This window comes from Homo sapiens, chromosome 7 (genome assembly GCF_000001405.40).
Source record: "Homo sapiens chromosome 7, GRCh38.p14 Primary Assembly".
Lineage (NCBI taxonomy): Eukaryota > Metazoa > Chordata > Mammalia > Primates > Hominidae > Homo > Homo sapiens.
The window spans coordinates 26258795-26835510 of NC_000007.14; the positions used below are offsets into that span (position 1 = coordinate 26258795).

A 576716-nucleotide genomic window follows, 5' to 3' on the forward strand; every position below is an offset into this window, starting at 1 on the left:
TATAGAATTTATCAGCTTCTCACAATTAGTCCTTAGGACAAAGGCTCTTGGCTTATTAGGTAGCAAAATTTCACGTAAACCATTTTTATTTATCATGGAACTTGTTGGGAAACATTACTTCTATTAGTACAGGGGCAGCTTCAGTTAATACTCCATAGCAAGGCAGCAAATGCCCCATCAAGTAGAACTTCTCTAGCTCAGTTGTTGTTATTGAAAAGTACTCACAGTTTTTGCCATGAGTCCTAATAAATGCTCCACACAAAAGGTTATGCAGTGGAGAATTTACACAAGCAGATTTACATGTCTTCAGTTTTGTTTGTTTGTTTGTTTTTTGAGACAGAGTCTCGCTCTGTCGCCCAGGCTAGAGTGCAGTGGTGCAATCTCGGCTCACTGCAACTTCCACCTCCCAGGTTCAAACGATTCTCCTGCCTCAGCCTCTCAGTAGCTGGGATTAACAGGTGCATGCCGCCATGCCTGGCTAATTTTTTGTATTTTTAGTAGAGACAGGGTTTCGCCGTGTTTACCAAGATGGTATCTATCTCCTGACCTTGTGATCCGCCCGCCTCAGCCTCCCAAAGCGCTGGGATTACAGGCGTGAGCCACCGCGCCTGGCTGTCTTCAGTTTTATAATACTAGAAAGGAGAACATCCCTCAGTTATGTATAGCACCCACTTTCATAAGACATTTAGGTAAAAGAGGTTACAACTACCTTACATAAAGCTTGTTTAAACATCTTACATCTTACATTTTATAATTCCATTAACCTGTATGTGTTTATGTTCTGGTCCCAGGAAGCCTTTTTTAATCCCCAGACCATCTTACCTTTTCTGGTGAAAAGGGTTTGGTTTCCCAGCAGGGAGTTGCATCTGTAAGACCTATGAGGGCAGCAGATTTGATAAGGCAAACAGACCTATAATTCTGTGGGAGGGGCACCATGAAAAAGGGCTCCTTAACCTCCAAATTTACCATGACCTGGGTGATAGACATATTAGGTGGGAGGATATCAGAGCTATCATAAAGCTAGTCCAACAAAGCTTGCATAAGAAACATATTAGCTGCTTCATCTGGGGTACTTCGCTTGGTATTTTATTAGGGAGAGTTAGGCAGTCCCCTTCTCAGGGCAAAACAGACCTTATCATGGCATAATCTCACCCACTAGGCTGATTGCTTTTTCAGGAATAACTCCCTGTGCATTTGGATCACAAATACTCAGTGATTGTTCAGTAATGAGCTGTGGGTTCTGCATTAATCCAAACAAGCTCTTAAATTCTGCAGCATTTAAAATTAAGAATTTTGTGGCCTGGCGGGGTGGCTCACACCTGTAATCCCAGCACTTTGGGAGGCCGAGGCAGGCAGACCATGAGGTCAGGAGTTCCAGACCAGCCTAGCCGACATGGTGAAACCCCATCTCTACTAAAAATACAAAAATTAGCCGGGGATGGTGGTGCATGCCTGTAATCCCAGCTACTCCGGAGCCTGAGGCAGTAGACTCGCTTGAACCTGGGAGGCGGAGGTTGCAGTGAGCCAAGATTGTGCCATTGCATTCCAGCCTGGGCGACAAGAGCAAGACTCCGTCTCAGAATAAACAAATAAATAAATAACATAACATAAAAGTAAGAATTTTGTCCCTAAAGTCTTTTAATTTTTTTTTTAAGACAGAGTCTTGCTCTGTTGTCCAGGCTGGAGTGCAGTGGCATGATCTCGGCTCACTGCAAGCTCTGCCTCCCGGGTTCACGCCATTCTCCTGCCCCAGCCTCCCGAGTAGCTGGGACTACAGGTGCCTGCCACCACGCCCGGCTAATTTTTTTTTTGGTATTTTTAGTAGAGATGGGGTTTCACCGTGTTAGCCAGGATGGTCTTGATCTCCTGACCTCATGATACACCCGCCTCGGCCTCCCAAAGTGCTGGGATTACAGCCGTGAGCCACCGTGCCCGGCCTTATTTATTTTTTTTTTAAATGGAGTCTCACTCTTTTACTGTGTCTATAGAGTAGCCATTCTTTTACTTCTTTACTTTCTTTTTTTTTTTTGAAATGGAGTCTCACTCTGTCACCCCAGGCTGGAGTGCAGTGGTACGATCTCAGCTCACTGCAACCTCCGTCTCCCGGGTTCAAGCGATTCTCATGTTTCAGCCCCCTGAGTAGCCGGGACTACAAGCATGCGACACTACACCTGGCTAATTTTTGTATTTTTTAGTAAAGATGTAGTTTCACCATGTTGGCCAGGCTGGTCTGGAACTCCTGACCTCAAGTGATCCACCAGCCTCAGCCTCCCAAAGTGCCGGACTTACAGGTGTGAACCACCACGCTCAGCTAAAAGCTAGTTTGTTGACTTTTTTTTAAGTCAAGATATTTCTTGCACATCTGAGTTTAGAGAGTGACATTAACATGGGTTACTTATAAATAAAGATCAGAGAAGTTAAATAACAAGTCCAGCTCCCTCTCCCTCTCCCTCTCCCTCTCCCCCTCCCCTTTCCACGGTCTCCCCTCTCCCTCTTTCCACGGTCTCCCTCTGATGCCGAGCCGAAGCTGGACTGTACTGCTGCCATCTCGGCTCACTGCAGCCTCCCTGCCTGATTATCCTGCCTCAGCCTGCCCAGTGCCTGCGATTGCAGGCGCGCACTGCTACGCCTGACTGGTTTTCGTATTTTTTTGGTGGAGACGGGGTTTCGCTGTGTTGGCCGGGCCGGTCTCCAGCTCCTAACCGCGAGTGATCCGCCAGCCTCGGCCTCCCGAGGTGCCGGGATTGCAGACGGAGTCTTGTTCACTCAGTGCTCAATGGTGCCCAGGCTGGAGTGCAGTGGCGTGATCTCCACTCGCTACAAACTCCACCTCCCAGCCGCCTGCCTTGGCCTCCCAAAGTGCCGAGATTGCAGCCTCTGCCCGGCCGCCACCCCGTCTGGGAAGTGAGGAGCGTCTCTGCCTGGCCACCCATCGTCTGGGATGTGAGGAGCCCCTCTGCCTGGCTGCCCAGTCTGGAAAGTGAGGAGCATCTCTGCCCGGCCGCCATCCCATCTAGGAAGTGAGGAGCGCCTCTTCCCGGCCGCCATCACATCTAGGAAGTGAGGAGCGTCTCTGCCCGGCCGCCCATCTTCTGAGATGTGGGGAGCGCCTCTGCCCCGCCGCCCCGTCTGGGATGTGAGGAGCACCTCTGCCCGGCTGCGACCCCGTCTGGGAGGGGAAGAGCGTCTCTACCCGGCCGCCCCATCTGAGAAGTGAGGAGACCCTCTGACTGGCAACTGACCCGTCTGAGAAGTGAGGAGCCCCTCCGCCCACAGCCGCCCCGTCTGAGAAGTGAGGAGCCTCCCCGCCCGGCAGCCGCCCCTACTGGGAAGTGAGGAGCCCCTCTGCCCGGCCAGCCGCCCCGTCCGGGAGGGAGGTGGGGGGGTCAGCCCCCTGCCGGGCCAGCCGCCCCGTCCGGGAGGTGAGGGGCGCCTCTGCCTGGCCGTCCCTACTGGGAAGTGAGGAGCCCCTCTGCCCGGCCAGCCGCCCCGTCTGGGAGGGAGGTGGGGGGGTCAGCCCCCCACCCGGCCAGCCGCCCCGTCCGGGAGGGAGGTGGGGGGGTCAGCCCCTGCCCGGCCAGCCGCCCCGTCCGGAGGGAGGTGGGGGGGTCAGCCCCTGCCCGGCCAGCCGCCCCGTCCGGGAGGTGAGGGGCGCCTCTGCCCGGCCGCCCCTACTGGGAAGTGAGGATCCCCTCTGCCCGGCCACCACCCCGTCTGGGAGGTGTACCCAACAGCTCATTGAGAACGGGCCAGGATGACAATGGCGGTTTTGTGGAATAGAAAGGGGGGAAAGGTGGGGAAAAGATTGAGAAATCGGATGGTTGCCGTGTCTGTGTAGAAAGAAGTAGACATGGGAGACTTTTCATTTTGTTCTGTACTAAGAAAAATTCTTCTGCCTTGGGATCCTGTTGATCTGTGACCTTACCCCCAACCCTGTGCTCTCTGAAACATGTGCTGTGTCCACTCAGGGTTAAATGGATTAAGGGCGGTGCAAGATGTGCTTTGTTAAACAGATGCCTGAAGGCAGCATGCTCGTTAAGAGTCATCACCACTCCCTAATCTCAAGTACCCAGGGACACAAACACAGCGGAAGGCCGCAGGGTCCTCTGCCTAGGAAAACCAGAGACCTTTGTTCACTTGTTGATCTGCTGACCTTCCCTCCACTATTGTCCTATGACCGTGCCAAATCCCCCTCTGCGAGAAACACCCAAGAATGATCAATAAAAAATAAAAAAAATAAAAAAATAAAAAAAAAAAACAAGTCCAAGCTACACAGCTAACGGGGAGCAGAGATGAAAATTGAATATACTTTTGCTTCTACCACCCAGGCTTTTCCCATTCTAACTTGCTACCTCTTAAGCATTATGAGAATAATCTCCTTCTTCTCTGAAATTACTGCCAATTCACTATGAGCACCTGACAGAGGAAATAAATAAATAAATAAAATTACTGTCAAACCACTTACAGTTAACCACAACCATCAATTTTGCCTTCTAAATACTTGTTAAAACTTTCAGTGTTCTTCATACTCAATGCCAACACCCTAGGCCAGTTATCCTCATCTCTCACTCAAATATTTGTTATCGCTCTCTAGTCTCCTTGTATTCATTCTTCTAAATCTTATTCAAAGCTGAGTGCAGTGGCTCAGTGTAATCCCAGCACTTTGGGAGGTTGAGGCAGGAGGATTGGTTGAGCCCAGGAGTCAGGACTAGTCTGGGCAATATAGGGAGACCCTGTAACAACTACTCTTCTGAGTGATCTTCTCAAAATGGAAATCTGATCACATTCCTGTTCTATCTAAAACTCCTTACTGGCTTCATGATGTTCTAGGATTTAGTCCAAAATCCCTAACCTGGCTATAACTCCTTGTGAACATTTTTGCAGCTTCATTTCTTATAACTACCTTTGCAATTTTATCTCCAGTGGTCCTCCCGGGCACTGTGCTTCAGCCACAGGGCCTCTGAACATGTGATTCCAAATGCCAGAAACATCAGATGTCACGCCAAATCTCTTTTCTCAGTGAAACCTTCCCTGATTCCTCTAGACAAGGTCAGTTCTGTCAGTTTTTACTTTTATAACACTTAGTACTTTTTCTTCATAGCACTTAAAGCAGATTATACTTAATTATTTTTGTGGTTACTGGATTAAAATTCATCTTTCCTAATAGATTGTTAGCTTCATGAGGACAGGGATAATGTCTATTGAAAAAGCTGGCTTGTGGGCTGACACAAAACAGATGCTCAGTAAGTACCTGTTGAATGAATGAACAAACCTTAAGAAGATAAACATAAATGAAAGCAGGGGCTAAGGAGAGATTATGATGGTCTATGGTTCTGGATTTACTTTTGTGAACCTCAGAAAATCTGAGATAGGTCTCAGTTAATTTAGAAAGTTTATTTTGCCAAGGTTGAGGATGCGCCTGTGACACAGCCTCAGGAGGTCCTGACGACATGTGCCCAGGGTGGTTGGCGTGCAGCTTGTTTTATACATTTTTGGGAGACATGAGTCATCAATCAAGTACATTTAAGAAATACATTGGTTTGGTCCAGAAAGGCAGGACAACTCAAAGTAGGGTGGGGGGGCTTCCAGGCTATAGGTGAATTTCAACATTTTCTGGTTGACAATTAGTTGAGTTTGTGTAAAGACCCGGGATCAATGGACAATAGACCTGGGATCAACAGAAATAAATGTTTGGGTTACGATAAGAAGTTGTGGAGACGGAAGTTTTATCATGCAGATGAAGCTTTTAGGTAGCAGGCTTCAGAGAGAACAGGCTGTAAAATGCTTCTTGTCAGACTGAAAGTCTGTGTTGATGTTAATGGTGGAGAGGTATAATAAGGCATGTCCAACCCCCACTTCCCTTCATGGCCTGAACCAGTCCTTCATGTTACACTTTAACAGCCCTGGCTGAGGAGCAAGTTCGTTTAGATGGTTGGGGGGCATTAGAATTTTATTTTGGGGGCCAGGCGCGGTGGCTCACGCCTGTAATCCCAGCACTTTGGGAGGCCGAGGCGGGCGGATCACGAGGTCAGGAGATCCAGACCATCCTGGCTAGCACGGTGAAACCCCGTCTCTACTAAAAAAATACAAAATATTAGCCGGGCGTGGTGGCGGGCACCTGTAGTCCCAGCTACTGAGGAGGCTGAGGCAGGAGAATGGCATGAACCCGGGAGGCGGAGCTTGCAGTGAGCCAAGATCGTGCCACTGCACTCCAGCCTGGGTGACAGAGCAAGACTCTGTCTCAAAAAAAAAAAAAGAATTTTATTTTTGGTTTACGCTTTGATGGCTTTTCTTACACAGAAATAATTGTGGAGAAAAAATAACAAGCCATTTCAATATTGATTTAAAAACAAGTAGGTATGAATGCTTTAAAAACAAGTAGGTTTTGTTACACAGCTGAAGTACATTAATTTCTGTACAGGAAACATACTCCAGGGCAGCTCATGACTGGCTTCGTTTGATTCACACTAACTTCCAAGAAAAGTGAATCACAGACGGTGAGACTGTCCAGATGAGCCACGGGAACAGGACAGACTGTAATTCACTTTGTCTTATTGTTGCCTCACACAATTAAATGCTACTTGGTATTGATTACAAAGGAATGGAATGTTTCGTTTTTGTTGTTATTATTGCTGTTTTTGTTTTTGAGACAGGGTCTCCCTTTATCACGCAGATTGGAATGCAGTGGTGTGAACATGGCTCACTGCAGCCTTGAGCCCCCTCGTTGGCCCAAGTGATACTCCCACCCCTCCCACCTCAGTCTCCTGAGTAGTTGGGATTACAAGCACACGACACCACACCCAACTAATTTTTGTATTTTTTGTAGAGATAGGGTTTCGCCATGTAGCCCAGACAGGTCTCTGTGAGGGTTAAAGAAAGAGGAAAGAAATGTGAAAAGCAGCTCAACAGTCAAAGACAGGTTTATTTTGGAGGATAAACCTGAGAGGGGTTTCTGGCTGATTTCAGTCCAGAGCACTCTCTCTTACAGACTAAGAGTATTTAAGGGTTTTAGGGCGAGAGAGCTTATTACAGGCTTGGAATGTTTCTGTGTGGAGGAGTTTATTGTGGGATTGGAATGTCTCTGGTCGGAGGGGAGGTTATCTCAGGGCTGGCATGTCTCTGGTTGGGGAGGGGTTTATCTTTGGTTGGAATGTTTCTGGTCAGAGATGTCATTTGTGGTTTATGCTCATGCTGGCATTAGCTATTAGGCTGATACCATTTGGATTTAGGCAGTTTTTGATCAAGGGGAACTTTAAAATGGCAGTGCTTATCCAAAATGGCAATGCTCCTGCTCAGTCACTCTCAAACTCCTGGGCTCAAGTGATCCATCTGCCTCAGCCTCCCAGAGTGCTGGGATTGCAGGTGTAAGCCACCACACCTAGCCTAGGAATGGAATGTTTCTATTGTTAATTTCATTGTCAACTGGAAACTGAAACAGTCTCTCTTGATAGTAATATTTAAAAACATTTCAGAAGCAAGGTATAATCTCTTTAGGGCTTCACCAAGGTGTACCTGGGGAAGAAAAGAAGAGATACCTCTATCTGAATATTTGAAGCAAAGATACGGGCTGTTTTCTTCTCCTAATATTTGTCTTTTTCTTTGCAAGTTTCCTTTTGCTTTATGAAATAGATATTACAGGGGAGATCTACATATCCTCTTTCTCTTCTCCACACAATTTTGTTATTTTGTTAGGGATTTATTTCTACAGAAAAAAAGTTGGAGCCAGGTGTGGTGGCTCACACTTGTAATCCCAACACTTTGGGAGGCTGAGGCAGGCAGATCACTTGAGCCCAGGAGTTGGAAATCAGCCTGGGCAACATGGTGAAACTCTGTCTCTACAAAAAATATGAAAATTAGCTGGATGTGGTGGCATGTGCCTGTAGTCCCAGCTACTAGTGAGGCTGAGGTGGGAGAATTGATTGAGCCCAGGAGGTCAAGGCTTCAGTGAGCTGTGATTGGGCCACTGCACTCCAGCCTGGGCAACAGGGCAAGACCCTGTCTTAAAAAAAAAGAAAGAACAAGAAAAAAAGTTGCCCTTAGGATTAGCCAATAGGGGCATTTTTAGCAAGGTTTTTTTTTTTTTGTTTTTTGAGATGGAGTCTCACTCTGTTGCCCAGGCTGGAGTGCAGTCGGCTCACTGCAAGCTCCGCCTCCCCGGTTCAGGCCATTCTCCTGCCTCAGCCTCCCGAGTAGCTGGGACTGCAGGCGCCCACCACCACACCCGCTAAGTTTTTGTATTTTTAGTAGAGACAGGGTTTCACTGTGTTAGCCAGGATGGTCTCGATCTCCTGACCTCGTGATCTGCCCGCCTTGGCCTCCCAAAGTGCTGGGATTACAGGCGTGAGCCACCACACTGGCCCAGTTTTTTTCAAGAATGTTCTTTTCAGTTTGCTTTCTGCTTGCTTTCCTTCCCCTCTCATCCTTATGACTTTATTGAGGACCTAGAGCCTGTGTTCGGGTCCATATCTGGAACTTCTGGAGTCTACAGGCAGCACAGTTCCTGCCTTCAGGAAGCCCATAGTCTGATGAGGAAGATGGATATCAGCTTTGCAGTGGTGTTGGGATTTAGGGGATCTTTTCAGACTTACTTTTCAAAAAGTTTTTCTCTTTCCTTTCTGATATCATGATGCCTACCCTGAACATTTCTTGTCCTCTTCTGTTTTATGGGCTACCAGAGAGTCCAGAATTGCAGTAAATAAGAGGAAAAGAGGTCTAACTATGAGTTTTAAGGGTTTTCCTACATGTGAAGTGTTGGGTTTTAGTAATGGGTTTTAGTGTGGGGTCTTATAATAATCATGACTATGAACTTTGTCGCAGACAGTCATACTGGCCGGAATCCTCTAGGTGAGCAGGAGCGTAATTCTTTTTTTTTTTTAATCTTATCTAAAAATGTGTAACATTTTATTCTCCAATGATGTCAAACAAATGGGTTATTGCAGGGTAAAGTAACATATAACAAGGAATGCCTATATTTTCCTCTATTAAATATTTTGTACTTTGGCCACTTGCATGGCAGGGGTATTGAAGGATTAAGTAAGATGATAACAAGAATGTCTGGGACATGGGGCACCAATTTATGGCAGCTATTATCAGAACTGATGCATTTTCTCAGCAACACCTGCTCTCACTGTGGGCCAGACCAGTGGCTACCTGAAGAATCCTCTGAAGCTGGGCGCGGTGGCTGACGCCTGTAATCCCAACACTCTGGGAGGCTGAGGTGGGAGGATTGCTTGAGCCTAGGTTTTTGAGGTCAGTTTGGGCAACGTAGTGAGACCCCGTCTCTACCAAAAAAAAAAAAGATACAAATTTAGCTGGGCGTAGTGGCACACACCTGTGGTCCCAGCTACTTGGGAGGCTGAGGTAGGAGGATTGCGTGAGCCCAGGAATTTGAGGCTGCAGTGAGCTATGATTGTACCACTGCCCTCCAACCTGGGCAAAAAAGCGAGACCCTGTCTCTAAATAATTAAATAAATAAATGGAATCCTTTGAGAGGAACTTGTTGCTTCCAGTTTTCAGATTTTTATGGTTCCTGCTTTACCAGATTTCTGGGTTCATTTGTTTTTCTGTTTGTTTGCAGAGACTGGGTCTGGCTCTGTCCCCAGGCTGGAGTGCAGTGGCCATCAGAGCTTACTTCAGCCTCAAACTCCTGGGCTCAAACGATCCTTCTGTCTCAGCCTCCTGAGTAGCTGGGACTACAGGCACGCAACACCACACTTGGCTAATTTTTAAAATATTTTGTAGGGACAGAGTCTCACTATGGTGCCCATGCTGGCAGATTTCTGGTTTTTATCCTTTGAATATACATGCTACACAAATTCAACTAATGTCATTGTGAAAAACATGGGAAGAAAAGCTTTGCACCTGATAATATCTCTATGCATTTGCCTTTTCTAGACATTTTATATAGATGGAATCATATAATATGTGGTCTTTGTGACTGACTTCTTTCATTTAGCATAATGTTTTAAAGGTTTGTTCATGTTTTAACACATTTAGTACTTAAGTCTCCTGTATTGTTGAATAATATTCCATTGTATAGATATACCACATATTGTTTATTTGTTCATCAGCTGATGGACATTTGGGTTGTTTTTACTTTTTGGCTATTACAAATAATACTGCTGTGAACAAGTTTTTATGTAGACATATGTTTTTATTTCTCTTTGGTGTATACCCAAGGGGTCATATGGTAACTCTAAGTTTACCCTTTTGAGGAACTGCCAGACTACGCCATTTTACATTCCCGCCAGCAGTGTAGGAAACTTCCAGTTTCTTCACCTAACCAATATTTGTTATTATGTGTCATTTTAATTTCAGCCACGCTATTGGGTGTGAAGTGGCTCTTTGTGGCTTTTTGCATTTCCCTAATAACTACTTTTGCATATCTTTTCATACGTTTATTGGCCATTTTTATACAGGCATACATTGGAGATATTGGAGGTTTGGTTTTAGACCACTGCAATAAAGCTAATATCACTATAAGTGAGTCACACAATTTTTTTGGTTTCCCAGTACAGATAGAAGTTATGTTTATATAATACTGCAGTCTATTAAGTGTGCAAATGGCATTATGTCTAAGAAAACAATGTGTATACCTTAATTTTAAAATGCTTTATTGGCTGGACATGGTGGCTCATGCCTGTAATCCCAGCACTTTGGGAGGCTGAGGCAGGCATATCACTTGAGGTCAGGAGTTCGAGACCAGCCTGGCCAACATGGTGAAATCCCATCTCTACTAAAAATACAAAAAATTAGCTGGGTGTGGTGGCACGTGCCTGTAGTCCCAGCTACTCGGGAGGCTGAGGCAGGAGAATCGCTTGAACCCAGGAGGCGGAGGTTGCAGTGAGCCACGATCATGCCACTGTACTCCAGCCTGGGCAACAGAGCGAGACTCCATCTCAAAAATAAATAAATAAATAGATAATAAAAATTAGCCAGGCGTGGTGGCATGCACCTGTAGTCCTAGCTACTTTGGAGGCTGAGGCAAGAAAATTGCTTGAACCCGGGAGGCAGAGGTTCCAGTGAGCTGAGATCACACCACGGCACTCCAGCCTGGGCGACAGAGCAAGACTCCATCTCAAATAAATAAATAAATAAATAAGTAAATATATACATAAAATGCTTTATGGCCTAAAATGCTAATAATGATCACCTGAGACTTCAGTGAGTCTTAATTTTATTGCTGGTGGAGGGTCTTGCCTTGATGTTGAAGGCTGCTGACTGATCAGGGTGATGGTTGCTAAAGGCTGGGTGGCTGTGGAAATTTCTTAAAATAAGACAACAGTGAAGTTCACCACATTGACTCTTTTATGAAAGATTTATCTGTAGCATGCAATGCTGTGTGTTAGCATATTACCACAATAGAATTTTTTCTTTTTTACTATATTTTAATAACTTTTTGTTCATATTTTTCTTTTAATTTTTTTTCATACCAGTTAGAAATCCTCAAGAAGGAAGAATTTTTTTTTCTTAATAGGAGTCAGTTCTTTCAAACCTTGCCACTGCTTTATCATGTTGATGGAATATTCTAAATCCTTTGTTGTCATTTCAGCAATATTCACAGCACCTTCACCAGGAGTACATTCCTGGTTTCTCAAAACACCACTTTCTTTGCTCATCCATAAGAAGGAACTGCACATCCATTCAAGTTTGATCATGAGATTGCAGCAATTCAATCACATCTCCAGACTCCATTTCTAATTCTAGTTCTCTTGCTATTTCCACCACATCTGCAGTGACTTCCTCACTGGTCTTGAGCCCTTCCAAGTCATCCATGAGCATTGGAATCAACTTATTCCAAACTCCTGTGAATGTTGTCATTTTTACTTCCTCCCACAAATGTTCTTAATGGCATCCAGAATGGTGAATCCTTTCCAGAAGGTTTTCAATGTATTTTGCCCAGATCCATCAGAGGAACCATCTACAACAGCTACAGCTTTACAAAGTGTATTTCTCTTTCTTTTCTTTTTTTTTTGAGACAGAGTGTTGCTCTGTTGCCCAGGCTAGAGTGCAGTGGCACGATCTAGGCTAACTGCAACCTCCGCCTCCCAGGTTCAAGCAATTCTCTTGCCTCAGCCTCCCAAGTAGCTGGGATTACAGGTGCGCACCACCATGCCAGGCTAATTTTTTTTTGTATTTCTAGTAGAGATGGGGTTGCACCTTGTTGGCCAGGCTGGTTTCAAGCTCCTGACCTCAAGAGATCTGCCCTCCTCGGCCTCCCAAAGTGCTAGGATTACAGGCGTGAGCCACTGTGCCTGGCCAGTATTTCTTTCTCTTTTTCTTTTTTTTGAGACAGTTTCACTCTTGTCACCCAGGCCGGGGTGCAATGGCACAATCTTGGCTCACTGCAACCTCCACCTCCTGGGTTCAAGCGATTCTCCTGCCTCAGCCTTCTGAGTAGCTGGTATTAGAAGCGCCCACCACCATGCCTGGCTAATTTTTGTATTTTTAGTAGAGACAGGGTTTCACCATGTTGGCCAGGCTGGTCTCGATCTCCTGACCTCAGGTAATCTACCCTCCTCGGCCTCCTAAAGTGCTGGAATTACAGGTGTGAGCCACCATGCCCGGCCAGTATTTCTTAAATAATAAGACTTGAAATTCAGAATGACTCGTTGATCCATGGGCTGCAGAATGGATGTTGGGTTCATAAACATAAGACATTAATCTCCTTGTACAGTTCCTGTCAGGCCTCTGAGCCCAAGCTAAGCCATCATATCCCCTGTGACCTGCACATATATATCCAGATCACCGGAAGCAACTGAAGATCCACAAAAGAAGTGAAAGTAGCCTTAACTGATGACATTCCACCATTGTAATTTGTTTCTGCCCCACCCTAACTGATCAATGTACTTTGTAATCTCCTCCACCCTTAAGAAGGTTCTTTGTAATTCTCCCCACCCTTGAGAATGTACTTTGTGAGATCCACCCCCTGCCCGCAAAACATTGCTCCTAACTCCACCGCCTATCCCAAAACCTATAAGAACTAACGATAGGCTGGGCGCGGTGGCTCACGCCTGTAATCCCAGCACTTTGGGAGGCCGAGGCGGGCGGATCACGAGCTCAGGAGATCGAGACCATCCTGGCTAACATGATGAAACCCTGTCTCTACTAAAAATACAAAAAATTAGCTGGGGGAGGTGGCGGGCACCTGTAGTCCCAGCTACTCGGGAGGCTGAGGCAGGAGAATGGCCTGAAGCCGGGAGGCAGAGCTTGCAGTGAGCGGAGACCGAGCCACGCACTCCTGCCTGGGCGACAGAGCGAGACTCTGTCTCAAAAAAAAAAAAAAAAGAATACAAAAATTAGCTGGACGTGGTGGCAGGCACCTGTAATCCCAGCTACTTGGGAGGCTGAGGCAGGAGAATCGCTTGAACCCGGGAAGTGGAGGTTGCAGTGAGCTGAGATCCCGCCACTGCACTCCAGCCTAGGCAAGAGAGTGAGACTCTGTTTCCAAAAAAAAAAAAAAACGTGAGTGGGATGTTGAGGCTGAAAATGCCACACACACCCTACAAGGGCATGAAAAGGTTTATTATTTATATAATGAGACTTTCTGTGGAGAGTAGGGTGGCTCCCAAGCAGGTCCAAAAATAGCTTGAGAGAGGAGTAAAAAGAGACTGGCCTGGGAGTATTAGGATATTTGGAGGTAGGGCCAGGTGAGGGTTCCATGTGTGTTTGGACTTCCTGATGGTGCCAAAGGGTGGATAACTAGCTTTTATCAGCTTGCCCAGGTGTGAGACAGAGGGGAAGAGGAAGGTGTGAGACTTAAAAGCTATCAGCAGCCAAACATGAAGAAAAGACTATACGTGACCTGTTATTACAGTATGTCACCCAAAGATGACAATTTTTTTGATCCCAGCTAGTTGCAGCTGATATTGAGGTTTCAACGTGGCATATTTTTATACAGACAAAATATCAAACGATTACATTTGAATTTCCTTTTTTTAAAAAGGACTGAGTCATATACACAAAAGACATTCTCACTATATCCCACCCAATTCCCAAGTCTTGTTCCATCCTACGTTATTTTCCTTTTGACCAGTTTCAAAAAGGTGCTCCCACTGCTGCCCCTAGTAATAATAAATGAATAATAATGATGATGACTCCATAACCCACAGTAGGGTATCATCAATTGCATCTCTGGATCAGAGGCCAGGGTGGCTTGGCAGCAAGCAGCTCAAGAAACTGCATACGAGATGGTGTTCAATGAGAAAAATGCACTGCGCAGTAATTAATGTAACAGTCGCATCTAGTTGGGATGGCAGAAAATTTGCTCATGAAGGCCATTTGTTCCACTTTGACAGAGTCAGTCAAATAAAATCATGTATTGTTGGCTCAAGCATGCTTTACAGGGCTGTAAAGTCAGTTCATTCTGGCCCAGGGAAAAGTCCACCTGCGGTGAATGAAGATCCTCATGGAAGTCATATTGCTCAAATTTTTGCTGTAGTTCATGCTGATGTAAATGTTGAGCAGGGAAATCCTTGAAGCTCCATGTGTATTTTCCAGTGATACTTGAGAGGCAGTGAAAAGAAATTTGCCAAACAGTGAAGCAATGAAAGCGTAATCTCACACGGGGAGGCCAAGACCATCGTCAGGTCCAGCAGAACCACAGACTGAACCTCAGTGGTGATTCTAGGGCGTTCTGCCTGTTTTGTATTTTATATACTCTTTGGTGTTTGGCTTCTTTCACTAAACATCATGCTTATGAGTCATCCATATTGTTGTGTACAGCAGTTGGTATAAGTTCACTCCTAGTGTTGTGTGAATATTCCACAGTTTACTTATCTCTCCTGATGTTGATGGTCATTTGCATCATTGATAGTTTGGGGATATTATGCATATTTTTGCTAGGAACATTCTTATATATGTTATTTAGAAATATATGAGTGCAGGTGCATTTCTCCTGGTTATACATCCAGAATTGCATTCACTGGCCCATAGGGGATGTGTATGTTCAACTGTAGTAAATAATACCAAATGATTTTCCAAAGTGAATTATGAGGCCGGGCACGGTGGCTCATGCCTGTAATCCCAGCACTTTGGGAGACCGAGGCAGGTGGATCACCTGAGGTCAGGAGTTCAAGACTAGCCTAGCCAACATAATGAAACCCCATTTCTACTAAAAATACAAAAAATTAGCCAGGCGTGGCGGCGGGCAGCTGTAATCCCAGCTACTCAGGAGGCTGAGACAGGAGAATTGCTTGAACCTGGGAGATGGAGGTTGCAGTGAGCCGAGATCACGCCACTGCACTCCAGCCTGGGCAGAAAGAGTGAAACTCTGTCTCAAAAACAAAACAAAACAAATAAACAAACAAAAAACCCAAAAGTGAATTATGACAGTTCTAGTTGCTCCACATCCTCAGCAAAATTTAGTATTATTAGTCTTATTTTGGTCAGTGTTTTTTGTTTGTTTTTTTTTTGTTTCTTGAGACAATTTCTTTGTCACCATGGCTGGAGTGCAGTGGTGCGAATACAGCTCACTGCTGCCTTGGCCCCCTGGGCTCAAGCAATCCTCCCACGTCAGCTTCTTGAGTAGCTGGGATCATAGGTGTGCACCACCATGCCCAGCTAATTTTTTAACTTTTTTGTAGAGAGGGGGTCTCTTCATGTTGGCCAGGCTGGTCTCAAAATCCTGGGCTTAAGTAATCTCGCTTCAGCCTCCCAAAGTGCTGAGATTATAGGTGTGAGCCACAGTGCCCGGCTGTGTTAGTGGTTTTCATGTATATTTCACTGATAACTAACAAGATTGAACATTGTTTTATATGTTTATATCTTTCTTGTTCATTTGGATATCTTATGGGAAATTCAAGACTTGGCCCATTTTTCTATTGAGTTTTCTGGCTTTTTAAAAAAATTGATTTTAAGGAGTTGTTTATATGTTCTAGATACAGGTAGTTTGTCAGATGTATATATTGAAAATATTTCTCCTACTCTTAATTTTTTCACTCTCTTATTGTGTCCTGATGAACAGAACTACTTACTTTTAATGCAGTCCAATTTATCAAATTTTCCTGATGTTTAATGCTTTGTATGCAGTTTTAAAAACTTTTTGCCTATATTCAGCAAACAGCATTCTAATTTCTCAACTAAAAGTTTTACCTTTCATATTTAGATCTATGATGTATATTGAAATGATATTTATCATGTGATATTAAAAAATGCATACGTATATATTCATAAATGTGCCCCTAACATTTATACGTCCTGGGCCAAATGTAAAATGGAGAGATGCATTTCTTTTTCTTTTCTTTTCTTTTTTTTTTTTTTGAGATGGAGTCTCAATCTGTCACCCAGGCTGGAGTGCAGTGGCACCATCTTGGCTTGCTGCAACCTCCACCTCCCGGGTTCAAGCAATTCTCCTGCCTCAGTCTCCTGAGTAGCTGGGCCTACAGTCACATGCCACCACACTGGGCTAATTTTTTGATTTTTCATAGAGACGGGGTTTTGCCATGTTTGTGAGGCTAATCTCGAACTCCTGGCCTCAAGTGACCCACCTACCTCGGCCTCCCCAAGTGCTGGGGTTATAGGCATGAGCCACTACACCTGGCATGAGAGTTGTATTTCAAATGACTAAATATTTACAAGATATAAATCAAACTGACAAACTGTGAAGTGAAATATATTCTATTCCCCTACTTTGACAGATCTACCTTCACAATGTCAAAATTGAAAAATACATTCATAGTCATGTTTTTCTGTGATTGACATTTGGAAAAATATCAAAGATTACAGAATTTCTTTATTATTGGGCATGTCTGGGTGTTCTGTTGATGGACTGGTGTTTTCACATGAGTGGTAAATTCAAAATTATTATATATTTATTCCATAAAGTTATTTTTCTTTATTTTATTTTATCTAAATCATTAATTTTGTTATCATCAAGATTTTGACATAATTTGTCTTCTATCAACAGTAAGTATCTAAAGAAAAATAAGATGTAGCTATAGTCAAATGAACAAAATTTGAATATATTTTAATCAAAAGTTCCATATGTGTTATCCAAGTTATTCATCTTCTAACACATTCAATATCACCTATCAAAATTTAAAAGCTAGGTTGAGCACGGAGTCTCACACCTGTAATCCCAGTGCTTCGGGAGGTCGAAGTGGGATGATTGCATGAGCCCAGGAGTTTGAGACCAGCCTGGCAACATGGTGATACCTTCATCTCTACAAAAAAAAAAAAAAAAAAAAAAAAAAAAAAAAATTAAATTAGTCTGGTGTGGTGGTGCATGTCTGTGGTCCCAGCTACTCAAGAGGCTGAGGTGGAAGGATTGCTTGAGCCCAGGAGGTGAAGGCTGCAGTGAACTGTGTTCGAGCTACTGCACTCCAGCCTGGGCGACAAAGCAAGACCCTGTTTCTAAAAAAAAGAAGTCAATTGCTTTTTTCCTTCTTTCTGGCATTCAAGATGTCGAAGCAAGGATGTGGTGAGTCCTCTGGTGCAAAATTCTGGATTTCCTTGGGTCTTCTGGTAGGATCCCTGATCAACAATGCTGACAATACAGGAGCCAAAAATCTGTATATCATCTCCGTGAAGAGGATCAGGGACGGCTGAACAGACTTCCCTGCCAGTGTGGGTGACATGGGGATGGCCACAGTCAAGAAAGACAAACCAGAGCTCAGAAAAAAGGTACATCCAGCAGTGGTCACTTGACAACAAAAGTCATATGGAGAAAAGACGGTGTGTTTCTTTATTTTGAAGGTAATGCAGGGGTCATAATAAAAAACAAAGACGAGATGAAGGGTTCTGCCATTACAGGACCAGTAGCAAAGGAGTGTGCAGACTTGTGGCCCCGGATTGCGTTCAATACTGGCAGCATTGCATGATTGTCTGGTATATTTGTAAAAAAAAATCCTAAAACCCATTAAAAAGTATTTGTCCTCTGCCCCCTCAAAAATAAATAAATAAATAAATAAATTTAATTAAAACATTAAGCAGAGGTGTGTTTCTTGACAAAAAATTAAAAAGCAAAAATAAATCTTATTTAATAGACTTTTTTCCTTTCTTTTTTTTTCTTTTTTTTTTTGTGAGACGGAGTCTTGCTCTGTTGCCTCGGCTGGAGTGCAGTGGTGTGATCTCGGCTCGCTGCAACATCTGCCTCCTGGATTCAAGCGATTCTCCTGCCTCAGCCTCCCGAGTAGCTGGGATTAGAGGCACCCGCCATCATGCCTGGCTAATTTTTGTAGAGACGGGGTTTCATCATGTTGGCCAGGCTGGTCTTGAACTCCTTACCTCAGGTGATCCACCAGCCTCAGCCTCCCAAAGTGCTGGGATTACAGGAGTGACCCACCACGCCCAGCCAGATTTCTTTTTTCTTTTCTTTTTTCTTTTTTTTTTTTTGAGACCAAGTTTTGCTCTTGCAGCCCAGGCTGGAGTGCAGTGGTGAGATCCCGGCTCATTGCAACCTCTGCCTCCCAGGTTCAAGCGATTCTCCTGTCTCAGCCTCCCGAGTAGCTGGAACTACAAGCGCACACCACCAACCCGGCTAATTTTTTTGTATTTTTAGTAGAGATGGGGTTTCATCATGTTGACCAGGCCAGTCTCAAACTACTGGCTTCAGGTGATCTGCGCACCTCGGCCTCCCAAAGTGCTGGGATTACAGGCAAGAGCCACCGAGCCCAGCCTAAACATCAAATATTGAAAATAAATTATTTAGGGCCGGGCACAGTGGCTCACGCCTTTAACTACTGATACACTGTTGTGTGTTCAAACTGTGTTCACATAAGGCAAACGCCAAGCTGTAACCAATTCAGCTGTTTCTTTTTCTTTTTTTTTTGAGGCAGGGTCTCACTGTCGCCCAGGCTGGAGTGCAGTGGCGCAATCTCGGCTCATTGCAAGCTCCGCCTCCCAGGTTCACGCCATTCTCCTGCCTCAGCCTCCCGAGCCGCTGGGACTATCAGGCGCCCGCCACCACGCCCAGCTAATTTTTTTTGTATGTTTAGTGGAGACGGGGTTTCACCGTGTTAGCCAGGATGGTCTCGATCTGCTGACCTCGTGATCTGCCCGCCTTGGCCTCCCAAAGTGCTGGGATTACAGGCGTGAGCCACCACGCCCGGCCAATTCAGCTGTTTCTGTACAATTGCTTGAACCTGGGAGGTGGAGGTTGCAGTGAGCTGGGATCGCACCACTGCACTCCAGCCTGGGTGAGAAGGGCAAAACTCTTGAGTCACTGCTCCAGCTACTCCTACCCTGTCTCAAAAAATTTTTTTGTGTCTCAAAAAAAAAAAAAAAAAGAAGTACAGAGTCCTCAGGCCATGTTTAGTTTGCTTTAACAATATAGAAATCAGGCCAGGCGCGGTGACTCACACCTGTAATCCCAGCACTTTGGGAGGCCGAGACGGGCGGATCACGAGGTCAGGAGACCGAGACCATCCTGGCTAACACGGTGAAACCCCATCTCTACTAAAAAATACAAAAAATTAGCCGGGCGCGGTGGCGGGTGCCTGTAGTCCCAGCTACTCGGGGGGAGGGGGGGAGGCGGGGCGCTGAGGCAGGAGAATGGTGCGAACCCGGGAGGCAGAGCTTGCAGTGAGCCGAGATCGCGCTACTGCAGTCCGGACTGGGTGAAAGAGCGAGACTCCGTCTCAAAAAAACAAAAACAAAAACCAAACAATATAAAAATCAGTATTACATTTCACTGGCGTTATGTCTAAAGTCACACACGTAGAAATTTAATGGTAATTTGAATTGCTTAATATTGCAAAAGTACTGTAAATTGCTGCAACTACTTTACGAATTCTTCCTGCCTCCAAAACATGATTTGAAACAGGAAGGGAAGAAAATGGAAACCTGGTACTGAGAAATACTTTATTATGCAAGAATATACTGCATTCCTCCTATTCGAAAGGAAGGACCTGAGAGGTAACTTTTCTTGTTTAGTACCCAGTTGCTGCTGCTCAAATCCTCCCTGCACTTGGAAGCAGTGAGTCTCTGATTTTGTCAGTGACATAACCCACAATTTAACCCACGAACCTCACCTCTCCAAAACGTAGGTGCTTTTGTACATGGAAATGTTACAAAATAAATTTTAACACATTGAAAGCTAGTGTTTATCCATGTGGTCAAATTGACTTATTTTGTATAGACCTCAGAATAAAACTTGATCTCAGTCTCAAGGAATGTCCTCTAAGGCCACAGACTGTGTGCAAGTTGTGCCATCAGCAACCCTAGGGGTCACTATTCACAGGGTAGTATATTTGATATTTTTAAATGATAATTTTCCAGCAGATGGCAGTAAATTGTCTGGAAGAAAGGTAACCTTTAAAAAATTCTCACAAAGGTATTATATAGGCTAGCTGCTATGTTGGATCATTCCTCTCCCCAGAGGTAATCTCTTATAAAAGTTTGAATTTGTCCTTCTAGACCATATATTCACATACATAAATATATGTACATAGAAAAATAGAAATTTTATTATTTTAAAACTTTTTGAGAGGCTTTGGCAGGAAGATCACGAGGCCAGGAGGTCGAGACCAGCCAGGGCAATGTAGTGAGATGCCACTGTCTCTACCAAAAAAAAAAAAAATTAAAAACAAAAAACAATAAGTAAATAAATAACTGAAAAAAAACTTTTAAAATATAAACAGTAGTGAGGCAGAATAGGGTCTGGAGGCAGGGAACCTAAGGCCGATTCATACTGACTTCCTAGAACTAAATCAAAAGGAAAACCCCAACTTTCAACACCTAAGTATCAAAATGACCAAACGCTACTCCCTTTGCAAACCACCCCTGTCCCCCACTTTCTGCTTGGCAGATGGAAAACTGAAAGTACCTCTGATTGGTTGCTTTGAGCAACCAATCAGATGTTTGCATAGGAGTGTAACTTTGTAATTTCACTTTAGCCTCTGATTGGTTGCTTTCTGCAACCAATCAGCCCGATCGTGGGCCACTACTTTATTTGCATGAGGTATCCACCAAATGGCCAATGGAAAACCTCTAGAGGATGTTTGGACCCCAGAAGATCCTGCAATCAGGGCCCTTGAGTCACTGCTCCAGGTACTCCTACCCTGTGGAGTGTACTTTCATTTCCAATAAATCTCTGCTTTCCTTGCTTAATTCTTTCCTTGCTTTGCTTTGCATTTTGTCTAATTCTCTGTTCAAAACGCCAAGAACCTGACAATTTGCAGTCAAGACCCTGCACCTTTAACAAGTAGCGCACTATATTTTCTATCTTGCCTTTCTCAGTATGCCTTAAAGATCTTTCAATGTAACCATATGTAACCCTGGAACTAGACCAATCTGGTTCAACTTTGTCAGCAACAAAATGTAACAAAATGATGAGTTGTTTCTCAGCTCCTAAGGACACCCAGGTTGCAAGTCACCTAACCTGAGTATGGCCAGAAGAATCAAGCAGGCCCAGGTCCTGACCTCAGAGCCAGCTGGAATGAAAAAACCAACCACAGGCAGAATCTAAGTGCTTTGGATCAAGCAACAGAGACCACATTAAAAAGCAAGGGTTGCCCTGTTTTGTTGGAGTATGGACTTTTCTAAAAGTTGAGGACCCAACATGACCCCATTGCATGATCTCATCAGATCACTGCTTCTTTGCATGAACCTAATCAGGTCACACCTTTATCTCATCTTCCTATATCCTCCATTGTTCCCCTTTGCCCATAAAACCTGCCCCAGACCCCTGCTTGAGAGACAGATTTGAGAATTGCCTCCTGTCTCCTTGCCAGTCAAGTTGCAATGAAGCTTTTTCTTTTCTCAAAAGTCAATGCCATATCGGCTTCTATGTGTGTTGAGCAGCTAGCCCTTGCTAATTTTAAAATCTGATGTATGATATTCCACACTATGAATATACTATGGATTATTTAAACATTTCTGTATTGGTGAACATTTAACTTGCTTCCAGTTTTTTGCTGTTACCAACCATGCTGCAGTGTCTACCCTTGTACATATCTTCTCAGGCACATGCGTGAGGGCTTCTGTAGGAGAGATACTAAGAGGTAGTATTGCCGGGCCATAAGGCACATATGAGTTTAGTTTTGATAGTGAGGTAGGAGGTGGGACTCAACTCTGGAGGAAGGGCTTGGACACCAGACCAAATTGAGGACTAGCTTAAACAGGGCCAGGGTGGAAGCAGCTTTCCATAAGACATACCCACCGGTGTGCCATTGCAGTTTACCGTTGCTATGGCAACATTCAGAAGTTACCTTCCCTTTCCATAGCAATGACTCGATGACCTGGAAGTTACCATGCTTTTCCTAGAAATTTCTGCATCAACTCCCCCTTAATTTGCATGTAATTAAAAGTGGGTATAACTATGCCTGCTGAACTACCTCTGAGCTGCTATTCTGTACACACAGCCTATGGGGTAGCCCTGCTCCACAGTTGCGGTTGTACACTGCTGCTTCAATAAAAGTTGCTGTTTAACACTACCAGCTCACCCTTGAATTCTTTCCTGGGTGAAGCTAAGAACCCTCCCACGCTAAGCCGCGATTTTGGGGCTTGCCTGTCCTTTCAATAGGACATTGCTAAATTGCTCTCTAGAATTGCTTTTCCAGGTTGGGCGCAGTGGCTCACATCTGAAATCCCAGCACTTTGGGAGGCTGAGGCAGGCAGATCACCTGAGGTCAGGTGTTCAAGACCAGCCTGGCCTACATGGCAAATCCCTGTCTTTACTAAAAATACAAAAATTAGCTGGGCATGGTGGCCTATGCCTGTAATCCCAGCTACTTGGGTGGCTGAGGCAGGAGAATCGCTTGAACCTGGAAGGTGGAGCTTGCAGTGAGCCGAGATCGCGCCACTGCACTCCAGCCTGGGTGCAGAGCGAGACTTTGTCTCAAAAATAAAATAATAATAAATAAATTTTAAAAATTGCTTTTCCAATTTATACTCTCACGAGCAAAGCATGAAACTACCTGTTGTCAATATATGATATTCTCAATGCAAAAATTTTTTGACTTGGCTGGGTGTGGTGGATCATGCCTGTAATGCCAGTGCTTTGGGAGGCTGAAGTGGGAGGATTGCTTGAAGCCAGGGGTTCGAGACCAGCCTGGGCAATATAGTGAGACCCTATCTCTATAAAAAAAAAACAATAAAAATTAAAAAAATTTTTTGGGCTGGAGTCAGTGGCTCACACTGTAATATTGGCATTTTGGAAGGCTGAAGTGAGTAGATTGCTTGAGCCCAGGAGTTTGAGATCAGCCTGTGCAACATGGTAAAACCCCATCTCTATGAAAAATCCAAAAAATTAGCCAAGTGTAGTGGTGTGCACCTGTAGTTCCAGCTACCCAGGAGACACATGGAAGAGTCACCTGAACCTGGGAGGTTGAGGTTGCAGTGAGCCATCATCACACCACTGCACTACAGCCTGGGCAACAGAGACAGAGTGAGACCCTGTCTCAAATATTTTTTTTACTAAACTGTTGGGAAATGGATTCTCCTTTTATGTTTATTAGTTATTGGTACTTCCTCTTTTGTGAGCTGTCTGTTTCTATTGAATGGGTTAAGAATATGACACCCCTGGCTGGGCGTGGTGGCTCATGCAAATCCAAGCACTTTGGGAGGCCGAGGCCGGAGGATCATTTGAACTCAGGAGTTCAAGACCAGCCTGGGCAACATGGCAAGACCCTATCTCTACAAAAAAAAAAGGCTGGGCATGATGGCACACGCCTTCAATCCCAGCACTTTGGGAGGCCAAGGCAGGATGATCACCTGAGGTCAGGAGTTCAAGACCAGCCTGGCCAACCTGGTGAAACCCCATCTCTACTAAAAATACAAAAATTAGCCAGGTGTGGTGGTGGGCACCTGTAATCCCAGCTACTCCGGAGGCTGAGCCAGGAGAATTGCTTGAACCTGGGAGGGGGAGGTTGCAGTGAACTGAGATTGCACCATTGCACTCCAGCCTTGGCAACAGATCAAGACTCTGTCTCAAAACAAAACAAACAAACAAAAATTATCCGGGCATGGTGGTTTGTGCCTGTAGTCCCAGCAACTTGGGAGGCTAAGGTGGGAGGATCACTTGAGCCTGGGAGGTCAAGGTTGCAGTGAGCCATAATTGTGCCACTGCACTCTAGTCTGAGTGACAGAGAAAGACCCTGTCTCAAAGAAAAAAAAAAAAGAATACGACCTTCATTCAGTTTCTTAAAAGCAGGAGATGAAATTCTCATGTGAAAGATGCAGCATTTTTTTGGGAGGCTGAGGTGAGAGGATTGTTTGAGTCCAGCCTGGGGAACATAGCAAGATCTTGTCTCTAAACAAACAAACAAACAAACAAACGAAACCCCCCAAAACCCCCACAGCATTCTTTTTTTTTTTTTTTTTGAGACAGAGTCTCCCTCTGTCACCCAGGCTGGAGGGCAGTGGCGCGATCTCGGCTCACTGCAAGCTCCGCCTCCCAGGTTCACGCCATTCTCCTGCCTCAGCCTCCCAAGTAGCTGGGACTACAGGTGTGCACCACCACACCTGGCTAATTTTTCTTTGTATTTTTTAGTAGAGACGAGGTTTCACCGTGTTAGCCAGGATGGTCTTGATCTCCTGACCTCATGATCCTCCTGCCTCGGCTGGGACCTCCCAAAGTGCTGGGACCACAGGCATGAGCCACTGCACCTGGCCACCCCCGCAGCATTCTTATCAAGGATAGAAAGTTGAGACTGAGAAACTTCTGTACAGACCTTGTTAAAATAACTTTAACTGCTTCTGGGTCTTCATTTCCTTATGGGGGCTCCCATGCCATGTAAAACTTGTATTAAATAAACTTGCATGCTTTCATCCTGTTAATCTGTCTTACGTCAATTTAATTCTCCAGCCCAGCCTAAAAGAGGACAGAGGTGGAGTTTTGCTGCCCCTACAATACCTTCAGTGCTTGTCTCTTTGTGTATATAGATATATATATTTGTGTATATAAATAAAATATTTATAAATATTTATTTATGTACTATACTCTATTTTCTGTATAAATATATAGAAAATATATAAATATATCTTATAAATATATACATACATATATTTATATATCTTATAAATATATACATACACATATTTGTATATCTTATAAATATATACATACGCATATTTGTATATCTTATAAATATATACATACATATATTTGTATATCTTATAAATATATACATACATATATTTGTATATCTTATAAATATATACATACATATATTTGTGTATCTTATAAATCTATACATACATATATTTGTGTATCTTATAAATCTATACATACATATATTTGTGTATCTTATAAATCTATACATACATATATTTGTGTATCTTATAAATCTATACATACATATATTTGTGTATCTTATAAATCTATACATACATATATTTGTGTATCTTATAAATATATACATACATATATTTGTGTATCTTATAAATATATACATACATATATTTGTGTATCTTATAAATCTATACATACATATATTTGTGTATCTTATAAATATATACATACATATATTTGTGTATCATAAATATATACATACATATATTTGTATATCTTATAAATATATACATACATATATTTGTATATCTTATAAATATATACATACATATATTTATATATTATATATAGTGTATATAGAGAAATATATAGTATATATATAAATATATATATATTGTCTGTGTGTGTGTGTGTGTATATATATATATATATATATATATTTTTTTTTTTTTTTGACAGGGTCTTACTCTGTCACCCAGGCTGGAGTGCAGTGGCATGATAACAGCTCACTGCAGCTTCCACCTCCTGGGTTCAAGCAGTCCTCTCAACTCAGCCTGCTGAGAAGCTAGGACCACAGGTGTGCACCACTGTGCTTGGCTATTTTTTTTTTTAATTTATTTTTTGCAGAGATAAGGTCTCACTATGTTGCCCAAGCTAGGCTTGAATTCCTGGGTTCAGGCCTCTGGCCTTGGCCTCCCAACATACTGGAATTACAGGCATGAGTCACCGCGCCTGGCCTGTTTATACATTGTTGAATGCACTCTACGTAACATTTGAATGGTTCAAAAGGATATACATTAAAAAGCAATCTTCCTCTCATGTTTGCCCTTACCTCCTTATTTCTCCTCACCAAAGTTCATCCTTTCAGAGGAATTTCATACATATACATAGGTTGGTTGTTAAAAAAAAAACTTAGTCCTATGTATGTCCATTCACAGAAAATTGTATAAATGAGTATAAGTATACTTTCTTCTGCAAAAGTTGTCATAAAGAGATTTGGATATTATGCAACCATTTATTTAGGAAAGATGAGCTGTGCACTAAAAACAACGACATCAAAATCATGTTTATGAAGCTCTTTCCTACTCTGCTGCAGTCCTGGACTTAGTAATTTCTATCTATTATTTCGTAATGACAACCCTGTTGGATAGGTACTATTTCACAGATAAGAAAACTGAGGCTTAGAGACATGAAGTGACTTGCCTAAAGAATTTGGGGATTAGACAGAAGCTTTTCAGCGCTGGAGCCTGAGCCTTAACCACCGTACTCTACTACCTCCACATGGTTATAGACTATAATGCACCCAATATCCAGAACTAGTACCACGTGTACAGGTACTAAAGGCTATATGCAGAGCACTAAAGAAAACCAAACCCACCCAAGACAAAAAAAACCCAGCTTCTCCATGCAAGAAGATGGCTTCTCTACTGGTCTCTTGTTCTTTGGTTGAGTGTTGGTGCCAATTATACCATACTGCAATTTATATCAAAAGCTTAGAAATTAGATGATTGGGAATGGGTTTATGTTTGATATGCTCAGTAATGGCTAAGGTTTGTTTTGTTTTTGTCAGTTTTAATCAACCAATTTATTTTTAGTTTATAATAATAAAATAAAATTCACCATTGAAACCAATGCTTTTAAAATGCAGCTTTTTTTTTTCTTTTTTCTTTTCTTCTTTTTTTTTTTGAGACAGAGTGTCACTATGTCATCCAGGCTGAAATGCAGTGGCTGATCTCAGCTCACTGCAACCTCTGCCTCCCAGGTTCAAGTGAGTCTCTTCCCTCAGCTGCCCCAGTAGCTGGGACTACAAGTGTGCGCCACCACGCCTGGCTAATTTTTGTAGTTTTTAGTAAAGATGGGGTTTCACCATGTTGGCCAGGCTGGTCTTGAACTCCTGACCTCAAGTGATCTGCCCGCCTCGGCCTCCCAAAGTGCTGGGATTACAGGCATGAGCCACCACGTTAGGCCTTAAAATGTAGCTTTTGATAATGCAAGGGCTTTTTTGTTTTTGTTTTCTCTTTCCCAGGAATGAAGTTACTTTGGTAGAGCAGAATGAGCAGGACATCACTGCAGAGCATCCCTTGGTGGTCCTGGGGAATATTGGGCAAGGTGCCTACCTCTGCTTGGGTGTGTGCTCCTGTCAGTCGTGTAAAGCCAAATGAACATGTAGCAAGTCGTGTGGTGATAATTCCCATTATAGACACTTTAGCATTTACAGTGAGGATTGGTCTTCTTACTTGCAACTTCTGTAAGTGATAAAATGTGAGGATGTGAGATGCCCTTAGTGCTTCAACTTTGAAACAAAAATTTCAACTACTCCTTTTTCATATGTCTGAATTGTTACCATTTGCAAATATTTCTCTGAGTAGATTGGAATCTTGTTAATATTGAGCAATCAAATAGAGGGAAAAAAATGGGATGTTGAAACTGATAGGAGAGTCCAACGATCTTTCACAAATCCCTGATTTCAAATCTTGGTGTTCAACAAAACAGTTTCCAATGGTCATTGATTTCTCTATAATTAGCAAATGCTACAAAATTGAATTCATCAGATAAACGTATAGTAATGGAATTGTGTTTTTCTTTGTTTTATAAATGGGGTTCATTTGAAGAAAGGGTTCTGATGCTAAAGGCGTTCGAAAAACCAGTAAATTGGATCACTGTAGAGAGGCTACTGTAGGATTCTGAGAGTTGAGAGTGTCTGCAGGAGAATAGAACACAGAAGGTGAGTTCCACCATGATCTGGCCAAGACGAAATGTATGGATCTTGGACCTGAGTGGATCAAAGGAAGGGATTGGGTCAAAGGAAGTGCCAAAGTTAGCGTGTTTGGGGTGTTAACTGGGAGAACAGTAGTCCACTAACAAGAATAAGGAGGTGGGTGGATGGATGAGAAGTTAAACCCTTTCGTCTTACAAACAGGTAAGGTCACTCAAAACGTTTTTCTAGTCTTTTTTGGAGAGGCGTGCATAGGTTAAATATTTTGAAAAACTATATAAGATTGATATTCAAGAGTGGTTATTTTATTCACCATTAATCTATATTTCATTCTTTTGAAGAAACAGTAATTATAATCACAAGATCAGAAATCAAAATCCAAATTGTCATTTGTTTAGATTTTTTCTTACATCCCATTATTAGTTGCTTGATGAAAGATAAAAACTATCTTCCCTACATTGCAAATATTTCCTGTGACAGGTTTCCCAAGAAGGCAGAACCATTCATGTAAATGTAAAGGCAAAGTGTTTTTGAACACAATGTTATGTATATTATCAGTTAATTAAAATTTCTGAACATCAAGTCCAGGCAACTTCCATTTTTACTCTCTGTGGATTTTGCAATTTTCCCAAGAGATGGAGGAAGGACAGGGGGTGGAGGTGGCTTTCCTTAGTGTATGTAACTAAGTGCACTTAGCTTCGAGACAGGAGAGATTGGAGAAAAGGATCAAGTTATAATAATAGCTACAATTTACTGAACACTTACTGTTGACCCAGCACAAGAGCTTTACCCGGGTTATTTCATTTAAACTCCACAACAGCCCTATGAAGCTGGTGTAGTAGTACATCTACCACAAATACAAGAAAGCAAAATGTTCCTCAAATGCTCCCGTTACAGCCCTAAATACAAAGAACCGAGAAGATAGTCCATAAGACACAGAATAAAATATCTTTCCCCAGCATAAGGACATTATACCAAGAGAGGCAGAAATGATTATATATATATTTTTTCTTTTTTTTTGAGATGGAGTCTCGCTCTGTTGCCCAGGCTGGAGTGCAGTGGCGCAATCTCGGCTCACTGCAACTTCCCCCTCTAGGTTCAAGCAATTCTTCTGCCTCAGCCTCCCGAGTAGCTGGGATTACAGGTATGTGCCACCATGCCTGGTTAATTTTTTGTATTTGTAGTAGAGATGGGTTTTCACCATGTTGGCCAGGTTGGTCTTGGGACTCCTGACCTCGGGTGATCTGCCCGCCTTGGCCTCCCAAAGTGCTAGGATTACAGGCGTGAGCCACCATGCCTGGCCTGGTCATAATTGTTTATGTGGTTTGTGTGTGTGTGTACGCCTCCAAGAGTAGTTCTTGTGAACAGAAAATATTGTTTTGATGCTATTTTTAGAATATTTGATTTGTTAAAGTTACAAGTTTAAGAGTATAATTATTCCTTAGTTTTTAAAGTTTTCCTAACTCTGTGGAAAAAATTTTTCTTCTGCTCTCACTCCGTAGTCAACATGGAAGGCTTCTGTGACCAAAGGTGTGGAGGTTTCTCCCCACACACCAAGCAACCAGTTAATTCTGCAGCTGTCACCAGCTGGGTGTTCTCCACCACAGTTCAATTCCTCTTTTTTTTTTTTTTGAGATGGAGTCTCACTGTTGCCCAGGCTGGAGTGCAGTGGCACAATCTTGGCTCACTGCCACCTCTGCCTCCCGAGTAGCTGGGATTACAGGCATGGGCCACCACGCCCAGCTAATTTTGTATTTTAAGTAGAGACGGGGTTTCACCATGTTGGCCAGATTGGTCTCGAACCCTTGACCTCAAGTGATCCAACCTCCTTGGCCTCCCAAAGTGCTGGGATCACAGACATGAACCACTGCGCCCGTCCCCGGTTCAATTCTGACACCACCTACCTGGAGACAGTGTCAGATCCAACAGGTTGAGGGCTCAATCCCACAAGATTGCCTCCTCCCACTTCTGATGACAATTGCAAGCTCCGCTCAGGCGGTTTTACCTGTGTTTCTGACTGATCAGCTATAAATTGGGGATCCCATGACCCCCTCCTTAGGTTCAAATAATTTGCTAGAGTGGCTCACAGAACTGTGGGAAACAGATACATTTATCAGAAAGATGGTACAAAGGATACAGATGAAGTGATGCATAGAGCGAGGCATGGGGGAAGGGGCATGGAGCTTCCATGCCCTTCTCAGGTGGACCACCCTCCATACACCTGTAAATGTTCAGCTATCCTGAAGCTCTCTGAACCCTGTCCTCTTGTGTGTTTATGGAGGCTTCATTATGTAGGCATGATTGATTAAACCATTGTTCATTGGTGATCAACTCAATCTTCAGCCCTTCCCCACCCCACAGAAATTGCGGAATGGGGCTGGAAGTACTGACCCTCTAATCAGGGTGTGGTCTTTCCAGTGACTAGCCCCTTCCTGAAGCTACCTAGGGGCTGCCAGCCACCAGTCAACTCATTAGCATACAAAAAAAATCACTTTGGAGATTCTAAGGATTTTAAGAATTTTATACCAGGAAATGGGGATGATGACCAAATACATATTTTACAATATCACACGTGATCTTATTCCATTTATAACTCTAGCAAACTTTAACAACCAAAAAGGCATTTGATTAATGTTTGATCCCATTAACTTAATCACCTCTAAACATTTTAAACTTCATTCGTGAATTTAATATATTTGTTTCCCTTGTAAAGGTCTTTAATTGTCTGATTAACAAGTAACTCAACATCTAATAAATTAAATTTATAAATGTGGTAAATCTTAAATTGTAGTGAGTGTTCCAACACTTTATTAAGTTAATAAGACTATCTTCAACTCATTAGTATCCAGCTATTAAATTACACATTTTAAAACTTAAAGTACAAGGCAAATGGTTACTCCAGTAGGCCAAGTTGTCTTACACATTAACATGCACATAGAATTCCAAATGTGCCCAGATTCCTTAAAACAAAATATTAATATTTCAGGCTTGAATCTTTCACACATCTCATACTCAATTTTCAGTCTTCTCAGGGTTAAAATGCTCATCTATTAAGAATTTTGATGTTTGTTTTTAAAAGCAATGTTATGGTGATCTTCTCAGTAGGCAGAGTTTCTTTCTTTTTTTTTTGTTTGAGAGAGAGAGTCTCACTCTGTCACCCAGGCTGGAGTGCAGTAGCGGGATCCTGGCTCACTGCAACCTCTGCCTCCCAGTGCAAGTGATTCTCCTGTCTCAGCCTCCCAAGAAGCTGGGATTACAGGCACGCACCACCATATCCGGCTAATTTTTGTATTTTAGTAGAGATGGGGCTTTCACCATGTTGGCCAGGCGGGTCTCAAGCTCCTGATGATCCACCTGCCTCGGCCTCCCAAAGTGCTGGGATTACAGGCGTGAGCCACCAGCCCAGCCAGTAGGCAAGGTTTCTTAACCACCGTAGAGTCCCAGTTTTTACCCAATCCCACTGATGGTATAACAAAAATGCCACAACCTAAAAAAGGTGACCATCACTTAAGTTTCCTGGATTCAGGTTGCAAGTTACCAGTCTTTTTTTTTTTTTTTTTTTTTTTTTTGAGACGGAGTCTCGCTCTGTCGCCCAGGCTGGAGTGCAGTGGCGGGATCTCGGCTCACTGCAAGCTCCGCCTCCCGGGTTCACGCCATTCTCCTGCCTCAGCCTCCCAAGTAGCTGGGACTACAGGCGCCCGCCACTACGCCCGGCTAATTTTTTGTATTTTTAGTAGAGACGGGGTTTCACCGTTTTAGCCGGGATGGTCTCGATCTCCTGACCTCGTGATCCGCCCGCCTCGGCCTCCCAAAGTGCTGGGATTACAGGCGTGAGCCACCGCGCCCGGCCCAAGTTACCAGTCTTAATAGGGTCAAAATTCTAACAGATATTCAAATGACTTTCAGTAGACTCTCCAAGGGTTTGTTGCTGCTTTGTCTACAGCTGTAAAGTCATGCTCTTGACAATAAGTTCAGAAAGATTTTAATTTTACAGAATCTCTTAGGATCTTAGATACATGCTGCATTTTGTTTTCTACTCAATGTTTTTCTTTGCGGAGCATAGGGACAAGAATATAAAAAATACACTTTAATTTGATTTTCTTTCTTTTTTTTTTGAGACAGAATCTTGCTCTGTCGCCCAGGCTGGAGTGCAATGGCATGATCTCGGCTCACTGCAACCTCTGCCTCCCGGGTTCAAGCTATTCTCCTGCCTCAGCCTCCCGAGTAGCTGGGATTACAGGCGCGCGCCACCACGCCCAGCTAAGTTTTTGTATTTTTAGTAGAGACGGCATTTCACCATGTCAGCCAGGATGGTCTCCATCTCCTGACCTTGTAATCCACCCGCCTCGGCCTCCCAGAGTGCTGGGATTACAAGCGTGAGCCACCACACCAGCTTAATTTGATTTTCAAAAGTGATCATGGTTGCATTCACTTGTGTGTCATGACTTGGGTGCAATTTTAGGAAATTAAATACCAGTGATTGAGGGTTCAGCAATACAACTTCAAGATCCAAGATGTTAAGACACAACATTGTATATTTATACGTTTTGTTAGGGAGTTAATGTAGGTGTGGTGAACAGATGCGTTTTCAGGTGGGCCTGGAATGGTCCCTGGAGGATGATCAGCGACAAGCTGTATCTAATGGGAAAATTCATGCTTGAAAAATGAAATATTAGGCTATGCTTATTATTCTGTGTCATTCAGTCACTTATTAGCAGTTTAAGTGATGATTGTGGTTTCCCATGCAAACAGGTGTGGGGACCCAGCCTCAGGTGCCATTTGGGAAATGCTTTCCTCAGTCAGGTCCCTTGGCAGATCTCATTAGCTTTCCCCCCAAATGTTTTATTGAGACATTTCAAACATAGACAAAAACTGAAATAATTTTATATAAACACCATAGCCCACCACCTAGATGCTATGAACATTCTGCCATTCTTGTTTATCACGTTATTTATCCGTCCTCCTCCCCATCGGCAATCCTCCCCATAACTGTGGGGTCAGGGTTAGGAAGCTTAAGGTGACTCAGGTGGCGAATTCCGAAGGGTGCCGCTGGAGCACCTCCAGCCTCAACGTCCGGACTAATGGGGGCATTTCCTCCCTAACTCAATTTCAGGAAGCAGGAGGCTAGCTCTGCAGGGTGGGGGCGCACCTGGGCTGGGCTGCGCGGAGGCGGCGGAAGCACTAGGCGCGGCGCCCACAGGCGGACGGCTGGCGCTGAGCGCGGGCGCGGGGCCGCTACGTGCGCGGGGAGCGCGGGGAGCGCGGGGAGCGCGGGGCTGCGCTCGTGTGCGCTCCTGGGCGCTCGCCGCCGCCGCTGCCGCCGCGCGCCTTTGAGTCAGCAAACTCCGCGGCCCGCAAGCCCGGCTCGGCCCGGCCCTGCTCTGTTCTGCCCGGAGGAGCCGCCCGTAAGTGACAAGAGACCCGCTGAGGGGGCCTCCCCTGCACCGCCCAGGTGGGGACGGCGGCCCTTCTTTCCAGAGGCGCGGGCCCTTCCCGCTGTTCCCAGGTGCCCGCACCCTTGCGGGCTGGAAAGAGGTTTGGGTCCCTTGGGCTTGGAGCAGAGGAGCCGCCTCCTTTTCAGCCGAGGTGTGCCGGGCAGGGAGAAATGATCAGCGCGGTAGAGCGGGGAGATGGAGCGCGTCGATCCAGGGATTCTTGGCTAAAAAGACACCCCGGGGAGAGGGTGGGGCAGAGGTGGATTCTAGATTACGGAAGAAGTGCTGTGGCACCTTACACCAGGCCGGGTAGAAGGGGGTGGGGAGGTGGTTTTTAAAATTTATTTATTTATTTTTTTATTCATTCATTAACGGGTAGCCTTGAGTTGAGGAATTGGGAGGGGTAGGCAGGTTTATTCGTGGGATTGTGGGATTGAGGGAGAAGGCCCAGGGGAAAATCCATATAATTGACTGATTATCAGATTTGGTGACCAGGAAAGCAACAGCCTGTTTTTCAGTTCCGATGCATCATACTTTTCTCAAATTACACGGATTATTGAGGGGGATCGTCACGGAATGGGGAGCAACATGTCCTGCTGAAAGGAAGGGCTTCTATCTCTACAAGACACGTTAAAAATGATGGTATCAGAAAATTAGAACGGGGAGGAGGCTTGCACATGATCTCCATCAAACCTTTCATTTTACAGACAGGGAGGCTAAGGCCGAGGGACGCTGAGTGTTGGGACCAGGATCATTCAGCCAGATGGGAGCAGAACCAGGCCTACAACCTGGCAGGCTTCTGACTTCCACCCCGGAGTTATGTCCACCTCTGGGGCCTGGGAACTGGGTTTGGATTGCATAAGCTCCCCCTCCTCTCCCAGGAGGGGGCTGGGCTGGAGGCTGAGGCCTTCGCCAGGAAGAAGCAGGGACTGCTTGGATAGTTGACCAGCTTCTGCAGGGGCTCCTCAGTGAGAGAATGGAGGTGAGGTCAGGGACTCCTGCCTTGCCTCTGCCATCACTTCCAGTGATGCCTATTCCTAAGGTAGGTACATAGCTGGACCTTCATTATTCTTAATATTATTTACTTTTTTCTTTTTCTTTTGAGACAAGGTATTATTCTGTCACCCAGGCTGGATTGCAGTGGTGCGATCTTGGCTCACTGCAAACTCCACCTCCCAGGCTTCAGTGATCCTCCCACCTCAGCCTCCCTAGTAGCTGAGACCACAGGTGCGGGCCACCACACCCCTGGCTAACTTCGGTATTTTTTTTGTAGAGACAGGGTTTTGCCATGTTGCCCCAGGCAGGTCTGGAAGTCCTGAGCTCAAGCAATCCACCTGCCTCGGCCTCCCAAAGTGCTAGGATTACAGGGGTGAGCCACTGCGCTCGGCCTTTTATTACTATTTTTTAAAGGAAGGGTAGACTTGAGATTGACTGATAGGGCAGTTTTTAATAAAAATACAAAAATAAAATACATTTAGAAGAAACTGTGTGAAGATGTGAAATATCAGTGATTAGCATGGACTCAACTGGTCGTCCTGTTTCTTCTACCAGTCCATTTCATTCTCACTTTTGATTACCATTTAACTGGGGAGGACATCAGTGTTGACAGTGGGACTTGCTCAGGCTGACACTGTGCCCCACCAGGGAGTCTCCCCTCCAGGCTGGTACACACTTCCTCTTATTTTACTAATGGGAAGGACCCCTGAGTTAGGTAACCTAAAGTAATAGAAATAAGCACGTTCATTAAAAAAAATAAAAGTATGTTAATCAAAGAGTAACGTTGGTGTTCTACAGCAATTCTGCTGGGCTTTGGAGCAGTGGATATCTTTTCTCAGCCCTAGGATCACTACTTTCATTTTAAGGCTTCATTTTGCTCGTTAAGTTACTGGGGAAAATAACTTCTTTTTTCCGTTTTTAGTGACAGGGCTGTGGTTTCACAACCACTTGGTGAAAGGCAGACAACTGGTTGAGAACAGGGGCCAGTCTATGCAGATTTTCATTTCCTAGCATGGCGGAGAAGGGCTTTTGGCCAAGCTCATGGTTGACTCTGTGGGGAATCCCCCAAATTTAGCATTGTTATCTCCAAACATCTTTTTCTTAGTAATCTGGTAGGTATGAATTAGCTCTTCTGTTCTCTAAGCCCTGTTCAAAGAGGAAGGTATATAGTGTAGTGGTTAGAACTTGTGATTCCAGACCCATCTGAGTTGAAATCTTGGTATAATAATTTTCTAAGTATAGTTTTGTTGGCGGGGCACTTAACACTCTCTGAGTTGCCTGTTATTCAGAAATAAAAAAGGGTGATGGTAATCTTTGCTTCCCAGAACTGTTAATACAACAGCTGACATTTATCGAGTGCTTACTATATTCCAGGCATCGTGACATTATCGAGCACTTAATTATGGGCCAGGCATTGTGAAAGAGTTTTTATGTGGCAGTCTCATTAAGCATCACAACAGACTTATGAAGCAGATTCTGTTACTGTCTTCAGTTTACCTCTGGGGAAACTAAGCCATCAGAGTATTTATGATTTCTCTAAACTCAGCTTACAGTTTTAACTACCCAACAAATGTGTGTCAGATTTCTGTTATAAGCTAATAGTTATCTAGGGCTTACTGTGTGGTAGGCCCTGTTACAAGTGTCCTAAGTACGTTAACAACCCTTGAGATAGGTATTGTTTTTCTCCCCTTCTTCTTTCTTTTTACAGATGTGGAAACTGAGGCACAAAGCCCAAGGTCAAACAACTAGTAATGCGAGAGCCAAAATTTGAACTAGGAGCCTGGGTCTGGAATCAGTAGTAACTCTCAGCCACCCACCTGCGAATGTAAAGGGCTTAGCCAGGCTTCAGTCAAGGGCAACTCCTATTGATACTTACATTTATTTTTCCCTAAGTAACTACTCCTTGCTCCCAGTTTCTGCAGAAGAGATGCTTTTAGTTCTACAAGTGATTCAACTTTACTCAAGGCTTTGTGATTCAGTATGTATTTCTATTGTAGTCTCTGTTATTTTTAAAATCTTGTGCTAGGCCTCAGTGATCTTGCCTCTGGGGACAGGGAAATAGTCTTTATCAGATCTGTGAACCCCTTTCAAATATATGATGTCATTTTTACTTTTTTTTTTGATACTTTTGTAGAGATGGGGTTTTGCCATGTTGCCCAGGCTGGTTTTGAACTCCTGAGCTCAAGTGATCCACCCACCTCAGCCTCCCAAAGTGCTGGGATTACAGGTGTGAGCTACTGTGGCCAGCCTGATTTCATATTCATCTGCAAAAGTGCATTATTCTGGGGGAGAGAATCTGTAGCTTTCTTCAGATTCTTACGTGGTCACCCATGGTGGAAAGAAAGTCATTATTCACCATTTTATTCTAATAATCTCATTTTACAAATGAGGCTACCAAGGCCCAATGGAGAGGCAGAATAACTTAATCTGAACTACACAGCTAATTAGAGGTAAAAACGGGACTCAAACTCAGGTTCCTGAACTTCCAGTCTCATATTCTTTCCATTATAGCCTGATAGTTCCCTGTGGATTAAGTGGTGCCAGATCAATCAATTACGAATTGCCAGAGACCCCCAGCTCTCTCACCAAGCTGTCCAATGCATGAGGCCAGCAAAGCTGCCTGGAAGTGCCTGTCAAAATACGACATCGTTTGGCATGTGATCCTGTTAGCTGAGCCACTTTACTCTGATTTGGTATGGGAATCTACAACTCGGAGAGATGTGAGCCAGGAAAAGAAAAGCTGTTTGGGGAGAAGAAGAGGAATGTTGCAGACATGCATTGGTTGAGGCACAGGCAGCCATTCAGACCTCTTGGTAGAATTGTCGTATTGGAAAGTTTTTGCTAAGAGATTTAGAAATTCAAACAAAATTCCCTGGGCCGGGTGTGGTGGCGCATGCCTGTAGTCCCAGTTACTTAAGAGGCTGAGGTGGGAGGATCGCTTGAGCCCAGGAGGTTGAGGCTGCAGTGAGCTGTGATTGCACCATTGTACTGCAGCCTGCACAACAGAATTAGACTCTGTCTCATAAATAAATAAATAAATACAAATAACCCCCAAATTCCCTGAAGTCTGAGATTTTTGCATAGTATGTGGCTCACTGGGAAGTAAGCCATCTCCTGGCTGAAGGGTGATGCTCCAACGACAAAAGAAGACTAAAAGAGTTGGGTTCTGGTGGCTCACACCTGTAATTTTAGTGACTGAGGAGGCTGAGGTGGGAGGATTGCTTGAGGTCAAGACTTTGAGACCAGCTTGGGCAAAAGCTGGGTGTGGCGGCACACACCTGTAGTCCTAGCTTCTTGGGAGGTCGAGGTAGGAGGATCACTTGGGCCTAGGAGCTGGAGGCTGCAGTGAGCCATGATCTCACCACTATACTCCAGCCTCGGTGACACAGTGAGACCCCAACTCTAAAAAGAAATACTAATAATAAGAAAAATAAGAAAAGCCTAAGAGGTAATGAGACCTTTAATAGTTTAGGCCAGACTTTTAACACGACTTAAATTTTACAAACTGATAATAATAAAGCTTACCTGGAAAATAGATTTGTACTTGTAGGCAATACATTTTTGAAAAAGAATATTGAGGAGAGGCTTGTTCAGCCAGCTATCAAAATATATCAGGTAGGTAGGACGTGGTGGCTCACGCCTGTAATCTTAGTGCTTTGGGAGGCTGAAGCTGAGGATTGCTTGAGGCCAGGAGTTCAAGACAAGCCTGGGCAACATAGACCCCATGTCTAAAAAAAATTTTAGAAAGTATATATCATTTGGGACTATGAATAGAAAGTCGAGAAATGGTTCCATTGTAAAGACAGGAATTGAGTGTATGATAAAATGGACTGTTACTAAGTCTTGGGAAAATTGCCTCTCAATTTGGAAAAGATTAGATCCCTGACTCATACCATTCACAAAAGTAAATTCCATTTAAAGATTAAATGTCAAAACCAAAATTATAAATATTAAAATATATGTAAATATAGAAGATGGTTTTAAAGAGCTTTTTGTTGTTTTGAGACGGAGTCTCGCTCTGTCGCCCAAGCTGGAGTGCAGTGGCACAATCTCAGCTCACTGCAACCTCTGCCTCCTGGGTTCAATAAGTTCTCTGCATCAGCCTCCCAAGTAACTGGGGTTATAGGCACCCATCATCATGCCTGGCTAATTTTCTTACTTTTAGTAGAGACAGGGTTTCACCGTCTTGGCCAGGCTGGTCTTGAACTCCTGACCTCGTGACCCGCCCGTCTCGGCCTCCCAAAGTGCTGGGATTACAGGAATAAGGCACCGCAGCTGGCCAGAAGATGGTTTTTAGAAATAACTTTGGTGTAGGAAAGACCTCAAGTTTAATAAAATTCAGAGACCATAAAGGAAAATATTGATAGACCTAATTTCATGAAAGATTATACTTCATGTCTAGTAGTTTATTTGAACATGAACTTTGGCTACATTTCCCATCTTCACAGCTCAGGCACCCCCAATCTGTCCTTCCCCACTGCAGACTGGCAGGTGGGATTTCCCCCAGGTCATCCTCCTTCCTTCTTTCCTCACATCTTTCTTCCTCTGCAGGAAACAGATTTTTCAGGGCCTTCCATACCTGCCCCTTTGTTTGTCTCTCCTTAGTTATAAGTAATATTTTTAGAAATACATGTAAAATATCAAGAAATAATGGCTGCACCTCTGCCGCCTCTCTCTCACCTCTTATTTCATAAAGCTGGCTCTATATGTTGCTTTATGTGCCTTAGTATATGCTTATGGATATTATATATATTATAGATATATATGTAACACATTTTTTAAAAAGTAAGGAAGAATATATTAATACCATAAACAAAGTTAAAAGGCAGATGACAGGGCTGGGCGCGGTGGCTCACGCCTGTAATCCCAGCACTTTGGGAGGCCGAGGCAGGTGGATCACTTGAGGTCAGGAGTTCGAGACCAGCCTGGCCAACATGGTGAAAGCCCATCTTTACTGAAAATACAAAAATTAGCTGGGCATGGTGGCAGGTGCCTGTAATCCAAGTTACTGAGGCAAGAGAATCACTTGAACTCGGGAGGTGGAGGTTGCATGAGCCGAGATCGTGCCATTGCACTCCAGCTTGGGCAACAGAGCAAGACTCAGTCTCAAAAAAAAGGGCAGATGACAAAGGAGTAAAGCAAATAGTTGCAATATCTATAACAGGCATGAACTCTTAGAAATCAATAGGAAAAACAATCCAGCAGGAATATGGGCAAAGGCTATTCATAGGTAATTCACATATATATGTAAAAATGCTTAATCTTATTAATAATCAGATAAGTGTGGATTAAAAACCATGAAACCTTTTTGCTTAGGTTTGTAATATCCAGTGTTGACGAAGGTGTGGGAAAATAGATTGTCACTATATATGGCGGAGAGTGTAAATTGGTACCATCTCTTGGAAAGGCACGTTAGCAGTATTTATAACATTTTAAAGTTTGCATACTTTCTGATCAGTACTTCCACTTCTAGGACCTTATCCCTCTGAAATACTTGCCTACTTGAAAAAAGGAAGTTGCTCCAAATGAGCCAAAATGGAAAATGTTCATTATGCATTATGTTAGTCAGTTTGGGCTGCCATAACAAAATGCCATAGACTGGGTGGCTTAAACAACAGAAGTTTATTTCTTAGGGTTTTGGAGGCTGGGAAATGCAGGCTGATTTGTTTCCTACTGAGAGTTCTCTCCCTGGCTTGCAGACAGCCGCCTTCGTGCTGCGTCCTCACATGGTGGAAAAAGAGAGAAAGAGAACAAGCTCTTGGTATCTCCGCTTGGTGTCTCACCAGTCCCATCACGAGGGCCCCACCCTTTTAACCTCATCTAAACCTAATCACCCCATCAGAGGCCCTGTTTCCAAATACCAACACACTGGGGGTTAGGGCTTTACTATATGCATTTTGGCAGGACACAATTCAACCTATACTGTATATTAAGTAATGAAAGCAAAGTGGAAGAACAGTGGGAGAAATACAATCTTATTTTTTGAAAAAATCTGGAAGGATGATATGCCCCTAATTGTAGACAGTCATTACCTGTGGAGAGTGAGATTAGAAAGGGAAAGGGAATGGCATTATGGAGGATTTCAGCAATTTTTTTTTTTTGAGATGGAGTCTCGCTCTGTTGCCCAGGCTGGAGTGCGGTGGTGCGATCTCGGCTCACTGCAACTTCTGCCTCCCGGGTTCAAGCGATTCTTCTGCCTCAGCCTCCTGAGTAGCTGGGATTACAGGCATGTGCCACCACACTCAGCTAATTTTTGTATTTTTAGTAGAGACGGGGTTTCACCATGTTGGTCAGGCTGGTGGACCTTGTGATCCACCTGCCTCAGCCTCCCAAAGTGCTGGGATTACAGGTGTGAGCCACTGTGCCTGGCCTCTGATTTTTTTTTTCAGCTCACTGCGACCTCTGCCTCCCAAGTTCAAGCAGTTCTTCTGCCTTAGCCTCCCCAGTAGCTGGGATTACAGGTGAGCACCACCATACCCAGATAATTTTTATATTTTTAGTAGAGACAGGGTTTCACCGTGTTGGCTGGTCTCGAACTCGTGACCTCGTGATCTGCCCGCCTTGGCCTCCCAAACTGCTGGGATTACAGGTGTGAGCCACCGCATCTGGCCTATATTTCTATTTTTTTCCCCAAACTTTGAAATAATTTTAAAGTATAAAAAGTGCAGGCTGTGTGCAGTGGCTCACACCTGTAATCCCAGCCCTTTGGGAGGCTGAGGTGGGAGGATTGCTTGAGCCTGGGAATTTGAGATCAGCCTGGGCAACATAGTGAGACCCTGTCTCTGTTTTCAAAAAAACTTTTAAAAAGAATAGAAAAGCCGGGCATGGTGGCTCACGCCTGTAATCCCAGCACTTTGGGAGGCCGAGGCGAGTGGATCTCCTGAGGTCAGGAGTTCAAGACCAGGCTGGCCAGCATGGTGAAACCCTATCTCTACTAAAAATACAAAAATTAGCTGGGCATGGTGGTGCATGCCTGTAATCTCAGCCACTCGGGAGGCTGAGGCAGGAGAATTGCTTAAACCTGGGAGGCAGAGGTTGCAGTGAGCAGAGATTATGCCACTGCACTCTAGCCTGGGCAACAGAGCGAGACTCTGTCTCAAAAATAAATAAAAATAAAACAAAGTGCCAAAATAATAATTTTTTTTTTTTTGGCTTAGGGGAGTAGGGACTGTGTCTTGCTGTGTTGCCCAGGCTGGTCTCAGACTCCTGGCCTCAAGGGATCCTCCTGCCTTGGCTCCCAAAGGGTTTAGGATTACAGGCATGAGCCACTACATCTAGCCCTAAATCTTTTATTTTTAAAGATAATAAGTCTGTTATCCTGAAATAAAATAATACTTAAGACCTGTGGAAAAAAATAACAAAATGATTTGAAGTATTAACAGGGCCCTCCTGCCTAGAGCCTCCCAGCTGAACTGCCTAGGGAGGGGTGGTCTCTGCTAGAGTGGAAGACCTGGTCCTCTGAATTTCCAGGTGAGTGTTCCCAGTTGCCTTTTCTGCTACTTATTTTAAAAGGTTTATCCCAGCCTCCATCTCTGAAGGCAGGATGTATGCAGCAAGAGTATTGCTTAATTCAGAAGGGTGATTTACCCTGGATTTCGTGGTCTTTAAGTGCTTTAAAAGAATTAGGCCGAGCACCGTGTCTCTCACTGTAATCTCAGCATTTTGGGATGCTAAGGTGGGTGAATCACTGGAGCTCAGGAGTTCGAGACCAGCCTGGCCAACATGGCGAAACCCCATCTCTACTAAAAATACAAAAATTAGCCAGGTGTGGTGGCGAGCACCTGTAGTCCCAGCTACTCGGGAGGCTGCGATGGGAGAATCACTTGAGCCTGGGAGGTGGAGGTGGCAGTGAGCCGAGATTGTACCACTGCACTCCAACCTGGGTGACAGAGTGATACTCTGTCTCCAAAAAAAAAAAAAAAAAAAAAAAAAGCCATCATCTCTCAGTTTAGTTGTGTTTTCTGAGTATAGCTTAAAACTAGTTATGTTACTTCATCATTGGTATTCATTGGTGTTTTCTCAGCATCACTATCCCTTCCCAAATCCCCCCAAAAACCACACACAGAGTGTATGTCTAACCAGGCTTTCTGGCATTAACAAGGCCAGATCTTATGTTACTCATTGGTATAGTTAAATGTGTATATTCTCTTGTGCTCAAGAAAGGTGGCTGGCAAGGCAGAATTTATAATGAACTACAGATGTCATGTCCTTGATTTTTTCTTTTCCCTATGTGGTCCGAATCCCTTAGGAAGATAGGAAAGGGAAGTCTTGAGCTCCTTTTTAGATTCAGGCTGGAAATGCCTACTAAATTCCTAATAGCTTCCAAGGTGCTGTGCCTTAAGAAGCCTTGGATTCCTGGGGATGAGAGAACAAAAAAGAGGGTGAGGGGGAACCAAAGGGGGCACCAAAGGCCAAAGACAGACTTCACCCAGGACAAGTCCTGTGTCCAAGGAGTGTGACAAGGCTTTCTGACATGCTTCCAGGAACATTTTGTGTTTATTTGGCATGGCATGTTTTAGGAAGGAGATGGAAACATCTATTTAGTACTCAACCATGTACCACACACTGTCCTGGGTACTTCAGTTTACATTATCTCATTATTCCTGTGATATAGGAGATGCTACAGACATTTTCGACAATTCAGAGATATTTCATGACTTGAACAAATGGAGGAGACAGGATTTGAGCCACAGCTGTTCCCATACCCATTTTTTTTTCCAGTACTTTATTTTAAGAGTCCCACCATTGAGTTTGCTTTTAGAGTCAAAATGCACTCTCTCTGATTTAAAAGTTTTTTATTAAGGGAAAAATTTAAAAGTCATACTGGGTACATCGTTAGGCATAGGACTCTGAGGTTACCACTTCTGATCCTCAAACATAATCCATGTAGATTATAAAAGGCTGTAACTTGGGGACTGGGTCATACGTTTTTTCCCTTATACCATAGACAACCAGGGCTTTGTAAAATACCTCAGAGCATTTTAACTTTGACATCAGTGGTGTGAGGTTATTTTCATCTCCTTTTTTTCCAATCTCCCTTCCCATTTTCCATCTCAGGTGTGCATTTTCCTTCTTTGTGCCTTTTTATGCTTCCTTGATTCTGCAAAGGTCCCTTTAGCATGTGGTCAAAGTTCTCTGGGTATCAGAGAAACAGAAAGACCCATCTCAAGCTGTGTGGGCCCAGAATCTTACACAGCTCTCATCAGTGTAGGGCACTTGCCCTGACGTGACCTTGAGAGCCAACTCCTTTGCAGGCAGGAGATGGACTCTACGCAGGCTGGCACCAGCAGTGACAATGGGGGCCACCTCTGCAGCCCCAAGACAACCCCACCTCAGCACTGTGTTTCCATTCACATGGTCTCCCTCTGTGTGCAGCAAGCCTCCTCTTTCACGTTTTTGTACAGCTTCTCTCTTAAGCACAGTACGCCCCAGCCTGGCCTACGTATTGCCCAGGACCCTCGGGTAATACCTTACTCGTCTTGTGTGTTGTGCACTCTTATTCTTTGTTTTCACCAGCGTGGCTGCTTTCTGCGGGGTGCACCCTCGGTTTCTGGTACTCCCTGCTCCCTGGTGACCACTTTTGCTGCATACCCACAAAGGCTGGGCTTGGAGTTCTGACCCCAGTTTTGCCATCACTAGGCAAAATCTATTTCTGGCCTGGCAGGGTGGTTCATGCCTGTAATCCCAGCACTTTGGGAGGCCGAGGCGGGTGGATCACCTGAGGCCCGGAGTTTGAGACCAGCATGGCCAACATGATGGGAGGGCGACGGAGGTTGCAGTGAGCCGAAATCACACTGCATTCCAGCCTGGGCGACAGAGTGAGACTCCATCTAAAAACAAAAACAAAAACAAAAACAAAAAACCTGTTTCTGATGGTCTCAGAAATGAGAGAGAGAATGAGAGGACCCTAAAGGAAGGGAGATCAGAGGTAACACATTGATTAAGAATCCTCCTCAGCTAAAATCAGCTACTAAGAATTAGAATGCGTTAGCTTCAACTCTGTTGGTGGCAGATCCCCTAAAGTCTTTGAAAGGCTTTGTCATGATTCTTTCAAGATTACAGTATTCTTGCAAATTCATCCCTTTGTGCTTCAGCTGTTGCTGGTTTTAAAGAAGAGAAACTTTCCTAAGTTAGCATTGGAGTTGGGGGCTTAATGTAAGGATACTGCAGACAACTCAAAGGCAACTGCTTGGAACTGGAAAGTCAAAAACTGAAGCTGCACTTTCACTCCTCTCCCAAGGCCCAAGTCCTCTAACTCCCCGTCGCTGTTTCTCTGGCTGGGGCTTCTCTACTTGCACATGGTTCAGTGTGGCCTGCCTGGCCCTGCCTGCACACAGCTTCCCATCCAAGGGCTCATTGCCCTCTGATGCAGTCTTTCAGGCTCCTCCGACCCTCTTTGTACATTTTTGTCTTCATCATGCCGAACTCCTCACCTTTCCTCTACTCATCTGGCCACTCTGCTCCATTCCCTTGCTTGTTTCTCTGGTTTCTCTGATTCCTCCAATTGACAGCTCCTTGGGGCCTGTTCTGAGCCCTCTTCTTTTCTCTATGTTTTCTCCCTAGATCTGTGGTTTTCCAACATTTCTGTGCATAGGAATTATCTGCAAAACTTGTTAAGGCAGATTTCTGGGTCTCAGTATTCCAATTCAGTAGTTCTAGGATGAGACCTAGGGACTTGTATCTTATTCCTGGGTGATCCAGAGGCTATGACACACTCAGGACAAGCTGGTTTCATTCTATGACTTTAAGTGTTGTTAATAAACTACTAATTCCCTGGTGTGGATATCTAGCTCTCTTGAGAGCTCCAGGTTTAGATATTTAACATTGAATTTGACTGTGGCTTCTTGGGTTTGTCACAGACATTTCATATTAACTTGCCCAATACTTGATCCTCTCCCCAGTTTTGTAAGGGCCTAACACTTACATAGTTTGGGGTCCTCTGTAAGAAAAGGAACATAGAATTGAGAATACAAAGCGAGATGTGGGAACGTGGTGGTGCACTGTGCAGATTAGGGCTTGGAAACTTGGCTTCTGTAGCCTTGGGTCACTCCTCCTCGGCTTGCCTACTCACCCCAGCACCGTCTCCTCCAGCCTTCCCCATCTGAATGAAGGCCTATGCCTTCCATTTGTTTGTTTAGACCAGAAACCTAGGAGCCGTTTCTCATCTTCAGCCCACTTCTGAGCTCTCTGAAGGTCTTGCTTGATTCTCCAATTCAGTACCCCCTTGCCCCGAATCTCAGGTTGCCATTGTTACTTTCCTATTAGCTTCTGATCGAGTCTCTCTGGTTCCACTTTGTTCCCCTCCGATCCAATTTCCAGAAGCAGACAGAGCAGTCTTTTAAAGTACATCAGAACGTGTCACTCCAGTCCTGCCATGTGTCCATAGAAATGGCTGAGTCTGGTGGCAGGGCCAGGGGTGTGGGCAGATGGGAGAGGGTCAGGGGGGATTACACCGCACAAGCTTGACTGTCCTGGAACCTTGAAAGAAGTGGGGGTGTGTCTGGGGAGGTATGCAAGAATTATCAACTGCAGTTGTTTGTTTCAGTCCCACTTTACCACATTTCATTGGAAGAACTTGAGCTGTATAAGGCCTGTGAACACAAATGGGGATGGGTACTCCCTAATTCTTTGCTTTTCAGTGCATTCCTGTGGCATTTGATGCTAAATAGTGCAATCAAACTGTTTAATTACTTTTGGGGAAGAATCACACATTCTTTTTTAACCCCGGTGTCATCTTTTAACTCCGGGTTCCTTAATCTCCTTAGAGAGCTGATTAAGCTTGGTGAGAACCCACAGGTCCATGGCCCAGGTAAATCCAAAGCCCGGCCCAGGGAAATCCAAAGCCCTGCCCAGGTTTTCTGCGAATTCCCTGGAGGAGGGGGTGGATGGGGGAGGCCTCATGTGCTTTCTTTTTTACCTTGGTGTCAGCCCCGACACAAACTCAGCCCCTTCCCTCATGGATGGAGAAATCCACCACCACTACTACCATGTGTTTTGTTAGTTGAGTGGACTTCACTGGAGTCCCCTGTGGGGCTCCTGATCTTGCATAGTCTCCTGGGTCCCTCTTTCCTCCTCTCATCCCTACCCCTCACTCCATCCCCCTCACTTGTCCGTGAGCTCCAGTCTTCTTCCTCTGTAACTATGGATACTCCCCAGTTCCTCTCTTCAACTTACAAACCCAAGTCAAAGTACAGGGCAGAACAACGGGCTTTATATGTAGGGAACCAACACTCCTTAGAAGTTATAAATACAAACACACACAAAAGAGTTTTCTATCACACTGTAATTATCTTCCCCTTTCTCACTGATGTAGCAGCTCTTATTGTAGAGTGGCGTTTGGAAGAGCTGGGGAGAAGATGTGCTCTTCCTGCTGCCCCCGAAGGTCACTGTCTGGATTAGGGGGCAGGCAGTGTTACTGTAGCTCTGGGCTCTGGAATCTCACAGCAAACAACTTGGGGTCTCTTCATCAGCTTGTCTGCAGATGATCAGACCCTGAGAAACTGAGCTCTTTCTGTCTAAACACACAGGAAACTTCCTATGTTGGGAAATCAGCTTAAAGATTTACAACCAGACGCAGACCGGATGCTGCGATTTGCTAGTCACCTTGCTTCACTAGTGGTTGGGAAACCTTGAAAAACGGTGGCGTCTATTTTGAGGACTTTGCCAAACTGAGTCTGTAGACAGACACATGTCAAATGCCCTTGGATTACAGTCATTATTGCCAGCAAGTAAGAGTTTAAGAATAATAACTTTGGCATTTCACCCACTTCTGTTATTTTAAAAATTATTTATTTATTTTAGACAGAATCTCTCTCTCTGTCGCCCAAGCTGGAGTGCAGTGGCGCAATCGTGGGTCACTGCAACCTCTGCCTCCCAGGGTTAAACGATTCTCGTGCCTCAGCCTCTGGAGTAGTTGGGACTACAGGCATGAGCCACCACACCTGGCTAAATTTTTTGTATTTTTTTTTTTTTGTAGAGACGGGTTTTCGCCAGGTTGGCCAGGCTGGTCTCGAACTCCTGAGCTGAAGCGATCCACCCGCATTGGCCTCCCAAAGTGCTGGGATTGCAGACGTGACCCACTGCACCTGGCCACATTTCACCCACTTTTTAAAAGGACTTTCTTGTGTTACTTATCTTAGGCTTCTTAGATCAAGGCCAGGCATTGGACATCCGTGAGTAAATGATCCAACTCTTGCAGGGAGTGGCCACAGTGTGGCTGAGTTTCAGAGCATTTAGATTTAAAATATTCTGCTCCCTAAACATTATTATCCTATCTGACAAAAAAGATGCTTGAAGAGAATTTTTTTTTTTTTTTTTGAGACAGGGTCTTGTTTTGTCACTCAGGCTGGAGTGTAGTGATATGATCATGGCTCACTGCAGCTTCCTGAGCTCAGGTGATCTCTTACCTCAGCCTCCTGAGTGGCTGAGACTACAGGCACGCACCACCATGCCTGGCTAATGTTTTTGTATTTTTGTAGAGATGGGTTTCGTCATGTTGCCCAGGTCTCGAACTCCTGGGCTCAAGTGATCCACCCGCCTCAGCCTCCCAAAGCACTGGGATTACAGGCATGAGCCACCGTGCCCAGACAGAAAATTTTTGTAAAGGAACAAATGCTCTGTGATCATGAGGAAGGCACCTCAGCATTTTTCATATTGGGGGTCCTGGGAAAGTCTGAGAATGAACAGTGACTGCAGCTGGCACAGTCGGAGCCAGGCACAGGCCTCCATGCTTGCTCATTTGATCTTTACAGTAGATCATGAAGCAGGCAGTTATCTCCTCTTACAGATGAGAACACTGAAGCACAGAGATGAAGTAATTTGGGAAAGGGCAGAATGTGAATTCACAACCAGGTGGTCTGGAGTCAAATGCCTCACACTACTTTTACCACTCACTGTGCTCATCCTGCTCACTTTAGGGGGGCATTCCCCTCTAAACTGCTCCTCAGCAGTGGATCTTCATGACAGAGGCACCGTGAAGGAAAGAGGGTTATTTCCAGTGAGTTGCGATGCTTTTCCTTTAGAAAAGAGAATTTCTCTCTCTGTTTAAAAGCAGAACATTAAATGTTGAATTTTTTTCTCTCATCTGCATCCCTGTATCCTTTCCTTATCTCAGCCCCAAGCTGCTCTCCAGACGCCTAAAGACTGTCTCTCCCGTCTGGATGTCCCCAACACCCTAACATGTTCCAGTTTCTTTCTTACCTCTCAAAACAGCCCCCCTTTTCCAACTTCCCCATTCTGGGAACACCAGTCTTCTTCCAGTCACCCGGCCTGTGAGTCATCCTTGACTCCCTTTTCTCAATCATGCCCTGTGTCCAAGTTTTTCTTGTTGTTTATTCATTTATTTGTATTCTTTGAGACAGGATCTCACTCTGTCACCCAGACTGGAGTGTAGTGGCACGATCTCAGCTCGCTGCAACCTCTGCCTCCCAGGCTCAAGCCATCCTCCAACCTCAGCCTCCTGAGTAGCTGGGACTATGGGTGCGTGCCATGAAACCCAGCTAATTTTTGCATTTTTTTTTGTTTTTGTTCCAGAGATGGGGTTTTGCCATGTTGCCCAGGCTAGCATTCTTTTTTTTTTTTTAATAGTCTTTATTTTTTAGAGCAGTTTTAGATTCACAGCAAAAATGAAAGTACAGAGCTTCCCTGCTCCCCATAACCCACCTCTCCCATTATCAACATCAGCACCGTGGGGGTACATTGGTAACAGTTGATGAACCTGCACTGATACATTATCATCACCCAAAGTGGACAGTCTGTAGTTTACCTTCATCAGTCTTTTGATGAAGCTCATGGCTTGTAATTTCTCTCCCTGGCAATCCTTCCAACACCCATCCCAGATGAATCACTGCCATCATGTCAAGCTTCCACTTACTCCATCCCTGCCTTCCAACAGGATAGAAGTCCAAATTCCTCCTTTTGTTCTTCAGGGACTTCCCAATCCTAAAATGCTTACCACAGCCTGTGATATTATGATATATATGTTGGTTTTGTCCACAGTTCCTGGCCCATAAATCCCATAGCCCTTGTTACAGTGTTTGGGTGTTTTAGGCCTCAGAAGCAGGCCTCAGAAAACAGTACCTCTTGCTGACTTTCTCCTGTTCTCCCTTCAACCTGCTCCTTTTTCTCCCCAAGGCTAATCTTCCCCTGTGTTTCCATAAAGAAATTCTCAGACTTACCTTGTCTGATTGTAGATCATAAGACCCTCATTTCAGGAGGGGTTCTGCCCTTTACCCTGGGGGAAGCAATGTTGCACCAAGCGGCCCAGAAGAATCTGAACAGACAGGCCTTTCTGGGTTCCCCACTCAGTCTGTTAGTATTGGGTCATGTCCTTTTTGTCCAATCATATTTCTGCATGGTTGCCCCTGCTTCAGTCATCCCTGTTCAATGAAGTCTGTGTAAAAGGCCCAAGAGGACAGGGTTTGGAGGGCTTCTGGAAGGCTGAACACGTGGAGGTTCCTGGGGGGTGGTGCACCTGGGGAGGTATGGGAGCTCCATACCCATACCTTGTCCTGTGCGTCTCCATCTGTGTCCTTTGTACTATCCTTTATAATAAACCAGTAATAAGTTTTGTGAGCCGCTCTAGCAAATTAATCAAACCCAAGGAGGAGGTCATGGGATCCCCAGTTTATAGCCAGTGAGTCAGAAGCACAGGCGAAACAGCCTGGGGCTTGAGATGGGCACTTTAAGTGGGGGCAGTCATTTGGGTCTGAGCCTCAACCTCTGGGATCTGATAATGTCCCCAGGTAGGTAGGGTCAGAATTGAACTGGGTTGGAGGACACCCAGCTGGTATCTACTGCAGAATTGATTGCTTGCTTGTTGGTGGGAAGAAGTCCCCACACACTTGGTCACAGCAATCTTCTATGTTGATCGATTGTCTTTGAGTAAGAGAATTAAAAAAAATGCTTTGAGTTTGAGTTTCTCAGACAGCTCTTCAGACAAACCCCCTTGTGATATTCTGCCAGCACAGCCCTCCATTCATGGGGGACTGGGCCCCTCACTTCTCCCAAACTCATTACTGCCTCTTAATCACCACAGGCTGGTCCTGTTTTCTCTGCCTGTCCTAATGCGAGCATCAAGACCTAGTCAAGCCTTGCCTTCTCCATGAAGCCTCCCCCTCCATTCTTCCGGTTAGCCCTGCTATCAGTGCAGTTCTTCTGGCACATCACAGTGAGCATTGCGTTAGAAGTGGCCTGTTTCATATCTGAGTCTTGACATCTTTAGGTATTAGAACTCAAGGAGTGTTACTTAATCATCCAAAAAAAAAAAAAAAATCCCTCACCAGGACCAAACCTGGAACGCTCACCCAGTCGGTTCTCAGTGATTATGTACTGGACTGACTTGCCACTGTCCTCTGCTTAGCCTTAGGTGGCCCTTCATAGCTAGTGACCCTAACCAGGTCTGCCGAGTGAATGCACTGCACTTTTCTCAGTATTACCTCTTTTCGGAAGATAAGTATTACGTCTTTTCAGGTATCCGGCTGTTGGCTTCTCCCGGGTTCATGTATGTGGGAAGAACTCTACCCCCAACCTTCATCCCTAAAGCATTTGAGCCGTTAGTAACTCACTTTGGGTTGGTATTTTTCACTCACTGCTGTCTTTTAAGCATTTATTTCTAAGGGGGATGCTTGGGTGCCCTGTTGGATGTAGGGGTACCTTGTGGTGAGGGTGAGGGCTCCTCTGAGTCTGGCTGCCTGGGCCGCGATCCTGGCTTCTTCACTTGATCAGCTGCACAGCCTTAGGTGCCTTTTCCTTATTTGCAAAATTGAAGTAATAATGATACCTGGCCTCTGGGGCCCTTACCAGGATTAGATGAGATAATACATGTTGCAAGCTTTGCACGGTGTCTGGGACATAGTAAACAATTTTTTTTGGCCTTATTGCTATTTTGGATTTTTAATGGCATAATTTTAACATTATTCCCCAGTCTCATCCTCCACAGTCCAGTGGAGTTAGTTTAGGAGGAAAGATAGAAAACAGAGGCCACTTCACTCTGCGTTGTTGCTGGCTAAATGCTTTCTTTCCTCACAAGACGAATGATTAACCATGAGTGGGCTCACAGGTGGGCTGGCCCGAGAGGCGGGCGACTGTCAACCCATCTTCCCTTCCCAGGTGGTTGGGCGGCTTAGAAACTTGATGGAGATGCAGAAATGGAGAAAACCAGCTGGAACTCATTCAATCAAATTTAATATACTGCATATTTTCTGGGCACTGACAATATGCCAGGCACTGTGCTAAGTGCTAAAGTTGTAAAGCATAAATAATTGGGCAAGGTCCCTGCCCTCAAGGGACTTTTCAGAGGACATATAATCCTCAAGAAAATAGATTAATAGATAAATAATAAATTAATATAGACTGCGACAAAGTCCGAGGAGAAAATGAAAGGATAGAGTTCCTAGGGGAGTCTGCTTTAGTGGGTGGTTAGGGAACCCTCTTTGGGGAGGTGGCCTTTAAACCAAGATCTGAAGCTGGGAAGGAGCCACCTTGGTGAGTTGGGGGTGGGGAGGTGGAAAGGGGAGAATGTCGAGAGTACAGCAGCACGAGGGGACTGAGGAAGGATCTGGCGAGGAACAATTTTTTTTTTTTTTTTGAGACAGAGTCTCGCTCTGTCTCCCAGGCTGGAGTGCAGTGGCGCCATCTCGGCTCACTGCAAGCTCCGCCTCCTGGGGTTCACGCCATTCTCCTGTCTCAGCCTCCCGAGTAGCTGGAACTACAGGCGCCTGCCACCACGGCTGGCTAATTTTTTTGTATTTTTAGTAGAGATGGCGTTTCACCGTGTTAGCCAGGATGGTCTCAATCTCCGGACCTCGTGATCCGCCCACCTCGGCCTCCCAAAGTGCTGGGATTACAGGCGTGAGCCACCGTGCCTGGCCAAGCTGAGGAACTATTAATAGTCTGGTCTCTGTGAAAAGACACCTGGAGTGTACAGAAGAGCTTGGCTGAGGGGGTGGCCAGGGAACCGAAGGGGCGAGGCTTATAGGGATTGTGTAAGTGCATACCCCGTTATCTGGGACAGTGGTTTAACATTTTTAAATTAAATTCTTTTTCTTTTTATTTTTGAGACAGGGTCTCGCTCTGTCGCCCAGGCTGGAATGCAGTGTCAGGATCTCAGCTCAGTACAACCTCCGCCTCTCGGGTTCAAGGATTCTCATGCCTTAGCCTCCCAAGTAGCTGGGACTACAGGCTTGCGCCACTAGGCCTGGCTAATTTTTAATATTTTTAGTAGAGAGGGGGTTTCACTGTATTGCCCAGGCTGGTCTGGAGCCCCTGGGCTCAAGCGATTCTCCCGCCTCGGCCTCCAAAAGTGCCACTGCACCTGGCCAGTGGCTTAAAATTTTTTTCTATCATTGACATACTTGAGAAGGCATAAGATACTCTTGTAGTGTAGGGCTGTTGCACTGGGGGGAGGGAATTGTCAGGGTGTGTGGGGTTGAAAAGAGCCCCTGGTGATTTAGACATACCTTGCCTTCCATCTCTTCAAATTGAGAAACACAGCTCTTCACAGAATCCATGGGCATCTGGGAACATTTACATCTCTTACTTTTCAATTAAATTTTGAAGGGTTATAGAGGCACACTATAGGAACATGGAATTCTGTCAATTGATGAGAACATTGGCTCAGCCCTCTGAGGCTGAGTCACTGTTTAATTGGATTACTGTGTGGCCCACTTAAATAAATACTGTTTTGGAATAGAAAAGTTATTTTATTTTGAAATTGTATGAACAAGACTTTGGAGACATCCTTTAAGATTTTCACGCACGTGGATGTTGCCCTTTTGTTGAGAGAGGCAGTGTCGAGGAGATAAGAGAACAGCTGGCATTGCATTTGTGTCTGCACCAGGCTCTGTGGCTTTGGGCAGTGATTTAACTTCTCTGGTAAAGTAGGACAAATAAGTCTTGCACTGCCTGCCTCGTCAGCTGTCATGGAACAGTGCTTTATAAATTACACAATATCAGAAAACAAAAGTTACTTCAAAAAAATTTAGTTTCTGTACATTATGGCCCATAGCACATTATGGCAAGGATGTAATTCATGACCATGGAACAGAACTTTTCACTGTTCACAGATGACTGGTCTCTAGAAAAATCTAAAGGAGAATATTTTTATAACTTTGGAGTAGGAGTGGTCTTTGTAAGGATGGTGCAAAGCCTGGAAGCCATAAGGAAAACCTTCATAAAATTCATTATCTAATAAAAAGTATTGGCATAGCAACCACCATAAGCAAAACAAACAGATTACAAACCAGAAAAATATACTTGAACTTTATGTTATGTATTAAGGATTAACTTCCCTAATACAAAAAGAACTCCTATGAACCAATAAGGAAAAGAACAGGAACTCTGTAAGAAAATGATTGAAAGACATAAACAATTTGTATAAAAGAAAATAGTGGTGCCGGGCATGGTGGCTCAAGCCTGTAATCCCAGCACTTTGGGAGGCCGAGGCTGTCGGATCACAAGGTCAGGCGTTCGAGACCAGCCTGGCCAATATGGTGAAACCCCGTCTCTACTAAAAATACAAAAATTAGCCAGGCGTGTTGGCGCTTGCCTGTAATCCCAGCTACTCAAGAGGCTGAGGCAAGAGAATCGCTTGAACCCGGGAGGCGGAGGTTGCAGTGAGCCGAGATCACGCCACTGCACTCCAGCCTGGGTGACAGAGTGAGACTCCGTCTCAAAAAAAAGAAAATAGTGGCACCTAAACACATGAAAAATGCTTGCTCTTATGCATAATTGAAAAAAAATACTAATTAAATCACATTGAAATAAGCCATTTTTTGCCTATCTAGGATTGACAAAGATAAAACATTTTGCAAACGGATCATGTTAGGGAAGATACAGGAAAACAACCCACTCATTTGTAAATACGTTGCTTTGCCAATATCTTGATGATTCAGATGATATGGCTTGATCCAGCAATTCCACTTACAGAAATTTACTCATGCAGGTATTTACTGCGTACTGTTCATAGTAGCACGAGAATGTCTTATCAGTGGGTGCTGGTGAAATGAAGTGTGTTGCATTCACATCATGGAATAGTACACAGCCACAAAAAGAGAACGAGGCTAACTAAAAACCATTTAGCAGATACCTGCCCCCACTTTTTAAAAAAAGAACATTTTATTGTGATTAGAATACTCACCAGGAGACCTACCCTCTTAACAAACTTTCCAGTGTATAATACAGTATTGTTAGCCATAGGCGCAATGTTGTACAGCAGATCTTTAGAGCTGCTTAATTAATCTAGTGGACTCCTGATCTTGTTAGAACCTGTAAACTGATGTCTTTCTTCCCAATGCTGTTGCTTCACTACCTGATGCACCTTTTTTGGCTGAGTTTGCTTAACTGAGCTTTTTGTGATTGTTTTGCCAGCATGGGAGGACCTACTATATCTGGGACTCTATGCAAAGAATATTCAGAGGAATGATATGCCTTTAAAGGCTGCCTGTTAACAAAGGGTTAAATAATTTAGGCATTAGACGAATTGGGGGCCCTGCCAAATGAGTGTGGCTAAAGTCTGTCCTTTTCCTGAACATTCATGTAAGAAAACCCCACCCCCTGTTTGTCCCCACATTCTCTCTCCTCCTAAGGATCATTGTTCCCTTGTGGCATAATAATTAAAAAAAAATGTGAAATTGAGCCGTCATCAGACTGGTAATGAAATCCTGAGTGCTGAAGAACCTGAATTTCTTTTTTCTTTTTCTTTTCTTTTTCTGAGATGGAGACTCACTCTATCGCCAGGCTGAAGTGCAGTGGAGGCGCGATCTCGGCTCACTGCAACCTCCGCTTCCTGGGTTCAAGTGATTCTCCTGTCTCAGCCTCCCGAGTAGCTGGGGAGGCTACAGGCACATGCCACTACCCCACCTAATTTTTGTATTTTTAGTAGAGACGGGGTTTCCCCATGTTGGCCAGGCTGATCTCGAACTCCTGACCTCAGGTGATCCTCCCACCTCAGTCTCCTTTCAAAGTGCTGGGATTACAGGTGTGAGCCGCCACGCCTGGCCCAAGAACCTGAATTTCTGACAGGTAACAAATACCATTTTCTTTTTAAAAAAGTTATTCCTTTTTAATCTTGTTAGACTGAAATGGCTTGTCTGTCAATATATTTTCAAAGGGTAGTCCATTCTTGTAAAGGACATAATGTGCCTACTGTTCAATTTTTTTTTTTGAGATGGAGTCTCACTCTGTTGCCCAGGCTGGAGTGCAGTGGTGGTATCTCAGCTCACTGCAACCTCTGCCTCCATTCAAACGATTCTCCTGCCTCAGCCTCCCGAGTAGCTGGGATTACAGGCGTGTGTCACCATGCCTGGCTAATTTTTTGAATTTTTAGTAGATGGAGTTTTACCATGTTAGCCAGACTGGCAATATTTTTATATTATGACTAAGTATAATATGGGTCCTGTGTGGCTTGTTTAAAACACATTGCTCTGAAACCCTTGGGCTTTTAGTTGTTATATTGACTTGTGAATTTGCTGAGATTTAGCAACTATTTCCGTAGTATATGCAGTTCCCTTTTTTTCTAGTGGCTTTCAGTTTCATAGTTGAGTATCAAGAATATAGCCTGTGAACTGCATGGGATTCTGCATAAAGTATTTTAAGAAAAAAGAACAGGCCAGGCGTGGTGGCTCATGCCTGTAATCCCAGCACTTTGGGAGGCTGAGGCGGGCGGATCACTTGAGGTCAGAGTTTGAGACCAGCCTGGCCAACAGGTGAAACCCTGTCTTTACTGAAAATACAAAGATTAGCTGTGTGTAGTGGCACACACCTGTAGTCCCAGCTACTCGGGAGGCTGAGGCATGAGAATCACTTGAACCCGAAAGGCAGAGGTTGCAGTGAACTGAGATTGTGCCACTGTACTCCAGCCTGGGTGACCAAGTGAGACTGTCTCAAAACAAAACAAAAAAACAACCAAGGAAGGGACTAGAAAGCAGATTAAAATAGCAGGAAAAAGAATCAAAATAGAAGCCATATGTAGTGAAAAGAGTCCACCAAAATGAATCAGAAAAGCAATTTAAACAAAATGTATTAATTGGATTGGTCAGGAGTAAATAATGAATTTGTATGTTTGGGTGCACAGAAAACCCTATAGATGTGATCATAGAAATATTTGTTTACAAGAGTTGAACCTAGGAAGAAAGGCATTTTTCTAGATAACTATAATGCCATTATCATATCCTGGAAATTTAACTTTATACAGTACATTATCTAATAAACAGGGTCACATTAATCTATCCCCATTGTCCCAAAAGTGTCATAGCTTTTTAAAAATCACAAAATATGGCTGGGTGTGGTGGCTCATGCCTGTAATCCCAGCACTTTGGAAGGCTGAGGTGGGCGGATCACAAGGTCAGGAGATAGAGACCATCCTGGCTAACATGGTGAAACCCCGTCTCTACTAAAAATACAAAAAATTAGCAGGGCCTGGTGGTGGGAGCCTGTAATCCCAGCTACTCGGGAGGCTGAGGCAGGAGAATGGCATGAACCCAGGAGGCGGAGGTTGCAGTGAGCTGAGGTTTCGCCACTGCACTTCTAGCCTGGGCGACAGAGTGAGACTCCATCTCAAAAAAAAAAAAATTGCAAAATACTTGATAGGGTTTTAAAACTGCAAGATAGCGAATATAATACAAAATGAAGTGAATTTATATTTTCTATTAGAAAAGCAGTTTTAAAGGGGGTGCTTTCTTTTATGTAAATAAAATTGAAGCTGACAAATTTGAGATTTTATATTTTTATCAAATTTGTATTTAGAAGGTATCTTTTGCAACTTATTTGCTTAAAATTATACCTAGAGTTGGCTGGGCGCGATGGCTCACTCCTGTAATCCCAGCACTTTGGGAGGCTGAGGTGGGTGGATCACGAGGTCAGGAGATCGAGACCATCCTGGCTAACATGGTGAAACCCCGTCTCTACTAAACAAAATACAAAAACTAGCCGGGCGTGGTGGCAGGCGCCTGTAGTCCCAGCTACTTGAGAGGCCGAGGCAGGAGAATGGCGTGAACCCCAGAGGCAGAGCTTGCAGTGAGCCGAGATCGCACCACTGCACTCCAGCCTGGGAGACAGAGCGAGACTGTCTCAAAAAAAAAAAAAAAACAAAAAACCTAGAGTAAAAAAAATGGGATCTCATTTCCTTGCAGCAGATGACAACTTTGGATTCTTGGTCTAGCTTAATTAGTAAATTGGCTTAGAATCACATGATTTCAGACCTGACAGCAACCCAGGATTTTCCAGAAACCCAAGGTTATGGATGGGAACAATGAATCATTGGTGTGATTACATTATCCTTTAACCGTAATGGGTTTGCCTTGCATTAAGTAACCAGAGGGAAAGAAAGCACCTGTTCCTTAACTCTTGTGGCATTTCCACACTCATCTTCACTGAGCTTGTGCTAGTGGGGAAAACAAATGACAAACTGTAGTTCTGTTTTTTGGTTTTAAGCCTAATAATAATAATTAATGGCAGCAATTACTATGTGCTTGTTATGAGCCAGGCTTTAGGCCAGGTGTTTTATACATATTAACTTCTTTGTACTTTGTAATAATTATATAGAATTAGGTTCTGTTGTTGATCACTGTTTTATAGATGAGGATACCGAGGCGCACAGAGGGTAAGCAGGTGGACCAGGGTCACTTAGCAGGATTTGAGCCCAGGGAGGATGAACACTGGGCAGCCCATGCTTCATCAGTGCAGTGCCCTAAGCTGCTGAGTATTTTTGGGCGCTTTTTTTCTCCATTTATTCATGCTGTCTGTGCGAATGTGTATGGAAAACTCCAAGCAATTGGAGTATGCCCAGAATATACTAGAATTTTAAGATGCAAATGTTAGATCACATCGCCTACATTTCTGATGGTAGTCAATCTTGAATAGCCAGGCTAATGCATATTTCCTGTATGCGTTACATACCTGATACTACCAAGATCGAGGCCGGAGATGCTAAATAAACAAGAATAGTGAGGAGCCATGCCATTTGTAATTTACGGTTTGGTGGGGCACAGACATTAATTCAGCATTTACCCAAATAAGGGTAATGATATTTTTATTCTCAGAATAATCTTTTATTCTTATGATAAGAGTTACAGAGGAAGATGATGGTACAAGGGAAGCTACCTAGGGAGAGCTGACCTTGTTGGAGGGAGTGAGAGCAAGCGCCCTGGGTAGTGAGATTGTAACCAAGATTTGAAAAGTGAGTAGGGTTAACTAGTGACAGATGGATTTGAATTCCAGCATTGCCCTTGAGCACGTTGGTCACTTTGTGGTGATGACCTTGAACAAGTTACTTTACCTCTCTAAGCCTTAGTATCTTCATCTGTAAAATGGGTGATTGTGAGAATTAACAACATACAACATACTCAGCACAAGGCCGATACATAGTCATCAGTAGTGGCAGTTTTTATTACTGTTGGCATTTTCTGTTCATTTTACTGGGAACTTAGAAGAGACACTTATTTAAGTCTCTTACTCTGTAGCAAGGGCCACCAAATACCTGGGAATAATTAACTTGGAAAAATGGAAGCCTGAATGAATATTGAATATTTAATGGTGATCTTCTTTGATCTTTTTTTTTTTTTTTTTTTTTGAGACAGAGTCTCACTCTGTTGCCCAGGCTGGAGTGCAGTGGCACGATCTCGGCTCACTGGAACCTCTGCCTCTTGGGTTCAAGCGATTCTCCTGCCTCAGCCTCCTGCATAGCTGAGATTAAAGGCACATACTACCACGCCCAGCTAATTTTTTTATTTTTAGTAGAGATGGGGTTTCACCATATTGGCCAGGCTGGTCTTGAACTCCTGACTTCATAATCTGCCTGCCTCGGCCTCTCAAAGTGCTGGGATTACAGACGTGAGCCACCACGCCCGGCTTTCATGGTGATCTTCTAATAGGCCAAATGTCTTCGGCATCTAGGATATGGGAAAGGCCTTTATGGGACTGTTGGTTTGAAGACACATTCAGAATGGAGCTTACTTGAAAGCAATTGGAGTATGCCCAGAATATACTAGAATTTTAAGACGCAAATGTTAGATCACATCGCCTACATTTCTGATGGTAGTCAATCTTGAATAGCCAGGCTAACGCATATTTCCTGTACCAATAGCCGTACACTATTTGCCCAGTGATTTTTTTTTTCCACAGTGTTTGCAGGTATATGTGGTTATTTCTTATAGCTAAGTGTGCAGGGATCCTTGTGCATCCTTTGAGAAAGGCGAGTCTTGCTTTTGTCTCTCTGGTCTGTGAAGATGTACATGTATATGCAGATATCCAATCCAGCTTTTTTATTGGAATAATATCGTTTTTTACACCTTCCATTGTTCTTATATTTTGAAGAAAAAAGTACCAATAATTCAGCCAGTGGTCATACTTATTTATTATTGTTATTATTATTATTTGAGACAGGGTTTCACTCTGTTGCCCAGGTTGGAGTGCAATGGCGAGATCATGGCTCACTGCAATCTCTGCCTCCTGGGCTCAAACAGTCTTCCCATCTTAGCCTCCCGGGTAGCTGGGATTATAGGTGCCTGCCGAAAAAAATGCTTCGCTAATTTTTGTGTTTATTGTACACATGGGGTTTTGCCATGTTGCCCAGGCTGCTTTCGAACTTGAGACTCAAGTGATCTGTTTGCCTTGGCCTCCCAAATTGCTGGGATTACAGGCATGAGCCACTACACCCAGCCCATACTTAATTTTTCTTGTATACTTAATTTTTCTTGTATACTTCCTAAGTGCTTTAAGTACATTATCTGATTTAATCCTTCTAGTAGCTGTATGAAAGAGTCACTTTTTCTCCACATGAGATCCCTTTTTCTCCAAGAGAATATTGAGGCTTTCTCGGAGAGGTTAAGTAACTTGTTCAAGGTCACACAGCCATGAGTGGCATAGTTGGGGATTTGAACCGAGATATGAATGACTCCAAACCTGAACTCTAAACTTTGATGCTGCCTTTCAAGCTAGTTATTGGAGATGATCAAACCCCTGTGTCAGTGGAGGAAGGGAGGTCTGTGTCAAGAGATTTATTGTACTTCTGTGGTCATAAGAGTGGCTTGTGAACAATGTCATGTCTGAAAAGCATTGGGAAGCTTGTTGAATTTAGATTTATTCACTGAATCAGTAGACGTAGATATTGTAGCAGTATCTTTCTAGGCTATTATCTCCTCCTTGAGGAACTCTGGTATATAACAACTGAAAATTAAATATACTTATGAAATGTTAGGAGTTTATGTTTAAAATAGCATTTTTACTTCTTCCTCATTCTTGCCATTTCTGTTCTTCAGTTTCTATGTTAACTGCTTTGCCATTTTCAGGTCAACTACTGTTTGTTGCCTTAAATCTATCTGGGAGCTGCTTCAAATCCATTTGGAAGCAAGGGGAGGATACATTATAAATAAATGATATGTTCAGAGATGGGCAGAGTTGGAAAGACATTTCAGTGAGACGGAAGGCCAGTAAAGCTTTTGTCTATCAGCATCTGATATCATTACAAACATATTGGTCTGGGCTTAGCTTGCTTCTAGACCATCTGGATTTATCTTCAGCTGAGCTAAACCCAGGAAAAAAGACAAAAAAAACCCATTTGGATTTGCTCTGCAGTTCTTATTTTGTTTTTCTTCTAACGCAAACCCTGCTTCAAAAATTAAGTGTTGATTTTGACTGATGATAACAAAACAAAAATACAACCTGATGTGCTAGCTAAGGCGGGGGGGAAATGACAAAAGCCTCAGAGAGCAGGAGCCAAGTGTTCACTTCTCCAGGACGTTTCCTTCCCTAGTACTGGTTTTTCCTAATTCAGCAAAAGAGGAAGAAAGAAGTGTGGGGCTCTTCTTTATTTTATATATCTATATGTATATATATGTTACTTGTATTTATATATTTGTTTATATTTTTAATTAATTAATTTATTTATTTTGAGACAGAGTCTCACTCTGTTGCCCAGGCCAGAGTGCAGTGGTGCAATCTCGGCTCACTGCAACCTCCACCTCCCGGGTTCAAGCGATTCTTCTGCCTCAGCCTCTCGAGTAGCTGGGATTACAGGTGCCCACCAGCACAACCGGCTAGTTTTCATATTTTTAGTAGAGACACGGTTTCACCTTGTTGGCCAGGCTGGTCCCCAACTCTTGACCTCAAGTGATCTGCCTGCCTCGCCCTCCCAAAGTATTGAGATTACAGGTGTGAGCCCCTGCTCCCGGCCTATATTTTTAAATCACAAAAATAATATATAAAAAAAAGTTGTTAATCCTGGAATGTACAAAGTAAAAAAATGAAAGCCCCCTCACCCATCCCACTTCTGTTTACCTTGGCATATATTTTCTGGAATCTTCTTCTTTTTTTAATTTATTTTATTTTATTTTTATTTTTTGAGATGGAGTCTCACTCTGTTGCCCGGGCTGGAGTGCAGTGGTGCGATCTCTGCTCACTGCAATCTCTGCTTCCCGGGTCCAAGTGATTTCTCCTGCCTCAGCCTCCCGAGTAGCTGGGACTACAGGCGCCCGCCACCACGCCCTGCTAATTTTTGTATTTTTACTAGAGACGGGGGTTTCACCATATTGGCCAGGCTGGTCTTGAACTCCTGACCTTTTGATCCGCCTGCCTCGGCCTCCCAAAGTGCTGGGATTACAGGCATGAGCCACCGCACCCAGCCTGGAATCATCTTCTATGCATACAAGCATGTATACACATATGTACACACTTAATGGAATCATGCTGCTATTGTTCAGCCATTTGCTGTTTCCTGTTTGTGCAGCATGGACATCTCTCTATCCCAGGATTTACAGATTCACCTCTTTCCTTTGAATTACAAGGTATTCCATGACTACATCCTGCTTTATTTAATCGTTTCCTTACCAAGGGGCATTTGGGTTATCTTAACTCTTCCAGTTATAAACATGGCTCAGTGAGCAGCTGACACATGTGGCTTTACCTCTGGGTGCTGATCTTTCTGAAGGATACCTGCCTAGAGGTAGGGATGCTGAGCCAAAGGTTATGTGAACTCTGGACTTGTCAGTAGCCCTGCGTTTGGATCAGGGTGAAAGTGTGAACATTGGCCTGTTTCAAATGGAGCCATTTCTTCTTGTGGCCATTTTCTGTTTCCATAAGGTAGGCCGAGTAGCATGGAGCTCACAGCCCGGTGTGTAGGCAGAGTTATTTGATGGGGATGACAATTTCTGCCTATTTCATCCTTTTGAAATTTATGAAGGTAAAAGCTTTTTCCTCTTGAATCTTGCTTCATTCCAGATGTACTCACAGAGAACTCTAATATGTTAAGTCTGCTCCTGGAATAAAGCCAGTCTTGGTTTTCTTTCCCACTCCCCAAGTGCATTTGTTTTCCTTCTGGATATTTTGTTCATCTTTGGACTTTGATTTACTTACAGGATCACAAGATTAGCTTTCTTTGAAGAAGACTCCTGTTGGCTTTCTTTAATTTGGTCAGTGTTGAGCCCTTCCCACTGAGCTCTTTCCTGGCCTGCCTGCCTTGGCCACGTGTTCCTTTCCAGGTCAGGTGCACTGCAGACTCTGGATGTAATGGCTTGAGCACTGACAGCTTCCCAAGGTTTTGTTCAGGCAGGAAATGAATCACATGCCAGGAGGGAGTGAGTGAACCCTGCTGACTGCTGGACACCCTCCTTACTTCATTATCTTCTCCATCAGGGGCTGAGCAAATCATTAAATTTTTTCACTTTACCAGTTTTTTTTTTTCCTTAAGAGATGGGGTCTTGCTGTGTTGCCCAGGCTGGCCTCAAACTCCTGGCCTCAAGATATCCTCTTGAGTCTCAGCATCCTGAGTAGCTGGAACTACAGGCACATGCCACTGTGCCTGGCTCCCAAATCATTTTAATATTGGGCTATGATACATATTAGGCCACAGCTTACCTTTGTCAGCTGCATTGCTCATGCCACTCTCCCATGCCTTTATTCCCCAAGTCCTTACTACCCTCCTTCCCATGATGGCAGACATCACTAATTGATCCTGTTCTTTTGAACATGATCCAGTGAGCCAGACAAGCCCTTGGGATCTTTCTTGATACCCCAGGCAGCCCGTCCTACCAGACTGGAGTTGGTACAACTAAGGGCCCAGGAAAACCCTTTCAGGATTCATACTTGAGAAGGGTTTTGGGGAATGCTGAGTGGTACCCAGATTTGTGGAATTCTTGGATTACTAAAATGTAAAAAAGAACATTGGGAGTCTTGCACAGGATTGCTAACTTTTTGCTCTTTATATGAAAGGCATTAACACCTCCCCAAACCTATCAGATCTACTCTCTGCCATTTTATAAAAGAAAGAATATTTTGTCACCCTCCCAAAATAAGAAAGACATAATCTCAGAATAAAGGGGAGTCCTTTAAATTGAGAGATTCTAGCTACATAAAAAGTCCAGTGCATTGTCTTTCTTTTCCCCAATTTGTTATTAAAAACTTGGTCATAGACCTAAGTACTGTTTAGGAACCCGTGTCGTAAGTTTCAGACTGCCAGAGATTTTTTTCTTTATATTTTTACAAAGCCAAAATTTAATTCCTTGAATCCAGGTGATACTGCTTATTGGCGTTGATGTTGTGTACTCAGATGAACATTTTATTTTATTATTTCCACTTAATAGTATAAAATGGTCATTTTGCAGAATAAACAAAAAAGGTTTTGTATTCTTGGAGGTTGGAATAAAGATCTGTTCTCTTAGTGGCTCTCTTGTCCAGTGTTGGCTCATTCATTCTGCAGTTATTTATTGCCCACCTGCGATTATGTGCCGAGCACTGGGGCACTGCAGTGAAAAGCAAATGTCTCTACCCTCTTGGAGCTCACAATACAGGAAAAATAATTAAAAACAAATAAATAGTATAGATTCAGGTTGTGTTAAGTGCTGCTAAGAAGATAAAATAGTGGACCGGGTACGGTGGCTCATGACTGTAATCTCAGCACTTTGGGAGTTCGAGGCAGAAGGATCACTTGGGCCCAGGAGTTCAAGACTAGCCTGGGCAACATAGTGAGATATTATCTCTATAAAAAAATAACAAAAATTAGCCAAGTGTGGCGGTGTGAGCCTGTAGTGCCAGCTACTTGGGAGGCTGAGGTGGGAGGATCACTTGAGCCTGGGAGGTGGAGGTTGCAGTGAGCCAGGATCACGCCACTGCACTCCAGCCTGGGTGACAGAGTGAGATCCTGTCTCAAAACCAAACAAAACAAAACAAAAATAAATAAAATAGTGTAAAACTTAGGGGAAAAACTTAGGGGAAAAACGAGTTATGGTATTGCAGCAAAGATGACTTTGGAAACATGAGCTGAGGACACAGCTAAAAAACAGTCTAGGGAAAAAGCATTCCAAGAAGAGGGCATAGTAGATGCGAAGGCCCTGGGATGAGATGCACTTGGTGCGTGGGACAGCTTTTTGCTCTTTATATAAAAAGGGACAGAGAGAAGACGAGGCAGCGGAACACAGAGGAGAGGAAGAGAGTGGAAGGAGGCACCCAGGAGGCGGCAGGGGTGGTTGGGGAAGAGGGGCCTTGTTAGTCATGGCAAGGGATTTACCGTTTATTTCTTTTGCAGTGGGAAGCCATTGGAGGGCTTTACGTAGAAAAGGGGTTTGATCTGAATTTTACCTTGAGAAGATCACTCTGAGCGCATGGAGAATGGATCGTGTGGGGCAAGACTGCAGAGTCATTAGGAGACTATCTTAGCAGTCTGGCTGATGCATGGTGGTAACCAGGAGTAGGGTTTCAGCAATAAAGTTGGTGATGAGATTTAGGATACATTTGGAAGTAGTGCCAACAGGACATGTATCTCCAGATAGCACCTGCCATGGTGCCTGAAGCAAATCAGTGCTCCGTAAATAAGGGCTGAATGAGGGAATCCAGTTGGTTTAGAATGCAACAGAGGACTGCCGTGTTCATGAAAGGAATTTGTAAAATTTCCTCCTAATAGTAATTGTATTTTTGTCACGCCCTCACTTAGGTTGAAATTTCTCTTGAAGTTTATATACTGGTCCTATAGGTACCTCACAAATACACTTTCTTTAAAATGATCCTGAAGCAGCCTGAATGCTCAACAATACAGGTAACATCCACTCAGTTGAATAAGATAACCCCTTATTCAGAAACATAGATATTTTTGTTGTAATGAGATTGAAGAAGAGAAAATGTAGGCTTGTGAAAACGCTTATGATTATATCAATTAAAAAAATGTGTGTGAGAAAAAAACCGTAAGGAAGTAAAATTGTGATAATGATTGTTCATTGTGGTGGTTTATGGTTAAGGTGACCAGGAATAATTTATTATGGAAATAATGACACTTTGTTTCTGAGGCAGGGTCTTGCAGTGTCACCCAGGCTAGAATGCAGTGGTGTGATCATGGCTCACTGTAGCCTCAATCATTCTGTCTCACGTGATCTTCCCACCTCAGCCTCCCAAGTAACTGGGACTACAGGTGCACATACCACACCTGGATAATTTTTAAATTGTTTTTGTAGAGATGAGGCCTCACTATGTTGCCCAGGCTGGTCTTGAACTCCTGGCCTCAAGTGATCCTCCTGTCTCGGCCTCCCAACATCCTGGGATTACAGGTGTGAGCCACTGTGCCTGGCCTCAATCATAGCACTTCCAAGCACCGTTCAAATGACTGAGTGGGGAATGAAGGTGCTATGAATAATTATACATACTGTGATGACAAGAGAAAACCAAGACTGTCCTGAACAACCCAGGCCATGTGGTCACCCTAGTTATGGGCAATATTTTACTTCTCTGTTTTTCAAATTTCCTGAATTATATTATTTAAACATTAATTTAAATTTAAAAATACGTAAAAAGAATGATCTTGCTTTAGAATATTTGCTTTCAGAGGTCACAGAACATTTCTTTGGCTCTTTCACCAAGCACTTAAATGTCTCCTGCCTTTTAAAGTGATAGGGATACCGTGGAGACATTGGTCTCAGAGGATGGGTGGTCTCAGAGGTTGGGGATAATCCAGCTGGGAGGCTTTGAAGCTGTGATCATCCCCCTCTGCCCTCTACCATTCTCATGAAAGAACGGGCTAGCATAGCACCTACAGACTCCAAGATGACCTTTTTCTGTGACTAATAAGATTAGGATCCTAGTACGTTCAAAATGTCCTAAGGATTTGCTTAGATCACTTGACAGGCCTGTTCTCCTTTGCCTTTCCCAAAGCAATGTTACAGTTAAAGGTTAGTTTGTGGGATCTGGATTTGAATTTTTTTCTACTGAAGTTTGCAAAATATATATATATATATATATATTTGAGATGGAGTCTCGCTGTGTTGCCCAGGCCAGAAGTGCAGTGGCACGATCTTGGATCACTGCAACCTCAGCCTCCCAGGTTCAAGCAATTCTCCTGCCTCAGCCTACTGAGTAGCTGGGACTACAGGTGCACACCACCACACCCGCTAATTTTTTATATTTTTGGTTGTGACGGGGTTTCACCATGTTGGCCAGGCTGGTCTCGAACTCCTAACTTTCCTAACTTCAAGTGATCCGCCTGCCTCGGCCTCCCAAAGTGCTGGGATTATATGTGTGAGCCACTGCACCCAGCCATCAAATATAAATTTGTTTGACGGATTTGTGTGTAGCTTCATGGTAATGGGGCATACAAGTGACAGTTTTATTGGCTCACATTTGAAGTATACGAAACAAAATTAGAGATTTTTTTTTTTTTTGAGATGGAGTCTCACTCTGTTGCCCAGGCTGGAGTGCAGTGGTGTGATCTCAGCTCACTGCAACCTCTACCTCCTGGGTTCCAGCGATTCTCCTGCCTCAGCCTCCCGAGTAGCTGATACTACAGGTGTTCACCACCACACCTGGCTAATTTTTGTATTTTTAGTAGAGACAGGGTTTTGCCATGTTGGCCAGGCTGGTCTCGAACTCCTGACCTCAGGTGATCTACCAGCCCTGGTGCCCCAAAGTGATGAGATTGCAGGCATGAGCCACCGTGCCTGGCCAAAATTAGAGATTTTAAAAATACGTTATGAATAGTCTTTTACAACTAAAACTGTATTAAAAGTAAATACCAAGGGGTCAGGGTGCCGATATTTATCTCCATGGACTGTGGGGGAGGTTATGCCATTTCGTTAACGAGAAAACGTCGAACAAATTAGTTCTTCCCTTGCTTTTTTAGTTTTTCTACCTACAAAAAGGAGAGAACTAAATACCTTGGCTAAGAAAACAGTGAACACTTCCTTGTAACTGTTCACTACCTTGTGAAAGATAAAGGCACTTTAAATCTCAAATAAGACAATCATGTGGTCCTGGACTAGGTGCACGAAGCCTCATGTCTGAGTCTATCATTTCTCTAGAGCCTCATTTTCCTCTACCCTCCCCATCCGAGTCCAGTGAATCACTTCCTGATCCCACACATGGCTTGCATCTTCTTGCCTCCCTACATGGATCATACTGTACTCTGCACCTGGAACCCATGCCTCCCATATTACCTCCTTCATTAATGCAATGAAAGGTTTTAGTGATGGCCAACTGGGACACCAGAGCAAGGCTGCCTGGGTTCAAGTCCCAATTCTGTCGCTTAAAGCTATATGACCTTTGACACATTACCTGTTAACTTTTCCATTTCTCTGTTTGCTTCACTGTGAAATGGGAATAATATTAGTACCTATCATTTTTGTTTTTGTTTTTTAAATATAATTTTATTTTTCCATATTTTTTGAAAGAGATGGGGTCTTGCTATGTTACCCAGGCTGGTCTTGAACTCTTCAGTTTAAGTGATCCTCCTGCCTCAGCCTCCCAAAGTTCTGGGATTACAGGTGTGAGCCACTGCACCCAGATGAACTGACCATTTTTGTGAGGATATATGTAAAGTGCTTAGAACAGCGATTATCCTTTAGAAGCACTGTCTCTGTGTTAATTATCTTTTTTTTTTTTTTTTTTTGAGACGGAGTCTCGCTCTGTCACCCAGGCTGGAGTGCAAAGGTGTGATCGCAGCTCACTGCAACCTCTGCCTCCTGGGTTCAAGCGGTTCTTGTGCCTCAGCCTCCAGAGTAGCTGGGATTACAGGTGTGCGCCACCATCCCTGGCTAATTTTTGTATTTTTAGTAGAGATGGGGTTTTGCCATGTTGGCTAGGCTTGTCTCAAACTCCTTACCTCAGATCATCCACCTGCCTTAGCTTCCCAAAGTGCTGGGATTACAGGCGTGAACCACTGCGCCCGGGTCTTGTTAATTATCTTTTGAAGTGCAGCCCTTCCAGTAAGCATATGTCCACTAGCCACCACACGATTTGTGGCCTACTGACCTAGGTTTGAGTCTGAACCCTGCTACTTTGTGTTGGATGACAGGGGACAGTTATTCAACTTCTTTGAACGTTAGTGTCTTCATCTGGAGTGCAATATATCACCTGGTTGCTGGGCATGTCATTTGTGATACTGTGTGAACTGCACTGTCTATGAAGTGCCTGGTTTAGCACTTGACAGCTGGTAGATGCTCAGCAAATGTTAGTTTCTTTGGTTTGCATTTGCCTCCCTTTGTAACACTGTGTTTGTTGCCTGATGCTTGTACCTGCTTGGTTGCATCTCCTCCATTAGGCTGAATATGTTTTAATTTTCTTTGTCTCTGCACATAAAAATTTTTTTGGTTTATTCATTGATTTCATCACTCATTTGTTCATTGTATTCATTCATGCATTCTTTTCTTTTTTTTTTTTTTTTTTTTTGAGATGGTGTCTCGCTCTATCCCCCAGGCTGGTGTACAGTGGTATGATCTCGGCTCACTGCAAGCTCCGCCTCCCGGGTTCACGCCATTCTCCTGCCTCAGCCTCCTGAGTAGCTGGGACTACAGGTGCCTGCCACCACACCCAGCTATTTTTTTTTTGTATTTTTAGTAGAGGCAGGGTTTCACCGTGTTAGCCAGGATGGTTCAGATCTCCTGACTTCATGGTCCACCCACCTCAGCCTCCCAAAGTGCTGGGATTACAGGCGTGAGGTGCCCGGCCACATTCTTTTTCTTGTTTATTCAAAAATCATTTACTGAACCACTTGCTAAGTATGTTGGGCCCTACCAATGGAATGTACCCTTCTTCCAGCTAGAGTCAAGAGTAGAACTGATGAGAGCTCGAACTAGGCCAGTGACACTGGAGGCTGAGAGACAGGAATGGACTTAGGAGGTGTTTAGAGAGAGGACTGTAAGGGCTGGCTGACCAGTTGGGTTTGGAAAGGAATCAATGACAGTTTCCAGGATTCTTGCTTGAGCCACCGTGTGGATGCTGACATCATTAATTAAAATGGGCAACATAGAAGATAGTAGAATTGTCTAGGGTGTGGATGGGCAGGGAGAAGGTATCATGTGTCTACCAGCCTGGTTTGGACACAGTAAGTTTGAGGTGTGTGCAGAATGTCCGCATGAAGAGACCGCTAGGAGGTGGCCAGTTCACCCTCAAAGGCAGTTCTGATTCTGGACACCTTTGTACATGATATGGGAGTGGAAGTAGCCAAACCAGAGAATGAGTGTAGAGTGGAAGGGAAGAGGGCTGCCAGTGGCCCACTGGGGAAGTGCCCTGATTAAAGTGGAAGGCAACAGGGAATCTGTGGCTTCTGCTAGGAAGCCACATGTGATGCCTCACCACTGAAACTGCCCATGTGCCCCACCAAGAATATGCCACTGTCTGTGCACTTCAAGGCCAGCCCTTGGGTAGGCAGTACAGAAGTGGGGAGAATGCCTTCTTTCCCATCATGGGCCTCGCTGCAGGCCCCAGGCTGCATGGAATGTTTGTCTCCTTCTCCTGCAACATGTCTCACAGAGAATTCTTCTTGAATGCATGCTATGGTTCCTCTCTCCTTATAGCTGCCCATCCTCATTTTTCTCCCCTCCACTGGATAAGCATAAGTGAGGAAACACGCCAATACCTCCTTCCCCTTGTACACACCTCCACTGCTGCTTCTCAGTCTGGACCACCATCACCTCTGGCCTGCACCATTAGTCATCTCCAAACAGGTCTCCCTGCTTCTGCTTTGGCCCCCTACAGTCTGTTCCACACCCAGCAGCCAGAGGGATCCTGTTAAAACATAAGTCAGGTTAGGTCATGCACCTGCTGAAAGTGCCCCAGTGGCTTCCACATTCCTCACTGTGGTCCACAGGCCCGGTGTGACCCGGCCCACATCTCTCTTTCTGAGATCCTCTCCCTCATCCCCCATACTCCAGCACACTGGTTTCCTTCTGTTCTCCAGATATACCAGGCTCTTTCGGCCTTGGCTTTGGCACACACTGCCCACTCTTCCCGCAGTGTTCCTTCCCCAGACTGTTTTGTCCCTGGTTTCCTTTCTTCTGTCGGGTTTCAGCTCAAATGTCACCTCCTCTGAGAAGCCTTCCCTGACCACCCACATATGAAGTAGTCCTCACCGAGTCCTGGTAGTCACTCTCAAAAACATCACCCAGTTTTGTTTTTCTCATTAAGCTTGTTCATTATCTTGTTCATTTATTTGCTTAGATGTTTACTTTGTGTTCTCTCACTATTATGTAAGTGATGAGTCTGCTGGGATCTTCTCTCCTGAACCCTGGATTCCCACTCAACAAGCGTTAGTTTGCTTAGTTTGCATCCTCCTCCCTTTGTAACGTGGTGTTTGTTGCTGATACCGTGTACCTGCTTGAGGAACCTGCTTGAGGAACAAGGCATCAGGCAATGATCACAGCGTTACAAAGGGAGGAGGATGCAAACTAGTAACCTGGTCATGGAGCCAGTCACAGACGTGGCGGGATTTTTCTTCAGTGGTGGGCGGCACAGGAGAGAAAATAGGGGAGACAAATGTTAGGTTGATCCAGGTTCAGGGCCCTGAGATACAAGTGGCTCGTGTGGCAGTGGGACAGGGAGCTGAGGGTGCAGAGGGAGGGCATGTGACACAGTGGAAGGACGGGAGGTCCACAGGGAGATGGGAAGGGTGGGTCAGGGCTCTAGTGGTTTCATTCAAGTGGAACAGCCGATTGGGTGAGAATGAGGAAGTGCGATCAGGAAGGGCAGGCCCTGGTGGTCAGAGGGAACTTCTAGCCTTACATTTCATGGCCAGGGCTGTGGCCACATGGGGGTTGGTAAGCAGAGGGTTAGGTAACAGGAATGAAGGAGGTAGGCTAAGGCAAGAGCCCGGAATGTTAGGGCTTTACTCATGATCAAGGCCCTCCTTGTAGGAGGTCAGAAAAAGTGGGGAAGTCAGTGTGGAGGGGTCGGCAAAGCCACAGGCATGAGGAGCAGGAAGCTGGAGAGAAGCAGGTCTTGCTAGGAAATGAGGGGGAGGAGGTTGGTCACATTCCTAGGTTCTAGGTACTTCTTGGTAGGTTATTGTCTGGAGATAACAGTGACCAGGACAATTTGGGTTCTGCTGGTCCTGGGATAGAGGGGAGCACATGAGGATTGAGCAGCCGGTACTTGGGAGAGTTACCAGGGAGGGGCGGGTGGAGAAGCCGGGGTGCAGCTAAGATGAAGCTGCTGAGATGGGTGTGAATTGGGGCATTTGCAGCCCTGGCATGAGTTCCCGAGGCATAGTGGAAGGAAGGGTTAGAAGAGGAGAGGGCAGAGGAAGGACGGAGTCAGATCCAGGTAGAGATGAGAGAACCCCAGAGGATGGATGTTGCTTGGAGGCCCTTCAGCCTGGGCAGACATTGTGGCTCATAGGAGGAGGGTGTTTTGGACATGAGGGTTGTGAATGAAATGGGTGAGGCCAGGCATAGTGGCATGCACCTGTAGTCGCAGCTACTCGGGAGGCTGAGGCAGGAGAATCGCTCGAGCCCTGGAGTTTGAGACCAGGCCGGGCAACATAGCAAGACCTTTCTCAAAAAAACAGAACTAAGCTGAGTGCGGTGGCTCACGCCTATAATCCCGATACTTTGGTAGGTCAAGACAGGAGGATCACTTGAGCCCTGGAATTCAAGACCAGCCTGGACAACATGGCAAAACCTCATCTCTACAAAAAAACTTAAGAATTATCTGGTCATGGTGGCATGCACTTATAGTCCCAGCTATTTGGAAGGCTGAGGTGGGAGGATTGCTTGAGCCTGGGAGGTTGAGGCTGCAGTGAGCTGTGATCACACCACTGCACTCCAGCCTGGGTGGCAGAGTGAGACCTGTCTCTAATAAAAAAAGAGAACTAAAAAAAAAAAAAAAGTAGATGTATTAACATAAAGAAATGGGTTAGGCTTCGGGTTTCAGGTAGCATGTTTTTAAAACAGCTTTATTGATACATGATCCACATATAGTACATTCACCCATTTAAAATGTGCATACAGGCCGGGCGTGGTGGCTCACTCCTGTAATCCCAGCTCTTCGCAAGGCCAAGGCAGATACATCACTTAAGCCCAGGAGTTCCAGACCAGTGTGGGCAACATGGTGAAACCCTGTCTCTACAAAAAATATAAAAATTAGCTGGGCATGGTGGCCCATGCCTGTAGCCCCTGCAACTTGAGGGGCTGTGGTAGGTGGATCACTTGGGCCTGGGAGGTCGAGGCTGCTGTGAGCTGTGCTCGTGTCACTGCACTCCAGCCTGGGTGACAAAGCTAGACCCTGTCTCAAAAAATAAATAAATAAAATAAAATATAAATAAAATGCATACAGCTCACTGGTGTTTGGTATATTCACAGATATGTGCACTTATCACCAAAGTCACTTTTAGAGTATTTTCATGACCTCAAAAAGCAGCAACTCTGTACCTTTTGGCTGTCTCTCCCCTACCCACCAAGTTCTTCTCCCAGTCCCAGTCCCAGTAGCTACAAGCAACCAGTAGTCTATGTTCCATCTCTGTAGAAGTTTCTATTCTGGACTTTCATGTGAATGGAGTCATATGATATGTAGACTGTTGTGACCGGTTTCTTTCACTTATTGTAATGTTTTCAGGGTTTATCCAAGTTGTAACATGTATCAGAACTTCATTCCTTTATATTGTTGAATAATACTCCATTGAGTAGATATACCGCATTTTGTTTGCCTGTTGATAGGCAATTGGATTGTTTCTACTTTTCACTGTTATTAATTATGCTGCTGTGAATAGTCATATACAAGTTTTTATTTCTCTTGGATATATATACCCCGGAGTTGAATTGCCAAGTCAAATGGTGACTGTATATTTAATTCTTCAAGAAACTGCCAGACTTTTCGCAAGGGGCTGCACAATTTTTTATTTCCACCAGTAGTGTATGAAGGTTCTGATTGCTTTACCTCCTTGGCAGCATTTGTTATTATTTGACTTTTTAATTCTAACCAGACTAGTAGGAGTAGAGTGGTATCTTACCATGGTTTAGATTTGCATTTCTCTGGTAACTAATGATATCAAGCATCTTTTCATTTGCTTATTCACCATTTGTATATCTTCCTTGGAGAAATTGCTCAGGATACTTTGCTTGTTATTGAGTGGGGTAATTTGTGTTTTTCTTATTAAGTTGTAAGAGTTCTTGATATAGTTTAGACACAGTCCCTTAGATATATGATATGCAAATATTTTCTCATTCTGTGGGTTGTCTCTGATGGTGGCATTTGAAGCACAAAAGTTTTACATTTTTATGAAGCCTAATTTACCTATTTTTTTGTTGTTGTTGCTCATGCTTTTGGTGCCATATCAAAGAATCCTTTGCCAAATCCAAGGCCATAGAGACTAACTGCTGTGTTTTCGTCTATGAGTTTTATAGTTTTTTGCTCTTACAAAATGGTATTTGATCCATTTTCAGTCAATATTTGTATGTGGTATAAGGTAGGAGCTCAACTTCATTCTTTTGCGTGTGGCTATCTACTTGTCCCAGCACCATTTGTTGAAAGGATGATTCTTTCCCCATTGAGTGGTTTCGGTGCCCTTGTTGGGGAAATCAATTGACTAGACAGAAATAAACCTATGGGTTTATTTCTCAATTCTGTTCCTTTGATCTGTTTGTTTGTACTTGTGCCAATACCACAATGCCTTGAGTGCTGTTGCTTTGTAGTAAGTTGAAATTGGGAAGTGGGAATCCTCCTGCTTTATTCTTCTTTTTCAGGATTGTTTTGGCTATTTGGAGTCTCTTGCAATTCCTATGAATTTTAAAATCAGCTTGTCAGTTTGTACAAAGAAGACATCTGGGATTCTGATAGTGATCGTGCTTGAATCCATAGATCACTTTGGGCAGTGTTGCCATTTTAAGATGTTAAATTGTCTTCCAGTTCATGAACATGGTATGTTTTTCTGTTTATTTTGATCTCTTAATTTTTTCCAACAATGTTTTGTGGTTTTCAGAGTATACATTTTGTACTTCTTTTGTTAAATGTAATCCTAGGTATTTTATTCTTTTTTTTTTTTTTTTTTTTGAGACAGAGTCTGGCTCTGTCGCCCAGGCTGGAGTGCAGTGGCGTGATCTCCGCTCACTGCAAGCTCCACCTCCCGGGTTCACACCATTCTCCTGCCTCAGCCTCTGAGTAGCTGGGACTACAGGTGCCCGCCACCGCACCCGGCTAATTTTTTTGTATTTTTAGTAGAGATGGGGTTTCACCATGTTAGCTAGGATGGTCTTGATCTCCTGACCTCATGATCCGCCCGTCTCGGCCTCCCAAAGTGCTGGGATTACAGGCGTGAGCCACCGCACCCGACTATTTTATTCTTTTGATGCTATATTTAGGTAGTACTTTGATGGGAAGTTGTGATAGTACTTCTTACTCTTACCAGGTGAAGGGGTAGAGTGAGTAGAATTGAAAAAATGTTTTGTTGGCAGGAGAGAGGGCAGGGCATTTTCTGCTGTTCTTCAGGAGGTTGTGTTCTCAGGTTTTTCACAATCCTTGGGTAAGGCATCGAGGAATACATCAGCCTTCAAAGAATTTCATGCACCCAGCTACCAATGATTTCCCCCTTTTCCCATCATAATCAAAACCCTGTGTGGTGGAAAGGGATGACTGATGAGTGAGTAGCTGAAGATAGCTCCTGGTTAATACAAAGGCAATCCGATTGGACTAATTAACACTAATATTTAAATCACTAATACCACTCCCCCAGCTTCTGAGATTTATCTGCTGTTCCAAAAGATGAAAATTATTAGCACAAACAAATCACTAATTAAAAGAACCTTGGTAGCATAAGCAAAGTGGGAGGTGGGAAAAATGCTTTTGGATTTGGCCTGGGATGTCAAGGTAGTTTTTTGTTTTTTGTCTTTTTAAACTTGCTGTATCATAGTTATATGTATTTTTGAGGTACATGTGACATTTTGATACATATGTACAATGTGTAATGATCAGATCAGGGTAACTGGGATATCCATCACCTCAAGCATTTAAGGACAGTTTTTGAAGAGAGAGAATGTCACAGTACGAGTTAGGAAGCACCTGTGCCAGTGGTCATTTCCTCTCTCTCATATGTAATTTTTCACAGCTTCTTTCCTTTTATTCTGTTTAGTAACTGGGTTGCTTCTTAGTGTGAGTGAGTACAAAGGGAGGTGGAGGTCAGGGCCAACATGCACATGCAGGTATGTTCTCAGTGTCTGCATCTCAGGTAGCACTTTTTCAAAATGACATTCAAATAATTGTGAGGTTAAAATTCTGTAATTTTTTTTGTTTCTTGGATTTTAAACCCTAAATTTGGCCTACTATCAAGTTCATGACCATAAATGGAACTTGTATGTCATAGAGATTAGCAAGTTAGTGGTTTCTTTGATTTATGTCCTATGAACCAGTATTTTTTTAGATTGCTATAAACTTTAAAAAAAGATGTGCTGTCATATCCTCTTTTTTTCTTTTGTGATGAATGGTGGAAAAACTTAAATGCAATTTTATTTGTGTTTCTAACTTTAACTGAATATCAGAGTTCTGCTGTTTTTCCATCTTGGTTTGCCTTTTCTAGTTCTAATCTGGGACTGAGGGAGACAATTTGGGCCTGGTTTGCAGATGGTTCTGCTTGCTCTGCAGGCCCTCCCCAAAAGCGTACGGCTGCCTGCCTTCAGCCCAGCTTTCATGTTTTGGTGCAGCTCTAATTTCTTTTTCTTTTTGTTTGAGTTCCTTTGATTGCCCAAACTGGGGTCACCTTCAAGCCACCTTGAGTAAAGGGATGCTTATGTTAAGGACACTGTGCACAGGGAACCTCAGAGATGCTGGACACGGAAGCCACTGGGAAAGTGGCCCCAGGCAGGCCTGCACACTTCAGCAACCGAAGCTGGCTCCTGTGATTCAGCTTGTCTGGTGGCCAATTTCTGTGGCCTTTAGTGTCTTTTATCTACATCATGGCTCATATATACTTGTGTTATACGGGTATAACACAAGAACCTCTGGTCCCTCAGAACCCCAGCTGTGATGTCATTATCTCTCCAGTTTCTCTTTCATCACTTTCCAGCCTCCATTCTTAAAGAACCACCAAATGTAGTAATATTTCCTAGGTTCAAGTACGAGGAGGGAGCCATTGCCCAGCCCTTTCTTCTTTTTGTGCCAGGCTGTGCCCTAGGTACCCTCTAGCCTGTGGACTGACTTCTTTCGAGTCAGACATCCATCCCTGATCCTCCCTACTGTGTCTGGGGAGGGTCATGACAGCCAGCCGCCTGTAGATCTGCCCTAGGAGCAGGACCTTGGTAGGCTCTTCCCCAGCAGATCTGGGAGGGCCCTGGCACCACCACAGATGTGTCCAGTGCAGAGCCAAGGGCATAGGTAGTATTGAGAGCAGATACGGGAAAACTTGGCACAGAACTAAACATTGAATTTAAAATAACCTCGCAGATGGAATATTCTTTTTTTTTTTTTTTTTTTTTTTTTTGAGACGGAGTCTCGTTCTGTCGCCCAGGCGGGAGTGCTGTGGCGCGATCTCCGCTCACTGCAAGCTCCGCCTTCCGGGTTCACGCCATTCTCCTGCCTCAGCCTCCCGAGTAGCTGGGACTACAGGCGCCCGCCACTGCGCCCGGCTAATTTTTTGTATTTTTAGTAGAGACGGGGTTTCACCGTGGTCTCGATCTCCTGACCTCGTGATCCGCCCGCCTCGGCCTCCCAAAGTGCTGGGATTACAGGCGTGAGCCACCGCGCCCGGCCTGGAATATTCTTAAGAGATGAAAGTAAGGAGTCAGTGATTTTTTTTATTTAAATAGAAAAATAGCTGAACATTGTGGGAGGAAGTGAAACACAGAGTGAAATTAACTTGACTGCTGTTTGTTTTTTGTGGGGAGGGAATAATAAAAGTAACTGAGCACATTAGGTTTTACTTTCTTTTAAAAAACATGTTTTGTTCTTAAACTTTAACAAATGCACTGTAATCTTTTGGCGAAATACAGAAAAAAAGGAAGTAAAAATCAGTCATAATCCTACCACTTAGAAATGACTACTGTTAATTCTTAATTTTATTGTGCATAAGCTCCAGTTCTTAAGTAAATATGTAAAAAAAAAAAAAAGTGCTTTTAAAAAATCACTTAATAATACTGTTTGAGGCCGGGCATAGTGGCTCACGCCTGTAATCCCTACACTTTGAGAGGCTGAAGTGAGTGGATGACTTGAGGTCAGGAGTTCAAGACCAGCCTGGCCAACATGGTGAAACCCCGTCTCTACTAAAAATACAAAAAAATTAGCCGGGCTTGGTGTGCACACCTGTAGTCCCACCTACCGGGGAGGCTGAGGCACGAAAATCCCTTGAACCCAGGAGGCGGAGGTTGCAGTGAGCTGAGATTGTGCCACCGCACTCCAGCCTGGGTGACAGAGCGAGACTGTCTCAAAAAATAACAACAAAAAATCAACAATACTGTTTGAACAGCCCCGATCATTTAATATTCTTTTATAACAATTTATAATGGCTATGAGGTAGTCTGTCATGCAGATGGAACATAATTCATTTTTTTTCTACTCCGCTTATGGACGTTTAGGTTTCCATTTTCTTTGATTGTTTCTTAAAAACACTGCATTTTGAACATTCTTTCCTGTACAAATATTTTGCACATGTAGCACTGATATTTTTTTAGATTGAGTTCCCAGAGGTCAAATTATCGAGTTAAAGAATATAAACAATTTATATTGTTGCTTTTGAAATATATGGCCAAATTATCTTTCAGAAATATTGAAATAGCTCACATTCCTACCAACAGTATTTAGTTCCCATTTCTCATGATCCTTGCCAGCAGTGGATATTATTACAGAAATTTCTAATTTTAAAGAAAAAAATATGGTACTTGTTTTTATTTGCACTTCTGTTAATAGCAAGATGAAACATTTAAGTAGATTATTGACCTTCTTTCAAAAACTTTATTTTTAATTGTGGTAAGAAACACATGAAATTTGCAATCTTACCCATTTTTATTATTTTTTTCACATGGTCTACACCATACTAGTGTATAGACCTTACCACTTTTTAAATGTACACTTCAGTAGCGTTAAGTGTATTCACATTGTTGTACAATAGATCTCTAGATCTTTTTCATTCACAGAAGTGAAACTCTGTATCAGTAAACAAGAATGTTCCATTTCCCCCTTAAATGCTCCTTTCACCCTTTCCTCTAGCCCTTGGCAACCACCATTCTACTTTGTCTTTATCAATTTAATTTCCTTGAAAACCTCATGTAAGTGGAATAATAAAGGATTTGTCTTTTTATGATTGGATTATTTCATTTAGCATAATGTCCTTAAGGTTCGTCCTCTTTTGTAGCATGTGGCAGAATTTCCTTCCCTTTTAAGGTTGAATGGTACCCATTGTATGGAGAGACCACATTTTGCTCATCCATTACATTTCATTGATGGACACTTAGGTTACTTCCACCTCTTGGCTATTGTGAATAATACTGCTGTGGATGTGGACCCACAAATAGCTCTTTGAGAGCCTGCTTTCAGCTCTTTTGGATGGATATCTGGAAGTGGAATTCCTGGATCATGTGGTAGTTTTCTGTAATTTTTTGAGGAACTGCTATACTGTTTTCTATAGCAGCTGCACCATTTTACATTGCTGCCAACAGAAGGGTTCCGATTTCTCCATATCCTCCTCAATGCTTTTTTGGTTTTTTGTTTCTTGGATCTATCCTAACGGGTGTGAGTTAATTTCTCATTGTGGATTAGTGATGTTGAGCATGTTTTCATATGTTTATTGGCCCTTTGCACGTCATCTTTGGAGAAACGTCTATCAATTCCTTTGTCCTTTTTTTTTTTTTTTTTTTTCTGTGAGACAGAGTCTTACTCTGTCACCCAGGCTGGAGTGCAGTGGCATGGTCTTGGCTCACTGCAGCCTCTGCCTCCCTGGCTCAAGCAGCCCTACAACACCAGCCTCCCGAGTGGCCTGGATTTCAGGCACATGCCACCATGTCTGGCTAATTTTTGTGTATTTTGTAGAGGTGGGATAGTAACTTCCCAATGAGTTCACCTTGCCCACTGCCTAGACAGAGCCAATTTATAAAGACGGGAATTGAAACGGCGAGAGAGTAATTTACGCAGACCCCGCTGTGTGGGAGACCAGCGTTGTTGCTGTTGTTTTGAGACTGCATCTCGCTCTGTTGCCCAGGCCTGGAGTGCAGTGGCGTGATCTTGGTTCACGCCATTCTCCTACGTCAGCCTCCCGAGTAGCTGGGACTACAGGCGCCCGCCACCACACCTGGCTAATTTTTTGTATTTTTAGTAGAGACGGGGTTTCACCGTGTTGTTAGCCAGGATGGTCTCGATCTCCTGACCTCGTGATCCGCCCACCTCGGCCTCCCAAAGTGCTGGGATTACAGGTGTGAGCCACTGGGCCCGGCCGGATTAGAGTTTTTAAAGACAATTTGGCGGGTAGGAGCTTAGGAAGTAGGGAGTGCTGATTGGTCAGGTTGGAGATGGAATCGTAGGGGGGTCAAAATGAGGTTTTCTTCCTGTCTTCTGTGCCTGGGTGGGATGGCAGAACTGCTTGAGCCAGATTACCACTCTGGGTGATATCAGCTGATCCTTCCAGTGCAGTTGCAGGGTCTGCAAAGTATCTAAAGCATGGATCTTAGGTTTTGCAATAACGATGTTATCCCCAGGAGCAATTTAGGAAGGTTCAGACCCTTGGAGCCAGAGACTACATGGCCCCTAAATTGTAATTTCTAATCTTGTAGCTAATTTGTTAGTTCTGCAAAGGCAGACTGGACCCCAGGCAAGAAAGGGGTCTTTTCGGGAAAGGGCTGTTACCAGTTTTGTTTCAGAGTCAAACCATGAACTGAATTCCTTCCCGAAGTTAGTTCAGCTTATGCCCAGGAATGAATAAGGACATCTTAAGCGTTAGAAGCAAGATGGAGTCGGTTAGGTCTGATTTCTTTCACTGCCATAATTTCCTCAGTTATAATTTTGCAAAGGCGGTTTCAGGATTTCGCCATGCCGCCCAGACTGGTCTCAAACTTTGAGGTCAAGTGATCCTCCCACCTCAGCATCCCAAAGTGCTGGGATTACAGGCATGTGCCCGGTCTTGCATATTTTTTAAATCGGATTTTTTATTTGTATAAATTTATGGGGTTCAAGTGCAATTTTCTTACATGCCAGGTTGCACAGTGGTGAAGTCAGGCATTTAGGGTTTTTTTCTTTGTTTTTGTTTGTTGTTGTTGAGCTTGATCTTTTTTTTTTTTCTTTTTTTTTTGACAGAGTCTCACTCACCCAGGTTGGAGTGCAGTGGCATGATCTCGGCTCACTGTAACCTCTGCCTCCCAAGTTTAAGCGATTCTCCTGCCTCAGCCTCCCGAGTAGCTGGAATTACAGGGTAGCTGGGATTACAGGCGCCTGCCACCATGCCTGGCTAATTTTTCTATTTTTAGTAGAGACGGGGTTTCACCATATTGGCCAGGGTGGAGTCTCGAACTCCTGACCTTGTGATCCACCTGCCTTGGCCTCCCAAAGTACTGGGATTACAGGCGTGAGTCACCCCACCTGGCCGATCTTTTTTTTTTTTTTTTAAATAGTTGGTTCTGAGACTTTGATCTTGCCAAAAGAAAAAGTTACAAAAAATTTTGTTTAAAAATTAAATTGGCTTTTATTAGTGATTCATGAATCAGGGAGCACCTGATCTAAAGATTTAGAAAAAGTCTTTGCCGTTTTTTTTTTAAATAATGATATAAACCATACTTGTTATTCCTTATTTCATCATTTGAAAAAATATGTGATCCTTTCTCACTCCTTACATGTATAGTCCACAAACTTTTGGTCAGTAGTTTACTTGTCAGTGAGATCTCCCATAGGCATATAGACCAAGCCTAGCATTGCAAATGTTTTGGCCTGTTGACCTCAGAAAGGTATTATTAAGGTATAGTATATATAAGTACTGAAGGCACAGTAATGGCTTGCTCTGTAGTAGGGGTCTGCAAACTACTGCCACCAGTTTTTGTAGATAAAGTTTAACTGGAACCCAGCCATGTTCATTCAGTTAGGCATCTGTGAGTGCCTTTTCACTATGCACTGCAGACTTGAGTAGGAGATGCAGAGACCCTGTGGCCTACAAAACCTCAAATATTTACTATCTGACCCTCTACAGAAAAAGATTGCCAAGTGGTACTTTATAGAATTTTATCTTTGCTTCATAGATATTTTGCATTTTATAGAAAAAGTATTCCAAGGTAGAAAATAGAGGAAGCTTTCTCCTCGAGTTTTCGGTTTGGGCAGATCTGTGTACCATGCTCTCAGGGCAGTGGGGTTGTGAAGAGATACACGAGTCTCTCAGATGAGTCTTCAGGACTGCCATGTTTCCCAGGAAGGGGATAACCCATGTGTCTGCTGCCTGTGTGTATCCAGCTGTAATGTCACCAGCAGGTTTGAGAAATCATTCCTGTTGTTTGATGTGGTTGTGCGATTTTATCTTTTTTCATTTGTTTATTTTAGAGACAGAGTCTCGCTCTGTTGTCTAGGCTGGAGTGTAGTGGTGCAAATAGCTCACTGCAGCCTAACCTCCTGGGCTGAAGGGATCCTCCCACCTCAGCCTCCTGAGTAGTTAGGAATACAGGTGTGCACCACCATCCCTGGCTGATTTTTTGTTTTAAAATGAAAAATTCAAACAATGTGGAAACCAAGCCACGCCCAGCTTGATTGTGAGATTTAATGATTCTTGGAATGGGCTGGGTGCGATGACTCACACCTGTTATTGAGCACTTTGGGAGGCTGAGGCAGGAGGATGGCTTGAGGCCAGGAGTTCGAGACCAGCCTGGGCAACATAGGGATATACCATCTCTACAAAAATTTAAAAAAATTAGTCAGGCATGGTGGCTTGTTCCTGTAGTCTCGGCTGCTAGGGAGGCTGAGGTGGGAGGATCACTTGAGCCTAGGAATCTGAGGCAACAGTGAGCTATAATTGTGCCACTGCATTCTAGCCTGGGTGACAGTGAGACCCTGTCTCTAAAATGAAATAAAATAAAAATAATAATTCTTACAATGAAGGTAAGAGAGAAGGAGAATGGGTGGCCATCCAGGTGTGATGGGGGTTCTTCATTGGTGGAAGAGAGAGAATACTCTAGAGACAGCCTAGCAGAGGACACTGGGAGGCAGATATCCATACTTGGCATAACAGTCTTTCAGTGAGACAAGAATTCTCTATGTGCATTTTTTTTTTTTTGAGATGGAGTCTCGCTCTGTTGTCCAGGCTGGAGTGCAGTGGTGTGATCTTGACTCACTGCAACCTTGGCTTCCTGGGTTCAAGCAGTTCTCCTGTCTCAGCCTCCCAAGTAGCTGTTTATGCCAGCATGCCCGGCTAATTTTTGTATTTTCAGTAGAGACAGGGTTTCACCATATTGGTCAGGCTGGTCTTGAACTCCTGACCTCAAATTATCTATCTGCTTCAGCCTCCCAAAGTGCTGGGATTACAGGCATGAGCCACCACACCCAGCCCTCTATGTGCATTATTATGACAGACACATAAGGTAGCCTGGGGAGTTTGGAAATCTATACAAACCTAAAATTTTCCAACTCACCTAAAGGGCTTAGTTTTGTCAGGGAGCAATTTCTTTTTCTCTCTCTTTCTCTTTCTGTCCTTCTCCCTTCCCTTCCCTTCCCTCCCCTCCCCTCTTTCTCTGTTTCTCTTCTTTCTCTCTCTCTCTCTCTTTCTTTCTTTCCTTCTTTCCTTTCTTCTTTCTTTTTTTTTTTTTTTTAGATGCAGTCTTGCTCTTGTTGCCCAGGCTGGAGTGCAGTGGCACGATCTTGGCTCACTGCAACCTGCACCTCCCAAGTTCAAGTGATTCTCCTGCCTCAGCCTCCCAAGTAGCTGGGATTATAGGCATGTGCCACCATACCCGGCTGATTTTTGTATTTTTAGTAGAGACGGGGTTTCACCATGTTTGCCAGGCTGGTCTCAAACTCCTGACCTCAGGTGATATGGCTGCCTAGGCCTCCCAAAGTGTTGGGATTACAGGCGTGAGCCACTGCGCCTGGCCTCAGGGAGCAATTTCTGATTGGCAGCTTTGGTTTGCTAAATTATAGACAGTTGACCTTTTATCTCAAACCATACAATTGCGCTGTCATTGAATTTCCTTCTCCCCACCAGTAAATGCCATGGCAAGTTCTAGTACCAAATGATACTTTCTCTTGTGTCATAAAGGTAGCATCTCTTAATACATTTGAATTTGCTATTTATTTTACATGAAATAAAAATAATTTATGTTAAAATTACTATTCTGAGAGCATTATGCTATTTACTGTATTTAAAATAATTATTACTTTAAAAAGTTTAAAATTAATGTTACTAGGAAAATTCAGACAATATGGAAGTGTATAGAGCTTAGAAAATGACATGATCACCATTTTCACTGTACAGATTTACAGTATTAGAGGTTGACCATGATAGTTCACTGTGATGTTTTGGAACAACTGGTTGAAACTGCTTTCAACTTTCCCAAGTTTCCTATTTTCTTTTTTATTTTCTTTTTTATATTTTGAGACAGGGTCTCACTGTAACCCAGGCTGGAGTGCAGTGGCATGATCATGGCTCACCGCAGCGTTGACCTCCCAGGCTCAAGCAGTCCTCCCACCTCAGCCTCCCAAGTAGTAGCTGGGACCACAGGCGCATGCTATCATGCCCAGCTAATTTTTGTATTTTTTGTAGAGATGGGGTTTCGCCATGTTATCCAGGCTGGTCTTGAACTCCTAAGTGATCTGCCCGCCTCAACCTCCCAAAGTGCTGAGATTACAGGTGTGAGCCCCCGGGGCCAGTTTCCTACTTCATAGTTGGACTTGGTCTGTAGCATCTTAAGGTGGCCAATTATCAGACTCCTATTAGATAGAACTGCAGAGTTCTGCCTGGCTGGGAAAAGCTCAAGCCCTTTGGGGAAATTTAAGACCCCAACTTTGAACCATTTGTTCACATTACAGAGTCATGGAGGCAGCCTGTGGCATTGGAAGGCCACCCTAGGGAAGCAGACTGGCTTTGGTTGCAGTGGAACTTGAGCACTTGCACTCTTTCATAGTGTGACCTTGGGCAACTTAACCCCTTAACCCCTCTGACCTTCCGCTTTCTTGTGAAGTGGGGATATTCAAATCCTCACAGGACAGTTGTGAAGTTTAATTACACAAGGAAACACAGCTATGCCCTGGTGGAGAAATTCAGTCAAATGGGAGAGACAGAGGGTATCTAAACATCATGATGCAAGCGAAGTTAATGGCACCAGGGGACTGCACAGCACGCGGTTGTGTAATGGGGCAGAGAGCCCGGGAAGTGATTTCTGTGCAGAATCCTGGCAGAGTTTGCTGGTGCCTGGAAAGGGTGAAAGTATGAGGGTAGAGGTTCAGCCGTGTGGAGCACGTGATGTGTGTGGGGAGCATGGGCAGATCCTGAGATGGTGGAACCCACCGGCTAACTTGGCTCTGGTGCAGGAATCCCATGATAACCGGACTTGAGCCGCTCCTCCTCCTGGCCTCCTCCCCTTGGCATGACCCAGGCCTTCTGTGTAGAGGGCCTTTTTCCTTTTGCTTTCCTGGCTATCTCACACCATCCTTTAGGCCTCAGCGGAAGTGCCATTTTCTCAGTAAACCCTCTCCACCCCCACTTAGTCCCTCCATTCTTTAAAGTTTTGTTTTAAATGGTAAAAAACACACAACCTAAAATGTACCATCTGATCCATTTCTAGGTGTACAGTTCAGTGGTGTGAAGGATGTTCACATTGTTGTGCCGTTGATCTCCTGAACTCTTTTCATCTTGCACAACTGAAACTCTGTACCCACTCAGCTGCCCCCCACCCCCTCTCCCTCCCATACTTGGCAGCCACCATTCTACTTTCTGTCTCTGAATTTTTTTTTTTTTTTTTTTTGAGATGAGGTCTCTCACTCAAGCTGGAGTGCAGTAGCACAGTCTCAGCTCACTGCAACTTTTGCTTCCCAGGCTCAAGTGATCCTCCTACCTCAGCCTCCTGAGTAGCTGAGACCACGGGCGTGCCATGACTCCCGGATAAGTTTTTGTTTTTGGTAGAGTTGGGGTTTTGCCCTGTTGGCCAGGCTGGTCTCTAACTCCTGACCTCAGGTAATCTGCTTGCCTTGGCCTCCCAAAGTGCTAGGATTACAGGTGTGAGCCACCACCTGGCCTCTGCCTCTGAATGTGACTGCTCTTGGTACTTCATACAAGTGGAATCATACGGTGTCTGTCTTTTTGTGACTGGCTTATTTCATTTGGCCTGTGTCCTCCAGGTTTATCCCTGTTGTGTGTTTTTCCATTCCTATCACACGGTGTCCTTTCCTATCAGTTCCACATTATAATTAGGAAGTCGCCTCCAAAGCTCTGAGCCTGCTGTGTACTCCACCGTGTGTCCTGCTTGCACCTCAGCCCATGGCACATAGCAGGAGCTCCACAAAGAGTGACTGAACGGAATCTCCAGTTCCAACCCCAGTCTGTCTTTCCAACCTAATCTCGACTGGTCCCCTCTTGACTAGCTTCTTATAGCTGCGGCAATAAGTTACCACAAGCTTGATATTTAGAACAGCAGAAATTTATTCTGTTACAATTTGGGATGCTGGAAGTCCAAAATCCAGGTGGCAGCAGAGCCCTGCTCCCCTGCAGAGGCCCTAGGGCAGAATCCCCGCCTTGCTTCTTCCAGCCCCAGGGGCTCCATGGCTGGGGGCTGCATCCCTCCCCCTCCTCCGTCTTCGTCTTCACATGTTCTTCTCTGTGTTCTCCTCTCTTTCTCTTATATGGGCACTTGCCATCAGATTTAGGGTTCACTCCAGTCATCCAGGATGATTTTATCTTGAGATTCTTAATTATGTCTCCAAAGACTCTTTTTTCAAATAAAGTCACATTCACAGGTTCTGTGGATCAGGACATGGACCTATCTTTATGGCAGCCACAATTCCACCCCACTACACCCTCTGAGAACCCTGTCCCCCAGCTGATCTGGCCTGGTCACGATCTCTGGACCATAGGGCACGCTTTTCACCAGGCTCTGTGGGTGTTGTTGTTGCTCCTCCGCTCCCCTGGAGGTCCTGCTTTTTTTCCTTGAACACTGCGATCCCCTGCTCTCCCATTCCCTCTCCATGGGTCCTCTGACTGCTCCAGGGGAGAGGGACTCCCTTCCTCTTGGAAAGCTTCCTGCTGCTGCTCGGGTGCAGCTCGCTTGCCCCTTCCAGAGGCCCTGTGGGGTCTCTCGTCTGCACCTCCACACGGCCCTGGAAGCGGAGCCTGTGTTCCTGCTTCCCTGTGTTCCCTATGGTGCCAGTGACATGAGTATAGAGACTCTGGGAATACGTGTGGGGGATAATAGGGACCCGGAAAGTGGGCTCAGACACATACTGATATTATCAAAGTGAAGGCAAATAGTAGACCTGCAGTCATAGTCACCCTCAGTTGTAAGAATACATATGTGTGGATATAGGCAGGGAATTTAAATTTGCTTTTTGTTTTTGGCAGGGAGCAGGTGTTAAATCTAATGAGCTTACATACCAAGTGGGTTTAAAGAACAATTGACAACCCCAGAGACATGCAGGGCCTGGAATCAAACAACAGGCTGGCTGCACTGCTCAGAAGGTCAGAGTCAAGGTCCTGGCTTTATCCCGCTGAGGGCCACACCATCTCTTATGTGACCTCTGGAGTAATATAAGTGTCACAGGAAGGGCCTGATCCCAGAAGGTTTGAGTTTCCGGTAAAAGCGTCAGGGCTGCCTCTGGTGGTGGATCTCTCTGCGCGTCTTTTCCAGCCAGCATCCCCCCGCACATGGCTTCTGCTCCCCGGCATCTCCAGCTTCCTCGCCAATTCACTAAGGCTCCAGCCCCAGCCTGACTGGCTGGCCTTGCGGTTTGAAGGTCTGTCATCATCCAGCTGCCTTGGACTCTTTGGGGTCCAGACTCCTAACCCCTGGTGTGGACTGATGTTCACCTTGGTCCTGCCAGCAGGAGAGGGCAGCGTGGGAGGAGCAGAGGCTCACATGTCAGGGACTGTGGGGCGGGGGGGGCTCTGTCAGGGGATTTGGGTGGGAGGCCATGAGTGGTGTATCCACTCCAGTTTGGAGGTTCCAAATGACCCAGTGTGGATATCTTATTTTTCAGATTGATCGTGTCCTGTGCTGAAGATGTTTCCGGAACAACAGAAAGAGGTATGTCATCACAAATCCAAAAATAAATAACCCACTTATTTTGATTCACACAGGTTAGTTCTTCATTTGCGAACCATAAACCCATGGGTTGCTTGAGGAGGTTTCATGAAAGACCAAAGGCCCACCCTCCTGTACCTGCTCCTCTACTCCCACCATTGGTGCCTGCATAGCCTTCATTTTGGGTTCCAGTGACTCAGCTGTGGAGCACATTCCCACCCACAGCTCGTGACTCAGAATTCTCCCAGGCTCTGCCTCCCACCCCTTGGCTTGGAGCAGTATCCATCCAGTCTGCCTTCCTGCTTTTTTACTCCATTGACTCATCCCTGAATTCTCCTTCCTTCAGGTAGCAGCCCAGGGGAATTTCTGCCATTAGTTTCAGGTTTGCCCCACTTGTTGCCTGGGCTTGGTTTCATACAACACTGGCAAAACTGGCCCTTCTGCCTGCAGCCTGGCTTCCCAGGCCTCCATGCCCGCCCCCTGAGCCTCTCCCTGACTGGGAGGAGCGTAGGACAGCCCTCATGCCAGCCCCGGCTGAGTGTCCCTCCTTTGGCAGTACGCATTGCCCTGCCTGCTGTGGTGCAGTGCACATCATCACTTGGTGAGGCTGATGAAGTGGAGAAGCAGCACAGGGGCCTGTCTAGGGAGTGTGCACACACACGTGCACACACATGCACACGAGTCACACATTCACACAGTCACATGGTCCCAGCTCACCCTGCACAAGTGGAAAGCATGAAACCATTTATTTCAGAGAATCTTTCCAGAAAGTCCTTTGCTAGCTCTCACATCTTTAATTTCAGCCCTATCTTTGGCTTCAGGTTCTTCTCAGCAGTCCAGCCTTGCTTGCATCCCTTAACTCTAGGCTGGGCTTCCCCATTTTCAAAGGCAGTGTTTTGGTTTGTTTTTTAACTTTTAAAAATTGGGCTAGACGGGCATGGTGGCCTGTGCCTGTGGTCCTATGTACTCAGGAGGCTGAGGTGGGAGGATTGCTTGAGCCTGGGAGCCAGAGGTTGCAGTGAGCCAAGATTACGCCACCACACTTCAGCCCCGGCGACAGAGCAAGACCCTGTCTCAAACGAAAAACCAAAAACCAAAATAATTGGCTGGGCACCATGACTCATGCCTGTAATCCCAGCACTTTGGGAGACCGAGGTGGTTGGATTACTTGAGGTCAGGAGTTCGAGACCAGCCTGTCCAACATGGGGAAACCCCATCTCTACTAAAAATACCAAAATTAGCTGGGCGTAGTGGCATGCGTCTGTAGTTCCAGCTACTTGGGAGGCTGAGGCACAAGAATCTCTTGAACCTGGGAGGTGGAGGTTGCAGTGGGCTGAGATCATGCCACTGCACTCCAGCCTGGGTGACAAAGCGAGACTCTGTCTCAGAAAAAACCCACAAAAAACAAAAAAATTGGGCTATAATATGTATAGTAAAATGCATAAAGTGTTCCAATCTTATGTATGTAGCTCAATGGATTTTTGTCTTTTTGTTTTAGTAGAGACAGGGTCTCTCTTTGTTGCCTAGATTGGTCTCGAACTTCTGGCTTCAAGCAGTCCTCCTGCCTCAGCCTCCCAAAGAGCTGGGATTGCAGACATGAGCCACTGATCATGGCCTAAATGGATTTTTATATACCTGTGTAACTACCACTCAGATCAAAGTATAGATGTTTCTGGCTCCCCAGAAGGTACCGTGTGCCCTTTTCCAGTCAGTCCCCCTCACTTCCACCCCTAGAGGTGACCTTCCACAATACCTATACCAGGCATGCTTTTTTCCATCTCATTTTAAGTAATCCTGAGACCAAGCTGCTTGTTCCGGGAAATACCCGCCCATGAAGTTAATGAAACTGCAAGGTTAAGGGCATAGTTCCCACAGGACTGCCCTTGTCTTCAACACCAATTGCAAGCTTGGGGCTTTCCTGAACCACCTTCAAGTTTAATAATTCACAAGAAAAACTCACAGAACTCAGAGCTATTATCCTCACAGACGCTGCTTTTTATAGAGAAAGAACACAAACGAGAACCAGCCAAAGCAAGAGCTGGACGCATGGGCAGTCAGGTGGGGTCCAAGGACAGAGCTTCTGGTCGTCCTCCCAAAGGAGCCATGGGCGGAGTTATCCTCCCAGCACCCATGTGTGGCAGTGTGCAGAGTCACTTGGTGTAGCTGGAATGATCGCCTGGCGTCAAATCCATTGCCCTTAGAACAAAGTCAAAACACCTGCACGTGGTCTCTAGCACTCTGCAGGATCCAAACCTCCTTCTTTCTCCAGACTTCTTTCCTGTGCCCCACCTACCACTCCAGTGCACTTCTTGTTCCTTATTTCAGAGCTTATTTTAGAGCCTTGAATGCTCCATGCACTCTGACCCCCATGGACTTTTACAGATGTTTTTTTCCACTGCCTGGAATAATCTCTTCCCCTAGCCTTTGTACTGTGTTGACTGGCTAACTTCTACTTATCCTTCAGGCATTGGCTTAGAAGTCAAGAAGAAGCTTTCTAAACCTTTAACTATAAAAGATATTTTTATCTAATCAGCTCCTCAACAGCACCCTGTAGTCAATGCCAGTTAGAAATAGAGAAGGTTTAGGTCAAGCCTTTCATATCCTAGTGTCTGGTTGTTTAGTGGAAAGTAATTCAGGTTCCACCTAATCGAATATGTAAGGACCAAATGCAGTATGACTGATTGTTTTGGAATCTAGACCAAGGGTACAGTGAGTATGGAAGCACTTTTCTCTCAGTACCCACAGCAAACATTACTAATTAATCATGAGGTTGGCACGTGAATTGAGATTTATTTACCATCCTCGTAACAAGATTCATACAGCCTGGGAGTGACATCTTGGTTCTGTCTAAATGGTAGTACTGACCTTAAAATTTAGTAATTTTTTTTTTTTTTTTACATTTTGGGGGTGAGGAATCAAATGTAGTCTCTCTTGTTAAAACAGCTTTATGACTGTAATAAATCTAGAAAGAGGAGAAAAGGGAGTGAGAATCTCCCTTGTTAGTTAAGCATGTTCCATTTGCACATTGGTTTGAATTCCCAGGAGAGCAGTATCCGAGCTGATGGATCTTCTCCATAAAAAGGCCTTGGCATTGGGCCATTGTGAAATTAAAATGAATTCAGAGTCATTCATGCATGCAACTTTAATTTACAATTAAAATATTATGGTTACATATTTTAATAAGAATAATTAGATGGACCCAACTGAATCAACTCTTCTGTTTAATGAGACAGAACCCAGACTCCAAATGGAAAGGCAGGTGGCTGTGACAGGAAGCGCATTTCAGACAGTGTCTTTTGTGGAGCTAGGCATTTTTATTCTTTTTATATTCGAATGTCCAGAGTGAGCTGTTTGATTTTTCTACACTACTCAGGATGCTTGCCTCAGCCTTGCTGAACTCATCTTGTGGGGTGTATGAGTGAGCATTTGCTCCAGCTGCACACAGTCCCTTTCATGGAGTCGGACATTCTTGCCCAAGCGCCTGCTCCCTCCTCCATAAGGGCACTGGGCTCTTTCCTTGGCACAGGGCTCACTTGGTGTAACTAGACTGTTCCTCCCTGTGTGATGTGACCTGAAGTGTGGGCTGAAACCCCTTTTGAATGTATGTGTGCATGCGTGCATATCTCCCCTGCTCTCCTGGATCATGATGGCTGCATTCTACTTTTAGAGATTCATCCCTTTAGGATAACTGATTTTCCCCTTCCCAAATGCACATGCTTCATACTAGGTATAACAGCAGCTTCTAGGCAACTCCAGTTATTGACACCTTAGCGATGATATATCCATCACTTCTTTGGCAGGGAATATCCTGAGTAGGACAGGCCGAAGTGGGCCCCAGAGAGTTGCACAAACCATGAGGACCCCACCACTGAGGGAGGAGATGGGGCACTATGGGGAGAGCCGGCAGGGAGGGATGTGTTGCCATTTTGGATGAGCAGCCCCTAAGGTTAATATTAATATGTCTAAGATATGCTTATGCTGACCCATGGTAATATTTTGGACTTCCTCTAGGAAAGCATGCTTTTGATATTCGGAAACTGACTGGAAACTGACTGGTCTGGAACTGATGAATACCTTTAACAAATAAATAATATTAGCTAGGATCCTGTGATGCTGGGTACTTTGATGGGAAGCAACAAGACAGAACATTTTCTCACTCCCCAAAACCTAAATTTGTTGTTCCTCTCTCCCTCCTTTCTTCCTCCCTTTTTCCCCTCCCACCCTCCCTCCCTCCATTTTTCTCAGTCTCTGTTATACTCAGTTATTAAGTGTTCCTGTTTGAAAAAATAGTTAAGTTTCCATAAGAGGCAATTTACAGTCTTCTGTAAGCAAAGAAAGGCAGCTGGGAATATTGTCTTCACACATACACACCAGGTTTCAGAGAAGGCTGTTACCATTCTGAGCGCTACATTAGTGTTACAGGTACTGTGAGGACTCTGATATTTTTTTCTGAGCTTGTCCCAGAGAAAGATCTTCATTCCTTTTTTTTTTCTTAACTCTTCTTCCAGATTTTAAAATAATTGTTCACTGCAGAACATTTTTGGAAAAGTATACAGGAAAAAATAAAACTTTGAGCTATTTCTTTCTAGTCTTTTTCTATATATATGTATATGTCATTTTTAGAAAATTGAGATCATACAGAATTTATAGTTTAATATCTCACTCTTCCAGCTCAGTGTTCTAACACATTTCAAGAAATACTTCACCAGCTCTGATTAAATTAGAAGTGGCTTAGGAAAAGAAAGAATTAGTAAACATAAATTCATCTTTGAATTGTTAAGAAATGAACAAAGAATAACTTTACAGTGGAGAAATCTGACAAACACTTCCTCAGCCAGGTGATCACTGTTAACACCCACAGTGATGTTATGTTGCTAGCATGTGGAAGTGATATCACCTGGAAGTGATAAAAATGGCACTTTACCCTCTGAAATAGGTAGCCTTCCTTCCAAAAACCTATAACACCAATCTAATCATGAGACAAACATCAGACAAATCTGCAGAATACCTGCGAGGGCTCCTCAAATTGTCAAGGTCATGAAAAACAAGGAATGCCTGAGAAGCTGTCATAGCCAAGAGGAGCCCAAGGAAACACAATGACCAAATATAATGTATCTCGAGTGGGATCCTGGAACAACAGATTAATGACATTAGGTGAAAACTAAAGCAATCAAGCAGTCTGGTTTTTTTTTTTTGTTTTTTTTTTTTTTTGAGACCGAGTCTCTCTCTGTCGCCCAGGCTGGAGTGCAGTGGTGCGATCTCGACTCACTGCAAGCTCCACCTCCCGGGTTCACACCATTCTCCTGCCTCAGCCTCCTGAGTAGCTGGGACTACAGGTGCCTGCCACCACGCCCAGCCAATTTTTTGTATTTTTAGTAGAGGCGGGGTTTCACCATGTTAGCCAGGATGGTCTAGATCTCCTGACCTCGTGATCCGCCCGCCTCGGCCTCCCAAAGTGCTGGGATTACAGGTGTGAGCCACTGTGCCCGACCAGCAATCTTAATGAAGTATGGACTTCAGTTAATAATAACATGTCAATATTGATTAATGAATTGTTACAAAGGCAGCATGCTAATATAAAATGTTAATAATAGGGGAAGCTGGGTGTGGGATATGTAGGACCACTCTGTACTATCTTCATAATTTCTCTATATCTAAAACTGTTTAAAATAAAAAGTTTATTTTAAAACAAATATCATTGACATATATATGCTCACATAAAAAGATTCTGAAAGATTGTATAGTGAATAAACCAATAAACAAAATAGTATTTATAAATGTAGGTTATGCTCCTGTTTGTGTTAAAAAATTGCATAAAGCTGGGTGTGTTGGTGCATGCATGTAATTCCAGCTACTTGGCCAAGGCGAGATCACTTGAGCCCAGGAGTTCAAGGCTGCATTGAGCGATCATCAATAGCCACAACATTCCACCCTATGCAATGGAGTAAGACCTTGCCTCTTCAACCCCCAAAACAAAAAAATACGCAAGGTAGAGATGATAATAAAATGAACCCCCATATGTGTACCTACCAACCAGCTTCAACAATTTACTAACTCATTATTAACTCATAGCCGAGCTATATCCCCACCCCACCTATTTCCTCCTGCTACCACAGTCAATTATTTGGAAACAAATTCTAGATATTATATAATTTCATCTGTAAATATTTCAGTATGCATTTCTAACAAATGACCTTTTTAAAAAATGAACCACATAATCACATGTTAAATAATTAAACAATTCCTTCATATCATCAAATATTCAATGTGCAAATTACCTTGATTATTTTGAAAAAAATTATATACTTGGTTGTTCTAATTCTCTATTTAATTAGGATTCAGATAAGGACCACACATTGCATTTGGTTGATACATTGTTTAAAGTCTTTAATTCTCTCTTTTCCCCCTTTTGCAATTTATTTGTGGAAGAAATTGCATCTTTTGCCTTATGGAGGTTTTCACATTCTAGATTTTGCTGATTGCATCCTTGTGGATGCCAATTATTTCTTACTGCAGAAGAGGAGGTTTTTTTTTTCTGCACTTTTCCTGATGTGTTACAAGATATGAAAAGGTAACTCGCTGATTTGGGATACTACTTGTGTAAAGAAACTTGCAACATTGTGAGCTATTATAAGTCATGTAAAAGGCAGGTCTAGCTAAATCTCATTCACAGTTGTTTATCCTGAAGTAATAAAAGCTTCTCAAAAAATCATCATTCAGTACCACCAGAGGATGGTATTTAAACATACTCCATGCTGTAGAGTGGCAAGTAATATCCCTTGTCATATGTCTCTTAAGTTATTTGTTACAGCTGTTATTAGGAAATAAAGAAAGGTTGCTTGATATATTCCTTTTGCCCTTCTATTTTGTTATTTGTAAAGAATATAGTATATGAAATGTGCTAGATTTTAGTTGTGAAATTGTTATATGGGGGTCCTGAATAGCACTCTGGTGATTAACACACTGGTAAATGCTTTTTTTTTTTTTTTTTTTTTTTGGTGGGGAGACAGAGTCTTGGTCTGTCGGCCAGGCTGGAGTGCAGTGGCACGATCTCAGTTGCTCACTGCAACCTCCGCCTCCCAGACTCACGCAATTCTCCTGCCTCAGCCTCCCGAGTAGCTGGGATTACAAGTGTGTGCCACCACACCTGGCTAATTTTTGTATTTTTAGCAGAGACGGGGTTTCACCATGTTGGCCAGGCTGTTCTCAAACTCCTCACCTCAGGTAATCTGCCTGCCTTGGCCTCCCAAAGTGCTGGGATTATAGGCTTGAGCCACCACGCCCAGCCCACACTGGTAAATTCTATAATCATTAGTTGTATGGAAAAGTACCTAGCGCATTGTTGTTGCACAATATATTTTAAGTGAATGAATGAGTCTCCAGTGTAAATACATGAACATGTAAAACACTACTTTGAAATAGGAAAAAAAATGTCCCAAGAAAAAGAACAAACTGAGACAAGTTTACATTTTTATGTTAGAAAATTCTCATCAAAGCTATGAAAAATTAGTATTCACTTAACACCTAGACATTCTGCTTTATTAGCTTTCGTCTTTTGTGATCTTTCTGTAATCTAAGTAAATATTTTTACAGTTAACACCTACTCATCTTTACTGTGCTACAAAGATTCAAACTAAGCTATGATGGAAAATTTTAAAAAACACACCTATCACAATGGCTAAAATAAAAAATAGTGATAATCCCCCTGGAAACTGTAATAGGTATGTATGATATATCATTGTAGGGTTAATTGTATTTCCCTAGTGGTTAACGATGTCGAACATCTTTCTACGTGCTTGTTTGCCATCTGTATGCCCTATTTGGGTGAAATGTCTCTTCATATCTTTTGCTTGTTTTCTAATTGAATTCTATTTTTTAAATAAGAGTAAGTGAATGAGTGTTTTGAGACAGGGTCTCTCTTGTTGAGGCTGGAGTGCAGTGGTGTGATCTCAGCTCACTGCAACCTCCCACCCACCCACCAGGCTCAAGCAATCCTCCCACCTCAGCTTCCTGAGTAGCTGGGACTACAAGTGTGAGCCAGTACACTCAGCTAATTTTTAATTAGTTTTTAAATGTTTGTTTAAATGTTTGTTTAATTAGTTTTTAAATGTTTCACCATGTTTCCCAGGCTGGTCTTGAACTCCTGAGCTCAAGTGATCCTCCCACCTTGGCCTCCCAAAGTGCTGGGATTACAGGAGAGAGCCACCTCACCCGTCTGATAGTTTTGTTTTTTTTTAAAATATATTCTAGATGCAAGTCCTTTATGGGATGTGTAGTTTGCAAATATTTCTTCAATCTTTAATTTGCCCTTTTAACCTTATTCACGGCATCTTTTGCAAAGCAAAGATTTTTAGTTTGGTGAAGCCTAATTGATCACTTTTTCCTTATGTGGATTGCCCTTTTGAGATAAGTTGAAGAACTCTTCTCCTAGTCCTAGGCCGAAAGATTTTCTTTGATTTTTTTTTTTTCTAAAAGTTTTTCTAAAAGTTTTCTCTGATGTTTTGTGTTTGACATTTACATCTGTGGTTTGGTTGGTGTTGATTTTTGTATAAGGTGCACGCTTTAGGTTGAGGTTCATCTCTTGGCCTGTGGATGTCCAGTTGTTCCATAATCATTTGTTGAGAGGCTTTTCCTTCTCCTTTGAATTGTTTTTGCACCTTTGTCAAAAATCAGGTGGGCGTATTTGTGTAGGTCTCCCTCTGGGTTTTCTGTTCTCTTTCACTGATCTTCTGTGTCTATCCCTCTCTAGGACTCCATTGTCTTGCTGCTGTAGCCTTAACATTGGGAAGAAGGCTTCCTCCCACTTTATTCTTTTTCAAAAATTTTTTGGCTATTCTAAGACATTTCCCTTTCCATATAAATTTTAGAATAAGCCCATCTATGTCTTCAAAAAAAGTCTTGCTGAGATTTTTTATAGGAATTGTGTTAAACCTACAGATCAATTTGGGGAGAATTTCTCTCTTTACTATGTTGCGTCTTCCAATTTATGAACATAGTGTGTCTCTGCTTTGATTCCTTTCAATAGCATCTTAGATTTTCAGCATAGAGGACCTCTGCTTTTTAAAAAATCTTGTCAATCAGTTGGTTAATTCTGAAACATTTAATATGCACTTACTATGTGCTAGTACCATGCTTGGTGCTAGAAATACAAAAATGAAATACAAAGCTTTAAGAAGCCAGAAGGACAGAGTTTGAGAAGAGCATGTTGTCTGAACTGGCATTTTAGCTAATAAAAGCAGAAAAAACTTCCCCCTCCAAAACAATACAATTACAGTGAAATTGGAAATTGCCTAATATTTATTATTAGTAAAAGAATCACGAGATAGAACATGTTTGAGAGTACAGTCTTTGGAACAAGGCAGATCTGAGTTTGAAACTTAGCTCAGGCTGGTCATTTGACTTTGGGCCAGTTGCTTAAGCTTTAGAAGCCTCATTTAAAAAATCTGTAAAGTAGGATGAGAATATACTGAGCTCTGAGGGTTGTTGTAAAGATTGAAGAAAACATTTGTGAAACGGTATAATGCCTGCCACATGTCAAGTGCCCTGGTATAATACAATACAGTTATTTTTATTATTAGTTTCATCTCACTTAAGGGCTAAGGAAAAAAATGATAGGGTAGAAGTGGATAATGGTCAAACCTGGGGTGTGGGGATGGGGGAAAAACAGGGAACATTGAAATCAAAGGCTGATTATTATAGGATAACACAGGAATTAGATCTTCAAAGAGTCTAGGAGTCTTTCTTTAGAAGTCTGTTTTCACATGGAGAACAGCAGGGACAGTTAGTCTAAATTTTTAATTCCACTCTGCCTGGCTTTCTCATACTACATATAGTCATTAGGCCCAAGAAGTCATTAAAGTGTTTAATAAGGTTATTAAATTGACTAACTGCAGCTGCTGAAGCAATTTTCCTAGGAAATCCATATGATTCTAGGTAAGGGGCTGTGGAACTGTCCTCTGTGGCTGACAGCCTGTCAACATTCCTTTGAAGGATGGCGGGCAGTGTCGTGAGGGATGCGTCTAATTAAGAGATTAGAGGTGAACCTTGGCTTCCTGGGTGTGCTATTTGTAGCTGAGAGTATGGGGAAACTTCACTAATTCCTACTAATTGCAGAGTGGGGGAGGAGGAGACCCATGTGAATTATAGAATATTTTAAAATAAATGTACTTTTATTACTTTCAAGTACATATTTTAACTCCCACTAGGCCAACAAATTGTTGCCTGGTACAAGTCTTAGGGGACTAAGTTACTGAAGCTATCAGAAGGATTTTCAATTATTTCTATGTAAATAGGTGCTTCTGGAGTTCTTTAGGGTGCTAGAAAACAGTTTGTTCTCCCAGATCTTAAACATTGCTCTTGGATCCTTATGCTGTTAATTGGCACATCCTTAGAGGAAGGGGTTTGTTAAATTAAGATAAACTTAGACCAGCTGCTAAATAACTTATCATTAATTCATGGAGCCCAAGAACCCAAGTAGATGAGGTTTTAATTTCAAGTGAAGTTTGATTTTCCTTTCCTGAAGGCAGTTTGTTTATTCCTACAGGCATTTATTTATTCATTAAATGATACTAATGGAAGGCATTGGATGTATGAGGCATTCAAGTCTTACAAGACAGCCTAAGCTGCCCTACAGGAGCTTAGCGTCTGCTAGAGGAGGCCTACAGGTAATTACAATACAGCACAGTAGGATGTGGTGAGTAGGGACTATGCCCAAGGCAATCCCAGAGACATTAGGGGCCCAGAGGAGGGTCAAATAAGTCATACTGGGTGAATCTGAGAAGGGTTCCCAGAAAAAGTGGTGACCGAGTTGCATTTGAAAAATGAATTGGAGTTGGCAAAAAATAGTAGAAGAAAAGAGAAGATTAAAAAAAAAAAAAAAAAAAGGCAGTAGGGTGGCCTAGCAATCCAGGCAGAGAACAGCTTAGTTAAAGGCATGGAAGTGTGAAGTGGCATGTTGCTTATGGGGACCTATGCTTAGCCTTTGAAGATAAGCAGAGTGAAAATCATGAAAGGCTGTATTGTGCTAGCTGAGGAGTTTGAACTTGAAGGTTATGGGGCAACCTTTGAAGGATTTTCAGAAGGAAAGCAACATCATCAGATACGTGTTTTGGAGCCATTCTTGTCTTCATGTGGGGAATGCACTGGATATGGGCCCCGAAATAAATTAGCAGTTCTTGCATTAATGTTGGGCAAGAGGTCCTTGAACCAAGGCAGTAGCAGAGGGAATAGTTGTCAGTGGTTCCAAGGAGAATGACTATGAAGGACTTGGTCTGTGTGGATTTGGGGAATGAGTCAAACAGAGGGGTCTAGGAGAACTGGGTTTCTAGCTGGGGTTGGTGGGAGATGCTCTTCACTGAGAAGGGGAGCAGGATGCTGTGGGAAGGGTATGGACATGGCGTGCTCAAGGGACTTCTAGGTGGATCAGGCTAGAGGCTGGATCCATGGGAGAGGTGCCTGCACTGGGATGGAGCTTTGGGTGGGGTCCATCAGCTCATGGGAGGGGGTTGAATGTGTTTGGATGAGGTCACCCTAGAATTGCAATAGTGTGCAAAGAACAACAGCCTGGGTTGGCTCTCAGGCACAGAAACGTTTCAGGATGCAGAGAGGGAAGAAGTTTGCCATCCACAAGAGAATAGTGATATTTAGCACTCCAACCAAATTAAAGATTTTCAGGATTGAAACAATATGTGGAGTCTTAGTGCTGCAATGAATTTTGAGTGTGCATTTAAAAGTTTAAGAGACACACACACATACACGGTGACAAGAGATGGAGGTGAAAAGCATAGGCCAAGAGCAGAGTACCTGGATTTTTGCTTCTGTTTCCATCCCTGGGCAGAATCTGCTTTATCACACTGTGATTAGGGGATATTATGGATATTTGGTTTAAAAATGGTTTTTAAATCCCTCTTATAATTTAGAATGTGCTTTTAAGAAATGATGGTTGTCTCTTAATGCGCATGAAAAAAATAAAGAAATAGAGAAGAAGAAATACTGGCTGGGGCACAGTGGCTCATGCCTATAATCCCAGCACTTTGGGAGGCTGAGGCAGGGGTGTTGCTTGAGCCTAGGAGTTCAGAATCAGCCTGGGCAACATAGCAAGACCCCATCTCTAAAAAAATTAAAAAATTAGCTGGGCATGGTGGCACCCGCCTGTAGTCCAGCTACTGGGGGCGGGGTTGGCTAAGGTAGGAGGATCATTTTAGCCCTGGAGTTTGAGGCTGCAGTGAGCTGAGATCGTACCACTGCACTCCAGTCTGGGTGACAGAGTGAGACCCTATCTCAAAAAACAGAAAAAAGAAAAGAAATAATGGCCAAAGAGCATCACTATAGTGTTATCTTGTGTTTTTTTTTTTTTTTTTTTGACCAAGTCTTGCTGTTGTTGGCCCGGGCTGGAGTGCATTTAGTGGCGTGATCTTGCTGCAACCTCCGCCTCCTGGGTTCCAGCAATTTTCCTGCCTCAGCCTCCTGAGTAGCTGAGATTACAGGCGCCCAACACCATGCCCAGCTAATTTTTGTATTTTTAGTAGAGATGGGGTTTCACTATGTTGGCCAGGCTGGTCTCGAACACCCGACCTCTGGTGATCCACCCGCCTCAGCCTCCCAAAGTGCTGGGATTACAGGTGTGAGCCCTGCCTATCTTGTTCTTATTCTATCCCCTAAATGATTTTAAAAATACACAATGAAAATATTTTAAAAGAAGACTTTTTGGAACAGTAATTCATAATCCCTGTCTACTAAAGACAAGTAGTGGGACAGAAGTCTCCAGTGCAAGGACAAAGTGTTGCCCTAGAAGGTGAAACTTGATAGGGGCAAAAGTTATTTTCAGAGTGTGGTGTATTTTTTTGATTAAAAAAAATCCTCTATGATGAAGAGTCTCATTTAATTATCTGCATGATTCAATGGAGGTGCTTTGTCCAGAAAGCCCCCGATCTCTCTTTTTCTTCTGCTCTCAAGCGTTCATAGCCTGCCTCTCAGATGTGCCCCAACAAGCAATAAGAAATGCCTGAATTCCAGCATTGAACTCCCAATCTTATCAAAAAGCTCTAATATTTAAAATCAAACTCAGTTAGCAAGTTTATGATCACTGAGTAAATAAGTTATACTTAAAAACTTATGTGAAACATGATAGTTTTTTGCTGTACATTTTCAAATTTTTAAACTAAACCTATTTAGTAAAGAGCACCTGTTAAAAAGTATTGTTTTAATTTTTTTTTTTTTTGAGACGGAGACTTGCTCTGTCGCCAGGCTGGAGTGCAGTGATGCGATCTCGGCTCACTGCAACCACCGCTTCCTGAGTTAAAGCGATTCTCCTGCCTCACAAGTAGCTGGGACTACAGGCACACGCCACCACGCCCAGCTGATTTTTGTAGTTTTAGTAGAGACAGTGTTTCACCATGTTGGCCAGGATGGGCTCAATCTCTTGACCTTGTGATCTGCCCGCCTCGGCCTCCCAAAGTGCTGGGATTACAGGCGTAAGCCACTGCGCCCGGCCTATTGTTTTAAATTTTGCCCCATGTTTTCTATTCTTATTATCTTTATAAAAGAACAAAATTATCTACTGTATATGATTTTTAATATCCCTAACTTCTATGTATAACACAAAGGTATTATGAAGATGAAATGATTTAATGTAGGGGAAATGTATTTTAAAAATAGAAAAGTATTATGTAAAAGAAGGTGTTCCTCTTTCTATTAATAAGTTATTATCGCTTATTCTCATGTGGCTGGGATGCATGCACAAAGTCAACTTCAACCCTCTTTGCTTACTTTTCCCATGAGCTTTGGTGTCCTTTCTTTTTCTTCTTTTGATACAGGGTCTCGCTCTTTTGCCCAGGCTGGAGTGCAGTGGCACAATCAAGGCTCACTGTAGCCTTGACCTCCTGGGCTCAAGTGATCCACCCTCCTCAGCCTCCTGAGTAGCTGGGACTACAGGCATGCACCACACTGCGCCTGGCTAATTTTGTATTTTTTGTAGAGATGGGGTTTCACCATGTTGCCTAGGCTGGTCTCAAACTCCTGGGCTCAAGAGATCCTTCCAAAGTGCTGGGATTACAGGTGTGAGCCACCCTGCTTGGCCTGGTGCCTTTCTTATTTGTGTCCTAGGAAGCACCTTACCCAGAAGGGCCCATTGTTTCAGTTTAGAGAGATGAAGAAAGTAAGAAATGATCACTTTTTAAATTTGAAAAAAACCTGAACCAATTATTTAAGATTAAAAATTAAAAATCAGTTTTACAGTATACTTTGTCTTCAGATAACCAGTAAAACTATCCAGAAGTGCTCCCACCTCAGTGTTGCATTATTTTAAAAATTCCATTATGTGGCAAAAGTGTGTTCTAGATTTGCTCGTGGTGCCTGATTCATTAACTTTACTTCTTGTTTTTTAAAGGATTACAAGTACCACATTGGTTAAAGCTCATTTCAGTTTTGTTTTAGTGCAGTCGTTTTGTTCAGTTCTTTCCAGTCCTACTTGCAGTTCTGAAGAATATTTCTTTGTTTATGATGCCATTACAGGAATTTGTAAGTGTCTGGGTTCGAGATCCTAGGATTCAGAAGGAGGACTTCTGGCATTCTTACATTGACTATGAGATATGTATTCATGTAAGTATGTAGTCAGTAGAAATAGTAATTTTGAGGGACTTTTATGGGATACATTTTATGGGATAAAGTTGACACTTGTAAAAGTTTTTCTCATTCAAATAACTGAATTTGAATGATTACAACTAATGCTTTTATCTTACATGAACTAGTAAGATGGTTCCTAAAGTTGAAAAATTACTTATTTGAATCCCTTATTGTTCCTTTGTTAATATTAACATTTTAATGTTTATTGCCTTCACATGTGAAGATGTGCACGCATCTAAAATGCATGGGTAAAGAGTACTTATAGCTCATTAATGGCATTTCTTATGATCTGCTATAGCATATTTCTGGATAATATAATGCCTGATAACCTTCAAGTTTGAGAGGATATAGAGTTCTTTGGAAAAGAGATGTGTGGTGTTTTATATATAGAATCAGAAGGTGGGAAATGGATATGTGCAATTATTGTGATTAATTTATCTAGAATCTGAGTAATTAATGTAACGAGTAAGCAACTAGAAATGATGTGCCTTGCGTGGATGCTACTGTATCACAATCTCTTGAAAATGTTGTGTGGTGTGTGGCCTTCTGTGACCATCTTAAACAAGGGTAAGCAAACTTCTCTGTAAAGGTAGTAAATATCTTCAGTTTGTGGGCCATACAGTTTCTGTCGAGACTACTCATTTCTGCTGTTGCAGGTGAAAAGCAGCCACAGACAGTGCATAAATGAATGAGCATAATTGTATTCCAATAAAACTTTATGTGCAAAGACAGGTGTCAGACCAGATTTGGCCCTCAGGCTGTAGTTTATTGGCCCCGATTTTGAGGATAATACTCTTTGCATCTAAACCAGATGCATATCAGATGCAAACTAAATTAGTTCAACTGGGGAGCATAGCAATTGACCCAGATTGTATCCGTGACTTCATAGCACAAGTGAAGTAAAATTTAGCCATTATTTAATCTTCCCATTGTAAATAGCTAACTTGGTATATTGGACACCCAAACACCAGCTGTAGAACTTTTCTTTTTTTAAATTCTCCTTTCTTCTCTTTTTTCTTTGAAGTTTCCCCAACTTTGAAAATAAAAGAAAAACTCAGAACTGCTTTTTTGATTGTGTTGTAAAGCCATTCCAGGATATGCCATGTATTTTGATTCTGTTTTGGTTTTACTTATAAGCTCACACTAGAGTTGCATTCTGTGTGGAAAATTATGACTATATAAGAATAAGCATTTGAAGTAAAATGAAATAGTTTTAGTTGCCTTCTAACTTTCTGTAAAAAAATTGTGCGTCCTTATCACACACTTCATGATAGGCATGAAATTTAATTATTCCCAGGAATTAATGAAAGTATAGATTCTGCTCTGCTCTATAAATAGCCTGATGTAAATTCAGAAATCTCCATCTGGAGCCAGAAATGATGGGTTCCACAAATACTATTTGATGGTGTCCTGGCACTTTTCTGAAATGCTAATAAATTGACAATGGATAAGCCTTGGCTTGGTGGACAGCAAAAACAAGCAAATAGATTTATTAGAGGAACTTAATCAGTTAGTGATCTCAGTATCCTCTAATCTTGAAGAGACTTCCACCTGTCATACAATTAAAAGTGGATGGCAGAGCTAGGGAGTTCTGGTTGGCTTCTCTTAGTTGTTAACCCATAGAGCTTTGGAGGTAGAGAAGCTGGTCTTTAACTTGTTTAAATTAACCTCAAGGGAGATGATGTCACACAACTCTGGGATCTTAACATTTACTTGGAATTTTAAATTAGTAGACCCTAGAGCTGGGTAGCCATCATAAATACTCCCCTGAACCTGCCCTGCAAATGAAGGACTTATGGATCGACCTTAGTCTGGTGTAGGTACCAGGTGGATTTTTAGTTATTGACAACCATGGTGGTTGTGAGCAGAGAAATTAAAGGGAATTTAAATGGACCCAGCCTGTGTGTGAGATGTCAGGAATCCCTGTGGTGGTCTGGGATTCTTTAGGGAGAGGGTACCGGGAAGATAACCTGCTCAAGCCTTGTTAGGGGACTAGTTCTGGTATAACATGGTCTGCAAACCTAGTCCCCAAGGAGCACAGTAGAGTGAGGCCCTGGTGTGTTATAAGTCCACCCACAGGATGTTATTTGCCACAAACTCCTTCCAGCGGGTTTTGCTGCCATATCGTTAAAGATAATGGGATTTAGACCAGTGGCTACCTTGGGGATAAGCCTTTTAACCTGTCTACATTCTGAAGTTTTCTGAACTTTACAAAGCATAAGCATACCAGGAACCATGTCATATATTTCATGAGAACAGTTTGAGAGCTAATGCACATAATTACTTAGATTTCCCAAGGAAAACAATCGCTGGGCATATTAAGTGATAGAATAATAATTTTTGAAATAGTACTGATCTTGGGGGTAAAGAATTGTTTCTCATTTAGATTAGAAAATCGGATTTTGAAATACAGAGACTAGAGATACTCATATTTTCAAAAATCAGGAGAAACAAATATTTTGGTAGTCGCTTGTTTTACTCAAAGGAGAATATTTACTCTCGTCTTATGTTTACTCAAAGGAGAATATTTACTCTCGTCTTATGTTTACGCAAAGGAGAATATTTACTCTCGTCTTATGTTTACCCAAAGGAGAAGCATTGTGGCTGAGCTTAGCATGGGGACACCATCGGTGGCTTTTTCCAAGTCTGCCTTAGGATAGCTGGAAGGAAACCAACACTTAGTAACTAACAGTATTATTAATAGATAACATTGGTCAAGTGCTTATTATCAATCCTCACAACCACCCTGTGAATTAGATATATACTAGTTCATCCCATTTTAGTACTGAGGAAACTGAAGTTTGAGTGACTTGCCCTGTAGCAGAACCAGGACTGGAATTCCGGTCGGCCTGTCCTCTATGCCAGATGTTTATCCCCACGTACCACGGTCATTCTCTGGCTCGGACGGACACGCTCCCTCTCACATACAGTAGAGAAGGGAATGCTGTTCTCTAGGATTTCTGGTGATTTGTATGATCTGCAGGGTGGCCATGTCAAGGAGATGAAGATTTCTGCAATGTCTCATAAAGGGTCATGAGGAGGTGTCTCTAAGCCCCAAAGTTTCCTCCAGCTTACGTGGATGGTGGTAAAATGCAACGGATGAACCTGAGCTCCTACCTGTCATTTATATGTTAGGATTTATTTTTTATGATTTATTCTTGAAAGCAGTGCTCATAGGTGAGTAGGAGGCTCCTTCAGGATGCAGGGAGTGGCCAGGTCATACCTCACCCTGGGGCAACACTGCTTATTTCCATCATCCTGGCTGTCTTCAGGGCTGTTATGTTCCTGGGTTATGTGCAAGATTTCAGAGTACTGGCATAAATATAAATATATGTTTGGTGGTTTAAATCCTATTTAGAGTGAATGTTGAGATCATATTGTGAATTATAGATACAAGAAATGCATTTTTTTCCTCAGGTAAGACTCATTTTTCTACTTTCTCTGTACAGACTAATAGCATGTGTTTTACAATGAAAACATCCTGTGTACGAAGAAGATATAGAGAATTCGTGTGGCTGAGGCAGAGACTCCAAAGTAATGCGTTGCTGGTGTAAGTGATTTAGAGTATACTGTGGAGACTTTGTCATTATATTCAGTATTTAAAATTGACGTTCATTAAGATATATAAGATATGAAGGATTTTTATAGGCTTTTGCCTTGATTACAATATGTAGCTTTAGTTTCTTAGCTACTGCATCTGAATTTAAAATTTATCACTTAAATTTCACCAACTTTGATGGGTATAGGCCATGAAAGGCCTCAGAAATGTTTAAAGATGGGTTTTTCTTTAAGCTGACTTCCTGATACCCTTATTATATAACTATATAATGTATAATCATAATTATAGAATAACTGTGTGATAATAATCATCATACATAATTTGCCTTCACTTTGAGGGATTTCTGTAACAGAAGCACCTTGAGTTAATCATTTAAAAACATTGTTTTTTCTTTCTCCTAAGACAACTGCCAGAACTTCCATCTAAAAACCTGTTTTTCAACATGAACAATCGCCAGCACGTGGATCAGCGTCGCCAGGGTCTGGAAGATTTCCTCAGAAAGTGAGTGTCCAGAAACTTTTGTGGCCAGACAAGGGGTGTGAGCAAGTGCTTTACAAGAGCTGCATGGTGGTGTGGGGAAGAGTGTTCCTGTTTCTGAAATGCAAATAATCTGCACTAGAGCAAAACCCAGTGGCCCATTTCCTATATTAGAGCACCATCTTGTGGCTCACATCATCTCGTACATATTTGGGACCAAGTCTTCTAGAAAGAAAACAATGAACAAATTGAATTAAATATCTGGTCCTTTAAGCTGTCAAGCAGATCTAAATTACCTGGGCGTTTAGCTGACAAAAGTAAAAATTTGCCAGGAAACAAATATGCCTAATCATCAAAAGGCACTTCTTAAAAACTGTCTTTCTTTACAATGCTTAGAATTTACAGACCAAAATCAGCTCAGTAACGGGCTGCTAATATCCTTCTGGGTTCCTCTAATAGTTTAACGCTGATCTTTGAAGGGAATGTTTATAAAGGAGTATTTGGTGGCGTGTGAACAGTCTCAGTGAGTTATTAACTCTGGATTACTCTGTGATGGTGGGTATTGCCGTTAAAGCTGCCTGAGTTCACACTACCAGTGATTTCCCTCCCCCAATCCACTCTCTGGAATGCTGGAATACCCAGAATGCTAGAGGCCATATAGCACGCTGATTTACACCTAGACTCCGAGGCCAGGCTACCTGAGTTCAGATCCTCGCTCTGCCACTTACTAGCTGGGGGCTTGGGCAGATCATTTACCTCCTCTGCCTGTGTCTTCCCATCTATAAAATGGGGTAATCATAGTACCTACCTCATAGGGTTGTTGAGAAGATTAGACAAGTTAGTGACTGTAAAGCACTCATGACAGTGTCTGGCATGCAGTGTGTGCTATCTTCATGTTGGCTGTTATTATCTTAATGCACTTAGACATGAGACAGCTTTTGCTTTCCTAATTTCCAATTTTGTAGATAAGGAAATAGGCTGAGTCATATGACTACTAGTTACTGACAGGACCCAGTCTCCTGAACTGTTTCTTTTTCTAGTAGTTTCAGGATCTGAAGTCATCTCCTTTGGGGTTCACTAAATAGGACCTTAGAGCTAGCCTGAAATAAATATACTGCCTCCTCCCCATTTGGCTCTCTCATAAAGGGTTTGGATATTAAGTATGCACATTAATATTAATATTTATTTCTATTAGATTGACTTAGTGCCTTTTCTTTGAAGGTGTCCTAGAGGCATACAGAAAGATCCAAGATTATAAATTGAGGGAGAGTGGGCCAATGAAGAGAAGCCAGAGGAATAAACATGGCAAGAGACCAGAAGAACTGATTAGCAGAGCCAAGTCCTCCGAAAACATTTCATTGTATTTTTGGGGGGTATCACAGGCATGGCAGGACAGAGACCTGGCCAAGTTTTTCCTGCCCTTTCCCCTAGAGGAGGCCTCTGATTTTAATTGTTGTCTCTATGAGGCCCAGGTGGCTGATGGCCTCTCCCTTGAGATGTGGTCCCTGCCACACAATTCTACAGAATTGCCTGTCACTCTAGTGTAGGACATGTTGTCCTCGGGGAGCTGTGGCATCTTGTCTTCTGTAGGGAAGTCTTATTTCAGGTCAGAAGGCAGCACGTACCTCTGAATTATATTGCTGGTTAAGTGCAGGGTATGTGTTTTTGACCAGGAATTACTTCGTTGTTTTGAACACAACCTTTCTATCCACAGTTGATCTACCCAAATGAATGACCCTGTGAGTGTCATTCAGCCATAGTGGGGTTATGCTTGTGCCAGGTTATTTTTGCATAGTGCATGGTTTGACTGTTTGCTGGTTGTGTTTGATGCAGATGTCATAGTAGAAAGTGTCCTGGTTCAGGAACTCAAGGAGCCGGGTTCTAGGTCTCCCATAATCATGGTTCCTGGTTTTTTTTCTAGCTGCATGTGAGCCTTGGAACAGTCACTTCATTCCTTTTAAGCCTTTGTTTGCTATAGAGTGGGATAATAGTACCCACACATAGCCAACCTCACTGGGTGGTTGTGTCCTACAGATGAAAAGGACTTGAAAAAAACTCTAAAAACCATGCAGCGATCCTTCATTCAATAGATGTTTATTAAGTGAATGCTTTGGGCCAGGCTGCGTGCCACGGACATAGGACTGCACAGAATGAACAAGTCCTTGTCCTGACACTTCCTTCTAGGGGGAGCACTGTGTACACATCCAGGGCTACGGCTAGATTCATTAACACTGAATCTGGATTGTCATCCGATTGGATTGTCAAATCATGGAATTGGCAGGGGGTTCTCTTGTGATATCATTTGTTCCCCTGTGGTATGTGAACATTTGTCTACAAGTTAATATTTCACTTTAAAAATGAAAGCTGGTGCTTCCACACAGCCTAAACCTGAAGGAAGTGAGGAGTCAAATACCACAGGGCTGGCTTCAGGCCTGAACTGAGCTCTGCGGCCCCTGCTGACCCTCCCCAGCCTCCCTTCTGTGTCCCTCAGATCTGTGCTTGCCCGGGTTGTGTAAGGTAGTACCCTCCATGTCTTTGCCCCTGGTGCCCCCTCCCCTCACCCAACCAGGGTCCACTCTAGGGAACTGGATGTGATGTGTACCTTGGCACTGTGTCTTGGCCCCAGTTTGACATCCTCTGAGCCCCCACTGGTTACCTGTTAAGTAGGGCCAGCCATCAATAGCCTGTACCTTGTTTGTAGAGGAATTTTAGGAACCACAGCATTAAAACATGGAAACATGCTTGTATTGTAGGTTTTTCGCATGCATTTTTAAAGCCTGGTTTTCATGTGAGTTTTGAAGTTATGAACCAGAAGCACTAAATATGTTCAAACCTTTTGAAACCACAATGTCTTTGTATATGTGTATATATACCTATTTTTCTTTAAGGTCATTTGTGAAATGATACATATGTAATAAGAAAGTACTGATCTTTGTAGAGGAATTGGAAAATTGTTTCTTTGACTAGGTGCCAAATAAGAATAATTTCTACCATTTATCGAACACTTTCTACGTGTTTGGCATTTTACATGTTTTAGTCTCAGTACTAAAAATCTTAGGAGTTGGGTATTATCTCAGTTTTATAGATAAAGAAATTATAGGAAAGATGGACATACTATATGAATCCCAGAACCTGGCAAATTTAAAATTAGCAGTACTCTTAAATGCTGGCTAAATTTGGTATGATTGTGAGATTTTTCAAATATATTCATTTTTCTTCAGTCTTAACTATAATCTCCCTTTTGTATTCTTGCCCCTGAGTAATTATAAACTTAAAGTCCCTTCTAATAGTTATGAAAAGAAAGTTATAGGCTAAAAAATATAAACTCAGTAAGTCTCTAACTATGAAAAATGGAATTCCTACTAATTTTTAGGTTTGAATGGGATTTTCAATTTAGGTTTGAATAGATTTGTTCATGACTGGGAGCCGCTTCCCTTCTTTACTGAATTCATCCCATTAATACAACTACATTTACCCTACAGTTTAGACTTTAGTATCATGGTTTTGTATTTCTTCAAATATTAAGGAATATTAAAGATTTTTTACAAAAGGCTAGTGTTGAACCATGACAGCTAGTTTTACACACACACGATTTTTATGTCTTTGTGTTCAATAGAGGGCACCACAGCATAGATCATGAATGTCTTCAATGAAGATTTGTAGGTTTTATTTTTTCTTATAGTAAGAGCTAAACAGGCTGAGTTAATTTTTTTTTTCTACATCAAACTGCTAACCTTCCATGTACTATGCAGTTATGTATATATATCATTGTATTGGGTTCAGCAGACCCAGGACATCCTTAGTTAGGATGAAATGATTTTGCATAGCTATATATTCTCAGCTAAACCAGCATATAATACATCTAATAAAATCATGTTGAGGAAAACTGTGCTTTTCAACTGTGTCCAGTTTAGGGAAAAAAAACAGATTTTGCTTTGTTTAGTCTAAAACTGTTATGGGGAAAGGAATAACTTCTGATTTGCACTATAAATATCTTTCTAGAAATTCTTTTAAAATCCTAGAGGCTATTTTTTATTCCTTTTATAAAGGTTTGAAAATCATATACTTTTTAAATGGAGGTTTCTACAAATGACATTTTATTGACTGTTTTACAAAGTACTCTTTATATTAGGTTTGAAATTGATTTTGGGCTATTAGATTTGTTTGTGGAAAATATGGCACAAACATGACTAAGGAAAAAATAGTATTTAATATTATGATGGTGGCAGTCACAGCCCTCTCTGATAGTAAGCCAAATAGTACTCAAAATAAATTAATTATGCTCACCTAACCAGATGGGAAAACACTCTCAAAAATTTTCATTTTAAATTTCAGAATGAACTATCTGACTAAAATAAGCATATAAATACATTTAAAAATTATTTTTGCTTATTTAAAACTCATGGAGTATGGTGGCATGAATTTAGCCAGAGAAACAGAGGAGATTCCAAAAACCAAAACTGTACCTAGCCGACTCACTGGTTTGAACTCTAGGCCTGGGGGAGTGTTCAGATGTCCCCTCCCCAGCCACATCTTTCTGGCTCTTTGGAATTGTGAGCTGGGTGAGCCTGGCTCCTTCTCTTTTCATCTGTGTGTCCTCCAGATGGCAGTATTGAGCAGAAAAAGAAAACGCTGGGAAATAATGAGTCTAATGTACAGTAAAATTGGAAATTGAATTATAGCTCAAGAAAAAGGACAGTAGCCTTGAGGTCCCGATCAACCTGGACTCTGATCACTTTTGTTTGCTGTACCCATGTGTTAAGTTACTAGCAAGTTAATAACAACACGTGAGCAGTTCAAGGCTCAGTAGAATTGCTTCAGACATGAAATAAAGCTAAAATGAATTTGTGTCCAATATCATTGGCATTAGTGCTCATTACTGTTGTGGTGTAATGCCTCAAACCATCTAAAATCAATTTTAAAGATTACCCATTATTTTATAAAGAAAATAAAACACATTTCCAACAGAAACAAAGCCACGAGTACAATCCCATGAACAGTTCCTTGTACTTATGGCAGGCAGGAAACCGCTGACAGAGGCCACAGGAAACACTCTGCTCAGACTTCACAGACTTCACGATCCAAGTTCGTATTAATGGATTGTTGCTCTATAACTCTTCTCTTAATCTGAAGTATTTAAAAACAAGAATGGTGAATATTTGTAAATGTAGAAAATAAATCTCAAAGAGTAGTAAGAGGGATTTACTACTTAGCTACTTGTACTTGGTAAATTAATCATTATCATGTGACATGGTCATCTTTTGGGAGGACCCAGGGCGGAGGACACAGAGGGAAAAAGAAGGATTTAGCTGCTTTGCTTGAGGTTTTGCCTTTTAAAAAGCACAAAGGTTTTACTTTTCCTTCTAATAGACCAGTAAAGAATATTTTCTCAAACTGTAAACCTGCTGAAGCAAAGGGGACAGCTAGATTTTGGTTTTAATACTGTGCATTTTTAGGCATTTTTGCCTTTGTTAAGAAATAATTGTTTTATTTTGTAGAAAAGGATTTGGTATTATAATGACCTTGGATTTTCACTAAATTGATATTAATGGCCAAAAGAGATTTACTTTCCTTATTACTTGTTTAAACAAGCAGAATATAAGGTAAGGTTCATTTGGTCTGAAATACATGATCTATTTTTCACAGATCGTTATATCGGAAAAATCTTATGTTGGACAAAATTCTACTTGGGTTTTAGTGTGTTAGTTTTGTCCCCTGTATCTGGTCTTAGTGTCTCCTCTTACATAATTATTGAACTATCAGTAGAGACTAAATGATCATATGTCAACATCTTTGCTAAAAGATAAACCAGTTTTTATTTAAATATAAAGGTATACTTTGATTTGATTTCATATTCTAAGATGTGCATTTCAGAGAAAACACATTCACTAATATGAATTTGAGCATCTGTAGATTTTGCTACAGGATAGTTTTTAATCTTCCATGTAGTTCTGATGCCCTGGTTGAAATCTGTTCTGTCTTTGTAAACTTTGATCTTAAATGTGGGAAGAGCAGTATGTATTCATCACAAAATTATCATATTTTAATTATATATATGGTAAAGTTGGCTGGGATCAATTTTATTTGGTTGCTCATTTTGACAACACAGAGATTCAGTGCTCCTAAAGATTTTGGAGAAATTTACAGTTAACCTTAAGTATTAAAAAAAGCCATCTCTCTCATGAGCTGTCGTAAACATGCCCTTAAGTATATAACTGTAAAGTTTTAAAATGTAAAATATGCTGAGAATTGTATTTTCTTCATATAATTTTTAATAGTAGTTGAAAGTTTTGATGTTTCATGACAGCCTATCCCATAAAGATCACTGAATTGACATGCTGTTGGCAGTAAATTTTTTAAAGTAGAATAACTTTCTATGACTATATAAGCAAAATATTTCCATAATTAATCCACATGGTAATAAGAGATGGGTAAATTGAAGAAATGTCCTTGAAGTTATTCTTTTAACAGATGTTCTTAACTATTAGCTTCATGTTTTTACCCACCTAAATTTCCAAATAATTGAATAAAAGTTAACATATGCTTTCCTCCCCTTAATGGGCAGAGCCCATAATTGATACAAAGTTTACCACAGTAGAGAAATTACCTTCAGTGGTACTTTTCTAATGTTTTTCTTTCTTCTACCCTATCACTGACCATCCTGTTCACCAATTATTTTTCCTTTTTTTTTTAATATAGAGTCCTACAGAATGCACTTTTGCTTTCAGATAGCAGCCTTCACCTCTTCTTACAGAGCCATCTGAATTCAGAAGACATTGAGGCGTGTGTTTCTGGGCAGACTAAGTACTCTGTGGAAGAAGCAATTCACAAGTTTGCCTTAATGAATAGACGTTTCCCTGAAGAAGATGAAGAAGGAAAAAAAGAAAATGATATAGATTATGATTCAGAAAGGTATTTCCTTGCATTTTGATTTAATGTATATGTATTTATATAATACATAGTATGCACATATGCACGTGTATAGATATATATACACACTTCACTTTTTTGTTGATATAATACTAAGATAATGAAAAAATTAATTGACTGAGATTTTATTGAGCTGTGACAGCTCATCATAGTAGTCTTCACACACACCTCCACACTGAATTAATGAATGCAGTAGAAATTCAATTATTTGCATTCTGATTATGTGACTTTCATTTAGTCAGACTTGAATTATTCGCGTTTAAATTATCTAGCTAAAAAAATACCCAACTGCACTCCAAATGGCTAATTAAAAGTCCAAATTTCCTGTCTCTCTTTGTGACTGGAGATAATTAAAGTTCTCCTCTGTTACTCAGGCTTTGAGTGTGTTGTGAAAACCAATTTCCTCTTTTTATTATTTTCCCCCTCTCTTCTTTTCCAGTTCATCCTCTGGGCTTGGACACAGTAGTGATGACAGCAGTTCACATGGATGTAAAGTAAATACAGCTCCGCAGGAATCCTGAAAAATAATTCTAATGTTACTATCTTAGGAATAGCAAATTATGTCCAGTCATAGAGAAGAAAGCTTCATAATAATACATTCTTACCTAAAGCTCACTGTCATGATGTTAGGTATTTAAATTCTTAAAGATGTTGGGTTGTTTATTAGTGGTATTTTTATGTTGTCTTATTTTAGGTAAGCTTCTGTGTAAAGCTAAAAATCCTGTGAATACAATACTATCCTTTACAGGCAGACATTATTGGTAAACAAGATCTTGCCCTCCAATGAAATGACTTACATGTTTTAAAAAACCGAGTTGGTTTTATTGAATTTAAAAAGATAGGTAACTAAGTAGCATTTAAAATCAAGATAGAGCATTCCTTCTTGTATCAGTGGGGCAGTGTTACCATAAACACGGTGTATATGTTGTTAAACCCTATGAAGAGTAACAGTGTAGACCAGACTGCCTCTCTCAGATATGTGCCTGATATTTTGTGGATACCTCCCCTGCACTGGCAAAACACTATGCTTTTGGGTGTTAGACTGAAATATTTTAAGAGTATTTAACCTTTCCAGTATTCTGTTTCACGCTTAGATGGAAATGTATCTTATGAATAGAGACATATTAAAATAATGTTTACATCTTAGAAAAAACATAGATAGTGCTAGTAATATTACTTATAACTGTAATATATAGATTCAGAAATACATTTTCATTATCCAAAATCAGCTTCAACAAATGGTTTCTGGAGACAAATAATTTGTTTTCATTATCATTGTATAATCAGGTTAATGATTTATTTTTTGACTAAATGTGCAATTTCTTATCACTAGATAACTTTCAGTATCAGTGGTGGTTACTTATTACTTAAATCAGAGGAAGGATTTTATAAAGATTAATAAATTTAATTTTACCAATAAATATTCCCATAATTTAGAAAAGGATGTCGACTTGCTAATTTCAGAAATAATTATTCATTTTTAAAAAGCCCCTTTTAAAGCATCTACTTGAAGATTGGTATAATTTTCATAAAATGTCTTTTTTTTTAGTGTCCCAAAGATATCTTAGATAAACTATTTTGAAGTTCAGATTTCAGATGAGGCAACATTTTCTTGAGATAATTACCCAAGTTTCATCCATGTTGAATGGTACAAAATATTTCTGTGAAACTAACAGGAAGATATTTTCAGATAACTAGGATAACTTGTTGCTTTGTTACCCAGCCTAATTGAAGAGTGGCAGAGGCTACTACAAAAAGCAACCTTTTCATTTTCACTAAGAGTTTAAAAGCTATTGTATTATTAAAAAGTCTTTACAATGCTTGTTTCAAAGAACCAACAGAAAAAAAAGCTAAGAAAACTGAGAACTAACATTAAAAAAATTAAATTTAGAATAAGAATGATTTCTTTAATTTGTCCTTTTTTTCTTTGGTCTAAAACATTATTAAATTTTTGTAAATATTTTGATTTAATGTGTCTTAGATCCTCATTATTTTAATACAGGAAAAGAAAAGATTTAGTAATTTCTTACCATGCTAATATGTAAAGTTCATGCCATCCAGGCATTTAAGAGCGATCCTCATCCCTTCAGCAATATGTATTTGAGTTCACACTATTTCTGTTTTACAGCAGTTTTGAAAAACACATACTATGCCACCAATTGTCATATTATTTTTAGATGATGTAACATAGCCATCAAAATTAATATTATGTAATGCCTAATACTTAGTATGTAAATGTCACGAGATCATTTTTACATTAAACGTGAAAAAAAATCAACTTTGCCGGATCACTTATTTTATACAAGAGAATATATTCTGCCTTAGACCCAAACTCAGTGTTTTTTATTTTTTATGAGGAAATTTGGTAAAACATGGTTTAATATTAGCTATAGTTGTACATATTTGAGGCTTTTAGCCTTGGTTTAGTTGTTTCAATGTCCACACACTGGCTTCTTAAAACTGATTTCTTGCAGCTGAGATATTTAGATGAACTTCAGTTCCCAGTGGTTTTCTTGCTTTGTCTCTTATTTTTCTCTGGCATATTTTTTATAAAGCTTTCTTTAGGAAAAAGAAAATAATTACTGATGTAGCTAACTTGAATAGATGTTTATTTAACACTATTTTTAATGTGACTTAAATGTAAAGAATTCTAATCCTGGATTCTTTATGATTACAATACAGCAAAACTGCATTTTCCCTGGCTGATTCTTAAAGGGTAAACTATTCACCTATAAAGCCAACTTACGTGTTTTGTTGTAGAACTAGATTTATATATAACCCAAAGGTGTCAACAGCACTGAACGTCAACAACCTGTTACTTCGGCTTCTTATAAAGTCTCACTTAGAAGAAAGTTACTTAATTCTAGTTAAAATTTCAAGTTTTAAAAATTACTAGGGACAAACAAGTATTTATTTTTAAGCAGATACTATTCCTTAAGATATGAAGTATCTTGCCAGTTTTTCAAACCTAGTCCACATTTTATTGAATAATTAAATACAAACAAGTGATATGCAGTATAAAGTAAAAGAACAAAGTTTCTTTTATGACAATTAAGAAGTTAAACAACTTCATTTAGCCTGGCCACAATAACCGTTATATCCAACAGTAAACTGGACGTTGTTTTGAATTTGGTTTGTATTTGTTGGATGCCTTAAGGATTCATTATTATTGAGCTACTGTGATACCAATAAGGTTTTCAGTATTTGAGCTATAAAAGACAACCCCTTTTCATTAGAGGCCCCTTAACATTTTAAACGAAAATAACAAAGCTTATTCTGTTTCTAAATAGTCTTCCTCTTAATATTTAAATTACTTAGCTGGTATCCTGTGAATACAAGGCAACATCTTTTCAATGAAGGAAACAATTTCAGTACAATTTTGTGTTTTTGTTTGGAATATAGACCTTTTCTTAGTTTATTATATATAAACACATTTTCAAATACAAAATACTGTCTGAAATTAGTTACTGCAATTTGACATTCAAAGCATAGAATTTTCTTTGCAAATAAAGGTCATAAGAAATTAATAATTTTAATAGAGTGGAGTTCAAAAATTTCAGAAGGATGTAAATAAGCAACAATTTCTTTAACATTTGCTATATATACAAAGGACTTTGGTTCTATTCTTTGCCATATGCATCTTACAAACGAGTCACCATTGTCCCTTTTTAGCAGACACAATTGCGCTTCACTCCTACTGCAAACTTTTCTAGATCATGAGCAGTGCATTGGACACTAATTTATTTTAGCTGCGCAAACTCTGGTAGTTAATGACCCTTTCTCTTTCTCCAAAATTCCAAAGACTTCTTTTCAAAAGATATAGAGGAAAAGAGAAAAAAAACCATTAAGCTACAATTTCCTGCTGAATTTAAACTCTGGTCTAAAGACACTATGTAAATGGCTTATGCTAAAGAGGAAAATACCCTTTCTCCCCCGACGAGAAGTGTAGATTCATCCAACCCCACACCGCTTGTCTTTGCTGCTAGAGGCACAGCACGGGCATAACTTGTGGTTGTGTTTTTGCTAGTTTCTTACCTCTGGGCCTTCTTTATAGCTTTGCCCCCCACCCCACTGGCGGTGGCGCTCCCGCGGCTGCACCCTCGGCCGCCTGTTGGTTGCGGCGCCTCCGCGGCCCGCGCGCATCCCCCGCGCTGCGTCCCGCACACGCGCGCTCCCGCCGCGTCCCGCCCGGGCCGCTCCGCTGGCGGCGGCGACTGGGCTGCAGGTAGCGAGCCAGCCGGCCTCGGTCCGGTAACCCATGGCAACCGCCCTGGTAACCCATGGCAACTGCGCGGCGGAAAGAAAAAAAAGAACCGTGGTGGGGCGGGGGGCGGCGGGCGGTGAATGGGAACAACGACCGCAAAGAGACAGCGATTTACCGCGCGGGCCTGCGGCTCCCGGCCGCACCTGCTGCAGACGGCCCGCGAGGCCCCTTCCCGCGCTACGGTGACGATTCTGGCTGCTGGGGAAAAGAGCAATAAGCAGAAAGCCCTCGTGCAGAGGGGATCCGGGCGGTGCACTTGGTGTGGGAGGCTGCCTTAAACGCCGATGACCCTCCCGGCCTCCGCGTGTCCCGGCTTCCAGGGCCCCGCCAGGCTGGAGAGCGCGCGTGGAGAGGGCCTTGCCGCCTGGGGGTTGGTTGAGGGGCGGCCGCGCCGGGGCCGGGGCTGGACTCCAGGCTTTGTTCTGCAGACGCTCGCGCCCGGCCGGAGGAGGGGCTACACCGTGCTGCCCCGGCCCCATGGGGCCCGGCCCCCGAGGGTCCCCGCGAGCGGACGCGGTGGGGCCGGGCAAACTCTACGTGCCCTAAATTTTGTCATCTGCACACGCATCGCACACATTAGTTAACCCCTTTCCCTTCTAGGCCCCCGAGAACCTAACCTGCCCGGCGGGCGCGCGGCTGCGTTAACCTGGCCCCTTCCGTCTGGAGAGGGAGGGGACGGTCGCGCCTGGTGGTAGGACTGGGCTGTGTGTGTGTGTGTGTGTGTGTGTGTGTGTGTGTGTGTGTGTGTGTAGGGGGGTGATACAAGTTTTCCACCCGCTTTAGGCTGAGGCCCTGTAAGCGGGACTGTGTTCTAGTACCCGGAAAAAGCGCGCGGCCTGTGACACATCAGGTGCCAGGCCGCCGGAGGACAGAAGGGGGCGCTGCCGGGCCAGTGCGGAGGCTGCAGCCGCCCACTGCAGAACGCGCCCTTGGTTGGGTCTGGCGAGCTGCCCGCGTAGTGGAGTGGTGTTAGGGCTCCCAAGTAGAAAGAACCTGTTCCCTACGTAGGTGTCGGTTGTACTTAAGAGCATCATTTGGTCGCTCGTGTATTCGCAGAACCCCTAGCCTGCAATAAGATGGTTCAGGAAACACAACCAGAACCGGTCTCATTCGGTACCCAGCAGCTACGTGCATACAAGTCCAGAGACATGTAATGGGGTGGAGGGACCACGCTAGGAATCTGGAGGTCACACATCCAGGTCGAGTTTTAACTAGCTGTGATTCCAGGCACATTGTGATGTTATAAAAAGGAAAAGATTTGGCCTGGATGATTATGAGGTCCTCAATCAGACCACTCTCTGTAGGTGTGTTACAGTGACAAATACAAATAGCAAAGCCATCTGGAATACCTTTGTTTTTTTTTTAAGGCAAAGGCCTATGCAAATATAATATGCACACGCTTCTGAAAGATGATTAGATCAGCACGGTTTAAGATACCCCATATTTTTACTGGTAGACAAGAGAAGCCGGCTATGTAGAGAATCCTATTTTAATCCTTTCATAAAGACAAGAATCTTAGATCTTAGGGAAACTTGGCTTATTTTCACAAATATGCACGTTCTGGGTTCCACTGCTTATAGAGGACCCGGTACTGGGGAGCATGTGCTCTAAAACCTGTTTTAGAGGTAAAACACAGGTGCTGACCTGCCCTGGGATCCGTGCAGTACAATCCCAGCTCTCTGCATAGCGGTGTACTGGGAGCCCTGTGCTTTCGTTTAATTTTTTTTTAAACAAAAGAAATTACAGAAAAGTGCAAATTTAACGTGTGACATTTAACATTTTGCCGTGGCAGGCAGCCTCCACTTAAATGGGGCCTTTCTGCGGAACAACAGGAGCCAAAAGGCCTTGTGTCATGGAGTAATGTAAGACACAATCTGGGCTGCAAACGCACAATGAATCGGGAAGGATTTATGTAATTAATTGACCAGTCTTAACCTGTTATCGTGATGTAAGGAATTTGGAACTCATTAATTTGGGCTCTGACAGATTTCATATTAGAGCTGGCAAATATGGATTGAGCCTCTTATTCTTGTAGCAGCTGGAATTTCCATGACAGTGAGGCTTAGTGAAGAAGACCTATTGCTGGAGTCAAACTGCCTCTTGCTAATCAGTAGCCCTGCTCTGTATTAAAGGGATAATGAAAGAAAAAAAAAAAGGAAAAAGCATATTACCTAGTTGGGGGAGTGGAAGGGGCTTGTGTTCATTCTGCTAGTACGTGGGTTGAGCTCAAGCATTTGTAGCTGAACCAAACATTAATTGCAATCATAGAGTTAGGTGATTTCTCAACACCTTGAGAGAAGAGAAGGTAGAATGGTGTCAGGGTCAGGTTTGATATTATCCAAGTTAAAGAGGGATTAAAAGACAGAGCCTCTGAATTTCATCTGTGTGCACATAGAGACTGTATGAAGAAAGAGGTAGAAGTCTTACGAGGGGCAAATGGGAGTTTTTTTGGTAATGTCATATTCATAAATGAGCGGTTCAGAGCCCTGAAGGAGAGACTGCCTTTCTCAGGAGCCACTTCCTGACTCCTGGTGGGAGCTCCCTAGTGGACCCCATGAAACCCAGAATTCACATAATGAGCGTTTAGTTGATAATTTAATCTGTGTCCTCTTCAAATTTTATGATGTTTACTGAATCACCCATTTGGAAATGTCCAGTTTCTTCTTTGAGATTGTAAATAAACTCAGTAAAAGTTTAACTTTCATTTTTTTTCCACCCTTGACAATCAGAAAATTGCTAGGTTCAAAAAAGCTCCCAGAGATTAAACAAAATGGTTTTTTTTTCTTCCTTCACAATAGTTTTCCCTTATTGCTGTACTATGTGATAAGGTTAATATAACAGCTGCCATACAGATCATTAATACAGGGAGATAAGCAAAGTTGCATGCTGGAAACATTTGCAGGGTATCATTTGCCTTCTTCTGCTGATAAAGAAGCCTTAGGTAACAAATACAGATCACAGGCACTGAATATTTAACTTTTTAGACAGAAATCCCAATTGATCTTTCCTAATATGTTATTATTCATAAATGCTCTTTAAAGTTGGGTACTGACTGCTCTCAAAATATGATTTTTTAAAAAAAATTTGTATGTTACCTACCTTTTCAAGTTTACAGTCAAACGTAATTTACTTTTTAATATGACAAATAGTTATAACTCTTGCAAAAACAAAGATTTCCATGCCCCCCTCTTCATTCTTATTTTTCTTTTTTGAAAATTGTCTTAAATTCAACCAAATTCCAAAGTAAAGAATTTTCCTTTTAGTTAGTGATAATGGGATTTGATCTATCAATGAAGTGCTCAGTATAAAGATTTGTTTTTGATTATCTTGTTAACAAGTGATTTCTTTAGTTTTGGCTCTATTTAAATGAATGCATAAAGATAAATGCTAGAAATTTGCATCAATATATTAATGTTATCCTTCACATTGAGAGCAAAGAGGGAGCTAGTATTTGTTATTGGTAGTATTATTTCAGTGAGAAGGCAATGAGGATAAACAATTGATACCAGCAAGACTTGGATAACTAGTATAAACCATGACAAGGGCGATTAATAGTGTATATAAACACACTTCAAGTTTGTATACATGATCTCAGCTCTCACCTAGTGATTTCTTTGTATTTTTTTAAAGGGTGATTTGTAAGTTGGCAGTTACAAGGCTATCAACTCATGTGCTGTGTGTACTGTTTATATATTAGAGGTATGGAATAGACATACTGAAGTGTGATTTACCGGAGAGAGTGTTGATTTGGAAGGATGTCTGGTGAATCAGGTTCTGGCTCTGTGGCTGGCACGTACCCAAAGGCAGTTCCCAACCTCTCTGGATGTCAATTTCCTCATCAGTACAATAAAAAGACTGGATACAGAATGTCCTAAAGGTGTTCCCTACAGCGCTAGTTCTGAGGAATGCTAATAAGTTTACTAAATGCTAATAAGTTAAAAAAAAAACAGGATGGAGGTTTCCATGGCCAGTTACATTTTGGACACATTGGGCTAAATAAAGTTTAATATTAATTTTTCTGCAGGACTTCTCAGTGACTTTCATATGGTAATATTCACTGTGAGGTCAGCACGGTGGCTCACACCTATAATCCTAGCACTCTGGGAGGCCGAGGCAGGTGGATTGCTGGAGGTTAGGAGTTTGAGACCAGCCTGGGCAAGGTGGCAAAAACCCATCTCTACAGAAAAAAAAAATACAAAAATTAGCCGGGTGTGGTGGCACATGCCTAAGTTCCCAGCTACTTGGAGGGATGAGGTGGGAGGATCGCCCGAGCCTGGGAGGTCAAGGCTGCAGTGAGCCGTGATCATGGCACTGCACTCCAGTCTGGGCAACACAGCAAGACCCTCAAGAAAAAACATACACTGTGAATCTCTAAGAGTGTGTGTGTGTGTGTGTGTGTGTGTGTGTATGCATCTCTGTGTAGGGGTACTGTGCACAGTTTTCCTAAACTGATTCAAAAAAGAAAGGGTGAACAGTGATCCCTTGAATCTATAGTACTTTGGAGTCCTTCTGAAAATGATTAAGGGGCACTTGCATTCACACTAGGTGTTCTTGAGGCCAGGGTGCAAGGAACATGGGATATCATTAAATGAGAACGATTCCCCTTCAGAGAACAGGTTCTACAGAAAGGCAGGGAGTATGGTACTCAGTTTGTTTGTTTGTTTGTTTATTTATTTTTGAGACAGGGTCTTGCTCTGTTGCCCAGGCTGGAGGGCAGTGGCACAATCATGGTTCACTGCAGCCTCAACCTCCCAGTCTCAAGCCATCCTCCCACCTCAGCCTCCCGAGTGGCTGGGACTGCCGGTGTACACCACCACATCTGGCTAATTTTTTTTATATTTTTGGCAGAGACAGGGTTTTGCCATGTTGCCAAGGCTGGTCTCAAACTCCTGAGCTCAGGCAATCGTGCTGGGATTACAGGCGTGAGCCACCTTGCCTGGCCTCTCAAACTTAAAAGCCTCTGTTTCTTTCACTCTCTCTTCTCACCCTACCAGATGCTCCTTGACTTATGATAGGGCTATGTTCCAATACATCTATGGTAAGTTGAAAATATTGTAAATCAAAAATGCATTCAATATATCTGACCTACTGAACATCCTAGCTTAGCTTACCTTAAACATATTCAGAACATTTACTTTAGCCTACAGTTGGGCAAGAACATCTAACACAAAGTCTATTTTATAATCTTGTGTTGAATACCTCATGTAATTTATTGAATACGATACTGAAAGTGAGAAACAGCATGGTTGTATGTGAACTTGATGTACTATTTCTACTGAATGTATATTGCTATCATGTCATTGTAAGTCAAAAAGTCATGAGTCAAACCACCCTAAGTTGGGGACCATATACAGTCATGCATTGCTTAACAATGGGGACATGTTCTGAGAAATGTGTCGTTACGCAATTTTGTTGTGTGAACATCACAGAATTTACTTACACAAACCTAGACGGCATAGCCTACTAAACACTCTGGCTACAGCCTAGTGCTCTTAGGCTACAAACCTCTATAGCATGTTACTGTACTGAACGCTGCAGGCAGTTGTAACACAATGGTGAATATATGTGGTCTAAACATAGAAAAGGTACATTTAAAATACTGTATAAAAGATAAAAAATGGTACACCTGTAGAGGGCAGCTCCATGATACTCATGGGACAACAGTCGCACATGCAGTCTGTTGTTGACTGAGATGTTACTATGCAGCACATAACAACGTATCTCTCTCTATCCCATTCCTCTTCAGCTTCTTTCAAACTCCTGACAACTTTAGCCTCTTTCTGATTTTCCAGACCCAGCCCACACTGGCTCTTGTCTTTCTCCCCCTTTTCTTTAACCCTCCAGATCTGTTCCTCACTGTTCTCCCAGTAGCTCTCAGAGTAAATCTGACACGGCAGTCCCTGGCCCTCTCGGCTCCTCCCCACTCGAATTCCAACTTTTGCAGCCATAGCTTAGGAACTAGTCTGACAAAGATGGGATTCTCCTGAGGAGTCTGGGGTGGGGGGCATTGGGGCAGAGGGGGTGGAGGTAGGGGGAGGGAGAGGTAGGGGAGTGGAGGAGGGGAGGGAGAGTGGAGGGTGGGAGCAGGTGGGCACACTGGCTGTCACAGTGGTGATCAGAGACAAGCCTGCAGTCTAACCCTGTAAAAGGTTTTCCTGAAACTCCTGATTTTGTTTAGTAGTAATGAACACCAGCTTGCATCCAATTTTTGTTTTCCTCTTTGTTGATCTACCTACCAAGTTTATCCCCTGACCTTCAGGGGACCTCACCCCAAAGCCACTGTGTGAAAACCAACCTTATTTCTAAGAATATTTCTAAGGTCTATGACCTTCTTTGGTAATCCATGACGAGGATTAACCACTCTTTTTAGAAAACCATTTTGTCCACATGCCTCACGCTCCCATTAAGTCCAGTCTATGGGCAGATCACAGGCCTCAGGATAAATGTGTAAGGAGGCCTTGTGCAAGGCCACCAGGGAGGGAGGACGCAGTGGTGCCCTCTAAGCACGTTGACATTCAAAACTCCTGAAATGCTGTGTAGAACTGTGCCGCATTTGGAGAGGGGAAGATAAAATGTGTCTGTGGGTTGGAGTCAGCCTGCAGGGTTTATAACAGAACTGTATTTTATATTTTTTGAAAAATATTAAGTTTTCCTGAACCTTTTATTTTCTAGTTGAATTAGCATTTCAACCTAAGTTTTGCTTTAATTTATGGTTCTTTTCTGAATCAAAGGTTTGTACATAGCTATGTTAAATAATGACCTCCAAACTCAAATGTGAAATTGGTGTAAAGGTTTTGACAGTGAGTTGTATTGTGAGCAGTTTAATTAAAGTTGTCTTAGTGGAGTCTACTTGTTTCTGTAGTTGGTGGTTCAGCCTGACTTCAAAACAACAAAAAATGTAAACATAGTAAATATTTCTTGAGCTCTAACATTGTGCTGACCTATAAGAGAGCCAGAAATAAGTAAAGGTTTGGTGAAGCCAGGCAAGATTATTACTGCCTGTTAGAGTAGAGGAGACAGTTTGAAATAAAATGGAAATAAATAAGGAGCTAGAGTCACCTGGACAACACTGTAGCTGTAACAAAGACACCCCAGATGGCAATGGCTCCAATGAGGGAGAAATCAATTTCTCTTTCAGGTAACTCTCCAAAGCAGGTAAGCAAGCCCTGCTCCAGGGGGCCGCCCAGGGACCTGGACTGGAGGAGTGGCTCTGCCATCCTCAACACGTGCTTTCCCTGATTGCTCCAGTCAGCCCTCTTTCTAACCAGGATAGGAAAGGAGAGAACATAACTGGGGAAAGCACCTTTTAATTTTTTTTTTTTTAGACAAGGTCTCACTCTGTCACCTAGGAGTGCAGTGGTGCAATATTGGCTCATTGCAGCCTTGACCTCCTGGGCTCAAGCAATCCTCCCATCTTAGCTTCCCAAGTACCTGGGACTACAGGTGCACACCACCATGCCTAGCTAATTTTGTCTGTTGTAGAGATGGGGGTCTTGCTATGTTTCCCAGGGTGGTCTCAAACTCCTGGGCTCAAGCATTCTTCCTCCCATCTTAGCCTCTCAAAGCACTGGGATTACAGGTGTGAGCAATCATGCCTGGCATAATTTATTTTTCTTTTTTTTTTTGAGACAGAGTCTCACTCTGTTGCCCAGGCTGGAGTGCAGTGGCGCACCTTGGCTGACTGCAACCTCTGCCTCCCGGGTTCATGCTGTTCTCCTGCCTCAGCCTCCCAAATAGCTGGGACTACAGGCACCTGCCACCATGCCCGGCTTTTTGTATTTTCAGTAGAGGCGAGGTTTCACCGTGTTAGCCAGGATGATCTCGATCTCCTGACCTTGTGATCAGCCCACCTCAGCCTCCCAAAGTGCTGGGATTATAGGCGTGAGCCACCGTGCCCGGCAGCATAATTTATTTTTCAATAGAAATTTTCAAACATACACAAATGTAGGGATAATGCAGTATAAGATATTCCCATGCGCCTATCACTGAGCTTAAACAGTTACCTTTGTATGGTCAAACTTGTATCATTTATATCCCCCAAATATGTCCCCCACCGCTTCGCTGCATTATTTAAAAGCAAATCTTAGACATCTTTAAGAAGATGATCTGGAAGTTGTACACATCACCACATCACTTGGTGAGAACTCAGTTACATGATCACACCAGACACAAGCAAGGCTGGGACATGTCTCTAGCTGGGCAGCCGTGTACCCAGGAAGAAGGAGAGAATGCCACACTTGGGATTACAGGATTTGAGGAGGTAGCCTTGAAAAAGGCCATACAGGTTGAAATCACGTGGCCCAGAGGAAGATCAAGGACATTTCTACACTGTAGTCAAATCCAACTGATGCCCAGTGCATACTGACACCTTGTGAGGGCTGCAGTGCAAGTCTTGAAAATCTTATGCACTCGCAGTTTCAGCAAATTCAGCATTTGCCAGACAAAAACAGAATAGCAAGATGAAGTGGCTTAAAAAGGCACTACCGCTCTTGCTTTTTTTCTCACCTGTGTAAACTTAGCTGAGTTAATGATTTTAGAGGGGAGAAAGTCAATATATGTGTAAATTATGAAGATGGTTTATGTGCTTCTGCTGTTGGAAACGTCTTTTAAGGTGCTATAAGGTATATGTGTATTTTAGACTTTATGTATTTTCCTGTAATAAGAGAAAAAGACACCACAGAACTTAAAATATGCAAAAGAAGAAATAGTTTACACTAGTGTAATGAATCAATTCATGTTAAAAACATTTATTGAGCATGTACTATATTTAGAAGATTGAGCTGGGTACTCCAGCAGATAGATGATAACAAACCTTCAGCCCCTGTTCTTGGAAGCTCTCAATCTGAGGGCAGACAAACATGAAAACATCTAACTATAATGCAAGACAGAATGAATCAGGTGCCATAGTTGGGTGTAGTGGACATCCATTATCTTACCTGCCCAATATCCATTCTCTTCCTGCAAGACCCTTGGTATTTCTCAGGGACCACCCCTCTCCACTCTCAGTCCCTGTGGTTTGAGTGGAGCTGAGTCAACCTTCATCCCCACAAGGGGGTGTAACCCAAGTCTAGTCAATCAGAGCAATTGTATTTTCCTGGCCCAAGTGATGAGTGGTTCATAAGTGGTCACATGCCCAGTCAAAACCAATGACCTTTGTGCTACTGTTGAGAAAAGAAACTCTTTCCTCCTCTGGGATGGCTGGATAGGATGAAAGCCTGGAACTCTGGGAAGCCCATATTGCCACTGCCTGAAAATGGAGCCCACACCAAAGGTAATTGAGCTGAGAGATGAAATGAGTGGGTCCTGATGACATCTTTTAAAACTGTCGGGTATTTCCCATGTCAAGCACTGCAGTAAGCATATCATTCACTGTTTTATTCATTCATTCGCTCACTTGCTGACTTTACCTGCGCAGTTGCATTTAATCCCTATACGGTAGTTCCCCAGCTGCTTTCTGAGGTCTCAGCTACTGGCCATCCACTGCGGTCCAAAAATCGGTGAGTACAGTACAATAAAATATTTTGAGAAAGAGACCACATTCACATAACTTTTATTACAGTATATCGTTATAACCACTCTATTTTATTATTATTGTTATTAATTTCTTAGTGTGCCTAATTTATAAGTTAAATGTTATTATAGGTATGCACATATAGGAAAAAACATAGTGTATACGTGGTTCAGACTGTCTGAGGTTTCAGGCATCCACTGAGGGTCTTGGAATATACCCCACTGGATGAGGGGGGACTACTTTAACATTAATAGAAAGTGGGTACCATTATTCTCATTGTATAGATGAACCTACTGCTAATTAATGGAAAAGGTGGGATTGAACACAGAATCAGATCTGTTTCTAATACCCTATATGGTTTCTCAAGGAGAAAATAGCTCTTATAAAACCAATGTATTCTCTTAGCACCTAGAATACAAGAGTGCATTCACTTAGAAGGGGCCCCTTATGTATTTCTCGACTGGGTGCATATTCATGGTGTAAAGAATAGTGGTGCTGTTACTTAGAGTGGGAAGCACAGGAAGAGGTGCAGGAGGAAGAGAAGGGGAAGATGAATTCAGGTGCAGCCAGGATGTGGGTACAGGAAGAGATGATATGTCCAGAGGTGAAAATGTGAGGTTGGAATAGGGCGAGAGGTAGAGAGGAACATTTAGAAATTTTCTGAGAGGAGAATTGATGAAGGACATCTTTCCACAAATGTTATCTCAGTGAGGCCTTCCTGGACCCCAAATTGCAACCTCCTTCTTCATTCCCTTTTCCTTACCTTCCCCATCTCTCCTCCCTGCTTTGTATTCTCATAGCATCAATCACCTGTATCTAAATAGATATCTGTTTGTTTTTATCTATGTCCTCTGCATCCCCATGACAATATAAGCTTTATTTGAGGAGGGAGACAGGCTGTTGTTCACGGTGGTATCCCACATGCCTAGACTAGTGCCTGGCACATAGGAGGTGCTCAAAGTATATTTGTTGAATTAATAAATGAAGGAGTGGAATTGAGTGAGATTGCTCACTGATGGCAGAGAAAAAGAAGGGTAGACAGAAGACCTCAGAAGAGGAGACCCTGGAAGTGACTGAGACAATCTAAGAGGCAGAAGACAAATCAAAGAGCCATTCCCAAGAATAAGGAAAGCAGAGGGCTTCCAGAGCAGCACAGCCAGCAGGGTCAAACGTTGCTGAGGGGCAAAATATGGCCGAGGCCATTACATCTTTGGTAATGTTACACAGCATCATGGTGTGGAGGCTCTTGGGATTCAGAGTTAAGCATGAGGGTTTGAATTTCAGTCCTGCCATTTACTAATTTACTAGTTATGTAAATTTGAATAACTCTCTAAACTTTGGAGGCTTGGTCTGTTTACCTGTAAAATGGGTATAATACTGACCCTACCTCAAAGCATAATTTTAAGGATGCACTGAATTATTATATGTGAAAGACATGTATATGTGTGAATTATTACCATTATCAGTGATTTGCAGTGGGTAGAATAAATATCTACAAATAAAGGAAGTCATGAAAAATTTTGATAAACCGTTATTGTTTGGGAATAATTGATTTCAAGACAAAACAAAATACATGATGATTCTTGCTGTCATTTTCAAACACTATGCATATATATTTGAAAATGAGCATTTGCATTTATGAATTTGAATTTGGGGCATTTTCTTTATCAGGACTGTTCCCGGCTTTTTTATACCCCTTCTTACTTAGGCTATTTATGCAAATGCACAATCCCAGACAGACAAGAGGCAACATTTCAGTTCTCTGTCAATTAGGTTGGAGAGCTGCATGCAACCATTCCCTTCCTTCCTCCACCCCCCTCGCAAGCCAATCTTATTTTTTACCCTTTGTATCAGAATGTTGCATATCCCAAGTCTTTCTAGAAAATCACTGATTTTATTTATGCATTAGCCTTTTATGTTGTAGGTTTTGAGTTAGATTTAGTCCTGGTGGCTGAAAGTTGAACATTTTCTGAATGTTTTCCCCAGAACCACAACCATATTTGGCAGCAAAGAAGCTGGAGGGATGAATAGACTTCCATGTTGCTTGGTTGTAGATAGGGAGATGCTGGCAGAAATTTGCAAGTATTTGCATATATACAATTGTCTGTGATGTTTGCTTCCACTCGTGCTCTCTTTCTCTGCCCTCTGTTCTCTTTGTGCAGTGAATTACTAATACAAATACAGATAATGAAATTTCTGATCCCAGACTGCAAAGCAAACGCACATTTTGGAAGGTATCTGGGGAAAATGGATAGGTTCTTTTGATCTTGTTGCTTTAGCCAGACAAGGAAATAAGGAGAAAGTAATTACAGGGACTTGTCTCTGAAGGTAGAATGAGTGGCACTGACAGGGTTTCTTTTCACAGAGTCTTGTAGAAATGCTATTTTCTTGTTAATACCAATAGGTATTATTCCTGGAAATAGAGTTTATGTATTAAAATGTGTGTTCAGCAGATGGGACACCGTCCACAGGAAGCAGAACAAGTTCTGTCCTTGTGGCTACAGGACAGAGTGGATCTAGGGGTGGGTGAAATTTGTCCCCAGGCTTGAGGCATTCCCCAGGGCAGCCATGACAGTGCAAATTCTAGAGGTGGAGTGAAAGTGCATTTGTCCCTGAAAGCATCCTGTGGTAAATCACCGCTCTTGCATATTCAGAAGTCGTCAGTTTCATAAGCAGAAGCGTGACTCTGTTGGGCAACTGGAGGTGGTAACTCAGTGGCTCTGATTAGGTGGCAGTGATAGCAGGAATGCTCAGCTTGCCTGACTTAAGAATATGTTCCTATTGGCTATCAGAAAGCTCCCTGGAGAAAAGAGCTGAAATGCAACTTTAATTGGCAACTTTTTAGGGTAACAAAGAACATTTTCTTATACCTATCCCTGTGGTGGACCTAAAGTTAATACATTGGTAAGTGAGCAATTCGAATTAAGTCCATGCTTTCTTAAACAAACAAGTAAACAAAGAAGTTTTAATTGTCAGTGTACTATGTACTTTATGGCACAACACGATCACCTTTGGTTTAAGAAATGCGTATCGGCTGGGCGCACTAGTGCATGCCTGTAGTCTCAGCTCCCTTCCCTGGGAGGCTGAGGTAGGAGGATCCCTTGAGTCCGGGAATTCAAATTCAGCCTAGATAATATAACAAGACCTTGTCTAAAAAAAAGCATGCCAATTCTTTTCTTCTTTTAAAATAATTTTGATTTTACCTATTGTTGACCTTTCATCATATATCATGTGGTAAACACCAATTCTGTTTGTCTGAATAGGTTTCTAAACAACTTAAGCTTGTGCTGACAGCTTGTATAAAAAGAACAAATATTTGTTTTTTATTTCATGCAAATATCGCATGCTATCAAACAAGACGGGCTTAAAGAGGCTAGGATTTTGTCTTTCATAGCTCACTAAGGGACAGCTAATCTATAGCAGAAATAATTTTAAATGTAGAAGTGCAGTGTGGAAAATACAGACCTCCCCCTGGTTGAAAACACATTAGTAGAAAAAAAAATTTAGCTGAAAAAGGTTATGAAATGCTTATCTTGTTAGACAGCTTAAAATATGTTGGGAATAGAATAAAAAAGAGAGAAATGGTTTATAAGAAAAAAGACTGTTCTAACAGCTATTACTTTATTGGAAATTAGTTTAGTGACATTAAAACTCTTTAAATAAACATATATGAAATGATATAACGTTGTGTTGAAACAAGGTTAAGTAAAAAACTGAAATAGCATTATTGTGGATAAAGTAGAGATCAAACCCTTGAAATTACGGATATTAAGGAACTCATTGGGCAATCACTGGGTTCTTTGCTTTCTTTTCATTCTTTCTTGGCATATCGTTTATGGCCCATAATGAGGTAGGTAGAGATACATTGTTATAGCTGCAGTTTAGTGGCAGAAAGTGAATGAAAGAAAATTTCTCTTAAAAATGAAAACAATATTCATCCTAATGATGCTGTTGGACTGTCCACTATGGAGATTTAAACTAGCATATGAAATTCATTTACAGATATAATGGATACCAATCTAAATATGAAATATTCATATGTATGATATTGCTTCTGTTTGGATTCCTGCTGTCTGCCATTCTAGGTGGGATTGTGGATGGATTTTCCCCTCTCACTCATTTCCTGTTCCACAATGCCTACTGTGCAATATTACTGGGCTATGTCAGCCACCTAGCTACCTTCCTGGTGTGACCGCTGTTCCTACTTTCCTTTATACAATGAAGAATTAACTGTTCAGGTACTGTCATCTGCCTTATCCAACACACTTCATAACACAGGGAGAGAATTTTAATAAGACCTCCAAGGGGCCTGTTGCCATTTTTAGAGAGAAGGTTTCCTACAAAGGAAGTGCATGGAAACTCCCAAGAGAAAGCTAAAACCCCCTGCTGAGAGGAACCCGTGTCATCCCATTTTATTGTCTACCTGTCACCACAGCCCTTGCATGATTCTGACAGGCTGCTCTTTTCTCTTGTAGCCAGTGCTGCTTAATGTCATTTTCTTGGTTGAACATCTTTATTTCTGACTTGTTACAAACCATTAACTAGTTTCCAGGTTTCAATGTCCTGGCTACTTTTGACTAGTAAGTCATTTGGCATAACAAGGTTTCCCTTTATCTTCTTGCTAAAGAAAATCTCTACAAGAAATGATCAGTGTTCCAATTTTTATGAATCCTAGCAGATAGGAAGTGCCTGTCATCGGATGCGAGGTATCTTTTCTGAAAGCATATTCCAGTTCATATAATAGAACTTGACAGACACACTGGGTAACCATTACACTTTCTGTAGAAGGCTTGAAACAATTTAGGTGAAAAGAAGAGAATTTTACAAATATACTTGCCTGGGATGGTTTGAAATAAACATAACAGCATTGTTTATAATTAGATTCCTTACATGAAATGTTTTCACACATAAAATTTTTAAAATATATTTTGAAAAGCATTCAGTAGTTTAACAGTTGTCAGTCTCTATAAATACACTTTTCAAGTGCTAGTTATTTGTAGTATTGCTAAAATGAAGACTGGCTGCTTTGGACAATGATTTAAAAATAAAATATATAGATGTGTGGCTTGACGACATATTGCTAAAGCATTAAAAAACTTAGACTTTAGTTTGCTTTGTATAAAGCTACTCAAACATGAAATTAATATAACTAATTTTTAAAATTACTCTATTTTATTAAAGTTTCAAAAATGTACTTTTTTTTTTTTTTTAAAGAGATGGGGTCTCACTCTCTTGCCCAGACTGGAGTGTGGTGGTGCTATCTTAGCTCACTACAGCCTCAGACTCCTGGGCTTAAGCAATCCTCCCACCTCAGCTTCCCAAGTAGCTGGAACCACAGGCGAATGTCACCACGCCTGGCTAATTTTTGTATTTTTAAAATAGAGGCAGGTCTTGCTATGTTGCCCAGGTTGGTCTTGAGCTCCTTGGCTCAAGTGATCCTTTCATCTCAACCTCCTAAAATGCTGGGATTATAGGCATGAGCTGCCAAGCCCAGCCAACTTTTTTAAAGAAATGAACTTAAACATCATGAGCATATATGTTAATGTAATGTTACATTATTTAAATCTTAAGTAAGAATATTTATTTATCCTTGCCGAATTAATGGATTAAGGATATTTAACGATCAGTTACTGACCCAGCAACTCCACTTCTAGGACTCTATATTAGTGAAACAGTTGAGCAAGTGCATAAGTATGTATGTTCAGTATATGCGGCATTGTAAATCATGAAAAATCTGAGACAGCTTACGAATATATTAATAAGGGAATGGATAAATGAGCCAAAGGACACCTCTAAAGTGGAACACTACATTGTTGTTTAAAAGTTGAGCTACAAATGTATGTGCTGATGTGGGCGGTGTCTTTGATATGTTGTTGAGTGGAAAAAGCAGCCTGCAGCAGTGTGTGTAGAGTGTGAGACCATTTCTGAGAACAGTGGGAACTCTCTCTCCCCACCTCCTCTGTCTTCGTAGGAACACAGAAAACAGTCTGGAAGGATACACACCGGACAACCTTTGAGTGTGAAGGCATGGGGGAAATAAGACGAAAGACCTGATCTTTTGCTTTATATACCTCCATATTATTTGAATTTAGCTTCTCCAGTGTTTATGGACACTATGAGTTAACTTGACAACCTGATTAAATAATTTAAAAAGGAAATTTCATGTCACAGAAAGGATTGGATGAAAAGAGATAAATGTAGCTACTTGAAATTTCTAACAAAGAAGCGTGGTTTCCTTCCATTCGGTTAACTCTGGCACTCAAAGAATTTGTGTCTCTCTATGAATTTTAACAAATAGAACCTCAAAATCTGGGCGCATATGCTGTCAACCCAGAGTCTATGTCATCCTGGGAGCGGCTGTGGTCCTCAGTTGATTTCTTGGTGCCGTATTTCAAATCAGCTCATAAATTATTAATAGTACATGTGTAGGTCAGAGACACACTAACCCTGACAATCATTTCATAATATTCTCTCTTTAGCATTAGAAGAGAAGAGAAGGGAGTAATCAATATGCAACATCAGAGGTATATTTCACATAGATACGGTATAGGCACTTAGAAAAAAAGAGTCAGATCTTTACAAAAACCTGTCAGCCTGGCATTAATCTTGCATTATGAATAATGTGGCTATCTATGAATCTTTAATATTTTTTAAATGATGAAATTGTATTGTATCCTCTACCAAAGCAAATTTGATAAAGTGTGAGAATAGTTTGATCAATGAAGATGTTGATATATGTGAATAAAAAAATTTAAAGCTAGCTCATTAAAGTGCAAAAAGCAACAGCTATACTTTGACCTCAGTGTAAATTTTCAGCCCAAATTGAGTTTTACCGTTATCCATAATGTCACGGAATTATTCTTTAAACAAGTTATAAAATAATTGTTTGGTTAAAACCATTATCCCACAAGACATCTCTGGTAATATACCACTAGCAACCAATTTGGTATTGGCTTCTGGTTTATAATAAGACCATCTTTGAGAATTCCTAACAAACACTTAGATTAATGTTTCATATATAAGATACAGCAGTGCTCATGAAAGATTACAAATCCAATGGCTTTGCTAGAAATACTGTTACATTTTTTTTTCCATGAAGTAATCCTGGAATAGTTTGTTCTGGTTTAATTTTCAGTGAAAGTAAGAAAAGTAGATCAAGAACTTTGCTTATGAAATTTGCCTAATGAAGAAATTTTAATCAGTGCTTGTTGAACTGAAGATAAAAATAGAGTTTGTTTCTACAGATTTGAGGAGAATTAACATGTATCTGATTGTTAATATTTGATTCTTGTTTAATTATTTATTATATCAAGGAATGAATCTGTCAAGTAAATAATGAAATGCGTACATGCAGCATATGTAATTAGGTTAGGTGCATAAATCCAAAGTGTTCACTTTATAGTTGTCAGTGCAAAATTTATTAATAATGAGAAATGTTAAGTGAAGAAAATTCTTAACACCGTCTACCTCATTAGTGTGGATTACAGCAATTGTTGGCTGAAGAAAAAGAAGGCTACAAATAGTCGTGGTTAGGCTTCATTTTCTTAGTTGTCTTTTAATCGTTTAAAAGTATTAGTGAATTGGAGCACATTGGTTTCTCTTTTTAGAAATGTATGATTTGAAACAGGAGTTGTGGATTCGAATGCATGCTGCCAACGGAATAATTCCACACTGAAAAAATACAGGCCTCAGGGTTTCTAAATCCAAACAATTATTTAAGGGGGGAAATTCAATTAACATTTGAGAAGAAAAACCTTCTTTTATGATTAAACTGTCAGATTTGAATCTGAAGATTCAGCTTTAAGTTCGCTGTGAAGGTGCATAGACAGGAGGCGATGCATCACCAGCTGTCTCTGTTTCCCCTGCCTGCCCCAGCTCAATGGGGACAGAAAGAAGCACCTTGTCAAGTACCTTCCGTGAACCCCAGGTTTGCCTGGGCTGCTGGCACAGGTGATGAAACAGGGATTTGAGGAGACCTCAGGTACCTGGGAATGAGACTTGATGGGATCGCTGAGTATGTTGGCGTGGAGATTACAGGGACCTGGTTGAGTGGGTGCCACCAACTCCATATTAAAGAATCTGACTCATAACCTGGTTAGAGTTAGGTCTGTACTTCATGTTAATCATTAATACCAATGTATGGTCTAAGGGGCAACCAACCAGAAACAAGATAATGAGATCCCACTGTGTCACTAACTAGTCTGGTAACTTCCAGAAAATTCTCTAAATTCTAGGGCCTTAGTTTCTTCACCTATCAAATTAGAGGACTGTCATTCTGGCTTTAAAGGTCTATGATTCACAGAGATGGTATTGGAATACATCAGATTTTGTGCAAGCAGTTCCATGAGTGTCTTGAAAAGAAAGGGAGAGTATGATGGTACGAACATTCATCATCTGACCAGGTATTGTTCTAGAGACACTTATACATTTATTAGAAGATGGAAGATACGATGACAAAAGGAAGTCCATGTGGTATTTTAGTAAATGACATGACTAAAAATGTCTTACTAAGGGAGTGTGGGCTGCCTTTCCTCAGCAGCGGGGACCAGAGACGTTCGAGTTAGTTACCGTGTATTGACTCCAGATAAATGACATGACTTAGCCACTACTTAAGAACTTTCTTACCTCATATATATATATATATATAATTTAAATATATATTATACATATTTAAATATATATAATATATTATAAATAATATATATTATTTATATTATATAATTTTTATATAATATAAATATATAAAATATATAAAAATATTATTTATAATATATATAAATTAAAAGAGAACTAGAAGGCCTATTTAGGATAATGAAGTGACATTACAAAACAAAGACTACATGTTACAATTTTCCTATCTGCCTTCGAGAGGGGAATGACTAATAATTTTATCTTCAAACATTTCTATGATTTACACGTTTTCAAAGAGGAATATTCTGATGGTGAATAATCCAGTTATTACATTATTTGCTAAATTAAAATAATTATTTGCTATTCTCCTGACTTAATTCTCAGATGTCTACAAACTAAAGAACTTAGGGCAAAAATGGCTTAATTCAGTCAAGAATTCATATTGTTAAAGGAAAAATCCTATGTGGGATCCATAATATGGCTAGTTATTTAGTGGGGAGAAAGCAAAGCAAAAGAGCAAATATTTTACTGCACCCTAAGAAAATATCAATTGGATTCAGCCAAGCAGTTTGCTATCGACTAAATCAATATATACCATTTTTTCAAACACTATTTTTTGGTAGAAAGAACCAATATAAGAATAATCAAAGTGTGATTGGTTTTGATCTTCAAATAAAAAGCCATCATAAGTCGCTGATACTGGCCAGGCGTGGTGGCTCACGCCTGTAATCCCAGGACTTTGGGAGGCCGAGGTGGGAGGATCACCTGAGGTTGGGTGTTTGAGACCAGCCTGGGCAACATGGTGAAACCCCGTGTCTACTAGAAATACAAAAATTAGCCAGGCGTGGTGGCATGCGCCTTTAATCCCAGCTACTTGGGAGGCCGAGGCAGGAGAATTCCTTGAACCAGGGAAGCAGAGGTTCCAGTGAGCTGAGATGGTGCCACTGCACTCCAGCTTGGCCTGGGCAACAGAGTAAGACTCCATCTCAAAAAAAAAAAAAAAAAAAGAAAGAAAAGAAAAGTTGCTGATACTTTTAGTGCCTACTCAATAGCCATCCTCCCTTATTCCTTATTCCTTGGGAGCTGCCCTGTCCAGATTCTAGAGAAAAAATAAAAAAGTTTCTAAGCCACTAAGCTTTGGGATAGTTTGGCTGCAGAAATTGATGACTGGGAAACGGACTAAAATTCAGCTTTTGTTTTGGCATTGCCTGTCCTGTCAATTCCCTGCTCTCCTGCACCGCTCCCCTTACCCTCAAAATAATTCAAGACTAAATCCTGATTAGTTATCAATTCTGATAATCTTGCCTCTCTTGCCAGTGGTAGTTTAGAGATAGTCACGTGCCCTGGTTCTGGCCAATGAGAAAAGATCTGAGGGATCTTTGGTATAATTTCTCCACTCTTAAAAAATTTGAGAACAGTCAACTTTTTTGGCTGGCCTTTGCCATGTCTTAAAGTGATGCCTGGAACTATGGCAGCCATTTTGAGACCTTGAGGAGAACTAGCTAAGGACAAGGTCAGCAAGCTGAGGATGGCAGAATTTCAGAAAGACGAGAAAAACTTGACAACATTAAACATTTTTGACCCACTAAATTAACCAAACTTAGCATCTGCTACCTTGGTACTTCCTACATGAGATACTACATTTTCTTCATTTTTAAAGCTACTACAGACAGGTTTTCTATTACTGAAATCAAAGTTATCCTAAGAAAAACAAGCAGCGTATGAAGCTTTATTTTATCACATCTGACAGAACAGCTCAGCCTTAAGTTGGGAGTAAGATTTATACAATTCTGCTGATAATATTTATTACTCATTTTAATTGTTTGCATGGTAATATTGAAGCCCCCCAACTGTTAGGAAATGTGCATTATTTTAACAATACTGGGTATCAGTAAATAAAATATGCTAAATATTGCTGAAAATAAACACTAAGTAACTCAATTTGTGTCATTATATGTGAGGAATGGGAAAAGCTTCTTGGAAGAGGTGATATTTAATCTGGACTTGGAAAGATCGGTGATATTTGAACAGTTGGACATGAAGTTCAAGGGCATTCTAGAGAATGTCATGGGAGAGGAAATGCAATAGCATGATTTGGGGATGTACTGTAGTAGACAAATAAGGCTGGAGCTGGGTTAGGTGCAGATTGTGGAGGGTCTTAAATGTCTTGCTAAGGGAGTGTGGAGTGCCTTTCCTCAGCAGTGGGGAACAGAGATATTTGAGTTAGTTACTGTGTATTGATTCCAGATAAACGAATAAAGCATATAGTATGTATATATTTTTTATAGTTTTTTTGGTATATTTTCATGAAAAGTGTGTATGATTTTAGTGAAACCATAAAAATCCATTTTCATTCCAATTTAGATTCTGTTTTAAAGTAGTTGCCAAGGAAACTAGTAAGTGACTGGTTATGCCCGATTTTCCCTAAGTTCAAAATTAGATGCAAATTCTTCAAAGAGACTACTTGAAGGCCAGTAAACATTTCAAAGGCAGTCAAGCTCAGACGCCTGGGTGTGTGGGTGCAGGAGGGTTAGAAGGGGGGTTCTGATGTTCCTGGAGGGAAGAGATGCCTTGCCTGTGTAGGCAAAGAGCTACTTTGAGGGAAAAAAGCTGAATGAGTTAGAGGTGAGTGCCCAGGAAGAGAAGCTGGAAGTGAGAGGTTCCACTGAAGTGCCTAGAAACAGACACTCTTTAATGGAGACAAGACCAAATTTCTGGAGTTTTCCTTTGTTTACATCTTTTTATCTTGTCTCGTTTCAAAAAGGAGTTAACTTTAAATATGTCCCTGAATAAACACGAGGCAGCATGACTCCATCGCAGGTAGAGATAGGACTAAAACATGATTCTCCTAAACTTTAACCCTGGAGTTAGCTCACTTAATCCTGTAAATCTCTGCAAAGACTAACTTTGTTCCCTGGCTCCTCCGTGGTTGCCAGGTGGTGGATATACATTCTACAACAGAAGAAACTGGAATCGCTAGAGGTGTCTTTTTTTAGGGCAAGGAAGCATTTCCCAGAAAACCCCAACAGATGTCCCCTGGCTTGGCCTTGGCCAGGACTGGTCACATGCTCTTTTCTAAGCCAGTGCCTGGGCAAGGGAAGGGGTTGGTCATAACGGATTTAGACTACTTAGGATTTACTTCTGGGCCAAGGAGAGGGAGGGGGTGAGGGAGGGGGTGAGGGAGGGGGTGAGGGAGGGGGTGAGGGTGGGGGCGGGGGGCTGGCCCGGCCTAAGATGGCTGGGGGTGATGCGTTCGGGGGACAAAGGAGTGCTGGACAGTTGTGTGAGCTGTAAGAAGGACCCGGAAAATACTGCAGAGTGATTGAGAGTGTAGAGGGGCCTGGGTTCTCACCTGTGCTCCCTCCCACCTTAGCTGGGTTATGCTGGGAACCTTTCAAGGCTTTGCTAAGCCTGGGTTTCCAGGAGTGCAATAAGATCGCTGTGATAAACATGTAGGTAAAGCAGTTGGCATAGTACCTTGCGTAGAATAGTCCTCAGCATATGTTTACTACTGTCGTTGTTGCTATTAATAAAAGTGACCTAGCTCCTCTCCTCGAGAAGTTCACAAGGGGCCCAAATGTGACAGGGGGAGCTATCAGAAGGCGGGAGGTGACTTCTTGCCAGGGAGCAAGCCAGGGCAAGAAGAGAGGCGCCGTGAAGCCTGCGTTCCCTCCCGCACGCGGCTTGCCTCGGTGGCCACACGGGGAGCTCAGCAAGGCCCAGGGTTCGGGAGGCGGGTCCTGCACAGCGACGCAGCCTTGTCCCGGTGGCCGCAGGCCTGGGGAGCAGGGCGCAGCACACCCGCCGCCCGCTTGCAGGCGAGACGAGAGCGGGGCGCCGGGATGCTGGCGTCCAATTTAACCACCAGGGCGCACGGGACGGAGGCCGGGGGTCCCGCTTTTCCGTCAGAGTTCGCGGTCACGAGTGGAACCCACTGAGCACTCTAGTTTCCTGGTATTTTCATGGCAGTAATTGGATGACAGAGTCAAGAGGCAGGGCCTGCGCCGACACTGACTAGCAACGCGCGGCCTCTGAGCCGCGCCCGGCCGCCCACCCCTTCCTCCTCCAGCACCGGGCCGGCTCCCCCTCCCGGCCCGGCTCGGCGGCTGGGGGGTGGGCGGAGCCGCGGCCGGGCAGTTCATTATGTTGGACAGGGCGCGTCTGCGCCTCCGGCCGCCGCGGCTCCCGGGGCCTCCGCCTGCAGCCGGCGGCGGAACGAGGGCAGGCGGCTGAGACAGGCGAGCTATTTGCATTCCCCGGCAGTCATTTTTATATGCGGAGGTAATGAAGTTGTCAGCGGCGCCCCGAGTGTGGCAGAGCCTGATATTCAAATCGCCCTGCCCGCTCCGCCTGCTCCCGCCCGCTGGTCCCGGGAGCCCCAGGCTGCGCGCGCCCGCACCGCATCGCCGCTTTGCCCCGCGACCGCGCGCGCCTCCTCGTCCTCCCCCGCGCCTTTGTTTCCGTCTCCTTCTCCTTTCCCTCCTCTTTTGTGTCGGGCCAGACTCAGCCCCAGAAACCAGCCACCCTGCCGCGTCCGACTGCCAGGGATCCCTCACGCCGCGAGGTGAGCTGGTCGCAGGTGTGGGGAAGTTCGCGGGTGCAGCTAGGCCGCCGCCCTCGCGCTCGACGCCACGCCCGCCTCCTCTTTCCTTCCCCAGGGGCCCCTTGCCCTCCCTTCACCTCCGTCTCCAAGAAAGATGACCTAGTACTGCCATTACCGTTTGGGCCTAGAGGAGTTTTCGTTCCTCTTTCCGAATGCATATTTGTGGTCATTTTTTATGATTGCAGAAACCCAACACACAGCTATTCTGTCAGGCTGCCGAGAAAAGGCTGTTCGGCAGTTGCAGCCCTGGTGAGGCAATGAGGAGGAAAGGTGGACGCACCTGCCTGGAGTGGTTGAAGGAAGGCAGTGAACATCCACGCTCCTGGGGTTGGTTTTCCTGAACCTCTGTAGCTGTGCTGCTCACTGGGGCAGCCACTGACCACAAGAGGCTGCCGAGGGCTTGCAGTGTGGCCAGGCCAGACCAGGATGTTCTCCAAGTGGGAAATACACACCCCATTGTAAAGAAGACTGTATGGAAAAAAGAATGTGAACTGGCTCATTCATCATTTAAAAACATTGATTGCATATTGAAATGATAATATTTTGGGTATATGGGGTGAAATAAAGTATCATGAATTAAATCTTTTTTTAAAAATGTGGCCACAAAGAACATTTAAATTTACACATGTGGTTCACATTATATCTCTGTGGGATCGCACTTAAGACCCAACCCCACCCATCCTCTAACTCTGCCCTCTCAGCTTGCTCTACAGGTACTTTGGAACAGGGCAGGGATGGAGGGAAGGTCCTTGTATCTTAGGGATCAAATGCCCAGGAAAATAATTAGGAGGTGTTTGGGATTATGCTGAAAACCCTGACAACACTGAATAGCAGATGTCTCTTTCTTTTCCCTTTGTTCACTGTAAAGAAAAACTTACACTCCCCCACAGCCATGCCACAATTCCATGGACCAACCATTCATGTGTGAAGGTGGGCCTCTAGGAGTGTTTTGTGCCTTTTAGGAGTTATTTGTGGCACACTAAACTTGCTGACATGCCATTTAGAAAAGTGAATACTGTGTACGCACTGTAACAACTATTCCATAAGTATTTTTGGTGTACACTGTTCCTCAGCACTCACAGGCTTCGGAGTAGGGGCTCCCGGAGTATGCATTGACACGATGCGCTGCAAATGATCCGGGCGTGGGGAAGTCCCCGAGTGTGCATTGATTCCACACACGGCCACGGCTCCTACAGGGCTTTTATGGTGCAGCTCGCCAATGATCCGTGTGTTAAAGACTCCCCAAATACACATTGACACGATAGACTGGAGTTGTTTGGGTCTATCGTGGCAATGATCCGGGGATAATGGCAGTGTCTTATACAATTTCACTGAGATTGGAGTGCTCATGGTCCTAATGGCAGAACCGGAACTGCCCCAGTTAAGTCCCACCATGGCGCCCAGTAAAGGGTGTGTGGGTCTTTGACCTTCTGCTTCATGACACTGTGGCATTGCTAATTTTACTGATATTTTAACTAACATAATTGAGTTAGCATTTTTTTCCCCCTGAAAATTCATTTTTGTAATTCAACACCTGAATTAGGGAGTCCATCTAGTGATGGTTTCATTTGGTTAATCATAAGCTAAAGACCTAGGAAAGGTCATTCTTAAACCTAAAGTGTTTTGGGAAAAATAATCGTGGGAGATGCATATGAGCTTGAGACAGAGTTAATATGGAATAAATAACCTCAGTCCTGAGAAAACCTAGTTGGCTAGGCTGAAATAGACAAGATGAGAAGGTGGGAAGAAGATGTTTTTAAAAATAATGAAAGTAACATATTCAATAAAAATAATTCAAACACTGTAGAAGTGTATGAAATAAAAAACAGAATCCTCCCACTCCTTCCTTCCTTCTTTCTATACCATTCACTGTTACAAGCACTATTAATATTTTTGTATATTCTTCCAGTAACTTAAAAACACATGCAAATATATACAGTCATGCATCTCTTAATGATGGGAATATGTTCTGAGAAATGCATCGTTAGGCGATTTCATCATTGCACGAATATCAGAGAATGTACTTATACAAACCTAGATGGTGTAGCCTACTACCCACCTAGGCTATATGGTATAGCCTATTGCTCCTAGGCTACAAACCTGTACAGCATGGTACTGTAACAGAATACTGAAGGCAATTGGCCAGGCACTGTGGCTCACGCCTGTAAATCCCTGCACTTTGGGAGGCCAAGGCTGGCCTTCAAGACCAGCCTGGCTAACATGGTGAAACCCTGTTTTTACTAAAAACCCCAAAATTAGCTGGGCTTGATGGCATACACGTGTAGTTCCAGCTACTCAGGAGGCTGAAGCAGGAGAATCACTTGAATCTGGGAGGTAAAGTTTGCAGTGAGCAGAGATCATGCCACTGCACTCCAGCCTGGGCAACACAGCAAGACTCCATCTCAAAAAAAAAAAAACAACACTGTAGGCAACTGTAACACAATGGTGAGTACTTATGTATCTAAATGTAGAAAAGGTACAGCAAAAATACAGTATAAATGGTAAAAAAAGAAAAAATACAACTGTATAGGGCACTTACCATGAATGGAGTTTGCAGGTCTAGAAGTTGCTCGGGTGAGTGGAGTGAGTGGCGAGTAAATGTGAGGGTCTAGGACATTGTGTATACTAGTGTAGGCTTTATAAACACCGTACACTTAGGCTACACTAAATTTATATTTAAAAAGGTAATTGCTCTACAACATTGTGATGGCTATATTGCCACTAGGCTATAGGAATTTTTCAGCTCCATATTAATCTTATGGGTCCACTGTTGTATATTTGGTCCATTGTTGACCGAAATGTCATTATGTGGTGCATGACTGTATATCTACTCTTTGTTTACACAAATGGGTTAATGCTGAATGTTAATCTTCAACATCTTATATTTTCAATTAATAATACAGTCATGTGCCCCATAATGATGTTTTGATCAGCAATGGACTGCATATACGATAGTGGCCCTGTAAGATTACCGTGGAGCTGAAAAATTCCTATCGCCTGGTGATGTCTTAGCCCTTGTAACATCTTAATGCAACACATTAGTTGTGTGCTTGTGGTGGTGTCAGTGTAAACAAACCTACTGCGTTGCCAGTTATTTAAAAGTATACCACATACCACAGTATGCCACATTATCAAGTACATAATCCTAGATAATAACAATAAACAACTGTTACTAGTTTATGCATTTACTATACTATTTATTATTATTTTAGACTACTTTCTACACATGCATACACACATATTTATACACACATATATGTATAAAAGTTAACTATAAAACAGCCACAGGCAGGTCCTTCAGAAGGATTCTAGAAGAAGGAATTTTAATAGAGGAGATGGGGGTGGGCACGGTGGCTCACACCTGTAATCCCAGCACTTTGAGATGTCAAGGTGGGTGGATGACCTGAGGTCAGGAGTTCGAGACCAGCCTGGCCAACATGGTGAAACTCTATCTCTACTAAAAATACAAAAATTAGCTGGGTGTGGTGGCAGGCACCTGTAATCCCAGCTACTTGGGAGGCTGAGGCAGAAGAATCGCTTGAACCCAGGAGGCAGAGGTTGCGGTGAGTGGAGATCATGCCATTGCACTCCAGCCTGGGTGATAAGAGCAAAAAAAAAAAAAAAAAAAAAATGAGATGGCAGTTCTATGCACTGATGACCTTACAATGGGACAAGATGTGGGGATGGAAGACAGTGATATTAATGATCCTGATCCTGTGTAGGCCTAGGCTAATGTATCTGTTTGTGTCTTAGTTTTCAACAAAATATTTAAAAATTAAAAACAATAAAAAATAAAAATTTTAAAAATAGAGAACAGCTGATATAAATAAGGATAAAAAGGAATTAAATAATTTTGTACAGCTATACAATCTGTGTTTTAAGGTACGTATTATTACAAAAGAATCAAAAGGTTAAAAAAATTAAAAATTTTATAAAGTAAAAAGTTATAGTAAGCTAAGTTTATTATTGAAGAAAGAAAATAATTAATAAATTTAGTGTGGCCTAAGTATACAGAGTTTATTTATTATTTTCACTTTTTATTTTTTTGAGATGGGGTCTTTCTATGTTACCCAGGCTGGATTAGAACTCCTGGGCTCAAGTGATCCTCCTGCCTCAGCCTCTTGAGTAGCTGGGATTACAGACGTGCATCACCATTCCTGGCTAGAGTATAGAGCTTATAAAGTCTATAGTAATGTGCAGTAATGTCCTAGGTCTTCACATTCGCTGTCTACTCATTCACTGACTTACTCAGAGACACTTTCAGTCCTGAAAGTTCCATTCATGGTAAGTGCTTTATACAGGTGTACCATTTTTAATCTTTTTTTTTTTTTTGAGGTGGAGTCTCGCTCTGTCGCCCAGGCTGGAGTACAGTGGTGCGATCTTGGCTCCCTGCAACTTCTGCCTCCCAGGTTCAAGCGATTTTCCTGCCTCAGCTTCCTGAGTAGCTGGGACTACAGGTGCGTGCAACCATGCCCAGCTAATTTTTTGTGTTTTTAGTAGAAACGGGGTTTCACCATGTTAGCCAGGATGGTGTTTATCTCCTGACCTCATGATCTGCCAGCCTCGGCCTCCCAAAGTGCATTTTTTATCTTTTATACTGTATTTTTACTGTACATCTCCTATGTTTAGATACACAAATACTCATCATTGTATTACAATTGCTACAGTATTCAGTACAGTACCATGCTGTACAGGTCTGTAGTCTAGGAGCAATAGGCTACACCATCTCGCCTAGGTGTGTAGTAGGCTCTATGATCTAAGTTTGTGTAAGTATACTCTATGATGTTTGCACAATGATGAAATCACCTAACGACACCTCTGTCAGAAAGTATCCCCATCATTAAGTGATGCATGTCTATTGAACTTTACTCCTTCTTAGCACATTTAGATCTGTGGCGTCCTTTTAAATAACTGCATGGAATTCCAGGGTATGGATATAACAATGTTTAGATGTATGCTATTTCAATCATTACTGCAGTGAATATCCTTATAAGTCACATTTGAAAATTTGTGCAAGTATGTTCATAAAATAAATTTTTAGCAGTGGAAATGGAGCTAAAAAGACGTACATTAAAAATGTTGATATATATTGCCAAGCTGATCATCTTACACACCGACTAACAGTATGTGTGCTTAGTTTCCCACTCCAGGCTAACGTTTTATCGTGGAAGACACTTCTAATGTGTGACAGTGAATTTCCCGCCGATTTCTCTGCATAGCTTTATGGTGAGAGTCCAGTGCTGGGGACAGTGATAAGTTCAGTGAACTGCAGAAGCCAGACTACAGAGTAGTAAGTCCTGTTAGCCAAGATAAAACAATGGTTGAGCTACAAATCACACTGAGAGCAGATGAATTTTGGTAATAACCTATCAACCTGGGAGAATCAGAATTAGAGCACATTAATTCATGATTCAGCAAATATTTATTGTGAGGTTATAAGCAACTCCTCCACTGAATAAGCCCCTTGAAAGCAGGAGCTTTGGCCTCCACAGAATTGTAGAATGCGGCCTGGTTGAGAGTTGTTTTTATTGTTGGTGTTGTTTGTTTGCTTAATTGGCCACTTCCTGTGTACCAGGTGCCTGGCTCTGTGTAAAGCCGGGGATTCAAGATGGCTGACATGTTATTCTTGGTTCCAGGAGCTCCGGGTAGGAGAGACAGTGGGATGTAAACCAGTCTGAAAAGTCACAGAGTACAGGCAAAGTAAACATTGAGCAACTGACTTGCACGGAGTACATAAATTTCCCCAAAGTTCAATATTTGAGCCGGGTCTTGGAAGATGAGTAGGGAATGATTTCCAGATTAAGGAAGGACTTTTAGACAGAGGAAACCACGATGAAAGAGGTGGAGCTTTGTGGAATGCCCATGTGAATGGCACAGGGGTTGTGTGTCAGGGAGAAAGGAGAGCAGAAGGGCATGTGCTTCCTACTTACAAGGTGCCAGGAGTGTAAGGGAGAGACTTAGGGAAGGAGTGGGTGTTCCCATTCAGGCTGTATATCTGAATTGTAGTGGGGCACTGGTAAGCCATGAACATCCCATAGCTTTAATGTGCCTCATTTGTAAAATGGCTAGATCATTTCTAATATTTTTATCAGCTCAAAAATCTTTTGGCTTTTGAGCCACAGGACTTGAACTTGCCTGAAAGGTTTTTATCTTCCAATCTGCATACTGCAGAGCATTGTGTGATACCTAAGAGTGTTCCTTTACTATGGTAGTAAGGGGCTGCTTATAATTTGCTGGAATTAACAACCAGGGGCACTTACTGTGACCTCAAATACTTTATATGCCTTTTGGCAAAACAGAAAAAGAAAGAAATACAAGAAAATAAAAGAAAAGAAGAGAAGAGGATACTAGTAAAAATGAAGAAAAGTGAAAAGCGGGACATAGGAATCTTCTGGTAATTACTCTTTATATGCAGCTGAATCCTATCTCCAGTCTTGAAGTTGAACAGACGTTGCTTAAATGGTTTCTCTGAAGTACATTGCAGAGTTGGATGTCAAGTGTCCTCTTTCTTGGGATTCACACGCTGAATGAATTTTATTGGACTTGATAAGCTTGCCATCATGTCCTCCTCTGTGGCAAAGGGAAACATTCTGACTGAGGCAGTGTCTAAAGATAGAGAGAACCCTGGGACCTATTGATTAGAGACCTCCCTTCAAGCTGACACCAGTACTATTTGAGAATTATTACCAAGCCCACCTTGCCCAAAAGAATGAAGGACTTGTTTAAAGTTTGTGCTGACTTTCAGATGAACTATACATAGTTCCCCCAATTTTTAGACTCAGACTTTTCCAAGTGGTATTTGAGGCTATCTAGAAGCAAACAAAAGAAACACAAGCAGATAGCCCATAAGACCAAACATGTGCCATCATAACATCTCTTGTGACCAGTGACTCACCTAAGATGAGGGAGTTTGCTGAATTTATTGAATTATTGAAGAAGGATGCCTTGCCAGCCCTGTCAGTCACTAGAGTCTTGGATTTTACAAAGGAAAGCGAGAGGTCTAAGAGGCTCTGCTAAAACCTCCGAGAGTCAAGCCATCTGTCCCACATTGATATTGGGGATTTCCAAAATAGCTTCCTATGAGATCACCTTGCATGTGGAATCCATGGCAGACACCTCCAGGGGGACTCCTGATGGAACCAAATGTGATATTTTCATTGGCATGGAGCAAGGACTGGCCGGTGAAAACAAATTTCTGATTTCCTCAGAAATTCAAGGGCAGCACAGGGTTACTGATAGTATGACAAGAGAGGGATCTTACTGTGTGGGTGAGGAGGTGCCAATCCCAAATTACTGTCAGGATTTTGGGGACCTGCAGTCTTTGTTCAGACAGTGGAATTCTTCATCCATGATTCACTCCCAGATACTCCCAGAGTAAAGATTGTTTTGGAAGAATGGTCATTGTGAAAGAGCATATCCCTCTACCAGTATCAAGAGAGCTACTGGCAGAGTATGTCATACATATCATTGGGTGTCAGGAAACTTAAGTATTTCTATGTCAGTAAAGACCAGGAGACCCATGTGGAGCCATAAGCACCAGATGAAAGTAATGATGGTTGATAGTCCCCAGCTGGCGAGACATTTGCCTGGCCATTTACCAAGATTATTGAAACTAATATCACAGTAGTTGTTTAGTTGATATTTCTGGAGCTATGCTGCAGTTGTGGAGTTTGAGTCCTTCTTGGCAAAACTTAGGAAAATATTGGATCAATCAGAATTAGAGTTCCAAAAGTGTTTCTAGGCTTATGATCTTGCAAAGTAACTGGACCGTATCCAGATGCTCAATAAGGACCGATCAAATGAATGAGTGAAGAAGGAAGAAAGGAATGACCTAATATTATATAAACAGTAAAATGGCTCCAGAATTGTTTTTATCTAGTTTGATGGTACCTGTAAACAAGGAGAGAAATGATTGTAAGCCTAAACATGTAGGTGATAGGATTTAACTACTTTTCACCAGAAGTTGTAAAAAGAGAAAACAAAGAAAAAAATGATCAATTTCTAATTCTTTCATGTCCTTTGAAAAACACAGTCATAGGAAGATCTCTCAAAGTAAACTGCATTTAATTCTGGACATGTTATCAATTAACTTGAAATCATAAGTTTTGAATCTAAAGAGATAGCTTTGAATATGTCACATATATACCTAATGAACTGTACTAGTGTCTCAATATTTAAAGCCTGTGAAGCTCCTAACATGGAGGTGGGAATGGAGAAGAAGAGCCCCATAGACACTTGCAAAGGTCATTCCAAGTTTATGAAAAAATCAGATTGTTGAAGTGAAGCAGGAAGTTTCCAAGAAAGAATCAGATTTTCTTTCTACCTGAGAAAACACATAACATCTTTGGCAAATGAAATTAAAACTGCACATGAAAGATTGAGTTCCTGTAAAAGTCACTTAACTGGGAAAGACACAACCACATATTTTATACCATGGAGCTGCAGAAAGTTCAGTGTCATATCAAATAATTATTTTCTCAGCACAAAATGTAAGACATCTTGAGGATGAAATTTCAAGACAGTAAGTTTCATTTGGCATCAACATTTTAGCATCCGATCTTAAGGGACCCCCAAAACTGTAAGACAGAGAAAGCAACTATTCAGTCGCCAATGTAGCTGCTTTAAGAAGCACTGGGCATTTCTTTCTTCCTTATTTTTAAAATTTAGATTCAGGGAGTACATGTGCAGGTTTGTTACATGGGTATATTGCAGAAGCACTGGGTATTTCTGTATCTGGTAAATTCAGAGATAGTCTCCCAGTGTACTTTGTTTTGCAGGTTTAAATATTCCATGATTGAATATACTACTACAATAATTTTCAAAGTGAGGTTAGCAGACTTGATACATCAAGATGCTTGTTCAGTTTCAAAGGCAAATTTTTCTACCCTTGAAATCAGCAGTAAAACCTCCCTGGGCGATTCTTTTTTTTTTTTTTTTTTTTTTTGAGACAGAGTCTCGCTCTGTTGCCCAGGCTGGAGTGCAGTGGCGCGATCTCAACTCACTGCAAGCTCCACCTCCCGGGCTCACGCCATTCTCCTGCCTCAGCCTCCTGAGTAGCTGGGACTACAGGCGCCCGCCACCACGCCCGGCTAATTTTTTGTATTTTTAGTACAGACGGGGTTTCACCATGTTAGCCAGGATGGTCTAGATTTCCTGGCCTCGTGATTCGTCCGCCTCGGCCTCCCAAAGTGCTGGGATTACAGGCGTGAGCCACTGCTCCTGGCCCCCTGGGCGATTCTTAAGCACATGGAACTTCGATAACTTTTAGAACTTTGATTAGGGTTGTGATTGTAGATCTAAAGTTCTTGGTTAGTTCCTTTAAATATTGGGAATTATATGCTGGAGGAAGTAGGCATGGTTAAACAAATATTTCTTTTTAAAAATTAAAACAGCCTTATTATTTTTCTCTATAGAAAAATGGTACATGCTCATTATAAAAAAATAAAAAATGTTAGCATATAGAGAAGAGGCCGGGTGCGGTGGCTCACGCCTGTAATCCCAGCACTTTGGGAGGCTGAGGTGGTAGATCACGAGGTCAGGAGTTTGAGACCAGCATGGCCAACATAGTGAAACCCATCTCTACTAAAAATACAAAAATTAGCTGGGCGTGCTGATGCATGCCTGTTAAGTCCAGCTGCTTGGGAGGCTGAGACTGAAGAATTGCTTGAACCCGGGAGGCGAAGGTTGCAACGGGCTGAGATCACACCATTGCACTCCAGCCTGGGTGCAAGACTCCGTCTTGAAAAAAAAAATAAATAAAAAATAAATATATATATATATGAGAAAGTATTTTATATACTCTTTTTAAGATTAGTGATATTAACCCTTTAAAATCATATTTGTTGCTAATATTTTTCTCAGATTGTCATTTGCTTATTTTTTACCTATAGTTTTTATGAAATAAATTTTTTATGAAATAAAATTTTATGAAATAAAATTTATCAATTTACATTTTTATGAAATACAATTTATGAAATAAAATTTTTCTCTTTTCATTTCTGGCCTTTGACTTATGATAAGAAAGACTGTTACTTCCCTGGATAATAAAAATCTTCATGTGTTTTTCTCCTATACTTTTCCATTTTTCCAATCTTTACATTTAAAGTGTTGATCCCACTGGAATTTAACGCAGTATAAATAATAAAGCTGGGATCCAGCTCTATTTATTTTGTCCAAATGGCTAGCTAGTTTTTTCAAGATCATTTCTTTTTGTTATGTATGAAGACCATTTCCCATTTCTTGAATAATTTATCTTATTCCCACTGATGTAAAATGCTACTTTGATTATGTACTAAATGTCTAAACATACTTTCTGGCCCTACCATGGCAATTTGGTCAGTCTGTGTATTTCTGTGTCAGCACCATACATTTTAATATCTCATTACTCTTATGTTTAGAATTTTCTTGGCTAGCTATTCTTGAATGTTTATTCTTCCAGATAAGCTTTAGAATTATTTTTCAAAGTTTCAAGAAAGATCCTGTTGGGACTTTCATTAGAATTATGTAACTTATACAATATATGTTTACATAAATTTATAAATTAACTTGGGGGAGAACTGGCTTTTTTGCAATTTTGAGTCTCCTTATGTGATAATATAAGAAGAGACATGATTTCTCAAATAGCTCAAAACTTTGTTGAAACCTCCTTCTCTCTCTCTCTCTCTGTGTGTGTGTGTGTGTGTGTGTGTGATCACAAATAGATTTTGCCTGTTTCTTGTAAGGTTTATTTCTGGGAATTTTACAGGGTTTTGTTGGCTTATGATTAACCATATGGTTCTAAGGTATGTGCGTAGACCTATGTGTGGCCTAACATGTAAGCCTGGAGCTAGATTGCTGTGGTTTTAGGGAATTGGTATGTGATAGAAGACTGTGTTTTAGAGATAAACCCAAATGGATCTTTAACGTAGTTTACAAGTTGCCATGAGGCTTTGGATAGATTCTTCTTTCTAAGCTTCTTTTCCCACATGTGTACAATAGGAAATCTTGAAGGGATTTGTAAGCATTGAATTGTCTAACATAGCGCTTAGCAAATAGTGGGTCATCAGATATGGGAGCAGTTTGAAGGCCAAGTCAGTCTCAAAATTCCTTGCAATGTTGAGATTCCTTGATGCTTTCAAAAAAGTATTTATACTTGGCAGAGTTTTAAAAAATGCTTGTAATAAAAGCACTGTTCTAATAGTGCCCTCTCCCCTCCTCTGATGGCATATTTGATGTGACAAAGAGAGCTCATGCAATGACTGTCTTGTTCTGAGCACCATCACTGCTGAAAGGTTTCATCTCAGTCACATCGCAATGGGGGGCCTGGTTCTTTCTTCTTACACTGTTAATTAATGGTCCACTGGGGAATTAGGGGAGGGACTTCAATGTGTTAATGGCTTAGTAAAGTACATCTGAGGCACTCAGACCATTTGGAGTACCCAGTTAAGAATGATTTGCCACGTACAGGAGAGCTGAAAGAAGACTTTCAGGAACATGGGCATTCAGCTAAACCAATAGTTAGCCCCACACTTTTAACGGCATAATCGCCAACATAACCATTTCAGCATAATAGCCTTTTAATCCAGAAACAATTACTTTGGATAATAAAGTAACACTTTAATTTGCTTGACACAAAATTTGACCTATGTGGATCATATAATGGTGAGGTGAGGGGAAGGGGAGTCTGTTGACTTCTAAATACATTATAAAGCGACAACACATAATATACTTTAGGCCTGGGGTGCTGTAAATGGCTTAGCAGAAAAATAAAATGATCCGGATCAGCTATTGCTTTGGAATTTATGAAATACTTCATTATTTGGACATTGGTTTCCTTAGGAAGGATAGCTAAACCTTGAAGTTGATGCATGTTGATTAAATTTGTTCATTTTGAACACCTACTACGGGAAGTGCTATGGGTGATACAATCAGTCAGCACACTTTTACTGAGTAAAAGATAATGCTGTTCCCTCAGAGGGTGATGTAAATCACACGTGTTGCTTCACTATAGCAATATCTTTTTTTTTTTTTTTTTTTTTTTTTTTGAGGCAGGGTCTCACTCTGTCACCCAGGGCTCACTGCAACCTCTGCCTCCCAGGCTTAAATGATCCTCCCACCTCAGCCTCCTGAATAGCTGGGACCACAGGTGCATGCCACCATGCCTTGTTAATTTTTGTATTTTTTGTAGAGATGGGGTTTCACCATGTTGCCCAGGCTGGCCTCGAACTCCTGAGCTCAAGTGATCCTCCTGCCACGGCCTCCCAAAGTGCTGGGATTATAGGCGTGAGCCACTGTGCCTGGCTGCGTATCTTTGTATCTAGCTTTTGGCCATTGTTAGCTGCTTCTGTTTTGTTTTTAATTGAATTAATTTTCTTAAATGTTTTCAAATTCTTTTGGGAAGTAGATGAGTTTTAAATCCTAAAAGGTTCCACATATACACCTACTAAGTGGGTGAGTGAAATAGCTAATCTATATTCTTGGTATAGGCGAGGACTCTTGTTTTTTCATTTGGAAGAAGAGCTGGGACCAGGCTTGAGAGACTTGTGCTATATAATATCAGGAATTCCAAAAAGCCTCATCTTGTGCCTGATTCAAAATACTATGCCTACTGTATAGCGGATAGTTAAAATCTGACAATTAATTCCTGTCAGCTAACTACATCTCTCATTAAATTCCAACTGTTTCCTGGGAAGTAGTAAAGGTTACTGGCCATTTACACCTTAGTAAGAATGAATTTATAACAGCTTTCTTAAAGTAAGTAAAGGAGATATTATTAAGTACTAAAAAAAAATGCAGGCTGCTAGCTAAAATATTCTAACAATTTACGATTAAGAATAAGATGGTTTATAAAGTCTTTTCTTGAAAGTAGATTTTGATGTATTAGAGATGGGATCATACTGGATATATAATTTTGTATGTTAATCTTGTTTTGTATTTAACATTATAGCATAGGTATTTTCTCATTAAAAAGTCTTTGATACTATCCCTCTGTTAGGGACTGAATTGTGTTCCCTCCAAAATCCATATGTTGAAGCCCTAAGCACAAATGTGACTGTATTTGGATATCGTGCCTTTATGGAAGTGATTAAGGTTAAAGGAGGTGATATAGATGGGGCCCTGATTCGACACAATTTGTATCTTTCTAGGAAGAGACACTAGAGAGACACTCAGCTGCAGTGAGAATACACAGGCATCTTCAAGGTAGGAAGAGATTCTTCACCAGAAACTTCCCGTGCTGAGCTTCGATCTGGGACTTCCAGAATCGTCAGAAAGTACATTTCTGTTTATAAATACCAGTCTATGGTATTTTGTTATGGTAGCCTGAGCCGACCAATATACCCTCCAATGGCTGCATACTATTCTGATGAATGCCCTGGCTGGAATTATTTTTCTGTTCTCCCACTGTTGGACAGTTATTGGTTTATAACATGGAAGATACTGTTAGGTCTGTGAACTACCCTTTTATAGATGGCTTTGCTTCCTTTTTTCCTTTGGATTTTTGAAAGTTGGGCTTTCCTTCTCTGAGATATGCCTGTGCATAAAAACAGTCATCATTATTAAGGGGGCTTCTTGCCTTTTCAGGATGAGGGGTCTGCAGGTTTAAGTATCCTAGATCAGGGCTGTGCAAACTGTGGTCTCTGGGCCAGTGCCCGTCTGTGAACAATTTGCTACTCATCCACAATGAGACAAATACAGAAATCACGAGGAAATATTTAGAAACCTTCATAGCAATTTGACATTGCTGTAGCATCCAAGAAGTGGTCAGGGGATGGTCTTGCAGTGTATAGAACAGATCAGGTCATGAGTTTTACGTAGTGGGACTCTGTGGGCATTTTAGGATTCTGATTCAGCCCATGTAAATTGTAGAAAACAAACAACTGGTTCTACACCTGAGATGTACTGAGAAGAGTGGAGGATGCACGAAACTCCTAAAACCTTTAGAGCAAAGAGTTGCAAATAGTAGTTAAGGGACAGATATGGTTGAAACTCCAGTGCTGCCTCTTATTTGCTTTGAGACCTTTGCCAGACTACTAAAGCTCGCTGTGTATTGGTTTCCTCAATTGCAAAAACAGGAGTAACAATAGAATTAACTTCATAATATGATCCTACAGAGAAAGGACTTGGCATATTGCCTGGTATGTATCAAGTGCTCAGTAAATAGAAGCTACCATTACTATGTCACTAAACATCATGCAAGCAGCAGTTTGTGGAAGGGTTCCTTTATTTGTTATTATTGCAAAACCCAAAGCTCTTGAGTGAAGCAGCATTCCCCTCTTTTTATCAGCCTATTTGTGATCCAGGAGCTGGTGTTTGTCTTCTACACAGGTTGGGACCGCATCCCTTGCAGGGCAGCCTGGATTAGAGGTGACAGGCCAGGAAATCACAGACCCTTTAGAGCACCCTCTCCACTCCTTCCTGCACTGTCACCAGCTCATCAAAAGCTCTGTTTATCTCACAGTTGCCAGATGTCTGTCTTTTTGAGGTTGTCCTGAATTTTATTGCCCTGTCCTGTTTACAGTCCTCATGGGCACACAATGGCCTGAGCCCAGGGAGAAGCTGTATATCCATGACGTGTCCTGTCAACATCCTGGCACATTGGGACCCCCATTCTGCTACTGCTATTGACCCACTCCCTACCTTGCAGGCTTGATGGAGGGGGAGAGCAGAAAGAGGGTCAGAGCTGGTGTTTGAGGATCTGGATTCTTATCCTGGCTCTGCTGCTTATGGCCCCTCAGCCCCAGTGTCCTCATCTGTAAAATGGGGACCGTAACACCAACCTCACTGTGAGTATGGTGACTGAATGAGAGCCGCTGAAAAGTGTTCTAGTGCATAACACATGCAACTTTCTTTCCATCCTGCCAGCACTGATCTTCTCTCTGCCTCTTAGTGCTGTGCTAAGTGTACAGTAGTCCTCCCTTATCAGAGCTTTCCATGGTTTCAGTTACCCATGGTCAACCTTGGTCCAAATTCCAGAAATAAATAATTCATAAGTTTTAAATCATGCTTCATTCTGAGTAGCATGATGAAACCTCAAGCTGTCACACTCTGTCCTACCCACGATGGGAATCATCACTTTGTCCAGGAGAGATGATTGGGGGACCGTAAAATAAGGGTTCCTTGAATCTCATTTTGCCTTATTTCAGGGAACTCTTATTTTACTTACTAATGTCCCCAGAGTGCAGAGCAGTGATGCTGGCATATTGTTGTAGTTGTTCTATTTTATTTTACTTATTGTTGTTAATTTACTATCTTTAATTTATAAATTACTGTGCCTAATTTATAAATTAGACTTTATCATATATATATATATATATATATATATATATATATATATATATATACAGAAAAAACATAGTATATATAGGGTTGGCTATAATCCCAGGTTTCAGGCATCCACTGGAGGGTCTTGTAACATTTCATCTGAGAATAAGGGGGACTACTCTACAAAGCATTGTACAAAGGGAATTCCTCACTAGAATATATGTTCCATAAAGCCAGAGATTTGTCCATTTTATTTGTTGCTCTATCCCAAGTTCTAGAATAATGCCTGGTGACAGTAGATGCTTTATTGACATATGTTGAACAAATTAATTAAAATGAGTTATACACTCACATTTCTTGGTGTCTCCTTTAGGATATTTTCAACTCTAAGCAACAGAAAACCCTGACTCCAAAGAGGATATTGATTATTCCATAAACCAGAGAAGTCTGGAAGTAGAGAGGTTCTGTGGGTGGTTAGTTTCATGGCCCATAAGCATCATCTCTAGCCCAGGTCCTTCCCACCTTTCCACCCTGTCCTTCTCAGGCTGGTTGCCCTCAGAGTCATAAACAGTTGATGCAGTTCCAGGCATCACATATAGACAGTGACATCAGGTTGAAGCAGAGAGAGACTCTCTCTTCCTTGTGTATCTTTTCAAGAATGTAGAAATCTGTTCCCAAAATCCTCTACTTGACTTTTGTTCGCTTGCCTATTCCTGGTTTAGGCAATCACAAGCTTGGCCCAGTAAGGATTAACCCTGAGTTACGTGTGGGAAAGTTAATACCTAAAAAGTTCTGGCCTTTGTCAAAAAGGAAGAAGAGAGGGCAACCAAGAATGTCAGATCCACCTACTCTTTGGAGTCTTAGAAAAAAAAGAGCCAGGAATGGTGGCTCAGGCCTGTAATCCCAGCATTTTGGGAGGCCAAGGCGGGAGGATTGCTTGAGTCCAGAAGTTTTAGATCAGCCTGGGCAACACAGCAAGACCTCATCTCTACAAAAAAATAAAAAAATTAGCCATGTGTGGTGGTGTGAACCTGTGGTCCCAGCTACTTGGGAGGCTGAGGTGGGAGGATTGCTTGAGCCCAGAAGGTTGAGGCTGCAATGAACCGTGGTCGTGCCACTGCACTGCAGCCTGGGCGAGAGAGCAAGACTCTGTTTCAAAAAAAAAAAAAAAGATTAAGCAAAAATTAAACTTGTTTAATTAAGTATGTGTGTGAATCAGTAAATGTTTATGTTATATGCAAATAAAGAACTGGGAATAATAAGTGTAGAAGGAATTGCATTTTGGGAGTTGGGGGAGAAAATACACCCTTCCCAGCTGCCTGATTCAAGCCCAAATGTATTTAGAGTTGACAACTGGCTAATAAAAGGGGGTGCTTAAATGCAAGATGATGTAGCATAAGTTATATTTGCAGTGCTATAATAGCTTATGGATTAAGTTGGGGATTCAGACCCACCATAACAGTTGCAGAATAATCTCATTAATGCATCTCCTAATTCATTGCATGTACTAGTTCACTTGACCAGGCTAGTTGTTTACTCTGGTCTTTTTAAGGGAGAAATGGTTTACAAAGGAAACAGATAGTCCAAGTAGGAGTACAGGGAATGGGTTAAATGATTTTTAATATTCTGGCTTATCAAACCTCATGTGCGAAACATATCTATTTATTTAATCTAGCCCCTGGAACCTATCCTTGGCACACTTAATGGCCTGTGGTTGAAGGCACTACATGCATTTGGAATTAACCACACCAGTATAGTCTAAAATACTTTGAAATGCAAATTCCCTTAATTTGGCCATTACCCTTCCTGCAGTTAGTTTGAATTTCTGAGGTTTTCTTGAATCTCCAGAGCTCAGGGTACTTGGTAATCAGACCACAGGAAGCCTGTCCTTGTTTCTGGTGCTGCTACTATGACACTGTTGAGGTTCAGCTGTGGGCCCACATTTAGTGGAACCAGCATATGACACATCAGATGCCAAGCGTGAAGCCTGGGTAACCAGACTGCCTGTGTTCACACCCCAGCTTGGCCAGTGGTTATTTGTGTAAACCTTGGGTAAGATACTATCTCTCCATGCCTCAGTTTCCCATCTGTAAATGGGAATAATAGTAGTACCTACCTTATAGTGTTGTTGTGATAAGTACTTGAATTAGTATACATTAAGTTCCTGAAACAGTGGACAGTACCGTAATATAACATGGTTGGTATTTATTATATTATAAAAATGTTTACTATTTTAATAACATATCATATATATAAATTTGATATAAATAAATTGAATCATACATGTTATGATTCAAAGGAATTGTTTAGTCAATTATGATTAAGTGTGTGGCAAGTTGGCCGGGCACGGTGGCTCATGCCTTCAATCCCAGCACTTTGGGAGGCTGAGGCGGGTGGATCACAAGGATCGAGAGCATCCTGGCTAACACGGTGAAACCCTGTCTCTACTAAAAAATATAAAAAAATTAGCCGGGTGTGGTGGCGGGCGCCTGTAGTCCCAGCTACTCGGGAGGCTGAGGCAGGAGAATGGTGTGAGCCTGGGAGGCAGAGGTTGCAGTTAGCCAAGATCGCACCACTGCACTCTAGCCTGGGTGACAGTGTGAGACTCCATCTCAAGAAAACCCAAAAAAACCCAAAAAAGCCTGTGACAAGTCACTTTCTTTCCAGGTCCCTAGAAATGCAACATTTTTTTCAATGCCCAGGGAAGTTTTGCCCAGCTTGCCTCTAATACAGCAGCCATATTGTAGCAGAGGAATTGTTTTATGGGTTGCAACATTTAAATAAAAGCTTATTAATTAACTACTCAATTCCTTCTGAGGCAGTTTGCAATGGTTTTATTTCAATGTATACTGAAGGGCATTCTCACTTCTGCCTCCCACTGTGTTAAACATAACAGACATTGAATATACACTTATAGCATTGAACTAAGATAAAAATGTTTGTTTAGGCTTGAACTTAGTTGACTTAACTTCTATCATTTGTTTAGAAATTGTCATTTCTTTGCTTTAAGAGCTGGAAAAAATTGCACTAAATAGCAACCTATTTAGACATTTTAAAATACAATTCTTCTGCATGAATTATCCCCATAGAGGTCCGGTTGTGTCTGAGTTTGCTAATGAATCGAGTCACACTCTATTTGTGTTGATGGATTCCAGGCTTTAACACTCTAAGGCTGTTCTTCTAATGTAGGTGTGTGTCACATGTTGTGTTATTATCCACATAGTTCTGAGCAGTGTGAATCGTATGGATATTGGAGAGGTACTTTTTTTTATCTCCTATATTCAAGCTGGGAGTGAAGGGAAAGCAACTTACTTGCTGTCAGTTCCTGGAATTTTTTCTACCCATGCAAGTAGTAGGGCATTGTCTCAATTTATGTTCTACTATTGATGGAGCCCCTACACTGAACTTTCTGGGAAAAGCCAGGAGCTTACTCCTAGGAAGACATCAGGATGAAGGCTCATGACCAGCTTAACATGGCTCTCTGGCATTTCTATGAATCAATCCTTTTATTGACCCCAACCAGGGCGAATTTGAAAGCAGGATCCTTTCAAAGCCCTGGCCTCAAGTTATAGTGCACCCAATTTCTGACTTTATATTCCTATCTGTTGTAGACTTTCCATGCTTTCCTATAGTGCTTATCACAAAATCAGTTGTCCTTTGTGTTTCTTTTCCTGAGTATTTGCAGGAATGAGTCAGATCTTGCTTGTAATATATGGGGAGCCTAGAGGAAAATGGTGTTACTTTACGAGCCAGCCAACAATTCCTTTCAGGGAGGAGACTGCCTGCCACCTTAACGGAAGCATTTGGCTATGAAGATAAGGCCCTCAGGAGATAGCCTGGACAGTCTGGAGCTAGACTGAGAGAGAGCACACTACTCTGTGGAAGATGTTTACAGGAATTTGGGGGCGGGTGGAGAGCAGAGGAGAAATAAGAGAGGAGAGGGTTGAAGTGAGTGAGAAGGCAAGATGGCGGCAGACCCTGGGACCTAATGAGAGCCTTAAGCAGATGGAAAGACTGTGCTTCACGAGAACTGAGGGGTTTTCTGGGGGTGGAGGGATAAATCAAGTAAAAGGGGTTACATTCAAAATCTAGGTTGGCATGGGGCAGCTATGGGAGACGAGACACAAGTGAGGTCAAGAATCCAGCCAAAAGAAGCCACTGGAGATAGGGAAGTGACCATGAGAATATAAGCTGTCAGGAATTCTCAGACATCTAGGGGAAGACATTGGCCCTTCACAGGATGTGGGAAGGAGGCTTCAGCCAGTTTTTGTTTAAACCTCAAAGCAGAGAGTGATCTCAGCTGATAGCTGTATTATACATTTGTACCAGGAAAAAAAGTGTTTTTGAGTTAACACATTTTTGGAATACTGTTACAGAGATGAATGAAACCTTAAAGTAAATTTTATGACTTACATGTCTCATAAAAAGAAAGGCGTATCAGCAGCGTTTAAAAAAAGTTATTTTATAGGATTTTTTTATTCTAACGGATAGAGATTGTCTTTGGAGAATATAAATATTCTAAAGATTTAATGAAGTTATCTGAAGCCACATAGACATTAATTAGAGTTCTGTAATTAGAATTATAGTTATAGAAGCTTCTTGCTGCAAAATAGAGGGTAATATTTCAATATTTCAGGTTTACTGTGCTGTTGGAGCACAGTACCTGATGCATTTTCATATACCATGGCTTCAATAATTCTTTCTAAATAAGCATTTTGATAGATATTTAATAGTTTTAAAATTAATGTTGGGGTAAAACCCATTTTTATTTGTGCTCATCCCAGCCCTCCTTCTCTCACAAGCAGCCCGTCTGCTTTCTGCGCACAGAGCCACCCAAACCGATCATGACACTGAATCCAATCAGAAAAGCAGCATAAAGATGAAAGGTCTTACCAATGAGAAGTGAACTTGCTAAAGTACACCTTTCAATGAATTTGGACAAAACTGAAAAATGTTGTTGATATCAGATCCTTAGGCTGATTACTGAAGCGTTCGATTTTTCAGCATGTCAATTCATCACTGTCTACCTGGTTATATTTAACACTTTCTCCTGTTTCCAGCATGTCTGCTGAGACAGGCAATTGCTGTCACATGATATCTGCCTCTCAAGAAGGTCAGCAGACCATTGGGAGGCCGTGGTTTCTGTCCTCCAGCTGCCTTGATTCTTTCTCAGGTATTACTGACAGCAGATGGAGCCTCAATGTCTTGCAGGATCTAAAATATTAATAAGATTAGGGCTTTTATCCTTCAAACAGTTTAGCCTTTCCTTTTAGAGGCTCTGCACAATGTCTCATCTGTTAATTTATAATACTAGCTCTCCAGGAAGACCTGACACCACTTACGGATACCAAAATACCACTTTGCCCAGAGTCCCTCTTTTTCACTTCGTCAGTGTGCTGGTTCACGTTTTAAATCACGCTCATCTTTCAGAGACATTTGGAGGAGTTTAATTCCAGTTTGAGATGAGAGGTCTTGGGGTGCGTTTTAATAAATATTTGATGGGAATGCTAGCCTTGGGGGGTCATTCTTATTTACAAAATTAGAGATGGCATCTCTTAGGAAAGCTTAACTTCGTGGAAGAGGCGGTGTTTATAAATGCGCACAGCACTCTCATGCACGGGGTGGCCGCCACTTTTCAGAACACAGTAGTTATCCACGGTTCCATTTTTAGAAGCAGTGATTAAATTGCAGAGCACTGCTGTGTGATACCAATTACAATAACCATTGTCGATTCAATTGTCTTTTTTTTTAATGGAAAGCAAAATTCACTTTTCTGCATATAGCCTACAAAAATACATATATCATATGGTATGCAATTTAGATCATTTTAAAGGGCTGTAATGGCATTAGTTTAGATATCCCATTCCAGTCAGGCAATGAGCATCAATTTTGTTAATTAAGAATTTTAGGCTCTGTAAATTTATAGTACAATTACACTTTACTTCATATTGAAGAGGGTCTTTACCCCATGCCACCATTAGAAAAACGTCCACTTATATTATTTGCTGACGATTTCACAGGCAGATAAATTTCACAGGAAGCATTACCATTTCTTTTTTTGCATTGAAATTTCTTATTGAATGCCAATTGTCAGCAGAATGCAACCATGAAGACTTTTGAGTTAAATTTTTCTCTTTTCTTTTCTTCTTTCTTTTTTTTGCTAAAGAAAAAGCCAATTCATCAGGTAGGAAAGGACTGCTTTTCGTGGTCCCAGGTCCTGCCAGAGACAAATGACTGTAAAAATTTAAAATCAGTTATTAACAGATTAGCTGTTGGTCCAAAGTAAATAGCTTATTAAGCATCAGGCAGAGTGAGATAAAGGGGAAGAGTTATTGAAAATGAGGATGTTGTCTGGGGCTCTGCTTGTGGGGTAGCACAGGAGGAGGCTATTGCTTTGTGACTCTAATTACAAATGGAAAACAAGGTAGTTGGCTGAAAAAGTTGAATCCCTCGTTGTGTTAAACAGAGTCCTGTGGTTTTCTGTTCTACGTCATGGCTTTATTCACCTTGATTAGCATGGAAGTTGGTTGTGCTCCCCAGCTGTTCTCCTCTTTGCCTTCTAAGCAAAATCTGTCAACTGCTGTTCACTCAACCCCGCAAAGCAGCCCAGAAACAGTGGCTAAGACTCCTTAGTTTCAGGAACTGGACATTTCTTACCCCTTTGCACTAGTTCACATCTCATTATTGGTTAGGTTGGGGTTGTGAAGCGAAGGGATGGCTCATTAGCTGCTTCCCTCTAGGTTCAGATGTGTGAGCTACTATTAGACAGATGCCACAGTAATAATTGTTGCAGGCAAATTCCACCATTGAATGCTAAAATCAGTGGTGAAGGTTTGAGGAGAAACAGGATATTTGCATAGCTTCAAAGTATCTTTCCCAAGATATGTATTAATTACAAAACAAAAACACTACCATTACAATGGTGAAACCCAACAGATAGCCCCTTAACCAAGTGATCAAGGTTAACTTCACTAGTAACCAGATGGTGTCCCCCAGACCCCCGGCCCCTTCCCCAGACACGATGCACTGAGAAGGGCACACGTCATTTTTGTGGCGTTCTTACTAAAAATGTATAATCTCACTCTAGTCATGAATAAACAGCAGACAAACCTGTTCTACACACTAACTGGCCAGTACTCTTTCAAAGTGTCAAGGTCATAAACGTCAAGGAAGACTAAAGACCTGGTACAGACTGGAAGAGACTAAAGAGACAAAATAGTGTGGGATTCTGGATTGAATCCTACAACAGAAAAAGGAAGTTAGTAGGAAGCTGGATGAAAGAAGTTAGTAGAAAAACTGGTGAAATGCAAATGAAGTCTGAGGCTTAGTCAGTAGTACTGTACCAGTTAAATTCCTGGCTTTGGTAATGATACTCATATAGTCAGGATGCTTTGGCCCCTCCAAATCTCATGTTGAAATATGATTCCCAGTATTGGAGGTGGGGTCTGGTGGGAGGCGATTGGCTCATGGGAGGGGATCCCTCGTGAGTGACTTAGCACCATCCCCCGGATGATGAGTAGGTTCTTGTTCAATTAATTCATGAGAGATCTGGTTGTTTAAAAGACTCTGGGACATTGGTCTTCTTTTTTTCATGCTCCCACTCTCGCCATGTGACATGCTGGCTCCCTGCTGCACTCCGCCATGATTTTAAACTTCCTGAGGCCTCACCAGAAGCAGATGCCAGCACCATGCTTCCGGCAAAACCTGCAGAACTGTGAGCCAATTAAACCTCTTTTCTTTATAAATTACCCAGTCTCAAGTATTTTTTTTTTTTTTTTTTTTTTTGAGATGGAGTTTCACTCTTGTTGCCCAGACTGGAGTGCAATGGCCCAATCTCAGCTCACTGCAACCTCTGCCTCCTGGGTTCAAGTGATTCTTCTGCCTCAGCCTCCCGAGTAACTGGGACTACAGGCGCGTACCACCACGCCAGGCTAATTTTTGTATTTTTAGTAGAGATGTGGTTTCACCATGTTGACCAGGCTGGTCTCGAATTCCTGACCTCAGGTGATTCACCTGCCTGAGCCTCCCGAAGTGTTGGGATTACAGGCGTGAGCCACCGCTTCCACCCTCGAGTATTTTTTTAATAGCAATGCAAAAATGGCCTAATACAGAAACTATGATTGTGTAAGATATGAGCTTTGGGAGAAGCTGGGTGAAGGAATACAGAACTGTCTGTACTATTTTTGCAACTTTCTTAAAGTTATTTCAAGATAAAAAGTTAAACAAAGGGAAAGATGCACTGAAAGAAAAAATACTGCATAAGCTCCAGAAGCTTCTACTGCAGAACCAAGCCTGTAGTCTGGGTTAATTTGAACTTTTTATCTTACACAGTTATGCTTGATTTTGGCCAAAGCTTGAGTAAACCATAGCTTTTGATGGAAAAACAAAACAAAACAACTTTTCTTTGTGTGGGGTCCTTCTTCACAGTTTCTTATTGTGAATAACTTCTTTATTGATAAGTGCATTCAGTAAGGCAGGCGGAGACAATCCCAGTTTGTGGAATGTGGGATTCCAGTTTGTGTGACTTGGATTCCCAGTTTGTGTGAATTATATACTATGTTAGTTATTCTCATGCATCTGCAGGCTGGCCAGGGTCGGCTCTGCTTCATCCTGCAGGTCTGGGTCTGCTCTTTCTCAGATCAAGGATCTAACTGGGACACAGTCTTCTCAAGGTGAGAACAGAAACTCAAGAGGGCAGGCGCCACTACACAAGCACATTGTAGCCTAAGCTTGCGTCCTGCCTGCTAACATCCTGTTAGTCCAAGCAATTCACTTGACCAAGCCCAAAAGTCAGGGCGGTGGGGATGCAGTACATTTGTTTGTGGATGTATCTAATCTAGCATAATACTTCTGGCCTATGTTGCCTCTCTCTGGCCTGCTTTCTGGGCCCTCTTTCCTTGCTTAAGTGCAGATATTGAAAGATTGGCTTGCCCCGACTGATCTGATTCAGTTTCATGAGGGCTATGACTGCTTGGTGGTCTCCCAAAGTGAGAATGCTCCCTCCACAGTACGAGTGGGGTCTTAGAACACTATTTTGCACACTGAGGTGTTATAGAATTGTTTTGAGACCCCCCCCTCAGTTCCTACACAGGTATGTAGACACCATCAGCTTAGCTGAGGCAGGTGCTCCAGGTACCAGGCCTGCCAGTTTTCCAAGATCACCACTCATGTCTGGCTCTCAGGCCCTCTGCAAAGAGTGGCTTGTCCTGCCAGACCCCATGCCACATGGCGAACTCTCTCCTACCATCTCTCATCTCTCTCACAACCTGGCTTCTGGTGCCTTGAGACATGTATGCAATTGTCTGACCAACAGCTATGAAAACAAAGTTCAAGTTGATTGACTTGTTTGTTTGGTTTTTCCCCAGGAGGTTCCTCAGCTCAGTTCCTATTTACACTGGTGGCTGTAAATAGTTAATTCTCAAGAGACTTAGTCCTCTGTTCCAGACAACTAGTGTCTTGAAGTAGAGAGAGTATCTTACTTATGGTCTATCCACTGCAGTGAGTGGCCCCAAATAGTATAAATTGTCAAAAGGCATCTGTTGAACAGAGATAAAATTCTGAGTCCTTCATAATCTGACCCAGTCTAATTTCCCTGGACTCTCCAACATTTCTCTCCACTAGACATTGTCATTTTTCTCATTGTCCCTCAAGTCCCGTACCATTTCTAACCATTACCACAACTTCTCAGTGTCCTGGTTGCCCTCCACTCCACTCAACCCTGGTTGGCTGTCAGGGCTCACCTGGAGCTCACCTGCTGCAGGAAGCCTTCCTGAAACTCACTCACTGCAGAAAGGCTTCCCAGCCACTCCTGCCTTTGATGAACTCTCTCTTTTTCTTTTTTAATTTTAAATTTTTTTAATTTTTATTTTTTTAAAATTTTTTATTATACTTTAAGTTCTAGGGTACATGTGCACAACGTACAGGTTTTTACGTATGTATACATGTGTCATGTTGGTGTGCTGCACCCATTAACTGGTCATTTACATTAGGTATATCTCCTAATGCTATGCCTTCCCCCTCGCCCCACCCCACAACAGGCCCCAGTGTGTAATATTCCCTGCCCTTTGTCCAAGTGTTCTCATTGTTCAATTCCCACCTATGAGTGAGAACATGCAGTGTTTGGTTTTCTGTCCTTGCAATAGTTTGCTGAGAATGATGGTTTCCAGTTTCATCCATGTCCCTACAAAGGACATGAACTCATCCTTTTTTATGGCTGCATAGTATTCCATGGTATATATGTGCCACATTTTCTTAATCCAGTCTATCATTGATGGACATTTGGTTCCAAGTCTTTGCTATTGTGAATAGTGCTGCAATAAACATACATATACATGTCTCTTTATAGCAACATGATTTATAATCCTTTGGGTATATACCCAGTAATGGGATGGCTGGGTCAAACAGTATTTCTAGTTCTAGATCGTTGAGGAATCACCACACTGTCTTCCACAATGGTTGAACTAGTTTACAGTCCCACCAACAGTGTAAAACTGTTCCTATTTCTCCACATCCTCTCCAGCACCTGTTGTTTCCTGACTTTTTAATGATCGCCATTCTAACTGGTGTGAGATGGTATCTCATTGTGGTTTTGATTTGCATTTCTCTGATTGTCAGTGATGATGAGCATTTTTTCATGTGTCTCTTGGCTGCATAAATGTCTTCTTTTGAGAAGTGTCTGTTTATATCCTTTGCCCACTTTTTGATGGGGTTGTTTGATTTTTTTCTTGTAAATTTGTTTAAGTTCTTTGTAGATTCTGGATATTAGCCCTTTGTCAGATGGGTAGATTGTAAAAATTTTCTCCCATTCTGTAGGTTGCCTGGATGAACTCTCTCTTTTTCTATACTCCCAAGCATAGGTAGTCTCAACTGCTATTGTACTTACAGTTATTCTTTTATTTTGTTTTTCTAATTCCATACATAATGCAACAACATAAATTACCTTAAGGAATTTATTAGATTGTAATGTCTTTCTGGTTAGGGCCCAGGTCCAACATTGCTTCTGTATACTGCCTGGCCAGGAATAAGATTTTAAACACACAGTAAGTAGGTACTCAAGAAATTCATAATCAGTTTCAAAATTTAAATCACAAAATAAATCATTTGCTACTTCCCAAATTAAATAACAAATAAACTAGGAATGAAATAATCAGAAAAAAGCAGAAGATATAATCTCTATGTGCATATAAACTGTTCTTAAATATATAGTAGCTTTAAAATATGTGCAACTATTATGTATTCATTTTTTTTTTAAAAGCTAACCAAAGAAATAGTAGCTTTATATTTGAAAGAATATTGGGACTTTGAAGAGGAAAAGTACATTATTCACAAAGAAAAAGTAATCCTGGATTTATTTTTGTCAGATGATGAATCAATGCTAACTATTCTCAACTCTTATCTAAGCATAATTATAGTTTCTATTTTCCCAGTGTTTTGTAGCTTAGTGAGGGCAGACATCACTATCTCCCTCCATTTTATAGAAAGATAAGGAGTTGCTGTTCAGAGCATGCATATGCTTTGCCCAGTGTCCCCAGCTGCTAAATGACATAACCAGGCCTAAGTTGTCTTCTGGCTTCAAATCCACGGTTCTTTCCACCACATGCTCCAACTCTCTGCTCATTGAGGATGAATCCTTTGTTTCACTTTCCTGGGGTAATTGTGTGGCTTTTGTAAAAGATCCATCACTCTGAAGGTGAATTGGACCATCAGGTAAACATTTAAGGAAAGTAGAGGAGCTAAGCTGGAATGTAAGTAGATGCCTGGCATTATAACTGATGGCGTAATTACTTCCCATAACGTGGAGCACCAATCACAGAGTGGGTTTAATAGACAGAGGCTCTTAAGTATTTACAAGTATGGATAAAGTGACTGCCCTTCATCAGTTCAAGCAGGCGCTGGAGTCCGCCTTCCACTGTTAACTGGGACAGTATCAGTGTGAGTATTTCTGGCCCCACCTGGCATTCAGATCCTCTGCCACCCCTATGACCTGCCTTTGTAGCCTTTTCCCCTACCACTTCCCTTTCCTCAGTTTGTCATCCAGCTAAACGGGGGTACCCGGTTTTTGTTCTCCAAACGTAGCCCCCTTTTTCTTGTCTCTCTGACTTGGCACACCTCCAGTGACATTCCTTTCCAGGGTCCAGCTCAAATGCCACCCCTGCTGTGAGGCTGTCCTGTTTTCCCAGCTGGACCTGGCTCCCTTGCCTTTAAATCCACAAGCACTTTCTCTCTCTGTACTTCTCTTATGGCCCTCACCATGCACTGCCTTTATGGTAATAATCATGCTTTTTTTCTTTTCCTTTGAGACTGCAAAACCTTAAAAGAAAGTTTATCAAACCCTAGCGTAGTGCTGGCACATGGCAATTCTCAGTGTGAGCACTGGCTGGGAAAGTGACTGATGAACGCAGGAAGGAGCATCTCACCTACCTGGCTAGCGGGGGTGATTTCAGACGGATCTTTTTGTCCGCCACAGCATCACCCTTAGTGCCCTACGTATAGCAGGTGCTCAGTGTGGCTCTGTAGAAAAGAAAAAAAAGCTTGTGTGGATGAACAAAGGCATAAAGAGTGGATGAACAAAGAATGATTGAACAAATGTCTGGGATACTGAGGTGGAAAATCAAGGTAAACACAAGTCATGCCAGATACCAGAGTCTCTTTAAAAAGAGTCTCTTTAAAAAGAGACTCTGGGCTGGGCGTGGTGGCTCATGCCTGTAATCCTAGCACCTTGGGTGGCAGAGGCAAGCAGATCACCTGAGGTCAGGAGTTCGAGACCAGCCTCACCAACATGGTGAAACCCCCGTCTCTACTAAAAATATAAAAATTAGCTGGGTGTGGTGGCACATGCTTGTAATCCCTGCTACTCGGGAAGCTGAGGCAGGAGAATCATTTGAACCCAGGAGGCAGAGATTGCAGTGAGCCAAATCACATCGCTGCACTCCAGCCTGGTGACAGTGAGACTCCATCTCAAAAATAAATAAATAAAATAAAATAAAATAAAATAAATAAGGACTCTGGATAAATAGCATTTGAAACCAATGAGAACATTCTGGATGTCTGATGAGAGCTTTTGAAATTTCTGCTCTTATTCAAATATAAGAATAAGAAACATGAATGCCTCTTTTCCCCTAGTGATGGTGATACTAAATGAGATATACTAATATTCTATATTCCATACTATTTTTAAAGTAAAAATACTGATTTTTTCAGTATCTTAAATATTTAAGATACTGATATTTAAGGTATCTAAACAACTAAAATACTAGATACCTAAATATCTAAAATATTTAAGTACTGATAACTTAAATATCAGTAACTTTAATATTTAAGTATGGCATTAACAAATATGAGGTCCAGAATTGTTTATATCTTTTTTTTTTTTGAGATGCAGTCTTGCTCTGTCATTTTTTGAGATGCATGTCTTGCAGTCTTGCTCTGTGCAGTGGTGCAATCTCAGCTCACTGCAATCTCCACCTCCTGGGTTCAAGTGATTCTTATGCCTCAGCCTCCCCAGTAGCTGGGATTACAGGAGCCCACCACTACACCCAGGTATTTTTTTTTTTGTATTTTTAGTAGAGATGGGGTTTCACCATATTGGCCAGGTTGGTCTCAAGCTCCTGACCTCAGGTGATCCACCCACCTTGGCCTCCCAAAGTGCTGGGATTACAGGTGTGAGCCACCATGCCTGGCCCAGGAATTGCTTTGATCTTGAAATATATCCAGTGAGTTATACACGGCATTAAGAGTTCACCTGGGCTCACACCCTCCCTGCTGAAAGCCCTTCCAGTACATCCAGTGGTTTTCTTCCCACTTCCGGGGTTAATTGTGAGGCTGGCATTTTCTGTCTGGGTCATTTGTACCCCTAGATTCAGCCCCAGTTTCTGGCCCCTGATGGAGTCACCTTAGAATCAGAGGTGAAGGTGGGGAACAGAAAACCTCAGGCCTGGCCCTGATCCTCTTGCTGGTGGAACAGTCATAGGAACCATATCTTGGCTTTTCATAAAATGTTGATATTTTGGAATTTATTCCACATAATCTATTTTGCAATATTTTAATACAATTTTAAAATATTTTCATTGCAATTACTACTCTCTGTTTAGAATATTAAAAAATTTCACCCAGAATATGGTCTTTTTTCTCTCTCCAAAAACTTCCTCATGTTAGCAATTAAATAGAAGGGGAAAATTAACCAAACTGAGAGATATATTTACTAAACACTTGAAAATGTCCTGCTGTTATATCTTAAGGCTTATTAAGGGGTAGAAGCAGGATTTTTTAAACCCTGGGTGTTGCACCTATTTCCCATGTGTATTTACTTATTTTTACAGTCAAATAAATTCCACTTCCAAATGTGGAAGTGACTTAGTGTTGGATTCCTTTAATGCCCTTCTGATATGGTTAGGTATTGTGCCTCACCCAAATCTCATCTTGAATTGTAATCCCCATAATCCCCACATGTCAAGGGAGAGACCAGGTGGAAGTAATTGGATCATGAGGGCATCCTCCATGCTGTTCTTGTGATAGTGAGTGAGTTCCCACGAGATCTGATGGTTTTATAAGGGGCTCTTCCCACTTTACTCGGCACTTCTTCTTCCTGCTGCCTTGTGAAGAAGAGACCTTGCTTCCCCTTTCACCTTCCGCCATGATTGTAAGTCTCCTGAGGCCTCCCCTGCCATGCTGAACTGTGAGTAAATTAAACCTCTTTCTTTATAAATTACCCAGTCTGGGGCAGTTCTTTATAGCAGTATGAAAATGGACTAATACACCTTGTCTTCAGAAAGACTTTCCCTAGATGCTCAGCACACCTGCTAAATTTCTCCAGTGTGTTGACATTAGAGCAGCCTTGTCCAATAGAGCTTTCTAAGATGATGGAATGTTCTATGTCTGCACCATTCAATACGGCAACTACTAGCCACGTGTGGCTATTGAGCACTTGAAATGTGGCCAGTGTGACTGAGGAACTGAATTTTTTTTTTAGCTTTAATTAAGTGTCAATAGCCACACATAGCTAGTGGCCAGCATACTGGACAGGTCGAATTTAGAAACTCTTCTTTCTGCCACTGTTGACTATGACAAAAGAATGAGTCATAGAGAGGAATGGACTTCTCCCATTCTACTGGGGCAGCCTGGAGAACACTTGGGCTTCGAAGACCACTTCCCTCTGCTCCCCAGGGCCTTCCCCACTGGCTTCAGAGGCGTGACTGAGGGCAAGAAGGAAGAGCCAAGATTCTGTCTACATGTGTGTGAGTTCAGTCTCTTTATTTCCAGCATCTTATTTAAAGGCCACATGCCAAGTATCAATAACAAGCTGGGATCATAACAGTCCTATCCATGCTGTTTTCTAAATTATTGTTTATAGCTTCTTTAATTCTCCATGAAGATGATGAGTCTGTGGAGAATCTTTTTGCAAAGAACAAAAAGCAGAGATCTCTGCGTAAATTACCAGTACCCAAATGAGATGCCTTTTACCACACAGCCTATTCTGCTCACATGTGTTGTTTTGTTGGGGGAGCCTTTTCTTCCCTGCTTTTTTGGTGAGTTGCCACCATTTTGTTCTACAGGATCGACAATGTTAATTCTCATATTGTACATTGTGCCATCTCTCCCTGAACTTTATTGATGTTTTGAAGCAAAACAACCATTTACTCCTCTCCTAAAGATTCCAGTTAATGAGGTGCGCACAGGTGAGCAAGGTGTTTGTATGAAGAAATAAACCCATTAAATAAAAATTATATGAAGAGATGAGCTAGGAGAAAAGGCATACTTGTGTGTTTGTGTGTATGTGCCTGCGTGTGTCTTAGAGGTGCCTGTCAAAGCTTTCTTCTCATACACAAAGATAGAAATATGGAAATCAGAATGAAAAATAAGGGGAATTGGGTTTAGAGCAGCCTCTTAAAATTTGTGCTGTTTCCAGGCCCCTTTGCAGAGCGCCAGCCATTTCCAGGGAGGCACAGTGGTAGCATTTCAGTGCCGTTCTGCTCAGGAAAGACGACCAAACAGCCCTCCTGCCCTCACCTTTGCACACCACACATCTCAGCTTCAACTCGCCATCACGGTGGTCCCAGGCACGGTCGCTGCAACATCAGAAGGGCGGCATTTCAGCAAGCATTTGTTTTTGGGGTAGGGGTAGTGGTAATTACCAGCACATGATTATTTTATTTTGTCTGAATTATTTACAATGGAAGGAAGCAGTTTGGAGGGAAGGGGATATTAGGGAATGAGTTCAATCCCACTTGCATTGATTCTACCCAGAGCAAGAAGAGCAAGCCTATTGAGAAGAAAAATCACTTCCTTTTCTTCCTCTTTCCTCTCCACCCCTAAGTCTTAGAAATAAATAAATAATGCAAAGAAAAGCCCTGGGTGGCTGCATGGGAGGGGCCAGTGGCTGGGTGTCTGTGGCCTTCACTGAGGACTCACTTCCATTATTACATCGGGTCCTGGGCTGGAGCGTTCAGTGGTTCAATTCTTGCTCCCCAGCACTCATCTTGCATGTTGGTGCATAATGAACACCACGTATGGATTGAAATCCCATTTACAGGATGTTCAGTTACGGAACCTGTAATCAGGAGAGGTGGGTTTTAATCCCAGAGGTGTCGTTCCCTTATTGTTTTTTAAATTTAAGATTTATAGTTCTCCAACTTCCAAAAGAACTTGCTGATGTTTTATAGCAGCAAAGGTGGTGAATGAGAGAAAACAGAAGAGAAGCCATCTGAAGAAAGCAGGACATGTTGATGCTTCCAGGCACCAGAGTGGCCATAACAGTTGGGTAATAGGCTCATGGTTGTGCTTCCATTTCTTTTTTGTCAAATAGGGAAAGCAAACCCACCTCCTGCTGTGTGAGGTAACAGGTAGAGTAATGTTTGTGAGAAGAGGCATCCATATCATTTTGGCATGATATTGCATTTCTAAATTTAAAAAAAAAAATGTCAATAGAGGCAGAACATCTCATGACCTAATCCCACTGCAAATCCCTGAAGAGAAATACTCACAGAATAGTGCCCTGGCACACTGAAGATGAGAAACTGGGGCTGCAAGTGCCACCTGAGAGAAATGGGGGTGCTTTTATTCATTTTTTTCTTCAATGAATAACTTTTGAATAAAATGTTAACATACTTACCAACTCATAATATATATGAATTTTAAGACTTTGCAATAAAATGGATGTCTATGTATCTACCCACCTAAATTAAGAAATATGTAATTACTGGCCAGGTGTGGTGGCTCATGCTTGTAATTCCAGTGCTTTGGGAGGCCAAGGAGGGTGAAACTAGCCTGACCAACATGGCGAAACCCCGTCTCTACTAAAAATACAAAAAGTAACTGACTGTGGTGGTGTGCACCTGTAATCCCAGCTACTCAGGAGGCTGAGGCAGGAGAATTGCTTGAACCCCGAACGCAGAGGTTGCAGTGAGCCGAGTTCATGCCGTTGCATGCCAACCTAGGTGACAGAGTGAGACTTTGTCTAAAAAAAAAGAAATATATAATTCCTATCATTGAAACTCCAATAATACCCCTCTTAGTCCCAAGGTAACCACTATCATGATTTTGTGCATATTGTCCTTCCGCTTTTTAAAAACAAATTTTGCGTGTATTTGAACCATATGCAATTGGAATTATACTGATATATTCTATGAATTGGTTTTCTTCACCTAATATTATGTTTGTGAGATTTGTTCAAGTTGATACTTATAACCTATTTTATTCATTATCACTACGGTTTGCTATTTTGTTGTATGATTACTCTAAGACTTATCCATTCTCTTACTGATCATCATCTAGATGTCTCCATTTTTTAAATTACAAACCACATTGCCATGAATATTCTAATATAAATGTCTTTTGGTACACAGATCTAGGAGTTTCTCCATTGTATTTGCCTGAGAGTAGCATTGCTAGCTCATAAGAAAGGGGTGTCTTCAACTTTATTAGATCTTGCCAAGATCTTAGTCCAATCTGTACTCCCAACAGCAATGTTCATGAAGGAACTCAAGAAATTTTTATCAACTATGAGCTGATTCAACTCCTCGCAACTAAGAGGAAAAGTTAATAGGAAAGAGAGACTGCATGGCTAACAGAAATCCACAGACAATGATGATGGTGGTGATGATTACCGTAATCACAATGACATAATGATGATTACCATAATAACAATGACCAGGACAAGAACAACAAACCCATAGTGCTTAATATGTGCCAGGCACTGTTCTGAACAGTTCACACATCTGGCACAGTGCCTGGCACATAGTAAAGACTCATTCAATCTTTACAATTACTCTAAGAGATTTGTACTGTAATCTCCACTTAGCAGGTAAAGAAACTGAAACACAGAGAGGTTAAGAAACTTGCTTAAGTTATGGCTGATAAATGTCGAAGCTGGAATTTGAGTGGTTGCTCTGAACTACATGCTTCGTTAAAAATTTTAATTTAGTTTTTCTTGGCATTACCATTCATGGACTTTATCTTTTAATTTTATTTTCTTTTTAATTGACAAATGGTAATTGAATACATTTGTGGCATACAATGTGGTATTTTGATTCACCTATACATTGTCCTTGCTTCATTTTAGCCAATCGCTTATGAGTTCATGCTAAATGAACCAGTAATAAGAGCAGCTACATGACTGATGGATGACTGGTCACTCTGCCATTTGAAGTGGGGGACTTACTTTTCTAATCATACTCCTTATTACACACTCTATTTTACAGCTCTCTTCACTGAGAGTTTTGATTGTATTTAGATTTCATCACAATTTGATTCTTAAGAAGCAAGGGAAAAGCATTCTTTCTCGGATAGCATGGAATTTGGATGACCACTTTGGCTAATGTAAAAAAAAAATGTGAGGTGTTCTTAAACCAAAACTTCTCAAATCCTAACTTAACGTAATCTACCTGAAATCAATGTTATGGTTACTGGCACTTGACAAGACTGGAAGAGAAATAACTTTTCGTAACAGCTCATCTTCACATAGCTAATGATAGGTACCATTGTTTTTTGGGCAAAGTGATGGGGGAGGATATTAACTATTTCAAAGGTTGTTCAAAATGACTAAAATATAACATAATAATATTGTCATAGGCATATAGGCATAGCTATTTTTGTCATGGAAAACATCAGCAGAAATGAAGAACCATATGTATATTTATACCTTAGGATCAATAAAACTATATTTTTTGGTCCATATTTTTCAGATTAGTCATTTACGTGGTATCTCTAATTCACAATTTTCCTCTTCCCTTTTTGTCTGTGTAGACATACATTTGAACAGGGTAGAAAAGTGGTGTTACTAAAACTTAATACTTGGAATCTTTCTTTATGATCTGTCTTTAAAAGTAAACACATTATTATGATTCATAGCAATGTTCTCAGGATAATAATTTGTTTGTTTGTTTAAAACAGAAATATTTACATGAAAACTCAATACAAAGTCCAAATAATTAAGCTCTTCCTAAGCCAGAGTAGGCATATTTCATGCTGAAATATGCCATTTTAATGTTGAAAGAAAAAAAAGAAAGTCTTTAAAGATTTGGCCTGAAGAATAAATTCCAAAATGGGAAACAACACTTGCCCTGTAATGAGATGTAAATCATAACTCTGACATTTGTCTTCTCCTGGTGAATTCAATTCCTCACAGAAGTACAGAGTGGGAAAGAAAATATTGGAAGTGGGAGTAATAAAGTCAATACAGCAGGCTTCACGTGTATAAATGACACTTTCTTCACAACATGAGAGTAACAGGCAGACCTGCCTAAGACATATTCCCCTTTTCTAAGAATATTCCTGACTTTAAGGATTTCATCAATGTATTTACTATCTCACATCTCACTAGTGGGAGGATTACTGGGCTGTGGGACAGCCCCCTTTAAAAAGGCAACTGTTTTAGAGACTGTAAAGAAGCATTGGGCCATTTACATGTGAGCGTAAGTTGATTTAATCAGATGGTTTTCCTTTTGGCAGCCAACTGGGAGGGTCTACATTGAGGGATCCAGAGTTCTGAATTTAGGGGCTGAAACAATTGAGGGGAGGGAAGTGAGGGATGAGTGACACAGAGGTGAGGGGTTAGAGCAACCATGAAGATGCTGAGCTCATGGAGAGAGATATGAGCATTGTTGAAAGCGGGTGAAGAAAGAGAGCTGGGAAGACAAATTTGGCTTACTTAAAAATGTGCCAGCATCACCTGATGCTAGGCTGTTATTGTTATTTCTCTTAACATTAAGTTGGTTTTGGAGAGCTAATATGATATTCAACTATGACTTGAAATTTGTTTTTATGGAAAAATGCATTCAGAATGTAGTAGATTGAATAATTGGCTCCAATTCTTTACCCCTTTGCTTTAGCCTCAATTGAGCAAAGTATATTTTCCTAACCCTTGTCTTTGGCCCATCTATGAAACTTGTTTTGGCCAACCACATGTGGGCAAAAGTGTGCCAGTCCTGATCTCAGGCCTTAAGAGGCTTTGTCTTTCTCTGCTTGTCCTCTTGTCCTCCTTTGTGTTTCTGCCATCTCCATGAGCTAAGCTTTCCATAGGTAGCTGTTACCCCTTTAGCTGACCTGCAACTTGAAGCAGAGCTGTGAAGTCCAGTACCAGCTTAAATAACCTGATCTCCAGCCTATGTGCAGATATGTGAGAACAAATGATAGTTGTTTTAAGTCACTCTGTTTTTTGAGATCGTTTGTTACACAACATCTTTTTGGTCTTAACTAACTGATACACAGAGTTCTAAAGAACCCTCTTACAAGTGAACTCTTGGAATATAACCGGTTGGTACGTTGAGATTTTCTTGCATTTCAACAAGATCCCTACTCTCTTTTTAATGAGAATTTTTGTGTGTTTTTTATTTGGTTTCAGCCCACAGTTAAGATAAGAGCATAATTTGTTACATGATCAGATAAAGCTTAACAGAGAGTATGGCTTGTACCTATAGATAAGCACTCATAGCTATTGCATATAGCAATGGTTTCCAGCTGACTCTGTGAAGTTCTAGGACCTGCAGTGGGTTCTTATAAAGGCCACCTTGGGGTGGAGTTCCGGCCTCTTCTCCTTCACATAGCTTCAGCCATAGCAGAGCTATTTTTATTTGTGTTGTATACTAGGCTTCCTTGTAAGATTTTGTCTAATTGAAAGGTGGAAATAAGTTGAAAACCTATAGTGAACCCCTCACTTTTCCTGGGACCCATGGTCTTCCACACATGGGCATGCTATCCTTTTTTGCCTAGCTAGCTAGCTAGCTCTCTCTTTCCACTTCTCTGCAAAGCTCCTATCCATTCTTCCATATTTCTTCCTTCAACAGATAGGACCAAATTGCCATCCCTTTAAGTGTGGGCTGTACTTAGTAACTTTTAATGAGTTGAATGTACAGGAAGTGATGGTGTCTGATGTCCAAGATTTGGAGGACTTTGGGCTATAAAAGGGATTGTGGCATCTCTCTCTCTCTCTCTCTGTCTCTCTCTTATTCATTAAGCATTATGGGTTTCCTCATTCTGGGGAAAGCCAGTTGACATTTCATGAGAATACTCAAGCAGCTCCATGGAAAAGGCTACACGAGAGGAACTGAGCCCTCCTGCTAACAGCCATGTGAGTGATTTTGATTGCAACCTCATGAGAAACCTTGAGCCAGCTCTTGAATTCTTGACCGACAGAAACTGTGAGGGAAAAAAAAAGTTTGTTGTTTTAAGTTGCTATGTTTTGCAGTAATTTCATATGCAGCAATATATAACCAATATGATACCCACTAAAGAGATTCTTTTCTATGATAGTCTTCTGAAATGCCTGTTAATAATTTTCTTCTTTTTTATTGCCCTTAATATGTACGTCGTTTGCAGGATTTATTCCACTGCATTACCTATTTACATATCTTTTTCCTCCATTAGACTATGAGATATTTGTATTCTCAGATGTCTGGCACAGTCCTTGGCATCTTACATATTGGATAAAGAATGAAAAAAATAGCTACTGCACAAGTTGTAAAAATCACTCAGAGAAGAATAAGACAGACAAAGGATAAAAAATAGCCATCTCTATCTTTGCCAAAGTAATTCTCAATTTTGACCAGAGATTATAAATGACTCAGATAGAGTCAATGCTGTATTTTTCCACCACATGTTGACATATAAACCAGTTCTTTGCACTCTTGTTTTAGCAAATGATAAGCATTCCTGCTCAGATGGTGTATCTAGAATAACAGAGTCTATAACTGAGTAGGAGGGGTGTTTTGACTAGGTTTACAGGTGAACAAGGTGGAAATCTATCACTATCCAAAACAAGCTTTGGATTTATGGTTTTGACCAAGTGTAAACAGAAGGCATATAATTTATCAAGCTGTAGAGAGCTTTTGGTGGTTTCAGAGGCCAGAGCTATACAGTCAAATCAAAATGGTGGAAGTAGCATCTGATTAATTCCATGTGGGCCCAGCAAATTGGAATGAGAGCCTTCTGGATATGCCAGGCTACACAGGTCTGAACAATTAGGTATTTAAAATTGAGTTTTAATGATGATGATGATGATGATTTGTGTTTTTATTTTGATGATCATCTAAATAATTAGTAGAGGAATATTATGGGTCATCTGGAGGTCAGACAAAAAACTTAGAACTGCCATGTGATTTCGGGTCTCGACTTTATGACTCAGCATGGCTCACATGCCCCTTAAGTGACAGAGTTTAACTTGTAATGCACTATTTCTCAGATTGGGGTGTGTGCGCTTGTAATTTTAAGGATCTACAAGTTCTTACATTTGGGAAACAGTGATAGAAACAAGAAATGCTTCCTCGGAGGATGGATTAGTGATATTTCATCTGGGGAGCCAAGCAAGGGAAGGCTTTCTGAGGGAGCTGGCATCTTAGATGGCCCTCAAGGACAGACCCTGTGTGCCTTCTCTTATCAAGTGTCCACTTAAAGGAACTGCTTGATAAAAATCCCCCGCTTCCAGAGGCCATTCATTACTCCCTGGTTATTCTTTGAGAGCCTCTGTGTGTTAGTTCTGTTTAATTACAGTGTGCTGCAGACTGAAGAAGGAATGCAAACATTGTGTGGAGGGAGGCATGAGAAAAGAAAGTGTGGGGCTTCAAGAGGGAACAGGAAATAGTTCAGTTTAACTACAGGTCAGGAGATGCAGGGTGTAGTGGGGCATGGGATGCAAGGCTGGCGATGGCCTATTGTGAAGGACAAGGCATTTTTTTTTTCTCTGTGTTTTATCCCCTGTAATTAGGAAGGGAGTGTTTCTGCGTTGTTTTTTTTTTTTTGCTGGGGTAGTCATTTTATACTGATGGAGATGATTCTGACAAGGCTGCAGATATGTCTGCAAGTCATGACATGCTGACAAGTCATGATAATATTGTTGAATAACTATCTTAGCATCATTTTGTTGAAGAGCTCTTGCTTACCTGTAAAGTTTCTGGGCACATGGGAAGTTTTTAATTCATGTATCATCTTTGATTTTTGTAGAAGACATATTTTTAATGTGTGCCTTGCCTTTGCTGAAGGCTGTAGCTGGGAAGTCACATGTAAACTGCATGACCCTGGTCAGAGCCCCTTACCCACTCTTATCCCCACCCTGGATGATTAAATCCAACTGGCACCGGACCTTGGGAGAGCCAATCCATTGTCTGGGCTGAGCTAATCAGACTCGCTCTTGTGGGAATTTGGACACTGAGAAACTGAGAAAGATGAAGATGGCTTTAGAACTGAAAGGTCATGCCAAATTAACCCACGCTGAATGCAGAGAAAGCTAGTCGAAAGACAGAGGTGAAGAGAGAAGAAGAAAAGCATGGCAGAGGTGAAATACACGTAGAGAGAATCACCCTGATTTCTCATTTTCCAATTCCAATTTTAGTTCCAATTTGGTCTGCATATAATTTGTTTCCTGTCTGTTTCTAATCCTCTGCAGGATTTCCCGCTGTATTTTTACAGTAAAATCTTCCACACTTAAGCTTACTTGAGTGGCTTACTTTTTCTTGCATCCACACATGACCTTTCTAAAGTAATGCTGAGTTTGCAAATGAAGCCATTGGTTCTCAAGAGACTGTTGGGCTGAAGGGAGTAATGTCAGCTCATTAGTTTGGGTGCTAAACCAACTTCCACTCATGAAGCAAGAGGGAGGCATGGATAGCTTCAGCTTATTAATGGGAACTCTGGGAAACAAGGTAGCAAGTACAACTTGACCAATGTTGGAAGAGATTCTGCCTCTCAATATGACCAATGATGGGCTATAGACCTCAGCAGTCACTATGGTCTACGCTGACCACAGCTGAGAATGTTTTGGCAAAGAGCTGAGGTGAGTAAACACAGTGACTACGTATTCTTCTACTCACAAAGAAGAATAAAAAATTAAGAGTTACGTATATATATTATTGAGTTATTATTAAGAGTTACATATATATAAAAAATGCCCATATTATATATTATAAATTTTCTAATATAAATGTAACTCTTAATTTTTTATTCCTTTTGTGAGTAACAAAATCCTACAGTTGAAGAAAAGAAAAGTCATTGCCATTCTTTCAGGCGTCTGATGAAATCTAAAGCTCTCTTTGTACTAACTGCAAGATTTAATCAGGAGTGGATAATATGAATGTATCTACCATAATGAATTTCAAGTTTTACTACCTTCAGACATTGTCAGTAACTGCATTTCTAGGGTATGTAACTTGTAATTGAAAATCTATGTTTTAGTTCCACCTGTCATTTTTTAAATTCTGTTCAAAGAATGTCTGTTATAAAAATATATTTTCTATCAAAAGTTATGCTTTAGAGGAAAGGTGTATCATTAGAAATTAGCAATTTCAACATGTTGGTGATTTGGAATTTTTTGGAATAATTTGCTGTTTTTCAGAGTTGTTGAAATTATACAAAGGGCCTTCATTCTGATAAGTAATGAATTTAGTAAGGATGAGGTGGCAATGAGAAATATTATTTTAAAGTCAACTTCCTTTGAAATCCTAAGAATCTTCTTTAGACAGACATGCAGCTGGAAATAGCAGGGACTAAACCAACAGGGGATGGAGACCCTGGGGATTTTCTTTGCATTTTTTCTGGGAAGAAGTTCTGCTCTTCTGACATTCATCTACTCATCTCTGGGAATTCTATTCTTCAAGTACAGAGGCTAATGGCTGCATAATGAAGTTTTGCTTATCCTCTCTCTTGCTAGATTTCTTTGAGCATGAATTTTACAAGGAATAACCAAACTGAACCAGAAAAAGGCATTGATATTATGGGATTGCATCAATAGCATTGGCTGCTTCATTTCCATTCACTTATCAGACATATTTACTTCTCAGATATTTCCTTAACTGGAATTGACTGTACTATAATTGCCTATTTCTTTGGTCCATTGGCTGTTAACCTTGAAGTGACTGGGGTAGGGCTGGCGAGGCCTTCCCTGTCAGGCCTGACCTCTCACTATGCTGGAGAGAGCGCTGCCATGACAACGGCGACAGATGTCAGCTAAGCAATGTGCACCCTAGAAAGACTCCTGTATTGAGAAAATCGATCTTGTAATGGTGCCACGGAGCACATTCGCTGAACTGCCAAGTGTTCTAGGCTTAATCATTTATTTCATCTAGCAGAGAGAAGAAAACATAAAAGAAATGAAATGAATTTGACCTCTGTCTTTTGAGTGACTTTAGTACTACACTGAATTCTAGCAAGTACCTCTTATGAATTTTAAAAAATTACATTAGGAATAACATTTTGAAGTGAAATGACTCTTGTAATGCCAACCCTCCAGAAGCATGTTATTTCAAATGTCAGATACCTAATAGTCATTTGCTGTTTTCTGTGTATGTCTGGGGGTTAGCTCCATCTTGAGTATGTTTCAGGCAAATTATTATGAAGAAAGCAGGAATGAAGCAGACCAGAGCCTGCTGCTTTGGTTTTCTCCCTTCTTCTTAGCATAAAGCAACTTCTTTTGTGCTGATCATCACAGGGATTAGCAAGTAGCATAAGCAACGTTTCATATTGACAGCTTTTGAATCCCTCTCAATTTTAGAGTCTTCCAATAGAAAGCTTGTTCTTGTCTCTGTCTCCAGAGTGAAGTTTGTCTCCCTGACAGTTAATCCTGAGACAGCCTTCCATTGCCTTGATAGGCTTGTCATTCATGCCTTGACACCTCTCATTCATCTGAGTCTGGCCTGCTGGATATGCAAATGATAGGAGGACTGAAAATCATAATCCTTCAGCCGTGATGGCGTCAACGTCACTATTCTTGGAACAAGCCATTTTGTGAGTAGCTGGGGAGTGGTGGGAGACTCTAAGCGAGGGGAGGCAGCATGCACTTCTGACCTTTTCATGGCCCAGGTCAGAATTAGATTTTTAAAAAAGCAAATGCCCAAACCGAGAGAAACCCTTAAAGCCTAAAGATTGTAGACAAATCTCTCTGATAAGCTTGCCTGTATAAATAAATGTCATTTAGAGTGATTATAGTGAAAAGGATCTCTTAAGATTTTCAATGTGATATGTCTGTCTCTTGTGCTGTGGGATATTTTATTGCATTTTTGCCCTCAAGTGGAGCTGACAGGAGCCAAGCTTGTAATTTAAATCAATAAGAACCCTTTACCATGGCCATAAAATACTTGGCTAAACCTTTGAAGTGGCCACAGTTGAATGCACAGTGAACACAGTATAAATGTTCCTTAAGATGTATTGTATGAGACCACTACTAAAACAGCATTCAAAGGAACCGGCCTTAAGCATCTTTTGTGACTGATGGGAGAAGGTCCCAAATGCTTTTGATCATTTACGTGCTGCTCCAAACAGCCCACTTAATTGGCATGTGACCCGGCTGCAGCCTTCTGTTGTCTTCTCAGACATTTCCACTGTCTCTTTGGTGGGGTTTCTGGAATCCGGGCCTCCTTCTAAACCAATAATCCACATCTGACATGCTGTTGTGTCAGTTGCTCCTGTTCATTTCCACTGTAGCAGGGGAAAATAGAACAAAGGCTGGTTGTTCAAACCCATCCTGGGAGCGCCGCACAGGCAGTTCAGCAGCACTGCTGGGAAGTGTTCTTTGTGTAACAGCGAAGGCTGAGGTTGCAGCTTACCTGTTAGTTTCTTTTGGAGCGGCTTGTTTTTGGAGTGGTGGCATTCAGAGAGCTGTCAGACTTCAAAAGGCGGCGTTTGCCTCCCCTCTGCTTCGCTCTGCTGTCTCCTGCGTCCTCATTGTGTGCCTGGCCCTTCCTCTGGCTCCTTCCTGCCGCCTTTGCCTTTTTTCTGTGAGGATGGGCGGGTCAGGGTGGATGGATGTTTCCTGACTCTTGTCCTCTGTGTCTCTGTCTCTGTTTGTCCCTCACTCTTTGTCTCTCTCTTGCTCTCAGATTCCAAAGTCTTCCCCAATTCTACAAAAACAGTAAATGGCGATCATCTGAATTTGGAATCTGGCTGTGGACAGTCTTGTGTGAGGGACCTCTGGGACGCGCCTGCTCCCCCGGTGGGGAGTGTGGCAGTTGTGATACCAAATGCACAGGCTCAAGCCTGGGCGCAGTCACTCCTTTCCAGATTCATGGGCCAAATACCTTTCCTGGCTGCTGCCTCACAGAAGCCCTGTCTTCCTGGTGAGACGTCAAAGATAGGGATCAGAGTCACAGGCCAGTCTCTACTTTATCTGATAGATCACAACCTTCCCTGTAGTTCCCTCTTGGGATGGCACCTACAGGTATCACAGTGGCTAAGCAGATGGACACATGTCCTGTGTGACCTCTCCTTTTGGGGAAGGCACTTTCTAAAAAGGCCCATCTGGGCTCAGGTCTGACTCCCCTAGCAGGCCACATGTCATGTCTGTTTGCCACATGTAGTCTGACAATACATTTTATTGCCTGGCCTCTGCAAACCCAACACGATTTTGTGACTCTTGATATTTCAGCTGATCTTTACAAGATTTCTTTTGCCCTTTTGTGAGAACAGAGTAGACAGGGCCTTAAGAACAGATTACTTTGTGTTTATAAAGTTAATGTGTATAAATGGCATTTAAAAACATGTGTGTGGGTAAAGTATTATAGCCAAAATCAGATTTTAAGGACATACCAACAAGATTCAATGTTCAGAACTTGTTTAGGTCCTAATTTGAAAAAACGAACTGAAAAGATGTGTGATATATATTTAAATAACTGGGGACATTTGCCTACAACTGGTTATCAGATAATTGACAAAATATTACAGGAAAGAAAGGCAGGGAGTAAATAAAAACCACATTGGCAAGCAATGATAGTTGTAAAAGCTGGGTCATCACTGGAATAAGGGTTCAGTATGTTATTCTCTCTATTTTTCTTTATATTTCTAAATACTCTATTGCAAAGTTAGAAGAAGTTAGCATGTCTACTCAGGATTGCCTGATCACTACACTTATACCTCTTGTTCAATAAAATTGTATTTCTGAAGGTCTTACCTGTTTGCCTGTCATCCTGTGCTTTTACCTCCCGTGTAAAATTTCCCTTGCACTGGGGGCTGGTTCTGTTCGAATGCTGTCTATGCCTGTGGCCTGAACTTTAGCATTTAGCATGGAATTTCTGCCTATCTGGTCTCCCCATCCAGACTGTAAACGTCTTGAAAGCAGAACCGTTTCTTACCTTTCAGTGCTTGCAACCTATAATTGTGCAGCGTGAGGCCCAGAGTAGGAATGAATCGGGCTAGGCTAGACTGTGTTGTGGTAACACATAAGCCTTGAAATCTCAGCAGCGTTATGCAGTAAAAGTTCATTTCTTGTTCCTGTAAAGTCGGATGTGTGTTGGGCATCTCTGTCCCATCTTGCAGCTATGCTCTCAGGAGTGGGTGGCTTTCAGAGAGACCACAGCGGGGGAAGAGAGAGAGATGAGATCCACTAACAGGTTGTATTTTGACTGCCTCTGCCTAGAAATAACCTACAGAACTTCTCCCACAGCCCATAGGCTGGAATGAGTCACCTGACCCCCTGACAGCAAGGCAGGCTGGGAAATGAACGGAGCATGTGGCTATCTGGTGAGCACGAATTGTTTCTACGCTGCTTCTTACCCCATGTGCATATTGTCTCATGAATTTCAACATGAGAGAATGCCCAGGGAAGAAGGCCTTTGGTCATTTGTGCAGAATAAGAAAATGACAACCAGACCATTTCCTTTCCTCTTTTTATTTTCTTTTTTCTTTTTTTTGCCATGCCAGTGGGTTGTTTCCTACATGGCTGGAACCCTGTCTCTGGTTAATGGTAAGATCCCAGAGGGCTTCATGACCACTGTTCAGGCTTTGTTTCTATGACAGTCAAAGGCACAGGGATTATTGCCTGTCTCCATCTGAAAATGTTATAGCTTGACCCTGTCAGGGTGCTGCCAAGCTGGAGGTGCTCCAAGAATAGAGGGGTACACTGTGACTGGGGCTCACGTGGTTAAAATAGTAATAACCAGAAAAATGGAGCATCAGGCCATAGCAAGAAAAGAAGGGCACAACTACATTATGGTGGGAAGTTCCTTCCTCAGGCAAAGTTGAAAATGTTTTATTTAAGGAAAGGACAGCACTAACCAAATAGAGGAAAATTGTAGACTCTCAAGCCAGGTGCATGTCGCATGTGTGATATGCTAATGATCATCAGCCAAATGTAGTGATTGAGCAAGTGCTAAGGGGTATTTGCCTGTAGATAAATGGTCTGTATGAACAGTTGTTGCCCCAGTCTGCCTGTCTCCCTCCCCTTCCGCCTGTGGGTGGGGCAGGTTTCCTTAGAAGAGCCTGAGGCACTGCAGCCTTCCTGGGGCTGGCAGTGAAGGTACTCTTACGTGCAGAGCCACATGAGGGACGCTGGTCTGAGAGTCTTCTAGAAATAATAGGCAGCCCTTGAAGGGCATTAAGTGGAGGGTGACCTGCCCCTTATTGCTTCTTTATTTTTTAATTTTTTATTTTTTTTGAGACAGAGACTCACTCCATCACCCAGGCTGGAGTGCAGTGGCGTGATCTCGGCTCATTGTAACCTCTGCCTCCTGGGTTCAAGTGATTCTTGTGCCTCAGCCTCCCAAGTAGCTGGGATTACAGGCATGTGCCACCATGCCCGGCTAATTTTTGTATTTTTAGTAGAGACGGGGTTTTACCATATTGGCCAGGCTGGTCTCGAACTCCTGGCCTCAAGTGATCTGCCCGCCTTGGCCTCTCAAAGTGCTGGGATTACAGGCATGAGCCACCACACTTGGCTCCTGGATTGCTTCTTTAAAGAATCCATGTGGCTGTGTCCTGAGGATGAGCTGCAGGGGCACACCGAAGTAAGCAGGAGGACCAGCTGGGAGGTCACTGAGAAATGGAAGGGTGGTTTCAGGGATGGGGAAAGCTAGGTGGGCTACTCTGTTTGGCAATGAGTGATAACCATCTCCTCCCCCTCTCCCCTTGGATGTCTAGGACCAGGGACACTGGTCCCCTGTTAGTTCGTTTCTCCCTCAGGGCCTTTGCACCCACTGTGCCCTTTGCTGGAACAACTCCCCCACCCCCAGCCTACACCTACTTACCCTTCAATCTCGGCTCTGATGTCACTTCCTCAAAAAGCCTCTGGACAACCCCCTTCCAGATAGGTCAGGCCCCTCATTCACAATTAGTTATGTAGTGATGTAATGTCTGTTTCTTCCATTAAAATGGAAGATTCTTGAATTCAGGGGTTGTGTTTGTCATAATCACATTAAAAAACTACTTTAAAAGAAAAACAGAGCATGCTGCCTTGTACATAGTAGGTCCTTAATGAATATTTTTTGAATGAAGTATGCTAGGCATTTTCTTATAGTGTGCTGTCAAAACCTCCTTACAAGCTTGCAACCCCATTTTGTGGATGAGTAAATTGTGGCTCCAAGAACACAAAGCAGGGGAGTGGCAGACCCAGGATTTGCAGCTCGGTCTGTGTAGCACCAAAGCTCTCATTCTTTCTGTCACAGCAGAAATAAATGAAGTTACTTTATTCAAACAATGTAATTCAGATTAGGCCAAAGCCAGAGCACTATGAATTTTTTTTTATTTCACTGGCTCCAACCTACTGAGATCAATTTAATTCATGTCGCATTTACGGGGTGCCTTGAACTCATTCACTATGTTAAATAGGAGGGCAAGAAAGGGACAGAGCTGGGCTTCAGGGAAATGCCTGTAGTGAGCTAGATACAGAGGGTCCCAGAAGGAGAAGAAGCTGTGTGCCTCCCAGAGGAGTAGCCTGGCCCAGAGCCCAGGTCACTGAGTTATTAGGAATGGCCTGTGGGGGTGGCAAGGGCCTGCTGTCTCTTGACTCTTGCTGAGGTAGGTAAAACATTTAGGCTGGCTGCTTAATGGAAAGAGCTTGGCTTTGGAGTCAGTCGCCCTTTGCTACTTTCCAGCTGAGTAACATTGGGCAAGCTACTTGCACTCTCCAAATCCCAGTTTCCTCATCTGTAAAATGAAGATAATGGGCCAGGCATGGTGGCTCACGCCTGTAAACCCAGCACTTTGGGAGGCTGAGGTGGGCGGATCACTTGAGGTCAGGAGTTCAAGACCAGCCTGGCCAACATGGTGAAACTCCATCTCTACTAAAAATTCAAAAATTAGCTAGGAGTGGTGGCGTGCTCCTGTAATCCCAGCTACTCAGGAGGCTGAGGCAGGAGAATCACTTGAACCCAGGAGGTGGAGGTTGTGGTGAGCCGAGATCATGCCATTGCACTCCAGCCTGGTCAACAGAGCAAGACTCCGTTTCAAAAGAAAAAAAAAAAGAAGATAATGATACTTCGCTCAGTTGTGGTGAAGAATTCACGGGAAAATGCATAAAAGCCCCAGGCTCATTGCCTGGCATATGCTATTAGCGGATGTCTGTAACCATCCTAGGGGGCCCTCTGTAGACAGACTGAACTGGGAGAGGATCACAAAGTGGGGGATTCAGAAAGTCAGCAACCAAGAATATTGGGAACAAGGACGTAAACGCACCTCCACTTTTATTCTTTCCTTTTTTCTACTTGGTTGAGGTGAAATTTACATGACACAAACTGTAATCCATTTTAAACTCCAATTCAGTGGCATTTAGTACATTCACAGTGTGTGCAACCACTACTTGTATCTTGTTACAAAACATTTTCATCATCCCCAAAGGAAACTGTCCACCCATTAAACAATCCCTCCCCATTTCCCTGACTCCTCAGCTCCTGGCAACCATCAATCTGCATGTGACTCTGTGGATTTACCTGATGTAAATGTTTCATGTAAATGAAATTGGTTTGGGGGGGTTCTTCCATTTTGTAGCATTTATCAGAATTTCATTCATTTTTATGGCTGAGTAATATTCTATTGTAGGTACTTACCACTTTTGCTTATCTATTCATCCCTTGATGGATATTTGGATTTTTTCCACCTTTTGGCGATTGTGAATAACGTTGCTATGAACATTTGTGTACAGGTATTTGCTTAAGTATGTGCTTTTGATTCTTTTGGGTATATACCCAGGCATGGAATTGTTGGGTCCTATGGTAATTTTATATTTAACTTTTTGAGAAACCACCTAATTGATTTTAAAAGCAGCTGTACCATTGTACATTCTCACCAGCAATGCGAAGGATTCCAATTTCTCCGTGCTCACCAACACTTACTTTTTGTTTATTTTTGATTATAGCCATCCTTGCGGGTATGAAGTGGTATCTCATTGCATGTTTTTTCCCCTTTTTTCACTGTGGTTTTGATTTGCATTTCGCCCCACCCCACCTTTATTTTTTAAATTCAGAAGAGTTGTTTGGTCTTCATGGCTTCTTTGAATCCTTAGACTATCCCTGATGGTTTATGTACAAAAGAGGTTTCTGTGGAAAAAAAAGACCCTCTTGTACAACTCCGGTAGGATTTTAAATTAGTACAAAGTCTGTGGAAAGTCATTTGGAACACTCCCCATTGAAATTACAAACACACACACCCTTTGATCCAGCAGTTCCAAGTCTATGAATCTGGCTTATGGATATACTCCCATGTGAACAAAATGATGTATCTATAAGGTTATTCACTGCAACATTGTTTATAATAGCAACAGATGGGAAACAAAATAAATGCCCCTCAACCGGGAACTGGTTAAACAAATTTTGGCACAGCCATACAATGGGATCCAGTACAGCTGTAAAAATGATGGAGACACCTCTTTGTGTGCTGGTATGGAGGGAATCCCAAGACATATTGTTAAGCAGAAAAAGAAATCAAGATGTAGAACAGTGTATAAATAGTCTGCCCTTCATATGAAAATGAGAGAAAAAGAATATGTGTGTGTATGTATGTATGCATATATAAATGCTTGTATTTCCCTGAATATTCATGAAATACCTTTGTAGAAAGGAAATTGGTGGTGAGAGACAAGAGTGGGAAGAAAACTTTTTACTGTATATCCTCTTGTGCCTTTGGAATTTCAAACTCTGTAAATATATTTCCTGTTCGAAAAATTAAATTGAAATGAAGACAACTCATAAACACCTAGAAATCTCATTAATTTGGGCTCTGATAGATCTGATCTTATGGTGATTTCAGTAGGACATGGACTCTAAGGTAAGCTTTGCTACACAAAGTGATGCCAGGGACAGGGTTGCAAAAGAAATAATTCAAGATCTCATCCCTCCCCCTTCCACTGCAGTCCCGGCTGCAGCCTTAGCTCACTGACTTGTTCACAATTTGAACTTAAGTCAGGCTTCCCGAGGCCATCCTGAATGACTTCCCGCAGTTCCCCCTTGCCCTTGTTCTGAGAGTCCTGCCCTTGGGCTTGCCCCAACACATGGTGCTCAAACAGAAACCAATGGGACTGGAGTATGCAGAGGAGCAGGTACAGCCCTAGACACTGGAAAGAAATTATGTCCAAAGTAAGTCTTTGAACTTGAGGTTGGGCACTTTGTGGCACCATGTTATCCAAGAGCTCTGAGTAGATCAGACGGCAGAGGAAGAGAAGTCTTAGCTCTGTCACTTTCTTGGTCAGTGTCTTTGGGCAAATCACCACATGCCTCTGAATCTCTGTTTTCTCATCTCTAAATGGGGCCAATACATGCAGGATTGTTGCATGTAGATGATGAGATGTTAAGAGGGCTTTTCTTTCCTTTTTTTTTTTTAACCCCCAGAGATGGGGTCTTGCTCTGTTGCCCAGGCTGGAGTGCAGTGAGTGGTATGATCATAGATCACTACAGACTCTAACCCTTGGGGCTCAACCAATTTTCCTGCCTTAGCCTCCCGAGTAGCTGGGACTATAGGTATGTGCCACCATGCCTGGCTAATTTTTAAATTTTTTTGTAGAGATAAAGTCTCACTATGTTGCCCAGGCTGAAGAGGGCTTTCTTAATATAAGCCTTATAAAATGCTGTAAGAACATGAAGGTTAACTTGAAAGTCACTATGAAAAGTCCACATTGGTTAAACATCTCCAATGTGCTTACTATGTTTGTGAGCTGGAGAGATGACAAAGAAGAATAACAGATTCTCCACCCTTCAAGAGTTTTGAGGGCTCATAGGCTAGTGAGAGAGGTGGTTGTGAAGACAATTAATTGCAGCAGAGTGCTAAGTATAGAATATAATGGAACACCAGGTGTAGGGGTGTGGGGAGGAGGAAGGCACAACTGTGCCTGGGGACTCAGCAAAGGCTTCTGAGACCAGAAGATGTTAGGGTTGAATCGTGAAAGGGAAGTAGGAGGTTGCCAGGCATGTAGGGCGCATTCCGGGTGGAGGAAACAGTCTGTGAAAAGGCAAGACGGGAAAAAGGAGAGAATGTTTATGGGCAACTCCAAGCAACTGGTTGCTGCAGAGTTTGGGGTATGTGGGTGGGAGCTGAGGTTGAAAAGGGATGACCAGGTCACATCTTGGAGACCTCTTTTATGGAGGTCACAGCTAAATGATGCAGTAAGAAATAAAACAAAAATACGTAAATATGGCAAGCAATCCTTTTACAGATCCTTCTCTCAGACATAAGATACTAAAAGACACTGAGCTTCCATATTTTTGACTCCCGACTCCCTGTGAGATGCACTGGGCATGAGCTTTGAGCATGCCCTTGTGAGGAACTCCAGCCAGCAGTCCTGGACTTTGAGCCATCCAGGCCAGACTGCAGATGATTCCAGCTCCTAGTCATGGAGTCACTCCAGTCAAATATCAAAATACTTTGGATATTTCCTGCTGAGGTCCTGGATGAGCCATCCTCACTGCGCCCATTAAATGATTCCTAGAATCTGTGAGTACAGGAAGTTGTTATATCCCAGGATGAAGTCACTGATCTAGAACAGGGAAAAGCCTTCACGTTGAGGACAGCTGCCCTGGGGAAGAGGATCATCTGCCCAGGGCACGTCCCAAGGTCATACGATTCATGCTGCTGCCACTGGCCTTTCCAAAACCCAGACACCATCATGCCACTCCTCTGATTTAAAAGCTGCCGTGGGTCCTCTCTGGCTGCAGAATGTAGCCTAACTGCTCAGTCCGTTGCTCAGGTTATTCACAGCCCAGCCCTCACCTTCGCCTGAGCTTCCTCTCCTGTGACTCTCCTCAGCAGCTCCAGGTCCTTGCCTCTTTGCTGCTTGGGGAAAGCATACTCCTCATTCAGGGTCAGCCAATTCCCGCCTGTCCTCACAGGCAGAGGAACAGCCTCCTCTTCTAGGCTCGCTCAGCACTCGACACTTTCTTCTTAGAGCTCTTTTCAGACGTTCACTTTTTGTGTTTGTATTTTGGCAAGACTGTGATTTCCTGGAGGGTAGGGACCATGTCTGACTCATGTCTGTAGTCTCAGGGCCCAGCTCTGTGTCCAGTTCAGTAAATGTTTTAGATGATTGAATGGATGCCTGGGAGGAAGGGAGGTGTGCTCCCCAGCAAACAACTGAGTGAATGTTTTCCAGGGGTGAGTCAGGAGTGATCTGTAAGTGCTATCCTCTACTGCTTTGTCTTCTGCTGTTTTTCTTTCATTCTTTCCCTCCTGCATTGCTTCTCTTATACTCATTTTTAAAATACATCTTTCTAAAATTTTTAAAAAAATTTTTTAATAATTAAAAAAATAAAGATGGGATCTTGCTAATTTGCCCAGGCTGATCTTAAAATACTGGGCTTAAGGAATCCTCCTGCCTCGGCTTCCCAAAGTTCTGGGATTACAGGCATGAGCTACTGCACCCAGCCGATTTTTTTGTGCACAAATTTTTAGAAATACCTGCCATGCAGGGGTTTGTATATTTGGGGCATAGATACCCAGGTAATACCCCCATCCCAGAACAGTTACTTCAGTTGTTCTGTGGATGATAAATCAGAGACCTACAATGTAGATTTCTCTTTTATATGTCTTTATTGCCTATATTAGGATTCATTAGTTACAATGAAAAGGAGAGGTAGAAACAACATAATTCAGTGTTCTGACACAAGGCTGTTTCCTCTGGTCCACAGGCTAATTTTTTTTTTTCTACTTAGAATTAGAAACTGATGATACTTCCACTTTTTCCCTTAGGAAAATGTTTAAGGATTTAGTGATCTTACTTTGAGGGTAATTCTCCAATGATGCTGCCTAAATGTTTCTCCTTTAATTTCATCCCAAGGCCAAGCTTTAATGCTTGAAATGATTAGTTCACACTGCAACTAATTTAGAATTTGAGTTAACACAAACACAGTTTGCATGTATATTCTCATAAGAAAGGTTTGAAATAACCCTTTATCTGCAAGGTTTCAGTATTACCAACATGCAGCATTTCATCCAAATTTGTCACCATTTTACAAACAAAGGGCTCAAGAAATCAAGGCCTTTTGAATCATCAGGGCCTACTAAATTTTTTAAAAGACTAAATGCTTATGATGCATGAATAGGTAATGGAGGCATTTACAAATTTCAATTTTTAGTCCATTAATCTCATTTACTTATTAAGAATCATTTATAGAAAATTCAACTCAACCAAGTACCTGTATAAGGTAATGTAGGCAATGATTTTGTAAACTAGTAAAAATTATGTCAGGTATTATTGACATCTGCACGTATTTGTAAATCCAAGACTGCATTTTAAAAGATGTAGACAATCTAGATGTATTTGCCTACCATTCTGTTACAAGTAAATCTATATATATTTTTTCTTTTTTTAATTATTTAATTAATTTTTTTTCTTATACTTTAAGTTCTAGGGTACATGTGCACAACGTGCAGGTTTGTTACATAGGTATACATGTGCCATGTTGGTTTGCTGCACCCATCAACTCGTCATTTACATTAGGTATTTCTCCTAATGCTATTCCTCCCCCCACCCCCATCCCATAACAGGCCCCAGCGTGTGATGTGTGATGTATATTATTTTTATTGTGATGTATATTATTTTTCACGTTAAGATAAACAAAACCAGAAAATGTGTTTCTACTTTTTGTATTTCTGCTTTTTGTATCCCATATCCTGGAGAGAAACGAACTTTCGCATCGCAGCTACCTGCATTTTCAAGTCAAGTAAACAAACTTGGAATCCAAAAGTGTAAGCAGCACCTCTGCTGGAGATAAGAAGTGGCTTAGACATAAACCCCATCACTACCCCTCCCACAACCTGCTTCCTACCTCATCTTTCTTCCAGCAAAGCTGGTTTGAAGGCTCTGGACTTTTGATCATGGCCTCGGGCCGCTGTCCTGGATGGCTGGTCTCAGAAGACCCTCTGAAAACCCAAAGAAGCTTTGGCTACCAGGGGATTCATTTCTCATCTTAAAATTATTCTTTAGAGACAAGATTTAAACCTTCACTTTCTAGGCCTTAGAGTTCCCTTCTCAGAATAACAGGTGGATTACACCGATGGCTGCATTCTCCCCACAGCGGCCACAGGATATTTAAAAATGTAAATCATGTCCCATAACCTGCCTTCCCATTGCACTTCAGATATCCAGGTTCCTCATCCAGGCCTTCGAGGGCCTTTGGGATCCTGCTGTGCTCCCTTTACATGCCTGGCTTGAAGCTCCTCCCCTGCCAGCCTTGCTCTTCCCCTCCCAACCTCGCTCTGCTCCAGCCCCGCTCTCTGGTCTGGCCTCATACATGCCCAACTTTCAGCCTCCAGGGACTTTGTGCATCAGGTATTTCTGTCTAGTGCATTCTTTTTTTTTTCTGTTTGTTTGTTTGTTTTGGCATGCATCCATGCATTCCTCCCCTTTAGGTCTCAGCTTAACCCTCACCTGACCACCTGGTCTACACTTGTTCCCCACAAACCCTTCTGTATTGTCTCACTCCATATCAGTCTTTGTTACAGCACCATTTTCATTCTCTCCTGGGCCTTTACATTTGGTCATGACTTCTTTACCTATCTCTGTGCTTCCCCACCTGACTATAAACTCCATGGGAGCAGGTACTTCAGTCATCTGGGCCTTGCAGGAGGCCCTGCTCTAAGCTGGTATTGCTGGCTTTGCTAGATGCCCAGCTAGGCCACACGTCCCAGCTTCCCTTGCGGCTGTGCTGCTGAGTGCTAAGACATCACCTGAAGAGTGGGAGAGGAAGTGATGTGTTTAGCTTCTGCCTCATTTGCTCGGAATGCATTCCCCAGCCCTAGATGTGTACCCACCTTTCCCTCCTGAGGACAGGAGCGTGGCGGTGCCCATGATCAGCCTGACTGTGCAGACAAGGACACACTCTGGAGGGTGGCAGAGCAACTGGATGGACAGACATGGGCCTAAATGGCCACATGTGGCAGAGCTTCACCCAGCCCAGACCATTTGCCTTGAAATGTTCCATGAGTGCAGAATAAACCTGCATGTCTTTAAGCCACTATACTTGGTCTCTTTGTTATGTGGCTTAACTTTCAGCCAGACGGTTGAATCAATAGTTATTGAATGAATGACTGAATCATCGGAGGCTCGCCAATTTTACCTGGTGCCTTCACTACCATAGGGTTAAGAGGGGAGGTGGTCATCACTGGGAATCATTTACTGAGCACCTGCCACGTACTGGAAAACATTCACCAGGAACTTTTCTGTGCTGGTTGGGTGTCTTCAACTTTTCCCATCTGAAAGCTCCCTGTGGCCTGAAGTGATGTCTCACTGCACTGTTGATGGATTTTTCTCTGCCATCCCAAAGAAACCAAACTTGAAAGGATGTCACGAAGCATGCAGCATGTAAGTCACACTCTTCATGTGAAGATTCTAAGTTGTTCTGTTATGAAAGATCTTGTGTGAAACAGAAATGCCATCTTATAGACTGTGGCAGTTTGTGACCCACATCATAGCAGAGAGTTCTGCCCACTTAATAGTGCTATACTTACTTCCAAAGTTAGTATCTGTGACATTTCATACCTGAACTTCTAATGTTAGATAAATTTTTCTGAAACTCTTGGTCCACAATGATGGGTGGTTTTGTTTGTTTATTAAACTTTTGGGGAGTATATTAGCTGGGAGTAATGATTTTTCTAAGAATTGCCAGTTATGGCTTTAATTTTGGGGAAAAATATTTCCTCCTTTACAATGAACTTTTTGACTTAGGTTCTGGTATATTTTTCGGCTCTACTATATTTGACAAAAGACATTTAGTAAAGCTATTCAGTTAATTTCTTACCTCCTCCCAGAGGTAGCATTTTAAAAGAAGATATCAGGGATGGGCACAGTGGCCCATACCTGTAATCCATAAGCCATTAGGTGGCTGAGGTGGGAGGATTGCTTGAGGCCAGGAGTTCAAGACCAGCATGGGCAACATAGAGAGTCTCCATCGTTAAAAATATAAAAAATAAAAAAATACAATATTAGCCGGGCATGGTGTCATGTGCCCGTAGTCCCAGTTACTCAGGAGGCTGAGGCAGGAGGATCACTTGAGCTCAGGAGCTTGAGGTTGCAGTGAGCTAAGATAGAAGCACTGTGCTCTAGCTGGGTAATAGAGTAGAACCTTGTTTCTAAAAACAAACAAACAAACAAAGAACAAATCTGAACAAAACTAGACTGGACTGAGGGGGCCAGTGCCTTTTCCAGCTTACTTTCTTCTATGTATCCTGCACTTAGACCCAGATTTGCCAATAAATGAAAGAGAGAACATGCAGGATTATGCAAGAAATGTACAACATCGGATATTTTCAGTGACTTTTGTCAAAATTGAGATACCGTCCTTGACTTTAAATTTCCTAAGTTCCTAAGTAGAGACTAAAATCTTTACAGATGTATTAAAACAATACACATATCACAAGCCCTACCATTTCCTGAGTTTGGCCAGATTGTGGGAAAATGTTTTGAGTCTACTTGAGTCATCAGGAAAGTGGCAGATGAGCTTCCTGTGGGCAAGAATAAGTCAATGCACTCAGGGAAAAATACTCTTAAAATCAGGACACATGGTTGATGAGGTTGACAATAGAAGGAATTATTTAAGATTGAGGCCTTGTTGGAAAATCCAGGAGGCATCCTTGCTGGACTCGCAGGCTGAGGGTTCTGAGTTATTGGTTATGACTGAATTTATAAGAGTGGGAATGGGCTGTGGAGGCTGATTCCTGACCGGCCTGTGGGCTGCTGCCTTGGCAAGGGTCATCTTTGTGCTATTCCTTGCCATCATCGTTAGCAGCTGCAGCAGCTTTGGAGTCCACATGTAGACAAAACTTTACAGTCTAGAAAACATGTTAACATTCACAATCTCATTTGATTCTCAGATACAGGAATAGAGAAAAGATACTTTTCTTATAGCATCACATCAATAAGAGACACATAAGTTATTAACAAAATACAGCAAATTGAGTCCAGCAATAGATGGGATTTATCCCAAGAATATAAGATTCTTTAAACATTTGAAATTTAATTACTATCATTTAATAAGTTACAGAATATGGGGAACATATGTAATCATCTAAATATGTAGAGAAAATGCACTTGGCAAAACTCAACACTCTCAGTAAACCAGGACTAGATGGGGATTTCTTCAACCTGTTATGAGGTCAGCTATGAAAAATCTACAGGTAACATATTTAGTGGTAAAATGTTAAACTCTTTTCCCATAAGAGTGGGATAAGGCAAGGGTGTTGACTCTTACCACTTCTATTCAACATTGTACTGGAGGTCTTAGCTAGTGCAATAAGGCAAGAAAAAAAGGGCCCACAGATTGGAAAGGAAGAAGTAAAGCTATCACTATTTGTAGATTGCATGACTATCTACACATTATTGCCATTATGAAGATAAGGAAAGTGAGGCTCAGAGAGATGAAGTGATTTACCTGAGGTCACGCAGGTATAAAGGATGGCGCTAGCACTCAAACTTGGATCCCCTGACTCCAAACCCTGGAATAAAAAGAGGGACTATTTCATTCACTTAAACCTAAAGTAAAGTTTCAGTTATGCTTCTTAAAGAAGATCCAGTGGCACTGGACATTTTCCAGAGCAAATCAACTAAAATGAAAGTGGGAATGCAGAAGGCTTATCAGTGTGGGACAGACTAACTGGCTAGGCTCTTTAGTCTGAGCACAGTGAAGTGTGGACAATATGGGACTAGGGTGACCGTGGATCCATTCACCAGCTCCTGAGATGGCAAAACTGTTGACCTCGGTAAGGTCAGGACTGGTAAAAATACTTTCTCACAGTAACTTCAATATACTTAAGAAACTCATTGTCAAGAGATGATGCAGGATAGAAAAGGTTTAGAAAAAAAGATGTTGAGAGATTCATAACTAGGCTGACCATATCATTCATCATCATAACTGATTTGACAGAAAGAGGGTCCTATTAGTAATTGCCCTAGGTCAACAGGCATAAAGACTGTCCTGGGCAAATTAGGACATTTGGTCCCCCAGCCTATAATAGATATAAAGGAAACTGGCATGTTTGGGTGGTGGGGGGTGGAGAGGCACATCGATAACATTAGTGAACATCTGTTCAGGCACTGGCCAGGCAAGTCATGGTGAATGTCTTAGGGCCTGGAACCCCTACTAGGAGAGTCAGATCTTTGTTGCCCCTTCAGGTGTTCCTGGCCCTTGCTGCTAATTATAATAAATAAGAACAGTAGCGACCATTTGTTGAGCACTTACTACACACCAGGCACTGAGAAGTGCTTTATGTGAAAAATTTCATTCAACAATCCTAGAAGGAAGGCACTATTCCTCTCTCCATTTTACAAGTGAGGAAACAGAATCTCAGAGAGGTTGAGTAACTTTCCCAAGGTCACTCAGCTGGAAAGTATTGGAGCTGAGAGTTGAACCCAGACTCTCAACCATGATGTTAACCAGTCTTTACCTTTTCTCTTTTGGGTTGCAGGCCATTTCAAGGACCCAGGTGTCTGGCATAGGATGAGTGTATGGTTAGACAGCACCAGAGTGGAAATAGGGGAACATCAGTGGCATCCCAGCCTCCATGTCAGCCTTGAGCCCACACTAAGAGACACACAGAAGCATAGAGTGACTGCTGGTGACTGCTCAGAGTAGACATGACCCTGGTTTTTGGCCCAGAGCAGCACCAGCTTCCAGAGCAAATCATGGAGTGAATTATCCAACAGCTTTGTTTTGTTTATTATTGCATTGTTTTGCTGTGTGGACAGACAGGAATCTTGACCCTCCAGATACCTGGGTAATGTTCCTATAACCACCCAGGTCATTTTTGGGTCAGGCAGCCCACATTCAATTCTTTTCATCTTTTTCCATCAGTCAATCCTTAATTATTTTTATTGCTTTTCTCTGAACTCTCATCAATTTGCTGGCATATCACTTTTCGGGTGGTGAGATACCAGAAGTGTTCTTCAGAGAAATTATAATCTCCTGTGCATGATGTAATGCTTTGGCTTAGGCAGTTGAAAATCACAGCAGCAATTTCAGCTGCTATTGGTATCATAACCCGCGATCAATTTGGTCGTCTCCAATTAACTTGACTTTTTTTTTCAGTGAAGGTAAGTACATGGCTCAAAGTCAATATAATTTATATCTGAACTATTCCAAGGATATGTATATATGTATGTGTGTGTGTATTAAAAGCAAAAAAAAAATGAAGCAAGTTCAGGAAGCAAAAAAGAATGTCTGGTCTTTGCTCATTACTGATCACCCCCGATGTGCCAGACCCCAGCTGCTAACTAAGCTCAAGAAGAATCTTATCTTGAAATGTTTAGGACATTTTAAACATTTTCTTCATTAAAAATTACTCTTGTTTTCCTTGACACCCTTTAATGATTACATTTTTACTCTCATGTTCCTATTTGTAGATTGAGAGCTTTCTCTTCTAGTAACAGTGACCCACTGTGACTCAGGTTATAACTATCTGTGGCTTGATTATTTTGAAGTTAATTATGCTTTGGCATGAATAATTACATTAAGCAGGTTATATTAGAATACTCACCATGTAATATTCTTTTCTCATAAGTAAAAATGGAAGACTGAGTTAACTTGGAGTTGAAAGAAATTAATTTGAACAATTTGCCGTCCCTCAGATTTAAGCCACTTTGGTTACTTCTTTTTTCCAAGTTGACTCATTTTTTTCAAGTCTATTTGTCTTTAGAGCAGCTCTCTTTTCTTTTCTTTTCTTTTGTTTTTCTTTCTTTCTTTATTTCTTTTTTAACCTTGTATTATTTGCACAAAGATGGCGGTGTGAGTATTAGTTCCAAAATGATGGCATTGTCTCATGACAATCACAGATGCAGTTTTAAAGTTCTGGTATTTAGCACGTAATAAAAAACACCAGGAACACACAGCTTCTCTGTGAGGGATGGCTCACTGGTGTACAGAGTTGAATCACACAGAGCTGGATCTGGTCACCCATCGTTTCTTGTCCAGATAGTGGCTTTGAAATGGCCTCTCAGAAAGTCAGAGATGACCTCAGGCCTGTCCACAGCTCCAGCAGCTGTTTCCTGCCTCCCAGCCATCTCATGATGGGATGCAGATCTAGTTGATGTTTTCAGCCCGCACGGATCACTTCCTTTTGTAATTTAGACCCATGAAGGCCTTCTCAAATGGTTTTGTTCACGGTGTAAGAAGTCATTTTCTTCCAAGAATCTACCTATGTTTCAGAGTTGGCCTCATTTTCTGCAAGGTCAGCTTTACCTGGGGGTGGCAGAGAGATGATTCAGGATGTGGATTTCATTAGTGCATTTTGTTTAAAAATGAATACAGATCACGTTCTTTGATGTGTGTCTTTAGTTGAAAACACCACCACCACCACCGTCACCAAATGCTACCCTAAAAACTTCTCTGTAAAGTCATGACAATATCCTCTTCTTGCAACTCCCCTGACTTTGTGTCTTTCTGTAATATACAGTATAATTTATAAAAGTGTGAGCAACTGTGGAATTGTTCTCCTAATAGATTCTGAAGATTCCAATTTCCATTCTGCCACACAAGACTGAAAATCCACTTGTGCTCACTTATCTGTATCTGTACCTCATCCCCACGCTGCATCAAAAATCAGGTTCAGGTGCAGGTTAAGAGCACGCATTTACCTCCAGAATATGGGACTTATTAAATATCTCTCCACAATTAACATCACCGTATCAATAAGAATTATCATTAGGTCCTGTCAATCAGGTGCTGAATTTTGCTTCAGGGAAACAAAACAATTTAAATTATAGCAAGTGCTCCCCTTCTTTTTTACTTGCTTCTCTTTAAATTGGATAATTATGTGGCTTTTCATTAGATTCCTCTAAGCATAATAGATCACGATATTCACCCTTTGACCTTGGTGATGAATGTCTCTGGTGAAAACATGTGACAAGCAGTGTTCTAATGAGAACAAAATACTGGATAACTGGAAATCTTGTATAATGAAAGGAGGAAGCAGGAGGGAAACATAACCTTTAAGGTTGATGCACAAAATATATTTGTAATGAGGCAATAATATGGGCTGGGGAGAAAAGGGGCTAGTTTTGTTTCTAATAATGTGGATGGAAATGATGATTTTTCTCCTTTGGAATGTGAAAAACAATGGAGAAACAGACATTTCAGGAAAGCTGTGCATCAGAAAATTCTGATCTCAACTGAATTGTAAGCACAGATGGAATGAATCTGCTGGCCTAAGTGGGGATTCAAATGACTCGCTGCGACTTGGAACACCTGCACATGGCAGTGTGAGGGTACCTCTCATTTTATTGCTTTCTTTATGGGAGTTCCAAATGTAAGGACAGCTTAAAAAGGAAACAATTTGGTCTCAGGGGATCTATAATTGTATTGGGGCTGTCAAGAAAGGACAAGGGAGGCAATGGGACACCCCCAGTACTTTCCAACCTCCCTCTCTTGGTTAGTCCCTGAACAACCTGCCTTGTTGGAGCTGGGACACCACCTACATCTTCAAAGTCCTCTTTCTGTGGTGTGAAGAGAGGTTGGGGCATCCTAAAGGTGGCCCTGAAATGTAGCCGGAGGTCAGGGAAAAGCCAATGACCTCTAGCTTCTTCTTCTTGGTTCCTCTCCCAACCCCCTGCACACCTGGATTTCCTGGATGGCTACTTATTGGGCTGACCCAGGCACAGCTTTGCTCCTTGTGGTGATGGATGGGGGATTTCCCATCAAATCAGCCCTTGGTACTGTGATTTGCTCTGGAGTTATGGAGACAGGTAGTTTGCTTCTTTTAGATTTCTTAGATGCTTCTCTGTCCATTTAGGATATACAGCACAAGGGTAGCCCATTGTAAAGCCATTCATCAAGGGTATGGATTTGCTGTATCATCTAAGGACATGGGTTTGTGGCAGGAGCTACTTGTTAAATGCACAGGCTAGGCTGTGCTTGTTTTAGAGTGGAAGAAAGAGAGCTGGAAACCACCACTTATTCGGCACCCATTTTGTGCCAAGCACTCGCCCAGGCTCTTGATACATGCTCTCTGATTGAATTCTTCCATCAAACCTTAGCCTACTTTATGATTTGGAAAATGGCCCAACCTGACTCAGAATGACCTGACAGCAAAGCTGGGGTTTAATTGCAGGTTGGCCTGACTCCTAAGAACATGTTCTGTAGGTTAAAGGTAGCACAGAATGTAACACTTTTACCGTCTCCCAAGAACCATGCCTTTACTGTAACGTTATCCCCAGCTTACCTTTCCAGGTCTTGATGGAATCGATTTGGATTATTTGGACTTAATATTATTACCATCAATCTTGCTAGTTGTACAGTTTATTTTGTTTAACAGAAGACATGCAAGAGAAGAAACAGCTGCCTCTATAAGTTGATTTCTTCCGGTGAATTCCAGTTTGGAGGAAGAATTTGCAGGGAATGATGTATGTGCTTACAAAGGATTAAGAAACTAACCAGGCTCAAAACCATGGTTCCCTTTGTTTATCTGCAGATCTGTCCTGTTTAAGGTAAAATTCACCCTGGGCCCTCGCCCCTGACCTCCACCAGGTGACTTTTCATGGAGACATTCTCACTGCCAGCAATCCTTCAACTCTTTCCACAGAAGTCTGCCAGGAAGAGAAATGTCCAAAGTCCATTTTGAGCTCTCAGCCTGGGATTTAGCTGCAATTTTTCATGGACACTGGGCAATTACTGGCATACGAAGCCAAGGAGAAGCAAGAGAGGGAAGGCCCTGCTTCTCTAGTGAGATCATCATCTTTGCATCAGTCACTGTTAGAGACATCTCTGGTTTCTGTTCCCAGCCTAACTGCACAGAAAAGAGATATTCTAGCTTCTCCCTAGTTACGCATATGTGGAGAAAACTGAAAAAGATGGGTAATCATGGTTGTTGTAAGTACTTGGGGGCTCCAGAAGGTGTCCCTAAGAACTCCATAAAGAGGGGCTGTTGTTTCTCTGAGATTTAAACCTTTAGCACAAAATGGATCACAGTGCAGCTGCTGGAAGTCATCCGAAGGAGCTGAAAATTTTCCAAGCCCACACCCTCAATTGCAACTTGTTTGAGCAATTTTATTAGCAAATCTAAAGAAATAATGCTTTGATCAGAAAGGAGAGGGTTTACTCAGCATGGAAGCAGGACAAAAAAAGGGACTCAAAGGCAAATGTTAGCAGGGACTGCCCAAACCTTGTCCAAAAGAGAAGGAGCTGAAGTCAATCGACGGGTAATTTCTAGGCCTCTTGAAAGATGCATCTCCAATACGGTGTCAGAAATCATAGATATCACAAGTCTGTAATCAACAGATTTCAAGGATTCAGGTCCCCTTTGGGAAGAACATCCCATCCTATCATGGTGCCACTTAAACACTTAGTTTTCCTGTCTCAATTCAATGTTCACCAAACCTTGTCTTCAGGTTGCCTTGTTGCTGCTGAACATTTGCCAACAGAAAGTAGACAGGATGCTGACACTGTTGTAGACCATCTCTGATAGTGATTTCTTATTAAAAATGTCAATGCTGTGTTTTGATCTTATACATACATGCTGTGCTTCTGAGGTGTACCCATGAAAAGCTGGGCCAATTCTTACCAGTTGTCACCCTGCTGACAAGTGCAGGGTGCCGAGCCTTTGACTTAGAGCTGAATGCCAGCCCTGGACAGTGGGAACACAGCAAGCTGGTGCCTGCTAAGGAGGCTTCCCACAGAAAAGCTGCTGCTGCTTCACCTCAGCGTATACCTTGACACAGTTGCTATCCTGAAAGCGGTTTTTTCTTACCATTTTAACTAGTTTTAAGTGACCAGTTGAGCGGCATTAAGCACATTCACATTATTGTGCAACCGTCACCACCAGCCATCTCCAGAACTTCCTCCTTCTCCAGAACATTCTCCCAAATGGAAACCCTGCACCATTCAACAACTCCTTGTTGTCCCCTCCCCACAGCTTCTGGTTGCCACCATTCTACTTCCTCTATGAACTTGACTATTCTAGGTACTTTATATAAGTGAAACCATACAATGTTTGTCCGTTCGTGTGGGGTGTATTTCATGTCGCATAATGTCTTATGGTTCATCATGTCATGGCATGTGTCAGAGTTTCCCTCTGTTTTAAGGTTGAATAATACTTTGTTGAATGTATAAACCACATTTTGTTCATCTATTTGCTGATAGACACTTAGATTATTTCCACCTTTTCGTTGTTGTGAATAATGCTGCTGTGATATGGGTATACAAATACCTGTTCAAGTCCCTGCTTTCCATTCTTTTGAGTATGAGAGAAAGAATTTTAAATCTCTGCAGTAGTAATACTTGATCTTCTCATAGTGTGCTATGGTTTGTGAGGCCTGTAACATATTTATCTGGTCCTGTGAAGTAGATTGGTAGGTGGGTAGACAGGGCTATTGCCTTCATTTTGCTGAAGGAAAATTGAGATGTAAAGAGGTCAAGGGGGGAGCCTAGATCCAAAAGCTGGCTTTCTAACCACCAGCCAAGGGCTCTCTTCACCACCAAGCCAACTCTCAGGGCAGCAGCAATGTGTACCTTATTAACCGCTGCACCCCAGGTCCTAGCACAGGGCTGGTCCATAACAGGCGCCCAATAAACATGTGTCATAATCTAACTTGGAAGAAAATGCAGTGAATATCTTTCATTTTCATGGTACAAAGGAAAGTACCTCATGCCTATTTAAAATATTATACTGAAGTGTGACATGTGCATTCTGTATTCGCTATATCCTATACCCATCATTTAAAGTTGCTCCCAAAGTAAGTCATTTGGCTTTCCAACAAGGACATTATTTCATTTTATGGAAACTGGGAGAGATGTTTTGTCTTCTGAAGTATCTGGAGATTTCTTCTTCATTCCCAGACTCTTTCATCATCAAAACTACACAGCTTCTCACGGTCACTTACTTTGTTAAATTTGTAGTTTAAAATGAACATAAGGAAAACTACTTCTCCAACAAAGGATGCAGAGTTCCTGTTGTGCTCAACTCTGCCAGATCGTGGGCTTATTGACAATAGGTTTGGAAGAGCCTGGGAACAACCACATCCAATATACCTTTGGGATAATTCCATCCGCTATGTATCTTTCTCACCCTTGTGATGGTTTGAGAGGCAGAGGTACCTACACAGACTAAGTTGAGCTCCAGAGGTAGAGCCTGGCATTTCTGAACTCTTGAAGAGGTCCGTGACCTGAATCAGCATCCTGATTTAAAAGCAGTAACCAGTAACACAAAGGATAAATGCTTGACAGGATGGAGACCCCATTTTCTTTTTATTTTTAATTTTATTATTATTATACTTTAAGTTTTAGGGTACATATGCACAATGTGCAGGTTTGTTACAAATGTATACATGTGCCATGTTGGTGTGCTGCACCCATTAACTCGTCATTTAGCATTAGGTATATCTCCTAATGCTATCCCTCCCCCCTCCCCCCACCCCACAACAGTCCCCGGTGTGTGATGTTCCCCTTCCTGTGTCCACTGAACAATGTCTCATTGTTCAGTTCCCACCTATGAGTGAGAACATGTGGTGTTTGGTTTTTTGTCCTTGCGATAGTTTGCTGAGAATGATGGTTTCCAGCTTCATCCATGTCCCTACAAAGGACATGAACTTATCATTTTTTATGGCTGCATAGTATTACATGGTGTATATGTGCCATATTTTCTTAATCCAGTCTATCATTGTTGGACATTTGGGTTGGTTCCAAGTCTTTGCTATTGTGAATAGTGCTGCAATAAACATACGTGTGCATGTGTCTTTATAGCAGCATGATTTATAATCCTTTGGGTATATACACAGTAATGGGATGGCTGGGGGAGACCCATTTTCTATGATGTGATTATTACACATTTTGTGCCTGTGTCAACGCATCTCATATACCCCATAAATATATACACCTACTATGTACTCACAAAAATTAAAGATAATAAATGCAGTGATAATAAATGCGCAGAGAACTTGAACTATCTAGTGGAGCTTGTGACTTACCCAAGGTCACATAGCCAGTTAGGGCTTCCTTAAAAGTCTTTTTAGTAGTTTTTAACCTTAGAAGCAGAAGTGGGTGATGGCAGACAGAAACCAAAAGTCATGTAAATTTTATGTGTTTATAAGAATGTATTGGGGTGAGGAGATAGAGATGGACAAGGACTAGGATAGTGGTAACTGGACAAAGACCCCCTCCCACTGGACACTCTACCCTCTTCCCTGACCTCCTTCCAGAAAGGTATCGTGGAATGTTCACAGGTATTTTGCTGAATTAAACATTCCAGGAAACACTGGTATAGACAATTTGTAATTCATTGCATAATTACTGGAATTCATTGGATAGCAACCAACTCTCCAAGGCATTGTTCTCAGTACAGACCTGGCCTGAGTATCCTCCAAATCTGAACTTTTAGAGATGAATCCAAATCAATAGAGAGCAGAGTCATAGAGAGTTACTGTCAGAGAGCATCCAGTTAAAGGGTGAATGCCAGAGCCCATGTGTATCAATCAATAGAGTGCCACATGCCTATTTGAAGTATTATACCAAAGTGTGACACGTGCATTCTGCGTTTGTGCTATCCTATGCCTATCATTTAAAGTTGCTCCCAAAGTAAGTCATTTGGCTTTCCAACAAGGACATTTTCTTTCATTTTACAACATGCAATATATTTGTAACGACCTGTCATTTTTCTGAATTCAGTTCACCACCCTTGCAGGACGGAGAAGGACTGCCGTAAATGCAAGAGGGGTACCAAGGGCACCCTGTCCCTCTGTGGGCTTGTGTGAAGGAGGAGGAGGGGAGGATGGGGGACGGCTTACACAGGTCCAGACAGCCTATGCTGGTCTCCATTACTACTAAGCCCTGACCAGGCATCTCTGGGGGCCATGGTCAAGTGTCACCTTGAAAGTTGTGATTTTAGGCCGGGCGCGGTGGCTCACACCGGTAATCCCAGTACTTTGGGAGGCCGAGGTGGGTGGATCACTTGAGGTCAGGAGTTTGAGACCAGCCTGGCCAATATGGTGAAATCCCATCTCTATAAAAAATATAAAAATTAGTTGGGCAAGGTGGTGGGCACCTGTAATCCCAGCTACTGTATAGGCTAAGGCAGGAGAATCGCTTGAGCCCAGGAGGCAGAGTTTGCAGTGAGCCGAGATCGCGCCACTGCACTCCAGCCTGGGTGACAGAGTGAGACTCTGTCTAAAAAAAAATGTTGTGATTTCAGAGTGATTCTAGGGTCACCTTCTTGTGGGAAAAGAAAGGAAACCCACATTTAGTGAGCAAGTACTACGTTCCAAGCACCATCCATTCTTCATTTCATTTAACCCTCACAATAACTGTAGAAGACAATTTTACTTTTCCATTCTATTCCTAAGAAAACTGAGATTCGAGAGATTTAAAAACTTGGCCAAGATCACACAGTAACCAAATGGAAGAGCTGAGACTTGACATCCGAGCTGCTGCTTTCTCAGGTTGATGGAAGTTAACTGTGGGCTTTCGTCAATTACTTTTGTTCTGGAAAGAGGCAACCAGGCAGTGGCTGGCATGAGAAAATTCTTTTCCTAGGCAAGGGAATAGAGGGCAGAAATAAACTCATCTTGGTCATTCTGAAGGCAGGGGGATGGATGAAAGGCGAATGCCAGCAACACCATGTGTTCAAAGTTGTTTTGTTGTTAACCATGGGCATTATCAAGGCCTTTAATGTTGAGCCACCTGGCAATGAATGGCTAGAGCAGATATACATTTTGTTTTTCTTGTTCATGCAGGTGCTTTAAAAAGTGGGTTCAAATAAATATTATTCACTCAATAAGCATTTGTTGAGTTCCTACTACCTATTAGGCACTGACACAGGAACAAACTAAACAAAGTCCCTCCCCCAAATGGGCTTATATTCTAGTGGGGAGACAGTGAACAAATCAACAAGTAAAACCTGGTTTAACAGACAGCAATAAGCTGAATGGAGAAAAGTAAAGTACAATAAGCGAGCTTGAGGGCTGATGCAGATGTGTTTTGTATAGGGTTGTCAGGGAAGGCTTCACTAATATGGCGACACCAAGCAGGATCTAAAGGAACAGAAGGAGCAAGGCATGTAACTATTGGGAAATTGTATTTCAGCAGAAGGAACAGTAAGTGCAAAGATCACAAGGCAGGGTGTGCGTGGTGTGTTTGAGGCACAGCAAGGGGCCAGTGTGTCTGAGCAAAAGGAAAGAGGGAGAAGACAGGAGGAAATGGGTCAGAGCGGTAGCTGGGGCCGGAGACCATAGGGCTTTAGGCCTTGTGAGAATGATGGCTTTTATGCTGAGGTTGTCAGGGAAATCATAAGAAGTACAGCATTTGAGTGGAGCAACGACATGATCTGACTTTTATTTTAAAAGAGTTGCTCTGCTGCTGTGTTAAGAATAGCCTGTACTGGGACAAGGGTGGAGGCATAGAGGCCAGTTAGGAGGCTGTTGCAGCCAGCCTGGCGAGGGATGGTCGTTTGGAGCAGGGAGATGGCAGTGGAGGTGGTGAGGAGTAGTCAGAGTCTGGATAATTTGAAAATAGAGTCAGTTGGGTTTGCTGGTGGATTGCAATATGGAGTATGCCAGGGGCCAAGAAGGAGTAAGCTTGCATTTCTGAGCAAAGGGTAGGAGGAGCTGACATTGGTTGAGAGGGCTGCTGCAGGTGCAGGCCTGGGTGCATGGGTATTTATGTTGGGATGGGAAGTGGGGCTGGAATCAGGAGGTCAGGTTTGGAACTACTAAGTTTGGGATGCCTATTGACATCCAAGTAGTGATCTCTCTGGAATCTGGGGCAGTGGTCTAGGCTGGAGATATAAATTTGGGACTTGTTAGCAAATAGATGGTGTTTATAGCCATGAGACTGGGTGAGATCAACTGGGGATATAATTTGGAGGGAAAAGAGGACCGAGAACTCAGCCCTGGGCACTGTAATTTTTAGAGGCTGAAAAAATGAGAAGGAAACAGTTGGAGATAGAGAAGGAGCAAAGTCCAGGGAACCCAGTGAAGAAAAGACTGAGAGTTCAATCCATATGAGGATGGAAGCTTGGCCACTGCATTTACAACACAGCAGCCATTGGTGGCCTCAACTAGAGCGGTTTTGGGGAGGGATGGGGCTAATCCTGAATGGAGCAGGTTCAAGAGAGGATGGGAGAAGGGGCAATGGGGTCTTCCAGTGTAGACACCATTGAAGAAGGGTGCTGCAAAGAGGAGAGGGAAATGGGGCAGGAGTTGAAAAATGCAATTAAGCAAAGACTTTTTTTTTTTTTTAAGACGAGAGAAATTGCTGCAGGTTTGTATGCTGATGGGATTGATATGACAGAGGAGCAAACAATGAAGAATGTATGCTTCACAGGTCAGGGGGTAGGGGAAGAAGTTCTGAAACAGCATCCTGGGGGCGGTGAGGGGGAAGCCCTGGTGCACAGGAGGGGCTCGGCCTGGATAGCAGTGGGAGATCTGCTGGCAGAGTCGGCGGGAGGCAGGGCGGACAGGCACAGGTAGGCAGGGGCAGAAGCGCCAGGAGTGTGCACTGGAGTCCAGGCCAGCAGCGGAGAGCAGAACAGAAGCAGAGGTGCTGGAAGGTTGAGAAGAGAGGAAAAGGTACAAATAGTCATCCCACAACTAAGGAAGTGAATGGGCCAGGGAAAGACAGTTGGGTTTCTGGGAAGTAGCGAGTGCCCATGTGAAGGAAGAGACAGTCTATGTAAAATGAAGGAAAGTTACAAAGTTTAAAGTGAATTAAAATGTAAACTTCAAACATATTTTGAAATGTAAAGTGAATTCACTGTAAAATGATTTAAATTCTTTAGTGACATGATTCCTCTTTTCTGAAACTTCCACTGATTCGTTTTAAATCCATGATGAAACCCAAACCCAAGCAGCTGGTGTTCCCATTGCTCTTCTCTCTACCCACCCCTGCTTCCTGCCCACCAGCTCCCAGCTCAGCCCTGGGCGGTCTCCTCTGGGTCCTCCAGCGCCTCTGAAGTCTGTAGTTTCTTCACTCAGTTTCCTTTGTTTTTCCTTTATCTAAGCTCCATCTTCCCCTGACTGCCCTGCTCTCCTGTCTCTGCCTTTTCATTATGCTTTAGGTGTAGCACACACTGAACAGTGGATTATTTTCTGATTATTTTACCGAGACAGCCTCGTTTCCTCCATAGATTGGATGAGCGTGAGGTCAAGGGCAGCTCTCCTCCTAGCACTGGGCATCTACAAATATTTGACAAATTGACCAAGGTGAGAAAAAGAAGGCAAGGCTGGCTGCTGAGGCCCGGGCAGGGCTTCCTTCTCATGGACCTGGTAATGTTCAAGGCCAGAACTGCACAACTGCACCTTTGCAAATTCCATTCAGCAGCTGTTAAAAAAAGGCACCCAGGTCAGAGCAACATATAATTCTCTCTAGCCTTCCCCTTTTGCAGCTCTTTAAACACTGGATGGATTTAAGCGGAATCGGAGGGGCTGCAAGGGAGGCCGGGGGTGTTTGTATTTCCTCTGTGGTAGTTATCGGTGAACCAGAGAATCTTCAGCTTCCCGAAGCTGGCAGAGAGGTGACCCGTATTGAGGTCTCTCTACCCCCTAGGTGCCATCAAATTGAGCCCCGCACAGTTATTAGAGGGATAATGGGATTCATTTCAGCAAGGACTGCCTGGCTGGGGCCGAGCTTATTTTAATTTTCAATGTTAATAAACTTGTGGCTATTGCTTTTTTCACACCGATGTGCCTCACACCTCATTTCACTGGCCCATTAGGCAATTACCAGCAGTGCCTCTGTTCCCAGCACCTCTTAAACACGGAGCAATTATGCTTATTTGGTGAATGATGATGAAACTTGGAGGAGGCAAATGCCCTGGCATAGAACTTTCCTTCCAACTTCATCAGGTGTGCACTGATGAAGCACCCCCCTCAGTGAAAAACTGGGCTGTGACTCCAGTCTTCATGATAGCAGAGATACGGGGACTGTCGCCTTGTGGTCCCCAGCGTAAGCCCACCAGCATGCCACGTGAGCCAGCCCCGCTGACCCAGACTCAGTCCCCCCAGTGCTGGGCTGTGAAAACAGACCATTCAGCTTGGGAAATGAGCTGATAATGCTCTTCATCTATCTTGAAATGGGAAGTTTCCAGTAGGTCTTAAGTGTGTATTAATGCACGAGAGTAATGATCCCTTTATTTACAAAGTTGTTTAATTCCTCACTTCTGTGGTCCTTGTGGGCCTGAGTGGATTTTTCGTTTACCAAATTTCTCCATGATTTTCACAGCTGCTTAAACAACCCTTGTCTTCCCCCTTCCCAATCCTTTGACTGATAGAGGAGCAAAGCAATTGCCAGCCTGACTTCCAACTCCATTTGCAGAATCTTCCTAGTTTGAAGAATGGGTTCATGTGGGGGGCCAGTGGGCCAGTGTGTGGACTGGAGCCCAGACACAGATGTGGCTCTGCATCTCGAGAGCAGTGCCCTTGTCTTTGGCTGATGACACTGCTCCCCTCTGCTCTGTGGTGGCCTCACTCCACTCCACAGTCCTCCTCTGCCTGACCCAGTTATTGCCCAGGGCTAGCCTGCTTGCCCCCAGTGTCCCCAAATCCCTGCTTCCTACTCAACAAGTTTCAGTCATTTGCAATGAGGGATAGGCTGTGCATATAACTCCTTTCAGAATGGGGTGTTTCTGGGTTCCTGGTTCCAGGGCTTTTCAAGCTGAAGTTTGCTACATGTTAGTGGTACTGACACCACTTTAGTGGGTTGCAACTCAAGACTTCTTTTTTTTTTTTAAGAAATGAAAAAGAAGCTGAGCATAGTGGCTTCCGCCTGTAATCCCAGCACTTTGGGAGGTTGAAGCAGGTGGGCCCTTTAGCCCAGGAGTTTGAGACCCGCCTGGGCAATACAGGAGACTGTGTCTCTATAAAAAAATTAAAAAATTAGCCGGGCATAGTGGCACTTGCCTGTCATTCCAGCTACTCAGGAGGTTGAGGTGGGAGGATTGCTGGAGCCTGGGAGGTCGAGGCTGCAGTGCACCATGATAGCACCACTGCACTCCAGCCTCGGCAACACAGGGAGACCAGAAGAGAGAGAGAGAGAGAGAGAGAGAGAGAGAGAGAGGGAGAGAGAGAGAGAGAGAGAGAGAGAGAGAGAGAGAGAGAGAAAAAGAAAGAAAGAAAGAGAAGGAAAGAAAGGAAGGAAGGAAGGAAAAAGGAAGAAAGAAAGAGGAAGGAAGGAAAGAAAGAAAGAAAGGGAAAAGAAGGGAAAATATCAGAGTGCATGGTGAAGGGAAGTATTGTTTTGCTAAGGAGTTTTGTTTTGTTTTGTTCATGGAACAGCTAGTTATTGAATAGCTATTCTGTAGCAGACTGAGTTCAATGAGCTGGTTTCAGTGATATGTTTTTCTGTCCACTTGTAGGTACATGTCTACTGGATCACAGTTATAAAATCTATCTCTGAAGTAGATGGATGTAAAATATCTTGGATAATCTGAGGTGTCATTCCCAGCACTCTCCAGGACCTGAGACTGACTCTGGCTCCAAGGCTCTCAGCTCTGGTCTTTCAGTGCTCTTGGTTGCCCTGTGGTTGCTGGGCAGGATTCAGCGTATGTGATTTTTAAGATTTTTTTTGCCCTTCTCCCTGGGGGACAGAGGCTGGGGCTAGGCATCTGGAAGCATATGGCTCAAAGAGAAGGCAGTCACAGACTTAGGTGGCAGGGACCCAGGTAGCACACAAACATCAGGACCTCCAAGCCAAATGATGGTGGGCTTGAACCCCTTCACTCAGACAAGTCTCTGTCTGGGGAAGACATTTTTGTGCCCAGAATCAGTGAGATCCTCTGTGGGGTGGGCCGGCCAGAATTTCTAAAAGTAGTACTTATGAAGACTGTTTTTAGCCCTTGGATAGTTTCAGATGGTCTCTGTGGCATTTACTACAATCACAAATGGGAAAGGCAGTAACACGAAAAAGCTTCTGTTTTTCTGACTTCAGAAATTCTGGATTGGTGATGACTGTGTCGGGGGACCTTGCAGGAGAGTTTCCCCGTGTTTCTTGGCTGGATTTTTAGCGACGTCTCCCAAGTTTCCTTTGGGATCCTTGCCACTCCAAGTGCTGGGCTTGTCATAGGGATGGAGTCTGGAGGAGAGCCGGAGTTTGAATCTGAGATAACACTGGGGGTGCAGTAAAGTGTGAAGGGATATGGGAGCCAGCCTTCCATTCAAAGAGGGCCTCAAATTTAGACGTTTGGTGTTATCTTCAAAGTGAGGTTACAAGATAATAGGATGGAAGGGAGATAGTTTGCACATAACTTTGTTTCCTATTATAGAACAAAGCTACTGATAGGTCTTTATAAATTAATACCTTAAAAATTATGTAATTATATTCTAAATAGCTCTGTTATATTGCATTTTATTTTTTGGTGTTAAAAGCTTTAGATGGTCAAATGTCTATAATTTTTTGTAACTTTAGTTTTGTAATAGACCAAGGCCAATGAGGCTTTGGTTTGATGAGTTTGAGAAGATGGATCCAGGGTATGCCTGAATGTCAATCCCATGAGAATGCTAAGTGGAGGCTATTCTAGAAAAATCATTTCACGCCACTCTCTTCGTCAGCTAAGGAAAAGGTAAAAGCAAAATGTAATTCTGTTTACCGAGTGCTTCCGACATTTTCAGTGTAGCACTGTAACAGATGATGGGCAACATGTCCCCAGATGGCATCTTCACAAAGTATATGACACTTCCCAAAGTATATGACACAAAGTATATGACATTATTTCACAAAGTATATGAAATAATGAGGTGGGGAGGGGAAGCCTCAAGCCAAATACCCCCCACCACAGCAGCACTGGAAAGCTCAGACATTCTTTCTCCTTTTACTTTACTTCATCTGTTTTAAAAAAGAATCTTTTCCTACTCTAAGTCATATATTCAGAAAACTTTGAAAATCTAAAAATAATTCAAAGCCAAAGAAAAAGAAAAAATAATCACCCACAACCCTTTCTTTCTCTCTCTCTGACTGGGGCTGCCAGTCCCAGTACCCAGCCAGGCAGGGCGGCCATCAGTGGCGGCACGGCACACGCCCTTGCAGTCTATTTCTCTTTATCTTTACAGAGACATGTAGATTGCAAGGGGCATCATTCTTTTCTTCTCCCTGTGTTTCAGGACTATCAGGCAGACTGCAGGACAGTTCTCCAGGTGTCCTTGGACTGAGTCAGTTCTTCTCCCTTTTTTTTTTTTTTTTTTTAATTTTAGACGGAGTCTTGCTCTGTCACCCAGGCTGGAGTGCAGTGGTGTGATCTCGGCTCACTGCAATCTCTGTCTTTCGGTTCAAGTGCTTCTCCTGCCTAGGCCTCCCAAGTAGCTGGGATTACAGACGTGTGCCACCACACCCAGCTAATTTTTGTATTTTTAGTAGAGATGGGGTTTCACCATGTTGGCCAGGCTGGTCTCGAACTCCTGACATCAGGTGATCTGCCTGCCTCGGCCTCCCAAAGTGCTGGGATTACAGGTATGAGCCACCGCGCCTGTCCTCTCCTCCCTTTCTTGCTTACAGTTCTCAAGCATAACTGCTGAATGTGCTGGGAATGGAACATCCTGAGATAGGGAGGGACTGATTTGAACAGCCCAGCTCTGTTCCAGCACCCCCTAGAAACAAGATGTTTCTTTGCCTTAGCCCCAAATTACGATTTTCCAGTCAGATCTCTTAGTAACAAAGCTGGCATGTTGCTCTCCATCTGACCAACTCCTTAGTCTGTCTCAACTGGTTTCTAATTCTGAGATGAAGAAAGAAGTGTGATTAATTATCAACCTCCAACATAGACTTTAAAGAATTGCACTATTCTACCACATGTTGTTTTGTACCTTGCTTTTTTCACACAGAAATAAATCACAAACACTTTTTTCATGACAATAACTATTTTGTCTACAGCATGACTTCTAATGGTTGCATTAACCCAACATGAAGATGTGCTATACTTTACCTAACCAGTTCTCTTCTTCAATTTAGTCTGTTTCCAGTTTATAAAAAAGTTACAAGTAGTGTTGCAATCAATGATCTTATACTTTAGACCTTAGTATACATCTCTGATTATTTGTGATAAAATCTTAGAGTTGGAATTAAGGTATATGCATAATATTTAGACTTTTTTTTTTAAAGGCTTTATTGAGATGTAATTGGCCTACAATAAATCGCACATAGTTAAAGTGTACACTGTGATATGTTTTAACATATATTTGCATCCATGGAATCATCATCACAATCAAGATAGTGAACATACCCATCACCCTTGTGTCCCTCTGTAATCCCTCCTTCCTCCTGGCCCACCCACTGTGTCCTGAAGCAATCACAGATCTGCTTTCTGCCACTATAGATGACTTTGCATTTTCTGGAATTTTATATAGATGGAATTACACAGTATGTGCTATTGTTTGTCTGGTTTCTTTCATCCAGTATACTTATTCTGAAATTCATCTACGTTGTTGAGTTTATCAACAATTGTATGAATAGAGCACAATTTATTAATCCACTCACTTGTTGATGGCTATTTGGGTTATTTCTGGATTTAGAGGATTGGAAATAAAGCTGCTATGAACGTTTGTGTCCAAGAGTTTGTGTAGACTTCAGCTTTCATTTCTCTTGGGTAAATACCTACAAGTGCAATGGCTGGGTCATATGGCAAGGTCTATGTTTAACTTCTTAAGAAACTGCCAAGCAGATAAAGCATTGCACCATATTAAGTTTTGATATTGGTCGGGGGCAGTGGTTCACGCCTGTAATCCCAGCACTTTGGGAGGCCGAGGCGGGTGGATCACGAGGTCAGGAGATCGAGACCATCCTGGCTAACACGGTGAAACCCCGACTCTACTAAAAATAAAAAATAAAAAAATTAGCCGGGCGTGGTGGTGGCACACGCTTGTAGTCCCAGCTACTCGGGAGGCTGGGGCAGGAGAATGGCATGAACCCAGGAGATGGAGCTTGCAATGAGGGGAGATCACGCCATTGCATTCCAGCCTGGGTGACAGAGTGAGACTCTCTCAAGAAAAAAAAAAAGTTTTGATATTTAATTTAAAATAATGCAAGTGAATTTGCGTTAGTCTAAAGTGCCCTTAGATTAAGAGCGTAGGATCATAGGACAGGGGATCTAGAATGTACTTGAGAGTGTACATCCAGTTCTTTGCTTTACTACAGAGGAAACAGTGATCCACAGAAGCAAAGTGAGTTTTCCAAGGTCTTTCACCTTAAAGGCTAGTCTCTTTACTCTTCTATAAGACCTTTCAGTGTGGGAGCAATGCTACCATCATGTTGCAATTTCCCAACATAGCCCTGTGTTATGGCCACAAGGGCACAGATTTCACCTTGCATGTTACACAACTTTGGGCATGAAACATGTTTTGAAACTGGAGAATTTGTCAAGACCTGGAGTAAAGAGAATCAAAAGGGTAATAAGTATAATCTACAGGAAATCATATTTGACCACTCACCGTATCAACATCAGTGCAACAGCAAGTAAAATAAAAATGTGCTATCATCGTGGATCCTCGGAGCATGGAGGAGGTCCACCTAGTTTCTGAACAAACTGATGGATCCAAAGATTCAGACCACTGAGCAGCCCATTAAAAGTGAAGACAACAGCAGTGCCATTTACCCAGCTGCCTTGGTTTACCTTCCTAGCACCCACTTCTTATTATCATATTCATAAGTGTGGCCTCTAATCAGTCTTCTTAAGTAAAGTTAACAAGTATATGTGTGCACTCTCTTGAAATTGTTTTGCTTAGCCTAAGAAGCTGTCATGGGGTTGAGAAGGCTGCCGCTTTAACCAGATTTCATCTCTGTGTGTCACTGCTCATGTCAAAGTAAAAATGTGCTCAGACATAAGAGTTGTCCTGCTTTCATCAAGAGCGCCAGCCTGCCTGAGCCTCGTTCCACTTGGTTAAGCTTGTTATTTAAATTGTTAAAATTGAGACATCGGCAGTAAATTTCAGAGAAGATATAACAATTATTAGATACAAGCTGGGCTCTTGTACTTGAGAATATCCCATGCCCTCCATCCACCAGCAGAATTAGCCACAAATAATTTACAATGGTTTCTCTAAGAAGTGCACCCTGTAGTACTTGGATGGCATTAAATCACAGTCTGTCCCCAACTGGATAATATTTCTAACTTTAAGATAGATTTGGTTCCAGTCAGCAGAGTGGCGGCACACTCCAGAGGCTACCTTTTAATGCCTATAACTCTTGAAGAGCTGAGTGAGGATCCTGAAGCTGCCTTCTGCCTACGAGCTTTGTGTTTGGGTAATTTTATACACTAGGCATTGGAGCCACAGTCCAGAACAATCGTCCTGTAAGGGTGAGGAGAAGTAAAAGCCAGGAGGCTCTCTGAGTGACCTTGTGTCACTATGACCTTGTGGTGATCATGTCCTGTTCCCTGTCTGACTGTGCCCAGGCAAAGGTTGGAGAGAAGGGATAAGAATGGATGAAACTTGGAGTCTACAGGTAGATCATCAGAGGCCACCTGGTCTGACTTCTACAGCCTCCCTCTCAGTGAAGGAACCCCAAAAAGGACATGATTATTTAGGAGTTGATTCATTCTTTTGACTTTAAGATCAACAGAATTCCCCAGAGTTGGTTGTTGTTTTTGTCGTTGTGTAATATGAACGACTCTCAAGCCAAACGTCTCCCAAAATCAGTACTTATGGAATGGATTGCTTGGACACAAATGTAGTACCTGACATTTAGTGATGCTAAATATCATCAGAGTGATGAAACTTGATCAAAGTGATTTTGGTCCATTACTTAGTGATGCTAAATTTCATCAGAGTGATTTTGGTCCATTATTTCTATTAATGAAAATATTTTAAAAGTTTGAACCTGACATTTGATGTGTCAGATTGTATATTCTTTAAATTTCTGTATCTTTGTCCAAATCATAGAGAAAAATAGTAATTCCAGAGCTGGGAGAAAACTTGCACATTGCCAATCCAATGCTCTCTTTTAAAAAATCAATAAACTAAGAACTAGCCAGGCCAAATCGCTTTCCCAAAGTCATACATCAAGATAGTGGCATTAAACCACAAATGCTCTTTGAGTATATGTTGTCTCGTTATTTGAAAATTCATCTCACTATAAAATAAGCACACATTTCTTCATTTTATTCATAAGACTATTCTATAAAATAAAAGGTATATATAAATAAACATACCTTTCTAAGGTCAGGACCTGGTCTTGGCATTTCCGTCTGTATTATCCACTCCCAAGGCATCACCTGAGATCCTCTTACCTGTACAGTCTGGTTTATTTTCGGGAATTGGCTTATGTGATTATGGAGGCTGGCAAGTCTAAAATCTGCAATGTGGACCAGGCTGAGACCCAAGAGAGCCAATGGTGCAGTTACAGTGTAAAGGCTGGCAGAGGGTCACTGATTCAAATATTAGTCTCATCCAAAAGCACCCTTTAATTTGACACATAAAATTAACCATCACAAGGGGTTAATACCCTTTGAAACAAAATTTTCACTATTAAGGTATGGGAATTAGTGGATATTCCTTCTTGTCTTCCCCTGTCCTCCACCCCACCAGTCACCCTTGCCCTACTGGATGGGCTGAAATGCAGTAATTCCTATGGCCGCTCTGAAGACCACCTGCACAATTGAGCAAGAGGTTGTGCTTGCATGTAAATGGAGCCCAGCTTGATATCTCACCTTCCTTTTTTTCCTTTTTCCCTGGCTCACTCCTTCTTTCCCTCACTTTTGCATCCCTGGGATGCAACAAAGCTTCAGTACATAAACTTTGGCCTCAGGCTTCATTTTTCTAGGAACTTGGCCTACTATATCTTATTAACTAGCAACCCCCTCCCCCCTTTTTTTTTCTCTTTTGAGACAGGGTCTTGCTCTGTCCCCTAGGCTGGAGTGCAGTGGCACGATCATGGCTTACTGTAACCTCAACCTCTGGGGCTCAAGTGATCCTCCCACCTCAGTCTCCCAAGTAGCTAGGATTACAGGCATACACCACCATGCCCAGATAATTTTTATTTAATTTTTTTTTTTTTTTTTTTTTGTGGAGATGGGGTCTTGTTTTGTTTCCCAGGCTGGTCTCAAACTCCTGGGATCAAGTGATTCTCCTGTCTCAGCCTCTGAAAGTTCTGGGATTACAGGTATAAGCCACTGCACCCAGCCTGAAAACCCCTTTTCAAATCTGACTAACAGCCAGAAGCCCATTGTACAAAATACACACTCCCAACTTTGCACTCATATAATTTCAAGATCCTCTTACTGCAACGTTTCAGTTGCTTCCCTCTGACCTTTTAAAAACCAGTTGTATATTATGTCCTGAGCTTCAGTGTCAGGTACTATTATTACCACTTGTACATTGAATCTGAACTTTAACTTTGTCAGTTTGACTCACGTAGCCCAAATCAATCCTCTCTGTCTAGACAAAACAATTTAACTTTGTAACTGACCAATTATGTAGCACTTATTTATTGGAAAATTTGTAAGTTCAGGGCATGGTGAGGGATATGAAGTATACAAGACATAATTTCTGCTCTCAAAATGCTCACAGTCTACCAAGTATTTTTGCTTTCAGTTCCCTCATCAAATTGAAAATATATTTACCAAATTAGACATTTGAAATAATTTTATAAGGTCTATTGATCCACATGTTCAAAATTCGAATGCTCTGGTTGGAGCCATTACAAATCTTGGTAGTGATGAGCCAGCAGGTGCAAACCAAGCTTGGAGACTGCAGAGGAGGAAGGAGGCAGTAGCTGGAGGCAGTGAGAGACCTCAGCAGGTTTAAGGAAGCTTTTTTCTCTCGGGGCTGGCTGCTATTTTAAGGAGACTTGAAGGGGGCAGAGCCACACACAATACAAAAATGGCAAGCCATCCCATAGACAATGTTGGCTCTGAAATATACAGAATAATTGTTTTTTAGTGGTATACTTAGAATCTTAAAACTTGTTTAAGCCAATGTTACGATTAAATTACAGTCAGTTTCTGAAGCACAGAGGGACTTGCAAGATGGAGCAGAAATCTGATGGCTAAAATTAGGTTGTAGAGTTTTCCAGCATTTTCCTGCTATCTGACTACCAGAGAGGCACAGATAATCCAAGTTAGTAGTGTAATTGGTGGTTGGCGAGAAGTCTTCTGTTTTAGATACACATCTCAGCCATTTTGTATTTTTTTACCATATTTTTGAGTCTATAAAAAGAAGATGCAGGGCTGGGTGTGGTGGCCACTGCTGTAATCCCTGCACTCTGGGAGGCCAAGGCAGGAGGATCACTTGAGGTCAGGAGTTCAAAACCAGCCTGGGCAGCATGGCAAAACCCGATCTCCACCAAGAATACAAAAAACTAGCTGCACATGGTAGCATGTGCCTGTAGTCCCAACTACTCAGGAGGCTGAGGTGGGAGGATCGCTTGAGCCTAGGAGGTGGAGGTTGCAGTGAGCTGAGTTCACGCCACTGAACTCCAGGCTGGGTGACAGAGCGAGACCCCATCTGAAAAAGAAAAGAAAAAAGATGTGGATAGACTCTTTTGAAATAAAGGACTAGACAGAAAACCTTTATGAACAACATATTTCCTGAATTACAGATGCACTATCTCAACGTATCCCTGAACTGTGAAAAATTACTATAAGATCTAATATCTTTAAAAACATCCTTTTGTTTTATTTTGCCTTTTGATAATTGGTCTTGACCCTTTTCAGGCAAAACTCCTACTGACTTTCAATTGATTGAGCTGATTTGACTTGAATAAGGTCAGCTACAAATGGTCCCCTTTCTACTCTACATTCTGATCACATGATGCAATGTGTCATAACGCCACAATGATATGTATTGGCAATCTTATACTGGTGATTAATTGCTGGGAAAGTAATTTCTTTATAAGTGCACTCGAATGCTTTTGGTGGCCTGACATCATAGGGAACTCAGGTACACTGGCTCAGTAGGGCCCCAAGAAGCTGATTTAATACTCCCATCCTACCCCACATGAACCCATCTTGGAAAATAATGGTAGCAGTTAACATGTCTTGAATGCTGACTCCGCCAGGCACTGTGTAAAACAGTTTGCATGCACCAGCCTCAGCTCCTGTAATCTTCATGACAGCCCCATGGGGCAGGTACTATGAGGCACGTGTTACTGGCCTAGTTGGAGACCACTGGAGAGGTCAGTTATATTGCCCAAGGCCACATAGGTGTTTGGGAGGCAGACACACTGGCTCCAAAGCCCAGCAGAGGCCCTGCAACAGCTGCCTCATTTTCCTCTCCCACCTGGCCTTCCCCCTCTTCTCCCTCTCCCCCATATCCCAGCCATACAGCCTCTTGCTGATTTGCCACCCTTCCAAGGGGCTTCCCCTGCTCAGTGCCCTTGCACTTGCTGTTTGTTCTGCCTGGCCCACTCTTCCTGCTCGTTGTCATGTGGCTGGATTCTTTTAACATGTTAGATGTCAGCTCACATGCCACCGTTCTGGGCAGGCTGTCCCTGATCACTCCCTGGAAAGTAGGCCTCCTCCCCTGGCTAGCTGGGTTAGTGCCACTTACTATGTCAAATCTCCTTCCTTTATAGCGTTTCTCACAATCTATACCTATCTTGTTTGCAATAGCATTTTGTTTATCTCCCACTGGAACGTAAGTCCTAGAGGACAGCTTTGACTTCAGTATCACTCTAGCTCAAGCACCTAGGACAGTGACCAATGCTTCATAGATGCTCCACCACGACTGCTGAATGTTCAAGGAGCCAAGCTAGTAGGAACAAAACTGCTGATGGGGTGCCTGGCAGGTGTGTAGCCTGGGTGGGCTCTCCAGGTGGAAGGGAGCAAAGGTGCTGAAGAGGATAAGTGTGGGCTTCAGAAGGAAGACACCTTTCCAATAGAGCTTGCTTTTTTTGTGCTTGTCTACTGCCTTGTTCTCTGATTTCTCCTCTGGGCTTACTCTAGATGCACCCTATGCCTCTCAAGCATTTTCTTGCTCACAGTGGAAATACTTGCCTCGGTGCCAGGAGAGATGTTGAAACTGACTTTTGCTGTCTCAGGACTGATGGGGACTGGCGTTTGCTTTGCAGGGTCACTGTGAACACCAGACAGTCCAGGAAATCCAAGAAGGCAGCTAACCAAAGGGACTTCAGCATCTGGAAGACTGGACTGAGGCGGGGGTGTACTTGACAGGGGTGGCTACTGACCACACACCTCCTTGAAAGGTGTCGTGGCTCATTACCAGCTGGTTTTCTTGGTGAGAAGTGACTTGATCCTAGTGCTTTGGTGTGAGCCCACTGCCTCAGGAGGACTTGTTGGTCCTAACTAAGTATGAAACCAGTTATTAGATAAAATGTCTTTTTACCCCAAGGTTGGGAGGGAGATGGGAAGGGCCACTAGTATTTGTAGGGTCAGCCTGCTCCCGTTTCTGGCAGCACACAGCAGGGCTCCAGCATCATGAGGCATTGCACATTCACTCTCCAAGTTCAAAGCGCATCCTTGCAGCCTTTCAAAGCGTCTGACATCCTTTCAAGTTCGCTGTTACAAAGGCAAATGCAAATAGAGCGCATTTCGGAGGCGTTGTGTCAGTCAGCCCTCAATCTGTATGTTCTTCCAGACACTCCTTCTCCTGCCTGATTTATTTCATATTAAAAGGGCTGTCAATCTGCATCAAGGGAACAGTTTGAGAAAGAGTGAGTGATGTTTGTCGAGTTTGCTCTTTGTTGTTGTTTGCTGTTGTTAAAAATAACGGTCCCCCCATCTTTGTGGCCATATTCCTGACTCACCCTACACAGCTCTCCTCACCCCTGCTTACCTTGTCTGCAGGTATCTACACACCAGGGGTATGAATTCCACGTACTAGAAACATTTCCACTAGAAACGTATTTTGTGAGACTGTGGCAGACCCTTTTTTATTATCCATCAAATATATCTCTTTTTACCATCTGATGGCTTGGCAACAGGACCATTCTTTTTTCCAATAAAATAAATGTGCCTGCAGCATGGCAGAATATTCAGCATTGAAGAGGCTTTGCCCTGGCTAATGCGAGCTGCATTCTGCGGGCTTCATTACGACGGGACACTAATGATGCACTCCACGGCTCCCGACGGGATTGCTTTATTGTACCAGCTGCATTATTGTTTTATGTTAGTATATTGATTATTGCCTTCTCCTGTCATTTAGGCCAGGTTTTCTTACTTTTATCTGCAATTTTGGCCTACAAATAGAGTTGCCCCATCATTCTGTACTATTAATTTTTGAAGGTGCCTGATACCTTGTGAACCAACCAATCAAGCCTGTCTTCACTTGCCATATGAAAACTCCCAAATTACAAAGTCACAAGAAGTCAGATGGTCTCTGAACATAGAGTCTTAAGCTAGTGGCTTTAATTTGAGTGTGCATGGGAATTACCTTCAGGAGCTTGTTGAAAGGCAAACTCCTGAGCCCCAACCCCAGAAATGTAGCAGGTGTAGGGTTGGGGCCCAGGAAGCTGCCTTTTAAATAATCACTTGGGTGATGCTCAGGATAAGGCATGGGATGGGAGTGAAGGTAGAGTCAGGTGCTTGGCAATGAGGGAACTGGCAGGAGGCCACAGACTGTGTTCCTTGACCCAGGCTCCACTCTCCTCCCTCCAGGCTGTCTCCTGGCTCCTCCCTTGCCCAGTCTTTTCTCCCCTCATACTGTCTCTTTTTGGCTCTGCTATCAAGAGGTATTTCAGATGAGAACATAACCACTTAGGAGAAAGGCCCAAATCAGAAATGATATTAATGCTGCTCTCTTCCTTCCAAAAGAATTAGCCACATAATACAATTTTATGGTGAAGAGACAGGAGGGAGAGGGGAGGAATAAGAAAAATATTCTAGAATAAAACTATATGCAAACCATCGTTCAGTAACAAAGCCCTCCAGGGCCTGAGGAAAATGCTGTTTTCAAGGAAGCAACAGACTCACCTCTGTGAGGCTGGGACACGGGGAGAAGCCATGAGGCACCCAGGGAGGGCCAGATGCAAGAAGATGCTGCCATGGGAAGCGCTTTCCCTTGGTTCACAGCTCCACAGACTCCCTTTGCTTTCGGGTAACACCCACTGAAAGGTGGGCCCTGAAGAGAATAGGGCAGATCCATGAGGACCCAATGGGAACTGGGAAGAAAACTCATGGAACACCTACAAATAAATAAATTATATTAGAAACAAAGATAATAAATACCCCAGACTCATTGATTCCACTTATGGTACTGTATGTTACTTTCATCTGTGTCCAGAGGTTATTTACATCTATCATATTTGTACAGTGGAAATATACAATAGTGGGCTACTATGTGTCTTATTCCAATTTTGCATTCAGTGACATCACCTTGGCAACTTGAGATGGACCATGGTAGGAGTATTTACACTGTTGAAATCAGCATATGTTGCGAATCAGTGCTTGATTTATTGTTTTGTTGACTAGACTTAAAAAGGCGATGGAGAAAATGTTTAATGATGCAGATTAAGCTTAAAAGGGTGTCATGTCTGTAGCTGTTACATTAGGAGTAGCACAAAAATTTGAGGGAATATTCTTCCAGTATATGGAAACTATTATCTGATTCAGCAAAGACGTCACTCATGTCATTGATGAAACAATGTAGCTCTAACACATGTCTTTGTTTTTCACTTTTGTTCTACTCATTAATGTAAATGAAAATATCAACCACTATTCATGTCAGAATTATACTTGTTTATCACTCGCAGCCTACAATTAGTATGGATATAAGAGTTTGCCAAAAATCTGCGAAAGCCTTTTAAGAGATTCAGTTGGCTATATGGAATTGCAATAAAGAGAGTCCACTAATTTTATTTTTATTTGTAAATTATGTGCTACACATCCTTCAAATAAGTAAAATTCATAATAAACTTATGTGCACATAAATTTATAGCTGCTACATACAGACAGCTTCTTTCTTCCTGCCTCTTCCCCTCCCCATGCCAATTATTAAACATTTGCTAGCCCATCACTGCCTTAATTACATTTACAAATGAATCCCAAGTAGGGAGCAAACTTATTCAGGGTCTTATCTCACCTACTGGATGAGGGACTTCTTGAGTAAAGAGCCCATGTCTGATTCAATCCTTTGTCTGCTATTTTGCCTAGCACAGAGCCTGTGCTCAGTAAGTGCTAAAAATGCTGAACACATAGTGTATCTCAATAGGAGCATGTCAACTAATTGTTAATTCCATAAAATACCCATGGCAAGAGTAAAACACGTAGGATCCCTGGTCCGTTATAATTTGGGACTAGCAATTAGGATGCAATTGCTGAGATGCAATTGCTGCTTCATTTGCAAGAAGCTCTCTGCTTGTTTACATTTGGGATGATAGCTGAGCCTGGCTCTCCATCCCTCAGCCATCTTTTCTATTTATGGTGCAGTCTTTGAAAGTCACCTTGTGTTCGGTATGCAGTGCCAGTGTGTTGGAGCATGGTGAAGACTGCAGCTGGAATGAAGAAGGAGAGACAAGAAAGATGAGAAGGTGCAGGGGAGGTGATACTAGTCACATAACTAGCTCATTTCCTTGTCTGGTGCCAGCGACTGTGCTGCATACTATACACATAGTATTTTGTTTAAACCTCACAATCAACCTTGTGAAGCCATATTATCAACCTCATTTTACATTTAAGAAAATCGAGGCTTAGAGAGGTTAAATAAGCAGACAAGTCTGTAGCAGAGCTAGGATGCCCAAAGGAGGGCTGGCGCTGGCTGTGCCCGCTTCTGTGACTGAATGAGCTTTGGCAACCATGTAGACTTTTCTTTTCTCATGGCCCCTGGAATCCTGGTCATGGATAATGTTTGGGATTATATTTTGGTATACGTGTATACGAGCCTACCCCAAGGGGATATTTGGGCTTTTTTTTTTTTTTTTTTTTTTTTTGAGGCTGTTTGTGTCACCAGTACATTGGGGACTTTTCTGGAGTTGCTACAGGGTTCTGCTGTTCTGGAGACGGCTTAATGGTGCCTGTGCTGGGAATTTTCCTGGCTTCTTTCACGGAGGTCAAGTCCTCAGGCGTTGGAGAAAGAGGGGCTCAGAAGGAAGCCTGTTGCGTGCCAAGGTTGTCCTTAAAACACCCAAGAGAAGGAGGCTCTGGAACGCTCCTCAAGTGGCTTGTTCCACTGTTTAAAAAATTTTACTTCCAGGAATTTCCAATTTATATCTGCTCTGATTTTCTCACTGTGTTTGAGTGCATTTCCCAGATTAGAGGACTCACACTGCCTCAGTCCTTGGGGATTTTGTGGATCTTGGGTTATGAGACGTTCTCAAGTGTGTTAGTATAGAAATATTGTGTTCCCAGAGGGCTCTGCAAGCCTCCTTGGCACCCTGGCACCCAAGTGTTCACTCAAGCCAGGCCAGAAAGTGTCGGTGTGTGAGTAGCCCACCATCTGGATGGGTGGCTGCTTCTCCCCATACGGGTCTAATTGCAGTGGTATTTCCTATTCCTCACTGATTCCTATGATATTTGCTGCCATAATGTGTCTCACAATGAACTCATTTGGTATTAATGTGAATGTAATATGCCGTTCCATAGGAATTCCACTGTAATTTAGCATTCATTAATGTCCACTTATTGTAAAGTGGTACAGAAAACACTTTATCGCCCATAAATTGGCAAAGCAGTTTCCCTGTGTGTGTATGTATGTTGTGTGTATCATTTAATGAGGTCCCTGTGAACTCGGAAACCCTAGTAAATATAAAATTCATATGAAGTCCCAGGTCATAAATCAAGCAACTATTGCAAATGACCTTACCATATGAAGGTCAAATGTGCTTGGTCCCGTCAAAGAACTTAGATCTTTTGCAGTGTCCAAAGATATCCCAATACTTTGTTCCGATGACCCCATATCAAAGGTTCCTTCAGCCATATGTATTTCCTGAGTTCTGCTAGGAGCTCCTAAATTCCCTCCATTGACCATTTGTTGCATTTCTAACCTGACAACCCCTCCCAGGGAGAGCCACGTTTGCCTCCCTTGTTCATGGGATTTTTCCTCTGTGACACTTCTGAACACTAAGTGAACAGTGCTTTTTGAACCCATCCCACTTAGAAGCTAAACTCCTGTCTCAATAGTTTCAGCTAGATTTAAGATCAAAGGCAGAGGTAAAAGTCAGTGTAGCAATGCAAAGCATTAATCTCCTATGTCAGATGCTTTCACTGTTGCTTTTTTAAAAAAACATTTCAATAGCTTGACATATTATTCATTTATATGCAATAGGAAGAATTTACTTTGCTTCATGCTGTATATTTACCACTGCATCGTTCTGGGATTTCTCTTTTTTTGTTGTTGTTGTTTTTAACAAAGTTCATCTGTGTACTAAAAATAATCGCAACAAAATAAATGCAACACACCACACCCCCGCTCTTCTTTATCCTTTTGATACCATTTTCTCTGTGATGTAACTGAGTGATTTTGCAGCAGAAAGCTCCAAAAATTAAACCTGAACTTTCCAAATAGCTTCCTAATAACCGCTGCCCAAATCAATGGGGCTCCATGAATATTTTGACACAGTTTAAATGGGTTTGTATCCTCACCACTGAGATCTGGTGATTTAGCCTGTCAGGCTGCAAATGTGGAAATATCACCTCTCACTGAGCAAAGTCCAATATCTCATTAGAAATGAAAATAGAAGAGAAGGGAAGCACAAATGCTGTCAGTGGCGGTGAGGAAAGAAATTAAACCTCCGGAGGCCTGTATATCTTATACAAAAGATTATGCACTGCCAGGCTATATAAATCATGCCAGGGCTCTGGGGCTGCAATGGGCTAGAAAATAAAAAACCATAAAAGTGTCATATTGAAATACAGTCACTGAGAATTCTTTTATGATGAGTCTAAATTCGCCTGACATTCTCGCAAATTCAGGGGCCTGCTTGGGTTGTTTATCCCCGGCCTTTCTCTGTCAGTCACGAAGTCCCAGTTTCCACAGCAAATTATTCTAAACAGGGCTTATTATCAAGGCATAAAAAAGTTAAAACACAGATGGCTGGAGAGTTCCTGTTTAATTTAAATGCCCTGTGGCCCACATCAATGTGAGTCTGTCTTGCCCTAGATTTACTATCAATAAATTGGCTGCACTTATTAGATGGCAGAGCCCTAAGATGTTGGTGGGAGTATTTCAAATGGAATTAACATGAAGAGATGCAGAGCTGTATACTATCATCTGTGAAATATGGAGAAGGACAAGCAATACATAAACAGGTATGACCACTTGCACCCGGGTCTACATGGGCCAGCATGCCTCCACCAGGATGAAGAGCCTCGTCTGTCATAGGAATTAAATTATCATCTCAGGCTTAATTACCAGTGGCATTTTCTCCCTGAGTTCAGAAAAGTTTTGTTTTGTGTTGTTTTAAATAAATGATTGGCATAACACAACCCAATGGTGATCCAGATTTTCAGAGCAAGTATAGGAGGTTTGGGCCCAGCGAACCAACAGGGTACATACAAGCATTTGATTTGGAATGACATGCTGCCGGTTTGTGAAGATACGGGCCGGCTCTCTTCTTGGCTGATTTATCTTTCAGCACCGCTTGTGCATCAGCCTGTCAGTCAGTGAGTGACACTGTCAGGTTTCTTGGTGTGCTGAGGACACTGCAGTGGGTGACTGGGCAAGTTGAGGAGATGCAGAGAAGCCCCTTGAGGCAAACTCAGCCCAGGGGATCTGAGCTGGGCGTGGAGATGAACAGAATTCCGGGTGCACCAAAAGTTGCCATTAAATGTCCTATTTACGTGAAAAGACAACTGCAGTGTGGCACCATGGCCCTGGGAGAACAGCAGCTTCTTTTTTTTTTTTTGGAGAAAGGTTCTCATTCTGTTACCCAGGCTCATTGCAACCTCTGCCTCCCGGGTTCAAGAGATTTTCCCACCTCAGCCTCCCCAGTAGCTGGGACTATAGGTGTGCGCCACCACACCTGACTGATTTTTGTATTTTTTGGTAGAGACGGGGTGTCATCATGTTGGCCAGGCTAGTCTCAAACTCCTGACCTCAGGTGATCACCTGCCTTGGCCTCCTAAAGTGCTGGGAGGGGCTTCTTAACCATCAACAGAAATGGGCTGGAGCCAGGCAGACCTGGGTTTCAGTCCCAATTTTGCCTTTCAGTAGGTGGTTGCCTGTGAGTTTGTGGCACATTACTTGATTTCTTTGATCTTTGATTCATCTAGGGAAAAAGAGAATAATCTGATCTACCTCTGCGGGTGCTGGTAAGGATTAAATAAGAAGATACATGCAGACCCAGCATGGTGCCGAGCACACTAAGCATTCAGCAAATGGTAACTATGGAAGCCCCGTCACTCCCACCCCTGTCTTACTACACAATGATGGTGGTCTCCTCTCTACCTGAGTCAGACCCATTTAAGGAAATGTGGAAGGAGAAATGCTCCAGGCTCCTCCCCGTTTCCCAAAAAGAACAAAATGAATGGAGACAAGCCGTGAACTTGGCTTTATCACTCTCTTGCATGGTCTGGCTTTAGGGGAAGAAAGAAGACCAGGGAGGAAATCTGCAGTGTGAGCCACTCTTCTCCCCCAGGGTTACTTCTCGGGCTTTTGCATGGGCAATTCTACCTGTAGGTAAAATTTCCATAGGCCCAGGAAACAAAGTAAGTCCAGCAAGTGCTTGGCTAACTGTTGGCAACCAAGGACTTCTGAGATTTTTGCTTATAAGGTTCACCCCAGTTCATGCTTTCAAATGCCCTTGTCTCTCTGCAAAGCCAGCTTCCTTCAAGATTTGTAACTTGGCTTTGGTCAAATAACTTTGAAATTGAATGCTGTATCTCAAGATTGATGGCCCAATAGGCATCAGGACCACATTTGTTTCCTGCCCAGGACTTTTTCAGGGGAGGAGGGATGAATGCGGAAAGGTAGAGCACAATATCAAGGTCCACGAGGGGTGTTCTGCTCCCTTGCCCTACCCCCACATACACACCAACACTACCTGCCTCTCAGCTTCTCTTGCAGCCAGCAGGCCTACTGATCCATCATTTATCACTGTGAGGTGCTGCCTAGAAATCAGGCCCTATGGTTTATTGATGTTGCCACTACTTGGAGGGTCCCGGGAGCCAGGCGCTAGTGGGTTTACTCTTGCAGTGGATGCTGTGGGGCTCTACCCAGATTCTCCTTCAGGACCAAAGCATCATTCCCTCGGCTACCAGGAGCACTGCCTGCTGGTGGCTTACAGTGGAAGCTCTTGGCCTTTGGCCAAAGAGGGCTGCCTTGCTCAAGGATATGACCTCTCCTGGGGGTATCTTGCATTCAATGACTGGCCACTGTGGGGGATACAAAGGCTGGACCCCCTTGCCTCAGTTGGGCCAGTTCTAGGGGCCATCCCAACCCCTGTGTGGCCAGCTGAGGCCTCTGCTGTGACTGCAGCCCAGTTCAGCCTCTCCTGCAGCCCAAGGCTGCTGCCCGCATTCACTCACAGGTGTGGTTCCTATTGGACAACTCTCCAATAGGCCCCCTGGACACAATCTTATTTCAGAGTCTGCTTCCTGGAAAATCTGACATGCCACAATGCTCCCAAAGTCCCTTGGGTGGAGGATTTCATAATGAACAGCCAGGGAGGAAAGACTTTCAGAATGTAAGAGAGAACAATGCGTGACAACCACACCACTGATGTAAATTCAATCTCCAGTCTCCATGACCAGTTCCCCCTCCTGCTCTCCTGGGTGGGTTGGGGGAAGAAGGTAGCTATAGATGTGGTTACAATAAGGTATAGGCTAATGAAATGGTTGAGCCATATTTTTTTTTTCTAGAGTGTCATCACAATCTGAAAATACCATTATCTGTCTGACCCTGAAGGCTTTAATCCATTCTTGGGCAAATTTCTGTGTTTTGGGGGAAATCTAAAAATGAGCCTGTGGAGAGGCATGAGGACTGGTTTATGAGTAGGAGTGGTTAGTCGATCACCTGTTGTATGTGCTTTGAATTAAATGATATAATTCTCTTGCATTATATCCAAAATTCCAATAAAGATCTGATATTTGAGTTTTGAAAAATTCGTCTGTTATCCATATGCAAAAATGATAAGGTGATAGTTTAATACCTTATCAATGACTGGTTGTGGGCTAGCTTAGAGCAAGGGAATGCTTAGAGGGGAGCGGGGATGTGGGTGTGCGGGAGCAGGGGGTTTGTAGGATGAGGTGGCGGGGACAAAGACAAACAACACCTGTTTTTAATTTCTTAGCTGAATACTGTGATGGTATGAGCTCAAACAATGTTTCCCAAAATGCAGTGCCCATATCCCTGGTGAAACCAAAGGGGATAGTAAATGCTACACAAAAAAATTACTGTTTTCATCGTTGTGAATTTGTTACAGTTACCTTCTATTATGGCAAATGTTTTTGGTCTTCTATGTATAGGTAGTGATAAAAAGGTTTCTTTTAAAATAAATTTATTTAAATACAAAATAATTGCTTAAATTAAATATATAGTAGTACAAGTGGCCTTCAGTTAAAAAAATCACAATGGTGGTATGTGAATGATGAAAGTGTGGTTATAAAATCTATTGGCTCCAGAATCAGAGCAGAGAGTTTGCTATCTAGCACATTGTGGAAACTTAGCAAATAGTATATAAAATGCCAAATAACACCATCTAGGCTGCATGTCAAATTGTTAAAACTGCTAACATTTTTGCTGTTTTTGTTGTGTTCCTAACTAAGCTAGTTTTTCCCTCTGCTAAATATTGAGCAGAATTGTTTGAGGACTTTGAGTGTCTAGCATGTTTGCACGGTTGATGAGATTTTGTTACTTATCATGTCCATGTCCATATATTATTGCCCATGAATTACACACCCAACATGTATCAGATATCACTAAAGCCCATTAATGAAACATAAAAAGCTAGAGAATTTAAAGGGAATTGGGGCAGCAGGGGGCTGGAAATCTTCTAGTCTGGAAGATTTCCAGACTAAATATAGAAGCACTTTAAGAACCTTGAGACAACTAGTGGTTTCAAACTTTTTCAGTCACAGAACATTCTGTTCAAATAGTAATAGATCTTACTAAGAAGCCCCTGAGTGCCATGGAGAAAATGATGAAGAACTGCTTGGTTGGAGAGGTGGGGCAGGGGGGTGCTGAGAACAGGAGAGTCCCGCAGGTGATACACAAATGAAGTGTCCCTTCCTCTTTCTGCCAGTGCCCACATCCCACCCAGTTCCAGCCCACCCCTGAGGCTCTTGGGGTGTGGCACACTGTTTGAAAACCTAACCTGAAACAGTTTTCCTTCTTATTCCCTCTGCAACTGTCATTTTGTGTCTGCGGTGTGGTCAATGGGCTTTTATTTTATGGTATGACACAGTGACCGCATACTATCTCTCAGAGCACGACAGATGTGTCTTGCCCAAGGGCGCATATATATATATATATGTATGTGTGTGTATTGAGGGGAAAAACAAACAAATGACCTAGACTATAAGCTCTGTCAGGGCCTGGAGTTTCTGGCTTGTTCATCATTGTGTAGCCCTGGCACTTAGAAAGTCTCCTGGTTCACACTGAATGAACAAACAAAAGAATGAGTAGAAAAGATAAGTTAGTCATCGATAAATTTTGAAAAATGGAATTAATGGGTCAAAAGGTGTGCACATTTTCAAATCTTTTAGTGAATGAGTTTCTTATGAAGACCAGCTGGGGCAGTGGGAGAGGCCATAGTAATCTAAATGTGGTGAGCCCTGCAGGGGATAGTGCCTGGGGTGAGGCAGTAGCGAATGACACAGAAAAGAAAATGCAAATTTGAGATGCTCAGAGAAGAAAGTAAGAATACTAGTGATGGGTGGGTTTGGGAACCTGCGAGACTTGAGCCAAAAGCACTTTTGGTTTGGATCACAAAGATGCTGTGTGAAGGATTGGAAATACCATGGTAATCCTTCACAAAGCCAGTCAGAAGCTTAGCTCAGGGCAGAAGCCAAGTGTTGGCTTAAAAGACATAACTCAGCAGCCTGTGAGGCAGCTCTGGGTGCACCATGCCATGGAGGAGCAAGCAGGAATGGCTGCATGCCCAACAGCTGCCCTGCTGAGTCTGCCGAATCTGAGCCTCAGTCACTGGGCTGGGACGAGTGTGCTCCTGTCATACATGTACAAAGTGTCCCCACCTCTCCTGAGGCTCCTCCCTTCTCCACCTCTCTGAGCCATCCCGCAAGGCATTGGGTGTTTTCCACCTATTCCCTAAGCTTTTCCAGAAAGCCTAGCCCTTGGAGAGCCTCTCTAGTCCCTGAGCACTCCTAGTCCTCATGGCCTGTGGTGTTTATTTGACACCTATCCCTGCCTGGGCGGCTCACTGGATATGCACAGGGCATCTCCCTAACTGGATGACAGGACAGGGAGGGCAGGGTCTGCTGCAATTTCATACTTTCCACACCTCTCATAAGATGCTCCCTCAGGCCATCTGGCTGACTGAATGATACTGATAAACCGAGTGGCTTCTGGGAATGCTCCATTTCCAGTTCCCTCCTGAACCATATGCTTTTTTGGGATTATCCAGCCCATTAACGCCCACAGACTGGCTCATGAGTAGGTTTTCTGAGACCGAAGAGGGGCTTGATTTCTTAGAGCCTCACAGTGGAAAAGTACCAGGAGGTGCAGCGTTTTCTCCTTGTAGAACATTCCCACCCATAGGTGTCACCTGCTATATATGCTAAAGCAACTTGCTCCACAGAGAAATATGTTTAAAAGCTCTGCTGGCATAATTCCAGGTGGATTCAGCTAAGCTACTCTGAAGGAACATGCACACACACGCAGACACACACCCCCCCCACACACAGTGAGATTATTCATAGTAAAGGACTTAGTGACCCAGCTTTAAGGGCAGCTGTACGCACCCATCTTGGATAAACAAAGAAACCTGTAAATGAAATGATGAGGTGTGATCCGTGACATTATCCTCACCTAACAACTATACTTCGAAATTGTACTTCTATGCACCATCCCTCCAGACCCTATTCTGAAAGATGTGGCCAAGAGTCAGAGAGGAGGGAGGGGAGCATCTTGATGGGTAGAATCTCAAGGCGATGGGCCACTTAGCTGGAGACTTGCAGGGGACTTGCCTCCTCCAGGCACCTGGCCCAGCTCCAAGAGCCCATCGCCAGGGCTGGGGGTGTGAAAATCCAGCTCACTTTCTGTCCCTCTTTCCTTTGCGTGTTCTGGTTCCTGCTTCTGGCCTCGAATAATGGGAGAGAAAAGCAGAAAAATACTGTGTTTAGGAGCTCAGCTTTTGGAGATGGCAGTGAGGAGGGTGGGAGACAGGTTTAACTTCCTGTTACACCAGACAGTGGGACCTTGAATAATTTGTTCAACATCTCCGAGCTTTGATTTCCTCATCTGAAAATGAGTTGATATTTACCTCACAAGATTCTTGTGAAAAATAAATGGAATAATAATTGTAAAGCTTTCAGCATAGTGTCGGGCGCATAGGAAGAGTTCAATAGGTACACGTATACAGCGACTACTTATTAAGCACCTGCTATGTGCCAGGGATTGTTCTAGGCATTTGGATCACATCAGTGAATGGTGGCTAGTGTTATGCGACCCAGCCAGCTTGGATCCTGGTGGGGTGGGCTGCGTGTGAGGTTGGAGAGAAGCGTGGCTGAGCTTGTGATAGGGTAACCTCCATATACTACTTCTACTGAACCCCAGAGTGAGCAGTGGGAAGGGGAGAATGAGGGGGCCACATGATCACCCACACCATCAGAGAGACCTGGGTCCATTCCCCATTGGTAGCTGGAACGCAAAACTCCCACAGTTGAGTCTAGCACATGGGTCCGTGTCCTCTTACGGGGTAGGGGGTACCCAGTGATGTGGTCAAGAGCCTCCCTCACCCCTGCCCCGAGCTCAGGTTAGCCCCAGCTGCCTCTCCCTGGAACCTGCTGTTGGCCTTCTCGTCTTTTTCTGGGTTTCAGCAGCACTGACAGAAGAATGGGTTTAGTTAGGCATGAAACTATACTCAGACTTCCCTTGAAAGCAGTTTCCAGATCTCTTCCTCAATTCATTCCTTCCCTCCATTTACCTTGTCTGGTTTACCATGGTGCTGGCCTCTGCTCCCAGGGGTCAAGATTTGAGCACCTAAGACACTCAGCAATGGAGGTGACTCTGTGGAAGTTAGGGTGGCACATTCATTTCCACGAACTGTTTCTTGGGACAACAACAATAAAAAGGCATGGAGGAAGTAATTACAGCTGGAGCCACAGATCTTGCACATGGCAGCAGGAGTTGTTTTGCCTGTTGGAGATTAAGAGGTATAGTTTCCATGTCAATTACGGGTGGGAAACCCGCCAAGCTCAGTGCTGTTCTCTCATCCTTTCTGTATTTTAGGACATCTGTGCAGCCTTACCATTCCTATGGACAGAAGCAGGAATGTCACCTCCAAACACAGGAGAGCTTGTGTTAGCTGAGCTCTGGGAAAAAGGCATATTTGGGGTTTCCCGGCAGCCCCTATGCCAGGGCTTGGTTTTCAAGGTTGCCTGCAGTCTGGCCTCCTGCAGGCCCTGCAGCAATGGATATTTAGAGCAATCCACATGCACAGTACTGATGGCTGGTGCCCAGGGGAGTCTGCCGGTCTCTTATGGGTAGGAAGAGAGTTTGCTTCTTGAACCAGTTAATAAGGAAGCATGGGCCAAGGGCCCCAAACAAGGGGATTTTCTTAAGCACATCTCAGCATTAGGCACAGCTCTGGGGCACTTTAGGTACAGGCCTGAGGCAACGACAGTAGGGAAAAAACTCCATTCTTAGCCAGGTTACCCCAGTGTGCTACCAATGGGTATTTCAGAGTTCCTCAGCAGGGACTGCGTCTCCAGGCCCTGGGACACCTTGCAAACCTGTTGTTTCTATTGAAAGGGCCCAGGCCCACCCCACTGCTGGCCTGTGGTTCTCTTCTGCTCTTTCACTCTAGCTTGTTCTCTTAGGACACCATCTCTAGGAAGAGGGGTGGCCAACCAAGACAGATGGGTCGCCAGGGCACCCGCTCCCACTCTGGTTAATAATGATCTCCCTTCCCCTCTGCTTCCCAGTACCAGAGATGTCTCCAAGAGCACCAGCAACCCCAGCTATCTGGATCTGAAGTGGATATGCTCAGAGACATCCTGGCCCACCCCAAAGAAGATGCTGCTGCACTCAGAAGACGCCAGAGCTAGCCACCACCCACACTGCAAGTCTGGAAGCTCTGCAAGGACCCAGCAAGGCAGCCTGCTCAGCGAAGGCTTTGTCTCCTGTGGCAGGAAGAGCAACATTAAGAACAAGAACCCCGGGCTGGACTACCCCTGAGATTTAATGACCAGAGCTGAGACCCCCAAGACCACAATGACTATGGAGGGCTGTCATTACCCTGCCTGACCCTCTAATGCCTCTCAGTTCAAGGAGGCCACTGAGTGAAACTGAAGGCTGGTTTTCCTTGGAAGCCAGCGGCCCATCCACCTGCTCCACTTCCCTGCCTCTTGCAGCCTCCGCTCAAACACTGTCGTGGCTTGGCAGCACTACAAGGCAGAGTGAAAACAGATACTTCTACCCACATTCCTATCTCCTCTCATTTACGCAGATTAAATGCTTTCTTTCCTTGTTTTACACTGCTAGGATTTTCATCACCCTGTTTTTTCTTTCTCTACATCAGCTACAAGAAAAAAAAAAGGAGTTACTGAGCAACTAAGAAGTCACAACTGTTTTCAGTTTTATTAATGAGTTGTTATACTTATTTTATAGATAGAGAATTACCATTATAACATTGCTCCATTGCCCACTCATCCATTCACGCATCTGTCCATCCGTCCATCCACCCATTTGTCCACTCCCCAAATGGTCATCAATTGTCTACTGTGAGCCAAGCAAAGTGCTCCTTACTTTGGACTCTGAATCCAGTGCTCTTTCTACTTCACCATAGACACATGCCCCTTGAGTATAAGGGAGCTTGATTCATTCAACAAATATCTGTTGTCCATCTCCAATGTACTGGCATATTCTAAATGCATCCAACAAAAACCAAAATGAAAAAAAAGAAAAACCCATTCCTTCAAGGGGATTGCATTCGGACTGGGGGAGACAGATAAAATAAAAATAATGAAGTCAAATATATATGTTAGTGACATGTGCCATGAAGAATAATGCCCAATAGGTAAATGGGGCAATTAACAAACGTAATGTAAATAAATTAGTTCCAAGAAATCATTGACTCACCAACAGAGGGAACACAATTTGGTCCATGGTAAAATATTCCTTGGTATTAATAATTTCTTCTCCTAAAGTATTTCAGGGGCTGCCAAGCTGCTCTCCTGTTTCCTCTTCCTTGGGGCTGATTGCATCCCATGATGTGCCCAGGTTTTGAGATGCTCCTCGTGAATGAAAATAGGACTGTCTGGTTCCTCCATCCATAGCAAGGGAGCCTAGACAGAAATAACTTCTGTGCATTTCTCCAGCTACATTTAGGTAAGTGATGCCTTTTCTTCGTTTTCTTTAAGATGTCCTATAAAACCCTATTGATGTAGCTCAGTTGTTTGAAATTTATGATGCTTTAGATAGGCTTTGGCCTGAGATTGCCTTGAGGAATGGTGTAGGTACACAAATTAAGAATAAAAATAAGATTGCAAAAAATTGCACCACTTAAGGGAATTAGTTGCTTTTTTCATTATCTTGAATAATTTGTTCTTAAATGCATCAGAGGGACCAAATCATAGCTGACTGATCGGCTCGTTATAAATAATTCTCACCTATTCCTAAAAGCGGGGGCCTGTTGTGCACTTGCTACCTCCGTTTAGAGAATATTGCACTTCAAGCCCATTGGATTTGAAAGTAATAGAAATGGTCTTTTTAAAGCCAATATTCTAGAATGAGCACTTCATTAAATCGAGACCCACCTTTTACCCAAATTTAGCTAGACTTTAATGTGCATCACACATCTCTAATCTGGGCTTTTCCTATAGCCTCTTTCAAAGGACATATTTGTTCAGCCTTATCAGTGAGGTATTCAATCATGCTTCCCTTGTATCAGGCACCTCAAGGGCAGGAGCTAACACAAATGTGCTTGGTTTTTAATAGCTGAAAATATGTCTACGTGAGGTTAACTGTATTTACCCAATGCCAGATACCTGAAAGAGTGTGAAAAATTAAGGTAATTATTAATGTCTCCAAATAGCTGGATGATGGTGTCATATTTGCAATGCATAGATTATGCCATCATGTCAGATTTGGGACACTTTGGGAGGTTGGGAATGGGATGGGGATGGGTGGCAGTGAATAACATCAGACAGGGTGGATACGTAATTCCAAAGTTGGAATTAGTGTCTCTATTTTAACAGCAATTCCTTTACTTAACAGCAATTCTTTTCTGTTTATCATTTTAGGGAAAACTAGAAAATACAGAAATATATCAAGAAGAAAAAAAATTTAAAAATGACCCAAAATCCCACCAACCAGAGACAGCTATTAATGATTGTGGTATATTTATTGTAAGTCTCTTTATTTCTGTCTTCATGCAAACACATTTTTAAAGAATGGACACTGGTATTATATTGTTTATACAACTCTAAATGCTGCTTTTTCACTTATTACAATTAGGACTTTTTTCATGTTAATAAATACTTCCTGAAAACATAAATATCTAATGGTTACATCAAAATTTATTACCTTTTCCTTGTTGATGAACATTTAGGTTGCTTTCATTTTTTCTTGCTTATATAAAATAAACATTCTTGAACATAAATACATGTTAACAGCTCTGAAAATTACTCCATGCCCTTATTCTTTTTCTTTCTTTCTTTCTTTTTTTTTTTTTTTTTTTGAGACAGGGTCTCACTCTGTCACCCAGGCTGGAATACAATGGCATGATCTCTGCCTCCCGGGTTCAAGAGATTTTTGTTCCTCAGCCTCCCGAGTAGTGGGACCACAGGCGTGCACCACCATGCCTGGCTAATTTTTGTATTTTTTGGTAGAGATGGGGTTTCACCATGTTGACCAGGCTGGTGTTGAACTCCTGGCTTCAAGAGATCCACCCATCTCAGCCTCCCAAAGTGCTGGGATTACAGGCGTGAGCCGCTGTGCCCAGCCATGCCCTTATTCTTGATCACCTTCCCTACATTTGGAGGGGTTATGGAGACATAAAGTGTGCCTAAGATCCTGATAACAGAGCAGATGGTTTATTTTTTGTGGCAAGGATATTTTGTGGCAAGGATGTTTTGCATTGATCAGTTGCATTTAATAAATTAATTACTTTATTTATTCAATAGGAATTTACTAAAGTCATGCTATACGCTAGGCACTGTGGAGGGACTGCAGAAAGACTTCAAGGACTGCACCGTCTTGTTAGAAAGATGCCTAGACAACATTTGAGAAACGCTGATCATGTCTGATGACACATAACTGCTAACAGTTACATGGAATTTTCTATATGCTATATACAAACATACAAATATATGTATGTATATTTACTCAGCTCTCACAACAGCTACTACTGTTATTATGAATCCTGTTTTATAGTGAGAAAACTGAAACATGGAGAGGTTAAGTAATTTGCCCAAGATCACATAGCTACTAAGTGGTGGAACTGTGATTAGAATCCAGGCATTCAGGCTCCAGAGTTCATACTCTTCACATACCACATCTATCTTGAATATAACAATGTAGAGAAAAAGAATTATAGCAAGCATATGTCTAGGTAAGCATTTTCCAGAAGTGACTGTTTTTTTGCATTGGGTTTGTAAACTTTCAACAATAAAGCAGGTTGGACTTTATATCAGTCAAAGCAGAATATTCTGATGTCACCTTCCCCAATGTTTAGGATGTTAATGAGAATTGCTAATCCAAGAGAAGAAAATAATCTCATCTAATTTGGGTAAGTCAATTATTTGAAAGTAGAAGAACCACCCTTCCACCTCTCTTGTTCTAAGGAACCTCTGGGGGAAGTACTGGAAAAATAATGCTTTCTAATAAGCCCAATAGGGCTTTTGATTTGTAATAACTATTTTAATAAGTATCAGTTCAATTCCTATTATTTTTAAGAAGTTCATTGAATGAATTAAAGAACAAATGAATGAGCAATGCTTTAGGCTATAGGCTTTCAGAGGACGTAATTCTATGAAACAGACTCAGTGGTATGCTGGCACCAGCTCCTACTTGCGTCTCTTTTCAACTTTGTGTTCAGTGACTTTGCCTTGGTAGCTTGACATCAGCCATGGTGGGAATATTTAAACTAAATAACTGAGAAAATGATTCATATTAGAGAGCTTTCTTTTTTCCCGGGAACTAAGTGTTAAACATTTACCAGCACACCACTGCCTAGACTTGTTAGGAAATTCACAAGTGAGAAGAAATTCTGTGATTCCAGGAGATGAAAGAGGGAAGTGTAATGAGAATATCAACTTGAGTATTTTATCCGTTGCTTTCTTTAATTGGGTCATTTCAGAGGGTGGGTAGATTTTGTTAAGACAGTTGAAATATTTAGGTAGGTAGAGGGGTGAGTGCAGTTGAAGAGTAAAGGCTGTTTGGGGCAGACAAAAGAATGATAGCACTCTTTCAAGTGCTCTGCCACCAGCAGTAAAAGTCGGGAGAAGGACCTAGCACCAGGACACGTGATCTGTCCGGCGTAAGCGAGTGCTGAGTCAAAGGCCTGCAATTCAGGCCCCTGCTCTGGGGCACGGTCAGTTTCAGCCAGGCCCAACTCTCTTTCCCAGGTCCATGGCGTGGATGGCACCCAGAATCCAGCAGGGGAGTGCTGGTGGATACACCTGGGAGGGCCTGGTGGAGGATCATTTGCGTGCAGAAATAAGGAAATAGACATATTTGAGCTGGAAGAAAATCTTACATGTCTGATCCAATTCTCTCATTTCACAGATAAGGAAAAGGGGCCCCAAAGAGTGAAGAGGGGATGTCCTGAGGTCATGAGGCTGGCTTACAGCAAGGATCTGGACCAGACAGCAGGGTGGGACCCTCAGCTGTCCCCATACTTGCTGCTTGATATTGGATAGGTTATTTAGGCTCTATGTGTTTTCTCATAAACACATAGAGGTTAGGTAAAAATGGTGGTGTGAGAATGAACTAATACATGTAAAGAGCTTGCATGTAGTAAGCTCTCAATAAATATTAATAATACTGGGCACAGTGGCTCACACCTGTAATCCCAGCACTTTGAGAGGCCAAGGCGGGTGGATCCCTTGAGGTCAGGAGTTTGAGAACGCCCTGACAAACATGGTGAAACCCCATCTCTACTAAAAATACAAAAAATTAGCCAGGCATGGTGGTGGGTGCCTGTAATCCCAGCTGCTCGGGAGGCTGAGGCAAGAGAATCACTTGAACCTGAGAGGTGGAGGTTGCTTTGAGCCCAGATCATGCCACTGCACTCCAGCCTAGGTGACAGAACCAGACTTCATCTCAAAAAAAAAAAAATTAATAATATAGAGCCCTTGTGTTGACACTATTCTCTTTTACAGCCAGAAAGAGAGAAAGATTACAGAAAATAAAAATATATTAATATATTAAAGGCATAATACTGTGAATTAATACTGATTAATTCAATATACTATTATATCAAAAACCAGGATACTAATAATAAATAATATATGGAAAACCACCATACACATTGGTAAAACATTAACATTTTCAAATCTCCAATCCAAGAATTTTCCCCAAATCCAGATTGTGCAGGTATTTTAGTGAATGATTCACCCTACAGAATTACTTATTACATTTTTCTTTAAACTTCAATGGATTTGTAGCTGAATGAGGGATCAGGTAATCACCAGACATCTTGGAAGGGCACATGATCCCTCAGGCCTTTTCTTGGAGAATGTTTAAAGAAACCTCTTCCTTCCCATTAGGGAGGCCGACCATGAGTCCCTTTGTGTTGACAGTGAAGGTGTCTGGGGCTACACCTCTTTCACATGCTCTGCCACCAGCAGTAAAAGTCAGAAGGCCCTGGCACAGGGCACACCTGATCTGTTCGGCATAAGTGCTGAGTCAAAAGCCTGCAATTAAGGCCAGTGGCTGGGAGGAGGCCTGGTCCCAGCCTCTCCTTGATTTGCCTCACCCCACCCAAACACAGGTCATGTTCATCATCTGCTAGCCAGCAAGGAAGATGTGTGGGGTACAGGTTACAGGGACTGAGCCCGGAGCCTGACTTTCTGGGCTCTACCACTCGTTGTCTTCATTTCCAAAGGCAAAGCACTTGACCTCTCTGAGCCTCCATTTCTCATCCATAAAATGGGGATGATGATAAAAGTGACTGCTTCATAGGATTGTTGAGAGGATCAACTCAAGTAATATGTGAAAAGTGGCACATAATAAGTACTCTGTTTCATGTTTCTAATTAATTTTATTTTTTTTAGGTTTTTTACTGTGGTAAAATATATGTAACATAAAATTTACTATTTTACTATTTTTAAGTGTAAGTGGCGTTGAATACATTGTGGCATTGAATACATTCACACTGTCATGCAACCATCAACACCATCCACCTCCAGCCTTCTTCGTCATCCCAAACTGAAACTCTACTCATTAAACAATAACTCCTCATTCCCGCTTCCCCTTAGCCTCTGGGAACCATTGTTCTTTGCCCATTTTTAAATGGAGGTTGTTGCTGGGTTGTGGGAGTTCTTTATTCTGGATATTAATCCTTTACCAAATAGATAATTTGATTTTTTTTCCTATTCTGTGTGTTGCCTTGACTATGTCCTTTCATGCACAAAATATTTTAATTTTGATGAAGTCTAGTTTACCTATTTTTTCTTGTATTGCCTGTGTTTTGGTGTTAATTCCAAGAAATCATTGCAAAATTCAATGTCATGAAATTTTGCCCCTTTCTTCTAAGAGTTTTATAGTTTTAGCTCTTATGTTTAGGTCATTGATGACTTTGAGTTAATTTTTGTTTATGATGTAAGGTAATGGTACAACTTCATCCTTTTGCATGTGGATATCCAGTTTTCCCAGCACTATTTATTGAAAAAAAGACTGTCTTTTCTCCATTGAGTGGTCTTGGCATCCTAGTTGAAAATCATTTGACCCTATATATTAAGGTTTATTTCTGATTTCATTGGTCTATGAGTCTGTCTTTATGCCAGGACCACTCTGTTTTGATTACGGTAGCTTTATAGCAAGTTTTGAAATCAGGAAGTGTGAGACCTTCAACTTTGTTCTTCATTTTTCTGGATGTTTTGGCTATTCTGGGCCCCTTGAGATTTGAGAAAGAGTTCCCTCTACTGGCAGATCTAAGACAGTCTGTTGACTCAGGTACCTGATAATTTTTGAAGATGCATTTAAGAAGTTAAACTATTGAGAATAAAAAAATCTTAGCTAGGCTTTATTTTATTTTTCTGATCGGTTAGAGACTCTTGGAGACTTCTCTTTCTTCTCAATCAATTTGACTGAGGTATAATTAAAAAAAAATAAAACATACTGATATGGCTTGGCTGTGTCCCCACCCAAAATCTCATCTTGAATTATAATCCCCATAATCATCATAATCCCCACGTGTCAAGAGAGAGACCAGGTGGAAGTAATTGAATCATGGGGGCAGTTTCCCCGATGTTGTTCTCGTGATAGTGAGTGAGTTCTCACGAGATCTGATGGTTTATGTGTTTACTAGTTCTTCCTGCGTTAATTTTCCTTCCTGCCACCATGTGAAGAAGGGGTCTTGCTTCCCCTTCGCTTTCTTACACGATTGAAAGTTTCCTGAGGCCTCCCCAGTCCTGCGGAACTGTGAGTCAATTAAACCTCTTTCCTTTATAAATTACCCAGTCTCGGACAGTTCTTTATAGCAGTATGAAAACAGACTAATGCATATACAGACACATACACCTAAGTAACCATCACTATCGCAATCAGGATATCAAATATTTCTATCAACCCAAAAAGTTCCTTTGTGATTTTTGTAGTCAGTCCCCACTCTTGATTCCCCATGCCCCAGGCAACCACAGGTCTGCTCCCCGTCATATAGACGAGTGTTGTCTGTGTTCAGATTTCAAATACATGGAATTGCACAATATATGCTCCTATGTCTAAATTTTTTTCACTTAGCATAATGTTTTCGAAATTCATTCATGTTGTATTTATCAGTAGTTTTTAGCATTGTATCGCACTGTGGTATTTCATTGTATATATCATCATTTGTTTATCCATTGACCAGTTGAACATTTGGGCTATTTCCAGTTTGGGGCTGTTTTGAATAAAGGTGCCAAGTTCAAGTCTTATTTGCAGACATATGTTTTCATTTCTCCTGAATAAATACCTGCAAGTGGAATTTCTGGATCATATTGTAAGTGTATGTATAATTTTATAAGAAATTGCCAAGCTGTTTTCCACAGTGGTTGTATATCTCACCAGCAGCATATGGGAGTTCCACTTCCTTCACATCCTTGCCAACATTTGGTGTGGTCAGTCTTTTAAATTGTAGCCATTTTAGTGGCTGTGTTGAGTATATGAAAAATCATTGTTAGGTTTAGTTGTTCTTCTCATAGCAAGACCTTGAAGCCTTAAAAATATATTTTTAAAAATTTTAACTGTAATAAAAAACACATAGCATAAAATTGATCATCTCAGCCGTTTTTGAGTGTAGTTCAGCAGTGTTAAGTATATTCACATTATTGTACAACAGCTCTCCAGAATGTTTTCATCGTTCCAAATAGAAGTTCTATACGCATTGAGAACAATAACACTTCATTTCTACCTTCGCCAGGAGACTTTTAAAATTACACTTTTTATTTTGAGGTACTTATAAATGTATATAGAGTTGTAAGAAATAATACAGAGATATCCCGTATACTTTTTACTCACCTTCCCCCAGTGGTAACATCTCACAAACCTATAGTACAATATCACAACCTATTGGAACCTTTTAAAAATACACACCTCTCAAAGTTGAGTGAGAAGTCACAGAAAACAGGCACCATTAGATCATGTCCTGTGCTCCACTGTCAATGAGACAGGGAGAATCTGAAGCATCAGAGGCTGTCCTAACCATAATGCCAATGAATACTCTGAGAATCACATTTCAGGGACCGCAAGAACCACTGATCCGTTAATATTGGCAACACCAACGCTTAGTGCTTCCAACCTGAAAATGCTGCATCTGGAATTTCAAATTAGGCATCCCTGATGAGAAAGTGAGATGCAGAGTAAAGGGCAAGGAGATGGTCAAAAGCAAGAGGTATATTCATTTAGACCTCTGCCAGTGGGACTGGCACTCGGCATGTCTTCTTTTCTCACCTAGACATTTCTGTCTTTCTGACTAGGAGTAATCATGGGTGGTGGTTCCGTTCAGGGAGAATGAAATAACTGTGGACCCCCAAGCTCATTTGAGCTAATAGCTTCAAAATACTTGGGTAGATGCCCAAATAAGTAATGAAATGGACTAGTTTTAGTTTTAGCTTTTTGTGCTTCCACTGCGCATCTCTGGTGGAGGGAAGGCTGAGCAGTGGAATGGCTAAGGTGCAGGGAGTCAGGGATAGGAAGAGAAAGACCCAGGTGATCTTCAGACTGGATAACCAGCCCCTGCGGGCTCTGGAGCTGATGGTAATGATAGGAAGCAAATCCTGAAGGTAAAGGTTATAAGACAGTCCTAAGGGCGGGAAGGGTGAGGAATGAAATCAACTGCAACGACAAATGTAATTTTTAAGATAACCAATGAGAAAGAAAAAGATGAAAATTAGCTTGATGAAAAATGGATATAGTGACTCTTTCCCCATTTCCTTTAGCATCTTTCAGAAGACGATCGTTTTAGGGCAGTCCCCACATGATGGTGACAGGACAATCACTCTTTTGGAGATCATTTTTGAAATTATGGCAAAGTCAAGGGCACCCGCTGTAAGTTCCTTCGCATCCTCTTCTCCATCTCCAGCTCTTTGCCTGTTCTGAGCTCCTGTCTCTGAAGAATCTCTCTACTTCCATTGTGAGTTCATCTCCCTGTGCCCTTGGTCCCTCCTGCTGCCCTAAAGTCTCGCTCTATCAGGAACGCATGCTCCCCTTGGATCTTCCAGCTCTCCTTTCCGGGACCTGCAAGCATGTTTGGATCGCCCCTTCCTTCAAAACACATGCCTTAGGCCTGCTCCCCAATCACCTTACCGACCTCAACCCCTCCTTCCTTTCATTAGTAAACGTTTTAAAAGAGTACTATCACCAGCTACCTGTCTCCTTGACCTTGGGCCAGCTGCTGGTCGCCTTTTCCCAACACTGTTGCCTGAGGGCTGTCAGCGCCCTCCCTGTAGCTGCGTCCCCGGCCTTTTCTCCTGGATCATCGTCTCTGTTGCTCTGGACACTATGGACATGTTTCTTTCCTGTGTCACCCTGTACTTCCTGGGATTTTGTGCTGTCACCCTTTTCCCTTTCTCCTTTTCTAGGACATCTTTGCCACTTCCTCTGCCCCACAGATTTAGGTCTCTGCAGAAGTTCACTTCTGGGTGTTTTTCTCTTATTTCCTATTTTGTATAGTCTTTCTTCCAATAGTCTCGTCTGCTTCCTCTGTTTCAATTAAAGCCTCTAAGCAGATGTCTTTGAGTTTCATTGGTTAGACCTTTCTAAGGTGCCTAAATTGTGGGGTCGTGTCAGGATGAGATTGTGCTTTTGATTGACCTTTGTACCCCCTAGCATAATGTCGTAAATATAGTAGAAGCTCAGATGATATTTGCTGAATAGCATTTGTATCCCCAAACTATTGGATGGTGGGATGTTGGGATCTCTCATTTTTTTTGTCTTTTTTTTTTTTTTTGGTAGAGATAGTGATATAGAAGTTAAAAAGAAATTGTTTAGGCAGATAGAAAGGGTTAGGAAGTCCTCAGTAATGTTTTCCTTTTAATGACTAGCAGCCCTCAAATCATTTCTTTTCTAACAAAGAGCAGCCTGTAACCTCAAGCTGCAGACATAGATAAGCAAGCTGGAAGCTTGCACCAGTAAATGCTGGCAGCTCTGCCAATAGGAAAAGGCTACCTGGGGGCCAGGAATGTTCAACATGGTGGCTCTAGCTTCCCTTTTCTTTGTCAACCAAGTGTACAGTAAGGAGCAGGCAACATGGCACCAGCCAGGTAGAGACCCCATCTGTATAATAAAAGATTAGGGTGGGATGGCTGGCCTCTTCGTGCACTACGCAAGTGTCACACTTGGTCTGACCAATCTCTTGAGCCCTGTGTAAATCAGACACTGCCTCCTCAAGCTCATCTATAAAACCCTGTGCATTTTACCACAAAACCGGAAGACCCACTCAGGTGCCTCCTGTCTCTGCAGGAGAGAGAGCTTTTCTCTTTTCTCTTTCTTTCGCCTATTAAACCTCTGCTCTTAAACTCACTTCTTGTGTGTCTGCATCCTCGATTCCCTTGGCGTGAGACAACAAACCTTGGGTATTTAACCTAGACAATGATGCTACTTTAATAGAATCTTGCTATGTTGCCCAGGCTGGTCTTGAACTCCTGGCCTCAAATGATCCTCCTGCCTAGGCCTCCCAAAGTGTTGAGATTATAGGTGTGAACACTGTGCCCAGCCGGGATCCCTTGTTTTGATGTCCTCTTGACATTGTGGTGAAGGGAAGCCAAGTAAATCTATAACCTTTCCCCTCCAAGACGCTGTCCCAAGAAACAGCCCTGGTTCAGGACAGTTGGTAGTCTGCCCTGTGCCAGTTCTCATAAATGACAGAGAAGCTTTCAGGATAGAAATCCTGGGAGTAATTGAGTCATGATTGGCACCCCCTGCACTGTTCCAAACTGACAACAAATGGGCATGGCAGCATACGCCTCTTCCAAGTGGCATCTAATTTCTCGAAGGTGACTTTACATTGCTTTACAGAGGCTGGCACACTGATTCAGGAGAGCCTACAGGGAGTCGCACCTGAGCCTGGTGCCTGACTGCAGCAGACAGCTGCCTAGTTAAGGCAAATTTTACAGTTAAATTGTGTTCTGCTTGGGAATTGGAAACTACTGCAGAAGGACAAATGCAAATGCAATTCCAGTGCAGGGCAGGAGCTTGTTAAGAGACAGCCCTGCTGCAAAACCTGAAATCTCCCTGGTTTCTGTTCAACTATTGCTTTGGGGAAACTCATGGGCCATTTTCTGAGGGGCTTTAAGGGAGGGAGGACAGAAGTAGCTTCAGTGCAATATGAATAACATGGGCTTTGGGGTGTGACCATGTCCATGTTATTACAAGCACAAGCATCAACCTGCCTGGTTTTAAATGCTGGCTCTACCACTTACAGGCTGGATAACCTTGGGCAAGTTACTTTAAATCTCTGAGCCTCAGTTTCCTCATCTGTAAGCTCTAAATAATAATACTTACCTTGTTAGAAGTTAAAAATACATAGATATAAAAACCTTAGCCCAGTGCTTGACATATAAGCCTTCAATCAATGCTAGCAATTTCACCATTATTATTACTGAATAATTGTGAGACCTTGAGCAAGTCACTTAACCTCATGGTGTCCTTTTCTCCATTTCTTGGGGGTGGTTTTGTGAGCATTAAGTAAAAAAAAAAAAAAAAAAATCTATGAAGCATTTGGCACAGGATGGGCCCTTCATAGGTGCTAGCTATTACTGTTATTATTATAAATAGCTGGATATAAACAAATTTGCTTCGCATACCTTAGGGTAGTGGGTACCTGCTGGTGAGGGCTCCCTGGAGAGCCAAATACATCCAAAAGAGCAAGAAAAGGACAAAGTCAGCATAAAGTTTAAGAGAAAAGGTCAAGTAAGACGGACCTGGTTTTCCAGTAAATGATCTGACCTCCCTCCAATGCGGCTTCCTTCTCTGTGAAATAGGGATCGCAATGACAATAGCCCTTCTGCGGAGTTGTGGTGAGGACCACCGTGCTTGTCAAGTGCTCAGACAGGAACTCTGACACACGGTCAGTGCCCATAAAATGTAGCTGTTGGTATTGAGAATGGTGGGCGGGCGGCAGGGTTAGTGCAGGATTATTGGGAAAGGGTTGAAGAGAGTGGGGAGGAGGGAAGGGGTGGGAAGAACAGGAGGGGGAGAGAGTTTTGCTGAACACCACCTAATAGAGATCCTAACTTGGAGGAGACAACCCTGTGTTTTGTCTGAGACTGCCTTTACCCTTCATGTGTCCCCTGAATGCATCTCTCATGGTGCCAAGAATAATGTCTTTTACAGAGGAGGTCATCAACAGATATTGATGGAATTAGAGGTTACCTCAGAGAGAGGATATGTGTTTGATCACTTCTTCAAGGTTCTGGAACTCAAGACCATGGTGTTCCAAAAAATGTTCATGTCTGGGATGGGTGTATGAGGTAGGGGGAGTCTCGGAATGCCAGCCATTCTTTCCCACCCATTACTGTGAACCAGAAGGATCTAATACATCTCCATGGGTAATGGTTTGATTCTTGACCAAAGAGGGTGGCACAAACCCAGAAGTGAGTCTTGTGAGAGCAACAGTCGAGCTCATTCAAAGTTCATTTGCAGCATATGCGGGGTGTCCCCACAACCTGGCAAGTCACAATTTAAAAGGAGACAGCAACACAGAAAGAAAGGAGTGAGTTTTACTCAGTGTGGTGCTGGGTGAGCCTGCACACTCGCAGGCCCGCTGCAAGAAAAGCTCTGTGAGTCTGGGATAGAGCTGAGTTCTACATCATCTGCTCATTGGCCAAATTGCAATGGGAAGGAAGGGCTGTTTATTTTCCTCCCAGAACAGGAATTCTCAGAAAATCGATTCTCCCTCATTGACAATGCATACTAAGTGATTGAAAGGCCATTAAACCCATTAATGGGGTGCTCTTTAAATAAAATAAGTCCCTAAAAGGGATCTTAGACTTGGCAAAGTCAGTAGAGCTGACAGTGTGCTGGGCCTGCCCAGGGACTGTAAATATACCAGAACAAATATAGGAGAGCAGGAGGGGGGCATGCAGACAGAGGATAAGGGAGGCAGTGACGACGAATAGCGTGGTGCACAAAGGACAAATGTTGCCAGACAAGCTTAATGGCTTTTATTTTATTTTTGACAGCATTTACAAAATGAGTAAATGAAGGGAAGTTTGCATCTTGATTTCAGTTAAACATTTGGCATTGCATCCCACCAAATTTCATGCACAAAATTAATTCAAATTGTTTTGGATGGAAGTGTGGTCACATGGGTGAAACTTGGCTGGCACTCCCTCCCTGAGCAGCAGGGGGAAGAAGGCGCCCCCTGCTGCGGTCAGCATGGTGGCAGAGCCTTGTTCTAATTCTCATCATAAACTGGGCTCCTCATTCTCTGGCTCCCCCTCTAATAATAATAATGATAATAATAATAATAACTTACATTAATTGATCACATACAAGTTCACGACATTTTATCTTATTAAGATAAAGTTAATCGGCCGGGCGCGGTGGCTCACGCCTGTAATCCCAGCACTTTGGGAGGCCGAGGTGGGCGGATCACGAGGTCAGGAGATCGAGACCATCCTGGCTAACACGGTGAAACACTGTCTCTACTAAAAATACAAAAAAATTAGCCGGGCGTGGTGGCGGGCACCTGTAGTCCCAGCTACTCAGGAGGCTGAGGCAGGAGAATGGCGTGAACCCGGAAGGCAGAGCTTGCAGTGAGCGGAGATCGCACCACTGCACTCCAGCCTGGGTCACAGAGCGAGACTCCGTCTCAAAAAAAAAAAAAAAAAAAAAAAAAAAGTTAACATTTCTCCGTAGTTCTTTTGGCCCCAGACATTTCTCTTTACTCTGTCTTCCTTTTTAAGCAGCTGTGTCGATCACCTCTGGGGACAAATGGGATAGAGTGTAGAGGATGTGGGGTCATGGGCAAATGTTTGGGAGAAACAAGAAAAGGCTTCGCTCCTCAGATGAGAAAGAATTTTTCGTGAGAGGCGATGTGAGCAGACAGGATGGAGGGCGAGGGTGGGGCCGTGCACCTGCTTTCCTAGGCAGAGGGACTGCCTGCAGGTACCACAGCCCAGACAGGGAGTGGCCTGGGGAATCCCCACAGAGACTCCTGCCACCTGCATGGTTCAGAGCCAGAGCAGCCAGGTCCAGATGGACCATTTGGGCAAGAATGTAGACCCTCGGGCAGCGACATTGCAGACTGAGTGGGGTGAGCTGGCTGCCTGCTGTGCCGTCTTTTCATAGAAAATGAGTTGAGTTATGAGAATTTTTTTCTGGCACACCTAAGATTGTGGAGGCATTATTAGCTCAGTGAGTCTGCACCGAAATGCTGTAACGGACAGTTCGGAAAATGGAGGCAAAGGCAGGTAAAGCAGTGGAGCCAGACGGGAACTAACGCAGGAATGCAGGAGCCCCTCTGCTGAGATTCTGCCCACCCCCAAGGGCAGTGAGAGCTTCCTGGTTCTATCCAAGTTACTCTTTCATCGAAGGGAAGGACCACTTGGTAACTATGGTGAATGCAAATAAACAGCCCCTCTGAAGAAGGCACTGATATTCCTGAAGCTCTGTTTCTTTTTCTGGTGCTGCCCCATAAAAAGCTGATCTCATTCCCTCATTCATTGATTCTTTTGTTTATTCAGTGACCTGTGTTGAGAACCTATTATATGTCAGGCGCTGGGCAGACAAGCCTAAGTCAGGCACAGCCTCAGCTCTCCGAGAGCTTGGGTGCTGGTAAGGGTGTACACACACATAGGCAGTTTTTTTTCAGGGTTATTTTTACTTTTTTAAATGTCCTGAACATGCTCCCTTCGTTGATCTATCTCAAATAGCATTTAACTAAATCTTTTTTTTTTTTTTTTGAGACGTAGTCTCACTCTGTCGCCCAGGCCAGAGTGCAGTGGCGAGATCTCGACTCACTGCAAGCTCTGCCTTCCGAGTTCACGCCATTCTTCTGCCTCAGCCTCCTGCGTAGCTGGGACTACAGGCGCCGGCCACCACGCCCAGCTAATTTTTTGTATTTTTAGTAGAGACGGGGTTTCACTGTGTTAGCCAGGATGGTATCGATCTCCTGACCTCGTGATGCCCCCGCCTCGGCCTCCCAAAGTGCTGGGATTACAGGCGTGAGCCACCGCCCCCGGCCTAACTTAATTTTTAAAATGTATCAGATTCAAAGTTTAATATTTGATTTTTTAAAAACCAGTAAACTCAACATATATTTGGTCAATTGAGTTTTGACAAAGGTTTCAAGGCAAACCAATTGGAAAAGGACAGTTTTATTAAATAAATGGTGCAGAAACAACTGGATATCTATTTTTTTAAAAAGAATCTTGACTCTTACCCCACACTATCACTTAAATGTAAAAGTTGAAATTATAAAACTTATAGAAGAAAAGATAGGAGTAAATCTCCATGATCTTGTCTTACGTAAAGTTTTCCTAGGACACAAAAAGCACTAATCATTTTTGTAAAAAGATAAATTTAACCTGATAAAATTAAAAATGTTGATTACTTGAAAGACTTTATAAGAAAATGAATAGGCAAATAAGATATTCACAAAACATATATATGACAAAAAGCATGTATCCAGAATATATGAAGAACTCTTACAATTCAATAACAGGAAAAATAACTCAGTTTTTAAAATAGACAAAAATATGAACAGTAACTGATATGGTTTGGATTTATGTCCCTGCCCAAATCTCATGTCGAATTATAATCCCCATGTTGGAGGAGGGGCCTGGTGGGAGGTGATTGGATCATGGGGGCGGATTTCGCCCTTGATGTTCTTGTGATAGTGAGTGAGTTCTCGTGAGATCTGGTTATTGAAAAGTGTGTAGCACTCCCCCTTCTCTCTTTATTCCTCCTCTGAAGTAGCAAAATGTGTCTACTTCCCCTTTGGCTTCGGCCATGATTTTAAGTTCCATGAGACCTCCCCAGCCATGCTTCCTGTACAGCCTGTGGAACTGTGAGTCACTTAAACCTCTTTTCTTTATAAATTACCCAGTCTCAGGTAGTTCTTTATAGCAATGCAAGAATGGACTAATGCAGTAACTTCACAAAAGAAAATATATAAATGGCCAAAAGCACATGAAAAGATGCTTAACATCACTAGTCATCAAGGAAATAGAAATTAAAACCACAACAAGGTATCACTACATACCTTGAGAATGGTTAAAATTTAAAAAGACTCACAATCCAAGGTGTTGGTGAGGATGTGGAACAATGAGAATGCTCATACATTGTTGGTGGAGATACAAAAATGGTCCAACTGCTTTGGAAAACAGTTTAGTAATTTCTTATAAAGTTAAATATACTGTTACTATATTACTCAACAATTCCACTACAGTTCTTGTTAGTTAACTGAAAGAAACCAAAACATATGTCCACACAAAAATTTATGCATGAATTTATTGATAATCATTACAAACTGGATGTTTCCAGTTTGCCCAAATGTGTATCAACCATTGAGTGGAGAAGCAAATTGTAGGATATCCACACAATGGATGTCCTTTTCCTACTCAGCAGTGAAAAGAAAAGGACTGCTGATGCCTGAAGCAAAACAGATGAATCTCAAATACATGATGCAGAGTGGAAGAAGCCAGATACCAAAGACCACATAATATTAATATGAGTTCATTTATATTAACTCATAGAAAAGGTAAAACTAATCTACGGTAGCAGAAAGCAGAGCAGTGGTCTCGGGGTTAGGGATGGGGGAGAATGACTACAAAAGTACACAGGAAAGCTTTTTGGTGATAGTAGTAGGCTGTTTCTTGATTGGGATGATGGTTACATGATGGGTGTACACAGCTGTCAAGACTCATTGAACTATCTACTTAAAGTGGAGGCATTTGTGTAGAGTTAGACCTCAAAAAATGGATTTAAAAATAACAAACCAGTAAAAAGTAATAAAAAAATTTGAATAAATAATCACATTTTATTTTTATCAAGGGTTCAAAATATATACACTAATTCCTTAACCAAATTTTCTCATAAAATAGAACAGTGTTACATGTAAGAAAAGCTCCTCATCTTGGCCATGTTCTCACTGCTATGTAAGGCATTTGAAGGTGAATGATACATTCACCGTCAAAATCAGAAACAGCAGGGGAGGAAGAGCTCCCTTAAAATCCTTGAGGGAATCATTCAATTCCTACTTATTGCCTTTTTTTTTTCCTTCCCAAGTGCCCAGGAGAGGTAGGACACTGGCCATTTATCTACATAGTGCCATGAAACTCACAAATATTCAATCTGCTGCCTCCCCTCTCCTTCCAGATTTCCACAGTGGTATAGAGTGTGAGACTGACTGGCTTCCCATTAGAGCCAGGAGAAGGGAAAAGGAATTTCCACACTGGCTTAAGAAAAGTACTGTCTGATGAAGAGTCAGCTTATTTTATTAACTGATGAAATGGCAAAAAGTTTATAATTAAACATACTATGTTTTGCTTTGAACATTATATTTCATTGACAAAAGTGTGCATTTTATAGCGGGCTGCTGACATCTGTTATAAACAAGGCTCTAGAATGGCGTCTGGGTGCATTCCCCCTTCCATAAAACGAGATTAAAGTGCCTTTGTGCTGTTGGAGGGATGCCTACGGTGTTCCATGGAACACGCCTAGAAAACAGAAGCTCTGTGGACACCAAGTGCTTCCTGGGAGGAGTCCTGAAGGTACTGAAGGAAGACGGAATTAACTGCAAAACTAAGCTCTGTCCCCCTTTGGGAATTTGTTAAGTTGGCAGGGGTTGATTTTTTGTTCTGGTTTTCAAATTGAAAGGCCTCTTGCATGACCCGTGTTTTAGAGAACACAGAGGCAAATACCAAATTGTGTGTCCTTGTGTTATCTTAGATCATGAAACAATAGATTTGATTCCTTTGTAAGTTCCACAAAGAATCCCCCTTCACCTGGGCTCCTGTCTGGACGCTGGGGGGTTCTCATTGGCAATTTGCATGTAGTTCTGGGTGAGGTCCCCTATGGATCAATATCTGCCTTCACCCCTGCCATTTTGGGAGGTAGGAAATAGGCCCAGATGCACAGACAGTGGAAATAAAAACACTGCCCTGTCTAACTGTTATGAATATGTTGGGGGAGGTGTTGTGTGTGGTGGGGAGCAGGGACCTGTGCTGTTGAAGATCTGTTCCTGACCAAGTATCCCTGTGACAACAGAGGAGCTATTTCTCTCTGATGGAACAAGGAGTAAGAGAAGCCCCAGAGATATTCAAGGTCACCCTCTGTGTCCACTGTGTAGGCAAACAAGGCTTCTCCCTGGGATTGTTTTTCTTTGTACTACCTTCAAAATATAGACAGTTTTTAAAGATCTATTCTTGGGCCTTATCTCTTCTCTTGACACCTGGCAATCTCATTTTCCTCCATCCAGCATCTGCTCTGCCCTGATACTGAGTCTGTGAAGGTGACTGTAACCCAGGCAGGGCCCTCTGTGTGCTCACAGTCAATACCGGAGGCCACACATGGCCCCTGATGTAGTGGCAAGTGTACTACAGAGGTGAGCTCAGGGTACCCACCACAGGGATGGCGTGACGGAGGGCAAGATGCAGGGGTCAGGGGAATGTTTGTAGAGATGTGATGACCTGAAGTTGGGGAGGGGAAGGGCATTCCAGCAGAAGGACCATTATGAGGAAAGGCATCATATAGCTTGGTTAATTACAAGTATATTAGCTTGAATTATAATATTACTAACAACCCCCATATAATTTACTCTATTTACTATGTGCATGGGGTCCTGTCCAAGCTTTTTTTTTTTTTTTTTTTTGAGACAGAGTCTTGCTCTGTTACCCAGGCTGGAGTGCAGTGTTGCAATCTTGGCTCACTGCAACCTCTGCCTCCCGGGTTCAAGTGATTCTCCTGCCTCAGCCTCCCGAGTAGCTGGGACTACAGGCACCTGCCACCATACCTGGCTAATTTTTGTACTTTTAGTAGAGACGGGGTTTCTCCATGTTGGCCAGGATGGTCTCAATCTCTTGACCTCATGATCCACCCGCCTCGCCTGTCAAAGTGCTGGGATTACAGATGTGAGCCACCATGCCTGGCCCAAGCTTTTTAAAATACTTCTACTATCCATCAAAACCCAGTCCCAGTGATACTTCCCCCAGTAGTGTCACTGGGGTCATTCCTGACCTCTCTTCGTGGAAACAACCTCACCTTCCTCTGGACTTTCATAGCATATGGCTTAGGACGTTGATTTTCTTAACTAGTAGCCTAGTTAATAAAGCATTCTTGATAAACTGTGTTTAGCTATAAGGTCTGAGGGTCTGGATACCAACAGAGTCATGTTTCAGCCCTCACAGCACTCAATAGAATATCTTGCACATATTTGCTACTAAAAAAATATTTGTTCTATGAATGAATGAATGAATGAGTGAGTGAATGGTCTCTTCAGGTGCTGTTGTGGGAACTCACTATCACTTTTTCCTTCTCAAAGCCACTAGTTGAGATTTAGAATTCAAACCCCCTTTCTGCCGAGTATAAGTTTTGTGGAGGACAAGGCATCCCCACTGCTGTCCAGGGCCATGGCATATCTTCTAGCTCGGCCCAGGTTAACCCTGTGCAGCAGGCTGTTTTAATCTTCCTTCACTTCCCTCACTTCCTCTTTTTTCTAAAGCCTCATTCCTGGAAAAGTTATTTCTCAGAGTTCCCTGTCCTTCTATCTAATGGCTTCTAGGTGCCCCCTTGATTTCAGGGTGACAATGCCTTTCTTGAAATCACCTCACCCCAGATAATGAACTCCCTGAGTTTTGCCCAGAGAATGTTCTAGATATTCATACCTGGTACACAGTGTTTCTCTCCTCCCCCTTCATGTCTTGGAACTGAATTCCTTTAAATGCTTCAAGCTTCGCACACCTGCCCCTGCCTTCCCTCTTCCCTGGCTCTTACCTCTCCCACGGCCCCTGAAAATCAACGTTTATAAAACCTTACATTTTGAGTAATCTTGGTTTTTTTTCCATTCCATATATCATGAAAAGCACTTGGCTAATGTCTCACGTGATAAGAAAGAGTTGCTTTTGCTTCATTCAGCTCCACGTTGCTCATATTCTGTCCTATTCCCTTATAGAAATGACTTTCCCCTTGAGCTCCTTCAGATAAACTAAAGTCCAGAGTTTCATTTCATGGGCACTGATATTAATGAGCGCACATTATATGCCAAGCATTGTGATAGTTTGGTGGCAAAAGCAGACGTGTGGAGAAGAATTTATGGGTTAAGTGCCCAGGGAGCAGGAAAGAGTGTGTGCGGGGGGAGGTCAGATTTCAGGGAGGTTTCATCCAGCAACTGACTCGGGAGCTCAGTGTTGCTAGAGAAGATGGAAGTCGCTAGGTAAGGTGGATGGGATAGTGGTGGGAGGAGATGGAAAGCATTTCAGGCAGAGTGGGAAGATACAGGACTGGCCTTATTTATGAAGCCCTTTCTCTCTCTCTCAGGATTCCTACTCTGTTGCCTTGGGAATTTCACTTATCAGACATCTGGTCTCCCCAACTCTAGTTTAAGTGTCTTAAGAATAAAGATGCTTGTCATTTCCTTGGGATTCCTTAGGAAATTACTAGAAAGTAGCAGGCACTATTAAGTACATACGTATTGAAAGATCACCTTATATCCTATAAATATGTACAATTATTATTTGTCAACTAAAATTAAAACTTTAAAGAAAGAGAAAAAGGAGAGCAGATGCTGGGTAGGTGTTTGATGAGGGAGTGACGAGGGAGTCTGTATGGGAGGGTTCCTTTAAATGGAGTGTTTCTCCTCCTGCATAAAGATAGCTCAACTCCTGCCTTGAAATGAAGAGTGAACAGACGATCAATAGCTTCTTGCATCTGGCCTGGGTGTGGTAACGTCTAGGCCATTAATATGCTGTTGGGCCCTTCCCACCGACATTTGTTTCCCGAAGCTCTGCTGCAGCATTTCTGAGTTGCTTGGCTTTGCTTCCTACCTTTGCACACCCTCCGGGAGGAAGGGCTCTCTCTCTCATTCTCTCCCTCTGTTTATGAACAAGGTAATGTGTGTCAAATTGCCTTGGCTTAACCAGGCAATTGTGCACCTTTAAAAGGTACCAGGAAATGTTTCTCTGCGGTCAGATTGGCCCATAATGCACATCTGTTCTCTTGACCAAACTCCAGCAATCTGCCCTGGCTTAGCTGCAGGCTGCACAGCCTGCTCCTGGCTGGAGTCCCAGGCCCAGCAGGGGAGTTTCTGCGAGGTCAGCCACCTGGGTTTCTGGCTGTCTCAAGGCACCGAGGGTGCTGGTCAAAGGACTCAAGATTTGTGGTTCCCACAGCTTCAGGGCGTCCCCAGGAAATCTACAAAAACTCTGTGGGGACAGGAGGAAAAGGAGGGGAGAAGTGAAGAGGATTTGTCTATAGAGAAAGGATGTTCACTGGGCCGGGCGCGGTGGCTCACGCCTGTAATCCCAGCACTTTGGGAGGCCGAGGCGGGCGGATCACGAGGTCAGGAGATCGAGACCATCCTGGCTAAAACGGTGAAACCCCGTCTCTACTAAAAATACAAAAAATTAGCCGGGCGTAGTGGCGGGCGCCTGTAGTCCCAGCTACTTGGGAGGCTGAGGCAGGAGAATGGCGTGAACCCGGGAGGCGGAGCTTGCAGTGAGCCGAGATCCCGCCACTGCACTCCAGCCTGGGCGACAGAGCGAGACTCCGTCTCAAAAAAAAAAAAAAAAAGAAAGGATGTTCACTGCTTTGGGGAAGTTTTGAGTGAAACGGAAACCAGTATCTGCGTGGGTTTTCCTTTTAGAAGATGACCTACAAGAGGGATGAGTTCAATTTATGTGTGAAAGCCCAGACGCATTTTATATTTCCCCAAACTCTGGCTTCTGCACTTAAGTAAATCCCTGAGAATAAGGTGCAACGATGACCTGGATGGAACCGTGTGGAATTGAGCCCAGTTGTCTCCACGGAGAGTCTCATTTCCAAACACCTCCAAAGGATACCCAGCACCCCACGACCTCTTCCCAGCTCACACCACCAGCCAGTTGATGTTCCTGGGATAGTCCCGGTGCCTCCTGCCTGGTGTCCTTGCATCTGCCCTTCCCCCTCCACAGTCTGTTCTCAACACCAGCACCAGGTTGCCTGTTAAAGTAGGCCAGATCATGTCACGACTTTGCTCAAGACTCCCCAAGGACTGCCCACCTAAGGCAGAACAAGTCAAGATCCCCCTATGGGTATCAAAGCCCCCGACTCCTGCTCTTGTTACCTCTCCGAGCTCGATGCATCCCCTCCCGTTGCTCACTCTGCTCCAGGCACACTGACCTTCTTAGTGTTCCTCTGTTTGGATCACTCTTCCCCCAGGTGTCTGGACTGCTTGTGTTCTCTGCACAACTGCCACTTTAGGTGGCTCCGGCACTGTCTTCAGGTCTTTGCTCACACATTGCCTCATGCACGAGGCCTTCGTGTCAGCCCCATGTGAGATGGCTCTGGTGGCCACCCAGCACTTCCAATTCCTCTCCCCTGTAGGAGCTTTTCCACAGGACTTACCACCCTCTGACATATTATAGATTAACCTCTTTTTAAAAATTTTTATTTTTTGAAATAGGGTCTCACTCTGTCGCCCAGGTTGTAGTGCATTGGTGCCATCTCAGCTCACTGCAGCCTCAACCTCCTGGGCTCAAGTGATCCTCCCACCTCAGCTTGTAGCTGGGACTACAAGCGTGTGCCACCACGCCCAGATAATTTTTGTATTTTTTTGGTAGAGACGGGGTTTCCCCATGTTGCCCAGGCTGGTCTTGAACTCCTGGGCTCAAGTGATCCACCCGTCTTGACCTCCCAAAGTGCTTGGATTATGGGTGTTAGCTATCATGCCTGGACAGATTTTACTTTTTTTTGTTTTTTGAGACGGAGTCTTGCTTTGCCACCCAGGCTAGAGTGCAGTGGCGCGATCTCGGCTCACTGCAACTTCTGCCTCCCGTCTTCAAGTGATTCTCCTGCCTCAGCCTCCCAATTAGCTGGGACTATAGGTGCGTGCCACCACACCCAGCTAATTTTTTGTATTTTTAGTAGAGATGGGGTTTCACCTTGTTAGCCAGGATGGTCTCGATCTCCTGACCTCATGGTCCACCTGCCTCGGCCTCCCACAGGGCTGGGATTACAGGCGTGAGCCACTGCGCCCAGCCCAGATTTTACTTTTTGTTCTTCTGTTTATCTCCCTGCAACTGGAGCTTATCTGTGGTTCCCTATTGGATCCCCAATGCCAGGACCACAGCTGGCACTCAGTAAAAATGAATGGAGCAAATGAAGAAGTGACAGAAAGTTGAATCTGCCTGAGAAGGAGATATAAGACAAAAATCCTAAAAAGCTGAAAAGATACAAACAGTGACATCATCTGAAAACAAAAGAGTACCCTGGACTCGATCTCAGGTTGTGAACCATGACTAGCGCAGGAAAGAACAGGAGAGAGGATGGGATGGAGGTGTCCCAGCACAAACTCAACATTCTGGGGAAGAGGTAATCCACTGCCCTTTGCTTCATTTAGAAAGTGCAACTGCTGTAAGATGCAGGTATTAGTTAGGAAAAGTAGAAAGGGAGAGTTAAACATGAATATTCATCCACTTTTCATTTAATACATACCTATTGATTGTGTGCTCTGTGCAAGCCACTCAGAAGAGGCTATGGAAGACCCCATTGCATTTTACTTCATTATTTTCTTTCATAACTTACATTATATGCATTCTGTGTGTTCTTATGAATATACCAACGTGGCATAATACTTTGAGCCTGGGTTTTGAAATAGACAGGCATGGGTGTGAATCCCATTCTCTGCACAACCTTGGGTGTGTTCCTTCACTTCTGAAACCTTCTAAAATGGTTATGGCTATTATTTTTTGAGAGTTCACTGGGTTCTATGCACTGTACTAAGTACTTTTCGTCTATTATCTCATTTAATCCTTGCTAAAGCTCACAGATGTGGGTAGTGTCATCTCTGTTCTACAGGTGATGGAACTGAGGCAGAGTGGGACCAGGCAAACTCACCTGGGGCCCCTCAGCTAGTGGGTGGTAGGGTCCAAGGCATGTCTGCCTCTGAATTCCTGCCTTTAGCCAATTCATCATCAGTCTTCCTCGTCTGTGCAATGGGGATCATTTAACATGGCTCCACAGGGCTGGGCTGTCCTGGGTGCCAGTGTCTCTGTGAAGCGTGTTATAAACCTGAAGGTCTGTAGGGCACTGGCTGCTGTCGGAAGCCCTCAGCCTGTCCCTCTTCCACAGCAGGTGCTGCCTGTGAACCAGTGTGGGTGACACTCCTGCAATGCCATCCCACTTCTTGTAGGCTCAGAGGGGCTGGAAGCAGGGCCTGAATGGGAGCTGAGGGAGGGTACAGTGATTGTGGCTTTTCCCCTGGGCAGCTTCCCTGTAGGAGCTTTGGCTTCGGCAAGCCTCAGGCACAGAGGGGTAAGCAAATGAGGAATCTTCACTCCAGGTTGGGTCCTGACCCCTCCCCACCCCACAAAGCTGGGAACAGCGGCAGTGGTTCTGGAGGATGTGCCGGTCTTTGCTCCTCCACACTTGGGAGAAAGCTGTGCTTTTCTGCCTCTTCTTGCCACTGTGGCCTGGGTGGAATCAATGCCACGTGTGAAAGCAGCTGTGTGCATCTGGGGCGGGCACTGTGTAGGCCAGTAAGAGAACAGGCAAGTGGCCCGAGGACTGGCTACTGCAGGCACTTCGATCACCTTTAATTATAGCCGCTTAACTGGCTTCTCATTAGAAATGCCCCCACAGACCTCTTGTCTGATTGATAAAATCTTCCCATCTATCTCCAGCAACAGATCCCTCCAACTTCTTCTTAAAAGCTCAATCAGAGACTTTGCCTTAACTGGGGGAGGGCCGGGGTGCAGGTGGGTTAAATGCAGAAATTTCTGCTGGCTTCAGAGTGGTTGTTTCTGGAACTCAACGGCTTTGGGTTTTTAGTTAGGTTGTTTGTTTTTAAACAAACTGTCTCTGAGGTTAGTTTCTAGGGTATTAATCTCCTATGCTTGGCAATTACGTGCATTTAGAAAGTGAGTAGAATTTGGTTCTCCTGCAATAGAACTAATTTACCATTTGCGGTTAACAGCAAAGCTCAAGAGACTGTGGGGTGCAGAGCAAATATGTTTCTCCTTTCTTGGATGTAGACCCTTGGCCCGTGATACACACACCAATGGTAGCTAAATTAGAGCAACTGGCTTGTTTATTTTTGATACTTTATAGCCATTCTGTGTTTTTTCTTTCCTGTTGCCTTAGAGAGGGAAGAGAAACAGTTATAGAACACTCATGTTATGGGCTGCTTATGTGTATTATTTAGTTTAATTCTTGTGACAGCGCATGAGGAAAGCGTCATAATCTCTACATTTCTCAGATGGGAAACTTGACTGAGAAAGTGTCTTGCTCAAGGTTACTGTTAGTGGAGGAGATGGGATTTGAACTTAGGTTGGGCTGGCCCCAAAGCCTTCCTCTATGCCCTCTGTTTCCCAGGCCTCCCTTGGACTAAACACGGCATCAATGGAGGGCTGGAGCAATTGCTCTCAAGCTCAGCATGGTGACAGCGTGGCCCTGTATGCTGCGAGGTTGCATACAATTTTTTTTGTTACTACTTCATATTGTGAATAATATGTTTTTTTCCCATAGAGTGAATTTGTCTCTCTCTCACCCACTTGTATTTTGATGTTTCTTTGGAAGGTGGTAACTATAAACAGACTGGATTGGATGACCTGAGTTCCCATCCCAGCTCTACCACGAACCCTCCCATATCACAAGTTCTTCGTTGATAAAATTGGGGTCCTAAAAAGAAAAAGAAAAAAAATTGGGATCCTAATAGTATTTATTCTTCGTTGTTAATGGTGAAGTGAGGTATCCCCCACAAGGCGTGTAGGTACAGAGGGAGGCTCTGTGTGAACTGATATTACTGAATGGAAAGGAAAAGGGTGTCATCACAGCTGGCACCCATGGCCGTGCTGCTCTTGTGAAAATCACCTGTCACCTGTGTCAAGGCAGGGTGAAGCTCTGAGTCAGAGCCGAGGTCTGATGAGGCCTGGGGTAGATTCTGCTGGTGGTGGTCTCTCTCGGCCCTCAGCACTCACCCTCTGGCAGCAGATAGAAACAGCTTATCAGAGTTTACATACTTTGAAATGAATAAGAGGGTGTACATTTCTGAGTCAGTGCTGTAATGTATTAGTAATAAAACATGGCCAACAGAAACCCTTCCTATTTGGAAAATGATTACTGGCATTGAAGTTTGACTTTGATTGTTGTGCTTTACACAGTATATTACTTGGGGAAAGTATAAGCTCTTTTTTCTTTGCAACACCTCTTACCTTCTCTTGCCTGCTGCCAAATATCTATGTAATTTTGGATATGTTAACTCATTTATTTGACAAATATTAAACCTTATCTTCCTAGGAACCTAGACCTGCATCCTATATGTGCAAAAGGAGGCCAAGTTCTAGTGCAGGGAGACATCCACTTACATCATAGGCATATCACTTCAAATCAGACATGGGAACTATGTTGGAGCCAGGAGAGGAAGCAGATATCTGTGTCTGGAAGACAGGAGGAAAGCAAGGGAGGCTCTGAGATGGAGGAAATGCAGGGAGGAGAATGGGAGGCTAGTACATCTCCCAGCTTCCTAGAGTAACAAAATTAAAAATGTTAGAAATATTTTAAGAGAATTATCAAATAGATGAAGCCAACTCTGTAAGTTGTGAAACATAAAAATCATGGTTCATTGGCCGGGCTCGGTGCCTCACGCCTGTAATCCCAGCACTTAAGGAGGCCGAGGCTGGCAGATCACGAGGTCAGGAGATTGAGACCATCTTGGCTAACACGGTGAACCCTGTCTGTACTAAAAATACAAAAAATTAGCCGGGCGTGGTGGCTGGCGCCTGTAGACCCAGCTACTGGGAAGGCTGAGGCAGGAGAATGGCGTGAACCCGGGAGGTGGAGCTTGCAGTGAGCTGAGATCGTGCCACTGTACTCCAGCCTGGGCAACAGAGCGAGACTCCATCTCAAAAAAAAAAAAAAAATCATGGTTCATTTTTTTTCACAGCAGTTTAAAAGATCTCAAGATTTTTGTTGATAGAAAATAAAACAAGGAAAACTATGTCCAGTGGATGAGATGGACCTGAGTTCCCAGTGTACAGGGTAAGGAGACCCAGAGTACCAGCACTCCATTGTGTTAGGGCCACACACCCACCTCCCACACCCAGAAAGAAAATGGTACATGTGGTGGATTTGATTCTTTTCCAAATTTTCCACCTCCTTCATCGATTCATGATGTAATCCAATCGTACATCCACAGCCTTCCCACATGACTCCTGGAGGAGCTGGCGGCACATACATCCTCTCACCATTGACATTAGGTTTAGCCATGCAACTTGCGTGGTTGATAGGAGGTTAGTGGTTGTGATACAGGTAGAAGTTTTAAATATGCCTGGGTTTTGCTTGCACTTAAATGTGCTTGGGTTTCATTTACACTTCTGTCATCTACTGTGAGAAGAACATGCCCTTGAATGAAATGCTCATGTATGAAAATACAAAGATGTGAAGGTATCAGTCTGGAAGAGCTATAACCCCAAATTATCTCAATGATCCTTTTTTTTTTTTTGGTGGCAGCTTTATTCAGATATAATTCAATACCATAGAAAGCAACCATTTAAAGTATACAATTGGCCGGGCGTAGTGGCTCACACCTGTAATCCCAGCACTTTGGGAGGCCGAGGCGGGTGGATCATGAGGTCAGGAGATCGAGACCATCCTGGCTAACATGGTGAAATCCTGTCTCTACTAAAAATACAAAAAATTAGCTGGGCGTGGTGGCAGGCACCTGTAGTCCCAGCTACTTGGGAGGCTGAGGCAGGAGAATCCCTTGAACTGGGGAGGCGGAGGTTGCAGTGAGCCGAGATCGCACCATTGCACTCCAGCCTGGGCAACAGGGAGAGACTCCGTCTCAAAAAAAAAAAAAAAGTATGCAATTAGCTAGTTCTTTATATAGTCACAGTGTTGTGCAGCCATCACCATAATCAATTTTAGAACATGTTCATAACCTCCAAAAAAAACCCATATCTTTAATGATTACCTCCCACTCCCCCAACTCCTAGACCCTCTCCCCAGTCTTAGGCAATCACTCATCTACTTTCTGTCTCTATGGATTTGCCTGTTCTGGACAGTTCATATAAATGGAATCATGCAATAGGCAATATTTTGTGACAAGCTTCATTCGCTTAGCATGTTTTCAGGATTTATCTATGTTGTATTACTTATCAGTACCTTATTCCTTTTCATTGCCAAATAATATTCCATTGTATGGATATACCAGATTTTATTCATTCATTCATTTGCTGATGAACTTAGTGGTACTTTTGACATAACTGTTAAAATACATAGAAGGAATAAGAGAGGTTCAATGTGCTTATAACTTTATAGGACAAATGACTTTATTGCAATGTACTGTTCCATCCATGCATTAGTTCCATTTCTCATAGTAAATAAGTTGGCATGTGATTTACTATAAGTCTCTCTGAGACTTACTTGCCTAAACCAGTGTCCCCAGGTATAACCAGCTTGCAATCATAGACAAAGTGATGTTTCTGTAGAGCTGACGCCAGAGTCTGGATGGGTAAATTTTCGAAGGCAAATGCTCCCTCAGATACAGGGGGTCCAGCCAATCTTTCTGGGCTACTGCCTGTGATGTTTATTATGGGCTTAAAAAATTCTACATAGTTTATGAAGTCTGAAAGCTTCTTTCCGTGAAACATAGTAATTAAATCATTTCTTTTGTCTGTTCCCTTGTGTGTGATGATGGTATCAGAAATCTCAGTGTTACTTCTTCCTTCCTGGCCTGAATTCTTGGACATCTCTATTTTATTGAGCTTGTAAGTTTACCAATGCCCAGATTCAAATACATCTGTGTATATCACTCACATTCCACAAAGGAGCTCTGTCATCTGGATTATAATGAAGACACCACAGTGAGTAAGGGGACTATGGAGTCCTGCCAGGCCCAAAATGTGACATGTCAGACTAGAGCAATTTTCTGTGGAGTGGTGACAGTTAACCATAGGGTTGGAGTAAATATCTCAAGAGTGTGCACTATTAAAAAACCCCCAATATTTTGTCTCATTGCTTTGATTTATTTTTGTCTCAATATTTAATTTAGATTGAATGTCAATTATTATTAAAGGAGGGCAAGAAGACTTTATCTTATCAAAAGTGTTCAGGGGAAGGAGGAACGTGGGTTTAGAAAGGCTAAAAAATACTATATTAAAATAAACTCTACAAAGTAAACCCAACTGCCTACAGGACCAGACAGGAAGAGCCAGTCAGATAGAAGAAATGGAATGGACTTGGGCCACGATCTCTTATCATAAGCTGATAAAATTAGACATAAATAATCAAATGGTGGATAAAAATATACTTAGATGTTATGAAATTTACTCTTGAACAACCCTTTGATAAAAGAGAAAATTGAAAGGTAAATTATAAAGTATCTAGGAAGCAAGGGAAAGTAGAATAGTTTGTGTGAATCTGGGACAGAGTGAAAGCTGTACTCAGAGGAAGAAGTATAGCCTGAAATGCCTGTATCAAGGGTCAGCAAACTTTTTCTGTAAAGGGCAAGAGCTTTGTGGACCCTATTGTCTCTGTTGAAGGTTCCTTTTTGTTTTGTTTACAACACTTTAAAATGTAAAAACAATTCTTAGTCCCCAAGTTGTACAAAAACAGGTTGTGGGTCTGATTTGGCCCACGCATAATAGTGTGCTGACCCTTGCTTCTATTATTATAACGGACAAAAAGGTAAAAAATAATCTAAGTAATAACCTTAAGAAATCAGAAAAATGATGACAACAATGACACAAAACACAGGAAATTATAAAGTAAAATTAATAAAGACAAAAGCTGAAACAAATGATATAGGAAATAAAAAATTGTAGAAAGAGTGAATAAGTCCAAAAGATGGTTGTCAAGACAAGTAAAATAGAGGATCCCTTTGAAGTTAGACTAAGAAAACGGAGAGAACGAAAATATACAAGATTAGCAATGAGAAAGGGAGATATGGATACGGGAGAGATCAAAATAAAATCTAAGAGAACATTGCATACAGCTCTTTGACAATAAATTTGAGCATCTAAAATAAATGATTTCCTAGCAAACACTAACAAAATTGATCCTAGAAGAAATGAAAACTTGAGTGGGCCAATTACTATAGAAGAACATTGATTAAAGATTTACCATTGAAAAAGGCACCAGAATTAGATGGGTTCACAAAAACAAATAATTTAGTTTTTAAAATACCATTCAAGCAATAGAAAAAGGAAAAAAGTTCAGTAAGTTTCTTTGCTTAGAAAATAAAGAGTGGAAAGTTCGGGCACAGGAGTGGCAAATTACCTTGAGTGCCAGCTTGCAGCAGTGGGTAGTGAAAGAGATTATGAGGCCCAGTTGAGATCCAGTGGGAAAAAACTGGGGATTAGTTTGCCATTCCTGACTCAGCTTGGAAAGTAAAGTCAAATGGATCTTATATGATATTTTCTGCAGAGATAGCCAGGAATTACTCTATGATGTCCTATGGATTTCTGATCAATTTATTTGAGAAAACTTCTACATTCAGTAATTTACATCCTTCTAATGACCATTCAGTAGCCATATGAAAATCATCTAGATTAGGCTCCCAAACCCAAATCTAACTTTGCATTAATCATCAGTGCTGTGGGTGTAGCGCATCGATCAGAGAAGCCCAAGGTTACAGAGCCAAAGAACTCATGGGATATTTCCCAGTGACAGGACCATCATAAGAAGGGTTGTCTTCCTTGTCTCTGATGCCTTTGCTGATTTGTAGCTGAACAGAAATCCTCCCGTTTCATTCATTGGTCTAACCGTGATCTCAGGGCTTTATTTTCCTAATTCGCCAAACACAAACGCAACTGAACAACATCTCTTCCACTCTTAAAGGGCAGCTCATTCTAGTGGCTGTGCTGGCCAACCCTGCCTGGGCTTCCCCAAGTCCATCACATCTACCCCTGTAGGTGGAAAGAGCAAAAAAGAGCCAGACACAGCAGCAAGGAAGGAAGAAAGAAAGAGGAACTGCCACTGCAATGAGTAAATCTTCATTATTATAAAAAAGGGAATCATCACTTTACTATCTTCATTTTTATGATGAAGTAAAATAAAATGGAAAGGAAGAGCGAGAGAAATGATTGCTTGGTAAACGGCCTCAAACCTAGCATGTGTTTATTTAAGCGTCTCTGCAAACATAACCCAGGGTGTCCGTTAAATCAGCAGGCATGTCAGTTGGCACTTCTGGTTACAGACCATTTTACGGTCATACATCATTCATAGCCGTAAAAGCCATTTGCCCTCTGTCACCCAACCAATCAGGATTCAGCCAAGGGGAAGCTGAGCAGTAGCCTGGAAGTTTTCTTTGGGCTCCTCTGCGTTTCCGCAACCTGGTTCAGCAGAATGTCACAGAAAATTAACTCCCCTGGGTTATCAAGGACCCCTCCTCACTAAGGAGCAATATAGGATTTCAGGCTAATATTTACCCCTCCCCAAGCAACACCTTGTGATGTGCCAGAAGAGGCAGAAGCGCAGCAGGCATCACACACAAGCCCTGGGTAACACCTGCTGCTTTGAACTGTTGGAATGAAAGGCCGAGGAGGGGACGCTGCCAGTCCATGCCTCGGAGATTCACTCCTGCTGCCCGCTTGGAGCAGACTTGAAATTGATGTCAGCGTCTAAGCCACCCAGTGAGTGACCTTGGCCTGCCCTTGCTTCACTCTTGCAAGTTCTCATTTTTTCATTCTTGCTTCCTCACTATCATTCCATTACTGAAACTGAGATGCCTGCCAAGGCCTGCCGACTACCTGGGCCCTGCTAACCACGTGTCTTTGGGTCCTCCCCATAGCCTTTGCCTCCGGGATGGTATTTCACTTGAATTGCCTCTCCAAATCTGTGTTCTCTTTACATCTATTATTTGTTAACTCTTTCCTATGCACTTCCTCACTTATGAATAAAGCCCAGCAGCAGTTGTCATAACCCCAGTGGGTGCTGGGACAGCCCCATCTGGTCCCCCACTCTATTTCTGTTTGGACATTTCACATGTCTTCCCGCCTCTCCAGTCGTTAACAGGCTAGGATCAATTTTCCAGTGGCAGCTTGGAAATAATAGTACAAAATGTATATTAATACAGAAATATATTGTGAAACTGTCCTTAAACAAACAAATGAGCCACTTTAAAATATTACTGCTATAAATGACCATGACAGTAGCAGAGCACATATAATAAAAAATAACTGCTGAAGAGAAGCTGCTGAATTACTATAGTAATAAACCAGATGTGATTATTATCATTTAACATGGTCATTGAATACCATGAATCCCTGAAGCCATTAAAATATTTATGATTAAACATTTGCTATTCCTTATAACAGAACATATAGTTGGGTACTAAAAAACTGTTAAAGTATTATTTCAGCTAATATATGCCAGTTCTATAATAGAGGTCAACCAAGATTGCCTGAATCCTTCAAAAGAGGGACAAACAGCTGCCTCTCCATATCTTGACATATTGCAGGATGTTTATGCTAGCATTATATACTCTCATGGTACTGGGTAGCGTGTATCAACTATACACTACTAAGCTGGAAATATGTCCCTCTTCTATATGTTCATGGGCAGATGTGGGCTTGGGGACTGTTCTAGTCATTCTCCTAGAGAAAAAGCAGATGGAACAGATGCTTTCAAAGCCCTGTTCATAGCCTCTTGGCACTAATCTCGAGCATCCTACAGCAAGTGTCTCCACCAGCAGGCCTGCGCCCACGCCTAAAGTACCAGGGGATTAATGCCTCTGCGAGTAGCCCTCGGCTATGGCAGGTGGAAGTTGGAGAATAAATACCTTGGCCACATTTATAGACATACTTCTTGCTTGAAATCAATCCCTTGGCTGTGCTCTGGATACCCTGGTTGCTTCCCGGATGATTGTTTTCAGTTAAAATTTTAGGTGGGAAGATGGCTTTAGCCCAGGAGTTTGAGACCAGCCTGGGAAACATAGGGAGACCCCCATCTCTCTCCAAAAAAGGAAAGAAAAGAAAAATATTAGGTGTGGTGGCAAACATCTGTAGTCCCAGCTATTCAGGAGGCTGAGCTGGGAGAATCACTTGAGCATGGGAGGTCGAGGCTGCAGTGGGCCATGATCCTGCCCACTGTACTCCAGCCTGGGCGACAGAGTAAAACCCTGTCTTACCAAAACAAACAAACAAACAAAAACAACACAAAACTTCAGTTAAATGTAAGGTGGGGTTTCTTGTGCTGAAGAAAAATATTACAATCAGTGTCTTAAGTTTAATGAGATACTTCGGCACGCAGGGCCAATCTTCCAGGGTGTTTGCTTCTTGTCTCTTGCTCCATTTCCAGGTCCAGCTTCATCAGTGGGGGGGGATTGATGCCAGGAAGGAAACTCATCCACTGGATGTCCTGTTCTGGTAGTAGCCCAGAAGTGGGTGGACTCTGTGTTAGAAAGAAGAACTGAGTGAGAATTCATCACCATCACTTGGGGCTTATCTGGATATTTCAATTATTCACGTTATCTTTTCCATAAAATCCAGAATTGGCTATTTGTTTTCAGATGAATGCTGACAGTAAGGGCCTTTCCTTATGTCTTTAGGGACAAATGTTATCCAAAAAATAAAGTGCTTGAATTGTTGAACTCTAATAGGGAACAACATGGTGAAAAGAAAAAAGGCAGGAATTTTGGGGAGAGACCTGGATTTCAGTTCTATATAGAGCATATGTTATATAACTCTTTCAATATTCCTAACTTCCCAGAACCTAATATTTCTCATATGCGAATGACCATAGCAATTGTATAAATTGATATAATGTACATAAGTTTTTATGTATACTGCCATATGGGTAATAGGTATTTAATAAACATTGATTTATTAAATAATGAATGAATGGTGAATTTACCCACTCTGAAGCTATTTCCATGCTATCATGGTGACAACTCAATTCTTGGCATAAGTTGTTACCTATTGGGAACGCATTTGGTTCCCAGCATGTCTCTCTGGAGCTTCCCATAATATAATTTTGGCAGTGTGACATGTCTCTGTCATGTGGGTTCCATATTTGCCTTTGTGCTTCCAAATTATATTTGTGTAGGTCCGCCCCATTCTTGTTGTGGTTTCACATTTGTAGGTTTCATAAACTGGGCAGTGGTCTGATGTGTGCAGGAAAACTCACAAAGCCTCAGAGTGGAATAAAAAACATTTTCAAAGACCCCTGCTGGCTCAGTCAACCCTAATGAGCTATTTGGTCATTAGAGACTCTTTGCCATCAATTAGTCATTAGATCAGCAACCATTCATTGATGACAGGGTTCTCCTCCTTAAAGGGACAGTACTATTAGAATGCAAATAAGCTGTTGCTGGCATCTCTGAAACTGAAAAAGTAGCTCCAGTTTGCCTTTTCAGCTTGTCAATTACTCCAAAATCCGAAGTGAGGGCTGAGCCAGAATAGCTGCTTAAATTTTCAGATTACTTTGATTTAGTAAGAATTTCCAGCTAGGCGTAGTGGCTCACACCTGTAATCCCAGCAATTTGGGAGGCCGGGGTGGGCGGGTCCCTTGAGCCCAGGAGTTTGAGACCTGGAATTATTGGAAATTCCTGGAATTGGAAAACACATCGAGACCTCATCTCTGCATAAAAAAAAAATTAAAATTAGCTGGGCATGGTGGTTCGCACCTGTGATTCTAGATATTTGGGAGACTGCAGTGAGAGAATGGCTTGAGCCTGGGAGGTCGAGGCTGCAGTGAGTCAAGATCGTGCCACTGCACTCCAGCCTGGGTAACACAATGAGACCTTGTCTCAAAAAAAAAAAAAATTCCAATGAAAGAGGATTAGATCTTAATATATTTTACATATAGATATATAGCTCAGGTTGGGTAAGACTGGCTCAAATTCTTTTGTCCGTAGGCGGTATGAATCTCTCATTACCTTGCCCATGATTTCTGTGACTTTCCAGGGGCTCATGTTTTCATGGTCCCTTCCTCCAACCTCTTGTTCTGGCTGACCTCTTATTTCTCTTGGACCCCAAGGTTGTTCTCGTTTCTCTGCCCCGTGGCCACCAAGATACTGCCAGTTTCCTTGAGGGCCTCCAATCACTACTCAATGCAATGTATACAGACCTATAGTAACAATTCCATGTGTGTGTAGGAGATGGTACCTAGTAATCCAGCTTTACAAATTTGTAATAATTTACAAATCCAGCTTTACAAGAATTGAATGTTGGACATCATTTTTTATAATAGTTCCTCTAACATGCCCATGCTTATGTAAACCTCTCTGTCAGCTTTCTTCCTAAATGTCTCCCAACCACTGACTAGCGGCTTGTCTGTCTGTCAAAATTCTCCTCTCCTTTATCTGTTTTTCAGGCTGATCCCAGAACCTCAAAATTCCTCCAATGTTATCATGCAGAGCAATTTACCTCTGTCTTGGACTACATCTAAACGCCATCAAAATGGTCTAAGTATTTGCTAAAATGAAGGCAGTTCTCTCCCCTAAGAGGAATTCTGCCACAGCTCAGCTAAGATACTTTCCCCCAATATTTGTGATATTTATGCAAGTTATTCAAAGATTATGAGCATTAACATTTGATTATCTCATTATTTTCAGGAGTTATGTTGGAGAATTCCATTATCCACTCTTTATCCACCAAGGCATTGCACCTCCTGGAATGAACCTCGGTCTCCCTTGTTTGATTATAGGTGGAGCCAAGGTTTGTTTCTGAGGGAATGCATTTCTGAAGTTACAATGAGCAAATATGATTCCAAATATATAAATATTCATTTAAAAATGCTTCTTGGCTATGTTTAAATGAGAGTAAGTTTTATTACCTTTAGTACACTGGTAAGAGTGCTTTGGGGAAGGATTCCTCTGCTGGGGATGTCCAGGACTTAGTGAGAAAATGAGTCCTCTTTTGAAGTGGATGGAATTGAGTTGTTTGATCCATTTCTGCCTTAGAGTAGTAGTTACTCCAAGACTCCATTGCTAGCAATTTTTACTTGAGAGTGCCTATTCACTTTAGCTTGTTTATCTTCAAATTTAGTGTTCTGCAGACAGTATTATTGTTTAGTTCTCTCTATAAAAAAAGAATTAGAACTACAGGGTAAAGCTTGCATATTCTTGCAGGTAAAATGTCATGATTCTCTAATATTAATTTCTTTAGGAATCCCGGGATGGTACTTAGCAATAATGACAATAATTGCTTTACTGATTTTTTTTCCTGAGTTTTTTACTTTATGAGGGTAGCAATGCAAAGCCCTAGTTGTGCATTATCTTCCTTATTCTCATATGGACTCTATGAGGCAGGCATTATATTAAGCCCTATTCTATACTTGAAGAAACTGATCTCATGTCACTTATATATCACTTTTTTGGGAGAGGGCTTCCGTGGCTTCCCCGGCTTCCCCTGTTCTCATGCCTGTCGTGCTTTTTTGTAAATGCTTGTCTGACTGTTTACCCCACCAGGTCAGTATGGACAGGAATCATGTCTATGTCCATACCTGCTACCCACTCGGCGCCTGATATACAGTTGGTGCCTAATAACTATTTGCTGACAGAATGAGTGGATGGATGAATCCATGTAAGGAGCAGGAGTAACTCACTCAAAGTCACTAATGAGGTAGCAGAACCAAGACTCTACCCATGGCTGCTGGACTCCCAAGCCCAAGCTCTTACATGTCATGCAGAGATTTCCTCCACCTCCTTTCCCCCAGCTCCCAAAAAAAACAATACCTTAATGTGTACAGGAAAACAGATCCTGTCTGTTGCCAAACACACACCTTTAATCATCTCTTTGTGGGAATTTAAACCCCACTGCATAGCATCTTTCATCTTTGGGAAAAGGCTGAATTCCTCCGAGGCTGTATACTGGATGCTCTTTACTGAGCAGGCTGTGAAGTGATAAAGGAAGACAAAGATAAAGGCGCTGCCCTCAAGACGATCTGAATCTAAAGCACTGGGTTGATACCACTCGGAGTGGTGTAAGAAGCCCAGACCAAGCCTCATCCAGTCTGTGGTCAAAGCTCTCAAGACATGACTTTAAAACTCTGAAGTCTGGCTTGAGAGTCTTAATCGTCCAAATACAGAAGTGGGGGCAGGGGTGGAGTGAGATGAGGGAGAATGGAGGGTGGTGGGGGTTGTGCAGAATTTCTTTTCTTAAATGAAAAGCCCAAATAAAATAAATAAATGAAAACATAAATCACAGTGTCTTCTGCAGGCTCCTGGCTGGAGGAAAACAAATTAGAAAGGGCTTGAATGAAAGGAGTATTGAAGAAGCTTGACTTGAATTAAGTGGTTATATATTTTAAAAGCACTTTGTTGGGTCCTGTAAAAATAGCAAATAAAAAGGTAGTAATATCCCCTGGCTCTGCAAGGCAAATACCAGTAATAAAGTAAGCTTGGGGGGAAAATATGAGAGAAGTAAACTCCAGTAGAAGGGAAAAAGAAAGCATTTGGTTTAGAAACACTTTCACTTCTCCCTTAATAATTAATGATGAGATGCTATGTTTTCAAATAGGTATCATGTGTCTTTCTAACACCACTCACTTTCCTCTTAAAATGCACCCCCGCAAAAAATTTAAAGACATAACCTGAAAATTCTTTCTTTTGAAAGGCAACCTAAATGAACTATTTCAGGGCTATCAAATTGTTATAATTTGGGATCCATTTTACAATCCCTTTTTTCATAGTTTGAAAAAAAATTCACAATGAAAATTGTAGCCAGCACTCACCACAGGAGTCAAAAAGGGGTTTGCAACCCCTTTTTGACCTGCTGGGTTATTAAACATTAACTGGAGAGCTTAGATATTTTTATAAATACGTAGGGGCTTGGGCAATGAGTCTTAAAGATATAGCTACGAAAAAAAATAACATGAGAAAAGTTACCAAGAAAGAGCTAAATGAACTTTCTTCTTGTTAAGAAATGTTTAGGTCCTTTTGTTTGTAAATGGCAGGTGGGTCATACAATTCCAATGTAATTTCAGAAAGCCATCTTCTGAATGTAATAAACATGTCTGCAATAATAGGATTCAGAAAATAGCAAAATGCATTCCAGACGCCCTTTGATTGTGCATACAGAACAGAGAATTTAGCTATAATTGGCTATAACACAGTTATGGACACCAAATGACACACTGTGGAGTTGGGTGATGTAGCAGCTCTGATTAGGGATGCTACATTTCAGCCCAACACCAGAAATCAAATAGCAGCATATAGTGACACAGCACCTTCCCTTCCCTTCCCCTCCCTCCCTCCATTACTCCCTCCCTTCCTTCCTATCTTCCTCACTTTCTCCCTTTCTGTGCAATTAAAGTATCATAAATGAGACTAGAAAACTTGTTTTATTATTATTTAACTAATCAGTTGTCAGCCAAGACTCCATTCTCTTTGGAAGCTAACAATTGTTTGGAAAGGGGAAGTAAGAGTCCATGGAGAATTGACTTTTGGAGAACTAGACATAATTTGAATCAAGAATTATAATAGGAAATAAACCATTACAATAAACAAGGAAACATGCACACAGTTACTTTCATCGTGTAATTTTATTCACTCTAGTTGAGAAAATAAAGAGATAATACTGACCGAAGCACCTGGGTATTTAATGCAAACTGTAAAATCTATTATATTAAACAAAGTCAAAAGCAATGTCAAAGATCTTGAATATTCAAGGCATGCACCTCATTACAGACTTAGCAAATTAAAACACAAATAGGATTAGAAAAGAATAATGTAACAATCTCCCACTACGGTCCCTAGAGCATTAAGTCATAAATTGGGTTTGCATTAAATTGTGCCTGCAGTATTGAATTCAGGGAAAGAGCTGTGGGCTGGAGATAAACCATGCTGGGCTACTCACCAACTTTGGCAAAGCTATGTGTTTTCTGAGACGTGTAGTAAATTTGTTAGAATACAGCAGTTCCACAAAAAAAAAATGAGCACTTCATATCTTAATTAAAAAAATGTCTGGTGTCACGGCATGTGAGGCCTGCAGAGATGTAAATGCAGACAAAATCCACGTGTGAAATGGAGCTGTATTTCCTACTTAAGTTTAAAGTCATTTCACTAAACATACTGCTTAATACCAGACACATTTAAAACAAAACAAAGTCCTCAACACAAGGGTTTTCATTAATTTTGTTTTGGTTTGGTTTTTATTCCTGTTTGTTTGATTTTGCAAAGGAAGGAAGAAACGGAGAAAGCAAACCAAACTCTGTAAAGAACACGTGTGGACTTCCAGAATATCCAAAGAATGTCCCCTTTCATTCCATATGAAGATCAGACAGACCTTAACTATTCTGGCCGATCAGTAGAAACATACATATGACTTATTTTAGAAAGCAAATGAATATACTTAAATCAGTTTTTAAAATGATGCAGGCTTTGAAAAACACTCGACTACAAAGCACGTTCCTTCCATTTCAAGTTTATTCTCTTGGGTTTGTTTTCTAATCCCCTGTACAAGAGAGGCTGACTTGGGGAAAAAAGAAATTGCTGTGATAGTTCTATGGCATCCACGTGATATGCCTTATGTTAATTCCTACTTGTTGTCTCTTTGCGTATGGGCAGCCCCACTCTGCTCCAGCTGTTGGTCCTTGTTTCTTTAAGGCCATTTTCAGGCACAGAACACACTTTATTTTCTCTTCCTTTTCATTGGCGTCCTAAGGCTGTTATGAGAATTAAAATGGAAGTAAAATGCCAAGGAGATAGTGGGTACTCAAAAATGCTAGTCTAGGCTGGGCGCGTGGCTCATGCATGTAATCCCAGGATTTTGGGAGGCCGAGGCGGGTGGACCACAAGGTCAGGAGTTCAAGACCAGCCTGGCCAAGATGGTGAAACCCCATCTCTACTAAAAATACAAAAATTAGCCAGACGCAGTGGCAGGCACCTGTAATCCCAGCTACTCAGGGGGCTGAGGCAGGAGAATCGCTTGAACATGGGTGGCAGAGGTTGCAGTGAACCGAGATCACGCCACTGCACTCCAGCCTGGGTGACAGAATGAGACTCCATTAAAAAAAAAAAAAAAACTAGTCTACCTGCTCCCACTTCATCGCTGAGTACAGGTCATGAAAGCAAAATCTGCAAGGCGTCCCAGCCTCACACGTTCCCCGGCGGAAGTCTAAGCTGCTGTGCTCAACGGTGTGCAGACTCTTAGGCTTTGCAGTGAAATGTCTAGACCTTGCTGTTGTGGAGAGTCCAGGCCTCCTCTTCCTCTCCTGTTTATCTTCCCTTCCTCACCCCTGGGCTCCCAGGGCTCTCCCTCCCAGCCCTTCCAGCTGTCGTAGCCTCCAGGTGACAGGTTTCTTCATCACACTTAGCAGCAGGCAGTCTGTTTAAGCCTACATTCTCTATTTTTAAAAGCTTGTTCGAAAGTCTAAATGGCTCCCATTTTGGCTTTAGTAAGACAAATATGGGCTAAAATACGCGGTGCCCCTTAAGTATGATGGATACTCAAGACCCGCTGAAGTTTCCCGTCGCCAAAGTCTGGCTTCTCACTGTGGCAATTTTTCTACCATGTTATTTATGTGGTGGTTTTACTTCTAATTATGGCTCATCATGGCTGTTAGTGCTGAGCAGTAAGACAGCAAACTGCATTGTACTTCCATTTAACTCCAGCCCATAAAATGGGCAATAAAACCGAGGGCTTAAAAACCAAACAAAACAAAACAAAGCAAAAAAAACTTTCTGTGACAAGCTCACATCCGCTTCTGCCATTCTCAGGCTGGAAACTCTCACTGAGGAAACACATAGAGGCAGGTGATTTCTGGGGCCTGGGCGCCTCAAATTTCAGCTTTCAGCAATCCTTTATTGTAGACAAAACAATCCCAGACCTCGGATATAATTAACACATGCCAGCTTTAATCAGAACCAGTGTACTTCGTTGTTTAGAAACTAATGAAGGCAAATAGATGTTACTTAACACTGTAAATAATGAAAGGTCTTTTGTTGTTCTCAATTTTGATTACTATTTTTTGATGCTAAGAAGAATGCCACTTGGTGTGTGTGTAAACAAAGAAGATAAATGGCTGGGATGAGAATGAGTTGTCCGTAATCTGATTAAAGCGATAGAGCTGGCTCCTAGGAAAACCTCACAGGGCTTAATGATTGGGTTGTTGTTTTTAATATGTCTAATGTTCACTCTTAAAGAAATCAAGAAAAATGTTAGGAGGCTCCTGATATTTCACCGTGGCAGTGGCTGTCAGAGCTTCCAACAGGAAAAGAACATTCCCTGTGGCTGGGAGCACAATGTCCAGCCATGTAAGCTAATCTGCCCAAATGATATTAGGAGGCATTTTAAAACCTAAATCTGCTCCAATTCATTCACTCTGCTGGCAGAGCCATCAGGGACAAGGCAAGGACAGGCTTGGTTTTTTTGAAGTTGTGATGTGGTAAAACAGCTGGGAAACTCTCTACTTTTCTTTTTCTTTGGTTAGTTCTTTTCCTTCTTGACAAAATGCTCCTGGATTCCAGTTAAATGTCTGCTAGTGTTTGGATAACAAGTACATTACTTAAAAGCCTGTGTATACTGTAGCCTGTTAAGATATTAGGGAGGAAACTTAGACTCGTTGAGCTCTGCAAGAGCTCATTTTTGTCAAATGTCATTATTTGCCCCTCCTATCTTATAGTGTGAGTTCTGTGGGTGTGTGTTTGTGTGTGTGTTCATGCAACAATTACTTATAATTAAGTAGTGCTGCAAATTCACATCAGTCTTTTACTCCTAGGAAGGTCTGTGTGCATTGTGCATTTCCTCCAGTATACAATCATCATGGAACTTGCAGATCACCTAATAAATTTTAGGATTACCCCAATAATATTAGGTCATTAGGATCTTTGTTACATCTGAAACTCCAAATTGGACAATTAGATTCCAGATGAACAGGAATTGAATTATTCTGCTTATTTTAAGCCAACAACCCAAATAATTTTGAATACTCCCATTTCAATTCAATAAATATATATAGATAGCCCACTGTGTGCTAGTGTCCTATTTTGTGGATGAGAAGCTGAGGTTCAGAGAGGTTAAATAACTTCCCCAAGACAATTAGCAGGGTGGGTAGTCAGTAGCCTAGTCCTAACTTTAAACAAAATCCATCAGATTCTCAAGTTCATACTCTTCCTATCACCCTGTGTACCTCAATGATCAGTTAAACCTCTGTGTTTCAACAAATATTGAATGTCTCAGACTGGCCTCTTTTCTTGGTGGTGTCCATGAATCTGATAGAAACAAGCAACTGACCCTTTCCCAGTCCAAGAGAAGCAGCAGTTGGCAGGGATGTGGCCAAATTCTTCCCCATACCATGGTGAGCGGGGTGCTTCAAAGTATTTCTCGGTCCCCCGATGTGTCTGCCTCCTCTTTCTCTCACAGACCAGCATTTGACTTTGGTCACTTTGTAAGCCCAACAGACTGAGATTGGATTCCCAGAGACCCTGGGAGGACCACGGGGTGGAAAGGAAGAGAAAGAGAGAGTGAGAGTGAGCAAGAGAGAGAGCTTGTTCTCTTTCTGTCTTTTCCAACCCTTTTCCCCCTCCTGCTGGCCCATTTTAGAGCCACGTTGTCACACATTGGCACCCCATCTGAGGGCAGAGAGAGGGAATGACAGGAGATGAACAAAATCACAGCTGTATTAGAGACTTCTGATTTTTAAAAAGGATGTGGAAAGAGGTTGAAACTAAGCTGCTTTCTCTTGGAAGATGGTTGCAGTAAGTTCAGGGGCAGGTTTTTAGCATCTGAACATATTAGCTAAAGTATTTGAATATAATGCGCTATGCTGCATGGTGGAGTGGAAAGGGGCCAAGGATAGGTGGGATATTTGGAGTGGTCTTGGGCAAGCCATTTCACCTCTCTAGGCCTCAGTTTTCTCATCTTCCCCAGGTACACATTGAGCCAGACAATCCCTGAGGTTTCAGAGGAAAGCAGTGAGGAGCAGGGTGGCACACAGTACTGGAGTCAGCTGAGTGGCCTGAACCTTAGCTCGAGCTGTGTGACCTGGGTTGAGTTACTCACCTTCTACGAGGCTTAGTTTCCACCTCTGTGAAATGGGGATAAAGTGTCTGCCTCAAAGGGTCATTAAGGGGGCTAGATTGGTGAATGCACAGGCAGCTTCTGGAGAAGGAATTTTCCCAGGACTAGGAAGAAGAACTGGTGAGTGGGAGGCTTTGAAGGTGAGTGAGGGATGATAACAGGTCTATGAAGAAGTTCAGGCTGGGAGAGGTCTGGCCTTGGAGTGGGTTGGGGGTGCTCTGGGCAACCCTTTTCAAGGGAGGAGAAAATGGAGTAACCGTCAGGACAGAAAACAGGGTGCCTTGGTGCTAAGTTCCAGGGGGACATTGCCTTGGGGGAAGAAAAAGACATCTTGGAACCCCTATCTGTTTACTACTGTTCATTTCTTAATTCTTTATTTGTAATGAAGATGGGAAGGTTTACAACCTTGACAGTTCCATTTATTTCTACCATTTTCACCTAAAACAATACAAGGAACATCAATTATTTCCACCCTGGTTTCAACTGCAACTGGATAAAGTCGGCTTAATTAAACATGTTCAGTGTCTGAGGGTCTGTTTTGTTTCTCTGTCTGTCTGTCTGTCTGTATCTTTCTTTCTCTTCTACCAACCACCACACCATCCCTGTCCCCTTCTTCCTTCTCCTCTCCGTTTTCTAGCCTCACAGCTGGGCACAGGAAAACACGGAATAAGGACCCAGTGAACTAAAGGGGCTGAAGCCATGACTAGGAATCATATGCATGAAGAAGCCCAGAAGAGCCAATCCTCCCCAGAAGGGCACCCGGAGACCACTAAGGAAGGAGGGAGGATACCTTCTGTTCCCGTGTTCAGGCTCCAATGTATCCAGGTCACAGGAGGCTGCCTCTCCAGGCAGAGAAACTGATCCGTCCCTATCAGTGCCAGGCAGAGGGCAGGGGATTTCGCACCTGAGCAAGGGTTGGGATGACTCCCAAGCTTCCATTCTCCCTGGAGTTCCTCCCGAGGGTCTCTGTGACACAGAGGAGGAAGCAGGAGCTTTCTTTGCATAATCATGGTCAAATATTTATATTTGTTTAGGATTTGCTTCTATAGGATGTTTTCGTCATTCAAATCTATTTCCAAAATAAATCTGGATCTCTTTTATAAGAAAATGCAATGAAAACACCAGAATGATAGAGTAAGAAAATAGAACTGAAATTACTGAAAAGGAGCTGAGGAATTAGATGTTGCCAGGCATCTGAGATGAGATGATTAAAACAGCCAGGTGGCTCTGAGCTAAGGCAAAAGGCAGAATCTGGGGCAACACAGTTTATATCATCTGACAACATAAAGCATGCACATCCTTTGTGTCAAGCCGCACTGCTTCCTGGAACAAACTCAAGGCAGAATTTATTACCTGGGTTCCTGTTTAAGTGCATGTCGAATGACCAGTTGATGAAAGCCTTCAAATAAAGTTTTGCAAAAGAACAAAGAATGAGACGTGGAGTACTGACCCTCTCTGAAAGGATACCAGAATTAAGACTACAGAAGCCGACCCAACATTTGCTCACTACCTTTTAAATTGGACTTAATGCCATATTTTAAAAAATAACCACTTTTAAAATAATTTTTGCTTATATCAAAAGTAATACAGGTGAATTTCAGGAAATTTGTAAAATACAGCTTCAAAGAGAGAGGTGGAGAGAGAGAGAGAGAGAGAAATCTATCATCTATCACTCACCACTATTAACATTTTAGTGTCATCTTCCCATGTTTTTGTTTATGCATAGATATGCATATCTATTTTGCAAAGATAAGAAATTACTATATCTTTTAAACGTTTTTATTTGATAATGTACTATGAATATTTCCCATTCAATTAAATACCTCTACAGTGACACTGAATGCTTATGATACTGTATTGATATTAATATTGTAGAATACATCAGGAAGATATTATTACAATATGTTTAACCAATCCCCTGGATGCTAGATATTTGGGTTTCTAACATTTCATCTTTTTAAATAATTCTGTGATGAACATCTGTTCGCAGGGTACCCTCCATGACCAGTTGTGTTTCAGAGAAGGCAGATCTAGTCCATTCAAGGCCAGGATCCCCCGGAGGTCAGTACATTATTTGCCCAGTGAACTGTGGGCATATCTATACTTTTTGCACTTTTCCAGGCAGGAAGGAGGAAGTAGTACTGAGAACCCACTGTCTTGGGTTAAGGAGCATTCTCTGGGCTGCTTAGGGGAGAAGATTTCTATCCCAAGGTCCTGCAGCCTTGGGGTAAGATGGGAGCAGAGAAGACAGAGTGTGGGGCCACTGTGGAGGCAGCAGGGAGGGGTTCCTTGTGGCCACTGATCGGAGCCCTCATATTCCTTGTGGGGAGGCTCTAATTTCTCCAGAGATGCTTCTCTACTTGGAGGTCTGCCCTGTGTCGGGAGCATTAGTGGCCCTGCAGAGAGGTGGGACGTTATTTGGATACTCTTGCTCGTAGGGAGTTTGTTGCCTCCCAAAAGGTGTGTGGCATTTGTAAGTTGTTCTCCTTTTCCATGGTTCTTCAGAAGACTTGAATATGGTTTGTAATCTAGGCACCAAAATTGAAATTCCCTCCAAAGAGCCACACAAATAAATGACCTCCCATACCATTAAGTTCTCTCTATGCATGGCAATCCCTAGTTAACCTCAGACAGGTAAGAAGAGAGAGTGTTTTTCATCAATGACAAGGAAAGTTTTTTCTGGCTAATGTGGTATAGTAGCAAATGCAACTAAAAAGGACACCCCCAAGCATGTCTTTAATTCATTTGTACACATCCAACAACATCACTTTTAAGTACACATAGGTAGGATAAATATTTAGTCATTAAGTATCTGAAGTTATTGTAATTCTATTTCAGCACTATTCTTTTCCCTACATTAAAAAAAAATTTCTAGACTGTGCTTCAACCTCAAAGGACATACCTTGGACAGAATATTCCATTAAAGACATTGTTGGAGCAACTTTTATTATTCATTAGTGTGTTTTAAAGTGGACCTGAACAGAAATGCTTTTTGCTAAAGTAAAAATACATCCGTTTCTATGATCTAATTGTGCAATTGGTTAGAATTTCTATCTATCAGTTCAAAGGGAAACTTGGTTTCAGTGAATTTGTTTTTAATAAAAATGTGCTATCTATGATAAATATATTTCACTTTGTTCAAATGGATTTGATTGGGAAAACATATTGAGCAGAAGTACTGGTACAGCTTAATTTCATTGCTTTGAGAAAACGTATTGAATGCTGGTTTGAATTAAATTCTATTTGTTTTAATAAAAGTGTATTGGCCTGAGTGTACATATATTTGTTTTAGTGGTAGTGCATTGGATCCAATAAAACTATATTGGCTTCACTGCTTATGTCTCCTTTTCAGTGAAAATGGATTGAATGGGAAAACGAAATAGGCATGAAGCAGCCAGCCCCAAGGTCTCTGTTTGGTAAGAGTATCCAAACAAACCGGGAGAGAGGGGGGTTTCCATAGACTTTATATCAAAATATGCTTTTAAATTTAAATACCTTTTACTGTCAAGGACTCAGATGTGAAACTGAATTGCCACCATAAAGAATGCAATTTTCTGAAGCAGCCCTTTCCATGGACAAGTTATGGGACTGTCCAGGACACTAGAGGAAGAAATCCTCTGACAGCCCAGAGCAGGTTTGTCAGCATCCCTTAAACTTCACACAGGACTCATTGGTTCCAATAAGAGGCTGTCTACCAAGCATTCCTAAATCCCTTAAATGAACAGAAAAGGGATCATGAGTACTCCCTAAGGATGGTGCTGGCCCATCAGCATTGAAACGGGTCTGACTTTGAACTGATTGAAAAGAGGGGAAAAGGGAAACAAGTGTCACCCTGAGACATACTTCAGAATCACCAGACTTCCCAAAGATTATAGACCCTCAGAGAAGAATCGGCTTCACACAAGGGAGTTGATGCTGGTACTGCCGTCTAGAAAATGGCAGCCTCTGCCAAGTGCCACGACTGCATTGTGTAGCTGTAAATGGCTCCAAGATGCCAGGCCACAGATACTCCTTTGCATAGGTGCCCTGACCCAAAAGCCGGTGTTAAAATGATGGGGAGTAATGACAATATTGGCTGCTATCCCTACGTGACTGTCTCTCGATTAAAGAAAGTATGTGCTCTGAATTGTTTTTCCACCAGAAGATGAACTTGATCTGACTCCTCTACCCAGTTTCATTTAGCCTTGATGAGAAATAAATGCAAACACTATTTTCATTAACACCTTTCTTCCAACTAAATGTGCTAACAAGCTCCAGACTTCAACCTTCCCATTAATAACTGCTAATTTTGAAGTAGTATCATTACCAAGGAAATCTAAGCCCTTGGTGTGTAGTTGCTCATTTTTTTGAATGCCTGAATCCTTATAAGACCCTACAAGGATAAGAGAGAAAAATTTATTCACAGATTCTTTTTTTCCTAGAAATAGTCCCAGTTATATACTAGAAGTCAAGAAAAAATGGAGTTTGTGATAAAGAAGTTTTCTGTGCTGTCCTTGGAGGAGTGGGGTTGTGACCCTGGGAGACAGCAAGTGGCTCACTTTGTCAGAATGTAGCACTGATCGGCCACATTACATAAATATGATGTGGGGTGAGAAGATTTCAGGAACTCCCAGAAGGTGAGTGGAGAAATGAGACAAAGAGGGGAGGCAGCTAACACAGGGTTTGTTGTTAAGCACGTTACCACTGTGGCCAACCGGAGCTTGAGCCTGCTGTGGGAAATCTAGGAATTGGCAGAAAACCTATGTCTTAGAATTAAGGGGCAAGGAGAAAGGGAGCTGAGGTATGTATAGATCATGCGCATTTATACATTCGTTCCCATCCTCATTAGTTGAGAGCTGCTCCTGGGAGCATTAATTCTCTAGTGGACCTAGCCTGCCAGGTGAGCAGGCACCATGGGCTCTGACCCCCAGAAAAAGCCTTAAGGCAAAGAATGCAGTTGGCAGCGGTAAGGCTGAAGGGCAGGGCAGGGCACTGGTAAGGCCTACTACCCTATGAAGCCCACTTTACAGATGAGTAAACTGGGAAGTAGAGGTTTACTGGTTCTCCCAGTGACACAGACAATAGTCAGCACAGGCAGAATGCAGTCCCAGCTTCTGCCTCACTTGAAAGTCAGTGACTTAACCTTTTAGCCACATGGTTCTGATCATGCTGTCCAGCTGAGGAAGCGGCATGCCTCCCAAGTTTTTTTTTTTTTTTGAGGCGGAGTCTCGCTCCGTCGCCCAGGCTGGAATGCAGTGGCGAGATCTTGGCTCACTGCACGCTCTGCCTCCCGGGTTCATGCCATTCTCCTGCCTCAGCCTCCCGAGTAGCTGGGACTACAGGTGCCTGCCACCATGCCCGGCTAATTTTTTTGTATTTTTAGTAGAGACGGGGTTTCACCGTGTTAGGAAGGTTTCGATCTCCTGACCTCGTGATGTGCCCGCCTCGGCCTCCCAAAGTTCTGGGATTACAGGCGTGAGCCACCGCGCCCAGCTCTGCCTCCCGAGTTTTAAAAATCAAGTTTTGAGGGTTTTTTTCACTGAGTCAGGGCTGGGTGCTGTATTGCAGATAGGAGAAAGGGAACTGGAAGTGTTACACTGCCTTAGCTTCTGCACCTAGAAGTGGCCAGATAGTGATCTCTCTTAGGCTGAACTGAATCTTAGCATCTAGGTGCATGTTCATGGGATGCTAAACTCAACTTGTCCTATGATACATCTTTGATTAATAGGCAATTGCAAGTGACTGCATGACCGTGTGCTCCTGGGTTATTTTCAGCGAGCCAGGGGCTCGCAGCTATCACCCAGCTCCACCAGCAGTTTGTTTGGCAGTTTGTCCCTCTTTCGTATTCATCCTTTTGCAATCAGCTTTTCCATTTCAGCCGTGCTTGCTAGCTGCAAGCTGCTTTGTGACGTAAGTTATGATGACTTTGTGCTATAAAATAAAACAGCAATCCTCACAGCTGTTTTGATTCCATTTAATGAAATGGTGGTGACATCTGAATGTCACAATTGCAGAGAGGCGGATGGGTTGTTGCAGTTGCTGATAGGAGAAGGATCAGTGTTATTCCCTGGGCTAATATCTCATATGACAATTCTGCAGTTACCATCGCTCTGTGTCAGGCGATGGTGACTGCTAGGCGCCAATGGACCTCTGGTTTTTCTTCACTTCCTATAAATACAATGGGGCAGTGGGGTGGAGAGGATGAAGACGGCATTGTGAAGATTGGGAGAAATATTTTGGGGGAAAGAAGCACACACCTAACAGTTGCTGCCATTCAAGAACTTGAAAAATACACCGTTTTGGGATAACCAATAGCATGCATGTATCCCATTGAAAAGTGCTGGAAAAAATCATTGGTTTCTCCTTCCTCGCCATGCGTAAAGCAGAGAGCAATGCTGGGAAGACATCAGACAGAAAACATGGAGGCAAGTCAAGAAGCCAGTCTCTCCTTAATCAATTATGCGAGAGTATTATCAAATCAATGAATTCACAGTGTGAACGCTTGCGGCAGATGGACGAACACTTGTCGGCTATCCGGAGCCGCGAGAGAGTCAGATTTATTTTCAAAGCTTGTTTGTCTCATTTCTCCTGCCTGGTGCTGGAAGGCAGAGCATGCAGCTGTGATTTTTCAAATGTAAGAGATCTCCAACTATTTTATAGTGTGTGAGATTGGGCTCTGCAAGCTAAACTCTCTAGGACTTCTGGCTTTTTTTCCCCTCAGAATGAGGACAAAGGAGTGCAGGCTTAGCCAGCGGTCTCTCTCTCCATGCTTACAGTTCTCAGCAATGGAAGGATGAGGTTGGATGGATCCATGACTGGCATTCCGGTCTTGGCTGTGATGGTGAGGTTTCTCCTACTGTGATCTCAGAGATGGGGCATATAGGAAGGAAGAGGAAGCTTCTGCCTGAGGCACAGCCTGTGTTAGGACGATGGGCCCTTAGCACAGGAAGGTGTTACCAGTGGTTCTCAGGCAGCGGTAGCACTCCTTCCTGCCACCAAGGCTTCTGGTATTCTTGGCTGGCAGACATCTTGATTCTGAGCTGATCAGGGAGAAAAGGGAGATCATTTTGAGTCAGAACTGGTAATTTCACAGCATCTGCCATCCAATTGCAGAAAGCATTTTTCAAGTTTCTCCTTGTGGTAGGAATCATCATTCCGGTTTTGTGTATTGGGCCAAGTGGAAGTTCACTTTCAGTCTTAAAGTCAACAAGGAGTTCATGAACATTCTGGGTCTGGATTTGCAGCCTCCTGACCCAGTGCATGACCAAGAAGCCTTGTTAAACAAATTCTAAGTACTTCAGGGCAGAGTGAGTGGTGGAGGCTGGCCAGGGTCTCAAGGCTGTGTGCCTCAGTGTGTTCATTCATTCTTTCATTCATTCAATCAGTTGGTCAGCAAGCCTGGATTAGGCCAGAGGTTCTCAACCCTACCTACCTCTGACTAAGTCAGACTTTCTGGGTGATTCTATCACGCAGTCAACATTGAGTCGCTGTGCCAGGCACTGAGGATACCATGGTGCACAGAACATTGTCCCTGTCCTCATGGTCCAGGGTGACAAAATGGAACACGGCTGTGATAGAAGTAAGCTCAGGCTTCTGATAGAAGCAGCCTCCAACCCAGATAGGGCAAGGAGAATGAATCCACAATGACTCACTGGAGGGGCAGACACTGCACTGATTTCAAAAAAGAAGCAGGGATTCTGAATTATCTAGTCAAAGAATGGGGAAGGCGCATTGCACAAAGTCCTGGAGAATCTACAAGGAGCCTCTTGTAGCCATTGTGTGCAATGCAAGCTAGAGGGAAAAGTGGGCAGATGGGGAGAGAGGTGAGCTGGACTGGACGGTGGAGGCTTTAGGGGGTCATGCTGGAAAAGTGAGCCCCTATTTTATGAGAAAACTCTTTGAAGGGATTGCCAAGATCAGATTTCAGTTTCAGAGAAAACATCCTGGCAGCTGAGTGAAACAATAGATAGGAGGGGGCTATGGACAGTTACAAACTGAACAAATGAAAATCACTCATATTTGCCACTGTTTACAATTACGGTTTGGCTTTTGGGGGAGAAAAGATAGATGGTAAAATTTTATTGAAAAAAAAATTCTATAAAATTCCAATTGGGTTGTTTTAAGGCAAGCACTTTTTAAAAAACTGAACTGAATTTGAAATCGAAAAATTAAAAGATTTGCTCTGAATATATGTTTTTGGGGATACACATGCACACACACATATTTGTTTGATTCTCTAAACAAATCGCTTCTGGCTTGGGATTTAAAAAACATTTTTTGCGGGGACAGGATCTTGCTTTGTCGCCCAGGTTGGAGTGGTGTGACCACAGCTCACTGCAGCCTTGAACTCCTGGGCTCAAGCAATCCTCCTGCCTCAGTATCCCATGGCTTGGGCTTTTTTGGGAGGTGGTGGTGTTTGATGAGCTCAGCTCACCTCTCACCCCATCTGGCTACTTTTTCCTCTGGTTTGCATTGTACACAATGGCTACAGTAGGCTTCTTGTAGATTCTCCAGGACTTGGCACAATCTGTCCTACCTTCCATCTTCTGGCTGAAAGGATCATGCTTTGTAGAGTTAATTAAGAAGCCAGCTTCCAGAGGCAGAAAAACCTGAGTTTAAATCTCATTCCTGCCCCTCCATACCTCAGATTCTTTGCCTGTAAAATAGGCTGGGAATAGCACCTTCTTCCTGGTAAAACAATGAAATACATGTAAATACATATACATTCTTGTGAAGAGCTTAGCACAGAGACCGGGACATTGGAAACAGTCAAAAATGGTAGAAGGAACCAAAAGGCAAAAGACGGAAAACAAACAACTCAGAAAAGTAATGTGCTGATCCATCAAGTGACCCGATTTCTATTTTATTCCACTTTGGCATGATCTGGCAACATTTTTTTTTTTTTAAACAAAAAGGAAAAGAGACTTGTAGGTCAGAGTCTTAACAACCAGTCTCTATAAACTTTATGCAGAAGAGCTGTATGAACTCGATGATTTCTGCTCTAAGCTGCTGAACTAAAATTGACTTGCAAAATGACCTGCCTCTGCTCTGGCGACTGTCGCTTGTTCTGAAGGCAGGAGAGAATTTGGCTCCTTCGCTTATGATATCTACAGTAACCCATCAGCTGCTGCGCTGAAGGATGTGTTCAGCATTCCCCTTTCCCCTTTAATGTGCCATTAAATCAAATACTCTATTAGCAGAATTAGTTCATTCAGTGTCTGCACTGAAACGTCCTGTGAATTGCGTGTGTCTTCGTAAATGGCCCTGCACTCTGGGGTCTACTTCAGCAGTTTATATCCTGCGGAGGAGGGCCGAGCTGCCCAAGGATCTGACGGCCTTCCTCTAAGTGAAATATTACGGCTTCCACAAAGGATAATTATTTGGATCATTTTGCCATGTGCAGGCCTGGTTAATTCCAAGCACCGTTGATCAGGCTCTGGCCCAAAGCCTGCTATCCTCACACCTGCAGCCGGGACCTGCCTTGGCCACGGGCTTCCCACCTTCTCAGCTTCTCAGCTATGCATAGGTCCACTCTAGAGACTTGTTCCAAAATGCATGCTTTTCCTGAGAGTGAAAATATGGAAAAATTCCTTTCCCCAAAAGAATTTAGGGCAGGAACTTAGCGTGTCTCCATTTTTGTTTTCTGAGGCAAGAGCTGGGCTTAAAACTCAGCATCTATATTTCCATTCTCTCTTACTTACACTTGTCACCCAATACATGTGAAAGCAGGCAATGACAACTGCTGTGCCTCTGTCATAATAATCTCATGCTCTGAAAATTAGCAAGGATCTCAAGCACGCAATATCACATTCAGCCTGGGCATGTTGAGCACCAGCATGATTCTTCATCTGCCAGGGCTCTGGGCTGCTGCTGTGGGCACTCTGGCTGCTTTTCCTTTATGTCGAGTTGCATTTAGCCAAGGTGCATTTCATCTGTTATACTCTCTTTTACTAAAGCAGAAAGTCAGTATGTTAGGGGAGTATTTGCTCCATACCAGGTAAACCTTAGAATGGTGTACTGGTAAATGTTTGGCCTTTTTTCAGGGGATGGAGGGGAAAAGCCTGGTTTATAATGTCTGCCAATTTCCATGGTGTAAATACTGACACTGTGGCTGATTTCAAGCTACCAACATGACATTATTGAATACAGAGTTGGGAAGAAATGTTTGCAACACTCCCATTCCATCGTACTTCCATGAAAATAAACCTCAAGAGCCATATGTAATAGTTAACTATATAAAATGATTAGGATGGGATGAGTTTTGAATATTCATTATATCTTAAAATGTAACCCATTTAATTATAAGTTTATACAATTTAACTTTGATAATGACTGTGTTTAACAATGGACTTGCAAAATTCCTCAGAATTTAACAGCTGGCTCTCACAAGCTAATATAAGCCAGCTCCACACACCACTGAGTTTCAGGATAGAAAATATTTCTCATTTACAACTCAGTCCAGCATGGATATTTGACAGTGGCTCTCCACATGGTGACTCAGGGACCCAGGCTCTCTCCATTTTGAATCTCCATTCCTCTTAGGAGCCTCGGAACCCTTTGCTTCCAGCTTGGGGTTGGGGAAAGCACAGAAGTTTTCACATGGGTAGTTCTCATGGCCCAGACTTGGAAATGGTTTGTCACTTTTGTCCATATTCCATTGGTTGGAATTCTGTCACATGGCCACACCTGACAGCCAGGGAGTCTGGGAAATATAGTCTAGCTGTGTGCCCAAGAAAGACAGGAAATGGGGTGGATGAGCATCTAGCCCAATTCTGCCATACCACTGGGATTGACTCCTTCACTGGCTGATGTCAGAAAGCAGGTAGACTACGGAGGAAGAACAGCTGCCCACCTGTCCTTATTGAACATTCGAGAGTTTAACAGGCATGAGCAATGAAATTAATTGTTATGAATTTGGCAATTAATAAATAGAACTATGACTGTGTAGGAACCAGGATAAATGTTGTTTACTGTTACTGATGGGGCAGGATGCTGTGGCAGTTGCATGAGCTGGTCGAAGCTCAATGGTCCCTTCATCCACTCACCCACATATCCAATAAACCTTTAGTCAGGCTCTGTGTTAGCTTCTGGGGATGCAGATGTGCTTAGGACATGCTTATAGTCCAGTGAGGAAGAGAGAATCAGACAAGCCAAGGTCAAGTGAGTGTTCTAACCAATGAGAGAGCAGCTAAAATTATGGAACGTTATTCTCCTCCTTCTAAGGAGGAGACAGTTGATGTGGTTCTAGTTGGATGCATGGGTAGAATTTTCTAGGTATAGAAGGGGAAAGATATTCCAGGCAAGGGGAACAGCTTGTGCAAAAGTCGAGGGGAATGGCAGAGCATGGCTTGTTCCCGAAATGGCAAGAAACTCTGTGGCCAGAGATGGGGCTGAATAGATTGGCTATGTCAAATTGTAAAGAGCTTTCCATGGAGTGGATAGGGGTTTGGAATTTACCTGTAGGCCCATGCTTCTCAAACAGGGGACACCTACCTCCAGGGATACTCAGGGGTATGCCAGAAAGGATGTAAAGACAGCGAAAAGCTTCTTTATTTCTTCCCTTGATGGTAAGCAATTCAAAATGAGTTTTGAGAAGTCCTAGAAAAGAGTTCTTTTTGTCTCAGTAGAGTGGATATCATCTCAGTGGACTTCCATCTCAATGAACTGATACCAGTCCTGTGGTCAGTGCAACGCTATGCTCAGATGGGCTCGAGCTGAGCACGTGCTGCACCCCTGAGCCCCGGGGTGGGTGCCCACCCAAAGCCCAAGAGTTAAGAGAGGGGAAAGGGTGCTCTAGAGGAAAATCCAGACACGGGAACCAAGAAGGGGGAATGGCTGCCAGGTAGCCCAGCCAGCAGCTGACCCCTACAGGTGAAAAACAGCAGGTGGACAACTGTCCCTAGAACTGCCATTTGCAATAGAGAGCAGGCCAGGTATGAGAGAGAAAAAAATCATTTTCTTTCAGTTTTTGGTTCTTGAAATAATGGGAGGTCCAACAGAATAATGAAAGGGCTGTTTTTACAAGATAAAATCAGGTGGGAAGCTGGGGTGGGGCTGGTCCCGTCATCTCCAGCCCTTGAAATATAAACCAGCTCCCATCCTGTTTCCTCTCAGGCTCCTGGCCTGAGTAGCTTCTGGGCAAAGCCAGTGGCTTCATTGTGGTCACTGTAATTGTGCCAAGTCACGAACCTGTAGGCTGAGCCAGGAAGGCCCCAAAGCAGATAAGCCAGGCTGGCAACATGAGCGCCCCTCACCTCACATCCTGCCCCACAAATGGCTTGAGCAGGAACCACGAAGCCTGGAGCAGACTCGGCTGTGCTGCGTGCTCTTGGGAAAAGACCCACAGCCAAGCCAAGACCACAGTCTGAAGACCCTGAGCCCCACGGAAAGGCATTATTTGTGAGGCCTCCACGTTGGGGGTGTGGTAGGGAGAGCAAGATTTTGAAATCAGAGAGCCTAAAGTGGAATCCCAGTTGTACCCTCTGGGATTGTCTGGAGACAAGCGGCTTTAGCTCTGGAACTCAGCTCCCTTGCACATACGTGCAGATGACAACGCCTGCCCTTCAAGGTTGTGAAGATTCATCAAGACCACATGAGTGAAGCACCTGGCATCAGGTGTGGCACAAAGCAGGTGCTCAGGAAATGCCAATCTGCTTAATAATAAGAAGAGAGGCCGGGAGTGGCAGCTCATGCCTGTAATCCCAGCACTTTGGGAGGCTGAGGTGGGCAGACCTCCCAAAGTCCTGGGATGACAGGAGTTGGAGACCAGCCTAGCCAACATGGTAAAACTCTGTCTCTACAAAAAATACTAAAAGTTAGCCGGGCGTGGTGGCATGTGCCTGTAATTCCAGCTACTTGGGAGGCTGAGGCAGGAGAATCGCTTGAACTGGGAGGTGGAGGTTGCAGTGAGCTGAGATCATGCCACTACACTCCAGCCTGGGCAACAGAGCCAGGCTCTGTCAAAAAAAAGAAGAAGAAAAATGAGGAGGAAGAGGGAGGAGGAAGAAGAAGGAGGAAGGAGGAAGGAGATGACACCTAGGAGTGGTTACTATGTACACTCAGTGCCTTCCCATTCCTTATCTCACTTAATCCCAATGACTGTCTGATGCAAGTCCCATTGTTATTCTCACCTGACAGCTGCAGACGTGGAAGCTCACAGAGGTGGAGTCATCGCCCAGGGTTACACACCTGATGAGCAGAGAGCTGGGATTCGAACCCAGGCAGCTGGGGGCTGAGGAGGCCGAGGGAGAAGCAGCTGGTGATGAAGCCTAGAAACGAATCAGGTCTGCTTCCTTGCTTGGCATTCGGTGCCATTGACAGCAGCCTCCCCTCAGCAAGCAAAACTTGCTCCAAATTGAGCTGCGAGTTTCTTGCAGGGTGGAGCTGCCCTCGGCTGAGTGGAGCCAGGAGGGTGAAGCAGGAGTGTGAACGGTGTGAAGCACCCATTACAAATTTCTGGCCGCCATCCTAATTTTAGAGGCTTCATGTTTCAATATGAAATGCTGTTGTTCGTGCCACAAAAGGAGGAAACAAACAGAATCGTGCCAGGAGAAACCCCCTCCCCCACCAAGTTTGATGCTGTAAAAATGTCTAATGGGGAAATCTTTTCAGTGGTAAATTACCCCACTGCCTTCTTTTCCTCTTATTTTGCATCGGAAGCTCTCCTCAGTTCCTACTGGAAGATGTTCAAGGCTGGGCCAGGAGAATTCTAGAGACTTTTTCCCCTAATAGGCACCGTGTTTGTGGAGAAGTCCACTAAGAATCCCAGACTTGACATAGCCCTGGCATTCAGCGGCCGCCTCACTCCCATGTGGAGTGAAAACCAGGAAGACAGCAGAAGGTGGCAAACCCACTGTCAAGAACCAGAGTAGCAATTTCTTGCCATTGTAGTGATAAATTGCTACACTGGCTGAACTAAAAATTGTAATAATAATAACAATTAACATTTATGCAGCATGTACAATGCTCCAGTAAAATATTCTTTTAAGGTCACAATGTACCTTTATCATGATGTTGTCATAATGTATCCACAATAATAGCAGCACTAGCTAACATTTATTGAATAATTACTGTGGTTACTTTATCTGCATCATCACATTAATCTTTAAAACTTCACAACAATGCTTTGAGCCTGGTGCTTTTATTATTCCCATTGTACAGTTAATAAAACAGGTTTACGTAGTTAGTGGCTGAGCTGGGTTGCAGACTCAGGCACGTCTGAATCCGGAGCTGGGGTTCTTACCCACTCCAGTGACTGCCTCTCAGAAAAGAACAGGGCAATGTCCATTCTCCTTTTATTTTCTTTAAGCACCTGATCATTCTAAAAGCATGTGTTCCTCCGTGTGTGTGAGTTGTGTACACGTGTGTGTGTGTTCCTTTCTTTTCTCGGACTCCAGGCTCATGACTGCTTATTTGCATGGTGTTTTGGTGTCAAAGGAGTGTTGAATGTGTTCTCCACACACCCAGCTTTATTCCACTCTAGGAGTTTAACTTCTTCAGCATTGTTATGAGGTCCCCGGTGACCTCAGTTTCTCCTCTCCGCGTCATCCAGGACTTCACCTGAAGCTTGAGCTACACGTAAGACTTCATCTACCTTGCACAGGGCAATGGAGAGAGGTAAGTTTCTGGGACCAGAGGGGTGTTGTCTTATCCTCGGTAGAGGGAGTGCAGAGGAGGGATGGAAAGGACAGGAGAGGACTGACTTCAGAAGGGGTCAACTGGGATCGTTCCAGGCAAACTAGATTTGTGTCACTCTGCTTAGCTCCCTTCTTACAAACGGATGTGAGAATACATCTTCGCCATCCCTTGGCCTGTGAGGCTGGCCCCATTACTGAATGTGTGGAACTGAGAGGTGCACTGAGTAGAAGCAGTAACAGGCAGCAGGTGCTTAACTGTTGGCTGGCTTTTTCTTGGCTTTTTCCTCTCACTCGTTGAAGGTGCAATGCCTCATCTTGATACTGGATCATTTCTTCTGTAACTACCAAGTTTTGTAGATTTGCCTCCTGGAATCTATGATGCTTCTGTGAGATTCCTCCTTCAATGAAATGAGGGATAATTAAGTAGCCTGCTGCATCCAACCTCAGCCTGCCTTCCTGTGAGGTGTCTACGTGTGCCTGTGCACACACACGCCCGCGCACACACAGGCATGCACACACATGTGCATCCAGACATCCATGCATGCACACACATGTGCATCCAGACATCCATGCATGCACACACACACACACACACACACACATAGGTGTAAAGTTTAGTTACATTGGAATTATTTACTTGTTTTCAGAACACTAACTGTAAATATGTGTTTATATCACTGGGTCACTAGGACTTTCTTATTTCTGCCTAAGTACCTGAAGTTTCTATTTCTCTATTTTTCAAAATTATTTTTAAATTAGAAAAATAATCCTCAAATACAATATCATTTAAAAAGACTCAAACGATACAGAAGGGACGTATGGGAAAATGTGAAAAAATCCCCTTTATACAACTGATACTTCAAAACACTCTCATTCCCACCTACCAACCCTCTAACAATAGAATAACTTCATATTTATGCTGATGGACCTTTTCCTATGTAGTGTGAGCTTAGTGTGCAAAAAAATCTCAAAATATTTTTGAAAGCGCCTCTTTTCATACAAGTTTTATATTCTATGAAGAGAAAATCTGCTAAATGTTACTTCCCTATAGTACTGCCAAGTTGCTTCTCTGAGCCGTTAGACAACTTTTACCCCATTTCCCCTTTGCCTTATTGGTTGAATGTGGTTTTTGAATTGCTAATGGGTCAGGTGTGCCACAAAGGAAAGAGCCTGGGCTTTGGAGTCTAACTTGGTTTGAATCCCAGTAAGATCCCTGTTTAGTCTCATAGACTGGGTAAATTGTGTTCATTTCTTCCCAGGAATCAAGGGCCAGGACTCTGCAGCCACACTGCTGCCTGGGTTCAAATGCTACTTCCCCCTTGACTCAGTGGAAAGCTTTCAAAAACCACTTGACCTCTCAGTGCCTTAGTTCCCTCACCTGTGAAATGGGGATAACAATAATATCTCCCTCTTAGGGTTGTTATGAAAGCTAAAAAGTTACCTCAATGCCTGGCACACACACAGTGAGTGTTAAATAAGCCTCGGTTGCTTTTTATTACCCTCCTATGTGTACAGAATTCACAGCGATGTAAGTCTACATGCAGGTGATAAAGATCCTGCCCCAGGGAACACAGATGGGTGCAATCAAACCATTATTAAGCTAACAAGACAGCATGACCCTAAAGCTCCTTGCAGAAATTTTCACCACCAGGGCGCACACAAACACAGAAATAATTCTGCTCAGACTCAAAACAGAGAAGTGACCCCCAGCCCCACCTTTGTCTCATCTTCCACTCCATCCATGCATTCTTTAGATTTCAGCTGTTCTCTTCCTTCCCAGCTCTTCTATTCTCTTCGTCCTCACCAGGCCAAGACCACATATTTCACACCCCTCCCACAAAATGACAGAACTACTCCCACCTCTGCCATCTTCCCTCCTATCCACAGGGTCTATGCCTAGCCATCTGTTTGGGTCCTAAACTGACGCTTGGAGCATGTAACATCCACTAAGGAAAGTTTGTCTTAATTGCCTCCCTTGCTGATCACAATGACATTCAAAATCCTTCATCAAGGTTATCTTCAAACCCTCCTTTCAAACTAGCCTCTCCCTGTGCTCTAAACATGTCTCCCAGAATCCCTGCTCTGAGCCAACCAATTCAAGTTTCCCATGGAATGTAATTGATACACAAGAGGGAGTTGGATGAGAACATCTTTAAAGCCTTCTGAGCCCTGTAGATCATTTGCAGACATTCTACAAAACTACAAATAGTCACCGCACTTACTATGTGCTAAACATTACGTTAATTGCCTTTGTTTTATGCACATTAGCTCCCTTAATTCTCATAATAGTTTGATGAAGGAGGTAGTATTACTATCCTGTTTTACAGACAGAAAAGCTGAGTCTTGGGGAAGATAAATTGTGGCTCCAAGGCTACCCAGCCAAGATGAGCAAGACTGAAACACAGACCCACATGACACTGCAGTCCCGCTCTGGGTGTCAGAAGAGTGCTGCTTCCCCCAGCTTCTGTTAGCCTGTGTTAAATGTTTCCAGGTTGATCCTCCAGCCTACCCTCACCCCTATGCTTTCTTTCTAAAACATAAGCAGATGAAAAATAAAGCATGAGTGCTTCTTCCCTAGGATGGCATACCAGAATCACCAGATGACAGACATCGGGGTGCTGTCGGACCCGGGAATCAGAACCTCTGCAGATAGATATTTTGGAAGGCGCTCCCTAGATTGGCACCTCTGGTTAGAACCCTGCCCAGGGACTGGACAAGTTGGGCCCATGGCTCATATCTGGCCAGTGTTCATTGCTTTGTTGAATCACACTTAATCCTTTGGTTTTGGTAGATTCCTGCAAGTAGACTGACAGCTGCATGTTTGCAGGAAAGTTAAATATTTTGACAGCGCAGAAGACTGCTGCATCTGGAGGGTTCTGGGTCCAGCTATAACCAGACTTGCCTGTCCTAAACAAATGGATTGACTGCTTCCGGCATCCTCACTTTACTTCTGCATGGTGACCAACATCCGGAGCTTAATTACCTGACAGCCAGGAGGTAGGGGGCAAAGGAAACCTTTTAATTTATAGTAAGAAGTGATCAGTTCCTTTTTTGGGTCTTAGTTAGAATCCAGGTGCACTTGAAACAATAAAACCTTGTATATAGTTTTCTCCTATAAGAAACTTCTCAGATATTTACCAAAATCCTGGAAAAATATATATTGGTCAATATACCACAATTCCCACAAGAGGTAAATATTTACAAAATCTACTTTGGGCGGTGATGCTGCAAGAATATTAAAAGGCGTTGACTTTATCGTCAAGTGAATTATTTCTTAATTTTTTAAAATTTAAATCACAGTATATTTGACAAGCTACAGCAGTAGGAAAACACCTTTGCTTTAAACAAAACTACCTTTTCTCAGCAAGAACAGTTACTAGAGTGGGAAATAAGGTTAATTTCAGTTTTATTAATAATATCTGAAATGAAATAATGTTACAACTCTCCCCTCTAACCTCGTTGCTAGACAACTTAGAATATTTATTTATTTCTCCTTCAGAGAAAATAAGAGTGGATGTTACCTTTAAGCAACATACACATTTAATTAATGAACACAAGGAAAATGATTCCGGTTGTAGTTAAATCGGGTACAAGCATATAGGATTTAAGAGATCTGACCTTAGAAATGAAGAAAATATTATTGTAATTACTCCATTTGCTAAAAACAAATGATGTGGCATTTGAATTTAAGACTTCTATCAAAAGCAGTTGAGTGTCTGTAATCAGTTCTCACCTTTACATTTTAATGGAGTTGAGGTTGAGCCGTTGCATTTACAATTATCTAGGCTGACTTCATGCCTTTGAAATGACTTAAAAAGATTAGCATTCATGGATTATTTATTAGCTCCTCGTGAACGTATTTCCAAGAATGGAAACAACGTATTGCATCAAAGTCTAGTTTCCAAGTTTAACTCTTTTAATGAACAGCATGACTGTACGATGCTGCAAAAGGCATCTCTGAAGTCACAGGACATTTTGTCATGCTTTTCCCTTCAAGTGCATCTTTAGTAGCAGTCTTTGTTCCTTGCAAGCTCAGGGAGAATGTTGATTCCAGCCCTGGCAGCTGCCCGAGATGCCCTGTAAACACTACGGCTAGCAGAAAGCAGGCTGCTCAGGGGGGCAAGGCAGCTGATCCCAGCCTGCTGTAGCTATCACTGATAGGGAATGCCTGTCTGGGGCTCGGCAGAGAACTCAGTGACATGATGGCCCTGGCAGTTTAACCCAAACACACTTTTCTGCCTAGATAACAAAAATGTCATGCCTGAGTCCCTGATAGCAACCCCAGAGGAGCTCCAGGTTTGAGGCAGCGCTGGCAGGACGTGGTCTATCTGCCATCTGAAGCCCTTCATTGCCCGCCTGGCTGTGAATCTCACCTCCTCTGTAGTGGAAAACAGGCTGAACAGAACTGGCAGGCAGGTAAGGGACAGCAAACCTTGCAGGGAGGGCCTAGTGCTGAAGCTAAGCCAGCCCTTTGAGTTCAAGCTCAAAGACATGTGATGCCAGCTTTGCAGGGGAGCTAAGATTCTTCCGAGAAAAAGCAGAATGAGAGAGAGATATGCAGCTGCAGTGGAGGACTTGGAAGAGAACAACGCCAGGTCCTGGATCCTGCAAGAATCTCCTCTGGAAAAGCAGGGGAGAGAAAAGCAAGGAAGGAAGCAGGGTCACCGCAAGTGTGGGATTTGTCTTATTAAAATCTGATACTGTGTGGCAGTTTGCTTCACTCTTGGTATAAAATGTCTGAGCTCCATGTTAAAGTAAATGTAAGTAATATAAATCTGCCTTTCCTGAGGTGAAAATAGATCCATATTATTTAAAATATGAACTGAGATAGATGACAGTTACAAACATTATACTTGTTCTTATTATAATTCTTACTAAGCTCAAGGAATAAAAACTGGGATGATGAAAAAGAAGTTCTGAATGTAAAAATTGGTGTTTTGGATAAAATACAAACCAACCCAGAAATGATGAAAAAAATCTGCCCTGCCTGACTTGCTTTGTTGCTTTGCTCATGGAGAGTTCAGCAATCGTGTCATTTATTCATTCATTCACTCACTCACTCACTGACTCATTCATTCAGCAGCTATCCAACCGGAGCTCGCTGTGAGGCAGACACTGTGCTGGGGACACACAAATGCATCAGATGTGGAGTCTGCCCTCAATGAGCTTATAATCTAATAAGAAAGAGAAGGCAAGTCCACATGTAACTGTAGTACGAGGCAGGATGTAATAACTGCAGAAAGGGACATGAAAGAAAATGCCGTGAGGGATTGCACCTCACTAGGGGGAGGTTTTATTTGAACTATCTTCTAATGGATGGGCAGAATTTGGACAGTGGAAGTGGTGGGGGGTGGGGTGGTAAGGAAAATCCCAAGAATGCTTTGGTGTAGAAGGTCCAGCAATCCCTGCCTGGTTTGTTGTCTGTGTCCATGAAGTTGAAGCAGAAGAGGAGCACTTGAGTACCTGTCTGCAAGAGCAACTGACCTGGCACCCCTGGTTTTTCCAACTGTCTCTTTCTGTGTTCTCTGGCAAGACACCTATGGGCTTTAGGCTATTTTTTTTTATTTTTTATTTTTGAGACAGAGTCTTGCTCTGTCACGCCGCCTGGAGTGCAGTGGCGTGATCTCAGCTCACTGCAACCTCTGCCTCCCAGGTTCAAGCAATTCTCCTGCCTCGGCTTCCCTAGTAGCTGGGATTAAGGCACGCACCACCATGCCCAGCTAATTTTTTGTATTTTTAGTAGAGACAAGGTTTCACCATGTTGGCCAGGCTGGCCTCGAACTCCTGGCCTCAAAAGATCCGCCCAACTCGGCCTCCCAAAGTGCTGGGATTACAGGCGTGAGCCACCACGCCCAGCCACTTTAGGCTATTTTTAAAAATGTTGTTACTATGACAAACTAACTTCTAAACAGAATTTTAATATATATAATTAGAGCAAAAAAAGTACAAATATAGGTGCATGAAGAAAAAATTAAGAAAATATCACCCATAATTCTACCATTCACTGAACATTGTGTGAGATAATCCATTAGACTTTTCTATTTATCAATCTATTTTTTTAATTAAAATTATATATTACACATGTGGTGTTATAATATGCTTTTACCATTTATATTCCAAATATCTTTTTATACTGATGGGTACATATTTTGATATGTGCTTCTTAGCCAGGCTTCTGCTGCCATCTGGAAGGTCCTCTGCAGGAGGTGGCCCCTGTGTTGCGGTCTGTGGACTGCGCTGCCCTTTCAGCTGTGCTCCTCTGTGTGTAGAGCCGAAGTAGGCCCACAGTGTGGGGAGAAGGCCCTGTAGAAGCCACAAGTGAGATACCATGAGCTGGGAGTGGGGTCATCTGGGTGGACAATGACCTGACCTGAGGATACTGGATCTCTGAGTCCTGGGAAAAGCACAGACCAGCATTATCAGGCACAGAGTGCTTTCTTTGCTTTTAGATTGACAGAGATGATGGTAATCTCACTCACTGGGCAAAGTAGGGGAGGTGGTGACATTACTCTGTTTGTCAGGGTGACCAGCAGCCAAGGGAGGCCACGGACACACTCAGGGGAGATGAGCACAGCCACCCCCTAGAATGAGGGTTTTTGATGTTTGCTTGAATGTTTTAATTGTGATAAAATAAACATAATATAAAATGTACTATCTTGACCATTTTTGAGTATACAGTTCAGTAGCATTGTATATTCACATTCTGGTGCAACCAATCTCCAAAACATATCATCTTGCAAAACTAAAACTCTGAATAGTACCCATTAAACAACTCCCTATTCCCATTCCCCTAGTTTCTGGCAACCACCACTCTGCTTCTGTTTTTAATGAGTTCGATTACTCTAGATACCTCATATAAGTGGAATCATACTGTATATGTCTTTCTTGTCTAGCTTATTTCACTTAGCATAATGTCCTCAAGTTTCATTCATGTTGAAGCATGTCTCAGAATTTCTTTCCTTTTTAAGGCTGAATATATTCCATTGAATGGCATATTAGTCCATTCTCATGCTGCTAATAAAGACATACCCAAGACTGGGTAATTTATAAAGGAAAGAGGTTAAATGGACTCACAGTTCCAGAGTCCTCACCATTGTGGCAGAAGGCAAATGAGGAGCAAAGTCACGTCTTACATGGCGGCAGGCAAGAGAGTGTGTGCAGGGGATCTCCCCTTTATAAAACCATCAGATCTTGTGAGACTTATTTACTATTATGAGACCAGTATGGGAAAGACCTGCTCCCATGATTCAATTACCTCCCACCAGGTCCCTCCCATGACACTTGAGAATTATGGTGGCTACAATTCAAGATGAGATTTGAGTGGGGACACAGCCAAACCATATTAAATGGAGATACCACATTTTGTTTATTCATCCATCGATGGATTTGGGTTGGGCTTCCACCTTTTGGTTACAGTGAAGAGTGCTGGTATGAACATGTGTGTGTGCAAATATCTCCTTGAGACCCTGGTTTCAATTCTTTTGGATGCATACTCATGAAGTGAAATTGCTGAATCATATGGTAATAGAATCATAGAATCTATAGAATCATTTGGTAAATGAATTTAAAGTAATTTTAATTTTTAATTTTTGAGTAACCACCCACTGTTTTCCATAATAGCTACACCATTTTACATTCCCACCAACAGTGCTCAAGGGCTCCAATTTCCCCACACCCTTGCTGACACTAGCAATTTTTTGGTTTTTGGGTCATAGTCATCCTAATGGGTGTGAGGTGATATCTCACTGTGGTTTTGATATGAATTTTCCTAACCTAGAACCAGTCCTGTAGAGGAAGTGGAAGTACCTCTGCAAGGTAGAGCCAGGCCCAGAGGCCAAGATGAAGGAATTGAGTTCAAGTCATAGCTTTGAGGTTGACTCCTAACCTGACACAACCCCATCAACGTCTCACTTTTCTCAACCATGCAATCAAGGATGCTAACACCATCCTACCTCTGTTTTCTGTATCACTACTAAGCAGCATTGCACTAATTTCCAAGGAAAACAAAGCTAATAACTTTGTTCCCAAGAGCCAGAGCCATATGTAAACATGAGGCACTCTGGGCAACTTGTCAAGGATCTACCTAAACACCCACAGAACAAGGCAGGACCCTGAAGTCACATCCCAGCTAACATTATCAGCAGCTCACTCTAAATCTTTCAGTGACATCTATATTAAAATATAATCCACTCTGAACCCAGTACTTAACAGTTTATCTGCACCATGAGCCCAACCATATGTCTCCACTTTTTGCCTCTTCAATGGCTTCAAACAAATTCAGAATTTTGAGTTTCCACTGTTTCGTTCTTGTAGCTACTAAGACAATAACAGATTAAATAGGATGAACCAAGCAGCCATACTTCTTGTAAAGTTATCCCCAGAGATAAATGTACAATGTTGTTTCAGAGGCTGTGGTGGTGTCTGCAGTGTAACTAAGGTTGACAGACTGCCTGCATGTGGGTGGCTGTCTCCTTTCCAGCTGTGACCAGCTGAATTATATCACCTGTCCCATTTGATGTATTAGGATATGCCCAAGCTCAAGATGCATGTTGCTGCAATAGGGAAATTAATGTCCACCACTGGAGGCAATTAATAATGATTAGGAGCAAAACAGCAGGGTTAAATCTGTGCATTTAAGAGAGTGTTCATACACTTTTATACTATATTTCAGTCTAGTTGCTCAAAGGAAAACAGAAAATCCTTTTGGGGGACTAGAACAATCTTATCTTAATTAACATGTAAACTTAGATGAAATGTCAAAATCGCTTCAATGAGACATGCTTATTCATTATTTACTTAATCCTCCCTTCCTGGGGTTAGAGAAAAACATTGCACAAAAGTAGCATAGTGTGGGGAGAAATGTTAAGACTGAGTCGAGACGCTTGTAGAACTCTTGCACTTATTGAATTGCTGCATTCAGTCCACGGATTGAGGTGAGTGAGAAATTCTTGCCTCTTTTATTTTACTATTCTGCAGTTACTATATTATAAAAAAGCAGGAAATTGGCAAACCATAGATTTGCAATGCTCAGTTTAGTGCAACTCCATAAAATCTGCCTGTAAAATGCTTAGTGGTAGGTAACTAACTTACATTTGGCGACTAAAATCTGGATGTAAATTTGAATAACAGAAACCTAAGCTGAACAAGGGATTTTCCTTCAAAGGTTCAGAAAATATTGAAAACTGATAGGTTATAAATCTGTCAGTTTAATGTACATAAACATACACGCACCTCTCACTAGGCATTTATGTCACCACGTGTTAGTGCAGAGCATATACAATACAAATATTTATTGATCAGTTATTTTATTAGGAAATTTCATTGAACAGATTCAAATATAACTGGCTGCCAGCTGGACTTTATAGCTCAGAGCAGATTATATACTTAACCTAAGAGATAATGCAATTCTCATTAATTAAAAACTATGAGATAAAGGTCTTGGAAAACTTCGAACCCTATTTTATTACGATGGAATCAAAAAGTAATTCCTTCTCTGTGAATCTGCAATGGCTACTGTGACTTTGAAGTTCTGTTGGCAACCTGGGCTCATGAGTCCAAGGCCACCTAAGGGCGTGGCTTCCCCTTGCATTTCCCTTCCGTTGTGCTTTCAAGAGTGTCTCAGTCTGCATGACCCTCCAACAGACTCAATTAAAAGCGAAAAATGCAGTCAATTATCAGTTATTTGGCTTACCTAACCCAGATATCCAGATATGCATTTGAACATAACTAAAATACTTGAATTTTTAATAGCACATATCAAATACTTGGCACCATTTTTCATGTGGATATTTAGTACCTTGTGCTCAAATAGCCACGCACTAGTTTAGTCCCAATTATTCATTCATGTATTTATTTATTCATTCATTTGTTCATTAAATAGTCTTTATGCCCTCATCACCCTTACTTTTCCATTTGCTTTGAAAATCTCACCAGGACTGAGCATGGCTAGGTTTCAGACAGAGTAAGCCTCTGGTTTATCTATCAATGGATCACATCACTTGGACTACATTGTTTTTATTATTTTTAGGAATCTGTTCATTCGACAGATATTTTTTGAGTACTCACCATGTGTAAAGCACTCTGCTGTATGGATCGCAAAGATAAAAAAAATAAAAGCACAAAAACTCTATTCTCAAGCTTAACGAAAGTGACCAAATGCCAACGTAGTGTTAGTCATTTTCCTCATTCTCACAACAAACCTGTGAAGTAGGCACTATTCCCATCTATACTTGAGGAAATGGCATCTCGAGAAGACTACTTTTTCCAGATGACTTTGATCTGTCCAAGTCACACAGTGGTGATGGCAGAGTCAGGATTCCAACCTCGGTCTTCTGTTTTCTGGCTCTGAGGTCTTGCCACCACACGGCACTTACCTCTTTAGGAGCTGGCCAGCCTAACGGCACATCTAGTGGTTATGTTTCCACAGCCAGGTGTGGATATTAGACCTTTGTCTAATATGCCAAAGACCTCTCTCTCAGTCAAACGTTCCTGGAATATCACTGGCAAAACTGCAGATTCATTGCATCTGTTCCAATTGTTAGACAATGCTGGTGCTTAAGGTGCAACTTCCCCGCCCATGCTCCAACCTCCATCTGCAAGTAAAGACAATATTGATCTTCCCAATGGCCCTGGCCCTTCCTCTGCATTTGCTTTTCAGCTTCCTGTTGGGTTCCTGGCTTTCTAGTCATGGGCCCTTTGGTGTTGACAATATGTTGGGCAGTTTCTTTTCAGTTTGATGAACTTGAGCTGCAGACTCAACTTGTTGTTCTGCCCCCTCCTCTAGTATAGCGCCCCCTGTAGGCATGGATGATCATCACCCACCCGCCTAGCCCTGGAGAGCCCACCTGGTGTGCCAGCCCCTGGTCCTCCTGCCCCTCCTTACCTCACCGAGGAGGAAGGCATGGGTAATTTGAGAAGAAGATGCCCTGGTTCTTAAATGGGGTACATTATAATCTTCTGGGGATTTGATTAAAAAATAGATACCTGAACCTTTCTCTAAACCTCCTGGATCTATAGAAGTGTGTTTCAGTCTGTTCCCCAGCTGAAGAGAAAGCACACAAAAACCTAAGAAGCACTGGTGCAATAAGAGGGTGCTATTGGCAAGCACACACCTTCCTACACTGGAATAAGAAACTTTATCAGGTTGAACCTTTTTTTAACCTCAAGAGAAAGACAAAAGGAAATAGCTAATTTGCTAATTATTTCAGAAGATTATTAATCTTGCAAGGTGTCACCACACAGACTTCAAACATGAGCAAAATCATAGGGATTGTACCCTTTTAGCATTTAGTAAAAGAAAATTGTATTTCCCTATTTAGAAAAAAAATCTGTATGCATTAGGGAACTGTTGGAGACCAGCCCTAAAGTTCTGAGGAGCTGTCCAAGAAACTGAGGATGAAAGATTTCACAGACTCAGTGCTTCTCCATTACCCAGCTCTGAGTCCAATTCAGCTCAAATGTTAGTGGGACATATATTGGACCCATATAGCTAATTTTAAAAGCCAAAATGTCAATGATAAGATGTACCTGAAAAAGAATTTAATAGGACGCCAAGGAAACACATTTTAAAACTCTTTATGTAATGGATTACGTTTATTGATTTGCATATGTTGAACCAACCTTGCATCCAAGGGATGAAGCCAACTTGATTGCAGTGGATAAGTTTTTTGATGTGCTGCTGGATTCAGTTTGCCAGTATTTTATTGAGGATGTTCACCTCGATGTTCTTCAGTGATACTGGCCTGAAGTTTTCTTTTTTTTGTTGTGTCTCTTCCCAGTTTTGGTAACAGGATGATGCTGGCTTCATAAAATGAGTTAGGGAGGAATTTTTTGCAATCTGCTCATCTGAAAAAGGTCTAATATCCAGAGTATGCAAGGAAGTTAAACAAATTTACAAGAAAAAAAACATCAAAAAGTGGGCAAAGGATATGGACAGACACTTCTCAAAAGAAGACATTTATGCAGCCAAAAAACATGAAAAAAAGCTCAACATCACTGACCATTAGAGAAATGCAAATCAAAACCACAATGAGATACCATTTCACGTCAGTCAGAATGGCAATTATTAAAAAGTCAAGAAACAATAGATGCTGGTGAGGCTTTGGAGAAATAGGAATGCTTTGGTAGTAATGTAGATTAGTTCCTGTTGGTAGGAATGTAAATTAGTTCAAGCATTGTGGAAGACAGTATGGTGATTCCTCAAGGATCTAGAACCAGAAATACCATTTAGCCCAGCAATCCCATTACTGGGTATATACCCAAAGGAATATAAATCTTTCTACTATAAAGGCACATGGACACTTGTGTTTATTGCAGCACTGTTTGCAACAGCAAAGTCATGGAACCAACCCAAATGCCCATTGATGATAGACTGGATAAAGAAAATGTGGTAAGTATACACCATGGAATACTACACAGCCATAAAAAGGAATGAGATCATGTCCTTTGCAGGGACATGGATGAAGCTGGAAGCTATCATCCTCAGCAAACTAACACAGGAACAGAAAACCAAACACTGCATTTTCTCATTCATAAGTGGGAGTTGAGCAATGAGAACACATGAACACAAGAAGGGGAACATCACACACCAGGGCCTGCTGGGGAGTTGGGGGTGAGGGGAGGAAAACTAGAGGATGGATCAATAGGTACAGCAAACTACCATGGCACGTGTATACCTATGTAACAAACCTGCACGTTCTGCACATGTATCCTGGAACTTAAAGTAAAATAAATAAATAAATAAATACTAATTATGACATTAAAAAACCTATTGGAAATGAAATATATTTTGCTTTGTGACTTGCAACCCAGTGTGACTTAATTATCCTGTATTTTCTTCTAAATGATCTCTGATAAAGAAATCTTTTTGCCAAAAAAAAAAAAACAACTAAAAACAAAAACCAAAAAACCCAAACCTCTTAGTGGGCCTTTTGCTTGGCTATTTTCTGCTTTAGTTAAGGATGCAGGCTTTCAAACACTGAAACATTAAACTTGTGTTTGGACTGGATTTGAGGAAGACAAGAAGCATTCATTGTTGAGGTCCCTGACCTCACAGGCATTATGACCCCGATGCCAACCTGGGCATGATGTGCTCCACGGAGGATTTTGGGCCCAGGGCTTTCTCTCTAGGTGACGGGCTTGAGTGTGGAAAGCTGACCCTTGGTGCATGGAGACTGACCAGCTGTGGCTTGACCTGCACACTGAGGATGGTGGCAATATTTGCTATTGAGGATGCCCAGCAGGAATTGTTGATGGCTGCCTAGTACCTGAGAGCAACTAGCAGATGGGCAGGGAGAAGCTCTGATGGGAGAGAAGCGTGGGTCAGTCATCTTAACTTTAAATAGAGTCAGTGTTCCTGACTTTCCTGCAACCACAATCAAAGGAAACAGCGTTGGAGGAGAGGAGAGAGTGAGTTACATACTGGCGTCACTCCCGGTATAGTGCATTTCCTTTGCCTGTACAGTGGACATAATGCTACCCACCTTGCAGGGCTATGAGGATTCAGCTGAATGAATGTGCTTAGCACAGAGCTTGGCACCTTGGAGGTGCCACTCGAGTGTAGTCTATTGCTACACTAGAGTGTAGTCTATTGCTGTATAACAAATTACCCCAAACTTGGCTACTGAAAACAATAAACATGTATTATGTCACATTTTCCATGGGACAGGGGACCAGGAGTGACGTAGTTGAGTGCATCTGGCTCCAGGTCTCCGTGAAGTACTCTCAAGGGCTACAGTTGGCCAGGACAGCAGTCACCTTATAAGGCTCAACTACTGCCAAAAGTTTTACCTCCACGCTCACTTACATAGTTGCTGGCGGGCCTCAGCTCCTTGCAGGCTGTTGCACTCAGGGCTTCAGGGTCCACCACACCACATGGCGTCTCCACAGGGTTGCCCACAACATGGCAGCTTGCTTCCACTAGGGCAAGTGATGAGAGACAGAGAGAGAACCCAAGACAGAATCCACAGACTTTCTAATCTCCAAAGTAACATTCAATCAATTCTGTCATATTCTGTTTTTTAGAAGAGATCCCACACTAAAGGTATTACACGAGGATGAGGCCATGAATGCCAGAAGGCAAGGACCGTTGGAGGTCATCTTACAACCTACCCACCAAAGCTTTGTCTTCAGTTTGGAGAAGTTTTGAGTTACTATTCGCAGCATACCAAGAACAGTATCTGCAATCAGTAACTGCCATGCAAGTATTTGTTAATAAAGGGTAAGTATTGTCTTGTGACACTTTTATAGAATATACATTAAGTGTACTGAGTTTCAATATAAACTGTATTTCTTATTGTGAGTAAAGGTCAAAAAAAATTTAGGATTTTGGTCTTTCACAGAAATGTGAAGCCCCTGAATGATTTCATCAGAGAGGAGTGGCACCATCAGGTTTACATTCTGAAAAGATGGCTTTGGCTGCAGTATGAAGAATGGGTTGAGGAGCTCATGAGACAACCAGGTGGGAGGCTCTCGCAGAAGATGAGGCAGAGATGATGGTGGCTCATGGGCAGGACTGAGAAATGGCCACAAGGACCCATGGGTGCTGATATTGCATGCAGAGATCTTGAGAGCTGTTTTGTGCATTCTGTGGCTGGGTCTTTGATCAGTGGAGAAAATTTTGTGATGGCATCTGAATCCACCTGGAACATCAGTGCCTGTATTGGTCACAGTTTTTCTGGTGGCAAATAACAAAATCCTTCTCTAGGTATCTTGAGTGCATCCCCTGTACCTCAGTTATAGTGGCTTTAGCTTCATTAATTCATTCACCTATCCATCTATCTATTCAGCTACTAATCACATTGTTCACTCCCCTCTGTGCCAGTTACTGCACCGGACACTGGGGATACAACCATGAAAAATCCAGGCACAGAGCCCACCTTTACGGGGGGTAAGAATCAAGTGGAGATAAGGAAATGGGTGACTTCCAACACAATGACAAGCCCAGGCAGGGTGGGATGGCAGCCCACTGTACAACTGTCTACTCAAGTTTGGGAGGCTGGTCAAGGAAGGCTTCCAAGAGGAGGTAATAATATAATAATATCTAGGCTGAGACCTGAGGAGAAGAAAGGGTTCACTAGGAAGGGAGAAGGAGGCCTGAGGAGATTGGCCTGTGCAGTGTGGGGGCTGTGAGAGAAGGATGATCTTTTCCAGCTTTCAAGTGGAAATCAGAATACGGATTCCTACAGGAGGTTCCCCGCCCCCTAACAGTTTGTGACGGTAAGGACAGGCCCCTGAGATGACTCGTCACATTTCCAAAAGTGGGATGGAACCTGCATAAGGCAAGCAGGACAAAGAAACTGCCTATGTCTCAGGGTTCTGGTGGAATTTCATATGCCCTGGGCCAAAGCTCCTTATCTTGTGCTAATCAGAAGTTCCAACTGGCAGTTCCATGTCTTTGATTAATAAAAATAGGGGTGGTAATTAATTACTTAATAAATGCAATTTCCTTTCCTCAATTTCTGTCCTCAAATTCAACTATTTTATTTTATCTTACTGTAAGGTTTGTATACCTGTAAGTGGTCCTAAAAGCCTCAATGGACACAGGCATGACATAAATAAACACATGCATAAAAATTCTTATTCTACGTTACATTTTTTCCAAAACATGGGGGTCACCAGGGGAGCAGTGATCAACAGGCTCTTTACCTTAACAAGGTTGAGAAACTCAGGGCTGACTCTGGGATAAATGCCCAGCTGTGAAGCTTAGTGTTTTTATCAATGGGCCAGAACCTGTGTCATTCCCCCGTGAAGGAAGAGGATATTATAATATGCCTTCATGGAAGAATCCTCCAACATTATCAGGATCGACAAATTCAGAATTTCACACAGAATTTGCAGCATTCTCAGTGACACTGTTTAGATGTTAATTAAATAGGCATAATAAAATTTATCAGTTAAACCATAAAAGAATAAAAAAGATTGTTCAAACTAGCAGAGGGGGAAAAAAATGGAAGGAAGGGGAAAACTAAATCCGAAAAGAGGAAAGACAAAGTATAGAAATGGAACAAATAGAAATGATAAAATAAGATAGAGTAATTTAATGAATCCAAATATATTAATAATCACACTCAATGGAAATGGACTAGGTTTTCTAGTTAAAAGACTAAGGCCATCAGATCTGATTCAAAATAAAAGAGAATTCACTGCAGTAACAGGAAAAAAAACTTCAGCCGAATTATGTTCATAATTAATATCCATAAAATATAAGGATATGGAAACTTCATAGTAAAAGAAAGTAAAAGGATATAACAGATGTATTCAGTGGGACTAGATTTCACTACAAGTGACAGAAAACTCCAAACAACAGAGGCTTAAACAAGATAGAATGTACTTTTTCTCTGTTGTAGGTCAGTGTCCATGGTACTGCCTTGTATCAAGGACCCAGACTCTTTCTATTCTATGACTCTACCTTGGGAGCCCTTGACCTCAAGGTCCAAGATGGCAGCACCTGGACAGTCCAGGATAATGAGGGAAGGAAGGAGGAAGAAGAAGAAATGGCATATCCTGCACTGCCTTTTAAGGAAGGTCCTCAGAAGCTGTTAACCCATGTATTTTCATCTCCCTGACCAGACATTAGTCGTATGGCCACATCTAGCTGCAAAGGAAGCTGAGAAATGTAATCTTTACTCCAGGAGGTCAAGTCTCCAGCTAAAAATTGGAGGGAGGATTCTGTTATCACAGAAGACGCAGAGAACAAATTTTAGGAACAACTTCGTCACACAAGCAAATAACCAAAGAGGGCTGGTATAATAGCAGATGAAGCAGACCTTAGGCAAAAGGCATTACTATAGGTAATGAGCATGAGTACATATTTTTTAAAAAGATTTAATTCACCAGAAGTATGTATATACTTAGTAACAAAGCTTCAAAATATATAAAACAAGAATTGACAGAATACAAGAAGAAACTGAAAAATAGACCACTATCAAGAGAGACATTCAATGGTTGATAAATCAAGCAGAGAAAAAAGTCAGTAAGAATATCAAAGACTTCAGAAACACAAGGTTAATTTAATGAACATATATAAGTACTATCTCCAATAACCATAGAATAGATGTTATTTTAATACACACAGAAAATATTTATGGAAATTGACTACATTATAAATCAAAAGTAAGTATTGACAAATTACAAATATTTGATATGAGTTAAGCCATATTCACTAACTGATAAATGGTGAAATTAAGTTATAAATAAATTATAAAAAGATATTAAGCCATTTGTTTTGAACATTTAAAGAACATGGTCAAAGAAGAAATCCTGATAGAAATGAGAAGATGCTTAAAATGAAAAAAAAAATGGAGGGGAAATGACATTAATTAAAACTTGGTGGATGAAGAACTAATATTTGGAACATATAAAGAACTCTCAAAGCTTGAGTATAAAAAACCAAACAAGTCAACTATAACATGGGCAAAAGATATGAGGAGACATTTCACCAAAAAATTTATGTATATATATGTACAGATGGCAAATAAACACAGGAAAAGATGTTCAACATCATTAGCCACCAGGGAACTGCAAATTAAAACCGCAATGAGATATCACTACAAGCCTAACAGAATGGTTAAAATAAAAAATAATGACAGCCGTATGGTGGCAAGGATGTGGAGAAACTGGATCAGTCACACATTGCTGGTGGGAATGTAGAATGGTAGAGCCACTCTGGAAACTTCTGAAAAAACTAAGCATGTAACTATTAATACCAAACTTGTACATGAATCTTCATTGCAGCTCTATTGGCAATACCCAATATGGAAACAACCAGATGCCCTTCAATGGGTGAACGGTTAAACAAATTATGGTACATTCACACCATGGAATAGTATTCAGCAATAAAAAGGAAAAAATGATTGATACAACAACCTAGACAAATCTTCAGGGAGTTATGGTAAGTGACAAAAGCCAATCTGACAGGTGATATAATGTATGATTCCATTTATATAACATTCTTGGAAAGACAAAATTTTAGAAATAGATTAGATATTGCTAGGAGTTAAGCAGAGGGTGGAAGTAGGAGGAAGAGAGAGTGGCTGTCAAAGGTCAGTGTGAGGGATGCTTGTGGTGATGGAAATGTTCTGTATCTTGGCTGTGTCAATGTCAATATCCCGGCCAAGATACCATACTATAATTTTGTAAGATGCTATCATTTGGGGAAACAGGGTCAAGGGTACAGGGAATCTCTCTGTATTATTTCTTACAACTGCATGTGAACTTGCAATCACCTCAAAATAAAAGATTCAATTAAAAAATCTTATGGGATGCAGTGAAAGTAGTACATTCACAGAGTTAAACATTTATGTTAAAAAGAAAAGGCTTAAAATTGGCAATATAAGAAATTAGGAAAATAATAGCACAATAGGCTCAAATAAAATGGAAGAAAATAGTAAAGAGCAGAAATTAATAAAATCAGAACAACAGAAGTACTGTACAGAAGATTGACCCAGCTAAAAAGTGGTTCTCCGTAAAGATCAATAACATGGGCAAACCCTTGGCAAGACTGATCTTGAAAAAGAGAGAGAAGACTCAAATTAACAATTTTGGGAATGAGAAAAAGGATATGACTTAGTTTGGATGTCGTTCTCTCTAAATCTCGAGTTGAATTGTGATCTTTAGTGTTGGAGGTGAGGCCTAATGGGAGGTGAATGGATCATGAGGGTGAATTTCTCAGGAGTGGTTTAGCACCATCCTTTTGGTACTGTCCTTACAATAGTGAAGTTATCATGAGATCTGGCTGTTTAAAATCGTGTGACATATTTTCCCTTGCTCTCTCTTGCTCTAGTTCTCGCCTGTCATGACTGTAAGTTTCCTGAGGCCTCACCAGAAGCTGAGCAGATGCCAGCACCATGCTCTCTGTACTGCCTGCAGAACTGTGAGCCAATTAAACCTTTTTAAAATAAATTACCCAGTCTCAGATATTTCTTTATGGTAATGCAAAAATGGCCTAACAAAGGATATAACTGTAGGTGTAGTAAACACTAAGAGAAGAGAGGAAGGCAGGAAGAAAGGGGTGGGGGGGAGGAAGGAAAAGAAAGAAGGAAGGAAATCCTTTCAAACTCATTTTGTGATACCAAACGTAGACAAAAACAGATCAAGATCCAAAAATACTGAATAAAATAAAAGTAAACCAAAATTACCAACAAATAAGAGATCAAGTAGGGTTTATCCCAGAAATGCACTGTTGGTTCAATATTAAAAAAATTTATTACTTTAGTTTGCCACATTAAGAGATTAAAGGAGAAAAACCTCATGATCATCTCAATAGGTGAAGAATTCAGTAAAATTCTAAAACCGTTCATCATAAGGACCCTAGAAAAATTATTGCAAGCTAAATGCAATACATGAATGTGTATGAATATTTGTAGGAGCAAAGAACTGGAAGCAACACAGGTGTCCATGAACAGTAGATTGCATGAATAAATTGTTTTATATTTGTACCAAGGAATATGGCCACAGACAACGATGTGGATGAATTTCACAATGTTGGGCAAAAAGAGCATGACAGCAGCACATCTACAGACATATCTTTTAGGGACAGGCAGAAAACTTTAGGTAAAGCAGGGTAGTGATTAACACAAAATACACAACGGCATTTCCTCAGGGCAGTGGGGGAAAAGAATACATGAGGGTGGCCCTCAGGAGGGCTGAGTTGTGGGCAATATTTTATTGAGTGGGTGGTAGGTACCTAGGTGCTCATTTGATTATTATCCTTTAAACCAGCAAAAATTTAATATATACCCTTTTATATGCATGATAACTTTTATCACTAAAAAAAGAAAAACGGTCCGGGCACGGTGGCTCATGCCTGTAATCCCAGCACTTTGGGAGGCTGGAGGCGGGTGGATCACCTGAGGTCAGGAGTTCGAGACCAGCCTGGCCAACATGGTGAAACCCCATCTCTACTAAAAATACAAAAATTAGCCAGGTGTGGTGGCAGGTGCCTGTATACCTAGTTACTCAGGAGGCTGAGGCAGGAGAATCGCTTGAACCTGAGAGGCAGAGGTTGCAGTGAGCCGAGATCACGCCATTGCACTTCAGCCTGGGCCTCAGAGCAAGACTCCATCTCAAAAAAAAGAAAAGAAAAATAAAACTTTTCCTTGGCATTCCCTGCATTCTTATAGCTTCACCAAGTCAATCGTTCACCTTTTCCACCATCAATACTGATTCTTTAGAAACTCAAACCAAAAGAGAAGTGAGTGGAAGAACAAGTGACACTCCTTAGGCTTCTCCCACTTCTCTGGGGTCTCAGCTGTGTGGGCCAGCATTGTTTCCATGGTTCTTTCAATAGGCTTCTTATCAACTTTGTTATGCCTCAGCCTAAAGCAAATCTAGCTTAGCTGAGATTTAATTACCCTTTATACTTTCTATTATAATCTGTGTATGCCATACATGAGCAGCTACTATTCATTCTATCATTTTCTTGGACACTTACTATGTGCCAGGAGCTAGACTAAATATGTCAGTCATTGGCTCATTTTCCTTCTCCCTCCTGAGGTACCTGCCATAATTATCCTCATTTCTCAGATAAGGAAACTGGTCACGTGACTAGGATGTGGAAGAGCTGAGATTTGGATGCAATGCTGTTTGTCCACATGCTGTATTGTCAGAAAATAAAACTGGTGCTTTGAGGAATTTGATTTGGATAAAGCAAAATGGCATTTGAAATAGCATCTGTGCTGAGGAATGCATTTATTGCCCTTGTGTGGGGACAGAATATCTAATATAGTAGGAAAGCCACATTATACCAAGCTTTCACTGAGTGTAGTTGCTGGCTTCAACTGGCCCAGATGTGTGTCTGCATCCGGGGATTGACCCAGATGTGTGTCTGCAGGTACACAGCCTAGTGCTCTGCATCAAGAAGAGCTGCAATTATGTGCTGCTGTATTTCTTTATAATTACCCAAAGGAAGCTCTAGGACTTAAAGACCACAGGCATACTTTCTTTACAATCCTCAGGCCAGCCTAAATCAATTCCAACTATAACTGTCCTTGGGGTTCCAAAAAGACCTCTTATTAAAATGATCCATAATTTTGATTAGTTTCTATTGCTCTCAGCAGAGGCCTGGGCCTGATGGCTGTGATTCACACATATTCTTCCTGAATAGAGGCTGGACTGCTTATGTGTTTGAGGTGGTCCTCAGAGAGGAAGGGGTTGGCCCTCTAGACCCAAGTCAATTTGACTTTGCTCTCATTATTGCTACTCTGGATTGTGTCTGCAGGTAGGCAGCCTGGCCCACTCCCACCCATGTTCCCAAGCTCAGTTCAGAGGAGGCTTACTGCGGGGAGAGGGGCTCTGCGGCTTGGAATCTACCTCACAATAGAAATCGCTATCACCTGAGACCTACTGTACAGTTGAGATGCCCCATATATATCATCTCATTGAATGATGTGTTATTACTAATTTGTATGAAAGAGAAAGAACCTGAGACTCAGAGAAGTGAATCACACTGAACAATGTCACAAAATTAAAAAGGGGCAGAGCTAGGATTTGAACCCTAATCAGCCAGACCCTCTCCTCCTCCTACTGTGCATGGCACCTACATGAGAAGAGTCGTTCTGCTTGGATGAGAGTAACAAATCAATGGACAGAACGTCACACCAGGGTCAGGAGTTAGGTTGTTCTCCCATGCACCCTCTCTCTACAACACGGACTCTGAGGGGTTGATCTCCTTCAAACAGAAGCACATCTCTGACACTGAAGGCAAGGTGATGTTTTTGTCTTTCATTATCACTAGTACAAGAAGAAACAAAAATACTGCTAACAAGTTTGGAGGAAGTTTGTAATCCAAAGTTGATACATGCTAAAAGCGAAAGTGGTTGCTTTAAAACAATGGAATGTTTTCATTTGAAAGTTGATTGAGACATTGGATTCATTTCAATATCTTCATAGTATCATCAGCTTTATAGCTGGACAAATAAATAGATAGACCTATAATATCACCATTCAAATAATTAAAAAGAAATAAAATGATGCCAGATGTTTATTTGGAATAACCCATAGAACACATTGAAAACAATTCCTATCTCTGCAACTGGAAATTTGAATTGATCATTACTGGGCATTAAATGTGCGTATGTTTTCCTGAAGTTCCTAAATCTATTTAATTTCTATGTTGACAGAGATATTAGACAGCTGTTTGAAAATCTGTCTCTCTTTCCTGAGCTATGCACAAGAAATCTTTATGTTAAACCACGAAATGTCAATGAGAGCTCTTCAGTGCACTAATCAGCCTGCGAGTGGAATGTGCGCGCGGGAAGCAATAACCTTAACTTACATTCTCAATAGTCTTGATTGCCCCATGTGCAGCCCCTTAAGACATGGCTGTTGAAGGCAACGTCTCCCAAGTGCTGCTATGCAATGCCAGCCTGGGTGATTAGAGTCAAAGATGATGAGTTTGGAGGCGTGCTCTCCATAAATGGCTTCAGCAGTGACTCACTGCATGCCCCAGGGGAACATTCCTGAATCTTCTGCCTCTATTACCTCATTGCCCATCTCAACCCCATCCACTCCCTCCAAATGGGACTGAATGCCTCCATCTTTGAAGAGCCTATGGCAAACTGCCATGGGAATCAGGTGCAAGAAAAAAAAGGAAACCAACCTCAATCTTTTGGAGTCTTTTGAGGGGAGCCTGGTGAACTTAATCGACATCACCTACCATCATTTAGCATCTTCGGAAACAGTTCCACAGCCCAAAGCAGGGAAAAAGCCAACTTTTATATACAAGGTCTTCTTTGTAGTGTGATTTATAAAAACGGGAGGAAAAGGATTAAGTCTAGGTATCTTAGAATAGGGAAATGGCTACATAAATTATGCTAAACATCAATCTATAACATACCTGTTAAAAATAAAGTTCACCAGAATCAGAAGTGCAAAAAAAGCAAAAGCTCCTTATACATCCCCTACTTTGGTGATCTTCCATGGTCAAAGTGTGGCTTCTTTCTTCCTTCCTTCCTTCCTTCCTCTCTCTCTCTCTTTCTTTCTTTCTTCTTTCTTTCTTGCTTTTTCTTTCATTCTTTCCTTCTTTCTCTCCTTCTTTCCTTTCTTTCTTTCTCTTTCTTTCTTCTTTCTTCTTTTTTTTTTTTTTGAGATGGAGTTTCCCTCTTGTTGCTCAGGCTGCCGTGCAATGACATGATCTCAGCTCACTGCAACCTCTGCCTCCCAGGTTCAAGTGATTCTCCTGTCTCAGCCTCCCAAGTAGCTGGGATTACAGGTGCATGCCACCATGCCCAGCTAATTTTTGTATTTTTAGTAGATATGGGGTTTCTTCATATTGGTCAGGCTGGTCTCGAACTCCTGACCTCAGGTGATCCGCCTGCCTCGGCCTGGTCTTTTTCTCTTAAGATCAGAAACCTGGCTGTGGGCATACTGAGATGGGGATCTGTTTCTCAGGAATGGACACACATTAACCAAGGTTGTGAGATGGATACCTTGAAGCAGAATTCGACGTGTCATTTTATATCCAGAAATCTGTTTCAAGCTCTGGAATACTTAGACTGGCATAATCAGCACATTCTTTCCCTAGAAATAAACTATATGGGATGCAACCTCCTATTGAACACATCCATTTACCTGCTACTATTCATTGGGTCTTGTGTACCAGGTACTGCACTAAGCAATTATCTATATCTCATTTAATGAGATCACATTTGCAAAGCATTTAGTACATGTCCAACCCATAGTAAGTACTCCATATTTGTTAACTGACATTATTACTCCTCCTACTTATCCTCCTCATCTCATTGTGGTTTCTAAATGACATTATCCCTTCTCTGCAAATGAGAAAAATAAGACAGAGCAGTTCAGTTACTGCCCAAGCAAGTCAGGAAGTGGCAGATTCACAAGGAGAAATACAATCGTCAGAGGAACTGGAAAACTCAGTGCACATCACCAAAGTCTTCTCCTGCTTGGTAGGCCCCTGGGGAAGCATAATCAGAAGGCTGCTTCTTAAGTGTGGAGTCTCAGCAAAGGGAGTGCGAGGAATTGAGCATTGAACAGCATCAGGCCCAAGCAATTTGATATGCTCATCTCCTATTAGGATGATCTTGAATTTGAGACCCATTGTCCAAGACTCCCTATCCCCAGAATAAGAAAGAGAAGCTAATACTTACTGGGAACTTGTATGACAAATCCACATTTAATCTTCAGTACAACATAATGAGGTAGGTAGTGACCTCCCCTCCAAGCCATTTTAAAGATAAGGAAAGGCACGATAAGGTTAAGGATCATTCCCCAAGATTCTGCAGTGAAATGAGCTACAGAGGCTGGATTCAAATGCTGGACAGTTCAACTCCAAAGCCCTGTCCACCTTGAAGCTCCAAGGCCTCTCCTGGGAAGGAAGAGCAGCCCCAGGGAGCAGCCAGCAGCACTGGCTCTCTGTTCTCCAGGCTTCTCTCCTCGTGACCACGTACCCTCTTGAGACAGAGTAGCCCAGTCTGTCAAATTATAGCTGCATTGGCTGAGAGCCATTTTATCTCTCAGCGACTCCACATCTCCTGGCTCCAACCTATTCCATATATATTGTATGTATGTATGTATGTATGTATGTATGTATGTATGTGATCCATTATGTTTGATTGTAAAGTTTTACTCTTAGGGTGAGCCTATTTTCATAATCTATAAGTTCTTGGATAAATTGCCTCATTGTAATTCTCTAATACTGAAATGGCAGCCAGTTATTATCCTTTAGTTTTAGTAACTCAGGGAATGCTTGTGATACAATGTAGAATAAAACAAAGCAGGATCTAAAATTGTGTATACAGCAGGACCGTAGTTATGTTTAATAATAAGATGGTTAGAGAATCACCAAAATGTTTACAGTGGGTCACTTTGGTGATAGAACAATGCATGCTTTTTTCTTCCTGATTTTCTACAATTGGTGGCTAACTAATGGTGTTTATTTTATGCCAGGCACTGTGTTCTTGCTTTGCATGGTCTCATTTAATCCTCCCAACACACAGAGGTATCACTACTGCCATTTTGCAGATGAGGAAACTGACAGACAAACTAAGTACCTTGCCCAAGGTGGCCTGTGACTAAATGACAGAGAAGGAATCCTAAGTTTGTCTTAGTACAAATTATGTTGTATTACTTGCTAGGGTTGTCGTAACAAAATATCACAAAGTGGGTGGTTTAAACAACAGGAATTTATTTTCTCAGAGTTCTGGAGGCTGGAAGTCCAGTATCCAAGTGCTGGCAGTGTTGGTTTCCTCTAAAAGCTCTCTTCCGGACTTGCAGATGGCTGCACATGGTGGCCCCTTGATCTGTGGACATGTCTGGTTCTCTCTGTGTGTGTCCAAATTTTCTCTTCTCATAAGAACACCATTCATAATGCATTAGGGCCCACCCTAAAGATCCCCATTTTAACTTGCTTACCTCTTTCAAGACCTTATATCCAAACGCAGACACCATGACATACTGGGGGTTAGGACTTCAACAGATGAATTTTGAGCAGGGGTGGTGGGGGTGGAGACATAATGTAGCCAATTACATTTATCTATCTTCTTAATCAGTAAATAATTCTGCTACCCATAAAGAATTTGTTTTATAACTTTTAAAAATTTTATTTTCAAGCCATGCAGAGTCACGTTGGAAAAACCTTTCTTGTTCCAGCTGAAGGATGACATCTCAGTGTGGGCTGCTTTGTTTGTTCACTAATTTAGAAATAACATCCTGATTGGCAAAGGGAAAATGATTAACTGGAATTCAAGGAACTTCAAAATGGCTCACCTAACCCTCTTTGAGCATTTAATAAGATTTATTTTGCTATCCAGCCAGAGTTTTAATCAAATGGCAAATTTATTCAAATCAAGGCAGTATGAAGAATATTAGAAGGATAAACTCCTTTAAGAAACTAAAAATTCAGTTGAGGAGACAAAAGCATAGGTATATAAAACACTAATAGCAGTGCATGACAGTGATACAAGAAATACCACAAGCAGAAGGGAATCACAGAAAGCGGAAGCCAGAAAGTAGATGTTGTGAGTTCAGACAAAAGTCTGAGAGGGGTGATCAAAGAAGGCTTCCTGAAGGAGGAAGAACTTACTGTGTTGATCAGCTAGGGAGTCTTTTCTCCCTACCTCACAGGGTACTAAGAGGTTCAAGACATGTTCAATGATGTCATGTGTCTAGGAGGAGCTGGTGAGATGAATGAGAACTCAGGGAGGGATGGAGTGGGTAAGTGCTGCCAAAATCTGCTGGTGTGTGGGGGCGGTGCGGGGAAGAAAGTTTCCAGAATAACTATAGTGACCAGAATGAATCTGGATGAATTTGGAGATGGGTTTGGGTCAGAGGTACCAGTGGCACGTGGAGCAAGTCAGCTGGAAGGAGAAGCTGGACAGGGCTCAAGTTTCTGATGTTGATGGAGGAAGACTCACAAGGGATCTGAGGGCAAACGGAAAACTGGGCCTGGCTGCCTGCTTTCATCTTCCAGATGAGCAACAAGAGAAGAGAAGAGAAGAGGAGAAGAAGAAGAGAAGAGAAGAGAAGAGAAGAGAAGAGAAGAGAAGAGAAGAGAGGAGAGGAGGAGAGGAGAGGAGAGGAGAAGAGAAGAGAAGAGAAGAGAAGAGAAGAGAAGAGAAGAGAAGAGAAGAGAAGAGAAGAGAAAAGAACCCCCAGATCTTCTGCAAAAGGCAGAGGAAAATAATAGGGACAATATACGTGAGAATGCTCCTCACCTGTGACAAGACCTTGCACCTGGCCTGCCAGCCCTCTAGTTAGCCAGCCCTCTAGTTAGCCAGCCCTCTAGTTAGCTACCAGTGGAATCAAGCCGAGGGTCAACATTTGCAGCCGTTTGGCCCAGGAGCTTCATCAGCAGATAAATTGGATTTATTCTGGAGGCCATAAATTTTTTTAAAAAGTGTTGGGAATATTGGAAGAACTTTATCATGATTCCACTTAGTGGACCAAGGTCAAGTACTCAACTCAGTCTCTTCAAGAAGGAAGTAGCAGACATAGGGCACCCATGACAGAAAGGGAGGCAGATGGTGACGTGTGGCCAGGAGCTAGCTGGGGCGCAATAGTCAATGTGCTCTGGAGCCAGGCTGCCTGGGTTCAAACCCCTGTCCACCACTGACAAGCTGTGTGACTTTGAGCAAGTTACTCTATCTCTCTGTGCCTTGGTTTCCTCATCTGTAAAATGGAGCTGGTAACTGAACCCATCTCACAGGGTTGTTGCAAGGATTCATTGAGATAACACATGTCTGATATTTAGGTAACACTCAAGAAATGTTTGCAGTGATATGAGTGTCAGTGGGAGGCTGCCTGGAAATGTAAGCAGCTGTGTGGGGGGAGTTACAGCAGAGGCAATGGGAGCATGGGAGAGCTTAGGGGAAATCAGAGATGACGGATCCTAAGCTCATGCCCAGACATTGCAAGCATGCTTAAAAACAACAAATGACCTCTTGATGCAATGCCTAACAGGAAACATGTTCTAGGTGTTGAGGAAGTGGATTTGGCAGAGACTATATTTAACCTTAGTACGAGGCACACCAGTGCACACCTGGGAGATGGTTCTGTCACCAGGACAAGGAGGTGACCCAGGCCTGGCAGCATCCTTGGCCTGCGGGGAGGCTCCCCCAAGGGTTCTCCTCTGTTCCAGGGAAGGTGGCTGGAGGAGTGACTGAAGTTAAAGGTCGAAGGCTGAGGATGATCTAGAAAAGTCGTAGTTGCAGGGAGGCTGAGAAATGGGTGACGGGCCAGGCACCCCACCAGAGAGAGCGAGAGAGCACTGAGGTGACGTTGGTGTGGCTGGGAGAGATGGTGCGGGCCTCCGTAGAAGCAGCAACTTCCTGACATCCATGACAAGGAAGAGGACGCAAGGATCCAGAGCTTTCAGACACAAGGGTCACGGGAGAAGGGCTGAGGATGATGAGGGAATGCATGGCTGCCGAGGTCTCTCCTCTCCCTTTCCTTTTCTCTGTGATGCTTCCTGCTGCCTCCTCTCTCAGGGTCATGTGGCTTCTTTCTTAGCCATTTGTCATCTCTACCCCTCTGATATCATCAGCTCACACAAGCCCCAAAAGTGACCTTCTATTTCTGCCCTTCAGTTTCTGTCATCCCTACTACCCCATTGATTCTCTCTGTGTTTCTTGGTTCAAATTTCCATAAGAAATCTCATTGGCTGGTTCATCTTTTCCAGACTAGGTCTCGCTATAAAGCATGAGTCAGCTTCAGGCTACACTTGGATCTGGTGATGACCCTGGACCCACTCAGCTGTGACCAGCAACACAGAAGGCCCCGGGACCCACCAGCAAACAGCCAACCCTTATAAGCTTCAGGGGCTGGGGTGGGATAGTTGCCCTCAGATGGAGGACTTAGGGGACATCATCACCAACACATACAATCACAAAAATATGAGTAAAACCCACTGTCATCAAGGCCATGGAATACAGAAAGTGGAAAATGAAGCTTATGAGAGTGAGAAAAGAAAAATAAATGGAAGGCATTTCAATGAGAGAACTGCGTTGAAAAAGTGAGACCTGTATTCCACATGAAAGAAGCTTTTATAAGGCTTTTCCCTTGGTCCATAGAGGGAGACAGGAAATTAAACACCCAGTGTGAATGTGTGGGAAGGGATCAGACGCAACTTCGCTCCTTTATTGAATACATGCTAATTAAAAGTCTACTGCAGATGACGCATACAGTGATTGAAGTTCACAAGTGCAAGTGCCAAACATGTGAATGTTTGTGCTTCTTAACCAAATACAAAGGGACATAGCTATTTCAGAAATTGGCACTTTTTGTGGGTGTAGTCATGTACACAAAAATTTCAGGAGCATGGAAAAAGAAACTGGAGGAAAAATAATGAAAAGGGCCAAGTATTTCAATGAGCCAAGTCTTTAAACTCCATCTGTAAGAATAAAGAGCGTATCTACCAACAACAGATGTTGGGCAAGTAAGTTCAACAGAACTTATGTGCAAAAAGGCACAACAATATTGGCTCAATTTTGTTAAAACAAGAAAAATATTAAATGTATAAGACATGAGGCTTGTGAGTGAAAGAACTGGTCTTCCTCCACACTTTCGGTGATCTTTCCTCTAGTCCAGAGAGTAGAAATTCTGAAGCTCCTGAACGGGTAAAAGAACCAGGACAACTATCCAAATGGGCCATAATGTCATTGAAAAGAGGAGGAGAAAGAGGATCAAAGTCACATAGAACATCCAGCATATATACTGCGCCAACAGAGCTGTTGCCTATTTGCACTGTGTGTGTGAATGTGTGTATCTGCGTCTGTGTGTGTGAGCATTAGGATGTGTGTCTCTCTGTATGTCTGTGTCCCACACTGGATTAGTGGATAGACCAGGCAGCTAGAAACCTAGGACACCAGCTCTTACAAAGTTTAGAAACCGCTGGGATGCTGAAACATTGCGGGGAATACACTGAGATGCAAAAAATGATTCTTCTCAAGGAGAACATCAAAGGTGGAGGAAAAACCAATTTTGCTGAGATAACAAAAGATGGTGCTGAACAGTCTCCTAGAGAGGATGGTGAGGCAGCTGTGGGCCTGATTCAGTGGAATGACTTTGGATGGGAATTCAAAGTCTGAGCAGAATTTCTCAGAACAACAGTGGAGACACAAAGTCTGCCACCAAGCAATCCTCCCTCACTCTCCTGGAACCACGTGGTGCTCAATATCTCCTCTAAAGTTGTAAGTGGAGGTGTAAATATTTAAAGAATAACCTTTGTTAGGCTTCTTACAGGATCACTGTGCACATATGTGTGCATCTTGCCACAGTGACCCAATGCTTGGGAAGCCCATGGCTGTGGCAAGGGGACACTTCAGGTTTATGTCTGTGCCCAGCTGGACTTCCTCCATTTTGCTCTGGGTACCTCAAAGTGGGTAATTAGCAAACAAGAACAAACAGAACTTCTACATGATATTGACGTCTAAGAATCTGGCTTTTGCTGAAGACTGGATAGAGTTCCATCATGGGGATTGCTTTCATTGTCTTTGAAAGGGGTGCAACAGGTCAGGGACTATAAGAGAATAATGATGTATTCAGCAAATGGCCCAATGCAGCAGCTTTTCATTGATGTGTTGGAGGGTCCTACAGTTCCTCCTAGAGAGAGCAAGGGAAGGGTCCTAGAGATGGGGCCCCAGACACGCACCTTCTCTCAATCCCAGCTGGAACAGTGTAACTTTTTATTGGCAAAAGAGTGTTCCAGAGGACCAGTGTCTACAGGACATCTGGTGGGCACTTGCACCAATGTGGGAATTGCACTGAGGTACCAGCTTTGGAATTAAGCAGCAGTTGTATTATGTTTTAGAAAGAGAATGAACTCTTAAATCTGATGGATTCAGTTGATTTCTTGCTCTATCCCAGCTGTGTAACATGGGCCAATAACCTTTGAGGTTCTTCTACAAAAATGGGATCTCAGTGTATAGGGGACATTGTGAAGATTAAATGAGATAAGTGTAGGAGCTCAGTAAAAGCAAAATGATGTATATTGTGGAAGCTCAGTTAATACAAGTTCCCTTCATTCTGTCACTTCCTTCTGGATATGAAGCTTCCAATTACTTGCCCTACCTTTAGAATGAATTAAAGCTGGTTCTTTTGTACCCCATAAAAGAGCCCTTCTCTACCTTTTACTAGTGCCATGATTGTGGGCAAATCACCTCATGTCATCAGTAAAATGAGGATACTAGCTCTATCCTGAATAACTCATGAGATTGTCGTATAAAATAAATAAATAGATGTATGTGAAAATACTTCATCAATGGTAATGCCACAACACATATGTAATGCCAAAAAAAATTCTCCATTAATAAGATGTCCTTTCAACAAATGTCCATTTTTCCTTATAAAATGTCAGAGATGTTTAAGCAAACTCCCAAGGTTATTTAATTATTGGATAATAATATACACTGGTGATGGAAATTAATTACACAGGTACTGTGAAATACCCTGCTTTGCTACTGACAACACCCAGCAATACAGAGCACATGGCTGAGTCCATAGAAAACTGTGGTAATTGTGACAGCAGTAACAGCAGAAGAGCCACAAAGCCTCCTCCACGTAGGTCTGTCATTAGCTGATGTCACCAAGGGGCCATAAACAGAAGCTCCTCTATATCACATGGGCCATGAGATAGCAAGGTAAATAGAGGGCAGTTGTTTAATTTATCTATTGTAACAGAGTTGAGTGCATGGCAAATAGGTTTGTAAGTGCATTTATTACCATCTCCATATAGTATGGTTTCCACCAAGAGTGAGTGAGCTCAGAGCCTGCTCACTGTGGCTGTGCCTCATTTGATGCAATCCAAGGGCCATGATCAGGGAGTCTCCCGAGTGCCTTCCCCAGTGGCAGTGAGTGGCTTGGGGAGGCATGGGGTTGGAAACACATTCTGTTATCTGACTTTGGGCCGAAGTCCATCATATCTTGTCTCCGAGAAAAATTTCAGTTCCTAAGAGGGTCTAGCTTAGTCTCCTTTGACATTTAAAACAAAGCTTAAGGATGAAAGCAAAATATTCCCACAGCTGGTGATTGTTATACAGAGACCAGAAACCTATAGTTTCCAGGAGCCCTCCCTGCCTGATTCTGCAGACCTAGTCTGGACGCCTCTCATTCTCCTTAGCCGTCCTGCTTTGCAGTGCTCACGAATAAGCAGGCCACTTCCATCCCCGGGTTGATGGGGATACCTCCTCAATATTAAAATCCCAGGACTAGCCACACAGGGCAGATAAACAAAATGTGGTATATACACACCATGGAATATTATTCAGCCTTAGAAAGGAAAGACATTCTGATACATGCTACAACATGGGTGAACCCTGAGGACATTATGCTAAGTGAAATAAGCTAGTTACAAAGGGACAAGTACTGTATAATTCCACTTATATGAGGTGCCTAGGATAGGCAAATTCATACAGCCAGAAGGTAGAATAGAAATTACTAGGGGCTGGGAGAAGAGGGGGAAATGGCGAGTCTTTGCTTTCATGGGTACAGAGTTTCAGTCTGTGATGAAGTTCTGGAGCTGGATGGTGGTGCTGGTTGCACGACAATGTGAATGCATTTCATGCCACTGAATTGTATACTTAGAAATGGTTAAAACGGTCAATTTTGTGTTGCATATATTTTGCCGCAACAAAAAATGTAGTTCTAGACCTAAAAAAAAAAAAAAAAAAAAAGATCAATGCTGAAATTAAAAACCAGAGGAGCTTCCACATGCCACAAGGAGCTTGCTCTGATGAGTCTGGTGGACAGACTTCTCATTGCTATATTGTTTTGTGATGCTTCCATTTGTATCTCCTTTCCAACATGTGACATTTGTCACAACTCCAAAAGATGTGAGAAAGTTGGGACGAGGCCAGAATAAATGTTTTTGGATGGGTTGTGCTTTTGTGTTTGGCCATGTGAAAGCGTTTTTGTGGAGGTTGACTCTTCCAGTATTTTAAGCAATTTACAGATAGTGTTAAATACCTGGTTAAAATCTTTCTAATGTGTCTGGTAATCATTTTAGCTGTTCAAGCATAATGTGAATTCAGACATACAGTTACACGAAAATCTTTCCCACTTACCTACCTCTCGCGCAGATTACAGAGGGAATGCATTACAGACAATAAAACCTAAGGGGAAAAAATTGCCACGCTGCCTGCTTCAGTTCTGCCATTAAACCCAACGATGGCGGCCATTGCCATGTAAAAGGAAAAACAACAAGTTTACAGTTCATCATTTCCCATGGTAAACAGATTGCTTATTTTAATTTTGAAAATAAAGCGATGGAGGCTATGTAGGTCTGTAAATAAGAGTGTGCATCTCAATTTTCTGCAAATGCTTAAGTGGTTTACATCTGTTTCCTCCCAGTTGTATTTCTCAAACATGAATTTCCATTTTAAAAAGAGTCGTAAAATCACTACTGTTTCTCTGTGGATCTATTAGCAATAAAATAGCCTACAGAGGTTTGCACAGCCATGGAAAATGTACGGTGATAATAGGCTGTCCTGCTGTTACATGGCTTATGCAAACTTTACATTTATCACGGCAGAACCATCTATCCGCAGGGTTGTAGCACAGCAAACAACTGAATAAAAAGGACCCAGAGAAGGAAGATGAGACTGAAATCTCTGTGTACACATCATTAATCAGACAAGATGAATTCTCAAACTTGGAAGTGCCTCTCCTCAAAGCCAACTGAGAGAAGGAGCAGGAGGGAGAGAATGTGTCAGGTTGATTGCAATCTGCAATGTACAACTTTCCATAAAAATTAATCTCCAACAAACAAAAGCGTTTGTTCCTCTCATTTGCATGCTGTGTGGTTCACTCCTCGTGTGTGTGTGTGTGTGTGTGTGTGTGTTTTAAGAACCAAGCCGGTCATCTGTTGAAAACTTTTACTCCAGCAGATGACGCAGTTATTCTTTTATTGCTTTAAGTAAAAGGGCTTAAAAGAGCCCATTACTTTCTCACACACCAGCGCAGCTTCCTTAGTCCTCCCCCACAGATGGGTGAATGCGGAGCATGTCCGTGGTGCCCCTGAAGCCCCGCATCATAAGTGGGACTGAGGGTTCAAATCTCTGTCCTCACGTTGTATCCCAGTGAAATTCTACCACATACAGGGAAGGAGGTGGATTTATTCTAAATTAATTCACTGAAAGTCTGTAATGATACAGAGTAGGTTTCAAAATGGCCTTCTTCCAAAACACCCATGCATGAGGTACGCCTGATCCTCTGTCTGGAAGTCCTGAGTCTCTCAGTCCTCTGAGTTGCCTTGTTTCCCTGTAATAGAAAAGCATCATTAAAATATACTGTTAGAATTTAAATTGCTTGGCATCTCACAGCCTGTTCCATTGAGTATTATTATTTTATAAAAGTGGCTTTGTTTTGTTTTATTAGTTTAATGGAGAGAGGAGTTTGAGAAATAATCCTTGAGGCTTTTAGAGGGAAGATGGAAAGGACACCTTTCAATCAATGCCCGAGTTAACAATTACTTAACTATATTTGTCCCTCGAAATTCTGTGATCCCAGGAATAGACCAAGATAGAGATGAATGAAAGGAAAACAGTAAGAAGTGGCGTGACAGCTAAGAAGGGCAACTGCCCCATCCAATAGCCCAGTAGTTCCTGCCCCTCAAGAACTGCGGGTGTTAGGGAGAAGCCTGTTGTTTTGAATTACTTCACATTGCTCCATTCCTAAGGGGCCTCTTAGTTACCCATCCCCACATCACCAGATCATTCCAAATAATTGGGTGGGAAGCAATCTAACAATCTCAACCCATCTGTGGATCAGGTAACTGTTTACTATGACTTGATAGTTTTTAAACGTTGGTTTGACAGCATATGCACATCACTAAACAGTGTAGAGTTCTGGGGGGAGGAGGTGTGTATTTGGATTCCACATCAGATATTCTTATGTTGAGCTGCCTCATGATCCCGCAAAAAGGAGCCATGCGTTCCCTGGCCGCTGAAGCTGAAAGGGCTCTCCAAACCCACATTCCAGTTGAACTTGCTTCCTGTCCTGCATTTCTCTCTTACTGAACTTTCCATGGTTGCTTATGTCCTCTGGCATTGGTTATCTGTGAGCAGCTCCATGTTTGGTAGTTCATATAGTAGACTTCCTAGGCCCTGCAAAGCTTGTAACATGACTGTAGAACCACAGCACTTGTCCCAGCCTTGTGTGGCATGCTTACAGCAGAGACGCAATGTTAAGTTTCAGTAAGATCACCCAGCCCCACCTCTGCTCCTAAATGTCTTGGAGAAGAACCAGGTATACGATGTGCAGCTTCCAAAGTAGTCTCAGGGCCTCTTGTTGGAGAGACAGACGTAGGTTGTTGGTCTTACTCCTTATTGATCAATAGTATGCGATGTTGGCTCTTCTTCCACAAAGAAATCTCAGAGTTCATTAGCAAGACTGCCTGTTTTTAAGTTGAGTTGAGACTCCCCACTGGGGTCCCCTTGGCAATTCTAGGAAGTGTCCATTTGGCCCCTTTCAGTGATTCCATAGTGTCTATGGGTTCCCATTTCTCCTGGATTTCTTTGTGACCCCTTCCAGAAAATCCTATTCTAATTAGAAACAATACTTCTGATCACGTACTGGGTCCTTCTGCAGATCACTGACAACTGTACCAAGGCGTAATCACAGTAGTAATAATAATCACTACAGTTACTTAGAATTTTCTATATGCAGGTAACACACACTGAGGCCCAGACAGGCTCATGAGCTTGTCCCAGGCGTGCAGTTAATAAGGGTTGGAGTTGGGATTTAAATCCATGTTCTTAAACCCCATGCTGTACTTTCTCTTTAATCCCACTGTCTTCACGATGTTTTATGTTTGCTTAGTGGAAAGAAACTCCTTCTTGTTTCCAGACATAAGAGCAGGCCTGGTAGAGACTCCCATGCACTGGGCGCCCCCTGTTCCCTTCTCTCTCTAGTACGTTTCACTCTGCTTCCTCTGTAGTCTCGATGCCGCTCCTTCCTCCACACTTCCCATCCCACTATACATCTTTTACACAGCAGGGCAGGGTGATTCGCTGCATGCTAGGCAGTAACTACATAGTAATAACAATAACTTGGTACTTAGAGCTCCTCATCCGAGGACGTCACCCGAGCTTAAAGAAATTTAAATATATCTGTTCACAGCAGCGTGGTGGGGATGGTTTTGATCTCATTTTCTCCAGGCCTGAAGAGAGATGTGCACGTTTAAAGGAAGGAAACACCAGCCTTCCTAATGAGGCCCCCTGACCAGAGTGGGGAACTGAGAAAGAGAAGCAAATAGGGGGAGGACCATATAGAGTAATGGTCTCTCATTTCCCTGCAGTTCCTTTGCAGAGTGCATTTGATGCTTGGCAGGCTTGCTGTCTCCAGGAGCCCTCTGGCTTCATGGTATTGAGAAGAAAGGGCTGCCCACCAGCTGAGTCTCTGTTATGTTAGCCACCAGCATCCAAGGATTTGCTCCAGAAACTGTCCTTATGGTGAACACCACTGGGCTCTGGTGGGGAGGAGGGAGGCTGGGTCTGATGGCTTCTCCACATCCCTGTCTCCCTCCTATCTTCAGGGCTCCCCATTCCCTCTCCTCCTGTGGGATGGTTCCCTGTCCCTCCTTTGAGGGTGGATCACCCACAGGCTCCCCCTGGCAACACTCCACATCCAGGGCCTTCTGCACACACAGGCGGGGATGGGGCAGGGGCTCTCTAGTGGAGGGACACAGCTTCCAAACCCTCATTTGCTACTCCTACCTTCCAGCTATCCCTTCCTTGCCAGAGTTGAGCCTCTGGGCTCAGTTCTCACCTACCTGGGCTTGCAGAGCACGCCACCCTCTCCTGATTTAACCTGCCCCTTTGACCAAACCAACCTGGCAACACTGCACCTCCATGTGACACACTGGAGAGATAGATCCACTTCAAGGAATGAACCTAACTGGCTTCCTTAGCTATGGAAATACTCTCAGATCTTGAATTAAGAGTCAATTAGTCCTCTAGTCCTCAGAAACTTGGAAGTGGATCATCTGCTGGGAGCTCACAGCACATGTCTGGTTCCCTGCAGGCCACGCCCCAGAATGACAGCCAGCCCATCTGCTGATGCACCTGCTACATGCAAGTCACTGCCCCAGAGGCTGAAAGGTTTGCAGAGAAGTAGCAGGCTTTGTTCTTACTCTCAAGAAGCATGCAGTCATAAGGGGAGATGAGATGGGAACACACACAAGTCTAATGATATCCTGAGTTTCAGGTGAGCTCCAAATTGTCATTCCAAGTATGTACCTAGCTTTGAGACTGAAAGGTGCTTCCCACCTCAGTCCCAGTCACAGTGAAAAATCCAGAAGAAAGAACAGCCATTCAGTTGAGGTAGATGAGATGCATTTCAACGGTAAAATCACTTGAGCTTTTCCCTCTGACTCAAAGCAAATACATTGTCAAATACACTATAAATATACATTTGCACTATTTATTACCTCTGCCTATAAAAGAAAATTGTATTAGGTGATCATGCTGAAAATGTGTCAAAAATATAATTTGCATCTCTTTTATGTGGGTGTTTTTTTGTGTATTTGCTATATTTCAATTTGCTAATATGCATATATATCTCTGTAGAGACATGTATAAATGCTGTTTAGTTCTTCTGATCTTTGTTTTTATTTGCTTGGTATAAAGATTTCAATATAATTTGTGATTCTAAAAATATTGCTTTTGAAAAATATGGTATAGATCCTTTGTTCCCCTAATTCCCATAATCCAATACAATAAAACATTTATTAAAAGTATATTAAAGAGAATGTCCTGAAGGATTTCCTTCTCTTTGACAAACTCTCACTGGAGGATTATGCAGAATGTTTTCTCTGATGTCCTGAATTTCACAGAATCCATCTCTCTTCAGTTAGGCAAATTTCTCGAAGCTTCTCCATAACCCCTAGATGGTAAGATTCATTTTCCTCTTAGCAATCCTGCAAACTACGGGGAACTGAGATTTTGATTATCAGCCCTCATGCTTTACTCTGTGGATGTCATAGATTTCGAGAGGAGGTATATTCTTTTGCATTATTTTTATTTATAGCATCTAACAGTATCTTTGTTTAATAAAAAGACTTGCAATTATGTCTTGATGGTTGCTTTCAACCACCTTAGGAAGCAAGTCAACATCCCCCCAGTTAGTGAAGAAGGAATAAAGCCAAAGAGGAGATTATGTCACTTTAGGGTCACACAGAAAATCAGTAGAAGATTAAAACTCAAGTCTCTCAAGTCTCAAGTATTCTGCTTTGCTGTTAGAAATGTCATCTTAGTTTCTTTTCCTCATCTACAAGCCACACGCCTATCGTTTTTCCTCAACTAGACAATACCTAGGGCCAAGGGAGGCCACTGTCCTTTCTATCCTATTTTGAACTCTAGAAAGAAATTTCCTTTTAGGTTTCCCCTGGGAACTTGGTCTCACAGTGTGGTCAGGGAGAGAGAAACTGCTAGAAACTGTATTGTGTGACCTCCCCTGCCAAAAAATGTGTACGTTGAAGCCCTAACCCCCATTGTGACTGTATTTCAAGACTGGGCTTTTAGGAAATAGTTAAATGAATTCATAAGGCTTTGCCCTTAATCCAAGAGAAGTGGTGGCCTTAGAAGAAGAAGAGCAAGATCTCTCTCTCCACACAAACACTGACTGAGGAAAGGTCCTGTGAGAACAAAACGAGAAGGTGGCCTTCTGCAAGCCAGGAAAAGAGCCCTTGCCAGAAACCAACCCTGTCAGACCTTAATCTGGGACTTCCAGCCTCCAGTACTGTGAGAAAAAAGGTTCCTGTTGCTTAGGCCACCCAGTATATGGCATTTTGTTATGGCAGCCCAAGCAGACTAAGACAGACATCTTAAGCTTTTGCTTTCAATTCATCTCTTGGAGCCCATGTGGCATAGACAGGACCTAGAAGCTGCTCAGAGTCTGGCTGGGGAAAAGCTTACCAGAGCAGGTGCTGTGAGAGGGATGACCTGGCTGCAGAGTGGACCCCTGAGTCAGGGCCAGGTGAGACTAAGTCGGTAGCCAGCGGGGTCAGCAGCAGAAAGAACCAGACTAGGAGTTCCCCAGCCACAGGCTTCAGGAACCATTGCCAACAGAGCAAGTAGCTCCCAGGTGGACATGGGCATCACCCTGGAGGCCAGAGGAGATCAAGGACCTCATGCCCGGGGATCCCCAATCTGCCCTGCACAGAGTGACCTGGTCAGACTTGTTCCTCCCTCTACATATCCAAACACCCTCTGAGGGAAAGAAGAAGTGGCAGAAATGACGTCACTGAGAGATGGAACATTTTTATCAAAGAGAGTTTTGACATCACCTATAGGGACTAGGTCATCTGGACTAAATGTCAACAGGATTAAAAGTGAGTTCATTTTGCCCCCTCTGCAGGTGGGGGCTCAAGAGCAAGGCTAGTTTAGTCACAGGCAAATAAAACAGTAATCTTCTCTCTACCCACACAAGCTGTAATTTAGATTGAATTTGTGAGTTACTACAGAGGAACCTGGGGAGGGCACCTCTTCCCAGGGAGAGGCAGGTTTGGGGCCAGCTACCGCCACATTCTAGAAACTCATTATCTTGGGAGTTTGTAAAGATGATGCCTGCCCATCCACCCTTTATTCTGTCTCCCTCTTGCTTACTATATGTAAGCTGTACTGTGTCATTTAATACAATAGAGGGTGGCATTCACATAATTTTATCTTCCCAACTGTGTTATAAACTCCCCTTGAGCAGAAACATCAAAGGGTGCCAAGTACAGAGCTCCATGTTTGTCAGCCAAGCAGTGATGCTGCCCTGCTTTGGTGGAACTTGAGTGTGTCTGTAGGTTTTGCAGCAAGCTTCAAAATCCTAGCTGAGGACTCCTGGGGTGGGTCCCCACCCTGACATTAGCTATGGCACCTTGAACAAGTCAGTTTCCATTTCAGGACCTCAGTCTCCACATTTGTAAAACAAAAGAGTTGAACTAATGGACCTTTAAGATTCCTGTTCAAGCCTCCTCTTGCATGAGTGTTTGAGATGTCTTGTTCCATCTTTTATCTCCCCAGTGGGCCATTTGGAGACCTGCAGCATAGTCATGACTGTGGCTATAGAGGTTGTCCTATATTAAGTAACCTAACCTATTCAATTCCCACAACAACACTTTAGAAAAGGTCCTATTATTGCCACCACCATTTTACTGACAAGAAAACTGAGACACAGGGAATAACTTGCCCAAGGAAACAAGGTAATTGTGCTGAAAATGTGTCAAAAACATAATTTGCATCTCTTTTATATAATTTGAAAATATAATTTGCAGCAAGTGTTAGAGCTGGGTTTCAAACTCAGAGACAGGCTCCATAGTCCTGCCTGGGCCACCTCACTGTGCTGCCTTTAGGATTGGAAACCAGTGGCTGATAGGTTGGCTTTGGGGAGGAGAGGGCAGTCCACACATCCTGAGTTTAGGAGTCTGTAGAGGTCCCTACTGCCAGGGCACACTTTCACTCCAAGATATACTTGCCCCTCCCTCTCAAAAGATTGTTTTCTAGCTTGTTCATTTCACAAGCATTTCTTGAATGTCTGCTGTGTGCCAGGCAGCCTTGGGCTTGGACTGGGATCTAAAGTAAGGGCTACTAAAAGGGGTGGGATGAAGGGGCAGGGTGTGGCAGATTCTCTGCAGAAGGTCAGTTTCTGAGATGTTTTTTTTATCACCCTCATTCCAGGAAACCTAATTCTATCATCTCATAGGACCCTCTAGGACATCACCATGGGACTTTTGGCTTAGCCCCAACAGAACCCTGAATAAGCCCTTCTTAGCCTGTGATTTATAATTTTCTGAATCCTTACCTGGCTTATTTGGCTTTTGCTGGGAGGTGGCAGAGAAAAGGAAGAGATGGGAATAATTGGTCCTATCAATAGGTTTGTCTGTAATTCATTTTACTTCCCTGCCATAAGAAAACATGCATTTCTTCTTTTGAGCACAGTGACTTTTTCATGCAAAGTAGTCATTCCTCAGATGACAGATAGGAGCTGAACTGGAGGCAATGTTCTGTATTGAAGAAACAGCAGTGACAGTTGCTTTTCTAAACAAGACTGTGGGCACACATTAGGAGCCTGCTCTCATTCCCACAGAGCTTGACACATTGCAGCAACCAATCCTCGCCAAAGGACAAGTCCCCCTTCTCCTCAGACTGAATGGAGACAGGGCTGGGACCTCCAGGAGACCCCACAGCTGCCAGGTGCCTGCCCAAAGCTTGCAGGTGGCATGGGTGTTTCAGAACCTATTGAGGTTACCCAGGTCAGGGTGGAGAAAACAGGCCCTTCCCATGTAGGTAGTTCACCCTACCTCATCTGGTGGGCCATGCATGTTTGCGGAACAGCAGCCCCTTGTCCTGCAAATGCCGGGGATGAGGATGCGCAGGGGTGAGACACACATTCTCAGCTGCCCCTGTGCCCTACGCTCCAATGCCAGCACAGAGGAGCAGGACATTGAGGCCCCTATCACGCTAAGAACCAGGGGCTGGAAAACTCAGCCCCAGCGGGTAATGCAGACCCCATTTGGAGCTCCCCCGGGGTGTGCCGAGTCCACAACCGAAGAGAACTGGCCAAGAAACAAGGAGGGGTGGCCTCGTCTCAGCTTCAGTCACAACCACGTGTGATGACTTGGGTAAGAAGAGGCCTGAGGCCCACACAGAGGCACTAAATGGTTTCCTCAGAGCAGTGTGGTCCAGATAGACCATCTCTGGTGCCTCAGATGGAAAACAATAGGTGGGTTTGGGGGTCTCCTAAGCAAGAGAGGCTTTGCCCACCAAGCCCTGCCCAGAGCCACCGTCCATTCCCTTTCCCCAGCTCCTTCCTTGGCCTGGCGAGGGAGGTGGTCTGCTGTCCTCTGCAGTGCCCTGGCAGAGCTCCAGTGGGAATGTCAGCCTGGAAGACGTCCCTGGACTGCATGACTTTCTAAGCGGGCTGTGGCGGTGGCCAGGAGCCAGCAGCCCTCTCACTCTCTCTGGAAGGCGGCCGTTTTGTCTGCTGGTGCTGCATCAGGGGCCACCTGAGCCTGCAGCCTGAGGACAAGGCTCCAGGGACACTGCCTCAGGCCACGGTTGACCCTCCAGAGTCAATCACGTCTATGTGTCTCTAGGAGAGGCAAAAATTGTCAGTGGTCTGCAAACCACTCTTTCGTTCTAGATTAGAGCTGCAAGTTGAGAGAGGAAGAAAAAGGAAAAACAAAAACAAACCCCGAAGACACAAGTACTGAATAGTGTCAAAATGAGCTAGGCTCCAAGTCCATTTTTCATATTGTTCCCTATTTTCAATAGCTACTGGGTGCCAGAGGAAAAAAAGGAACAACTTTAAAAAACAATCAGCGGGACATGTGGTGTTCATTCTTGGCTGGAACTATGCAGCCTCATCTGCCGGCAAACACTCTGCAGTCTTTCATGAAAAATGTTTTAGAACTAATGAGCTATATTTGCATTCCCCATAGAATGGATTTGGAATTTTTCATCTATGCTGCACCATGAAAAATGGATGTGTTTGGCGCAGAAGTCATTTGAACGTGAAGCCAGCCTCAGTGGAAAGACAACCTTCAGAAAAACTTTCCAAGTAACTTTTCATTCGCACTTGCTTCCACCAGGGAAGGTTAGGCTCATGTGAAAGATGGAAATTTCCTGCACAAACCTAGATGCTGATGAGATTTGTTTTTGTAGATAATCTGCAGCAGCGAAATTTTTCATAATGTCACTGCAAAATAAATTAAAATGTTCATCTTCATATGGCTGGTTCCATTGCATTAAAATAAATGTTGCAAGCTCATTTAATTAGTATAGTTAGGAATGTCTCTTCCCTGCTTCACTGACTCTCCAAATCACAAGTTAATTTGTCAAAATCAGACCATTGTTTTTCCTTCATTCTTCATTACTAGAGACAGCCCCATTTAAATAAATGTTTATGCTACAGAGAGCAGAGCAGTGAACAACCCCAAATATTTTCATAAGCCAGTGCTGGAAAAGTTTAAGACACAGGGAGCGAGGATGCATTTTTTTCTTCCCTTTGTGGTTATTGGATATGTGACTGGCTAGAAAGGCACACAATCGAGCAGTCTGCTGTAACTGATGATGTTCCGCCCGCCATTGCTCATGTTGGCGGGCTACATCCTCTTGAAAGCAGTTTTCTTCTATGTTTTCAAAGACAAATGATGACAAAAGACAGCATCTCTATAAATTACCCTCCTCAAATCGTTCTCTTCAAGAGCCCTTGGTTAATCAATTAGTTGGTGTTAGGAAGGGGTCTGAACTGGGGTGGAGGGTAGTCCTGGTGTTCACAGTCATTCACTCACCATGACTGGCTGCGAGCAGCTGGGCATTCCTGCTGAAAACTCAAAAGATAACCAAACTTCTTTCCCCCTTGCCTCCTGACCCTCCCAAACCTCCAAGAAAAAAATCAGAACCATGGGGATGGGGTAGCCAGTACTAAAGCAGGAGTTCCTGGCAGTGAAGGTGTTGGGGTTAATGATGAAGACCAGGGAAAAGGGGTTCACAGAATTGGCTGAGGGCTTATGTGTGCAGAGGTCTTCTGGAAGGCGTCCATCAGTAATGGATGAAAGAGCTTATCAGATCATTAGCAGCGCCCCATACTAATGAGATGTTGCATTCCTGCTCAGTAGAGACCCCCTCCATTGGAAAATGCCACAGTGCCTGGCTCTATATTCAGCACCAACCAGCAGAAGGTCAGCTTTCCTCTCTGCAGCTTTGTCCTCTGCCATGATGGAGTGATCCAGCCTCCCTCTTCCATGAGAAGCTAAAAGATAGGATAGCCTTTTTCTTTTTGCTATGTAGTGTTTTCTTGCCCCATTACCTGTTTTTCCCCCCACTGCTGTTCTTGCTTTGCAAGTCTTTTCTACTCTGGAGCAAATGGGTGCGAGGAGAGTGGATGCGCTTCTTCAGATTTCTTGCAATGTGATGAGTGAAAAGGCTTTCAAAGTTGCCCTCACTGTGACTCTGATGAGCTCTGGTGTGTAGAATCAATCTTTCCTCTTTCTATTCTTTTCTTTCTTTTTTCTTTGCCTTTTTAAAATAAATCCTTGGGATAAACTTTACTTCATTAATACATTATTTGATTAACCAGAGGATTTAATGAGTGCATATTCTACAAATGTACTTGACTTTTGGAGGTCAGAACTCCAGTGAGCTGCCCAGGACATAGGCAGGCAGGAAGCAGCAGCACCCCAGGCTCCCCACAACACTTGGGAGTTACTGAAAGCCGTGCTGAGCGTGCCACTGTGCATTCATTCATTCGCTCATTCATTTGATAAGCATTTGTTGGCAGGCATTGAACTAGACCCTGAATGTGGAGAGTCAATCTTCTTTTCTCATATAAACAAAAAATGGAGTTTTCTGAATAGGCCTGGGCCAGTACACCCTGGAGCCTAGTGGCCTGACCCCTGAACCCCAGTGCCTTATCTAATGATGGTACAATTTATTGAAAACATTTGTGTCTCTGGTTGGCTGTGGAGCAGTCTTTGTAAATCAAGGAAACTGGAGAGCAAAGCCAGGTGCATAAAAGACAAGCGAACTGAGCTGGGGGAAGAGCAAGCATTCAGCCTTGGTGAGTCTAAAGGAAATACAGTATTGTCACTTGGAGTCTCTTCTCCTTGGGTCAGCTCAGTCTCCAATGTGTATGTCAGGGAGTACAAGAAGGACTGACATAAGGATTCTCAACATGGAAGAGCAAACCAGGGAGCAGAGAAAAGTTTTCTTAGGGAAAAAACAAAAATCCTGCCCCATAATGTTGGCCTGGTTCTGTGTCCACAGATCAAAAGCCAGGCTGGAAGCATGGAGTCAGATACACAGCTCACAGCACACAGAACAGGCAACTGCAGGCAAACCCAGGCAAGCTCTGGGAGGCGGCTGCCACTTGAGAGGGCAAACCTCGCTTCAAATCCCCAACTCTACTCACCAGCTGTGACCTCGGTCAAATGATGGGCATACGAATAATTATATACATATATATATATATATGTATATATATACAAACATGTGTATATATGACATGGTTCCCATGAAAATGAAATGAGACACTGTATAAAAGTGACCTGGCACATATTGAGTGTTTGACTAACGTTAGTTCTCTTCTGGGGACTTTTGGAAGGGATAAGGCAGCAAAGGGGAGGGTGGGTTAATGGATCAGAGTGAGTGTGGTAAATACAGTGACCATTGACAAAAATCAGTTTCTTAGTGAAATTGATTTTTAATTAAGTCTGGCTGTTAAACTATGTTTGAATGGGACACTGCTCTGAGACTGAGCCACATATGTCTCTGGTTTATATGGGTTACAAAACTCACAGCTTTTTGATCAGGTGTGAACTTAGTGATCATCTGGTGAACACACATTCACAACTTGCAAAAGATTAGATGCCTTCCAAGGTCATGCACCGGTTAGCAGCTGCCTCCTGCCTCCTGCCTCCCTTCAGATGGGTGGAGGCTATAGAACACCTGTGACTAAGAAGGCCCAGGCCCCCAACCACTCCTCACATGGCGAGGTTTCCCAATCACTTACCATCCTTTTCATCCTGCCTTAACCTTCTCCACTGTTACTATGTTCTTTTTAAAACGAGGTGCTCAAAACCAAATAAAATAGCCCAAATACATCTGACTCTGGCAAAACAAAGGGGAACAGTGACCACTTTTGTTTTGGAGAAGTCTATGATTAAAGCAGCCTATTGGCAGCCACCCCATAGTCCCCTGACAGTCACCTGAGATCCCCAGGACTCTTTTTTACAGCTGACTGGATGTCAGCCCCCTTCAGCCTGTAGGTGTGTCATTGGTTATTTATCCTGATGACTGAATCTTATGGTTATCGCCATCAAATTCAGTGAGTTTGGGGCTATCATTTTAGACTGTCAAGACCTTTTTGCATCATAATTCTGTCACCTGGTGGATCAGTTTTACTTCCTAGCTCTGCATCAGGCTGTTATTCTGCCAGCCACACACCTCTTCCTCCAGTCCTCAGGGATAACCTGAGCGACTTTGTCAAAAGGTTTGCTTGAACTCAAGATACTCATTCCTCTCAGCTTCCTGTTCTCACGGGTACCATGGCTCACAGCCACACCAGCTCAAATCCCAATATCTCCTGAGGATTTAAGACCTTGCAAACCTTGAGAGGTCCCCTAGAAGGAAGTGGTCACTAATCGTTATTGAACACTTTCATTATCAGTTGGGAAGAATTATGTTGGGATAAATTATGAAGAAGGCTAGGAAAGGGTCCCTGAGAGAAAAAGAGAGAGAGAGAAAAGATCAAGATAGAAGGAGGTGGTATAAACTTAGTCTGCTTGACACTTTTTTAAAAATTTAACTTTTATTTTAAGTTCAGGGGTAAATGTTCAGGTTTGTTATATAGGTAAACTTGTGTCATGGGGGTTTGTCGTACAGATTATTTCGTCACCTAGGTAGTTAGCTTGGTACCTGTTAGTTATTTTTTTCTGATCCTCTCCCTCCTCCTACTCTCCACCCTCTGATAGGCCCCAGTGTGTGTTGTTCCCCTCTTTGTGTCCATGTGTTCCCATCTTTTAGTGCCCACTTACAAATGAGAACAAGCAGTATTTGGTTTTCTGTTCCTGCATTAGTTTGCTAAGGATAACGGCCTCCAGCTCCATCCACGTTCCTGCAAAGGACATGATATCATCCTTTTTATGGCTGCATAGTACTCTATGGTGTATATGTACCACATTTTCTTTATCTAGTCAACCACTGATGGGCATTTAGGTTGATTCCATGTCTTTGCTACTGTACTTCACAATTTTCTATGCTCTGAAATTAAGCAATATCATGAATGATCATTAAAACATAAGAAAGCATAAGAGAAATTTTTTAAAAATTCAGTTTAGCCAGAAGTGAAAATGCAGTTTGCATTTTTGTCCTTTAGATTAGTTCAGTCTTTGTCATTTAGAATCTAAAGATCGTGTATCTCAGGTATATCTTTGTGATAAGACCAAAATTTTGCTTTTTATCCTTATCTTGAAAATATTATGAGTGTAAAAGTAATACATATGATGAGACTCCATTCATGTAAAATTTAAAACTAGGCAAAACTCCCCTAGGGTGTTAGAAATCAGGATAGCGGTTGCAGTTGGAGAGGATGGTGGAGGAGTGCTTGGGAGAGCACCAAGGGTGGCCGGGGGGCTGGTCACATTGCTGCTTTTGATTTAGGCAGTGCTTACAGAAGTATACTCACTTTGTGAACATTCATTATTTCATACAAGCACGAATTGTACACTTCTCTAGATGTACATGGTAAACAGGAGCCAAACTCCAGTGTTCAGAATGCCTTTTATAGGTCTTTTCTTTTTTTCTTATGGAGGGCAGAGGGCAGAGAAGCATATAATTTAACTAATTCACCAGATTTCTGTTTCTGAGAGCCTTCTAGGTACGAAGCATTGTATTGGGGCTCTGGAGATAAAATGAAGATAAAGCAGACATGAGCCCTGTTGTAAGATTTATCTGTCACTTACAGTCTAGTGATGGATAAACACACATCAAATACAGCTCCACTCCAGAGGACAGTGTCCTGGGGTCCTTATAGGGGTCAGGCAGCTGGGCTCCTTGAAAGACTATCTGAACACATTTCATATATTCAAGAATCACATATATCTTTACATTTGAATTTATATTTAGTGAATGACTTGTAATTTCACTACCTTACCCATAGCAGGAAGAGCTTCTTATACTTTTCTCCCATTTTGTGGAAAACTCTGTAAGAAATTTATACACAATTAATAAAAGATACATGATGGTTATTATTGCAGATAGAAAAATGACATATATTTTATCTCATTTTTAAAGGTCTAACTTTTAAAAATATTCTAAACAGGAGAAATGCCTAGTGAAGTAACTATAAGTCAACTTTTGAACATATAGACAAAAATTTTAAATAAAAAATCTCTCAACCAATGAATGGCTAAGCAAAATGCGGGACAGCTATACAATGGAATATTATTCAACCACAAAAAAGAATGAAGTACTGACACATGCTATGACACGGATGGACATTAGAAACATTATGCTAAATAAAATTAGTCAGCTACAAAAGGCCACATACTGTATGGTTCATTTATATGAAATGTGCAGAATAGGCAAATACATAGAGCTATAAAGTAGATTAGCAGTTGTCGGGGCTGGGGAGGGGAGGTGTGTGAGGTAACTGCTAATGAGTACGAGGTGTCCTTCCTGGGTGACGGAATATGTTCTGGAATTAGATGATGGTGAGGTTGCACAGTTTGTGAATAGACCAAAACCCACTGAATTGCACACTTTAAAATGGTAAATTTTATGATATGTGAATTATATTGCAATAAAACATATATAAGGCAATTTTCGAACATATACATAGAATTTTTTAAATCATAAAATTTTTAAGCTGAGAAATTCTCAATACAAGTTTATGATACATCTCATGAATGGGAACTATAAACACATACACATACACACATAAGATAAAAATAGAGAAATGGGTTTCCGCTTTTGTGAAAATTTAAATCGGGAAGTAAAGCAAACCTTCCACACAGAGCTGTAGAATGATTGGGCCACGACCGCTGGTGCCTGTTTCTCAACTTGCCCTAAACCACGTCTGCATCCATTCTGGACTAGATTACCTGCCTCAGTGAACATTTTATGAACTCCTGCTTTTCTTAACCTGATTGACAACAGACGCATTTTGGTTTACCTCTCTGATAAGCAGCCCTTTCTCTGATCCCTGCTTATAGAAATTAGAAAACAGTTTGTGCAAATCAGCATTTACAGGCAAAGAGAGCTTTCCATGAGAAAGAAGAAAAAGATTCGAAGCAGCCAAGCCAAAAGGCTCTGAGTAGGAAACCTGGGTAGGCCCCAGTAATAAATACATTTATTGCGTGGACAGTAAAAAGTACTGGAGAGTTTAAAATAAATTCAGAGTTATTTAAACTTAATTTATGACCAGGAAAATAAACCCTCTCTTTCACCATTAATGTTTTCTATCTGGGCCATCAAATGTCACACGCTACTGATTTTGGATGTAAGGTCACTGGAAACAACATATCAAAGGTGTCAGCACAACAAATCAAGTGAAATTCCCTTAAAAATAAAAATGTCAGGAGTAAAATAATAGGCAATAGTTATTTCATGCTATTAAAGACTTGTCATATATCAAAGGGTTCACCTTTTTCTACCTTTATGATGTATCACTTTGAACACTGAATATACTTCTGCTTAACAGATAAAGTAAAGAAAACAAGCATCGGAATGCTGATGATAATAAGAATGATGACATATAATAAGACTATCTGGAGGCGCATAAACATTAGCAGGCAGACTGCTGAATATATCAAAAGACAAACAGTGGTCCTGCATATACGAAGATTGGCTGTCTAGCATGTCATTTATTTCAAGAGAGCATCTTAAAGGTCACCTAAAACGGTGTCTCTGAAATCAGAATACAAATTACATTGGGTTTTGGATAAGGAAAATAATGAATGTTTAGGACTTGCCAAGCTAATGTAGTTCCACACAGAAGTTCAAATTCAGAAGCAATCCTCTGGTCTTTTATCCAAGGATTGAATAAAACAGAAGCAAGTGCCAATCTTCGGGGAGAAGAGGAAAGATAAGGGAGACTTGGAGCAGCGGGTTCTTTATGATCCTGAAGTCATGCAACTGACAGGCAGTGGCATTTGCCATAATGCCTTGTTGCTAAATGCATTAACTCCTGGCAGAGTAAATTCACCCAGGATTAGGCTTTATGCAAAAGCATCTGACTGAAAGGGTTATCAAAGCCTCAGGTTAAAAAAAAATGATGACTTTGTTTCATCCTTGTGACATATCTTACAATGATTTTCTAGGACATTAAAGGTAAAATCTTGCTTCCTGATTCAAGGGCTCATAATCCGGTGGACGAAATGGCTCCAGGGAAGGATAAAGGAGTATAGAGCCATTCACATAGAAGTGTAAATTTCGCCCCAAGATGGTAGTGAGCAGTTAGAGAAAAGCCATAATACTTTAGTTTAAGCCTCCCAAAGTCCTTTTATCATTGGAGGTAGGGTGGGTGGGCAGGGAGGCTGCTTCCCAATCGGCAGGTAGTACGAGGCAGGCAGGCAGGAGATGGGCCAGCATCATCACTCTTTAAGTTTCCCCCAGGGCCCTAGCCCTGATGCTTTTCCTTCCAGAAGGGAGAAGGATGGTTGATTGCATCATGAAGTATTCTTCTTGTCTGTGGTGGCTGTAGGATTTCATCATTAAATTATACACAAAAGACTTGAAAACCTAACTCTCTTCATTTGATAGAGGAGGAAACTGAGGCCCAAACCCAGGAGGGAAGAAGGAAGCCTCTGCTGTGGCCCCTGACTCTAGCCAGGCCACTTGAGTGAAGGTCACACACACCCCAATGTGTGTGAAGCAGCAGTTCTAACTGGAAGGCAGGTTCCTGGAAATCATTTCCAACCTGCCCTTGACTTGGCATGTGTGTGACTCCTAGGAAGTCCCTGAATTCTCTGCACTTCAGTTTCCCCATGAAGCTGGTTGATCTCTGCTCCCATAAACCTTTCAGAATATCTCTATAAGACTTGGGTATCTTAGAAGAAGACTCCATAAGAATAGCCCTATATAAGCCAGTGGTTAAGAAATCAGACTAAGTTTAAGTCCGGCTCTGCCATATATTCACCACAAGATGCTATGACTTTCTAAATCCTGGTTTCTGGGTTTCCGTCTCTACACAGCAGGGATAGTAGTAATAATTCTTATCTGGCTTGGTGTTGTGGGGATGCAACGGAAAGCTCTCAGCACAGTGCCAGGCATAGGATGGGGGGGGGCACAAAGTGTGCATTTATCAAACAGAGGCCCCAAAGTCCCTCAAAGCAGAGCCTCAGGGGCCCTGCCCACCATGATCCTGTCACCAAGAGCCTCAGCCTTCACCTGCAGACACCAGACCTGCATTCACCATGAGTGTGGGGCTGAGTGGCATGATCTGGGGAGTGCAGACCACATTACAGTGTAGGGCTTTTCTACCCTAGTCTGTTGTCCGTTAGCAATCCGCCCAAATGATGGGTGGCTCCTCTGGTCAAGATGGGGCTCCATTCAGGCTCACATTGTGAGAGACAAGAGCCTCAATGCCAGCCAACACCCTATTTATTTGTGGATTTGGCTTATTGGAGACAAATGATGCTGAGGCAGTTCTATGGTCATCAAATGAATTATTTATACATCTGATTAAATTGTTTTACTGGAGGACTCAACCCTGGTTAACTCTTGCATTTCCAGCTTGGTGTGTAGAAATTCCACTGAGCACTTTCTACATTTTACTTTGGGGTCTCACCTTGAAAATTAATGGCCATTAGGACTACATGTCAAGATGTCCATACTCAAGGCTTCGTACAGGAAAAAAACCAAAACCAAACTTAGTTTTGAGAAAAAAACCATCAGTTTCTACAAAATGCTTATTGAAGAACCTGTGTTTTTGGACCAGTTAGACCTTTCAAAGTCTAGAGGGAGAGATATTTAAAATCAAATGTGATGATACAAAATGTTTATCCATTTTCCCTAAGTTTAAGGGGAGCTTGCTCTTCCTTTAGGCACACAAAATAATTGCTAAGCCTGCCTTATCCTATTATTTGTAAATTCAATATAATTAGAGACTTACTCAGTTCATTACTAGCTTGAGTTTTTGCCCAGCTTTTTCTCACCCTCTTGCCTTTTCAAAACACTTTATTAAGAACTTGTTTTAGTGTCACATTCTTTAAGGGAAAATAACTCCCAAGTACATTTGACAGGAAGTGCTCAAAATTCAAGACAGTGCCAGAAACTAATAATCTCAAATCACAGAACTTACATGGGAAGGTCCCATATACTGTTGCAAACAGCGTGGGTGGGTTCCACCTGCAAATTGAAATTCACATGTTCTAATAGAGAGTTTTACTGGAGAAATTGTCACCAGGTCCTGCAGTTGAAAAAACGGCGTTCTTATTCTATTGACTATAATGCAAGTTAGCCCCTAAATATCCTTTTCCCTCTGAAGAACTCCAAATGCTTTGCCATTGTCAGCCTTCTGAGCTGACATTCATTAGTCCTATCCTATGAAGTGTGAAGTGTGGATAGGCAATGGTTTCCAGGCCAGCCCCTTGAGATGAGGAGTTTTGACCTTGTGGCTGCATTAGTCATGGGCAGAGGGAATTCCAAGGGAGAACACCTGGTGAGAGGCCTGAGGATGAGTCCAAGTTGAAACCTGACACCCAGAAGTGGGTCACTAGACTTCATTGCTTGTGTGTTAAATGGCCAGGAAGACTAAGAGCTTGAGCAAATGAGCCTGTGGGTACACATGACACACAGCATCAGTGGTTTTCCAAGGCTAGCTCCTCAGAGAGCACAGAAGCAAAGTAGGCAGGCCCTCATGGAATGAAGAGCAAGGAGCAGGAATCTGGCCTTTTGAAGGAGAGATATTCATGATATTGATGGAAACGAGAGAGCCTCTCCAGGTAGCCTTGTTACCTATGAGCTGAGTACCTTCCAGGAGGAAAAGCACAGCTGATATCACAGTCCTGACAGGGCCATTCCTGGGGACTCATTTCTTAAATCTGCTGTCATTTTAAATGGAACACTCTGGAAGGGAGTGCTTCAAATAGCTTATTTTTAAAACTACCCATATGGATCAAAGCATAAACATTTGCCTCCTGGAATCTAGGAAGTGTTTTTCTGATTGATGTTACACAAGCCTGGTCCACAGCATGTGGATTTGGGGATGTCAGTACCTCAGCGTCCCATCTCCTTGGCATTTTAGCACTGAGGTATGAGAATGGTGATGTTCTAGTCACCAGGGAGAGAAATTGAGGCTGAGATGTGTGGCTGGTCACTGTCCTAATTTCAAATGAAATTTAGAAATTTGAGCCACACAGACTAGTTTTCCCTTCTAAGATCCAGGGCTTTTACTTGGCTAGAAAGGGAGGGGTTGCTCAAGAAGAAATAAGCATTTCCTCATTCTTCTTATGAACTCCATCAGTGGAAGGTACCAGACCCAGTACCCAGTGAAATATTCTGACCAGAACAATGCATTTTATTTTCTATAATAAATGTAAATTCTAACATCATCTTCAATTTCAGAGATCTCTAACCTCATGAGTATGCAAATAACCAAAAGTAGAGTCTAGTTGATAATTACTCTACAGGAACAGACGCATTTGGTACAAATAAGAAGAGTTGAAAACCTGAGTGTATTTCCACTTCTGCAAACCTTTTGGCTTAATTTGCAAAATTAGTAGAAGAAAGAGCCAAACTGTTTAAAAACAACAACTCAGTTCAACTTATTTTTTAAAAAATTGATTTCATTTACATTAGTCCCCCAAAATTTTGAAATACTTAGATATAACTCTAACCAAGTATGTGCAAGATCTACATGCGAGGAACTAGAAAACTGATGAAAGATACCGAAGAAGGTCTAAATAAATGGAGAGGTATTTTATGTTCATGGGTAGGATGACTCAGTATTCTTAAGATTTACGTTCTTCCCAGCTGAATCTTTAGATTAAACTCGATTCCAATCAAAATTTCAGCAAATTACTTGTGAATATTGACAAGATGATTCTAAACTTTAAATGGAGGAGCAAAAGACTCAGAATAGCCAATACAGTATTAAAATTCATAATTCTGGCAGTTATGAATAAAGCTGCTATAAACATCCATGTGCAGGTTTATTCATAATTGAATAAGCTAAACAAAGCTAAACATAGACAACTTGAATTGTTTGTTTTCTTATTGTTGAGCTTTAAGTATTCTTTGTATATATTTTGGATATAAGCCCTTTGTCAGATGTGTATTTTGTAAAGGTTTTCTCCCAGCCTGTGGCTTGTCTTTTCATTCTCTTTATAGTGTCTTTCAAAGGGCAGAACTTTAAATTTTTGATGAAGTCCAGCTCATCAAGTTTTCCTTTCATGTTTTTAGTATCGTATCTAAAAACTCACTGCCAAACCTAAGGTCACCCAGATTTTTTTCTCCTGTTATTTTCTAGAACTTTTACTTTCTAGTGTATTTACTAATACACAGAGGACAGACACTCCCTGATTTCAGGACTTACTAAAAAGCTACAATAATCAAGACAGTGTGGTATTGATGAAAGAACAGACAAGTAAATGAAAAGAACAGAATAGCAAGCCCAGAAATAAACCCACACAAATATAGTCAATTGCTCCTTTTAACAAAGGACCAAAGGCAATACGATGGAGCCAAGACAGTCTTTACAACAAATTGTGCAGGAACAACTGGACATGGACATGCAGAAAAAATGAATCTAGGCACAAACCTTACACTCTTTGCAAAAAATTAACTCATAAACCTAAATGGATCACAGACCTAAATGTAAAATGCAAAACTATAAAATTTCTAGAAGATAACATAGAAGAAAAAATCTAGGTGACCTTAGGTTTAGCAGTGAGTTTTAGATACGATACTAAAAGCATGATCCATGAAAGAAAAACTTGATGAGCTGGACTTCATCAAAAATTTAAAAGTTCTGCTTTTTGAAAGACACTGTAAAGAGAATGAAAAGACAAGCCACAGACTGGGAGAAAATCTTTACAAAATACACGTCTAATAAAAGGCTTATATCCAAAATATATACAAAGAATACTTAAAGCTCAACAATAAGAAAACAAACACTTCAATTAAAAAGTGGGAAAAAGATCTGAACAGATACCTCACCAAAGAAGATACACGGGTGTCAAGTAAGCATATGAAGAGATGCTCACTATCACATGTCATTAGAAAACTGCAAATTACAACAACAATGAGATACATTACACATCTACTGGAAACCAAACACTGGCAACACCAAATGCTGGCAAGGATGTGGAACAGTGAGTACTCTTATTCACTGCTGAGGGGAATGAAAAATGGTACAGCCACTTAGGAGAGTTTGGCAGTTTTTTACAAAGCGAAATATAGTCTTAACTATATGATCCAGCAATGGCACCCCTTGGCATTTACTCATGTGAGTTGAAAACTTATGTCTACACAAAAACCTGCACATGGGGAACAGAAGGCCAAATACTGTACGTTCTCACTTGTAAGTGGGAGCTGAATGATGAGAGAACACAGGGACACATGGAGCGGGGAACAACACACTGGGCCTGTTGGAGGGTGGGGGTGGGAGGAGGGAGAGCATCAGGGAGAAGAGCTAATGGATGCAGGCTTGATACCTAGGTGATGGGATGATCTGTGAAGCAAACCACCATGGCACACGTTTACCTGTGTAACAAACCTGCACATCCTGCTTATGTACCCCCAAACTTAAAAGTTGGAAATTTTTTTAAAAAACTAAACATGGCATTTATAGAGCTTTATTCATAATTGCCAGAAATTAGAAGCAACCAAGATGTCCCTTAGTAGGTAAATGAATAAATAAACTGGTACACCTAGATAATGGAATATTATCAGCTATTAAAAGAAATGAGCTATCAAGCCATGAAAAGATATGGAGGGACCTTAAATGTATATGGCTAAATGAAAGAAGCCAGTTCAAAAAGGCTGCCCACTATATAATTTAATTATATGACATTCTGGAAAAGGCAAAACTATGAGCCAACAAAGATCAGTGGTTGCCAGGGGTTGGAGGGGCAGGGAAGGAGTGAGCATGTGAAGCACACGAGGTAGATACTGAAGACAGCAAAACTATTCTGTGTAACACTGTAATGGTGGATACATGACATTATGCATTTGTCAGAGCTCAGAGAATGTGCAAAACCAAGAGTGAACCTTAACACAAACTACGGACTTAACAATGAGGTATCAATATTGGTTTATCACTTATAACAAAATACCACACGAGTGCAAGATATTAATAATAGGATAAACTGTGTGCAAGGGGAGATGGAGTATCAAGGTATTCTATGCTTTATTGTCAATTTTTCTGTAAACCTAAAACTGCTCTTAAAAATAAACAGTATTTTTTTTTTAAGAAAATTGACTTGGTGAAGACTTGTTTGATCAGATGATTCCAATTATTCAAAGCAATTCATTTTGCCTTGTTCTATAGATATTGGTCAGTGGCAAGTTTCCCATAAGAAGTGATTTATTGGTCTTCCATTGGGTCTGAACAATGCACACACGATAGTTTTAAATAGTAGACAATCAATACTGTGATGCCTAATCTATGGATGAAAAAATTAAGTTTACAAAGAAAGATGAGACATAAAGCAGTGGCTAGAGTTCGGGCCTCCTGATCACTGGAACTACAATACTTAATTGATTCGATGGTTCTGACACGCATGAGGGGACAGTCATTTTAGAAATATGAACAGAGATATGACTACATATTAAAAGAGGACTGTAGCTGCCGGTTCTGCCACTTGGGCAACTCATGCTGTCTCTGGAATCACTGGAAAGGCTGATGAACTTATCTCGTGGGCCACTGCCTCAGTCACACCCGGTCCCACAAACAACTCAGTCACAGGTGAAGGACCTTACCTTGAGGAAGGTGCATACCTGGTATGAAAAGCCTCTAGTCCTTTGGGGCTATCATTCTTTTATGAATCAAAAGACTATTGGATTTATTCAAATCATAGCAGTACTCAAAGAAAAAGTACAATTTCTCTCTCTTTATATCTAGAGACAGAGAAAGAGAGAGAGAGAAAGAGATGTGAGTGTGGGCACAGTCAAAGAGAGACAGGGAGGAAGGATGCACGTTTTCTAAACCAGAGCTGCTGATTTTAAATCTTCTATCAGTCAGGATGGGTCAGCTTGTGCTGCAACAATAAATAAAAATTTCAGGAGTGAAAAATAGTAAAGATTTGCTTCCCCCTCACCCTATATGGTATTCTCATGGGAGGGGAGGATTCCACTCCATTTTATTCCAGCATGATGGAGCCCCACCGTTTGGAATGTCGCCAGTCACCAGAGCAGAGAAACGGAAGGTGTGAATCATGCACCTGCTCTCAAAGACTTCCACAGGGAGGTGGCCCTCGTCATCCATGCCACATGGATCCATGCCACATGCTCACATGCCATTGGCCAAAGCAACCTCATGGCATGTCTGACTTGAGGGGATGGGGAAGCAAAATCCTACCATGTGCGTAGGAGAAGGGGAAGGGAGGGACCCGTGAGTGGCACTCATGACTACTCTTTAGATACCTTTATCAAAGCTCTTTTTTGATGTTACACAAAATGGATTTTGTTGGGGGATGAAGTGGAGGAAGAAGGGCAAATACAATGAAATTGAATTGATATTCTATTTCCTTGGGCACAGCTGAAATAGGGGCTAGGCCAAAGCTTGCCTTGGTTTAGAAAATTATAGATAATGCAAATTAGTATTCAAAATGTAATTTAGTGAAAGTTTCAAATAAGACTTGTGAGTTCTTTAGAAAAATGGTCAGTGCCCATTGGCCAAACTGAACCTTGTGCTAGCAGAGCACAGTTGAACCCCTCATGAATTAGTTCATTCCACAGTATTCCATGGCCAAAATTACACCCTTAATTCTAGGTGGCCTTCTGAGAGAGTAATGGGCTGATCAAAAAAAAGAGGGTCCTTTAAGAGATACAGGTAAAAAAAACATCAGGAAACAAGACTCAGCACACATGACTTATATGAGGAAAAGCAGGAGCTTTCGCTTTACAAGCAATCAGTCATGATTGATCATCGTCATCATCACTGATGTGCAAACATACAGCTGGCCTTTTAAAATGAGGCTTACTTAGTCATTAAAACAGGACTCCAACCTGTCCAGCCTTTGAATCTCACCAAAGTCAAATAAGAGAACAAATAAACTCATTTATTTAATAAATATTTATTAAGCAGCTACTATGTGCCTGTCACTGTCCTAGGGAACAAATGTAAATTCCTGCCCTGAAAGAATGAATAAAAAATTTTCATCTTAGGTTAACTTAAAAGCTATGATTGCAGTTATCAATTTTTAATCTTATAACCCAAATTTTCCATTTGTATATTAGATAAAATAACTGTTTCGGGCCTTGGGAAATCTGGGTCAGAGCTCTGCATCCAGGCATCAGGGCTGTGCACAGCAGTCCCTGTCGGTCAGAGCGGCTCTTTCCGCCCTGGAGGCACAGCAGGATCCGGAGGACAGGATGGATGGGACACAGAGGGAGGAGGAGAATCCACCTCCTTGGTCTTCTGCTGGCTTCCTGTACGACACCAGGACAGGCTCTGTGCTGAATTTCTCTATCAGCAAAATGAGAGCAGCATTTCTTGCTCCTGTTCCCACTCCTCCCAGGGTGTGTCATGGATTAATTACCCATGATCTAGAAAGTACTCTAAGTGCCTCATAGAAAGGAGGGGTTTCAAATGCAATGTTCCGCTTTAAGTGCCGCTAAAGAACCAGGGCATGGTTTCGGTGCCTGGCTTCCCAAGGAAGGATCTGTATATCCAGCAAGCCAGCTCAATTTCCCTCAATGCTCCTTTATTGAGGGACTTGCTGTCAGACGAATTTGGAGATGCGAAGACAAAAACAGTTCCTGTCCTCAAACATCTGGCAATCTGATGGGGAAGTGGCCATGGGCTGATTGAACTAAGTGTGCTCAACAGGGTTTGTGCTGGACAGTGACTCAGTTGTAGAGTTGTGTGTGAGAGAAAGGAATACCTGAGACTGGGGCCAGATATGACAGGCAAAGCACTGGGTTTGGAGTTCAAAACCCAGCTCCGTCACTGTGTCGAGTTTCTCATACAGCCTGGCAAGTTGTAGGTATTTATTAAATATCTGTTGAATGAATGACTGAATAGACTGTTCCCCGTACTGGTAAACTGGGTCATTTTTCCCTTGTGCAAAATAGGATTGTAATGCCCATCTCTCAGGGTTGTGGTGAAGACTCCATGGGAAAATGCATCTGGAAATACCCAACTAATCGCTGATACCAGCACTCAGTAAAAGTCTGCTTGGGAGCAAGGTCCTTCGAGGTGTCAGGAAGGCATGGAGATGGGGATAAGTAGGACTGTGGGGGCCAAGGTGTTTGGGTGGGGTGGGGATGTAATTGCCAGGGGAAAGAGTTGCGAGCAGCCACATGTAGGAGCCAGCTGGAGGGAGGGGGCCAACCAGGCACATCTGGGATGTGCTAGGCACATGGCAGCTGGAGGACATGGCCACATGGCCCCTCTTCCCTGAGAACAGAAGGTATTGGCACAGATGCTCTTAAATGTGACCTTCCTCTGATGCCACCGCCTCTAATATCCAGACCACCATGACCTCATTCACTTGGACACAGCCTCTTCTTTGAGTCTCCCTTACATCCCATGGTCAGTGAGCTCTCAAGAACTGGGGGTTCTACTCTCAGAAGAACTCTCCTAGGTCCTCTGTTGCCCCCCGTTCCATCACCAGGAATGCTCGCTGCCCTCCTGGCGTTACCTGGTCTCCTTGCTGTCAAGTGCAGCCCGGTGTGATGTTATCTTTGCTGGAGGCTGCCTTGGTCAAGCACTCCTGGGCTCACTCCTCTCCCCTTACCTGACCCCTCTTCTCCTCCTCATTGTGGCCTCCTGGGTGTTGTCCTGTGTGAATCCCACAGCCACACCTCGGCAAACTGTGGGATTATTTTGTATGTTCCCATAACATCTAACACAGGCTTGGCACACTGTATGCTTCAATCAATATGCATGTTTTCAATGAAGGAATCAGTCCCCATCCACCCTGTCCACATCTGAGCAATGTTACTATTTTTCCTGATAAGAACACAGGCCTTGGAAAGCACCTTGTACATTGCAAAGTGATGTTACTTCTACAATCTCTTTTGCTCCCAAAACCAACTCCACAGAGAGTTACAGAACTTTAGGAAAGTGATGTGATTTGCCCAAAGCCAACAGATACGAGGGTGGGATTGAAATCCCAGTTTCAGCATCACAGGCACCATTTCTCCCACCACACAGGCTGCCTGCTGAGAAATTACAAACCTTAAGTCACAGCGGCCCCCAGCTCTACCCCCAATCACCCCTGTTGGCCTCTGCTTTGACATAATAATCAGGGTCCCCATCAATTACCATCTTACCCCAAATTCTGAGGAAATGCCTGTCTCCCCATCAGAAGCCCTCAGTGGGACATCTCTCTTCCTCTGACAAGCTTGGCCACCCCAAAGGGCGCCCCTGTGGCTCCTGCTCCCTCTACACAATCAGTCCAGTCCCTTTCCCCCAACTCTACTCTCTTCATCCTAAACTGTTGCCCTGAACTGTTCTCAGCTCCATGCATTTACTCCTTGCCTTAAAGGAAAAAAAACCCCAACACTTCTCCCAAATCGAGTTTGCCATTAGACACCCTCAATAAGTAGCTCATTAAAGAAGAAAGGGAGGGACATTCTGCTCTTTGCTGTACAAGACTGGAAAGGGCATGGAGTTGGGAATTGAGAATGCTGGTGATGTCATTTGGATATTTGTCCCCACCCAAATCTCAGGTTGAGTAATCCCCAGTGTGTATGTGGGGCCTGGTGGGAGGTGTTTGGTCATGGGGGCGGATCTCTCATGGCTTGGTGCTGTCTTCATGATAGTGAGTGAGTTCTCGTGAGATATGGTTGTTTAAGAGTGTGGCACCTTCCCCCTACCCCGCTCCTGCTCTGCTATGTGAACTGCCTGCTCCCACTTCGCCTTCCGCCATGACTAAAAGGTCCCTGAGGCCCCCCTAGAAGCAGATGCCACCATGCCTCCTGTACAGCCTGAAGAACCATGAGCCAATTAAACCTCTTTTCTTAGAAATTACCCAGTCTCTGGTATTTCTTTATAGCAATGCAAAAATGGCCTAACACACCTGGGTTTGGTGCCTGCTCTACAGGGACAGGTGAGGCTTCTCAAGTGACTCCCCATCTCCCCTGGGGTCTCAGCTTTCTCATTGTAAAACCCATGGTCAGGACGATATGCTTCCCACGACAGCTTTCTCTGCCACCAGCCAGGATGCTTTGGAACAGAGGGTAGAGCCCAAGCGCACAGTCCTGGGTTTGAATTCGGTGCTGCTGCTCAGCAGCTGTGCAATCTGGGTGCACTCCCTGCCCTGCTCTGCCTCACTCCTCAGCTGTAAACTGGAGACCACACTGGCCCTCACCCAGGGCCAGTGGGGGAGTGGCGTTTAAACGGGGGAATGCAGGTGCCTAACCCAGTGCCTGGTGTCTCAGGAAAGCACCCTAAATACTTGCCATCATTACTCCAGTGGAAGCCAGGTTCGCATTGGACATCTTAGCGTATTCTTGGCTGACTCTCTTTCTCTGACATATAAATGTAGGGTTCCTGCAGGGACCCATTTTCATCCTGTATGTGTTGTGCAGTATGGGGAAGGCTGATAGCACGACAGTCAGCGTGAATCATCCTCCTGCCCGTGGATGCCAGTTGGCAATGCTACCCCGGCCGCATGATGCAGAAATGGGAGCCAAAGCTGGGACAAGGTAGAGAGGAGGGAAGGAGCCCCAGTGCCTGCAGAAAGAGCAGAGGGTTGGAAGACTACTGTCGGCTAGCTCAGGCCACGCCAACTGACACATACGGAGTGTCCACTGCTGTGCACACAGGCTCGTGTGCAGCATCATGTGTGTGTGTGTGTGTGTGTGTGCCTGTGTGTGCTTGTGTCTGTGTGTGTGTATGCAAGGAGAGGGATATACTTATTGAAAACTAAAAACATTGTTTCTACCCCAAGGAACTCACAATCCAACTGAGAAGCTCAGACAAGTAGCTAAAATTAATTCAATTCAGAACATGGCACGTGAAAAGGTAGGAACAAATGAAGCACAAATGAGGACATCCAAGCTGCAGGGGCTATGCAAGGTTTCCCCAAGAAGGAGAGAGCTCAGACGGAGCCTTGCAGGAGAGGAAGGATCGCACCGTTCATTCACTCACTCGTTCCATAAAAATGTATTGAGCAGCTACTGCATCTTAGGCCTGTGCCTCCTGGAGAGGCAATGGCAAAGAAAAACAGACACAGCTTTTGGGGAATGGAGTGGAGAAGAACATTTGGGACAAAAGAAGCAGGAAAAGCAAAGGTACAGAGGCAAGAAATGAAGGCAGAGCTGGAGGCAACAGCAGAGAAGGGGGCAGCTGGCAAGGCCGTTAGAGCTATGGCTGGGAGGATTCAAAGGCCAGGCCGAGGGCTCGAACTCCACCGGGAGTGTGCAATGCAAGGCCTGTGTGGAGAAACGGAGAAACATGGGAAGAAGGAGCGCTTATGTGGCCAGAGCAGGGACAGCAAGGCTGATGGCAGCAGCTACAGGGAGCACGAGGGGGAGCGCAGTAGGAGAACAGCACCCCAGGTCCCCCACTGTGCAGGCAGGCAGCAGGGGGTGGGCCTGGAGGGTCACAACAGGGGACGAGGTGGACCCGAGAAAGCAAGGATCCAAGGTCAGGACACAGGCGCCCTTAGACTCCCAGGGCCTGCCTCTCCCAGAGGTTGCCATGGGCTTCAGTCTCCTCAGAGGAACGACCAGGCGGTTGTTTGAGAAGTAGGAATAAACAGCATGGGTTCAAGCACATGGCAGGTCCAGTACCAGGTCCGGCAGGTACAGATGTATTTGACCCTCATCCTTGGTGACTGGACAGAGTGGCTGGGGGGTTGAAGGTGTCTTTCCAGAGAGGGAAGGGGAAGTTGCACAGTGGGCACAGCATTCAGTCGTGCCACAAGAAAGGCGTGCTGGAGATGGGCTGCACAGCAGCAAGGCGTCCTTAACACTGCCCAGCTGTGCATTAGAAATGGTCATCATGGTGATTCTATGTCTATTTGAGTCATAATTTAAAATAAAATACAAATATTCAATAAGAGCAGATTTAAAAGGAGAGAGGAAAATGGCTCCACAGTTCCAGGTCCCTGTGACCAGGAGCACGGTGGGAGTCATTCAGAGAAACAGGAAAATCTAGAGGATTCCATTTGGGGATAGATGGAAAGCCAGGTTCCTTTGGACACATTAGGATTGAAGTGCCTGCTGGACTCTGTTGAAGATGTCCTCCCTGCCAAGAGCAATGTGAAACAGGAAGCCGGGAGGTGACACAAGGACGAGGATGAGCTGGAAGGTTACTTGGCCTCCCAGGCCTCACCAGAGCCACCAGCCGATGTGGCACAGCCTCATCCCGAGCTCCACCAACAGCATGCCTCAGCCTCCACCCACGCTGCTCAGGTCCCCTGGCCCTACCACTGACATTCTTCCCTCTCCTCCCACCTCTTCTCTTCCCATAGCTTCTCCCTCCCGGTGACTTCACTGCGCCACGACCCTTCTCCCTCTCAATTGGCCTCTCCCTCAAAATGCGCATCACATCTCACGGCCTCTCTCTCCATATCTTTCAACACCAGCTCAGCACTTGAGTCTCGGAGGCAACTTTGCCAGCAAATGAGAATGTACAAATTAAAATGTCATGTGATTCTATTCTTTTTTTAGCTCACTGCCCAAAATTTAAAAGTATGGCAATGGCTAGTGCTAAAGAGAGTGTAAGAGAATAGAAATCTTTATATTTGGGAGTGGAAATTTAAACCCGCTATAACCATTTTGGATATTAATTTGGTAACATTTATTTAAAATTTTTTAAATGCACACTTTGACTTAGCAATCCTGCTTTTCAGTAACTGTCTTCAAGTTTGTAAATCTGCATATCTAAGAATGTTTGCCGCGACGTACTGAGTATTGCATCAATGGGGAGGTTATGGAGTATGTCAGCAGACATTCACTCAAAGCCTAGAAGCAGTCCCTGGTAGAGCTGCAGTTCTGAGCCTAGAGAGATTCTACACTGCAGACCAATATATAGAAGATAAGTGTGTGTTTGTGGGGGTATGTGTGTAAACATGTGTGTATATTTAGATGCCTCTTTAATAAAAGAATAAAATCAGGAAAATAACATAGTAACTTCTAAGGCTATGTCAAGGGGACAAGATTTCTTAGGCCTGGAAAGGGGAAGGGGTAAGAATTTCATGTCCATGTATGTTTTTAAAAACTGGTATAACTGGGGGAGTGATTTTTCTTTTAGATGTTTATGAGTATTTTTCATATAAAATAAACTTAAAATCAAAATAACGAAATATTCCTGATAGAGGGAATCTCTTTGGTGCAGTTCATTCTTCTAGACCAGGCAATGACATAGGCTCCTGACAAGCCTACTGATTGGCTGTCACGGCCATCGCTGGGTCATGTGATACCCCCTTCCAATCAGGGTGGGACAGGAGCATATGGAACTAAACGAGGCTGGAAGTGGGCTGTGGTAAGGGCAGCTTCTCTTGGAAGGGTTTTTAGGAATGTAGACATCATCATGGAAATGCCTAGTTCTTTCCACCTCAGCCAAGGACACAAATGTGGGAAATGTCTACTTTTCAGGGACACATAGGCAAGAGAGGATTTGAGGGAGGTCAAAAGAGAACTAAAATAACACGATGCTGAGAGGGAAAGGAGACAGTAGAGGGAAGAAATTAAATATGAAGAGAGATGAGCAAGTTATCTATTGAATAAGCATTTACCCAATGACTATTATTGCAGGTGTTGCTCTAGTGCTGGGGCTACAGCAGTCAACAAGGCAGGTGGGACCCTGACTTTACAGAGCTCATGCTCTGTGAGGTGGGAGGCACGGCCAAGGACGGGCAGAGGGAGGGACAGGCATTAGTAAGAGTTGGTTTAGTTGCAAATGATAAAAGACCCAACATAACAACAGCTTAAACAAGTTAGACTCTCATCTCTTTCTACCATAAAAGAAGTCCAGAAAGACGTGAGCCAGGGCTTTCAGGATCCTTACTGTCTGTGCCCTGCTCTCCTGCGCATGAGGCTTTCACCTCAGAGTCCAACATGGCTGCTTCAGTTCCAGCAATCACATTCATGTTCCAGCTGACAGGGAGGAGCGAAGGGGATAGAATGAGCGTGCCTCCTCCTTCCAAGCATGCTTCCACTTATATCCGATAAGCCAGAGCTGAGTCATGTGGCCACACCTCAGGTCAGGGAGGCTGGGACATGCTGTCTTGTTCTGGGTGAACACATGCCTGGCCAAAATCCAGGGCTCTGCGACCAGGGAAGAAGGAGAGGATGGCTAGCAGGAGACACCGGGCTGTCTCACCACAGGAAGAAGTCAGAAAATAAGCAAAAGAAAGTGGCATGGAGTAATAAGTGGTTTGCTGAATAAACTCCAATGTGAAAGAAAGTAACATAAGATGCAGCTCCTCCAGATGGAGCGAGTGGTTGGGAACAGCTTCTCCACTGAGGTGAGATTTTAGCTGAGACCTGAACAACAAGAAGGAGCCAGCCACAGAAAGATCTGGAGGAAGAACGTTCCAGGCAGAAAAGAAGTAGTGTGGAAGCCCCGAGGCAGGAGCAAACCGGACTTAGGATTGAAAGGCCGTCACCGCTGTGCACGGGGAGGAACAGCCGCAAAGCCATGTCCTGGGGGGTCCAGGAAGGCAGGAGCATGGGTGGGGCTTATTAGTGCTCCTCCTTAGAGACATGCATGTGTGAGTGTGCGTATGTGTGTGTGTGCGTGTGTGTAGGAAGCGACAGACAGAGGCCTCAGTCTCGCTCAGGTGTGTTCATGTGTTCCAAACATTCCAGATATAGGGTACCAAACAGATGAACAGAGTAGAGAGTCAGGGACAGCACTGTCATCCACCTGTCATGACTATCATTGTAGTAAAGATTTCTGTGACTCGGACCTTTGTTCCCTCTCCCCACCAACACCCGCTGGAGCCCCGTGGTACCTTTGCTGGGGGCTCCGGCCGTTGGGTGGTGGCGGCACTGCAGCATCTCCATGCAATCCTTGTGGGTTCTGATTACAGCCTTGCTGTGGCCTCCTGGCCTTGTCCTCATGCTGTTTTAGGCTGGAAACTGGGACTTAGATGATTGTTCTGGTCCCAAGGCAGCTTGGCCAGAGATGGAGGCCATTAAGAAGTGCACAATCATTTCACTCAGGTTCAGGTGGTGTCCAACTCCAAGAAAGCCAAATTATTTTGCAGCTACTATGTAATTTAATTCTCACAGCATCCTAGGAATTGAACAAATAGGTATTATTCCCACCGTACAGGTGGCAAAAAGAATTGAAACACAGAGAAAGTAATTGACTGACCTAGGGTTAAGAAGCAAGTTGACAGCATCACAGGCCTCGCTTCCACTGTAAGTGCTTCGCCTGCTCGGCCATGCAGCCTCCCAAGTGAGCCGCTCAGGTTGCTAAAGAAACAGCCAGGGGATCCCTACTGTCCCCTGCTAGGGTGACTGATGGTCCCAGTCTGCCCCACACTGGGAGGTCTCCCAGGCAGGAGAGTCCTGGCAAACCAGGACAGTCGGTCACCCTCTCTGGAACAGTCTGGGAACTTAACATGCACTTACCTGAGGACCAGCTACTGAGCTGGGCCAAGGGGAGGTGGTCTCAAAGGCAGGTGAGGCTCTTCGCTTTATAACTTGCTGTGAAACCCGGACAGCTCAAGGGGAAAGAAAAGAAGGAGGCGTGTACAATGCCTAGGGAGATCTTTGTCCAGAAAGGTGAGTTCAGAGAGCCTGCTGTCTGACCACGCTTCCCCTTCCCTGGGCGCAGATCCTTAAAAGTGTTAAGTGAACACTGCTGAGTTCACTTACAAATAAAGGGCCGAGCTCATGCCTGGGGTCAAGGAGGGCCTCTTGTAAAATCCTTGTGATTAGAGTGAATGAAAGGCATAAAGGGAGATTACAGGAAGCTGCTGATCCCCGGAGATGAGAGAACACACCTGGCACGCTTTGTTGACAAGTAGACACTTGCGAATATTCCATTCCTCCTCATTTTCAATTCTCCTCTGAAATCGTGAGCAACACTGTGGGCTACAGCTTTCACTGTGATCTGATGGAGAAACAGAGGCAGAGATGAGCCACCAAAGAAAACAAGACCGCTCCCCTATCTTAGTCGGCTCTGAGTGTCTTCAGAAAAGCCCCCCAGGTGGGCACGATTATTCCCACAAGGGCTGTGAGCACACTTGTTCTCTGGTCATTTTCTCTTCTCCACGTGGGCATCCCTGAAACTGGCCTTCCGGATTAGGAGCCAAGGTCATGGTCTGCCTGAGTGACATGCTTTGCTCTTTAGAACCTGAGGCGTGTCCATGGTGTGGAAAGGGTTAAGCATGCAGGCCCTGGGATTTCCGATTCCCGTGGGAGAACAGCAGCATTCGAAGGACAATTCTGAGCAAGCGTGTTGTTTCGAGGCCATGCTGCAGTGTAGTTCCCAACCTAATTGGCCCAGGTTAAAGGCAGAGAGCAGAGGGAAAGCTGAAGGGTCCGGTTAACATCTTGGCTGGTGGGAAGCAAAATAAATCCGGTTACTTCGTTGGGTACATGAAATTTTAGCTAAAAGATTAAAGGATACGGGTATAAAGTAGAAACTCGTGAGTTTCTTTCAATGATCTTTCAGAAAGTTACTCCAGGCCATGTGCTCCACTTTCATTGCTAACAAAAGGGGACTGTGCTTATATCCCTTCCAGTGCCTGTTTTTTTTTTTTCCATCTCCGCAGCGAACATTCTGCTCTCAGCTACACAGGTGCATGACACAGCACCGTGATATCTCATAAAACCAGCTACAGCCAAGGCGCTCGCAGACACAATGGCTGAATTTATGAGACACACATCAGTGTCCCTGCAGGAGGCGGGCTCGCTCAGGGGGATTGGTTAAGGGGCTCCCTCCTTCTGTGTTACTAGGTCATATGAAGAACAGGCCACGTGTCCTGACAACACTCCCTGCTAGTATACCTGGGTAGTGTGCAAAAAGCAATCCCAAGACCTTGAATCAACTTTCACCATAGACAGTAATCTCAACAAGGTGTGAATCTGCCAGTACAGCAAGACTGCCATAGCAAGGGCTCTGGTAAATCTAGCTTTCATGGCAGGCACCTTTTTAGGTTAGGCAGGAAACACAGCAGACCAAATGTTTGCTTCACCTGAGACTAGGTTTAGAATTTTATCATAAAGGCCAGAGCCCGAAAGGCATAACTGATTTGTGTGTCTAGCGCAAGAATGTCCTGCTAGGTTTTGGAGGCAGGGAGGCCCAGGTTCGGGTCCCAAGTTTCCTACTTTCTAGCTATGTGGCCTAGGGCAAGTCCCCTCTGGAACACAAGGATGAAGTTTCCCCAACTGTGCTGCTGTGAGGACTGATGAGATGGCATATGTACAATACTTAACCCGCCATAAACACTTCAGAGTCAGAGCCACCAATAGTATTAGGTGTGGAAAGGAGAACTTTGTGTTGCAACTGAGTTTTTTCCAAGCAGTGTTTACAGAAATCACAAGAAGCCCAGATCAGAGTAAACTGAAGTGAAAAGGTCATTTCCAGGCCCTCTGGGATTCCATCTCCTTTGGCATCCCCTCCCTTAATGAACTCACCCCTCCCTTAATGAACTCATCCCCTCCCTTAATGAACTCATCCCTCCCTTAATGAACTCATCCCTCCCTTAATGAACTCATCCCTCCCTTAATGAACTCAACCCCTCCCTTAATGAACTCAACCCCTCCCTTAATGAACTCACCCCTCCCTTAATGAACTCACCCCTCCCTCTTCAGTCCCTGCCCCATGTGGCAGGGTGTTTTTAGCTGTGCATTGGCTGAGCAATTGATCTTCTAGAGCTGGCTGGGTCCACAGATCCTCAAAAGATGGGGGTCTGTTTCCTCACTCATTCTCCTTTCAGTGTCATTTCTGGATGAAAAGTACCACAGCAGCCTGGCAAGGAATGCTATCTGTGCCCATACCACAGAGTGCCATGCACAGAACCAGTGTGTTCTCCCAAGAACAGCAGGCAGCGGGGTCCTAGAAAGCTTCCTGGGAAAGCCCTGTCCATGTTCCTCACTTGGAAGGAGGAAAGCCTAAGAAGAGGATGTGTGTGATGAACGGTTTATTTCATCAAGGAGCCATTAGAAACAATAATCAGAAGGTAAAAGAGGATGAAAAGAAAGAAACATGGCGGCTCCCTCTCTCCCTCTGGCCCAGTCCCTTCCGCTTGTGTCCGGGAAGCTGTGGGCGGTGATTTAACATGACTCACTTGGGGGCATAGGCGCTATGAAGTTCAGTGGCTGGGTGCCAGGTGGCGCCAATGACACCCTTTTTCTCAGAGCCCGGGCTGAATGGACACCTCCCTCAAAGCCTTCCAGACCCAGGGTTACGGCCGTTCCCAGAGACATGTTCCCGTGCTGCTGGGCACACCTGCAGAGGGGAGGGAAGGTCCTGTGTTTGCTGGTGCTGCTCGTCCTCTCACTTCCTACCGAGCATCATGTTGCAAACAAATGACCTTGGCACCACCGTTTTGCAAATTGTCCTTTCTTGGGCTTTACTTTTTGGTCTATGTGAGCAAAATGAACTGAAGTCAAGGTACGACTCCCAATAACCTGCTGTGGGATGAGAGGGCTTTTGTCATTTATGCAGTCTGATTAGTTATCCACGCCCAGAGCTACACTTTCTCGATGCTTCTCAGCTCTGACTCTCACAGGGCCAGGGAGAAATTTTTGTGCCCCCTAAATCATGTAGTTGGATACAAAACATTCCCTGGAGGCCTACCATTCTCAAATCCCCGTGCAGGGCTCTGTGGGGTGCAACATGAAACTCGCTCTAACTCCCTACGTGGAGGACAGACAGACCCATCCTAACTCCAAAGCCAGACACAAGGGACAAAGGTACCAAAAAGGTGCAAGGTGCAAGAATGGACGACGCTGGTCTTCCAATTTGCTGGAATATCTGTGCGGCTAGAATGGTGTCTTGTTCAGCATATATCAGCATCTTGCCCTTGCTCTGTCCTGCCTGGCCACAAAGGACACTCAGACAACACCGGCCTCATAAATGCTGCCTGGAGAAAAGCCTAGCTAGGTACGGAGGGTCAGGGTATTTCAGAAAAGAGAAACTGCTTCAGCCAATGCTCATGAGATTTACCAGGGAATAGCAAACAAGTCTAGTGCAAGCCAGGGTTGGGGGAGTGGGAGGGTGATTAGCAGAGATCAATCTAGAAAGGAGGTCAAGGTTCTGTAGGTGGGGAAAGAGGGTGCTTGTGTATTAAAACTTGTTTTCCAGCAGTTTGGAGATTTCTCAAAGAACTAAAAATAGAACTACCATTCATCCCAGCAATCCCATTACTAGGTATATACTCAAAGGAAAACAAATTGTTCTATCAAAAAGACACCTGTACTCCTATGTTTATCGCAGCACTATTCACAATAGCAAAGACATGGAGTAAACCCAGGTGCCCATCAACGGTGAACTGGATAAAGAAAATGTAGTACATATGCTACCATGGAATACTACGCAGCTGTAAAGAGGAAAGAAATCATGACCTTTGCAACAACATGGATACAGCTGGAGGCCATTATGCTAAGTGAATTAATGCAGAAACAGAAAACTAAATATCACATGTTCTTATTTGTAAGCAGAAGCTAAATATTGGGTGCACACAGGCACAAAGATGGGAGCAATAAACACTGGGGATTCCACAAAGGGAGCAGGCAGAGGGAAGGGTTGAAAAACTACCTATCAGGTCCTCTGTGCACTACTTGTGAGACAGAATCATTAGAAGCCCAAACCTCAGCATCACACAATATACTTATATAACAAACCTGCACATTGACCCCTGAACCTAAAATTAAAAAGAAAAAAGAATAAATAAATAAAACTGGCTTTCTAAATATGCTCTGGAAGAGCTGATGAAAATGACATCTCTTAGGATGCAATTTGGAAAGAAGTGACCTGCACCTTCCCAAGGCTTCCTTTGTCCCACTCCCACGGCAGTGAGCATGTTTCACATGCCATGAGTGGATCTGAAGCGCAGGGAGGCAGAAGCAGCCACCGTTTTCTGGAACCACCTGAGTGGCAGTCATGGGGGTCCATTTGTGGAAGAAAGGAAATGTTTCCAGGCAGACATTTCATGGTGGATTCAAAGATTACAGGTTTTGGCCAGGCATAGTGACTCACGCCTGTAATCCCAGCACTTAGGGAGGTCAAGGCGGGTGGATCACCTGAGGTCAGGAGTTCGAGACCAGCCTGGCCAACGTGGTGAAACCCTGTCTCTATTACAAAAATTAGCTGGGTGTGGTGGTGTGCGCCTGTAATCCCAGCTACTCAGGAGGCTGAGGCAGGAGAATTGCCTGAAACCAGAAGGCGGAGGTTGCAGTGAGCCAAGGTCGCACCACTGCTCTCCAGCCTGGAAGACAGAGTGAGACCCTGTCTTGAAAAACAAAACAAAACAAAGATTACAGGTTTTGTAGCCAGATGGACCTGACTTGAAGTCCAAACCTTGCAACTTTCTCCCCAGTGACCTTGAGCAAGATGCTTTCCTTGCTGAGCCTTGGTGTCCTCATTTATAACTCAGAGGAAGGAACTCCAATCTCATCTGGCTGTGGCGAGGGTGAAATGAAATCATAAGACTGAGCCTGGCACAGAATCGAAGGTGTTCAGTGACTGTGAGCTCTCCTTCCCCTTCTTTCTGTTTTAAACCTGTTTTCAGGCTGCATGCAATTAAAAGTTTACAATGTTCTAAAACTGATTTTCCAATTTAGGGGCAGTAAACTGTAAGTCGCTGCTATTTTCCTAAAATGACATTCTTTAGATTGGAGTCTGTTGGATTTCTTTTCAATTGCATTAAATTCTACTTACTGCATTTCTAATAAGATACCAGCCTGTCTGGGAAAAACATCTGATGGCCGATTCTGACTATTAAAGCTACCTGTGGGAATAATAACACCCGAGACCTCCATCCACACACCTCTCCCCATGGACTCAGTGGAGGACATTTGTTAACAAATGTGTCAGACACCTTTGAGTTTAATACCGCTGTGCTCATTGCTTCCATTAGATGTGGCCTTGTAGAATCTTCCACAGGGCATAGTTTGGTTAAATTGTGATGGGACACAAAGGTGTGTAACCTGCATCGTAACAAAGACAAGGTGACAAAGGTTTTAGAAATCTGTTTTTTTTTTTTTTTGAGACAGGGTCTCCCTCTGTCGCCCAGGCTGGAGTACAGTGGCATGATCACGGCTCACTGTAGCCTAGACCTCCAGGGCTCCAGCAATCCTCCTGCCTCAGTCTCCCAAGTAGCTGAGACTACAGGCATGGGTCACCACACTTGGGTAATTTTTAAAATTTTTTGTAAAGATAAGGTCTTGCCGTGTTGCCCAGGCAGGTTTCAAACTCCTGACCTCTAAGTGATCCTCCCGCTTCAGCCTCCCCCAGGTGTGAGCCACTGCACCTGGCCAGAAACCTAGAACATTCTAGACAGGAGCTCCACCCATCACACTGTCAATCTCCCTCAGTCAGGTGAAAAGCGAGAGCACATACCAACCCAGAGAGAGGCACACGCATACAACTCCTAAAGAAGCGTCTGTTTTTCTTAACACAAAGAGTAAAAGATGCGTGCACTGGCCCGCCAGGGTGCAAGGAGGCCTTCCATGCTCTGGCCTCAGCCTGGACCAGGAGAGGTCGGTTGAGTCCTTGCACTGTCACTTGGACAGTCAGAAATATTTAGTTGAGGACAATTCTATCTGAGAAATAGCAAATGTGATTTTTAACAACTAAGCAGCCCTTTGGGGAAACATGGCCGCTTATAGCCTTGTGGGAAGAAAGTTGTCATGTGGCCTTTAAAACTGATTTTTAAAAAAACACCTAAACTGGCCAGGCATGGTGACTCACGCCTGTAATCCTAGCACTTTGGGAGGCCAAGGTGGATGGATCACGAGGTCAGGAGATCGAGATAATCCCGGTTAACACGGTGAAACCCCATCTCTACTAAAAATACAAAAAGTTAGCTGGGCGTGGTGATAGGCACCTGTGGTCCCAGCTACTTGGGAGGCTGAGGCAGGAGAATCGCTTGAACCCAGGAGGTGGAGGTTGCGATGAGCCGAGATCCCGCCACTGCACTCCAGCCTGGGTGACAGAGTGAGACTCTATCTCAACAAACAAACAAACAAACAAACAAACAAACGAAAAGCACATAACCTCTACAGGCGCTTGAGGGCCTCCATCTACCAGAGGCCATGGACCTCTTTGCAGGCAGAGAATGGGGAAGCAGAGTGGCCACATTCATGTTCTCCCCAAAGTTGGCTCTCTGCTGGCCAGGAGACCGTGGCTTATCCTGGCAGGAGCAGCTGAGAACTCCCCAAACACCAGGAGCCTCCAGCTGATATTTCCAGGATTTGCAAGCAAATATCCCCTTCTCTTTCCAAATTCAACCCCACCCGCAGCCCCTGCAGCAAGCCAGCCAGGGCTTGAGATAGGACCTGGGCACAGAGGAGGTGAACATGGAGGAAAGGAAACCCTGCACGCTTGGAGAAAAGTCTTTGTTTGGGAAAAAGACAAAAATGAAAACAGCATCTGTGGGTGGTGCTGGCTTGGGAGCAGCATCAACCCTCCCGTGTCTACAGACTCAGGGGTTCTGAACGCACAGACGCAGGGAGGTGGAAGGTGGTGCCCCATGAAAGGCAAATGCCGGGAGCTCTCCAACAGGCCAGATGACTTTCGCTGAAAGGAGGTGCCCTCCCTTGAGAGGGTGACAGGCTTCGGCCGGGGAAGCACTTGAAAATGTCTCTACAACACAGAAACAGCCCAGGTCGTTGCGGCTTGGCTGGCAGTGGGAAGTTTCCGGATGTCTGCCTGCACGTCCCACACAGAATTCTGCGTGTGTGTGGACAGAGTGCATGCAAAAGTCCCCCTTTTATGGGCAAGATCCAAAGAAATGCTTAGAAGTAGAGTGGAAAGGCATGGATACCTTGCCATTTTACTTAGAAACTAGCAGAATTTAAGAATGGCCAAATTTAACTAACTGCAGAGCAGGCTGGCTTAAGTTGTGGGGTTAAGTGGAAAGAACTGGGGTGTCAAGTCAGGTACCCTGACACCTCCCATGGTAGGGAGTGGGTTTGGGCACGCTGCTCTACCTCCCTGGACATCAGTGTCCTCATCTGGGCAGTATGAGTCCTAACACCTCTTATCACAGGGCGCCTACAGCAGTGACTCCCATTGGTGCTGCCTGGGAACCCTAACACCTGGGATCTTTGGAAAATCCTGAGGCCTGTCTTCCACCACCAGACATTCCACTTCATTGTCTGGAGTGTGGCCCGGACAGTAAGATTTTTAAGGTGTCCCCGGGTGATTCCAACATGCAGCAAAGTTTGCTAGCCATTGGCCTAGAAAGTAGAATGCACTCAACAAATGTTTGTTCTCTCCAGGACCAGCTACAATTTGTGGGACCCCTTGTTTACAAAGTTTTCAGAACTTTAAGTGGCGAAAGCAGCACATTAATCCAGCTCTGGGCATTCTGGGCGCAGGCTGCACGGGATGGCTTGGCTCAAGCGTCCATGACGCCAGTCTGCGTTTTTCTCCCTTCCTCCCCTTTCTAGCAGAGCAATGCCTCACATTAACTTTTTTAAAAAATTTAATTTTATATTTTTTGAAACAGAGTCTCACTCTATCACACAGGCTTAAGTGCAGTGGTGCGATCTCAGCTCACTGCAACCTCTGCCTCCTGGGTACAAGCGATTCTCCTGCCTCAGCTTCCTGAGTAGCTGGGACTACAGGTACGTGCCACCACACCCAGCTAAATTTTTTTGTATTTTTTGTAGCGACGGGGTTACACCATGTTGGCCAGGCTGGTTTCAAACTCTTGACCTCAAGTGATCCACCTACCTTGGCCTCCCAAAGTGCTGGAATTACAGGCATGAGCCACCGAGCCCGGCCAACTTTTAAAAGAAAAGAAATCACACAATGGACAAAGGGAACAAGAAATGAGGCGATCCAAAGTAGCTCTTGAGGGGTGTCATGCTAGCTGGGGCTACAGCAATGTTTCCTCAAGAAGCCTGGGACTTCCGCAGGAGAACATGCCTTGGGTTGTGAGGCTCTGGGGTGGTGCTGAGAGGCCTTCTAGAGGCCGGGTGCAGAACTCCTCTCGCCCCCATGCCAGTTCATACATCTGCACGTGGACATGTGTGACATACATGCCACAGCTCCAGAGCTGGGAAAAGTGTTACAAGTGGGAGACAGTTTCAGGTCTTACAGGAAAGGCCGTGCAGCTATGAAAATTCACCTTGCAGCCAGGAAGAATGGAACACACTCATCTCTAGAGAGAAGCTTTGTGGAGCCAGGAGAAAATGATGACCTACAGGGCTCAGCCCATTGGCCCAGGCCCTGTGGGAAGGCTTTGCCATTACAGGGCGGGTGCGGGTGGGTCTGATGCTGGTTTCTCCTTTTCAGCCTTATCAATGGGACCCCAGGACTCCTCTAGGGATGCTTGATCCTTTAATGCTGCTTTGCTGGAACAAGGGAGAGGTATAGTAGGGAGGGGACAGAGGAGGAAAGGAAGGCTGGTGCGTGCCTGTGATCCCCTCTTGGAAAAACAGCCCTGGGTCCTGTGGCCAGTGCCTCCCCTGCCCCCAAGCAGCTGTGATTTAGTGGAGGGGCCTTGAAGCAACAAGTCACAGGCTCTGTAAAAGCATCAGAAGTGGGAGAATCTAGCACAGAATTGACGACTGTCTGGTCCCCACCCCACTGTCTGGTCTTGGTCCTTAGGTTCACAGTGAGGGTTCAATGACTGCAGCTCCATAAACAGAAACCCAGAGAATCTGGGTCTGGGCTTGGCTGTCGGCTTGAGCCTGACCCTGGGCTGTCAGCTGCAGTTAGAGGAAACCATCTGAGAAGAACTGGTTAACAAAAAAATCAGGGACAATTACAAATCAGGGGATTCTTCTAGTTTTTAAATGGGAAGAGCAAAGTGCTTGGCTCTAAGAAGACTCTGTGGACATTTTACCCACCCGTGAGCTCTGGGCTTGGTCGCTGTGGGATTCCACCCTCCTGGGGGTCCGGCTTCATCTCCAGTCCTGACCTCCTTGAGATCTGGGAGACAATGGAGCTAACCTTTATGCAGCCCTCACCCCTGCCCCCAGTGGGGTTGTTGACTCCTCTGAGGGTCACTTTCCACCTTTGTAAGATGGGGATCATTATGGGATGTTTGCATGAATTAAATGAGACCATGCGCCTGTCCCAGTGCCTTCTGGGAGCACAGGAAAGGGCTCAGTCGTCATCCGCCCTTTAGGCGTCTGCGTGTGTCATCCTCAGACACCGATGAGGCGAGGACTGTTATTCTTCCCCTCAGAAAATGAGAACATTTATGGCTTTAGAGAGGTCAGATAACTGAAGTCGGTTAGTGGAAGCTCCAAGACCAAATTCCAGGTCTGTCTGAGCGTTGGAAGCACCATGGAGTGTCTGCACTGGCCCAAGGGAGAAGGAAGGTGGAATAGAAGGAAAGGAAGAAGTGTCTCAAGGGATCAGCTCATGCATCAGAAAACACACAAACGAAAAGCAGAATCTCGCTCTCCACAGCGGTGGAGGCCGCAGTAAGGAGATGGTGTGGGCACGGCCAGTTTAAGAAGCTGCCTTCATGGGCATCCCAGGATGGGCCCGGTCTCCAATGCCAGAGCTGAGCTGGCAGCTGGCACGACCCCTCCGCTTCTAATGAAGGCAGGCCCTGAGGCCGGAGAGAGAGGAGCAGAAAGGCTGCATGCAGGCTTCCATGCTGGGCTCTCCACCCCCAGGCCGGGGAGGGAGGGAGGCACTTGCTCCTCCAGACACCGCACTAAAGCCACTGCCAGCAGCCAGGGTGGCGGCCACTGCCGAAGGGGCTGGGCTGCAGCACGGTGGCTGGGAGAGTGATGGAGTGGCCTTTAATTGTTTGTCCTTTGAAACCCGGGAAGTGTTGGCAACAAAATGAGACTAGAGAGGCTGCTGGCAGGGACATGACGGGCTGGAGTAGAAGCTTCTACCTCCTAAATGGTTAAATGGCTGGTCTGCCAAGGCCACCAAGCAAAGTGGTACTTCACCACGGGGCAGATTAAAATATGCATTTTCTCCTAATTGAGCATAGTGAAATCAGCCGGCGGTCCTGTCACAAGTGCAGGAATGAATTGTCACAGCACGACACACACGACTCGACAGAGCATCTATTATATGGGGAAAAGAGCCACATAAACTTCCTTCCCGCTGGAATTTCAACTAATTTGTTGTCCAGCGGGCTGGGATGTGGAAGCTTGGAGAAGGCTACGGGAAATGGTCACCCATCCGTCCCTATTTCCCCAACAGCATCAGATGATCCAGTTGTGGCATCTTGTGCTTATAACGTACCATGGCAAGGTCTGGTTGCCAAATTGGCAAGAGAGCTAAAGGCTCTTGTATATGATTACCCTTTTGGGTTGTGTCAATCTGTGTTTTGTATCCAGTGTGGTTGTAGGGCATATGCATTTGAGGCAAATTCTATTTTTCCCACTGCCTTCCATTATAAAATTAGAAGTGTGTTCTTAGAAGAAAACTGAAAATCTCATGACAGTCTACCCTATTCAAGACTCTGAGAGCCAGTGAGGGCAGAGGGCAAGGTGAAAGCCTACGTGTCTCACGCAGATTTCTGGGGGATGCTGACATGCTCGGCCATGAAAGCTGCCACCACAAGAAGAGGAGAAGCTCAGTCCTGCTCAGGTGCCCTGTGGCTGGAGCCATCTGTTATGAGGCTTCTGTTATCCACTGGAGCATCTGTTGTAAGGTGGGCTTCCTGCTAAATTGACATCAAGCCTCTGCAACAGACAGAACCTGTGTTCTCCTTTTTTTTTTTTTTTTTTTTTGAGACGGAGTCTCTCTCTGTCGCCAGGCTGGGGTGCAGCGGTGCGATCTTGACTCACTACAACCTCCACCTCCCAGTTCAAGCAATTCTCCTGCCTTAGCCTCCTGAGTAGCTGGCACTACAGGTGTGCGCCACCACACCCAGCTAATTTTTGTATTTTTAGTAGAGACAGGGTTTCACCATGTTGGCCAGGATGGTCACAATCTCTTGACAACATGATCTGCCTGCCTCAGCCTCCCAAAGTGCTGGGATTACAGGCGTGAGCCACCACGCCCGGCCTGTGTTCTCCATTTTTAATGTCACAGTGCTTGACATTTTTGAACACATCTATAATATTTTTCTGTTTTCAATATTTATTTTAAACTGTTTACAGACACTTCACCATCTTAATTCCCCTCAATTTCTCTCTTTGACCAAGGCATCCATTTGAATCAATATTCCCATACAACACAGGGTCATTGTGGCCCAATGCTGATCTCAAATGAGTAGCAGATGCTCACATGGTTGGCACCCTTTGAGGTCATAGCCAACCAAAACCCACAACTCTTTTTCACATGAACCACTGGGATTGTGTTTGTGTAGTTTACTCTATGAACCTAAATGCAGGACTTTGCATTTACTTTTATTAGTTTCCTCATCATGGTTTCAGCTGTGTGTCAGCCTATTGAGAACATTTTGAATCCTGATTGTGTCATCTGTAAAGGAGCTGTTTCTCCTAGATAACAGATGTACTATGTCTACAAACTTGATAAACATGTCTTCTCTGTACTCAGCTAAATCAACAATAAAAATACTCAACAGAGCCAAGCACGAGCCCCACATAGCCTCTAGAAGCTTCTTCCGTTTCTCAGAACTCTCCTAAGTTACCGAGTCAGCCATCTGCCTGAATTTTTGTGGGAGGGACCATGACAAGCATATGGTGGGCACCTAACAAATATTAGTGGAATAAATTCAAAGGAGGAAATTTGAGTTCGCTTATTTTTTAATTAAAAGATATAACCACAGTTTAGGTAAGACTTAGGTGTGATTCCAGGTAACCACATAGAAATATGTCTAGGATCCTGATGAATGCATGGCATGTAAGATGTGGCCCACATATGGAAATTCAAATGCACTTTTCACTGAAGATGTAGTTGACGATAATGACCTCTTTGGTTTCAAGAAATGATTATAGATGAAAATAGAAGATGAATTAGCCTTAATGAGCATGCTTACTTGTTATTCTTCCCTGCTGGTGACATTAGCTGTGTTCTACCTTTGGTAGCAATGCACACATTGTTACATTTGGGGTCCTGGAGAGTAGATTGCTGAAAGAGCCCACCATGCCACTCTGGGTCCTCATTCCAGAAGGCCACTGTCAGCTTTCTGGATTCTGCTGCCTTCCTCTGTGAAGAGCTGGGCACCCGGGCTGCCTGAAGCCAGTGGGCCAGGGGAAGCCAGCAGCCGGGGCCGCAGGCCAGGGAGTCTCTCCTTGAGCATTGCCTCCCCAACAGGACTCAGTGTGAGGTGCTGCCATGCCAGTCATCTCACCCCTGTCCACTGGGACATGAATCCTAATGTTACTTGATTTCTAGATATATTTTCTTTGCCCCCCTTCTAATCGGCAGTAAATGCCACTTTCATACTGGGAGATCGATCATAATAACAGTAATAATGACAGCCGCCATGCACTGGCTGTTTGGAGTGTGTGTGTGCGTTATGTCATGGCATCCTTGCAGAAATCCTGTAATGGAGGCCGTACTGTTATTCCCCTTATGAACAGGGGAAGGAAGCTGAGGGAGGGGGTCACTTGCCTAAACCATGAAGCTGAGAAGTGCCTGCTGACTTCACAGTGCCTGCTGGTTGATTTTCCTGCCGTCTCATTTTACACTGGACATGGTTTGGTTAAATTTAATTGCACAAATAACTTCTGGATTCTCATCACATATCAGGCACTGTGTTAAATGTCACAGATGTTTCAAGTCAAAAGGCAAAACTCCTACCTGCATGGATCTTAACAACCCACGGAACTAGGTTTTGCTGTGGCAACAACCGCAAACCCTCAATGACTTAAAATAGCAAAAATGTGTCTCTCATCCATGCTACATGTGCGTTATATCAGCTGGGGACTGTGCACGATTGTCACACAAGGACCAGGCCGACAAAACAGCCACCAGTGCAAACACTGAAGGCCTCTGTGGAGAGGGGAAGAGAGAGATATAGATTGCTCACTTCAGGAGTTGAACGTTCATCCCAGAAAGGACACGCACCGCTCCCACTCCCGCACACTGTCTAGGACAAGTCCGGTCCCCCGACCTGGAGGGGCTTAGAAGTGAATCCTTCTATGATGACCACCATATGGATTAGTCCCAAGGCTAAGACAAGCACACTAGTCACTGTGACATAAGGCAGAATGCAGTGCCTCACAAGATATGAGCCGCAGGTCGAAAAGGTTTGCAGGAATAGAAAATAATTTCCCTTGGTGAGATCAGGAGAGGCTTTGGGGAGAAAGGACAGATTTTGGGAGATAAGTGAAATTGCAGTAGGCAAAGATGAGGGTGTGAGGTGGGATGAGAACCTAGGGTCAGAGACTAGTAAGAGGAGCGGCCCAAAGACAGGAGCGGGGAGGTGATCTGGAGCGGAGACCAGGTGGGCACAGAAAAAGAAGGAGGATGGCTGGGCTGAGCCTGCACGGAGAAAACTGCTCCCAATTTCATGGTCTTTGGGAGGTGCTGGAGGTGGCAGCTGTGACATGATCAGAAGTGCACTTAGGGAGTTTCTTCAGACAGTGGCTCGGACAGGAGTTGGAGGTTGTGGTTGCAGGGGCAGGTGGGAGGCTGTCACAGTATCTCGGGTGGGAGAGGAGGGCCTAGGTTAGGGGTGCTGATGAGGATGGAAAGTAGGGGAAGGGTCTGAGACATGACGTGGAAAGAAAACCCAGAGAACCCCAGAATCAGAGATGCTAGAATGTTAGATAACTTAATGTTATTGGGGCATGTGGGTGAAGGAAAGAAAATGCCCCGATTCCAAGCCTACACGAAGTACTTGGATGACATCCATGATTCTCTCCGAGAAGCCACGAGTGACATCCCCAGCAGGGTCAAGCCAAGTCTCACTTTGGTAGATGACAACAGGCCCCTGGTCCCAGAGATGTCCTATTCGGGCAAGAGCTTTCTGCCAAACCTGTCAAATATTTTCCTCTCCAAGGAGCATTTGAGTTAATTCACTATTTATTTACTAAATGTGCTGTAGAATATGTGTGGTAACACTGGGACATTGACACTGACCATGAAAAATTCTTTTACAACCTATACTTTCTTCAGGCCCCTAAGCATAGGGGCCTGAAGCTGATAAAAATATGCTTCCTGTATGCCTTGGACTTAGAAACATACTTATTTTTAAAAATGTATTCTTAGAGACTTTAAGGAGCTACAACATGTTGGCAAGTTTATTCTACATGCACAAGCAAGAATTCAATTCAGGAAACTTGCAATAGGTAATAGAGTGTTCTGCAGCGTCTGTACCATGTTATACACTGGTCACCATCATGAAGTCCAAGGTCTAATTAACCCTTCCCACATGTAACTAAAATCAAAATCCACCAGAGCTAAGGTTATTTTAATTTTTATATGGCATGCACACATCAGAGAAGCTCAGCAAATACCTGCATCTAATCTGCCTGCATAGCAGGTGTATCTATAAATGTTTAGGATCTGCTTTTTTAAAAATATATATATATTTTTATTATACTTTAAGTTCTAGGGTACATGTGCACAACGTGCAGGTTTGTTACAAATGTATACATGTGCCATGTTGGTGTGCTGCACCCATTAACTCATCATTTACATTAGGTATATCTCCTAATGCTATCCCTTCCCCCTCCTCCCACCCCACAACAGGCCCCAGTGTGTGGTGTTCCCCTTCCCGTGTCCAAGTGTTCTCATTGTTCAATTCCCACCTATGAGTGAGAACATGCGGTGTTTGGTTTTTTGTCCTTGCGATAGTTTGCTGAGAATGATGGTTTCCAGCTTCATCCATGTCCCTAAAAAGGACATGAACTCATCCTTTTTTATGGCTGCATAGCATTCCATGGTGTATATGTGCCACATTTTCTTAATCCAGTCTATCATTGATGGACATTTGGGTCGGTTCCAAGTCTTTGCTATTGTGAATAGTGCCGCAATAAACATACGTGTGCATGTGTCTTTATAGCAGCATGATTTATAGTCCTTTGGGTATATATCCAGTAATGGGATGGCTGGGTCAAATGGTATTTCTAGTTCTAGATCCCTGAGGAATCGCCACACTGTCTTCCACAATGGTTGAACTAGTTTACAGTCCCACCAACAGTGTAAAAGTGTTCCTATTTCTCCACATAGGATCTGCTTTTCATTGAATATAAAGGTTCTGTTAGTTATATGCATCAGTAAACATATTTTAATGCTTTTATGTTGTTTATCTTATTGTTAGATCAAGAATTTCAGAGAGTTTAGTAAACAGGAGAATGCTAGAGTTATGCATCAGCTTTCTCTTGGGATTTTTTTTCTTTTTTACATATGGCAAACAAGCATATTGATTCTCTACCTAAGGAAGTGGTTCTTGGAACTCAAGCCACAGGCGCCATATAAGGTCTTGCTGCTTAGGGTGTGGTCCATGAACCAACAGCATCAGCATGCCTCAGAGCTCCTTAGGAATGCAGAATTTTGGGCCCCACCTCAGACCTACTGCGGCAGTGGGTCATGACACAGTGGACTTTGGGGACTCTGGAGGAAAGGCTGGGAAGGGGGTGACGGATAAAAGACTACAAATTGGGTTCAGTGTATACTGCTGGGTGATGGGTGCACCAAAATCTCACAATCGCCACTAAAGAACTTACGCATGTAACCACACACCACCTGTTGCCCAAAAACCTATAGAAATAAAGAAAAAAGAACTAATGTGTTCATGAGGATTACTAATCCCAATGTCAAATGGAACACGTTAATTGCATGTGACTAAACTAATAGAGGACTTAAAAATATAGAACGAAACCAAGACAAGAGAGAGTTTAAAGTGAGAGAACATTTCTCCAGTTCACAACCAAATTCAGTCTTTGTTAAGAAATCGATTTTTCATCTTGAAGAATGAAACAATTCCTTTAGTCTCCCTAGAACTGTATCATTATTAATTATTCTTTTTTGGAACAAGTTACAGCTGTCTGCTATCCCCCATGGCCAGACAGACTCTCCCACGTCTGAGTGTCCATGTTTGTGCATCGTCTTCTCTCCCTTGTACTACTGTCTCATACTATTCCTTCCCGAAGGCAAGGACCATGCCTTCTTGACTTCTGTGTCACCAACAGAGCTCAGGCTCCGGTGATGGGCAGTTCATTCATTTTTAGAAAAAAATCACAGCCGAGAGGAGAGTGACTGATAAATAAAGGCGGAAGAAAATGGGACATTTCATACTCATATTTGAAAAAACAAAAAACAAGATCTGCCTGCCTGCAGGTAATTTGTGTGTACGCTGAAGTCTGGGAGACATTGACAAAAGGGACCCATACAGAAAGTGCACTAAAGAAAGTTACGTGACAATATGACCTGCAACAAGCCAGAAGCTCAGCTGAACTTATGGGTCTCTTGAAATTCAAGAGCTTTGCACTGCCTCATATCATTATTGCTTTGCTCTCTTTCCACCTGGCATTTCTTTGACAAAGTTGTCACTGTCTGATATCTTTTTTCCTGCCTATCAGGAAGATGCGATTCTTCTCGGAAGATTGACATAATTTTTTCTATGCATGCCCATTTTGTCTCTTTAGTTTCCTTGGAAGATCTTGGAAAGCAAGGACCCTTCAGTCTTTCTAGACTAGTTTTCTAAACTAGTAGACCATTCTAGTGCCCCATTTAGAATCTTCTACTTTTAAATGGTTAGAGATGATCCAGTTTGCATAGCATTCCTCAGACTTTTGAAATTCATGACTTATTTTGAAAAAAAAAAAAAGATCTCATATCCTATTGTTCAGTGAAAAAAAGCAAAATCCAAAACAGTATTTATAGCATGCTACTCTTCATGTAATAAAGAAGGGGAAATAAGAAAATACCCAGCTATCTGCTCCCTTGTATAAAGAAATATAAGTGGCTGGGCGCAGGGTTCATGCCTGAAATCTCAACAGTTTTGGAGGCCGAGGTGGGCGGATCACTTGAGTCCAGGAGTTCAGGACCAGCCTGGGCAACATAGTGAGACCCAGTCTATTAAAAAAAAAAATTTAGCTGGGCATGGGCATGGTGGTGCATGCCTGTAGTCCCAGCTACTCGGGAGGCTGAGGTAGGAGGATCACTTGAGCCCAGGAGGTTGAGGCTGCAGCAAGCCAAGATCCCATCATTGCATTCCAGCCTGGTGACAGAGTGAGACTCCACCTCAAAAAACAAAAAAAAAAAAAAAAAAAAAAAAGAGAAAAGAAAGGAAAAACAAATACAGGAACATAAACCAGAAACTAAAGATGTTGGCTACCTACAGGGGGTGAGTGGGAAAGGGGAGGGTTGAGGAGGGAAAGATCCTTCTCTGTATACAGCTTTTTGTACAGATCTGACTCTTTGACCATAGTAATTATTTACATAACACCCAAACTAAACAAATAATTAAAAGCAACTGGGATGTGGAGGGAACCCAAAATGGAATATAATAAACACTAATAAAGGAGTCTAACTCTACTGCAAATAAATAAGGTAACCACATTCAAGGAACAGGGAAGAAAATAACTAATCTAAACCACTGTGGAAAACAGTATTCCGCTGGATGCTGAAAAGCCAAGGGCATGGAACTGTGCATAAACGCTGTGATCAGTTAGTAAAAGCATTTCTCATGGCAGTATGAGCTAGCCGTTCAAAACTACTTTATATAGATACAGTTGACCCTTGAACAATGCAGGTTTGAACTGCGAGGGTCCACTTATACATGGGCTTTTTTCAACCAGGCGTGGTTTACGGTATTCGAGGGATTTGAAACCTGCAGAGGCGGAGGGCAGACTTTTCCTCTACTCATGTTGCCCAGGTCTGACTTCGGAACTTGAGTATGCACGAACTTTGGCATGGGTGAGGGGGTCCTGGAACCAAACCCCTGTGTATACCAAGGGACAACGGTAGTGGAATTGAACAAATAAGTAAATATATTGTATATGATGAGAGCCAGGGTTTTCACTGTTGGAGAAAGATGTCACAAATAAGAGAAGAAACAAGTATAAAATGATTTCCTGTGGTATAGCTTAGAATCATGGGTATCACTATGAACTCAAGATCTTTAAAGAGGGCAGGAGAGAAGAAGACAGAGGTAGATGGGTATGTTTGTGCAGCTTAGCATGCACACATATATACCTAGCCCTCTGTTTTGAGGGCTTAAAAGCAATACCATTCCAATAACAATGGACCCATCTACAACATAGATCTTGGTCTCTCCACACCATTCTCCTGTAAAAGGAACCAGGAATCGTGAAGAAGTGGCTGATTCCCAAGCCAGGACATGGAAAACACAAGGTCAGTCTGAAACATCTTGTGGTGCCAGAAAATAAGAAAATGCTCAAAATAAAGATAAGAGTCTGTCAAAAGAGCTCGGGAACCAATGTGAAAGAGCGAAGAGCTGAGACGATCTGAGCAGCAAGATAAAGATAGCGTTACATTTTAAGCTAGACTAAAAACATCCACAAATACAATAATTAAACATCCACACTGATATGAATAAACAAACAAAAACCACATAAATAATGAAGGAGAAAAGACAGCGCTTCTGCACAGTGGAACGCCAATGAATACATGTAGAAGGGAAGAGGACAGGACTCCACAGAGTGAGCACTGCAGACAAGATCTGCTGAGGGATGCTAGCACTGGTGAGTGAAAGCTGGAGGACAAACAGGCCATGCCTAGTCTCAAAGCGTCAGCCTAGATACTTATCCACTGCAAAGGGAAAGATAATAACTTGACAGTGAGAAACCCAGCAGACACCACCTTAATCAAGTGACCAAGATCAATGTCACCAGTTATAAGATGTGGCTCTCATGAACCCCTTGAATGATGCACTGAGGAAGATGTGCCATGATTTTTGTGTATTCTCACCAAAAAGGCATAACCTTACCCCACTCATGAGAATGCACAAACAAACCCAAACTGAGGGATATTCTCCTGTGGAACCGATCCATTTTCTTCCAAAGTGTCAGGGTCATGAAAGTAAAGGAGAGACCATGGAACCGTTACCCAGTGGAGGAGAAGAAGGAGAAATACAGCTAAATGCAATTTAGGATCTTAGATTAGATCCTGAGCAGAAAAAAAGGACATTAGTGGAAAAAAATTGTGAGTTTCAAATAGGACTGTAGTTCAGTTAGTTACATTGTGCCGATGTTAATTTCCAGTTCTTAATAGTTGTACTATGGTTATATAAGATGGTGATATCAGGGGAAATGATAGAAGAGATATAAGGAAAGTATATATTACTTTTGCCACTTTTCTGTAAGTCTAAAATTAGTTCAAAACAAAAATTTCTTTAAAAAAATCCTATGTCCTTTCTTTTAACATTAGATGAGATATGTTGATTGAACTAAATAAAAAAGGACCAAGCATGGCTTTGTTTTCGAGTTATTTATGTATGCAGATTTCAGCCTTCTGGGTGAGCTTTCCTGCCGCTGAGTATCACAGATTGTTCCAACACTCACTTTCATCATTTCCTTCACGAGGAAAGAGGCCCACGAAGGTTAAATGACTTATATGAGGTCACAAAGTCACTTGGAGACAAAATCAGCAGTAGGATCTCGGTTTCCAGCCCAGTGCAATTTCTGCTCTATCCCGCTGACCTCATTGTTGAGGTAGGTGGTAATGTAAAGGGAAGAGCTACCCCTTATGGGATGTTTCTTTCTATCAGCCTTTAGAGGGTCAGGTTTATTTGCTGGTGGTAGACTGACAGCCCAACTACTTGATAGAAACCCTACGTTGATGTCAGAATGCTGGACACCGCAAAGCTCTGGGAAGCATCTTATAACAACGGCTCAACCATTTCCTCTTCAAATGTACTGCTTAATCACATAAGTTCCTGATACGGTTTGGCTGTGTCCGCACTCAAATCTCATGCTGAATTGCAGTTCCCATTATCCCTATGTGTCCTGGGAAGGACCCGGAGGGAGGTAGTTGAATCAAGGGGGCGGTTACCCTCATGCGGTTCTCGTGATAGCAAGTGAGTTCTCACGAGATCTGATGGTTTTATAGAGGCTTTCCCCTCCTTCCCTCTGCACTTCTCGCTGCTGCCACGTCGCAAAGGAAGTGTTTTCTTCTCCTTCCGCCATGATTATAAATTTCCTGAGGCCTCCCCAGCCCTGCGGAACTGTGAGTCAATTAAATCTTTTTCTTTATAAATTACCCAATCGTAGGTATGTCCTTATAGCAGTGTGAGAACCGACTAATACAGTTCCTTAGGAAGCCCCTGCTGGGTATGGATGGGGAGTGAAGCAAGGTGGGCCCAGAAGCTGCCGCTGGCTGAGAGACCATGAAGAAAGTGTATAGAATCTCCACCATCACCAGAGGAAGAGAGCTTGGCAGGAAAGTTACTTCCATGAATGGATGAGTTGAAGTGAACAGCGTCTTGGGCAAAACTGAAGGGTAGTTAGTCGGGTTTGTCTCTGGTGGGCTTTCAGCTCCACTCCCTGCATCCCATTCCCACATCGTGATGGTCCCCTCATAGGCCCAGGGCTACCACCTTGGAGCATAGGTGGGGATCCTCCAGCCAGGGTCCTTCCTTCACAGGGAGTCAGAGCCCTCTGCTCCGGAATTGCCCTGCCCCAGGTCGGCCATCTATCAAAAGCCCCACTATCCCCTAAAGACCCACCCTCAAGCAGCAGATGTGCAGCAAGGGAGCCGCAAATGTCATTCCTGTGACCCCGAAGCAGTCTAGTGTGTTACCTCTCTCAGGGCTGCTATGGGCTGAATTGCTTTTCCCCAAAATTTCTATGCTGCTTCCCTAACCCCCAGCGCCTCAGAATCTAACTCTGGATAGGACCTGTGAATAAGTGATTAAGTTAAAATGGGGTCCTGTGGATGGGCCCTAACCCAATCTGACTGGTGTCCTTTTAAGAAGAGGAAGAGACACCAGAGATGTGCACACTCAGAGACAAGACACATGAGGACACAGAGACAAGGCGGCTACCTGCAAGCCAGGGAGAGGGGCCTCGGGGAAGCCAACCCTGCCTACGCCTTGATCTTGGACTTCCAGCCTCCAGAACTGTAAGACAATAAATGCCTGTTGTTTAAGGCCCTGGTCCGTGGTATTTTGTTATGGCAGCCCTAGCAAATGGATACAGGGGTATTTGAAATGTAATTGAGAGAGTTCCTAGGAAATGGAATCACTGCCTTGATTTAGAGAAATTAATGGAGGAGTTGGCAGTGTCATGACACATGGTGGGAAAGGTGTTTGAGGGCCACTGCTCCTCAGGTCACACTGTGGAGGTGGTCTGCTCTGCCTGTGCGAGCCAGGGCTGGCTGACACAAACACACATGTGCACATACATCCCCCCCCACACACACCACAAACACAGACACACACAGACATAAGCACACACCCACACACACCCACCACAAACAGACACATGCGCACATCATACACAAACACAGACACACACAGACCACACACGTCATACACAGACACACCACATGCACATATCATACACAAACACACACACCTACCACACACGCTTCATACACAAGCACACACACACCTGCCACACATACGTACACACATACACACCACACATACACATACACACATATACACACACTACACACATACACATACACACATATACACACACCACACACATATACACACACCACAAATACACACCACACACAAGTATACACCACACACATACATCCACACACATACATATCACACACACAACACATACATATCACACATAGGCACCCACCACACACATCGCACAAAACATACACACACATAGAAGCATATTCACACCCCACACACACCACACACATACACACCACATTGCATGCATATACACACACCACACTCATACACCACACACACATACATATTCACATACACACACACACACGTGTGTGTTCGCGCTTGGAGTGAGTCCTTGGCGTCGTGAGGCACGCTTCCCAAGACCTTCATTAATTCCCCAAATCGCAATAGTAACAGTGGAAACATGGCTTTTGAGGGCCGTCTACAGACCCATCCACAGCAGGCACACGGGCTGCCCAGTGGCCTGCCGGCACCACAGGTCACATGCACATAGTGCTCTGCACGCCATAGCTTGTTTCAGCCTCCCAAGAGTGTTAGGAAGGCATTGTTTTCCACTTTAAAAAAGGACCCATGCTGTGACATTTGAGGTCACCCCAAATAGTCAAGGCCACCACGAATGCTACATCTACAAGTTCCATGTATGCAATGTACATTAGATATATTTTCTGTTCCCGGTCCTGTCATCTCCCCACTCTCCTGGGCTGGTTAAGATAGCTGCCTCCTGCCCCTCTCTCACCGCTCCGCACTGTCCCATCCAGTACCCAGTTGTTCCCTAAGTACTGTTGATTCTCATTTGTGTTGTTTCCACAGCCAGAATCTGAGTGAAATGGGTATAAATCATGAGCTAGGATACAGTTCAATTATTCCTATGATGAAAAGGTAAGTTATTTTCTGGACAGTTTTTCATGTAGATACTATTAAGGAGAAGAAATATCTCAAACATGTTTTTTCATGCAATTTTAGGAAATTCATGAACCCAGGTGAGTTCATTCTAGGTGCACAAACTCCAGATTAGGAACCCCTGGTATCCTGTGCTTTATAAAAATTATTTTTAATTGTGGTAAAATACACATAACATCAAGTTTACCATCTTAACCACTGTTAAGTACAGTCAGCAGCATTAGGTACATTCATATTGTTGTGCAACCATCACCACCATCCATCCCCAGAACACTTCTAACATGAAAAACTGAAACTCCGTCCCCATTAAACAACTCCCCATTCCTCCCTCCCACAGCCCCTGCCAATCACTATTCTACTTTCTGTCTTCATGAATTTAACTACTGCAGGATGTCGTGTACATGGAGTCATGCAGTATTTGTCCTTTTGTGAGTGGCTTATTTCACTTAGTATAATGTCTTCAAGGTCATCCATGGTGTAGCATGGGTTCAAATTCCCTCCTTCTGAAGGCTGAATCATATTCCATTGTAGGTACAGTCAGCCTCTGGATATCTGTGGGTTCTGTATCCATGGATTCAACCAAATGCAGATCAAGAATATTAAAAAGGCCGGGCACAGTGGCTCACGCCTGTAAGCCCAGCACTTTGGAAGGCTGAGGCGAGTGGATCACTTGAGGTCAGGAGACTAGCCTGGTCAACATGGTGAAACCCCATCTCTACTAAAAATACAAAAATTAGCCAGTCGTGGTGGTGCACACCTGTACTTCCACCTACTCGGGAGGCTGAGGCAGGAGAATTGCTTGAATCCGGCAGGCAGAGGTTGCAGTGAGCTGAGATTGTGCCACTGCACTCCAGCCTGGGTGACACAGCAAGACTCTGTCTCAAAAAAATATATATAAAATATATATATAAAATATATATATATAAAATATATATATAAAATATATATATATAAAATATATATATAATATATATATATAAAATATATATATATAATATATATATATAAAATATATATATTTACATATATATACACACATATAAATTGCATCTGTGCTGAACACGTGCAGACTTTTTTCTTATTATTCCCTAAACAATACCATATAACAATTGTTTACATAGCATTTACATTGTATGAGGCATTATAAGTAATATAGAAATGATTTAAAGTATTTGGGAGGATGTACATAGGTTACATGCAAATGGTACATTTCATATCCACAGATTTTGGTGTTTGTGGGAATTCTTGGAACCAATTCCCTGTGGGTACCGAGGAGCACCTGTACATGTCACATGTTGCGTATTCATTCATCGGTGGGTGGACACTGCAGCAGTCTCCATCCCTTGCCTACTGTGAATAACGCTGGTATGGACATGTGCTATCCTGCTTTTATATTTACAAACTCTTCACTAAATTATCAGATTCTCACAATGACTTTGTGAAGTACGTATCATGATTACTTTCTCATTTTTCAGATGAGGACACTGTGACTTTATATGGCCATGTTTCCATTGTTAATATTGCAATTTGGGGAATTAATGAAGGGTTTGGGGAGCATGCCTCACAATGCCAGGGATTCACTCCAAGTGTGGGCACACATATGTGTGTATACGTATGTGTATGTGTGTGTGCGGTATATGTGTGTATGTGAGTGCAATGTGTGATGCGTATGTGAGTGTATGTCTGTGTGTGTGTGTGTGTGTGTGTGTTGTGTGTGTGGTGGATGTGTGCGGTGGATGATGAGTGTGTGGTGTGTGTGATGCATATGTGTGTGTGGTGTGAGTGTATGTGTGTGGTGTGTGTGTGGTGTGTGAGTGTATGTGTGTGGTGTGTGTGTGGTGTATATGAATGTGCATGATGTGTATGTGTGTGTGCATGTGATGTGTGAGTATGTGTTTTGTGTGTGGTGTGTGCAGTGTGTGTGTGATGTGTGAGTGTATGTGTGTGCTGTGTGTGTGTGTGGTGTGTGTGTGATGTGTATGTGAGTGTGTGATGTGTGTGAATGTGGGTTGTATGCATGTGTGTGATGTGTATGAGTGTATGTGTATATATACTGTGTGTATATATAGCTAGGTATAGACATAGGTATAGAAATATTAATAGAATACATAGTTTTGTCCATGGTTCCTGGCCCATAACTCCCATAGCCCTTTTGTTACCATGTTGGGTGCTTTAGGCCTCAGAAAACAGAACCCTTCTCTCTGACCTTCTCCTGCCCTCCTTTTTCTCCCCAAGGCAGGAATATTCCCCCACCTTTCTTTCTTGGAGCTGACCCTAAAGAAAATTTCTGACCTACCTTGCCTGACCGTAGGTCATAAGACCCCCATTTCAGAAGGGGTCCCGCCCCATCCCTGGGGAAGGAAAGCCACACAGACAGGCCAAGAAGGATCTGGACAGACAGGCCCTGCTGGGTTCCCCACTCCGTCTGTTCCTGCTGGATGGTACCCTTTGTGTCCAATCACCTTTCCACATGGTTGTCCGTGCCTCCATCATGCCTGTCCAGTGATGTCTCCGTAAAGGCCAAACAGGATGGGAGAGGATGAGCTTCGGGATGGCTGAGCATGTGGAGATGTGGAGGGTGGCGCGCCAGGGAGGACTGGGAGCTCTGCGCCCCTCACGTGCCTTCTCCTATGCGTCTTCACCTGTATCTTTCCTACTGTTCTATATGATAAACCGGTCAATATAAGTGTCTCCCTGAGTTCCATGAGCCACTCTAGCAAATTAATCAAACCCAAGGAGGGGATCATGGGATCCCCAACTTACGGCCGGTCAGTCAGAAGCACAGGTGAGAACCTGGGGCCTGGGGATCAGCACCGGGAGTGAGGTGAGTCTTGTGGGACTGAGCCCTTGGTCTCAGTGGCGGCGGGGGGGGGGGGGGGGTCTTCTGTGGTCTCCAGGTGTGTCGCGCCAGAACTGATTTGGAGGCCCCTCAGCTGGTGTCTGCTGCAGAACTGACTGCTTGTTGGTGGGGAGAAATCCCCACGTTTGGTCGAGAAGTCTTCTGTGTGGATCGTTGTGGTGTGAGGGAAGAGGAAAAATCATTGTGTTTTTTCCTACTCAGACACAGAAGCTCGAAGTTCACAGTTACTGTATGATCAAGCAGGGTTTGAATGCAGGTTTTCCCAAATCAAGAGTACTTGAATTTCAGCTCCGTTGGTTAAACATGGGGACCACACATATCCTTCAGTTGTTTTTGATGGGGAAAGGAATACTGTTTAGAAAAGTATCCTCCCCAGGACTTCACTGAATAATGGAAGGTGGGGATGACACCCTTGGTTTCCAGAATAATCTGAAATATTCTCAGGGGTCCTGAGTGAATACAACGCTAATCCCCATGAAATCTTTCCATTCTGGGCGCTCCTAAGGCCTGGGGTAAGAAGGTAAGGAGGGGATGCATCCCCCAAGCTCACAATGATGGGGAGGCACAGAATCCCATGTCTGTCCCCTTAGACAGCCTCCTTCCCCTAGAGAAAAGGGGGCTTGATGCCTACAGAACCCAGGCTGGATGGGAGGTGGGGGTGTGAAGAGGCAGCCTGGGCACTAATTCCTGGGAGAACTGGTACCCACAACTGCTCTACTAAGCCTCGCCTGCAAGAAGAGCTGTCCCTGAGCCCTGTTGAAAGGCTCCAAAACATTAACTGCCTGTAATTTTGACATGTCAGATATTTAATAAGGAACAAATTAGCACTTGGGTCTTTTTTTTTCTGAGACAATCCAATTTCTATGCCAGGCACCAACTTCTATATTTCAAAATGCATTTTTGAAGGTTAATTAGAGAAGCAGCAGAGATAGTGTTTTCCAAGAGGGATTTTTCTAGTTCCTTCCAGGTCTATGGATGGCAGAAAAAAATAACTTTCAGACACTGTAAATTGAGTGCGTGAAGCTGTGAGAATAAACCCATCTCATTAGTCATTGTGTCAATTATAGTATCTAAGGAACAATTTTGTAGCAATAGCATATTTATTTGATGTTTCGAAAGCTACCTGGACCCACTGTTAGGAGGTATTGGCTCTTAATGCTCCGAGTATCTCTTTAACAAAATGGCACTCCATAAAAATTTAGTGTGTTCCTACTGTAATTAAATGGGCCTAGTCATTTTTGCATTTATGATATAAACTATAATGGCTGTAAAATCCCGCAATTAACTTTCCTTGTGCCAACATTTCATACTTGAGAAATTCTCATTACAAATTTCATTACTGATTCACTTATCTGTAATTTGTCCTATGTAACCTAAAGAATATTAACAAATTTAGAGTCACTTTTGCTCTATTAAAAAAGAAATATAAAAGTCTTTCACCTAGTGAGTCAATCATGATACTTCAAAAGACCCCCAGAATGGGTCAAGTGTGATGGTGAGGACGGGAAGGAAAAGAGAGAGCACATTTGATTGGAAAGAGCAAAGTGGATGTGGAGGAAAGTAAGCAGGTGTCATTGAGCAGGCACAGACACACTTGAGACCCAGGGGAAAGTGAACTGAACACTGGAGAAACGACTGGGGAAGTAAATGAAGGGCCAGGGTTTCCTATCCAGGGGCCCGGAGCGCTTACCACTTCTGCTTTGGTTCTCCTCTCTGGTGCTTCTTTCTCTCTGGGGTCAGGGCTGGCTGGTGTGAAGCCTGCCGCAGTGTAACCCACCCTTCTGCCAGGTTGCTTTGGCAGGAATTCTGTCCAAGAAACTTTGCTGCTACCAATGGCAGTGGCAAGACGGAAGAGGAATTCATCTGAGAAGGTCCCCACCTAAGGGATACGTGTATTTCGATTTTCCATCTCCCTAGGCACGGTTGTCTTGAGAGGAAATTTGGAGAAACTTTCCTCCTCCTTTAAGCCTCCTCTTCCCGCACTTTTAAGGCAGAAACGAAAATACATCCACATTTAAGTGAAGTGAAAGTTGACTGACCTAGTGTCAAGAGCCCTGAATTCTCATCCTTGTGCTGTAATGATCTTGCTGGTGACTGTGGCAAGTTTTGTGACCTGTCTGGGCCCAATGGCCAGACTAGGAAAGGGAGGAGTTTCACTAGGATGACAGCTGAGACCCTATGTTCTTCCAAGAACAGTTCATTTTCTGGTAGAGAAAGCCAAGAGCTTCTCTTTACCCAACAAATGGGTGGTGCGGGGTGCCCTGACAGCCACCAGGTACAGCACAATGATCTCCACGAGCAGCAGCCTGCGTAAATATTTTCCCCAATAACATCTATTTCAGCACTTCTTTGCCTTCCATAACTGCATTTATTTTATTCTAATTTGTAATTAACTTTTACAAAATTAAGTTGGAGATGGAAAATTACTGTCCCGACATAAATAACCCTGCCGCTGGATGTGACAGTGTTAACGCAATCAACAGGATGATTCATAAAGAAAGAAATGTTGTCATACTTATTACTTCTGTGCGCTCCATCTTTTATAGAATATTACAGTGTGAATTGAAATTTTATATGATTTAATAAGCCTCAAAAAGATATTATGGCCAAGTAACCACATAACTGTAACAAATCGTCCTCCTCCCTCATTACAGAGCTTTCTCCGCATGTGGGACTCTCGGCCTCATTATGAGTGGCATCTTTGACAATCCAGGGCCCATTAAAAACACCTTGAAGAAAGCATTCACCATGCTGTGGAGCTTCACAGTCTATACCAGGCTGGAATCCTTGAGGGTGGCATTATCAAATGAGGAAATGGTTCCTTTCATTTTTCATCTGAAGACTCAGACAGCAAACATGTTATCTGGCCCTATAAGCACCCCGATGCTTCTGTGAAACCCAAGCAAGTTCTGCATCACCACGACAGCCGCGGATGTCAAATCATCAAAACAGCAGCAGAGGAAGGGGTTTATTCCTCCTCCAAATCTTCAGCTGGTTTTATAGGGTTACCAGTTTAAAGTTTCTTTGTTTTCAGAGCATCAGACCTCCCATTTGTAGCTGATAGCCATTTTTCAAAGGTTTCTGGCTCACCCAGGAATTCATTAGGGTGGACGAGAAAAGAACAGTGGATAGAATAGACCAGCAGGGCAATCTAAGCCCCATTCCCTGTCTCTTTACATTGGTTCTTGGTCCCCGTGACTCATCCAAACTCCCTTATATTCCTATCTGGAATGCGAAAGCTGGAAATACAAGTGCTCTGTAATCACAGGCAGTGGTTTTCTTGGAGTCTGGTGTGATTTCTGTAGCTTGCAGCAATATGTGGGACACACTTGCACTGAAGAATTTAATGACTTGTTTTACTGCTGTCTGCCATCAATATTTATCTATATTAACTGAAGAAAGGCATTACTCGAAATGGCATTTCACACCTCTGAGCATTATACAGTAATTCTAAAGTCATACGTTGTACCAAATTCTCTGGGCAAACACAGAGATACAGTATGAATGGAAAGAATCCAAGTTGAAGTTTTTAAAACTTGAATTGTCTGCAGTAATCTGGAAAACCAAAGTCAAAATGACTCGAATTGCTATGGCTGGGAATGACTGGATTAAAAGCAATGGAAACAATCGTTTCTCGGCTTGGTTTTTCTTGAATTAGCAGGAGCACATTTCAAGTATATTTAATAGAAAAGAAAAACTGGGCCAGGCGCCGTGGCTCATGCCTGTAATCCCAGCACTTTAAGAAGCCGAGGTGGATGGATCACCTGAAGTCAGGAGTTCAAGACCAGCCTGGCCAACATGGTGAAACCCCATCTCTACTAAAAAAACCAAAAATTAGTCGGGTGTGGTAGCAGGTGCCTGTAATGCCAGTTACTCAGGAGGCTGAGGCAGGAAAATCGCTTGAACCCGATAGGCCGAGGTTGCAGTGAGCCGAGATCGTGCCACTGCAACTCCAGCCTGGGTGACAAGAGCAAAACTCTGTCTCAAAAAAAAAAAAAAAGAAAGAAAGAAAGAAAAACTGACCAGGTGTTAAGACAATGCAGATGCATGTCATGCTTCTTTCTGCACTCAGGCAAGGAAGGCTGAATTACCCTTTCCATCTCCCCTCACCTGCCTCTGCTGGTTAGTTTTTTCTCTCTCAGTTTCCCATTGTCAGAGAGCCCTTCTCTGACCATATTTGATCACATTTCTTGGCTTGCATTTCTTCAGTGGACTTATCTGAAGGAATCTTTTCTGTTACATGCTGGTGTGTGCACTTGTCATTTGCCTCCCCCACCCTCAGTGAGGAAGCTCCCTGGGGGCAGAAACAAGCCTGGGTTCCTCATGTCCTGCATGGAGCACAGGCCTGGTATGTGGTGGGGGCCACTTAACATCTGAAGAATGAATTATTATCCACACTGGGAGAACACGAGCTTGAAGCATAGCAGGCCTTTCTAGTGTCTATACAGACCACAGACCACATCGTTTTGAGCAAACAGCTTTAAAAGGATCATCTGAATATCTTATGCACGAGCTTTACTCAAAGACCAGTGTTTTTAGGGGTGAAAGAACCTGGGAGATCAGTTGCGCCAACCCTTAACCTTACAGAGGAGGAAACTTAGTCTCACGGGGATCAAGAGGCTGGCCCAAGGTCGTTCTGCGCTGTGCAGTAGCAGAAGTACCCCCGGAACTAGGGCTACTGGCAGTCTGATGGCTCAGGGCACCTTCTCATACCCTGGATTCTGTCTCCAAAGACATGCTCTGCAGACAAGCTCTTCTAGCATGGCTTGACTTTCACATTCTGGTCTGAAGTGTTTTTCCTATAATTTTCCCATCTTTGGAAATTATGTTTATGGGACATCTGGGCAAAAGAATTGGTTCTCAATTCATAACAGATAAGGTTTACATTTTTTATTAATGGAATTAGAACTTCAGAGAAACTTTATAACTGCACTACTAACCAACCATACTTAGATTTTATATTAACCCTAGATTACTCACCTAGTAACTTTATACACTTGGAAGAAACGCAACACTTGGAATTAGAAACAGTGAACAGAAGGACACATGTTCAGTCTGAGGCCCAGTTTTTCTGAAGTTGTAAAATCCTGCTGTTATTTAGTGGTTTCTGTGAAACAGAACTGATGTATTGCATATTTTCTTTCAAAAAATAAAGTGGAATTAATCTCTTTCATTTTAAGGCATGCAAGCACTCCTTGAATTACGTAGAGATGACTCAGAGTATGAACTGCCAGGCTAAGAGTCACTGAATTAAGAAGCTAAAAACTAGTAGGTAAGACCTTGTATGTATCAGCCCACATTCAGCCATGACTTTTAGCATAACTTATAGAGTGATTTGTATCTCTTAAATAAATAGATAGGGATAGATTTTAAAGGGGTCAAGAAAAAAAGCCTATTCTGAAAATATTGATGCATCCTGCTGTTTGCAGAAAACAAGGGAAAGGGTCTGTCTAGTGTCCTAGGCATTAGCATTCATAGCAAATAAAATTGTCTACTAAAATAAAGTATCTTTGCTCTAAATGTCATCTGCATATCAACAGTTCCGAATAAATTTAATAGGAAAAGTAAAAAGCATGGCTTATTAATATGGGGCAGAATCTTTGGAAAAGAGGAAATATGTAAAGCTTTCAACAGCCATTCAACATCAAATCAATATCCCATTTTCTTAGTGATTAATTCAAAATGAGCATCAGCTCTTAATGTTTTCACTGATATATTAGCTCAATCTTTTATTTACTCTCTATACTTCCAATACAGGATAATTTTAGTGTCAGTTGATCATCTTACTGATATTTCCTGTACTATGGTCAGTGGAACACACACAGATGGAAAAAAATGGTTTTAGGTATCTCAAAATCAGAATACAGAATTATTTTGTTCATTCTTTCAGGCTAATAAGCGATGACAGGTATTCAAAGAATCAAACTGTCAGCACTGTGACTCCCACTGTTGTTGGCATCATAATCTGTTTCTTAGTAACACTTGGTCTGAGTAGCCGTAATAGAATTAATTATACTTCATTTTGCTGCCTTTAACAGTATTGACCAAATTTAAGAACAAATGAGAAGTGCTTATCAAGCTTGAAGAAAATAATCCATCAGTGGCACAATTTAAATTCTCTGCCGTTCTCTTATTAATCAAAGTAACACTTACTATCCTATCTCCACTTCCCATTAACAGTCATTAAGCCCTGCTGCTGATTGAAGCAATTTCTTTAGGGATCTCAACCTCATTTTTAAGAGAACCTTCTTCAGTGCAAAACAATATATAAATGTGGTAACTTAAAAGAGAGGAAAAAGGTTCTTCAATCATGTTCTGACCTTGATATTTTTCAATGGTGTAAGTTCAAGAAAGTATACAACTGGATTAGAAACTTCAGGCAGTGGACGGGCCGCCCTTGCCTCATCACCCAAAGGAGGCACCAATCCAACAGGCATGGCATAGGGAGACTTGGGTTAAACACCTTAACCAGCTCCTCCACTCACCACCGTTTTAGTCTCTCACAGTATTAGATGCATCTCAGAAGCAGAACACATTGGGAAGGGTTTACTAAGAATACTTTGTCTTGGCTATGGCTCTGGGTAGGCACATGGTGGAGAGGTAGGAGCAAGAGGTCTGTGGCCAGAAGAATTTGAGGTGGCACTCAACACTGCTAACCCATGGGAGTCTGAACAATTGCCTAGTTTTTCTCTCAAATGGAAATAATATCATCTGCTCTGCTTCCCTTGCCAAATTATTGTGGAAAGCACATGAGAAAATGTGGAGAGAAGTCCTTTGAAATTGGTAAACATTATACGAGTGTTAACTATTTTAGACCTAGAAGTCATGGGAAGTGTTTCATTCAACTCTATCCCCAAGTCCTTGCCCAATGCTGATGCATATTATTGTTGAATTAATGCTAGAGTAGCCCTACTTCTAAAAATGAGAATAAGATAACTCACATTATTACAATGAAGTAATGGTCTTTTACAAAACACTTGTACTATATGTGGAGCCATGAACTTACAAAACAAGCATCTAGGGCACTGGGTAAAAACAACGTATTACTAGAATCAGGGAAATCTGGAGGGCAATGCCTTTGGGCTAAAAAGAATTACGTGATCAACACGATTTTGAAAATGGTAAGCTTAAGAGGAAAAAGCCCAGAGAATGCTGGTGATTGGGCAAGAAAGGTAAAGCAATCCCTGCCTGCCAGTTTGGTCATGCCAGGAAAGATGGTACAGTTGGGACAGTTTCCATCCCAAAGGGCCCACTGCCTTCTGCCCCATGGAATTTAATGTCAACACCACTGACAGCAGCTTCTGCAGCCAAGCTGCGAATAGACAAGTCACCAAGTTGAATGCAATGTAATCATGTATGAGGATGCGGAGTGGGCATGGGAATTAGGCTGTGAGACTATATCTTATCTGCACTACAAATGTGTTGTGTTAAAGCAGTCTCTCCTCATCTGCTTAAACCCTTGGAAACCAGTATTTCCTTCTGGTCATTCATTATAATTCCCCGTAATCCCAATACTTATAAAAGCCAAACACAACATGGCACTGGTTATAAAGTTTTAATCAGGTAAAACACTCAGTATTCATTCTGCTCAATTTTATCAGTGAGAAAACAGGCTCAGAGAGGTCCAGTGGCCTCCCTGAGGTCACCCAGCTGGGCACTATTGGGCATCTTTAGTTCATTTAGCCTTCTGAGATGTAAAGCTCTTCTCTTTCCCCAAGAGGAGATTGTGTATACCTATGGAGGAGACCTGAAGGGTGCCCTCAGGAAAGACCTCAGCACTCCTGTCCCCTTCTTATGTCTGTGCTTTAAATGCAGAACCCCCCAGCTGGGCGCGGTGGCTCACACCTGTAATCCCAGCACTTTGGGAGGCCGAGGTGGGCGGATCACCTGAGATCGGGAGTTCGAGACCAGCCTGACTAACATGGAGAAACCCTGTCTCTACTAAAAATACAAAATTAGCTGGGCGTGGTGGTGCATGCCTGTAATCCCAGCTACTCAGGAGGCTGAGGCAGGAGAATCGCTTGAACCTGGGAGGCGGAGGTTGCGGTGAGCCAAGATTGTGCCATTGCACTCCAGCCTGGGTAACAAGAGAAAAACTCCATCTCAAAAAAATAAAATAAAATAAATAAATGCATAGCCCCTTTGCAAGATCAGGGCTTCAGAGACTGGACAGTCGGGATAGATCCATTATTTTCTTTTAATGGCCAAAGTCCTTGGAAAGATAAATCAAGACCTGGATCTGAATTTGCTTGGCCAGCATAGACATGAAGACACCTTTCAATAGGCTACTGGGCCTGATGCATAAAGACAACTACACAATCAATGAAGAGAGGGAACAGCCTCAGATTCTGATGACCACTGATGTTTCCAACTGCAAACCATGCCGCACTCTCGAGATGTTCCCAGAGGCCAGATGAGAACAGAGTTCGGTGGGGAGCACATTTTCTTTCCTTGAAGAGATGAAGGGTACCATCCACCACTTAATTTCTGATAAGACATTAAATGTATGATTCTCATCTCTAAGAAATGAAACGCTGAGCTGGATTTTTGGATCAATGGAATACCTACTCCTGTTAAAGCACTTAAAAAGGAAAACATCTACAAAATGTCCCATTAGGCTGACAAATTTATAGCAGTATGAAAAGTGTGCCAGCAGTTTCAAAGCCGAATAGAGCGTTGTGTTTAAAGAGTATGAATGGATCTGAGTTCAGCAATATTTCATCTACATGAACAAGTTTAGCTATCACATCTCTTCCCAATATTTCCCACATTTACTTTTAACTAGGCATACGTATGCCATGACAGAATATGGACATCATCTTTAAAAATAAGTTGTAAAATGAATAATATTAAATGGACTTTCACAGCGTGAAGACGTGGAAATATATTCTCATCTTGATGTGTGGGGCTGTACAGACATAAATGCCATTAGCATTAATGGTAATTATGTGCGTAAATCCCCATGCTCTCAATGAGAATATGCCCCTTAGTTTGCAAGTGCAATGACTGGCTCATTTCTGAGGCTAGAAACAGCTGATACTTTACCCCCTCTAACTGGGAGAAAGATACGGGGTGGCTCAGAGCATAAAATCTGATCACCCACTTTCCCAAAACATGCAATTCAAGCACTTTAAAACTCCTTCACCTCAGAAACACTGAAGATGTAGGAAAAAGCCTCAAACTGCGGTCTGAGTATTCTGGCAATTTATGCTATATCATTCATAGGTTCCTGTCACTTGCTAGGGTGGTTACACTACAGGAGCTATGTGTTCTCATAACAAACTCATTTTATTATGTTCTGATAACGATCGAGGATAATATTTTTCAGCCAACCCAGAAGAGGCTGTTTACAATACAATTTTTCAGAAAGTAAGCAAATTTAGCATCCTGTTCACCAGAGCCAATATATTCTAATCTTATTAAAACAGGCAGGCAGATGACAGACCCCAGGAAAAGGTTCGTGTCTTCTCTTTTCAATTCATAAATTAATAAGGCAGTGTGACCCAAGTGTTTGGTTAGGCTTCACCTTACACGGTAGGAAAACAAAAAAGTCTTCTTGGCCAAAAAGTCAGAAAGCATTAACAGAAAAGGTCGGCTGGTTATAACTTTACAAACACTTCATCAGGGTAAGATGGAGCAAAGTGACATATGTAATTAAAGTATACTAAAAAAACAAGTCATTGTGGTTTTCAATTACAATGGTACTAAGAAGCAACCATATTATTTCTACAAACCATTTTCACTTAGCACAGTTCAGATGGAATTATTGCCATGACCTTTTAAAAATGTGAAAGAGTGAATCAATACCCTTTCAGAGGCAAGACTGCAGGAGCTGAATTGGCCATGCAGTAATGGTGTGTATTTCTGCATCAGAAGGCAGTTGAAACCTAATTATCGTCAATCACATACAAGGTAGCTCCACGTACTGATGAGCCTGTGCAGGCAGCAGCGTGCATGTGAGGATATGGGTGTGGGGGTCTTCACGATAGACAAGCACGTGTGCCAAAGAGGTCAGGGATCTTGGATGCTTTGGGCCAGTGGAGTGGGGCTTACAGGTGAGTTATAGGGACTGTCACTCATTTACAATAACTAACACTGGCCTGTCAGAAACAGCCACCTGTAAATGATGTATGAGTGGCTGGCAGCCTGCCATCCCCCAACAGACCTTGCAGCCAAGAATCACATTTTATTGTCGAGGTCATTGGAATGCTTACTTGGATACATGCCATATATTACTTAAAAATAACAAACAGCCAATGAGCCACATTTCTTAAGGCTCAAGGGCAAAATAGCCAACCTGCTTTTAGAAAATAGGAAACAAACATCCAAGATCCATTTTAACAAGTGATTTTTAAAAACTTGCTTCTCTCCAGATACAAAGAAGCAACACTATGGAGAGGCCTGAGAGTGGTGAAATGATGTCAGATGGGGAGAACACATATGAATATTCACTTTTCCTAAGCTGTTTCAGACACGATGCCAGCAAAAACCAACAACAAAAGCAAATGTCTTGTAATCAACAACAGCGGTAGCCCCAACTGCCAGACTATGAAAGCCATGGAAACCAGTTTGCACAGGAAGGAAGGATCTCTGGTTTGATTTTTCCATTCAATTGCATAATTCTCAAATCTGCCTGAGAATGGTAAAATGATCCTATGTACCATGGCAAATGTTTTTCTTGCACAATCAATCTTTTTATATGCTATCAGAAGGTCATATTGTTTTTAATTTTATTCAGTAGCCTAAATATGGGTAGAAGTCTCAACATTATGCTATTACATTTCAACACAAGAAATACAGCATTATCAAATGTTATGGATATTAAGCCACAAAGAAGTGTTTGGATAACCTCTTGCAACTTTTCTTGAAAATTAAATTTTAAAAAACCTACTCTTCTATAACCGTACAACTGTAAATGTTGTCCCCTCTAGTCTGGTGTTGAAGATCTCTGCAACAATCAGCCTTCACAGCCCTGCTCCACTGGCCCCCACTTGTTCCCACAGAAATGAAAGACTTGGCATATTTGTTACCATTATACAGTAATCGGACAATCTTTTGTTCAATGCTCTTAATGTTCTTAGAATAAAAACATTAAAAATGCACTTAAAAAAATAGGAATACTCATTACACACAAGCAATAGTTTTTAATTGAGAAAAACAGTCTAATTGAAATTACATTTGTTATGCAGACACTACCAATAATTATCTTGGCTTTAAATATGCAAACACAAAGATTCCTTTTGAATTGATAACTCTTTTCAGAAGTGGCGACTACTAGTTGAATTCAGTGATCCAGGGACCCGTTGGTGATATCAGGTGGTCCCCAGGTGTATCAGATGGCCTCTTAGAGCTGCTGTGGTAAAGCATGTGGCAGTCAGTTACAAGTGATGTAACTAAAGGTTGAAATCCTGTGCCTACTATTGCTCAGGGGTTTTGAGGAGATCACCACTGCTAAAAGCAGTGACTTACAGGTAAGAAGGAACTCTTACAGGATTCCATAACTCACTTGCTGGGCTCAAAAACATTGTGCAAAAGCCTCTCTCTTAAATAGCTCATGGCCAGAGACAACTTTAACACCTCTTCTGTATGATAAATCATGTTATTGCAATTTATGTGACACTAGTATCTACTGTACAGTAACCACTCCAAGTCCTCTTAAGCGGAGGCTTCTCAATATACTGATTTCTAATGCCCCACAAGTGCCATAAAGTGATTGCTGTTGACCATTGTCTTGTTTTAATGTCCCCTAAATAATAATAAACTTGAATGCTAAAAAAAATTATTGTCATTCAGGAATATATTTCTTGTAAACCATTGTATGATGAAAAAAATAAATTTCCCTCTTGGCAACTTAATTTGTAGATAACTGAGGTTGTTTTTAGATAGGAGTCCTACACTGAATTTGGAATCTAGGTGACTGTTTAATGTCATTAAGGGAATATTGTATTGGTTACAATGGCTCAGTAAAGTAACTGGTTTCTATGTGGTTATATCAATCTATTTCTGTAACACCGTACACTAGTTTTCCCCCTAGAGTACTCCTTGTAATGCTGAGAAAGTGTCAGAAATAATGACTGTCTACCTATATCTGCAATAAAACGTAGAGCATGGATATTATAGTTGTAAGTATCAAAGATTTATTTCATGACTGCAGGTAATGATGAATCTTTTAGCACAACTAATGTCTGGAGGAAACCTCTCTTCTTCTCTGAGCTGTCACATGGAGACTATTTATAGGGCCCTTAGTGCTGTGGGGTTTTAGCATAAAGAGGCAATGTGTCTAAGGTGCCACTGGATGGAAATGTTAGCAAGGGCTTCCTCTCATTGAAGATCTTTTAGTAGATGGCATTAGATTCCCTCTTTGTGTGTTTACGTCCCCCCAAAGACAGGGGACAGATGTTTAACATCAGCCTATTAATCCCTTAGCCCAGGTTCCTGTGACAGCACAAACCCAACAGAATGAGCCCTTTGCCTTTGCTCAGTGTAAATGCCGCAATTTACTGCTGATTTACAGAACAGGGTCAGGCCATTAGAAACTTGGCAATCCTCAGTACAGCTGGAAAACAATATGCATGATAAGCTAAAATTCAATACCTTCTTGCACTAATTAAATGGCTTCCCACCAGGACAAAAACACAAATTACAATACAGGACTTTTCTGCATCCCTATGCATTTTTCTACAGCTGTGACCAAGCTTTATTTGTATTTTTCTTTTGGATATTAGGTTTTAATTCACTTCCACTCTTTAAAGATTGTGTTCATATCATAGTCGTTCACTGTGTCATTCCACTGTTATACTGTTTCCAAACAAGTTGATAATAACTTGGTTTCCTCTGGTATGAGCAGACAAGTGTACAAACAAAAACACAGATATGTTCTGAAAGCCTTTCTTGAATCTCCGTTATACAGATGTGCAGATCAGTTACAGCTCTTCTCTTAAAATAAACCAAGAAACTATCAAAAATATTATACAAACCCCAAAGAGCTTATTCTGGAATCAAGACAATGAATCTTATTGCAGAAACTCTTTCATAACAACACAGGACAGTAAAGAGCAGGTAACTGGGTTTGAGAATGAGCACTGCTTTTTGAAAGAGTGGAACTTACAAAGATATTTCATACAAAGAGTTAATATGGGTGAAGTACCTCTTACTTTCTATGGTTCATCTACCAGGATGTGTCTCCGGCCCCAGTGCAAAAAAAAAAGACCTTCTACAAAAGCAAGCACCTATACTCCCAGATTATGAGTCTATGAACCCCACGGCTGCCCGAGATTTTCCTGAAGAGTGAATAATATTTAGATCATATGTGGGTTGCCTCCAGATCACCCACTGAGAAGCAGAAGCAAGATTTTGAACAGCTGGAGGTTTAAGTAAAAAACAAGAATAGCTACAGGCTTTATCTTGGATCCAAACGGTCTGAATAATAATAATAATCATAAAGAAATACCTGGTAACTATAAATCTCATCAACCAATGTAAAAGAACATTCTAAATCTATTAATATTTTCAAAGACATTATCTTTCTGCCACCCCACTGCTTTGTGACTTGTTGTATCAGCTATATTATTTGCCTTAAAGCACCATCTAAGTGTTTTTCTTCCCCTGTGAGGGGAATCTTCCACAGCCTTCGCAAGCTACAGCCCACTGCTCCCCTGCAGGAGGACTGGGGTATCATTAACAACCAAAGACACTTAAGGCACAAGTTGGAACTCCAGTGTTTCCAAACCTTCCTGCTTCCCATCAAAATTCATATCCTGTCACTGTTCTAGGAGCAGAAAGGCTTCTCATTATAGCATCATTCCCCTCTTGCAAAAAACACTGATTGCTGCACTGGTGGCTTTGGAAGGCAAAGATGTAATTTAGCAAAATAATGTACCATGCTGATTAATTTAATGTAGCCCATGACTAATTATGGTAATTCATTACATCTACAATTAGGCTAAGTAATTTATTGCACTGCAGTCTCATAAAGCAGAGGATTTATATCGAGTTTTGAATGTCACCCAAAGGACATTTCTGTACCTTGTCTTTACTGAAGCGGAATAAGGCTGCCAGCTGAGATGAGCCAAAGAAAAAAAAAATCCCCGCCCCCCCCGCCCCAACTTACGCACTGACACACACTTTGCCATTTTTGATGTTTGTATTTTGCAATTGAATTCAAGTGCAAGGAGAGTTTTTCCTGATCTCCTCTTTCTTTCTCCTCCTCAGACTGTGCCTTTGTCATGATTTGGTGTTGTTTTTGTTTGTATGCTGCATACCAATTTCCTCTCTGTAAGCTCTGGAGACCTGACACAGGAAAGTGAACAATATATAAGAAGCTATTGCGGTCTTCCCAAATATTATTTGTAGGCATTTGGCGGTGATCAGAGAAAACGGGTAATTGTGCTACTGAGGTCTGTTGCTTATTCTGCAGATAGTACTGCAGTCGACTTCAACAAAGACCTCATCTTCTCTTTGCCGCATGAAAAGGGGACATATCCCCTCACTTAGGAAAGACGCAAACATAGCATTATTTTGAAATACAGCCTCGCTTGTACCCTGCAGCGGGGTTTGCTCTAGCGATGGGGTACTTTGGAGACCAATTTGTTTAGCTGATCACTGTCTCTTTGACGTGGCTGCAAATGTTACCTTTCTTTTTCAATCAAAAACACAGCAGGGGGTGCCATCTGTTTGGCACAGGCCTTAGCTCACTTCCCCAATGCCTTTTTGTGCAGATCATTTTACGTGGCAATTTGCTAAAATCTTTCATTCCTTGGTTTTACTAAATATAAGTTTCCAAAATGGGCTGTTTTCTCAGAATGTCAGCAAGACTCACAAATGAATGCAGTTTTTCCTGAACAGCCAGTATCAGATCAAATGGAGCATTTTTCAGATTTTTTTTTTAATGAACAAATACCTCACTGTCATCTGATTGTTTACTTAAAACTGACATGTTTACTGAGGATGGTGAAAACACATTTATCCTACTGAATTTCACTTCGTTTTCTTTGTTTGGCTTCTACAGAGGTGCACTGTCACCAACACAGGCATCACAATTTTTAAGATCCTTGAAGAGAATAGGTAATGCAAATGCATAGAGCAACCATATTAAATAGTCATTAGGAAACAACAGCTAGCAAGAAAGTGGTTAACTATTTTCCCCAGCTCAGATGCTGTTCAAAGCAATGAATACCCACCCCCCACCCCCCCACCAACTCCAAGTAGGAACAGATGATCAGCACCACGTGCTGAAGCCACAGGGATGCCCGTGGATTTCCAAGTGCTTTGTAGAATACAAATGAATTATCCTCATTCTTCTCCTAGCAGAGCATATAGGCCAGACCTCATTAGAATTCAATATCACTCTGCTTTTCTAATGTTAATGTACCAGTTATATAAGAAATACGTGTGTTGGTGGGGCGGGGGCTTATTCCACAATTATGTTCGACGTGATATCATAATTCTGAAAACTGGACATAATCTTTATTAAAGGAAATTATTGCATTTTGCCGTTTTATCTTTTGCTTCTAATGTAACTTAAATTCCCATTCTAATAGTGGATTATAAGGGCCTTAATTCTTTGTGTCTCTCTTAAAGCTGCAGTGACTACAATACTACTGGCTTTATGGCTTTTTAAAAAATGCCGTGACTAAAGATCAGATTGTGAGGGCTCCATGTCCATCTCACTGTGAAAGGAACACAGCACATTACATTAATAAACAACTGTAGGAGTTTTCTTCATCCAGGAATAACTCAGGGCATTAAGGCTTGAGGTCTTTTGTCTAGAGTGCAGCAAGAGGTGTAATGAAAACAAAAACACCAACACATAAAAATACAATTTATGCCCTTTTATCAAGTGAAGAAAAAGTTGGTTAACGTTTGAAAAGGGAGCAGTAATGTAAATTTATTGACAATTTTATTGTAATAATGAGATGTTTACACAGTCTGGACATTGTGGCTAAATCACTTCTAGCATGTTTATTTGCAGGGAGCTGTTTTCTGGGCAATGCGGCAGGTTCATTAAGAAGACATACAGTATTAGGATTCAAAGAAACAACCAGCTCCCATTCTCCCCTTCCCAGTTATATGTGTGTGTGTATAGTTTTAAATATATATATACTTATAAATAATGAAGTAAAATACAGAATTCCCTTCATAAGAAAAACAACTTCCCCTGTGGCCCCAAAATAGCTTGAAAATAAATGTCGTATTGGTATCTTAATACATAGCATTAGAAAGACAACCTTTAATCACTATAACTAGCTTTTAATACCTAATGTGTAAATGGTAATCTGTTTTTGACTAAGAATAAATTATGGCAGAGTTTAGGGCGGCTCTTGCTTTACCCTTTTCTTCAAAAAACAAAAAAACCCATGGTAATTGTTTTAGATGAGATGCTTCTCTTCTCAACATTTTTTTAAGAGAAAAAACTCATTCAGAGAGAAATATTTCTCTTAAGCAGCCTCAAACCAGATTAATGGATTAAAATGGCACACTTGAATAATGTGACTAAATTTATCTCTATGTGGCTCTTTCATTTTTTGTGTGTTTCTATACTAATCTTTAATATGCTGCTCTGATATGGTTTTCATGTTTCCAAACTGAGCTAAAATGAAAATGACAGATTTTCAGTTATGCAAAAATAGCAATGAAGTGTCAGTAGAAATACATTGTGAACAACATAATTTTTAGGAAAGATGTGAAATGAGAATAATCTTCTAGCATGAAACGGGTCCAATAACAAAATATTCAGGCAATTATATCAATTTTTAAAATTTCAAAACTGTTTAAAAATTAAGGCACTAAATGCTAAGCTACAATATGTTTCCAGCCTCAGTATACATCCATTAAAATTAAGTAGTATCAATACAGAGTATTTATTGCTATAGATCATAGCTTTAGGAGAAGCAAAGGATGGTATACTTATAGCTTGAAATTCTCTACTATAATCACTTAGGAAAAGTTTAGAAAACAGACTTATCTTTAATCACAGTTGCCACAATTTAGTATAGTCCCATTGTTTTCCTTTATCAAAGAGTATGTAATGATAATAATATAAACACATTATAAAAGTAATAGTTTCCCAGCTTAAACTGGTAAGGTTAAGATGGTAAGAGAAACTTTGATTTTAGAAACCAGTGGTAACAGGTACACAATGTGTCTATTTTTTAAGCTGATAGAATTGATTAATGGTTCAAAATAATCAAGGAATCACATCACAAAGCACCGTTTTAAAGAGAAGTGCTAAGAATTAACTCTATACTACCATGACATCATCCGATGTTACCAGAATTATGTACTACATCACGCTATAGATTACAATTGCTAGACTAGAAAATGGAATCTTCAGCGACTCTGCATAACAAATATACTTAATAATCTTAAATAAACTCAAACTTACTTTGATATCTTCTAAGTAATTCACATGAAAAATGAATTTTTAAAAAATCAGTTCATGAAAGCCATTATTATTTGAAGGAATATGCTCAATTTTTTAGATAATTTAAATTATTTAAGAGTCCTTTGCATCTTTTATTAGCTTTGCCTAAAGTTATAACATTAAAGCATTAAGGTTACATGTAACGAGGTTCTGGTTTGCCCTCATTTCTAGCCCCATATTTTCACAAACTACAAACCAAGATTAGTGCTATATTACAAGGCTAATTAGAGAAAATAAAATTGTGTCACTCCTAGATATGCATCTGATGTTTTTTAACTAGAAAGTGTGTATTCACACACAAACATTCATAGATAGACATCTGGAAGAAACAGTTCATAAAAGGATTAGACAATGGGCAAAGGAAGTCAGCACAAAAATTTTCCTTAGAATGTCAGTTTAAAAAAATATTACAACATATACCTAAAGACTATTATTAGCAGATTGGTGGTTTTAAATATCATGAGAAAAGTTTATTTAGAAACTTTATAGACAGAAGTAACATCTCTGTGATTAAAATCACCATTAACAGAAATTGACCATAGCTTGGAAGTCAATGACTTGATCAAAAAATGCATTGAAAATTAAAGGAGAATCAAATCTCAAACTCCTCTAGGATTATTTGCATCAATTTCTGTTATAAATAATAATACCAAGGGCTCACTAAAATTATTTCAAGTAGTATTACAGCCAATGCTGAGTATCAACATTTTTTTCCCTTGCTAGATTTCGGTGTGAAGGAGAAATTATTTGATCATTGTTTCATTTCAGTTCTCATATCTTTAAATGCAGGAAAGCCATGTTTGACGCTATTGTTGATTTTTCAAGTCACTTCTAAACATAATCTCACTTGAGCCTAACCACAATCCTGACAGGGCAGAGAGAACAGGCACCACTGGTATTCCGCAGGGAAGGAAACTTATTCTAGGGCACAAGGCACTAGAGAGTGAAACTAGAATTTTGGTTGACTCCAATTCCAGTGTTCTTACTACTACTCACTTTCAGCTGAATACTGCTGGTACAACTCTGTCTCCAACTGAAGGAAAAGAGTCCTTACTCCTAAAGGGGTAGGGTCACTCTCAGCTTCCAGAGTTATGTTACCATAACTGGTAGCAACTCTGTAAAAGACGTTCACATTATTCATATACACAGCTCTTTGCTTCCCCTCACACTTAATTCAGGAGCTACAAGCATTTTGGAATTTTTTTAAAAATATTTTCATCTGAAACAATACTGAAACCCTTGCGTTTCCCTCCCCGTTTATTTTTAAAAATACATACATAAGGAAAGATTCCCAGTTTGTTTCCCAGATAATCCCTAAGGTTCAGATATCACAAAATCAGAGAACCTTTTATGTCTTAGGACACTGCTAGTGGCTTAACCTGCTAAGAACTGTACCAAGGTAAGGTTATGTGGGGCTGTCCTTATCCTTCCCTGTGTTTATGCCCTATCTTATTCAGACTATGAATCTACTTGGGAAAGACTATGTCAAATTCTATGTTTGAAATACCCCTTGCACAGGATGGCACTTAAATGTAATTTATTCAAAATGGAATCATTTAATTAGATAGGAAGAAAAATAGCAAGCCCTGAGACGATAATAAAGAATAAAGCAAATATGCTGACCAACTGAAGCAAAGCAACAGAGAGATAATAACACACATTCACAAGATTGCTACATTTCAGGTTTTTCAATTCAGGATGCTTATAACAGGATAAACACACAGTTACACAACTTGTTTTTCTGCTGGGTTCCCAGAAAGCAGAGGGCACACTTGACGTTGTGAACTATGTAGAGCGATAAGAATTGTAACATCTCATGCCTCATATGACTCCAGCTCCTTGGAATAGCCTGAGGAGGAGGAGGAAAGTGGCGCAAGGAGATGAAAGCAGGGAGCAACAGAGACTCTACGGACCACAAGCGCTTGACCTGGGAATTAGGAATTAGTAGGGTATCCTAGATGGGACAGGTTATTTTACACCACTGAGATCTACTTGGGCAGCTGGAGATCAGGGTAATGCAGTCATTCACTCCTTGTCCTTCAGAAGCATGATGTTCTGAATAGTAGGCATGGAAACATTTCAAAGAACTCTACAGAATCAAATACCCTTTGAAAATAGAACTTTGGTACACCCCTTTCTCTTGGGCTATAAGACAGTCAGTACTATAGGGTGTATTTTAGACTATGAGAGGGCTCAATTTTACCACCTCTCTGGTTAAATTCCAGAGCCATAATAGTGAATGTTAGTCCTTACTTATCTCTTAATCTTTTCACTCTCCCCAACCCTCAGCCTCCAATCACTGAAGTACAAAATTATTTAAAAAGGACTTGTTCAAAAAACACAACAGAAGTCTTTATGAGGTCCAGTACAAGGCACTGCTTGGGTGTCCACGGAATAAGACCTTGTACGTACTTATGTATCAGATATTCCAATAAAAATTCTTCTTAAACAAATTCATATCTCAACAAGCAAAAGTCAGGTCAGACATTGCCATCACTCAGTTACAAAATTATACATGTTTTACAATGAAGTTTACTGATGGTACAGTTTGTTAACAATCCTTTATGTGTTTAAACCAATCAATTAAAACCCATCTCCTAAAAAACAACTATTTGAGACAGAAGCAGCTGGATTTGCAGTCCTCTTCAAGGCTCCCCTGGCTGGTCCCTTTACTGGGCTTCACATTGGAGGAGGTGGGAAGGATGGGAAAAGGTCCTTAGAAAAGGGTCAGTTTGGCTTGGTGTCCTCTCTGGACTCTGCTGCTTTGATTGACTTCCTATTTTCATCTGGACTGGAACGTCAAGTGTTCCTGCATAAAAGTTTCGTCTCCATTGCGGATCAGCTGCTTTGGATCTGATATGATAACCATGGTATGCTTTCCTGACTAGTGAGCCAAATTCAGCTATCCAATTGTCAATTATTGGATGATTCTTTTCACATGCTTCAGATTATTTTCTAGAAATGGTGACCTCATCAGTGGTCAACAAGCATTTGTTGTGTGCCTATTATATGCAAAGAATCCAAATAAGCATTTGGTTTTAATTCATCACAGTACTGCGCAGCAGAACAGTGTTCAATTCAGGGCAAGGAGGCTGGTGTGAGGCTTGGTTAGGTAACTCACTACCCTAAGGCTTTGGGGACAAATTATTCAGCCTGTTTCCTAATCGGGAAAATGGTAATGAATAACAGAACTTACTTCATAGGGTTGTTATAAGAATTGAATGAAAAGTGCACAGCATGACAAATAGTAAACACTCAGTAAATGTTAGCTATTACTATTACTAGTCTGACTTAAACTGTTATCATCACATTTGATGTGATAAAGAACACAAGGTTTTCTAAATAGACTCCCATGGGAGCTGGGAGGGGAGGGTAGTAGATGAGAATCTGCTTATTTGTTGGAATTTTCTCCTCCACGAAAGCAGCTGTCTTTAACCAGCATACACTAGTGTCATTAATTTTCTCCTTTGAGAGTACCTGTGTGACACTTTCCTCAAACAAGAAGTAAATTGCAGTTCAAGCTACAAAATGGCACCTGCTTTTACTCTAGCAGGAGTGATATTTTTATATTAGAAAGTTGAGGCCAATAAACAGAAAACAGACAAGGGCTGTGCTATATTGCCTCTCCGAGTAATGGATAACAAAAAAGAAAACTGAAAAGAAAAAAAAAAAAAAAAAAGAGGAGAGAAACCTAGGGAAACACCTTCCAAAGTTCCAGCATTAAGAAAGGTACTTAAGAGATGGGCTTTGGGAGCAGTTTCTATATTCACGCCTTTGCACATAGTCAAGTGTTTTGGCTTGCTCAACTTCCAGCCCCTCTCTCAACACTGAAGACCTAAACTGAGCAGTGGTATGACTAAGGCGACTTTCTGCATTTACAGTTCCTTTCATTTTGGGGACTCAAAGCACTCAAGTTAACATAATCATACAACTTTAAATAAACAGGGAGTAAAAGTTAACAAAAAGGACAAAAGCTAAATTATGATTAGATTTGGCAGCAACTGTGAAACTTCCCACTTACTTGCACAAATTTTTGATCTGCCCAAGGCGACAGCTAGAATGCTTTCAAGATCAGATGCAGGAAAGGCTTCTCTGATATTACGCAAGTGGAATGCAGGGCAGCAGTGATTTGAGATGTTTCACTGGAAAGTGAAAGTAGATCACTTGCCCCAAGCTGCCCGAGGAGGCACCTGTGCCTCTTATTTGAGGTCACAACACTGAACACAAGGGAAGAAAGGAAGGAAACATCTAAGGACAATGTACCACAACTCAACTTTCTTATTATTCACAATCTCACTCAATTCTGTTATAACAATAAAATCCAATCTACTTGTTGATAGTATTATGGGATATACTAACTGTATAAAGGCATTTTCTCTACCAGGTTTACTAGTCAAGCTCTTTTCTTCTTAAATCTCATGTCTTGAGATATTGTGGGGTGCCAAATCAGTTAATTAACAAATATTTACTGGATCCACACCATATAATGTGTACCATGCTGGCAATAAATAATATGTTTGTGTATAAGTAATGGTAGAACAGATTCTACTAGCAGAAACAAGAAAAAGCCCCTCAAACATAGCATTAATGAAATGTCATTCCATGCTACTGTGATCATATGATTTTTAAAGTATTTATCTCATCATAAAATAGTATGCTATCAGAGGTTCTAACAGATATTCTGGAAGAACTCAACTATAAAGCAGTAGGCGTATAATAAACTGGCTAAAGCTGAGATGTCTAGAAATCTCTTGTTCCCAATCCAGAGTATAAACTGTTGTGCATTTGAGTATATATTAAACTTGTATAATAATATTTTAACAATGTAGTACTTATTGTTTCTCTGTATTTTTGAATACTAAGTATATTACTATAAATAAGATCATATTCATCAAATGTTTTTATTTTATATATATATACAGTGTACACACACACACACACACACAAAGTATTCTTTCAACCTTTGAGTGAAGCTGTGTTTTCCATGGCTTGATCATGTTTTGATCTCCACTCTTCACCACCTCTTTCTTTACCATGTGGATTGCTTTCAATAGTCATGAACCTACTGAACTCAAGAGAAGCAAAAGTGATCTCTATATGGTGTGTGTCTATAACTCCAACAAATGAAATACAAATGACTGATTTATCTGAAATTTAGAACTTTAAAAATTCTCACAATGCTTCACTCAGTCTCACTGATGAAGTTCAAGCTCTTAAACAACATGTATATTAGGGTTAATTTTCTTCTAATGGCTGAACTGCAAATCTGAATTCATAATATCTAACTCAGTTCTATTTTAAATTATGACCCTGGATAGTACCAGTCTATGAATAAGTAGCAAGTAGTAGAGTGCAGAAATTACATGAAATTATATAAAAAGTAGAAATCATAAGAACTAAGAGTGAGCCTTTGTACACATTTAAGAAACAGTTGAATGGATGCCCTACTCTTTGTGCAAGGCTATATTCAAAGTGGTTGTGTAATGATAGCAAAAAGTGAAACAAAACAAAACATGAAACAAAAACGAAACCCCATATATATGGATTTCACCTACACATGGTTGAAAAGTGATTTCTTTTTCCCATGGTCCTATAATACTTTATGTAATTATCTGTAATTAAATTAGCACACAGTAAAAATAATCAGCTTCCAATAAAATAAAGTATTCAAAACAATTGCTGGACTAAATGACATTCTTTTTCTATGAAAGAAAGTGTCATATGCAGCAAAGTGGCAAAAATAGAACGGAGTGAGCTGTGTTAAGTGTAAATCCTAAAGCAATGAAAGTCATTTGTATTATCCTTACTTCTTTGAATAAATTCAGATGACAGCCCTATTTCATTTCTTCATTCAGTTTGGCGGCCAGATGGCATTAGAATCATTTACTTCACCTTGTTGTGCTTAATTACTACAATCAACACACTATTTTCCAAATTAATCATAACAAAGTAATTTCATTAGTAACACAGCAGGCTGTTGAATTATTAGCATCATAACAGTTTGCAAACAATTAAACTTTATTTGAACCTTAAAAATTTGCAGAGTGGAACATTATTGTAAGATCTAATGGCAATAGAGTACAAATTCAGTACAGAGCAAATAATCAAGCAAAATGCTATATAAAATATGACTTACAATCACCTTTGAAAAAAATTAGCTCTCTAACTGTTCACAGAAAAACAAATAAAAGCTAAGCAAACATAATGAGACCATAGCAATTAGCATATTTTCTAACAAGCCATGTTGTTTAAATTTATATTAATGATATTATTATGATCTTGAAGAGTATGTGATATATTGTCAAGGGTGTAAAGAAAACTCTCCCTGGTTTGTATACAAATGATTTCATCAAATGAATATAAAGCAGTCATGAATTGAAAGTAATGATTATTTGTCCTGTCACTCCAGTTTTAAGTCTTTTCTTTCCTTTCTTATGTCTCCCACCTATATTCAAGTTTTAAAAGAACAAAGGCCGGTGGAGATCTGAACAGAAATAACACCTTATTTCTGTATTGTCACTGTTCACGAGACTATCTGGCTTGGAACTGTTGGTCATCAGTTGGCAAAGGACTCCCTCTCCTGGATTAACTGTAAAAGGAGGCAGAAATCTAGATGCTTTCCATCATGGGCGAGTTTGTGCCATGGGGGAAGGGTTTCAAGAGGTTTTGTCTGCAATGAAAAGCTGCTGCCATCTACTGGCCTAGGACTAAAAACTTCTTTTCAACCCAAAGCACAAACCCAAATCCACAAAGGCTACATTGTCATGGGAAACAACGGCTTTTGCTTTTCAGCTGCTCAAGTTTTGAAAACCAGTCCACTAAAGTCGTCTTTGGTTGTCTAACTTTTGCCAAGATAATTTCAGTCTATTTCAATGGCACTATATGAGGAAAAGGTAAGAACTGCACAAATGTAACTTCTGAAAACTTTAACTTCACAATGTCTCTCTATATAAACTTGTTTACTCACAATCCCTAAAATCAAATTTCTTTTTTTTTTTCACATTTGAGATTGGATGATCATGATATTGAGGGGGTAATGGTAAAGCAGACCCTCTCAAACACTGCTTATAAACAGTTTTACACAAATAATGGAGATTTTAAAATATTACCAGCTCAGATACATGTTTAGAATCTTTATAAAGCAAAGATATTGAAAAGTTCCATAAAGATAATACCTGATAGGTAATGATTCAATATTAGGAGTTTATGTGTAGTCCAAATAATTATCTAACCAGCAATGCATTTTGACATATGTTAAGGCTACATTGGTATCTCATAGGTATTTTAAACACCTCTGATTTCAAATATACATGAAAAGGTAATTATATGATTCTACAAATCTTGCTCAGGCAGCACAGAGTATAACTCAAATGTCAGGCTAACACTACCTTTCTACTCACCTGTTGGTACATGCTACCACTGGGATTTCTACACTCTCCTCTGCAAACCCTTCCTTTCTTTTCAGTGCTCTGAGAAGTATATAGAAAAGCCTCAAATCTGCTGTTCTGCAGTGGGATGTAAATAGTATAGCAATAAGGCAAGATAAGAGAGTGCTTGGTTATGCCTTTTTACTTTGAGAATACACTGAGATTCTGTTTTTTTTTTTTTTTTTTTCTGAGATGGAGTCTCACTCTGTCGCCCAGGCTGGAGTGCAGTGGCGCGATCTTGGCTCACTGCAACCTCTGCCTACCTTGTTCAAGCAATTCTCGTGCCTTGGCCTCCCAAGTAGCTGGGACTGCAGGTGAACATTACCACACTTGGCTAATTTTTAGTAGAGACAGGGTTTCACCATGTTGGCCTGGCTGGGAGATTCTTTATACCATTTTGTTAGTGGTAGGGTGGTATTTCTTAGGAATTTTTTGTTTCATTAAATTTAAACAAAAGTACAGTAGAAAATGTTGCCAGGCCCATCATCGCACCAGGATATTTGTACGGTAAAATGCTTTGCATGAGTCATACTTCTGGTACGCACTTCTGTTGCAGGTGACAGCACACTGCCATTTGCAACTTCATCATTTTTTCTTTCTTGCGGCTGTACTTAATAGGAATTAAATGTGTGAAAATAAATAATAACAATAAAGTTATCTATAAAGTTTGAACATTCTTTAGCATTCTTTGTTTAGCAACCACATTCTTCAGCATCTACCAAAAAAAACTCGCATGATACACTAAATTTAAAATGCTATGAAATTATACATTACTCTCTAAAAATAATTGATGTCCAATGATTAAGAAACATTACAAATCACACCAGAAGTAGCAATAGTAGCATACTATGCTATAGTAGACTATATGTTACGTATAAAATAGTGATGAATTCTTCACACAAATCAAATGGGTAAATAAAAACTATAATTATTTCTTTGCAAAATAGCAACAGGTATAACTTAACTGGTTGCATCTAATTTACATTAATATCCTTCATTTAATTTCACATCAGAGGAATATTTTAATGAGCGACTGCATAAAATAACAGTCAAAGATAAGTAATGTTTAATAAAACAAGGAGAGGTTAGGAGCTGTCACTCGTGCTTTCATGACGCTTCTAAATCCAAAGCATTTGCAGACAAGCAGAAGAATTTTCCTTTTCTGCAGGAGAAAGGGAAAGCTGCATTTTAATTTTTGATTCAGCTGAAACTTGATTTTTCCTGCTTAAAAAAATTACACTTTTAGCCAAGGAAAAATGTATTTTTACTCAACATTTTGTCAATTCAACTCTTCAGAAAGGCCATAAAAAGTGGTATTTTACTGAAAAGGAGGAAGTTTGGGAAAACAGCTGGTTACTATCAAAAGAACTTTCTCTAAATAATCTATTCATTTCCAAAGTAAATTCCATAAAGTTTTTATTTTAAAAATTCTTATTTTAAAAATTAAACCAGATCAAACAAAACAAAAAAGATTTCGGGGCACAATCTTTGTGTTATCAGAAAACTCTAAAGACTTTTAAAAAGGCAAAGACTCATAACGAAGAGACCAAGAGAACATATGAGCTATTACAGAATATTGGATTAAAATGTACTTACCCAGGACTCTCAAATATCATACATCTCCATTATGTAGGCTTTAGGCACCAAGCCAATGGCTCCCTTCATTTCTCCTACCCACCAGCCATATCTATTGTATTCCTAATTGAAAACAATATGCAATATTAACCTTTAGACTGGTGTAAGTACAATGTCGTTTGTATGCAACTTCTTAGAAATGTTATTTCTATTTATAAAGTTAAAAGAGCTTGAGCTGCAAATGTAAACATTTTCATCTTTTTGTTTCTGGACACTTTAAAATGCTGTTAGGCAACGATTTAAATTAAGGTATAACACAAAGCCTGTTTATTATTGGGCACAGAACACAGAAACAATCACTCATGATGAAAACCTAGAAAATGAAACTACCTCAGGAAGCCTTCTCTCGGGGACACTCTCTCTCTCCACAGAGCCTGGGGATACCTTTCATGTGTAAGAGGCTATAGAAGGTTAAAGCCAGGATCCTTAAGCTATTATATTTGCCTTCAAGAAGCTTATCATCTAGCAAGGATAAAATAATTTTTTTTACAATAAACTACTTATTTCTTAAACTTATATGACCTAAAATGATTTAGAATGTTGATAGATGTGTGCCCCTTCTTAAGAAAATCTAATATACACACTTTAACAGATAAATTAGAGAATACGGAAACACTAATAATACCAAAAAACTGCTTAAAAAATAATTCACAAATAGGTTCCTTTAAAATAGTTTCCCTAAGGCATTTATTATTCCTTTATTATTGACCATAAACTACCTTAGATAAAGAATAGGTAGAAGGAATTTAAAGGTGCTGTTAGAGTCACCCTTATAGTGGAAGATCAATAGGAAATAAAAGTATCTCAAGGTATAAAGGCAAAATATTAATCTACCTCTAAAACAGAGTGGTCGATGAGTCACTTTTGCATTTACTTTGCAACTTGAGATAAACAAACCTATACCTCCTTTTCTCCCACTTTTTCCTCCTTTGACAGATACACCACTGCTTTAGGCATTGTGAATACTCCATAACCGGTCTCATATGTCTGCCAGATTGACTAATGTATTTTTATCTCAAATTTATTTATGTGTAGTGAGATACAAACAAAGTAAAATGAATTTCAAGTTTCAAGAATAATATCTTCCAAAAGCAATACTCTTCACAAGCATTGTAGTGCTCAAATTTAATTTTTCATATAAGATAAATTTTCAAAATCAATCCCAAAAGTAATTTAATAGGTTATGATTTTCCAGCATCTGAGTCATAGATAAATGTGCATATGTATATTGAGTTATATGTGGGGAGGGAATGTTAATACTAGTACAGACTTAATATTTGTATTGATTAGTATGCTATTGACCATCAGAAAGGAAAATTATGCAATTCTTTAATACAAATGTAGCATTACATTAGCGTGTATGTATTGATATGTAGTCTATCAATAGAGAGATTATAGGATAAAATCCATAGGCACTTTTTCAAACAGTGGGCAGTATCAGGATTAGGTTTATTGGAAGAACAAAGTGGAGGGGGAGAGGGGAGAAAAGACCACTCCTGCTATTGTTATTCTATTGAGGGCACAGCTCTGGCTTGTGAGGCAGTAAACTCAAGATTTTAAGTTTTAAACTTTTAAAGTTCATTGATAGTGTGAACTTAGTGGACGAAGCTGTATAAGGAACGAGGATACTCTGATGCCCAGAACCCAATGATGGCTATAATCTATGTAGGACATATTTATCAGAAGAAAATACTAACTTACTGAAAGTCATGATTAGCAACGATTATATCTTAATAGGTACCTAATAAAACTACCCTTTTCTATTTTTAAGGCAATGAATACAATTAAAGCCTAATGCTTAAAAAAACACACGTACTTAACGTTCCACAGACTACTGTAAGATTTCAAAGTGGATAATTAACAGGGTAGGTCTGAGTGTTAAAGCTCTTATTCAATGCCAATATAAGATTTTTGAAACTGATTATTTGGAATGAGAAAAGGAACTAGCCCCCTGCTCCCCAGTGACAGACATAGAAAACATTCAGTGAGAAGACATATTATTGGCATAAACTTGCTTCCAGAGAATGGCCCTCAATCTGGGGGTCAATGCTTAGATTCAAATTACAAGACAGAAAGTTATTACTTTATAATATTCTACTTTGGTCATAGTCTATGCTATCAACTAAAGGCATGTTATCATTTTCAAAAAGTTACTCACACCCAAATTTAAGAAATTAGTTCCCAAGAAATCACATCAACAAGGGCAGACTTCACAGTTGAGAGAATTCTGTGCTATGGTAGAACAGGAAGATTTATTAACTAGAAAGCATAGTGGTAAACAGCAGGGAGGAGCTTAATCAACTATAAACAAATCCCTTAAAAGTTATACTCTAGGGAGAAAAAAGGTTTAGACTAAAATAATCTTAAATGCTTCACTTAATTTAAAATAATTGAAAAACATAGGAAACATACACTTGATAAAAATACTCTAAAATATCAGATTTAAATCAGAAAAGGTAAAACTAAAAACCAGAATATTACCTTATATTTGTAAAGAATTGCAAATTATATTCCTGTTTGAAATTAATGCATTATGATCAAATATAGTGAGGTAAAAATACAGGAGGCAAATTTATGGATTTACACTGCAGCCATTAGAGTGTTGACAAGACTGCAAATACAGGAGCTTTTTACTTTTATCATTACTATTCTCTGTATGAGCCTCCTGAGCAACATGAATCCCAATTAAACCATTTGCAGCCTATAAATTGGAATGAAAATGCTTCTTGGAGTACAGTATTCTAAACTTTGGCCTGAACATTCAATATTGTACAAGGTTTCCTTCTGAAAAAGAAAATCTGCCTGTCTATGCCTTTCCTCTTTTCCACCCCCAAACAAATGTGATTATGAATGATATATTACTTACAGTGGAAAATAATGCAACTGATACAATGTTGTTTTGCAGTCCACAAACTAATTATAGTATTGTTCTATAAAGTCACAAGTGGATCATTTAAAAAACAAAAAGGAAAACTCTCAAACTTTATCTTCTTAGCAAACAAAAAATAGACAATCCATACCAGGCTGTTGTCTAAATCTTTGAAATGTTAGGAAGCATCATGTAATCTTTATGGAACACAAGGTTTCAGGTACAAGGAGGTCTGCCATCTGGTATCCTTCACCTATTCAGCTCTTAACATCAGCTGAAATGCTAACATAGGCAAGTGACTGTACTTCAGGAGGACTGATAAAATAATGAAGAGTCCTTTAATCTACAGGAAACCATTCTAGTCAATTTATAAGAAATATTGCATCCCTTTGTAGGACGTGTAATTATTTTCTATTAATCATGTGCTATAAAGCTACATTATGCGGTTATTCTGTTATCACTAGAAAGAGGCCTGCAGTCAGCTTCTGACAATGTTAGGTAATTACTAACACAAAGCTGCTTTCTCCTCCTGCAGTAATGCTATCAAGATCCAGAGGTGTAGTGATGCTTATTGTATAAAAATAGTACTCAAAAGAAATTCAATATCTGCAAAATGGATGGCTTCAAGGCAAAATGTAGTGTGGCAATCAAAGAAGCAAAAAAAAGCCAAACTTGCCCAGTAATCCGAGAAAATAATAGTAAGGCGGTAGTGAATGCTTGTGATCTAACTCCCATGTTTTCAATTTTCATACCATTATAGTCATTTTATTTGTTTTATTTTGTAGTTGAAATTTTAGTCCCCAATTAATATTTATTGAGCAGTAAGAGTGACTGGGTAAGAAGGCAGGAAAAAGGACTAGTTATGATAAAGTGAAACAGAGACTTTATCCAACATAATAGTAATATTTACTCATTAACTAAATCTTCTTTCTCTGCTGGAATATTATTTTACACTTAAATAAGGCCCCAACATTTACTTAAATCTTTTTCAGCACCATGACTGTCATTTATCGAGTATGTTAATCCGCTTTCTGCGAATGATATGGTAAAAGAATGCTGACTTAACAGAAACCTGAAACATTAAAAGATTTAATAATGTACTAACCCTTTCAGAAATTAGTTACCGATGTGTTTGAAAGCAACAGGTGTTTGCAATGTTAAAAAAAATTTGTGTCCTTTTCCAAACATATATCTGTGCTTCAAAACACACCAGCCTTTTGTGAAAATGAAAGTAATTTTATTCACAAAACATAAAATACAGCAAGTTTAAGAACCAATGGACTTGACTGTTGTTTTCCAAGTATTCTTCATTGTGATATCTTTATTCATAAACACTGTAATACTATGAAAACTAGATACCTATTTAAAGTGTATAAATACTTTCATCAAGGCTACCTCTTTAGTCTCTTTTTTATTAACTCCGATTAGAAACTTTGTAAGAATCCTCTCATTTCTCATACATTCATTGTTTCAAAAGGTTATCTTTATAAATGCACAACAGGAACTGTACAACCTCGGCGTTTTACTATTACTATCTATACATTAACTACTTGAATCTTAGATTCCTAACCTGTTAAATGAGGAAACTGACACAATCTCTAAGGACCTCCATGATGTTTGAGCACCACCATTCAGGAACCTGATTGAAGACACTAAGTTCTCTAGTGGTGTACGGAGATCAATCTCATTACTTTGCAATTTACTTTGCAGGTGTGACTTTGAGTTCCTCTAATTCAAAGAATTACTGTTTTTCCTCCTTGCATTGTATACTCCATTTTTAAAGCAAGAGAGACAAAAACAAGGAAGCTGACAGTAAGAATTCTCATAAGAAATTTTAGTTTATATCCCTGAGTCATGCTATAGTTAATTCCAATTTCTACAAAGTTGACAGTTACAATACCATAGAGTAAAACCTGACATTCAGACTGGTGATTCGCAGATAATGTTAGGCAAAGAAGATCATGTCATGCTCAGTAGAGAGTGACTTTGGTATTCAGTGTATGGTATTTTACCTACATGACTCTATTAACTGTTCTCAGGTTCACCCATTCCACTTTATTCTCACTGGCACCACTAATTCAGGCCTTCATCACCTTGCCCTGGATTACTGCATTATCAATGGTGCCTCTCTGTTCTTCCCGGGAACTCTTTTCATCAGTTTACCCTGCTGCTCAAAAACTTACACTAACTCTCCACTGCATTAACTGTAGACTTTAGCTTGTTCCCACCCTGCTGGCAACCTTTTCCTGTCACTGTTCTAGCTGGCACAATACAACCTGCCGCACTACACTCATTCTACCTCTGTATGTAGTGCTTCCTTCCCAGAGACATCTCCTCTCCCTCAGCCAAATCCTGTCCAATGACTAAGACCTGACTCAGCTGTCATGATTTTTTCTCTGAATTAGCTAATCCATATTTATATCTCTCATTTCAAGCTAAGCATTTATTCCTCAGTAGATTTTACGTACATTAGTTTTATTCCTTCAACTAAAATAAAGTACAAACTCATTAAGATCAGAGGAAGGACTTACACTTAATCTGTATGCCTCCCACTGCAGGAGATATAAAAGATGTTCCATAAGTAGGTACTAGATGATTAAATAGACTAAGTCTTCATTTTGGATGATGCACCAGTTGACTATCCTAAATATTTTCTTAAGAAATGTAATTTCCAATAGTAATGTATTTTCTTTTGTGTATATTAGGCATAGTTAAAGAATTGTAGTAGTGACGAAACAAGCATTTGTTCTGAAGCATTCACATGTAGCTGAGTGGGCGATCTGAAGGAGCATGCTGTTCCCACCTGTGGCAGGCTGTTGCCACCATGTTTTCAAATGTACTACATGGGATGTGCCTTGTCTAAAAAGCTTAAATCCCATGTGCAGAAAGAAGGTATTTGTCCACATTGGAACAGGGACCAACTAATTCCAGTTCTTGGAAAAAATGAATTCAGTTTAACTTACTTGTAAGCACTGAAAGAAGTTAAGACAGAATTTTGCAAAGGCAAAAAATAGTATGACAGGTAGAATGGAAAATCTCCTGGTTTTTTCAGCTCCTTATCTTTTTTGTTTATATTTATATTCTTCATTGAGACTCTACAATAGTGCACTTAGGTACTTAATATATATCAATAAGTCTAATTATTATACATTTGGACCCTCACAGAATTCCCTTTATAAAATCTTTTATTATATTTACTATGAAAAGTTTTTGTTGAGGCCAATACCTGCCACTTATGCACTTATTTATGTAAAGTTGTTGAGGCCAGATATTCAGGGCAGAGTCTAGAAATTCATGTAAGAATATTTAAGTAGCCAGTGCTGGGAAAAGCCAAGATCCTTCCTTTATGATTAAAAGAAATTACTAGCTCCCATCTCTCCCTTTTTTGGTTTGGCTGCCAAGAAGTTCAGGGCCAAGGTGGAAGTACAACCTCAGAAACACCATTGTCTTTGGAGGTCTCTGTAGGAGTGGTCCATTTTTCCTTTGGGCTTTTATTTCTTTTTCCCTTATTATGTTGAGCCTCGATTTCTTTACCTATAAAGTGAAGGGCTAGCACTAAGGTCCCCCTCACTCTATGATCCTATCATTCTAAGTTCTTTTAAGAAGTCAGGATTATTTCCTGTTGTTAACTGTATTTTGGTAAAAGCATAGTAAACATCTATCTGCCATACTGTTAACATATTGGGATACAAAAATATTTAAGACACAGTGTCTACCTCAAGAAGTTCAAAGTTTAGACAGAAAGCCAGAGAAACAGGTAATCATTATATTGAATGTTAGGTAAGAGAGGGAAAAAGTTTGTAAAAAGAGAAGCAACTAATCCTACAGCAGGATCTGAGAGACTTTACATAGAAAGTGACAGCTGGGCTGAGACTCCAGAAGGAATAATGAAAGGAGCAATACATGGCAGGCGTGAAGGCCTGCAGAGATAAAAGAATGTGCTGTGTTCAGTGAAGAGTAAGTAGTTGAGAGTGTGGTTAACACACAAGGTACAGGCGAAGATAAGGGAAAAGTGGTGTAAGCTGCTGTAGAAAAACTAGCTTGGAAACATCAGGTTGATTTGGTTTCTCACAGGGTTTCTCTGGCTGCCTACCATTCTCCAAGGTAAGGAAAGAGAAGTGATGGCTCATGCCTGTAATCCCAGCACTTTGGGAGGCCGAGGCGGGAGGATCACCTGAAGTCAGGAGTTCAAGACCAGCCTGGCCAACATGGTGAAACCCTATGTCTACTAAAAATACAAAAAATTAGCCGGGCATGGTGGCAGGAGCCTGTAATCCCAGCTACTTGGGAGGCTGAGGCAGGAGAAATGCTTGAACCCGGGAGGCAGAGGTTGCAGTGAGCTGAAATTGCATCACTGCACCCCAGCCTGGGTGACAGAGCAAGACTCTGTCTCAATAAAAAAAAAAAAAAAAAAAAAGAAGTGATCCTGAATGACTGATGTCTATTGGCTCTATGCTCCCCTTTCATCAATATAGCCATCCACCCCTTTCCATAGCACAGCCGTTCTTCTAGGTTTTATATGTAATAGACACAGAAAATAAGCATTCATATTTGTTAAATGAATAAACTCCATTTATACATAAAGTTCCAGTTCAAGTTCCATTTCCTATGAATCTTTCATTACTTACTTACTCCAGTATTTACTGACTTCCCTTTCTTCTGGGATTCTCCAGGACTACAACACTGATACCCTACATTGTGTTTTATTGCTATTATCTATTTTATGCATTGGTCTTCTCTTCGACTTAATTGCAGTCTCCTTGAATAACAGTTTGTGGCTTTTCTGGATCCTGCTCAAAATAGTACTTTGCATGAGTGTTCACCAAATATTTGTTGATTAGAAAATGAAATAATTTTGACCATCTATACAAGATTTAATTATGTAAAAGATACTGTCAATAACATGGTTCGCTGTTGTTTAGAACTGGGATGTGATAATTACAATTAACCTCTGATATAGAAGAAAAGTTAAAGTCCTAATCAAGTCCCACTTAACCGTAGCAAAGTAGAAAGAGAAAAGGCTTTAGGGTCAGACCTGTATTGATACCTGGAGAAGGCACTTAATAGCTGCGTATCCTCAGATAATTTCCATAATAACCTTACTGCACATCAGTTTCCTAATCTGTAAAATTATAACATCATCTACTTCACAGGGTTATTATATTAATTATATGTGTGAAAGCATATTAAGTACCTAGAACAGGACATTGTAAATGCTCAATAAACACTTTTTCATTCCCTCCCCCACTCCCTGCCCACTAATTGGTATAGCAAAGTATTATGGCAACAACAAAAAAACAGAGTACTTTGGGACGCACTATAAGGCAATCTGATTATTATGAGCAGGTCTCCACCCTGCTCTTCCAAAGAGAATCTTATCTTCTCCCAAAGAGAACAAGTATTTGAGGAATATAACATTTTATTACAATTTTAACTGGTTGTTCTTTTTTTTTTTTTTTTTGAGATGGAGTCATGCTCTGTCACCAGGCTGGAGTGCAGTGGTACAATCTCAGCTCACTGCAACCTCTACTTCCCGGGTTCAAGTGATTCTCCTGCCTCAGCTTCCCAAGTAGCTGGGACTACAGGTGCGCACCACCACGCCCAGGTAATTTTTCTATTTTTAGTAGAGACGGGGTTTCACCATGTTGGCCAGGTTGGTCTCGAACTCCTGACTTCAAGTGATCCTCCTGCCTCGGCCTCCCAAAGTGCTGGGATTACAGGAGTGAGCCACAATACCTGGCATGCTGGTTGTTCCTTGATAGCTGAATACTCAATGAACATCTGTCACTTATCTATAATTTACTAAATATCGACTCTAAAACTTTTCTTAATCAGTAGTCTATCTCTAGTCTCTATGCCTAATGATTTCCCTGGAATATCTAGCTCCATGTTCTAAAGGGATGAGGAAGAAGACATCTCAAAAGAGTGAAAGTATGCTATACACACTGAGGGAGTTCCTCATTTTCAAGGCTGAAATCATGAATTGTTCAACTGAGAATTAAAAAAAATATCAACGTAGTGCTTTTCTTTAAGGTTTTGTTTTGCTGCTGCCAAACTCTTAGTTATTCATGCTGAAGTAAATCACATAGGCCTTACAGGTGGGCTCCTTTCCAAAGCAGCCCCCTCCACTGCCACCTCTGCTCACCTTGCCTCTCTGACACTGCCTTCTGGCTTTTCCTCTACCTGTCAGGCCATTGCAAGGGCTGCAGCTGCCAGCCTGCCTCCTATAAGCACCTTTTGCTTTCATCTGCCAACATTTTTCTGGAATGTTTCCTCCAATTTATGTAAGAGAAAGTAGGGAAGTACTTAAGCATATTGTTCACAAACAGATAACAAGAGGAGTCCTATGAGTAGAACTAGAACATTTTCTGACATGGTGTTGTGTCCATAAACTGCTTTTCACTCCTAGGAGGAGATGGGTACTAAATAGGAGGTTGGCCTGGTTAATGCTTCCAGTGTACTCTAGACCATACATCCATACTGACAGCATACAAACTAAATGTCATCGGAGCAAACAAATGCAAGCACAAATACAAACACTTCTTCTTATCAAAAGGCTATAAAATATAACATTTTGGAGCTAGCTTAGTGTCAACAATGCATGTCCCACATTCAGATATCCTAGTTACTCTGCAGCAGTTGGCCACGCTATTTGTGGCATACTGGGTCATACGGTTACAAATGAAAAACTAAGACAGCTAAAAAGTAACTTATTTCCCTCTGCCAATAAAGCTCAACAAGACTTTCATTTCATTTATTAACATAGGTTTGAAGCCAAAAAAAGCCATAGTAACTTAACCTTTACATTCTTACAATGAGAAGCAAATGGTCAATGACAGTCACAATTCACCAATCACTGGAAAAAGTCAACCAAACAGATATAAAGGGAGGTACTGCTTGAAACTCCAACCAATATACACCAAAAAGTACCCTTTTATTTTATATTGGTGACCACAGTCTTAACCTACATTTCCTGTGTTTGACTTAATAAAAAGTTTCTCAAAGGCTGCAAAGCTAGTCGCATATGCCCTAGACTAGATAAAATATTCCAGAATTCTTAACTCTCATTTTTCTTTTAATATCAAAGTACTGTGCCTCTTTTCTGAAGTATAGCTTGTCTGTTATTAAATCTCTAAAAATAGTTTATTGCTTTAAAAGTAAGTATAGCAATGTGGTTTGCAAATTAATGATGAGTACAGATTGAAAGATAAACTAATAGAGGATAGAAATCCAGAAGAGCAAGATAGAATAACATAACCAAAAAGGCATTTGGGACCTCAGAATATACCTATTGCTATATAATCTGGATCCTGCTATTAAAATGATAAAATTTCAAAAACATGGTTCTAGGAAAATACTGTTAGCTATAATATTATGTTCCTGTTTTATTTAGTGGTAATAAAAATGAAATGAAAACTAACAAAAATATTTAGCATTATTTTAAACAACCCAATTTCTTAAGGAAATACAGGTTTTCTATCTCAAATATGATTTTCCCCCATCAAATGAATCTGAAACCAATTGTTAATTCACTAACAATACAACTGTCATTAAAATCACAAATTCTGCTTTCATCAGTCATTATAAATTTGATCCATTTTTTAAGAGAAAAAAGAGATTTCCAAATCTCCACTGAACTACTGAAGCTTTTAATTTTAACACATAAAAAAACAGCAGCAACCCTATGTGAATAGAAGTATAAAGCAAAAAGTACTGGCTTGCCTTTTAAGGCAGGCGGTGTTTAGATTTATTATTAGTGAGGTTCAAAGGTGAAACCTAAGGAAATGCTGGACACTTTGAAGGAGGGGCTATCTCAGCCAGGGGTCACATGATAGCTGCTAATTGGAAAATGTTAAAAAGGGAAGGAGGAAGGGCACAGTATCTGCCTACTCTTCTTTCTTTATTGCAACATTTGATTTGCACCAGAAGAAAAAAAAAAATAAAGGCTTAGATTTGTATAACTTTCAAAAGAGGCCTAAAATAAATAAATCACCCCCAGGTTGACTGAGCACAGCTAACATTCCATCAAGGCTTTCTTGCAAAACAGAAAATAATATATTGAATTTTTAAATAAAACTATATTTCTGTAGTGATTTTTAAATGAAAACAACCTAATCCCCAAGCTAGTTAAATGTTTTTCTGCCATTACATTTACAAAATTAAAACACTTGCCGGGTGCAGTGGCTCATGCCTCTAATCCCAGCACTTTGGGAGGCCGAGGCGGGCAGATCACCTGAGGTCAGGAGTTCGAGACCAGCCTGACCAGAGAACAGTGAAACCCCATCTCTACTAAAAATGCAAAAATTAGCTGGGTGTGGTGGCACACTCTCAGCTACTTGGGAGGCTGAGGCAGGAGAATCGCTTAAACCTGGGAGGCAGCGGTTGCGGTGAGCCGAGATCGTGCCATTGCACTCCAGCCTGGGCAACAGAGTGAGACTCCATCTCAAAACAAACAAACAAACAAAAAACAAAATTAAAACACTCTTCATTATAATGCATGGGATTTTATTTCTTGTTTTGCCTAAATGTTTATTTATATTGAAAGTATGCATCTTTTCTTAAACTATTTTATGTTGCCTTTTTAAAGAATATTTTCAGAACTGACACACTTTTAGAAGGTAAATCAAACAGTGATAATTTGGTATTTCAAATTATAAATGAGTCCATTACTAAAAGAAAGCTGCATATCTTTAAAATCTTTTAAATGGTCTTATTTATTATTAACAGACAAGTCATGGCATTAATTTCTTTACAAAGTACACATTTCCTGTATCTCTACAAATACTATTTTAGAATCCTTAAAATGTATTCTTCCTTATATATACAATTTCTATATTTAATTCAGAATGATGAACAAAGTTTTTCATGATTAATGCTAATATTTTATTGACATGGAATAGGAAAGTAATAACCCATAGCTGGATTTAAAGTTGAATTTATGACACCATTTTGATTGTGTACAACAGCTGCAATTACCTGCACCACTCATTCTGAGCCACTAGATGGCGTAAAAAAAAACAGAAAGGTAAAATTTCATCCCATCACCACAAAATCTTAATATAACTCTGAGAAACTCAATTAAACACACTGCGAGGCACCTAAAAATGCTAGTGGTTTCTATACTAATTGTACTTAATTTGTAATAATATCAAGCATTCAAAATTGCAGTTATTCACATATTAAATGAATTTATGGTATTAACTTACAGTCTGAGTTTGCCAAAGTTTCAATAAAACTGGAAGGCCAAGTCAATAAAGACTACTAGAAAGTCTCAAGAGATTCCTAGCTGAATTTGTCTGAAGGAAGGTAAGGAAGTAAGTCTTCAAAGACAAACATATACTCAACCCAAAGCAACCTGTCTACTCGCAGCCAAGACACCCATCAATAGCCCAGAATATGTCCAAATCTCATCAAGGAAAGCTAAATGTCTTCTCCTTTTTATCCTCACCAAGATTTACCAGGTTGATTCCACTAGGTCCACAGCTGAGTAACGATGAACACTGAACCTTATTCAGCCAAAGGTAATAACATGCTGGCGAACAGGGTCTTCTTTCTTGGCTCTTTTTTCAAACTCCAAAATGAACCCCAGGTAAATTACACATCTCTAGAAGGCCCTTAATAAATATGATCATGATGGTGAAACTTCAAGCCTTGCAAAACACTGGCAGAGGAAGTACTTTCGATCAGCTCTCTCCCAAATAATAGCATTTAAAAATGTTAGATGGAAGTATGTGCTTCCCATGGGCTGGAACACCTTTAACCTTTGTTCTCTAATCAGGCTTCACAAATAAAATTAGTCTCCACAAAACAGGAACTGCCTCCTTCGGAATCCTAAAAGTATGATACACACCTATGATTATACTTTTAATTTCATGTTAACTGAAAATTATTTCCTGAGGCAACAGTAGAAACAAGAGATGCCTATGGTGGCTTGTTTCACAGCCAGTTCTGGAAGCCGGTGCTCTACCCAGGCTTTCAGCAACAAAGACAACCTGATTCATAAAGAGGGTTTTACAAATAGATCCACATGGGCTTTATAAATTTCATATTTACAAAAGGAGTATAATAGCTATATGCCACTCACTCCTATAATCTGAACTTGCAAGTGAAATCTAATCAACGTTTTAGTTTTATACACAATTGCAGCTAAATTGGTTTTAAAAAGACTGTGAGCTATATAAATTTAGGAATGATTCCAAGAAAGTTTCTTGACAGGAGCTGAAACTAATCAGTTTGATTTCTTTATTAAGTAGTTAACCAAAAAGCTGTTATCTTAACTCAGGACAATTTAATGCTTAATAACAGGCTTAATCAAGAGTTGTGATGTGACTATCTATAGCGTCCAAGAACTTAAAACATCTTTCTGGGAACAACAGTAACAAAAACCCATGCTAATGAGCAGAAGACTGAGAGAAATAAGTGACCAGCCTTAGCTTTGGGCACCCTAACTAGCAATTATCACAGTTGGCTTTATTTATTTTATCACAGTTGTCAGAGTGGGTCCTGGCACACTGCAGGTGCTTTATGATGGATGGATGGAAGGAAGGAAGGAAGGAAGGAAGGAAGGAAAGAAGGAGCACAGGAAAGAAAACAAAGGGAAAAGCACTGGTCTGGGAGTCAAGACACAGCTCAAATCATGACTCTGGCATTTTCTTGACCCAAGTTCCTTTATCTATAAAACCAAGAATTAGATTATCATCATTGAGACTCATCACTCTAATGTTCGATGATTCTCTGTGTTATGATTTTATGCACCAGCCATCTACTGTTAAAATTCAGTATGTGGCCTTCTTTCCAAATTGTCTTCTGCCTCTAACAAGTCATACTATCTCTCTGAAAAGTCCAAAATATTTCTCTAATCAAGAAAGAAACCACATCAACCTCCTAGACTTATGATTTAACATTTTTCTACTTATATTTCAACTGTTTTCCTACATCATTTGTTTCTAAAGTAGTCTTGTAAGTAGACAGAGGGAAATTTTTAAATCCCCATATTACGATAGGGGAAATTAAAATATGAAAATTAAGGGAGCTCACATACATTACCAAAAGTATAATCACAATAAGAAACTTGACTTTTAGATCTAAGGACAAAAAGATTCTGAATAATCCAGTATTTTAAGAAGCAGACACAAGAATTTATGTATATACACACACACATATACATATATATATATGAAGATGGGTTTATAGAATTATACTTTGCCATTTTGTTTACAAATATAGTATGCTAAACAACTTAAAAAATTACCTAAGCCTGTCTGAATAGAAAAGCATTGCTTTTAAATTGCCGGAACACCCAACATATTTACATAAAGATGAAAAACTTGTTCTATAAACATAGTGTTTCCAGTAGTGAATGGCAGACAAAATCAGAATAAGCACACAGAAGAATAAAAAGGAAGAGGAAAGAAAAGCATAATAAATAATCTAATACCTTACAATGTTAACTTTCACATAAGTATATTGTTTCTGGAGAAGGCAGTAGGTGGATGTCAGCCAAGGGCTGAAGTGATAGGTAAACACACTGTTAAGTTGAATCCTGTTATCTGATTGTGTTTAAAATTTGATTACATTTCACTTGACAAAATAATTAATTATTGTGAACTCCCAATTGTTAACAAGGACCTAGAAGAATTCCAATTGGCATTCTTCCCTAGCTCTGTAAATCCAAATGCATTAAAAATCGAGCTTTGTATTCCCTCTTTACAAACGTCATTTTGGGGTATCTTCTTACCTTGCTAAGAATGTAAATCACATCACCACGCTTAAATGACAACTCATCAGAAAAAGCTCCAGTACAATCCCACAATCCCTGGTAAAAATTAGCATAATCAGTGCTCTTATCCCCTAGGAAGAAGAAAGAGAAAGCATGAATTAGGGCCTTCATGTAATAACCCCTCATTTCAAAATTAACCAGTAGAAATTAAATGATGCCCTAGATCACTAAAATAGTCTAAAAAAATTATGTCCTGAGTAAACGAATACTTTATTACATTCACATGAATCCTACGTCTCACTATCCTCTTAAGACCGCTTTCAAAAAGATCTGATTTTGAATTTCTGCTTTTCTTTTTCTGCCTTTCATCTAAAATCTGTAATTGCTATATGCTGTCATCAAACCAGCACCTAAAAGTTGCTTCCCACTTATTTTAAATAACAAACCTAAGCCCACTTGCAACATGTTTTGAAGATGTGTCTGCCACACTTCACAATGAGCAATATCCATGAGATGTGACACACACTTTGTGAAATAACCATCTCACAGAATTTGGGACACTTCATGAAAATAATAATAGTAAAGGAGCTAATGTACAAATATAAAACCAAAACTAAGGAACCAAAATTAAAAAAAAAATACTAAACCCTAGAGCTGGTTAATGAAAGACAACAACGTGGAAACGGTATAAAGAGTAATTGCAGCAATTTTCTTTAGGGACATTTGTACCCAAAGCCAAAGTTATCTTTGAAAATTTTTAGCAACTTTGAAATTGCCAGTGTTGAAGCTGCATTTTTCAACCGATTTTTGTCAGCCCCGGTTTAGGACATTAGGCTCTAAATAAACATGCAACATACACTGGAGTATCAGCTCATCCTTCTAACAGCATAAGCACAATGGATGTGATGTGCTCAAACTGCCATACAGACCATTAACTGATTGATTATTTAGCACTTTCCACTCTGTAAGACCACAATAAATGGGTAATAAATGCTTTGTCACTTATACAGTGCAGATCTCCTGAAACACGGAACACAGCTAAACACACTAGACGCTTTTGTTACACTAAGAACTGTTTCCTGTTTTCAATTTCATGATAATTGAGTTTTGATGAGTTAACACAAAAAGAATGCAAGTAATATCAATAAGATGTCCGTGTGTTCACTAGCCAGGCAGAATATATACGTGCTAACAACTTCCATCACTGGAATGTCATCTTTGAATTCTGAGGGGATAACTGTGGAGACACAGGCTGGACCAGGGTTGTCATCTCAGTATTGTTACATGGCTCTCAAACAGCAGGCTTTTTGGTGATTCCAACACAACTAGTCAGATTAGCATGTCATTAGGGTGTTCATCTTATTACACATTTTTTGTGATTTATACAAAGTGTTAGGTTTACTAGAAAATTTTAAAATTCTCTTTAATATAAGAAATATTTTAAAGCCAAAAAAAAGAGAATCTGAATAATATGGAGTCTGAATATTTAGCAAATAGAATGCTACTTTTTGCTTATAAGAAAATAAAGATGGACTAGAAAATATACAACCTAGTAAAATCCCTCTATTAAATTTTGTCTCTTGTTTTCTAAGAATTAAAAAAACAAGGGACAATGGGAGTGGAGAGAGAAGGAGGAAGAGAAAGGAGGAGGCAGTGGGAGAGACAGATACCTTATTGACTTCTCCACACTAGCATCTGAGCACTCATCACGTACCTGCAGGGATGTACACAAGGTTGGGAATCCAACCAAGAACTAACAATGCTTGTGGCCACTCTTCATTACATTTTTTTCCCCAAAGCATATATTAAGTAAATTATAAAAATGGACACTAGAGGGCACTGCAGCTGGCCAGATCACTTCAAACATTGTCAATTTTAAAAGAAAAAAATCACTTAATAATAAAGTGACTGATTTCCTTTAAAAACCACTTATTTAGACAAATAGAGATTTAGAAGTTGAAACATTCTAGTCAGATTAAATCAATTGGTAAATGGGTCAAATGTTGTGCCCCTTGCAGTCTGTCAGTGTCAGTTTAAAAGTCAGGGAATTAGAGCAAAGAGAGGATGACATCATTTCACATGCAAGGCCTTCCCCCACAGTAACATGCGAGGCCCTCCCCCACAGTAACTGGCCAGGAGGTAAAAGGATCTAAATGGCTGGTTTCTTTAGTCTGCGTTCCCCATGCTGCTCAGCCTTAGGCTTGCTCCAAAAAAGTGGAAGAAACAAAACTTGGACTAAAAACTAGAGTAGAGGTTTTGGCTTAGCTATGTTGTCCCATTGCGTTCCCCAGCTGTCCAGGCTGCTCTTCCTTTTTTTCAGATTCTCTTACAATAGTTTTTATTCAATAGATTCTCAAAGGGGAGGGGAGAGAAAGAAGGAAAAGAAAAGTATATGGTGATTTCTAACACATAATCCTTATCACTTTGGGGTCTCTCTTCCCCTCGATACGCTTGCTGAAACTCCCATTAACACTAATGGGAGTTACAGGAGCACATGAGGGGAAGAGAGACCCCCACCGTGTGCAAGATGCATCTCTCCCTAGATGTGCATCATGAGCATTTCATTAAATCTCACTGCTGTAAAGAGGCAACAGAGCTAGTGATTTGGCAATATGGGAAAAAGATGCATTTTCAACTGTGCTTTCTATAATCTTGATGATGATGTTACCCAAAGACCAACCTCATTTTTGTGTCCCGTATGAGAGCTCTGTTAAAGAATAATTTGTTTATGTCACACAGCTACATACATGTATGATTTACTAGTCTATCTATTTCAGCATGCAATACTAGCTATAAAGCAGAAAAAATCGTAAGTAGGGGGAAAAAAAACCCTGGCAGTATATGTTTATTAGCCTTAGTCTCAGGGAAGTAATGTTTGAATTCTTGATATGAAATCTGGACACAAAAATCAGGAAGAGTCTTGTTCCTTAAAGGGCAGCAATCTCCTCTAGCTTACTTTTTAAAATTTAAAGTGTAGCTAAACATACACAAAAAATTAAGCACCGACAGCCTCAAAAGCGCAGGTTTGCAAAAGTTAACACTGTTCACCCCTAAACACTGAAAAATAATCCAGTTGAGATATGTATTTTTAAAGATGGGATGAGGCAAATATCATAAACATACATTTTAAAGCACAAATTAAGTATGTTTAGTTGGCTTTACTACATGGATTAATTTTCCTATTCTATCCACATCATGATCTATATTTTAAAAATTACAAAAAAAAACTACATTATGTTTCTTGTCCTGAGAAGCATGAATGATTAAAAAAAGGTAAGAAAGAAAAAAATTAATTAGCCAGCCTGTGAAAGATTAAAACAATGTTTTTACTCCTGCTTTTAAAAACATACAAGAAGAGATCATTGGGCAAAGCTAACAGAATTGTTATGAAACATGTAGACAGAGGAGATACTTTGCAAAGATGAAAAACATGATGACCACGGGTGAAACATATGAGAATAAGATAGTGGAGAATCTCTCCTTTGGTGTTAAAAGGTTTAAAAACTATTTTAGAAAGGTAAATATATTCTATAATGTTCAAAAAAAATCAAATGGAATCTTTATTTTATATATATACTCATCCACATATCTGCAAGATATATAAGTTTGAACATGAAGGAACTTGTAAGAAACACAAGATTAATTTTGTTTTTGCTTACATACTTTACATTAGAAAAGTCTGTGGTGGGGGGTTTAGTAAAATCAGTCAATGTGAAATATATATAACATTCTTGAGTAAGGTTAGAAGTTCATGTCATGTGATGCTCAGCAAGATAGTAATACCCTTGTCAACTCACTGCCCTGCATGGCAAACAAACTTCTAGTGTTACATCTTTGACAGCCTAGGGAAGAGCAAAGGTCACTTCTATGCAAAAGCATTAAAACTGTTGCTTGAAAAGAATTTCATGTCACTAAAGATAAGAATTATTGTAGTGTTTTATAGCCATTGCATGAAAGGCTAGATCTATTTGATGCATTCCTTTGAGGAAAACTGATTTTTTTTCCTACCCTCAAAGGCAAAAATTTGGGAGATGTTTACTTTAAAAGGGCTTTTGAAAAATACAATTGCTTTAAGCCAAAATATTTGTATCTGTGGAAGAACCATCTGTATGTATCCACTTTCTATACCTGCACTGAAATTTTCTTAAAAAGAAAACTACATATTTTTGGCAGAAGTTTCATGATACATAAACCGAAAACATATATACTTAAACTACTATTGAACATAGTCCTCAAGGTTTCACTAAGCCTCAGTGTTTTATAGCTTCATTTTATAGGACTAGAGTGCTAACATGTAAAGATTTTGTTCTCGCTTCCTTTCTGAAAAAACACTAACCAAAACCTTTTGTAGCAACCTACTTCTGCTTTCCTGTCCAGGTCTAGAATCAGGCCTCTGTTTCCTTTCCACATGTCACAGTAGGAAGGACTCTGGAAAGCTACTTCCTGAACACACACTTCTTGTCCACCCGGCCTTGACAGCTTGAAAGAGTGATGTATGGACATATCAGAGAGGGGAAGGTGACCCTAACTCTAGCTTTTTGCAAGACACAGAGATGATATGGCAGACCTTGCCCCAGCTGACATGTGGCTATGAAGAGGTGTAAAGTCCTGATAAGAAGGCAGTCTTTCTCTTCTTTCCGTGTAAAATAATTGCTGGTTTATCAAAACTAACCTCATGCTTGCACTACAGATATGGTTTATCTCCTGCTATTTGGAAATAACAACAAGCAAGAAAAGTTGTCCGTATCATGTGATTTTGTACAGAGTGTGTGCAATTATTTTTCCAGTCTCATTCATAATTAGTACTTGGGGATATGTGCCAAGTGGAAATGGATAAGGGGAACATCCTTCCTAGCCTTTTAGGCCACTAGTGTCCTTTTCCAATTTTTAAGCTGCTGTCACTGGACTCTGGCATTTCTTACCCAATTCATTTGCTTTCTGTGTTAATCATATGCAATGAAGATATGCATGGCCAACATTTAAACAGGCTGCAGATCAATTAGCAGTCTTAAGTTTATCTGATTTTTATCAAAGAAGACAGAGCTGTGGGTCGACTGTCAGAGCCTGTGTCAAGTTGACCTTTTCAGAGATGTCTACATTGCCAGTCCCCTGGGCAACTTGTTGTCCCCTGTTAGTCTCTGAATGGCAGAAGTCTGTTCTGCTCAAGCACAAAGTATACACAGATGTCTATATTACATTCTTATAGGTTTGACAGCAACTGCATGTTGTATCTATAAACTGTCCTTTAGCAGTGACACTTCCTCAATGATGATAAGCTAATTTATGCAACTAAATCTCCTTTGTGCAGAAATGAAAGCTAATTGAGTCATTACAAAGTAATTCAGGAAGGAATACCTTGTATAAATTGGCTTACTTTATAAATCCTTCTCAAGTGGTTTTCATGCATCCTAAATGGGACTAAGCAGCTTATCAGCCATAAGATATCCAAGCCAAAAATGCCAACTTTGGGGAGCTGTGTAAACATCTTTAGAACAGTAAGAACATGGATAAAATGAAAGTGAACAAAAGCAAAATAAGGTTTGCCAAGAAGCTACACAAGTCATTACCTGAGGTGTGATGGACACTATCCTGACTCATCTTCCTTTGTTCTTCCACTTTCACTGGAGCACTGTCCTCTTCTTCTTCTGTAAATAAACATTATCAATGGCACATTGAAGGGTTTTCTCAGGGATAACACTACAGTACTCACTCAATTTTAAAAGCAAAACTAAAAGTTTATAACACATAAACATTATTTTTCAAAGAATAAAATAACTCAAGATTCACAGTCCTTTTTCGACAATCTAACACTGAATAAATAAAATACTAGCTACTGCCAAATAGCAACCTTTCCAACTTTCCACATAGCAAACTTTCCAACTTTCCAATAAAATACTAGCTACTTCCAAATAGCAACCTTTCCAACTGGCTTGGCAAAATTTAAGATATGTACTAATGCACTGCATGTTTTGTTTTAAATACTTTTAGAAACTCATCTGGAACAATCTTAATTTCAGGAAAACCCTTAAATCCAGTAAAGTAACACCCAGCGTTATACTGATACACCACATTGTACTGTGTGGCAGGAGTATCATATATAAAATCATGGTCCCTAAAACATCATATAGCAAGGAGAAATGTGTGATTAAAAATGCAGTTAACCTATAAATCATTTTTTTGAGTATCACATAATTTCATACGTTTTCTCAATCTTCACAGGAAGATACTATAATGATCTTCATCCTTTGAGGTAATTCCCCCAAAATTATACCAAGGACCTATTATGTGTCATATACAATGCTGGATGTTAAAATCTCATAGACAAATAATTTTTAATCCTCATTCTACAGACAAGTTTATCTTTAGAGACTCAAAAAGGTGAAGTAACTTCCAAAGTGTGTCATTCGAACTTAAGTTTGTGATTATAAAGTCAATGTTCTTTATCCTACATATAATCAGTGCTCCATTTACATTTGTTCCACACTCACCTATACCATTCCTTCCCCAAATTATGCAAAGAAATAAGATAAAATTAAATGAGAAGAGCTTTAAATAGACTTAATAAACTAATTCATTTACACCAAGAAAAATATTTATTACATGATTTTTCCTCACCTAAGGATTTGCATACAAACCTAGAAATACTTAAGGCAGGACATATAAACAAATGGCATGCCAAAGAAAAACTGGATTCAAAGAGAATCATAATTTCAAGAAAACTCCTAAAACTTTAAAGAAAAATATGCAAAATATATAAATGTAGTCATTGTAACTATTCAATCAATCAGTCAATCAATCTTCATTGGATATTAACTAACTGTGAGACAGAAGAGATCTACCAAGGAGGTAAAAGTAACAGGAAGCCTCTGCTCACAGGAAGCTGACAGCACAGATGGGACAGAAGACAAGCTCTAAAGGAAAACAGGCTGAAGGGGCCTAAACCTGACAAGTGATGCACAAAGCACTGAAGAAGTGCAGCAGAGAAACCCCCCAACTAGGGAGTACCACGGAGGCTCCAAGGGATGGAGAGAGTTTAAATAAGGAGAGAGGATAAGAAGGATATTTCCGGAGGGATAGGTATGATCTTTAAAAGAAAAAGGCATGTTCATATTCATTTTGACTAAAGAATCTGGTACACATAGGGGAAGAGCTGGGTAGGAGTTACGCTCATAGTTTGGACCAGCTGTTGAGGGGCCATGAACATCTTGTTATGGACTGCAGGCTTTTATTTGGTGGGCAATAAGAGCCTTCGAAGGTTTTTTGAGCAGAGAAAGGGCAGGACTGAAGCTATGCTTCAGGAATGGACATCTGATCCCATTGTCTCAGACAGCCTAAAAAAGGGGCGGGAGAGAGACTACTGTGGATAAAGGGGAAGGAAGTCCTGAACTGAAGGGGCAAAGGAAATGGAAAGGAGATGGTTATAAGAGGTAAAGGAACTAGAATGGATAAGCTTTGTGCCTGAATGTGGAGGAATGAGGGGGGGGAAAAGAGCAACAAAGGATGGCTAAGGTTTTGAGCTTAGTTAACTGAGAAATGGACATATTATTACTAAAAGGAGGATAGCCAAAATAATCTATCTTACTGGGGAACACAAAGAGTTGTGTTTTCAACAGGAGGAATTTAATGTATTGGTGAGGCAACCCAGAGAACATGTCTGGGCAACTGCAAAGTATGGTAGAGCAGTCAGGACTACAGGTGGAAATTTAGGAGTCTCCTGAAAATGTTAAATGGGGATGAATCAAAATCAGCATTTCAACCAAGCTTGAGAGGGTAGCTGTACTTACACGACAAATAGAACTGTTCTGAATTTCTGTAACTCAATTCAAACAAAATAATGACAACTCCAATATAAGGGACACCTGAAAATATCTGGCATTTTATTCATATTGTTAAACATAACACTGACAATTTAATATGGTTCAGTCAAATATATAGAAGACCTAATAAAAGTATACCACTCTTTTAAAAAGTATCCTGTCTCTTTTCTTTTTAACAATAGTTATCTCACTTATGCCAAACCTTAAAGGCTAGCTTTAATAAATGGGTTAATAGGGTGTTTCCATATAAATTTTTAAAGGTAGAAGGAACGTTTACAGTCATTATTCCAACCTACTCATTTTATTGACAGATAATTTGGTAAAAGGTGAAGGAGAAAGCTTTCCTTACTTTTCACACTTTCTTTCCATAGCACCCACTCCCCTTTTAATTTAGTCACAAATTCAATAGTAAGAAATAAATTAAAAAATGGATAAAGGCACTCGTCCTCAGTCAAAAGCTATAACCGCATCAATACAATAAGTATTATTAGTGGCTTTTAAGAAGAGACTGTGGGGGCTGGGCATGGTCGGTCACGCCTGTAATCCCAGCACTTTGAGAGGCCCAGGCGGGTGGATCACCTGAGATCAGGAGTTCGAGACAAGCCTGGCCAACATGGCAAAACCACGTCTCTACTAAAAATACAAAAATTAGCATGGCATGGTGGCAGGCGCTTGTAATCTCAGCTACTCAGGAGACTGAGGAAGGAGAATCGCTTGAACCTGGGAGGCGGAGGTTGCAATGAGCTGAGATCGCGCCACTGCACTCCAGTCTGGGCGACAAGAGTGAAGCTCCATCTCAAAAAAAAAAAAAAAAAAAAAGAGACTGTGGGATTTAGATTTCACCACCCAAATCAGCATGAACATATAAAAATTCATTACAAGACTTAATGAAAAAACTCTGCTCTTTGACAAAGTTAACAATGAATTTAGAAGTATTTGTTACTATGAATTTTTTATTTTATTAAAACTTAAGTGCCAGTAACATGTGCTCTGGATTGTATATTGGTGTCAGAGAGCTTTGTTCTTAGAAATATGCACTCTTAAATTATCAGAATAATGATATTAAAAGTATTTACTTAAGAATTAATGTTTACTATAAAATATCCAAATTGAAATCCATGTAAGATGCCATTTAATAAGCAGATTTTAGAGGATGAGATGCTCATTAAGGACACTTCCTTTTTCCATTTTAAACCTGGTAGCGATATTTTTAAACCAAAGCTTTATGCATTTAATATATCAATTTTTCTTAACAATATTTAAACAACTCATTTTATCTTGGCTAACAATACAAATAGCTTCCATATAAAAGATAACAAAATCAAATATGGTGTATGTTTTTGAATCTTAGGCAGGGAAAAAAACCTCAGACTGAACCTTGAATAGAACTTGGCACAAAGGAGATGTTCGATAAATACAGAATAAACAAATGGATTAAAAAAATCATACAAATAAATCTTAACATATTCATTTATTAATAGAATAAAGCTCTTAAAAATATGTAAGAACAAGTGACCAAAATTCTAGGCAATAATCACCTTCACAATATATTAGAAATATATACATTCACATATTTTTTTATTTAGGTTTATTATTAAATATGTATTATTTTGGTGTTGAGGCACAATGTCATTGTACAATACTAATTAATACCTCAAGTAGTCAATGTTTGTGAGTTAATATATTCCATTCAACATTTTAATAACAGTAAACAAAAACAGCTCAGCTATGCAGTAAAATCCATCAAACCACACAGATGGTTATAAGGTTTTCATTATGTGGTTTCCATAGCAATCATATTGCAAACCTGGAAGCTTCTTGCAAATAAGCAGCTTGTATTTACATGCCTCTCAGCTGCAGCACAAAACTCTTCAACATGTGAAGTTATTATTCCAATCACACATTGTTAGAAGAATCATCAGGAGATTTTTTTTTTTTTTTTTGAACAGACAGGATGAAAGTAACAGTAAAGTGAGCTAAGTGCAGAAGAAAATTCAAACATAGTCACACATTTACTAAACTGATCAGTGAGAACAGCAGAAATGTTCTGGTAGTCATCAAAAGGTTTTAACAATAAACTCTGTCAAAAATATGAAACTTCCAGGAGCAATCAGACCCTGAAGAATTAAAAAAAAAAACAACTGCACCCACCCCTCTTTTTAATAGATATTTGGCCTTCTCTCTGAGTTAAGCAAAGAGAGGAAGAATGGCAAATAGTTTGAGTCTTCCCAAATCTTTTTAGCATTTGAGAAAAGGCTTACTGTGGGAAAAGTCATGGCCCTTTTTCCCCCTTTTTAATCTATTTAATTTACAAAATTGATCCAGTTCCATAACAGATGGATTATTACCCTAATAGGGATTGCAAATCTGTCTAGCTATGCAGTTTTTACAAAATGGGCATTTACGGCTTACTAATGTTCTTATCTTTAGGATAAATAACCAAAAAGAAGAGTGATAAGCAAATGGCACCATTTAGCTGACACTGCTTGAAAAAAGGTTGAAGAAAATTTGTTAACACCAACTCAAGGTATGCGATGTTCACATCAAGGCCGAGGACTGATTTTATCATCTCTTCCAGGGAGAAGAGGAAGATGATATAAAAAATCTTTCACTTACATAATGATCACCTTTCTCACTAAATACCCTCAGAAAACAGCTTTACTAAATTATAATGTACTTTAAAACATAAAACACAGAATCAAAAGTTAAGCTCTGAAATAAAGTTTGGATTTAGATCTCCACCTGTCCAGGCATTATTTAATATTATATATTTTTCTCAGGAAATGTGAATATTTATTGCTTAAATGTTCACATTATATGCATTTATATCCATTATGTAACTAAATCCTCCAACAATTCTATGAGGTAATTATAAGTACTTTTATCATCACCATTTTATGAATATGAAAAATGAATTTATGGAGCTTGAATAACTTGTCAAGGTTCATACATCCAGTTAGTACATAAGCTGGGATTTTAACTTTAGGCATATGCCTTAACTCTAAGCCACAGTGTCTCCTCCTTTATTTTCATTAAAATCTTCAATTTACAGGTGGATTGCTTTCTAAAATTTTACTTAAAATACTGTCTGTTTGTGGACTTTGAAAACATTTTCACATAGAATAGTAGGTTCTACACTATCATAGCATCGTATCTGAAGAACATCTTAAGCAAACTTTTTAGTGCTGATTTAGAAACAATTGCAACCAGGGCTGCCCAAAATATATGGTCTTCTTTCTCCTCTCCCAGTTCCCCTTCCTCACCTCTAGCTTTTAACACACTCCTCTGTTCCTAAAGTTACACACTATTTGGGCATTGCACACAAGATGCCCGAGTGGGAGATGGAAGAGGTGACATGGGGGAACAGAGGACACCACCGGCTAGTCCTAGTGGTAAAATGTAAAAGATAGAAGTACTGGGAGGATACATACAAATGGAACCCCACCCGCTCTTCTCTCCCATGACCTGTGGCAAGTCACAAAGGCTGGAAGAAGGGTTGGAAAAGTTAGAGTCGAATCTAAGGGGTATGGGCAAAAGATTCACAATTATGACAGCAAGGGAAAGTGAGCTCCCCAGGGGCCTATAAATCTAGAACTACTGGTAATATGAAGGATTTTTATATTACTATATTTTATTATACTTCTAAAGGACTGTTCTGTCTATTCAATAGACTATTATTTTACAGCAATAAAATACATATTTTTAAAAAGATATAAGCATGTGCCTTTTAGCATTATACAAACTTCAGAATGAATGGAAGGATAAAGATGACTGAAATAGCATAGTTAGAGTCATGTTTACTCTTATGGAAATTTGGCAAAGTGGGGCCTATTGTTACAGCTCTGTTACTCACATAAACTGGACACTGCTTCTAATTCTTAGTGTCATCTCTGTATTTCAAAGTAGGAAGAGTAAGTCTATCCCATAGCACTTTGAAGAAGGATTTGGGGAAGACAATGAGATAACCAGATTTCTCAGGGGAAAAAATGAAAAATTAGTATGCTGTATCAAGTTTATTACCTTAGGAACTGGGAGTTTTGCAACAATTTATTAATTAAGCAACCAGAAAGGTTAATGTGATATAAAGGCAAGAAAATAAGCAATAGTTGTTCAACCACAAAATCTAATTTTCACCTTTGACATTCTATTATTCTAAGGTTTAATATGAAAAGGTTATCACTACCCTTCAAAAGCAAAAGGAAATACCATTGGATTGTAGTAAATTTCTGTACTATGACATTAAAATTAATAATTTAAACACAAATCTGCTTTGGGAGGCCAAGGCAGGAGGATCGCTTAACAGTTTGAGTTTATAGTGAGCAAAGATCATGCCACTGCATCCTGGCCTGGGTGACAGAGCAAGACGCTGTCTCTAACAAAAACAAAAACAAAAAAATACCCATACACACACAAATCAGAAAATGTGAAAATAATTTTTCACATAGACATATTTGTTAATATCATGATTGGGATGTTGAGGAAAAAACTTGAACTCAAGCAAAGATCTCATTTGATAGAGTCAGGAAAAAAAATCTTAGAAGGGAAAGAAACCTTAGATAGAATCTTGTTCAGTTTCCTCATTTCACAGAAGATGAGGTAAACTGTGGGTGCTGAATGACTGGACCGAGGGCACACAGCTTGCACACTGTACCCTTCTCCCTGAAACTGCCTTCTGTGCACCGCAGACATTTCTGAAAAGTTATCTGCTGCTCGAGAAGCACTCCTTTGTTTCAGGAGCAGTCTTGTATACACTCGATCACCTACAGGCAATTAGGCAATTATGGCAAAAGGGAATGTATATAGGTTAAAAACAAAGTTTTCATAGGTCAGATTCGGTTGGTCAGAAGCGACTGTGAATTAGAAAATGATCCTACTCCTAAAGAGTACTAGGTATTAGGAAGTTATGAAATGGAGCTCCTTCTTGTCCCATTGAATTATTCACTGTATGATAAAAATTCTCCTTTACAACCCAAATTCTTGGCTTTTTATTAAAGTTTATAACAAATTGTGTAATTCTAAAATTCTTTTAGTCCAGGAAAGTCTGAATTCATTTATTTTTCACTTACAGTAACCTCTATCTGGCTCTGGATTTCTGATACAATTACAGCTCATTTTTTTTTTCATTTAAAGTAACCTTTTTCTTATTATTCTTGTTACAAAAGCAGTATCTACTCATTGCTGAAAGTCAGAAAATAGAGATAAGCAAAATAAATAAATAAATCATCCATGATCCAAGCATAACCACTATTAACACCTTCTTCTAGGCTACCTTTATTCAGCTACTGGTTTTTCTTAATTCTTATTTTAAATAAAATACCCCAAATGCATATGTATTCATTGTCCCCATACATTTCTTATCCCAAAAGTATATATGCATTTCATTGTAAACTGTTTTGAATCCTTTTTTAGAAAGTAAAATACATCAACTCAATTTAGATTTTTTTGGCTTGCTTTAAATTTTATTAGATTAAAAAATACTATCTAGTGACAAATAGGCTGATGTTATGATTATTTGATTGTAATGTGGCTGTCTTATCAGGGTCTACAACTGCCTACTATAACCTCTGGAAAAACAGCTGATATATGGATGCAGAGCTCATTTGTTATAGGCTTTTGCTCTGTTTCCTCTGCTTGCCTATGCAAATATACCCTTTCTCATCATATGCAGTGCATCTTAACCTCATTTTCAAGAGCCCAAGAAAGAAAAAGCACAGTTTCATAGAAAGAACCATCACCATTAGACTTACTGGCTCCACATCCCTTATACCAGCAGTGCTTTCCAAGATCTGTTTGCAGGGTGGAGGGTCTGTGGGGTCAAAGCTATTTTCATAATAATACTAAGACATTATGTGTCTTTTTCACTATGTTAACATTTGCACTGATGTTGCAGAGCAATGATGGGTAAAACTGCTGACACCTTAGCATAAATCAACTTAGACTGCCCTGCACTGGCATAAAAGTAAAAAAATGAAAGAAGTCAGTTGCACTAAAGAATGTCCTTGATGAAGCAGTAATAATTATTTTCACCTAATATCAACCTTGAGTACGTAACTTTAATATTCTATGTGACAAAATCAGAAGAATGTATAAAGCATTTCTGCTACACCACCAGATGCGTAAGAATCTGAGTGTTGAGCTGAATTAGCCATTTTTTTATTCATGGAACACCATTTTTACTTGAATGACTGACAAACTGGTTATTTAGACTTGGGAATCTGGCAGACATTTTCTCAAAAGTAAATGAAATAAGCTTGTCATTTCAAGGGAAACAACTGACGGTATTTATTGCCAATGATAAAATTTGAGCTTTCAAGCAAAAATTAGGATTTTAGAAACTTGTATCTGCCACTGTTAGCTTGACAGCTCCCCACTATTTAAAGACTTTTCCAATGAGATGGATGGTGATATAAACAAAATGTGGGTTTTTCTTAGGTTGTGTCATAGTTGTGTCAATATTTGTAGGTTCTGCATAATGTAATGAACTAGTATTTTCCAACTGACCAAAGCATGTTACAAAATCAAGCATGGGTAAAAGATCCATTCAACAAAGTGCAAGACAGGCCTATGAATTTTAATGTAAAAGAGTATGAAAAGTTCATTGGTATGGTTTCAGATTCCACATTGTACCAGCTTTTAACTACTACTTGTCGCGTCTGGGTACAATATCAAAAAAGAATACCTACAATTACCTGCAAGTAAAGTACCTCCCTTTTCCTTCCTACATATCTGTATGAGGTGGATTTTCTTTATAAGTTAACTGTACTTAAACAATATATCACAATAAACTGAATGTAGAAGCAGATATGAAACTCTATTGTCTTCTACCAAGACAGACATTCAAGAAAGCTGTAAAAATGTAAACAATGCCATATTCTTCTAATTTTAGGGGGAAATATAGTTATTTTTCCTAAAAATAGGTTATGTACAGATGTAACAGGTTTATCATCATGACTTTTAAATTCATTAATAAATCAACATTCTTTAAAGATCTGTTTTAATTTCCAATAGGGTAAATATTGAGATTTAACTATTTACCAACCTATTTATCATTAGATAGTATTTTTTAATCTAATAAAATTTAAAACAAACCAAAAAAATCTACATTGAGATGAAATACTTTACTTTCTAGAAAAAAATTCAAAACATAAACAAAAGCTTTTAAGGGTCCTTGATAATTTTTAAGATTGTAAAGGGATCCTGAGATCAATAAGTTTAAGAATGGCTACCCTGTACTTTCTAGGGTAGTTTTAGTTAAATATCTAAACATTGTTCATCCACCACATGAAAAAAAATGATATCCTGCTAACCTAGAACACTATTTGATAATTATTTTATGTTCCCAAAGCACACAATCTCAGGATTGAATCACATTAAACTGTTGACTCATATTGAGCTATTGACCAAAGTCCGTATGTGTTTTTCCCATTTTCTGTGAAGCCAAGTCTTTCCTTTCTTGTACTTGTGCAACTAGATTTTTGGAGCAAGTGGAATATTCTATCATATTTCATCTTGTTGGATTTGACCCATGATTTTGTTCTATTGAGAGCAAGCCTGTATCCAAAACAATGATGAATAGGTTGGATATGATAATATTGAAAATAAAGCCCTAAGGTATTCATAAAATCAATTAATTAGCACTCTTTGGACACAGCTGTAGAGTCAGTTATCTGGTGGTCTCTATATCTATAAAGATTTCATGAGAATCCTGACCACATGTCTTACTGAAGTCCAGTTATATGTCCACCAATTCCTGGAACTCATACTGGGTTCCAGTAATTAGTGTTTCATCTTCTAGTTAACATAAAAGACTCTCTTTGATACTCTATGTTAGCAGTTTCTGGAGTCCTCTTTATAGCCCATTAACTATCTAGAATTTTCAGAATTCATCTGAAAAGGGATACCAGATACGCTTTTCAGAACCAACACAGCCATCCCCAACTGCTGGGACTCAAGCTGCAGTTGGTTCATAACTGCGTCTCTCACTAGAAATTGCCCTCAACTGCAGGGAATTGCTTCACTCAAGGTTATAGGGCCTCCCAGAGAATGGCTTGGAGCCAATGAATAGCTAATGCAGGAATACAAAGACAAGCCCCTATGCCTCAATTTGGCACAATCCTGAAGAGTCCGCCTAGCCTAGTCTGGCCTTCTTCACTTTCATCCGGCGTATGTCCTAAGATCACTCATCCATAAACCTTCTACATAAAACTGTCTTAGAGTCTGTTTCAGGGAACCCAACTTGAGACACTTTCTACTGTTTTTGAAGTTTATAATACAATTGCTAGACTCCAGACCTCTAAAGTCTTTCTCATCCTTCATGTTTCCCTCAAAATGAGTGACAGCAGCTCAATGACTTCATTTACAATTTCTCTTGTAATGTATGACAGTTTTACCTGGGCCAGAAGACAAACCCAAGTCCTACTTATCTTTAAAGCAAAGCTCAATCCCCACTCTGGGAAGCAGCTGGCCTCTCTCCCCTTTGTGTTCTCACAGACTTGGTCCAGGCCTCTATTATTCCACTCATAAGGTACTGCAAACATTCCTCTACTGTCCACTTTTACTCCAGGTGTGGACTCCCCAGTGACTTATTTATATTACCTAAACAAGCCTGGAACAAAGAAGGAGTTTGTTTTGGCTAGCTAGGTATTTTATTTGAATCTTTGTCAATCCTGGGCTTCTGTTCCCTCTTACCAATCTTATTACTTGGAGGAAGATTCTTAACAGAAAAGGAGCAAATAGAAACTGAGCTGTTTTCTCTGAACCACTGTCTCTAATAAGTTTTGAAAACAAAAACACACAACTGTCATACATTTTTGGTTGTGCTTATCATAATTTATAAATGTAAGCTATTTTCATATTTTCTTTGGTTATTCAGCTATTTCAATTGTTGATGGATACCCCCTTTAAAATTCGCATTCAGGCTGGGCGCAGTGGCTCACACCTGTAATCCCAGCACTTTGGGAGGCCAAGGCAGGTAGATCACCTGCAGTCAGGAGTTTGAAACCAGCCTGACCAATATGGTGAAACCCCATCTCTACTAAAAATACAAAAATTAGCCAGGTGTGGTGGTGGGCACCTGTAAACCCAGGAGGCTGAGGCAGGAGGACTGCTTGAACCCGGGAGGTGGAGGTTGCAGTGAGCTGAGATTGCCCCACTGCACTCTGGCCTGGGCGACAGAACAAGACTTCGTCTCAAAAATAAATAAATAAATAAATAAATAAATAAACAAATAAATAAATAAAACTTGCATCATTGAATAGATTCTAGCACAAGGATATTATTTTAACTTCTCTTTTTTTCCCTCATTAAGATCATTTACAATTAAAATTCAAATGGCATTTAAAAATACTTGTTTGTCATTAATACCACAAAATACCACAATATTTTTGCTTATTCTTTCCCTGAATTTTCTGAAATCTGCCTTCCTACAGTCTTAGCAAATGTGTGTGGGTAATGGGCAGCCTTTTCTTCGGTGGCTATCATGGATTCTAAGATGATATCTGCTTTTGTCCAATTTTTTCCACAATTAAAAGTGGACACCGTATCAGTTTCCTTATTTATTTCCTACATCCTTCTGTCTCACTCATTTTAAAATATGCCACTTCCATGTTTGAACTATATTTTTTGTTTTTTGTTTTTTTGAGGCAGGGTCTCACACTGTCACCCAAGTTGGAGTGCAGTGGCATGATCTCAGCACACTGAAACCTCTACCTCCCAGGCTCATGTGATCCTCCCAAGTAGCTGAGACTGCAGGCGCACACTACTACATCCGGCTGATTTTTGTATTTTTTGTAGAGACAGGGTTTTGCCATGTTGCCCAGGCTGGTCTTGAACTCCTGGGCTCAAGCAATCCACCTGCCTCGGCTTCCCAAAGTGCTTGGGGTTACAGGCATGAGCCACTGCGCCCAGCCATGTTTGAACCGTATCTCAAGAAAGAAAAAGATATGATGATAATGATTGTTTATTGCTCTCTCTCCCCTTCTCTATATTCTTAGTGACAGTTTGTCAGTTCTTCTTGTTTGAAGATTCCTAGTTGCTGCATACTAGAAAAACTAACCATCCTGATCCCTGGTTCTGTGTGTCCCAGTCAGTAAGAAACTGAGGGTGGGGAGAGAGTCACACTCAGTCTTACTCCCTTGTGCTTAGTTTGCTGTGCCCTACAGTAATAGCTTCTACCTGCTTAGAAGGCCTCAATCCAAGGAATGAAAGGGATCAAGCACATAGTGTTGAATATTTAATATTTATAGGGCAATTATCAAATAATAGCCTCACTTGTATTTTTCTACTATCACCACATTTCCCCTCTGCAATATGAGGTAACTTCTAATTTGCGAATAGAGATTATGAGACACATCAACATCTCGGCATACCACCACGATGTGGTATTTATCTTGAGCAGTGGTTATCAAACTTCAGCAGCATCAGAATCACCTGGTGGGCTTTTTAAAACCCAGATTGCTGTGCCCCATGCACAGAGTTTCTGATTCAGTATATTTTGGCTGAGCTGGAGAAGGTGCATTTCTAACAAGTTTCCAGCCCATGCTGCTGGTCCCAGGACAGTACTTTTGAGAACCATGGCTCAGAGCCGTATCTTCGAAGGCACAGGTGTCCAACCTTTTGGCTTCTCTGGGCCACCCCAGAAGAAGAAGAATTGTCTTGGGCCACACATAAGATAAACTAACACTAACAATACCTGATGAGCTTTAAAAAAAAAAATTCCATGCATAATTTTCATGATATCCACCACCACAAATAAGCAAAAAACTCCCTGCATTCAAAGGATTGGACATGGTTGTCCTAAGGCTTTCTTTTGCATAAGGTCTCTAAGGTTTCAGTGTTCTATCATTATTTGAAGGTAAGTACATTTTAAGCTTCAAAATACAGATATATGTCACTAAATAATACCAAAGTAAAATTAATTATATAATGGAATTAGCAAAACAGGAGTTAATCCCATATATGCATTTGAAAGATACAACATAACTATATAAATGCAATATAATTTGTAGTCCAGAAGTTTATATTACCCTCTTTCACTAGCTATACAAACTTAGACAAGTTAATTAAACTCTCTGAACCTCAGTTTTTTCATCTGGACAACAGAACTATAAAATCTGCTTTAGATAATTATTATGAGGATGAAATAAGGTAAAGTGGTCAACACAAATCTGCATAGCAGATTTGTAACAGTGATTATAATAATCTGTTTACTGTGTACTAAACACCACTAGGTACTATATACATAAATCTCATTCAAAACCCATCATTAACATTTTACAGATAATGAAACGAAGGCATAGAAACACTTAAGTAACTTGTTCAGCATAACACAGCTATAATAATAATTAGTGTCAGGATTTACACCCAGGCAGTCTGCCTCCAGAGCCCAGGTTCTGAAGCACTACAGTTTTTCTTCCCTTTGGGTGTAAAACCTTGCATATATTACTTGCTCCTGTTTGTTAATTAATTAAACAGCATTTTAACCTATTGTCACAACATGCAACTTATGAGAAAGTTAATATCATGATGTCATATTGACATATATTCTTATTTTTAACACTCTTCAATGATAAAATAATTTGGCTAACTGACAATCGTTTAAAAAAATGCTCCTTTGAAAAATAGTGTACACTGCTGAAAAAACAGGAGACAAGTCATGTTTGTAATGGCCACAGAAAGTGAAAAACTTGGCATTTGCCCCTTCCATTTTTCTTCCAGTTGAAAGGCAGCTTGCAAATGGAAAAATCATCTCCCATCACCTCCCTCCCAGAGACTAAATGTGATGAAAAAACAGAGTTAGGCTAAGCCCTGAAGCAAGCAGGGCTGAGAGCAGCTTCAATCCTAGCCAGGAGCCTAAGAAGATTGATTAATCCTGAATAAGATAGCTATAGTTTCTTACCAGATATGACTGCAGTAAGACATGAAAAATACAGCAAATTAAAGCACTTTTCGTAATACGAAAGAATGGCACTCTCAAAATATGAATTTCCACGTACCTATGAGTGGCTGTGCACAGACTTTCAGAATTGTTTTTAAGAAGTTTTCAATTCTAATGTAAGAGATATCTTCTTGACATACAGACTAATTTATGATAAAATAGGTTATAATGGCTGAAGAGAAAAGATGTGCTAGAACTAGTATATTTCTGTAGAAAGGGGCTGCCAAAAGAAGCAAGGTAGAACCTGCAGGGGGAAGAAGGGGAGGTTAGGCATGTAAAACTCATCTGATGGAGGTCTTGATGCTCATTCTTGCAAAATAGCATTTGCTGTCCTTCAAAGTACGTAAGAATAAAAATTTGAGCTCAAAAACCAACACACTTGCTCAGTTTTGGCCCCCTAAAGGGATAGGTTGAACTCTCATTTACAAAGTTTCTCTTACTTGGATTCCAGAAATAAAGCCAACATCAACAAAATGTCTGCTCTTATGTAAAAGAGCCAGAATATTTTTAATGTACATGGCAGGCAAACCAGATCTTACTTTTTTAAGGTCTCACCCACAGTGTCCCAGAGTAGCAGATGAAGTAAATTTATCCACTCTGGGAGGACAAATCCCTGCCACCTTAGGGGCCTAGGGTCTAGGCAGTGCCAGAGCTCCAAAACTAGCCTCTAGCCTATTTTCCAGTATGACGAAACTTTCTTGTTTTCTCATCCCCAAATAACAACTGATTTTTTTTAAAGTTAAATATGAGATTTTATAAACTTTTCCTAGCACTTTTAGTTAAAATAAATGTTATGCCATAATTATGTATATTAAAATGCAATTTGGGATTTTATTTCCATCTAATTAAATAATGCAATCAAACATGTAAATTTAATGGCAAGCCCAACCATAGTACTTAATTAAGGGATCATTCAATGTTTATTGTCCTTGCTTAGAGTAAATCATTGATTTAAAGAGAATACACAAAATGACATATGCACTTTCCTGAACAGTCTACTTAAGAGCATAATGTTAACTATCTGAATGTAGTTTAACTGCATGACTTATTTACACCTATTCTAGCTAAATAAAAGTAGTTATCAAGCAGTGATTAAAGAATTCAGGCGGTTTTATTATAAACAACTTTATCATATGACCCTTTACTTAGCTTTGGAAAATAATTTCTGGATTAAAAAAACTCAACTAGAAAAATTATCTCAGTATAGTTCAATTTAGTGAGGAAATACAATACACTACTTGGCATGTGTCCACAGGAAAAGTCTGGCTCCCAGATGCTTCTTGCCAACCCACAGTGGATTCAACAATGTTTAAACAACTGACAACGTACACTCATAGCTCTGATGACAAAGTGGCCAAAAATTTAGCAGGAGCCTGTCTCATGGGTATTTTCATATATTGAAAAGTTAAAATCAAAACAAAACAAATCATAGGGACATACATACACACTTCACAAAAGATTCAACACAATTCAGTTAGGCTTTTTTTAAAGTAGATGTTGCCAAAATTATTTTAAAATTAACAAATAAGACATTCTGCTGCTAGAAACTCAAAATATATCAATGTTTTTTATTGTATAAGTGTTATTAAAAGTGAGAAATATAACCCTATTTGGTTACCAAAGTCCAACAATAACTCTTTCTAACAAATAGATTAACTGTCTCCATAACTCATTCATTATAATCATACTATTTATATTAATATCCATGACTCTCTAACACATGTACCCATAGCTAACAAGTGTTTTTATTAGTTTGAATAAAATGAAATTGCCAATATTTTCCTAATTTTGACCTCCCAAAACAAAATTTTATAAGAGTCAAGGGTAAAGTAAAACTTCAAACTTTTGGCACCAAATTTTGACATCAAAGTGGTAGCTTTATTTTCTTAGTTATATAATATCTATGTTTTTTTTATAACTAGCCCTCACGTGTCTCATTTAACTGAACAGTCTTCTTTCCAACCAGGAATATTCTGAGTAAAATCTATATCCTACTGCAGCAGATTCAAGTATAAACAGAATATTGTTAATATTTAATATAAAATCAGCTGTCACAAATGTAGCGAACAGTGAAAAAGCCATGATACAAATAAAATTACTTCATGTGATTTTTCCTGTTTCCAGATGACAAGTTTCTTTGAGATGATATTCTCTCTCTTAATAACAAGCAACTTCTGTCACATAATGTTTATGTCATGTAAGTTCTACAAATGAAAAGTGCAAAAACTGGTTTGACTTTCTAGGGGAGAAAATGATTGATCAGCACACAGAATAAAATAGGTTATTTAAATTAGGACTTCAGCTGATTGAAATGCCAGCCCCATTTTAAAGATATATTCTAAAGTAACCACATTAACCTAATTTAACATGACTTCAAATGCAAATATGTATTAGTCTTAGCTTATAAAACCAAAGTGTACATTTGGGTCTGGATGGATCTCTATTTGATTTAATTTTTGAGTAATTCTTTGTATATACAAATGTAATTTTTATCCTAAATAGCATTAAGCAGCTAATTGGGATAATTTGCTTCATAAATTCAGCGGCCATTTAAAATCTCTTCCTTCATAAATTTAACAAAAATTTCTTCTTGTCAAGAAGTAATTAAAGCCAGGCACAGTGGGTCACACCTGTAATCTTAGCACTTTGAGAGGCCAAGGCAGGTGGATTGCTTGAGCCCAGGAGTTTGAGACCAGCCTGGGCAACATAGTGAAATCTTGTCTCTACTAAAAATACAAAAATTAGCTGGGCATGGTGGTGCACACCTGTAGTCCCAGCTATTCGGTAGGCTTAGGTGGGAGGACTGCTTGAGCCCAGGAAGTCGACGCTGCAGTGAGCCAAGATCACACCACTGCACTCCAGCCTGGGTGACAGAGTGAGATACCATTTCAGAAAAAAAAAAAGAAGTAATTAATATTATAATTATAAAGCCCCTTAGTACATAGGAGACAGGATATTAGACACCTAGCACAGAACCTTGCCTATAGCACATACACAAAATTTTGTTTGACTTGAAATAAAGTTTCTAAATCAAGCACTTATAATTAAGTCTTCACTGCAGTGTTAATTCATAACTTATGGCTTAGGAATTCAACCTCTAGCAATATGGTCAACCAAGCTGAAACAGACCTGTCCTTCCCCACTTGCTCAAAGCAACATACTGATCATTTGCATGGTGGGGTTGAGGCTGGAGTTTTAACATCTTCATGGACACAGGAGACAAGGCTTTGGGCCTGTGAGAAGCACAGAGATACAAATGAGACCCCCAACAGCCCAGGGAAGAAACAAGGAAGCTTTCTGTTTTTCCAGGGCTGGAGGTCATGGGGCTTCCTGTGAGAAATCAAACCCCCAAGCCTGTCCAATGTGAGATCCAAGTTTATACCATCCTCAAGCATGGTATTCCCAAGCCAAGAAATTTAACATAAAAATTTCAAAACTCCTGGGGTTCTAGCAGAAGCAAACATAAAACCATCCTTAGGAGAAGCACTTAAGAAAAACACTTCCAGAACCCAGGGCATACAGCACTCTCATAGAGGTAAGGAGAAAACCTGATAAGCTCACAATACATGGACCTAGCAGAAGAGACTTCCAAGTAAACAGGCAAATTCCTGTGTGGCCAGCTCTAACAGAAGTCAACCCTGAAAGCTGAAGGAGCACAGAGAAGAGCTAAGACATTAAGGAAAAGTCCAAGGCAATGTGAATTGTTATTTTCATAGCATTTCTAAGCTAGAGATTCAAAACACATTATTACACTGGTCCCATCTCTTTGCTTTCACTGGGTGAAGGATTGATCCCACGTGAATGTTTGCTGGGGCTTTGGACCATCTGGTTTTTAATGTCTTGAGCAATGGGGTTTCTTCCACCACTTCCTTTGGAAAGTCTTTTTTTATTATTGTAGGGGCAAAAAAAATGGGTTTAAATGTTGAAGGGATTTGGGGGGTGTTTTTCAAAGTCTTTTTCTTATTAACTCTTTCTTAAATCTCTTCATGAATATGAACTCCCGTTTCCCTATAACATTGAATGTGCTATAATCTGGTCTCTTCCGTATATACCAATAGTTACCCCACCTAAACATTTTTCAAAAGGATCTCCATTTAGTAAACTCCCCAACCTTAATCCTTTTACTTTCATCTTCAGTATGTTCTATAGGTGGTGTTCAGAACCACATATTTCTTACTGGGTATGAGTAGCACTGAACAGACAAGCCCTTTTAGGTATCTCATTTACTGCCATAGACTTGGCTTGGATCTTTGTTCTTTATCAGTCTCTCTTCGGCCTCTTTTCATAACCATTTCTTATCATTTGTTATATTTATTTCTAATTAATAAATTCTGAGTCATATTGGTCAACACTGTATCTCCAGTGTCTAGCACAGTGCCTGACATGTAATAGCTGCCTAATAAATATTTGTTGCATGAATAATTGAATTGCTTACATAAAAATTGGGTGTTTTCTTTTTGCTTTTCTCATTTCATGTTTCATTTTCTTTAGTATTCTTTTTCAGTTGATTTATTAGAATATTAGATGATCTCTGCAGAATACTTTTAAATTAATGCTGAGCTCTTAGAAAGTATAAAATAAAAACCTAGGCTCAAATTCACAAAGTGTCTAGACATGTATATCTACATGTGTTGGGTTACTGTCTTTTATACTTATAAGTATAAAACATAGGGAGATGGGATATTTTATTATGGGTACAGATGACCTTCACCTTATCAGGCTAGGTTTCCAGGAAGAACTGAGAAGTAAGGTAGTTTCTGAAAGAAAACACAGGCTGCTAACAGAAGTGAAATGAGGCTATCTGGTATATGAGAGAGTGTAATAGGCAATGTGAAATTGGGAGCAGGACTCATAAGCAGTGGTCTGAGAAAAGGAACTAGCTTAATAGAAGCAAAGGGTGTGGAGTGGAAAAGGGAAACAAAGGGCTTAAAGTATGTCAGAGCTAGTACTAGGAGTGAGCAGCCTGAATCTTAACCTCAGCCTTCCTCTTTTTGAGGCCCTCCAATGATTCCTCTCTGCCCACTGAATCAAAGTAATTGCCTGAAAGATAATGTTTAAACATTTTCCCCAAGGACTTATCTAATCATTGATTCTTAAACCTTGTTTCACCATCCTTTAAGTTGCTTGTGCAGATTTCCATATCTGAGTTTACTTTTAAATATAAAATGTACCATTTGCTTACTAGTCACATTAAGTCCTTAGAGAAGGCAGGTTTTAAAAATCCTAACTATGATCCTGTGCTCTTTAGATCTACTTTACCTGTGTTAATGAATGAGTGGAAGCAAAGGAGAATGTCATTTCCTGGGAAATGTCTTGCTCGAGATGACTAGCCTGCCATAGGGAACTGGTAACTCAAGTTGGTTCTGTTGCTCATAGTAGATGATTTATCTTTAATGGCCCAAAGGATTGATGATATAAGAGCTTTTCATCACTCAATGTATTACATTTCCTAAGTTTATTTGAGACTCTGCCCATTGGAATAGTAATGTTAGATTTTAATGAAGTTATGGGGGATCAGCCATGCTTCAATATACCACTGATAGTATACTGTTTGGTAATCATTCTTTTAGGATTCTGCAGTAATTCATGTCAGGAAAATAATCATCATAAAGAGAAAGTTTCTCTTAATTTACCTAATAGACCCCTTTAACTAAAGACTTTGCACTATTCAGGTATTATTTATTGAATTCTTATGAGGAAGGCACTTGGTCAAGTACTCTGGGGGTGCCAGGAAATATAAGGTTTGATCCTTGCACTAGAGGAGTTTGCAAATATAATAAAGCTATAAGGAACCATCCATTTGCTTGTTTGCCAAATAATCACATGAAAAGTGTTAAGATTTACAGAATAGCACATATCAACATTTAAAATGTCACGAAGTTGTAATTAATATTCAAATGAATGGTGTTAGAAAAGTTTAGAGAAGCTCAGAGAAGCAGAGGTCACTTCATGCTGGGATGGCTCTTTTGGGGAGATGGGATTTGATCTGGGCCTAGAGAGCAGGGAGGATATGGTTAGAAACTGAACAAACGGGACAGCATTCTATAAAGACAGAAGTGTAAGAACACAAATGTGAGGTTGGAAATGTATGGGATATGCGTGGGGAAAATAAAGAGCAAGTCAGCTTGTTAAAATTGGAGAAGTGTTGCATTATAGCAGTGATTAGGCTAGACTGTGAGATTTCAGCAAGACTGTGGAAGACCTTTGAATGCCAAGGTAACAAATACGCATTTTATCCTATGGTCTGTGGTGAGCCATTCAACACTTTGGAGCAGCAGAAAGATAGGACTTAAGAAACTTCTGAAGTCTTTTTTTCTTGAAAACATTTTCCCCACTAAATGAAAAATTATTAACCGGTTTATAAAGGAGGTTTTGAATTCTTTTATATACGTTGTCTCAGCATCAGATGAGATGTTCTGAATATGTGTTAATTTCCAGAATGCTGGAGGATAATGATATTATAATACTATATTTACTATTATACCATGATACTATACTGTGTTTATTAACTCACCCTATACTTATAAAAATACTGTATTATGCCCAATAAATATAGAGAATTTCAAGGGTATTTTGTTTCTAGTGGAATGACCACGAAGGTTCCACCTGAGCAGGTTTAACGAAAATACTATATTTATACCAATGCTATATAATGGTGTAATAAATATATAGAATCAACAAGGGTATTTTCATTGTTTCTGAAGCAGTGACTATAAAGGTTCCACAAAGGTGTGGATAGAGGAAATAATGGCCAAGATATATAGTAATACATACCAGGCTTTGGAATTGGTGAGAGCATATGTCTTTTAATTGTTTTTTTTCTATAGTTAGATTTCATATATCTGTTCCTCTTATTAAATTATGGTATATTTGAGAACAGGGGCTATTTATTGATCATCTGAGTACCCACCCTATACCTTGCAGATAGTGAGATATGTTAGAAAATATGGTAGAGTTCATCAGCGACTTTGTGGACAAAAAAATGAAAAGCCACATCAACTAAAGTTTGATCTGTGTGCTATTTGGCTGGATTTTTGTCACTGAATTAATTAACTCAATATATTGATTTTGTTTAAGGCATCTAGAGCTACACAGTTGATGAAGGCAGTCCAGGGAAGGGCTAAGGGTTAGTGAAGAGTTCAGTCTGTCTGGAGCATAAGTCTGAGCAGCAGAAATGGGATTGGAAAGGTGGATTTGTGTGGGACCATGGCTCAGGGCCTGGCCAGTTAGTTTGAACTTGGTTTACTAGGGGTTGGGAACTCATAAAGGTTAATGAGCAAGGGATTAATTTGACCATGTTATATTTTAGGAAATCAATCTGTTGGCACCACGTAGAATAGGCTATATCAGGCTGGTTAGAGAAAGAGATACACACACAGGAAGTGGGGAGACCACTTAGGAGCTTTTGTAATGATCCAGGTGAGAAATTATTAAAGCCTGAGTGAGCAGAGAGCCAGGGATGGATGATGTTTTAGTGGCAGAATCAGGAGTAACTGGCAACTGACCAAATTAGGAGAGGTGGGGAGACCAAGAAAGAAGTCAATGATGGGTTTGAGGGTTCTTTTTTTAAACTTGAGTAACAATTGATACCGTTAGTAGAAATAGAAAAGAAAGGAGGTAGAGCAGTATAGGTTGAATATTCCTCATCTGAAATGCTTGGGACTAGAAGCGTTTCAAATTTCAGATTTTTTTGAATTTTGGAACACTTGCATTATACTGGTTGAGCATCCCTAATCTGAAAATCTGAAATCTGAAATACTCCAATGAGCATTTCCTTTGAGTGTCAAAAAGTTTCAGATTTTGGAACATTTCAGATTTCAAATTAGGAATATTCAATCTGTAATTTGATCTTAAATACAAGTTTGATATGATGGCCAAAAATTATCTGAAATAAAGCCAGAGCTCAGAGGAGAGAACATTTATGAAGATGAGATTTGGTTGGTACGTTCTCTCTTCTGGTGTCTTTTTTATATGTGTGCAGTAAATGCTTATCTGATAACTAAGGACAAGGCAATTCTTAACATATTTTTGTTGAGAGACAGTACAGTTATTGGCTAAAAGCTTAACCTCCAGAGTCAGAATGCCTAGGTTCAAATCCCAACTCTGCTATCTCCTAGCTTGTGCCTCTAAACAAGTTACTGAATCTTTCTGTGCCTTAGTTTCCTTGTCTATAAAACAGAGATAGTAATAATACCTATACCATCAACCACTTATGCTTATTAAATAATACTTAGGAAAGTACCTGGCATATGCTAAGTGTTAACCATTATTAGTATAATTATCATCATATCTTCTACATTCTTTTGATGAGCTAGCTACCCAGTGAAGATGTTTTACTTTGCTCTGACCATATGCACCTCTGTGTAGTGATGTGGAAGGTATAAAGTTGTCCAGGGAGAAGGAGTAAAGAGAAAAAGGTCTCTTCCAATCCAAATTGTTCATCTCATAAACAGCATCTGATTTGTGTGGGCAATCTTATATAATTATACATGTCAGCCTCACTAAAGTAATTCAGGACACATTTTTCAAGTGTCATTTATGCACATGGGGCTGTGATTCTGTTCTAGGAAGGCCCTGCTTAACCTGGCTGTTGCCCTTCTCTCCAATCTCATTTTAACCTCTCTGCCTGGCTACATATGGCCCTCCTTTCTGGTTCTTGAACACCCCAGGATTGTCCATGCTCAGAGCCTTTGAATTTGGTGTTCACTGTGCCTGGAAAGTGCTTCGTTTGGCTTTTTGCATTTATCCAAAAGGCTTCAGTTTAAATGTCATCTCTTCTTTAACCATAGAATACACATCATTTACTCCCTCTCACATTATCCTCTTATCTTGTGTCACCTACTACAATCTGTAACTATCTTAATAGGGACTAGGTCTGCCTTTTTCATGCCTAAACTCCCAGCACCTAGAACAGAATCTGACATGCAATGGGCTTTCAATAAATATTTGCTGGATGAGTTAATTAAGTGAATAATAATAAGATGACATGAGGAGAAGGTAAGACAAGATAAAAACAAAAAGCTTCAGTATTAGGAAAGGATAGACTGGAAAATAATTTGAAACAATCAGTAAAAAGCAACAGGAAATGTGGAAATGTAATACAGTGCTAAGATGCTTATTTGTTCTTTTTTGTTTTTTTTTTTGTTTTTAGATGGAGTCTCGCTCTGTCGCCCAGGCTGGAGTGCAGTGGCGCGATCTCGGCTCACTGCAAGCTCCGCCTCCTGGGTTCACACCATTCTCCTGCCTCAGCCTCCCGAGTAGCTGGGACTACAGGTGCCCGCCACCACGCCCAGCTCATTTTTTGTATTTTTAGTAGAGACGGGGTTTCACTGTGTTAGCCAGGATGGTCTCTATCTCCTGACCTCGTGATCCACCTGCCTCGGCCTCCCAAAGTGCTGGGATTACAGGCATGAGCCATCGCGCCCGACCTAAGATGCTTATTTGTAAATATAATATGTAAACAAGAAAACAAACTGGAGAAGGGCAAAGGTGGAGACAGTTTCAAGACAAAAGCGGTGGTAAGTAAAATCAAATTTCTAGAGATGAATTTGAGGACCAAGACTGATGATTAGGAGAGTACTGGTGACTCTGAAGAAGCTGGTTTAGTTAAGGAATGAGGATAGAAAACCAAACTGCCTGAGGATAAAGAGTAAGCAGGTGAAGAGACAACAGGAACAAAGGGAGCTCTTCCAAGAATTTGTGTGCTTAAGAGAAGCACGATTAGGTTGTAGTTCCTTGAACCAGGATGTGAAAAGAGGCCCATGCAGGAGGCAGATTTGGGATCTAGTCCAAAAAACTCAGACCTTGCAACTGAATGTCCTTATTATATATATTAAAAAAACTGCCCCATCTTAACTTCTTTAATAAGGAACAAAGGGGCTAATGGATAAGTGGCTATAAGCAGTTGTTATTTCTTCGTAAAAATTCTAATGAAGTTCTAATAAAGAGGAAAACATCTATAAACGAATGTTTTATTTGAAACAAAATTAAGGTAAAATTTCACTTAAGCTTGATTAAGTTAAATTGGATTTTTTCCCATTTTGTTGAAAGTTTTACATTACTCAGCTGTAGCACTTGCCGAGGCCAGATATGAAGAGTGCTTATATTTATCACTGACATTTTGTTGAACTTGTTCATTCTTATTAATCACTGCTTTAAAGTAAGCAGCTGAGTACTCTTAGGAAGTTGATATTCCCAGCTGACCTATCTGCAAAAATAGTGAAGCTTGATACTCTCTTGCTGCAGTCTGTCTCTATAGATGTATGTGTTCGTGTGGCTATGTGTACATATGTGTGTATTTTTTTTTCTGGGATTAAAGAAGCAAATACATTTTCGTGAAGCTACTACAAACTTTATCATATTCTATCTTCTGAAAGAATGGATGAATTAAAAACAAAAGCAGGCTGTGATCTGTTTATATTCTATATGGGAGACAAATCATATCTGAAGAATGAAGACTCCAGTTTAAAAGTCTGATATGAAGACTGTTAGAAGCTATGTCTTTACTTGTTGAGATTTCTTGGTGGCAAAGGATAAAACACTTGATTATGTTCAGATACAAATCCTATCGTGTGAATATCTGACCTTCTGGTACAGTGTTAGGATTTTTCATCCAGGATTCACAGAAAAAACATAAAAGCCTAGCCCCATTAACATAATTTTTCTTTTTTCTTTACAAATATTAGCATTTTAATTTGATTAAAGTGGTTGACATTTGCTTATCTTCTGGTTCAGAATTTTAATATGTATTCTATTGGTTCCCTCAGCAATGTAAACATATGTATGTGACTCTAAAAGTTTTGAATTCAATGGCTAAGTGATCCAAACCATCAATAATTTCTAGTGATTCTATTTGGTTCTTTAAAAAAATCTGATCTTTTTTTTACAGGATCTTTTTCTCTTGTTAAAGTTTCTTTTCCTTATTTTATCCTTGAATCATTGTAAATAATGTTGATTTTATAGCCTTTATAGTTCTGTCATCTCCAGTTCTTTGGGGATTAATTCTCCCCAAAGAATTAATAACATGGCCAAGCACAGTGGCTCAAGCCTGTAATCGCAGCACTTTGGAAAGCCGAGGCGGGTGGATCACCTGACGTCAGGAGTTCAAGACCAGCCTGGCTAACATGGTGAAACCCCGTCTCTACTAAAAATACTAAAATATTGGCCAGGCATGGTGGTGCACACCTATAATCCCAGCTATTCGGAAGGCTAAGGCAGGAAAATCACTTGAACCCAGGAGGTGGAGAGTGCAGTGAGCCGAGATCATGCCATTGCACTCCAGCCTGGGTGACAAGAACAAAACTCTGTTCCCTCCCCCAAAAAAAGAGTTAACAACAATGCTACAATGCTACAAGTTGTTATTTGTACTAATTTCAGTGTATTTCATATGGAAAACTACATATTTTGTCATTTCCATTGTAATTTCCTCTTTTAACTCATGAACTATTATTTTTTCAGCTTCCAAACACATGGGTTTGGGTATTTTCAACTACCTTTTCAGAGTTGGCTCTTAATTAAATTTAATTGTAGTTAAAGACCATAGTCTGTATAACACAGATTCAGTGTAATTTGTTGAGAGTTTAACTGTGAACACATATGTAGTCAATTTCTATGATTATTCTATGTGTACTGAATGAACAAATATTCTCTACTATGCAATGTTACTTTATATCTTTTTGATAGATTATTAATTTTGTGGTTAAATCTTTATATCCTTACTTATTTTTTGCCTCCTTGGTCTATCAGTTTTTGAAAGGGGTATCTTAAAATTTCCCACTATGATTAAGAACTTGTCAAATTAGTCTTATATGTTTTCGTGTTATAGATATTAGGGTTATATAGTTAGATGAATTTGAGCTTTATCTTCTTTCATTTTTGTTATGTAGTGTCATCTGTAGTCCTATTATTGCTTTATGCCTTAAATTCCATATTATCTGATGTTAACATAGCTATAGTAGCTTTCTTTGGATAGAAATGCATGGTGTATTTATTTCCATTTCCTTACTTTGAAACTTTCTATGTGGTTTTGTTTCAGGTGTATCTCCAAGAAGAATAGTGCTAGACTTTTAAAAATGTCTAATGCAAACATTTATTTTAATAGACTAAGTTATATTTATCATTCTTACTTTTATATTATGGCTTAATTTTACCATATTTTCTCTTTGATTTCTTGTTTGTTGCCTTCTTTTGTGTTTACATTGTTTTACGTGGTCACCTTTTATTTACCCTCTGCTTCTTTGAGCAACGCAAGATTGCATTCTATTTCCTTAGTACTTAACTCTAAAATTTTAACATACATTTCCTAACAAAAATTAAAATTAGTATTCCTCTCCTCCGTCCTTCTGAACAGGACAACATCTGGCATGCTTTCACTACCCCCCATCTCCATCTTGCCCCAGCTAACTTTTAAATTATTGCCTAAATTTAGTTTTGCCTCTTTTTTAGATTAAAACAAAGCTTATTTTAAAATAATCAATAAAGTTACTGACACATTTTGCCCATTTCCATGCTCCATCTTTCCTGTGTATTCTCCATCTTTCCTGTGTTCACTCCTTTTCTGGCTGAAGCACATATAACGGGCAGAGCTGGGATTCAAAGTGATGTGTGTTTCCTTCCAGAGCCCCTTCTCACAACCACAACAATCTACTAGTCACAGATACAGAGGAAGGTACTCTGGGTGTCTGCAGCAAGGCGTAGAGCCAGACAAGAGACAGATGGAGAGAAACAGGGGAAGTGGAGGATGGCTTCTAAGCAGGCATTGGCCTGGCACAGTGGCTCATGTCTGTAATCCCAACAGTTTGGGAGGCTGAAGTGGGCAGATCGCTTGAACTCAGAAGTTGGAGACCATCTTGACGACATGGCAAAACACCGTCTCTACAAAAAAATTAAAAATTAGCCAGGCGTGGTGGCATGCACCTGTAGTTCCAGCTACTTAGGAGGCTGAGGTGAGAGGACAGCTTGAACCCAGGAGGTGGAGGTTGCAGTGAGCCAAGATCACATCATTGCATTCTAGCCTGGGTGACAGAGCAAGACCCCATCTCAAAAAAAAAAAAAAAAAAAAAAAAAAAAAAAAAGGGCCAGATGCTGTGGCTCATACCTATAATCCCAGCACTTTGAGAGGCCAAGGTGGGCGAATCACCTGAGGTCAAAAGTTCAAGACCAGCCTGGCCAACATGGCAAAACCCTGTCTCTACTAAAAAAAAAAATACAAAAAATTAGCTGGGCGTGGTGGCGCATGCCTGTAATCCAGGTACTTGGGAGGCTGAGGCAGGAAAATCACTTGAACCTCGGGGGTAGAGGTTGCAGGGAGTTGAGATCATGCCGCTGCACTCCAGAATGGGTGACAGAGCAAGACCCTGTCTCAAAAAAAATAAAAAAATAAAAATAATTAAATTTTTAAAAAATTAAAAAATATTTTTTTAAAAGTGTCAAGATATAAAGACACAAAGCTACTTTTGACACTATCTGCTGGAAGACTCTGCCCATTGGAGACAGAATTTCTATATCAGAAAAGCAAAAACAGAAAACTCATGCGATGAGGATATTATATATATATACATACATACATACATACATACATAAGACATAAATAAACATGGAGGTATGGTAGTAAGTCTAGGCTTAGGCCAAAAAGGGCACTCCTTTGAGGCCTGTGTAAGGATGCTGGGGGATTCCCAACACTTAGGCACAGTGCCTGGCACATAACAGGTACTCAAGAATACTTATGAAATGAAAGAAATGAAAGCAAGGAAGAAGAGAAAGGATGGAAATGAAAATAGGGGAGAGGAATGAGAAAATAAAAGCATGAGAAAGGAGGAAGGTAAAAATGAAATAGGAAGAAAATGAAAGGAAGAAAATTTTACAAAAGGCCAGAAGAAAGTAAATAAAAAGGATCTCTTTTTTGTTTTAAAACTTTTATATGTATATGTATATTTAAAAATAGGCAAAAAAGGAACAAAAAGATTCACATCAAACTGTTAACAAAGTTTACGTAGGGTAGGGAGTGACTTCCACTTTTTTATTTTATTTTAATTTATTTTATTTTATTTTATTTTATTTTTAAGATGAAGTCTCGCTCTGTCACCAGGCTGGAGTGCAGTGGTGAGATCTCGATCTCACCTCCACCTCCCAGATTCAAGCAATTCTCCTGCCTCAGCACCCCGAGTAGCCGGGACTACAGGCACGTGCCACCACGCCCAGCTAATTTTTGTATTTTTAGTAGAGACGGGGTTTCACCACGTTGGCCAGGATGATGTCAATCTCTTGACCTTGTGATCTGCCCACCTCGGCCTCCCAAAGTGCTGGGATTACAGGCATGCGCCACTGCACCCAGCCCCACTTTTTTATTTTATGCACATCAGGAATATTTAAGCTTATTCCAGCAAGCATGTATTGTTTGTAAATAAGGATTTAAAAATTAAGACTTAGTAGCTAGTGAAATGGCTCATGCCTGTAATCCCAGCACTTTGGGAGGATGAGGCAGAAGGATCACTTGAAGCTGGGAGTTCAAAACCAGCCTGGTCAGCATAGTAAGACTCCATTTCTACAAAATTAAAAACTAAAAAATTAGGCATGGCAGCGCATGCCTGTAGTCCCAGCTACTTAAGAGGCTAAGGCAGGAGAAACACTTGAGGAGTTTGAAGCTGCAGTGAGCCATGAATGCACCACTGCACTCCAGCCTGGGCAACAGAGCAAGACCCTATCTTTAAAAAGAAAAAAAAGAAATCTAAGATTTAGCAATAATGAAAGGGAAGTGAACAAATAATATAAAATAATCACACAGTATGGCTTGTTGTGAAGTACATTAAAGTGAGCTCCTCTTCACGGATCCCCTTGGAGGGCTGCCTCCAAGACTTCCCGTCTAACTCCAGGGGCAGAGATCATCTCAATCCTACTAGCCTCTTCAAAGTCCAGGTCCAAAAAGATAGAGAAGTCACATAAAAGGGTTTCCACTTCTCCTAAAGCCACTCGTCAAATTCCAGACAGCCCTGGAATTGCTCAGCCTTGCATTCCCCCAGGATGCCTGACTCCCTTTACAGACAGTCCAATCCCACACCCACCGGTCTTTTCCTTCAGCCTCAAAAGAACAACCCTATCAGAATAGGATAAATCAAGTATTCACACATCTACAAGGTATTTTTAGAAACCTCTTCCTTCCAAGATAGTAGCTCATGAAAATAGAGAAAATGCTTCCTTCATTTTTTATCTTCCTGGCTTGCTCATTTCTACAAGATGGATAGAATTTCAATACTACTCCTTGAAGGAAACGTGATAGGCAAGTCCAGCTGATCTCTTAAAACCTAGAAACATTCTATGTAATCCTAGTTTCATGTATGTAAGAAAACCTGTGTCCATAAAAATGAATTAACTCATATGGAGCTTAGGTTATGAATCTTTATTAATTCAAGTGATAAGAATAAAAAGGTGATAAACCAAAAGTTGTCTATTACATCCCTGTGGCCAGGGTTTTTCAACCTCAGCACTATTGACGTTTGGGCCAGACAATTCTTTGTTGTGGGGGTTGCCCTGTGCATTGTAGGTCGTTTAACAGCATCCTTGGCCCTTACCCACCACATATCTGTAACACACACACACACACACACACACACACACACACACACACACATCCCAGTTATGATAACCAAAAGTGTCTCCAGGCATTGCCAAACATACTCTGGGGTCAATATCTTCCCTGGCTGGGAACCACTGATGTAGCTCCAATTTGCAAAAATGAGTCATTTTATCTCACCACCAGTGGAAATATATGTTTTGTGTGCACACAGATATTTTCGGTTTAGTATGTGTTAAGCCATCCCTTGTAATGAAAGGAATTTGCAATGCCAATGGCAACATAGAGAAAAGCTACAAGACAGGCAGAACTGTATTCCAAAGCTTCATACTATATTATGAAACAACATAAAGAATACTATGAACAAATATTCAGCAAAGACACATTTATATTCAGCAAAGATAAAAATAATAAATATTATATGTGTGTAGTGACCCTATTTTATGAATGATTTCATTTTTTTTTATAACTTCGGATAACCCTCTAAGCAGATTTTAGAGCTGAAACCATCTGTATTAGTCTGTTCTGACTCTGCTAATAAAGACATACCCAAGACTGGCAAATTTATAAAGGAAAGAGGTTTAATTGACTCACAGTTTAGCATGGTTAGGGAGGCCTGAGGAAACTTACAATCATGGCGGAAGGGGAAGCAAACATGTCCTTCTTCACATGGCAGCATCGAGAAGAATGAGTGCCCAGCAAAGGGGTGAGCCCCTTATAAAACCATCAGATCTCATGAGAACTCACTCACTATCACGAGAACTGGATAGGGGACACTGCCCCCATCATTCAATTATCTCCACCTGGTCCCTCCCAGGACACATGGGGATTTTATGGGTACTACAATTCAAGATGAAATTTGGGTGGGGACACAGCCAAACCATATCACCATCCAAAAATTCAACCCTAATCTAGTTATCTACTTGGGAAAAACTATTCCCACAATATCACCACATTGATAACTTCACCATTCAGTACCTAGTTTAAGAAAAAATAATGTTAGCAGGCTGCCTAGACTAACAATATTAAAATACTGAATATATGTGGTTCTATGAAAATTAATTGACATCTTTCCATTGCATTCCAAAGAAGAAAGGAGAAAAATTGTTTGGTGAAGTCAGGATCTACTATCACTTAAAACAATGTTAATACCACAGACTGCAGGGTCCCCTGTAACCCTGATATTAACTTAGTAATATGAGTGATAATTATTCAGGAGGAAAATAAAGCCAAAATGTATTTTGGGGGCCTATAACCACTTATTGACTAAATTAGCATTTGTGTCCATTTGCTGTAAACTACTTCAAATTAAAGTACCCAAACACTGTTCTTTTTTATGTATATATAATAGTCTCATGGAAAAAAATTATAGCTGCATTTTACTTTATGTTCTATTTTAGATGCAGATAGTTGGACTGAATACATTTAAAATGTAATTGAATGGCCAAAGGATAAAAATATCCTTTTCTGACTCAGAATAGTTCAATCTGTCATTGTAATTTAAAAAAAAATGAATTCACACTTAAAAAAAATAGGTTAATGGAATAGAAATTTGTCTTCCTGTTTTATGTTGCCCTCTCTCCTCCAGTCCACTTGCCAGAAGACATTTCAAGTGCAATCCCTCTGAAAGCTACAGATTTAATAAGTTAATGGATGGTTACCATTCTCATTACTAGGCTGATTCTATTCAGTTTAGATCTAGAAAAATCTTTTTGTTGTTGTTGTTTCTGTACAATTTCCTGCCATTAAAGAAAAAAAATCAAGTGACATAGTGAATAGAAGAGAAGAGCAAACAGGGTTGGTTTCTGCAGCAATTTCACGAGTATTATTTTCCCCTTTTGAGATTCAAAATGAGACAAAGACACTCCTCTGTATTTCTAATGAAAAAGTGAGCAATAAATTTACAAACCTGTGCTGAGCCAAATGAACTCATTACCATGTTAAACAGTTTAACACATTTTGATCAATATATTAGCTGCACAAACACAAATATGCTATAGTATTATTACAATGTAAACAAACCTGACTGGCCTATGCTAATAAGCAATAAGACATAAAAGATGTAAAAGGATTAGGATATTTGAAGAAAAGCCAAATACCTTTAATACTCCCCAGAAATGGCATTCTCGCAACTCTTTTGTACATATGTATAAATCCCTTAAACACAAAGAAGTCTTACAAATTTATTCCTATTCCTTTACGAAGTTAGTTAAAAATAAATGAACAAGAAATTAAACAGAAGGTACTGTAATGAAGTTAGAATATTCTAACTGAAAAACAATTACAATGAAACAATTTAGATTCCTGTAGAATTATAAACATTTTTCAAGGGATATTATGCAATGCAATTTTTTTTTTTTTTTTTTTTTTTTGAGACACAGTCTCACTCTGTTGCCCAGGCTGGAGTGTAGTGCCTCAATCTTGGCTCACTGCAGCCTCCGCCTCCCGGATTCAAGTGATTCTCCTGCCTCAGCCTCCTGAATAGCTTGGATTACAGGCACCTGCCACCATGCCCGGCTAATTTTTTATTTATTTTTATTTTTTTATTTTTAGTAGAGACGGGGTTTCACCATGTTGGCCAGGCTCGCTTCGAACTCCTGACCTCAAGTGATCCACCTAACTCGGCCTCCCAAAGTGCTAGGATTACAGGCGTGAGCCACTGCGCCCAGCCCATTGCAATTTTTAAAACCACGTTTTCTTCTTACTCTTGAAACTCAAAACACTGCAGGTTTATTTCATAGTTTTTAAAAAATACACTTATTAGAGTAAGAGCTTTCGTTTCTCAGAAAAAGAGCTTTGTGATTTAAAGTAGCATAATAAATGCTTAGATTTCTCTTCAAATACATTTGTATACCTCATCTTTCAACTAAGAGGATTAGTTTTCAACAATGCATAATTGACAGAAAATTGTGTTGAAATTGTAGTATTATTTAATTCTGGGAATTTAGCCAGTCAGATATCAGAGATACATAGTTCTTTGCACAGAACTGGAAAAATATCAACAGTATGTAAATGTGCTTACTGCTCTTCCATTGTTCTAACTCCTCTATCAAAATTATATTCAAATTTCACAGAAGTGAAAGCAATAAGCTTAATTCTTGTCCTGAAAGAGAGACAATTGTTTTAATTAAAAAAGTTACCTTCCTAGTTTCAGACATTTAATCAAACAAAACCTCTAACTCTGAGACACCTTTAGGGCCTTTACTAGAAAAATCCCCTCTGTAGCCGTTGGCACAAACTTGACAAACTTGCTGAACCGTGCAGATGTTGAAGCAGCTCTCAGTTACATTGGGGAAGAAGGGAACTAGACATTCCACAGCTGCCTACAACGGCTTCCTTCCCGGGGCACAGGTGCAGGCTCCATCAAGCTCGATCACTTTGCAGAGCAACTGGGGATCCCAAGCAGGGGAAAAGAAATTCCAGGGCAGCTTAAATTTCTCCCAGTACCACAGCAAGAAGTAACACTACTTAAAAAGTAACCAGTTACTTCCAACAATTATGTGTGAGGGTGGGTGAGGAGGGGGGCAAGGAAGAATGAAGAATAATATCTCCAGTAAGAAAAAATAAAAGATGTTTCATATTTTTAAAATTTCAAGCTACTCAGACCTTCCTTAGGTCTTTGTTATGAAAATAACTATGAATATCTGGTCTTTATTCCTGATCAATTTTTTTTTTCTTTAGGGGTGGGGAGAGAACAGCCAAGTTGAAAAAATACAGAACTTAACAGTTATTTCAACAATTGTAATGTAACACATTCATTGCAGGGTTTTAAAAGGATGTAATGGCAGTAATATCGTGTTTAAATGTATTCCACTCTTCCATTTTATGAGTATACATTCTCACAAGTTCTTTTAAACATTTTTAAATACTAAAATAATTGTATTAATGATATGGTGTGACCAAAAACAAGCAGCCAGGGAATATTCTTCCCTACTTGAGGATAACTGATGCTACAGCAGATGCCATTTCCTTAGGGTAAACCAGAAAGGAAGGGGTTAATAAACATGTAGCTCCACTAAACAACTGAAATACACAGATCACTATTCCCCATAAAATTATACTTTTATACTAATCTTCTGGGGTAGTAAAATACAATATGTAGATGCATACATAGTTTTTATACCTTAAATTTATAATATTGTTAAAATTATTACTTTTTACTTGGTTAGAAAACCATTACTGTACCACCACATAAGCACTTGCAAGAATTCACCAGATACAATAATAAAACAAAAATGATGGTGATGTTACAATTAATTGTGGGATCAAGCACTATGCTGAAAGCCTTCCATAAATCACTTCACCTACCCCTCCCAATGACATTATTTCCATTTTATAAATGAAGAAATTAACTTATAAAGTCACTAAGCTAGTCAATGGTACAGCCAGAATTTAAATTTTTTTCTTCTAAAGTCCATACTCTTGGTATTATGCTGTATTGTCTTGAAAATGACATTTGTACATTAATTTGGAACATTTTAAGTATTTTTGAAATCAATTTTAAAGGTTTAACATTACATCATTAAATTGTTATATTCAGAGCAAAATGGCCTCTCTACATGAGATGTACTAGTTAAATCTTGCTTATATTGCTTATGATACCTTTTTCTTCTCTAACTACTGATTTTTTAATAGCCAAAAAAGCTCATTTCAGCCTAGAGTATTAGTAATACAATTTCCTAAATGTTTTCATATGTTTCCTAAATTTCAGATGTCTTTTTATTTTAGATTGATCCTCATGGCCGCAAGTCAAGTAGCTAATAGATAATTAATTTTATGTTACATAACAGACAGGCATGTAAACACTAAACTAGGTCTGAGCATTTGGAATAAGAAAACTTTTTTATTCCATATTGATGCTAAAATATCAACAGGAAGACTTGAAGCCTCAAAAGGCCTTTGTTTATAGTTCAACAACATTCCTCTGAGACAGTGCAATATACTACAAGCAAGGAGAAATACGAGGCAGAAGTTGGTAACATCTGGGGTGTGCATAGAACTTCTGGTTAATGGAAGTTCCAAGATGTATAAATAAAAAACGATGTGTGAGTTGGTGGAAAAAACTGTAAGGCAAGTCAATTTTTTAATTAAAAAATTATGTAGCATAAACAATGCTAATGAGCCACAAGTCCCAAGAGATTAGTATTGTATCTGCTTCATTTTAATGTTTCATTCACTTTTCGTAAGTTACATCTACTCACTTGAAATATCTCAAGCAGAACCCTTTTTGTAAAATAGAGTTTTGAAGATATTCTTTGTCCTTGTTCTCAATAGGTCACCATTTTCTACTCAAGCTGTCGAGGACAAATCACACACACAAACACACACACACACTCACACACACACACACAGCCCTAAAATCTTTAAATGAATCACCAGAAAGTAAATACCTGGAAGTTCTTCATAAATTTCATCATCTATTGGTTGACTGCTTGTTAGTGGATTGCTTATTGGTAGAGGATGATCAACATCATCATATAATTCTCCTCTCTCATCATAATCCTCAGGAATAATATCAGATTCCATATCTATAAAACACATTTCATGAAGTAAATTTTAAAAGAATGCAGAAGATATTTTTAAAACTATACTTTATAAATAAATGCAGCCCTACAAAGCAACAACAATATTGTTATATGTTATGTCCTTAACTAAAAACATGTTTAAAAATTGTTTTGTAAATATGTGAATTTTAAAGTAAGCCAATTGGTACTTATAGAAAAGATGCTGTTTAAAATCTGAAGTGAGTGGTCTGTATTAATAACAGTCACATTCAAGTTGGTCATTCTCACAGAAGTCAATAAGCTTTTGTATATGAAAACCCAAACTACTCTGTTATTTAGTATTTAAAGACTGTGATAACTTGTTCGATTGATTTATCTTACCTTGCAATACAAATTTCAGCTGCTGTACCCATTCTTCAGCATCTTTGGGAGAAGCTGCTGTAAACTAATATAAAACAAACAGTAAGAACGAAAATCACCATAGTAGGAATGAAAGGTATGTTGTATTCTTACCATTTCTTTAAGACTATTAGTAATTCTTTTCATGTCTAGTGGAACTTTTCTTGCAAGGATGCTTCTTATAATGTACAGTTAATTTTGACAAATTTATGCAATTGAAGCAGAGGATGATGAATTTCAAACGCTGATCAGCAGCTGGCAGCTGTGCAGGAAAAAAAGCTGCTTCTCTTTCATCAATGTCAAAGACAGAACTGATGAACAAAATTTGCCCTTGACAATTAGAAGACACCCATGAATTTCTTTAGACTGCTGCACACAGTTTTCTTAAAAATGTTCTTGTCAGATTCCAACACACTACCTGACAACTTAATTAACTGGCTTTCAACTGCAATCTCAGATATTTAAAACTTATTAAACATACATTCCATATTGATGCCTAGCTGATAGCTATTGAATTGCAGAGCTGATGTGTACTTTTACCTTCATTTTCTCCCACACTCCTAAGCAATACAATATGTATTATCACTCTGATATTTTTGTTTTAATAATTTTACTCTTTCTGCTATGTAATTCTTTTGGAAGATCACCTAGTGCTATGCAACATGTGATCACCTATGTTCTATGCAACATGTGTGCAACATGTGAAGTAATTGATAAATTATATATTCTCTTTATCTTTTTCAAGAAGATAGTGTGTGAATTAATCTGAAATTTTTAAAAATTTCCTCTTATATGAATGTTCAATGCATAATATATTTAAACATCAGTATTTTTATTATTGTTAACATGTCAAGGAAAGTATTAATCAAATGTTAATGTCTCTATAAATGAAATCAAAACATTTTATCAACTTAATTTCAAGGCAACATAAAAACTACAACCTGATATATACGTTTATCAGGAGCAGAGATTTCAAAACAGCAATCTTTCTTTCCATCCTTTCTTAGAGTGTTATTCATTCTGACACTGTAGCCATCTATTGCAAATTCACCTTTCTGTTGTTTGTCTGTTGAAGATAAAACCAGTTAGAATTTCATTTACTAAGTATTAATGCTCAATTATCTTTTATGTAAAATTTCTTCATCAATTCTTGGAAATAACATTTTTTGGTCATATTGCTTTAGTAATATAATGCTTAGGTAATGTTTTTAGAAATCATTTTTAATTCTGAAACATGGAAGTATTAGGGATGATTGGACTTACAAGGAGGTCTGCAGATCATGGTCTTATTTGGAAGGAAGTATGGAAACATGACACTCTAGGGTAGGGAAAATTCAGGAACTAGAACATAGAACTTGCTAGACAAACCCACCACAAACCTTTGGCTCTTTCAGATTTAGTAGGCCAGTGGGAAGATCTGTCCAGCTGAAAACTTGTCGGGCTTTATCTACTGTTATCTCCTTTCACCTATCCCTCCCCAGCACCACCACCAAAAAGAAGCTTCTAAAACAAAAGTTTTCTTTAAAAAAGGTCTCCTAACTTGGTACAAATTTATCTCTAACCTTACAAAGCAAACCAAAACTAAACTAAACTACTCATGACGAAAAAGATGTGAAGGAAAAAAAAACTATGTGGATAAAGAAGAGTGGTAAAGCAAGTACAGAAGCATTAGTTACCAAAAATAGAGGGAAAGTTTCTTATCCAGTCAGTGAACAGTTAAACTAGTAAAGCACATTTGAATCTCACATGATAAAGAGGCAAAAGATGATTACAGCTTTGGTCAGATATTATTTTAAAGACAAGTAAAGTGCGAATATAACAAAGGACTTAATATTCTGAAACTGAAAATAAAATTAGTCAACCTTCCTACTTCACCCAGTTACACCATTTTGATAGAAAAACTATACAGCTATAGGTTTATTTCCTAGATTAACAAACAATATTAAAACCATGAGTAGGGACAAACTCTTTTACTGAGCTCGGGGCAAATACAGAAATGCTTTCGTGTTGTGGGGTGTGCTTTCTCAGTTCAGTGTACCAATAAAAGATACATCTCCTTTTCTTAAATACACAAGTTAAATGCCTAAAGTAACTAACATATGTTAGGTCATAGAGATTATATCTTGTTCAAAATATCAAATGAGAAAAAAAATCTCAGTTCCTGGGAAACTCTAATCACATTTAGTCATAATTTACATCTCTCTGAATGTCTAAAGAAACAATCAAAGTTTATTTCATGAAAAAATTCTACAATAAACTCTATGTTTTTCACAAAAACGATACAGTACTTTAAAGATTAGAGAAGCATTTCCCAAAGATATTAATAGGTTTCTGTGATCAAATCAATTTGGGAAACGTTTTGCCGAATTAAACAAGAGTTAAGCAGTTTTGTTAGTTCAGGCCTTCTTGGAGCCCTTAGTACATTTACATAGTAATTAAACTTCTATAAGAAAAATTTAGTATGCAGCATTTCCAAAAATTATTTGTCCGCGGAATCATTTTTCACAGAATATTTTATGGTACTCCCAGGATATATTTCGTAAGACACCTAACTAGGAAACTATTGGGAAAAAAGTATTAAAATGATAAATGGTTAAGCATGGTTGGTTCTTGTAAATTCTCAAAAAAAGACTAAATCATTCACTCACTCATTTGACAAATTGATACCAAGCACTTAAAACCAGCACGCAGCATTATAGGTTTGCCGAGATAAAAGCTAGAACACCTTATCAGATCTTTCGCGCCACCTTCCCAATGATCTACTAAATTGCAAAAGGAACTTAATGTTCACTACGAAAAGTGGAAGTAATGTGAGGCAAAATATCAAAGCCATATTGGACAATTTTGAGAGAGTTCCTTAAACTCTCCAGAAGAAAGAGAAATTTCAGGGACCAGATTTAGAGGAAAGCTGCTCCCTTGCTGCGCAAGGGTTCAATCGCTCCACTCACCAGGTCCATCTGACCTAAAACCTATGCCTTCTACCTCCAATTTCGGTCTAAAATTCTCATCAATGTAACTTGAATGCAGGTGGAAATGCATGAGGAGTGGGAGTCTACACCTGGAGATATAAAATCAGCACTATAAAGATTTAGTTTGGAAGAGCTGAGGGGAACAGATCTTTCTGGGCCAGATTATCTAATAATCTAGAAATAAGACAATTAGGCAGCAAAATTAGGCAACCCCAACTCAGACTAGCAGATTCATTTTAGCCAAACCCCCTAGAAATATGCTATGGGGCTATGTATCAGAACTTCTGATACAGTCCAAGAGGAGGACAGTATCAGCCTCTACTGAGATGAACCAGAGAGAAGCCACAAATCCAATTTATAGGTAAGCATCTCAGATTTCATAGACATGTACTTGTTCGAGGATAAGAAAAGAGGAACAGCAAATACAGATGCCATAAAAATATTATGTAAAACAGAAACATAACATAGCACTTGAGAAGTAGAAAGCACAAGCGAAGTAGGAGAAATGAAGGTAAACTTTAGCCAACTGCTTTGCATATTTTATAAAAGTAAACAGATTCTGAAAGAGATGAAAGATGAAACAATGTAATATAAAATAAAAAGAGGAAAGGCTGAGACAAGTAGAAATTAAAATGAAACTGGCAAAATAAGGAACAAATATGCTGTATAAGGAAGTGGAAAATGCAGCAGCAAAACAAATGATGTATTAGAAGTGATAAAAAGTAGAACTAACATTGTGGAAAATCAGATCAGATATACCTTGAAAAGCTCACTCAGCAGATAGAAAATAAGAATAAGGGGATGGGGAAGGGACAAAAGGGAGTATGATAAATATGGAGGGCTGACAAAAATACAACATAAGAAAAATGGGTTTTCTGGAAGAAGAGTAATAAATAAATGCCAATAACCAAAGACATAATATAGCAAAAGAAAACTTCATTCCATCAAAGAAAGACCTAACTTTGCAGAACAAAATGTGCTGTTGTTTAACCAAGTAAAAATAATAAAAAGAAACTAATATCTAGACCTATCCAACTGATTGTTTGTATTTGAGGATAAACAATTATATAAACATCCAAGTCGGGTAGGGATATGGGCCCAGAAAGGTTGAACAGAGGAAACTCACAACTCTTTCTAATAGCTTTTGCAGAACCATAACCATGAAGTAGCCATATCTCCAATTAGCCAATACAGGACAGGAAGTTCAAGACGTGAAATGGGCAGACATGGCTATAAGACAACACTGTTCTCCTCCTTTCACATTAGTTTCTCTTCTGGAGAGAGAAACTTCACCATTATGTGGTAAGTCATAAGAATTTACATATAGATTAGTTCCACAATTGCTTTTTGGGATAGTTTCAAGGATACCTGTTAACAAAATTATCAAAAATAGTAAAATGCCAATCAAATAGGAAATAAAGCTATAAAGTCCATTTACCCAGCACTGTGAAAGACTAATATTTTATCTAGGTGAACTTCACAAATAGCAAAAGCTTATTCCTTTAAGTGCCAAAACTTTTAAAAATGTTAATCATTGTGATGGAAAGCTTTCTAAAATATATACTTGCCTAACTTCTCAAACAAATCTTTTAAACATAACATTTTTTTCTTAACATAGTATCATTTTGAGTATTAGTTTTTATAACACATTGATGCCTTCAGAATTTTTGAGGTGTTTGTTCCTCTATTACATTTCTCTCAGCTTCTGTTTCACACTTTAACCTAACCTCTATCATGCTGTTTGAATGTAATGTCTACAGAACTGAAGGCTGCCAGGAAAAACTAGATAATGAAATCTATTATATCAGTAACTTAATTTTACACAATCCTAATTCAGCAGGTTCAAGGTAAAAAGCAGTTGGCTCTGATTTCCTACAAAACAAAATGCATAAGGCTAATAAGAGCAATTTCCTTCTACTTTTTCACTGGCTTTTAGGTTTACAGCTGTGTTCTGGGGGTTTTTTAAGCTGTCAAAAAGACAACTCACATTTACTGAGCTTCTACATGTCAAGAACTTAATAGAACATATCTCATATACACCTGGTAATAATTCTAAGCAATAGAGGAGACATATTATATTCCCAGCACTGATGGGAAAACAAACTTTAACCAATTTGCTCACGGTCACACAAATAGTAAACAGTAAAAGCCAGGACCCTAGGAAAGTCTGGTTCTAAAGCCTTGCTTTTTCAGCCATTTCACACTGTTTTCTAAAAAGGTGTTTCTCAAAGTATATTTTAAGAATCACCTATGTTAGAATCAACTTGGACGCCTGTTAACACAGAATTGGCTACCACTCTGCACTTGCTATATAGGAATCTCTGTGGGTGAGTCTAGGAAACCAAATTTTTAGCAAGCACCCCAGGTGATTTTGATACACACTACAACCACTGTCCTCAATACAATGTGAAATATACAAAATCACGGTAGAGAAGATAAATGTTATTTTGCATTTCGTCCTACAACTTAGGTCAAACTTTCTCAGCTTTCTTTATGGGTTCCTCTACCTCTGCCTATCTCTTAAAAAGCTATGATGCGTTGTTCTAAGTCTTGCTCTCTTCTTACATTACACTCTCCCTGGGCAATCTCATCTAATTCCAAGAATTAAATTCCTATCAATATACTTGTGACTCATGATTCTCTACTTTTAGTTCATTTTCAAAACTGTTTATCCAAATCTTCATCTGCTCACTAAATATGTTTCATTTCTCAAATGTCCTATAGGCTCATTGAATAGAAAGTGCCCACAATGGAGATCATCTTATCCCCACTCCCAACACTTGTGATGCCAACAACTGTGATATTTCTTGTTGTATCCCCCATCTCAATAAATGGCACCTCCATTAATTCAAGCTCCCAAACCAGAAAACTGGGCACCATTTTTTATTTTGCCCTTACCTTCACCAACTGCCCCGACGTTACCCCCTACACTCCAATGCCACCTACCAAAATCTAAACAGACCTTCTATTTTTCTGGCAAATATACTTGTTTTTTCTCTTCTTCATTGGCTCTCAGAAAAATATGCTTAAAACACCAACCACTCTCATACCATTTTAAATACAGCATAAATATTGCAACCAAATAATTCCAAATCCTTTAGCATCCCTACAAGTTATGGACATTTATTATTTGGGGCTCCCCAGCATCCATGCATCTTTCCTATTTTAATTCCAAGATTGTCAGGGATAGGGCTTAGTTTTCCATCACAGAAGCTGGAGAGAGATGGATTTTCCCTGTTCCAACTTAATCAAAGTGGATGCTCCAGACTGGAACCTAAATCTCCAGTAAGTAACAAAAGGATCAAGAGAGGGTTCAGAATCCATTCTGGTGGCAATGGCACTCACTGATTGATGGCAGTGCACAGTGGCAACATCACATGTCCTGGCTTGGCAAGGCCCAAGCCAGCAGTGTGTCCCAATAAGATTTTTCATGGATTATGCTCAAGATCCAGCCCCCTTACCTACCTTAGTTCTTGCTTGCTTGCTGAGCCTGTGTGTAGCATTCTTAGCAATTCTGAGAGCTGATATTTTCCTAATAATTTCCCTTTCTGCATAAACAAAGTTGGTTTCCGATGCTTATACCAAGAACACTAACTTGGCACAAATGGCTAGCAAACAAAAATATGAAATGTGTTCAGCAATATCTACTACTTATATTTAAGAAGGCCTTTTCCCTTCAGTGAATAACTTACGTTATTTCCACAAGTATTAGTACTCATTAGTAGGGAAAAGAAAAATATGCCCATCAATACTAGACCTTGCCACTAAATTTTATCAAACTGACTAGCAAGATGTTCCAGCTCCTCAGTTAAAGATATATGAACATTCTCCTTTGGTTTATACAGCTTGCAGATGCCAATGCTAAATCAGCCACTTGAAATATATCTCTGGGGTTTTGTGTAGAAGTGAGACTAGATATCAAACCAACAACATTCGTGGTCATCAGACCCTTAGTAAAACTTGGTTTGTACCTGACTATTTCTGCATGTTGATGAAATCCTACTAAACATCAGATGTACATTTTAACTTCTATATACTGTTAGAGAGTCTCTTAGCCATAAAGGCAGAAAATAAAGGCATAGCTTTAATTTAATGTTTGTAATCCCAGCTACTCAGGAGGCTGAGGCAGAAGAATCGCTTGAACCCGGGAGGCGGAGGTTGCAGTGTGCTGAGATCATGCCACTGCACTCTGGCCTGGGCAACAGAGCGAGACCCCGTCTCAAAAAAAAAAAAAAGTTTATTGTGATAAGTTTTAAAGTTAATACTTTCATATCAAAGACCCAAAAGTCTATAAAATTGTAATAATTTCTGATAAAAGTAGAATTAATGGTTCCTATTTCTTAAGGAATAAAGATATCCTTCACATACCAGATGGAAACAGAATTGCAATTTAAATTTTTTAAATATCAGAATTCACTTACACATTTAATATATATCATCTTGATATAATTATAAAATTATATAATTACAATTATAAAATGACAGAATTTGTTTCTGTCAAATGAATCAGAAGAAAAAAGGTAAGCTTTTATGGCTTTCTATTAAGTTGTTGTTACAAAACAACAGAACTTTTAATTATACAAATATAAGTACTGTCACTTTAACATATTCAAAACAATATTAAAAGAGAAATATGATGCTTTTTCAACATCAAAATATATTTTATAATTTTCAAACTTCAAAGAGAACATATATGTCCTCTTTTTTTCCTATCAACGGTGAAGTTGTGGAGAAGGGGAGAGCAGGGAGGTAAATTTCAATGAAAAATTTTATTTCTCTGCCAAGTTCTGAAATTTTGTTATCTTAAATTCTCCATATTAAGCCCAATTTTCTACGGACTTTTATTATATATTGAAAAGATATTACAATGAAAAAATTAAAACCATATGATGTAAGAAATAACCTTTGAATGACTTTGTAGATCAGGGCTACTTGTAGCTCCCATTTACTAGACGGTGCTAGTGTATTCTTTAATCAGGTTTCAGCAAAAGCCCTGAGAGGAGGTACTAAGAACTGACAATCCCCTCCTTAAAAATGGGGAGAGACTAGGTTCATATCATAATGTTGATTCAAGATCATATAGAAGATAAACAGAAAAAAGGGAAAAAACACACAATAGTTTAGAACAGGTTCCTAAATGGTCCACCACTTATGGGCACCTTGGAGGGGTTGGTAATAATCATCAAGTTGTAGAAAAAGCATAACTTTGGAGGCAGAGAGATCTGCATTAAATCCTCGCTCTGCCTCTCAACAGCCCTGTGTTGACCTCTCTTGTTTAGACTACTTCGAAGTCCTGCTAAATGGTCCTGTTGACCCAGACTCTATCCATCCCAATCCATTCTCCATCATCCTATTACAATTACTTCCTAAAAACCAAATCTGGTCATACAATCCTCTGCTTAAAGGTCATATTCAAAATAAAATCTTTAGCAAGGCCCTTATTCTCAGAAGGTTCTTACCAACCTGGTCTAATCCACTTATTTAGCCTTACGTGCTCCCTCCCCTCACTCATTCTAAGCTCCAGCCTTCATTCCATTTTTGATCCCATCCACAGTCTTTCACAACTCAGAATCTCTGCTATTCCCTTACCTGGAAAGCCCATTTTACCCTTCTTCCCTGTCTTAGTCTGTTTATGCTGCTATAATACCCAAAACTGGGAAATTTATAAACAATAGAAATTTATTTCTCACAGTTCTGGGAGCTGGGAAGTCCAAGATCAAGGCACCAGCAGGGTCAGTGCCTAGTGAGGGCTGCTCTCTGCTTCAAGATGCCACCTTGTTGCTGCATCCCCCAGAAGAGTTGAATGCTGTACCGTCACATGGCGGAAAGGCAAGAGAGGGGTTCCACAGCTCTCTCTAGCCTTTTTTATAGAGACATATCCCATTCTTGAGGGTAAAGCCCTCATGCCTTAATCACCTCCCAAAAGCCCCAGCTCTTAATACAATATCCTTGGGAGTTAATTTCCAACATATGAATTTTGGAGGTACACATACATTCACACCATAGCATTCAACCAACAAACTCCTACTCATTCTTTCAGGCCCAATGAAGTGTTCTCTCCACCAGGACATCTTCCCTAACTTCCCTAGGCAATTAGTTTCCCTCCTTTGTGATCCAAAGATACCTTATTTAAATTACTTACTGTACTGCATTGAAATGGTCAGTTTACCTGCCCAGCTCCCTCCTCCAACCCCACAGCATCCTTCCCTCTCTCACTGATATCCACAAAACCCAAACTGTGAGCACCTCTAAGGATCTTTGGATCCTCAGTGCCTACTAGCTAACAAGTGCCTGAAAAAATATTTATCAAATTTAGAAAAAGAATGAGTAAGTGAATGAATGAATGAATGACTTGAAGGACATCTGAACATCTAGGACCTAAGAATTTTGATGAATAAGACTCACGACAATCAAAGGAAAAGGAAGGATATGAAAGGATGAATAAGATTTCATAAGGTGTTAAAATACATACTATATGTATTTGTTACTTAAGGGTCCCAAATGGCTATAAATAATAAATACAGACAATATTTATTGGTACAATGGTAAGTGCATTATTTACCCAACAGGTTGGAACTACTCTTTCTAAGCCACTCCTATCTTGATAGGTCAATATGTTTTTTGGCACACGCAATATGGTAGAAAATGTGAACTATGTATCTGTCAAACAGTAACAAAGCACAGTTTAACCTAGTAAGTGGTGTCAACTCCTTCTGTGCCTCTATAATCCATTTATCTAAATCCTACTTAGTTGGAGGATTATAGTTCTCATATAGCTAGATATGAGTTCTTCCCATTAGGTAAATGGTTCACACATACAGTAAACAAGGCTATAAAAAATCATATCTAATTTCACAAAAGAAAAAAATTATTTGACATATTTTCCTGGTAAGAAAAAGATATAAAGGAAGGAAATCGGGATCATGCCAAACAAGTAATTAAAAACTGTCTAAAGACAGATCTTTTTTTGGAGTCCCTTAAAAGAGAGGAACTGGCTAAAAATTTCGAATGAAACCGCCAATAGAAAAAAGAACCACAAGAAACAAATCTAAAATTTCACTGGAAACAGGAGGCTGCAAAGTAAAAGGGAAAAATTTAAGGAAACACAAGCCACATCTTCAGACATCAACATGAAAAAGGAATGCTAAAATGGTAATTTTTTTAAAGTGGAAGTGTCAGAGGCTTTTAAACCAGAGCAACTCCGTCTTGAATAGGGGCTGAGTAAAATAAGGCTTTGACCTATGGGGGCTGCATTCCCAGGAGGTTAGGCATTCTTAGTCACATGATGAGATAGGAGGTTGGCACAAGGTACAGATCACAAAGACCTTGCTGATAAAAGGATGCAGGAAAGCAACTGGCCAAAACCCACCAAAATCAAGATGGTGATGAAAATGACCTTTGGTTTTCCTCACTGCTCATTATATGCTAATTATAACGCATTAGCATGCTAAAAGACACTCCTACCAGTGCCATGATAGTTTACAAATGCCATGGCAACATCAGGAAGTTACCCTATATGGCTTAAAAAGGGGGAGAAACCCTCAGTTCTGAGAATTGCCAACCCCAGTTCAGGAAAACTCATGAATAATCCACTGCCTGTTTAGCATATAATCAAGAAGTAACAATAAGTGTAAGCAGCTGAGCAGCCTATGCTCTGCTTTGCCTATGGAGTAGTGATTCTTTTGTTTCTTTACTTTCTTAATAAACTTGCTTTCACTTCCCTCTACGGATTGGCCTCAAATTCTTTCTTGCATGAGATCCAAGAACCCTCTCCTGGGGTCTGGATCAAGACCCCCTTCCAGTAACAGAAATGACAGAAAGGGCTAAATGGATCACAAAGTAGTTAAAATGCAAATTACAAACAATGTTACTACCATTAGGTCTCATCAAATAAGAATAAAAATGAACTCAGGAATTCAAGATTGCAGTAAGCTATGATGGCACCACTGCACTCCAGCTTGGGTGACAGAGTGAGGCCCCCGCATCTCTAAAAAGAAAAAAAAAAAAAGGAATGTAACTAATATCTAAATAACTCTAACTAAAATGTTTTCATTGAATATATTAGTGTTTGAAGTAAATATTAACACGCTTTGGGTTTTGGGGAAACTCTTGCTAATCTTTGACCTAACCATTGTTATATGCCAGTCAGGACTAGAAATGGAGGAAACACTGACATTAGTATTCATTGATTCTTAAAGAAATTAGAAATGAGAAGCCTAATTGAATCAAAGTCACAAGGATCTGAAACCTCCCTCCCCTGGTCTGGTGAAAAAGAGGATATTTTGTGGAAGGTAGTATCTCGATCTAAATTCACAATATCATACAAAACTATATTTCTATGATCTGTGATAATCGTAACTGAACTTGGACTCTAAATTTTCTGACCTACTTCACTACTGACCCTTAGCAGAAGAAAGATGCTTGTTTATAGCTGTTTACAGTTTACACTTCACTGATGCCATTACTACATCTGAACATACTGTAAATTAGTGATGGAATGCAAACTAGCTACTAAATTAATTAATTTGTTAATCTCATTAGCCAAAAGGTAAGAACAACTTCCAGCATTATGTAAGTATTTCAGACTTATCTGAAATATGACAATCTTACCTGTATGTTTTTAGAATGGGGGAAAAAACTCTAAAAACTATAAATAATGTCAAATAAAACATAAATTTCCAAACAACACTGATAACAATTCCATAGGAAAGCTTACATTCAGTGATACTTTTGCCTTTTTCTTCTTAAAGTGTCCTTTCTGGAAATGAACATTATCTATTTTGATACAACCTTTACTTTATAATATTCAACTCCTAGCCTGTTTTCCCCAGAATAAAACAAAACTCAGAAAGCTTACAATCTTTAAATTTCATTATTTGGTGGCTTTATTTGTTCAAATAACAATCTTAAAATTATGTGAACTACAACTGAGAGATTTATTAATTAACAATGAAGTTATAAAATGTATCCTATTATTTCTAAATTAATGTAGTGACAATAGTGGTTGAGAACATGGACTCTAACCATATTCTCTAGGTTAAAATCCCAAATTTGAGCTGGGTACAGCGGTGTGCACCTGTAATCCCAGCTACCTGGGAGACTGAGACAGGAAGATCACTTGAGCCCAGGAGTTTGAGGCTGCAGGGTGTGATGACTACACCTGTGAACAGTCACAGCTCTCCAGCCTAGGCACCGAGACAAGACCCTGTTTCTAAAAACAAAGGAAAAACAAATTCCTAGATCTGCCATTTTCCAACTCTGTGACCTTGAACAAGTCACTTAACCTCTCTGTTCTCAGTTTTCCTAAAAGTCAAATTAATGGTGCTAATAATAGTACTTACAGAGTTGTTGTGAGCTAAACAAGTTAACATAGCTAACGTACTTAGACAAAGTGCTTAGAACGGTGCCCAGTATATAGTAAATTCTATGTACACGTTTGCTGTTATTCCTTAAATCTGTAAAGGGAGCTCAGAAAGGTGCTGTTCGTATTTAATTTTATCTAATTTTATTTTAAAATATTTAAGAAAAATAATCTATTTTCTGCCATTGAAACTCTCACAACCCTATGTTCTTAACTTTTCCAGAAATTCTACAACAGTAGGCTGGATAATAAATATTCCCTAAGGTGAAAGGCCACACAGATTAAAGTTATTTTACTCTCTTTTCTAATTCAATACAACACAATTGTTTTAGCTCTGAGGGTATTCTGGTATTTGGAGCATTTGTCAAATAATGAAATGAATCATAAATTAGTCAGATTATAATTGTTATAATTCTCAGTTATTATTAGTTTGTCTTCAGTTTACTCTGTACTCAAAAGAGGGGGAAGGGATGGCCAAAAATTCTTTTGCAATAGTAGTTGATATAATTGAACACCAACATTACCTTTATCACTTCCATAATAATAGAATACCGTTTTACTGAGAGCACACCACCGTTTCTGCCATTCAAATCCCAGAAAGCTGTGATCTGCAATAAAGAGGGGAAAATGTAAGGCCATTTCCTTACTGTAAAAGAAAAAGTTAATTAATATGATTTCTAAGATTCCTCTGAGCTCTAACATTGTGTGACTAATTTGTATCTTCTTTTCCAAGAGACAAAAAACCAAACAACAACAAACCAACACAGCTAAAGGGAATAAAGTAAAGTAGCTATGGGGCTGCCATACTTATGGGATCAACAGCATGGCTAACAAAGTTTTCTGACAGGGACAGTCAAAAAGGTATCTGACTATACAGTCTTGAGATAATTGATCCATCTGGGTCTCATTTTCTCATCTGTTATAAAAAGAAGGGGAGGAGCTAACCTAGATTATTTCTGTTATCTCTTTCAGTTTTAAAATTCAGCTAAGAAAGCTAAGAAAAGCAAAATGAAATATAAATAGAAAGGCCTAAAGGGACTACAAGAGAGATAAGCAGAATGGTAATGAAAAGACTGTCTGCTTTTCATTTCTCATATTATAAAACCACCTCCATATTTCATTTCCATTAAATATTGGTGTTGAAAGAGTGAGACCATATGGTCAACTCCCAATTATCATAGCCAATGGAGAGGAACACTGAAATGAATAATAGACAATGGCAGACAAAACTCCAGGCTTGATCTGAACCATGGTGCATGCCAGTTTGGGCATAGGAGAACCTGCTGCTCAGCCCATTGAGATACTGGTGAGAAATCCCACCTTTGAGAATACAGTCATGGCCTGCAGCTTTCCTTTGAGAGGCAGGAAACAGCTCCTGAATCATTTACAAATAACCAAGGTTGACAACTAAAAACCTAACCTAATGTTTTCTTATTAAAAATTATTTAAAGCTAAGAGCTATATTTTGTGGTTTGGATAATGTCATCCAGATTTTCTTACAATCTTTAAACTCTTTAATCACCTAAAACGAATACTGCCTCCACATGTATACTACAAACATGTTCTATCTAAGGATGAAATTATTTTTACATTTTTCATTAGAACCTTCAGTTTACCTTTTCTGCGTTTTTCAAGGTAGCCAGCCTTTAGAACAAAAGGAAGGTCTTGTGCTGCAATTGGAGGAAACTGGGCTCCTATGAGAAGTTGGGGAGAGAAAAAAAAAAGCAGTGGGTAATCCATTTCAGAATAAACAAGTGCCAGATCTCATTAGATTCAGTGTGCTTTTAATTACTGAAATTGTTTAAATCTAAGTCTATTAGCTTTGTTTCAGATCCATTCCCTAGATTAATCCCCTCTATTCCTCCTAAAAGTCTCAAAAGTAAAAAAAAAAAAAAAAAAAAAAAAGTTCTGTACTCCTATATGTTATTATAGCCTCCCAAAATACAGGACTGAGAAACTATTATAAATAAATGCAATAAATCCCTGAAAGAGAGGTTAAGAATTTCAAATAAATCATAGCTTCGTTATATTTATATTGAATTAACTCTTTAAAAATTTCAATACATATTGACTCTTTCCTGCATAATCCCTATTCCTACCAAGTAAAACATAAAATGCTTTTCCGAATCAAATGCTGAAACTTGTTTCTCTGAGCCCACAGCAAATATTCTCTGTGTTTGTATTCAGAGAAATGTTATGGACATTCCACTGAGTGAGTATGCTTTAGGTTTTTATAGGGCATTTAAGAGTCTAAAACTAGACAGATCTGATAAAACTATTATAAACAAATACTGGATCCCTAAAAAAAGTTTTTAAATCAAGCAAAAGTTAAGTTGATTAGAAATTGTATATTCACGGTCATGGATTATAGGTTACTCAATTTTACAAGTGTTCAATATTTTTATAAACTTCATTAGAAATATAATAGTTATCTGCCGGGCGCAGTGGCTCACGCTTGTAATCCCAGCACTTTTGGAGGCCGAGGCGGGTGGATCACTTGAGGACAGGAGTTCGAGACCAGCCTGGCCAACACAGTGAAACCTGGTCTCTACTAAAACTACAAAAGAAATTAGCCAGGCATGGTGGCGGGTGCCTGTAATCCCAGCTACTTGGGAGCTGACGCAGGAGAATCACTCGAACCCAGGAGGCAGAGGTTGCAGTGAGCCAAGATCACGCCATTGCAATCCAGCCTGGGAAAAAAAAGAGAAAAAAACGAAAACAGAAAAGAAAAGAAATATAATAGTTATCCTCAGCATTTTACTAGAACTCTAGCAAGTGAAAACAACCAATCAAAAGAAAGTTTGTATGGAATACATCCAGTGGAAATAGTTTCAGTACAACTTAGGATAGAAAATGTGTTTGAGTACAAACATGTAATTAGAATGAATAAGATCTAGTATTTGATAGCACAACAGAGTGACTATAGTCAACAATAATTTATTGTACATTTAAAAATAACTAAGTGGCCGGGTGCAATGGCTCATGCCTACAATCCCAGCACTTTGGGAGGCTAAGGAAGGAGGGTCGCTTGAGCCCAGGAGTTTGACACCAGCTTGGGTAACACAGTGAGACCCCCATCTCTACGAAAAATTTAAAAATAACTGGGTGTAGTGGTATACGCGCCTGCAGTCCCAGCCAGTGGAGGAGGAGGGTAGAGGTGGGGGGAAGGGGGTCTGAGGTGGGAGGATCCCCCAAGAGGTCAAGGCTGCAGTGAGCCATGATTGTGCCACTGCGCTCCAGCCTGGGTAATAGAGTGAGACCCTGTCTCTAAATAAATAAATAAATAAATAAATAAATAAATAAATAAATTAATAAAATGAAATAACTAAACAAATATAATTGGATTCTTTGTAACAGAGAAAGAATAAATGGTTGAGGTGATGGATACCTCATTTATCCTGATGTGATTATCATGCATTGTATGCCTGTATCAAAACATACAATATGCCCATAAATTTGCCTATTGTGTACCCACAAAAATTAAAAATTAAAAAAAAGAATGGGTTTGATAGGAAGTTTATTATTTACAAACTCATCACCTAATTTTACCAGTTTTTTTTTTTAATACCATGGGGATCACAGTAGTGATAAAGTCATGGATATTTTTTCTTAAGAAATAAAGCTTAAAATTAGAGCACTAATTTCAGCTCCTTGGTGGATCAACTTCACCCAGTAAACACCACACAGTATCATTAAAACATATTTAAAATAGAGCCCTGATTTTGAAATGTATATGAAATTTTAGGGAAAGTCAGTGTACATATTTTAATAGCTGTTCAATAAATGTATCCAGTTTTTTTCAAAATAAACTTGGTACATATAAAGGTATAAATTATTTATTATAGGATTTTGTACATAAAACAAAAATTACAAACAGAAATCTTATCTCTGTAAACAAGTCCTGGTGAACCACTAATCTAAAGTGGATAATTGTGGAATGATCTGGTCTCATTAAGGGGTAGTCCCACAACCCTCTCACTTCCATTGGGCATAATAAATGCTCTTTACATAAGGAATGGATGCTCACAAAATCTTAAGAAAAGTTAAATTATTCTGAAAAGAAATGGGTACCTTTAGCATAGCTTTCAACTCTAAAATGTTACTGGTCAAAAAGGAGACAGAGAGAGATGGGAAGAAGGGAGAGGGGAGAGGAAGTGGGGGAAAAGGAAAAGGAGAAGGGAAATTAGAATTTACTAGCGTTCAATATACACATAGCCTGAGTCTTTTGCTTTAAGAAAAGTGTTGACTAAATTTCCACCTGATACATCACAATAAAATTTGATGTCATAAGCAATACTTGTTCTGAATTCTAAATTCATGTTTCTAATATAAAATCTTTGATTTCTTCCCTGGGGAGTGGGGGAGTACATTTTTTTTAACTGAAATTTCATTTTTCTAAACCTTTATTGCTGTTTGTCCAATATCCAGGATTTGCTTAATAGCCATATGAATTCTTTAAAACACAAAAGTACACTAATAGCAATCCCTGTAAACACTTTAGATTTTTAAATTTTCAGAAGAACCATTTGGTTTGTATATCATCATGAGCATATGGACAATACTTTCTGATGGCAGGGATGGAAAATCTGTTATAATATATAAAAAAGTAGTAATTTCCTTTTAAAAAAATATGAATTCTCATATCATTTAGACCTCATATCACTATACCTACAACGATTAACGCTATTGACATTTAGGAAGATTTAGATTGGTACAAAGAAACAAGACTATAAAAATACATGCATAATGATACATGAAGAAAAGGAAATTAAGGCTAATGTAAGCCTATCTGCCAGGCAACAACAAAGAGCTGCCACATGTTTGCCATACACCGCAATTACGTTATCTCACTATGGAACAGTCAATTATACAACATTCTGGTGAATTCACAATCACATTCTCAGCTTCACTATTAAAATTCAAACCTTGTCCTAAAAAAAAGTTTTGCACTGGGTCTTAGTCCTTTGCACATAGTAGGCATTCAGTAAACGTTAGCTTTCATTACCTATTACAGTTAAATATTGTTATATGTTACTATAACTGTAACTACTAGTTCAAGTGAATGGATGCTAATGTAAACGTAAGACTATGTTGCTCAGAGAAAGTTAATCAGAAATGAAATACAGGAAAAAGCATGATTCAGCAACTATACAAGTTAAGCATTGTAGCTACTTCTAAAGCAGTTAAAAGATTTCCCTTTACTTAAATGAAAGTGGTTAATGAAAAAAGTATATCCTAAGGGGAGAACAAAAATTAACCCATATGTTAGGGACTAGACTATGCTACAGGAATTTATTATATGGGCTTGCTTAAGTGGCCACAAACTTTCAGTGCCCGAAAAAGTAAGGTATATACTGAGAAAGACTAGTTTTCTTTTTATAAAATGAGTACGTATTTCTTATATGATAAACCTACTTTTCTAAAGCAGCTCAAAATATTAGACATTAAAATCGACACCCTACAAGGACAACTAAGCAAGGAATGGGTCTTCTTCCAGCATGCAATTTGAGAATCTGAAGCATTCAAAATGGTAACAAGGTCACAATGAATTCAAATAAACAAGTATCAAGTGCCTATATTCCCAGCAATTCAGGGAAAAAGGCAATAGTGAAATCCAAATTTCCCTATAGTTAGGTTGATATTTTATTCATAAGGTAACTGATTCTAAAAGATAACTCAAGAATTCTAGAATGTGCCTTAAAGCTTTTGCTTTAAAAACAAATGGTGTATATTGTAGACATAGTACAGCAAGCTTCAAGTATGGATACTAGAATTTCAAAAGCAGAGAAGAGATACAAAGTATACAAATTGATAACAAATTACCTTAAAACTAAGGTATTACCCACTCCTGGTGATTTTATTAAACTATTACTTTATCTTTTTTTTTCTTGAATCTAGGATGAAAAACACTGGAATGTTTAAATGCCTGTAATATACTTAAGAAATAAGTTTTATCTTTTAAAAAGTGTTAACAATTAAAAATAATTATTTCAAAATGAAAAATAGTAGTTACTTCAATTTCAGAGAAAAATATGAAGTCTGTGGTAGGAAGTATCACTTAGTGACATTTCAGGTGTTAGGTTGGTCAGGTCTAAACCCAGTCTTGGCATTAACAGGGTAGACAATTGCATTACTGTATTTAGGACAAAGAAAAGTAGAAAAATGTGTCTAGATCACAGAAGCTTCACTCAGAAGACAAGGCCTAGAACAGCACGCAAGTCCCTTGAGTAGGCAAGGGAATGGGGGTGAGAGAGAGTTAGAGTTGGGGGAGAGAGAGAAAGAGCTAGAGTTGAGGAGAATGGGAGATCTAATGGTCCTTTCTTTTTTATTTAGATTTCTCAAATCTAAATGAACAAATGTTGATTCACAATTTTGTCCAGTATTGGGTGCCTCAATACACTATATTCCAGGGTCTTCCCTAACATTGATGTGTCTCCTAATAGACTCCTCCCTGATACATGTTACACATACACACACACACACAAACACACACACACACTATATCCCAGTCTGATACCTCTTTAAATGCATTAATTTTTCTAAGACAATATAAGACATCATTACCAAAGTGCAATGACTCAGAGACATTTTCAAAATAGACATGTTTTTATTATCATTTTTATTTTTTGATATGCAACTTTGGTGATCAATTTAAATGCTAGACTTCTAAGGAATCCAAAGCCTTATTTTTACTATTTTATCATCAATAATTCATCATATTATTGGCTTCATTACACTAATATGTTCACACTTTTTTGGTTGTTTAATCTAGACTTTATGCAAAATTACGACTAGGTTTCTGAGCTTCACCTTTTGCCCCCTTCAATTTTCCCTTTTCTAGTTGGCATTTATATAGTTTTCAACATGAACACCAAGCTTTCACATAGGGTAATTTTTCCTACCACCTACCCGACTAAAGTTTCCTTTTCCCTTATATTGGAAAAGAAAGGAAAGATACTTTTTAAAAGACTGTTGTTATTCCTAAGAATTTTCACTCTGAGTCAAGATGTTGGTCCATTTAGTCAAATATTCTGTGTCACCACATGATGTGAGTTTTCCCTGAACTCCAAAAAGTAAAGAATAAACTTCTCAACCATACAACCATATCTTTTTTCCTGACAATTCAAATAAATAAAGCATCTACAAGTTTATCTAAACCTTTTAAAATTATTCATTTTCACCTAATAGTTGGGATACTGAGTTCCATAAATTGGCCACCTCCTGGGGGGAGATAGAGCTTCGTTTTATCTCTTCTAAACTCATGTAGTAAACTACCAAAAATGCAGCCCAGGCTGGAGTGCAGTGGCATGATTTTGTTACTGCAGCCTCTGCCTTCTGGGCTCAAGCGATCCTCCCACCTCAGCCTCCTGAGTAGCTGGGATTATAGGTACACAACACCATGCCTGGCTAATTTTTGTATGTTCTGTAGAGGCAAGGTTTCGCCATGTTGCCCAGGCTGATCTCAAATTACTGGGATCAAGTGATCTGCCTGCCTTGGCCTCCCAAAGTGCTGGTATTATAGGCATGAGCCACCATGCCTGGATAATAGACCCATTTTTTAAAAAAAGTATTTACCCACTTAATGATTGCTTTATATTTGAAACATATATTAGGCTTTGATTCTCCAAAAATATTATCTCATTTCATGAAGGTGATACTCTCACCTATCCACTAGTGGTTATTTTATTATCTAGATTAGCTTCTCCAGTTCTAGTTCATTTTTCTTAAGAAGTGATAAACAGAATGAACATACATTTTCAGGTGCCAGTATGTCATAATACCGATATAATCCCAATGCACTGTAATTTTGTATAAAGGTGGAGAAATGCTTTCTGTTTTGCTTCCACTATCCTTCCAGTTGAGGTCCACTATCTTAGTGACATTTTTGGTTGAAGGGTACATTTAGTACTTAGCTTTAGGAAATAGTCCATTAAAAAGCCTCTGTTCCCAGAGCTGTGACTGACTCAGAACTCATCATTCCACAAGTGCAGTTTAATTACACTTTACTTTATAATTGCACACATAAACTTAGAAGCTATTTTCCCTGTTTCTAGAAATTATGTAATAGATACAAAGATGCAGGGATGCAGACACTTTGTTTCTTATTCTAATAGGTTTTAAGTATAAAAATTCACTAGCATATCTGCAAAGTAAACAAAGAACCAAAACAAAATAAGACTATGCACCAACAAAGGAGAGAAACCTACACTTAACTTGGATATAAATATTAAATAAAATATTTTAGTGGTGTGGCACATATCCAGAAGCTTAGCTGTACATTGATACTGACTTCGAAATCCATGGCACAGGTTAAAGAAGTCTGTAATGTGATCTCAGTTCCATACCTTTTTTTTTTTTTTTTTTTACCTTAAACATGTCACTGAGCCTCTCTGGACTCAATTTCTTCTTTTAAAACCTGAAAAAAATAGGTTCAATCATCTCCAAAGCCCTCCTAATTCCAGGACTTCATGAAATATATCCACACTACTATTTTTCTTGTACTTTCAGTAGCAAATGGCCAAGGTCCAAGATTAGATTGAAGTTTCAATTATATCAAATGTGGAAATTGCTCACAACATATTTTTTGTAGAACAACTAGTAACTTCTTTTACATCTAGCATAGAACTATTTTATGTCATTTAAAAGGTTTAATATTCAGCTAGAACCTTGGCCTGGAATATGTATGAGAGAAATAAATACATAAATTAAATATTTTTCATATTTGAATAATTCTTCCCTCCATGTGGGAAATTTGGAATTTCAAATCTGTTTATCAGTATTTTTAGTAGCAAAAGGAAGATATTATATATTCAACAGGCACCTCAAACAATAATCACTGCCGTAACTCTAAAAGAGGACTAATTGTGTTACTTTAGCATAGTCTTTTCAAAAAGCTTGTTTTCTCATCGTAGCACTATTACTTTCTTCAGAAGAGATTCACCAATGAATATACTAGTACTGGCGATCTCTAAGCCTATTATGATATTTCTTTTAAGAAAAACAAAAACAAAAAAGCTCACACCATGCTTTGACATAAAGATGGTCAACTTTCAATTAGTAGAACCATAGAATTCTCAGGAGGGTTATGCTTTGGGGAAAAGGCTTTAAAAACTGATATAGCAGCCTATGTGACTACACTGGGGAAAAAGCAGAGGTTACAACTCAAGGGTTTAACATCTGCTAATCTCCTCCCTCCTCTGTAAAGTGGCCATTTTGAAGGCTACCAAGCAAAAACGGAATAACCATGAGGATAATTCAAATTTGCCTTTATTAACTCTAAAGGAGTTAGGGTGGAAATTTTCACTATGCCTTCAATAGGTCTATTTAGAACAAAAGAAGACAGTAACTATTAATATCATAGCTACATGCATGTAAGATATGCTCATGAATATAATCCAAAAGATTAAGCATTTGTTCAGAGTCCAATCAAAAGCTTCTATTTTACATCTCTTCCTTCCTCCTCTCCTCTCCTGCTCCTCCCTTCTCTTCTTCTCACCTTCCTTTTCCCCCTCTTCCCTCCCCTCCGCTCCCCTTTCTCCTCCCTCTCCTCTCTTCTCCTCTCCTTTCCCTTTTTTTCTTCCTTCCTTTCTTTCTTGCTGCTACTAATTTCCATAGAAATCTACCAAACTATGAAAAATTCTAATGGCAAGATTCCAGAATAATGAAATCTGAAATCAATTGTGTTCACCAACATCCATTAAAATAATGCTCAAAAAGTCACAGATGAATAGTATATGTGAATTATATGACACGGAGTCCAATTATCCTTCTCCACTCATTTAAAACTGCTTCTTTTACTTTAACATACATTTAAGTATACGACCAGAAACTGAACTATCTTATTACATATCTGAAGACTGCTTCTTTAGATAAATCTTTAATATAGAACTGCTGTCCCTTTCTCATAAAAGTAGATGTGAAAAAAATCTCTTTAAGATTTCTGATTCGTTGGTCTAACAATAAACCACTAGTTATCACATTGTTAAAATATATTAAACTTGTTCCTTATAGAATTTTAAAATATGGTTTTTATCTAAAAATTCTAGAGTTATTAATTTGTGGAAAACCTTATAAGAATCTCTCAATTATTTCCGGGGAAGATAGCATATCAATATACTGAATCAATCATTTAAAAGTAAGGTTTTACTTTAGAGACAAGACTACTAGTTTATATATTTATAATATAGGGCACCCTCTGTGTTTTTCTATTTTAGTAAAGGGATCTTTAGATTCCACATAAAAAATTTAAATCAAATTTTGCCTGCCACATAAAGTAACTCCTCAGCAACTCTTTATCTGCCTATATCTTAGTCATCTGCTCTGTAGCAAGTAAAACATTAAATTCTGAAAAATAATAGCCTTTTTAAAAAGTCTATAATACATACTTTGAGAAAATGAGATGCAAGCTTAAAATGGAATACATTCTCCTTAAGTTAAAAATATAATTCTAAATATATCAAAATGTTCAGACTCTAAATATTATAAAATTAAATATATACAATTATGAACTGGGTTTTAATTTAATGCATCTCTTTCCACAACAAAAGTGCCCCCAAACTGATACTGCATTTTAGAATCACGTTCAAAACCCTGGATTTACATTCAGATTGCAGGATAGCTACCAGCTCTGTGACTTAGCAAGTCACTTGATTTCATTAAGCTTTAGTTTTCAAATCTTTCAATGTAGATAATAGGAGGGCATACTATGGAGAGCTATGGTGGGGATGTAGTAGGATAGCACTTAAGATAACTCTTTAAGAAATGTTGTCTCTTATTACTACTAGTATTTTTAAAAGGCAACTCAAATTTGCCACAAGTCCATTGTTCCATACACATACAAAAAAAGGAGGCTGAAAATATAAACCACTAGAATAAAAACATGAATGTTAAACACCTTTTAACCATACGACTTTCTTTCTGGTTACAGATATTTGGCCAAAAACAAATCTGATGCATAAACACATATTTGACAAGATTATACATAATAAAGATTAGCATAAATGAAAAGGAACGTTCTTAACTCATATATTAAACAATATTTTACTAGTCTATATTATGCGCCAGGCTCTTTTCTAAATATTACCCAAAATAGAAAACTAGGAAACATAAACTCAACTTCACTGAAAATTTGTTGAAGGCATCTTAAAAGTCAAACAATTATGTATAAAATTTAAACAATAACAATAATAGGTCCTCGGCTGGGGGTAGTGATTCACACCTGTAATTCTAGCACTTTGGGAGGCTGAGGCAGAAGGATCACTTGAGGCCAGGTGTTCGAGACAGCCTAGGTAACACAGCAACACCCCATCTCTATAAAAAATGTATTAATTACCCAGGCATGGTAACTCACACCTGTAGTCCTAGCTACTCAGAAGGCAGGAGGATAGTTTGAGTCCAGGAGTTCAAGGCTGCATATGATAGTGCCACTGCACTCCAGCCTGGGTGACAGAGTGAGACCCTGTCTCAAATAATAACAATAATAATAATAATAATAATAATAATAATAATAATAATAGGTCCTACTTCTTTCTTCCTTACCTATGCTATCTCTGTATCAAACACAACTGTTTCTATTATCTCCATACTATAAGCTTAAATATGTTTTTTAAGCACTATCAGTGGCATGATTACAAATAACAGCACTGCAACAGTTAACATTTATTGAGCCTTTACCATGAGTTAGGTAAAGATGATGACACCAGTCATCATCTCATGTCATCATCACATAACCCTAAGAGGTTAAGTATTACTAACTCTATATTACCAATCAGAAATCAAGATAACACACAATAAGTGGAGCAAGGACCTTAAGTCTACTTGCCCAGAAGCCCATTTTCTGAAATGCTATGTTCCACTGCTGATGGAATAAATGAATGCCATCTATAGAAACCGTGTCAGACAACATCACTGAATTACTTTTCTATGGCATTAAAGCAATTACCATTATTTAAGGTTAGTTCCCTAAGTGTAACATGATATATTTTAATATACCATATATACCATATACCTAATATACCTAATAGATATACCTAATATACCATACTTTTTTTTTTTTTTTTGAGATGGAGTCTTGCTCTTTCACCCAGGATGGAGTGCAGTGGCGTGATCTTGGCTCGCTGCAACCTCCAACCACCAGGTTCAACGATTTCCCTGTCTCAGTCTCCCAAGTAGCTGGGATTACAGGCATGCGCTACCATGCCCAACTAATTTTTGTATCTGTAGTAGAGATGGGGTTTCACCATGTTGGCCAGGCTGGTCTCAAACTCCTGACCTCAGCTGATCCACCCACCTTGGCCTCCCAAAGTGCTAGGATTATAGGTGTGAGCCACTGCACACGGCCAATATACCATACATTTAAATTGTGGGGTGTTGTTTCATCTGTAAGATTTTGGGTCAATTTTGCTTCTTAAGAATGTATTTGAAATACTTCCATTTTGGTTTAAAAACACATATACACAAACATGGAACAAATTAGTAATGGGGAAAATGATGTTTATGGAAGGAAAAGGAGGTTCCTTTTGTATGCAGATTCCTCTAGCAAACTGCATAGAAATAAGAAATGAATATAATTTAGATTGAATTCTTTAGCTTCTTTCCACTCAACTATGCTTTATCTTTACATAGGCCATAGGACAATTCTTTCATTGATTTACTTACTTTTGCAACAGCTTTATGTTGTGGATTTTGAGGTATAAATTTTTAAAATTATTTTCAGATTATAAGTAACATTTTTATAATTTGTGATATTCTTTAAACTCATTTTTATTAATTTATTTTTCCTATTCTGTATACAAAAAGTTTAGAGTCATTAATAACATAAGATTATATCTTAAGTATCTGAAATAGGAATATGCAGAGTTATAATGTCTTCTACATTGTACAGTATAATAAAACACGTTTTTGTTTTTGTCTTAAGAAAAATAACAGGTACATAAACAGTTGTCATTCTATTCCCATCTCCCAAAACAACCTTATTATTGAGGGGTGGTTAATATGAATAAATAAACAAGAAAAATAAGTGACAAATGTGTAGTTTGAAAACTATCAGACATGAAATTATTTTATGACTAACTTATTAACAGAAGGTAAATTGCTGAATTAAGGCTCTCACTCTATTTCACAGTCCTACTCTGATTATTTGATTACTAAATTGAGCTTGATTACTAACGCAAATACGTTCCCAAACATTCTTAATGCTTTAGTCTTCATAGGTAAATAGTATACCTGTTTCTATTTAAGAAGGAAACTATCTAATTTTTTATTTAAATCAAGAAGTCTTGGCATTTTCCCTCTTCTGTCATTCAAAGTACCTACTCTGGTTTAAAGTATTATAAGCATCTTCCTAAAAACACATGTGTATGCAATCTTTCTCCCCTCTCTCTTACAGACACACACACCATTTGTTTTCCTTCCACCTAAAACAAGAGGTTTTTCCATAACTCTTTTTTCAATATAGATATGAAATTCATACATTCTTATCTATTATTATTGTTAATTTAGTAATATACTGCCTCCTTCTCCCCCCAAAAAGCATTTCCCAGGCATTTGTACAGATACATTTGGAGAGGCAAATTAAAAGCAAACAGGAGCTATCAGTGTGTATACACACAGGGTGGGAGGGAGGGGGAGGATGGAAGATGGAGAAGAAAGGAAGGGTAAGGAAAGGGAGGAGGCAGAGTGACAAAGCAAATACCTGTATAGAAAAATGTTAATGTTAGGAGAATTGGGGTGAAAGGTATATGGGAACTCTTTGTGTTATTCTCGCAACTTTTCTGTGTCACTATTTCAATATTTTTTAAAATCAAGGCAAAATTAGAAGTCAGGGTGGAACAGAAGACAACTTGGAACTACAAAGTCATTTACACTTGTGAGGAGTGGGCCAAAAATTCACTTATAAGCTTTATAACAACCAACATGAAGCAAGAAATACAATAAATTATATGAGCCATTGCCCATAAGATAAATACATATCATTGTTCAGGGAAGAAAACACAACTATTTCTGGCTCCTGGTACTGAAATGGGAAAGAAATTTCTCCCATGGTTCTCAATGTCCTCAATAACATTTTTACAGTATATAAAATAAAAGTTTCATAGGGCTGTTTTGTATAACATCATTCATATTGAGCCAAAAGCTTAATGCCAAAGTGAAATTCAGTAAAAGCAATTCTACAGAATACAAAACGAGGAGGCCCAAGTATACAGCTAACTCCCAAAAGCTTTGTTAAACTCAAGGATAAGATCATAGAGTATCTATAGGAACAGACACCCTGCACAATTTTCAGACAATCATTCCAAAATCCTGTTTGCCTTGATCAGACTTCTGGTAAATATTAAATCTCAAGAAAAACTCCATTCTCTGCAAGAAGGTAACACAACTCTTTTTATGTTGCTGCTTAAGTCAAGAGCCATATCCTTTAACAAGCAGCCAGGCTGGGGGTAAAATTAATACACTTATTTATCAATTTACAAAGTTTAATGACTTTGCAGGGACATAAACCTGGATGAAGATCATCTTAACACAAAAACAAATCAGCAACTGGCCTATAAAGCTCTAACTCAGTGCCAGGACAATTCCAGCCTGTGAAATTTTAAGCATATACCTACTTTGTATCCACCAAATATCCACAGAACAACATGTTACTGAGAATGATAAAATGCCTGAGTCTACTCTTCAGTATGAACTGGTAATCATATGTACACCTGGGTAACTGAAAGGATTATAAAGCATTGTTATCCATATAACTGAGTAAATTACTAGAGAATTCATACTACAATTTCAATATTAGAACAGTTAATGTGTAGCAGTTTTTCTTCTTACTATGGAAATAAAAGCATACCACATGCTTAATCCTTTTTCTGATACCTAGTTTCAAAGGGGAATAACTGTAAACAGCCATTTGTGAGACTGGCCAGGGAGACAGACATAGACATTCATGTGGTATTTACAGTATCAGGCTAAAATAGTGTGTCACAAGAGTGTCTTTTTCACTGGAATTTGAGCAAGGGGATCATAAGGCAGTGTTCTGAAATTTGAGTGCACATGGAAATCACCAAGGGTACTTCTTTCAAATGTAGAAGTATAATTTTAAACAAAATCATCTATATGGCTCAGAATGGTATATTTAAAAACCTTGTTTTGTGTACAGGATTTGTAAAATATGGTCTAAGCTAACGTTCACTGCAAAATAAAAAAATCAATATACAGATAAAACACAGTTCTGCAATCAGTACACACTGAAAACAGAAGGAAAATCCCCAAAATATAAATGATAGTGCAACTAATGATTTTTATTTATAACTACCTAATTTTGGGGTCATTAAAACAATTTTGTAAACATTTAATACACCTTTCACAGTAGTCTTGAGAGAGAAAGAGAGGCTGTCATAATAAAAAGCAGTACTGAGCAGCCAGTTGCCTGCATGTGTTGGTTCATTCATCAGGCAGTTACCGAGCATCCACTATGTGCCAGGCACTGTGATGGAGCAAGAGGTACAGCTACAGTCCTTGCCTTTGAGAAGCTCATGATTAGGTGCAATTCCCCACTAATAAAGAGATTCAAGAAACCAATGAGGAGACAGAAGAATGAGAAGCAAGATAGCCGTAAGACATGAAGAACAAAGAGGTCATCCTTATATTTATATCCCACCTTAATATCTACTTTCACAATTACTAACACTCCCATTCAGTTCTAAACTTTATAACCACCAACATGAAGAAACATAATAAAAAGGAAGAAAATTGGGACAGAACGTATAATATAAAAAGTGCCTATTTAGCTATGTGATTTTAGCATATTTTTAAAAAAGTAAGCCGGGCACGGTGGCTCATGTCTGTCATTCCAGCACTTTGGGAGGCTGAGGCGAGTGGATCACTTGAGGTCAAGAGTTTGAGACCAACCCAGCCAAGATGGTGAAACCCCTTCTCCACTGAAAATACAAAAATTAGCAGGGCGTGGTGGCGTACACCTGCAATCCCAGCCACTCTGGAGGCTGAGGTGGGAGAATTGCTTGAATACAGGAGGCAGACGTTGCAGCAAGCCAAGATCACACCACAGAACTCCAGTCTGGGCAACACAGTGAGACTCCGTCACACACACACACACACACACAAAAAGTATTCAAGATGTGAAAAAAAAAAAAAAACCCAACTGACAAATATAGAAACTGATATTTACTATAAGCAAGACATCAAAAGGCAATTCATTAATATGTTCACTGTGTGGGCTATCTCACTGCAGGATCTGCCAGAGCTGACATAGCCCAATCGTACATGGTCTCTTTTTCTCCCAACTAAGAGTTGTCATTACCAGAACAATTTCACCAAGAAATTTTAATGATTTAGTTCAAATTAGAAACGTCAAAATTAAACTTTGAAAAAGAAACTGATGGAATATTGAGCAGAACAAAACGATTGCTAACAACACACAACAACTGATGTAACTTCATGTAAACAACCAGTGCTGTTCAGCCACACTTAAACATCACATCAAGAGCAGTTCAGTGCTCCCTCATTTGCCCTGTAAGGCACTGGAAGTTACCTCAGAGGAGGCTAGGGCAATAAAATGGTCTGAACTCTGAATCTGTAGTTTGCTCATAAATATGTGAAATATACAATGACCTCTTGAAAATATGAAAAAGACTTAAAATCCAAAAGATACACATCCCGCTAAAATTCCATATGAATAAATGGCATAACACAAGTTATTCCTAGTCAATTTAGATATGGTAAGATCTTATAATAAGATATCCTATTACATGTTTCTCTAAGAATTCAGCTGTAATTAAATCATGTCTGAATAGACCATGATGTACATTCTCACTGAAAAACAAAATTTACAAATATGTTTTATCTACCTTAATATTGATAACAAGTTATCAATTAAATTAATTCAATTAAGTCCCCTTCACCTGGATAGCTTCAAGTCTCACACAAGACTCATGGTTCTAATGTACTTTTACAAATACAAAAATAATTTTTAAGAATTCCTCAGAGGATGCTGAAATATGGAAATTTAAGACTTAGTCCAATTCTTTCTCACCAACCAAAGAAGTCAGGTATACTGTTATAATTCCATACATGGATAAGAACTGGTACAGTCATTAACTTGTCAAATGATGACTTATTCAAGGTGTATTTATAGGAGAAAACATTTGCATGGATGTCACAATAGATAATGAACTACAAATTAATAAGAAAAAAGTGAACAGGTCAATAGAAAAACAGGTAAAGGATATGAACCCAGTAATTTATGGAATAAGTACAAAGGTTAATAAACATGAAAAGAGATGAGTGTTTATTGATTTGTAGTGTTTCCTGAGCTCTCCCCACCTCCATTAGAATATAAGTTCCAACAGCCCAGAGACCATAACTGTCTTCTCTTCACTGCTGTATCCCTAGGGCCTAGATTAGTGCCTGGGACACAGGAAGTGTTTGTTAAATTTGCTGAATGAACAAACAAATGAATAAACCTCACTAAAAACTACTTTTTAACTTATAGGACTGGCAAAAACTGCAAAGATTAAGAATATCAAACAGGGAGGAGGGCAAGAAGAGATACTCGCATCTCCACTCACCCCGTTTTGGGGAGTATAGCTTAATACAGCTTTGTGGATGAAAATTTGACAATACCCTGATAATTCAACTCCTAAGAATCTACCCTACAAATTAAAATGCTGTTACATGATGGTGTATAAGCCAGAATATTCACTGATATACCATTTGTGACAACAGAAAGATGGAAAATGCCCAGCAAGAGGAACATTATGAAGCCATTCTAAATAATGCTATAGATCTGTGTGTATTAATATGGAAAGATATATACTAATGTAGAAAGATGTCCACGATACTTGGTTGAAAAACACAAGTGGTATACTAATATATAGTGATATACTTTTTTAATACTTTTTGTTAATTTTTTTTATTATACTTTAAGTTCGGGTACAGGTGCACAACGTGCAGGTTTGTTACATATGTAAACATCTGCCATGCTGGTGTGCTGCACCCATTAACTCATCATTTACATTAGGTATATCTCCTAATGCTATCCCTCCCACCTCCTCCCGCCCCACAACAGGTCCCGGTGTGTGATGTTCCCCTTCCTGTGTCCAAGTGTTCTCATTGTTCAATTCTCACCTATGAGTGAGAACATGTGGTGTTTGGTTTTTTGTCCTTGTGATAGTTTGCTGAGAATGATGGTTTCCAGCTTCATCCATGTCCCTACAAAGGACATGAACTCATCCTTTTTTATGGCTGCATAGTATTCCATGGTATATATATGTGCCACATTTTCTTAATCCAGTCTATCATCGATGGACATTTGCATTGGTTCCAAGTCTTTGCTATTGTGAGTAGTGCCGCAATAAACATACACGTGCATGTGTCTTTATAGCAGCATGATTTATAATCCTTTGGGTATATACCCAGTAATGGGATGGCTGAGTCAAATGGTATTTCTAGTTCTAGATCCTTGAGGAATCACCACACTGTCTTCCACAATGGTTGAACTAGTTTACAGTCCCACCAACAGTGTAAAAGTGTTCCTATTTCTCCATATCCTCTCCAGCACCTGTAGTTTCCTGACTTTTTAATGATCACCATTCTAACTGGTGTGAGATGGTATCTCATTGTGGTTTCGATTTGCATTTCTCTGATGGCCAGTGATGATGAGCATTTTTTCACGTGTGTGCTGGCTGCATAAATGTCTTCTTTTGAGAAGTGTCTGTTCATACCCTTCACCCACTTTTTGATGGGGTTGTTTTTTTCTTGTGAATTTGAGTTCTTTGTAAATTCTGGATATTAGCCCTTTGTCGGATGAGCAGATTGCAAAAATTTTCTCCCATTCTGTAGGTTGCCTGTTCACTCTGATGGTAGTTTCTTTTGCTGTGCAGAAGCTCTTGAGTTTAATTAGATCCCATTTGTCAATTTTGTCTTTTGTTGCCATTGCTTTTGGTGTTTTAGACATGAAGTCCTTGCCCATGCCTATGTCCTGAATGGTATTGCCTAGGTTTTCTTCTAGGGTTTTTATGGTTTTAGGTCTAACATTTAAGTCTTTACTCCATCTTGAATTAATTTTTGTACAAGGTGTAAGGAAGGGATCCAGTTTCAGCTTTCTACATATGGCTGGCCAGTTTTCCCAGCACCATTTATTAAATAGGGAATCCTTTCCCCATTTCTTGTTTTTGTCAGGTTTGTCAAAGATCAGACGGTTGCAGATGTGTGGTATTATTTCTGAGCGCTCTGTTCTGTTCCATTGGTCTATATCTCTGTTTTTGGTACCAGTACCATGCTGTTTTGGTTACTGTAGCCTTGTAGTATAGTTTGAAGTCAGGTAGCGTGATGCCTCCAGCTTTGTTCTTTTGGCTTAGGATTGACTTGGCAATGCGGGCTCTTTTTTGGTTCCATATGAACTTTAAAGTAGTTTTTTCCAATTCTGTGAAGAAAGTCATTGGTAGCTTGATGGGGATGGCATTGAATCTATTTTTAAAAATGCCAGTATGGCCATTTTTTGAGATGGAGTCTTGCTCTGTCACCCAGGCTGGAGTGCAGTGGTGCAATCTTGGCTCACTGCAACCTCTGCCTCCCAGGTTCAAGTGATTCTCCTGCTTCAGCTTCCCAAGTAGCTGGGACTACAGGCACGTGCCACCACGCCTGGCTAATTTTTTGTATTTTTAATAGAGACAGGGTTTCACCGTGTTAGCCAGGATGGTCTCGATCTCCTGACCTCATGATCCACCCACCTCGGCCTCCCAAAGTGCTGGGATTACGGGCGTAAGCCACTGCATCCAGCATGATACACTATTTTTTAAAATTTAAGAAATATCTGGTTCCATGTTTTTTCTAGCACATATATGTATTCTTAAAACTCAGGAAAAAAGTCTGGAAGGGCACATAGAACTGTTAGCAGTTCTTACTTCTAGGGAGTGTAGGGAATTTTTTTTTTCCTTTTGCAGAGAGGGAACAACTTCGTTATAAGCATGTACTATACATTTAAAATTTTATATAATACAATTTTTAAAACTGTAAAACAAAAAATAGGCTTTTAAGTAATTTAAGTCGATTTATATTATTAAAATCATAGCCAGAAAAATGCCACCCATTCATCTATAAAATTTAATTTAATCAATACAAGTATAGTTTTATAGTACAATGATACAATTTGAAAACAATATTCCCAATATATATGAAGGTACTACTTTGAGAATGTTCACCTACCTGGCTATTCTTCAAATAGTCCAAGTCTCATGTACCCACACAAGTTTTCACTCTGCTTGAAATGTGCTATTCCCTCACCTTTCTCCACTTACCCACTCCTCACCACTATCATTGCCTAGAAAGCTTTCAGCTTACCCTTTAAGATACAACTCAACTCACTGAAAAGCTTTCCTGTTGTGACATAAAGAAAACATTTGCAAGACAGATGATTTCTTAAAAAAATTAAAGGAACATATTTTCTCTGATATAGATAATTCTAATTCTTGCTACTAAATTTTTAGAGTAATAAAAAGTTACCTAAGTGAAAATAAAATAGCCATTAACTTTTAATTACCCAGATATTTCTACCTTTTCCAAAAATCTCCATGTGCTTACAGAAACATAGCCAAAGGCTTCAAAACAATTCCTGATCTGGGAAAAATACAAACGGATTTTTGGACGTCCACATGAACTAGACATGTTCTTGTTTAGAAAGCTGGCATTTATGACAAATTTTCCGAAATGAAATGAATCTAAATTTGTTGATATTACAAAAATAACACAATAATGTATTTTTGCTCTATGTCAACTTAAATGTCTTCAAACTGATGTAAAAATATGCATAAAAATAACTGTGCCAGGTAATAACTAGTATTCCAAATTCCACCTGGGGAAATGAATTTTATGGCTATACTATAAACTTCTAAAATCCTGAAGTTTTAATAGATATACTGACACAACCTTAACCATAACAGCTCTAGCAACTGCTGCTATAATCAATCTGTCAGTTTCTATAATAGCTATGACAAATCCATTAATATGAATGATGTACACTTCACATAGCGCACTACACAGCAACCGCACAAGTTATGTCATCTCCATTCTGAGTAGCAAATCAGTAATCAATATTTGTAAAAGCAGCAGCTAATCCTTTGTAAAATCACTGGTTCAGTGATTGAGGAGTTTGCTCAATCCACACAGTTAATCCCTCTTCATCTGCTTGAGCCCTCTCTTTATCCCAGCCTCTTACAATGCTAGCTATGGCAGATTAATACATCTCCACATGCTAAACATGACCTGACAATTGACACAGGATATTGCTGACAGGATAAGCTCTACAAACCCTGGCCTTTTAAAAGGGAAGCTTAAAATTAACATTCAGAAACCCAAAGTTTACAAACAGACTCACCACTATCCCTTCTCAACTCCAGTTATCTGATTTATTAAGCTCACCCTCCTTGGGAAATAGATCACTATTTTTGGTTTGAACAAGTTTTGTTGATTATTGTAGAATGCTTATTCATAAAGCATTTCCTGTTATCCCCATCTTTAAAATAAAGGTAAATACAAGTTTTCTGGCCAAGAAAAGAGGCCCATTTGTAGAGAACCATTTAAAGAATTCCTGTGTGTGAAGTAAAAGTGACAGTACTCAGCTACTTCAAAGTTCTACATTTGAAGAAAATCTCAAAAAAGCATCTTAATGCTTAAAACAAAGCTTTGAGTGAAAAAAAGATGCATTTCCACACTGAAAAGTGATGAACAATACTTTAAGTAAAGTGCTCTGTGCTAAAAGAAACATATGTTAAAGATATAAAATAACAAGTTTAATCATCCCTAACAATTAGATAAAATGACAGATCTTTTTTTAGGAATTACACTAAATTTTACTTAAAGATCCAACATAAATTTCCTTAACAGAGTTATTTCAGTTCACATATTCCACGAATCCTTGGAATTCAAACTACTTGAAATTCTAAACTAACTGAAACTACTCAAAAGGAAAGAAAATGCAAATTCATGTCAAAGTAATAGTAGAAAATAGGCCTAGAAAGAAAAATTATTTCCTAACCCAAGAGAGTAAATGAAATCTTTTTAAAGGAATTGATTTTTTTATAAAGACAACAAAACTACTTTATATATATAACTTCTGGTTATAGTCACGCTCCCTTATCTATCGATGGGAAATATGTTCCAAGGCCCCCAGTGGATGCCTGAAACTACAGATAGTACCGAATCCTACATATACTATGTTTTTTCCCATACAAATACACCTATGATAAGGTCTGATTTATAATTTAGGCACTGCAAAAGAATAACAACAATTAATAATACAATAAAACAATTATATTAATAATAAATACTGTAATAAAAGTTAAGTGAATGTGGCCTCTCTCAAAATATCTTATTATACTGTAACTAACCTATTTTTGGACCCTGGTTGACTGTGGGCAACTGAAACCACAGAAGCAAAACCTCAGATAAGGGGTGACTACTGTAGTTGTGTCAAATTTAGGTGGAATATCAACCAAGCGATTACATCTTATAGTTTTCATTCCTCCTCAAGAGAAAGAGGAGGCCAAAGGAAGGCCAAAAAGAAACAACATGAAAGAACTGTCTGACCAGAAGCCAAAAGCATATAGAATTTTAGAAAAGAAATGAATCAATAGTCAGTAGTATAAGTTGCTTCCGAAAGGCCAAGAAAGAGAACTACTGGAAACTGTTCACTGAATATGGAAATTAAGAGGATATAGTGATCTTGTTGGGATATCAGGGAAGAGGTAGTATGGGCAGAAGATAGTCTGTAGTAATGAAGGAATGAAATGCGCGAAAGTGGAACAGGGAAAACGCAACTGGTCTTTAAAAATAAATCTGTAGTGAAGAAAAGAGAGGAAAGAAAAACCAGAGAGGAAAGCATTTCCAGTTTTCTTTCTAATTCAATTATTTGTAGCAATAGTCCCTCTTCCATATCAAGTTACACTTTAATGCAACACAGTCTTCAAAATAACTAAAAGCCAATACTGCAATTAAAAAATTTAATAATTTTAACCTTATTTAGGAATAATAAATCTGTAATGTCAAAAATGAATAAGAGCTTAAAAATGATAACTAGCATTTGAAAATTTAGGCTGACATCTCCAATGTAATGCATAGATATCTCATATAGTATGTTGCATATTTTTAAAATGTAATCTTATAATTCAATGTCTTTTTCAGATACTAAGCAAAATAATTTTCTAGTCAGTGGAATTTGCTATAAAGAGAATTATATATATCACCAAATCCTACAAGACAACTGGCTCTAATTCGCTTTACTGAAGGAAGCTGAGGCACAGAATGAATAAAAAGACAGCAATACTAGGGCAATATTATAGGCGAGGCCAGGCATGGTGGCTCACACCTGTAATAGCACTTTGGGAGGCCGAGGTGGTCGGACTGCCTGAGCTCAGGCGTTTGAGACCGGCCTGGGCAACATGGGGAAACCCTGTCTCTACTAAAAATAGAAAAAATTAGCCAGGCATGGTGGCACACATCTGTAATCCCGGCAACTCGGGAGTCTGAGGCACAAGAATTGGTTGAAGCCAGGAGGCGGAGGTTGCAGTGAGCTGAGATTGTGCCATTGCGCTCTAGCCAGGGCGACAGAGTGAGACTTTGTCTCCAAAATATACATATATATAATAGGGTGACCTTTCCATGTCAAGAATATGTAGAAGATTAGATAAGTAGAGAAGTTTGCCAGCAGCTAAGAAAAGTAAATTTCAAAACTCTTTTGAACCATAAAAATAACTTACAGGCCACAGTCACCAATGCTATTTCATACTATCTTGAAACAGTGACATTTCCCTGGTACATTTAAATTATGATATTGCAAAGTTCAATTTATTCATAGCTTTTTAAAAAAACATCTATTGCAGCTACTCGGGAGGCTGAGGTAGGAGGACTGCTTGAGCCTAGGAGGTCAAGGCTCTAGTGAGTTGTGAACGTACCACTGCACTCCAGCCTGGGTGACAGAGTGAGACCCTGTCTCTAAAAAAATTAAAATTAAAATTAAAAATTAAAAAAATCCACACATCTGTTATACAAACTATATACTTACTCATATGGAAATCTTTTTGTTCTATTGCTAGCTGTCTTTGAACTGCCTTTGAATCTTAAGACTCTAGACATACAATTAATGTTCTCTCCCATATAAACACATACACGTGTATGTAAAATGTATGCATATGTACATGTATCATCCACACACACATGCAATACTGCCCAATATATCCTAAAGACGCTAATGCTTGCCTTTAAAAAAAAATAGTGATGCCCAGCTAGGCGCGGTGGCTCATGCCTGTAATCCCAGCACTTTGAGAGGCTGAGGCGGGCAGATCACGAAGTCAGGAGATCGAGACCATCCTGGCTAAGATGATGAAACCCCATCTCTACTAAAAATACAAAAAAAAAAATTGATGCCCATAAACAGCTTATGTTTTTCAATACAACTAAAATAATTTTCTAAGAAATAGTAAAAAAGTTTTTAAGGTGAAGGTAACTGAATGATTCAAAGGAAAGAAATTTATAACCTCTTTCAAAAACCTTTCAGACTCTTCCTTAGACACCCAAGTAACCAAAATCATAAATTTGCAACCCAATTTGCCAATGTTACATGTATAGCCAGAGAACAAAATAATGCCCTTACAAGTTCCAGTATGTAACAACATTGGCCTCATTAACAATATATTTTAACTGAACAAACTTGCTAGTCAGGCATTAGTTTCTTCTTTAGGATATAATGAGAAAACAGCATTGTGCATCTCACTGACCAATTGAAGTTTACTTGTTCTGAAGAAAATGTTGTCTTCAAGTCTGAGATCTCAGGTTTCTATAAATATTTTCAATTATATTTTAATAATACCAAATATTTACTTGCTTGAATATAAATAAAAACATTTTTCTTGTGTTTTTAGTTACATGGATAAAACCAAAGTTACCAAGATTTTCCACATAAGAAAATATTTACAAAGGAAAATAAGTGCTCACATTGAAAATGATCTAGTAGCACCATAAATTTCTTTGTAGACTCAGACATAAAAGATACAAAGTCTGAATTTTTTATTCCAAGGGATTCCAAAAATTTACAAAGGCAAAAAAAATTTATGAAACTCATCCCATTATTATGGCTCAGTGCACCATGTCAGGAGTTAACATGATACCAATCTATCCATCCCTGATGATGTTAATTTTCATCACTTATTTAAGGTGTTATCTGCCATATTTCTCCACTGTCACATGACTGTTTTTCACTTTATAGATAATAAGTATCTCACAGAGAGATACTTTGAGATGACGTAAAATATCCCATTCTTCAAACTTTCATTCACTAGTTTTAACATCTATAGATTTAGAATTCAAAGATTCTTGCTGGAGTTAATTACAGTCATGCATCACTTAACAACAGGGATACATTCTAAGAAATACATCATTAGGTGATTTTGTCATTGTATAAACATCATGACACGTACTTACACAAACTTAGATGGTACAGCCTACTACACACCTAGGCAATATTATATATAGCCTATTGCTCCTAGGCTACAAACCCCCTATAGCATGTTACTCTACTGAATACTGTAGGCAGCTGTAACACAATGGTAACTACTTGTGTATCTAAACATGGAAAAGGCACAGTAAAAATACACTATTATAAACTTATAAGACCATCATCAACTATACAATTCGTTGTTGACTGAAAGGTTGTTAGGCAGCACATGACTGTTCTTCTATCATCATCTCAAATGATGTTTCCAGCCTTTTTTAAAAAAATAAATGAAGATGTCAAATACTCTTTATATGACAAAGATGAAAGCTAGACAAAAGATAGCAGTTTGGAAATTCAATAATTTCAAGAGAAATAGGTGATTCTTTCCCAGGTAGTCTGCAAACGTGACTTGATATGTATGTGTATAGGAAGGTGTGGGTATATATGTGTCTACATTAATATTTTTGTAACCATCCAGCAACTAGGTACAGTACCTAGTAGTGCATATATTGAGAAAAACTATGCAATAAAAAATAGGAATAGCATAGTCATTCTCTATAGAAGAAGAAGAAAACATAGATCAGGAATCAGAAGACTACTCCTGTTGAACCGTAAACTTCGTGTGCGTTCCTAGACGATTCAATCTTTCTAGACTTCACTTATAAAATGAGAGGCATAGACTAGATAATTTACAACCTTCTTTCCAATTCTATTATTCATTTTAATAATTTTTAAAATATATTGATTTATACACAGATGTTTTTAAAAATTTTACCTTTACTATATAACTTTTTTTCATAATCTCTTCTTTTTTTCTTTTATCTTTTTTTATTTTTATTTTTATCATACTTTAAGTTCTGGGTTACATGTACAGAATGTGCAGGTTTGTTACATAGGTATCCATGTGCCATGGTGATTTGCTGCACCCATCAACCCATCATCTACAGTAAGTATTTCTCCTAATATTATCTAACACGGGGTTTCACTGTGTTAGCCAGGAGGGTCTCGATCTCCTGACCTCGTGATCCGCCCACCTCGGCCTCCCAAAGTGCTGGGATTACAGGCGTGAGCCACGGCGCCTGGCTGTGCCACATTTTCTTTATCCAGTCTAACATTGATGGGCATTTGGGTTGGTTACAGCTCTTCCCTATTGTGAATAGTGGTGCAATAAACATACATGTGCATGTGTCTTTATAGTAGAATGATTATAATCCTTTGAGTATACACCCAGTAATGGGATTAATGGGTCAAATGGTATTTCTGGTTCTAGATCCTTGAGAAATCACCACACTGTCTTCCACAATGGTTGAACTAATTTACACTCCCACCAACAGTATAAAAGCGTTCCTATTTCTCCACATCCTCTCCAGCATCTGTTGTTTCCTGACTTTTTAATGATTGCCATTCTAACTGACGTGAAATGGTATCTCATTGTGGTTTTGATTTGCATTTCTCTAATGACCAGTGATGATGAGCTTTCCTTCATATGTTTTTTGGCCACATATATGTCTTCTTTTGAGAAGTGTCTGTTCATATCCTTCACCCACTTTTTGATGTTTTTTTTTCTTGTAAATTTGTTTAAGTTCCTTGTGGATTCCGGATATTAGCCCCCTGTCAGATGGATTGCAAAAATTTTCTCCCATTCTGTAGGTTGTCTCCTCATTCTGATGATAGTTTCTTTTGCTGTGCAGAAGGTCTTCAGTTTAATTAGATCCCATTTGTCAACTTTGGCTTTTGTTGCCATTGCTTTTGATGTTTAAGTCATAAAGTCTTTGCCCATGCCTATGTCCTAAATGGTGTTGCCTAGGTTTTCTTCGAGGGTTTTTATGGTGTTAGGTTTTACATTTAAGTCTTTAATCCACCTTGGGTTAATTTTTGTATAATGTGTAAGGAAGGGGTCCGGTTTCAGTTTTCTGCATATGACTAGGCAGTTTTCCCAACACCATTTATTAAATAGGGAATCCTTTCCCCATTGCTTGTTTTTGTCAGGTTTGTCAAAGAGCAGATGGTTGTAGATGTGTGGTGTTATTTCTGAGGCCCCTGTTCTGTTCCATTGCTCCATATATCTGTTTTGGTACCAGTACCATGCTGTTTGGGTTACCATAGCCTTGTAGTATAGTTTGAAGTCAGGTAGCGTGATGTCTCCAGCTTTGTTCTTTTTTGTTTAGGATTGTCTTAGCTATGCGGGCCCTTTTTTGGTTCCATATGAAATTTACAGTAGTTTTTTTCTAATTCAGTGAAGAAAGTCAATGGTAGCTTGATGGGGATAGCATTGAATCTATAAATTACTTTGGGCAGTATGACAATTTTCACTATATTGATTCTTCCTATCCATGAGCATGGAATGTTTTTCCATTTGTTTGTGTCCTGTCTTATTTCCTTGAGCAGTGGTTTGTAGTTCTCCTTGAAGAGGTCCTTCACATGCCTTGTAAGTTGTATTCCTAGGTATTTTACTATCTTTGTAACAATTGTGAATGGAAGTTCACTCATGATTTGGCTCTCTGTTTGTCTATTATTGGTGTATAGGAATGCTTGTGATTTTTGCACATTGATTTTGTATCCTGAGACTTTGTTGAAGTTGCTTATCAGCTTAAGGAGATTTTAGGCTCAGACGATGGGGTTTTCTAAATATACAATCATGTCATCTACAAACAGAGACAATTTTACTTCCTCTCTTCCTATTTGAATACCCTTTATTTCTTTCTCTTGCCTGACTGCCCTAGCCAGAACTTTGAATACTATGTTGAATGAAAGTGGTGAAAGAGGGCATCCTTGTCTTGAGCCGGTTTTCAAAGGGAATGCTTCCAGCTTTTGCCCATTCAGTATGATATCGGCTGTGGGTTTGTCATAAATAGCTCTTACTATTTTGAGATACATTCCATCAGTACCTATTTTATTGAGAGTTTTTAGCATGAAGGGCTGTTTTTATTGAAGGCCTTTTCTGCATCTATTGAGATAATCATGTGGTTTTTGTCATTGGTTCTGTTTATGTGATGGATTATGTTTATTGATTTGCATATGTCAAACCAGCCTTGCATCCCAGGGATGAAGCCGACTTGATCATGGTGGATAAGCTTTTTGATGTGCTGCTGGATTCAGTTTGCCAGTATTTTATTGATGATTTTCACATCGATGTTCATCAGGGATATTGGCCTGAAATTTTCTTTTTTTGTTGTGTCTCTGTCAGGTTTTGGTATCAAGATGATGCTGGCCTCATAAAATGAGTTAGGGAGGAGTCCCTCTTTTTCTACTGTTTGGAATAGTTTCAGAAGGAATAGTACCAGCTCCTTTTTGTATCTCTGGTACAATTCGCCTGTGAATCCATTTGGTCCTGGGATTTTTTTGGCTGGTAGGCTATTAATTACTGCCTCAATTTCAGAATCTGTTATTGGCCTATTCATGAATTTGACTTCTTCCTGTTTCAGACTTGGCAGGGTGTATGTGTCCAGGAATTTGTCAATTTCTTCTACATTTTCTAGTTTATTTGCAAGGAGGTGTTTATAGTATTCTCTGACAGTAGTCTGTATTTCTGTGGGATCAGTGGTGATCGCCCCATTATCATTTTTTATTGTGTCTATTCGATTCTCTTCTCTTTTCTTCTTGATTTGTCTGGCAAGTGGTCTGTTTTGTTAATCTTTTCAAAAAACCAGTTCCTGAATTCATTGATTTTTTGAAGGGTTTTTTGTGTCTCTATCTCCTTCCGTTCTGCTCTGGTCTTTGTTATTTCTTGTCTTCTGCTAGCTTTTGAATTTGTTCTTGCTTCTCTAGTTCTTTTAAATGTGATGTTAGGTTGTCGATTTTAGATCTTTTCTACTTTCTCTTGTGGGCATTTAATGCTATAAATTTCCCTCTAAACACTGCTTTAGCTGTGTCCCAGAGATTCTGGTATGTTGTCTCCTTGTTCTCATTGGTTTCAAAGAACTTATTTATTTCTGCCTTAATTTCGTTATTTACCCAGTAGTCATTCAGGAGCAGGCTGTTCAGTTTCCATGTAGTTGTGCAGTATTGAGTGAGTTTCTTAATCCTGAGTTCTAATTTGCTTGCACTGTGGTCTGAGTGATGGTTTATTATGATTTCTGTTCTTTTGCATTTACTGAGGAGTGTTTTACTTCCAATTATGTGGTCAATTTTAGAATAAGTGCAATGTGGTGCTGAGAAGAATGTATATTCTATTGATTTGGGGTGGAGAGTTCTATAGATGTCTTATTAGGTCCACTTGGTTCAGAGCTGAGTTCAAGTTCTGAATATCCTTGTTAATTTTCTGTCTTGTTGATCTAATATTGACAGTGGAGTGTTAAAGTCTCCCAGTGTCACTGTGTGGGAGTCTAAGTCTCTTTGTAGGTCTCTAAAAACTTGTTTATGAATCTGGGTGCTCCTGTATTGGATGCATATATATTTAGGATAGTTAGCTCTTCCTGTTGCATGGATCCCTTTACCATTATGTAATGCCCTTGTCTTTTTTGATCTTTGTTGATTTAATGTCTGTATTATCAGAGACTAAGATTGCAACCCCTGCTTTTTTTTTTTTTTGCTTTCCATTTGCTTGATAAATATTCCTCCATCCCTTTATTTTGACTCTATTTGTGTCTTTACATGTGAGATGAGTCTCCTGAATACAGCACACCAATGGGTCTTGACTCTTTATACAATTTGCAGGTCTGTGTCTTTTATTTGGGGCATTTGGCCCATTTACATTTAAGGTTAGTATTATGTATGAATTTGATCCTGTCATTATGATGCTAGCTGGTTATTTTGCCCATTAGTTGATGCAGTTTCTTCATAGTGTCGATGGTCTTTACAATTTGCTATGTTTTTTGCAGTGGCTGGTACTGGTTTTTCCTTTCCATGTTTAATGCTTCCTTCAGGAGCTCTTGTAAGGCAGGCCCGGTGGTGACAAAATCTCTCAGCATTTGCTTGTCTGTAAAGGATTTTATTTCTCCTTGGCTTGTGAAGCTCTTTGGCTAGATATGAAATTCTGGGTTGAAAATTCTTTTCTTTAAGAATGTTGAATATTGGCCCCCACTCTCTTCTGGCTTACAGGGTTTCTGCAGATAGATCCGCTGTTAGTCTGATGGGCTTCCCTTTGTGGGTAACCCAACCTTTCTCTCTGGCTGCCCTTAACATTTTTTCCTTCATTTCAACCTTGGTGAATCTGATGATTATGGGTCTTGGGGTTGCTCTTCTCGAGGAGTATCTTTGTGGTGTTCTATGTGTTTCCTGAATTTGAATGTAGGCCTGTCTTTCTAGGCTGGGGAAGTTCTCCTGGATAATATCCTGAAGAGTATTTTCCAACTTGGTTCCATTCTCCCTGTCACTTTCAGGTACACTAATCAAACGTAGGTTTGGTGTATTCACACAGTCCCATATTTCTTGGAGGCTTTGTTCCTTTTCATTCTTTTTTTCTCTAATCTTGTCTTCACGCTTTATTTTGTTAAGTTCATCTTCAATCTCTGATATACTTTCTTCTGCTTAATCGATTTGGCTATTGATACTTGGGTATGCTTCATGAAGTTCTCATGCTGTGTTTTTCAGCTCCATCAGGTCATTTATGTTCTTCTCCAAACTGGTTATTCTAGTTAGCAGTTCCTCTAACCTTTTATCAAGGTTCTCAGCTTCCCTGAATTGGGTTAGAGCATGCTCCTTTAGGTTGGAGGAGTTTGTTATTACCCACCTTCTGAAGCCTATTTCTGTCAATTCATCAAACTCACTCTCCATCCAGTTTTGTTCCCTTGCTGGCAAGGAGTTGTGATCCTTTGGAGGAGAAGAGGCATTCTGGTTTTTGGAATTTTCAGCCTTTTTGTGCTGGTTTTTCCTCATCTTCATGGATTTATCTACCTTTGGTTTTGCTGTTGGTGACCTTCAGATGGAGTTTTTGAGTGGTCGTCCTTTTTGTTGATGTTGAAGCCATTGCTTTCTGTTTGTTAGTTTTCCTTCTAATAGGCCTCTCTTCTGCAGGTCTGCCGGAGTTTGCTGGGGGTCTACTCCAGACCCTGTTTGCCTGGGTATCACCAACGGAGGCTGCAGGACAGCAAAGATTGCTGCCTGCTCCTTCCTCTGGAAGCTTTGTCCCAGAGGGCACCCGCCAGATGCCAGCCAGAGCTGTCCCATATGAGGTGTCTGTCGACCCCTGCTGGGAGGTGTCTCCCAGTCAGGAGGCACAGGGTCAGAGACCCACTTGAGGAGGCAGTCTGACCCTTAGCAGAGCTTGAGAGCTGTGCTGGGAGATCTGCTGCGCTCTTCAGAGCCAGCAGGCAGGAACATTTAAGTCTGCTGAAGCTGTGCCCACAGCCACCCATTCCCCCAGGTGCTCTATCCCAGGGAGATGGGAGAGTTTTATCTATAAGCCCCTGACTGAGGCTGCTGCCTTTCTTCCAGAGATGCCCTGCCCAGAGAGGAGGAATCTAGAGAGGCAGTCTGGTTACAGTGGCTTTGCCAAGCCGTGGTAGGCTCCACCCAGTTTGAACTTCTGGGTGGCTTTGTTTACACTATGAGGGGAAAACTGCCTATTCAAGCCTCAGTAATGGTGGACACCCCTTCCCCCACCAAGCTCAAGTGTCCCAGGTCAACTTCAGACTGCTACACTGGCAGTGAGAATTTCAAGCCAATGGATCTTAGCTTGCTGGGCTCTGTGGGGGTGGGATCTGCTGAGCAAGACTACTTGGCTCCCTGGCTTCAGTCCCTTTTCCAGGGGAATGAACAGTTCTGTTTCGCTGGTGTTCCAGGTGCCACTGGAGTATGAAAAAAAACTCCCACAGCTAGCTCGGTGTCTGCGCAAATGGCCACCCAGTTTTGTGCTTGAAACCCAGGGCCCTGGTGGCATAGGCACCCAAGGGAATCTCCTGGTCTGCAGGTTGCAAAGACTGTGGGAAAAGTATAGTATCTGGGCCAGAGTGTACCATTCCTCATGGCACAGTCCCTCACGGCTTCCCTTGGCTAGGGTAGGGAGTTCCCTGACCTCTTGCACTTCCCCGGTGAGATGATGCTCCACCCTGCTTCTGCTCACCCTCCTTGGGCTGCATCCACTGTCTAACCAGTCCCAATGAGATAAGCTGGGTACTTCAGTTGGAAATGCAGTAATCACCTGCCTTCTGCATTGGTCTCACTGGGAGCTGCAGACCGGAGCTGTTCCTATTTGGCCATCTTGCCTGGGAATCCTACTACATAACTTTTATACATGTCTGAGAAAAAAAAAACTAAAAGTGGAGACAAGTATAACAACTGTTTAGATAAGTCTTACTTAATAATATTTCAAAGGAAATAAAATTATAACTCCTCTCAGGAACCTTCTAGTTATGATCTATAACACAGCAGTCATTTTATCTTATTGTTTATATTAGACGGTATGGTATAAATTTCATCCAACAAAAGCAAAGCAAGTATTGTTCCTGTGAGATAAGTGTTACAACTTGTTAATATGCCACCTTTCCCTAGGTGTAGCTAGTGATAATAAAGGTTTTAGATGATAATCAGTCTAGGACTCAAACCTAAAGGTACACTCGCCTATTGTAATCAAAGAGCCTGGTTTCTAAAACTTTTCTTCCAGACTTGACAACAAAAACAAATTTGAACTGTTGTCCAAATTTAGCCTTGGTTTAAAGGGAAGAGAAGTCAACAAGTTGAATCCAATAAGACCTATCTACTGTACATCTAATGATACGTAGGGGATGTAACTGATATTCACAAAGTTATAGTGAACTTGTGATACCAGTGGATAGGCACAAAATCTAGGCCGGAGTCAGCTGCATATGTATATTTTATATAGTATGTTATAGGAATATGCATGCTTGTGTAATAAGTAGAAGAGTATATACTTACATAATTTAATAAAATATTCATATTTATATAGCTGTCTTTATGTCTGCAATTTAATATTTACTTTCTTTACCTATAAAACAGGAATTTACAAGCTGTTGGTTAATAAATGTATGAACCTGACAAAAGTACCACTGATTTAGTAGATTTTGAAAACAATAACTATTGTGTATAAAGCAAAAATCAATATTTTTATAGAAAATAAAATGGTCAAAGTAAAAGCTGATGCACTTTTATGCAGGTTATTCTTTGAATATGTAGCTAAAAGATGATACCAGAAAACCAGCCAAGAGAAAGTTATACTGAATAACAAACGGGTTTGGACATAGGCAGGTATGGGCACAAACTATCTGAGGGCAGGACCACTAAAGTTTTATTCATCTTCCTATTCCTATCGCCTGGAAGATCATTATTTAATAAATGCATGTTAAATAAATAATGGTTATTAAATACAGACATGTACTATGGGGATTATACTTTATACCAAAAGATTAATTTTAATTTTTATGCCAAATTGTAATAACTATGGTGAGCTATAAAGGCAAATTTTTCCCTCAGAAGGAAATAAAACTTTCATTTAAGTCAATAAACACTATATAAATATCAGAAAAACCAAAGCATATTGAATTTTTTGGTGTGCAGCACTTTGTTTTTTCACCTTTTATTTTAGGTTCGGGGGTACATGTGTAGGTTTGTTACAAGGGTAAGTTGTGTGTCACTGGGGTTTGGTGTACAAATGATTTCCTCACCCACGTAGTGAGCATAGTACCCAATAGGTAGTTTTTTGACCCTCACCCTCCTCCTACTATCCCCAGTCAAGTAGGCCCCACTGTCTCCTGTTCTCATCTCTGTGTTCATGTGTACTCAATGTTTAGCTCCCACTTACAAGTGAGAACATAGGGTATGTGGTTTTCTGTTCCTGTGTTAATTTGCTTAGGATAATGGCCTCCAGCTGCATCCAAGTTGCTGCAAAGGACATGATATCATTTTTTATGGCTGCATAGTATTCTGATATATACGTACCACCTTTTCTTTATCCAGTCCACTGTTGAGGGGCATCTAGATTAATTCAATGTAGTTGCTATTGTGAATAGTGCTTGTATGCAGCACTTTACAAAGCATTTGGCAAACATTCAAATGGTCACAAAAAATTCCAAGTGAAACTCAATCCACGTGTGTGTTTGTTTTGTGGGAACCAAGTATTTTTATGGCCTGTAACTTTAATTGGTGGAAGTTATAAAATATCACTTTAGAGTTATACATGTTCATTCTGCTGTTCATAGAATCTGGAATATTTAATTAATAAACTTTTAGCACTAATGGGAAATTTTACATTCTTACAATAAGGCTGAGTCCAGTGAGATCGCTAACTCTGTTATACCTGCCTTTATGTAGTTTTATTAGATAAATCCAGTGATGGTCTTGAAGATCCAGTCTGTTATCTATAAAATACATTCCCACATAAGATGAAGATGATATTTTCCAGAAATACACTCTGCATGGTTTGGCACTGAAACTCATTTTAAACTCCCTGAAACAAATGAGCTAATTCAGGCATGTAATTATGTAGGTCTACAACTAGCAGCCACACAACATTACTGCATGCACCCTTACTGTGGCTGTTACTTACAGATTGGCTGAGGATATCAGAAGACTAGAATGAGATGCCATTTTACATTTTTCTCTTCCTATCTCTCCATTGAGGATATAAAGGTGAAAACCTTCTTTTTTCCCATTGCTGGTTATCGGAATTGAGATTTATTGCCCTTCTGAGGATGAAGGCAAGATAATTTGTATTAAGTTAGCATTTGCCTTAGGTATTTCTTGGTATGTTACAGGCTTTTCTCAGTTACATTCATTCTGCATCTTCCAGCTAATACATTTCCAAAGGAACATCAACAAATGCCAGTTTAATAAAGCGATTCTACAACTGGATAGCAGGATAAAGTGCTAGGCACCTTCCCACAATTTCTCCCTTTTTCTTCTCCAACTAAACCTCCTAACTTCAATTTCTGATAACTTTATTTCAGAATAATATGTATTTTCACACGGTCTCCATCTCACATCCACAAGGCATGAGTCATTATTCAATGAACAATAAACATTTATAATGAACCACATATATGTCAAGAATCCCTAGGGAGGCACAAAAACAAAGACAATACAGGTTTTGCAGTTATCTCACATCTCAGTTTATATCTTGTACTGAAAAGCAGCAAGATATGACAAAACAATAACCATAAATATTATAGAAGCTTAACACATAAACAGAATCAAATTGCAACTAAAACATCAATACCTGGGGTAAGGCTACTGTAAGGTATGACAATAAGGTATGAAAGCCCAGTGCTGTGGGGAGAGGCAGGGTTGAAGAATTATCACTTGGTACATGTCTCCTCTTTCTCCTACACTCCAACTTTTTTACAGGTAAAATCAGATTTTAAAAGCCTATTGGCAGGACATGGTGGCTCATGCCCATAATACCAGTACTTCTGGAGGCCGAGGTGGGTGGATCACTTGAAGTCAGGAGTTCGAGATCAGCCTGGCCAACATGGTGAAACCCTGTCTCTACTAAAATTACAAAAATTAGCTGGTAGTGGTGGTGCATGCCTGTAGTCCCAGCTACTCAGGAGGCTGAGGCAGGAGAATCCCTTGAACCCGAGAGGCAGAAGTTGCAGTGAGCCAAGACTGTGCCATTGCACTCCAGCCTGGGTGACAGAGTGAGACTCCGTCTCAAAAAAATAAAAAATAAAAATAAAAGCATATCAAAGGCCACTTTGAAGACAGAAAGTCTTCTCACACACACACACATACACACACCCCACATAATATGCAAAAGGCAGAAAGGAGGGAAAAAATGATCCCCGCTTCTTTACCTTACTGAAATGCGAAGTGTCAGTGGAAGAAAGAACAAGATCAAGTTGTGTGTGTGTGTGTGTGTATGTATATATATATATACATACACACCTATGTGTATATGCTACCAGTCAAAATCATCTCTCCTGTGAATAGCCAACCCCTCAGTTCCAGGTGACTATCCTCACTCACTCTTTCCCAGAATGAATATGAATCATGCCACCACTTCTTTTGCCAAAGCCTAAGAAGCCAGCAATACCATTCTAAAACTTTGGATTTCAAGATACACTATAAATAGTAAAGTGTTTCATGGTGCTGATTCAAATTCTAGGTCAGAGAGATGTGGATAACACCAATAATCTAGATAGACTTTTTTTAACCCTGTTGAAAATATTTTGAGTTATCAGACTACAACTGCAATAAAAGGAACAGCCCGGTAACTGATGTAAGTTAACAAGCACCTGATTTGTTACTGTCTGTGGTAGGTAAATGGTATCACATCACACATGTTGATTTGGACTAAAGAGTTGCTAATTCTTATTCTAAAGGGATCTTTTAAATTCACAATACCAAAGTCTGTCACAGCCATTGATTACAAAATTAATCTGCAATTATTAGGGTCCTTTTTTGTGAATCTTAAGAGATTTACATGCACACAAACACTATCAAGAGGCAACTCTCTTCGCTTTTCTCATAAACATATACACACACATTCATATTCACACCCAACCTTATACTTTTCCTCCTGATTCAGAGAAAGTTCTTTCTCCCTGGCATCTCAATCTCTCCTTCTCCAGTGCTGCCTCCTCCACAACATAAAAACATGATCAAGTTCCCCTTTTAACTTTGCAACTCCCTGGCTATTGTCCCTTCTTTTCTCCCCTTCACTACCTGACTTTTAAATTTTTTTGAAATTTTTATTGAGATACTTTTAGATTCACATGCATTTCTCAGAAATAATACAGAATCCCTTATACACTTTGCTCAGTTTTCCTCAGTGGTAACATTTTACAAAACTATAGTATAATTACACAACCAGGATACTGACATTGACACAATTCACCAATATTATTTAGATTTCCCAGTTTTACTTGTACGTGTGTGTGTGTGTGTGTGTGTGTGTGTGTGTGTGTGTGTTTTCTATGGAATCTCATCACCTGTGTAGGTTAATGTATGCACCCAGTCAAGATCCTGAAAAGTTCCAACACCACAAGGATCCCTCCTGTTGCCCTTTTATAACTACAACCACCTCCCTCCCACGCCCCCTTCCCTAAATTCTGGCAACCACTCTGTGTCCTCCATTTCCATAATTTTGTCATTTCAAGAATGTCATATAAATGGAATTATACAGTATGTAACCTTTAGGGATTGACTTTTCTTCACTCAGCGTAACTGCCCAAAGTTTCATTCAAGTTGTCATGTGTATCAATAGTTTGTTCTTTTTTATTGTTGACTGGTATTCCAAGGTATGCATATAGCATAGTTTGTTTCTACCTGGCTTTTTAGAAGAGTAGTTTGCTTCTCTACTTTTCATGTTTCATTCCTCAATCCACTACAATTTGACTTCTGCACATACTGCTCCATGGATATCTCATATGCTGATTGCATATTCAATGGACAATTTTTAGTACTTACCTTTCTCAAGTAGCTGACACTACTGACTCATCTCTCCCCTAAAACGCTCTTCTCCTTTGGCTTCTAGTCAAACCATTCTCTCCTGGTCGTTTTATACAGTTTTTCAGTCTACTTTTGTAGACTCTTATGCCCCTTATCCCCGTCCTTAATGGTGAAATCCTCCCAGCATTCTATCTTCAGTGTTTTCACTTCTAAAATTCTACACACCCTCCCAGTGTAATTTTACCCACACTTATAACTTCTATTGCCCCCTGTATGCTGAAGACTCTGGCCAAGATCTTTCTCTTAAATTCCATATGGATATTTTCAAATGCCTAAATGTTTTATCTTCTAAATTTAATGTCTAAGACTGAACTCATTACCTCCTTCCTCTGTATGACTGACCTAATTCCAACCACCTCCTTTCCTTCCTATAATCTCTATCTCTATGAATGGCATCACATCTATTTAGTCATCTCAAAACTTCAGACTCATCTCTACTTCTTTTCCTTCACCCTCCATAGCTAATCAGTCTCTAAGTCCCATCAACTCTATCTCCGAAATATCTGAGTTTATGCCCTCCTCTTACTCCTCACTACCATTTCTTTAAGCTCTTATAATTTATCATTTCTTTTGGATCAACAACAACAGCTTGTCCCTACTTCTGGTATTTCAAGGCCATTCTCCATACTTCTGCCAAGGTCCTCTTACTTAGACACCTATCACAAATCTGATATGTCATTCCTGCATTAAGATCTTACAATGGCTCCTCACTGTCTATGTGATAGAGCCTGACTTTTTAGCACAACATACAAAGCCCTTCAAAATCTATCTCTTGTCTACCTCTCCACCTTCTCTCACCTCTGGCACATCTACATCCTGTGCTGTCATCATTCCAAACTACATGCCATTCCCAAATGTTCTGTCTCACAAACCAGTGATTCAGGTCTCCAAATGAGGAATCTGGAGTGCTTTCTCAGGAAACCAAAATGTAGCTGGGACTTCCAGGAGGTCAAAAGAGTTGAAATCATTAATTGGTTTAATATTCAGAGGAAAAAATGTTAAATGTCTGAAAATATTATAAACTTAAAGAAAAAAATTTAAAAAATATTTTAACATGAAATACATTTGCCTGTACAGCAGCCATCTGGTTTCTTCAACTCCAGAGGATGACACTCAAATACCCTCCTGAATACGACAGAAAAAGACATGAAGTAGTTGATATAAGCTTTCTAGATGCTTGAATAAAACACAAAATAAAGTCTAAGTTATGGATTTTTTTCAGACATAAGATCTTTTTCTCCCCTAAGAGAATAAATGGGGACAAAAAAGAGGAAATAAGATTTGCTTTTGATAAAATTTGCTATTAAAAAAGTACACATTAATAGTTCTTTGAATATTTGATATTATTTTCTCAGATGTGTAGGATCCTCAATTATTTAGTTTTAATCTTCTGTCAATTTTCTTGCTATGCCTTTAACCAGTGATAACAGACTGATCAATCTACACCCCTAGGCAGTGTATTCTTCTGCTTATCCACATGGTAGCAGTGTGTTTCAAATTAAGGTCACCAATGTGGGAATATAAATGAGTACCCAAAATGCTGGCAGAAAGCAGCTGCTCCTTGTTTTACATACATAAACAGAAGAATACCAAATAATGATGGTAACAATATATCACAAAAGTCCAGAGTGTTCTGTCAAGACAAACAAGATACTTCTAGGGAGGAGTAATAAGAAACATGTCAAAGACAGGCATGAATGGTATTTCAAGGTAAAAACAGGAAAACAGACCAAGTTCTGGTAAATACTACATACCTGGTAAAATCCTGGTAACATACTACATACTCATTTTTTTTTAACAACTCAACACCTATAAATGAACTGATTATAGGTATTTAAATCCTGAGAATATATAATTTTATAAGCTATAAATTTTGAAATGCCAATCCTATTAATTATATTTTGTTAGTTCTATAGCAAAAGGTAGCACAGAACCCTTTTGATGACCCTAAATTGATTCCTAACCACTGAGACCTAAGTCAGAACACTGCCAGGCTATAAGAATTGTAATGACAAGTCTAAAAGTTGTTTGTTCTAGGAAAATCATTATTGGTATATACGAAAGCACTTATTTTTAAGGGATGGGGGAAAAGCATTTCAGGGAGGCAAAATTCACAGTACTTAAAAGAACACGGCTGGGTTTAGCCTAGGCTCCCTTGGGGAAATACGACATTTAATCTCAGTTTCCTCAGCTGCAGAAGGGAACAATAAAAGCACCAATCTCAATTTGATGACTAAATGAAATAATTTATATAAAGTACTTAGAGCAAAATTTGACAGTGTTCTAGGCCCTTCTAGTTCCATACTATGATTCCGCTAACAATCAGTGCTGCACACATTCTCATATTTTTAAATTCATATAAAGGACATAAAGAACAGCAAAGAACTTTGAACTGATGGACATATTTCTATCACTGCATCCATTATTCTTCACTATATTAATCTGTTTATGTCTGTGAAGAGTACAGCACATTGGTCAAAGTCATTAGTTCAGGAGTCAGGTCCAGGTTTCCCAGTTCAAATTCAGCCACTAAAAACTGCATGACCTCAGATAAGTTACTTATCTGGGAAAGCAGGTAACACCTTACATCAAACATATATGTTTCTTCTGTGTCTAAAAGAAATACATTTTGGGATCAAGTAATGTAAACATGTAATACAAATTACATACATATTGTATACATGTATATAATATATAAAATAAATTTAAAGCAAAATAAATTTATTTCCTCTCCAATATTTGATATAACTTTTGAAGTAAATAAATGAATTACAATGATCTTCACTGTCAACATCAAAAGCAGCTATAAAGACTATTTTTCAGACTATGTAATGTCTGCTTTAATAGCCAAGACATTCTAAACTTAAGTCTAGAATTTCAAAGGACTCAGTAAGTTAAGCCCACTAGTTGAAATGAACTAGGAGGCAGTAAGTTTGAATGAGTGACAAGATTTAATTTTTAAAGATATTTTTCATAAAACAGTAATAACTGTTCTTAATTTGTGAATAGAAATGTGAATTCAAATATGTTATCAATAATTCCATAAAAATGTCTGATGGGGGCATCCTGCTTTTAAAAACTTATTAAGGATTACTTGTAATTGCTACCATTAAATAGCTGTTTATAAAATAAAAGAATGATTGTAATAAGATATTTCCTCTACAATCATTTTTACACAGTGAATTCTACTTTTACTTACAGACAGAATACAATTACCTGCCCTTATTACCACAAATTCTGAACTAATGGAAATAATTCCATTCATTTTATAAGTAGGTCTCTATGTTACAGATGGGAAAAATCTGAAGCCTAACAATACTCAATGAAATTTAATAAAGATAAAATGCAACTTTGTTCGTTGACATCAAATATCCCAATTAATATCTAAGACAGAAATGGAATACATTTTAATCTTTCCCTAATCTCAAAATTGACAACCACATGACAAAGCATTTCAATTCATATCATTCTATAAAATATACTGTTTAAATTAAGATTAGCTTCTTATTGGGATTCTGAGGGAAAATGTTCATGCACGACTTGATTTCAAGGCAATGAGAAATTACTGGAGGATTTTGGTCAGGGAGGTAACATAACATGTTAAAAAAATGTAGAGGGAAAAATTATTGAATTGGTCATAAATTAGATATAAACAACAGAAAATATGCCTAGAGTCTGCTTTTAAAAAACAAGTAATTTGTGTTTTAAGACAGGAGAGCCTGTTATACAATAATCCAATCTGCTAAAGTCATCATTAAAAACAGGTTTAAATAATTTCTATTTGAAATTAGATGACCTGCACTGACTAAGCTCTTATGTACAAACATTACAAACCAGGAGTGCCTGAAGTGAGAACAAGCAATTAGGGTCAACCAAAGGAAAACACTGTTATCTCTGACTCAAGAAATATAATATATTCAATAGAAAGTACTTGTAAGGTATGTACATGTGAGAAAATCACTGAGGTAAGTGTGAAAGACAGCCAAACTGGCCTGTTTCATCCCTGACTGACTTTGGAGAAGTTGCTTAACCTCTCTGTGCTGATTCCTGTAAAATGAGATATGTTAGTGGCTCATAGAGTTGTATGGATTAAATGAGTTAATGTGTGAAAAGTGCCCTGAAGAGTATCTGGCACATTAGCAAATGCTCAATAAATGGTAGCTGTTGCAATTATTATTGTGGTAAAGTTGTTTTATTCTGCTTAGTTCAACTCATGCTTCTGTCATCTGTCTCTCAGAAGCATTCATTTGGTTTTGAATGACCTAAATAATTTCCATTGTTGCATAGGGGCTATCTAGACTGGGGATGGATAATACATTTTTTCAGCTTTAGTGGCCAGACAGATTCTGTTACAACTACTTACTTCTTTTGAAGTAGCTTGAAAGCAGTCACAGATAATACGTAATGAATGAGCATGATTGTGTCCCAATAAAACTTAACTTATGGGCACTGAAATTTGAATTTCATATTATTTTCATCTCATGAAATATTGCTTTTATTTTTTTCAATCATTAAAAATATAAAAACCACTCTTAGCTTACAGGCTGTACAAAAACAGGTGGTAAGCTAGTTTGCCCATATATACACATAGATAAACACAGAACCCTCTTGGTCATAATTCCTCCATATATAAAACCAAAGTAATTGTGATCAGCTTTCCCAACTTTTAGATGTTCAAAAAGCAAAATTTATTTTCACATGAGGAGTAATGTCTAATTCATGGGCCCAATCTTTTCCCTAACTTGCTCCAGTCCAACATACTACATAAAAAATCATGGCTAAACCAGTGCAAAAAGGCTATTGTACTACGTATCATCTGAGTCTCAGGCCATAGTGTATTAAGGATATGTTTATAAATTTCAAAGTTTCACTTTCAGAGATCACTATAATATACAAATTCCTATTATAATGTTAACTTTATTTACCAATGTTTATTTTATAAGATAACTAGAGCTGTTGCCTTTTTGTCATTAACACAAAAGAAGACATTTATCCAATCTTACTAAATCCCTGCCAACAGACATACTTGTTATAAAAGATGACAAAGATGGAAGCTTATCCCTCATCAACACAGAATCAATATAAATGTGACCCTCTTACACTATGTAAAACAGTGCATATTGCATGACAGTAGCTTTGAACAGAGCAGGGTGCATCTAAAACACAACAGAAAAATAATCTTTTGTGGGGTTTTTCCCTATTTCCTTCATTTAAAAAAATGAAGTCTTTCTGGAAAAAAAAATAAAGGCATATTAGCCCACCTTTCATATGACTTCAATTTATAACAGTTAAAAAATCCATAAATCTGTTAAAAGAAGATGGAAGTGCAAATACCAACCAGGGTGCTACTGCGCCTTTTCAGAGATATTTGCATATTTATCTGCTACTAAAACAGCTGATGAGTCAACTTTGCAACAAATCCTTAGTTCCAAGGAGACTTATTAATGGACACCTTTACAAAGAAACTAGGCATTCTCCCTAGGCTTTGTGAAATTGCCATTTTAAGTTTCATTTAAACAGTGAATCAGCGCTAACTCCTAAATAAAACACAAGACTTTAAATCAACAGCTAGGACAATTTTTGATACCTCCCTTTGCTAAACCATCACCAAGACCTACGATCTGACCTCCTAAGGATTGCCATCACTTCTGTCTTGGTTAGCACCTCCACCACTTTTCTAGACCAGCCATTGTCATCTCTCCTGGACTGAAATAGCCTCCTAGCAGCATCTACTCTGATCACTCTCCTCCACACTGTTCCTCACACTATAGACACTCTTCAAACCTCATCCTGTTTCTTCTTCAAGGAAGCCTTCCCTGACCTCCCTGAATAGATCAAGTTTCCCTGTTAGCATCATGTACCTCTCCTTTATAGGATGAGCTTATTAGAACTTGTAGATAATACTGATTTTATTTGCTTCTATGCTTCTGTGATTAGTATCTATTTTCTCCACTAGACTTTAAGTTTCACAGGGGCAGGATTGATGGATTCCCAATACTTGGCACAATCCTGGCATATAGCAGGAGTCTGATGACTTTGCTGACCACTAAATATGCTATAAGCCATTATAACATCATTTGGGTATATGTTGAGAAAATTCTTGTTGCCACTGAAAAGTCACCTGGTAATTATTTAACTGATAATTAATATAAGGTAGTGATAAACCTCAATTAGCCAAAAAGCCTGATTTACCAGAATAAAATCAGATGTAAAGCTACATCAATTTATAATACGTAAATATTATCTTAGGCATCTTGTGAACAGATTGGTTAAAAGTTTGTTTTTACCTTTAAAAAGTTAACTGAAAAAAGAGTTGTATTAAATAACACATCTTAGAAACATGCTGCTATGGTCTAAATATGTGTCCCCCCCAAATTCATATATTAAAACCTAACCCCCAAGGTTGATAGTATTAAGAGGTGGAGCCTTTGGGAATTGGACACTATGGCTCATGCCTATAGTCACAGCTACTCAGGAGGCTGAGGTGGGTAGATCACTTGAGTCTAGGAATTTGAGGCTTCAGTGAGCTATGATCATGCCATTGCACTCTAGCCTGGGCAACAGACTGAGGCTGTGTCTCTAAAACAGAAAAAGAGGTGGAGCCTTTGGGAGGTGATTAGTCATAAAAGCAGAATCACTGCGAATGGGATTAAAGCCCTCATAAAAGAGGCCCTAGAGAGCTGCCTGCTCTTCCACCATGTGAGGGCACATAGAAGGCACCATTTATGAGAAATAAGCCCTCACCAGACATCTTGATTTGAACTTCCCAACCTCCAGAACTGTGAGCGATAAATATCTGTTGATTATAAGTTACCCAGGCTAAGGTATTTTGTTACAGCAGCCTGAATGGACTAAGACACATGTATAAAAAAGAACACCAGAATGTACCAGATTCTTTCTGCCTCTCCTGAAATACATATGATTAACTCAGATCACTCTCCTGAGCTCCAGACCAGTATCTAACTGCCCACACTGTCACTCGCATGTCCCCAAAGCAGTTACAACTTGGTATTTTTAAATTCCCCCAAGTCATTCTTCCTTTTTGCATTACCCTGGTGGAATGTATCATTCCCCATGAATTTGCCTAAAGCAGGTATCCAGACGTTGTTGTTGACTGTCTCCTCTCCAAGTCAATCACCAAGGTCTGTTGACTTGTGTTCCTAAGAATATCTTGTTTGTTCTCTCCTTCTTCCCTCCTGCCTTTATTCTGGTCTTCCTCCAATCCATACCGTTACTAGGTTGATGTTTTGGGGAGAAAAATGTGACTCCCCTACCCGTTTCCCCCACCAATATTTCTCTGATTATCTCTGAACTCTTTAGCAATATATACAAGACCCACCAAGACCAGAACAAACCAACTACAAATCCAACATTAATTGACCCACTCTCCCACCCTTTCTTATTTAACTCATACTCATCCTTTAAGAGTGAGCTTAAGTACCATATCTTCCAGGATGCCTCCCTCTGGATTGGAAATCCCACCTATAGGCTCTCCTCTATCATAATGCTTCCAGTAATGTGCTGAAACCACCTGGAGCTGGATCATAAGCCAACTGTTAGCATCTCTTCCCACCTCCACAGTGACATCATGTTGGTTGCTAAAGGGACCAGAAACCTAAAAGCAGATGCAAAAAGAACACATGGACACAGGAAGGGGAACATCACACTCTGGGGCCTGTTGTGAGGTGGGGGGAGCGGGGAGGGATAGCTTTAGGAGATATACCTAACGCTAAATGACGAGTTAAGGGGTGCAGCACACCAGCATGGCACATGTATACATACGTAACTAACCTGCACATTATGCACATGTACCCTGAAACTTAAAGTATAATAATAATGAAATAAAATAATTATAAGTCTTAGAAAAAAAAAAAAGAAATCTTATCTGAACTGCCCTTATCTGACTAAAGTAGAGCATTAAAATAGTCAGCTGCCACAATTCCACCCTCACTTTTTCACCCCACTACCCCCATCTCCAGTTAGGGAGGCACTAACCTTGGGCACAGGGACATTCCAAAAAAAAAAAAAATTATGTAAACGAGTCTCATCAGAACTTTCCATCCTTTAAAGCCCTAAACATCTTCCTTTTGTTAAGCTGGTATACAAACCTTTACCTCTGGCTGTTCAGGGAGTTACCTATTGTTGAGTTACCACATATGTGTGAATAAACCTTGTCTTTTCTCCTGTTAATCTACCTATTGTCAGTTAATTTGAAGATCCCCAATCATTCAGACCTAAGTTGATGGAGCAAAAGTTTTTCCTCCACGGTGAGAGTATTTACACAATGGAAAGCTGTAAAGGCCACAAGCTACAAATTAGGCTTTCTTCTTCTGTGAAAGCCAGCGATAAAATATCTACCAGAATATCACTGCTTCTCATCCTGCACTCTAACTCTCCATGTTGCTGTCTGTGGCTCTTCAACCAGAATTTGTCTCTAAAGGTGATGAATCATTCATATTTATCTCTGTATTCTCAAAGCCTGATTTACCTAAACAAAACTGGATATAAATCAACATGTGCTGCATCAAGTCCTAACAAATAATGATCAACACAGGCATCTTCTGTAGAAGGCTGACACACAGTGGGAGTTCAAAGTCATTATTGAAGAGTGAACATAAGAAAGTTTAACAAATTATACAGAAAAATTATTTTTAAAACATTAAGCATCTACAGTAAAGTTTTTCCCTCTCCTGTTAAAAATTAATTCCCATGCCTAAATGTGTAGGGGGAAGTATACTGATGTCTGCAATTTACCTTGAAATGCATCAAAAAACTGTAAATAAGAATGAGCTAATGAATATACAGAGGGGTGGGAAGCTGATATGTGATAAAGCAAGGACAGGAAAATAAGATCTAAGTGGTGGATAAATAGGTATTTTCTGTAAAATTCTTCCAATTCTTTGAGGCACATCTGGAAATTTTCATAATAAAATGTTGGGGCAAAACTGAACTGTCATTTTTTTGCTCATGAGGTGTGCAAATAGTTTTTACCTTCATTAAAAACCTACTAAACTCTTTCAATATACCCAAGTTCTGGAAAAAAGATCATGCCTTTAGGATCCTGTGAGGAAACAGAGTGTTTTTTTGTTTGTTTTTTTTTAAGACTCACTCTGTTGTCCAGGCTGGAGTGCAGTGGCGCGATCTCGGCTCACTGCAAGCTCCACCTCCTGGGTTCACACCATTCTCCTGCCTCAGCCTCCCGAGTAGCTGGGACTACAGGCGCCCGCCACCACACCGGGCTAATTTTTTGTATTTTTAGTAGAGATGGGGTTTCACCATGTTAGCCAGGATGGTCTCGATCTCCTGACCTCGTGATCCACCTGCCTCGGCCTCCCAAAGTGCTGGGATTACAGGCATGAGCCATCGCGCCCGGCCGAGGAAACAAAGTTTTAAATACAACACTCAAACCTTCCCTTGACATCAAAGGGCATATCACAAGAATATAAATGGAGGCCCACAGAGCATATGTCTAAATATTAAGAAGTTTTATATCAAGCTAATGAATCTGTTAACCAAAACATGGTCTATCCTCCAAACTTGACAAATATACACCATTATAATAATAAGGAAGACTGGGCTCAAATTTAGAATGTTGGACTCCTAAGAAATCCCCATTTCTTTTTTCCCTACCCTGGCTCCATCTGATACCCAAAGGAGGCTTGTGGAGATGCCCACCCTTCCATGCCCTGTCCACAGTCCCCTGCACACAATCCATAGTTACCCCCATGCCTATAGACATACACAGCAGTAATATGCTCCATCTACCATAAGACAGAGCCATTGAAGAGGCCCATACAGGCCCTGGGAGCAAGCTTGGGGCCATCTCAGTAGGGATTTCAGGGACCCTGGGAACTGGAATATAGTCTAGAAGATGAGGTGAGGGGAAATGAGATGCAGACATGAGTTGGGCACCTCCCCTTCACCCCAAGAACTGAACCTGTGGGACAGGGCACAACTGGAAAAGGGCCCAATTAGGGCCCTCCAAAGTACAGGGGCTCCTCTTGTCTGGGTCTAAGGGCTGTACCGGCAATTCTATACAAACTATTTGGTAATCAAGATGGGGGAAATTAGGACCCAGGGGAATTTTTTCTTTTTAACTAAGATTAACATTTAATGTAAAAAAGTTAAATTAATTCATTAAACCAATATTCATTAAAGATCCGCCATTCTACAATTAGGGATACAGTGTTGAACAAGACAGACAAGGTCTCTAACCTCACAGAAATTACATTCTAGTGAGGAGAAACAAGTAAAAAACATATAAGTAAGATTATTTCAGATAATGGCAAATGTAAAACAGGCTAATGGGATGGAGAATGATGACAGAGCTTGGAGAACTATTTTAGGAAGGGTTGTCTGGGATGACCTCTCTGAAGAGGTGACCAATGAGCTGAACTGAGGAATATAAAAGTATCAGTCAGGTCAAGATGGGGGAAGGTGGGAGGGAGTGAGGAAGAGCACTCCAGGCAGAGTAATAGGGGACCTAAGGCAGTGGCGAGCCTGGCACTTTCAACGGGTGCCTGTGTGCATGTGCTCCATAAAGGAAAACATTCTTAATTATAATAAACACGTGCCCTAGCAAGAGCAGGGTCATGAGCTCTTTTAGTATGCAAATTATCTCAGTCTGTATCTAAACACATACATTCTGTACAAACTGACAGTTCTAGAATATCTTTTTTTTCTGAACATATAATTATTTGACTTTATTCTACCTATAAAATTGCCCAGTTTTTTTTAAGGTTAACTTAACTCTCCTCCTTCTACAGATCATTCTTTTTTAGACAGCAATTATCTAATCTGTAATTAACTCAACATTTTGCATCTCTGTTTCCCATAGCTAATTAATTTTTAATCATTTGAACACATTATATATCCACATGGGACAAAAAAATAAAGTTAAAGTAGAAATCTAAAGCCTTGAAGTTCTCAAGTAAACTCATTTTTAGTTTTCATGCACTCAAGATCCAGCTATCTCATATTAGAATGTAGGTAAGAATGAAGCTAAGGTCTTCGTTTGACTTCAGAATTTTGCTCTTATTCACAGCCACAAATGACTTTTAACCACCAGTATTAGGCTGTTTTTGCACTGCTATAAAAAATATCTTGGACTGGGTAATTTATAAAGAAAAGAGGTTTCGTTGGCTTACGGTTCCGCAGGCTGTGCAAGTATGGTGTCAGCATCTGATTGGCTTCTGGGAGGCCTCAAGATGGTTTTTTTTTTTTCCTTTTTGAGACAGAGTCTTCCTCTGCCACCTAGGCTGGAGTGCGGTAGCACAATCTTGGCTCACTGCAACCTCTGCCTCCTGGGCTCAAGCAATTCTCCTACCTTAACCTCCTGAGTAGCTGAGACTACAGGCGTGCACCACCCACGCCTGGCTAATTTTTGTATTTTTAGTGGAGATGGGGTTTCACCATGTTAGTGGCCAGGCTGGTATTGAACTCCTGACCTCAAGTGATCCACCTGCCTCTGCCTCCCAAAGCGTTGGGATTACAGGCGTGAGCCACCACACCTGGCCAGGAAGCTTTTTTACTCATGGTGAAAGGCAAAGGGTGACCTGGTGTTTCATATGGCAGAGCAGGAGCAAGAGGGAGGGGGAGGTGCCACACACTTATAAACAACTAGATCTCACAAGTACTCACTCATTGTCGCATACTATTGCAGGGACAGCACCAAGCCATGAGGGATCTGCCCGCATGACCCAAACACCTCCCATCAGGCCCCACCTCTAACAGCGGGGATTACATTTCTTTTTCTTTTTCTTTTTAACCGAGTCTCGCTCTGTCGCCCAGACTGGAGTGCAGTGGCTCAATCTTGGCTCACTGCCACCTCCACCTCCCAACTGTAAGTGATTCTCATGCCTCAGCCCCCTGAATAGCTGGGATTATCAACATGGGATGTAGGCAGGGGCAAATATTCAAATCATATCACCACCTCTTTTCAAACTCCCACAACCCACAAATTTGTTATTGGTCAGAAGAAGGTATTAAGGAATGTGTGGACAAATAAGAACAAAATCACTATAGCTTCTAAGAACAAAAAAGAAAATGGGTTTGAATAGTTATAAAATACATTGAAGATGTTTTATTAGACTTAATGAAAGCTGACTGCGATCATTTCATATTGTTATGAAGTTACAGTACCAGAACAATCAGTAGATAATTAGAAGCAAGTCCTGGTTTCTTACAACAGCTGTGCCACTGGCTGTGATCTTAAGCCAAAGAACCTTTCTATCCCTTCATCTTCGCAGTGGTTAAGAAAAAAAAGAAAAAGAAAAAAATGTTATAAGAGAAATCAGAAAGCACTTAGCATTCTGAAGGAAAAAAAAAACTAGTATATAAATCCAAGTAATAATTAGCTTATTTTTCTTACATTACAAATTAAGAAATGTAAATATGTCATAAATTAAATAACCCAAAACTGTCAGAATTTAAATTGGCTCTGTTCTAACTGAAAATAAAGGAGCATATAAACACCAAACAATGTATTAATCTTATACCCCTTTATAATAGCTCAAAAGAAAAATCAGGTAAGAAAGCTGACTTTTTGTTACTATGAGCACAAAATGCAACTCTAGCACTAATCAAGTGTGTAAGTTGAAAAACTGAAATTCTATTCATGTAAATTTCTTGTAATTTTTTCCAAATCCTAAATCCCACTCCCCCCTAATTATATGCTTAATACCATATACATGTATACACAGATACACACGTGCGCACACACACACACACAAATTAATCGCAAAGTTCTATGGTATACAAAATAGACTGACAATTTTCTGAACATAGTCTCTTCGGAATAATTATAAACAGAATGTAAAATGACTCCGCACTAAGAAGCACATCTACCATTGATGTAGAAACAGTATAATACTCTGTGAGCTAATGCCACAAAATGGCAGCAGACACTTCAAATACAGTATGAACCATTAGTTAAGTATCACTAGCAAAATCCAAGACCACAATGTATTTGTTCTACTCTGTTAGAGTATATAGACTTTTCATTTATTAAAGTTTAATTTGGAAAGTAGGAAAACATTCTTTTTCCATTATAGTAATATATTCTGACATAATGAACATAAGAAAGCTTAATTTACGTATCTAAAAATTTCAAGGTAAAGATTTTTAGGTTAAAAAAATTTTTAGCTCAAACATTTTTATTACATAGTTAAGTTCACAATAATATCTGATGTCCAAAAACCTTCTATTCTAGTAGGATTTATAAGTGCCACTTAAAGGAAGTTGAGGCCCAACATGTATCATTAACTAAGACCATATCATATTCAGGTGGCCTTCATGTAACCAATTTTGTTTTAAACAGGATCTGCTTTAAGTTGACGTACAATGCATTAAGCATCACTCACACAGAGATATTCAATTGTTTGTGTTACAGTTATAGAGTTATTACACTGAATATTCTACTATTCCAGTGTTTTTTAAATGTGTATTTTGCATCATATTACCTAATTTTTTTAAGTAGCCACTGTTTACTTTCAAGCTTTTTCATTTTCTCGCAAAATAATAACTCTTGGTCATCATAGGCCGCCAAATATCAAGCCTTAACCATCTGTCAACTGGCTTGAATTCAGCAGGCATGCTCCTGTAGTTTTGGTTCTAATTGTGTTTAATGCCGCACTAATTATTTCAATGGGGAATAATTTTGTACAGTCAAAGTTGACTCATTTTATAAACTGGAATCTCCTCAGCTATAAATTGGCAGGTCTCATCCTTCATTCCTCCTAAGCGTTGTGCCAAAGGGGAATAAGTATATGGTTGCTCTGTGACCAAATGTCATGTGCTGGGCAGAAACATTGATCCTGGCTATTAATCACTCTGCAAGCCCTCCCAGTAATCAAAGGGCACAGCTGCAATGATATATTACCAGTGTCAGAGCAGAAAGCCCTTTACAAGACTGCATGCCTACCAGCTGATGGCCAGTATGTACTACCGCTTGCACACTGGCCAGCCCAAAGTGCCCAGGCTAATTAATCATCACCTCTAACTGTTCATTCTATAGTTAAACACCTTTATGAGCTGAATTATAGGAGGATTCTTAGCCCCCTAATTACTTAGGTCTGGAAGCAAGGAACCTTCTCACCTGGATACAAAACCTGCCTATTACCTGTTTCAGACCCAATCTACCCTTTCATTCTCTTCTCCATAAAAGTTTGCTGACCTAGCAGTGAACTAGAGACCAAGAGAAAATTGGATGTTGTGGCTGATTTTGGTGTCGTTCACATCAAATGACTGACAGAAGAGCTACACAACATGAAATCATCTAAATTAGTAAGGTGAACTTTTAGAAATCTTACATGTGAATTTTACAATATGAGTCATAAAACATTGGTACAGGTAACTGTGAGGTACAGTTATTTAAGAACAAACCAGTTTTCAGAAGAAATACTAACAAAAGGTTTTACCAGTTATAATTCAATTACTGTTGGGATTTAATATACTGTCCTATTTGGTACAACTTTCTACCTCAGTAAGAACATTCATATGTTGGTCATTTTAATAAAACATTTTATATTTCATACTTGCTTTTGAAACTAATATCCTAACATTTCTAAGTTTTTTAAAGTATCCGGGATAAAAGAGTGAAGACTTTGGAGATTCTAAACAAATATTTGGATTAGCTTTAAATTTATATGTAAAATAATTTTCTCACTTTCAAAACAATGCTAATCCAAACAGAAAAGCAGGAACCATATATCAAGAGGACCTTAAAATTATTACTAAATACTCATACTATATAAAAAGTCTTGAATATAGCAACATTTTCTATTATGCCTAAGACACCAGAGGACTTCATAGCAAAAAACTGTCGATATTTTTAATAGTCAAATATGGAGAAATGTCTTCCTTAAAGAAATATATATAGAACCAGTACAATGGTATAACTCTTGAACATCACATTGAGATTGTAAAACTTGTTTTAATTTAAAAAAAATCCAGGATGTACAGTTGCCAAGTAAATTCAATACATTTCTTAACAGGGCACGCTCCAAGAGGTGAGGAGACATGTGTTGCTTCAGCCAGCATTATCATATCACATATTTAGGAACATGACAAAAAGAAATAATAATGGTTTTATTTCTGTAATACCAAAAGTGATTATTAGCCTGTACCTAGTTCAATATAAAAATTTTCTTTTTTTCTTTTTTTGATATGGGGTCTCACTCTGTCACCCAGGCTGGAGTGCAGTGGTGTGATCACGGCTCACTGCTGGCTAATTTTTTCTATTTTTTTTTAAGACAGGGTTCTCACTTTTTTGCCCAGGCTGGTCTTGTACTCCTGGGCTCAAGCGATCCTCCTGCCTTGGCCTCCCAAAGTTCAGGGATTATAGGTGTGAACCACCACAACCAGCCTCAATACACAATTTTTTAAAAGCTGGTTATGCTTATACTTGGTTTTAGAACCATAAACCAAACCAATCTAGTATCTTTAAAGCAGACTTGACTAACAATTAGGTAACTATCTATTTTGGTTATTTGTATTTCTAAATTATTAGAATTCTAGGATTAAAATAGGTAGCAGTAGAATTAAAAGGCAATATAGCCATTAAAACACCTAACTAGAAGGACTAAAATGAAGAAAGGGACAATACAAATGAAGAAAGGTGAAAATGCAAAGCAACTGTTATTTTCATTGCTGGTGGGCATGCAAAATGGTATAGCTATTGCGGAAAACATTTTGGGAGTTTCTGATAAAAACATGTATCATAGGATACAGCAATTCCACTCCATAGAGATTTGAAAACATGGCCTTCAAAAAGTCTTGTACACCAACACTTACAGTAGTTTTATTCCTATTAGTCAAAACTGAAAAGAATTAAAACATCCATCATTAGTGAGTAGAAAAATATGTTGTGATACATCCATACAACAGAACACTACTCAACAATAAAGGAAGGAACTACAGAGGTATGAAACAACATGGATGAATTGTAAAAGCATCATGCTAAGTATAAGAAGCCAGATTTCTCTGGCTACATATTGTATAATACTATTGATATGACCTTCTGGAAAAGGCAAAACTACAGGAGCAGAAATCAGATAAGTGGTTGCCAGGGGCTGGGTGTGGAGGCAGGGTACTGATGGCAAAGGAGCACAAGGGAACTTTTTGGGGTGCTGGAAATGTTCTATATCTTATCATGACTGTGCAAGTGGTTACCCAGCTGCATATAGCTACCAAAACTCATCACATTGTTCACTTTTAAAGGATGAATTTTATTGTATGTAAATTATACCTGATAAACCTGATCTAAAAACAAAAAGGACAGTGAGAAAAGATCTTGAGTAAAAGAAGTTGACTCATTTCTATATATCTCACATACATTTATTTTGGAGCCACTGACCTGTGTATCCCAAACACATTAATAATTTAGTCTAATGAACAAAAAAACTTTTATTTGAAAAATAAGATTTTGCATTTTAAGAACCATAAATTCTAACTCAGATATAAATGGAAAACTATGAAACATCAAAATATCTTAAAAAGAAGATTACTTTTCTTAATATTTTATCATTTATAGAGCTGAAAAAATTATCTGATATAAATTATCTAATCTGAAAATAAGAGTGAGTGAGCTGTTCCAAGATCTACAGAAATAAAGGCACTTTAGTTCAATTAAATGATTTCCCTGCAGGCAATGTCTTTTCAATCTGAGCTAATGACATCATTTATAAGGAGGATGGTCCATTTAACTAAAAGGATCTTTTACAAGGCAGACAGACAGAAGGCAATCTAAGAATGTTTGCAAGGACTTTTCATATTTCAAAATTATAATGGTGAAAGGCCTACATAAAATTCTTAAAGTTAGATATTAATCAATACATTGCAGAAATAATTTCATAAAAAGAATGTAATAAAGCTCTCAGGAAGTTTTCTTCATGATTTTTCCCTTTAAGAAACGAATTCTTTTCTAATGGCAATTAGGCTACTCCAGACTAGCAGTGACATAGTGTTTGCTAGAAATCAGGGCCTTATTTCTGAAGTGCTAAACTTCCTTACCTACCTGCTGTTTCTAGGCTAATGCTTCCCTAGTCTGACAGACTTACTTTTACCTGACTTGACCCTTCTGCAAGTGAAACAGGCAAAAGCACAATTGCCAACTATCCTTTACCAAACTATGTTGACCAGAAATTATACTGCTAATTCTCCAAAATGAGAAAAGGTTCAGGAATCCTCCAGGGGGCCCTTTCCTTAACCCTATGCTCTAGAATCAGAAATTGAAAATCTTAACTGAAGTATCCTTACAGAAGAATTCCTCACAGCTCAATATCCATACAAGAGAAGCCACTTCACCACCACAGTTTGTGGAAGGACTGATAACTCAAATTGTACAGTAGATTAAACCACACCAAATTCTCTAGGAAAGGTTGCCTTTTCATAAGTCTAAGTTTTAAAATTTTTTTCTATTAAACAATATAAATAGTAATTAGTATTTTGTGTGACCTGGCAAGGAAGTTAGACCAGTAAGGGCAAGACATGGAAAGTCTTAATCCCAAATAAGAGGTACATAATCTAAGTTATAAAAGCACCACCAACAGGCTGTATGACTTTGGACAAGTCAATTAACATATCAGTACTACAGTTTCCTCATCTGTAAAATAATCTCTGAAACCACTTTAAACTCTCACAGTCGATGATCCTCTCATATATCAGAAAAACTGCATTTATAAAAGCAGATGAATGAAATATAGAGCGATTACAAATGACTCAAGTTTTACACTTGCTAATATTGACAGCCTCTGTAAAGCTGCAAGATTCAGGCTTAAAATACAATTAATTAGCCTGGGCTGTCAGGAAATGTGCCTACCTAGGAAATTAAAGCCCAAAAGAAATCAAAGCCAGAGTAAGGAGTTGGTTAAGTATCTACAGAAATTCTGATATATTAGCTAAAGCTGCTTCATCCAATCCTTCTATTTGGAAATGGTCATAACAAATTAAAAGCAAACAAGAAAATTGAGCTGCTATCCCCAGCAGGAGCCCAATTTTTTTTAAGTTGATACTTTTTCTCAGGAAATAGTGTATCTTCTTTTATATTTTTAAATATGAGATGTTAGTAACATTCGAATTTTCATTTATAAAAATTACAAAGCCAATATATTTCACCTATAATAATTTGTCTCAGTAATCCTAGGGGGAGGAAAAAGTGGCTAAAGGAATAGACTAGGGTAGACACCCTGATAGCAATAACTTAAGCATGCCCTGAGCATACGCTGAGAATGACCCCGTATGGCAGATATACCTGAATGTGTGTTCCAAGCTAGGGAATCTGGGAGTGACCAATCCAAAGATTTCTTCCTTGTCTATAAGGAACATCTGAGCCCCTGGCCCATCCCATGGAACATGGATTGAGGCCCTGAGTTTTGGGTTGGATAAAAGTTGCCAGGTGGAGGTCATTCAGGGGAGGTTGTTAAATAAAAATGCTATATAAACTGCATGCTGTTTGCAAGTGGTTGCAGTTTTCCTGCCCAGCCCACCATCACTGGGCCATGCAATTATCTTGTCCAGCCTGCTGCCACTGGACTGTAGGAAGGTGGATATCTTGTCTAGCCCACCACCATTAGATTGTAAAAAGGTGGATATCTTGTCCAACCCCCTGCCACTGGACTGTAAGAAGGCAGATATCTTGTCCAGCCCACCACCACTGGACTACAGGAAGTTGGATATCTTGTACAGCCCGCAGCACTGGACTGTAGGAAGGTGGATATCTTGTCCAGCCCACCACCACTGGACTGCAAGGAAGGTGGATATCTTGTCCAGCCAGCCACCACTGGATTCTCTCCCCTGTACGTATATAAGTTCCTAATAAAACCCCATGTCTCGTTTGCTGGCTCTGGGTCTCTTCTTCAGCCTCTTGAACCTGGTGCCTTCCCTATTGAGGTTAATAGAGGTTTGGCACAACACAGACAAAACAATGTTGATCATAAGTGGACACATGTTTGAGAACCAATTAAAGAGATTTTACTAATAAACAGAAAATGTCCTAAAAGTTCAAAAGAGAAGAGTCACAGAAATTCACTGTTACTCTTGCTACACAGTATTTGCTTCAGTTTATGCCATCAAATTCCTCATTCTTTGAAATTCTAGCCAAGTTCCTTATCACTTGCAATAGGTAAACTTCAGTAGTTATATACAACCAAAGAGGAAGAATGTGAAAGATCCAGATGTTGGTCCTTTCCAGTAAATAATTTATTCATCTGGATGAACATACTAAGTGTTATCACTTTTTCCTACCAGAAAGCTCCAAGCTTTTGAATAAGATCAAATTATCTAAATACTACTTATTTTAATCTTATCGTAGATCATAGGATGAATAAACTTCTAAGTGGATTTTTGAATTTTTCTTCTTATTAGTAAGAACCTCATTTTGATAACTTTAGAAGCAGTTAATTAAATGTAATCAACATTTATTAGCAAGATACGATTCTCAGCACTGTAAGTGGAACAAAATTTTAGCCACCTCAAATCCATTTTGGAAAAATATGAGGTATAATATAAACAATAGCATCATTTAAGCCCCTATGTTATATTTAGATTTACTGGGCAACAACCTCATGATCCAGATACAGTCTTATAAAATGATAAGGGAAGCAGGCACCTATGAAGAGTACTGTTTGAGAAACTTAGTAAGTCACTTAACTCTTGAAAAAATAAAATCTCTCCCACTACCTGGTGATTCATACTTAATACATCATTAGTGGTTGTTAGGGGTTATTTAGGAATGGCTCCTTGATAAGTGCAAATAGCAGTGCATCAATTACAGTGGACCCCTGAACAACACAGGTTTGAACTGCACGAGTCCACTTATCCATGGATTTTTTCAACAAATATATTGGAAAATTTTTTAGAGATCTGTGACAATTTGAAAAAACTCAGAGATGACCTGCATGGCCTAGAAATATGGAAACAAGAAAAAGGTATGTCATTAATGCATAAAATATATGTAAATACTAGTCTATTTTATCATTTACCACCATAAAACATACAAATATCTATTATAAAAAGTTAGTATTTATCCAAACTTACGCACCACAGATCATACATGATGCTACGAAAAGTCAACACAAATGTAAACAAATGATAATGTAGTATTAAATCATAACTGCATAAAATTAACTGTAGTATATCCTGTCCTTTGGTAATAACATCATAGCCATCTCCTGTTGCTGTTGGGGTGAGCTTGAGTGTTACGAAAATCTGCTTAAAACGCTATGTGACACTAATTGACACTAATCATCTCCATGTGAGTAGTTCACCTCTCCAGTAAATTGCATATCGCAGTAAAAAGTGATCTCTTGTGGGTCTCACATATTTTTTACCATGTTTAGTGCAATACTGAAAACCTTGAATAACACCATGGGACCCATACAAAGTGCCACTGGTGATGCTAACAGTACCTCTGAAAAGCAGAGAAAATTCATGACATTACAAGGAAAAGTTGGGTTGCTTGATATGTACCATAGATTGAGTTCTGCAGCTGTGGCTGCCTGCCATTTCGGACAGATAATCGATTGCATAAATAGATGATATCAACTTGTGGCACCAATAAATACAGTACTGTAAATGTATTTTCTCATTAATTTTCTTAATAACATTTCTCTAGCTTATTCTATTATAAGAATGCAGTATATAATACATATACAAAATATGTGTTAATCAACTGTTTATGTTGTTGGTAAGACTTATGGTCAACAACAGGCTATTAGTAGTTAGTTTTGGGGGAGTCAAAAGTTATATGTGGATTTTCAAAAGCACAGGGGGTTGACATCCCTAAACCCTCACATTGTTCATGAGTCAACTGTATATCCCTTACTCCTTTACCATGAGCAGAGCACAAAACATTTGGGCAAATGGTCATAATAGGTTAAGATTTGGTGGGAGAAAAGTAGAGGAGAAATCTGGAGGAGATAAAGAAAATAGGGCATCTTCATCCATGAATCAGAAGTGTTGGACTTGACTCTAGTCCCTAATTCCTGGATGGTACTTCTGGACCCACCGGGGATTAGGGGACCTCGCTGCCTTGAAGGAAAGGACACAGTCCTGGCTGCTTTGCCACTGGCTAATTGTAGAGCCCCAGGGCCTCGAGCTAAAATAGGCAGTAGCCATGGGGTGGTTACAGCAGATCTTGGGCAAGACCCAGTGCTGTGCTGGCTTCAGGTCTTACCCCGTGCAGTCATAGTGGTGGCCGCCACGGGGGTGCCTGTGTTACTCCACCCCCCAGCTTTAGGGGGCTCAGAACAGAAAGAGAGACTCTAAGTTTGGGAGAAATTAAGGGAAGGAAACAGGAGTCTCTGCCTGGTAATCCAGAGAATTCTCCCGGATCTTGTCCAAGACTGTCAAGGTGGCACCTCTATAGCATTACTTGGCTAGGGGTGCTCCCTAAAGCAGATACAGCTTAGATCACAACACTCAAGTCCTTTAAAATATCTGAAAGTCTTCCCAAGAAGGATGGGTATAAATAAGCCCAAACAGTGAAGACTACAACAAATGGCCAGATACTGAAGAACATCTACTAGCACCAACACCATCCAGGAAAACATGACTTCACCAAATGAATTAAATAAGGTGCCAGGGACCAATCCTGGAGAAACACAGTTATGTGACCTTTCAGACAGAAAATTCAAAATAGCTGTGTTGAAAACACTCAAAGAAATTCAAGATAACACAGAGAAGGAATTCTGAATTCTATTATATAAATTTAACAAAAAGATTGAAATAATGAAAAAGAACCAAGCAGAAGTTCTGGAGCTGAAAAATGCAACTGGCATACTGAAGAATGCAATTGGCATACTGAAGAATGCATCAGAGTCCTTTAACAGCAGAATTGATCAAGCAGAAGAAAGAATTAGTGAGCTTGAAGACAGGCTATTTGAAAATATACAGTCAGAGGAGACAAAAGAAAAAAGAATAATAATAATAACAGAGAACTTCCAACTCCTAAAGAAAGATATCAATATCCAAGTACAAGAAGGTTATAGAACACTAAGCAGATTTAACCCAAAGGTTAAAGCATTTAATAGTCAAACTCCCAAAGACCAAGGATAAAGAAAGGACTTTAAAAACAGCAAGAAAAAAGAAACAAATAGCATACAATGAAGCTCCAATACATCTGGCAGCAGACTTTTCAGTGGAAACCTTATAGGCCAGGAGAGAGTGGCATGACATGTTTAAAGTACCAAAGGAAAAAAACTAACCTAGAATACTAGATTTGGTGGAAATAAACTTCAAATATGAAGGAGAAACCAAAAAAGAACCAAGCAGAAGTTCTGGAGCTGAAAAATGCAATTGGCATACTGAAGAAGGCATCAGAGTCCTTTAAATAGGAGAATTGGTCAAGCAGAAGAAAGCTGAGGAATTTCATCAATACCAGACCTGTCCTACAAGAAATGCAACCGGAAGTACTTCAATCAGAAAGAAAAGGACATTAATGAGCAATAAGTAATCACCTGAAGGTACAAAACTCACTAGTCACAGTAAGTACACAGAAAAACACAGAATAGTATCACACTGTAACTGTGGTGTATAAACTACTCTTATCCTAAGTAAAAAGACTAAATGATGAACCAATCAAAAATAACTACTTTTCAAGACACAGTCAATACAATAAGATATAAATAAAAACAACAAAAACTTAAAACATGTTTTTGATGAAGTTAAGCTGTAGAGTGTTTAACAGTTTGCTTTTTGCTTGGTTGTTTGCTTATTCAAATAGTGTTGTTTTTATTAGGTTAAAATAATGGGTTATAAGATAGTATTTGCAAGCCTCACAGTAACTTCAAACCAAAAAACATACAACGGACACACAAGACATAAAAAGCAAGAGACTAAATCATAACACCAGAGAAAATTACCTTCACTAGAGGAAGACAAGAAAGGAAACAAAGGAAGAAAGGAAGGGAAGGAAAAAGGGGAGGGGAAAAGAGGAGGGGAGGGGCGGGACAGGGGCAGGGACAGGGCAAGGCAAGGCAGGGCAGGGCAAGGCAAGGCAAGGCAAGACAAGGCAAGGCAAGGCAAGGCAAGGCAAGGCAAGACAACACCAGACCACAAAACAACCAGAAAATAAGTAACAAAATGGCAGGTATTAGTCCTTACTTATCAATAATACCATTGAATGTAAATGGATTAAACTCTTCAATCAAAAGACACAGACGGGCTGAATGGAAGAAAAAAAAAACCCCATTGATCTGTTGCCTTACAGGAAACACATTTCACCTATAAGCACACATAGACTAAAATCAAAGTGATAAAAAAAGATATTTCATGCCAATGGAAACCAAAAAAGAGCAGGAATTGCTATACTTAGACAAAATAGATTTCAAGACAAAAACAATAAGAAGAGATAAAGAAGGTCACTATATAATGATAAAGGAGTCAATTCAGCAAGAGGATTTAGCAATTTTAAATATATATGCACCCAACACTAGAACACCCAGATATATAAGGAAAATATTATCAGAGCTAAAGAAAGAGATAGGCCCTGATACAATAATAGCTGGAGACTTCAATACCCCACTTTCAGCATCACTCACATCTTCCAGACAGAAAATCAACAAAGAAACATCAGGCTTAATCTGCACTATAGACCAAATGGATCTAACAGATATCTACAAAACATTTCATCCAAGAGCTGCAGAATACGCATTCTTTTCTTCAGCACATGGATCATTCTCAAGAATAGACCATATGTCAGGTCACAAAACAAGTCTTAAAACATTCAAAAAAACAGGCGGTGGCTCACGCCTGTAATCCCAGCACTTTGGGAGGCTGAGGCAGGTGGATCACGAGGTCAGGAGATAGAGACCATCCTGGCTAATACGGTGAAACCCTGTCTCTACTAAAAATACAAAAAAAAAAAATTAGCCATTTGTGGTGGGGGGTGTCTGTAGTCCCAGCTACTTAGGAGGCTGAGGCAGGAGAATGGCATGAACCCAGGAGGTGGAGCTTGCAGTGAGCCAAGATTGCGCCACTGCACTCCAGCCTGGGCGACAGAGCGAAACTCTGTCTCAAAAAAATAAATAAAATAAAATAAAAACTGAAAAACTACCAAGCATCTTCTCTGACCACAATGGAATAAAATTCAAAATTAATAACAAGAGGAATTTTGGAAACTACACAAATGCATGGAAATTAAACAGTATACTCTTGAATAACCAGCGGGTCGGTGAAGACATGAAGAAGGAAATTGAAAAATTTCTTCAAACAAATGATAATGAAAACAGAACACACCAAAACCTATGTGATACAGCAAAAGCAGTACTCAGAAGGACATTTATAGCTATAAGTGCCTATATTGAAAAAGAGGAAAATTTTCAATGCATCTTCAAGAACTTGAAAAGCAAGAGCAAACCAAACCCAAAATTAGTAGAAGAAAAAATAAATAAATAAAGACCAGAGCAGAAATAAATGAAATTGAAATTTTAAAAAAATACAAAAGATCAACCAAAAAGTTGGTTTTTTGAAATGTTAAACAAAATTGACAAACCTTTAGCCACACTAAGAAAAAGAGAAGATCCAAATAAATAAAATCAGAAATGAAAAGAGAGACATTACAAGTGATACTGCAGAAATTCAAAGGATTGTCAGTGTCTACACTATGAGCAAGTACATGCCAATAAATTGGAAAATCTGGAAGAAATGGACAAATTCCTAGATACATACAACTGACCAAGATGAACCAGGAAGAAATCCAAAACTGGAACAGACCAATAAGAAGCAACAAGATTGAAGCTGTAATAAAACATCTCCCAGTAAAGAAAAGCCCAGGACCTGATGGCTTCACTGCTGAATTCTACCAAACATTTAAAGAACTAACACCAATCCTAATCAAACTAGTCCAAAAAAATAGAGCAGAACAGAATACTTCCAAATTCATTCTACAAGGCCAGTATTACTGATACCAAAACGAGAAAAAGACGCATCCAAGAAAGAAAGAAAGAAAAAAAAATATAGGCCAATATATTTGATGAATAATTGATGCAAAAATCATCAACAAAATACAAGCAATCTGAATTCAACAATGCATTAGACAGATCATTCATCATGACCAAGTGGGATTTATCTCTGGGATGCAAGGATGGCTCAACATATACAAATCAATCAACATGATACATCATATCAATAGAATGAAGGATGAAAACCATATGATCATTTCAACTGATGCTGAAAAGGCATTTGATAAAATTCAACATCCCTTCATGACAAAAACGCTTTAAAAAACTGGGTATAGAAGGAACATATCTCAACATAATAAAAGCCATACATGACAAACCTACAGCTAGTATCATACTGAATGAGGAAAAACTGAAAGCCTTTCCTCTAAAATCTGGAACACGACAAAGATGCCCATTGTCACTGCTGTTATTCAACACAGTACTGGAAGTCCTAGCTAGAGCAATCAGACAACAGAAAGAAATAAAGGCATCCAAATTGGAAAGGAGGAAGTCAAACTATCCTTGTTTGCCAATAATATGATCTTATATTTGGAAAAACCTAAAGACTCCACAAAGAAACTACTAGAACTGAGAAACAAATTCAGTAAAGCTGCAGGATACAAAATCAACACACAAAAATCAGCAGTATTTCTATATGTCAACAGTGAACAATGTGAAAAAGAAATTTAAAAAGTAATCCCATTTACAATAGCCACACATAAAATTAAATACCTAGAAATTAACTTAAAGAGGTGAAAGATCTCTATAATGAAAACTATAAAATACTTATAAAGAAAATTGAAGATGACACCTAAAAATCAAAAAATATTTCATGTTCATGGGTTGGAAGAATCAATATTGTTACAATGTCCATATTACCCAAAGCAATCTACAGATTCAATGCAATCCCTATCAAAATACCAATGACATTCTTCCCCAAAACAGAAAAAAAAATCCTCAAATTTACATGGAACCACAAAAGACTCAGAACAGCCAATGTTACCCTAAGCAAAAAGAACAAAGCTGGAGGAATCGCATATCTAACTTCAAATCATACTACAGAGTTATAGTTATCAAAACAGCATGGTACTGGCACAAAAACAGACACATAGACCAATGGAACAGATTAAAGAACACAGAAGCAAATCCACACACTTAGAGTGAAATCATTTTTGACAAAGGTACTAAGAACATAGACTGGAGAAAAGACAGTTTTTTTTTTTTTTTGGTTTTTTTTTTTTTTGAGACGGAGTTTCACTCTTGCCCAGGCTGGAGTGTAATGGCATGATCTCAGCTCACTGCAACCTCCGCCTCCCGAGTTCAAGCGATTCTCCTGCCTCAGCCTCCCAAGTAGCTAGGGCTACAGACATGCACCACCATGCCTGGCTAATTTTATATTTTTAGTAGAGACAGGGTTTCTCCATGTTGGTCAGGCTGGTCTCGAGCTCCCGACCTCAGGTGATCTGCCCGCCTCAGCCTCCCAAAGTGTTGGGATTATAGGCATGAGCCACCACACCCAGCCAAGACAGTCTCTTTAATAAATGCTGCTTGGGGCTGGGTGCAGTAGCACACGCCTGTAATCCTGGCACTTTGGGAGGCAGAGGCAGGTGGATCACGAGGTCAAGAGATTGAGACCATCCTGGCCAACATGGTGAAACCCAGTCTCTACTAAAAATACAAAAATTAGCCAGACATGGTAGCACGTGCCTGTAGTCCCAGCTACTCGGGAGGGTGAGGCAGGAGAATCGCTTGAACCCAGAAGACAGAGGTTGCAGTGAGTCAAGATCGCACTCCAGCCTGGTGACAGAGCAAGACTCTGTCTCAATAAATAAATAAATAAATGCTGCTTGGAAAACTGGAAATCCATATGGGAAAGAATGAAACTAGACCCCTATCTCTCACCATATACAAAAATCAAATCAAAATGGATTAAAGACTTAAATCTAAAGCCTCAAACTATGAAACTACTACAAGAAAACATTGGAGAAAATTTCCAGGACATTAGTCTGGGTAAAGACTTCTTGAGCAAAACCCCGCAAGCACAGGCAACCAAAGCAAACATGGACAAATGGGATCACATCAAGTTAAAAAGCTTCTTCACAGCAAAGAATACAATCAACAAAATGAAGAGAGAACACACAGAATGGGAGAAAATATTTGCAAAATACCCCTCTGACAAGGGATTAGTAACCAGACTACATAAGGAGCTCAAACAAGTCTACAGGAAAAAAGCCTAACAATCCAATCAAAAAATAGGCAAAACCTTTGAACAGACATTTCTCAAAAGAAGACATGCAAATGGCAGACATATGACAAGGTGCTCAACATCACTGATCATCAGAGAAATGCAAATCAAAACTACAATGAGACATCATCTCACCCCAGTTAAAATGGCTTATATCCAAAAGACAGGCAATAGCAAATGCTGACGAGCATGTGAATGACAGACAGCCCTTGTATGCTATTGGTGGGAATGTAAATTAGTACAACTACCATGGAAAACAGTTTGGAGGTTCCTCAAAAAAACAAAAAATTGAGGTACCATAGGATCCAGCAATCCCACTGCTGGATATATGCCCAAAAGAAAGGAAATCAGTATACTGAAGAGATATCTGCACTCCTACGTTTGTTGCAGCATTATTTATGATAGCTAAGATTTCAAAGCAACTAAGTGTCCATAAACAGATGACTGGATAAAGAAAATGTGGTACATATACACAATGGAGTACTATTCAGCCATAAAAAAGAATGAGATCCAGTCATTTGCAACAACATGGATGGAACTGGAAATCATTATGTTAAGTGAAATAAGCCAGGCACTGAAAGACAAACACTGCATGTTCTCACTTACTTGTGGGATCTAAAAATCAAATCAACTGAACTCATAGACACGGAGTGTAGAGGATGGTTATCAGAGGCGAGGAAGAGTAGTGGAGGATTGGAGGGGGAGGTTAATGGGTATGAAAAAAATAGAAAGAATGAATAAGACCTACTATTGAATAGCACAATAGGGTGATTATAGTCAACAGTAACTTAATTGTATATTTTAAAATAACTTAAAGAATGTAATTGGATTATTTGGAACTCAAAGGATAAATGCTTGAGGGGATGGATGGCCCATGCTCCATGATGTGCCTATGTCACACTGCATGCCCGTATCAAAATGTCTTATGTACCCCATAAATGTATACATCTACTATATACCCACAAAATTTTTTAAAAAATAATTTTAAAAAAATTTTAAAAAGAAGTGTTGGACTAAATTTCCTCTGTTATCCTTTCTAACTCTATACTTCTACAATTTGTTTTAATCAATACCACAAATTATAAGCAAAGAAGAAATATTTATACCTTACATGATAATGTTTTAGAATCCTTAACACATAATGTTTAATAAAAAGAATGTGCCGGGCCGGGCCTGGTGGTTCAGGCCCGTAATCCCAGCACTTTGGGAGGCCAAGGCGGGCAGATCACAAGGTCAGGAGATTGAGACCATCCTGGCTAATGTGGTGAAACGCTGTCTCTATTAAAATTACAAAAATTAGCCAGGCATGGTGGCACGCACCTGTAGTCCCAGCTACTCAGGAGGCTGAGGCAGGAGAATCACTTGAACCCGGGAGGCGGAGGTTGCAGTGAGCCGAAATAGCACCACTGCACTCCAGCCTGGGTGACAGAGTGAGACCCCGTCTCAAAAAAAAAAAAAAAAAGTGCCAATTTTTAATGCAGGAATAAATAAAAAGGCAATTTATTAAAAATGCAAATAATGAATAAAATATTTTTTAAATTCACCATCAACTAGTAAAAAGAAAAGCCAGTTAACAGTGAAATACCATTATTGGGAAATCCTTAAAAGATTAACAGCCAATGTATAAAAAATGCTTACTATCATGGAAAGATGTTTCCTATAGTATGAAAAAATTAAAGTATAAAACACAGTATCCAGAATATGATGTCTAATATGCACAGAAAATGTCTCTAGACAGATAATATACTACAATTTTAACAGGGGTTAGTTTTGAAATCAGATTATAAAGCTGGGCATGGTGGTGAGCAATTATATTCCCACCTACTTTAGAGGCTGATGTGGGAGGTTCCCTTGAGCTTGAGACCAGCCTGGGCAACATAGTGACACCCTGTCTCTTTAAAATAAAAAATTTTTAATCAGATTATGAAACAATCAACAGACTATGATGTCATATATGTACAGAAAATGTCTCTAGACAGTTGTATACCATAATTTTTGTAGGAATTATTTCTGTTACCAGTGATTACTTTCTTCATTATTCTAATCAGGTATGCTGATTTTAAAATGAGTTCACAAATTCCTTAACACTCCTCCTTCGAAAGGCAGAGCCTAATCCCTTTCCCCTTGAATGGGGGTCAACTTCACCCATTTGATTCTAAAGGACAGAATGTGGCTAAAGTGATGCTATGTGACATCTGAGACTAGGTCATAAAAAAATATATAGCTTCTACTCGGCTCTTTCTTCGGGGGAAGCCAGCTACAAAGTCATGAGGGCACTCAAGTAGACAGTGGAAAAACTCATGTGAAAAGGGACCAAGGCCTCCTGACAACAGTCAGCACCAACTTGCAGCCATGTGAGTGAGCCTCCCTGAAAGTGGATTCAAACTTTCGGATCACTGCAGCCTCAGCTAAAATTCTGACTGCAATTTCATGAATAGTTCTAAGCCAGAGACTGCTAAGCCATTCCCCAATGCTTGACTCACAGAAATGTGAGAATAAAAGGTTTATTACTTAATAATAAATATATGTACACTTCATTTTATTGCATTTCACTTTATTGCACATTGCAGACATCGCACCTTCTACAAGTTGACGGTCTGTGGCAACTCTGTCGAGAAAGTCTATCGGCACCATTTTTCCAACAGCATGTGTTGGCTTTGTGTCTCTGTGTCACCTTTTGGTAATTTTCACATCTGAAACTTTTTCATTATTATTATATCTGTTACGGTGATCTATAGTTACCATTGTAATTGTTTTGGGAACCATGAGCCACACCCATATAGGATAGCATATTTCATTGATAAATATTGTGTATGTTTTGATTGTTCCACTGACTGACTCTTCCCCTTGTCTCTCTCCCTCTCCTTGGGCTTCCCTATTCCCTGAGACATAACAATATTGAAATTAGGCCAATTAATAACCCTACAATGACTTCTAAGTTTTCAAATAAAAGGAAGAATCACACACCTCTCACTTTAAATCAAAAGCTAGACTCACTTTTGTAATCCCAGCACTTTGGGAGGCCAAAGTGGGAGGATCACTTGAGCCCAGGAGTTTGAGACTAGCCTGGGCAATATAGTGAGACCTCATCTCAATCAATCAATAAATAAACAAATCAATATAAAAAATATAAATAAGCCAGGTATGGCGTTATATGCCTGTGGTCCCAGCTACTCAGGAAACAGGTAGGAGAAGCCCTTGAGCCTGGGAATTTGAGGCTGCAAAGCAAACAAACAAAGCTAGAAATGATTAAGCTTGGTAAGAAATTCATGTTGAAAGCCAAGACAGACTGAAAGCTGGCCTCTTGCACCAAACAGCCAAGTTGTGAATGCAAAGGTAAAGTCATTGAAGGTAAATACAAGTGCTGCTCTAGTGAATACACAAATGGTAAGAAAGCAAAAAAGCCTTTTTGCTGATATGAAGTGTCAGTGGTCTGGATAGAAGATTAAATCAGTTACAACACTCCCTTAAGGTGAAATCTAATGCAGCTCAAGGCCCTAACTCTGCTCAATTCTATGAAGACTGAGAGGTAAGGAAGCCACAGAAGAAAAGTTGAAATCTAGCAGAGGTTGGTTCATGAGGTTTAAGGAAAGAAGCCATCTTCATAACATAAAAGTGCAAGGAGTTTGGAAGAAGCTGATTCCAACTCTTATGGATGACTTAGAGGTTCAGGACTTCAGTGGAGAAAGTCGCTGCAGATATGATGGAAATAGCAAGAGAACTACAATTAGAAGTAGGCCCTGAAGACGTGACTGAATTGTTGAAATCTCATGATAAAACTTGAAGGGATGCAAAGTTGCTTCTTAGGATGAGCAAAAAAAGTGGTTTCTTGCGATGGAATCTACTACCAGTAAAGACACTGTGAACATTGATGAAATGACAATAATGGAAGGATCAGTATATTACATAAATTTAGGCGATACAGCAGTGGCAGGATTTGAGAGGATTGCCTCTGATATGGTTTGGCTCTGTGTCTCCACCCAAATCTCATCTCGAATTATAATCCTCACGTGTCCAGGGAAGGACCTGGTGGGAAGTGATTGGATCATCGGGGAAGTGGGGGTTCCCCATGTTGTTCTTGTGATAGTGAGTGAGTTCCCACAAGATCTGATAGTTTAAAAGTGTTTGGCAGTTCCCTCCTTGCTCTCTGTCTCTCCTTCCACCTTGTGAAGAAGCTGCTTGTGTCTCTTTAACTTTCTGCCATGATTTTAAGTTTCCTGAGGCGCCCCCAGCCATGTGGAAATGCAAGTCAATTAAACCTCCTTTATAAATTACCCTGTCTCAGGTAGTTCTTTATAGCAGTGTGAAAATGGACTAATACAGTCTCCAATTTTGAAAGGGAGTTCTACTTTGGGTAAAATGCTAGCAAATGTCATCACATGCCTCAGAGAAATCTTTCATGGAAGGAAGAGTCAATCAATGTGGCAAAACTCACTGTTATCTTACTTTTAAAAATTGCCACAGCCATCCCAAACCTTCAGCAACCACTGTCCTGATTAGTCAGCAGTGATCCACATTGACGCAAGACGCTCCACCAGCAAAAAGATTACAACTTGCTGAAGGGTAAGATGATTGTTAGCACTTTTTTTAGCAATAAAGTATTTTTAAATTAAGGTATGCACATTGTTTTTTAGACATAATACTAATTGCACACTTAATAGACTACAGTATAGTGTAAACATAACTTTTATGCATATAAATCAAAAAACTCATGAATTGCTTTATTGCAATATTCATTTTATTGCAGTGGTCTGAAACCAAACCCACAATATCTCTGAGGTATGGCTGTGATAATAAAATAATACACAGGTTTAGGGGTAATCTGCTATACAGCAATAAATAATTAATACATCTGTATAGGGCTGTGGTCAAAAGTGTAGGCTCTGCAGTATTCATAATAACCAAAAGATGGAAATAACCCAAATAAATGTCCATGAACAGATGAATGGATAAATTTTGGTATACATACATAATAGAATATTATTAGCTTTAAAAAAAGAATGAAATTCTGATACATGCTACAACATGATGACCCTTAAAGACATTATGCTAAGTAAAATAAGCCAGACACAAATGTACAAATACAGTATGACTTTACTCACATGAAGTACCTAGAACAGGCCAATTCAGAGACTAAAAATAGAATAGAGGTTGTGGGAGCAGAGGGTAGGGAGGTGGGTGAATGGGGAGTTACTGTTTAATGGATACAGAGTTTCCGTTTACAATGATGAAAACATTATGAAAACGGTGATTGGTGGTTACTCAACATTGTGAATATACTTAATGCCACTGAAATGTATACTTAAAAGTGGTTAAAATTGTAAATTTCATAATATGTGTCTTTTACCATAATAAAAAAAAAGGAAGGGACAAGCCTTGGAATAAGATGGCTTGGGTCTCAACCTTGGTTCCGATACTTACTAGGCATGTAACCTAGTCTCTCTATACCTTAATTTCTTCATGTACAAAATGGGTATAACAACAATGCCTACGGCAAAAATCAACTCAAAGTGAATTAAAGACTTAAGTGGAATACCTGAAACTAAAAATATTAGAAGAAAACAGAAGAGAAGCTCCATGATGTTGGTCTTGGCAAAGAATTTTTAGATATGACCCCCAAAGCACAGGTAACAAAAGCAAAAGTTGGTAAATGGGGTTACATCAAACTAAAAAGTTTCTGTACGGCAAAGGAAACAATCAACAGAGTGAAGAGACAGCCTATGGAATAGGAGAAAATATTTGCAAACCACACATCTGGTAAGGGGTTAAGATCCAAAATACATAAGGAACTCAACAGACTCAATAGTAGGAAAACAAAACTCAATAAAAAAGTGGTCTGGCCGGGCGCGGTGGCTCACGCCTGTAATCCCAGCACTTTGGGAGGCCAAGGTGGGCAGATCACCTGAGGTCAGGAGTTTGAGACCAGCCTGACCAATATGATGAAACCTCATCTCTACTAAACATACAAAAATTGGCCGGGTGTGGTGGCATGTGCCTGTAATCCCGCAACTTGGGAGGCTGAGAAAGGAGAATCATTTGAACCCGGGAGGCAGAGGTTGCAGTGAGCCAAGATCGCACCATTGCACTCCAGCCTGGGCAACAAGAGCAAAACTTCGTTTCACAAGAAAAAAAAAAAAAGTGGGCAAAGGACCTGAATAAACTTTTCTCAAAAGAAGACCTACAAATGTCCAACAGGTATACAAAAAAAATGTTCAATACCACTAGACATCAGGGAAATGCAAATTAAAACCACAATGAGATAACACCTCACACCTGTCAGAACAGCTATTATCAAAAAGACAAAAGATAACCAGTGTTTGTGAGGATGTGAAGAAATGGAAAGCCTTGTATACTGTTTGTGGGAATGTAAATTAGAACAACCATTATGGAAAACAGTATGGAGCTTCCCCCAAAAAATTAAAAATAGAGCTACCATATGATCCAGTAATCCCACTTCTGGGAATATATCCAAAAGATACAAAATCAGTATGTCAAGGGGATATCTGCACTCCCATCTTCACTGTAGCATTATTCACAATAGCCAAGATACGGAATCAGCCTAAGTGTCCATGAAGATGAATAGATGAAGAAAATGTAGTATATGTATAAAATGGAATACCATTTAGCCTTTCAAAAGAAGGAAATCTTGTCATTTGTGCCAATATGGATGAACCTGGAGGGCATTAAGTTAAGTAAAAAAGCCAGGCACAGTAAGACAAATGCTGCATGATCTTAATTTATATGTAGTGTTAAAAAGTTGGGCTGGGCACAGTGGTTCGCACCCGTAATCTCAGTGTTTTGGAAGGCTGAAGCAGGAGGATCACTTGAGGCCAGGAGTTCAAGACCAGACTAGCCAACCTGGCAAGTCTCCATCTCCACAAAAATAAAAAAATTAGCCAGTCATTGTGGTACACCCTTGTAGTCCTAACCACTCAGGAGGCTAAGGCATGAAGATGGCTTGAGGTTACAGTAAACTGAGATTGCACCACTGCACTCCAGCCTGGACCATGTCTCTAAAAGAAAAAAAAGGAAAGAAAAAGAAAGAAAAAAAAAGAAAACAAGAAAAACAAAAAAGTCAAACTCACAGAAACAGAGAGCAAAATGGTGGTTACCAGACACTGAGGAATAGGAGGAATGGGGAGATGCTAGTCCAAGGATACAAAATTTCAGTTAGATAGGAGGAGTAAGTTCAGAAATCTATTGTACATCACGGTGACTGCTTAACCTACTTATACTTGAAAATTGCTAACAGTGGATTTCAAAGGTTCTCACCACAAAAATATAAGTACATGAGGTAACACTTGAGCTAAATAACTTGATTTAGCCATTCTAAAATGTATACACATATCAAAACATCATGCTGTGTACCATATATATATATACATGTTTTTGTTTGTTTTTTTCTTTGAGACACAGTCTCACTCTGTCACCAGGCTGGAGTCCAGTGGTGCGATCTCAGCTCACTGCAACCTCCACTTCCCAGGTTCAAGCGATTCTCCTGCCTCAGCCTCCCGCGTAGCTGGGACTACAGGCACACGCCACCATGCCTGGCTAATTTTTGTATTTTTAGTAGAGACGGGGTTTCACCATGTTGCACAAGATGGTCTCGATCTCTTGACCTCATGATCCGCGCACCTCGGCCTCCCAAAGTGCTGGGAATACAGGCATGAGCCACCACCCCCAGCCCTATATATAATTTTAATTGTCAATTTAAAGTTTTTTAAATTAAAAAATAAAAATAAAATGAAGTCAAGTAGTTTGACCAGTCACAAAGCAAGTCTCAGAGCTTTCATCTCTTATTTGTTAGCATCCAAAGCTCATGTCCCTAAACACAACAAGCCTGAAGAGCAGGTATTCGTGTTCCACCAGAAAAAGATTGTAGGCTTTGGAGAAAAAAAAGACCTAAATTTCTACCTCAGCTCCACCATTATTTGCTGTGTAGCTTTGGGCAAATCACCTAATCTCTCTGGGCCATAGTTTCTTCAATAATAAAACAATAATTCATCATGCATGCCACTGAAAATTATTCTGATATATTTCTCTATTGATTTTACCTTAAAGGCTTCAGGAAGCCACTGGAGCACTGAAAATTTCTGTTGAACAAATTAAAAAATCCCATCCATATCCCCAAACCACACCATCTTTCTCTTTCCCTGTCCCTACACCCTCTTTACCTAGTAGAAAAGCACCAGAAACCTCTATTTGTCTCTGTTCCTCTTCTCTCTCAACAAATGGACCTATATGTAAAAACTTAAGTCCAAAAGAACACCATTTTGTACATTACTTTGTACTTTTTATATTTGCAATGGGAGATGGAGGGAAGAAACTAGTCAGTAATAAAACAGATCCCCCCTCCACCTGCAGGTGATAATTGTCATAAAGCCCCACTAAGAAAACTGTCTTTTGTTATGTATCCCAAAATAAGAAACTGTTAAGCTATTAAAAGAGAAGAAAAGGGCACTTAGTAGTAAATGCCATCTAATGATACAGACTAATAAATACAAGTAATTTTAATGTAGTAGATTAGAGTTTTAAAATGCCATTTTGCAACTATTTGCAAGAGAGTTTAGTAATTTAAAGAACATTTTCCTTATTACATCAAATTCCCATAATTTACCTTATAAGTAAAATGCTAGCAAAAGCTATAACCTTAATTTATATAACATTAAAGTCACATCCTAACTTTGGGAATTTATTTGCAGGCATGTTAATTTTTAAACAATTTAAAACCACTCTTAAAAGTATTTTCTATTTCCTCCTAGGGCCCTGATTTGTTTTTAAGGGAACTGTTTCAAAGATGTTAACCGAAATTGCAAAGGGACAGCTGCTTGATACAAAGGGGCATATTACTGCCTTGCAATATCAAATCACTCAACCTCACTTCTTTTCCCTCTTTTGGGCTCTAGGTTGCCACTAAAATGGCTATGTCTTAGTAAGTAAATAGAGTGATGGTCATATTATGCATACTGATATATCCTAAGGTCCTTTTACTGGGAAATGAGAGTATTTGCCCATATACACTTTATGTCTATGTTAATGTCTGCACTTGCTTTAACTTCCCTAAATCCCAAAACATGTTTCAAGATTTGTGAACTGGATAATTCACACCAGTGCACTTTTCTGTTGTTCATCTTAAATTACGGAAATTCTCATATCTGTTCTAAACCTTAGGAGACAAAAATACAAAAAAAAATCCCTTAAAAAAGCACCATATGTTCTAAACATAACTTCATAGAATATAAAAAAATCAACCAATGGCAATTAATCTTACAGATGCCATTTCATTTTACCATGAATTACGTCGACAAAATATGTTAAACAATGGGTTTAAATGATGTATATCAAAATGTATTGACTCAAATAGTTTCGCATTATTTCTTTAAGGTATAATAGGTATGTTAAAAAACTATTACCAAAAATAATGCAAGAATAAAATTATCATCTATGGTCGTATCACTTTTTATACCATCTTCCTTAAAATCTTGAGATTCAAGTCCTAACCATACAGTTTCAGTGAGAAAAGCCATAAAACCATGCTTTTTTAAAAAAGAAAAAAAAAAGCCTGTTTTTTTCCGGTCCTGGTTTCCCAGGATCATAAAACTCAAACTGTCCTCCCCAAATTTATCTTTTCTCACTTGTTTCTTAACTGTTGAGTTATAAATACCTCTGTCTTCTATTAAAGGTAAGTTCATTCCTGTGAGAACTATATTCCAAATTCTATACTCACGCTGTATTCAGAATTCAAAATTTGACTTCTAATCTTATATAAAAACTAGTTCTTAAATGTGACAAAGCTATATAGATGTTCTACTAACTTCAATTTTTTTAAAAATTATTAGTTAAATTTTCTCTAGCATTAATTCTAGTTGGAGACTGCAAACACCCAGAATATTGATATAGGTACATACACTGGAGTCAGAATTGATTTTCTATCATTGAACCTGCTAGGCACAAAAGTAACAGTATGCAATTGTATTCATGCTGTGCAAACCTCCTTGATAATATATTAAAAATCTAGCATATTGGGGTTTCCATACTGATTTACACTATACATACCTTTTGTCTATACTTTTTCAAAAAATGGCGTATGTAGCTGAAATTTTTTAAAGCCAACAACAACAAAAATGGTTATAAGCTTGCCTTGTATTAGAACTTCTTTTGTCTGTCAATCAACAATAAAGTATTATTCTACCACCACAAAAGGAAAACCTTTGGAGGCAGTAAAGGACTATGGGTTGTGCAAATGTGCAGTTGCTAAGAAGCAAATATGCCTCTCTTCTAATCAAATAGCCCAGCTCAGCAATGCCGCTGGCTTGGGGCAAAAAGCAAATTCCACCAGCCACAAACTTAGAAACAGTCTTGAATTATTTGTTGCTGACCGCTGGCTGAACCCTTCCTGATGAGCACCATCACCATTAGCCACTACTCAGTGTATTCCATCAACCAATGGCAATAGCAGCATGCTACAGCTCAGGCTACAAGAAATTGATCAAACAGGGTAATGAGACTATTTCTTCACAGAGGTTATTTTAAATGAATATAAATATTTTCTTTCTATGTAATTTGCCACAGAAAGGTCACTGAACTCTCTGTGATTCGAAAGAAAAATGTTCTACTGTCCCCTTTACATATTTGAGTTAAGATAAAGCCAACAAACAATTCAGGGCGTTTCTTGATATTAGGAGCAAATTCTCATGAGCTGGCATTTGAGACAACAGATTTAGCTGTGATATTTTAGCTTCATATGAAGCTACAGCTAAAAATTGATCAAACGATGCTACTCTATAAATATAAAACTAATCATGATTTACTAATTAAAAATATTTATAAGAGTACATTTTTGTTTAACAAAAGCACAATTAATCTCTAATGTAGGAAACTGTGAGAACATGAATCATATGTATGCCTTCTTAGCTCATTATTAAAATTTGATATAATTGTTGTAAATTATTTAGTGGAGAATTCATTTTCTATAGCCCACCTCCTCCTGCTAGACAGTAGAATAAAATGCATGTTAACTATTCCAGTTGGCACATGAATCATTTCACTGACATCTGATTTAGCTCCTCTTACAGAGAGATATTTACTGCTCCTCTTCTTTACATACTTTAAATGAAATCACATCACAACCAAATCACAGCAATTTAGCTGTATATTTTATCTAATATTCTGTAAAGTCCAGTTTGTAGTTAGCAGGCTTCTAATATGGTGGTATTAAAATAATCCCAGCGAAATCACTCTTTAGGAACTTCAAACACCCTTACACCAGCAAAAAAAAAAAAAAAAAAAGATTCAGTGTAAATATTTCCAACACATCAGTATCCTGCCATTATTATAATGCAACATAGATTAACAGATTCTAATTAAATATTTAAACTCAAGAGAAACACTTTTATATGAATGAAAACCTCTAAAGGGCCTTGTAAAAGATGTTTATTGTGTTCTAAAATAACTACTTTAAAACTTTCTAAAAGACGTTTATCATGTACCATTAAAAATAAATGCAATCAAATATGATAAATACTTGCAAAATGAACTGCTTCATATGCAGATTCAAGAGTTTAAAAAAATTATTTATTTTTGTTTATGATCCTTACTTTAGAAACAAATAGGTCAAATAATTTTTGCCTTCATCAAAAATATCTAGTTAAGTGTAATATGAAAAATAGAAATGTGCTTAGGCTATTCTTTTTAATTACTGAAACTCAGAACTACCTTTCAAAATTACTCTTTTAAATTGTTATGAATGTCATTAGACATAACAGTAAAACCACCTATCTACAAAATAAAACACAAGATAATATACAAATGGTCTTTTTTTTTTTAAGGGGATAAAGTATTACTGGGTATTAGAAGTTTATCTGTGCCACTAATAGGGACTTCTAAACATTCGTGACTAGGAAATGACTGCAGTAATAACAGGATTTTAAATGCAAATTCAAATAATTTAAAAACACATACAGGTTTGAATGAAACAGAAAACCTGTACAATTAATTTTAATCTCTCTTGAAAGGGAGAGCTACTAAAGAACTAGACAGAATACAATACAGAGAATAGAATCTCAAGGTTGACACATAATATAGGATTTGTTTAGGTGCATTCTACTTTTTTCACAATAAAATCCTGCCATGCTATCATAAATGGCCAAAGAAGATTCTCTAAATAAAAATCAATAATTAGTTTTAAAAGGGTCGAATAGCAAAAAACATCCCATCAGCTGTCTAACAATATGACAAACTCAGTAACAGCCACAAAGAACCAATATAACTTATGGTGCCAAGGAGCCAGATGGTACTGCTGGAAAAAATTAAGTCTACAGATTGGCAGTTCGACCCTGTGATTATTGCCCAAGGGAGGACAAAGTGGAAGACGAGTGGGAGGTTCAGTATGATGGAGGATAAATCAATTACCACCAACTCACTACATTCTTCCTATGATACCCAAATAACAGATTCTAAATACCACATCAGTAAATTTTTCAAGGTTTAAGTAGCCCCAAACTTAGTTGGGAATGATAAAACAGTATATAGTAAAAAGTAGAATATAATCTCAGTTTTTCATCTTAAGCCCTAGTCAATTATATTGATAACCTGACCCAACTGCATAAAATCCACATACAATAAACACTAAAGCATTTTAGTATAGCTCCATTACTTAAAAATCAGGCTTTTAAAAAATTTTTGAAATTTTGCTTGACATTAAATGACAGCATTTGTTAAAATTCTATTTACTTTCCAAAAGGAGAATTATAAATAGATAATGGTTGCATATGATGATCTCATGGCTAAATAACTGACTTAACACGTTTTCTAACAAATGTTTTGTTCATGTTTTTGCTTATAAAAAGAAGCATTTCCCACTTTGTGCTATATAAAGAATGCTAAAGAAGTAGCAACATCGCAAGACACGTTCAAAATCCAACCACACGGTAGATAAAAGATAAGTGCATTGTTAATTTATGCAATTATGAAAAAATATCAATTTTACTCATACTTTTGAAATGAAAAATAGTTACATATTCAGCATTAACTGGCAGAGCTTATGCTGAGAAAAAATTTTTGTTTCTTTGGCCTCCTATCACTTATGAATACATACAGCTGTTTTGTATTACTCTAGTTTTAGTAGGCCAGATATTAAGATAAGAATATTAGGAATACTAAGATATTAAAGATAAGAAAATTTAGGCTATCAATTTTTAAAATACAGTCAATTTTTACAGCTGTTTTATATTACTCTAGTTGTAGTAAGTCAGATATTAAGAAAATTAAGAATACTAAGATATTAAAAATAAGAAAATTCAGACTGTCAATTTTTACAATATAAGTATGTGTTGATGCACTTAATATATTAGTAATTACACTAAGAGATGGCCTTTGGATTTTGTCTCAAACAACAATCAGTAACAGATCAATTAGATTTCTCTAGCAAAGAAATTTGATAAGGCAAAAAAAATGTTCTGATTAATTAGTTGCTAAGTATGAAAGCAAGACTAAATTCACAAGGATTCTAGAAAAGTATTAGTCAAATCACAGGCATAAACTAATTTGATCAAAGTTCACTGAAACCTTTCTGACACATTTTCTAACATGTTACAAAAGGATAGGAAATTAATTGCTAACATGGTTTGCTCAGTGCACTATCTGAACCCCTGTTGTGGGCACAGTCACAGTGATGGAAAAATTAATCTGAGAGGATATGCTTTACCTAAACCACACCTAACTCACTTTTCCTCATCAAACAAAAATTGTGTATGCATACTTCAAATAGCTTGTTTAAAACATTTATAACATTTTAAATGGACATCAGCATTTCAACACCTTATTACACATTCCCCCACCATGATTTTGGGATAAAAAGCTGTTCAATCTTTATATATCTGGACTAAATAACAGACCAGCAATGTGTTTATAGTCTCAGAGGAGTACAGCTAGTTCACAGGAGTGTATACATTCACACAGGTCTATAGGTTTATATATCCATCAAGATTTATAAAAATACATTGAAATACATCTTTAGATGAAAATCAGAACAGAAAGACAGGGGATTTAAAAGAATGTCAGCAGAGAGGAAATATTTCATGATAACGGACACTATTAAAACTCAGTGGATAGTAAAACAGAGCAAGAAAAAAAATTGGGGAACAATTGTCAACTAAAGGAGTTATTATTATATAAAATCCAAATATCATGTATATAAAGAACAACACCTATGTCTCATGCATTTTTACCATCCAAAGGATTAGAATTCCAGTTGATACAATTGCAGACAACAACATTAAGACTTTAAATTTATTTAATTATAAAACATATAGATAGACACATGACACAGGTTTATTTCTTTTTAAAAAATCAAATTGTCTCTGTTTGCAGATGACATTATTGTATATTTAGAAAACCCCATCATCTCAGCCCAAAATCTCAAGCTGATAAGCAACTTCAGCAAAGTCTCAGGATACAAAATCAATGTGCAAAAATCACAAGCATTCCTATACACCAATAATAGACAAACAGAGAGCCAAATCATGAGTGAACTCCCATTCACAATTGCAACAAGAAGAATAAAATACCTAGGAATACAACTTACAGAAGATATGAAGGACTTCTTCAAGGAGAACTACAAACCACTGCTCAAGGAAATAAGAGAGAACACAAACAGATGGAAAAACATTCCATGCTCATGGATAGGAAGAATCAATATCATGAAAATGGCCATACTACCCAAAGTAATTTATAGATTCAATGCTATCCCCATCAAGCTACCACTGACTTTCTTCACAGAATTAGAAAAAACTACTTTAAATTTCATATGGAACCAAAAAAGAACCCGTATAGCCAAGATGACCCTAAGCAAAAAGAACAAACCTGGAGGCATGACGCTACCTGACTTCAAACTATACTACAAGGCTACAGTAACCGAAACAGCATGGCACTGGTACCAAAACAGATACATAGACCAACGGAACAGAAAAGAGGCCTCAGAAGTAATGCCACACATCTACAACCATCTGATCTTTGACAAACCTGACAAAAACAAGCAATGGGGAAAGGATTCCCTATTTAATAAATGGTGTTGGGAAAACTGGCTAGCCATATGCAGAAAACTGAAACTGGACCCCTTCCTTACACCTTATACAAAAATTAACTCAAGGTGGATTAAAGACTTAAAACCTAAAACCATAAAAACCCTAGAAGAAAACCTAGGCAATACCATTCAGGACACAGGCATGGGCAAAGTTCATGACTAAAACACCAAAAGCAATGGCAACAAAAGCCAAAATTGACAAATGAGATCTAATTAAAGAGCTTCTGGACAGCAGAAGAAACTGTCATCAGAGTGAACAGGCAACCTACAGAATGGGAGAAAATTTTTGCAATCTATCCATCTGACAAAGGGCTAATATCCAGAATCTACAAGGAACTTAAACAAATTTACAAGAAAAAAACAACCCCATCAAAAAGGGGGTAAAGGATATGAACAGACATTTCCCAAAAGAAGACATTTATGTGGCCAACAAACATATGAAGGAAAGCTCATCATCACTGGTCATTAGAGAAATGAAAATCAAAACCACGATGAGATACCATTTCATGCCAGTTAGAATGGTGATAATTAAAAAGTCAGGAAACGACAGATGCTGGAGAGGATATGGAGAAATACAAATGCTTTTACACTGTTCGTGGGAGTGTAAATTAGTTCAACCATTGTGGAAGACAGTATGGCAATTCCTCAAGGATCTGGAACCAGAAATACCATTTGACCCAGTAATCCCATTACTGGGTATATACCCAAAGGCTTATAAATCATTCTACTATAAAGACACATGCACACATATGTTTATCACAGCACTGTTCACAACAGCAAAGACTTGGAACCAACCCAAATGCCCATCAATGATAGACTGGATAAAGAAAATGTGGCGCATATACACCATGCAATACTATGCAGCCAAAAAAAGGATGAGTTCATGTCCTTTGCACGGACATGGATGAAGCTGGAAACCATCACTCTCAGCAAACAGAGGAACAGAAAACCAAACACCGCATGTTCTCACTCATAAGTAGGAGTTGAACAATGAGAACACATGGACACAAGGAAGGGAACATCACACACCTGCACCTGTCGGGGGGTGGGGGCTAGGGGAGGGATAGATAACATTAGGAGAAATACCTAATGTAGATGACGGGTTGATGGGTGCAGGAAACCACCATGACACATGTATACCTATGTAACAAAGCTGCGCATTCTGCACATGTATCCCAGAACTTAAAGTATACTTAAAAAAAAAAAAGAACTTTCCCATGCTTTCTCCCCTTCTCAGTGTTCACAAGACAAAAACCACTTTAACACTAATCACGTTCTGAAATGTTAATTTTTCAATGCCTTCAGTTGTTAAAAGACAGCATCTTTACATGCCTTATATCTGTATGTTTGATAATATTAGGTAATTGCTGCTACTTTTTAAGGTGTGATAAGAGTATTAAGGTTGTTTTTAAAATAATCACTATCTATATTATATATCTGGGAATATTTAGGAATGGCATGTGGAATTTGATTCAAAATAATCTAGAAGGAGCAAGTAGAGCAAGTACAAACAAAAGACTACTGTCTACGAGGTGATAACTGTTCAAGCTGAGATATGGATACATGTAAGTTTTCTTATAATATTCTATGTCTGTATGTTTGAAATTATTCATAAAAGTTAAAATAAAAGTGCTCAGAAAATTTAAAAAAATCAAATATAAGCCTGGCGCACTGGCACATGCCTATAGTCCCAGCTACTTGGGTGGCTGAGGCAGGAATATTGCTTGAGCCCAAGAACTCAAGGCTGTAGTGCACTATGATTGTACCTGTGAATAGCCACTATTCCAGCCTGGGCAATATTGTGAGATCTTATCTCTTAAAAAATCAAATATTTAAGAACTTGATTTTTAAAACTGTTAATAATTGTCACAAAACATAATCCTTCCACTTGTAAAACAGTATCTACTAATAAGTTTTCTCAAAAGTTACCTCCTAGTACATTTAAAATGAAGCTTTATTTATAAAATATTTTCTGAATTTAATGTGACAGTAACTACATATCTTGGCTTTTTTGGTCATCAAGTAGGTAAACAACCAACCAAAGAATGAAATCATTTGAAATTTCAAGATTATCTACATTTTAAATCCATTGGCATATTTCTAACAAAATAATCCAGTTAATGCTTCTCAGGATTAAGGTTCATTTTGATCAAATTCTCATATGCTATTGTTTCATTACTTTCCTACTATCTAACAGACAGGAAGCTAAATACGATTCACCCAAATAAAAAAGATCACAGAAATTTAACATAGGTCAACACACAGGTCATGACATTTATGAACCACCACGTAAAAATGCCTGCCATATTTATTAGCAAAAAGTTGAATATTAAATCATAAAAATAATCAGTTATCTTTTAGCTACTCACAATATGATATGATTAAATAAAATATTGTCCAACACAAATTAAACTACTTATGTTCAAACATGGATAAAAATTCCAAAGAAAATATGTACTAAAATCAAGTCAATTATTCCATCCCTTGGTCATCTTGTGACATTACAGTAACCAAGAGCTAACATTGGCATGTCCTATGTACCTATCCCTACTACAATCTTTTGAAATACTATTAATTATCCCTAATTTTACAAATTAAGAAACTAAGGCTTAAACAGAAAATAATTTGTTCAAAGTCAGAGTGTCAAACCAGGATTAAACCCAGGTATATAGGATACAATAATCTGTGCATTTGACGACAACAGTACTATTTACTCATGACATGATGAAACATAAGAGTTTATCTTTTTTAAAGTCCTTGAAAATTTAGTATGCAGATACTAAAAGTACATCTGATCTGCCTTGAATATTGCTTAATATTATATAAGTTGCCAGGACAAGACATAGTAACATAACATGATGCCTGAATTACATGGAGAAAAATAATTAGATAAAACAAAGAGGGAGGAAAAAAAGCCTAAGATCACATCAACATTCAAATGAACGCCAAAGAAAATGACCAAGATAAAATGTATCACCAGGACTATAATCATACTAAGGAATGAAAGTAATTAATGGCTTCTAAAATTCTGTAAAATAGAATCACAGGTTTAGAAACAAAAGCAGCAATTCTCCTGGTTTACCTGTGAGGAAAGTTGGAGAAAATGTCTCTATTCTAAATCTTCTCATCTATCTCATTCTACTGTCTCTGGAAAGTCTTCTCTTTCTCATGATATTAAACATGTTTAGGCGAATAAATCAATGATTTGCCACATCTCTATTCCATATCTCAGACTCCCTCTTAAATATCTTTGACTGGATTCTCAATACTCCTTCAAGCTCAACAAACTTGATCTTTCTTATCTGCCTTTCCACTTTCTTTATAGATAATATCACCTCCCTGAGAAAAGAATCTAAGTATCAAGATTCACGTTAAGCATAATCATGAAGTCTACCATTGGTTCTACCCCTGGCTATTTACTCCCCTTTGTCCCACCCATCAAGTTGATCCTACACTCCGGTTCTTCCCAGGCCTGAGTTCCCCAGAAGTATACCAAGCCCTTCCTTTCTTCTACACTTCCAGCTCCCTCCCATAACAAACTAAAATTTATTTGTCATTTGATCCATTCCTTACAACTCTTATCTCTGCCTGCTTAATCTGATACATTAGCATTTGTCAGATAATTAATAATAATTATTAATGTAAGTATTTTATTTGCCAAATCCAATCTTTATTCTTTATTTCTGTGGTGATAGCTTCATCCATTATCACCTCTGTTAAGTATGACAACTGATGAGCCAAAGTAGTAAACGTAACAGATATGTCATTTGGTCTTCAATTACCCATCTGTATTTATACAAACATACCTCATATTACTGTGCTTTGCTTTAATGCACTTTACAGATACTGCATTTTTTACAAATTGCAGGTTTGTGACAACCCTTGTGGAACAAGTCTATCAGCACCATTTTTTCAATTGCACATGCTCACTTTGTATCTCTGTGTCACATTTTGGTAATTCTTACAATATTTCAAATTTTTTCATTATTATTATATCTGTTATGGTGATCTATAATCAGTGATCTTTGATGTTGCCATCTAATTGTTTTGGGGCACTATGATCTGCACTCATATAAGACAGCAAACTTTAATAATAAATGTATGTCCTCTGACTGCTCCACAACTCAACCTTCCCCTATCTCTCTGCCTCTCCTTGGGCTTCCTTATTCCCTGAAACATAACAACACTGAAATTAAGCCAATTAATAACCCTACAATGGGCTGGGCGTGGTGGCTCAAGCCTGTAATCCCAGCACTTTGGGAGGCCAAGGCGGGTGGATCACGAGGTCAGGAGATCGAGACCATCCTGGCTAACACGGTGAAACCCCGTCTCTACTAAAAATACAAAAAAAAAAAAAATTAGCCAGGCGTGGTGGCGGGCGCCTGCAGTCCCAGCTACTAGGGAGGCTGAGGCAGGAGAATGGCGTGAACCCAGGAGGCGGGGCTTGCAGTGAGCCGAGAATGCACCACTGCACTCCAGCCTGGGCGACACAGCGAGACTCCGTCTCAAAAAAAAAAAAAATTACCCAACAAAGGCTCTAAGTGTTCAAGTGAAAGAAAGAGTTCCACATCTCTCACTGTAAATCAAAAGGTACAAAAGGTAGAAATGATTAAGCTTAGGGAGGAAGGCACGTAGAAAGTCGAGATAGGCCAAAAGGAAGGCCTCTTGTGCCAAACAGCCAAGTTGTGAATGCAAATGAAAAGTCCTTGAAGGAAAACAAAAGTGCTACTCCAGTGAACACACAAATGATAAGAAAGCAAAATAGCCTGGCCAGGTGTGGTGGCTCACGCCTGTAATCCCAGCACTTTGGAAGGCCGAGGCAGGAGGATTACCTGCAGTCAGGAGTTTGAGACCAGCCTGTCCAACATGGTGAAACCTCGTCTCTACTGAAAATACAAAAATTAGCTGGGTGTGGTGGTGGGCGCCTGTAATCCTAGCTACTCAGGAGGCTGAGGCACGAGAATTGCTTGAACCTGGGAGGTGGGGGTCGCAGTGAGCCGAGATCATGCCACTGCACTCCAGCCTCGGCAACAGAGTGAGACTTTGTCTCAAAAAAAAAAAAAAAAAAAACAAGCAAAAAGCAAAACAGCCTAATTACTGATATGGAGAAACTTTGAGTGGTCTGGCTAGAAGATTAAACCAGCTACAACACTCCCTTAAGCCAAAGCCTAACCCAGATCAAGGCCCTAACTCTCTTCAATTCTATGAAGGCTAACAGAGATGAGAGCTGCAGAAGAAAAGTTAGAATCTAGCAGAGGTTGGTTCATGAGGTTTAAGGAAAGAAGCCATCTTCATAACAAAAAAGTGCAAGGAGTTTGGAAGAAGTTAATTCCAACCCTCATGGATGACTTTGAGGGGTGCAGGACATCAATGGAAGAAGACACTGCAGATGTGGTGGAAATGGCAAGAGACCTACAATTAGAAGTGGACCCTGCAGATATGACTGAATTGTTGCAATCTCATGATAAAACTTGAAGGGATGAGGAGTTGCTTCTCAGGGTGAGCAAAGAAAGTAGTTTCTTGTGATGGGATCTACTCCTGATGAAGATGCTAACAACACTGTTGAAATGACAACAATTAATTTGGAATATAACATAATCGTAGTTGATAAAGCAGTGGCAGGGTTTGAGAGGATTGACTCCAATTCTTAAAGAAATTCTACCATGGGTAAAATGGTAGCAAACAACATTACATGCCAGAGGGAAATCTTTCATGGAAAGAAGAATCAATCAATGAATCAATCAATTCATTGCTGTCTTTATTTAAGAAACTGCCACAGCCCCCCAACCTTCAGCAGCCATCCACATTGAGACGAGACCCTCGACCAGCAAAAAGGTTATAATTCTCTGAGGGCTAAGATGATTGCTGACATTTATTAACAATAAAGCATTTTAAAATTACAGTATGTGTGGGGTTTTGTAGACATAATGCACACAATAGTGTGCTGGGAGGTAATATAGTAGTAAGGAATACAAATTGGAAAAAGAGGGTGCATCCTTTTTAAAGGATGACAAACACAACGTAAGCTCAGTATTGCCAGACTATCCAATTTTCCCAGAGAAGGCATAAATCTGAATTTTTCTGGGTTGGCAGAAATTTTCAAAAGTCAAATACTGGTTTGGCTAAACAAAATATACCTATAGGCCAAATTTGTAACTTGGCCTATCAGTTTGAGACCCTTGTTCTAGACACTTTGTATACTGTCTCAATTTTAAACCAATCCATCAGTGAGTTGTGTATCTAGACCAAGGATGGACAAACTTTTTTAGTAAAGTGTCAGACTAGAAATATTCCAGGCTTTGTGGGACTATGGTCTGTGTAACAACTACATACTGCTGCTGTTGTAGCATGAACACAGCCATAGACAATATGTAAACAAATACGTATGGCTGTGATGTATAATTATCTATAAAATATAGCAACAAGCCAAATTTGCTCCATGGGCTGTAGATTGCCAACCCCTGATCTAGACTGTTATTTTGGCCCCACACAAAAATGACTTGTCCTAAGCTGTATTTTGGCATTATGCTACATACCTATGTTGGTGGATGTTTTCAGAAAGAACTCCAGAGCATTATTAAATATACTCTTGTGGTTTTTATTTACCACATTATATGACGTTCTTTTTAAAGCCCCCTTGAAAGAAATTTCACCAGGTCCTAGTGCTACAGGTACTAAGAACTGTATTTCTCTTGAGTACTTGATTTATTTTTATAGCAAGAACACTATAAATCTTGCACCTAATCAGTTTTCCTTCTTTGCATTGGCAAAGAAAGCAAGCAAGCCGAGGGTCAAATAAGTAAGTAATCTCCAGCAAAAGCTACAGTACTTATGGTATGCATTTGAGATACAGATATTAATACTAGCCTTACTTTAATTTTCCTATGTATCCTCCTTTTCCCCACCTTTGATTTCCTCTTTTTTTTAACCTTGGTATAATATATGTATCTTCGCTAACTGCCTCAATTGTTTTTTACTAAAGAATAGAAATTAGGAAAAAATAAATAAAAAGCATGTCTATCCAAGACAAATTAAATTCAAACAATCTAAAAATCTAATTTTTGTTTAGTTCTAATCTATACAATTGTACCTTTTCATATAGGTGCTAACAAGTAAAAGTGATTGGTTTATTTTATCTAGTTAATCCTCTCTTCTCATACATTGCTAAAAAGAGAAAGAATATAATGGCCAAACAGCAAACAGTTAAAAAAAAAAAAAAAAAAGGAGAACTTTCACTAACTGGAACATCAGCTCTTATGAAAGGTTTGAAGAATTAATGAAAATAAATAAGTGAAAAATAATAAGAATTTAAAAATTAACCAGTCTAGACAGTTTTAACATTTATTTTTGCCTCCAGCTCTTCTCTCTATAAATCAATTCAAAATTTAGCATGCTAAATAATTATTTTAACCTACTGCATAAACATTATACTCTCCTCTAATGAACTTGAAATATCCACTACTGAATGTATATCTATAACTATTATCTATCCCAGCCTTTTATTCTCTCTATACACATTTTTACAACACCTAAGTTTAGTCATACTTTCACATATCCTACCTTTAGTGGCTGTTTTTGCCTGCTCTTTGCTTTTGAATTGCTTATTTCTTTAAGACTACCTCAGTTTTCCTTTGGAGAATGGTACCTCCCCAAATCTCCATGGGGATCAGGTGAAGCTGGCCTTACCCCTCTCCACAAACTCTTTTTTGGGCACACGATCCAGACCTAGCCAATTCGTGCAATACACACACACACACACACACACACGCCACAGTGATTGATTTAGAATAAGCACATAACCCAAGCCAAGGATTCCTGCTGCAATTCTTGAGAGATCTCTATTTCAATGGGGTTGCTAACCTGGTAGAAATATCTAAGAAGCTGCTGGTGGGTGGTCATCTTTGCCACAGCCATCCTATGGGTACAGTGTCTCTAAGAAGAAGCTACACATAGGAAAGCAGTATGTGAGTGGGAATACTCATTACAGTTTGAACACCTACCTGGATCTAGGTGGGCAAGAGGCAAGATTCCAATTCTATTCATTTTTCACAAGTGAACCAATAAACTTCCCTTTCTGCTTTGTGCTTAAGCCAGTTTGAGTTGGGTTTCTTTTTCTGTCCTGTCCATTCAAAGAGTTCTGACCAATATATCCCTTTACCAGGCTGTTTCACAAATGTGAAAAACTATTACCTCCATGTTCTACATATCAAAAATCTTATTCTCCTAGACCTGGTTCAAATGCCATTAATGTTATCAAGTCTGTCTTTATTCCCACCATAATTACCGTCTTCTTTCTCCTTCTATATTTCTTGTAATAGTGATTAAACCAATCTGCCTTGAATTAGTTGATATTTATATCTCTCCTGTCTCTACTAATCTATAAATAAGGTCCTTAAAGACAGTGACATACCTTATTAATCATTTTATTCTCCCAAGTCTAAAATAGCTAAAAGTAAAATCTATTGAAATAAACTTTTATTCCATCTAGCACTTTGCCTAAAACGTACACTATTACCCTTTCTTACTACTTTTATTTTAAAAATCAATTACATCTTATAAGACATATTTTCTTTTAGAAAAGAAATCCTATTTTAAGCGTATTAGGGGATTATAACATACATAGATCCCAGGACACCAACACCAAAATAAGTCCTATTCAGTGAAAGAAATATATGTGTATTTCTTTTCCCCGTGGTAAGAAATTTTACTATTTTTGATATTAAAATATAATTCTTATTAAACTCCTTTAGTGTTAAAGAAAGACATGAGCATGTTCAAAATAGAAAAGCTCACAGGTGGTATTAAAAAGCAAGGAGGAGCTTCTGGAGGCATTTATACAAAACAACACAAAAGCATCTCTGGCATGAAATTACTTTCTGACATAGTCTTTAAATATGGCATTATATGTTTCCGCTTTTTAGGTATGAAAAAGAATTAGTTGATATTCAAATTCAATTACCCTTTTCTCTAGATATTCCAAATGAAAAACTTTCAGCACGCTCCATTGCTTGACTCTCATACAAAAATATAATTAATATCTGATTATGACATTGGAATCTGAAAGTATATTTGATGAGAAATGTGGGATTAGAAGGCCTAAAGTTTCTCCATAGTGAAAATAAACCTAAACATTTAAATTAAAATACGACTATGGCTATGGAGGAAGATACAGAGAAAGATATAGGAATTCAAAATAAAAAGTCCAGCAATCAAAATAGTTCTGGCACTACTGTAAATAATTCTCTCTGAACCTAGATCAATGGTTCAATCTGTGGTAAAGAACCAGTTTTTCCCAAGACATCACAAACCCCACTATTTTTGTAAAAATAACAACAACAACAAAAACATAAATTACTAGAAAAAAGATCACGTACTTAGATAAGGCAGAAATATCAAATTGCTATAAACATTTCTAAATGCTTATTCTTAATTTTTGTACTTATGTTGTCGTTGACCAGTAACAAATAGATCACAAATCAGGACCAGTCTTTAGGCCACACACTGATAGCAAGTGCTGCTTAGAAAATTCACATGGCCTCTTTGTGTCTCAGTCCCCTATGTGACTGACACAGGGAAAAAATAAATAAATAAATACATTCATACATACATACATATCTTAACAAGAGAGAAGAGATCAATTCAAATAAACAAACTAACTTTCTTTTGTTAAGCTAACAACAGTAACCATTTTTCTAAGACCATGATCACAGCACCCCTTAGATCCCACCGCTATAACTATGTATTGACAAAGCCTGGCCCCGGAGAACCCAGAAAGTCAACAAAATGATCTATTAGACTATGTGTTCTCTGAAATAACTTAAGGAAAACTGATATGAAAGAAGAGTCATGTGATTATAGGTTTGTATTTGCAATGCAACAAACATTTCATTTACATTTCAAATCTGTGTATTATGTTGCTAGAAATGATAGCGGTATATAAACAAAATAAGAATTCTTTTTAACGAACGATGTTAAAGGCTAGAGAATTCAAGAGTTCACTGAGCTTAAAAGGTATAGCAAGGCCGGGCGCGGTGGCTAACACCTGTAATCCCAGCACTTTGGGAGGCCGAGGCAGGCAGATCACCAGGTCAGGAGATCAAGACCATCCTGGCTAACACGGTGAAACCCCGTCTCTACTAAAAATACAAAAAATTAGCCGGGCGTGGTGGTGGGCGCCTGTAGTCCCAGCTACTCGGGAGGCTGAGGCAGGAGAATGGCGTGAACCTGGGAGGCAGAGCTTGCAGTGAGCCAAGATTGAGCCACTGCACTCTAGCCTGGGCGACAGAGTGAGACTCTGTCTCAAAAAAAAAAAAAAATAGAATCTTCAGTTAGGCAGACATCTTAGACACGTCACAAAAGAACAAGTGATGGCCGGGAGCGGTGGCTCACACCTGTAATCCCAGCACTTTAGGAGGCCGGGGTGGGCAGATCACCTGAGATCAGGAGTTCAAGACCAGCCTGGCCAACATGATGAAACCCCGTCTCTACTAAAAATACAAAAATTAGCCAGGTGTGGTGGTGTGCGCTTGTAATCCCAGCTACTTGGGAGGCTGAGGCACGAGAATCACTGGAACCCAGTGGGGGCAGAGGTTGCGGTGAGCTAAGATCGCGCCATTGCACTCCAGCCTGGGCGACAGAGCGAGACTCTGTCTCAAAAAAATAAATAAATAAAGTACAAGTAATAAAAGAAAACACAGATAAATTAAACTTCGTCAAAATGCAAAACTTTTGTGCTTCAAGGATACCATCAAGAAAGTGAAATGAAAACCTGTAGATACTGAGAAAATATTTACCAATCATATATCTGATAAGCAACTAGTATCCAGAATATATAAATAACTCAGAACTTAACAATAAATAGGCCAGGTGCAGTGGCTCATGCCTGTGCTCAACACTTTGGGAGGCTCAACACTTCAGGAAGCCAAGGTGAAAGGATCGCTTGAGCCCAGGAGTTCAAGACTAGCCTGGGCAACAAAAGTGAAACCCTGTCTCTACAAAAAAATTAAATTAATTTATAATTAGTTGGGTGTAGTCGTATGCGCCTGTAATCTCAGCTACTTGAGAGGCTGAGTTGAGAGGATTCGTTGAGCCCAGGAGGTAGAGGCTACAGAGGGCCCTGATCATACCACACTGCACTACAGCTTGGGTGACAAAGCAAGACTCTGGCTCAAAACAAACAAACAAAAAACAATAAAAAGCCAACCCAAATGAAAAATAAGAAAAGAATTTGAAGTGGGCATTCTCTAAAAACATACAAATGGCCAATAAGCACATAAAAAGGTGATTAACATTATTAGTCATTACAGAAGTGCAAATCAAAACTACAGTAAGATACCACTTCACATTCACTAGGATGGCCGAAATAAAAAAGACAGTAAGTGTTGAAGAGAATTGTGGACAAATCAGAACCCCCACATATCGCTGGCTGGAACATAAAATGGTGCAGTCATTTGGAAAAAGTTTGGCAATTCCTCAAAAAATGAAACCAAAATATACCATATGATACAGTAATTTCGTTCCTAGGTATATACTCAAGAAAAATGAAAAAATATATTAACACAAAAAGTTTTACACAAATGTGCATTATTCATAATAGTCAAAAAGAGTAAACAACACAAATGTCCATCAATTGAGGATGGATGAACAAAAGGTGGCACATCCACACAGGAAGCATTATCGGGCCATAAAAGGGAATAAAGAACTGGTAATATGCTGGATGAACCTTGAAAACATTATGCTAAGTAAAAAAAGCCAGACATACAAAGTTCTGATATATGATTCCATTTATATGAAATATCCACATTATATAAATCTGTAGAAACAGAAATTAGATTCATAGTTGCCTAGGCCTTTGAGAGAGATGGAGGAGAAGGGTTAGGAGAAAACTGAGAGTGACTACTCATGGCATGGAGTTTCTTTTTCGTGGAGATGAAAATGTTCTAAAATTGACTGGGATTATACTTACATAATTCTGTGACCATATTAAAAACCACCTGAATTGTATACTTTAAATTAGTATATTCTATGGTTAAATATATCTCAATAAAGTGAGTAAAAAAAAATACTTTAAGAATCCTAGACCCTACCCCTAAACTGTTGGTAAACTATGTAAAATCAAAATGATCTCTTTTAACTCAATAAATGCATGTCTTCTCAAGCCATAATTTTAGAAGGTTTAATTTTAAAATTGCTTAAGTCTTACCCTCAATTCTGTAAATCAATGTGCTATTCATATATAACGAGCTCAAGAAAATAATTTACCTGAGCTAATTCTTATAACTTCCTTGCAGAGATATTTTCTTCAATAGTATTTATGTTATTTTTAAATCTATAGCATACTTAATTTTTCCTCAAGTGTGAAGCAAGGACCCTGATATCGACTCTGAGTTTTGAAAAAGAAATACTTTGATAAGCACATGTGAAAGCTGGAGAATGGTACCTTCTCTGTGTTTAATTTTTGTAAAAATAATATACAGTTTTGCCCTAATCCTCTCTGGGCTTATTTATTAACAGGGCATTTATTTGCTACTAATGACTTTGCAGCCCTGCATTTTAGTTATGTGTACTACTTTTTCTGTTTGGATTTGTTATTGTCTTTAGCATTATACCATTCAGTTCTTGAATGAGAATTATGAGGTTTTGATTGGCAGCCTTGTTTCCTAATAATTTGGGACCATTTTTTCCCCACTTATTTTCATATATAGCTTCATAAGTGATCTTCTAATGCAGTCCAAACTCATTCAAATGTTCTTAAAAGTTTGTAAATTTTTAGTCACTAGCTATCAAGCTCATGTATCAAACACAGTGACTCCTTCCCAAGGCTCATGATGCCTATGTATAAAATTTTTCCAGGTATAAAATTTCTTTATTCTTACATGCTCATTACTCAAAAGAAAGAAGCCAAGGCACAAAGAAGTACAAGGGTTCAAGAAAAAGGCATGATATATTTGCTATAGCAAATTTAACCACTAACAGTTTTCAACACAGAATACCCTGTTGAAAAAATGATTGTGTATATGGAATCCCTAAAACTTCCAACTGCAAATCCTACAAAATTCATCTTAGCCAGTAAAACATATGAGCTATATAGTATAGAAGTTAGACAACACTCACAAACAGTTGTGTCTAACACAAAAAGGAAAATTTATTTAAGATAATCCCTAAAATTGACTGGATAACAATAGTAACTCACATTTAATATGTCTTTACTATGGGTCAGGAAGTATTCTAAACTTTTTATATACCTTATCCTACTCAATCCTAAGAATAACCATAGGTTATAGATACTATTATTATCCTTAATTTGACAGATGAGAAGACTCTGAAAAGTTAAGAAATTTGCTGGAGGTCACAGAGACAGGCAATGAAGTATTTGAACCCAGGCAGTATGTTCTTAACTACTATGTTTCATTTTTAGAGTGACTAAGGTATGTCCTATCCCATACCTTAGTCACTCTAAAATAAATACCTGAAGCCAGAGCCAAAACTTTTCACATGCCACCCTTGTCAATCCTCATCTCCCATTCTCCAACCTTTCTCAGTCATGTTAGTCTTTCCACAGTTCATCAAACTATGGTCATTTCCAGCTCCGTTTCCCCTTGTCCCTCATTCCCTTAACTTATGTAGAAAGTATTCTTCCTTCCATTCTCTACTAATTAAATTTCTATCCACCCTTACTAAATTCTAGTTCAAACTCCAACTTCTTCCATAAAACATCTAACCACTGACACCAGTTGGCAATAGCTTCTTCCTTCTTTAACCTCTTAGAGTATTTATGGTCAATGCCACACATTTCTGCAACTGAATAAAGTTGGTAAGGTTTCCAACTATTAGATATGCATACCTTTTACCCAAAACAACACTGTAGTCCTTTTACAGGAAAGAACAGTTCCTTTCTATTGCTTATAGCATCTTGGTTCTTCTAGAAATCTAGTATTCACTCTAAGTGACTATATCTAAGGCTTGACTGACATACTTATTTGGACTACCTTTGACTGGTAGCCAGGGAGCTACTTCTTCCAATGATTCTAATAGACTAGTTATGAAAAAGTTTTAGGATACAGCAGCCTCTTGGTGTCATTAAAAAGGAAGCATAGACTAAGCATCAACCTTTCCTCCTAAAGTTTCCTTGAAATTCCTTTTGTTTGTTTTTAAAGAATAAAGCCTTGAGCCAGGCATGCTGGTGCATGCCTGTAGTCTCAGCTGAGGCAGGAGGATCACTTGAGCCTAGGAGTTCAAGGCCAGCCTGAGCAACACAGCAAGACCCCATCTCTAAAAAAGAAAAAAAGAAGAAAGCTTTAATAAAACTGGTAATCAAGAAAAGGTAAAGAAAGTGGACCAAAATTTTTGAGTAATTCCTTGCAACTGGAAAGCAGATGAGACTGGAGTAATGAAGACACAGCAGAGGACACCTAAGCCCAGGAGGATACCAAGGAGAATAAGTGCTAGTTTTCACAAAGAGAAGACTCAGAGATGCTACAAGCAAAGATACAGGATGATGAAGAACTCATTAAAGAACTGTAATCAAAGCAGCTAGAACCCTTGGGTCCATCCTCAAAAGCAGCTGGCAGTAAAGGCTTGTGTATTCGGGCTAAATCCCAAACTCCACTCTCTCATTCTCTAAGCAAGCGAACTAGCTCCCAAAGAAGCCTTCTCCATGAGCATTGCAACCAAGAGAGAAGCTGAGCAGTGTGTCAGATAACTCTAGACTCCCTACCACCCCAGCACCAAAAAAGTATGCAGAGGGTCAAAAATCTGTAACTAGGAATTAAAAGACACAAACTGTGAGGCGGGCGGATCACAAGGTCAGGGGATCGAGACCATCCTGGCTAACACGGTGAAACCCATCTCTACTAAAAACACAAAAAAAAATTAGCCAGGAGTGGTGGCAGGCACCTGTAGTCCCAGCTACTCAGGAGGCTGAGGCAGGAGAATGGAGTGAACCCAGGAGGCAGAGCTTGCAGTGAGCTGAGATCGCGCCACTGCACCCCAGCCTGGGTGACAAAGAGCAAGACTCCGTCTCAAAAAAAAAAAAAAAAGACACAGACTGGCAGATTGGATAAAGAGTCAACACCCATAGGTGTGCTGTATTCAGGAGACCCATCTGACGTGCAAAGACATACAAAGGGTCAAAATAAAGGGATGGAGGAATATTTACCAAGCAAATGGAAAGCAATAAAAAGCAGGGGTTGCAATCCTAGTCTCTGATAAAACAGACATTAAAACAACAAAGATCAAAAGAGACAAAGAAGGGCATTACATAATGGTAAAGACATCAATGCAACAAGAAGAGCTAACTATCCTAAATATATATGCACCCAATACAGGAGCACCCAGATTCATAAAGCAGGTTCTCAGAGACCCACAAAGAGACTTAGACTCCCACACAATGATACCGGTCAATATTAGATCAACGAGACAGAAAATTAACAAGGATATTCAGGACTTGAGCTCAGCACTGGACCAAGCAGACCTAACAGACATCTACAGAACTCTCCACCCCAAATCAACAGAATATACATTCTTCTCAGCACCACATTGCACTTATTCTAAAATTGACCACATAATTGGAAGTAAAACACTCCTCAGCAAATGCAAAAGAACAGAAATCATAACAGTATCTCAGACCACAGTGCAAGTAAATTAGAACTCAGGATTAAGAAACTCACTCAACACCGCACAACTACATGGAAACTGAACAACCTGCTCCTGAATCACTACTGGGTAAATAACGAAATTAAGGCAGAAATAAATAAGTTCTTTGAAACCAATGAGAACAAAGACACAATGTACCAGAATCTCTGGGACACAGCTAAAGCAGTGTTTAGAGGAAATTTATAGCACTAAATCACCATAAGAGAAAGCAGAAAAGATCTAAAATTGACAACCTAACATCACATCTAAAAGAACTAGAGAAGCAAGAGCAAACAAATTCAAAAGCTAGCAGAAGACAAGAAATAACTAAGATCAGAGCAGAACTGAAGGAGATAGAGACACAAAAAAACCCTTCAAAAAATCAATGAATTCAGGAGCTGGTGTTTTGAAAAGATCAAGAAAATAGATAGACCACTAACCAGACTAATAAAGAAGAAAAGAGAGAAGAATCAAATAGACTCAATAAAAAATGATGAAGGGGATATCACAACTGATCCCACAGAAATACAAACTACCATCAGAAAATACTATAAACACCTCTATGCAAATAAACTAGAAAATCTAAAAGAAATGGATGAATTCCTGGACGCATACACCCTCCCAAGGCTAAACCAGGAAGAAGTCAAATCTCTGAATAGACCCATAACAAGTTCTGAAATTGAGGCAGTAATTAACAGCCTACCAACCAAAAAAGGCCCAGGACCAGACGGATTCACAGCCGAATTCTACCAGAGGTACAAAGAGGATCTGGTACCATTCCTTCTGAAACTATTCCAAACAACAGAAAAAGAGGGACTCCTCCCTAACACATTTTATGAGGCCAGCATCATCCTGATACCAAAACCTGGCAGGGACACAACAAAAAAAGAAAATTTCAGGCCAATATCCCTGATGAACATTGATGTAAAAATCCTCAATGAAATACTGGCAAACAAAATCCAGCAGCACATCAAAAAGCTTATCCACCACAATCAAGTTGGCTTCGTCCCTAGGATGCAAGGCTGGTTTGACATATGCAAATCAATAAACATAATCCATCACATAAACAGAACTAATGACAAAAACCACATGATTATCTCAAAAGATGCAGAAAAGGCCTTCGATAAAATTCAGCAGCCCTTCATGCAAAAAACTCTCAATAAAGTAGGTATTGATGGAATGTATCTCAAAATAATAAGAGCCTATTTTTGACAAACCCACAGCCAATATCATACTGAATGGGCAAAAGCTGGAAGCATTCCCTTTGAAAAGTGGCACAAGACAAGGATGCCCTCTCTCACCACTCCTACTCAACACAGTATTGGAAGTTCTGGTCAGGGCAATCAGGCAAGAGAAAGAAATAAGGGTATTCAAACAGGAAGAGAGGGAGACAAATTGTCTGTTTGCAGATGACATGATTGTATATTTAGAAAACCCCATCATCTCTGCCCAAAATCTCCTTAAGCTGATAAGCAACCTCAGCAAAGACTCAGGATACAAAA

At 40.7% G+C, this 576716-nt stretch overlaps 2 protein-coding genes, 9 long non-coding RNA genes and 1 pseudogene across 36 annotated transcripts in view, besides 31 other annotated features; 7 read left to right on the forward strand and 5 right to left on the reverse strand.

Moving 5' to 3' along the window:
• Window positions 3683–4332: an enhancer, noted in NCBI's record as "NANOG-H3K27ac-H3K4me1 hESC enhancer chr7:26302097-26302746 (GRCh37/hg19 assembly coordinates)". NCBI's record gives its function as "activates a minimal SCP1, AML or CMV promoter by ChIP-STARR-seq in naive H9 embryonic stem cells {active_cell/tissue: H9 hESC(naive)}" and the evidence as "EXISTENCE:reporter gene assay evidence [ECO:0000049][PMID:30033119]".
• Window positions 12851–13052: a silencer, noted in NCBI's record as "fragment chr7:26311265-26311466 (GRCh37/hg19 assembly coordinates)". NCBI's record gives its function as "represses an EF-1alpha promoter that drives an FKBP-Casp9 reporter gene in an ReSE screen in K562 erythroleukemia cells {active_cell/tissue: K562}" and the evidence as "EXISTENCE:reporter gene assay evidence [ECO:0000049][PMID:32094911]".
• Window positions 17391–17872, forward strand: RPL23P7 (ribosomal protein L23 pseudogene 7; annotated as a pseudogene).
• Window positions 33068–115589, forward strand: SNX10 (sorting nexin 10). 11 transcript variants are annotated; one of them, NM_001362753.1, is made up of 9 exons: window positions 33084–33292; window positions 87626–87672; window positions 95263–95390; window positions 98213–98333; window positions 102181–102267; window positions 105741–105841; window positions 106253–106351; window positions 113027–113239; window positions 113697–115535. In NM_001362753.1, the coding sequence occupies exons 4-9, from the start codon at window positions 98232–98234 to the stop codon at window positions 113776–113778; spliced, it is 684 nt and encodes a 227-aa protein (NP_001349682.1). In that variant the 5' UTR covers window positions 33084–33292; window positions 87626–87672; window positions 95263–95390; window positions 98213–98231; the 3' UTR covers window positions 113779–115535. The 11 variants fall into 11 exon arrangements, with proteins under 11 accessions (NP_037454.2, NP_001349682.1, NP_001349683.1 ...); NM_001362754.1 differs by lacking the exon at window positions 95263–95390 and having other exon boundaries at window positions 33084–33339; NM_001318198.1 differs by lacking the exon at window positions 95263–95390 and having other exon boundaries at window positions 33101–33292.
• Window positions 33092–33331: a silencer, noted in NCBI's record as "silent region_18036". NCBI's record gives its function as "represses an Ori minimal core promoter by ATAC-STARR-seq in GM12878 lymphoblastoid cells {active_cell/tissue: GM12878}" and the evidence as "EXISTENCE:reporter gene assay evidence [ECO:0000049][PMID:35858748]".
• Window positions 33482–33561: a silencer, noted in NCBI's record as "silent region_18037". NCBI's record gives its function as "represses an Ori minimal core promoter by ATAC-STARR-seq in GM12878 lymphoblastoid cells {active_cell/tissue: GM12878}" and the evidence as "EXISTENCE:reporter gene assay evidence [ECO:0000049][PMID:35858748]".
• Window positions 35053–35102: an enhancer, noted in NCBI's record as "active region_25788". NCBI's record gives its function as "activates an Ori minimal core promoter by ATAC-STARR-seq in GM12878 lymphoblastoid cells {active_cell/tissue: GM12878}" and the evidence as "EXISTENCE:reporter gene assay evidence [ECO:0000049][PMID:35858748]".
• Window positions 43493–43994: an enhancer, noted in NCBI's record as "H3K4me1 hESC enhancer chr7:26341907-26342408 (GRCh37/hg19 assembly coordinates)". NCBI's record gives its function as "activates a minimal SCP1, AML or CMV promoter by ChIP-STARR-seq in primed H9 embryonic stem cells {active_cell/tissue: H9 hESC(primed)}" and the evidence as "EXISTENCE:reporter gene assay evidence [ECO:0000049][PMID:30033119]".
• Window positions 43995–44494: an enhancer, noted in NCBI's record as "H3K4me1 hESC enhancer chr7:26342409-26342908 (GRCh37/hg19 assembly coordinates)". NCBI's record gives its function as "activates a minimal SCP1, AML or CMV promoter by ChIP-STARR-seq in primed H9 embryonic stem cells {active_cell/tissue: H9 hESC(primed)}" and the evidence as "EXISTENCE:reporter gene assay evidence [ECO:0000049][PMID:30033119]".
• Window positions 76639–77154: an enhancer, noted in NCBI's record as "H3K4me1 hESC enhancer chr7:26375053-26375568 (GRCh37/hg19 assembly coordinates)". NCBI's record gives its function as "activates a minimal SCP1, AML or CMV promoter by ChIP-STARR-seq in primed H9 embryonic stem cells {active_cell/tissue: H9 hESC(primed)}" and the evidence as "EXISTENCE:reporter gene assay evidence [ECO:0000049][PMID:30033119]".
• Window positions 86813–87740: an enhancer, noted in NCBI's record as "H3K4me1 hESC enhancer chr7:26385227-26386154 (GRCh37/hg19 assembly coordinates)". NCBI's record gives its function as "activates a minimal SCP1, AML or CMV promoter by ChIP-STARR-seq in naive H9 embryonic stem cells {active_cell/tissue: H9 hESC(naive)}" and the evidence as "EXISTENCE:reporter gene assay evidence [ECO:0000049][PMID:30033119]".
• Window positions 89667–89816: an enhancer, noted in NCBI's record as "active region_25789". NCBI's record gives its function as "activates an Ori minimal core promoter by ATAC-STARR-seq in GM12878 lymphoblastoid cells {active_cell/tissue: GM12878}" and the evidence as "EXISTENCE:reporter gene assay evidence [ECO:0000049][PMID:35858748]".
• Window positions 113225–140624, reverse strand: SNX10-AS1 (SNX10 antisense RNA 1). 3 transcript variants are annotated; one of them, NR_136272.1, is made up of 2 exons: window positions 140547–140624; window positions 113225–113774 (listed from the first exon to the last, which is right to left on the reverse strand). It is a non-coding gene; the product is annotated as an SNX10 antisense RNA 1 (long non-coding RNA). The 3 variants fall into 3 exon arrangements; NR_136270.1 differs by lacking the exon at window positions 140547–140624 and adding an exon at window positions 117637–117907; NR_136271.1 differs by lacking the exon at window positions 140547–140624 and adding an exon at window positions 117293–117475.
• Window positions 117886–118095: a silencer, noted in NCBI's record as "silent region_18038". NCBI's record gives its function as "represses an Ori minimal core promoter by ATAC-STARR-seq in GM12878 lymphoblastoid cells {active_cell/tissue: GM12878}" and the evidence as "EXISTENCE:reporter gene assay evidence [ECO:0000049][PMID:35858748]".
• Window positions 138911–139867: an enhancer, noted in NCBI's record as "H3K27ac-H3K4me1 hESC enhancer chr7:26437325-26438281 (GRCh37/hg19 assembly coordinates)". NCBI's record gives its function as "activates a minimal SCP1, AML or CMV promoter by ChIP-STARR-seq in naive H9 embryonic stem cells {active_cell/tissue: H9 hESC(naive)}" and the evidence as "EXISTENCE:reporter gene assay evidence [ECO:0000049][PMID:30033119]".
• Window positions 138911–140111: a biological region, named in NCBI's record as "H3K27ac-H3K4me1 hESC enhancer GRCh37_chr7:26437325-26438281".
• Window positions 138942–139181: an enhancer, noted in NCBI's record as "active region_25790". NCBI's record gives its function as "activates an Ori minimal core promoter by ATAC-STARR-seq in GM12878 lymphoblastoid cells {active_cell/tissue: GM12878}" and the evidence as "EXISTENCE:reporter gene assay evidence [ECO:0000049][PMID:35858748]".
• Window positions 139652–140111: a silencer, noted in NCBI's record as "silent region_18039". NCBI's record gives its function as "represses an Ori minimal core promoter by ATAC-STARR-seq in GM12878 lymphoblastoid cells {active_cell/tissue: GM12878}" and the evidence as "EXISTENCE:reporter gene assay evidence [ECO:0000049][PMID:35858748]".
• On the forward strand, window positions 139775–282156 carry LINC02981 (long intergenic non-protein coding RNA 2981). Of its 7 annotated transcripts, NR_148504.1 has the most exons (8): window positions 139775–140227; window positions 144602–144723; window positions 153391–153445; window positions 235001–235469; window positions 236225–236405; window positions 237015–237087; window positions 237320–237424; window positions 238202–243154. It is a non-coding gene; the product is annotated as a long intergenic non-protein coding RNA 2981 (long non-coding RNA). The 7 variants fall into 7 exon arrangements; NR_148499.1 differs by lacking the exons at window positions 237015–237087; window positions 238202–243154 and adding an exon at window positions 279459–282156; NR_148503.1 differs by lacking the exon at window positions 237015–237087.
• Window positions 140202–140311: a silencer, noted in NCBI's record as "silent region_18040". NCBI's record gives its function as "represses an Ori minimal core promoter by ATAC-STARR-seq in GM12878 lymphoblastoid cells {active_cell/tissue: GM12878}" and the evidence as "EXISTENCE:reporter gene assay evidence [ECO:0000049][PMID:35858748]".
• Window positions 156983–157538: an enhancer, noted in NCBI's record as "NANOG hESC enhancer chr7:26455397-26455952 (GRCh37/hg19 assembly coordinates)". NCBI's record gives its function as "activates a minimal SCP1, AML or CMV promoter by ChIP-STARR-seq in naive H9 embryonic stem cells {active_cell/tissue: H9 hESC(naive)}" and the evidence as "EXISTENCE:reporter gene assay evidence [ECO:0000049][PMID:30033119]".
• Window positions 170200–174676, forward strand: LOC105375202 (uncharacterized). The gene is made up of 3 exons (XR_927126.3): window positions 170200–170739; window positions 171058–171180; window positions 171411–174676. It is a non-coding gene; the product is annotated as an uncharacterized LOC105375202 (long non-coding RNA).
• Window positions 182258–182833: an enhancer, noted in NCBI's record as "NANOG-H3K27ac-H3K4me1 hESC enhancer chr7:26480672-26481247 (GRCh37/hg19 assembly coordinates)". NCBI's record gives its function as "activates a minimal SCP1, AML or CMV promoter by ChIP-STARR-seq in naive H9 embryonic stem cells {active_cell/tissue: H9 hESC(naive)}" and the evidence as "EXISTENCE:reporter gene assay evidence [ECO:0000049][PMID:30033119]".
• Window positions 182834–183408: an enhancer, noted in NCBI's record as "NANOG-H3K27ac-H3K4me1 hESC enhancer chr7:26481248-26481822 (GRCh37/hg19 assembly coordinates)". NCBI's record gives its function as "activates a minimal SCP1, AML or CMV promoter by ChIP-STARR-seq in naive H9 embryonic stem cells {active_cell/tissue: H9 hESC(naive)}" and the evidence as "EXISTENCE:reporter gene assay evidence [ECO:0000049][PMID:30033119]".
• Window positions 226248–227222: an enhancer, noted in NCBI's record as "VISTA enhancer hs769". NCBI's record gives its function as "enhancer in: neural tube[5/7]" and the evidence as "EXISTENCE:transgenic organism evidence [ECO:0001131][PMID:17130149]".
• Window positions 249449–249949: an enhancer, noted in NCBI's record as "H3K4me1 hESC enhancer chr7:26547862-26548362 (GRCh37/hg19 assembly coordinates)". NCBI's record gives its function as "activates a minimal SCP1, AML or CMV promoter by ChIP-STARR-seq in naive H9 embryonic stem cells {active_cell/tissue: H9 hESC(naive)}" and the evidence as "EXISTENCE:reporter gene assay evidence [ECO:0000049][PMID:30033119]".
• Window positions 249950–250450: an enhancer, noted in NCBI's record as "H3K4me1 hESC enhancer chr7:26548363-26548863 (GRCh37/hg19 assembly coordinates)". NCBI's record gives its function as "activates a minimal SCP1, AML or CMV promoter by ChIP-STARR-seq in primed H9 embryonic stem cells {active_cell/tissue: H9 hESC(primed)}" and the evidence as "EXISTENCE:reporter gene assay evidence [ECO:0000049][PMID:30033119]".
• On the reverse strand, window positions 274327–280031 carry KIAA0087 (KIAA0087 lncRNA). The gene is made up of 2 exons (NR_022006.1): window positions 279612–280031; window positions 274327–278226 (listed from the first exon to the last, which is right to left on the reverse strand). It is a non-coding gene; the product is annotated as a KIAA0087 lncRNA (long non-coding RNA).
• A 2604-nt stretch (window positions 282157–284760) lies between the features above and the next one.
• On the reverse strand, window positions 284761–292199 carry LOC124901605 (uncharacterized). The gene is made up of 2 exons (XR_007060263.1): window positions 291931–292199; window positions 284761–285840 (listed from the first exon to the last, which is right to left on the reverse strand). It is a non-coding gene; the product is annotated as an uncharacterized LOC124901605 (long non-coding RNA).
• Window positions 291025–292224: an enhancer, noted in NCBI's record as "MED14-independent group 3 enhancer chr7:26589438-26590637 (GRCh37/hg19 assembly coordinates)". NCBI's record gives its function as "activates an origin of replication core promoter dependent on BRD2, BRD4, P300/CBP and CDK7 cofactors, and independent of MED14, by STARR-seq in HCT116 cells {active_cell/tissue: HCT116}" and the evidence as "EXISTENCE:reporter gene assay evidence [ECO:0000049][PMID:35650434]".
• LINC03095 (long intergenic non-protein coding RNA 3095) lies at window positions 293045–300086 on the forward strand. Of its 4 annotated transcripts, NR_184280.1 has the most exons (4): window positions 293045–293416; window positions 296015–296125; window positions 296228–296433; window positions 297680–298349. It is a non-coding gene; the product is annotated as a long intergenic non-protein coding RNA 3095 (long non-coding RNA). The 4 variants fall into 4 exon arrangements; NR_184281.1 differs by lacking the exon at window positions 297680–298349 and adding an exon at window positions 299604–300086 and having other exon boundaries at window positions 296015–296433; NR_184282.1 differs by lacking the exon at window positions 296015–296125.
• Window positions 300087–326775: 26689 nt separating this feature from the next.
• Window positions 326776–364636, reverse strand: LOC101928077 (uncharacterized). The gene is made up of 6 exons (XR_007060264.1): window positions 364499–364636; window positions 358819–359562; window positions 358454–358737; window positions 340528–340576; window positions 339410–340274; window positions 326776–327147 (listed from the first exon to the last, which is right to left on the reverse strand). It is a non-coding gene; the product is annotated as an uncharacterized LOC101928077 (long non-coding RNA).
• Window positions 355343–355859: an enhancer, noted in NCBI's record as "H3K4me1 hESC enhancer chr7:26653756-26654272 (GRCh37/hg19 assembly coordinates)". NCBI's record gives its function as "activates a minimal SCP1, AML or CMV promoter by ChIP-STARR-seq in primed H9 embryonic stem cells {active_cell/tissue: H9 hESC(primed)}" and the evidence as "EXISTENCE:reporter gene assay evidence [ECO:0000049][PMID:30033119]".
• Window positions 358971–360170: an enhancer, noted in NCBI's record as "CDK7 strongly-dependent group 2 enhancer chr7:26657384-26658583 (GRCh37/hg19 assembly coordinates)". NCBI's record gives its function as "activates an origin of replication core promoter dependent on BRD2, BRD4, P300/CBP, MED14 and CDK7 cofactors, with strong dependence on CDK7, by STARR-seq in HCT116 cells {active_cell/tissue: HCT116}" and the evidence as "EXISTENCE:reporter gene assay evidence [ECO:0000049][PMID:35650434]".
• Window positions 371276–371777: an enhancer, noted in NCBI's record as "H3K4me1 hESC enhancer chr7:26669689-26670190 (GRCh37/hg19 assembly coordinates)". NCBI's record gives its function as "activates a minimal SCP1, AML or CMV promoter by ChIP-STARR-seq in naive H9 embryonic stem cells {active_cell/tissue: H9 hESC(naive)}" and the evidence as "EXISTENCE:reporter gene assay evidence [ECO:0000049][PMID:30033119]".
• Window positions 371778–372277: an enhancer, noted in NCBI's record as "H3K4me1 hESC enhancer chr7:26670191-26670690 (GRCh37/hg19 assembly coordinates)". NCBI's record gives its function as "activates a minimal SCP1, AML or CMV promoter by ChIP-STARR-seq in naive H9 embryonic stem cells {active_cell/tissue: H9 hESC(naive)}" and the evidence as "EXISTENCE:reporter gene assay evidence [ECO:0000049][PMID:30033119]".
• Window positions 379077–388478, forward strand: LINC02860 (long intergenic non-protein coding RNA 2860). 2 transcript variants are annotated; one of them, NR_161201.1, is made up of 4 exons: window positions 379077–379142; window positions 379701–380550; window positions 381902–381970; window positions 387506–388478. It is a non-coding gene; the product is annotated as a long intergenic non-protein coding RNA 2860 (long non-coding RNA). The 2 variants fall into 2 exon arrangements; NR_161202.1 differs by having other exon boundaries at window positions 381906–381970.
• A 7497-nt stretch (window positions 388479–395975) lies between these two features.
• Window positions 395976–576716, reverse strand: part of SKAP2 (src kinase associated phosphoprotein 2) — a 209821-nt gene continuing 29080 nt past the window's right edge. For 2 of the 4 annotated variants that reach the window (NM_003930.5, NM_001303468.2), the window contains exons 5-13: window positions 481093–481170; window positions 480001–480084; window positions 468088–468212; window positions 467129–467192; window positions 466634–466771; window positions 431491–431568; window positions 425942–426054; window positions 411297–411398; window positions 408274–410862 (exon numbers count right to left, since the gene is read on the reverse strand). In NM_003930.5, coding sequence (NP_003921.2) covers window positions 411306–411398; window positions 425942–426054; window positions 431491–431568; window positions 466634–466771; window positions 467129–467192; window positions 468088–468212; window positions 480001–480084; window positions 481093–481170 — 773 coding nt within the window. In that variant the 3' untranslated portion in view covers window positions 408274–410862; window positions 411297–411305. Of the gene's footprint in view, window positions 399141–408273; window positions 410863–411296; window positions 411399–425941; window positions 426055–431490; window positions 431569–466633; window positions 466772–467128; window positions 467193–468087; window positions 468213–480000; window positions 480085–481092; window positions 481171–483547; window positions 483578–576716 lie in introns of those variants that run through there. The other 2 variants (XM_047421010.1, XM_017012771.3) reach the window with 2 other exon arrangements.
• Window positions 430284–431389: an enhancer, noted in NCBI's record as "VISTA enhancer hs296". NCBI's record gives its function as "enhancer in: hindbrain (rhombencephalon)[4/5]" and the evidence as "EXISTENCE:transgenic organism evidence [ECO:0001131][PMID:17130149]".
• Window positions 475764–476086: a silencer, noted in NCBI's record as "fragment chr7:26774177-26774499 (GRCh37/hg19 assembly coordinates)". NCBI's record gives its function as "represses an EF-1alpha promoter that drives an FKBP-Casp9 reporter gene in an ReSE screen in HepG2 liver carcinoma cells {active_cell/tissue: HepG2}" and the evidence as "EXISTENCE:reporter gene assay evidence [ECO:0000049][PMID:32094911]".
• Window positions 525220–525884: an enhancer, noted in NCBI's record as "OCT4-NANOG hESC enhancer chr7:26823633-26824297 (GRCh37/hg19 assembly coordinates)". NCBI's record gives its function as "activates a minimal SCP1, AML or CMV promoter by ChIP-STARR-seq in naive and primed H9 embryonic stem cells {active_cell/tissue: H9 hESC(naive and primed)}" and the evidence as "EXISTENCE:reporter gene assay evidence [ECO:0000049][PMID:30033119]".
• Window positions 525416–525710: a silencer, noted in NCBI's record as "tiled region #1131; K562 Repressive non-DNase unmatched - State 22:ReprW". NCBI's record gives its function as "represses a minimal TATA promoter and a strong SV40 promoter by Sharpr-MPRA in K562 cells {active_cell/tissue: K562}" and the evidence as "EXISTENCE:reporter gene assay evidence [ECO:0000049][PMID:27701403]".
• The window catches only part of LOC124901606 (uncharacterized), a 51980-nt gene continuing 22031 nt past the window's right edge, over window positions 546768–576716 (forward strand). Inside the window, exons 1-2 of the long non-coding RNA XR_007060265.1 lie at window positions 546768–546853; window positions 561033–561146. This is a non-coding gene — a long non-coding RNA (uncharacterized LOC124901606). The remainder of the gene's footprint in view (window positions 546854–561032; window positions 561147–576716) is intronic.

Excerpts from the sequence above, each read along its gene's own strand:
- SNX10 (NM_001362754.1), top strand. The coding sequence starts at position 98,232 with ATGATACTAATGGAAGGCATTGGATGTATGAGGCATTCAAGTCTTACA. Across the intron at positions 105,842-106,252 it reads CAAAGTAATGCGTTGCTGGT|ACAACTGCCAGAACTTCCAT; the intron begins GTAAGTGATTTA and ends CTTTCTCCTAAG. Across the intron at positions 106,352-113,026 it reads CTGGAAGATTTCCTCAGAAA|AGTCCTACAGAATGCACTTT; the intron begins GTGAGTGTCCAG and ends TTTTTAATATAG.